Source organism: Panthera leo, chromosome B4 (assembly GCF_018350215.1).
Source record: "Panthera leo isolate Ple1 chromosome B4, P.leo_Ple1_pat1.1, whole genome shotgun sequence".
NCBI classification, from domain to species: Eukaryota; Metazoa; Chordata; class Mammalia; order Carnivora; family Felidae; genus Panthera; species Panthera leo.
In genome coordinates, this window is record NC_056685.1 from 120,586,106 (window position 1) to 121,065,163 (window position 479,058).

The 479,058-nt window shown below is 38.4% G+C and overlaps 1 protein-coding gene, 1 long non-coding RNA gene and 1 pseudogene across 3 annotated transcripts; 1 reads left to right on the forward strand and 2 right to left on the reverse strand.

Annotated features, from left to right (window-relative positions):
• Positions 1-58,266: 58,266 nt before the first annotated feature.
• Positions 58,267-453,968, forward strand: ANO4 (anoctamin 4). Of its 2 annotated transcripts, XM_042947503.1 has the most exons (28): positions 58,267-58,303; positions 213,953-214,144; positions 231,341-231,445; positions 243,938-244,074; positions 247,023-247,181; positions 292,309-292,409; positions 295,838-295,882; positions 305,666-305,797; positions 334,652-334,758; positions 346,551-346,606; positions 348,904-349,025; positions 352,359-352,493; positions 353,555-353,651; positions 358,264-358,324; positions 382,947-383,029; positions 385,838-385,978; positions 395,006-395,170; positions 401,155-401,191; positions 403,663-403,774; positions 404,763-404,820; positions 404,959-405,056; positions 407,332-407,474; positions 423,159-423,311; positions 424,326-424,473; positions 430,458-430,577; positions 449,097-449,202; positions 450,749-450,944; positions 453,198-453,968. In XM_042947503.1, exons 2-27 carry the CDS (start codon positions 214,090-214,092, stop codon positions 450,938-450,940), a joined length of 2,868 nt encoding a protein of 955 aa, XP_042803437.1. In that variant the 5' UTR covers positions 58,267-58,303; positions 213,953-214,089; the 3' UTR covers positions 450,941-450,944; positions 453,198-453,968. The 2 variants fall into 2 exon arrangements, with proteins under 2 accessions (XP_042803437.1, XP_042803438.1); XM_042947504.1 differs by lacking the exons at positions 58,267-58,303; positions 213,953-214,144; positions 231,341-231,445; positions 243,938-244,074; positions 247,023-247,181 and having other exon boundaries at positions 292,325-292,409; positions 295,776-295,882.
• On the reverse strand, positions 62,695-73,777 carry LOC122224987 (annotated as a pseudogene).
• LOC122224988 lies at positions 327,800-330,988 on the reverse strand. Its single transcript, XR_006205051.1, has 3 exons — positions 330,813-330,988; positions 330,563-330,670; positions 327,800-328,015 (listed from the first exon to the last, which is right to left on the reverse strand). It is a non-coding gene; the product is annotated as an uncharacterized LOC122224988 (long non-coding RNA).
• Positions 453,969-479,058: the final 25,090 nt, after the last annotated feature.

Sequence of the window (479,058 nt, forward strand, 5' to 3'; positions counted from 1 at the left end):
GAGCAGAATGTTTCACATAGAAGATTATTAATGCTACCCGAGGGCAGCTTGTAACATCTGTATAATCATTTAATAAACTTTGTAAGATGTTCAAAGTGGTCACATAAAGCTCCAATTGTTTTCTGCTTACAGTAAGCCTAAAAGGAGCTGTTGGATGGAAATGGGGCTTAACAGAATAACATCTACACCTAACAGACATTACAGTCTCATAAGTCTGTTCACTTGGCTGATTTTGTGGTTTGTTTTTATTTTTAATTTCATTTATTTATTTATTTTTTAAATTTTAATGTTGATTTATTTCAGAGAGAGAGAGGGGACAGAGTGTGAACAGTGGAAGGACAGAGAGAGAGGGAGACACAGAATCCAAAGCAGGCTCCAGGCTCTGAGTTGTCAGCGCAGAGCCTGATGCAGGACTTGAAATCACGAACTGTGAGATCATGACCTGAGCCGAAGTTGGACGCTTAACCAACTGAGCCATCCAGGTGCCCCATGGTTTGTTTTTAAATTTTTGCTTTTATTCTCCCTTTTATTCAGAAAGTAACTTGAACTCTGCTCAATATCTAGACTGGCTACTAAGTCCAGCAATTCTCCTTAAGAGGTTCCCTGCTGAAAACTTTTTTTTTTAATGTTTATTTACTTTTGATAGAGAGACAGAGCATGAGCAGAGAAGGGGCAGAGAGTGGTGGAGACACAGAATCTGAAGCAGGTTCCAGGCTCTGAGCTGTCAGCACAGAGCCTGATGCGAGGCTCTAACTCACAAACTGGGAGATCATAACCTGAGCCAAAGTCAGATGCTTAACTGACTGAGCAACCCAGGTGTCCCTGAAAACTTTTCATTTAACAAACCAAACCACTAAATGCAAGAGGGATTGAATTATTGGAATTGTGTGGCTAGTGCAGAGTGATCAACCCTGCCACATTGTGACACAAAGAAAGATTTTTGGAAAATAAAAATCATTTTCCTCAATTGGAATAAAACTGCTCTGCAAGGAATCAAATTGGCTCTCTGGCAGCATGATCTTCTCAAGTAAAGAGAAAGATGAATGCGCTGTGTCCACAAATGAAGTTGGCCAAGGAAACTAAGGGGGGAGAAAAGCCTCACTAGCTTCCCTATTGATCTGAAAATCACCTTCTCGAAGAAGTAAGGTGAGAGAGAGCATACATCTCTAGTTTACAAACCACTTTCACTCATAGGCAGGAAGAAAGATACAATATAGTGTCTCTATTAAGCTTAGACTATCCTCAGAAATCATGCCAAAAATCAACACAGGGTTGAAAATGGAGGAAAATGGATGACTCAGGGTTTTTTTTTTTCACGAAGGATGCAAAACAGCTACCCTCTCAGGCAGTCCCTTGACTAAAGCAGAGGTCAGAAATGACTAAACATAGTTTCCATCTGAGGTTAAGCACTGACCACAGGCAATGATACTTGAGGCTTCCATATTTCTATAGGTTTGAAGGTTACAAAGGTAAACACCAGGGCCTATAATAAATAAGAGAAATAATATAGTGCATGTGGATTACAGAAGATTAAGAGTCAGGTACATAAGAGTTCATATATTTTTAAAGTTTGCTTGTTTGTTTGTTTGTTTGTTTATAGAGAGCATGAGCATGAGTGGGAGAGGGGCAGAGAGAGAGAGAGACAGAGAGAGAGAGAGAGAGAGAGAGAATCCCAACCAGGTTCCACACCATCAGCATGGAGCCCATGGGGCTGGATCTCATGAACTGTGAGATCATAACCTGAACTGAAATCAAGAGTTGGAAGCTTAACCAACTGAGCCACCTAAACACCCCAAGAGTTCATATATTTTTAAACCAACTTGATTGAGGTATGATATATAAACAACAAAATGCAGACATTTGAAGTGTAGTTTCAGGAGTTTTGACAAATGTATATACCCATACCCACCACTGCTGTCAAGATATAAGATGTTTCCAACACCCCCAAAAGTTTCCCGTTTTTCCCTTCTCATTTGTGGACTCAAGCAACCACTGACCTGCCTTCTGAAAATATAAATTAAATTGAAAATTCCTGTGAGTTTCACATAAATGGACTCATGTAGTATTTATACTTTGGTGACACACTTCTTGCATTTAGCATAATGTTTTGGGATGCATCCATGTTGCTTATACCAGGAGTTAGTTCCTTTTTATTTATCTGTTGTAAGGGTAGATGACAATTTGATTATCTATTCACACACTGACTGACATTTGAGTTGTTTACAGTTTGGGACTATTGTAAATAAAGTTGCTATGAACATTCATATACAAGTCTCTGTGTGGACTTATGTTTTCATTTCTCTTCTTTCTCTAGGAGTAGGATTTCTGTGTCATCAGGTAAGCATATGTTTAACTTTATAAGAAATCACCAGACTGCTTTCTGAAGTGGCTGTAATAATTCTACATTATTTATGATTATTATTATTATTATTATTATATTTATTACCAGCAATAAATAAGATTTTTAGTTCCTCCACATCTTCACCAACACTTGGTATTGTTATTCTTTTAATTTTAGACATTCTAATGGTGTCTTGATTTGTATTGCCTTGTTAACTAATTATTTTAGCATCTTTTCATATGTTTATTGGTATTTACGTGTCTTTTACATAGTTTTTGCCCACTTACAAAATGGGAGATTGTTTGCCCTATTGTGGTTGTAAGAGAGCTCTCTAGAAATATTTTTGATACAAATCCTTTGTCACCTACATTTATTGCTAATATTTTCACCTAGCCTGTGTCTTGCACAGAGTGCTATTAGTGGACAGAAAAAAAAAATGAAGCCAAATGAGAGGTAAGAAAAAAAGTTTTCTAAAAGAGGAGGTGGCTTCTGAATTCAGACTTGAAAGAAGAAGAGTTAGTGGGTAGGTGAGCCCACCATGATGGAACTTTCTCAAAGGCACTAAAAAGTGTCCCAACCTTACATCAGTTCTTTCTTTTCTCATAGATAAAGCTCCAATCTGGGCTGATTATATCCAGGTGTGGATATCATTAAATTAATAGATAATAATACTTGAATCACTAATAAAGATATTCCTCCAAGGAGGTATTTGAAACTAAAAGTAGCAATTTGCTTACCAAATTACTTTCAGTCCACTATTTTTCATAAATCTAAAACTGATGGAATTGTAGGGGGGACTTTTGGGGAAGGAAACTTCTAGTTTTGTCTGCAAATGTTTGTCAGTAAGTGTCTGTCAATAAACTGAGGAATATGCTAAGACAACACTTAAGTTATTTGTTTCATCTTCATCACCAGTAAGTGGTGAAATAACCATCCTCTGTAAATAATCATTGTCAAAGTACTAAAACAATCCATCTGTAAGTCATCTGGACAGACTATAGCTTTGATAAAGTTGTTTCATTCTCTTTTCTGTAGTAGCAGCTAGAAATACTATGAAGTGAAGAAACTCAATAGTTCCTGGTCACAGAAACTGGGAGATAATAATGGTTGTTTCCTTTGGCTGGGGGTTGGGGGGGGCGGTGGGAAGGGGAGTTTCCTGTTGGTGTTGCCAGGAATTGAGCCCTTTCCTTTCAAAATGATGGGGATTCCTGAGATAGACAATGGGTAAATAGGTGAACAAGTGGATGGAAGAATGGGTGGATGAATAACCAGGCAGCCAGAGGGGTTTTACTTGTCTGTCTGTGAAAACAATAGATAAAGGAGAAGTGGAAACATTATGCATTGAATGGGAAGGGATAGAAGAAGTCAAGAGAGAATAGATAACTGTGGTGCTAATCAGGGAAAACAGGAAAAAAAGCACACAGAAGTTACCTGTAGCAGAAGCCCACATGCACCTTTCAGCACCTGTAACTGGCTGGACAACGAAAGGGTAAGATTATTACCAGCTGGTTCAGCGGCTGGCCTTGCTGTACATCAGAAGGTGATGGGCAAGGTTGCAAGGCAGGAGAGAGAAACATCTTTGCTGTTTCCCTTCCCTCTTCTGTATTCCAGGGTCTCCTTGTCAAATGAAAAAAGATAAGATCTTCATTCCACTCAGTACAAGGTTTTGATTTGTTTTATTGAGATATTCACATAATGTGAAATCAGCCCCTTCAAAGTATAGACTTTGGTGGCTTTTAGTATAGTCAGAGACTTGTGCAAACATCACCACTATCTAATTTCAGCACATTTTCATCACCCCCCAAAAAACTCCAAATCCATTAACAGTTCTTCCTCATTACTTCTCTCCAAGCCGCTGGCAACCAACATCCACTTAATTTTTTTAGAGCAGTTTTAGGTTACAAAAATTTGACAGGCATATACAGAGATTTCCCATATACCTCCTGCCCCCACACATGCATAGTCTCCCACATTATCAGCATCACTCACCAGAATGGAACATTGTTTACCGAGGACATCATGACACATCATGACACTGACCCATCACGATCACCCCAAATCTATAGTTTACGTTAAGATTCACTCTCGGTGTTGCACATTCTATGGATTTGGACCAGTGTATAATGACGTGTATCAGTCATTTAAATGTCATACAGAATATTTTTATTTCTCTAAAAATCCGCTGTGCTCTGCCTATTCATCCACTTCCCTCCCATCCTCCAATACACACTATCTATCTACTTTCTGTCTGTATAGATTTGCCGATACTGGGAATTTCATATAAATGGAATCAAACATATGGCATTTTGTATCTGGCTTCTTTCACTTAGCATGGTGTGTTTTTTCTTTTTTTTAATTAATAAATTTTATTTTTTTAGAGCAGTTTCAGTGTACAGAAAAATTTAGCACAAAATAGAGAATTCTTGTACCTTCTTTCTTCACTCCTTACAGAGTTCCCCATTACTTTTTTCTTTAACATCTTAGCCATTTTAAAATGTACCCTTCAATAAAGTCAACTATATTCCAGTGGTTTTTTTAAAAAGTTTAGGTGGAGAATAGTATTTTAAGCCAAGGAGAAAAAAAGTTGTGCCCTCCCTAGAACTGAGAGCTCATGGCCTTTAATAAGACTCTCATTTCTTATTGTCAAGTAGGACCCCAGAGGCAGCCACACTACCCCTTGCCAAGCTCCATGAAAGGTCTGACGAGCAGTGGTGACTCTCCAAGAATGTGGACGTTCCTCCTTGACCTTGTAGCATTGATTTGTTCTCCTCCACTTTAGTAAATATTTTAAGGCATTGAATTGGATTTTAAATATCAGAGGCTTATTTTTATCCTGAATAAAACTTAACTGAATTAATATTGAAAGCACTAAATGATTCAACTTTAAATACTTGTTGAGTAAATCTTCTTAAAACTATTTAAATCGTTTATTTGTAATATATCTCTTTGAGCACAGAGGGCACCTGATCTGGAATATTGATATTGATATTGATATAAGATCTGGAATATTGGTAATATTCTTAAACATTGGAGATTTTTGCATACATGGAAGATAATTTAGGAATAATTCCCATTCCCATAGGACTGGATTACTTTTCTATGAGTATCTATGAAAGGCTAAATTGGAAAGTATAAAGACATATAATAAGATGTTCTCTGCAGTTTTAGTGTATCCATATCTGGTAGAAAAAACCCTGGATTGGAAATAATAATTACTACCATTTGTTGAATGATTAATATGTACCAGGTACAGTGTTAAGCATTTTTACATGTGTTTTCTCTTTTGAAACTCACATTAGTCTTACAGTTAGATGCTATTATCATTTTTTTATTGAGATATACTTGACATATAGCATTATGTAAGTTTAAGGTGCACAGCATATTGGTTTGGTACATTTACTTAAAATATGATGGGTACTGTATCATTAAGTAACACCTCTATTACATTACATAACTATTATTTCTTCTTGTGGGGATAATTAAAGTTCTGGTCTCTTACTAAGTTTAATATTTATAATACAGTTTTGTTGTCTCTCATCACTGTACTGTGTTTTAGATCTCCAAGACTTATTTATATTTTAATTGCAAGTATGTACCCTTAAACAACATCTGTTTAGGAAGACAAGGACTTTTGCAGATGAATTTAATTTCAGAGTCAAAATGTTCAAGCACTCTTCTGGCATGCAAATTCGATCAAGTAAATTCTTACCCTGATTATGTGGTTTAATAGTTGGGCCTCACTTTCCACATCTGTGAAGTAGGGATATTGGACCATATCCATGATGCCTAACCTGTGGTTGCCTTGGAAATGTGCTGACCCATCTGGTGGGGAACATAGTTGACTAACTGCCCCCAGCTATTACCCTGTGAGCCTGAGGCCACACTTATACCAGGCTGCTTCTAGTCAATGACTGAACATGGGAGGGGTACCAATGCTGGCCTAATTTGGACTTCCCCTGCTAGGCAGGTTTGGCTCAGGGATTCCCCATCAGCTGGGTAAGAGTTCCTCAGAACTGCACTGCAGTCCAAGCCTCTCCCTACCTAATTCTTTCTTCCCTACCTCCTTCCCAGGGGTTGAACCAGCATCATGATCTGAAGCCTCTCCAAGCCTACTCCAGCCTATATCCCATTTACCCTTTACTGAAATATTCCTCAATAAATCCTTTGCATAGCTAATCCAGTCTTGATATCTGCTTGATATCTGGAAGGACCAACTTCCAACCTGGGTGGGAAGGTCAGGAAAATATTTAGAGTCTAGAAATTCCATGTTCAGTAAGCAATGTCTTTAGACTCTATGAATTCTAAGTCTCACATTTATATGAATTACTACTCTCCAAATGAATATAGGTGACAAATACAATGTAGAGTCATATAAGAGCATTATTGAATTTACAGCTACTTTTGTCACTATCACGTTTTCAACCAGTGGATTTTAGAAGAGAGATAATAAAGGTCTTCGTGCTTGAAAATATTGGAAACCACCATGCTGGATGCCCACTCAGGGCCTCTCAGGACAGATATCCTTTGATTCCTGGCAGTGGCTTTGACAACAGTACAGCACAGTGGTTGCAGAAAAGGGCTAAAAGCATGGGCTTTGGCACCAGATGGACATGGGTATGAACGCTTACTCTGTTTCTCACTAGTTGTGTAAGCTCAGGCAAATTGCATAACTTCTCCAAGTCTTTATTTCCTCATCTATAAAATAAAGATCTTAACAGTGACTTCTGTATGGTATGGTTGTAAGGGTTAAATGAGAAAAATCAATGTAAAATACTTTGCCTGGCTTAGTGCTTCATGAAAGTCCACTGGAATTATCATCATTAATTATTCTTAGTTTCATTTTATATATTCATCTTGTAACTACTTCTAACCAAAAGATTGCTTATGGTGTATTTCATAGTCTTTAACTCTTACTTCATAAGAACAGCAGATAGTATTTCTTATCTTCCTAGATTACATGGTTCATCCTTCCAAAGAAATTGCATCTCATGTTGAATACACCCCCACTGCATGAGCTTAGACCTTTTGTAACCAATTGAGGTTTGATTTAATCATCTGGGATAATCTGGACCTTCGTGTTTTCCCCTCATGTGATTTCCCTTCACAGCTGATTTGTCTTTAATGCTCAGAATGGGCCATAATAGTAACATGGAGGACTGAGGAAATCTATCATTCACACAACCCCATCACAAATAGATGACAACTTCAGGCAGATGCAGGGATTTGAGGTTCGGGAGCAGGGCAGCTTTTGGAATAATATAAATAATTGCTAATCTGAGTGCTGATTTTACAGTTGACAGCAAAAAGTCATCTGGGGTGGCTCATTAGTGGGACAGGGCACACGCAGCTGTTCTAATTAATGTGTTAGGAATCCCCATTCTTGATTTCTATTAAGGATTAGTGAAAAGCTTTGCTATCTACCTGATTACACAAAAAGACTGACTGGGCTGAGGAGGTGTAACCACTAGGAATGTTGTTAGCTGAAGGTAATAAACGACTTCAGTGGCTTAAACAAACGAGTTTATTTTTCTCATGTAAAACAAAGTCAGGGTGCAGATAGTTGCTTTTGTTGGTTTATTAGCTCAACAATGTCTATGCATATCTCTCTGAGATTCTTTTGGCCTTTCCTTCATTGTCTCAAAATGGTTATAGGAATTCCAGTCATCATGCTCATGATGCATCCTGATGGTCATCAGGATGAGCAAACCCCTGCTTACGACTCATTGGCTAGGACTGTGCATGTGGCCACTGCCCACCTGCAAAAGAAGCTGGGAAATGGAATATTTAGCTGGGCACCTTGCTATCTTGTAAACAATCAGGATCCTATTAGTAAAGAAAAGTGAAGCAAGTATATTGAGAAGGCTACTAATTCAATCTGCTCTCAGCGGCAAGCCTAAGAATGTTATTGGTGTTTATGTCTTGGATCCACCTTGTTTTATTTGTGGGAAGAATGAGAAAAGTAAGAAATGCTGTAGTGAATATACTGGAGATCAAAACAGATCACAACAAACTTCAAAAGGTGTCAACTGCATTGAATTTAAACTTGCACCATACTGAGAAATATTTGTGGTAGAACTTACTAATCATATTTTTAGTAATGAAGAAATGTTTGCTGTGACAATGTCATGGCAATATGATTTGCTGGAATTTCAGAATATAACAGAGATTCCTATGAAATTGTCTTGATTTCTCTGAAACAACAAGATATATTTAGGGGGAAATACATTCTGGAATCTGAGAGGCAGTTGTAATTCACTGGAATTAGTTGTCCCCAAATTCACAATTTAATTTTAAGCTACACAAAGGATTCAAACTACATCAGGAGCTTAAGCAGAATATAAATAGATCTTAGAGTCCTGATGTGTGCAATATAAAATAGGCCATGCCTCAGGAGTTTCTTATGAAGATGCCTGCAATATGAACTTTTGGACTCTGATTCTGCAAAAATTACCCATCATCGGAAATAGGTAAAAGTGTGAAAGGTGGGCAAGTGCCTATCTGTGCTCTTTATTCATTTGTATGATATTTGTTACCTTTGTCAGAAATGATAATGGATGTATATATAGTTTTCATTTATGTTTTAAATATTACTTAAAATTAATTACATATTTGTCACAGGTAAAATCAATGTATCTTTTTGACTTGTAGCATATATTTATATTACTTAAATAATTCTCCTCTTCCCTGACATCTTTATTCTAACATCTTTAAGTCATTTAGGCTTCATATGTTCCTGTTAAAAAAATTAGTGATATTTTCACATTATGTTCTTCATGAAAAGTTTGAAAACTACAGAAAAGTAAAAAAGAAAACCTCATATTTAAGACACATTTATATGTATTTATTTGTTTCAACCCCTGCTGACCACTTGATGCAGTGTCCAGGATGTTTAAGACATACACAAGATACATGGCGATGTTATATTCCTAGAACATACCAATAAAATCATGTTCCTTTTTTCCCATCTTATTTTATTTTATTTTTAAATATGAAATTTATTGTCAAATTGGTTTCCATACAACACCCAGTGCTCATCCCAACAGGTGCCCTCCTCAATACCCATCACGTACCCTCCCCTCCCTCCCAACAATGTACTAATTGATGCATTTGGTGACAGCAGTCAATTTATAGGCCAATTTGAAAATGGGAATGAGGCATTTTATCATTTATCACACTCTGAGTAGGCCTGGTAACTCATTAATTTAATATATGTAAATACATATAACCAGAAAAGTTAAGTGACATAACAGGACAGAGAGACAGAGAACTAGAACCTAGAACTAGAACTAGAACCTGCCTGAGGTTTCTTATCCTTCCACTAATGAGTTGTCTCTCTAAAACTGGATGTTCAGATCATGCATGTGAACTGTCGGTCTGTTCAGCTACAAAGTCCCCTTTCTATATTTTCATATTTTGTGTGTGCTTGAAGATATGTTGAGGAGATAGAACTATTTTAATATAAAGCTCTTATTTCTTGCTTTGCTTTCCTCTCTTCTCCCTCCTCTTTATCTCCCTTCCTTCCTACTTCCCTTCATTCCTTCCTTCCTGCCAGGTGAGGGACCAGGAGATTTAATGCAGGGACTTGGGAATCAGACAGACCTGGATCTGAATCCTGGGTCTGCCACTCACTAGATAGGACTCTAGGCAGTTTGTTTAAACTGTCTATGCCTCAGTTTCTTCATCTATAAAATTGATTTACATGTATTTAGTGCCTAATGGTCCAATTAAGCTTGGTTCTACTGCAGTAACAACTCAAGTTTATTTCTTACTCAAGCAAAGTCTGCTATGGGTCTGGGTGACTCCAGGCTCAACATTCCACATTGCCTCGATTTTATGGCATTTGCCTCGATTTTATGGCATATTAACATATTCTTGTATGATCACCATAGGAATTAAAAACTTCAGCCTAGGGGCACCTGGGTGGCTCAGTCAGTTAAGCACAGACTTCGGCTCAGGTCATGATCTCGCGGTTTGTGGGTTTGAGTCCTGTGTTGGGCTCTGTGCTGACAGCGTGGAGCCTGCTTCAGATTCTGCGTCTCCCTCTATTTCTGTCCCTCCCCCACTCACACTCTGTCTCTATCTCAAAAATAAATAAACATTAAAAAAATACTTCGGCCTACCAGTGACATGTATCATTTCTGCTCACATTTCTTTTTTAACTAATAAACAGTTTCACGGAAATACCTGATTTCAACAAGCTAAAGAAATGCAGTGCTTCTGTACGTGTGGGTTGGAAGAACTGGAAATGTTGGTAGGCACCACGTATATCTACCCCAACCTGCTTTCCTCATCACCAAGTGTGCTCTTTTCTGCACACAGAATCCATTCACCCTTCCTCAAGGAAACAACCCAGTAGTTCCATCTCTCTGAGTCCAGGATGAAGCATACTTCAGATCCAAATTTTGCTTCTCTTAATCCAGAGCCCTATGATATAAAGTTCATGAAGGGCTTAGTGCCTGGAACAGAGCAAATTCATTATGACTAGTAATCAGGAGGAGTAGGTTGACAACAGCAGCAGTAGCACTATCTTTCCAATCATGTTATAACATAGCAACATCTTTATCATCAGAATATTTTTATAGCTCAAGACACCCATTGTTTTGGCAGCTAAATACCACGTCCCCTTATTAGAGAATTCTTAGGGAATTCACCTCTTCTCATCTTAGTCCATGTGATTTAGATGGAACTGCTCCTGCCCTCCTACCACTAAGGCTGGGCATATGACAAAGGCCTAAAGAATCAATTTATTCCTATCTTACTGGCCACTGAGACAGGTTCACTGAGACAGGTGCTTGACTTAACTCGGTCCAGAGATACTCCATCCTAAAACTTCCACTGGAAAGGGGTGGAAACCCCACTTTTTTCTTAGAGTGTTGAGAGGTTAAGATGAAAGTCTGTACCTGCTGAAGGTCACCTTGTGACCAAAGTGAGAGCCTTCCAGAAATGAAATAAAAAAAGAAGGAATGCCAAGGAGTGGTGAGAATGAGTTCTGCTGGTAGCATTTGAACCCCTGGATTTAGCCACTGTTGGTTCTCTGGTATTTTCAATAACTTGAACCAGTAATTTCTCCTTTTGGTTAACTTGGATTGATTTGTGTTACTTACCGTGGTAGATTGCAAAAATGGCCACAAATTCTTCCCCTCCTTGTGTTCATACCTACTTGCCATACAACTTTGAGGGCTTTTCCACACTGACTCTGGACCTGGTTAGGTGATTTGCTTTGGAAAAAGATGCCCACAAACATGATACAGAAGAGGTTTGAAAACCATGTGTACATCAGAGTTTTTCCTCTCTTGATGCTCTTTAGATACCTCATCACTGCTGCCATGTGAGTAAGTGTAGGTCACCTCCTTGAGGAGTTCTGAGAGATCATGAAGCTGAGAAGAATTGTCTTAGCTGAACTATCTTAGATTAACCAACCCAGCCATTCTATTAACTAACCACAGACACATGAAAAAGCTCAGTAGAGATCAGCCAAGCTTCGTTCAGACCTGAAAAACTTCCCAGCAGGATCATGAGCCAGATAAATGATTGCTATTTTAAATTAATAAAATTTGGGGTGTGGTTTGCGATGCAGCAAAAGCTGACTGATACATTTTCTAACAAAAGGGTGTTTTTTGCTGCACCCTTTCTTTTATATCTTGTTCTTTATTTTATTTTACTAATTTTTAAAAAATTATTTATTTATTTTGAGAGAGAGAGAGCACAAGCAGGAGTGGGGCAGAGAGAAAGGGAGAGAGCAAATCCAAAGCAGGCTCTATCCTGTCAGTGCAGAGCCTGATGCTGGGCTTGATCTCATGAACCATGAGATTGTGACCTGAGCCAAAATCAAGAATCAGATGCTTAACCAACTGAGACACCCAGGTGTCCCTTGTTTTAACCTTTTTAAAACATACAATTTTTGTGGTAGTTTAATGATTGTGTAAGTAGGTGCTCAATAACTATTCCCTAAATAAATGCTCGAAATGAATAGGGGGACTTAAAAGACAATGTCTTAGCCCACAGAATTGATTCCAATGCTGACTGTTTTAGGAATCTGGGAAACTGTGGAGATGTTTATTATCTTTTCATGCACTTATCGACTATTTACAACCTTTTTTGGGGGAAGTGTCTGTTCAAATCGTTTGCTTGTCTTTGGGGGGAGGGTCAGGGGGAATAGTTCATCTTATTATCAAGTTGTACAAATTCTTTATATATTCTAGATACAAGTCCTCTATTAGATGCAAATACTGTGAATGCTTTTTTTTTTTTTTTCAATCTGGGGCTTACCTCTTTGTTTTCTTAATGGTGTTTTCTGAACAGAAAATTTTATAATTTTAAGTCTAAAACATCAATATTTTAAATGGTTCATGATTTTTATGTTGTATTTTAGAAATTTTTACTTAACTCAAGATCACAAAGATGTTCTTATTTGCTTTTTACTGGAAATTTTTACTGTTTTGGCTTTTTACATTTAAGGCTATGATCCATTTCAAATTAAATTTGTGTTTGGTGTGAGATAAAGGTCAAAGTTCATCTTTCTTCCTACCTCTCTTCTTCCCTGTCCCCTCCTACTTTCCCTCCCTTCTTTCTTTCCTTTCTTTGCATATGAATGTCCAATTATTCCAGAACCATTTGTTGACAAGACTATCCTTTCCTCATTGAATTACCTTGGCATGTTTGTTGAAAATCAATTGGCCATATAAATGTGTATCTATTTCTGGATGCTTTATTCTGTCTCATTGATCTACATGTCTATGCGTATGCCAATACTACACTGTCTTGATTCTGTAGGTTTAGAGTAAGTTTTGAATCAGGTAGTGTAATCTTCCAGGATAGTTTTTCTCTTTTAAAATTGTTTTGGCTTTCCATTTTCATATAAACTTTAGAATTGGCTTATTAACTTTTTCCTGCTGGAATTTGCATATGGATTACATGTAATCTATAGTTCAATTTGGGGAGAATTGACAGCTCAACAATACTGAGTCTCTGAATCCACAAACGTAATATATTCATCCATCTATTTAGATCTTTACTTTCTTTCAGCAATGTTTTCTAGTTTTAAGAATACAGATTTTGTGCAATTTTCGTTAAATTTATTCTTAATTATTTTTTATGCTATTGTAAATGGAACTTTAAAAAATAGTTGCTGGTATTAGAAATAGAATGGCTTTTATTCAGTTTTGGTAATTTGTGTCTCTAAAGTAATTTGTCCTTTTCATTTAAGTTGTCAAATTTATTGGCATGAAGTTATCATAATATTATTTATTTTTTTAATATCTGTAAAATCTATAGTATTGGGCCTTCTTTCATCTCTAATATTGATGATTGGTGTCTTGATGAGACATTTTTTTCTTGATGAGTTAGGCTGGATGGTTTCTACTGTAGTAATCTTTTCAAAGAAACAGCTTTTTGTTTTATTGACTTTCTTTACTGCTTTTATGGTTTCTGTCCCTTTGGTTGCAACTGTTATGTCTATTGTTTCCTCTCTTCTACTTGCTTTGGGTTTAATTTATTCTTTTTTTGTAGTATATTTAGGTGGAAACTTAGATCATTGGTTTGAGACCTTTCTTATTTTCTAATATAAGCATCCAAAACTATACATTTCCCTTTAAGTGCTAATTTAGTGTACCCCACAAATTTTGATATACTTTTTTTCTGATTCTTATCCAGCTCAAAATATTTTCTCATTTCACTTATTTGTTCTTTGACCTATGGATTATTTAGAAGTGTATGTTTCACTTCCATGTATTTTAAGATTTTTCAGGTATCTATCAACTATTGATTTCTAATTTAATTCTATTGTAATGGGGCACACACTCTACAGGATTCAATCATTTTAAATTTGTTGAGACTTGCTCATGGCACAGGTATGGTTTATTTCAGTGATTGTTCCATATGCAATTGAAAAGAATATGCATTCTAATATTGTTCGGTGAAATGTTTTATAAATGTTGCTTAGGTAAAATTGATGCATAATGTTTCTCAAATCTATAGTCTTACCCAAATTATTTTGTTCTACTTGTTTTATCAGTTACTGAGAGAGAGAATGTTAGTCAATTATAATTGTGGATTTGTTAATTTATTTCTTTAGTTCTGTCACTTTTTTGCTTCATCTATTTTGAAGTTTTGCTATTAGGTCCACAAATATCTAGGATTGCTGTGTTCTTTTGATGAATTAATCCCTTTAATAGGAAATGTGCATCTTTATTATTGGCAACATTCCTTGTTTTAAAGTTTAATTAATCTGATGTTAATATACCCCTTCTAGCTTCTTATTAGTAGTGTTTTCATATTATATTTTTCTCACTCTTTAAACATATCTGTGTCTATATTTAAAGCACATTTCTTGTAAATAGTATATAGTTGGGTCTTTTTTGTTTGACGTAAAAATCTCTTCCTTTTAATTGGCATATATAACATTTATATTTAACACAATTATTTTTATTGCTGGGTTTATTTCTACCTTCTGGCTATTTGTTTTATTTGTTCAAACTGTTTTTTATTCCTCTCTTCTTTTCTTGTCCACTTTGGGATTAATTGAGGGTTATTTTTTTCCCCTTTATTTCCACTATTGGTTTATTAGCTATCACTCTTTGTTATACTTTTTGTTTGAGGATTAGAGCAGGCTTCTTTAACTCATATATTAGTATGGATTAATAACATGCCTCTTCACATATAATGCAAAAATCTTTCAATTCTGTATGTTCTACTTATCACCTTTTATTTTCTTTTCTATTACATATTTTATATCTATAAATTTTATAAATCCTACAATATATTGCTATTACTTTTTACTTTAGTTATCTTAGTTGTAGTTAAGAAAATATATCTCATTCTTAAGCAAATTACCACATGAATAGCTGAATGCCATGAGTTGATTTATTCAAGTCTGATGAACTGAATTGATCATTGTGCAAGGGGGATGGATTTGTCCTTAGACCACTAAGGCCCATAGAAACACTAAACCGGACACTTTTCCTGAAGAACCTAGGGTTTTTAGAGAAGAAATAGAAACATGAAGAAACAAATTTTGTTCTGTTTTAAAGGGGAAAGGAAGTAATTGATGTGGTCTAGGTAACCAGCAATGGCCACTGGCTCAAGTCATTTACTTACTGACTTTTAAGGGGTTTGACTCTACTACTTTAAGTGGCTGTTATCCAGTAGAAACTCACATGGACACACTCTAAGAAGGATCAGTTCTGTGTGATTTGATTTATTAGGTTTCATTGGTATGGTTTAATATCATTATTATGTAACACACATGTCAATACATGGTTATGTGGGTTGCAATTAATTTTATGGATTGCAGGGGTATAATTTCTCTGTTTTGCCTAGCACTCCTGGGAATCTATGACATATAGAACAAGTATCTTACTATAAAGTTATATCAAGACATTGATTAGCAGAAAATATTTAAATGGAATTTTTGAAAATCAGTTTATGTAAATCTATCACATCATTAGGCTAAAAAAGAAAAATCAAATTATTATATCAAAAAATGAAAAAATATTTGATAAATCCATCACTTATTCATATAAAAGCTCTCAGTAAACTAGAAATAGAGAGGAACTTCCTCAACTTAATAAAGATTATCTATAAAAACCTACAGCTAATATCACACTTAATGGTGAGAAACTCAAAGCTTTCCCATTAAGATCAGATACAAGACAAGTAAGTCTCTCTCACCACTCCTTTTCAACATCATATTGGAAGTTCTAACTAATGCAAGAAAAGGAAACAAAAGGTATACAGATTAGGAAAGAAGAAATAAAATTGTCCTTGTTTGCAGATGACATGATCATCTATGCAGAAAATCCAGAGCACCTGGGTGGCTCAGTCAGTTAAGCATCTGACTCTTGATCCTAGCTTAGGTGTTGATCTCAGGGTCATGAGTTCAAGCTCTGCACTGGTCTCTGTGTTGGGCATGAAGCCTACCTTACAAAAAAAAATCCAAAATATGACAACCACCCCTCCCCACCCCCAGCAAAAAACAAAAACAAAAAGAAAAACAAAACAAAACACCCAAAAACTCCTGGAATTAATAAGTGATTGTATCAAGGTTGCAGGATACCAGGTTAATATACAAAAATCAATCATTTCCTATATACCAACAATGAACAAATAGAATTTGAAATTAGAAACACAATACCAATTACATTAGCACCTCCCAAAAATTAAATACTCAAGTTTAAATATGACAAATATACACAAAACCTATATGAGAAAAATCGTAAAGCTGATGAACAAAATCAAAGAAGAAATAAATGAAGGCTCTTCCATGATAATGGATAGGAAGATTCAATACTATCAAGATGTCAATTTTTCCCAGCAAGTTATTTGGTGGATATTGACAAACTGATTCTAAAGTTTGTATGGAGAAGCAAAAGACCCAGAATGGCCAACACAATATTAAAGGAGAAGAACAAAGTTAGAAGTTGACACTACTTGACTTTAAGACTTACTATAAAGCTATAGTAATCAAGAAAGCTGTAGTATGAAAGAGTAGGCAAATAGATCAATGGGATAGAACAGAGAGCCTAGAAATAGACTCACATGAATATAGCCAACTGATCTTTGACAAAGGAGCAAAGGTAATACAATGGAGCAAAAATAATCTCGTCTACAGATGGTGCTGAACAACTGGTCACCTACATGCACAAACAAAATGAAACAATAAATCTAAACACAGATCTTACACATTTCACAAAAATTAACTAAAAATTTACCACAGACCTAAATATAAAATGCAAAACTATAAAACTCCTAAAAGGTAACATATTAGAAAACCTGGATAACTTTGGGTATGGTGATGACTCTTTTAGATACAACACTGGAGACATGATCCATGAAAGAAAGAACTGATGAGCAGGTCTTCATTAAAATTAAAAACTTCTGCTCTGTGAGGGGCACCTGGGTGGCTCAGTCCCCTGGGTGACTTTGGCTCAGGTCATGATCTCACAGTTCCTGAGTTCTAGCCCTGCATCAGGCTCTGTGCTGACAGCTCAGAGCCTAGAGCCTGCTTTGGATTCTGTGTCTCCCTCTCTTTCTGCCCTTCCTCTGCTCACACTCTGTCTCTCTCTGTCTCTTAAGAATAAATAAACATTGAAAATTAAAAAAAAAAAGAATGGGAAGACAAGCCACAGGCTGGGAGAAAATGATTGCAAAAGACACACTGATAAAAGGCTGTTATCCAAAAATATACAGAGAACTCTTAAAAGTCAATAATAAGAGGGGCACTTGAGTGGATCAGTCGGTTTTTTGTCTGACTTACAGCTCAGGTCATGATCTCACGATTTGTGAGTTCAAGTCCCACATTGGGCTTTCTGCTGTCTGCACAGAGCCCGCTTCAGATCCTCTGTCTCCCTCTCTCTCTATCTCTCAAAAATAAACATTAAAAAAATTAAAAAGTTCTTAAAAAAGTTCAACAATAGGAAAACAAACAACCTCATTAAAAACTGGGCCAATGACCTTAACAGATAGTTACTAAAGAAGATATGCAGATGGAAAATAAGCATATGAAAAGGTGCTTCACATTATATGCTATTAGGGAAATGCAAATTAAAACAACCGGGAAAAACCACTATATACCTATTTGCATGGCCCAAATCCAGAAAACTGCACCAAATGCTTGAGAGGATTCATGGAGCAACAGGAACTCATTCATTTCTGGTGGGGATGTAAAGTGGTATAGCCACTTTGGAAAACAATTTGGCTATTTCTTACAAAGCCAAACACTCTTATTAGACAATCTTTGGTATTTACCCAAAGGAGTTGAAAACTCATGTCCACACAAAAACCTGCACATTGATGGTTGTAGCAGCTTTATTCATAATTGCTAAAATTTGGACGCAATCAAGAGGTCCTTCAGTAATTGAATAAACAGTAGTGTATCTAGACAATGGACTATTATTCAGCACTAAAAAGAATGAGCGATGAAAAAAATGGAGGAAACTTAAATGCATTTTACTACATTAAGTGAAAGGAGCCAATCTGAAAAGGCTACACATGGTATAATCCCAACTATATAACTTTCTGGAAAAAGCGAAACTATGGAGGCAATAAAAAGATCAGTGGTTGCCAGAAGTTGGGAGAGGGGTGAATAGGCAAGGCACAGAGGATTTTTAGGGCAGTGAAAATACTCTGTATAATACCACATTGATGAATACATGTCATTATACATTTGTTCAAACCCATAGAATATACAATACCTAGAGACCCTAATGTAAACTATGGACTATGAATGATTATGATGTGTCAATGTATGTTTACCAGTTGTAACAACTGTACCACTCTGGTGGAGAATGTTGGTGATGGGGGAGGTTATGCATGAGTAAGGTAGGGGTATATGGGAAATCTCTGTACCTTCCCTTAGTTTTGCTGTGAAGCTAAAACTGCTCTAAAAAAATAAAGTCTTAGTAAAAAAAAAAAAAAGAATGAAATTCTCTTCTTTGTTTTTCTTTTTCCTTTCCTTTTTCCTGGCCAGTGCCCCCCAAAACCAAAAGCAAAATGAATGAAAAATGTTTCATTCCAAAATGAGATGTTATTTTCCTCATCCAGAGCTTGCAAACAAGGTGGTCAAACACTGGTTTTGCAACCCCCAGCCCTACACTCACCTTAAAAATATAGTATTGCAAATGAGAAGGGTGAACTACCAGAGTCTTGAGGGCTGAGAGATGAAACACAAACAGCTAGTGAGAGAAGAAGATTGCCTATGTCCTGAGAAGTCTAGATGGATATTCCCAGAAGGGAAATCTCTGAGGAACCTACAAAAGTCCCCACAAGAGACAGAAAGGTCCAACTTGGCAAGAAAGGTTATTGTGACCCAGTATTAATTCTGGGGGCTTTGGGTTGTTTCACCAAATGGAGAACCCTTAGTTCAAGTCAGTGAGTGGAGAACTGGGGAGCTCTTTCATGTAACATGTTCGTTTCACTTAAGGATTCTACTGCCATTATTGTTTAAATCTTCTGTGGGTTTTGTTTACTTTTTATTTCTTGGTCTGCTTTTCTGCAGTGGAGGCAGATATTTTTCTCCCTAATGACCATATTCTTCTCACATGAAATTTGTTCTCAGTAGACAGCTAGCAAAATCCATTCAGCATTCTCTTGGTATTGAGTTTTTAAAATTTTGATTGGGTTGATGTTATTTTAAGCCACCTTTCCCCATAAATGTTGTATCAAACAGATATTTAAAATATCTCTTACTAACAAGTGCTCATAGATGGTTTAAATGTCTCCCCAAAATATCAATTTCTTATGTGCATTCTGATAACCCATTATGTTCACTTTTACTTCTCTCGGTGGGGAATTAGAAACTTAAATATGTTTCAGATGAGGTCTAGTTTGCTCTTTTGAGTGACCTGGAAGTTCAGTTGCTTGGATGTCTAGGGTGGGAAGGTGGGAATCAGGGTGGATATACAGCCAGGATACATGATACCAGTCACAAAGTATTAAAATACCTCCATACTTGGTTGGTAATAAATAGGCATTGCTCTAAGACCCCCATTGCCTGACACCTTGGTTCTTGTAGACTTTCCCCAGCAGCTAAAGGGTTAAGCCTGGCAAGCCTGGGGTGCCTGTTTGATTGGTGGTAACTGGTGCAGTACTGTCTGTTTAATTATTATGAAAAGCACCCCTTGGTGAAAGGAATGGAAAGGATTTACTGCTTGATTGGCATTCCTAAGGGAATCCTGAAAAACTGCACATAATAATCATAGGGGTTAATATCTACTGATAACTGTTTGAAAGGTTTTATAGATATTAACTCACTGGACACCCTCAAGAATCCTTTGCTGCGGCTGTTATTATTACCTGCATTTTGTAGATGAGAAACTGAGGCCCAGGTTAGGTTATTTGCCCACAGTCACATAACTAATACATGGTGGAATTTGGAGTTTGAACTCAGGCTGACCCCAGAACCACTGCTTTTTTTTTTTTTAAGTCTACTCATGGCTCTGACCTTCTGTGAGACTATAAGCAATAAGCATTTATTGGGTTTCTGCCATGTAGAGCACCATGTAAAGTACTGTGGGTGAAATAAAGAAAAACAAGACCTAAATTCTATCTTTCCATAGTTCATCATCTTGCGAATTTAATGGTCAAGTTCCTTTTCTCCTGACATGGACAACATAGGTCCCACATAATCCCTTTCCATTTGATGGTCCAGAGGGACCATTTGATAAACAAACTCCAGGGGAAATATTGGGTGCATAGGACTCCAATTTGATGGTGTTCACTGAAGATCAGAAAAGTAATGTTTTCATAGGTTGCTTTCTGGGACATGAGAAATAGTCATTTACCATTTAATGTAAACTCTTTGGCTTTCCCATTGAGATGGAATATGAATTTAGAATAAGGTAGACCAACTTGCTCCCCAACCAAATGGATCTGAATATACAGCATTTTTGACCTGTACAACTATTGCAACACTCAGAATTTTAGGATGAGATGTGTGTTTCTGTTTTCAGAAAAAAAATTATGTCATTTGTATAACAACATAAAGCATTTTTAAGGTAAATGTGATTGGACCTATAATAAATTTCCTCGTATTCATGCATGGTATTTGATAAAAAGGCAGTGTCCTCTAAAAAGCAAATTCTATTTTATCATATATTCAGTTAAGTTGCCATGACAATAATTAGTGTGATATGTTATGAAAGGCATTCAAACAAGGACAGAACGCACGAAGCTGACTCCAAACACATATTACTGGCAAAAGTTTTTCTGTTATAAATTGAAGAGAGATTTTTCATGACACTTGAGAAATGGAGACCAGGAAACCAGAAATTAAATAATCTACTCTCTTCTCTGAGATAAGAACTCACTGTTCATGTTTACTTCTGCAGTGTGATTCAACTGACTGGCCCTGATGTAGTTAGGAAGCCCTCATTTAGCCTCTTCTTGACCATTACACCTTTCGGTGCAACTTTCCTATTTTGTCTTAAGGAAAAAAAGTATAAATAAAATAACATTTTAAACTGAAGATTTAGAAAGAAAGATAACCAGATGGTTTATATATATTCAACATTTGGGAATAGGATATCATGAGCTCTGTAACCTGGTTTCAAATCTTAGCTCCAGTCCTTACTGACTGTTAATTAGTCACTCAGTGACTCAGTTTCCCTAACTATCAAATCATCAATAGCATCTATTTTGTTATCTTAATAAAGATTAAGACTATATATATTATTATATATAAATATATAAGACTTTATATATGTGCTTACATATATATTAAAATAAATAAATTTGCATATATGTAATTAATTGTAAGATATGTAAATAAGTGTACCATTCATTGTTACAAATCTGCCAAACTTTATAGAAATGTGTTGTAAACATTCATTTAAAGTCCTAAAACATGAACTTGATATAGTTGTTTCTTTGACATCTTATGTTATTGGGTTTTTGTTTTTGTTTTGTTTCAGGAAAATAGTTTTGGGGATTTTACATTTCCATTTAATAGCCCCAGATTTGGAACACCTGGGTGGCTCAGTTGGTTAAGTGTCCAACTTCGGCTCAGGTCATGATCTCACAGTTCATGAGTTCGAGCCCCACATCGGGCTCCATGCTGACAGCTCAGAGCCTAGAGCCTGCTTTGGATTCTGTGTCTCCCTCTCTCTCTGCTTCTCCCCTGCTTGCACTCTGTCTCTCTCTCTCAAAAATAAACATTAAAAAAAAATTTAAAAAACACAGATTTAATCATGAAGGGCTAAATGTTTTATATAATTTAAATTTATTTAATTTTGGAATTTTGAAAAACAAAGATTGTCATTTCATTTTAGCTATAAATTTTTTTCAGGTGTAGAAAATTAAAGGATGGATCCAAGGGGGCCATTATTGTTATAGCGAAAGGATCTAATATGTAGCTATAATTCCTCATTGTTGTAATTAGTTTTCTTTAAAGGCTATGTTTTGGATGCAAACTATTTGCTATGCCATTAATTTTTTATCTCTATTGGATCAGGGTTACCTCTAAAAATCTGATGAAAATTATGGATCTTCTCCCCATCCCAGAAAAAATGTATGTACATACCCAGTTCTGAATGTATTTCAGAAGTCATGATCCCCATGAAGCCCACCCATAGACTCTTTCTCCAATCTTCCAGGTCCAGGAAGAACTCCATTTGTGCCTCAATAGAACAGACACTGTAGTTCTGACAGAGTTCTCTGGCCTGGCCAAAGTGTTGCGTAGAATAGTTTGGTGCAATAATCTTTCTTGAGTGAGGAAGATGATTGAGATCTATAGAATAAACTTACCCACAACTCAGGTCTCCTAAGCACTGACCGTTTCTCAACTATCCTTCCCCCATAATCAAACATTTTTTTTCTCTCACACTAATTGATTCAACTAATATTAATTGAATACTTAATATGGGCCAAATAATGTGCTAGGTGTTGTGATACACTGAGATAAAAGACATGGTCCCTTCTTCCCAGTGGAGAGGTGTATGGATAAATAGACAAATTATAACATGATGTAATAAATGCTATAACAGAGATGTTACGTGTTACAGGAATACCAAGGACGTGGGGCTATAAAAGCTTTGATCTGTCAATAGCAGCAATATCTTAAAATGTTCAATTTGTTAAATCTTTTATAATGGACCAAATCCTAAGTCAAGTTGATCATGGGCAAATCAAAACTAAATTACTCTTCACATGCAATAGTTTAAGGAATGAGTATTTGTAGAGTAGTTACTAACCTACAGAATTAAAATACCTTGCTAAAAATGTTGATCACAGAGAGACTCTTTCACTGTCAAATGCATTATAATCACATTTAGGAAGTTAATAGTAAGTCAAATAGATCAAGTTTAGAGCATGCTGAGAAGAGGAGAACCAGTTTTCCTCAGTCTACCATCTGAAAAAAGCATTTTCCTGAAAAGATTTTGAATACAGCTTTCATCAAGGTTGTGGCAGTTCATATTTTACTCCTGAAAACACTGTGAATGAATAAAACATAAGAAAATTTGAATGACAAGCTTGCCTTTAAGAAGTCTTACTGGCAACCACACAAATCCTGAACCTCATCTTTCAAATGTCATTTCCTCGGTGAAGTCATCTGTGAATCCTGCAAAGACAGAACCACTTGCTCCTGGCGGCCAGGTTTAACAGCCTGAGTTCCAGGATACTGTCGCAACTGTTTGTTGGCCTTTGTTCCCCTCAAGAATGTGAGGCAGAGAGACCACCCCCTTCTGCTGCAGACATGAGGCTGCTTAAAGATGTCAGTGTCAACTGACAGCACAGGGCTCTTAGCAAGTCTGAGGTGTATTTGACCAACAATTCCTCAACCCAGAGGCCCAGTATTTTCAATCTTAATTTTATTGAGGACACTGAATATCTCAAGGACTTGGAGTGGTATTATGTGGGCAGAAGTTCAGGTGGCCTTAAGAGAGGTTAATTAATCAGACACCACATTTTAGTTCCTGCTAATTAGAAAGAGCTGCCAAGAAGAATTAAAGTGCAATTTGGAACTCATCTTGATTGTCCTTCTTCATGACCCTACCTGAGCTAAAATGTGGAGGTAAAGGGAGAGAAAATCTGGAAGTCAGAAGACAACTCTGCCCTCTCAGTACCTCCACCGAAGTTGGCACAACCCCAAACGCAGTTACTAGGCTCCCCAATTTGTTGGACGCTGGCGTTTTTCAAGGCCGAGACTCTCTGGTCATCAGGCCAGTGGAAGCCCTGGGCAGCGCTCAGGAGCTTGTGAATTTAATTTACTCTTGGGATTTGCGAAACTCCGGGTGTTCCTGACGCCAAGGGGTAGTTAGGCGGCCTCTAGTTTTTTCCTGTTCTCCCCACTCCCCTTTGCCTCCCATTTCTTTCTTTCTCCTCCCATTTGCCAGGGAGCTGATTCTTAAGTCGAAAACCAGCACGACAGAATGGGTGGGCTTTCAGGTGGAGAGAGCTGGGAGGGGGTTGGGCCTTTAGTCATTCAACAAATATTGAGTTCACGCCCTGATTGAAGCACGAATAGGACACTATTCCTATAGAGCAGAATAGGACACTAGACACAGCCTCACGGGGAGACAGACACACCAGTAAAGGTGACAGGATGATGCTCTAGGACAGGTCTGGGCTGTTGGGGTCAGAAGTCTGTACTTAGCGGTCAAGGACTTCATTAATAAAAATCCACGGGACACAGTTGCCACTCTCCCTTGGGCTTCGGCCTCGGAGGCAAACCCTTCTTGAGACTGTCCCCTACGCTGGAAATCGCGCCCTAGAGTCACAGGCGGCCGGTCCCACCCCCTGCGTCCCCAGTCGTGTTCTCCAGTGGAACTTCCCTAGGAAAAGAGCTGGAGGCTCGAGGTCCGGGAGGCCGTGGCGCCCTCGGGACTCTCCGATCCCACGTTTGCCCGCGTCACCCTGTCGCCCCCACCCCGAGGGGCACCCTGCTTGGAGTGGACCCAGCCGGGTCCTGCCCGACGTCCGCCCGTTGGGGCCACATCCGCCGCGCGCCCCAGCACCTCCCACCGCCTGCTTCGCTCCTCCTCTCTCCGGGTCGCCAGTCCTCCGCTGCAGGTTCAATCCCCGCAGGGACCCGGAGCACGGGGACCCGAAGCGCGGTTGACCGTCTGCCCTTGCAGCCGAGACCCGGCCAGGGGCACCTGCGAGCCGCGGGCACCTCTCGGGGCGACCGCGGCGGGCTGACTGGGCATGCTCAGCAGCGGGGCGGCCGGGCGCCGCGGGAGCCAAGCGCATGCACTCGCGGGGCCAGGCGCCGGCCGTCCAGGGGCGCGGCGCGCAGGCGGCCGCTCTGGCCGACGCCCTGGCCAGCCTGGGCAGGACGCGAGCCAGGATGGCCTCCCTCACGGCATACGGTAACGGCGGGCGGTCGCGGGCTCTCGGGGCGGCTGGGGCGGGCGGGGCCGGGAAGCCGTCAGAGCATCCTGGGGAACTTCGGGGTTCGGCTCCCGAGAGGGTCAGGAAGGAAGGGAGGGGGCTGCAGCGCGCGCACTGCGTGGGGCTGGGGGTCCGACGCTCTGCGGGGTTGGAGCTTCCCGAAACCCGGGAAGGGAGTATGTGCAAAAGGAGTCGGTGGGGGTAAAAACGCCCAAAATTTGGGAGGTGTCTGGGAGCTCTGTGTCTCCAGAAAAATCCCACTAGCTTCAGAGCACCGAAGGGAAGGGATACGGGTGTTAAGTTCGTTTCTAGTGGTGCGAGGCTTGGGAGTTGGGAGGTCTGCGTTCAGTCAGCGCTTGCCTTGTCCCTGACTGACCTTGGGCAAGTTATTTAAACTTTTTTGTTCCTGTATTTCTCCATCTGTAAATTAGAGATGAGAACATCTCCCTGACAGATGCTGTGGGGTTAAAATAATATGCACCAAAATATGCTTTTAATGCAAAAAAAAAAAAAAAAAATCAGCTTGTAAATAAAAGTTCCATGGGAATAGAAGGCATCATTCCCCGCCCCCCCGCCCCCACCGTTTTGGGTTAAAAAAAAAAATATATATATATATATTTATTTTTATTATTATTATTATTTCTTAAAGGCATTGCAGAGTTCTGAGGAAAGCAAAATCACAGTATGAAGGTTTCCAACTCAGCTAGAAATCCCAGTGCACTGGGGAAGCCAACAAGGCTTTTTATCAACATTCCTGCTTGCGTGGAAAAAGCAATTCTCTGTAGACCTTTGTCAGAGATGCTGCCGAGATTGGGTTATAGGAGGGAGAAACTCAAGTAGACCTCCCCCCTCTTCCCCTGGCAATCAGTTGCTGTGATAACATCTAGTTTTGGCGTTTTAAACGTGAAGCGGATGAGCAATTGTTGGAAAATGCTTTGCAGGGACATCTCCCAAGCCTGGGATTTGGGGGGGGCGGGGGGCGGGGGATTTGCTGATCTTTGGTATGGTTGGTATGGAGGCTTCATTCTGCAGGCCAGTGATGTCCCCTGCTCATTTTACCAAGGTTAAAGGAGTCAGTGTCTTTTTTTAACGGGGGATATAACTGTTTAAAGGGATCACTCAGGTGGCTCTGAGGGTTTGCAGTTGATCCTTGTGAACTGATAAGGAATTGTGAGAAGATTACCAATTGCATACTAGTGATTTTTTTTTTTAACTTAATGCATCTTCTGCTGGGCTGTGAATTGTTCTTACTCCTGCCACACATTTAACACAGAACATTGTCATTCTTGGGTTACCATCTGGGGATAATCCAACATTCTGATGGTGTTTTAGGCATATTCATTGGCAGGAATCTATTTTTTACACCTTTTTTGATCAGTGATCCATCGTGTTGGATTTCACATGCTACTCTGTGGATACTGTCAGTGATAGTTAATAATAATCAGTTCTTTAAATTTCTAGAAACTTTAAAAGCTTAATTGGGCACCTAGGTAGAGAAAATGAAATCAGAAGAAGTGAAATTGTTTTTGAAAAGCAAGTATATTTCAGTAATTGAAGGAAAAGGGTGGTAGACCTTTTGTTTGTTTGTTTGTTTCTTTTTTGGCAACAAAGAATTACACAGGTTTCTCTTTAGGGCCTTTAAGGGAACTAAAACAGACTTAAATATATATATATCAATTAGAATTTGTGCTATTTTAAATATATTCTTGACACGCTCTTCTTTCTTTCCATCCCTAACGTGGTGAATACACTTGGCCACAAAGTGCACATTAATTCTTCAGCCCATAGCAAAGTGACCCAAGACATGACAAGATAAGTTAGTCCATCAGGGTTTCCATTCTAGTGAACAAGTTAAGGAAAAACAAACTTGAGGACATTCAATATATTCCTCACCTGCTGAATGTTGTCGAGATCATTATCTGATGAGAGCTTGGCCCAGTCTGGAACCTTCTACAAATCATCTCTCTGACAACTGAACTGCTTTAAAAATGTTCCCTTTTGGTTCTGTTGGATTTGGATTTAGATATCATGATGGGGGATGATCTAAGATTCTTTCCTGGAACTTATAGGGTTCAATTTTTGTATTCATTTGACTGATTTAATAAATGCCTTAGTCCTATCTTTAGCACAGAATGAACAGTTATACTGTAGACTGTGTGTTTTAGGTTCCTGAGAGAGAAATTTGGCTTATGTATGCATTTCATTAGCAGCAGCCTCCAGTAAACCTCATTAGCTTCCCATCCAAATATGCATTTTTGATCCTGTATTGGAACTTGTTCTGTATTTTAGCATGAATTTTTACTTTTAGACAGCCGTCTAGGCTTATATATTCTGGAAATGTGAAATGAGATTCAGGTAATCAGTAACTGTAATATGCACTCTAACAAATATGTGTTCAGTGGATGATGCAGTTTTTAAAATCCTGGATTTTTAATGCCTCAACCTTTTGAGCTCACCACTGATTTTTCTTTGCTTGTCTTTTAAATGGTTTGGGTTCTTATCCACTTTTAGCTCATTATATAACCAAGTGCATGACACCAAGGATGGGTGACAAGTCTCCTTTAGAAAGAAATGGCTGGGACTTGATTTGTTCTTGGCCATGCAAAAGAAGGCAGAGGGGCTATGTTCTAGTCTGAACTGGGAAGATGACTTGTGGTTGGACCTGTCAGCTTCGTATCTGAAGAGGCTTAATATGGGGCCCAAGTTGCTTATAGAGCACAGTGGGGGCTATTTTAGGGAAAGTGTCTCTGAGGAGATATTTCAGCAGACATCTAAATGAAATAAAGGAATGAACCATTGCCTTATGTGGGGGAAAGAGCAATCCTGGCAAAGGGAATAGTGAGAGCAAAGGTCCTGGGGTAGGAATGAGTTTGTCATGTTCAGGGTTAGCTAGAAGGTCAGTGTGGCTTGAGCAGAGAGAGCAAGTAGAAGACAAGAAGGAAATGTAATCAGAGCCAGTATTATTCTTATAATTATTCTCCCTCCCCCCCCCCCCCCCCCATTCCTCCTATCTCTTAAGTTGCTTCTTTTTGGAGTTCTGTTTATATTGGTGTTTGCCTGGGTTGTGTCCTTGAGTTTATAATCTTACTCTCAACCATTTGGAAGACATTGATTAGCCACCTACCAAATGCTGGACAATGACCCTGAATGCAGAGTCAGTCCCTTGGTGGGATACCTTTAAACTGGGGTGGTGAAGTTTTCTGTATTTTAAGTAGAAGTGTGGGGTATGCTGGGACATAATAATGGTACTTTATGTGAATTACCTTAGTTAAATCTCACAACAACTTTTAAGAAATTGGTCCAGTGTTAGCCCCATATTCATTTGAAGAAATCGAGGCATAGATAGGTTGAGGAACTTATTTAACCTCACATAATGAATGGGGAACCCCAGTGCAGATTTAGAGTTTGACTCTGGAGCCTGGGGTTACTGTTAATTAGGAGGAGGAAGGAAATGAACAAATGTGTGGATAATTCCAGGCAAAAAGCATGGCTTGAGCAAAGGCCAAAAGACAATGGGGGGCAGACGTTCAGTACTGGTAATTAGAAGAGGAAGCCGGGGCGCCTGGGTGGCTCAGTCGGTTAAGCGTCTGACTTCAGCTCAGGTCACGATCTCGTGGTCCGTGAGTTCGAGCCCGGCGTCGGGCTCTGGGCTGATGGCTCAGAGCCTGGAGCCTGCTTCCGATTCTGTGTCTCCCTCTCTCTCTGCCCCTTCCCCGTTCATGCTCTGTCTCTCTCTGTCTCAAAAATAAATAAACGTTAAAAAAATTAAAAAAAAAAAAAAAAAGAAGAGGAAGCTAAGCCTAACCATGCAACATGGAAGTGAAATGGGGCAGAGAGCATAGGACATAATTTCCCTTCGTGCGACTTCGTCTTTATTTCGGTGACTCCCCAGTGGAACTCACCAGCTCAGAACTTCTTTCTTGTGTGTGCTATGCTTTTATACTTAGCTGTTGGCTAGACATCTCTAATTGTATGCCTCTCTGGCCTTTCAGCTTAGCTCAATGTGTCCAAAGGAGAATCCGCTCGCCTCCCCCCCCCCCCCCCCCCAACCGTTAACTGTTTCCCATAGAATAACTGCAGCTCTCCAGCTGCTGAGCTCAAACTATGTACCAGGCTCTAGCCTGGACCTAGGAGGGCCTGAATGAGTGAGATCTCATTATTTCTCTCATAGATGGCAGCATCAGCTAGAGGAGACAGACTTCTAAACAAAAATTATAATGCAGTGTTGTTGTAGTGGGGCGGGGGGAGGCTGGGAGGAGTGAGGGATAGGTCAGGAACAGCTCCCTGGAGGGGATGATGTTAAGAGGCTAATTGGGAGAAGGAGGACATTCCAGCAAAGGACAACAACATGAACAAAGATAAAGGGGAGAGATGGCAGGACGCATAAAGGTAGCTGCCAGGACCACATGTTCCTAGAGTGTGACAACCTGGAAAGGCTGGCAAGGACCATTGTGTTCTATGTAGGCACCTAGGCCAGACCCCTGGGAATAGTCTTTGACTCCTCTCTTTCTGGAACATACTAACCATAATACCTTGGGCAAAGGGATTCACCTCCTGTGTCTCAGTTTTCTTATCTGTAAAATGGGGTCACTGCAATAGTACTTGTAGGTGCATATGTGTGGTGCACAGTGAGTACTCAGTAAGCATGAGCTGTTACTACCGACTTCTCCAGCTGATATACTCTCAATCACCAAATCCTGTTGATTCTTCTTCGTTAACATATTTCTACTCTATTTTCTCCTCTTTCTGCCCACTGTTCTTATGTTAGTGGAGGCCACCACCTTTGCAGTAGCAGCCTCCCATCTGGTTTCTCTACCTCTAGTTCTAATCCCTTCTGGTCCCATTTGCAAATCTGATCCTGTATTCTCCAGCTTAAAACTTTTCAGTGGCTCCCCTCTGCTTAGAAGTCACAATTTAACCTTCCTTGTTTGGCAAATAGGACCCTTAAGGAGCTGACCACCCTTCTCTCTTGTGGTCCCAGCACCCCACCTTTTTTGGGACACCGGTGGTTTAGCATGTCTGATTACATCAGGCTTTGTCAGGTGTCTGGACCTTGGCCCATGCTCTGAAACACACCTCCCTTCTCCTTTACAACACTCACTCCCCTTTCCCTTGGGGATGTCTCAGGGTAAGTCCTCTTCCACCCAGCTCTCTGTTTTGTTTTGTGAATATTCCCCTTTGTGGGTTGTAAAATCCCAAAGGACAAGGATGATATCTTTTATCTTTGAATTCCTGGTGCCTAGCGCAATGCCTGACACATAGTAGGTGACCAGTACTGGGGTGTCTGAATAACTGCATAGACTGTGTCAGGGGGCAGTACACTGTGCACAAGTTTTTAAAACCTCATTTTCCTATTGCAAATAACAAGCAAAATAACTTTACCCTTCAGAAAAGAGGAACAAGCAAAAGACCAAAAGCGTCCACACCATGTGGTACAATCAGATGCATGCTAACTAACTGGAACTCATGCTTTATTTACAAAATAAATCCAAGGAGGTATTTGATGACTTCTCTTGTTTTTGCCCTCCACCACCTGGCATGCTTGTTGTTATGCAATCCAGACACTCATGGTCAACATTGATTAGGATTCTTTTGATTAAAAAGCTGCAGCAAAGCATGTACACATTTTTCTTTCACCTTCAGCCTTCACATTTTAAAAGTCTCTTTCTGGGGTAAGATTAAATTAAAATTTTATTTTGATCCTGTGAAGAAACATCTTAATCTTTTCCTTTAAAACATTATGTTCTTTGTAATAGCCACATGGAGTTTTCTATTAGAGCATAGTCCTAGACAAATAGTTCACAGCTACTAAGGAAGTTTCTAGAATAGATGTGTTTTGTGAGTGCTTACTATGTGCCAGGCACTGTTTTAGGTTCTGGAGGTAAACAAAAAACAAAACAACAACAACAAAAAGCCCGTTTTCATGAATCTTACATTGTACTAATAAGAAATGGATCTTTACCTTCTGGAAAAAATGAAAATAGAATATAGGATTTTCAACACTGAATCAAATAGGTAATGTGGAAAAGAAAGGAAAGGAAAGGTTTTCTCTAATTAGGGTTCATGAAAGGGCTTTTGTCACTGTGGAGACTGTGAGTGGAATCAAAGGAAAGCTGAGCTAATGAGTATCAGGCACAGTGTTTAAAATTCAGGAATGGTGATTAATGTATTTGAAAGCTTACTAGAGGCTTTGGCAGACATTCATTGTGTCTTCTATGCATTAGGCAGAGCCAGACACTGTGGGCACAAGATGAATAAAGGATGGCCTTGCCCTCCAGAAGTTTGGGTCTAGCACAGGTCTTGTGGGGGATGCAGAGGCTGCTACTATGAGTATTTTTACAACTAGTACCTCCTAGTGCTGTTGCAAAAGTCACATGAAAGAGCAAATGCAAACATTTTATGAAAACCTAGAAAGCCCTATGGCAATTTAGTATACAGCACTATGATGTGTTGTTTTTATTGCAGTAATAAAGAAATCTGTTTTTATGGGAAACACTGTGTTGAGTGGAAACATACTTTCTATACTTGGATTGATTCATCAGCACCTTAGCAAGACCTCCCAAGACACCAGTTCCTACCTGGGACCAGACTGTCTACTCTATGTGGTGGGCACACAACACTTTTCGAATGAATGAATTTCAGTCACAATATAAAGGAGGAAATTGAAGCCTAGGGAGATTGGGTGGTTATATGGCTGGGAGGAAAGAGTGGGTCCTGAATATTAACTTTTCTGTAAGCCTATAAAATATACAGCAAACATGGAATAAATCACAGCACTATTTCTGGGGAATAGATATATGGATATGTACACACACGTATCATTTTATATATAATTTTTTTAACATTCATTTTTGAGAGACAGAGACAGAGCACGAGTAGGGGAGGGGCAGAAAAGAGGGAGACACATAGGCCAAAGCAGACTCCAGGCTCTTAGCTGTCAGCGCAGAGCGCAACGCTGGGCCCTAACTCATGAACTGTGAGATCATAACCTGAACTGAAGTCAGATGCCTAACTGACCGAGCCACCCAGGTGCCCCATCATTATATATTTTTAATAGTACGTTCTGTAGAACGCTTTATAAACAATTTAAAGTGATTTAAAAAAAAATCAGCTGCAGTAGGCAGCTGTAGCTCCTGCTACACAATGAATATGTATTTTGTAAATTAAATAGTATTTCCAGTGCACTAGCATGGATAGTTATTAATGGAATTGTATGGTGAGTTTGTTTTTGTAGATTAGTAGCTATGCATCATTTATCTGTTTGGTGAATTCTTGAGTTTCCTCTGTCCATGTGTATAAGCAGATTTATGATATGATCTTAAGGGTTTAGTGAAAACATTTTCTTTCCTTTTTGAAAAATTCCCTTCCTTTTTATTTATTTATTTTTTTGGAGAGAGGCTTTCCCAGACTCAGTGGATTCCAGGGGAGGGCTCTTCCTCAGTCTGGAGTCCCTCAACCAGCAACGCTGGCACCAGCTGGAAGTCTATTCAAAATGCATTTGTCAATTATATCTCAGTAAAACTTAAAACAAAAAAGGAAGAAAAGAAAGAAATGTAGCCTTAAAGGCCCACCCCAGACCTATGAAATCAAGATCTTCATTTTTTTAAAGATCTTCATTTTAATAAGATGCCAAGTGATATGCAATATTAAATTGTCCTTATTTTTACTGAATTTTTGTTTGCTCCACCAATCAATTATTGTGTGTTAAAATCTCTCCTTATGATAGTGGAATTTGTCAGTTTCTCCCTGCAGCTGTTAACTTTTGCTTCATATATTTTGAGGTAGTTTTATTTTGAGCACACAGATGTTATCTCTTCCTGAAGCATTGAACCTTGAACCTTTTATCATTATTTATTGACTCTGTATACTTAATGATGCTTTCTGCCTTAAAGCTTTTTTATCTAAAAATAACATAGGTACTCTGGCTTTATTTTGGTTAGTATTTGCTTGCTTTATTTTTTTCTTATATATATCTTTTACTTTTAACATGTCTGTGCCCTTACATTTTGGGCATTTCTTTTGTAAACAGCATTTGATTTTTTTTTTTTTTTTTAGAAATTCTTCTCACAATCTCTTAAATAGCAAATTTAGACCATTTACATGTATTGTGATTCAAATATATTTGAACTGAATTCTACCATTTTACTTTGTATTTTCTTTTTGTCTTATCTTTTATTCCTGTCCTTTATTCCAATTTGTTTCCTTTTTCTAAATTAATTAATTTTTTTTGTGTGTGCTAAATCCCCTCTCCCATTCTTCCCCACCATCTGTCTCTCCCTCCAACACAACAAACTGGTTTGGAAATATAGTCTATTTCTGTTGTTTTAATAATTGCTCTTCTAGTTTCACTTAAACCATACTTAACAAATTCTACACTTATTCATCATAGTTTTTTAAACTATGAATTTAATATATTGACCTCTCCCCTGAATAGTTCTTTACTTTGAGCACCCAACTCCTGGCTCCTATACTATTATTATTCAGTATTTTAGTTTTATTCTTTGTTTTTAAATTTCCCAAATTAGGTATTATAATTATGATTTTATATTGAGAGTTTTGTTTAGGTTTGCATACATATTTCCTAGAATTCCACAGTCAGTGGAAAGATATAAATAGGCTCAGTGCTTTCTTTTTCCCCCTCTGGTTAAGATGAAAGTAAGATAGATTGCGTATTGAAATGGGTGAGGTTTTCTTTTTGTTGTAAGAGCATTCTGTTTATGAGTATAACCAAAATAATTTGAGATCAAAAAAGTGTGTTAATTTTGCTACACATTTCTGATAACAGAAGTACATAAGATGATGTCCACCTTGTTCCCTGGGGAACCTCAGTGCTTAGCACATCAGAGAAATGACTATCACAGATATAGCACCAGATACCAGAGGACTCTACCTAACCCAGCTTGCAATAATAATCTGTTCTCCTTCTGTCTTCACCTCTGCTCTCATATAAGACAAACATGGGTTTTAATTCCAGCTTTGTGACCTCTCAGAAGTGTGAGTTCTGCATGTTCTGTAATTTTGTGAACCTCTAGTTCCTGATCTGTATAGTGGCATAATCATACCTACCTAATAAGAGTTGTTTTGAAGCTTAAATGACCTAGGGATGTAAATGAAATAATCAATGTTTAGCATGGTGCCTGGTAAAGGTCAAGTGCTCAGTAACTAGTATTATCTGATTCTACCACTATCTCATTTTCTTAGATATTTTTTTTCAGAATTTGCATTCCTGGTTTGCCCTGTCATGATTTCTGCCCCTCTTTATTTCTTAAAAAAATTACTGTGAGTTATAGTATATGTACGGGGAAGGGGGAGGGAGAGAAATTTATAATTTAACAAATAATTATAAAATGAATACCATGTGACCACCACCTAAGTCAAGAAACAGAACATTTTCAGTACTGCAGAACCCACCCCTGCTGCCCATACTCTCTCCCAAATCTAAGTTGCTTCTTTTCCACCAAATGGAACCACCAAATGCTAATTAATTTGTTACTTTTCTTTTTTTTTAATGTTTTATTTATTTTTGAGAGAGAGAGAGACAGACAGAGTGTGAGCAGGGTAGGGGCAGAGACAGAGGGAGACATAGAATCCAAAGCAGGCTGCATGCAGGCTCTGAGCTGTCAGCACAGAGGCAAACATGGGGCTCAAACCCATGGACCATGAGATCGTGACCTGACCCTAAGTCAGAGGCTTAACCGACTGAGCCACCCAGGCGCCCCTCTACCATCCATGTTACTTATCTTTACCATCCACATATGCATCCGTAAACAATTTAGTTTTGTTGTTGACACTTCACCAATAGAATCACGAATTGTTTTTCGGTTGCTTCTTTCATTCAGCATTGTTTGTGAGATGGATCTATAATATTTTGTGTAGCTTTACTTCATTTATTTTCTTTGCTATATGGCATTCCATTTTATGGATATCCTCATTCTTTTGCAGTATAAAATAAACATTAGCTGACACTAATTGAACACTTTCTATGTGTTGCCTTATAGGGTAAGTGCTTTTATTATTTTCATCATACATATAAGGAAACAGAGCCTCATAGAGATGAAGTAATGTGCCCAAGGGTTGGAGCCAGGTGTCTAATTTAGATACTGACTCCAGAACCCTCAAGGTTTATTATTCTCATTCATAGTCTCAAGTTTTCCTACTAGTTAACCTGATTCTTTTCTCTAACTGCAGTTGGTTCCTAAGGGATTAAATGGATATTTAGCCCTCCAAAAAAATCTAGCTTTTTTGTTTTAATTCCTGTACAGGGTAACATCTTCCTTTCCACAGAGTCATCTTGTTCCAGAGATGGAAGAACAAGTATAAAGTATAAAGTATAAATCTTTATACTTTTGCCCTTTGAGTCTCTTCAAAATATTGCCACCAAATTGTGCCCTAGTTTTACCATTCAGCTTTTGTTCAAATTTCAGTTTGTTTTACCATTAAGTTTTATTTACAGCCTCTTTCCATGCATTCATTCCTTATTCAAGCATCCTGTTTCTTTGTTGATTACTAATTTCTAAGTATGCTTTTCTCCTTCATTTCTTTTCTCTTCTCCCCATGCATAGCTACTTCTGGGCTTGTGAATCTCTTTCTCTGTATATATTTATTTATATATCACCTTTGATGCCATTGACCTTATCCCTTGCAGGTCTCCTTCTTTCCAAAAATCATTTAAGGACAGATCATTAGTTAAGGGTTTATGAAGAATTAGGAATGACAACTTTAGAGTAGCTAGGTATATGTTAGGTCTGGATTTTGCTGATTCAGCTGATTCCACAAATATATACTGAATTATTTGCTAACTATGCATTTGTGTAGCCTATTTATTTTTATTAACCATATCATATCACCTCCTCAACCACCACTAAAAAAAAAGTGAGATAAGCATTATTGTCACTGTCAGGTAGAAACAGTCAACAGCTCAACCAAGTTATAAGAGCTTGTATGCAGAAGAACTGGGCCAACACTGGCCTGCGGATTCCCAGCCCAGTGTTCTTTTTGATCCCAGCCACCTCTAATGAAGTTATGCTAACAAGAAGGGGAAAATGGTCATTTTTTATTTTTTTAATTTCACGCATCCTTTTTTCTTTCTTGCAACCAATGAACATGTACTAAAGATTCACCTGATGACAGGCACAGCACTAAATTCTGGAAATTACAAATTGAATAAGGCATGGGTATGCTTTTGACAAGCCCATGGTTTAGGGTCCATGTCAACCAATGCAGTCTTGCCTGCTCAGTGCTGTTGGGGGCGTGTCTGATGCTCAGGAAGCACCTTACAGAGTGGGGATGGTCTGGGGATGTTTCTTAGAGAATGAGTTGGCCACATGCACTTACTAAAATTATTTTTCCCCTGTTAAAATTAGTTTAAATTTTACCTCCCTGTTTGTGGACATACAGTGGCCTTTATGTGGCTTCTGAGGGCCACCACCATTTCTCTGCCCTCTGGCTCACCATTTGCTTTTTTAATATTCCCCAAGTGCTTTCAAACCCCAGGCATATAGGGACATCCCTGCAGAAGCCTCTCATTTCCTTCTTTTCATCCATGTACCTGCTATTATTTCCTCCCAAGAGTGTTTACATATAAAGCTATCTTTTCTACCAATCCATATTGTGCTGTCACTAAAATCTGACTCTCAGAATGTTTCTATAAACCCTTCTCTTGGAGCACAACTGACTTATTCTTAATAATTACTTATTTCCCTCAGACCATTTGTAGATCAGAGTTTCAAAGTTTTCCTAGTATTACATACTAGGAAATATGTTATTACATAACATATTTAAATAGTTCTTTTAGGTCAGTTTTGTAACCATGATCATAATAACTCTTTGTCGTAACCTGAAAAGTTTTATATTAGAAAATATATATTTATTTTGATATTTTAAAATCACTTATTTGTGCCCTGCTGTGTTTCATAAACAATTTGAAATGTTCTGATCTCGATGTGGGCTCCATTCTGCCTCATGCTGTCATGTGACCCTGGTGCCCAGAGTCTCAGCCTTTCCATCAGAGAATAGGGTTGGGCTGGGTGGGGGGTGATGACTGCCCTGTCCGACCTCATGCGTGAGGTGATGTGGATGAAAATGCTAAGATGCTATGTCAGTGGAGGCTTTGAGTTTCTTTGGCTCCTGTGCCTACAACATTTTCTGTTCACAATTGTGAGGAATTCAGTACAGCGTGTTGTACTTTTAGCTCTGAAGGGAGCTGCATCCACGTCTGTGGTATCCACTGGGACATCTCCCATGGCTCGGCCACCCTCACTGCTCATCAGGATTATTGCAGCGGCCTCAGAAAGGAGTCTCTTTGCCTCTCATCTTGCTTCTTCCAGTCTGTTCTCCACATGGCCTCAAAGTGACCTTTCTAAAGTGAAAATGGGATCCTGCTCTTTAGGCAAAATCCAAGCTTGTTAGCATGGTTTATAAGACCTGTCGTAGTCTAGCTGCTGTGCACCTTTCCTTCTCTTCCTGTGCTCAGCTGCTAACTCAGGAGGCTGTTTGTGGCCTCTGAGCCTCCAGACATAACGAAGCCTCTGCCTGGATCTTTTCCCTCAGTTCCTCCCTCTTTGGCTTAGTGAGGTGGTACTCATCTTTAGGTTTAATTTATATGTCACTTCCTCCCAGAAGCCTTCCCTGCTACCCTCTCTAGATCAAGTGTTCTCTTGACTGTCCTTGCACTTCAGCATCCTTTGTCACCCCCCTTACAATAATAGTGGCATCCAACTGAAATTGCCTGTGTGGGGCTGTCTGGATTGTTGGCTGAACGTTTCAAGTGCCTGGCACTGAGCACTAGGTAAGTACCAATGAATGAACTGATAAAGGAGTATGAGACTGCCCAGAACAGGGAGCTGGTTAATCTACCAACGGTCATATATTTACACTGTGTTCGTGGTGTCTATCAGGATGTAATCCACTGTCTCTTATTTTCTTAACAGACAGAGATGTGAGCAGTGGGAGTTATAACCTTTCCTCCGCAACGACAGGCAGCTACTACAGTTGTGTCAGCCAGATCACCATAGGTGAGCAATTGTGACATTTTGTTGTATAAAAATTATTATTGCCTGGAAAGGCCCAGGGTAGTATAATAGCAGGAGTCTGTGTTTCCAGAATCAGAGCAAATGCTTGCGGACTTTCTTGCTGGGGCACCCTCTTGTGGATTGTTAGTGCTTTTGCATGGATATTGCTGGAGGCAATATGGTTGGAAAAGCTAAAAAAAAAAATCCCCACGTTTTCCCAACGTTTCATCATTTACTTTAACTCTTTAATTTGTATATCACCTGATTATTATGTACTTGATATTAAAACTGACTTTTTAAGATTTATATTTATCTATTGCTGCTCTTGGCCTTCGACATACATTATTTTGCTTAATCAGGACTGTATGAGGAAGGTATTACTACTTTTCCATCTCACAGATGAGAAAATTCGATCTTTACCATCTAGCCAATAATTAATGTATCCATGGTTTCAATCCAGGTGTGTTTGACACTAAAAGTTCATTCTCTAAAACACTATATCATCGTTTCTCAAACCTTAGTAATGTGGACACCTATAAAAGCAAATAATGATTATGAACCTCTAAAATTGGTTTAAATTATTTTTATTATAATAATACTTAAGTATTTTCAAACATAAAACTAAGTATAAATACCTTATAGCCATACCAATGGTCATACAAATCAAATTGAATTTATAAATAAAGTTTAAAACACTGTAAAGCAAAAAATTACAAATCTATCACATTAATATTATAGACATCATTATTTTGCCAAAATGCAATCACTTCTTGTAATGCAATGTGGGACTGGCTGCAGCAGCATGGGATCTTTGAGTTGAGTACAACTTTACTGCTACGTATTTATGATAACTCTGCTCTGCCCCCACCTTTCTCTGTTCAACTCACTGTGAAATCTCTGCTAGTGCTGGTGAGGTTATTGGATCTTCATTTGGTATGGATGCACCTTGACATATCCATCTGTCTCCTTTTCTCATTGAGTGTACCAATTGGTGCCAACTTGATGGAAACACAAAAACAAATCTAGGCACTAAAATTAAGTGGTAGAACTTGGTCTGCAATATGCATCTATTAATTTTTAAGTGATTAAATTAGATTTTAAATGAAAAATAAAAGCAGTTAAAAAAATTCTTGTGGAGAGTTCATGGACCCTGGTGTGAAAACACCAAACAACCTACAGTGACATTCCTAAAGACATTTGTTGAGTAGTGGGAGGTTCAGAGCAGGAGGGTGACAAGATGAATGCATGGATGAAAGAAGGGATTTTGATGGTGAACAAGGTGGATTTCATGCCGGGCAGAGTATCTCACGTCATAATAGAGTAAGTAGCTGTGACTTTAATTTTGACTTGAGACAGTAATGAACTTGGCAGGTGCGATAAAGAGCAGGTCTGGAGGGAGAGGTGTGGGAGAACTGGCAGGACTAGACATTGACTGGATGAGGGAAAGACAGAAGTGCCCTGAGACTTTGATTCAGGGTGACAGGGAGTCTGAGCCATCTCTAGAAACATAGGAGTCAGGAAGAGGACTTGATGGCTACTGCTTGGATGTGGTGGGTTTGAGGTGCCTGTGAGACTCCCACCTCAGAATGACCCACAGGAAAGAATGGGCAGGAGATGAAGATATTGGCATTCTCTGCACAGAGGAGTCAGTAGAATTTTTCCAAGAGGATGAGATTATAAGAGTCAGTATATTGAATGAGTGGAGGGCCAGCTCCCAGTCTTTGAGGGAAGCATAGTTGATAGAAATAATGACAGAGGTAGGAAGACCAAGTGAGCATGGTTTTTGGAAAGCCTAGGGAATTTCTAGGAGAGGCTGAGGAGGGTTAGAATTCAGGGACTGCCCTGGGGACATCCCCGAGAGCCATGGCAATGGATGGTGGGAGGGAAGTCAGGTTGCAAAGTTTGGAATAAAGAGTGAAGAGCTATGAATAGAAACTTATCTTTTAAGACACTTGTCAATGAAAGTGGAGGGTAAATAGTGAGGACCACATGAGAGCTTTCTCCATGCCAAGTTCTCTTCTAGGTACTTTTTCTGTATTTACTCATTTAATCCTCACAAAAATCTTACGAGTTAGATGCTGTTATTTTCCCCATTTTTCAGATGAGGAAACTAAATTCTAGAGAAGTTAAAAAGTTCCTGGAAGATGCATGGGTAGTAACAGCTGGGATTTGAACCCAGGTAATCTAGCTCCCATTAGATGACACTCTTGTTATTTGCCATGGGCCCAGTGCCCTTTCCTGGTCTTTTTGGGTTCCCAGACCCAAGTTCAGTGTGTGTGTGGGTACCCTCCCCCCACCTCCATAGTACAAAGCGATTTTTAGACACCAGCCCAGTGTCTGAGATTTCAATTCAATTCTTACACAAAAAGTCACCTTCATTAGTAACAAGACATCCTTGTCACTAAATTTTATGGCTCTGAAGCATTTTCAGGTACTGTGTGTGGATGAAGACCAAATATATCTGGAAAATATATTTTGGCCATCTCAATGACCAAGTATATATTTATTATAAGTCATCATATTGCACCTAGTCTAGTCAGCTTCGGCCACTATGTCAGCATGTTATGGGTTGAATTATGTCCCCTGAAAAGACATGTTGGAGTCCTAACTTCGAATGTGATCTTATTGGAAATAGGGTCTTTGCAGATACAATCAAGTTGAGACGAAGTTATTCTCCATTAGGGTGGGCTTCTAATCCAGTAGAACTGGTGTCCTTGTAAGTAGAGGAGAAGAGACACAGAGACACACAGGGAGAACATTATGTTATGATGGAGGCAGAGATTAGAGGGATTTTTCTGCAAGTCAAGGAACACCAAGGATTGCCAGCACCATCAGAAGCTAAGAGAAAGGCATGGAACAGATTCTCCCCTAGATACTTCAGAGAGAGCACAGCCCTGTCAACATCTTGATTTCAGACTTCTAGCCTCCAAAGCTATGAGAACAAATATCTGTTTTCTTTTAAGCCATCCTGTTTGTGGTACTTCCTTAGCAGCCCTAGGAAACTAAGATAGCAAGTCTTACTGCCCTAGGGAGTCGCTTCTGAAGGGGAGGTGGGTATGACACTTAGTTTTCTCAGAAGGTGATGGGGTAACTGAAAGGCTCTTAAATGTTGCTTCAGTTCCCTGACTCAAAGTGGCTGAAACCATAAGGAAATTTATTTCACATAACAGGATGACCAGATGCAGGCCTGCCGTTAGTACCAGATGATTAAGCTATTCAGTGATGTTGTGAAAGACTTTCTCCCCTTTGCTTTCGTGGGAGAATTTATCTTAGTGTGCAGCCATCTGGCCACCACAGTTCCAGGAATTGCATTCAGACACAACAGTGATCAGAGGGAGAGGAGCTTTGGTGCCTTCCTCAGGCTTTGACTTGAGGAACTGCGACTTCCCCCTGAAGCCCTCAGAGACTGCTCCTATCTCGTTGAGCAGGATTGGGTCACATGACCACCCTTGAACCAATAATTATTCAGAGGAGACGAGCATCTCTTTAGATGAATCAGAGTTCACGCAGAGGAAAGAGGAGGATGTCAGCTTGCCCTGAGTGCCATGTCTGGGTAGGGGTACCCCCAGTTGCCAAAGTGGACTCTGTTGGGAGGAAGGAGGGGGATGGATTCTACACAGGCGTCAGGCAGTGTTCACTTCCCACAGTCTGTCCAGTACAAAATGCTTTTTGCACTTTGCAATATTTATAGTAAAGGCAGAAAATAATTAACAACCGTAGATTCCAAAGTACTCGAGGGAGGACAGATCTCTGGATCATCCAGAGATGTTCTTTTTTTTAAAGCTCTTTTTATTCTCTTTCATTTCCTGCACTGCAGTCCTTCTCCTACAGAATACTCCATTTAAGAAAATAGCATACTCGTGGAGTCCCTGTTAATAGTTCCTTGTAGGAACCTATGTCCTGCCAAAAGAAAAATTGCCAAACAAACAAAATAACAACAAAAACAACTAAGAAACAGGAAAAGACTCCTTCTGAAATCCTTCTATTTATCCATGAGACTCTTGGATAATTCCTTATATTCTGGTAGTGAACTCCCGGAGAGATTAAATTGAGAGATTTAAGAACTTCATAGTTAATTGACATTTTTTCCTCAAAACAGTTTATAATTTTTGAGTGTTCCTTACATGTCTCTCTTCACAATTTGAGGTGATGTGTTGACATAAAACTCCAAGGGAACTGAGACCTTTGCTCCTACCCCACTGTCCACCAAAGGATAGGATAATGGGTGAGGGAGAATGGGTTGGCTACCAATGTGGACATTTTCTATTACTTGCCTCTTAGACATTTGGGTGCCAGCTGTTCCCCTGGATGGTTCCTTATCCTCTCAAAATACTTTGACCTCATTGCGAATTTAGGCTGATCCATTTATACTCCATTATAATCATGCGGAAATGATCATAGCTAATTTGTATCAATAGCATGAATTAAAATATTTGCTAATGAACTCCCATTTCTGGAGTAAATGATGTGGTGATTTTCTAAACTAAAAAAAAGAAAAGGCTTGTTAGCTATGTGAATGATGCCTTTTCAAAATTAAGTGTATACTATTAGTCAGCTATCATTTTATAAAAGAAATGGTAAAATCTGAAGTTGAGGAGAGTGCAGAGTTCCTTGGGACTTTTAAACATAACATTTCTGCACTGTGCTCTATTCTGTATAATGACTCCAGAGGAGCTTAGAAATGTGGAAAGAGAAGAGGGATTTAAGCAGTTTCTGAATGAAGGATCAAGGCAAGGAAAAACATGGTCCTATTATTATTCTGGTAAAAGGATTCTCTGGTGTAAATAGAAGGTGATACGTCTTCTAGTCTTTAATAAAAACATAATGGAACATCAAGTTAAATGGAGACTTCTGGAATTGCATTTTATGGCCCAGTAGTAGGAGCTGTGGGAGAGTACTGGTCACACAATAAACAAATTTGCATTAGAGGTTTAGTCAACAAACATGGTCAGGGCAGTTCTGGGGTCACCAGCATTCAGTTAGTCTTATGCGACTCTGGCTCCATTGCAGTTCCAAGAGCCCTCACTCAAGAGAGATGCTCACCTTCATCACAACATTCCATGTAGTGGAACTCACCTTGTAGGAAGGTGACTTACCAAGAAGAGTCTGAACAATCCAGTAGGTGAGTTCTCAGGTTTGTCACCATTTCCCTTTCCTTGAGTATTCTGGTCCATTAGGATTTGTCTGTGAAACATTGTTCAGAAAAGAATAAATCACCTAAGAGTGATTTCTAGGGGAACGGGCCCCATTTCAGGCCCAGAATCCCTCTTGCTACCTGCTCTATTAGTCAGATGGGACGGCTTAGTGGTCGTGAGTCTTACTTATCCTCAGTGAGCCTGGGCTTGAATCTTGACTGTTAACTTCTGTGGAGCAATAGCTCAGACCTTGGGGAAGTAATAATGTCCTTTGGCCTCAGTTTTCTTATCTGTCAAATGGGAATATTAGCATCTGCCTGACATGGTTATTGTGAGGTTTAAATGAGGTGGTGCTGGTAGATCCCTTAGCACAATGCCACTAAGTATTAGACAGTATTGTAATTTTTAGCAGATTTATTATTTTATGACAGTGAAGCCGGTTGTTTATTCTTAGGTCTCACCCATGACTTCTACGTGGGTAACTACCATGTTGATGAGTCTGGTCCGATTTCCCCTGATCCTTATGTTCATTTTTTTCCCAGCTACCTGCCAGACATCTCCATATAGATATTTCCACTAAGGCTCAAACTCCTCGTTTCTAAAAACACGCTCAATCTTCCTGATCCCTTGCAAGGCTGGTCTTCCTGATTGCCACAGTTAGGCTGAGGAAATGCACCATTCTATTTGCAGTGAGTCTTCTCTGACATCTTGCGAGTGAGAGACAGAGCTCCCTGGTGTCCCCAAACCCCTTTCTTTTGTCAATGTCATGTATTTCTCTGGACTTGTTTTCCTTTCTTGCAGCCAACACTTCAATGTGGCCCCTTAATAATGCTCCCCTAGCCTCTGCCTCTCAGCTTTTTGCATCTTCTTCTTGCTGTTGACATCTAGGAACTCAATGAACAGTGGGTATCTACTGAGTGCCAGCTCTGAGCCTCGCCTTGTGCTAGGTACTGATGGGAGACGAGGGAGGGAAAGAGTGAAATAGATGTTGGGAGGAGTTTCAAAGATGACTAAGACACCCTCTAACCTTGAGGGAAGCTCAGTTCATGAGGGAGCCACACATAGAAAGAAAAAAACAGTTTTTATTAAATGTAGGCAGGGACTGTTTGACATATGCCTGTGTTTAGGTGGTCTCCAGCACAGTGTGGGCAGGCCGCCCCAGGCACCCTCATCCAGGCTTCGGAATCTACACAGGTGTCTTTCACGTTACCTCTTTTGGGCTTTCTTGATTCCTCCACCTGCCCTCCCCAATTTGGACTTTCTCTTCCAACACCTCAGTCCCCAGACACCAATACTCTTCAGTGAGCCTTCCTTCACAAATGGTTAAGAAAGCTTGGGGATGTCAGAGGAGGCCTCCTCGAAGAGATAACCACTGGAGCAAGAAGGGACAGATTCTGGCTGCTTTCTCTGCCATTAGTTTGATTATGGAAATGCTCACTTCACAAACTCTCAGGGATGTTTTGCTTGCCAAGATATTTAGTTTTCTTACATTGGCATTTAAGACTCACACTGTCCTGTATCAACCTACCTTTCTAGTTTTTTTTTTCTGGATTATACTTATATTCCTAAATTCTGTATCTATGTTGCAAATGTAAAGTCCTGCAGAAGTCAGGTGTGTAAGACAAACGAATGAAGCAGCCTGGGGGTAAGGTATTAGGGAGTGGTGGGGACTGTGGCAGATGGGAATCCCCTTACTCCGGCTGAAGAGGACAGCTGCTCTAGCTGACATTTGCCGTGTGGGGATGTGGTCTTCTCTTAAGGAGAAGATCAAGAGAATTTTTCAAGATAAGCCAGAAAGCTGGATTTCTCTTGAGAACTCTCTAGCCTTTTATTGTTGTCACTTTTAATTTGAGTTTCACTTCAAATTAAGAAAAGTGTGGTTAAATAAAACATATCTGCAGAACAGATATGTCCCTCTATTTCCTCTGGCCGCTAGGTTGCCACCATTGCCTATAAGGCCAAGTTCATACCACCTTCTCCGTGACCTAGTCTCTCCACTCAGAGGAGCTTTCTCCCGTGAGACTGCGGTGACATTTTTGTCCTGCTTTAAACTATTTCTTTCATCTTACTTTGTACTGTAGTTAGTTGTGGTTTGGGGGAAAGAACATAGATTTTGGAGTCAGACACATCTGGGCTTAAATTCTGCCTCTGGCATTTTCTGGCTACTTGACCTAGGGCAAGGTGAGATCCAGTTTCCTCATCTGTGAAAGTGAAATAGTAACAGTCTCCTAGTACTGTTGCTGTGAGGATGGAATCACTTATGCAAAGTACTGTATCTAGCACATAGTAGGCTTTCAGTTATTTTTCTTTATGAACACATGACTTATCTCCTTTATTGGACTCTTAGCTCCTTAAGGGCAAAGGCTGGACAACCGCACATAGCATGTGCTTACTAAACGTATGTTGAGCAGTGAATGATCTGGTAAGTGTAATGATTCCTGCCTGTTTATTAGTAACATGCATCTTTATTTCAAGTGGTATTCAATTTGACTCACAGCTCAGACTTTTGGGGAATGCAAAAACAAATATGGTATGAGGCTTTGCTTGCTGTTTCTAACTGAAGGTATGTGTCTCGCCAGGTTATGATGTTGCTGGGCCTGTTGCAATTGGGCTCACCCACTGGAAAAATCCATACGCACAAGGCAGACCCACCCTCCCATCAGATCTGCCTCTCTTCATCTCCAAAGATGCGGGCATCCCTGTGTATCACCGATCCCTCACCCGCAAGACTGAGCTGCCTACACCTTTGTCTTGCCCAGCCTCACTGTCCATCACTCCAGTGCCTTCTTACAGCAGCAGCAGCCAGGAAACCCTGAGTCAAGACACGACAGGTAACAGTGTTGGCTCCCTGTTGGAGATTCAGGACTCAGTGTATTTAAAGGTTCCTTCACACATTTGCCTGTTGAACAAATTACATCTGCATTTCTGCTTGTGTGATGCTGTAGATTCCAACAATTCCCCCATGTTCACTGGCCTTTCATAGCGTCGCTGTGCCAGAAGGAAGGTTAGACGTATTTAGAAATATTTGATCTATGTGTTAGTTCTGTTTGGTAAAATGTCATCTGGAAATCAACTCTGAATCAGAATTCCAAGTTTTGTCTTACGAATATTTGTTTAATTTCTTGAATCCTCTGCTTAGTGACAGGGCATCTTTCTTGGATTAATGTATTCAGAAGAGTTATCAATCAGTCATTTTTGAACACCTTAGTTACTACCAATTCATGTGGCTTTACCAAATTGGTCTATGTCGGGGGTCTGCGAACCACTACCAATGGGCCAGATCTGAGATGCCACCTGTACAGCTCAAGAACTGGGAATAGTGTTTACTTTTTAAAGATTATTGGTGTCATTGTTCAGTCATTAAGTCTAACTTAGTTATAGCTGTTATAACAATACCTCAGACCAGGTAGTTTATAAACGACAGAAATTATTTTATTTTATTTTTATTTTGAGAGAGAGTGAGCATGTGAGTGGGGCAGAGGGGCAGAGGGAGAGAGAGTGAGAGAAAGAGAGAGAGAGAGAGACAGAGAGAGAGAGAGAGAGAGAGAGAGAGAGAGAGAGAGAGAAGAGAGATTCCCAAGCAGGCTCCAGACTCAGACACAGGACTCAATCTTATAACCATTAGATCATGACCTGAGCTGAAATCAAGAGTCAGACACTTAACTGACTGAGCTACCCAGGTGCCCCTATAAACAAGAGAAATTTATTTCTCACAGTTGTGGAGGCTGGAGATTTGAGATCAGGGTGCCAACATGGTCAGATGTGGCCCTTTGTCGGGTCTCAGACTTCTTACAGTTTTCTCATATGGTGGAAGGGGTGGAGGATCTCTGTGGGGTCTCTTTTATAAGAACACTAAATCCATTCCTGAGGGCTCCACCCTCATGACTTAAGCATCTCCCAAAGACCCCATCTCCTAATACCATCACATCGGGTATTAGGATCTCAACATATGAATTTGGTGGTTGGTGTGTGTGTGTGTGTGTGTGTGTGTGTGTGTGTGTGTGTGTGTTGGAAAAAAAATTAAAAGAATAGTAGTATTTTGAGACATGTGAAAGTTACATGAAATTCAAATTTCATTGTTCATATATAAAGTTTTATTGGGACATAGCTGTACTCATTCGTTTATGTATTGTCTCTGGCTGCTTTCGTGTGACAATGGCAGAACTGACGTAATTGTGACAGAGACTGTATGGCCTGCAAAGCCTAAAATATTTACTGTCTGGCCCTTTGCAGAAAATGTTTGCCAGTTGCTGATCTACGTGATCTTTGGGAGTCATGACTTAAACAATAAAGGCAGGAAAAATGCTCACAACATATTGCCTTAAAATTTATCACTTGAAATGAGTTACAGAAAATTTTATGCAAGGATAACCAGTTGTTTTTATTTCTAAAGTCTAAGTTGGAAGTTTAAATCATCAAAAATCTATCATGCCACATTTTTCTTCTATAGATATAGCACTTAGAAGTAATGGTTTAGTTGGACAAATTACACAAATTAGTGTGTAATTCCTGTTCTGGAAATAAGTCTTTTGAACCTTAACATTCACAAGGACACTGAACAGTTCACAGATGCTGCCACCTAGAGGTGAGATGCTGATGTTGCAGAAGTTCCAGATTATCAAAAGCAATCTCTGAAAGCAGTAAATGTGGACTTCACTAAATGTGAAGGATCACCATTGAACTTCTTAAAAATGAGGATTCCTGGGCCCCTCCAGGGGATGCCGTGTCCATGGCACAAAGTGGGCTTCAGCCGTCTGCGCTGGGCAAGCTGCTCTCTTCTGAGATTTTGGTTTCTGAGGTTCCTATATATACCTTGGGGGACACCCTCCAAAGTGTCTTTGGTTAAGTGGATTGATGGTATTACAGAGCATTGAATAATATTTGCATTCCATTAGCTCTGCCATGGCAAAGCAAACTATCTTTCCAGTTGTCCTGATTGAGGGTCAATTTGAGAGTAGAAAAATCATGATCTGGGCTGAACTTTGAAATCTCTAGGGTTTTGATATTATCATGAATGAAAACTGACTCTGCTTGCTTTTAAAATTTAATAAAATCTGAAGTTAAGAAATGAAGTGTTGTTGCCTTTGGCCCGGGTAGCTGCAGGCTTCTGGCATTTCTTGGCAAAGAGGAGTGTAAAATGGCAGCTGCCACATTAACATTTTATCACGTTTCTCTGTGAGTTGACTTTTTTCTTTCCACAGAGCACCATACTCAGAAGCAATCCAATTTCTAGAAGAGGTTTCTATTTTTACCTTGCAGATTTTCAAAAACAAATTAAAAGCGCATAGTTTTCTTCCTTCCTGGGAACTTTCCATTAGCAATAAAATACTGAGTTTTTCCAAGCAACTGTTTATTATTTTTATTTGTATACTTATAAAGTTAGCCTGAGCATTTAAAGATATATTAAACAAGCATGTAGTATTTTATTATAGAAAATTGTAGATGCTGGGACCTCCTGTAAGTCTGTTATGATTATATGTGGGTTAATTATTGTATTTATTTGCTTTTTTACAGAAATTTATTGATTTTAATGTGTATTTTCAGTGTGAAAGCACCCAGTTTCCTTTCTCCTTCCTTCCTGTTTTTTTTCAAAAATAAGGTTGATATTATTACTTATCTATACCTTAGTTTTTGCTTCTCTTACTAGTTTGAAGAGATCTCTGGGGTGAGGTAAACAGTTCAGCTATACCAGAATTTCCTGAAGATTCCACATTTTGCCAGACCTCTCTTCACACTTGTAAGATACCTTTCTTCTGTGCAAACGGCGGGTCTGATGTGGAGGAGCTCACAAATTTTAGTCACAAAATCACTCTATACTTGTTTATTGATTGTTGTTTTCTAATGTTTAAGAATTTCACCAGACTTCTTTATTTATTAATTAAAAAAAAACTATTCTTTTTTTAAAGTTTATTTATTTTGAGAGACAAAGTGCGAGTGGGGGAGGAGCAGAGAGAGACAGAGAGAGAATCCCAAGCTGGCTCCACACTGCTAGTGCAGGGCTTGAACCCGTGAACCATGAGATCATGACCTAACCCGAAGTCAGATGCTTAACCAACTGAGCCAGCCAGGCACCCCTTCACCAAACATATTTAAAAATAACGTTTCCATTTATAAACCTCACCATTCTACAGTTCTAGAAACAACTAAAAAAACCCAGAATTCTCATTTTATTGAGCTGTTCTTACTCTTGCCACCACACTATGCTATCATCCTTTCCCTTCATTTGCATGGCTAACTTGCACATTAGGTTCTCTTGATTTGACTACACTTAACCTTACCTGCCACCTTGCACAGTGAACAACCTGCGAAACTCTGCATGGTGGCCCTGGACATGGCACTCCTTCCTCATGGTAGAGGATGTTTTACTCAGTAAATAAATTGTAGCAGGTTCAGTTGGAAAAACAGTCTGTATTGTCTGGCTGGCTTTAACCATTCATCCTTCTATCCATACATCCCTCTGATCCCACTCTGTTCTGTGTACTATGATAAGTCCTCGGAATAGAAAACTGAATAGGGCATCACTCCTAGGGAGCTCAAAGTCTACAGGACGAAGTATATAAGTAAATCAAGTATTTTAATTCAGTGTAGTAAGTGCTAAGATAGAAAATTTCACATTAGGTGATCACATACACATTTTTGTTATTGAATTATTTTATTAATATACTATTAAGGTACAAATAATAGAGTATTAAAATATGCTATTCCAAAAAAATGTAACATTAAAATATATTAGTAAAAATACATTGAGTACAAAAGATGTTATTAAATTATTTCCTCAATTAAAAGAAGATCAATTGGGGAGAACCATAGGAGGAAAGTCTGGAAACTGGTTCTGTCTCAGATATTCAATGTAGGTTTGATACCCGTTTTTGATGATCAAGCTTTACAATTTTCTTTACCACCAGCACATGACTTACATTTTTGGTCATTCCCTGGCATCAGCTGACTCGCAGTCACTTTCTCCCATTGTATTCATATCCTAGCTGCGTGCTCATGACTCCAAAGTGCCATTGCCATGTCTGATTTCCCTGCCAGGCTTTAAAGATGTATTTACAACTGCCTTCCAGAGCTTTCAGCCTGGATATATCCCAGACATCTAAAAACTACACGCTACAAAAGGAACTTTCTTCTGATAGCTCTCTGAATTGAATTTCTTACTCTGTTTAATGGTGTCACAGTCTGTCCAGACTCCCAAGCCAAAAAGTCAGTGTCCTCATGCTCAACACTGTGTTGGCTATCGGCCTTCGCAGCCAGCTGGTTAACACATTCATTATGTTTACCTTAGATATATCCCTAATCTAGAACATCCTCATCATCCCTATTAATACTATCTCAGCTCAAACTCTCCTCATCTCTACCTAGACTAGTACAGCAGTCTTTTTTTTTTTTTTTTTTTTTTTTTTTTTTTTTTAATTTTTTTTTTTTAACGTTTATTTATTTTTGAGACAGAGAGAGACAGAGCACGAACGGGGGAGGGTCAGAGAGAGGGAGACACAGAATCTGAAACAGGCTCCAGGCTCTGAGCACTCAGCACAGAGCCTGACGCGGGGCTCGAACTCACGGACTGCGAGATCGTGACCTGAGCCGAAGTCGGACGCTCAACCGACTGAGCCACCCAGGCGCCCCTAGTACAGCAGTCTTATACCAGCCTCCCTACATCTTAATTCTTCCATGTCCACAAGGTTCACTTTTCCAAATTTATCTGTCTCTCTTTCTGTCTTCCTGTCTTCCTCCCTCCCTCTATTACTACCCTCCCCTGCCACCCATGAAAACCTCTGTTGCCTCCCCATTGGCAACAGAATAAAGTCTAAACGCTTCATATATGGTACTTGAGGGCCTTCCTAACTGGCTTTAACTGACCCCCTAACATGTCACCACTGTCTTCAGATGTATCCACACAGTAGTTATACATAATTCTTTACTGTTCCATTAAGATCCTGATTTTGCACATGCTGTGCCATCTGAGTGGATACCCTTCCTTACACTTTCCTAGAATTTTTTTTCTTCAAACCTACCTAAGAGGTGACTTCCTCTGTGAGTTCTTTTCCTTTTCCCCTAAGCATATTTAATTATTCTTTCCATTTCCATTGGCAATTCCTATTGACATCTTGAATTCTGCTCTTGTTAGACTGCAAAATAGTTTTCTTTTCATGTATGGCTGGCCAACTATATGTAAAGTTCTTGAATTGAGAATTAGTGTCTTAATTATGTATTTGTTTGGTCAGTGTAGAGCCTGAAATGTAGTTAGTATATTTTCTATGACCATTTAAACTGCAGATTAGACAGTTGAAGAGAGAATTAGGCCTAGAAGATAGAGCTGAAGCAATTACCCCCAAGTGCAGGATAAAGAGATAGGAGGTAGGAAAAACAAGAAAGGGGAGGTTGAAATATAGAAGACAGAATGAGAAAGTCCAATATAAAATTAATAGAAATCCTGTTTTGGATTAAGAGAATAGAAAGAATGGAGAGAGATAGAATATTAAAAAAAAATGAGAATTTTCCAGAATTGATGAGAGACACAAATCTTTTGATTCAAGAAACACAATGAGTGCCAAGCAGAATAAGTGAAACTAAATCCACATATTATAAACATATCATGGTGAGTCAGCAAAACACAAAGAGAAAAATATTAGAATTCTAAGGGAAAAAAACAGATTTCCTGCAAATGAGAAATAAACTGAGGATAAACTTTCCAATAATAATGATAACGGCCAGAAGACAGTGGATTGGTATCTTAAAAGTGATGAAGGAAATAACAGTCAGTTCAGAATTCTAAGTCCAGTTAAGTGATTATTGAAGAAGGAGGTCAGCATAAGAACATTTTTGGGAAAAGATTAGGAAAGTGTACCCAGTGCACACCTACTGAAATAATGACTGAAAAGTCTATTTTGGAAAAGAAGGAAACAACCTAGAAGAAAGGACTAAGATGAAAGAAATAAGGGGAAAATGCATATATACACATATACATACATATATATGTATATATATGTATGTGTGTGTGTGTGTATATATATATATATATATATATATATATACATACATATATATGTATGTATATACATACATATATATATATATTATATATATGTGTGTATATATATTTGTGTTTTTGTAATTCCAAAAGATACCTCTAGAACCTCTTGAATAGTTTTTAACCAAAAATGATTTTACCTCATGGTGGACATTTGGCAATTTTAGGAGATATTTTTGGTTGACACAAGAGGGCAGGAGGTATGGCAGACATCCAGTGGGTAGAGGCCAGGAATGCTGCTAAGCATCCTGCAGTGCATGTGACATGGTCCCGAACTCATTGTTTCATGTTCACCACTAATTCTTAATGCTACTTTCCTCCTTGGAGTTTCTCTTCCTGTGTGTTACACCTTGTCCTAGCAGTGGGCCCTGCCTTTGTGGCATTTCCAGGGCTCTGTTCTCTCTGCTCTCTCTGGGCCTATCCTTGATAAAGTATGCCTTTGGCATTTTTGATTTTCCCTTTTCCATATTTCTTTGTGTCTTTTAACTATTCCTAAATCTTATCTCATGCCAAACCTAGACCTTTTCTCTTTTTGTTCCTTTATATCAGTTTTTCACCCTTGGCATTATCGACATTTTAGAGTTGAGTAATTCTTTGCTGTGGGGCTGTCCTGTGCACTGTAGATGTTTAGCAGCATCGCTGGCCTCTACTCAAAATGGCTGCTAGTTGTGATAACCAAAAATATCTCCAAACGTTGCCAAATGTCCCAGGATGGAGGGTGCAAAATTGCCCCCAGTTAAGAACCACTGATTTACACCAATTAATCTGGTCCTGTTCTCTGGAGTTCTGCTTAGTAGGAGTATTCTGATAACCTAATTGTTGAGAATGTGTTTGTAGGCTATAATGACTTTTAGCTTATATTTAACAAGAGCCTTTTGCGAACTGTATCCTAGTCAGAAGCATGGAGGGGATTTCCTTCCAAAGAGGGAGATTTACCCCCAAGTTTAAGGTGACACCTTTGTACTTGCCTACTGGCTCCCAGTTTGCAGTCCTCTGAGATTATGTCATAAATCAGAACTTTTCCATTTTTGTCCAAGACCATTGGTAATCTCCCTTCACACACGGGAATAAGCAAGAACTCATTCCTTGTGTGTTGTGGCCTTCTTCTTCCCCTCTTATGTTATGCCACTTTCCCCCTAGTGGTCTCCTGGTAGAGTTGGGTCTTAGAAAGAGATTCTTAATGAATTCCAAACACTCCTTATGGATTTTAAATATGTTCCTCATTTGTGAAAGGAAAGGAAGATGTGAAATGACTATTTTCTGTTTCAGATTGGTGATCATTTCCCAAGAGTCTTGCTTTTACCTGTGTACCTATAATCTAAGCACAGCACTATGTCTTGCTATAGGATGGAAGGTGTTCTCTTGCCTTTCCCAGTGACCTCGTGAGGCTTACCAGTGCTTCTGTATGTGTGAGCTCTGAAAACTTGAGATATGACAAACTATGGTGATGCCAAGGATTTGCCTGAAGATATAGAGTACTTTAGAAGAGCTCTCTATTTAATGGCATGAATTTAATTTCTTTCAACAAATTGTGACCAGATACATTCAGAATTGATGCTGAAGGAAACAGGGGAGTTCTAAATTTCAGAGGTAAGGTGCCACAAAAAGTGACCCTGCAACTTGAGCTACTGGTATGACCATGAGAGTAATCTGACCCAGCTGGGACATCAGTGGTCTCCCTTTTAGAGATGCCCAGAAATGCTCACTGGCCTGCCCCTGCTTGCATACTGTGTGCCCAGTCAGTCTAAAGCCAAAATGTCTGCTTGAGTGTTAGCCCAGCTCAATTCATGGTACAGAGTAATGGGAGGACATCTACAAAAAACAGGACAATATAGATTAGACACCAGTTTCTAAGCTATTATATTTTGAAAAGGTGAAGGAGGTCAAAAGAAAGGAAAGAACAAAAGAAGGAAAGAAAGAGGATTTCTCGTGCACAACATAGAGTTGGGTCTTATGTTTTTATCCATTCTGACAATCTGTCTTTTAAGTGATATATTAGACCATTCACATTTAAAATGATTATTGATATAGTTGGATTAATATCTACCAGTTTATAGCTGCTTTCTAGTCATTGCATTTGTTCATTGTTTCTTTTTTCTCCCTTTTTCTGCCATCTCTGGCTTTAATTGAATATCTTATATGGTTTTTTTTTTATTTTAGAGAGAGAGAGCGAGAGAGCATGCAAGTGGGGGAGAGTAGCAGAGGGAGAGAGACAGAATCTTAAGCAGGCTCCAGGCCCAGCACAGAGCCCAGCACAGATGTGGGGCTCCATTCCATGACTCTGGAATGATGATTTGAGCTGAAATCAAGAAACGGATACTCATCTGACTGACTGAGCCACCAGGCTCCCCACCATATGAATCTTTTTTAGTGGAATGGGAACCTACCTGCTTCTCTCTCTGCCTTAACAGTCTTTCCTTTTAAACTGTCCCTGAAGAAGTGTTTTAACTTTAATCTTAAGCTATGGAAAAAATTTCCTGGTAAGGTTTATATGAAATGTGGGTCTGATGGTTAACCTACTTAAGTTGGGTAGTTATAACAAGTAAAATCACTTGTTCTGGCCTTTTGGAAGGTGATGTGAATACTGGCTGGATAGAGGATGTCACAGAAAAAGAGCAGCCATTTGAGTAGAGGTTGTTTAGGTGAGGGACCAGTGTTTTAGGCAGTGGCAGTGTACAGATTCCAGGGCAGCTGGGAGTAGCTGTATCCTTCATATTCAAGGTTGAGTACAGAATGCATTATCCACAGAGATACTCTTGCATGTGGTAGTTGGGTTCTCCTGGGCTATTACTCTGGTATTTCCAGGGTTTTTGTTTGTTTGTTTTTTGTTTGTTTTTGGCATTCCATGAGTTAATTGAAATTTGTGGTCAGGTCCAGAACCTTAACCACCACATATATGCCACTTCTCCGAGAAAAACTGACATCATTTGGGGACCACCTGCACTTTAGAACACAGAGGATCATCGGAAATGTTCATTTGACAAGAGAATTGGCTAAGATAAATAAATCACTGAACTTCCTTCAAGTTTCCTAATTTCCCTTCGTTCTCTTAAATTTGGCTATATTGTTCTTTTCAGAATTCAAGGCCATATCCATCATTTAATTTGTGGTTCTAGCACAATCCTGTTAATTCCTTCTCTGCGTGTGGTGGTTATTTAGCTTTAGAAGATTGAAGACACCAGTGAATCAGGGAATGATTAATGGCACATGAGGACAAAGCCAATTAAATGATGCAGCTCTGAAGTTACTGGAGGATTTCTGATACAAGAAATTGAAAAGCTTGATTTAAAGCTGTATTAAATCTAATATAAAGAATGATCTATTTTAGAATCAAAGGCATTCAGATACTTGAATAAAGTCATCCATTCATCTAGTTATCTAAACTCTTGCTACTCAAAGTGTGGTCCTCAAGAGATAAGAGGGCTTGACTGAAATTGAGAAATATAGTTCAAAAGGAGTGGGTGTGATGGACATTTTAGAGATAGCTTCAGTGGGACTTGTGATTAATGGATGTGGTATGTGAGTGAGTGGAGATCCCAAGTATTTCCATAAGGTCAAAATATGATGAAGCTTTATGGTTTAGACCAGTGGTTTTTAAACTTTAATGTGAATAAAAATCACCTAGAGATCTTGTTAAACTGCAGATCCTCATTTAGGAGGGGTGTGTGTGGCATGAGATTCTGCATTTCTAACAAGTTCCTGTGTGGTGGTTGTGGAGCTTGGAATGTAGTGTGAGATGCACATAACAATATTATACCAAAGAATGTATGGTTACAGCAGGCGGATACTATGGAGGAAAGTGATCTTAAAGATCGTTGGCAGTATTGTTTTGATGAAAACATGCTTCTGAGTTCCCAAAAGAGCACTCTGCAAAAACATTTGCTTTACCACCAGCTGTAAGTGGAAGGTCTGCTTGTGATGGGAAAATTATTATTTATACCTCTGAGGTATAAATGTTCTAATTTTTTCATATACATTGTTTAGATACTAACAATCAAACAAAAAACCCAACAACCATGGTATTGACTTGGGAGGGAGCTTAGTTATCTTGATTTGGGTTCCCTGGGAAATAGATTCTGAGCCAGAGATGTTCATGTAAGAAGTTTATTGGGGAGAGCCCTTGGGATCAATGTGTATGTGTGTATGTGGTTGGTGGGGGAAGGGGGGGGTGATGGAAAGGTGGAGGATTAGGCAGAGAGAGGATCTGGGCTGTGACGATGTACAACAGCCTCAGGCCATCACAAAAGGGAAATGCAGAACTGGGATGTCCCTTCCAAATTGTCCCACCATGGGGTTTTTGGAGCCTCCCATCATGGCCTGAATGTAACCTGCTACAGGGAAGGCGGGGAATGACCTGGAGAAATTCTCTTTGAGGGCAAGGCCCAGAGAGAGACACAGCTGAGAGCCATATAGCACTAACACTGGCAGCAGCTGGGAGAGTGACATGGCGTAGGCTAGCATCCACCACGTTGGCTAGTTGAAATGAAGTTGGGAAGAGGATATAAATGGGAAGGCGAGGTGGAGGAACCCTGGAACTCTCAAGCCCCGGGAAGGGTAAGTCTCCTCAGACCTTGGTGGGGAAGGGGAGGAGATAACTGGCTACTTGTTTGAGTGCTGAGTTGAAGTCGGTTAGGAGTTTTGAGATATGGCTCATCAGAGTTCATCCAGCAAGTTTGTGGACACAGGGAGACTTGTAAATCATTTTAAAAGCCAAGACCCAGGTAGAGGGGTCAGGGCTCAGTTCTGTGTTTAAAGACGTCGAGCATCTGGGCAGGTTTTCTGAGCACCTGGATTCAGATTCACTTTGTTATGAGTTCACCTTGTTATGAGGGTATATGTTTGGAAACTTTGTACAGTTTTTGTCTTTTTCGGGAAAATGACTCAGCTGACTTAAGGTTGTAATTGGAGACTGGGAGAGTTGGCTGTTCTTTTCTCATCAGAAGCAGTGATTCATATTCATTTATTCAACAGTTGTTCATCGAGTGCCTACCACGTGCCAAGCACTGCATCAGGTGCTGGGTATACTGTGCTGAACCCAGATAGGGCCCCTTTCTTTATGGAATGATAGTGATACAGGCTAGTGGATGCAACAGATATTAAAGAATCACACAAATAACATTTGGTTAGCTCAGTGAAAGAAAAAAAAAAAACACTAATTAGGGATTTCTCGCGGGCGGTGCTGGCCGGGTGCAGCGCAGCGCTAGCCCGTGTTCAAGCAGCGTGGGCGACATCGGGGGCTCGGGGACTCGGTGGTGGCTGCGGCGGGCTGGCTGCGGGGAAGCGTGGCGTGGGCGGCGCCGAGGGCTCCGCGGGGGAGGCGGAGGCGGCGGCGGCGGCGGCGGAGGCGGGCGCCCGAGCGCAGCGCACCCTGGAGGGCCACCGAGGGCGAGCCCGGCCACCTGGCGGCGCAGTTGGATCCCAGCTTCTGCAGTGGGTGCTGCGCCTACTGGCCCCAAACAAACAAAACCGAAACCTTACTAGGAAGTCTATCAAGAGGGTGTTTACTTTAGATTTTGGAAACGGGTGCAGTCTCTGTGGCAGCAGGTTGAGCGCCATCTCCAGGATGCGTTGGAACTGGTGGAGATTATAGCGGGAATATGGAGACCAAAGACCTGGCTTCTCTCCCACGCTGTCACGTATGACCTACCTTCCCACGAAGGGCTTGACCTCTTTGAGCCTTGACTCCATCTGTGCAACGGTGCTCTTTTGAGACTCAAATGAGGTACGGTAGACAAAAGTGTTTAAAATCCTAAAACGTGAGTGAAAGCTGCTCTTAATTACTCTGGCCCATTGGTTCCTTCTCTTCTCTCTTTTTAAAAATTTTAAAAATGTTTATTTATATTTGACAGAGACACACAGAGTGTGTGAGCAGGAGGAGGGCAGAGAGAGGGAGACAATCTGAAGTGGGCTCCAGGCTCTGAGCTGTCAGCGCAGAGCGGATGCGTGGCTGAACTCACCAAGGGTGAGATCATGATCTGAGCTGAAGTCTGACACTTAACCAACTGAGCCACCCAGGTGCCCCTTTTCTTTCTTCTCTTACCTGGCTCCTCACTTCTTCTGGGGTGTGCTTGGATGTAGAGTTTGATGGGTTGTAAAATGCTATTCAGCTACTTTCTTTGAACTTGTGGCTTTTTTTTTTTTTTGACTCTTCCCTAAAGTGAGAAATACTCTTGTACTGTGATCTCCCCCTCCCCCCATCTCCCGTGAAAAATGTTACAGAAAATACTTAGCCTTATTATTTGTCATAAGCTCAGGTGTTTTTCATTCCATTCGTCCCCCAAAAAGTGCTCATCAATATCCATGAAAGTGATGTTATTGCCTACTAATGAGCTACAACTTCTACATTGAACAACATTATTATCTTGAATCCTTCTGAAACAATATAGGGAGTGTAGGAAATTTTTTTTCTGGGGTATGTGTGAGGTCTATTGTACAAAGAAATTATTTCTTTCTGAAGACTGGTTAATAATGTACCTTCAATCCTGTATGATGCCTGTGGCAAGGGGACTGTCTCAAAGCTGGATGCCTCAGAGGGGCTCTATGTTCCCTGAAAGTTTCCAACAGTGTTGAGTCAACAAAGAACTGTGGCAAAGAATCTTGTTTCAGTTGACCATTACCATGTATGGTAATGTATATCAAGCAACTGTATATCTGTATATACAGCAACTGTATATCAAGCAACTGTAAAACTTCAGTGGCATATGATGCTAAGCATTTACTTGTGCATCTGGGATTAGGTGGCTCGGTTGATCTGGGTGGGCCTCATTCAGTGTCTTGAAGGGCTATTGGCTGATCCAGGCTGGCCTGAGCTGGATCAGCTGGATGATTCTGTTCTGCTCCTCAAGTAGTTTATCCTCCAGTAGGTTAGCCCTGGAATGCAGTCATGCAAGAGAAAGCTTTGCAGGCAAGCTTATGCTGGCAACATACTTGCTCATATCCCATTGACCAAACCATGCTAAATGGCTGAGCCCAGTTAAGGATGGGGCAGAATGTCTGTCATTGGGAGGCACTGCAAAGTTACATAGCAAAAGGATGTGGACTTAGGGAAGGGTAAAGAATTAGAGCCAATGACACCATTTATCACAGTTTATCTCACACACATTGTTTCCTTGACTCAAAGGAGGCTTTTTTTCTCAAGTAGGTCTTAGATCTGAGTCCATGGGGCTGAGCTAGCGATATTTGAGAGAGACACCATGCTATCCTCCTCATACCCTGGTTATTTTGTCCTCCTTTTACCTAAACTTCCTTGTAGAAGCTCCTCCTTTCCAGTGCCACCTTAAGAAAGTAGATGCTTGAAGATTGCATGTTCTGCCAACATGAAATGTGCCTGGGGCTGAGTCCTAGCTGTGGGCATAACTGAGATTAATCTACAATGCACACCACTGTTTTTGCTCATTTTCCCCAGTTCTTCCTAGGAAGATATTTATGCTATTGTATTATGGTATTTTGAGCTGATTTATGAAATTAAATATCTCAATGAGAGATTCTAATGAGTAAAGCTGCCAATAGTGTATGTCGAAATACTGTCTTTTGTCTCCAATTTTTCCTGAGACTTCATTCTGAATTTCTTGCTGTCTACTGGACATCTTTACCTTCATGTTTCCACAAACACCTGTCTAAACCACTTCCTGTTTCAACAAAATTCATCACTCTCCATCCTGTTTCTCAAAGAGTAAAAAGTCCTCTTTAACCCCTCATTTACAGTCATGATCTGCCAGTTGTTCTTTCATGAATAATAATGCAGGCATCATTATTCAATCAGACACAATATTGTTCTTGGATCACTTATGGACCAGGTTCCCTGTTAAGCACCAGGGATGTAGGAGTCACTAAGACAGGACTCCTCTTTGAAGCACAGCATCAGTCCAGGGAGGTGAATTGTCAACACATAGTCCATGATCTGACATAGCACTATGAACAAAACTTCTTCCATTCTTTCCCATATTGTTCATTAATTAATTCTTGCTCATTCTGCCTCAGAAATGTACCTCAAATCTACCCTTTTCTCTTCACTCTTGTCACTTTCCTTGCCATGGATTGAAGCTCTCTCTTGACTGGGACAGTAGCCTCCTGGATGGCCTCCTGGCCTTGACTCTCTTCTCAATCTGTTCTCTTTCCCCAGCTACTGGTTATCATTGGCTAAAACATTGATCCCAACATTCCATTACTTGACTTGAAAACCATCAGTGGATTTGGTATTTCTTTTTTTTTTTTTTTAATTTTTTTTTAACGTTTATTTATTTTTGAGACAGAGAGAGACAGAGCATGAATGGGGGAGGGTCAGAGAGAGAGAGGGAGACACAGAATCTGAAACAGGCTCCAGGCTCTGAGCTGTCAGCACAGAGCCTGACGCGGGGCTTGAACTCACGAACCGCGAGATCATGACCTGAGCCGAAGTCGGACGCTTAACCGACTGAGCCACCCAGGCGCCCCAGATTTGGTATTTCTACAGTAAGTGGAACATGGAATTATCATATAACCCAGCAATTCCACTCCTAGGTACATATCCAAAATTGAAAACTGGTGTTCAAACAAAAACTTGTACACCAATGCTCACAGCAAAATATTCACAACAGCCAAAAGGTGTAAACAGTCCAAATGTCAATTTACTGATGGATAAGCAAAATATGGTATACTCATACAATGGAACATTATTCAGCCATAAAAAATAATTAAGTACTGATATATGCTACAACATAGATGAGCCTTGAAAACATTGTGCTAAAAACAAAAGCAGCTGAACACAAGAGGCCATATATTTTATGATGCCATTTATGTGAAATATTCAGAATAGGCAAATATATAGGGACAAAAAGACGATTAGTGGTTGTCAGGGACTGCGGGGAAGGGGAAAATGAGGAGTGATTCCTTAATGTATATAGGGTTTCCTTTTGGAAGGCTGAGAGTTCTGGAACTGGATAGTATGGTTGCACAAAATTATGAATATACTAAATGTTTCTAATGATAAATTTATTGTAACAATAAATTTAAAAAATGCAAGGTATCGACGGTCAGGGACCACCGATAATTTGAGTCTGAACTTTAGAGTATGGGGTTTAAGACTCTCATGCTCTTGCCTGGCCTATCTTCTTGGCTGTGTTGCCGCCAAAGATCCTGTGTTCCAGCCCTGCTGGTGTACTGTAATGTCTTCCCGCCTTTTTATGCTGAACTCTTACCTGGAGTGCCCTGTTCTTCCTTCTTTTCTCCCTGATAAAATTTAAAATCTGGATCAAATACCACTTCTCTGTGAGGGCTACCCCATGCTCCTTCCTCTATTTTCCCATAGTGCCCTATTCAGACAGTTAACCACAGTGACTTCTAGTTGAGTGTATATCCTCACCCCGAGCCATGCATGAGGGGAAAATGTCTGATTTGAATCCCGATGCCTTGGACAGTAAGAAATACATAATTGTCGATCAGTATTTGTCAAATTAAATGGTTTGGTTATTAAAGTCTTAGTTCTGTCCTTAAGCTAAGGCTGTATCCCTAATCCTTAATTTAAAACTCTTTATAACAATCATAATACTTGGATTACAAGCGTCCTTGATCATCTTCATCTAATTACAATTAATAGACCTAACCTTAAATTTCTTCCCAGTTTATTGGCACCTGCTCAACACAATGATTTGTTTTCTTGGCTGTTTGAACGCTCACTTTGCTCTTGCCTGCTCTCAAATTTGCTGATTTTGCAGCTGATGTACCTCCCTTCCCTATGCAGAGAAGTCTTTTGAAACCTTAACATTTAACCATTTTCCCCTTTCTGGGGAAAGTGTGACAGAGGACAAATCTTTTATTATTTTAATCTATAACTCTTTTATCAGAGGATCATTTGGTCCTAGAATGGCAGTTTGCTAAGAGGAGTCTGAGTGGCACAGCATGAAAAGAAATAGGGTAGTTTTCCCCACTTAATCCCAAGTCAGGGTTTCAAGTGTCATTAGTACTACTGTTACCATTTTATGAAGCCTTAGATACCATTTCCTTACTAAATAAAATGCAACCACAAAGATTCGAAAGTTCCATCTAAGTGATTTTGGGTATTTTACATTATCCATCTGTACTGCTAGCTTTTCTCTCCCAGTTTTATTGGGATATAATTGATGTATAACATTGCATTAGTTTAAGGTGTATGACATAAGAATTTGTTACATGTATTCTGTAGATTGCCTTTTCATTTTGTTGATGGCTTTCTTTGTGCAGAAGCTTTTAATTTGATGTAGTCCCACTTGTTTTTGCTTTTGTTGTCTTTGCAAATCCAGAAACCCAAAACAGTCATTGTCAAGACTGTTCAGGACCTTACCACCCCTCATGGGTTTTTTTTCAAGAAATGTTATGGTTTGTACTCATAGCTTTGAATTTTCAACATAGTAAAGGCTATTGTAGCTAATCCTTTTGAGTTGAAGATTCAGGATGAAACTGAAGGTGTCACTTTAATTTGTGCAAGAAAATTATTTTATGATGTGGTTTAGTGATGGAATAGGAATTGACCAGGAGGCCCAAAACTTAACAAGGGGGCAGGAGAGCAGTTAGGTGATACCTCTTTTCACTCCACCCAACATTTGATTTCTTTTTTTTAAGTCTGTCTTGCATCTTGAGGGGAAAAAAATCGCTGTGTAAATTCAGTTGTACTACTTAGAAATATTTTCACCATTTGAATAAAACAGAATAGTAGCCAAAAAAAAAAAATCTGAATTTTCAATTTGGTCTTACTTACCTGCTCTGGATATTTAAAAATAAAGTAGGGATGATGATAATACCATCATCATTGTGTTTTTGTAAGGATTCAGAAAGTCAATCAACTTGAAGTTCTTAGAAAGGGCTGGCACCTAATTACTGCTATTTTCATGACCATAACTCTGGTGCTTAATTCATCTAATAATTATTGAGCATCCCCTATGCACCTGCCATTGTGTCAAGTAAAATGAAAATGTAGGGTCCCTGACCCCTCTGAAGCTTCTAGAAGAGACCATTATTACATAAATTGTTATGATTCATTGGAATACACTCCTCTCTCATCACCTCCTTTCCTCACACCCCTTCTTTGTTTCGTGGCTGCTCTTTATAATACTGGGTTCTGTCCCTTTGGCCTTTTCAGGTACTTTACTTTCTTAGTTCCCCTTCTTTACAGTGAGAATATACATTCATTCATTATACATCTTATAAACAAAGAGACAAAACTCAATTCTCAATCTATAACAAAAATAAATTTAAAAAACCCAACAAAATAAGCAAAACCGAACTCAAAACTTGAATCCCCTCTAGCTACTGCCCAGTGTCCCAGCCAAACTTCATCCAAGAGAAAATAGAACTCCTTCTCCTCCCTCCCCTTTCTTTTTTAACCTCTTATTACTTAACTCTGTACCTGTCATCTCCCCTTACCCCTGCATGGGATATATTCTCAGGTCGTCAGTGACCACCTAATTGTTAAACCCAGTAGATACTTTCCCATACTTATCTTTCCTCCTCTCTCTGTGGGATATTTCAACTCTTGGGAGATCTCCTCCTTAAAGCTCATTAGCCATGAGTTCTGTTCTACTTCTCTGTCCATCACTAGACCTTCTCCTCTGTATGTCCCTTAAAAGACAGTCTACACCAAGAGTCTGCCCTTTGCCTCCTTTTTTACTCCATTTGCCCTTCCTGGTCTGTAGCCACAATTCCTATTTCATCTGAAGTCTGTATTTTAGGCTCAAATCTCTCACCTGACCCTTTCTGACTTCTTTCTTGACACATCCATATAGATGTCACACAGCACCATAACTCAGGTTAATCAAAAACCATCTTTTTGCCCCAAATTCTTATCCATCCTTTCTGTATTTTCTATCTTGTTGAATGCTCTCAGTTGTCTAAGCCAGAAAACTAGACTAATCCTAGGTTCTTTGCTCTGTCCTGTTGCCCACATTCAGGTGGTAAGTCTTGCTGAGTCTGTCTCCTCCTCATCCCCACTCTCCCTGCCTGGGTCCAAACCTTGTTACCTTTGTCTGGACCATATTTAGTCCCTGGTCTTCCTTGGAGTCTCTCCAGTCCATTCTCACATGGCTGTTGCCTTAATCTTTCTAAAGTGCAGATTTTGGTTATATCACTCCATTTGTAACTTTTGTGGTTCCCAGTCATCTAGAGAATAAAGTTCAATCTCTTTAACCCTTCATGATTGGGCCTCTGCCTGTTTTCAATCTTATCTCTGATTACTCCTATACTCTTCTTCCCCTGGTTTAGCTATGAAGGTAAGCCTGATTGTGAGGGCCTTGAGTGTGGTATGCCAAGAACCTTGACCTTATGGAGGATGGGATCACTGCAAACTTTGCATGTGAGGAAGGTGAATTTCAGAACTGAAAGAAGCCATTGAAGGCCACCGAGTCTACTCCATTAATTCCTGATAAGTAGATGTCTATTCTCTGAACACAGATCGCTAACCTGCCCCCTGTTCTTTGTTCTCATTTATGAAATGGGAACAGTACCAGCTTTTATACAAGCATATTGTGAAGTTGAAAATTACCGTAAATTCATCAAAGAGGACCATCTCACCTTTCTCTTCCATTCCTTTTTCTTTACGGTTTATGCCACACTTTTTCCTTCCCTGTGTGTCTTTATCCATCTAGGATCTTACTTTTTTTTGCTCTTTTGCAGTGTCCATGTACTTCAATCAGTGCATATCTATTTTCCACTCCCTCAAGGACTATGGATTTTCGTATAAAGGAAAATAACAAAACACCCAAGAGTCCTCAGATCACATTATACCTGGGAATGTCCTAGATGAGGCTTTTATGGATCTGAGATTGATGGTTGAGGGCTTTGCCTTGGACCCTTCCTTTTTCAGCCTGGAGTTCATCTGCTCTGAAATTCTATGTCCCAGAACTTCTCTGTTTGTGGAAAGACCCTGGCCCCAGAGTCACTTGCCCTTGTTCCTGGCTCATTCAGGATTAGAGGCAGGTTGACATTGAACTGTACTTGGAGGTGAGTTGTTAGTGCAGATGGTGACCTCAGAGTGGGATACTTGCCATGTGGTCAGTGTCTGAGAGCAGATGGGCCCTTCTTTACCAGCTGACACTTGAGTCCTCCTCAAAGGCACACCATACAAGTGGAGCGAGTGGGTCTGGAGCTGGCAAGACAAGGAGGCAGATGCCAGCATTCTAACCGTCCTATCTGGAGAGAGCTGTAGGGTATGTGCCCTTAGGGGCAGGTCAAGAATTTGTTTCCTCACAGATAAGTTACTCTTCTAAATTTTGTGACTCATGACAGCTACCACTTCTATCCCTGTAAGTAGTTCACCACGTGCTTTCACATGCATGCTCTTCTTTGATGTTCACATTGACACTATAAGGCATATATTAGTTTCCTAGAATTGCTGCAACAAATTGCCACAAACTTAATGGCATAAAATAACAGAAATTTGTTCTCTCACAATTCTGGAGGCCGGAAAATTGAAATCAATATATCAGTAGGACTGGACTCTGTCCAGAAACTCTAGGGAAGAACTTTTCTTTCCTCTTCCAGCTTCTGGTGACTCCCCTTTGTTTGTGACAGCATTACTCCAGTCTCTGGCTGCAAATGACCTTCTCTGGGTGTGTCTTCCCCTTCCCCATCTCTTATAAGGACAGCTGTCATTGGATTTAGGGTCCATTCTAATCCAGGATGAGTTCATCTCAAGATCCTTACCTTCATCATATCTGCAAAGACCTTTATTCCAAGTAAGGTCACATTCTGAGGTTCTAGGTAAACGTATATTTTAGGGGGCACTATTCAACTTACTATAGTTAGATATTAGTATACTCTCTTGAGGATGGGGAAACTTAAAGAGGGTGTTTTTTAAAAATTTTCTTTAATGTTCACTTATTTTTGAGAGAGAGACAGAGCATGAGCAGGTGAAGGGCAGAGAGAGACAACAGAATCTGAAGCAGGCTCCAGGCTCTGAGCTATCAGCACTGAGCCCGAAGTGGGGCTTGGACCTACGTACTGTGATATCATGACCTGAATTGAAGTTGCATGCTTAACCAATTGAGCCACCCAGGCACCTCTTAACGAGGGTGTTTTTGCTCAGAGACATTGGAGCATGTTAAGTCTTTGGACAACAGATCTCTTCTTTCCACTGGGTCTTACTAGTCCTCAGTCTCTCCAAACATGGGCATCTGTATGCAGTGGGGGTACTGCTTTCATTCTGTGTATTTGAGAACCTACTGCCTGCTTTGTGAAATGCATATATCTTTGTCAAATTAAGAACAGACTAATTTAAGAGCTTTTTAAAATTTGGCTGAGACCAGAATGAGGAGAGAATGAGTTCATAATGGATTCCTCTGTCTTGGCTCAGTTGTTTTTCTCCCCTGCTTCTTCTCTTTCCCACATCTTTTAGGGCTACCAGGAGGGGCTGGGCAGAGCCTACCTAAGGTTTGTGGTCAGTGTGGCTGAGCTGACTCGATGAGGACATGTGACCACTTCACTGTGGCTAGGGTTTTTTTTCTTTTGTCCCTGGACAAAAGGCACTTACATTTCATACCTGACGCTTGAAAGGAAATGTAAATATAAACAATGTTTTCTGTCTCTCTGTACATTTCTTAGGAGGGCCAGATGAAACTGTGATGGAGGTCAAAGTTGTGATGTGCTTTTCTTGAGCTCATTTGCCCAGGGACCACCCCAGCATCCTGCCGTTTTTCAGGACCTCTCTCGTGGGACACTGCCCCATATTCCCAAAGTGTTCCCTTTTCTGCCCCCTTATAAAGACTTTGTGGTCCCATGTGCCATTTCTTCAAGGATTTTTGTCTTGCTTTTATTTAAATACTTTATTATGAAATATTCCAGACATGAGAAAATGCATTAAAATATGAAACACACCTGCCACTTATCTGAAGACCTCAATATTGCTGGTACATTTGAAGCCCTCATGTTCCTTTCCTTTCCTCCCAGAAGCAACCGCTATTCTGAATTTGGGGTTTGTCATTGCCACGTATTTCTTTATACTGTTCTGCCATTGCCTCTGTCCCTACGTGACACAAAATCTTGTTCCCAAAGGAATGCAGAGTTTCTTTGGGCTTTGAAGAAGGCCATTGGTGATGTTTAGGTGGGAGATAAGTTGCTAATATTTATTTGGTACCTATTGTGTACCAGGTTCTGTGTCAGGTGTCTTCCATGCACTCATGACACTGATCACATTGACGTCAACCATCAGCATTTGGAGTTGTTCTCCTTATTTTGCAGCCATGGACACCAGGAACCGAGATGGGAAGTAGTTGCCTGTCCAAGTCTAACCGCTAATACCTACCTGATGACACCATGTTTTCCCTCAAATTGCTGCTCCTCTCTTAATACAGGGTGCTAGTTGGGAGCCTGGCTGTGTGACTCTGAATGAGTTTCCTGACCTCTCTGGTCTTTCTTCCTTTCTAAACAGATGGCTCCTGTGCCCCCTCCAGCCCTGGTACAGGAGCAACTGCTGGTGCACCCAGCATGATTCATCCTCGGTTCGTGGGTTTCAGTGCTTTATTTTAGTCATGTGGGCTTTTGTGAATTGGCCTTGAATTTTACCATGACTTATAATAACCCCACTTCTTCCATTCATTCACCAGTCTACCCCACATTTATTGAGCATGGGCCAGGATTGGTGTTTCACCCTGACCATATGAGAGGCATACATACTCTTTAGTCACACGGCAAGCTTCCTTTCTGAGTTCTAAACAAAAGGCCTAGTAACTACCTCTTTCCTAAACTGAGGACCACCTGTTAACATCTCAAGGAGAAAACACAGGGCGGGGACCATATTTGGGTAAGAGTGGCCTCTAAGGAGACCTAATATGTTTAGCTGTAGACTACTTCTAAACTATGGAAGGCCACCTGATACTCATGGACAGCTGGGCTAATTACCAGGTGACCATTTTTGTTCATATGCTTCCTCAGTGCATCGTTCAATCAAGCATGTGTTCTGGAAGGAATAGTGCTGGTAATATATAAAGTGAAAATTAATACTATTGGTCACACCCTTATTGAGGATGACAAGAGGTGAGTCCAGCAGCCATGGTGATTATAGGTGAGTTAATGGTATTGCTTGCTTGATTATATGGTCATTCCAGCTATTAGGATTTACAAGGAGAAAGCTGCCTGAGAAAGACATCAGTTAAAGTGAGTAAAAATGTCGAATCGCTTTATTTACTTAGATGTACTGAAAAGGAATGAAAATGTGGCAAAACCTTCTTTTTCTAACAATGGAAGGAATGAAACATTTTATTGATATCCTGGATGAAACCACAAAGTAGACTCTGGAGGGGGACTGCTAGGTTTGGATTTTGAGTCAGGCTCTAAGTTTCTAAATATCAGTTCTACAACAGATTTGCCAGAGGATCTTACATCTAAGTTCTGGTCTGATAATGCTGCACTGAATTGCATATTACGCTGCCCAGGAGTACCATTTTTATGCTGGAATTTTGAGTTAATTAATATAATAAAGTTGTTTAACAAAATAGTAGGAAGAGGTATTCAGGTAAGATTTGAGGAATTCCAGAACCTATGCTGCTTGAGACCAGGTGGAATCACAGCAATGGAAGATGAGTCTTAGTACACACAGTGCTCACCTAAGAGTCTTCCCAGGGGCTCCTGGGTGGCTCAGTCAGTTAAGCGTTCAACTCTTGGTTTTGGTTCAGGTCACGATCTCAGTTTGTGAGTTCCAGCCCTGCATCAGGGTTTGCACTGACAGTGTGGAGCCTGCTTGGGATTCTCTCTCTCCCTCCCTCTCCCTCCCTCTCCCTTCCTCTCTGCCCCTCCCTTGCTCAATCTCTCTGTCTCTCTCAAAATAAATAAATAACTAACTAACTAACTAACTAACTAACTAAATAAGAGCCTTTCTCTCCACTAGCTCAGCAGAAAATAAGGTCAAAACCAACCAGAGGGAAAAGAGACAAGTTCTTAATGCTTTGTAATACACATATTTCACATGGTGGGTGGAATGAAGGTTATGGAGATGACAGATTCTTTGAAACCCATGGAAAATGTTAGGACTCTGACCTTGTACATTTTACATTTATTTCAGCTCTCATCATGCTGCATTTTAACTTACGGGCTTACATATCCATCCCTCTCCTGGGTCTTGCAGTGCCCCTCAATCAGGAACTTCATTTTATTCCTGTATTTTCAGTACATTTTTTAAAACGTTTGTTATCTTAGAGCAAGCACACATACACGGGCATGTGCAAGCAGGGGAGGGGCAGAGAGAGGAGGACAAAGGATCCGAAGTCTTGATGCGGGGCTTGGACTCACAAACTGTGAGATCATGACCTGAGCTCAAGTTGGATGCTCAACCAACTGAGCTACCCAGGCGCTCCATTTTCCATGTATTTTTTTTTTAAATTTTTTTTTCAACGTTTTTAATTTATTTTTGGGACAGAGAGAGACAGAGCATGAACGGGGGAGGGGCAGAGAGAGAGAGGGAGACACAGAATCGGAAACAGGCTCCAGGCTCCGAGCCATCAGCCCAGAGCCTGACGCGGGGCTCGAACTCATGGACCGCGAGATCGTGACCTGGCTGAAGTCGGACGCTTAACCGACTGCACCACCCAGGCGCCCCTTTCCATGTATTTTTAACGCAGGGCCTGGGCATCATAGATCCTCAATGCATTCATTGAATCAAATTACTTTGTTTGGTTTGTTACAGCTTTGAGTAGTAAATGCTGTACTTTTAAGTTAGTTTTTACTAGTATCTTTGAATGACAGGAGATAGATGTTTCTGTAACTTAAAATTCTGTAGTTTCCCTCAATTTTTAGTTTCCCCACACTGAGTTCACATTATGTTTAGATGTTTCAGGGGGAGTGGGTGGGAGTAGCATTAATTTTGATGGCACAACTCTGTTTTTATAAAATCTCAGACTTTGACTCTTAAGTAATTAGCACATATTAAAAATGTTGTGTTCTGAATCTCTGTGCTTATGATGGCATCTAATGTGTGAGGAACCATTTGTTTAGGTAGCTATTTACAATGTGACAAATAGCTTCTCTGTTGAAACCAACAACCAACCAAAATACAAGATAGAGAAACCTATTCATACAGTCATTTTTAAGCCCACAGAACATCCATGCTTTCTCACAGAACTTCTGAAATCAATTTTCTTGGCTGGCATTCATTTAATAACAAAACTATGCTTCCTTATCAATCTCACCTTTCTCATCAAAGATGCAAGGATATCCTGAGAAGTATGCAGCTGTGAGTTTTATACAAAGGAAAAATGCTAGTAATCTAGCTGGTTCCTACAATTGATCTGACCTCTTGACAAATAATGCAGAAAGATTAACAGGATATTTATGAAGATAATAAAAATGTAATTGTTACTTTGGTGTTATGCCATAACAATGAGAGTTTCTAGTATGGTCATCCCACCAGGTTGGAAGAAGACACCCTGGGATTTCATTCTTGCCTCTGCCCTTTTCAGCTATTGTCCTCTGGGCAACTCTCTTAGCATCTCTGAGCCTAGTTTCCCAATTTGTGATGTGAGGCTCCTAGAAATTTATATACAGTGTTATTGTGGTGTTCAAAGGAATATGGGAAATCTTGGTATGAACTCTAAAGGGATATACAAATACAAGGAATTATCATAGAAGGGCAGGCCATCTGGATTGTGGATTACTCCTAGGAAATCTTTGTTCTGTGGAATAAAGTACAAGTACATTCTAGAATGATACATTCTAATTCCCATGTCTAATAGAACCTCTTTGTTTCCCACCCCATAGTGCTATGATAGGGCTCCATTAAATTTGTTGAACTTACATACCATGAAAGCCATCTCTTGTGAAGCCTTCTGAGCCAGAGACAGAAGTATAATGGCTATAGGATATTGGCTTAACATATTATTTCCAGGAGTAAAATGAACTTAGAATTTTATTGACTACTATTTTTATAGATTTTTTTTCTCAGCCAAATTATCCAAAATTTTAGGAGCTGGTATTTACATATTTTAAGTAATTCAGTTTCTTACATAGATAGTAATAAAAACACATGTTATATTACTTTTAGAATTTATAAAATGTTTATCTCCCTGAGTAAATATAGAGATGGTTATATGATGCACCATGTTTCCCCTTTTTGCTTTGACTACCAGAAAACTCAAAGCTCAGCTTTCAGTTATAGTGAATATTCTGGCCAAAGTCAGTTTTGTTTAAGAGGGCTCACCTTAGGGGAGCCTGAGTGGCTCAGTCGGTTGAGCATCCGACTTGGGTTCAAGGCATGATCTCATGGGTTCATCAATTCAAGCCCTGCATTGGATTGGGCTTGCTGCTGTCAGTGGGGAGTCTGCTTCAGATCCTCTGTACTCCTCTCTCTCTATGCCCCTCCTCTGCTCACACTCTATCAAAAATAAATATTAAAAAAAGGGCTCTCCTTAGACTATTGGCATCAGAATCACCTGGAGTGCTGTTCATATGGATCCTGGAACTCACCTACTGGTGTAGATTTCTTGGACCTTGGGCCTTAATAATCTGTATTTTATACAGAACGCTAGTTATTCTTGGGCATATTAAAGTTTAAAAATTACTGGCTTAAGATTTTAGAATCTTGATTCTTTCACTATATGAGTGAACTTTAAATAGCCATAATTTATATCTTAAAATCACCTATAGCCTTTTCGGAATAGGCAAAGCAGAATAACTAAAAACATTTATGTCCATTTGGAAAAGATGATTCTGGTTGTCTTATAAAGTACTTTCTGCCAGTTCCCTTGTATTCCCTTTCCTTAAGTGTAAGTAAGGTCTTCAGATCTGCTCTTGGGTTGAAAGAGGTGAGAAAGAGGACTTGTGGCCCAGAACTGCGAGCTCCTATCTGACTCCTTTGCCCTGGCAGGAGTGATGGCATAGAGATATAAAAAGGCACTGGAGATCTATAGAGCTCAGAGTTAACAGCGTAAGAGGCTCTGTCTTTGGAAAGAGGGGTGGACGTTGCATTAACTTAACTGTTGCTAGTGCAATACTAAGATCCTTGAGTCAGGGACTTTTTCTGTTTCTTGGGCATAGCGCAGAGCCTGCACTAAGACCATCAGGAGGGGAAGTGGTGCTGATGGGTGTCCAGAATCCAAATAGAGAGAGAGCAAGCACTAGAGAATCTTAAGCAGGCTCCACACTCAGTATGGAGCCCAATGTGGGGCTGCATCCCAGGACTCTGGGATCGTGATCTGAGGCCAAAATCAAGAGTCAGATGCTTAACCGACTGAGCCACCCAGGTGCCCCATGGATATACATTTATGTGTAAATGTGTAAAAATACACATTTTAGAGCCAAATTTAAGTGATCTTACAGTATGATTTACTCTGTAATACTCTCCCCACCGTGGACTCTATTGAAAAGGAATGGGTTAAATTAGAACTAACATTTTGGCCCAAAACCAAATGCTCTTTGGTTTTCTTTAAATATGTGTACTATTCTTTGCTCTCTACCTGACCCCTGTTCTTTCACTCCCAAATCTCTGCATCTCTTTCAGTGTCAAACACAGATGGCATTTGAGGGAGACCATGTGGCATAATGGAGTGACTCTAGGCCAGGAACACCTCAATTCATGGGTGAGAAACCCTCCAGGGGTATTGACATTTTGAGACCTGTGACCAGGACATGCCTCTAATTGATTGTAGATCCCTGGTGGCCACCCCCCTCCCCCACCTTGGAGCCTGATACAGCTGCAGAATTCCAAGGCCATGCCATCAACCAGTTAGGCTGATAAGAAAGAAGAATCCTGGTGGCCATGATGACCAACTTTTCCAGTTCCTCCCAGTCAGAAGTAATCTCTCCTTCTCCTTTAATTCTTTTTTAAAAATATTAATTGTTGAGTAGACCTAAAAATATTTTTGAGGAGATATAAAATATAAAGTGTACATAAGATAAAGGATGACACAGTTTCAAACACCTGTTTATCCACCACAAGGTTTATTTAATTACTTATTTTTTTATTATCATTTTTTTTTACGTTGAAAAAACTTAGATTTAGCCAGCTGGACTCAGTTTAGATGATCCCAATTTTGTTGGCAACATCCAAAGCATCATAGTCAGGAGCCAGTCGAACATATGCTTTCTTTTCTTCATCGGACCCGATCAGAGTGTTGACCTTGGCCACTTGGTCAATGTCCTAGAGCTTCTTCACAGCCTGTTTGATCTGGTGCTTGTTGGCCTTCACATACACAATGAACACAAAAGTGTTGTTGTCTTCTATTTTCTTTGTGGCTGACTCGGTAGTCCGGGGAAACTTGATGATGGCATAGTAGTCAAGCTTGTTTCTCCTGGGGGCACTCTTTCGAGGATATCTGGGCTGCCTTCAGAGATGCAGTGTCTTGGGCCATCGGAATGTAGGTGACATGCAGATCTTCCTCTTTTTTTTTTTTTTTTTTTTATGACTGTGGATGCTTTTCAGCACTGCTTTCTTGGCCTTCAGAGCCTTTGCTTTGGCTTCGGCTTAGGCAGGGGTAGGGGCTTCCTTCTTCGCCTTTGACACCATCTTCGTGAAAGGGCTCCACCACGAGGTTTAAACAAAAGATCATCAATATTGCCTTTCAGTGCTCTTGTGGCCTCTCCCCTATCCTATTTTTTTCTCTCCCCCATATTAAAGGTAACCATTCTCCTAAATTTGGGAATTTTCATATTCTTGATTTATTTTATAGTTTTATTACACATTCATATCCCTAAACTATACATAGTTTAGTTTAAAAAAACTTTTAAAAAGTTGTATTTCTTAAAATTCAAGTATAACTAGCATCAATCATTACACATAGTTTTGTTTTTATTAAATTTTATTTAAACTGGAGCAAACAGTATATTTTTTTTAGACTTTTTCCACCTGAAGGTAAGTTGGAGGAGATTCATCTGTGTTATGGACAGGAGTAGTTCCTTCATATCTGCTCCTGTGTAGTATTCCATTATATTAGTATACCTACTATCTCTATTCCACCATTTACAGACACTTGTGTGATTCCAGTTTGGGGCTATTAAGAATTTTCTGAATTTGCTTTTGTATGTGTTCAGGTGCAGGAGGTTCTCTAGGGATCTACCCAGGAGTGGAATTGCTGGACCATAGGGTATAAACCTGCTCGGTTATATTAAAGACCAAATTGTTTTCCAAATTGGTTTCCAAATTGGTTTCCAAATTGGTTTCCAAATTGGTTATAGCCATTTACACTTTGACCATCTGTACATAATTTCAACAACTGTGATGATGATGACTGATGGCTAAGTCACACAGTTTACTGCGTGCCTGCACTCATGTCAACTCATTCAATCCCCACAATAGCCCTGCGTGTCCTCATTGCTCCATATCCTTGCCAGCCCCTGAGAGTGTCTGGCTTGTACGTTTTGCTGGTCTGGTGGGTGTGAAATGGTACCTTAGTGTGGTTTTTACTTTGTATTTGTGTGGTAACTAATAACATGGAGCATCTCTTCCTAGGTCTGTGGAGTGCCTGTTCAAATCCTTCCCTCATTAAAAAAAATTTTTTTAATGTTTACTTATTTTTGAGAGCGAGAGAGACAGTGCGAGTGGGGAGGGGCAGAGAGAGAGGGAGACACAGAATCCAAAGCAGGCTCCAGGTTCTGAGCTGTCAGCACAGAACCTGACGCAGGGCTCAAACTCATTGACCACAAGATCATGACCTGAGCTGAAGTCAGACACTTAACCGACTGAGCCACCCAGGGCCCCCCTTCTCTCATTCTTAAATTGAGTTGTCTGTGGTCATCTTTAAGTCATAATAACTTTCTACTACTTCTACTTTCTGTTGTAACTGTTTGCATCCTGTTTTAATTCTTTCATTAGACTGTGAGCTCCCTACAGGACTGACAGTGTCAGGGATGTTTGTGTTCTCACAGGGTCAAGCCTTATGATTGGAACCTGGTTATTGCACAGGAAGATTTATTTTTGAAAGTTTGTACCCTTTTACCAACCTCTTCCTATTTCCCCCAGATACCCCTCTTCTAGTCTGTTTCTATGAGTTTGACTTTTTTTTTTCCTTTTTTTTGGTTAAGATTCCACTTATAAATGACACCATGCAGTATTTGTCTTTTTGTCTGGCTTATTCACTTAAGCGTAATGTCCTCAAGGTCATCCATGTTGCAAATGGCAGAATTTCCTTCATAGTTATTACAGAATAATATTCGCGCACGCGTGTGTGTGTGTTTATTTTGGTGTGATATTATGATTTATAATAAGAAATGCTTGTTTTTTGTCCCTGTTTCTGGTACAGAGCTCCTAAAATGCTTGGAATTGTCGAAATGCAATAAAGCTCTTTTGTTAATGAGGTGACTTAAGCAGGTTAGAAAGGGGGCTGGTTGCCAGTGGGGCTAACGATGTGATTAGAGGGTCGGCACTTTTAGTCCCAGAAGGGAGGAGGAACTGGAGGGTTCATCAATTGCCAATGGACAATGACTTAATTGTCATGGCTATGTAATGAAACCTCCCTAAAGCCCCAAAAGGTCAGGGTTCAGAGAGCCTCCAGGTTGGTGAACCCATGGAGTTGATGGGAGAGTGGTGTACCTAGAGAGGTCATGGAAGCTCTTTGCCCTTTCCCCAGGTCTTGCTCTATACTTCTCTTGCATCTGGCTGTTCCCAAGTTCTATCCTTTTGTAATAAACCAATGATCTAGTAGGTAAAATGTTTCTCTGGGTTCTGTAAGCTGTTCTAGCAAATTAATCAAATCCAGAGAGGGGGTTTTGGAAACCTCTGATTTTCACTTAGCTAGTTGATTGAGAAGCACAGGTAATAAATAACCTGGGCTTGCAAATGGCCCCTGAAGTGGAGGATGGTCTTGTGGGGATGAGTTGTTTTGTCTGTGGAAGCTGATGTAATCTCCAGGTGTAGGTAGTGCCAAAATTGACTTAAATTGAGTTGAAATCTTGGAGACCATGCTAGTGTCTGAGAATTGCTTGTTGGTGTGAGGAAACACACATACACACACACACACACACACACACACAGTGCTTCAGTGAACATGGGAGTGCAGATATCTCTTCAATATCCTTTTTTCATTTCCTTTGAATATATACCCAGAAGTAGGATTGCTGGATCATATGGTAGTTCTATTTCTAATTTTCTGAGGAACTTCCATACGGTTTTCCACAGTGGCTGTACCAATTTACATTTCTACCAACAGTGCGCAAGGGTTCCCTTTTCTCTACATTCTTGCCAGCACTTATTTCTTATCTTCTTGATGTAGCCATTCTAACAAGTGTGAGGTGATATTTGCATTTTGATTTGAATTTCCCCAGTTAGTGATGTTGAAAACCTTTTCAAGTATTAGATCCCTATAAGCTATTTGTAGGTCTTTTAAAAAATGTCCATTTAGTTCATCTCAGTTTTTAATCAGATTTTTTTTTTTGGCTATTGAGTTATATATATGAGTCTTATATTTTGGGTATTAAAGCTTATTAGAGACACAATTTGCAAATACTTTCTCACATTCTGCAGGTTGCCTTTTCATTTTGTTGCTAATTTGCTTTGCTATGCAGAAGCTTTTTAATTTGATGTAGTCCCACTTGTTTGTTTTTGCTTCTTTGGCTTTGCTTTTGTGTCCATAAGCATATGTATTGAATGAAATAGAGAGGACCAGTTTTGCTTTATAAATTGGTAATCCTTCCTCCCAATCTAGCCCAAAACATTTTCCGTCAGAGGTTAACTGAATACCTGCCAGGGGTGTTGCAAAAGAAATTCCTCCGTTGGGAAGGAGATTGGACTGTGTAATAGTGCGTTTCGTCCAACTCCAAACTTTCTCAGTCTCTGTAAAAATCTTTGACCCATCCAGAAAAGTTCCCTTTGTATCCTCCTTCTAAACCTTGACCAACCTTCCTGATCACTTGATCACTTACTTAAAAAAAAACAAAAATCAAAAAAACCCCAAACTTCATTATGAAATAGAACACAGATATGCAGACAAGTGCATAAAATACAATATAGATAATTATAGCATCCCAATCACTAAATTTGTTAAACAACCTATGTTGTGGATTTGGGTAGAAGATCAGCAACCCTGAGAAATTTAGCCTTTTGATATGCTCCAGGGAGGGTTGGAAAACTATGACCTGTGGGCCACACGTGCATCACTGCCTGGTTTTGTAAATAAAGTTTTACTAGAACACAGTCATGCTAGGTTGTCTGGTGGCTCAGTTGGTTGAGTGCCTGACTCTTGATTTTGGCTTAGGTCACGATTCCAGGGTCATGGGATCAAGCCCCAAGTCAGGCTCTGTGCTAAGCATGGAGCCTGCTTAAGATTCTCTCCCTCTCTCTCCGTCCCCACCTGCCCCCCCCCTTTCCCCACTTGCTTCCATACACCTGCTCTCTAAAAAAAAAAAAAAAAAAAAAAAAAAAAGCCCAGTCCTGCTAATTTGTTTCTATATCATCTATGGCTATTTCCATGCTACAATAGCAGAGTTGAGTAGTTGTAGAAAGAACTGCATAGTCTGCAAAGCAGAAAATATTTACTCTCTGGCCCTTCATAGAAAGTTTGCCAACTGTTCTTCTAGAGTCTGACTTGGAAAAACAGAACTGCCTCTGTCCTGTGTGGTTTCTACTTAATAAAAGTAGTTGAGAAAATCTTTGTTTGAGAAAAGCAAGTTAAATAATTATAACATTCAAAAACATTAAACTCTATGATCTATTTTAATGAAATCTTAAGAATAGCCAGAAACTAAACCCAAAGAAAATTATCTCTCAATCTTGACCTCCTTAAGAGTGTGCTGAATTGCACCAACAACATTTTATAATGAAAAGACTGGAGCAACCCAATAATTTTTTAGGTCACAGGGTATAACTAATTGAATAGAAAAAGAGATCAACATCTTGAGATTATATCCCTGGAGAAGGTAACACCTGAAACAGATTGAGTTTTTTGATTAAGTTATTCCTTAGTGAGTAGAGGTTAAACAGTCAAACAGATGAAAGTACTTGATAGGAAATAGAGCTGGAGCACACATGATTCTCGAAGTGACATTTGGGAAGTGCACGTGCACACCACATCCTTCCCCACACTGCACACACAATGATGCTTAGTCAGATACAAACCAAAATGAGATGACCCCTGTCTGCCTGTTTTCCACTTGAACACAGAAAGTTTTGACTTTCAAACTGTCAATTGTCATTTTCACTATAGCAAAATCAATCTGATTTTCTTTGGGCAATCTCACAAGTGAAAAGAAAAAGTAAGTAATAAGTTTAATTTGCCTGCCTACAGGGGAAATGCAATTGAAACCCAAAGATCATATCAAATTCATTAAAACAAGCAAGCAAAAAAAACCCAAAAAAACAACCCAACTCAGACTCTTGATTTTGGCTCAGATCATGATCTCACAGCTCAATCTGTGAGATCGAGCCCCACGTCAGGCTCTGTGCACTGACAGTGTGGAGCCTGCCTGGGATTCTTTCTCTCCTTCTCTGAGCCTCTCTCTCCATCCCTCCCTCTCTCTCTGTCTCTGTCTCTCTGTCTCAAAATAAGTAAGCATTAAATAAAAAAGAAAAAACATCCAGTGTAATCTTTCCTCCAAGCTGTGTTTCGGTCTAAAGTTCTGATAGGCTGAGAGTGGGGTACCTCTTGTACTGCTTTGAGGCAAAGAGTGAGTTGTAGTCTAAGAAAGGGCTATACGGTTCAAAGCCTGATTACACCACCTTCCTCTTCCTCCCCTCTCCAATTAAAAAAATCATTGTATATAAAAATGCCTCACTTTTCAAATTTGCATTTAAAGAATGCTTGTTTGGGGCTTCTCTCTTTTTTTTTTTTTAAATTTTTTTTTAACTTTTATTTATTTTTGAGACAGAGAGAGACAGAGCATGAACGGGGGAGGGGCAGAGAGAGAGGGAGACACAGAATCGGAAGCAGGCTCCAGGCTCCGAGCCATCAGCCCAGAGCCCGACGCGGGGCTCGAACTCACGGACCGCGAGATCGTGACCTGGCTGAAGTCGGACGCTTAACCGACTAAGCCACCCAGGCGCCCCTTGTTTGGGGCTTCTAAGTGAAAAGCTAAACACCTTAAAATAGCAGCCTCTCAAATAAAATAATTTTTCCTTCCTTCAGAAAGTAATTGCCCTTTGGAAATGCATTCTTAAAAATGATGTGTAGAACGTAGGTGAGTTGGAGATCGGAAGGAGGCCATAGACCCAGACTGAAACCCTGCCCTCTAAGAATGATCCATGTGCATGTGAATACATAGCTCTTATATTCTTCTTTTCTATGCTTCATCGAAGCAGGGTGTAAATGATGTGTGGCAGTGGGGTAGATACAGTGGTTGGGAGTTCAGTGTTTGTCATCAAACCTGGGATCACTTCCTAGATCCAAGATTGTGTGACCTTGGGGAACTTGTTTGTCCTCTCAATCACAGGTACCTGACCTGAAAAATGAAAATGGTACTAATCTCCACTAAAATGTTGTTTTAAGTGTTAAATGAAATAATATGTATAAAAAGCCTTAACGTAGTACCTAGAATATAGTAAAGGGGTGAGAGAGAAATGAGCAGGATACTCATGTGCTTATTAGTGGCCGCTCCAGGGGTGAAACTACTGACAGCTAGTAGATGGGGTGTGTGTGTGTGTGTGTGTGTGTGTGTGTGTGTGTGTGTGTGTGATTGCCATTCTGATATCCTAGAGATAAGAGCCTTTTGCTTGTTAAGGAAAACATTTACTAGCTTTCTTCCAACTGTGTTTTTAGCCACCTATGTCTTTTAAAAATTTGCAGTCTGGGGGTGCCTGGGTGGCTCAGTCAGTTGAGCGTCCAATTTTGGCTCAGCTCCTGATCTCACGGTTCATGCGTTGAGCCCTGTGTTGGGCTCTGTGCTGCCATCTTGGAGCCTGGAACCTTCTTTAGATTCTGTCTCCCTCTCTCTGCCCCTCCCCTGCTTGCACACATGTGCACTCTCTCAAATGGATAACATTAAAAAAAATCTGCAATCTGTACTGAAACCATGGACTTTCTACCAATCAATGATTAAAAGCAGCACTGAATCGGGCTTCTGGGTGGCTCAGTCGGTTGAGCCTCCAACTCTTGATTTTTGGCTCAGGTCATGATCCTAGCCATGGGTTGTGGGATCAAGCCCCATGTCAGGCTCTGTGCTCAGCTTTTAATATTCTCCCTCTCCCCTTCTGCCCCTCTCCCCTGCTTGAGTGTTCTCTCTCTAAAATAAACAATAACGAAAACAAAAACCAGCACTACGTTAAGGTGCCAAAATGTTAAATGACGATAGGAAAAACTCAGTGAGTGCTTGCTACAATGCCTGGTGCTATTCATTTGTGAACTAGTTTCCTTAATCTTCATAAAACCATAGAAGGTAGCAGTTATTATCCTTGTTATACAGGAGGGCAAGAGGAGGAAGAGGTAAAGTAACCTGTCCAGGTTACACAGCCAGGAACTGGTTGACCCAGTACTCAAGGCCAGGCAGTCTGGCTCCCAAACCTGTTCTGGGCATATCCTTGTGTCCTGGATACTGAGATTTTCCCAACCTCTTGTTGGCAGTGAGTAGAGTGGTTGGTGGAGGAGAGGCTATCAGAACGAACTCCTGAGAGCAGTCTACAGAGATCTATACCCATGTTAGAACTCGTGTAAGTTAATGGTTTGGTTCAAAAACCACCCTAGGGATTCTGCACCAGAAATGACTCTGGGCCCTCCCTGCCAGGGAAGATGAGACCCTGATGCCTCAGTGTACTTTTCTTTCTAGACCTTTCATTATGGAGGTCAAAGACTGTAGACTCGAGTATAATTTCTGGAATCTATTGATGGTGTACCTTTTGGGAACACTTTTAATGTGAGGGGGCTATTTGAATCTGTCATAAAAATAATTGTAGCCTTTAAGAGTTGTTTTTAAGGATTAATTTAAGACTGAAGAAAATCGCTTTCATCTGCAGGGCCTACTCACGGTCACTTGAATTTTTTGCTTTTATTTCTTTTACAAATACTAATCAGAAGAGAAAAAGGGCATGTCTTTTCAAATAACTCCTGGCCTTTTCCTTTTGGGGTAATGTTTCCTTACAGACTACATTTTTAAGAACTGGTTGGGGATGAGTGGAGGATGAGCAAGAATGATAGGAGAAAAATATGCAGGTAGTGGTATTTAAGATAACTCTTTTGGGACACTGCTTACCAAATGTCTTAGATGGAATACACAGGTATTGAGTCCAGGGTTTTAGCATTCTAAGATACCTGAAAGGCCATTTAGACACCATTTTTGCAGGTAAGGAAGCTGAGAAAAAGCAATTTAGTGACAAAGCTGGGACTAGAAACCAGGTCTCCTGATTTATATGTCCCTATCCTTATATTTTGAACTGACTGCTGGGAAGAACAAAAAGCCATGAGTTCTCCCTGGGCTGGCAGATGAAGCCTTAATATTTATCCCTAATGTTTGGGCTCTTCCACAAAGAGATTCCATAAGTTAGACTTTTCCCAAGTTTTATGTGGGAATAGGAAAAAGTTGCCTTTCTTGCATATAAAATTTGGCAATAAACAGTGCCCTTATTTTGTAACGATACTGCTTGGAATTCAGACTAATTTAATTTAATCCCTGTCTTTCCACTTCCTTCCACAAAATGAATCTTAGCATCTATAAAGGTTATTTTCCAACCTTTTACTGATGCTAATATCCCCCATTCAGCAATTGCAATTTACTGTCTTATTATTCACTTATGATCAGGAATGTTCTTGTACTGTCATTTTGTTGTGACGTTTCCTCATTGGCTTTAGAGGATAATGCTTAACATTTTTGAAAATGTCCTTTTTCTTTCTCTCTGCGACAGCAAGGAGTTTCAGTGGGCTTTAATACTTCAGAAGGCAAATGAAGGTGAATGTATGCTGGAATTTTCTGTGGAATCTGAAAGTCCTTGAAGGCAGTGTGAATCAGTAAGGTAGAGAAGTGTAATTTAATGAACATACACAAAATAAAGATAGTAGCATCTGAGTTCTAGTGTTGTTTTCTGCCACAAGGAAGAGTCAAAATACAAGAGTCTTGGTCATTTAAAGTCGAGAAAAGGCAACTTCTATGTCTCCTTGCCTAGTCTGCTTTGGGGCTGCCTCTCCTGTTAGAGATTGCATAGTATATTGGAAAGAATACTGGACAGAAAGCTGGAAGATCCGGGTTCATGGGCTGACTCTGCCCCCTACCCTGTTAGATTTGCGGCAGATAGGATTACCTCTGTTGTCCAAAGTTTTCTCATTTGTAATTTTGGGTTATGCTTAAACCAGTGGTTGTCAACCCTGGCTGTGCATTCTTATCAGCTGGAGAATTTTTGTTTCCTGGATATTTTATGATAACATCTTAAAACAGAAATATAGAATGAATTTTTTAATGTTTGTTTATTTAATTTGAGAGGGAGAAGGAGACTGAAAATCCCAAGCAAGCTCTGTCTGTCAGCGCTGAGCCTGACCTGGGGCTCAATCTCATGAGTTGTGAGATCATGACCTGAGCCAAAAATCAAGAGTTGGACACTTAACCGACTGAGCCACCCACAGGTGCCCCTGTAGGATGAGTTTTATAGTGAACACCCACCACCCAGATTCTACTGTTAACACATTATCTATTAGTTGGGAGGCCTTTAAAATACACACACACTCCCTCACATACTCCTACATGTTATGGAATAAATGCCTCTGGGATTAGAAAAGGTGAAGAAGGGAAATTTCTCTTTTTACTTCATATACTAGTGGTGTTTGAGATTTTGTTGAACAGTGAATATATATTACTAATACTGCTATTATTACTAAAAACCACCATAACAAAGTAAATATACACATTCTTGGGACTCCCCCCTCCAACGAGTGATACAGCAGGTCCCGGATGGGGCTTTGGCATTTTTTGTTTTTTGAAATGTAGCTAGGATTGAGAATGCAGAAGTATGCGGTCTCTAAAGTGCCACTGGGGTTTAATATTCTAAGAGGCTACAAATTCTCCTTTTCTATTAACCAGAAATTCTCCTCTATAGTAGATTGGTTCCAGTTTCTTCTAGTTTGGTTCCAGATTCTTCCTGGTTCAGAGACAGGCAGCTGAGTGCTGCTATTGTCATAATGATGAGCCTGCAGCCAGCAGAAAGAACATCTTGTGTAAGCAGGGAAAACCTCAGTTTCAGGCAATACAGCCTAGCTTTTTGCCTTTTTTTTCTTTTCTCCTGGTTCTCCCGTGGAACTGTTTGAGATCTCTCTAAAGCCTTTAGAACCACCTCCTTTGCCTCTTTTCTTTGTAGATTATTGCCTGGTTTGCTGTGATTGACACTATTATCAGCCATTGTTCAAGGTGGCCCCCTATTCCACTCCACAGGCTCAGTTCTCCAGGGAGATCTCCCTCAGATCAGGGCTGGCTGTGCCAACCTCCCCAGGCATCCTGGCCCTTCCTCCTTCTGAGGTACTTTTCTCCATGTTACAGTTGCTCCTCTGTGCTCCTTTCTGTCTTCCCCACCATGCTGTCTTCGGTACCTTTGTTCTCTCAGCTGGTGGCACACAGTAGGTGCCTGGTATGTAGGTTGCAGATGTTCGTCCCTCCATATCAGTGACCATGTCAATGTGAGCTTCTTGCTATCCTTGATGGGGCCCTTGTGCTCCGCAAGGACTTTGTATTTGCCAGCCATTTAAACATTAATATTTTATTAAGGTTACAAATTCAAGATTCTAGTTTTTCTTTTAACTTTTAAACACACACACCTTATTATTTAATTCTAAATCTATAAATGTTAATAGTCACAAGCAATCTGGTTACAGTTTGGCCTCATTTAAAGTCTCCTAAACATTCTAATGCATTGATAGTTTTAATATTCTGTTTCCTTTTTAAGACCTCATTTTCCTAATGAAGAAAATTTTTCATGATTCTTACAAATACAATAAATGTGTAACGTGGTAAAACTTCTCCTAAACCTCCCAGTATTGTGACAAACTTAAGCAAAGTTCTGCCATACATCTTAACTTGAAGTCACCAGGCTTAGTTATTCAACCATATAATTTACCTTGGAATTGAAATGGTCATCTGCTAGCTAGGCCAATGTGCCAGATTCTCATAAACATTATATACTCTTTAAATACTGAACACAAAAATATTGATATGATAGATTTAATTTATAACATTATTTCCATGTATTTCTAGATACTCCCAGGCTTAACAGATGTTTACCCACCAAGAAAACAATTCTGCCATCAACCATTCTGCTAGGCTTTAAGGTCAGAAGGTGCTCGTGTCCAGGTGGATTTTTCTTAAAACTGTAGGGGACACATAGACCTCTCTTCCAAGGTTGCAATGCCAGGGAAGTGTCCAAATCCACATGTCCACGTGGAATGGTCTTCTAGTCCTCATCAGATGGATTCTGGTTATATCTTTAGTCTGATTTAGGTCTATAATCATCCATCCAGATTGCTTCACTATTAGATTGGTTAAATCCAATCTATTTACTGCTTGATTGTATTCCATTTTCTCTTTTCTCATTCCAATGTTTGTAGCTATTTAGATAATATCTGATTGTATTCTGTGTATTTCTGTAGTTCTGCTGACATAGTCTTTAGTGACAGTTAATAATTGTTTTGCTATGAAGGACCCTTTTCATTATCCCCTACCATGGATTTTGGAAGAATATGAAAATAAAAAGACCATCTTTAATAAATGATAATTACTGATCACTTTCTTTTGGCTGACCAAATACAAATTTAACTTCCTATCAGAGCTTCTTATCCGCATGAGCTAATCAGTGCTATGAAATAGATTGATAGAATTCCAATCAAAAGGAAAATTGTTTCTCTTTGCATGTAGCCTGATGAGTGCATATGCCTAACAACTGTTAGGTTTATTGGCAAACAAAGTAATTTCTTAGGTACTCAACGTTTGCTTTGTCAGTATCAGGTGGGGGACCACAACTCAATTTTAAAACTTTGTCTGTTGTCCTTCTTTTCTCGAAGGCTGCTTATCCATTCTTTGCATCTTTTTAAGACGTTTCTTACTCATTGTCTTCACCTCTTACATCTCTGATTTCTACCTTTCACTGTTCTCTTTGGCCCATAAGCATCTTGCTCTTGTTAAAGAAACTCCTGATTGACTTTTGATTCCTGTGAGCATCTTCTAGTCTACAGTCTTTTTTTATCTGCTTAATTGGCTTTTGTGTTCTGTCATTTCTCTACTTCTCTTCTTTCCTCTCTGACCAGTCCTTTGTCACTGTCACTAACTCTTTCTTCTCATGTCAGCTGAGGGAGAACAACGAGCACAGGTTTTAGAGTCGGGGAGACCTGGGTTTGAACCTCAGCTCTGTCCTCACCAGCTATGTGACCTTGGGCAGTTCTTCACTTCGCTGAGCTTCAGTTTCCTTCTCTGTAAGATGAGGATGATAACACCTCACTTATAAGTTGTTGTAAGATTAAAAGGACAGTGTACATATAGTGTCTCAAATGGTGACTGGCATTTTAGAGACTCTTCACTTTGTAATTATAATAATATGGGTATCACCCAAGCTTTATTGAAGCATCATCTTTTCCTGTGAAGTATTCAGCTTTCATTCTGTGCAGTAATTCTAAGATTTGTGTCAAAGCTCCTACTTCCCAACCACCAGACTCTTATGTCTACTGGTGTGCTAATATTCTTCACCTGGATTCCTCATGTAATCCAAGATTCGGTACTACTCAAGCAGTACTCAGCCTGTGACTACTTCCTTGGTTAATAGAATCTCAATCCTCACAGTGTCTCTGAGGTTAGAGATTTCCTTTCTCCCTTTCTATCCACCCAACCAGTGTCTACTGATCATTCTATTAGGGGCTATTTGCTGTGCTCTGCACTTAGGCTGCAGCAAAGAGCAGAAAGGTCTGAAGCCTGAAGAGAAGGATGACTTTTAAGGAAGTATGACAGGTCCAATGATGGTGAAGAACAGAGTGCAGAGGACCCCGGCAGGGTTGGGATGAAGTAGGGCAAAGTTTAAATTTCTTCTCTCATCTCCATTTTCAGTAGATCCTATAAATTCAACTTAGGGAGTATCGTATTTCCATTCCTTCTGTCTTCCCACTACAACTGTTTTATTCAGTCCCAGTATCCCAGGCACATTGGTCTAGGCTGGACATTCCTAAGAGTTTCCTAAATCTGTCTCCAGTTTGTCTTTGAAGCAGCCACCAAGGTCCCTTCCTGAAGCACAAATCTCCTATCTCTCCCTTGCTTAAAACTCTTTATTGGCTATACTCATCAAAATTCAGTGTAGGAAGCAGAGGTCTCTCTATGTATTTCAATCAGGAAAGGATTTAACATGGGGGTTAGGAATGATAATATCAGAGGAGGGTTAGAGGAACAGGTACAGGAAGGATGCACCAATGTCTACTAAAAGCCTGGAGTTTAAGAACTTCCAGCCATAGTTGTGCATGGATCAGGAATCCATGGTGCTACTGCCCCTCAACTGCTTTTCCTCACCCAGCAAGACATTGTACCCCAGAATGCTGCAGGAAAACATCGTACCTTTATGATCTTATCAAAGTGAAGAGCAGCCAAAAGAAGTCAAGAAAATGGTCTCCTTCTAATTTCCACCTTCCAGAGTTCATGCAAATGCATCAAATTGATGGAACCTAATTCTCCTTCAGAACCCTGGCTTCAAGGAGTGTGGTAAATGTAGGTTTTAATTTGCCAGCCTCTGTATGGGAAGGGACACTAGAAAGAGGGAGGAATCCACAGGGAGCAAGGCACCAATGGCATCCATCCCACCAGGCTCTCTGCTGCCTGTAAGAAATGTAACCTAATGTTCATATTTGTGTGAAGTTTCACCCTGATCATCGTATTTTGCCTAACTTCTTCCACCACCTACAATGTTTGCCATTGGCAGGTGCTAAAGAGATGTTTGTTGAATGTGAATGAATGAATGAATCCATTTATTCCTGACCCAGTTCTGTCTTACCTCTGGCCGTAGCCTTATCAGGCACGACCTTCATGGCTGGTCTTAACTTCTACCTGCAGGAGGCCTGCCATTTCTCTGAGGATCAGCCAAATCTGCCCTCCTCAGAAGGTCTTCTAAAATGGCCCTGCTTGCCTCCACCCCCCTTTCTTTTTGACCTTTGCATCTGTGTCATAGAGCTTATCACCGACTGCCTATATTGCATGTAGCTATGTGCTCATATTTTTTTTTACCTACCATGTTGTGAACTTCAGAAGAGCGACTGTTTTATTCACTGCCATGGCACCCTTCCCACCATGCCTCCATTAAGCTTTTCTCACCACTGTCTCCTTTCCTCCTCCTTTTCTCCAGACATAACCACTCTAAAACCCTTATTTTGTAAAGACATTCCTTTCAATTTTCTTATTTTCCTGTAATTTCAATTCAAAGTTGATAATTTGTAGGTGTGGTTTAGTCTTTAACTGCTTTTCTCTTGTCCTTCATGGAGACCTGTATGCCAATTTTTTCTTATCCTAACACATTTGTCTTGTTTTACTCCCAGGCAGTAATACAGAATAAACCTAAAAAGGGAAGAGCCTTAGAAAGAAAGAAAGGACAAATTTTAAATTTCTTTTAAATTTTTCAGTGGAATTCACATTATGTTCCCAGTGTTCGGGTTTTCTAGGCCTTGATAATAGAAACTGTATTAGCAGAACATGACAGCCATTATCACGTTCATAGCTGGGATTCTGAGGTATAAAGACGGGGCTATGTGATTTGTCTGTGTTTGTCACAGTGATTTTCTTAGAACTTCACTTTATTTGGGGTAAGGAGCATTCTCTTATTCTTTAAAGTTAATTTTCCAGAAGTATCTATCTCATAAGACAACTGAAATTTGGAAAAGCAAAACAAAAACAACAATGACAAAAAAACAAACAAACCACCTATTCAGAGAGACTGAGATTTTTTTTCTTTGTTTACTTAAATAGACTTTGTCTTGGAGGTTTTAGGTTCCCAACAAAACTGAGCAAAAGTACAGAGCATTCACATATACCTTTTCCCTCATATTGATTGCTCAACCACTGTCAACATAACATGCCACAGTGGTACATCTCTTAAAACTGATGGACCTAAATTAACACATAATCACCCAAAATCCATAGTGAACATGAGGGATCACTCTCGATGTCATGCATTTGTCAAAACCCATGAAATATATGATGTATCTACCATTACAGTATTGAATTTTTACACCATAAAATTCCTTTGTTCTGTATTTATTCATCTCTTACTTCCACTTAAGACCTGGCAACCATTTATCTTAACTATCTCCATAGTTTTGCCTTTTCTAGAATGCCATATGGTTGGAAATATACAATATGTAACCTTTTAGTATTGACTTCTTTCATTTAGTAATATACATCTAAGTTTCTTTCATGTCTTTTCATGGCTTGATAGCCCATTTCTTTTTAATGCTGAATAATATTCCATTGTCTGGATGTACCACAGTTTTTGTGCTTTCACTTACTGAAGGACATGTTGGTTGTTTCCAAGTGTTGGCAATTTTGAATAAAGCTGTTATAAATATTTGTGTACAGGTTTTTGTGTGGACATAGGTTTTCAACTCTTTTGGGGGGAGAAAACAGGTGCACAGTTGCTGGATTATATGGTAAGAGTATAAGAGTGTGTTTTAAAGAAACCACTAAACTGTTTTCTAACGTGCCTGTATGACTTCTGCATTCCTGCCACAGATACAGATTTATTTTTGTTACAGGTTCAAGGACTTCTTAAAAATTCATAAAAGGAAAAATCCATTCCTAAGAAGGTGTAGAATGGTCAGTGTATGGCCTACTTTCATTTTACCAAAATATGAACATGTTACAGTTATTTAAAATGCTCATTCTGTTTCTCCTCTCAACTCAAATAATAGAACTCAAAATTGATTACAGAGAAATGAGGAGAAATTGTATAAAAAAAGCAGGCAGGATAACCACATCTGTAGCACTGATACTATGGTTCATTCTTGATTTTTTTTTTTTTTTTTTTTTTTTTTTTTTGCTTGTGGATCAGCAACATTGGGAGAATGGGAGATGTAGGTATTCTTCTGACCCCCCACCCCAGCTGACTTGGCCAGGTGTCTGCAATCGCTTTGGTGGGCTTCCTTGCCAATGAAGATGTTCCCCAGTTAGTCATACCAAGGGGAGACTGTTCTTTAGGTGCTAATGGCCATTGCAGCTATGCACAAAGAGGAGTTTTATTCCTGTTCTTTAGGTCCATCATAGTTAATTTCCTGTGAGGTAGGGGGAGTGGGTGAGAAAATTAGATAATCCTTTGGCTGGTATAGAGGGTCTATTATAAGCCCTAGGTCTTGCCCTATTTCCTCAATCCATATCCCTTCTTGTAATGGTCCTGTATGTTGGATAGGGCACTGGATTTCCAAGTAACAGCCACAGCTCATTGGTAGCCCTGCTCTTAAGAGTAAAATTCTGCACATAGAAACACAGGGCTCTGTCCCCTCCAAAGTTAAATGCTGGTGAAATTTCTCCAAGAAGGCCCTTCTGCTCAAGAAAATCAATAGCCTTTCATCTGCCAGGCAATTCAAAGTAGAAAGTATGTTTGGAATGCCTTATTGTCCCCAAGGTGCCCCAATTAGTTGGGTTACCATTGAAAGCCAGGAGTTGCAGAGATTGAATCTTTGTGGAGTAAATTAATGCTTGCGGTGTTCTGTAATTTCAAGGAGAAGGAAAATTCTTGAATAAAAAAGTGAGCTAATTAAAAATAAGCTCACAGGGATTTTTAAATTTTTTGAACTGAGAGTTTTTTTCCCAATCATATTAAAAACAATTCCACAAATACACACTGAGCATCCATATATACCAGGCATTGCAACAAGTGGAGAGGTTAGACAGATGGACAAGATACTCTTACATCACTCAAGGAACACAGGCTCTAATGAGACAGATACACAGGGGAGCCCAATCTCCCTATTACCATTTATTTGAGTATGTCCAGGGAGAGTTCACCTCTGGGGATACAAAGGTAAATAAAACTCAGGACTAGGACTTTCCTGAAGAAATCCAATAATAAGACCATTAGAATAACACGTGATCAGTGCCATAAGGTAGAAATGGTTAACTCTAGAATGTAGGGAGTGTGTATCTAGAAATGCTTCAAGGATGAGGGAGATGCTTGAGTTGGGTCTCAAGAGAACTCAGTAAGAGTTCAGGAGGAAGGCAGGGAGAAGAAATTCTAAGCAATGGAAAAAGCTTGTGCCAGGACCCTGGAATTGTTTTTTAAGTTTGTTTATTTTGAGAGAGAGCATGCACACATGGGTGGAGGGTCAGAGAGAGGCAGGGAGAGAGAATCCCAACCAGGCTATTAGGACATGGATGAATGGGAGGAGGCAAGTGGGGAGTGATGGCAAGAGGAAAGACAGGAGGACAGTTATGGGGTATCCTTCATCCTGTACATGGTAAGAATCAGGCAAGAGTGTTGAGTGGGAGAGGGCATTATGGTGTTTTCACTTAAAAATCCTTAGGTGGCTGTGAAGGATGGATTGAACTGAGTGAGACACGAGTCAGGAAAGCACATGTGCGTGCTCTCTCTCTCTCTCTCTCTCTCAAAAATAAACATGAAAAAAGGGGGGCACCTGGGTGGCTCAGTAGGTTAAGCATCTTATTCTTGATTTCGACTCAGGTCATGATCTCACAGCTCGTGAATTTGAGCCCTGTGATGGGCTCTGCACTGATGGTGTGGAGCCTGCTTGGGATTCTCTCTGTCCTCCCTTTCTGCCCTTTCCTTCCTCCCCCCTTGAAAATAAGCAAACATTAAAAAAGAAAGAAAGCTGCTTCTAAGACCATCATTAGACCAGGGGAGAATTGGTAATGAGACTGAGGTGGTGGAAATGGGGAGATGATGGATGGAAGAAATGTTTAGGAGGGACTATGGGCAAGATGAGTTAAAGAATGATGCTGAGATTTCTAGACACCCTATAAAGGGTCCCAAATAGTCTTCCATGTAAGAGTCAATAAATGTCCTTTCATTTGGGCAGCAGAGTAGATAGTGATGCTCTTAAATGGAAAAAAAGGGGGAAGAAAAGGAAGTTCAGATTTGGGAGAAAAAGATATGTTTGGTATTAAGTCTAGGATTTTTTTTCCTTTGGTGGCTTTTTTTTTTTTTTTTTAACAAAACTACCTGTTTCTGTTTCTTGCCAATGACAAATCCATATGCCTGTTTTGTAGATTGGCGTGCTATTGCTAATTGAAAATACTCTAATTGAAAACTATGTCCTTCCAGATGACCATTGGAAAATAACCTTCATACATTATACAGGATTGCCATGGTTATTTATTTATTAAGCCTCCTCTCAGGCTGGGTAATCAGAAACAGGGATGATGTGGTCAGGCCCAGAGGATTTCTATATCTTGCCTTCGAGGCAGCTCCCTGGGAGGAGAGCGAAATTGCCTAGATTCCTGGGCTCCTAGTATTCTGAAACTATTTGTTCTAGTTGATGCTTCAGAGATCAAGGACCTTGTCAACTTCTTCTCAGGATAAGCTTGGGCCAGAGCAATTTTAACATTAAAAAGGAGAAGGAAAATGTGAAATAAGGATCCATAAAATCTCTTGATTTATTAAATAAACATAATTTAACATTTTTGCTCAGTTTTTCAGTTCCTGTTATATAGGTGAGGATCAGCATGCAGTTCTTGGTAATTCCTGTTTCTAATGGGGCAGGAGTTGGCATATTACATGTAGTGCCGCCTGACCCTGGATACCACTTTAATGTCTGTTATACATTATTAAGTACCTATATAAGCTTGAACATTATGGTATGGTCCTGAGTACTATATTAAGTGACCCCCGAGATTTAATTCCTCAATAGTCAAGGATTATTGGAACTTTATACAGATGGTAGAGAGCATATGAACAGTTAATACAAGCATTGGTTGTCCTGTAAATATTCAAGAAATATATACTGAGTACCTGTCATATTCTGGATACTTTAGGCTTTGGGGACACAATCAGTGCAAGAGACCATCCTTGCCTGAAGGGAGCATATTTTATAGTTTAGAGGACAAATGTTAAATCAGCAATCAAATAAGTAGACACATTACATAGACCACGTGGTGGGAATGAGCTCTGTGAGTTCAAGAAACAGAAGGAGGGTAGTAGTTGGGGTATATGCTTATACTGTAGAATGAGGAAGAAATGGCTCACTTTTCCCAATGAGCAACGGAATGCTTATTAGAGACTCGTAAATATGATAGATTTATGTATACTGCATATAAATCATACCCCATCTTGTTCAACAACATAGTGAGGTGACTCCCATTTCCTTGACAAGGGAGCTGGCTATGTGGGACCGGGTCTCCAGGACCTGAGCCTGGGCCTTCTGACTCTTCCATTGCCCCTAACTGCAGACCTGTAGGATCGAACAAGGCACTTGGAATGAAGAAGTGCTGAGTCACTGGCCTCCTAGGCGGCCTTTCAGAAGATATGGGTCTTGAATTTTGTGATGGCTTTGATGGGATATTTAACAATCATCAAGCAGTGATAGTGGCAGTAACTCTGCCTACTAACATAGAGTTTTATACTTTGCAAAGTACTTTATATGGTTCCTCATTTGTGGCTCAGAAGAGCCCTCACAGGTAAGCAGAACTTGTTTTATTCTTCTCATTTAGGTTAAGAGATGACCTGAGGTGACACAGGGGACTGGGCTGGGACTTGACTCCACTGATTCTAATTCAGGGTCCTTGCCTTAAACCACAGAAACTCCTGAAGAAGGAGATCTATATGGCTCATAAGCTTATAGTTCTTCAGACTTCCAGAAAACAGATTTGTGCTTTCTTCAGAGTGCTTTTGATGGTGAAAAAGAGGCATAAAAAATGGACTCTCTCATGAATATATTGAGCTCACCACACACACACACACACACACACACACCCCTTGGTCTCCTCAGATTCAGCCCAATTCTGACTCTTCTGACCTATTGTGTGCCAGGGACTATCAAAGGATCTCAAATATGTTAAAAGATACTAATTATTTTAGCACAATGTTACTTGCCCTATAATAAAAGACTGGAAATAATGGTATTTACATACATAGAGAGGAAGATGTGATTAAGTCACTTTGGGGAATTTGGGGAAAGCTTCACCAAGAAGATAATAGTAAACTGGACTTTAAAGGATTATTCTAGGGAGAGAAGGTTATTCTAGGAAAAACATATTCTTCCTCAGATACCCTATTCCTTTGTCATGGTAATTGGGTGTATACAGAACGTGGGATCTATGGGAAGGAATGGTGGGAAATGATGCTGGTAGATTGAAGTCTGGTTGCAAAGGGCCTTGAGTGCCAGGCTCAGGAGGTGCTATATTTGGCCTGAGCAGGCCAGGTTTGTTAGTGAGGCAGTGACATGATTAAACTTGCTGTGTTTTAGAAAGCAAATGCGGTTGGTAAGGGAAAGTCAGGTTGGGACAAGGGACAAGTCAGAAATTACTGTAATAGTTTAGGAGAAGGAAGATGGCCCTCACCCGGCCATCATGCCTAATTATACATTGAGGAGAATGGTAGCAACAACATTAGTGAGGCTTAAAGACCAATTGGATGTGGAGACACACCAGTTGGATTTTGGATGCATACACTGGTTGGTTTTCCATTAGTACACACACACACACACACACACACACACACACACACACACACACACAGACACACACAGACACACAGACACACACAGACACACACATACCCCTTGCTCTCCCCAGATTCAGCCCAGTTCTGACTCTTCAAGCTAACCATTGATGTAGTTTTCTATCCTCAAGAAGGAGAGAAGAAGTTTAGGTCTGTGATCTTAAGGATCCTTTTTGTGTGATGTGATTGTTGACCCCATAGGATTCTTCTGGCTGAGAAATGCTGAGTGTAAACACAGTTTTGAAGGCTTGGATGTGATGACTATATGTATTGCAGATTATTTACCTTTTATGTATTTGGAACTGTTGCCTATTTGAAAGCCTGCCTACTAAGCACTTTGGGGAAATTACTCTCACTCATCGAGTGACCTCTGATAGGGAAACATTGGCAGGGCAACCTATTCTCCCTTCATTTCATGCTGAAGGAGAGCTTAGGTATTAGACAAGGGATTACACTGCAGTGCTTATGTCTAATCCCACACTTTTCTGGGATCCTCTCCACTCTTCTAGTAATTAGGGATCACTCATCCTGACTTTAAATGTAATGTAAGGTAGAGTTAGGAAAAAGAAACCAACAAATACCAACTGCTTGCTCTTCAAATTACAAGCATCAAGAATTCATTTCTGTTGTATAAAGGGTTAAATTTAATCTGAGGTAAAAATGAGTGTTTCTTCTTTAATATGGATTTGCCTCATTCCTACTTCACCCAAATTCATGTAACACTGTGGGAAGAGTCCTCAGGTAATCTGACATGCTTAGTCAAAAAGATTTTGGGGGCGTTTGGGTGGCTCAGTCCATTAAGTGTCTGACTCTGTTTCTGCTCAGGTCATGCTCTCAGGGTAGTGAGATTGAGCCCTGTATTGGGGCTCCATGCTGGGTGTGGAGCCTGCTTAAGATTCCTTCTCTCCCTCTGCCCCTTACCTTCTAGCTCTCTCTCTTAAAACAACAGCAAAAAACAAAACACAGGGGTGCCTGGGTGGCTCAGTTGGTTGAGTGTCTGACTTTGGTTCAAGTTATGATCTCACAGTTCTTGAATTTGAGCTACACATTGGCTGTCTGTCAGCCCAGAGCCACTGCAGATCCTCTGTCCCATCCCCTCTCCCCCCACCTCTCCCCTGCTTGTGCTCTGGCACACTCTCTTTCAAAAATAAATAAACATTAAAACACACACACACAAAACAAAAAAACAAAAAAAAAACCTTCAAAAAGGTTTTGGGGTCCTCTTCTATGTCCAAGTCCTGTGTTTCCACGGAGAAGAGAGGCATTTTGAGGCTGTCCTGGTTGTTCATATACTGGTATTGCCACCTGGGCAAGCACCTTCAACCTCTCTGAGCCCCAGTTACTGCAGTGAACATAATCCTATTTGTGTTCTGGGAGTGCTGTGAAGGCTGAGACATGTGAGGCCACTTGAAAAAAGTCTGGCACAAGGTAGGGTTCAGTATATATTAGTTTCTTTAGATACTGGTTGATAGAAGTTAGGGCAGAGACAAGCTTTTCCTTTAGGGAGATTTTGACTTTGTTTTTAAAACCATTGGTTGGCAGCATGTTCCTTAAAATTTCTTGATTCTCATATCTCCATTAATAGATCCTGATGTCAAAAATGGAAGTATATGCGGGTGCCTGGGTGGTTCAGTGGGTTAAGCGTCCGACTTTGGCTCAGGTCATGATCTCACGGTTCGTGAGTTTGAGCCCCACGTCGGGCTCTGTGCTGACAGCTCAGAGCCTGGAGCCTGGTTTGATTCTGTGTCTCCTTCTCTCTCTCTCTGCCCCTACCCCGCTCATGCTCTGTTTCTCTCAAAAATAAATAAACATTTAAAAAAACTTTTTAAAAATGGAAGTATAAGGCCATGTACCCTCTTGATGATCTAGAAAATAGGTGTATTTTTACTTTGTCTCTTCAGGCTGATTACAGAAAGTAGAATCATTTCGGCATTGAAAGATGGAGCTTTACAAATCCTTGTCTTTCAGACTTTATAAAACTGTCAGCATGCTTTTCTGAAGCAAATTTACTAAAACTATCTTTTTTTCTTATTTATTAAAATTTTTTTTAATGTTTATTGTTGAGAGAGAGAAAGCGTGCGAGCAATGCAGTACGAACAGGGAGGGACAGAAAGAGAGGGAGACACAGAATCTGAAGCAGGCTACAGGCTCTGTGCTGTCAGCACAGAGCCCGACCTGGGGCTCGAGCTCATGAACTGTGAGATCATGACCTGAGCCAAAGTTGGACGCTTAACCAACTAAGTCACCCAGGTGCCCCTCTTTTTTTTTTTGTTTTAAAACAAGTGACAGGTATAGGTACATAATTCAAATTACCTTCTAGTCTTCAAAAAGAAGTGTTAAATCATGCTGTTGTATAACTTTAGATAAATTATTTTGGCCAGTCAAATAGCCGTCTAACATTTGGCCACATCTCATTTATTGAGAACCTTTTATGCATTAAATACTGGTGTTATACCAGGGAGCAAAATATAGTCCCAGAAATTGTCCCAAGTTTATTTGACTTGGATATTTTGTCCTTTACAAAATTCAGTGGGCGTTTGTTGCTATGTGGAATGTAAGGTGGTTCTCTTGTCTTTTCAGGAGGGAGGGGTGGAGAAGTGGCCAAACTTTAAAAAATTAATTGCATTAGAGTAAGTGACTGAAGTACCCGTTTTCATTGACCTAATTGCTACATAGATGTGCAATTATTTAATCTAAGTAATTTGTACTTCTGCAGTTTTATCATTTTCATGCTTCATTATCACTCTGTATATTCAAGGTATTGAACCTGTTCCATAAACAGTATTAATCTCAATTACTTTGTGAGCTTTAAATAATATTCCCTTATTAAATATATTCTTTGTTATGCTGCCCATGTTTTTGCAGTGTCAGAAGCTGTTGATGCTGATAAAAGCAAACATTTAGTTTAAAAACCTTTTCATGTTTTAATGAGATTAAAAAAATAATGTGTACATTTATATTTCCCAAGGTTTGGTTATGGAAAACACCTTGTTAGGCAAATATAGAACTTTGAGTCCAGAGTCCAACTCATGGCTTGGCTTTTTATTCAAGGGACATTCAAATAGAACATTTTCAGTCTTGGCCAGAACCACGGTGTTGAAACATCGAAAAGAAGATTTAAATTGGCCCAGGAGACTATAAACTTCTTGAAGGCAGGCAGGGTCTGCCACTTGGATCTCTGTAGCTCTGAAACATGGTTGGCTGTTCTTTAAATGTTTGCTGGTTGAACTGAAGTGAGTAATGAAACTGAATTTGGGACTCTGTGTCCCAGGTTTTCCTTGTTTAATGTACATAGGACTACCCTGGCAAACCATACTTCTTCTCAAAAATTTCATTTTCTAATGTTCATCTTTTGTGGAACATTTTTATGGCCTCCTGCTGTGACTCATTTGGGTAATGAGTTAACTGCTTCCTTGGAGCCCAGCCCTTCCTTTTAAGCTGTGGTATTCAGGTCCCCCAAAGTAGTTTGCCTCTGGGTAGAAATCACAACAAAGTAGTATCCAAATAATACTTCAACTTCTAGGTAAAGACAGAACTAAAATTAAAAACTCTATATCATGTAAGCCATCTGAAAAACAAACCTAGAAGCATTTGTATCTTTCCATTAACTCTTGGCTAGTGCAAGGGAATTCATCTTTTCTAGAGATAAAAAGGTTACCCAAGACTGTCTCCCCAGATTCAAAAGTTCTGAAGTTTTAGTGTGGAGTTCAGTTTGACTGGCATTTAACCTTAGAACCTATGCCCCTATCTAATTTAACTGTCAGGACCAAAAACAGATTAATTCAGATATATGTGCTAAGTTTTTAGGCTCATTGTTAGAATGGGGAAAAAGGCAAGAAGGAAAAGTGTCACTTTCTCTAGTCTCTAGTCACCACGAAGGGATTCACTCCTTTGCCTCTTCTTTTTTTTTAAAAAATTTTTTAAAAACATTTTTATTTATTTTTGAGAGAGAGGGAGAGAGGGAGGGAGGAAGGAGCAGAGAGAGAGGGAGACACAGAATCCGAAGCAGGTTCCAGGCTCTGAGCTGTCAGCACAGAGCCCGATGAGGGCCTTGAACCCATGAACTGTGAGATCATGACCTGAGCTGAAGTCAGATGCTTAACTAACTGAGCCACCCAGGCACCCTAGCTCCTGTGCCTCTTCTATTAGTCTGGCACAGTTTCGCATACTTCAGTGTGCCTGTGAACTTTTGTACAGGTTTGTATGCCCAAAACCACATTTTCCCTGTCTTACGGGTGACTTAAGAGACCTCAAAAGGAACTCTTAGCTGTCTTGATAAATTCATCTCTGACAACGACTCCTGTGCATATATAGTGCACAAGAAAATGATAAAGCTAAGGGACAAATTTCTGGAGAGACCTTTAACCCTTTTCTGCCTCAATTTCTCACTTGTGAAATAGGGAGACTAGTGCCTGGTCCTCACATCCTGTGCCTTGGCCATAAAGAAGCTTACGTCCAAAGTGCTTCTACTGTACTCAGGGTGATCTCTCCATGCCCAGTATCAGGCTTTCTGGTCTGGAGATGCCAGCAGACCTCATTTAGGGTGGGTTCCAAGTCTGGCTTCTTGCAGAGATACCGTGGGATGCGTAGGAAAACTTCCTGAGCCTTCTGGTGTCACTATGGGGCTTTGGAGCTTGTTTTTAATAACAAGCAAATATTATCAGCAACTGAATGGAGAGTGAGATGCCAACCCTGCCAAAGTTCTGTTGGAGGCAGGGGGCTGTCCTGTGTCTCTCAACCCACTGTCTCTGATGCTCTCTTGTCACACTGACAGGGTTCTCGCTGGCTGGGCTGATTGGTCGCCGGCAATAACTGATATGGAATACTGATATTCTCACGGGCAGTTCCTTCCACTCCAAAGAAGCTCCTTTCCTCCCCTCTTCCCACGTTCCCAACCCCAGCCTGGTGCCCAGCCACCCCCGACCGTGACGCCCCTTCACCCGGGGGAGGACAAGTCCTGGGCGTGATGCTCTGAGCTGGCGGTGAAATCCACCAGGCTGCTTTCACTCCAGCTCGCTCTCGGGAGAGTCCTGCTCCAGACTTCTCAGGGTTTTTACAGCACAAACAACTGCATGCGGGCCGAGGGGAGGCTGAAACGGACTTGTGTGTGGTGGTTTTATCGTCTTTCATCACTTTGCTGGCCTCATCCCGAGGCACTTGCCTGGATTTCTTTCTGCCTAAGACTGAGGAAGGATCCCTTCTCCTTCTTTTGACTCTTTCTATTTTTATGGTAAGTGCTTGCATTGAATGAGCTGCTCTGCTGCAGTGAACTGAAGGCTCTTGCTCGCTTGCTCCCTCTCTTCCCAGCTAAGCTTTAGTGACCTTCTCTCTGCGTTTCTCCTTTTTTCATGGATCCGTTGTCTGGGGTGAACCAGAGAACTAAAATGCCAGGGCTCATTTGTCTGGACGGTTTTTCTTTCTTTCTTTCTTTTTCTTTTTTTCATAAACCTGAGCTTCTCAGCTCTGATGGAAACATAAGCACTCTCTCTTTGTCCTTGAAGCGGCAGCCAGGGGAATGTGTTCACGCTGGTAAACTGCAGCAGTGTGCAGGGAATCTGTGGAGGGTGACTGACAAATTTGGGCAAGATGAATCCTTGGTGTGCTGAGGTTCACTCTCAGAATCCAGAAGGGCCGGGCCTGGGCGGCCCACATAGCAAACTATTCCATCTTTCCAGGTGAAGACAGCACCCGCGTGAGTTATGTCGGAGTCTGCCATGGGCAGTGGCGCTTGGAGCACCTGCCCCCCGAGAGTCCAGACCGGCCCTGTGTTTTGTGGGCTTCACAACTTGGGCAGTAACATTCGCGGCGGGAGGAATCCTGCACTGGCGGATGGAGTGATTCATGACCTCATTGCTTCCTTTTTCCTTTGGAATCTCAGGGTGCCTGCTTAGCAAACCATATTTTACATCCTTTTCAGAGGCTGGTGGGGCAGTGATGACAGGAACATTTTTGAGTTGGCAACACAGTTTCATCCTCCTGCTGGGAGAGAAAATGGTTTGAGGCTACTGGAATGGTTAGACTTTTTTAAGTGAAAATAAGCAGGTTTCCGAGGAAGAACATGTGTGTTGCAGCATCCACAGGCAGATTGTTTATTCCAGGACATCACTCTGAGAATAGTGTCCTAATTTTTCACCTGGTCTCCTGAGCCTTGCTGCAGACAGAAACACAACTTGAGGTCTATTACTGGCTTGCTGCCTCCTGTAGCCCAAAGGAAACTGAGAACATTTGGTATAGATCTCACTGGTGGTTGACTGAGTACCTCTCTTCACAGGGAGATGTCCCTTCTCTTTTTGTTTTTGGTAGCAGGTGTGTTGAATTATTTTGGCATTCTAGAGAATAAGCTTCGCAGTGGTGTTTCTGCTTAGTTCTTTTCCAGCTTGGGCTGGAAGATGGGTTGTCTTATTTGATTTTTGTATGGGATTTCTAATTCTGGTCCATTTCACTCTAGGGAGGGTTCTGATCAAATGTAATTCAGCCTGTGATTTGTAAGATACTGCACTAATAAATGTGATTTTTTTGGTAACAAATGAGAGAAAAAAGGTGGGGTGAAATTTCTGGTCTTTCCCCTGTTGATTGGGAATTGGAATATAAAGTTCCTCAACTGTCTTGCTCATTCTCACCACTTTTATTTCTACTGCCTGTGTGGATTTTTCTTAAAATAGTGGTGATGACATCAGGCATATGCTTTCATTCTGTTCCCTGGGTTCAAAGTAGATACATTTGGTGGAGGGTTCTTATATGAAAGCATACATTTAAATAAAGAGCAAGAATCTGTAGATGTTTATGTGACAGTCCAGTTTCAGAGTGAAACCAGCAAATAGGTTAACAGCAACACAACAAAAAATTAGGATCCTCGCAGACTGTAAACTCTGAATCCTTAAGTAATGTTTGAAATACTTTTGGCATTGTTTGGATTAGCTCTTCTAATATCCATTCTTTCCTACACTCAGTTATAGCTCATAGCAATGTTGTAATCTGACTGGTAGACTTCTCTGCTTCCTTGAATCATTCTTTCATTCTTACTTGTTTACTTACATCCTTAACGGTGTTTTCTTACCTTGCTTATTCTTTTATTCCTCCTCCAATTGCAAGGATTTTTATCAGGTGCTTGGCAACACAGCCTGAGGTACTCAAGATGGGAAGCGTTAGAATCGGCTTGTATGTCAAGGAAATAGACTCTGCATTTCACACTGCAAGCAATTTTGCATGCATTGGAAAAAATATATTTCCTTTTAATTAGTAGCAACTTCAGCTTTGAGAGAAGAGAATTCCTTAGGCTTCTTTATCTTGCTGAACAGAATGTTTGCCTATACAGTCAGAAGTGTGTGTGTGTGTGTGTGTGTGTGGTATATGCAAGTATATACACAAATGTTTACTTAGGACTGTTATGTGAATATACTTTTAATAGTTATAGCATGCTCATTTAGAGGACTGAAACAAAATTCCTAAGCTATTGCTTCCCATTCTCTAGCTAGCTTTTTTTGTTGTTGTTGTTATTGTAGGGATTTCCCCACTTCTCACACCCCTCCTCCAGATAACGCCTTTGGGAATTTCTTTGAATTGGGAGAATTCTACAGCATTTCCTTGTCTCACAGCATGGTGTCATGTTAATTCCTTTGCAGGGTCTCTGAAGGCAGCATAGAAAACTACAGCAGGAAAAACTGATAAAAGCTGTGCTGAGTGGAGCCAGTAGCCTCTGGTGATGAAGTCACCACAACATTTTATTTGTGTGTTGATTCAGCTGCTGTACCTTGCGACTGGTTTTGCTTGCCACTCTGGCAAATTGTAGTTATTTGAAATAGGTCTAGAAGCACCTACATTGGTGTAGATGCACTTATTCATTTTTCACACTTGTTAATTACAGCCATCCTTAAAACCCGTGCTCTTACTGTTTCTTTCGGGGGTGGTTTAATTTGAAATCTGCAGCTTCTACTGTAAATCAGTATTCCATTTTTATCCTGCTCCTCTCTGTGTTCTTTCCTACTTCTGCTTTATATATGTTGCTATATGTGAGCACTCATATGTGTATGCTTAGAAACTCAGGCAGTGAAAATTGACAACTAATGAAGAGTTGGTTACAGCTTCTTGTTTAGTAGCTGAACTTCAGTGTTCAGAGGGAAGAAATTGCCCCCATTAATACAAATATAACCTCATGCTTCTACAGGCATTCTTGTCATTGAAACTGTTTTCCATAGTTGATTACCAGGACTAGAAATAGAATCAGTTTTGCATTTTAATTAATGACATTCTAGATCTGTCTAGGTTGGACTGCCCTCAAATCTTGACATGTTTACTACCCAAAAGGTCTTTGTATTTAGAGGGGGAGTTGATGGTGTCTATTTTTACAAAGTAAAAACTTTGATTCTATAACACAGCCTTTTTTTGGGGGTGTGGGGGAATTCGATGAACCATATCATTAAGGATGTTGGCTGATTTTTTTTCTGTTGCTTTTTCCAGTACAATTAATATAGTCCCTTTACCATGCATGTCTCCATGAACCTTTTTTTTTAAACAGAGGAAAAGAAGAGGAATGTACAACTCCCACATAAAGCTGCTTAGGGAGAGGACTGTTCTTTAACAGAGATTCAAGACCACTTCTAACACCAGCTATGGTGATCTACTTTGAAAGGAACTTGCTATTCAGTTGGCAACTTACATTGTATAAAATAGGAGAAATGCTTCATGAGCTGTGTTGAATGTTGCATTTTTGATCTGTGCTTCCCTATTGAATTCATTTAGGACTATAGTCACTAGACAGCTTTGCAGGAAAAAAAAATCATGTCCTCAGTAGCATAATAATCTAGCCAGACTGTCATAAATGTTTATGTTGCAAGTTATATCTCTTGGGTGGTAGAGGGAGATGGCAGAATTTTGGAGCAGAACCAAATCACAGCCCCAAAATAATGTAAGACGAAAGGGGAAATTCTTCCCTTTATGTAGCATTTAATTCTCCAGTCAAGCTGTTGGCCCTTAAGTCTGAAGATCCAAGAAATTGTTAAAAACAAATAATAACGCGTTTTGTGGACCTTGTCTCTAATAGAAATCCTTGACCCTTAATTAGGCATCTGCTGAGTGGCCTTTCTTTCGGCTTGTGTGAACCAGCAGCCATTCTTATAGAAAACAGACATACTGTCATGCAGTAGGAATTTACTTACTTACATTTTTCCTGTTGGTCTCCCACTGAGGACCTCCTGTGAGTGTCAGAGGGAATGAGTGGAGACAGAGAAGACAGCTAGTCACAGTGGGATGTCTTCAGGACCCCAGGGTTCCAGTGCAACCTCAGGCACCAACTGCTGTGAGACTCCTACTCCTAACAGCTCCCTTGGGCTTGGGCCAGATAATCTCATTGGGTTCCCCCAGCCATTGAAAATTATGAACTGTTATTTTACCTCTATTTTTTACTAGATGGATGGTAATTTTTAAGGCAATGGATCCAGATTAGACATTCTTAGGAGGTGGGCTATACATGCCCTTGATAACCTTCCCTGGAACTATAACCATGACGGGAACATCAGATTCAGAAAAGTGTGATAATGGTGAGCCTTCATGAACAGAGCTCCTGTGTGTATGACTACTGCCTGATTACCCTGGGACATTTTGAAATGTTCCTCCTAACCATAGAAAAGGAACTTAAGGCATGTTTTATCAACCCTCTCATTTCCTATATAAGGAAGTTGACTCTCAGGGAAGTTAAATGTCCTCCCCAGGGTTGGAGACCTGGTTAGCACCTGGGAAGACATTTCAGTGCAGTGTGCATGGATTTACTCAGATCCCTTGTTCTGTTCCTGGTGTGGGACCCTTTCCACAATACACAGCTGACACTTACTGTGTCATTCATTGCTCACAAAACTGCTTTGTGGCATCCAACTCACTGGTGTCCATTATTTCTGGGTTCATTTCATGCAGATTACGTGGCTGTACCAGTCAGAGTGAGTCACATCAAGCCAATGTTTATGGTAATTTGTTCATGCTTGTGTAGAAATGCATTTTTTTATATTGAAGTTTTGCTTTTCTTATGAACATTTCAAGAATTTTACAAACATTATGCTCAGTTATTTTTTCCCCTGGCATTTCAACTATTTGACTGATGATCAGTTTTGTAGAGGGGTTGATATATTTATAGATGGATTCTTTCATCCATTCATTCACCTAATACATATTGAGCACCTATTATGTCCATCCATATGCCAAGCAGCAGGGATCCAGTGATGAAACAGCTGGATGCCACCATTGCTGAGAGTGTTCAGAGTGTAGTTATGCTTCATGGAGTTTGTCTTGATTCTCAGCCAGTGATGTTACTGTTTCACATGGTTTCTCAATCTATTTGAAAAGCCATTTGCTTGGTCAGTTTCTGCCTGGGAGTATTCCACTGACAAGTTCTTTCCCCACAAAGGCACCTTTGCTGTCATTGCAACATGTATCTTCCAGTTTTCAAAATAATATTCTTAGCTTCTGTTCTGTTACCTGACTGAAAAAAAGAGATTGATTGGCTAAACTTGTTTATACTGTTATGATTCACAAAATGATTGTTTCCTTCTTTGGAAAAAATTAGCTATTCTCTGGAAATCCTAAATGTGTAGTCTAGATAGCAAGGTGTTTGTGGAACTAATTGCCGGTTAAAGTCAAATCCCTTGGCCTTGCATGGCAAGCCCATTATTACATACAGCCCTTGTTTGCTTGTTTGTCCTCTTGCTCTGCAGCTCCTGTGGAATTTTTTTAGAAGTATCAAACCATTTGCAGTGCTCTCATTTGCCTCGGTGCCTTTGCATATGCTGGTTCCACTGAAATGTCTCTGCTGTCTTCAGACTAACTTTCAAGGCAGGTTCAGATATCATCTCTTAAGGAAGCTCTGTGATACTTAACACCTTTACTAACCCCTGTCATGCAAAGCTGAGGTAGGTAGATCATGTCTATCCTCTTATATCCCTTAGTACAAAGATCTCATAGGATTTTATAGACTGTACTGTGATTGTTTGTCTATTGGTTCTCTTTCCCAAATAGACATTTTGTTCCTTGAGGACAAGGACTATATTTTCATCTCTATATCCCAAGGCATAGTTTAGTGACTGCAGATACCAATAGCAAATACCCAGTAATCCTTGAACAAGCTAGACTGGGAATCACCATATAAAACCTATGGTGCTGGTTTTGGTAGCTACTGCTCTATGTAGAGAAATTAATTTTTCAAAATAATCTGACTGTGAATTATACTGAGAAGAATAAAGAGATAGGCAGTCATCCTGATGGAGTCTATTAGAAAACCCCCAGAAAATGTTTGTCTCCAAAAGAGTTTCAACAAAGTAAACAACTAGAATTTATTAAGTGCCTTCTATAAGCAAAGCATTGTGTTAGGTCCCCAGGAATGCAAGATTTTTTAAAAAGCCAGAAACTAGTAAGGATTTGTGTCATGTGTAAACGATCTGGTTACAAGGCAGATGATTACAGAGATTCTAATAGGCTGTAGATGTGCAGCTGAGGTAAGGGAGCTGGGTTTACAGAGGGACAGAGTAACTGGCTTGAGCAAGAACTTAGAGATCTGGGGTGCCTGAGTAGCTCATTTGGTTAAGCATCTGACTCTTGGTTTTGGCTCAGGTCATGATCTCATGTTTTGTGAGTTCTGGCCCCACTTGGGCTCTGTGCTGACAGTGTGGAGCCTGCTTGGGATTCTTTCTCTCCTTCTCTCTGCTCCTCCCCTGCTCACATTCTCTCTCTCTCTCTCTCTCTCTGTCTCTCTCTCTCTCTGTCTCTCTCTCAATAAGTGAACATTTAAAAACAAAAAAGGACTTAGAGATTGATGGTGTGGTCAACAAGAAGATGGCTTGGGGAGTGGTGGTCGGAGGGAAATGGAAAAGGCAGAGAAAGTCCAGGGACCCTTGGGTGGAGATGGGGATGGTATTCAGAAGAAGTAAGTGGCAGTTTATTATTTCTGAAAGATGGGAGATAATTAATAGGATCTGGATAAAGCCAAAAAGGAATCTCTCCTCAGGTTTAATTTTTTTTTTAATTTTTTTTTAACGTTTATTTATTTTTGAGATAGAGAGACAGAGCATGAACAGGGGAGGAGCAGAGAGAGAGGGAGACACAGAATCGGAAGCAGACTCCAGGCTCTGAGCCATCAGCCCAGAGCCCGACGCGGGGCTCGAACTCACGGACCGCGAGATCGTGACCTGAGCTGAAGTCGGACACTCAACCGACTGAGCCACCCAGGCGCCCCTCCTCAGGTTTAATTAATCAGAAGTCTATGTTCAGGGAAGGAGAGCAGTTGCTCAGTACATAAGCACATAAGACGTTTGCTTCTCACCCAGCCTGTTTACCCTTGAGGGTATACTTTGACATTCAGAGTCATCACAAGGAAATGAAGCCAGGAAATCTAATCTAAATCAATCAGTTTAGACCTAGAGAGAATTTAGGATGGAGGTCACTGAAGTTCCTGTGAAAATACTGTCCAGAGTGTAAATAATCCCACGGTCCTTTGGTGCTTTATTGCCCATAACTTCTGTTTCTTTTTCTTTGGCAATTAGCTTAGTGCTATTTACAAAGAATATAATCATTTTATAAATCAGCGTATATATGCATGGATAAGCTATGTTCATATATGTGAAAAAGTAGCTTATTAGAAACTTCTATCTGTAATCAACTCCATTCATCCCCAAGGTATGATTTCTGTTGTGCCTTTTCCTACTTTTCTTTTCTCTAAAAGAATTGGGGAACATAGGTTTAGGGACTGGTAAGTTAAGTTTTGCGCATCTGAGAATTGGACCTGGTCAGATGTCTCTCCACCTTGATTGTAACCTAAGAAGATGGAGTTGGACAGTCTCTAGATACCTTGGCCAGAGCATGAAAGCAAATAGATTTTCAGTGAGAGATTAGAGGTAGAAAAGAAGCTCACGTCATTTGCTCACTCACTAAACAAGTGCTTATTATGCACTTACTATGCTTCAGGCATAGTTCTGGGCACTAGACAAACAACAGTGAACAAAACCATCTATATTTTGCTTTCACAGAGCCAACATTTGGGTAGAAATGGGAGGAGCAAACAGACACCATTAGCAGACACAAAGCATGTCAGATGGTGATATGCACAATGGTGAAAGTGAAGACTGTTGATGCTACTGTTATCTTCATATTTAGGTTCTCCATTTATTGAACTTACTCATTGTGTTTAAATTATTTTGTTCCATGCATTGTTTTTATAGCTTGCTGTTATGATATTTTACTTTCTAATTAGTCTCCATAAGCCACAATCTTGACAGACTTTTCCCCTAGGTAAATGCAGGTATTGAAACAATTGGTACTGAGAACAAAAGTTATAATCAGGCATTTAGCTCTTGAATTGACTTAAAGGAGAAGTAAGATGGACACCAGAGCTCATGAGTATTTTTCTCCAGGGTAAAGTTGTCAGAATTTAGATGAAGAATATAGGAAAGAAATAGACCAGTCTCTCAGTTGAGTCTGAGGGGAGCGGATTGGAGTGTTCTTCTGGGAGACTGAGAGCTTGAGCTTCAGGAGCTCTGGCCCTGGGAGGGGGGCAGGGAAATGATGGACATCACCAGTGAGCACAGCTCATTAGGAAGAGATGAGATGATATAGAAAGTAAACATACAAGAAATTTAGCAAGTTATTTCATTTTGGGAGGGAAGAAGCATAAAGCCAGTGAGACACATATGTATCAATGAGCAACAGTTATAAAAAAAGGTTCTGCCTAATGTAGAACATCTGGATGAGTCCATTAATAGAAGTGGTGTCCTGAAACAAAAAGAAATGTTTATGAATTTTTAAAAATTCCTACCCTATTTGTGATCTTTAATTCAGTATCCATGTTCTATTTTATTCCAAGCATACTTTTGGTCAATATTTTCTACCTTTCTTCTAAAAGAATTTGGATTTAAAGAAAAATCTCTCCTGGTGGTGGAGAGCTTGGGCTCTGGGACAGGCAGTTCGGTTCCCATCCTGGCTCTGCCACTTACTCACCTTTGGGCCTTGGATGGGTTGCATAGTCTTTTTGTATATCATTGTCCTCAATTATAAAAATGAGAGTAACTAACAACCCCTACCTCATAGTTAGAGCTGTTGAGTGTTAAATGAGATAGTACATGGAAGGCACTCATCACAGTGCCTGCAAGATGGTTACATTGACCAGCAGTTGTTAATGTTACCATTATTTGTCTCTAGTGTTAGGAATTTGGAGGAATTTTCCTATGTATATGTATGTTTGTGTGTACATATTTACGTCCTTAGCAGACTTTCTTCTAATGCTCATAATCATGCTTTCTTTTTCATGTTTGGATGAATGATTTTATGATGAAGCTTTTTGGAAGGATCTCAGTTTTTGCTATCAGACTCTTAAATGCTTATTCAGTTCACTTGAATTACAAGTCTGTATCACAGTGACATATAAACAGGGGAATTGGAGACGTGAATGACCACAGGGGACTATGGAGGAGGACCTACTAGACACATTAAGTGACTTTCTGGCAGGAAAAGAGAAATTGAGATGGAAAAGAACAAGGAGCAAGGTGGCAGCGGTTAAGATTAAATTCCTTTGATTCTGACAGAGGGCTTAGGGATGGTTGCTCCTTAGATGGTGTGTGGTCTAAGCAGGCTGTTGCTATAATGTCATTAGCAGTTTCCCAGGGGGAATAACCAAGGAGATGGGATTGCTGTAGACCAGGGCAGGGTGGTTAGAGAGGAGTTGCTACCTGGCAGTTAGTTTGTAGGAAAGATTTCTAAAAGCAGAATGGCTGGGTCACAGGACATGTGAGTTTAAAATTTTGATAACTCTACCTAATTCCTAGTGACAGAAGTGTGCCAATTTATACTTCCACAAGCACTGAACAAGAATGCCTGTTTTCTTATTCCTAAGCCCACAACAAACATTTTATTTAATGTTTATTTATTTTGAGAGAGAGCATGAGGTTCCGGGAAGGAGAGAGAGAGAATCTCAAGCAGGCTCTGCATTGTCAGTGCAGAGCCCAGTGTGGGCCTTGATCACATAAACCCCAAGATCATGACCTGAGCCAAAATCAAGAGCCGGATGCTTAACTGACTGAGCCACCCAGGTGCCCCCACCAGCAAACACTTTGATCTTTGCTAACCTGCTATGTGAAAAGTAATATCTCATAGTTTAGTTTGAGCATCTTTTCATGTGCTTACCTATATTTTTCTCTTCTGTGAACATTCTGTTAATGTTCTTTGTGAGTACACTTTTATTTGAGTTTTGGTCTTCTTGATTTTTAGGAGCTCTTTATATATTAAAGAAATTAAAATTTCCGTTATGATTTCCCCCTATTGTGTCATCTGCCTTTTGATATTGTTTGTGGTATTTTGGGGATAAGAAATTCTTAAGTTTTATGAAATTGAAATTGTCATGTTACTTCTCTTATTACTGTATAGATTTTGTATAGTAACAAAGCCAAACATGTAGGGATTATAAAACTAATTCAACAATTTGTTTTTCGTATTTGAATGATTTTATTCTTATTCACACTTAAGTAATGAAATAGAAATTCAATTTTATTTCTTCCCAATAACTACCTACTTGCTCCCAAATATTTTTTTAATGATGTATCTTTTCTTTGCCTGTCATATGTCGATTTTTGAAAAAGATGATCTTTACTTAGACCAGGGTGGAGGTGGCATGAAAGGGTAGCATCATCTATCAAATTCCCTTATACAGTTTGAACTGTTTGGGGAGTTTGCTCTGTTTTGTTAACTGTTAGTTTGTTGGCTAGCCTACACTACTGATTTCTCTAGCTTTTTGTTTATTTAAAACATTTTTATTTTAGAAAGAGAGCATGAGCACAGGAGAGGGGCAAACGGAGAGGAAGAGAGAGAGAATCTTAAGCAGGCTCCAAGTTCAGCACAGTGCCCAACGCTGGGCTCAATCCCATGACCCTGGGATCTGACCTGAGCTGAAATTGAGAGTTGGACGCTCAACTGACTGAGCCATCCAGGCCCCCCGCCCCTGGCCTTTGTTTGTTTTAATATCTGGTGTGGCTAGCATCTCTTATTTTCCTTTGTTCCAGAATTTTCCTGGGTCTTCTTACATGCTTGTTTTTCTTGTATAAACTTTAGATACTATCTAGTACTGAAAAAATCATATTTTTGGGGAAGGGTTAAACTTATAAATTAGTTTATTAAGAATTTATGAAATTGAATCAACCTTTCCCCAAACAGAGTATATGTTCCCATTTACTCAAACTTTTTATGGATCTAAGTAGTGTTTTTAAAGTATTTTTCATATATCTTGATAGTATTTTTTGTTTAAATACTTTGTCCTTTTATGATAGGTTTTTGTCTAGCCTTCATATATTTCCAGAGGTATTGAGGGATGAGATGGGAATGGGAGTGTTCTTCAGGCACCATAGGATGAATGAATAATTTAGGGGAAGAATAGTGAAAATTTGCATAGATGGATATGACTGACTCATTTTTCTTTTAGCCCTATGTTAAAACCCCATCTTTTGAATTGTTGACCTAACTATAAATTCATATTTGCTTTAAATCTCTAATTAGTTTTAATGCCTGTTTTTCTCACTGTCAGATTGAGAGCACCAGTTGCTCAGATCCTTTTGCACAGTGTTTTGTAACATTGTCTTGGAATAATTTATTTGCCTATTAATAAATTAACTGAGGAGGCTTTTAACAAGTACTTACTATAGACCAAGCATTAGGAATATGCTAACAAAATGTCCCTTTCATCAAGGGGTTTGCTGTTCATTAGGAGACTGGCCTGAAAACAAATCATAATAAAATAATGTACTTTCTTGAAATTATATTAAGGGTGGAACTGAATGCTGCGGGGGGGAAGAGTGCTTAAGGCTATCCTGGGACAATCAGGGAAGGCTTCCCTGAGGAGATGGTAACTGAACTGGGACCATTTAAATGAGTTGCTACCAGGAGGGCAAAGCAGAGGAGGTTGTACCAGACCTAGCAAGTGCAAAGTCACTGGGACATGAGTGGGTTACAAGTAATGTAGTTTGAGACTATGGTAGGAGATGATGCTTAGTCAATGGGCAGGTGCCACATTTCAAAAGACTTTGTATGACAGAGGAAGTTTTCCTATATTCTATAGGCATTGGAAAAGATTTTGAGCAGAAAAGACAAGGTCAGATTGTAGATGACATTACTCTGGTAGCCATATGGAAGTTAAATGAAGGGCAGGGGTAAACAGTCAGGAATACTAGTATGGAGGTAACAACGCTAAGCCCAGTGAGAGGCTATTTTCTCTTAAACTAGGGCTTTGGCACTAAGAATGATAGAGAGGGGTCCTATGCAAGATCATTCAACAATCATTCATTACATTCACCTATAGGTCAGGCTTTGTACTTGGCTTCTAGGATGCAGCAGTGTATAAGATAGGTATGCTGTCTGCTTCCAAAGAGGTGACATTCAAGTGGGAGGAGACCAACAAGCTGATGAATAAGCTGATGTGAGAGGTGTTGGTAAGTTAAATGAAGCAGGATTAAAGAGAACAGGAGGGGGAGTGGTGTGGAGCATGCTCCTCAGGCAGTCTTCTCAGCAGGGTGATAGTTGAATAGAGACCTGAGGAGGAAGGGGGGAGAGTGTAAGCCAGAGGATATATGGGAAAGAGTGTCCAAGAAGAGGGAACAGCTAGTGCAAAGGCCCTGAGAAGAGACTGTGCATGCCATGATTAAATAGCAAAGAGGCCAGGTGGACTAGAGCAGAGAGACAGAAGAGCAGCTGGGAGCCAGTGGCCATAGTAGGTATTAACTAAATGTTAGGGTGAGATGGGAAGTCAGGAAAGTGTTTTGAGTACAGGGGTGTAGTGATTGATCTAGTAGCCTTGAAAGAATCTCACTTGTTGCTGCATGGAGAACAGACCATTGGGAGTCAGGGTGTAAGTAGACTGGTTAGGAGGCTGGTCCAGAAATTTAGGAGAGGTGATGATGGAGCAGGGTGTTGGCATTGGACGTGATTGAGGGGTGGCAGGATTATGGATCTATTTCCAAATTCAAACTAAAAGGATGCAGGAAGATATGCCTAGGAAGTAAAATGGGCAAGTATGGATAACTGCTGCTATGGAAGAAGGCAATATTTTATTTTTATTTTATTTTATTTTATTTTATTTTATTTTATTTTATTTTTTAATATGAAATTTATTTTCAAGTTGGTTTCCATACAACACCCAGTGCTTATCCCAACAGGTGCCCTCCTCAATGCCCATCATCCACATTCCCCTCCCTCCCACCCCCCATCGACCCTCAGTTTATTCTCAGTTTTTAGGAGTCTCTTATGGTTTGGCCCCCTCTCTCTCTAACTTTTTTTTCCTTCCCCTTCCCCATGGTCTTCTGTTAAGTTTCTCAGGATCCACATAAAAGTGAAAACATACGGTATCTGTCTTTGTCTTTATGACTTATTTCACTTAGCATAACACTCTCCAGTTCCATTCATGTTGCTACAAAAGGCCAGATATCACTCTTTCTCATTGCCAAGTAGTATTCCATTGTGTGTATAAACCACAATTTCTTTATCCATTCACCAGTTGATGGACATTTAGGCTCCTTCCATAATTTGGCTATTGTTGAAAGTGCTGCTGTAAACATTGGGGTACAAGTGCCCCTATGGATCAGCACTCCTGTATCCCTTGGGTAAATTCCTAGCATTGCTACTGCTGGGTCATAGGGTAGGTCTATTTTTAATTTTCTGAGGAACCTCCACACTGTCTTCCAGAGTGGCTGCACCAGTTTGCATTCCCACCAACAGTGCAAGAGGGTTCCCATTTCTCCACATCCTCTCCAGCATCTATAGTCTCCTGATTTGTTCATTTTAGCCACTCTGACTGGCATGAGATGATATCTCAGTGTGGTTTTGATTTGTATTTTCCTGATGAGGAGTGACGCTGAGCATCTTTTCATGTCAAAAACAATATTTTAAAGGAAGGCAAGGATAGAATAGCGGGGAGGGCCACTGTAGCAAGAGCAGTCAACGTGGCTGGTATGGTGAGTGGGCCATCATGAGCTCCTGCAGGGTCCTTTCATGCCTCTGTATACTTGTAAGCCACACTGGAATGTGTGAGAGGATTTAATAGAGAATTCCCAGAATTGCCTTACTCTAAGAGGTGGTGTTAAATAGGGTTAATTGGAAGTATATGAATGGTGTCTACTTTCCTGGGCAATAAAATTGATAAAAAGACTACACTTAAATTGAACTTTAAGCAATTTCACAGCCTGAGAATTTTCAGCAAACAGTAATCAGGGCTCTCATAATATAAGAAATTGGCAGCCATTTGCATTGACATGGGTCAGAGGAACAATGTGAGGGGCACAGAAAAGGAGCCACATATTATGGATCTTAGGAATGTGGGGAAAATGAATTAAGTGTGGCTGAAAATTATAAATTGCCTAACATTTTATCCAAGTGCTTTTAGCTAAGAGTTTTCTCTAAAGCCTAGCTACTTTTTATTAGCAAAAGGTTATAAAATGTTCCAGAGAGTTGAGTCAAGGCTAGTTCCCTTATCTTTGGAAGTTACCTTTGAGTGATGCAGTGCTATCTGTTCCAAAAAGTAAGTATATTTCTGTAAATCATGTGGTGTGTTCTATTATGAAACTGAAAATACACTCCTGAAGGTTTTTTATGGATCCAAGCCAGGTACCCCTTTTGTCAGACCTTGCCTTTTGAAGGATTTTAGGCTGATCATAAGAATTCAGATTTCCCTTGCAAAATTGAGGATGAAAACCATGCTCAAAGCTGTTCAAGTCAACTTGGACTGGGTAAATTCCCACGGTATAAGGCAAGTTAGAGAGAAAAACTGGACAGGAATGGAGACTGTTCTCATGGCTGTACTGATCAAGGGATGTAGTTTGACACATCTTTTCCAGTTAATTGTATAGTAAACTATGCACAGTCCTCACTGAATTGTGGGAGGAGGCGTGTTTCATTCTTTCTTGAGTTCACCGGTGTTGTCCATCATGTCACAAATTAAAGAACTCTTCAGTTATAGCCAGAGTGATGGGTAAGAAAGAATCCCTTAAACCATGGCAGTGAATATGAAATCTTTCTTGGTTAATTGGTCAGTGTTTTTCATAACTTCATATAGGCTTACATAGACTTATGTCATTGAGTTAAGGATATAGTATATGTGTGTGCATATATACATATATGTAGACATATATACATACATCATTCCTCTTTTCCTCTCTATACTATAGTAGTCTTTTTGAAACATGAGCCATGTTATTTTTCTCTTAATTCTTTACATATAGGGGTGCCTGGGTGGCTCAGTCGGTTGAGTGTCCGACTTCAGCCTAGGTCATGATCTCACGGTTCATGAGTTCGAGCCCTGCGTCGGGCTCTGCGCTGACAGCTCAGAGCCTGGAGCCTGCTTTGGATTCTGTATCTCGCTCTCTCTCTGCCCCTCCCCTGCTCACGCTCTGTCTCTCTCTGTCCCAAAAATAAATAAAACATTAATTCTTTACATCTAGCTTAGTGTCTAGCACAAGGTAGAAGCTCAAAAAATGATCAATAATCAAATGTAGAAACATTTTTTTATTGTTCTGTTGATTAAATACTATTGTACCCTGTTTAGTTTTGAATTAATTTTAGAAACCTTAATGATTGTACCTGGTAACTTGGTTTTATTTGACAGTCTATGGCATATTCATGACTCTAAATATTTTTTAAAAATAGGCAACATTTAATTAAATTATTTTTAATATTTTACTTTTAGGAAGAGAGTGTACAAGTGCTGGGGGTGGGGAAGAGGCAGGGAGAGGGAGAGAGAGAGAATATCCTAAGCAGGCTCCACACTTAGTGCACAGCCCAACGTGGGGCTCAATCCCATGACCAAACTCAAGAGTTGGATGCTTCACTGACTGGGGCCACCCAGGAGCCCCCAAATAGGCAACAGAAAGTGGATCTGTACATGAATTTAGAAGGATATGGAAGGATCATGAGATTATAAGACAAAACCCCAGTATGTATGTGTATGTGTGTATATGTGTGTGTGTGTGTGTGTGTATACATATACATATATATACATGTATATATATATATATATATATACACACACACACATATACATATGTGTATATGTGTGTGTGTGTATATATATATATACATATACATATATATACGTGTATATATATACATATATATATATATACGTATATATATATATATGTATATATATGTAAGTATTTATAGGTCTATTATCTCCTACTAGAAGGAATTTAGGCTGCTGATAGGAATAGATGATATTTGACACAGTGAAAGTTCAAAAGCAAGGAAGAAATGTGGGGAACAAAACGGAACTAGGTATACAATTAAATTGCGTGTCAGAATGACCTAAGCTTAAGATACAGAGGCCACAACTTTGGCTCTAAGCTTTCTGTCAGCTAGCAGGAAGAGGAAACTTTTGTAGGAGTAAAGAGAAGCCAGTTGCTCAGGATGATTATAACTATTCTTGGCACCAACATCAGACAAGAATTTCTCCCAGGAGTCCCCGTAAAGAGTACACTGTGTTTTGTTTTGAAAATCATCAAGTCTTGTAAGGCTGATTCTCCTAAAACACTTTTATTTTAATAGCATTGCTTCAAAGCAAATTTTAAAAGCAACAGTAGGGTTCTGTTTAGGTACTCCATTCTCTGCTGATGTGGTTTGGCCCAGAGATCTGAAGAGTAGATGGACTACTTGTCCATAAGTTTTCCCTGTGTATTGTTTTTCACAGCTGAAGTTTTGAGAATTATTCATTGGCATTGAACTTAAAGGTGGCATTACTCCTTCCTACATAGGCCTAGAGTTCAGCTATTTGGTGTGGCCAGTTAAGGAGAGACACAGTGCCCTAGCAGAGTGTCAAGTTAAAGCTGGGGTTAGCTTCCCTTAGAGTGAGCTGAGTTGCTAACAAAGACATTTGCCTGAATAGCAGGCTGCCCTCCTTATTTCCAAGGGCAGCACAGGGGGAACCAAAGAGCTAGGCCATGATTATACATAGAAAGTTCTTTAGTACTCAGACAAATGGGTGGTCTACTCCAGGGACTTTTAACAGGTATTCCTGGGGTGTACCCGAACACACAGCAAATTATGGAAGGTTCTAAGGGCATCAGTTTCCAAAATCTGGACTGTGCTCAGTCTTATTTCTCTCCACCCTTTCACACTCTTTCCCCATTTTAGTGAAGAAAGGCATCTCTCTTATCTGTCCTAAATCTTGCTGCTGTAATGTATTGTGCATGGATTTAGAATCCACCTGGGCACTGAACAGAGCAGCAATTTGAAATATTTTCTTACAAAGTAGTATGGCGATGTGAGCAATAAAAGACTTCCTAACATAAACATATGCTATCTTGGGATAAACTTCTGTGGGGAGGCAGACTGAATATAAGAGTTAAAGAAGAAAAACAGTATAAATTTTCCAACTGGTGAGGAGGAGCTTGAATTTAGTTATTTTTAAAATGGATGATGATTTTTATATTAGGGTTCTCTAGAGAAACAGAACCCAATAACATGCATAAATACACACACACACACACACACACACACACACACACACACCTGGTTGTGGAGGGGCAGACAGAGAAAGAAGATGAGGGAAAGAGATTAAGAGATCATAAGGAATTGGCTCATGTGATTATGGAGGTTGTGAAGTCCCAAGTTCTGCAGTTGGCAAGCTAGAGACAATGGTGCAAACTTCAGTCCAACAGCCAGCAGGCTTGAGACCCAAGAAGAGCCGTTGTTCAAGTTCAATGGCAGGAAGATACCAAAGTCCCAACTCAAGACAGTCAAGAAGGGGGAATTCCCTCTTAGCTTTTTTGTTCTATTCAGGTCTTTAGTTGACTGGATTAAGTCCCATCTACTTTAGGGAGGACAGACTGCTTTATTCATTCAAATATTAATTTCATCCAGAAACACCTGATTCAGACTAATATTGGACCAAAAGTCTGGGTAGCCTGTGGCTCAGTAATGTTGAAACATAAAATTAACAATCATGGTGGGAAATAGAAATTATGTCTTAAAATTATACTACTTACATATTCCAGAAATTATATTCTTTGTATTCTATATAATTTTATGATGATGTCAGTTTAAAATTTCACTGGGGAGTCCAAGTCAAAACTTTGTGAGGGGATACATAGGTTTTTGTTTTGTCTTTTACTTTTACTTTTTTAGCAAAAGTGTTTGAAGACCATAAATTACTCCCTATAGTATTAGCAAAATAACTGTTAGCTTGATGCATGCTTTACCCAAAACAAAATCTGAAAGGTAGTTAGAAGGTTAGTCCCTTCTTTACGAAAAGGGCGTAGGTTCAGAATAGGTCATTTCAGCAGTTTTCACTACTTCCACGACTGCCACAGCCCTCTTATGACTGGATCATCACAGCAGCCTTCTTGCTTTGACCTTGACTGCTACACTGCGTTCACAGCACGGATGTCCAGAGTTATCTGGTTAAAACAGAAGTCCTGTCATATCTGTCTTCTCAAAATCCTATTTTGACTTCCCCTAGACCTAGATGATTTCCTCACCCCATCTTTTCCTGTTTTCCCCTACACTCAGCTAGATCACGGTCCTCCAGCCTCAGTGGCCTCCTTGCTGGTCCTGCAGCATGTCACCATGCCCTTCACAATCTCAGATCTTTGCACTGTTACTTCCTGTGCCTGAGAATACTCTTCTCTGCTTGTCTTCTTAGCCAATCCTTACCCCCAAGTCTGGGCAATTCTCAGTGAAGTCTTGCTTAACCACCCTATTTATGACTGCACCCCCAACCACTTCATATTTTGTCTCCTTTGCAGCTTCATTTTCTTCATAGTACTTCCCATCTTCTAACATACTGTAGAATTTACTCACTTGCCATGATATTATCACATTGACCAGAAAGCAAGGATTTTGTGTGTCTTGTTCACTGGTATTCCCCAGTGCCTGAAAAAGTACAGAGTAGGCACACAGTACGTATTTATCCAATGAGTAGGCCTACATTTTGTGTTCATAAATCAAGTTCAGTGTTTTATCTACATTTTAACAAATAACAAGTAGTACAAAAAATAGTATAGAATCTTGAAAAGACACAAGTATTTACTGTTTTACTAAATTTTTTCTTTACCCTAGTTTTCCCTTGTCCCTGATATTGATTTTGTTTAAGTTAAATTTTATTTTTTTATGTGTTTGTCTTGTTTGAATTTTTAACCTAAAAATGTTTATTTTGAAATCTTGGTTGAATGCCTGCATTTCTTGAACTGTCAAACCCATTTTAGAATGCATTGAGGTGAACATAACCATGCTCAGCTGGGCTTTCTCAATGACTGCAATGCCAGAAGAGGAGATATTGCTCAGGGATACTTTGGTGTTGACTCTGTTTCTCCAAGTCTCCCCCACCTATTTACCTTGGGAATATGACCTTGCTCATGCTCAGCTAGGTTCAAGAACCAGGAGATGTTTGTAGCACCCTTTCAAAAGGAAAAGCAATGTTAGCATAAGTTCTTCCAGAGTAGTGAACTAAGGCTGAGAAAGAAAAGGAAGAAATATGGTGAGATTTAGGTTTCTCTCTAAATTCTGGCAATACCTGCCCTACATAGAGAGGGAGGGTCATTGGTGACACCAACAAGCCCCATAGGGAGTTAAGAAGGGAAACTGTATGCAAAGATATGCTGCATCTCCCTCCATTTGGTGTAACTACCTTCCCCGCCCCCCCCCCCCCCCATAAATTCTCTATGTTTAAGTAAACTAGGAATTTATAGCCAAAGGGTGTGTCTATCTACATTGCTGGTGGTGTTGGGTTGTTGGGAATGGTGATGATGATGGTGTTGGAATTGTTGGTAGTGGTGCTTGATGACTGTTTGATGGGGCCAGTGGTAGTGAAGGAGGAGGAGGTCCTGGTGATATGCAGAGTTTTCTCTACCAATCCATATTAAGACCTTTTGAGCTATATTAACTAAATACAATTATTTTCATATATATATATATATATATATATATATATATATATATATATATATATATATATAGGAACGAATAGGTCTAAAGTAGTCATTATTCTTTCTAAGAAAGGGACTAATTTAATGTCTTTCAAGAAACTCAAAGATTTCTAGAAACCTCTTTGAGTCAGAATGTTAAGGCCAGTTTTCTATTTGTGATCCTTTGGACTCCAGCCTTTAACAAGTTGAGTTGTTTGACTGATGGTTGTTCATGCACACATACTCTCTCTAACTCATATGGGTTCCCTGTCAGAGTAAGACATTTTCAGCCCAGTGTCCTATTAGCATCCCACATCCTTCAAGGCAAAGGCAAATCTTTTGTTTCCCTATTAAGCCTATTAGCAGCATTGGCATCTTGATGCTACAATTCATTTTTCAGCATACTTCACATATTCTTTTCCATTATCTCCTTACAATAGCCATGGGAGTTAGGTAAGGATTGTTATTATGTTTATATGTCATTTGAGGGTTCATTTTATAGATACCAAAAACGGAGGCTCAGATAAAATGAATGACTCAGGTCAGTAAATCCCAAACAGAATCAGGACAAAGACCTGTGTCTTGTAACTCTTAATCCATTTATCAGCCTTGGTTTTCCTTTTCGGATCCTTTGTGACTCCACTTCATCCTCTCCTCCTGACAGCAGAAGGGAACATCCTCCTTTTCAGCATTAGCTCCTTGCCCGGGGTCATCAAATCCTTGCTCTAGGTCAGTTCTTTAGTTTGTGTATCAATATAGAATGTCAGGTCAGCCTCTACCTATAATTTTCCTTTTTGTTCCTATCGGCACCTGAATGAATTATATACTTGAATATAAATTCTAACAGATTAGATTGTGTCTGTCCCAATTCTTCTACAAATAGAAATATCTTTAGTTCTAGAAAACTGTATAACATTTCCCAGGATTTTTTGAGAGGTGGCTTATGTAATATAGAAAAACACACTTAAAAAATTAACTTTATTGAGATATATTGTACATAGCTATAATTCATCCATTTCAAGGATATCCATTTCAAGGATTGACCCTTGACCAATGTAGGGATTAGGGGTACTGATCCTCTCCACAGTCAGAAATCTGGGTATAGCTTTGACTTCTAAGAAATGCAACTATAGTAGCTTAATGTTGATTGGAAACCTTACCTATAACATAGTTGATGAACACATATTTTGTATGTTATATGTATTATATACTATATTATTAAAATAATACCTTTTCTTTTTTGTGTGTGTTTCTAGGCTAGCAGTTCATCTACGAGTTTTTCAAATCATCAGAAATCTAAATTTTCTTTTTTTAAAAAAAATTTTTTTTTAATGTTTATTTATTTTTGAGACAGAGAGAGACAGAGCATGAACGGGGGAGGGTCAGAGAGAGGGAGACACAGAATCTGAAACAGGCTCCAGGCTCTGAGCTGTCAGCACAGAGCCCGACGTGGGGCTCGAACTCACGGACCACGAGATCGTGACCTGAGCAGAAGTTGGCCGCTTAACCGACAGAGCCACCCAGGCGCCCCACAAATCTAAATTTTCTAACATATTTATTGAAAAAAATTCTGTATATAAGTGGAACGACACAGTCCAAACCTGTGCTATTTAAGGGTCAACTATATAGAATTCAATATAATTTTTAGTGAACTTTTAAGTTGTGAAATCATCACCACAAGCCAGGTTTAGAATATTTTCATCACCCCCAAGAAGATTCATCACATCCATTTACATTAATCCTGTGGGTTTTTTTTTCCTTCTTCTAATTTTTAAGAGACTGCAAGTTCACATGACAACATGCTCAGGAACAGTAAGCTAAGGATGGAAGAAAGCAAGAGGTGCAGGACCAGAATTTCATCATTTATCAAAGCATGAATGATAGCATCTCTTATTTTTATTTAAAAAAAAAAACCATGATGGAGTGTCTAGGTGGCTCAGTCGGTTAAGTGTCCAACTTTGGCTCAGGTCGTGATCTCATGGTGCATGGGTTCAAGCCCCACACTGGGTTCTGTGCTGACAGCTCAGAGCCTGGACCATGCTTCAGATTCTGTGTCTCCCTCTCTCTCTGCCCCTCCCCTGCTCATGCTCTGTCTCTGTCTCTCAAAATAAATAAACATTAAAAAAATAAAAACCACAATGTTTTTCCCTGCTCTTCATATATTTTTACTGCTGTAAATGAAACAAGATATTAAGGCAGGCTCTGTCTATCTCACTTTTGCCAGAGATCCCAAAGGCCAAGACTAGTATGATAGGTTTGCCCATATCAGTTACCCATTCAGAAGATGCTAAGCATTGTGCAAGAATTAGTTATTGTTCTGTTACTGGGTGGCATGAGATTGAAGTTGGGTCCCGTTGAGCATGTGAGGGTAGAAAGAGTGTGCTCATCCTTACTCCAAACTAAGTGAGGGCAACCCTAATTGAGCTTGATATATATCCAATGGCTGGAATTTGGGGGGCATGAGGTTCTGGAATCTCCTCTACATCCCAAACCTGAAAGTGTGAAAGGCTGTGAGTAGAGTTCCCATGAGAACGGAGGGGGAGAAGGGACTGCATGGACAGGACTGTAAATTGGTGGGGCAGGATTGTGAGAATTTTTTTATGAATCAAGTAGATGGTCTGGGATTATTTTAAAAAGGGAGTGCATTCAGGAGGACTGCCTGAGAGGCTGAATGAGAGAGAGAGAGAGAGAGAGAGAGAGAGAGAGAGAGAGAGAGAGAGAAAATGTGCATATGAATGATTACTGGTTCCCTAAATATTCTGGAAAACATAGGAATGTAGACAGATCATCCAACAAGTGACCCGTTTGCAGTATGGCCATTGTATAGAACTCTGGAATCTGAGAAGCCTGGATTTAAGTCTCTCCATGATCCTCAGCAAGTTACTTCAAGCTTTCAGGAGTTATCACCAAAATTTGTTGTAATAATATAATCATTGACTGATAATCCTGAAACTTGGATTTCAAATATTGAAATTTTTGATATGTGACATTGGTTGGTGAAAGACAAATATAAATATTCTATATAAATAATTAATGTCCATGATTTAGCCAGAGATCTGAAATAGTCATTAATAGATAATTTGAGCATTCAGCCTATAACTCACTATTTAGCTAAATTTGTAGTATTTCACTTACTGTCCTGCCATTTACTTATTTGCATTAAATTTGTTACAAATTTTTATAAGCCTGTTTTCATATACCTTGAAAGTGGAAATGAAATGAATATAAATGGTAATTCACCTTTTATCCTAGACTAAAATTTAGACTTAACTAATTTTAAAATAAAGCCTATTTTAGGCATTATTGTTAATAAGACTTTTTTTTTTTAGCAGATAACATCATATAAATATGTGTGTGTTGCAAATTTGAATGCATATTTTAAATATGTGTGTGTTGCAAATTTGAATGCATATTTTTCCCAACCAACAGAAGAGTGTTTTGAGGACAAGATTGAATATTTACAACCATAAAACTGTAAACATTTGAAAAATTTGGCATATTTGGATATTACAATAAATAAGCAAGACCAATTAACTATTAATGTAATTTGTGTATAGAAACCTATGTTGCGGATTGGCAGATGGGATCCTTGAATGTTAAGAGGAAAGTTTGGTAAGATTTAGAAGAGAAGTTAATTTTTAAAATATGTTTGATTCAGCGTTCTTTATCTTCCCAAAGCACTTAAAATACGTAACTTTGATAGCACTTACTACGCGACGTAAAAAAATTTTTTTATTTAAAGTTTTTACTGAGCATCTACTGTACGCCAGGCAAATGCTAAGTATTGGGCATACAATAATGAATAAATATGGTATAATCTTTGTCCTTAAAGAATCTGGAGTTCAGTGGTATATATGAGGTAAACAAATGACGACATAATAAATTGTGATTATTGCTATGAATAGTAAGAAGCAAATGACATGAGAGAGGATAATTGGGGAAGCATAACTTAATTTGTGGTATTAGTGAAGACCTTTCTGACAAAATGGTATTTACATCACGATCTGATAGATGAAGAGGCATTATTCAGTCCAGAGTAGGTAAGAGTAGTTCAGATGGAGGGAATAGCACCTGCAGAAGCTCTGTGTTGGAAAGGTTTATGAACCATTTAAGGAGGAGACAAGGAATGGATATGGGTAGCTGAGTTAGGAGGCTATGGGAGTAATTCAGTCTAGAAATGAGGTAGTCTAGAGACTAGACCAGATGAGGTTAGTGGCCATACAGTTACAAGTGAATGGATTTTAAGAAATACATAAATGATAGAATCAGCTGTGACTTGGGGATGAACTGAGTATAAGGGGAAAAGGAGGTATTGACAAAATGGGGCTATTGATAAAAATGGGTGAATTGGAATCTATCAGATTAAACTGTTATTGTTATATTTTATCATCTATGAACATGGCAAGGCAGTTTGTGTGCTTATGATGGTGTGCTAAGAGTACTAATTTTTTTCTAAGCTTTTCAATTGTAAGATTCTTAGAAATGAGATTTTTTAACTTTTCTTGGTATATCTTCAGAGTTTTTAGCCTTCTAAACTCAGTTGTTGAGTCAATTTTATGTAGAGAAAGAAACATTTAATTTTAGAGAAAAAAAAAATCTTAGGTATTCATTTGGTGGGGGGAATGACAGAGTTTTCTTGAAGGCAGAGATATAAAATGTAATTACTTGACAATTTGCCTTTGGGTCGTTATTTTTTGTAGGGATTGGGGAAAATACAAAATTCAATTAAAGTGCATGATTGCTCATTTACATAGTTCCTTAAGTATATGCCATAGAGACCTTTCAAAAGATATGTTAAAAAGGTAAATCGTACTTGATTATCTGACTCTGGGTTATATGTGTAGAACTTGCCTGTTTGGTAAGATTCAAACAGGAAGATACACAGTTTAAATTCCATTAGTAATCATTGTATCTTAGTAATTTAACTGGTTTCCAACAGACAGAACCAAGGATAATCCTATTTGCACATAGCATAGACCCTGGTTTAGGTCTTCTTTGGTTATGACTTGAGAATTTGAAAACGAAATACCTGAGAAGAATCAAACCAGTGTTACAGTGAAGCTAAAAGCAGGTTTACTGAGAAGCTCACTTTACCATGTGTCTAACAAATTATATGTGAAATGCAGCTTTTACTATGATAGAATCACTACATTTCCTTACTAAAGTTGGTGGATAAAGTTGATAGCCATGAATGACAAAGGAAACTTTGAGGTTCAATTGTTGGATTCTGTGTTTTTATCTGCTAAACTGACCATTGACGTTCATATTGTAGACTTTTTTTAAATTGACTTAGTATTTTTAAGAGCAGTTTTAAGCTCACAGCAAAATTGAGCAGAAAGTATAGAGAGTTCTTCTATACCCCTGACCCCCACACATGCACAGCCCATCCCATTATCAACATTGCCCACCAGAGTGGTAAATTTGTTAAAATTGACAAACCTATGTTGATTCATCATAATAGCTCAAATTCCATAGTTTACAGTATGCTTTATTCTTGGGGTTGTACATTCTGTGCATTTGGACAAATGTGTGACATTATTCATGTTTATGGTATGATAGAATATTTTCATTGCCCTAAAAATCCTTTGTGATGGGAATTCTCTGCCTGTTCATCCCTTCTCCACTCAACCACTAGGAACCACTGATCTTTTTACTGCCTCTGTAGTATTACTTTTTCCAGAATATCCTATAGTTGGAATTACACAGTATGTAGCTTTTTCAAATCAGCTTTTTTCCAGCGAGTAATATGGATTTTAACATTTTCCCTCTACCACCGACCCCTAGTGTCTTTTCATGGCTTGATAGCTCATTTCTTTTTAGCACAGAATAATATTCCATTGTCTAGATATCTGTTCACCTACTGAAGGACATCTTAGTTTCTTCTAAGTGTTAGCCATTATGACTAAAGCTGCTATAAGTATTTGTGTGCAGGTTTTTGTGTAGACCTAAGTTTTCAACTCCTTGTAAATATCAAGCAATATGATTGCTGGATCACATGATTGAAAGTATTTTTAGTTTTATAAGAAACTGAACTGTTAGCCAAGTGGCTGTGCTATTTTGCATTCCCATCAGCACTGAATGATACTTCTTGTTTCTCCATATCCTCACCAGTTAATATTCTGGATTTCTACCATTCTATTAAGTGTGAGTGGTATCTAGTTGTTTTAGTCTACATTTCCCTGATGACTATGATGGAGTGAACTTTATTAATATCATCAGAAATAGTTAAAAGACATTTTACTCTAAATTGCTTAAGATAAATTTTGTTGATCAACGGAAAAAAGTGTTTAAATAAGAAAGTAATTAAGACAATTTAATATGCATTTTTTAAACATTTTAACTGAAAACACAAATTAGTCTGATTTGCTAATATTTTGTGTGGGACTAAGGGCTTTTCTTCAAGTAAGAATCTGTTAATTTATTAATCTTTTAATCTTTTAATTTGTTCTATGTTACCTTTAAAAAAAATTTTTTTTAACATTTATTTATTTTTGAGAGAAAGAACATGAGCAGGGGAGGGGCAGAGAGAGAGGCAGACACAGAATCCAAAGCAGGTTCCAGGCTCTGAGCTGTCAGCACAGAGCCTGACATGGGGCTGGAACCCATGAACTGTGAGGTCATGACCTGAGCTGAGATCAGATGCTTAACTGACTGAACAACCCAGGTGCCCCTCTACATTATCCCTTCTTATATAAACCATGCCTGTAATTTATCACTTATGAGGACTTAGACACTTAAGAAAATAATCTAAGTGCATACTTCATTTAGTGTTTTATTTTTTTTGTCATTACTGTAGTTTCTTGTTGTATAGCAGCAATTTTTTATGATTCAGCTTTATCAAATGTTTCCAAAGCTTTTTTTTTTAATTAAAAATTATTTTATTTTATTTTTGAGAGAGAGAGAAAGTGTGAGTGGGGAAGGGGCAGAGATAGAGAGAGGGACAGAGGATCTGAAGTAGGCTCTACACTGACAGCAGAGAGCCCCATGCGGGGCTTGAACTCACAAACCATGAAATCGTGACCTGAGCTGAAGGCAGACGCTTAATCAACAGAGCCACCCAGGCGCCCCTTTCCAAAGCTTTTATTTAAAATTTTTCATAGAAACACAAGCTCTTTTCATGAATTTTTTAAAAGTTTATTTATTTATTTTGAGAGAGAGAAAGCAAGTGGAAGAGGGGCAGAGAGAGAGAGAGAGAGAGAGAGAGAGAGAGAGAGACAGGAGAGAGAGAGAATCTCAAGCAGGCTCAGCACTGTCAGCACAGAGCCTGATGCAGGGCTCAAACTCATGAACTGTGAGATCATGACCTGAACCAAAGTTGGATGCTCAAGCAACTGAGCCACCCAGGTGTCCCCCAGCTCTTTTTAAATAAATACTTAAATTTCATTGGTTTACACATTATTTAATTAAAAATCACAAAATTACAATAATTATAAATGGTGTAAGAAGGTTTGGGAACAAGCACAACTGATTTTTGAAAATTGTGCAACTTGAAGGGAATAGAAGTAGATGAGTGTGCTAAAGATGAGTCCATTTAGGGGCGCCTGGGTGGCTCGGTCGGTTAAGCGTCCGACTTCGGCTCAGGTCATGATCTCACGATCCGTGAGTTCGAGCCCCGCGTCGGGCTCTGTGCTGACAGCTCAGAGCCTGGAGCCCGTTTCGGATTCTGTGCCTCCCTCTCTCTCTGACCCTCCCCCATTCATGCTCTGTCTCTCTCTGTCTCAAAAATAAAAATAAAACGTTAAAAAAAAAATTTTAAAGATGAGTCCATTTAAACTATGAGTTTTGGTGAGTTGTAGGATTAGTCTTTACATTTTACAGAGAGACTGAATATTGTTGGTAAAGTTGAGGTTAAGTTGGTTCAGTTGGCAATGTCTAGAAATCACAACCTTGTAGATTGTGATTGACAAGATTGGCCTGTGGGAAACTGATAGGATAATCTAGTTCCCTGCAATATGATTGATTATCCAAATTATTTTCTAACTTCTCCTATAAAGAAGCCTCCGTCATAACTTAGGACTTGGAACATAGGACTGTGCTTCATAGGCAAAACTAAAATTTTTGCTTTATAACCGTGTGTGGGTTTTATAATATACTTAATATAAATATAATTCATGTGTGTTAAAAACTAATAATATTTTTAAATGAAGAAATTTATGCTTTGGAACATATTTATGAATGATCAGTTTTTGAAAACCCTTGAATCCTGGTCTCCTTAGCTCCCTAACCTAATCTTTGGTCATTCATTTCATGGTTTGAAAGATTAAATGACAAATTGCTGTTCCCACTGTTTCATTGTCTTGCCTTTGCTGTGGCCATTTCCTTTATTGATATGATCTTTCCACTTTTGATTAATTGGCTTTCTAATATAGTATCCTTAAAAACTCCGTTCATGTGTGGTTTTCTTCAGGAAACTCTTGGCAACCCCCCGTTTGGGCTCATTTCTCCTGATTTTTGATACCATGGCACCCTTTTAACTGTATGTTGTACATTGGATTGTACATATGTGAAAGGTAAACACTGTGTCTCATTTAACTTTATACACAGGACTCATCAACGTGAACATGCTGGACACTCAGTGCTTGTTCAACTGAAGAGCCATGTGCTGAAGCTCATGTTTTGCAAAGTTCAAAACAATCATGTGGGTCTAGATCTTTATGATCTGCCCTTACGAAGGTTGGCTTTAGACAGCAGACACTTGGCAAAGGAGTAAAAAAAGGATAATGTGAAAATTGCATTTTAAAATTGCTGTTAGTATAATAGATTTGTTATCTTGGCTGCATACTGTTACTGTCATATTAGGCCATGAAAAGTTTGGGTCAGCTACAGTAGATATACAAATGGTAGAAGCTTAAATATGTTCATTTACAGTTGAGCATTTTAATCTTCCCAGACTACTTTTTGGAAATCTTCGATTGCCCTCAAGTAGCTAAAGAAAACTGAAGGTGGGGGAAGTTTTCATGCAGCGCAAATAGTTAACTGATTTTTTTAAGTCGTTAAAAAAAATGTATTATTACATTTTACATTATTACAGCTTCATTGTAATAAACTGATAATTTAATTACCTAATATAGTACTGTCTAATGGGAGAAACAAAGGCATTGTTGAAAGAATATTAACCAAAGAATCCAATAATTTGGCTCTATTCCCAGTGATGCCTTATTCTAACTTTGTGGCCTTGAGTAAATTGCTGAAACTTTCTGTGATTCAACTTCCAAATATGCAGGCTGGTAGTTCTCATCTGTGGGTGATTTTGTTTCCCAGGGGACATATGGCAGCATCTGGAGACATTTTTTTTTTTTTTAATTTTTTTTTTCAATTCAACGTTTTTTATTTTTATTTTTGGGACAGAGAGAGACAGAGCATGAACGGGGGAGGGGCAGAGAGAGAGGGAGACACAGAATCGGAAACAGGCTCCAGGCTCCGAGCCATCAGCCCAGAGCCTGACGCGGGGCTCGAACTCACGGACCGCGAGATCGTGACCTGGCTGAAGTCGGACGCTTAACCGACTGCGCCACCCAGGCGCCCCTGGAGACATTTTGATTATCATGATTTGGATGACATTACTGGCCATTCAGTGGATAGAGACCAGATCTACTGCTAACCTACCTACAGCAAAAGAAAAGCTGCCAACAACAAAGAATTACCCATCTCAAATCTCAGTAGTAGCAAGACTGAGACATCCTACGTTAGATCATCTATCTTATGAGGGATTGACTTTTCCAACCTAAGTGTCTGTTATTCTAAAACTTAGGCTGATCATGTATTTTTTTTCTTGCTTTAAATGACCTGAGTAATGTAAGATGAGGACGTTCAATGAATTCAGTTGTTCAATAGGTCTTTAAGTGGTGTTTTAGTGATTTAGAATTAATTAAATAATAGAAGCAGAGGGGGGAAAAAGTCAAAATTTACTACTCTGCCCTTCCCTTTTTCTGATTCAGCATACTCAAATGTTAAAGTTCAATATAATTGTAGAAAACCCAGGATAGAGGAGGATGTTTTATCTTTTCAGTAGTGTGACAGTTTCCCAATGCTAACTGTCAGATAGGTACTAGTAGCATTTATAAAAAAAAAAGGGGAGAAAACTGTTTCATGTTGGAGAGCTTAAGTACTATAATTTATTTGAAAACTATATTTCAGTAAATAGCTTTAGGGGTGGATATACCTCCCTATGATTTAAAGTAAGATTCATCAGTGGTATAAAAATATTTTAGTATACTGAATTTTATGGCATGGGACAGTTAAGAATGACCACCAATGCTAGTAGAATTCTAAATTATTTTGGAGGAAATGTGTATTTTGAAATTCTTGGTGGCGATTAATGGTTATAACCTATCGGCTCCATATTTTTATGATCTAGAGGTTGATTTAAGGAACCTGAGAAGAGGTTTCAAAAGCAACAATATAGGTACCAAGTACACTTTTCTAAGCATAAGATAGTTTTTCATTTGTTGTCTAATGGTGGAGCATTTGACAGCATTTGTTATCTACAAGGGCTTTTAAAGGCTGTGGTGAAAGCATGTAATACTTGAAGTACCTACGGAAGAAGTTGGAGTGGGTTTCTGCCTTTTGCCTTGTTACCTTTCCGTTTCTCCCTCTCTGCTTGCCTATTCCAACCCCATGCACACTTACTTACCCTGCATGGAACCCCCACTGAAGCCCATGCCAAGTTCCTTTGATGGTGGTGCCATGTCTTAGTTGTCTGTCTCTTTTGGCTGGCCTGTGCTGGTTCTAAATTACTTTCCTGTCCTCAGCCTCTCCCTCAGGCAGCCCTGGCATAGTTTCTGCTTTTTGTTTTGTCATTGAGTCCCTTCTCTCCATTCCCCCCTCTTTCTGCTCCCCCTCTCCCTTCCTTCCAACTTGGCTTGGTATTTAAAACTTGTGTGGTTGTGTAGCTACATTTTGCCTAGCATTTGTAGTTGTTTAGAGAAGGAAAGAAGACTTCCCCACTTACGTCATCCTGCCACACTGTTGGAACCCATTCATCCTTCAGTCTATTAAAATATTACGCTTTCATTTTATTACCAAAGAAGCTCAAACAGCTAACTGATGGGTCTCCTGGTTTTCTTTCCACCCCAGCAAGAAGATCAGTTTCTCAAAACCAATGTTCCCGTTCCCTACCCTGATTATTATGTAGCATGAGATTTGACAGAGCAAAGAAAGGAGATGATTACAGAATAATTCCTTTACTCTGTGTTGAAATACATTTGTGGCATTACTGTCTTAAGGAAAACCAAACACTTGGCTCAAAATTGAGAAAAATGTGAGTTAGCAAGCTAATCTCTAACTACCCATGATAAAAGAAATTGAGTGTGTCAGAGCTGTCAGTAGTGCTTGTACAGTTCTTTCTCTACTGCTATGTCAATTAGTTTTATCCCCCTCAAAATAGAACTGGTGTATGGGAAAAATTTAAGCTAGCAGTTGAGGTTCTGGGCTACCTCCATCATTGGATTTAACTCCATAGTGTTTCCCAAGGGTCTGTACGTCCCTGGTTTGCAATTCAGAGTTGTAGTCTTAATCTCTTTTTTCATGTGCTGAAAAGGCAAATGATAAAGGAATGGATGCTCCTCTTCCTCTGCTTTGTCATCCTGCCCCTGGCTGTGCCGATTGACTTTCTTTATTCATGATGCAAGGTCCACTTACCTGTATTGTTCCCAGATAGGCATCATTTTTCATATCCTTCTTTTTATTGGTCAGCACTATATTGAGTAGTCTTGGAACTCACTTACCTGGCATGCTCTATGCCCTAGCCAGCATACTTTTAAATAAAAATGCTTATGGTTGTCAGAACTGAATGGAAATGCCTGTATTTCTGATTGGCTCCAAAATTTGTTGATGCTCTGAAGGAAATTGTCAACTGTTTTATTTATAGAAATGGTTTATTCAGCTTATCTAGTAAGCTGCCATGTGGTACCTTGGTATGCCATCAAATGGGTAATCAAAGCTTAGGGACTAATTTCCAAGAACTAATAAAACAAATACGATATGTAGAATGAGCTTTATTTGGGATAGTAGACATGAGTAGTTGGGACACTGAGAAGGATTTTGCCTTTCTTTCAGCTCTTTGGTAGATAGCAGTTTTTAAACAGGTATGTCCAGTATAGTACTTTAAAATGCTTTGCTTTTATAATTATTTTATTTAAAAATCAGTATGGACTCAGAATAAGAATGAAATGACTCCAATTATCCCTTTGCTACCCTTATACTGCTCTTGGCAATATACTTTCAGATAATCATAGAAATAGAAATGGAGTCAGTCATATATATGAAATTAAAAAAAAATCTATCATCTATGTATCTATCATACATAGATAGATACATAGATACATCTATCTATCTATGTATCTATCATCTATGTATCTATCATCTATGTATCTATCATCTATGTATCTATCATCTATGTATCTATCATCTATGTATCTATCATCTATGTATCTATCATCTATGTATCTATCATCTATGTATCTATCATCTATGTATCTATCATCTATGTATCTATCATCTATGTATCTATCATCTATGTATCTATCTATCTATGTATCTATCTATCTGTGTATCTATCTATCTATGTATCTATCTATCTATGTATCTATCTATCTATGTATTCAGCTTGTTTTTTCAGTTAATAGGTCTTGGAGCATGTTACATGTCAGGATATGTAGGTCCATCTCATTCTTTTTAACAGCAGTGTGGTACTCTGGATCGTAGATAAAATGTGCCATAATTTAGGTAAGTCTTCCACTATTGATAAACGTAAGGCTCTTTCCAGTATTTCATCATTATAAATAGCAACTTGGTTAACATTGTTGTATATATATCTTAGAGTAAATAGGCTGCCATTTCTGTAGGATTTATATGTAGAAATGGAATTTATCACTCAATAGTGATACATATTTTGGATTTTGATATTCTCAAATTGCTTCTCCCCAGATATTCTTGTAATTGACATGTTCAACAGCTTTGAATATGAGTGCTTACTTCCCCCACACCCCACTCAGTGACCAGTACTTTTCCTTGATGGCAAAAAGTTTTAAGGTTCTTTGGTGTTTGGGCCCATAATCCCCAACCTGACCATACTCACCAAATAGATTCCTATTGCACTCCATGGAGAGCATAAAAATAAACAAGAAAATTCTGGGGATAGATATCTTTTGAGCAGCTTAACCAAACTTACGCAAATGAAGTGACTGTTAGCAGCAGAGTCTTCTGCTCACCCTTGTGCTAAACAGGCAGACAGGCTGGATCACATGGAGAACTCCTGCACAAAGCTGGATTGTCTTGAAACAGTTGGCAAGTAAAAGATTTTTTCCACTTCTTATTCCAAATTCCCAGCCTGAGTCTTGGATCTAACAACTTCCATTTGAAGAAAAAGTTCACACCTACTAGTGTTCAAGTGATAGCATTTGCTTTGAGACTTAGTAGTCACCCTTCTCAGATCTTCTCAAGCAAGACAGAAGCCCCTGGACCTGGGAGCAAGCGTGTGAGAGAGTCTGGTAGAAAGAGCACCCCCTCCCAACCCCGTGTACACATATGCACAGAGACAGAGCAAGACAGAAGGAAACATTTTTCCAAGGGAGTCCAAAAAATGAGGAAGGAGAATGAGTAAGAGTGTTAACTGAGTGGTATCCCAGCTACTGAGTGGGGTGAATTTCTTTTAAGAAAAGTCTTAAATCTTGATCACCCGTAGCCTGTTACTTGATAGAATGAGAAGTAGAGGGGCAGGTGATAGGAGAACCTTAAACTTCCAGTAGGAATTGTTACACATTGTATTAGATGTGTACCCCTTATCTTTGGGTTCTTGCCCATACTTGCTTTACAGCTAAAACTCGATATATTTCTATTTTGTTTTTTTTTCAGATCTTATTTACTACATTTTGCTTTGCTTTATATTTGCCTAACGCATCTCCTGATGTGTTATTTGCTCTATAACAACAAATCCACTTGAAAAAAATCCAACCTTAACCTTTTCATTCAAGTATGTGTTTTTTAAAAAAAATCATATGTATGGATAAGACATAATACACAGAAGTAATTGTATGCTGCAATTATATCTGGGTTCCTTGTCATCTTTGTCACCTACTTCCTGTATTATATAAACATTCAGTTTATTAAAAGCATAGAAATACTTTTTAAAACTGTGCCTTAGTAGGAAATTGGCAGCCAAATTATTTGTCTTCTACTTTAAAAATTAATGTACATATACACAGTAAATTCTAAAATAAGCCATCTCAACTTCCATACCAATTCAGGAAGTCATCTATAAGTAGATTCTCATGAGGAAGAATTGATAAAATCTGTTATATTACTTAAAGGGTCACTCCTTTTTGTTAAATACCTACCTCTTTTCCGCACTTGACATTTTCCCTCATTTGTTGTGGTTGCTTACAAGACAGTTGGGACATATATTTCTGCTACCTTTTACCTTCACATGTAGGATAGAACTCTGGAAAATTAAAGGCTTTTGTGGTATCATCCTTGACTAAAACCGCGATCTAGATATTTAAAAACAATTTTATATTAGGCAGTTTTTAAAACCAGTTTATTTGTATAAATCAAGAATTTTTCCCCCATAAAGTTCTTCCAGTTTTTTTCCCCGTAAGCCACTTGGAATGGAACTACAAACTGTACAATTCCTAAGTACTTTATAAATATGATAAAGCTGTGTTTTGTAGTTTGAGGTGACTCTGCAGGTAGCAACAAAATCTATTTGGAGAATGAGCTATTATACACCCACAGTGTGGATTTGATGAAATGGTAGGCAATTAAAGTTTACATAAACATGTACTATTTTAGAATAGCTCATATATAGCAAAGATAATTGGATTTTTTTCTGTACAGTAACCAACCAGTTAGACTATAGGAATAAAAACGCTATAAAACTTATTTATGAAGACTGTCATTAAAAGATCTAGCTCTTGTTAATATTGAGAATTTTGGGGGGTGTGAGTGGGCGGATGAGTAATTGAAAAAATAGCATCAACGGAACTGCAAAACAGCTTATTTTTCACAATTGGGAGCTTTTGAGGCTGTGTAGGAGACTGTGCACTTTTGAAAGAGCACTGGGACAGGAGCAGGAAGATCTGGTGTTGGACTTGGCTCTCATGTAAATTAGTCATGTCACTTGTTCCTCCAAGTCTCAAATTGCTCAAATTAAAAAGAAGGGCTCTGTACTGCAGAGCAAGGTCTTAATAAATGCTTATTGAATGAATGAAACTTAAATTCCTTTCCAAGATTAGGAAATTTCACTAGGAATAAAAGAATAAACAAAAAAGACAGCATCACAGATTTAAAAAAAAAAAACTCCAGCCAAACATTCTATTTTTAGTTTAAATTTTTATATTTACAGATTTTCTAAAGAATACATTTTCTTAGATTGGGCACAAAATGACTTCTGGTCTCAGAATACAATGCCATATTAACTGGTTGAGAAAGAGTCTTGTATTCTACAGAAATACAACTCTGGATAATGCCAAGTTGTCACAGATGGGGATGAATTAGTTGTCCAAAACATGCAAGTATGTGATGCATAAAGCAACTTTGGCAGCCTGTGGGAAAGATCTTATCAATGAAGTACACAAAACTGTGAATGTTTACTTCACACAGGAAATGGCTTCAGAGACCAGAAAACTAAGTTGTCTTAGAAACTCCTATAACAGATATTTTAATTCTAGTATTGATACATAAAGTGAAGTCAGAAACAAAGGAAATGTATTCTGCCCTTACTTTTTAACTTGCTTAGTTGTCTGTTTTCAAAAAGATGGTTAATATCTAGAATGGAGTAAAATATTTTTGTGCAAATTGCCATAGATTTTTGCTGAAAAGCTATATGATACTGAATTTATTTTATAAAATGGTAAGCTTTCTCATCATAAATTATCTTTTTACTTGAAATCAAAATAAGTTCACTGGTATCAATTAATGAAATAGGAAGGAATATGTACCAACTGTCTGTATTTTCATACACAAGATCCTAAATCTTTTACTTAAGGAATCAGATGGTAGCTGTTATTGGTTTACAAATAAAAAGTAAGTTTTTCAATCCACTCAGTAGTCAGCCATCTAGGAAAATAGGCAAATACTGAATTACTTGATGATCTCTGAAGCAGTATTTATTGAGGGCCTGCTATGGGTCTGGTTAGGCTAGACTCTCTGTGTACATAATTCCCATTTAATCTTCTAACTACCTTGTAATATGTATTTTTATGTTTTGATGTATAAGCTAAGGCTAAGAGATATGAAATGATGTGGCCAAGATCTTACATAAGTTAATAGGGTAAGGTGGAATTTAAACCCAGTTGACTTCCATAATGGCACCATGCTGTCACATATAATTAACTGGAAATGACTATCTAAGGACAGAGTGGACATTTTATGATAAATAAGATGTGTCTGAGATAGGATAAAGAGTGTGGTAAGAAGAACTAGGATAATGTCCAGGCCTCACAAGTGAGGGGCCAAGTTAGATATGGAGTTAAATATTGACAACCATATTTATAGCCTTACATGAACATTGGAAAGCCTCAACTATGGACACGAACATATTTCCACATAATTTAGCTAATACTACTTTGGCAAATGATCCAAAGTATGCCTGCCTTTGTTTTCAGTTTTTTTTTTTAAGGGAATGATGTGATTCTGGATTTTTGATTATTTACAGCCTATTGACTGGACATTTTCAGATGTTTACTTGTAACGTGTGTGTTATTTTCTAAAATATTACATATTATTTCAAAGCTTAAACTGTACAAAATATTTTATCATAAGACTTGTTACCAAAATTAACCATCTTATGAAGATATATCATTGAGAAATTTGGACTGGTCAAATCATTAGGAAGAGAAATGTAATCTAATCATCCATACCTCAGGCACGCACTAATGATGGGCAGATTAGTTGCACCATGCTCTGCTGTGGTTGATGTGATATTTTGTAAGATGAACATAGATTATTTGAAAAAGAGTAACATTTAGAAGTGAAATACAATGTAATAGAGACTGAAAATTTGAATTGGAATACGAAAAATGACTGAAGAGGACAACTTTGGAAAATGTATAAGCAGATTTTCTGAAATATGTGCTTAAAAACAGAAAAATAAGTCTGAAGATGCAGTTGAGAAAGAAAAATAAAGATATGGAAAATGGTGATTGGCTCCAGAAGATTCACAGAGCTCATTCATTCAGTACAATATGATTTGATAGAAGTAACTAATAAAATGGCTACAGAAAACCAAGATATTCTGTTAATATTGATACATTGAGTTTCACTAATTTAACTCATGGATGTACTGTAATGAGTACCTTTCTTTTTCTCTTTTATTCTTTTTGTATTTGCGCTTACCAATATATTGGGTGCTGTCCTTGGTGCTGAATTAGTGTTGCCTGTGAAAGGTTGTAGCAATGTTTTTCTTTTCAGAAGAAAAGGGTGCCTTGTTTCCTTACCTTGCACTGTGTTTGGATTATAAATGCAATATATAATATCTCAGTAATATTTCTTGTTACTGCCATTTCCAAGTTTGGGATTTCAATAGTGGTCCCAAACTTGGCTAAAATTGAGCTCCTGATAATTCCCCAAACGAATTCCTCCCCATCTCCGTTAATGGCAGCTCTGTTCTGTGTTACTCAGGCAAACACCTTTGATATCATTCTTTACTGCACTGTCTTTCATATCCCACCCACATTTTATTGGGTCTACCTTCAAAATATATTTGGAATCTGACCAGTTTTCACCACCCTACTGTGACCATCCTGTGCAAGCCACCATTATCTCACTGTTAGACTTTTCACTGGTCTTCCTCTTATGTCCTGCCCCCACCTCATTTGACTTTCAAAGTCTGTTTTCAACCCAGAAACCAGAGTCATTTTGTAAAGTGTTAAAGTCCTATCATATAACTTATTTTCTGCAATCCTATGATTGCTTCATTCGTTAGTCAGAATAAAAGCCAAGGCTTTATAATGGCCCTTGCATGATGTGGCTTTCTTTATTGTTCTGTGTTGAACTTATCTACTTTTCATGTCCTCATGTACTTTGTTTTAGCCACCTAGGCCCTTTTGATGATCCTTGAACTCACCCAATTATGTTCTTGCTTAAGACCTTTGAACTTCTGATTTCCCTTCTGCCTGGGTTGTTTTCTCATCATTATATATATGGCTCACTTCCTCACTTTCTTCAGGTCTTTATTCAAAATCTCTTTCATTGACTTTTCTCTGGTCTTCTTATCTAAACTTGTTAAAAAAAAATCACAAGAAGCCCCTGCCCATTAATAATTATACTACCCCTTCCTTGACTTTTTCCCTTAGCATGTCTGTGATCCAACAAACTATCTATTTTAATTAAATGTATTATTTTTTGTTTCTCTCTCTAAAATGTAAACTCAAAGTAGGGATTTCTTTTTCTGCTTTCTCTACTTCTATGCCTAGAGTAATGCCTTGTATGTAGTAGGAGCTCAACAAATATTAACTGAATGGATCTAATTTACAAATGATTGATTTGGAGGGAAATTAAATGTCAGTATTTGATATGTACAGACACGTCTCATTCTGTAAAACTGTGAGGTAACAAAGAAAATATTTTTAGCATTGATTGCTTTATAGTTTGGATTCTGGTATTGGTATTGATAAAATAGGCATGAAGTCCATCCATTTAAGATACAGGGGATGTTAGCAGAAGCTCAAGCACAGGTGAGTTCCCCAGGAGAAAACTTACATGAAGTCCCTTTATCCTATATATTTTGCCTTCATTGTTTAACCCTACTTCTAACATATGTGTCTTAGAGACATTGAAGGTTTCTAGGGGTGTAGGGCTGAGAAGGGTATTTCCCTGAAACTATTAAGGATGGAAAGAGGTAGGTTGTATCTATCTTACTTCTAGAAACAATATTGAATATGTGTTCCTGATTAAATTTTTTTTTTTTTTTATAAATGAGCACCAGCCACAAGGGGGTGCTGGGCATTTATATTCAGAGTAGGGTCCACAGTCTCATTTGGCTTGGCCAGTTAGGATGTCTACTGTAACTTCATACCATTTCCTTATTTATGTCCCCTTTAGCATTTTATACAAAACTTACATATATTTAATATTTTCCTCATTCACCTCTTCCCCAATATTTTCTGCAGTTGGAGAGGGAAATTATGGGAGCTTTTGGTTTCTCACCTTTAAGTGCTGTGTTTAATTATTGATAACCTCATTCCCATTTGCCAAGGGGCAGTGACTCATGCAGGGGGGGTTATGGCACTGCAGCCCTGCTATTGCTTTCCCACCTTTAGCAATCCCTAACTTTCATAAAAAAAAGTGTAAAAGTGTTTTAAGTGATTTTGCCAATGTGTGTAACAGACTTAAGGAAAAAATTTTTCAAAATTACTTGTATTTTGTACTTGTTACTAGTATTTGTACTTATGAGTCCTTGTTTTTTTTTTTTCAAATTTTTGGTTTTATGCTATTTTAGTTTAGGAAAATAGCCCACACAACACCACCTTATTCTTTATAATTTTTGTAATGATTGATGGTAAAGGTAATGGGAGGATCAGTATTCCATTACCAAAAATTAAGCAGGAATCAGGTAAAAACAAGGGGCAAAAAGTGGAAGTAGAAATACATATACAAATAATTTTCTTCTCTCTAACCTAAATAGCTTACTAGATCCTTAAATTAAATTTTGTTCTTCTTTTGTTAGGAAAAAGTACCCTTATAGAGTACTTTGCTGGTAGAGATCCACGTGCAAAAAAACATATCTTGATTTCTTTGGAATATATTACCATATGGGAAAACTGAGTCAATTGTATGTTGTCATAATGTAGGGGTTAAAGTCAAGTTCTTTGATGTTACAGACCTTGGTTTAAAACTGACTCTGCTGTTTGTTAGGTGAGTTACTTCAGGCAAGTTACTTATTAGGTCTCTCTTGATCCTCAATTTCCTTACCTAATGAATTTAATAATCCCTACCCCATAAAGTAATTGTGAGGTTTCCTAGAGATTTTTCTATCTATATCTGTATCATCAGTAGTACTTGTGCCATTCTTTATATATTCATAAAAAAATACACATGCACATGTGTATGTTTAATGACCAACAGCACAAAGTATGGATGGCATGCAATGGCTGCTCTGTGGAAGTTAATTCCCTTCCACTTTCATATCACACTTTTTAATTTAGTTGTTAGATTATTCCAGTCCTAGTGGAAAAGTTAGAAATTTGTTCTCCCTTAGCATGGTACAATATGTATATAGGAATTCTGTCATTAGAATTTTTAGATTGTAAGCAAAAATCAATATTTTGCTTTATGAAGATGATGTCTTTATTACTCCTGGGTGGAATTCAGTAGAAGAAATCAGTACAAGGTAATTCACTCAATAGTAAGTCGTGCATATAGAATTATGCTTGATTGAAACATCACAGGAAGAATCAACTTTTAGTGAGCTGCACAAAAAAATTTTGTATGCCATTCTTTCTTTGGCTCAATGAATGCCAAGACCTAGTCCTCGATGAAATCGGGGCCATAGCTTTCAATGATGCACTGTTCATGTAAGAGTATGTCACTCCATATTTTCTATAGGTTTCACAGGTCACGTGCCCACAATTTAAGATACTGCCCCATGTTAGAGAGTGATCACAGTACTATATTTAAGTCTTGGCTCTTCTGCTCTATAATTGTGTGACCTTGGACAAGTCCATTAATTTGCTTGAAATACGGTTCTTGTCTAAAAATAAGAGTGTAATTTTGCCTATTGCATATCCTTGTATTGGGGCTTATGTGAAAATATAGACATGAGAGCCTTTATAAACTGTAAAATGCTCTCTAAATGTAAGATGTTTTTTTTATTGCCAGACTGGTGGTTTCTTCTTTCACTTGTTAACCATGTTTCCGGAGCAATATAGAGTAGCTGTTTAAAGTAGAGAATATATAAGAGGCCCCAGATGATGTGGGGAAACCATCTCTCTCTGCTCTCTTTTTCAAATGGCAGTGGTAAGAAGTCTGAAATGGAAAACCAGGGGATTAATTAGGGGATGATTCTATATTTGCTACAGAAAATGAATGACGTTTTTAGGATGCTTTGGAAGTTTAACAGTATTCAGGAGTTTACTACATTTTTCTATGTGTTTCAGTATATTTTTTTGTGTAGGACTCAAACAGATTCTCCTATCTAATCCAAACATGCCTTTTCCTTTACTTGGGATAACACTACGGTAGGTTCTGTCACCCCTGGGGCTGCCTCCTGGGCAATAATGAACATCATGTAGGCTCTCCAGCCTCTCATTCAGGGCTCTTTTGTCATCCTCCTTGACTAAACAAGGGTTCCATACAATGTTTTTCTTCTGCCATCAGTTGTGACCTGGCTACTGAGACAATGTTTCTCACGTTTTATTTCACTAATACAGCATATTTATCTTAAGACATAGTTAATCTGACTTATATTCATTGGTGGCTCTGCCATGAATTTGCTTTTACCTTATGCACCTACTTTGAGCCCAAAAGTCTGGTGGATTTTTTTAAAGAGATTTTTGAAACTGTTTTTTTGTTTCTTTTTTGGCTGTTTCAGTGAGATAACAAAGCTTTTATAAGAAAGCTTTTATAAGAAACCTGTCTCTTGTGGAAAGTAAGCTAGACCTATACATTAGTGAGTAGCATAAAAATATTTTTCTCTCTCATGAAGAGCTTAACATGTAGATAGTACATACTAAAATTTTAATGTGTTTACAACTTGTTACAGTGCCTTTTCTGTTGCATTGTAACTTGGCTAAATGTGCTATTTTAAATTGATACTTAAAAGTGTATAAAGATCCTGTGGCTATTGATAAAAGTATGTAAGTAGAAAACACTGTGACATTTAACACATAGCCACAGTATACTGGGTGATTTTTCTTTGACGTTGTTGCAAACATCCCATAGTTGATATTTAGCCATCTTCCTGATGCCAGGTGCCTTCTGAGTATATTGATGCTTGTGAATTTCATGTTTCAGAGGTATCTGAAGAGGACCCCTTACAAAAACAAAACATTTTCTCTATCAGTTTTCTGATGGAGGTGTGCTAAAATTCCAGATTGGTTCCTTTTGAGCTTTTGTTTTTGAACAGATAGCTTCATAAGTAAAGTCACTCAGTGACTATTTCTGTATGCCTACTATGTGATATGTGCCACAATCAGTCACTTCTACTATGTGATCTGTACCATTTCTACTGGGGATAAAACAATGAGCTGGTTTCAATGGGACTGGGGAGGAAGAAAACAATTTGAAAACACTGGGCTCCTGAGTCTAGTAATAAAGGGCTGACACAAGGAAAGGGGTATGTGCAAGTTTGACCATAGGATATGTTTAGTAAATTCTTAAATGTAGTTGGTGAAATAAATCTGTAATCCTGGCTGCATCCTATAGTGGACTGCCTACTGGCCTAGATGTAGGCAGACATGGGTTTTGCATGGCTGTCAGCCACTAAGCCATTTAGCTATGACCCCTTGAACAAGTCGCTTCACTTCTCTGGGCTACAGCTTATTAGTGGAGTGATAGAGTAGAACTAAATAATTTATAAAATGAATATCTTTTCTTAAGCCTATACACCTGAATTTTAATGAACACATTGTTAATATTTATCGGGAAGTTAAAATATAGACGTCACCATCTTTATTCCCATATTACAAATGATATGATTTGTAAGTTAACAATCTTCTAATATGCTCTGGTGTCAGAGTCAGGATTTGAACTGAGACTCATTAGTCTCAGCTATCCCTATGCTTACCTGGTATGCTGTAAAGCCTGTGAGTGAAGTCTGATGAAGACAGGGAGGCTTATCCTCCCTTGATCCTCTGAGTAAGTCTTGAAGGTCCCTCTTAAAGATTCCACCTATCATGAAAGAATACAGATGACCTTTTCAGGAGAGTGATGTTTCTTATATTTCAGGGTGCCCAACAGGCACCTGGTAAGGATCTGGTAAGGTCCATATTTATCTTTTTGTTCAATGCAGCAATCTTTTCTATAAAATCTATGACCCTATGACCCAGTAATAGCACTGCTAGGAATTTACCCAAGGGATATAGGAGTACTGATGCATAGGGGCACTTGTACCCCAATGTTTATAGCAGCACTCTTAACAATAGCCAAATTATGGAAAGAGCCTAAATGTCCATCAACTGATGAATGGATAAAGAAATTGTGGTTTATATACACAATGGAGTACTACATGGCAATGAGAAAGAACGAACTATGGCCCTTTGTAGCAACGTGGATGGAACTGGAGAGTGTGATGCTAAGTGAAATAAGCCATACAGATAAAGACAGATACCATATGTTTTCACTCTTATGTGGATCCTGAGAAACTTAACAGAAACCCATGGGGGAGGGGAAGGAAAAAAAAAAGAAAAGAAAAGAGGTTAGAGTGGGAGAGAGCCAAAGCATAAGAGACTGTTAAAAACTGAGAACAAACTGAGGGTTGATGGGGGGTGGGAGGGAGGGGAGGGTGGGTGATGGGTATTGAGGAGGGCACCTTTTGGGATGAGCACTGGCTGTCGTATGGAAACCAATTTGACAATAAATTTCATATATTGAAAAAATAAAAAAATAAAAATAAATAAAATCTGTGACCCAAACTGTATTTGCTAAAGGGTGGGTAGGAGCTGGTGTTGGGGTCAATTGGCCAAGAAGCAAGTCCAATAGTTTCTTTGAAACACCTATTAGAAATAGCAGTGAGAAAAGAATGTCTCTTTAAATAATGCAGTCTTCCAATCCACAAAGAATTGATGACATTTGCCAGCTTTTACTCATGACCTCAGGAGTCATTCTGGTTTCTCAGAAACATGTGTAGTGTTCACTAGGTTAACGTTATCTTATGTTGCTGATGTTAGAGTATTAGCTTTAGTTAGGAATATTCAGCTAATAATTCTTTTCCTTGCTGTGCTTGTGTGTGTGTGTGTGTGTGTGTGTGTGCGCGCACATGAGCATGCACGTGAGCATGCACGTAGACCTACTGCTCAATGATTTCAGCTAGTCTCCTGCCAAGTCAAAACCACTTGCTTCTCAGATGTGCTGAGTTCATTTTATCTCATCACAGTAGAAATGAATTTGCTGGACCATTTTGGGCTACCTGGTCTTAAAGATACCATCTTAAATGAAGAGAAAGTAAAGGAAACAAGATTTCAATCACTGCTTTCTTTCCCAGATCTATTTCATCACCTTTAATATATTAAATGTTTATTTTCTGTTAATGCTTTAAACACTTAAGTTCAGTAAATATTTAAACTTGTGTGTAAGCAACTGATTTTTAGACTTTTAGCAGATTGATTGCCTGGGACTGACACTTCTAACCAAGTAAAATCTTTTTTTTTCAAAATACTTCTGTAGGTTATTTTCTCCATTTATTTGTGAACACTAGAACTTAGCCCATAGGAAGGGTATGGGGGAGAGAATACATGGTTTCAAAAAATTGAAGAACTGGAGACTGTGATGAAAATGGAATATCAAACTTATGGTGCCCAGTCTCTCTCCATTTTTAAGTAATTGAGAAGTGGAAACTAACATTTAACACCTTCTTACAGCACCTGATGATAGTCATTGGGGTTTATTGCAGCTCAAGGAAAACATTGCATGAAAAGTATAATAAGCAAATGGACTATATCATCAGTAGTATACATAAATGCATTAGTTTACTATTTTAGATAGCTCATTTACTATTCTATATTCAAATTTGCGTTTCTTACCAAATTTGTTTCTAGTGTCACTTTCATTCCTGAATCATATTCAGAGTTGAATAGTCATAGCCTAAAGATTTAAATTGAGATATTCTGTCATTTACTACCTCATACTTAATCTCAGACCTTTTCAGCTCCTCTCTAATTAGGCAGTTTTTCTTTTTTTTCTTTTTTTTTAATTTTAATTTTAATTATTTTTTTCAATATATGAAATTTATTGTCAAATTGGTTTCCATACAACACCCAGTGCTCATCCCAAAAGGTGCCCTCCTCAATACCATCACCCACCCTCCCCTCCCTCCCACCCCCCATCAACCCTCCGTTTGTTCTCAGTTTTTAAGAGTCTCTTATGCTTTGGCTCTCTTCCACTCTAACCTCTTTTTTTTTCCCCCTTCCCCTCCCCCATGGGTTTCTGTTAAGTTTCTCAGGATCCACATAAGAGTGAAAACATATGGTATCTGTCTTTCTCTGTATGGCTTATTTCACTTAGCATCACACTCTCCAGTTCCATCCACGTTGCTACAAAGGGCCATATTTCATTCTTTCTCATTGCCATGTAGTACTCCATTGTGTATATAAACCACAATTTCTTTATCCATTCATCAGTTGATGGACATTTAGGCTCTTTCCATAATTTGGCTATTGTTGAGAGTGCTGCTATAAACATTGGGGTACAAGTTAGGCAGTTTTTTTTCTAAGTCACTTAATCTTGTATCCTCTTGAAACCCCACTTTGATATTGCCTCTAATTGAGAGCTCCACCACTCTCTTGCTAGTTGTGGATTCTGGAGTCAGGTGTCTAGCAGAGTACCTGGCTCACAGGAGTTCTTAAAATCTTGGTTTTGTTTCCCTTGCCTCAGAGTCTCACCCTTCTCTACCATCAAGATTCTGTCTATTCTTCAAAGACTAGGTCTGGTCACATCTCTTACATGGAGCCTGTGGGACTTGTATCCTTCTCTGAGCCAAATAAGGAAAGTTATTTGTCACTAAATAGATACCATCTGAATTATTTTCTTTTTCATACTGTATCAGTTGGGGCTCTTTGGCTAGAAGCATTAGAAATGGATTTGGCTAACATGAGTGAAAAGAAAATTTATGGGAAGGCTGTGGGTAACCCACTAAATTCACCAGAGCCTGGAGAACCAGGGCTGGAAATGGATGGGAACAAGGCAGTATCACATGGATGAGGAATGAGGAATCCAGTGCATGGTTTCCTAGCTGGAGCAGTATGATCAACAGGCCACTGATGAGATGAATGAATTCCAACCACCTCTTCTGTTGTGGCAGTTTCTCAAGATGCAAATAGGAAGACATCATATAATGGGCTTGGCCCAGCCACACCAAAGCAATGAGTGAAAGATTTGCCTTTTTGATTGCCCTGGAAAAAGGCCAGGTGGCATCTCCAAAGGCTACACATAGTGGGAGACAGATAACTCCCCTAAAAGAAAACTGTGGTGCTGTTAAGGAGAAATAGGTGATTAGTGACCAAACAAGATGTTCCCTCCCAGTTATGCCCTTCAGTCTCCAGAAACTTTCAATTCTTTGAGGGCATAGATTGTATCATACTATCTTTTTAGAGCTCCTATAGTTTATTTATTGCATATGCATTAATCCTTATGTGTGCACCAGCAACAATTTTAGGTGCCGCATATGCTGTATTCAGCAGTATACACATAAGCATTCCCTTCTTCTGGAAGCTTGTCTTATGGTGAAGGAATGAGACAATGAGCAAAATGAAAATTCGGGTTGTGTTTTTAATGTTGGTTTTGGAGGAAAAATAAAGCATGGCAGGGTGGTAGAAAAGCTGTGGTATAGAACTTGCAGTTTTAAAAAGTGGTCAAGGCAGGACTCACTAGGAAGGGGACATTTGAACAAAAACTGGGGTTTGCACAGGAAGCAAGCAATGCAGATATGTGAAGGAAGAGTGATCAAGTCAAAGGGAACAGCAAGTGTAAAGGCCCCAAGGCATGTGTTTCTTTCACATGCTGAGGACCAGCATGGAGGTTGGTCTGGTTGGAGTGGAGTGAAGGAGAGGAAGAGGAGATCAGAGATGTAGGAGAGAACCAGACCACCATGGAGTCATTGCATGAACTACATGTAACCTCTGTTTCCATGGGCCTTGTGGTCTAATAGGAACAGATGTGTGAAGACCTACTTTAGTACATTATAGTGAGTACCCACATTTGGCTTGGGGATGGGGCTCAATGCCCCCAGGCAGTAGGAGAGGACTGGCTAGGTTTCTACCTTCCTGTGAGCTCTTTAAGGGAAAGACTTATCTTACTCACTTTACAACCTGAACAGTTTGTAGAGTGCCTGGCATATATCGTTTATATATTTTTACATTTATTTTGAGTGACGGAACAATGAGTAGTTTGGGCGCAATATTCAAGGACGAGCAGATTTTCCTTAATCACACATAGGTGAGGCTTACAGAGATGACAGAAAATAAGGAAAAATCACAGAGGATAGAAGAGCTGGATTTGAATCTCTGCAATTTATTCTCTACCCAGTACTTTTCCTGTCCCTGGCATGATTGCCTCGATGTTGTGAAATACTGAAAACAAAAACTGCTAAAAATATTTGGGGGAGATAAACATAATATCTGTATTAGTTGCATGATTTGTAATGCCAGTGTAGTTGATTATTTCACTGCAATACTGGGATTTGATTTATTGGTTTATTTGTGCTGTCTTATCTCCATGTGGAAATTTTTGTGCTTGTTATTGTAATTTTTCTTTGCAGTGTACCCAAAGAACACCCAAATGTAAAATGGAACACATCCTGTATGGCTGCAGGCAGCTATCAGGGAGCTGATAATTTGAATTGTTCTGTTGCAACTGGTGCTGCCAGTATATTCAGCTATTTAGTGTTATTTAATGCTGAGTGCCTCCTTCCACCATGGCCTCTTGAATTGTGAAGTGGAAATTTGGTGCCCTTATGTAACCCAACACTTGTATTATTTAATTAAGCAAGGTGCTACATGAATCAACAAACAACCCGAGCTGAAATCAGGAAAACACATTTCAATTAGTGACAGCAGGACCGCTGCCCGAGGGCCCTCATTCATCAGGTGAAAATATGACAAAGCCAGAAAAACAAATGCATTTCTTACAACATTCTGTCTGTTAAACTACTATTTATTGGAGTTGATTATCTTTGTACATACACCTTGCTTACTTCCCTTCATTTTCTATCTGTCAGTAAGTTTTTGGAGTCCCCACAAGTAGAAATGTAAATTTGTGTTAAGTATTTAAAATGCCTAGAAAGGCTTGCCTGAGCTCCAAAGCCTATTAATCAACTTGAAAAACATTTTGTGTCAGATACTGTACTAGGCATTAGGGGTACAAAAATGAATTTAAATGTGAAACCTTTCCTTAAACTCTTAACAAGAAAGAGAGAAGCCAGTAACTAACATACCATGTGATAAGAGCTATGATGCTAGAATATTTGGAATAGCACATTTTGAGAGTCTAAAGGAAAGAGAAGGTGTTGTAGCAAGGCAGAGGAAATGCTTCTGAGAAGGTTTGTTAAAATGAAGAAAAAGGGAAAGAGATTCCAGGTGAAGGGAACAGCATGAGCCAAGGCCTAGATAACTGAAAAGGATAAGCACTGTTAGTAGTGGATGCACACAAGAAGGCTGGCTGAGGGATTTGGATTTATCCCATTGGTAATGGAGAGCCAGGGAGAGATGTTATATGTGAAGTTCTTATGGAAGGAAGGATTGCTTAAGTGAAGATGTCAGAAAATCATTAAGAGACCATAAGTCACAAGGGAAGTAGGGTTGATATTACCAGAGAAGGAATTTATGTTGAAAGTGAAAAGGACTGGTGACAGGAGGTTAGAAAAAAGTACAATTTATGGATGGGTTGAGGAAAGGATGCCAGAGGAGTCAGGCTTTACCTTGTGTTTGGAATAGCTACTTTTAAATTAATAAAATATAAAAAAACAATGATGATAATGATAGTGGTAGCTAATATTTATTGACCACCTACTCTGTACCAGACACTGTTCTAAAAATTTTTCATTTAATTTTTATTGGAATCCTATGAGACAAGTAATATTGTCATTCCCATTTCACAGATGAGGAAACAGATTTAAAGTCACTTACCCACAGTCACACAGGTACTAAGCAGTGGGTCTGGGACTCCAACAGAGGCAGGCTGGCTCCAGAGTCTGTACTCTCAATCTGCTGCCATATTGTATCGCTAAATAGCCTAACCATTGTTTGGGAGAAGTATTACAGATAAAAATTGTTTTCTTATGGCCAAAAGTCAGGGCCCAAAGATTTTCGTGGTTAAGTCACATAAAAGTATACCTTTAACAGAGTTTTTTTCTTTAGATTTCCAAGTCAGCATGGGATTGTTTTATATAAGTATCATAGACCTATTGATGAAGCAATTCTACTTCTTAGAAAACCCCAATGCCACTTGTAACTACCCCTCCCTTTCTAACACACCAGCTGATTCTGTTCAACATGAGTGAGCCTTGAGTACTCATTCCACAGAAACATATCTGGCCTGTTAGTGGTGAGGTAGGAGTCATGGCTGATCCTTGTGATTAAGTATGGGATGTAAGATACAGTGGTGCCAGATGACTGAGGTTGGTGGTGGTGAAGGTGAAAGAATATAGTAGCAAATGGCTGGAAGGGGCATGGACTAAAAATGAATTGGGTGCCAACTTGATAGATGACTGAGCCCCAAGATTGGTTAAGTTTTTGATGATTCTAAGCTGGCAGTCTCATAGGGTAGAAGAACAGAATGCACATTTGGTCTAAAACCAAGAAATACCATTAGTGTAACAAGAATACAGCCAAAGGGGGAAGTTCACAAGGCCTGGAAAAGTCAAGGAAGACTTTGCCAAGAGAAAGGGATTAGAACTGGATAAGTGGAATAGGAGATAGCTTGAGCAGATAGGTTGGGAATGCAGGTGGTGGGCACAAAATTTAGGAGAACAGCCACATGTGTGATGAAGGAGGTGGGAAATAAGTTGAGTAGAGGTCAGATTATGGGAGCCTTCAAGGGAGTTTGGTGTTTGAACCATGAATAAAAGGGAGCCAATGGAGATGCATGAAACAAGGAATTGATGAATACAGAGGTGTTTTAAGGAAGGTCATTGTTTCTAATACATTGGATTGCAGAGAGACTGTAAGAGGGAAGGGCAGTTATACTGAGCTCCTATAGTGTATGAGATGGATGGAGACTTGGAAGAGGATGTGGCTGTGGGACTACGGAGCAAAGGGTAAGTCCATTGGGCAGTGTGAAGTGAGGATTTGAAAAAGATATAATTAGAGTAGATGAAAGAGAAGGGAGATGACTAGTAGGTTCCAAATCTAGCCTTGAGGAATGGAAAACCAAGAACATCACCAATGAGGTACCAGAGAAAATAAACCTATGGCATTAATAGTTAGAAGATTATTTGGAATTGGTTCTCCGAGGAATTATATACTATATTTTACTGACTCCAAGATGCAAGCCTTTATCTCTCTGGGATCAAGATGCATCCTGTATGTGCTGTTGGCCAGTCTGTAGTTATGATGTCCTTGCCTTTAACTGTGGGTTTGTATCAGAACTTGCAGAGTTGGTGTTAGTGACTCAGAAAATCATGGAGACAACACAGGATCCCTCTCAGTGGCACAGAGGATGATTTTGTGTGGAAAGCACTGAGACTGGAAACACATAGTTAGCTTTGGGTATTCAGACTCTGCAAATGAAAAAAGTTTAGGGATACCTTAACCAATCTATTTCTTTTTAACTTGTGTACAAGAATGATATTTGATAAAATACCAATCTAAGTATGTTTAAAAGAGCAATAGAGATAAAATAAAAGTTATAAGTGATAAGAAAGTATTATTTCATAATTTGGAAGTTGTGGGGTTTTTTGTTGTTGATTGGTTGTTTTTAATTCTCTGTACGTATAATGGGGATCTTAAAATCAGATATCTTCCATTCATTGAGATAAGGTAAAATATCCAGAACCCACTGCTTGTTTGAAATTTGCTTGCTGAGGAATTAAGACAAACAAGCATTTCAGAGATGGCAGAACTTTGTTTCATTTATATAGGTGGAGTAGATTTGGATGCTGTCCATGGTTAATTTAGGGTGGCAAGAAACAATGATTCTGTGTCCGTGAACTTAGACTCTGAAAATTAATGAATTATTGTAAAATTTGCAGTAGTCTACAATGTGTCTTGATCTTCTCTGAAGCCTGAGTAAGTAATGCCTTGCACATAATTACACTGTTTTTCATATGAACATGGATACCATAGTACTTTTACATAGTATTTTTGGCTCTCAAGCATAGGATAAATGACTTCTTAAAGATAAATGATATCAGCCACATTGATAACCTGCATTTTTAGTTGCACTTTCAACTTACCCAGTTTGAAATAGTTTGTACTATGAGGTTCAGAAAAACAAAAACAAAAAACAGGCATTACGCCACGTAGAATTGGGGAACTGAGACCCAAGGGAGGGTAAGTGACTTGTTCAGGTTATGCTGGTTAGTAGTAAGTATCAGAACAGAGATAGATGGAGGTTGGCTGGCTTCTTGCTCAGTGTTCTTTTCTTTTTACTTGTTTCTGTTGAGTCATTCCAGAGATTGGATTTAGGAGCAAAACAAAACTATACCCCTTTTTTACTGAGTGATAGCTTCCCAGATATGTGAAGGCAGCTCTTATGAGTTGTCACTTGATATCTAGACCAAGAATGTCCCTTTTCTAGGCTGTAGCAGTATAGGAACTCCCCCAAAGATCCTTGAACTGACAGAGGTAAAGACATTTACTGGAGTAAAATGTCAGCTTTACTCAACTACGAATTGGCCAAAGGGGCACGTTGGGCTATAGAATGTTATTTCCTGCATTTGTCTTTGGTTAGCTTCCACTCAGCATACCATAAAACTACCTTCGAAACTACCACATCGTGTTATTTTTGAGTTGGATCCCCAGATCCTGCCAGAATCTTTTAGGTATCCATGCAACATTGGTTGACAAAATCCAGTGAAATGACCATTTGTCTAGCTACTGGTTCTTAAAGGAAAGTGAGCAATGGAAACTTGTTTAAAAAAAATGTTCATGCGTCATCACATACTTCCTGGAACAGAAATTTGGGGAGAGCAGTCCAGAGATAGATATGATGAAAGTAAATACATGTGAGAGATTCTAATGTATCCTTGAGATATAACTGTTATACTAATAAGGCCTAAAATGACATTAAAAAAAATACTCCTACCTAACTTTATTGGCTCATCTAATCTTACCACTATTTGATACCATTATGACTTTTTCACAAAAACTGTTACTGAGCTAGGTCTCCCTACTCATGCATATAATCATTTATTTATTCGTCCATTCAACAAATACACATTAAGTGCCTGGTATGTTTTAGGTGTGGTGGATAAGGTGGCGAATGAGCAAAATAGATAGTGCCATGGAGCATATATTCCAATGCAGAGGCAAACAACAAATAAGTGGAAGCATTTCTGAGGAAGTGGTAAATGCTATGAAGAAAGATGTAGCTGGATGAGAGGATAGGGAATAATGGATAGGAGGCTGCAAACTGTACAAATAGGCTGGTCAGGGAAGGCTGAGGATGAGGTGAGAGGAGAGTCATGAACAAAGTGAAAAAGCAAACCATAAGACGATCCAGGGTGAAAGGTAGTCCAGCCAGAGGAAATAGCAAGTGCAAAGGCCCTCAGGCAAGGAAGAATTTGGACTGTAACATTTCATGTTAATATACAACCATTTTTTTTAATTCTGCAAGACAGTTTGTCTAGTCCTTCAGAAACTTAGAATATAATTTATCAGAGCCTGAAGGTTGAACATGACCGAAATAGTTTAGAGATTTCTTATTATCATTTTCTTATCTTAGCTTCAAGTACTTTTTAACTATATTTAGTCTTTTTCTGCTTGCTCTTTGTAGAAGACAGTGATTGAAGTTTGATGGTTGTATATCTTGTATGACATTTTTGTTAGTATGTTTTAAGAAGGGTGCATTGCCTCCTTGTGGGTGTCTAGAATCTTCCTGGCAGCTGAGTCAACCAGATAGGTGGACCCAACACTGGCATAGATTTCAGCCATATATCCTATATAGCTCTGATAAATGCTAATACTGCAGTGTCCAACTCCCCACCCCAACCCAACGTCAAGGACATAATATTCTTTATTCCTTTTCTGGCTCTTAATGTCTCTGTTTTTACAGCCTAACCTTTTTATCATCTTTGGCATTTTTCACAGGCTCCATCTCATTCCTGGCTTTAAACTTTACTGACATTCTTACAGGTCAGTGCTTTTCTTCTATCTCATTCTGTTAGTTGTTTCCCCTTCCATCTTCTATACGCTTATTATTAAACCTGACCCCCTCAGAAACTACGTTACTTTATCTAGAAGCTTGTTCTTTGACCTCCTCTTTAGAGCTGTTTGTGCCTGTGCGTGCACATGTGTGTATGTAGATATCATTCATAGAGTCTCTAGTTCCTTTTGAGGTAGGTGGGTTTCTATTTAGAAACTCTTGAGCATAACATCATGCTTGCTTTACTTCTCATGTTAATCAATTTATTAAAATCCTAAGTTCATGTCTTAACTCAACCTTTCTCTTTTGTGGACAAACTCTGAGATGACACAATTTCTTTTTCTCAAAATTCCTGTTCCACCAGCATCACCAGCTAGTGGTTCCTTGTTAGAATTATGCTAAAGGAGCTGTTATTCTTCTGTTAGCATAGTGATTAAGAGCAAGGGCAAATATGTGTTCAAGTCTAACTCTGTCATTTACTCTTGGGGTGACTCTAGGAAAGTTGTTAGAAAGACTGAAATAGCATGCTTCAAGTGCTTAGGACAGTTTTTGGTACATCATCATTGCTTAATAATTTTAATGGTCACTACCACCACCACCATCATCATCATCATAATCAAATCATGTTTCTGAGAAAATGAATTTCCAAGGCCAGTCAAGAATTAGTAGGTTCTCTAAAGAAGTGTCTGGATTGGTGACGTTCCCAATCACTATGATATTGTAACTCTCTAAAATTATTTCTCATCTATATTAAGAAAAAATATCCTTCACACCTTCTGTTCCTAAGAACTTCAATTTCTTTTTATAGAGCAGTTTAATTCTCCTCAACTTCAGGCCCCACACTTATATATCCAAACCCTCATCATGGTGTCCAACAGAAGGAAAGGGCCTTACCAGTATCAAAAAAGTAGCCTGTAAGTTAGAAGGCTGGGAGATAAAAGAAAATTCTGTTAGTGTTAGGAATGACTGCCAGTCCTACAAGATTTACAGATTGCTTTTGACTTGATTAGAGTTCTGAACAAGGAGAAAGGAATAACTTCTGTAGTCATTTTAGGGTAAAATGACTGGATATATATTTAGACCATGCTGGATAGAGTAGCATGGAATACTCTGAGAGTGGTGGTAGGAGTTTAGAGTTTAGTCTGAAATATATTGTTCATATTGAAAAACTGGCCAGAAGGGAAGAATGTTGTTTATTAGACACTTCTCTTCAGATAGAAATTAAGCTAATACATTTACTACTTTATTTCTGTTTCTTTGAAGTCAGAGACAAGAAAAGGCACATCAAAGATGTCAGTGCTTCATTCATTCATTAATTCATTCACTCACTTACTCACTCAGCAGTTACCTATTGAGTGTCCACTGTATGGCAGACACTGTTTTGTGCCTTACGGTTACAGAGGTGTAACAACGAGATAAACGAGTGCCTGCCTTCACAGAGCTTATATTCTAGAGGCAGGAATTATATGTTAAGTAAATCCGAATGATAATTTCAGCTGGTGCTAAGAGCTATGAAGAACATAAAACAGTATAATGGAATGGGGGTGGTGAAAGAGGAAAGAAGTGAGATACTTAGGAAAGAGCAGGAAGGATGAAAAGTTACAGGTCTGGGGAGAGGTACTTGGAGGTAAAACTGGGTTTTAGGTTTTCTCCTACATGGATTGGGAAGCCATTTATAGGTTTGGGCAGAAGAGTAATATGCTCTGAATTTCATGTCACAGCAATTCTTCTGTCTCTTGTCACTAATGTATTAGAAAAAGACTAGACTTGATGTGAGGAGACCAGTTAAGAGGTGGGTGCATAGGAAGGAGGATGGTGATTTGACTGGATGCAGGAAGTGGGCTTGGAGAGAATGAATATGTTCAAGATATATTTTGGGAGATGAGTTAACAGGACTTGCCAGTAGACCAGCTGTGTGGAAGGATGTTTCTGGCCTATCTAATGGGTGAATGGTGGAGCGAGCCCTTAACTAGTATAAGCAGAAGAGAAACTGGCTTTTTGAAGAGAGGGGAGTTGGAGATTTGTTATGCTTGAAAAGCCTGTGAGGCATCCACATGGAGGTATAAATAGACAGCTGGTAAGTGGGACAGTCAAAACAAGAGTTAAATTTGGGAGTGTCTGCATATTCATAATATTAATACTATGGGGATGGGGGATGTTGACAAGGAGGAGAGAGAAGAAAATAGCCCTGGATAACTCTTGGAGAAGTTCAGTTTGTTTGTTTGTTTGTTTATCTATTTATTTATTTTACTTCACATAAATTTTTATTGGGGTACAGGGAGAAAAAGATAGAATTGAGAATCATCTGCATTTCTGTTTGCACAGCATGATTGATATGTGTCCTTGTACAACACTCATTCATTGACAGGTAATTTCATATAATTCTCTGATAAATTTTTTGAATTGACATGTAATTCACAGACCATAAAATTCACCATTTCAAAAGCACACTCTAGAAATTTTTAGTGTGTTCACAAGGATGTGCACTCATCACAACTAATTCCAGAAAATTTTCTCATTCCCTAAAGTAAAGCTGTACACACTGAGTCACTCTCTAACCTTATTTTCCCCATTCTTCCCCTACCCCACCAGCAACCACTAATTCCCTTTCTGTCTCTATGGATTTACCTATTCTAAACAGGAGAAATTCAGTTTAATTGGTGGGTAGAGGAAGAGGAAATTGTTAAAAATAAAACGTTTTTAAACAATAGCATCATTTTTTCCCTTCATGATTCTGGGGGTTGAGTGGCCTCATCTAGGTAGTTCTCACTTGTGATTTCAGCAGCTGGGGCTGGGGTCCTCTCAAAACTTTTTAATACCACAAAGATTGCCTGGCTGGAAAGACTCCAGTGGCTGGGGCTCCTCAGGCAACTCTCTCTCCATATGGCAGCCTTGAGGATCTGAACTCCTTACACAACAGCTGAAAAATTGAAGAGGAACAGCCAGAGAGGAAGGGGGAAAGCCAGGAGAATATTTTATTGCTGAATCCAAGAAGAGAAATTTGAGGAGGGTAGTTGTCTATCATGTCAAATTCTACTAGAAGATTAAAAAGCTGAAAGCACAGAAGGTACAATCGTATTGGCAAGATGGAAGTCCTCATTCCCTAAGCAAAAGTGGTTTTGGTGGGATTGGGGTAGGGGGGAGATTGGAGGGATTAAACAGTGAACAGAAGGAGAGGAAAGCAGATGGAGATGGTGGGTGCATAGAGTTCTCTTAAGCTGTGAAGGGGCCAGAGAGAGTAGGACCTGGAGGGGGATGTGAGTTAAGAGAATCTTAGACATTTGAGATGAAACCTAAAAGAAAAGTTCATCTAGGCAGAGGACTGGCTGGCATATGGTAATTACTCTGGAGCTTAAAGGGTAGAGAAAGCTTGGAGTCAAGGTCTCTGTTCCCTTTTCAGCTTAAGGCAGTCTTTCTCCCTCTTTGTCTCTTGCCAGGGGCTTTTTGAGTATCCATCTGTGACTGAAGCTAGCCTGTAACATGAGCCAATAAATTTGCTTCCATTTTTCATGGCTTAACATACTTGCTGTAGACTCTTTTTATTGTCTGTATGATACATCTATATAGAATGCATGTCTACATGATGAGGTTTCAAAGAATTTTAAAAAGCATGTTATGTAGCTCCCTCTAACAACCATGCAGACCAAAGAAGGGAGGAAATGGGGAAAAAGTAATATTTTATTACAGAGCTGTTGTTAGATAGCATATATGTAACATTGACTTTACCATTTCAATATAAGTTACCAGATATTTAGAACTGGAAATGAAATCTGACACCATCTGGTTCAGATTCTTCACTGAACAGAAGACATGGATTCCTGAAGCAAGTGAGTGACCTATGGAAGGAAAGAACCTAGCACCTGGGTTGTAACTTAGAAACCAGGTTTTAGGGTCATACAGACAGGGGTTTGAATCCTGGCACTGCCCCTTGGAAGTCTGGAGCTTATAAAAATTATCTAACTTCTCTGTGTTTAGTTTCTAATATTTAATGTGAGTTGTTAATACATTGACCTTACAGTTATCATGAGGTATAAATGAGACTGCAAATTAATTAGTAAGCCATCTTGCACCTAGGTATCCTTGTTAAGTGTTAGTTGTATGTAGTCCCAAGAGCTCGAATGAATTGGTAGTGTAAACACTGAAAAATTGCAGATCACGATAATAGGGGTCATACTTTTATCTTCTTCCTTTTCGTTTTGGGTAAACCAATAACTTGATTTTTCAGTTGAAATTATTATTCAGATGAATGTAGATTCACATGAAATCATATGAAATATTACTGAGAAAGCCCACATTTAGTTCACTCAGTTTCCCCCAGCGGAAACATTTTGAAAAAAGCTATAATATCACTCAGTAATTTGGTGTTATAAAGAAAATTTTTTATTGATGCTAATATCTATTAAAACATCAGAAGTTATTCTTTAGTACACATAACTTCAATAGAAAATAAAATTATGAAGCTTCTAAGTTATATCATTGCTCAAATAGAAGTATTGATAGCATGCATTTTGATTCTCTTTTTTAAAGTTATGTTAACTTTACATAATTTGGAGCTAAAGCAGTGTCCAATCTGAGCATTTGAAAGACCCATTAGTCAAGACGATGTAGTGCAACAGACTTCTGATTTTACTCTGATTGGGTGACTTTGGCCAAGCCACTTAACTTTTATATCGAGTTAATTGTAAACTGGGGCAAAAGTACATAGCTCTGCCTAATCCATGGGAATGTTCTGCATGAATCAGATACCATGTTTATCCCCTGCCTATCTTTCCAGCCTCCTTTATTGATATTCTCCTTTTGCCTTCTGTACTTGGCCATAATCCTCAAGCATAGTGTGTTCTGTCTCATCTCTTCCCATTTTCTTATGCTCTTCTCTCTCCCTGGAATATACCCTCATTCCCTTCCTGCCATTCTTCCCAATCTATTCTCACATATATTCCCTCCTTCCCCACTCTGCTCTCAGTCCTACTTATTTTCCAGATCACATCTTTAGCAAAGTCAATAAGGGAAGCTCTCCATGACCTCCAGGCTGGATTAGGTTCCCACATTGTATGGTCTCTTAGCATTCTGTGTCTTCATTTCATGGGACTTATCCCATGTCCTTGCTCTGCTTTGTCTGGTGTCAGTTCTCACCAGTATATGAATTAAAGGCAAGAAAGAGTATGGCCTAGATCACTACTTTATCACAATTATTACAGTACCTGCCACAGAGTGGGTGCTCAATAAACACCCATGGAATGAGTGACTGAATAAATTTAATAAACATATGCTTAGCTTTTTGGAAGAAAATACTTTGCAGGTCAGGTGGAATTGTGGGTGGTATTTATTTAGTATGTGACTCATCTATCTAGATTTAAGACCATTAGATGTTTAAAAATACATCATTGTGGGGTGGTTTGGTTTTCCTTATTTTTTTCCCTTTTCTTTTGTTTTCATGTCCTCCAAATTGCTGTGTAATTATCTTGCAAAATACCCAAAAGTGTGGCCAAGACGAATTTTAAAAAGGAAGACAAGCCCAAAATAGAGATGAATGTTTACTTTGATGCATTAAAGAGTTGTGAGTGTCAAGCTTTTGCCAGTCCTCAGGAAAGCATGTACGGTAGCAAATCACTGCTTCTCATTTTGCCTCAGATGGTGAAAATACCTTGCGGTTTTCAGGTCAAATGAGGTTTTATGTGTTATGTGCATCTGAATGCCCAATATGATGCTATGCCTCTAACTGTGTTGCTGAGATAAAGATAATGTTAAAGTGTGCTGTCTGCTTTGGTGTCTTGTACTGACTTTTAAGAAAAAAATCAAAGAAATTTTTGTGTCTCTGTCAACTGAGGTCTCATTGGGTTGGTTTTTTTTCCTTGTAAGAGGAGACTTATAAACGTTACCTTCTGGGGGACTGGCCTTGATTTATCTCATTGTTCCTGCTTTCCATTTTCTTTCTCTCAGGTGTTGGGACCACCCCAGTGAAGCCAGCTTTGTGCTTGCTTATCACTTACATTGGGAGGGAGGAGCCAAGACCTCTCTCTGTGTCTCTTTCTCATTCATCAACAGGGTATTTTGAACCTCAGCCAGTGGATCCTAAATACTAAGGGTTCTCACACTTGGTTTACCATCAAAATCACCAGGCAAACATCTTTAAAAACTTAAATTCAGGGCCTAATGCTCTAAAATTCTCATCCAGTATGTCTGGAGTAGAACCTGAAAATCAAACTCTTTTGGTGATACTGATGTACAATCATGTTTGGAAACTCTATAGGAATACCAAATGCTTGAAAACATTTTTGTCCCTTTGATGCCTTTGGGCTAAAATCTCAACCCATGAGGGGCGTCTGGGTGGCTCAGTTGGTTAAGCGTCCGACTTTGGCTCAGGTCATGTTCTCACAGTTCGTGAATTCGAGCCCCATGTTGGGCTCTGTGCTGACAGCTCAGAGCCTGGAGCCTGCTTCAGATTCTGTGTCTCCTTCTCTCTCTGCCCCTCCCTTGTTCACGCTCCACTTCACTCTCTCTCAAAAATACATAAACATTTAAAAAATTTTTAATCTCAACCCATGAACATGGTCCTTTATGATCTCACTTCTGGTCCATTGCCCCCAGGTTCATTTCTCCTATAACCCCCTCAATACTTTCAAACCAAGCCAACCACTGGTAGGTTACAGAATGTACCACAGATTTTCTCCACTTTTGGACATGGTGGAGAGTCCTTACCCTTTCCATGCCCTGGGTAATTCCCACTTACCTCTTGGACTTCTCCCACTTCTTTTGATTGAGCTGGCATCCCTTATCTGGGCTGTCCTTGGCCTTTGCTCTTGCCTTCCTTTCCATACTTAACACACTGTATTAATTTGTCCTGCACATAGTGGGTGCTAAATAAATAGTTGTGGACTGAATGGGTTGCCTGTCTTCCCTACTGTATAGTGAGCATCTTAAAATAAGACCTGTGTCTTTTCCACTTTGTAATCCTAGCATGGATGTTGGCACATGGAGAGTACTTTACTAATCATAGTTAAATCAATTAATGCATGAATTAACTGATAATGAAAATAAAAGAATCCTGACCTTTGGCTAGAGAGATATTATACTAGTTGTCATTGTTCTGAGTTGGAGAACATTTGTCAATTATAATAGACACATATTTTAGTAGAATAAAAAAGACCTGGGCTGTTATTGTGAATATTGGGGAAATAGAAACATACAGGCAAATTGTCCTGTATGTATTTTTCAAATGTTTTCTTTTTATATCGGCAACACCTACATATCCTGTCACAAATTCTAAAGATATAGGAAGGTATACAGAAAAGTTTCCTTCCTGCCTCTCTTCCCCAGCTACCAGTTTCTTCAACCCGAAAGCAATCAGTGTTTCAGTTTTATGCCTTTTAAAAGAAATGGTACCATATGCTACACACTTGTTCTACTCTGAGATTTTTTACTTACTGCTAGTTTCAGTAAACATCTGATATAAATGAATACACAGGATCTTCTTTTTATCTCTTTTACAACTTTAAAGTAATCCACTGTATTAATGTATCCCAATCCATTCATTCATTTTAGTCCCTCATTGATGGAAATTTAGGTTCCTAATTCAAATTCTGTGAAACTAATCTATGAATTAGTTTCCTTGTACATGTTATTTTGGATGTGCATTTGTATATTCAGGAAAATTTTTAGAGTTATACTTCCTAGATTATTTGGTACATGCCTCATAATATTGGCAGATTGCTAAAAATAGGGATTATCTTAATTGTCCTCACAAAACTATGGTGGTGTCTTTAATATCTAGGACCTGTGGCTTTGTGCATCAAGCAGCTGGTCTTTTCTTTTTTTTTTTTTTTATTTTTTTTTTATTTTTATTTTATTTATTTTTTTTTAATATATGAAATTTACTGTCAAATTGGTTTCCATACAACACCCAGTGCTCATCCCAAAAGGTGCCCTCCTCAATACCCATCACCCACCCTGCCCTCCCTCCCACCCCCCATCAACCCTCAATTTGTTCTCAGTTTTTAACAGTCTCTTATGCTTTGGCTCTCTCCCACTCTAACCTCTTTTTTTTTTTTTTTTTCCTTCCCCTCCCCCATGGGTTTCTGTTATGTTTCTCAGGATCCACATAAGAGTGAAACCATATGGTATCTGTCTTTCTCTGTATGGCTTATTTCACTTAGCATCACACTCTCCAGTTCCATCCATGTTGCTACAAAAGGCCATATTTCATTTTTTCTCATTGCCACGTAGTATTCCATTGTGTATATAAACCACAATTTCTTTATCCATTCATCAGTTGATGGACATTTAGGCTCTTTCCATAATTTGGCTATTGTTGAGAGTGCCGCTATAAACATTGGGGTACAGGTGCCCCTATGCATCAGTACTCCTGTATCCCTTGGATAAATTCCTAGCAGTGCTATTGCTGGGTCATAGGGTAGGTCTATTTTTAATTTTCTGAGGAACCTCCACACTGCTTTCCAGAGCGGCTGCACCAATTTGCATTCCCACCAACAGTGCAAGAGGGTTCCTGTTTCTCCACATCCTCTCCAGCATCTATAGTCTCCTGATTTCTTCATTTTGGCCACTCTGACTGGCGTGAGGTGGTATCTGAGTGTGGTTTTGATTTGTATTTCCCTGATAAGGAGCGACGTTGAACATCTTTTCATGTGCCTGTTGGCCATCCGGATGTCTTCTTTAGAGAAGTGTCTATTCATGTTTTCTGCCCATTTCTTCACTGGGTTATTTGTTTTTCGGGTGTGGAGTTTGATGAGCTCTTTATAGATTTTGGATACTAGCCCTTTGTCCGATGTGTCATTTGCAAATATCTTTTCCCATTCCGTTGGTTGCCTTTTAGTTTTGTTGGTTGTTTCCTTTGCTGTGCAGAAGCTTTTTATCTTCATAAGGTCCCAGTAATTCACTTTTGCTTTTAATTCCCTTGCCTTTGGGGATGTGCCGAGTAAGAGATTGCTACGGCTGAGGTCAGAGAGGTCTTTTCCTGCTTTCTCCTCTAAGGTTTTGATGGTTTCCTGTCTCACATTCAGGTCCTTTATCCATTTTGAGTTTATTTTTGTGAATGGTGTGAGAAAGTGGTCTAGTTTCAACCTTCTGCATGTTGCTGTCCAGTTCTCCCAGCATCATTTGTTAAAGAGACTGTCTTTTTTCCATTGGATGTTCTTTCCTGCTTTGTCAAAGATGAGTTGGCCATACGTTTGTGGGTCTAGTTCTGGGGTTTCTATTCTATTCCATTGGTCTATGTGTCTGTTTTTATGCCAATACCATGCTGTCTTGATGATGACAGCTTTGTAGTAGAGGCTAAAGTCTGGGATTGTGATGCCTCCTGCTTTGGTCTTCTTCTTCAAAATTACTTTGGCTATTCGGGGCCTTTTGTGGTTCCATATGAATTTTAGGATAAGCAGCTGGTCTTTTCTTAAGTAGAGTTGGTTGAAATGAGTCAAATGTATTTGGGGGCAGCTGGAACTTGGGGAGCTGCCTGTAATTTACAGGCTGAGGTTTTAGAATGTTTGTGTTTATAGATTAAATATAAATAATGGTTAATTGGGAATACTTGATTAAATATTGTTAATAAAAATCTAAACATGTTCCCATCAGAATTTCATCAGTATTCTGCCATGGATTCTTGGAGAGGGGACTTTGTGTGTATGATTAAAGGAAGGAATTTGGAAATGGTAGTAAGTAGTAGCAAACATGACCATTGACTAAAACAGTTTAAAGATTGATCTGGGGTGCCTGGGGGACTCAGCGGGTTAAGCGTCTACCTTTGCCTCAGGCCATGATCTCACGGTTCGGTTCATAAGTTCGAGCCCCGTGTCAGGCTCTGTGCTGACAGTTTGGAGCCTGGAGCCTGCTTCGAGTTCTGTGTCTCCCTCTCTCCCTGCCCCTTCCCTGCTCTCACATTCAATTGCTCTCTTTCTCTCTTAGTCTCTCTCTTTCTCTCTCTCTCAAAAATGAATATTAAAAAAATTTTTTTAGTTAAAAAAAATACAGATTGACCTAGATGGGCATGGTTCTCTCCTGTATATGTACTATCATACCTCCTAGGAGAATCATTATTCTCCTATTCATTCCATTTCAATAAGGGATCATGATAATGGGCAGCACTTTCTGGCCGAATTTCCCATAGTACTGGTGCCAGGTTCAGCATCACTTTCTTTTATATTTCTGTTTTGGAGCTATAGATTTTTGCCTTAGGTAGTTTTTCTGGCATTAGAAAATGATAGTCTATTATTCCTTATATCTAAATGATAGGCATAAATTTTACCTAATTAGAATGATTAGAAATACCCAGTTAGAATGATTAATATTCACTGTAACTCGTAATTAAACTGGTAGAACTTAGACCATGAGCACTGTGTTTTAAAATGTGCATTTTTATTGTCTTTTAAATAAGATTCATTTGTTCTGCTTTTTTCCCAATCATTGATAAAAATTTAGGAAATACAGAAATATATTTTAAAGAGGAAAAAATGCCCTAATTTTATAATGCAGAAGTTATTGATATTTGGTTTCTTTACTTTGACATTTTTGATGATATAGGTATTGTAACATATTCAAATGTTTACTCTGTGTAATCTATGTGGTATCCTGCATTTTTCAACTACCGTAATATTAAAATATACATTTTCCCAGGTTGTTAAATTCTTTTAAATTACCTTAATGGGGCATTAATAGTCCATGTTTATATATACAACATAATTTATTTACCCATCCTCTTATTGTGGGGTATGTTTCCAATTTTTAGCTTTTATAAAATATGCTGCAGTGACATTATCTTTAATGCTAGTCTGCATATATGATTACTGTGTGTGTGTGTGTGTGTGTGTGTGTGTGTGTATATATATATATATATGTGATTACTGTGTGTGTGTGTGTGTGTGTGTGTATATATATATATATATATGTATGTATGTATGTATGTATCTGAAAGTCTTAATACTGGATCATAGGGTATAAATATTTTTTAAACTCTTGATATAGAACACCAAAATACTTACAGAAAGACTCTACTAATTTATAGCTCCACCATCAATTTGAGATTCCCTTTATCACCATATTCTTTCACCATTGTTATTTTTTAAAACCACGTAAAATTATATTTTCCTTATTAAAATTTTAATCTTATGATTAGTGAAGTAGAATACATTAGAATTTTGTTACCCATTTTTCTCTCCCTTTTTATTAAATATCTATTCCTTTTGTATTTCTGTCTTTAGGAGACTCACTGTTCTTCGTGGATTTTAATGCTATTTCTATGTAAACTGTATTTCTATGGTCACAGATATTTTTTTCAGATAATGTTAGTTTGCTTGCCTTTTAATTTTCTTGAACTAGGCAAATTCAGGAAATTTTATTTAGATCAAGTCTATTGATGTTTTCCTTTGTGAATTTTTCCTTGCTTTTGTATTTAGAAATCCTTTCCACATCCACAACGTAGACAGAAATTTACCTATATTTTCTCCTATATATTTTTACACTCGACTGACTGAGCCACCCAGGCACCCCCCCCCCAAAATTGAAATTTCTTAAGGACTAAATCTATAAAGCATCAGGTGTAGTAACAGAAGAGGTGAAGTAAACCAACCATGAGGATATTTGAAGTGAGGCTGTGAAGGAACACCTCACTGCTCCCTATGCATTTGAGCAGAGACTTGAGGAGACCAGGGAGTGAGCCAAGCAGATATGCAGATGTGCATGTTTCAGGAAGAAGGATCAGCAAGTGTGAAGGTTATTAATGGGAGCATGCCTAACATACTGAAGGAACATCAAGAAGGCTAGTGTGGGTGGAGCAGAGTGGGTGAAGAGGACACAGCAGGAAATGAAATCTGAAAAAGGATGGGCTGGAAGCAGTAGTCCAGCTCTTCATAAACCATTTTGAGTACATTTTTTACTCCTACTAATGACATGGGACCATTGCAAGAGTTTAAATAGACGAGTGATCTGACATGACTTGCTTTTTAAAAATTGCTCTAGCTGTTTGATAAAGCACAGATACCTAAAGAAACACATCCAGGAAAGGGAAAACTACAGCAGGAACCCTGGATGGGAGCAGCCTGACATGTGGGAGGAATGACTGAACAGGGTGGGGGAGAGGAAGGTGAAGGGAGAGGTCAGAAAATCTGGGAGGTGGGTGGGGAAGTGTTCTTCCTTTTCTTTCTTACTGGTTATCTTGTTTTACTCCTTTTTGGGTTAATTTTGCTAGTTGATAATTTATCAGAAAATTATTTAGGGGTGCCTGGTGGCTCAGTTGATTAAGCGTCTGACTTTGGCTCAGGTATTGATATCATGGTTCATGAGTTCAAGCCCCCTCTGTGCTGACAGGTTGGAGCCTGAATCTTATTTCAGAGTCTGTGTCTCCCTCTCTCTCTGCCCCTCTTCTGCTTGTGTGTGCTCTCTCTCTTTTTCTCTCTCTCTGTCTCAAAAATACATATTAAAAAATTAGAAGAAATTGCTTACATTTCTACTTTTTTTAGTACTCAACTGTTTAATTTTCTCTTAAGAACTTTTCATCCATCTGTATTTACCATGTATACCCTTTTCTTTTGAAATTTGTATTTTCTTGATTATACATGTACTAAAATCCATTTGCAACATTAAATCATGAGAAGAATAGTATACTTAAAAATAACTTCTACCTATCCCTTTCTTATTCATCTGTAGTATCAGGTTGCATTCAAATGTATGTGATAAACCCTACTGCAGAGGCTTGACCCTAATGGGGCTTTATTTTTCTCATGTTAAAGTCAGTAGGTAGGTAATTCAAGGCTGGTTCAGAAGTCTCTAGGAAGGTGCCAAGGATATAGGCTTCTTCCACCATACTATGCATATATGTGGCTGTCATGCTATTCACAAAATTGTCCTCCAGATGGGAAGTTCTGATTCCAAAAAAGAGGAAGGACAGGGAGCAGCTAAGACTGTCCTTTTTCATTAGGAAACAAATAAGTTTCTTGGACCTCCAGTAGTAAGCATCTGATTACTTCATAGCCAAAATGGGGTCACATAACTGCTTTTATCTTCTAGGAGCAGGTATTTTGAACTGAGCAGATTGCTGCCTTGAACACAATCTGTACCTTCTTAGTTAAGAAAGAACTGTGTTTGCCACAATGGACAGCCTATAGTAGAAGCAGTATAAGATAAGTCTCAAAAGAAAAATATATGTGGTCTAGTCAATATATACATAAAAATTACAGAATCTATAAAATTCCAAAAATGCAAGTTAAAACAGTTATCACTTTGGTTCATTAATTTTGCAAATTAAATAATAATGATAATACTCAAAATTAGCAAGCATAAAGTGAAACAGCACTCCTTTAGGAAGTATAACTTGGTATAACCTTTCTGGAAGCAATTTAATAATACATGTGGTGTGTGTATAAAGGTATCTTATTAAGGGTTTGTTTTGCATTTCCCTGATGACTAATGAAGTTGAGCACCTTTCATAGGTTTCGTGACCATTTGAATTTCCTCTTTGGTGAGTTGCCTGTTCAAGTTTCTTGCCCATTTTTCTACTTAATAATTGTCTTTTTCTTATTAATATGAAGTTCTTTATAATTTCTGGATACAGACCATTTGTCTGGGATGTGTGTTGAAATCCCTTCTCCAAATCTGTAGCTTGACTTTGTTAAGCTCTCCTAATAATGTCTTTTATAAACAGAATTTCTTAATTTCAGTGTTGTCTAATTTATCAGTCTTGTCTTTATTGTTAGCACATTGTATGTCCTGTTGAATAAATTTTTCCTTACCCCAAATTCATAAAGATATTTTCTAATAAGATGTTCTAGAAAATTTAGTATTTTTACCTTCATACTTAGATCTAAACACATTTATTTAAAAGATTTGCCTTTCTTAATTATTATCTTTCCCATAATTCAAATACCTTTATTCGCATCTGTCTTTTGAGCTCTTGCTTCTGCTGCATTGGTCTATTTATCAATCACTGCACCAAGACTACTCTTTGTTACTTGCTGTAGTTTTAAAATAACTTTTGATATCCAAGATTTGGCAGGTTCTTCTATGTTTTTTTCCCTCTCTGTTTGAAACCTACAAAGTCCTTCATCTCTCTTTACTGTAGAAATTATAGCATACTTCCTTGACCTATTAAAATCTAATGTTAATTGAGGTACACATAAATGTTTAATATATGTACTTACTAAAGGCTAAAGATAGTGTCTGTCTCCCAAACAACATAAGGTTCTTGTTTATTCTTTTCAAGAATGTCTTGTGTTCTGCCTATTCTGTTTACATATAAATTCTAGCATAAGCTTGTCATGTAAAACCTGTTAGGATTTTGACTAAGATTGTTTTATATTTGGAGACCAGTTTGGAGAGAATTGATATTTTAAACATATTGAGACTTTAAATCTGTGAACAAAGTATAGCTCTTCATTAGTTTAAGGCTACTTAATCATGTCTTCCAGTTTTCTGTGTACAAAATAATGCATAACATTACTTTTGGGTTTAGTCTTAGATATTTGTTATTTTGATGATGATACAATGATATTTTCTTAAATTTTCTCTTTATTGCTGGCATTAAAAATATAATTAATGTTTAAATTATTTTAGCAACATGGCTAAATGTATTTGTAGGTTCTCTTTGATTTTGTATGAACATAATCATATCTGTAAATAATGATAGTTGTATTTATTTCCTTTCAAACCTCATACTTTGCTTGTCTTACTGTTCTTACTAATTTCATCTGTTTAGTGTTGAACTGGTGATAGTATGCATATGTACCTTGTACCCTATCTCAAAGAAAAACTTTCAGTAATTCACCATTTAAGTATGATGTTTGTAGCAGATTAATCATTAGATTAAGATTTCCCCTAATGTGCATATGACTTCTCTCTTTTATTCTGTTCACTTTTAAAACTTGTTATTTTGAAAAATTTCAAACTTACAGAAAGGTTGCAAGAAGAATGCAGTCTATTTCTTAATACTCTATTTAGATTCACTGATTGTTAATGTTTTCCCACATTTATTTTGTCACTGTCTATTCATATTCTTATTGTAACTATTCCTGAAACATTTGGGAGTCAGCTGCAGTTATATGACCCTGTAATCCTAAGTATCTTCTAAGAGCAAGGATATCCTCTTATAACACTCTACAATGATAAAATTTAAGAAATATAACATTGGTTTGATTCTATTTTCTAATATACAGTCCATAGTCAAATTTACCCAGTTGTCCCAATGTCCTTTACAGCAAAGTTTTTCCTATCTGGGCTCAGATATTGTATTTAGTTGGCTTATCTTTTTAGCTTTCTTTAAACTGGAACCTCAACTTTTCTTTGTCTTCTCTTTTACTATGTACTTTCTATTTTTCTTTCCTGTATTCTTTTTTTTTCTTCCTTTTGATTTGAACATTGAAAAAAAACCTGTTTTTTTTTCTGTTAGTAAAAGACATAGTCTTTCTTTTCAAACTTTCAAGATTATAGTCTTTTACTTACCTTTTCCTTATAAATCATAGCATTTTTCCTTGACTTATTAAAGTCTAGTGTTAGTAGTAGTATCCATAGGTGTTTTGAACATGTACAGTAGTCAAGAGCTAAAGATAATATCTGTCCTTTTCCCCAATAGCACAAGGATCCAAATACTGCTTAACCATCTTCGCACACCTTTATGTAGTATTTTGGTTTAATATTTTACTTATACCTGCTGTCTGGTCTTCTCTGTATTAACCATTACTTTTTTTTTAGTAGTTTTACATAGATTTGCCAACACAATAACCAGTTTGCTTATTATTGCTTTTTGCATTTCACTTATTCCTTCTGGATTCAGCGTGGTTCTTAACAAGGAACATCTTTTTGACTCTCTGCGTGGTAAAATCTTCCTTGTTTCTTGAAAATGTCTATTTTGCTTCATTCATGAATAATAGTGATGCTGAGTATAGAATTCTAAGGTGAGTTATTTTTCCTCAATTCTTAGAAGATAATTTCTTAGCTGTTGGAAGATATTTTTTCATTGCTTCCTGCATCTTTTGTAGCTCATGAGAAATCTATCAGTCTGCTTATGATTTCTTTGTTGGCAGTTGCTTTATGCAGTTGTCTTTATTTGCTTTAGCTCTTTGCTCTTTCCTTTGAAGGAGTGCAGTTTTCAGTTGTGATAGCTATGGTCAGGTTAAGAAGTATTAGAGACGTATGTTTTCTTTCAATTGTGCACATTTTTCAACCACTATTTTGAATTTTCTCCCCTGCTATTCTTTCTTTCATTTTAAAACTATGTATAGACAGGTTTGACTATGCTTCTCATGTTTCTTAATGGATCTTGCATATTTTTTATATCATTTCTGTGCTGCATTCTGCATGATTTTCCTTGTTCTGTGTTCTAGTTTATTAACTCTCTCTTACGTTGGCTTCTTTGTTGGTTCTTTTTCAAAATAACCTTTTGTTCCCATAGAATTATGTCCTAGTCCTTTTTACTACTGTGATACAGTAAAATATTGTTTTTTAAAAAGACTTTTCTATTTCTTTAGTTCTTGAGGCACAATTATTATTTTTTATTATGTTTAATCTTCATCATCATATTCCATTTTCTTGTATAGTTTGTAGCTTTCCTTTGTGAACTGACCTTCTGCAGGAATTTTGATTATTGTGGTTGTTTACGTGTGCATTGGTGAATGGAGTTCCATGTGTCCTGGCTCCTACATGGGTCCTTTCAGAAACATTTCTTTTTTTAAGTTTGTTTATTTTGAGAGAAAGAGCACACACAAGCAGGGGAGGGGCAGAGAGAGAGGGAGAGAGAGAACCCCAAGCAGGCTCCGTGCTGTCATCATGGAGCCTGACACAGGGTTCAATCTCACAAACCGTGAGATCATGACCTGAGCTGAAATCTAGAGTTGGATGCTCAACTAGGTGAGCCACCCAGGTGCCCCTGGGTCCTTTAAGAAACATTTCATGTCTGCCTCTAAATGACCTAGATCTTGAGATGGTTCCTATTTTAATTTTTCAACTCAGGAGTCTCTCTTCATGCAAATACGAGTTTGAATTCTTTACCCACACATGGTCAAGTCTAGGGCTTGGATTTCTCATAGGTGGTTTTCTCTTTTCCTTCCTCATGGCATTGTTTAATCAGCAAGATTTTTTGCTGTTTTTTGTGGGTTTTTTTTTTTTTTTTTTTTTTTTTTTTTTGAGTGAGTGGGCAATTTATTTACTGCCTTTTTCATGGACTGGGTGACATTTTGAGTTCTTGGACTTTGTTTAGGGAGTCTTAATACTAACTCTTACCTCAAGTGGTCCTAAGCCCATTTCTTTTACCTCCTCCTATGTCCTATGCCCCAAGTTCCTAGGTTCTTATGTCTTAATCTGAAACCCATTTGGACCACAATTATATCAGTTCCTGCTTTCTTATCAGGAATTAAGTTCCTTCTTTGTTTTTGTAGTAGGGAGTATTCCATTTCTTATTTTCAAAATGGCTCTGATCACTTTATTTGCTATATCTGTAGGTATAATTTCTCTGTGTTAGTAATGTCAGATTGGTTCAGCACATGCTTTTTCACCTTTATTTCTGTTATTTTCATTAACTTATACTTTCTGTCCATAAGCTTTTATTATTATCATTATTCACTAAAACAACTTTATATTGGCATTGAAGGAGGCTTATTAAAAAAAAAAAAAAAAGAAATCCCATAATTGTGGTAGAAGGGTCTATTTGGGGTTTCAGGATATCCTTCAAATCTTTATTCATAGGATTTTATAGTTATAACTGTGACACATATTTAATTTTGTGTTCTAACTGTCTTGTTTACATTTTTTCCACATTTCTAAGTAATCCTTGAATTATCACTTTTAATGTCTCTGATAGTTTCTTGAATTGATGTACTTTATCATACTTAGAGAGTTTCCTGTTTTCAGTTTTTTATTTTAAACAAATTTTTCCAAGAATATATTTTTGCATTTATAGCTTTTACCTTATTTTCTATGGCTAAAATTGAAGAAAGATGTTCAATTAAAAATTCTTGTTTAGAGGTTCTTGTGTGGCTTAGTTGGTTAAGCACCCATCTCTTGATTTCAGCTCAGGTCATGATCTCACAGTTCGTGAGATTGAGCCCCATGTCAGCATGAAGTCTGATTGGGATTCTCTCTCTCCCTCTCTCTCTGCCCCTGCCCTGCTCACAATAAATAAATAACTAAACACATACATACATTTATTCATATATACATTCATAATCTTGTTTTGGCATTGCCAATTTGTCCTTTGAGTGGACTTTCTTATTTTATAGTAACATCAGGAATACGTTTACATAGCAACCAAAAGGATTTATTTAACACCTACTGTGTGGGCAGCTCTGTGCATTTTGAATGCTAATAGTGATGAATATGACCTACTTTGTGTTTCAAGTGATTTATAGTGAAGTCAAGGATGTAGCTGTGTTAACTTTTATAATAGGGCAAAAGGAACAAGTGCTATGTCAAATTTAATCAAGGCAGAAATGTCACAGTAGAGCTTGCATTTACAGCTATGGGTACAGAAGAGAGTGGGATCTCTCTGAGCAAGGAGAGGCTGGACAATGTTCCATGCTGAGAAAACTTAATGGACAAAACCAGAGGCATGGAAAAGTCTACAGTGCATTTAGAGAACATTGAAATTGATGGTGTGGCTGAAACAATGGGTGAGGGAAAGGCACAGGTGGCAGATGAAGTTGAGGGTAGGTTGTTGGGTTGTAGATCTTAAGTATGCTAAATGGTTTTGAACATAATCAGCAAGTTTTCATTTCTGCCTCTAATTGCAAATGCTGGTTTTAGAAAAGCACATATTGTAGAATCACGGTACCTTTTGATTGACAGAGGACTTAGCCAGTTCTCTATTTTATAAATGAGGAAGATGATTGCCATGGAATTTAGGAAACTTTTCCAAGTTTACACTGATATGTTGAGGTGTATCTGAGGGTAAAGTTGCTCCCTCTTTCAGGAATTATTTGTTGAACATCTCTTCATGGCTCTGTACTGAACACTGGAAGAAGAGAAGATGAATAAAGTATATGGTCAGCTGTCAAAGCTAGTTGGGGAAAATAGAAAAATCAATAATTATAAAACAGCAGAGTGAGGACAATGATAGAGATGGATAGAGGGTATTCGGCGAATGCAGAAGAAGGGCAGCTATTTCAGCTTGGCAAAGTGGGTAGGAGAGAAGCTGTGGAAGATGATGTCTATATTGTATCATAAAGAGTGGGCAGGAAGAATTTTGCCAGTTATACAAAGACTATGGTGAAGGAAAGGCATTCTAGCATGAACAAAAGCATGAGGTGGGAAACAGCAAGGTGAATATGTGAACCAAAGCAGTTTCATATTATAGGAGAATCCAGTGTGAGGGGGAGTGCCAGGATCTAAACCAGGGGATGGCTAGATCATGTTTTACATGGGAAGCAGTATGGGCTTTATCTTTTACGATTAACAGAGGATCTTAAAATATTTAAGAGGGAAACTTGGCAGGACTTTCTGATTGATTGGAGGTGGGGGTAAGGCTGAAGGAGAGATGAACAAAATATGATTCTCAGGTCGACATACCTTTTCTTCTCTAGTTAATTGGGTTCATCAAGATTTAAGGTGATGGTGCTTTTGTTTCTGTAGAAGCAGTGCAGTGTGGTGTCTGTGACAGTGGAGAAGACTTTATTGGGCATTTGGGGGCTCAAGCATTCTTTTTTTTTTACTGATAAAAAAATGCTAGTTTTATTTATTTATATGTATTTTTAATATATGAAATTTATTGTCAAATTGGTTTCCATACGACACCCAGTGCTCATCCCAAAAGATGCCCTCTAAAAAGAAAAAAAAAAAGAGGTTAGAGTGGGAGACAGCCAAAGCATAAGAGACTCTTAAAAACTGAGAACAAACTGAGGGTTGATGGGGGGGGGGGGGGTGGGAGGGAGGGTAGGGTAGGTGATGGGCATTCAAGCATTCTTGAAATGCTTAAGAGGATGTCCAGGTACATTTGGAGGTCACTTCCAGGGTCCATGGACATTGTCACATTTTTAATAACCCTTCTTTATTGCTAAGAAGTGTGCAGGTATAAAAAAATTGTAAGGTTCAGAAAACCTTAAATGGACAATCTCAAATGTACAACAGGCAAAGCAGAATCAGACATTCTTACGGATAGATGGGTAGAGGACCTCCTCATTACAGAATGACAATACTAGGTAGTAATAATATAACTAACATTTATGGGGTACTCCTTATTTTCCACATGTGGTGCTAAATGATTTACATTCAGGATCTTATTTAATCCTCACTACAACCCTTAAATAAGCAAACAAAGACACAGAGAAGTAATTGCGTGCCCCAGGTCACTAATTAATGCAAATGCTGAGGGATACCAACTCTGAGGTCCTTACTCATAAGCTCCAGGCCATCCTGCCTCCCTGTGAAGCTGATAGGCAGACAGGTATGGTGCCACATGAAGATTTTCAGGGTTCAGCTGTCAAAATGATAACATCATTGAATCAATCACCCATGTTAAATTAGAGGTTGAGGGCTTTATATCATATCAGCTGTGTTTGAGAAGTGGTAGATATGGGATGAAAGAAAGAAATTAGACTGTCTCTGAAGCTGAGTTTGTAACACTACTACAGCCTCCTTAAAACAAAATTCTAAAATAATCTATGTTACTGCTTCTCTTATGAAAGATTATTCTTACTAAATAGGTCAATATGAGAAGATAAAATGAAGCAAATTAAATATTAAAGGCCTCCATTTGAAATCAAACCATTAGAGCCACAAAAGAAAATTAAAGGTAACCATTCCTTAATTTCTTGGCAGGGATATATGTGTGAAAACATTCTATTATCAGAGGTAGGAGAATTTGAGATTGAGGACTTCATGGGTTGGGAAGAGCAATTTTTTTTTAAAACTAAGCCTGTGAAAACCACATATAATTTATATTTGCTAAAATAAAGCTATAAACATCATACTAAATATAGAAAACTGACATTTCCTATATTTATATGGGTGTGGATTATATAATTAATTTCTACATCATCCCTTGCTTCTTAGAAACTTTATGCTCCTTCATAGCTTAAAGAAGATCCCTTTTAATTTCTTCTGTTGACATTAATTTGGACATAAAAAGGCTTTTGTCTTATTTGAAATGGAGAATAAGGCAAAGAAAATAATCGACGCCTGTGTGACTTAGCTTCCCCTCTTCTTACAAATCTGAGTAAAGTTTCAGGATTTGGTGTCTATTTTCCCTTAGCTTCCTGTTTCTTGCCAATAATTGCATTGCAAAAACCACTTCTCCTCTGCCATCTTCCCTGCTTTCTTTCTCTGTTTCCACCCTGTTTCCTCATTTTGTAATTAGTCCCAACAGCAGTGACTCAAACAAGTATTAGAAGCAAGATTCACATAGCTGCCAAATAGGAGTAGGAATTCCACAAAAGTAGTCATTGTGCATCTGGATTTTCATCTCCCAAAGAAAAAGAGCAAGAACTCTTAAGGAAAGTCAAGCCTCAGGGCACAAAGTAACATGATAAACATATTCAGGAACAGCACTTTCCTGCTTCCACTTGTGTCACATCTTTAAGGCAGCTTTCCAGGATGTTCACAACTATTTGATTCCTTCCTTTTGAGATACAGTATCGTACAGTTGTTCTTCCCTACTCAACTCAGATATAGCCATGACTTGTCATAGCCAGCTAACTGTGAGTGGTAGAGACAGACATCAGTTCTGGGCAGAATATTTGAGAACCAATGCATGCTTTGATATAGTCTAATTCTTGACAGTAGCTACTCCATCAGCTTGAGTCTCTCTGTGTGATGATGTGAACAGTTCTCTACTTGACTCACAACAGGACATGTAACCTGAGCAAGAAATAAATCTTTGTTGTTTTAAGTTAGTGAGATTTGGGGGGTTGTTTGTTTGTGTGGCAAAACCTAATCCATCCTGACTAATACACTGAACTCTTCTAGCATCTTAGGCCCATAAAAAAAACCTCCTACATACAGATCACAGATGATTTGCAGACATGCAAATCTAAAGTGTTTTTAGAGCATTAACTCTGAAATGCACTTTTTCTGCATCCCTATAGTAGGGCCTAACATATTGAACAATAGTTTTGTGTTTATAGATTTGCTGTCATACTGGAGGGTTCTTAGGGGCAGAGTGATGTCTCATTTTTTTTTTTTAACGTTTATTTTTGAGAGAGAGATAGAGAGACAGAGAGTGAGCGAAGGAGGGGGCAGAGGGAAAGGGAGACACAGAATCTGAAGCAAGCTCTAGGCTCTGAGCTGTCAGCATAGAGCCGGATGCAGGGCTCAAACTAACGAACTGCGAGATCATGACCTGAACCGAAGTCAGAAGCTTAACCGACTGAGCTATCCAGGTACCCTGATGTCTCATTCTTTCTTAACCTTGGGCACCTAACACTATGTGTGATGTTTAGTGGGCACTAGATGATGATAGATTAATGAAAAGGACCAAAAAATTCCTTGGCACTTAACAGGTGATGAATAACTATTTGGTGTTAAATATCTTAATATTTGTGGTTGCACAAAATGCATCGTTGACATTTCACCTTTTTGTCGGTAACTAATTTGGCTAATTTTCGAGGCACAAAGTAGCAGTTTAATGTGGATTCTCAAGTTGTGTTTTCCATGCCATCACAGCCTTTAAAAAGCTTTATTTAAAGAAGTACCATTAGTGTTTTGGCTGGAGGGACGATGTATTTGCATATAAACTTGTTTGGAGCTGGATGCTGAGCTTGCATCTTGACCATCTTTCCACTGGGCATTATAATTAGGAGAAAATCCTGATGCTAAAGCTTGGCTGGTGCATAGTTACTGATTCGGAGTTTATTATTTCACCAAGGATTGTGAAGAATTTTATTTGGTTCAAAAAGTGCTTAATACATGTTATTCTGAATGCTGAAGAATTGTCAGCATAGGTGCTTTGTGTGCTAGCCTTGGTCCAGTGAAAGCTCTGTCTCAATCCCTCCCCTGCCCCACCAGCCTCCATTTTATTTGTTTCTTCCCGGAAAGGATTTCAGGCATCGGGGAGAACATGCATGCACAAAGTTGTGATCAGGTCCCTACTTGCCTACCCTTCCATTCTCTCCGTCTTCCCTAAATTTAAATTCCCTAAATAGAGCACACTTTTTCATGTCTCTTTTGTTTAGGCAGATTCTCTAGTCCCCAAAAAACCATTCCCTGGGTTCATTCATCTATTCTCAAATATCTATTAACAGCCTACTCTAGGTTGATGGAAGTAGGTGAGTGGGGGATAGGCTAGATGGGGATGGGTATTAAGGAGGGCACTTGTTATGATGAGCACTAGGTGTTGTATGTAAGTGATGAATCACTGAATTCTACTTCTGAAACCAATATTGCACTGTTAACTAAATAGAACTTAAACTAAAAGAAAAAAAAAGAGCCTACTCTATACCAAGCAATAAGCCTCGTGAGTACAGCTTTTTGGGAATTTATATTCTATTGGAAAACAGCTGTGATTAAGTAAATACATAGTATGTAAGGTGGTGATATGTGCTATGGTGAATAATAAAGAGGGTAAGTGGGATCATCAATGTAGGGGTGGGGCAGGGCAATGCTGCTAAGTTTTGCAGGGAAAGGAAAGCCTAACAGGTAAGGTGCTTATCACATGCCTTAAGGAAGTGAGGAAAACCATGAGCACAGAGAATGAAGAGGAGCTGGAAGGGTTCACAGCAAAGAAAAAAGCCAAAGGTTCTGAAGCAGGAGCATGCTTGGAGGACTCAAAGAATAGGATGGAATCCTTGCCAGAGTGAGAGGGGTGAGTTGGGGATGGGCTGTACAAATTATGTAGGACTTTTTGGTCAGTGTATTTTGATCTTTGGTCTAAATGAAGTGGGAAGCTATTGTGAATTTTTGGGCAGAGGTATGTATGTCTTAAAAGGATCTGGCTGATATGATGAGAATAGATTATAAGGTGGGTTGAACAGGGCAAGGGTGAGCAGTTAGGAATCTCTTAAACATATCTAGGCATGAGATGAAGGCATTGGCCTTCAATATTCAGCTCAAGTGTTGTCTTTTCTGGGAAGCCTCTCCTAATTTCCCTAGGCTGAGCTGGGCCCACTTCAGAGCTCCCATAATGAATTTATTTTTGAAATGTGTATAGTTGAGTTTGCTTAAGTCTGGAGGTCAACTATAGACTTGAGAGTTCTCTGAATTAATTTCCAATTAGAATACGAAGTTTATTTAAAGATAATAAAATAAGCTAATTTAAAACATATGTATAGTATGTTATTAAACTTAACAGTAACTGCAACAGTTATTTAGAACTTTGGGGGAGGAATACTTTGATGTTTAAAGTGTAATAATAAAAAACAGATTGACTCATATGGGTTCTATTATTTTTAAATTCTTTATAATCTACCCTTTTAATACCTGCACACAGGGTGGGTTTGTCCTACCACCATGTCCTTGGTTTGTCACTGATAGTAAGAACTTTCTTCATTGCAGGTGATGGAGCACCCAACTCAGAGTGCCTCGAGCAGAAGAAAAGTTCAAAGGAATATCTAGCTTCAGGCATGATTTGATCCAGGGATTCAGTTTTCCTCTGGGTTGGCTTCAGTCTCAGGCGTGATATTCACTTTTAGCTGCAAGGTGGCTAATAGTGGCTCCAGCCATATGGATGCCTTGCTCCAGGTCACTGCAGCCAAAGTCCCAAAATATGACTCTAATACCGTCATGTGCTCACTTTCAAGCCAATCCCAATGGCCAAGAGGATGTGATGCTCTAACTGGCCACAGAGGCCTGGGCATCTTGTCCCCTTTTCACTACAGCTTTCTCTCCCTTTAGGGTTAGGTTTCTCAATGGGAATCCCCTTTTCAATACCTCTCTGTCTCTCTCCCTGTCTGTCTGGCCGTCTGTCTGTGTATCTCTCTCTCACACACTCACGTTTCATAATAAGCTGTGCTTTTTTGCCTCAAGAACTTGAGCTGATCTTATCAGATTTCTTGTGTGTCTGTGTTCAGAAAAACAAACTAATGTCTTACAAAAGCTGCATTTTGTTTTACCCTGTTGATGCTATATAAATCTGGGTCTCAGCAGGAAACAGATGGAACACTCAAATTAGGATAATTTGAGAAGAATGTAATAAAGGGATCATTTGCAAAGGTGTGGGCAGGGTGTAAGGAAACTATAGGGACAGTACAGCACTCTGGGGATAGTAACTGCAGCTCTGTTTACTTCCCCTAGGCCGAAGGGGTAGAGGTAGATAGAACCCTCTGGCAGACTTGTGTAAGGAGACATGGCCAGTTGTTGCTGGAAATGGAGATACATAGTTGAATCTGCTGAAGTGTCCAGGCCAACTATGTAATTGGCCTCCAGATGGAAGCAATTAACACAGGGGCATTAACACCCTGACATCACTCTCCTTCTGCTCTTCTGTCTTTTACTGGTGGCTCCCGTTGGCAGTACCCAACCAGAAGCCACAGAGCAGAGGAGCCCACTGATATCATCCATCCTACTTAGCCTCTCAGTTCATAGGACAACATGGAGAAGGTAGAGAGAAAATCCGGAGGGACAGCGGTTGATACCTGGCACCGTCCGCCCCTTTTGCCCCTTAGTATATGCATTTATCTTTTGTCTAAGTGAAATGTTCTTGTTGCCTTTATAGGGGTGTCAGGAAGTCCCATCAGCTATGGGTCATTGTTGAATAATGTCACTAGAGTGGTGTTCCCTCTTCAAACCAGTAACAAGGGAATAAAGAACAGTGAAAAGCCCAGCTGCCGCAGCCCTGGTTTCTGTTGCACAAGCTGTCTTCCTCCATCCTCACTCTACGTACCCCTTACTTGCTCTAGCTTCTCAGCTAGGTAGGGCTGGAAGAGGGTGACCCAAACCTTTGTTCCTGCAGAATCTCAGTCCTGACAGTCCCTTCTTTATTGGGTTGCTTCAGTGTTCCCTGGTTCCATGGAGGAGCATAGTCCTCCATGTTGTATTAGCAACGCAGTTTCTCTGTGGTAGAGGGGATTAGTCAGTGAGCCCTTCTTTCCTTCTTGGTTTATTGATATGGCCAACCCAAGCTACCCAGGGCAATCTCAGCTTCCAACTCAGTGGAACTCTGGCTGTGTTTACTAATTAGAAGCATGTCACCAGGTACTAAGGCAATAAGACTGCCCATGTCAAGGTCATTGAGATGAAAAGCAAAAATTATATAAGTGGGTTGTTAAGTGTTACGGTGAGAGTTAGGATAGGAGCACTCACTTTTCCTCCTTTTTTTTGGACCAGTATATTTTGGTGGAAGAGGAGATAAATTACATAAAGTGCTATTTACATGAGAAATATGGTAAGAGCAGTAAATCTATGATGATAGTACAATGCTGCACTTATTTTGTCTTAAAATACATTCCCTGGACACAGACAATGTTCAATGAGATAACACAGCAAATGGATGAGGCATTCTGCATGTCCATGAATAGTGGTGCTGGCAGAAATGCTCCAGAGCATGATATGTCAGAGAGATCTGATGCTACGGTAAAGGTGTACTTTTTTTCCCAGTAACAGAAAGCAAATTAATTGTGATTTTCTCTACTATGGGGATAGAGGGTAATAGTATTTGCCTAGCTAGTAGCTGCATACCATATGCCACAGTCTGTCGATTTCTACAATAAAAATGCTGCTGGAGCCACAGTTGTGATTGGCAATGCCACTTGATTCAGTTTGTAATTGTCTCCCAGTAGTCTCCACAAACCATCTGGCCTTTTCTGAGTTAAATAAAGATAAGATGGGAATCACCACCCTTAAATTCTTCCAGCCTTGGATAGTAGCACCAATCTCTGCAATTCCCCTAGGTGTGGCAACGATTTCAGTTTATTCTATTGGATGGAGTAGTTCTAGGAGTATCCGTTTGTCCCTCACTCAATGAATCAGTGAACCAATGTGGAGGGTTGCCAATTGATAAATATATCTATTTCCGCTGTACATCCTGGCAGTGGGGAAATAACCCTGAAGTAAGTCTCTGGGTTCACTGGATCTGTAGTGAGGTGAACTCAAGCCAAGACTCCTATCACCTGTCTCCACTAGTTGCCTCCCATTGAATGGTGCACCAAAGCAGTATTTCAGACGGCAGTGTAAATTCAGATCCAGTATCTAGTTTATGGAAGTTCTGAGTATTTTCCTTTCTCTAGTACATAGTCACCCTAGAAACAGCCACAGGATCCTCCATGGAAGGCTTGAGGGATGCTTGAGGCAGCATTGTAGGGTCATCCTCAAAAGGACTCAGACTTTCCCTCTGTTGAGAAGCTGTGGGTCAGTGAAACTTGGTAAGAGGCTGAGAATCCCCACTATAGTGACTGCATTAGATTTTGGCCCATCACACATAGAATTTTTCCTCTCATATGTGTCCAGAAGTAGCACTTTCATAGATCGATAATCTATTTTTATTTCATTTCTTCAAATCTTCCGATAATTTAGTTGTCACCACAGATCCTTGTGGATCAAGGCTCTGATTGCCCCTCATCCCTGTGGTTGGTTGCATTCATCTTGTCACTGACAGTCAAGTACCACCGGCTGGCTCCTACCATTCTTGGATCCTTTTATCTCCATTGAGATCAAAGAACTCAATTTCATTTCAGCATCCTTCCTGCCCCATACCGTCTTTACCTGCAGAGGACAGCCACTGCAGGCTTTTCAAGGGTGCCACCCTCCTTAGTCCTCATGAGGAGTAGGAGTTATGGTTACGGAGTGATGATTGCTCATAATAGATCCACTTCAGCATCCCATCTCTCTAAGGCTTTAGACTCTTTCCCCTAAAATAGAAGTCCACTCATGCAATTTCTATACAGGGCCAGATGGTAAATATTTTGTCAGGAGACAAAATTCAACAATTGTTCTTGCCAAAGACTGATAATTTTTGTTGTTGTTTGTGTGCTTGTTTCTTAACATTAAAAGAACTGAAAAACTATTCTTAGTTTGTGAACTATACCAAAACAGACAGCAGTCCAGATTTGGCCCACAGGCCATAGTTTGCTGACCCCTACTGTACAGGATGGCAGGGAGGTTCAGTTTGATGTCATAAACTTAAGCCACCTTTGAGTCCAAGCTTTAATTTGACAGTGTGTCAGATCACTGATGCCACTCTCTGGTGCCCGAGCAAAAGCATTAAATCCTAAATCTTGGGTAAGTGTATACCGTCAGTGAATTAATTCATTGACCGATGTCATTGGAAACTCATAAATCTCCTGGTTCCTGACAATGCAGATTGGCAAGGTTCTATAAATGTTAAGGTGTGTAGGCTGTCTGATACTCCTCCCTCTGGGCTTTACTATGACCTAATTTTAGGGTATAGACCTAGAGGCAATGAGAGGTGGTAGGAGTGGGTCCTGAGGGTGGGGCAGGGTGAGGGCGATGAAGCATCAACAGGTTATTATGCAGGGAGAGGTTTATCTGATTTTCTTAGGAAATGCCTAGCCCCATGTATAGGAGGATTTTCTGGGTTCAGAGTTTTCAGCATTGTCTGTGTCTGCCCATTTATCAGGGTGTGGCCATACCTTAATATCCTACACCTGATGAAACTGATTGTGTGATTGCACAGCAGCTCTACAGCCTTTACAGTCTGGCTCTGGGCTTGGTCCTTGGCCATATCTGCTCTGTGATTCTAGAAGATGAGAGATGCCTATACTGTAGGAGATGAGTAGCTACGGGAACTTTCTCGCTTATCCATGCATGCTCTTAATTGTATATTCACTGATTTAAATTTCTCATTTTCCATTTGTACACCTTCTAGGGCTGTGAGAAGAAGCCAAGACACTTGGTGCTATTTATAATCACTACCATCACCATAGCAATAAATGCCTTGGCCACTTAACCACCCAGCACCTTCCCTTCCAGCTGTCCTTCATTCCATGCCACCACTGGTTACAACCTGAGTAACTGATGTCACCCTTGGCCTGGGTCATGGGTCTTCCCTTTCCTCTTGGCAAAGAGGTTTTGCCTGTATTTCTCAAACACATGAGCAATCCGATGCCAGAATCCCACTTCAGAGTCTTAGTAGAGAGCAAAAAGCATGTTCAGATTAGGATACTTTGAGGAGAATTTCATAAAGGGATAGAGTGGCCTGAAGCAGTGATGGGAGGGACAAGTTGATGAAATGCAAGGCATACGTAACTGTGTAGGAAGGGTTGCCAGAAAGGGGCTGAGAAGATCCCAAGTTCAGGGACACAATCAGCACTTTTGACATTTTCCTGTAGTATTTTATGCAGTTATGCAGCCAATCTCATTTTAAATGTACCTTATTTATAACTCCAGAGCATCATATGACTCCTGTTTCTAAAAGTCCACAAAGTAATTATTTCACTTTCTTTAGACATCTTTATCATGTTTTTCAGCTGATGGAATTCAGTTAAACAGCCTCAGTTGTCTATTGAAAAACGAAATGAATACAGTGAGGATTTATTTTCAGTTTTCATTATTTTTTTTACAGCATAGTCCTTGAAACACGACAGTTTGTCATTCCATATATTTGTCTGATTTTTTTTTATTTTTTAGAAAACCATCCTGATCTTCTATTTTCTTCAAATACCATCATAGCATAATTTATTTTAATCCCTTAGCCAGTGGGTCACTTTTATCTGATGATTGCCTTCATTTGAATTTTAATTAGGGTTTTCAAGCCCTTCTTTTAGACACTGCAGGATAATAAATAAACTTTGGTAGTGTGGCAAGGTGATCCATAGTCCAGGAAATCAATATCCAGGCTTCCATATGCATTAGTTCAAGAACTGTTTTCTCATTTGTTCTTGAAATTACTTTAGATTTCCAAGCACAAAATTATACAACATTCTGTAAGTGGAGGATGTATGTTCATTGGTTCTTAGGTCTCTTTCTCTACAGTGGTACTTTTCAGGTATTATTGGGATGTGTCCTTATTTATCTGGAGAATGGTTCCTCACTCCTCTGCATCTTTCCTACCCAGTACTAGGAGATGACAAAAAAACCTCATTTACTAGGTGGCATACATGCCTCTTAACATCACTGTCTCCATATATGGGGCTATTAATTATTCCCTGGAAATCATTTCACTAGGGCTCTTCCTAGTGGTCTATCTCCATCCATCACTTTGTGATTACTGAGTTTTTATATCACCTTAAATTTTGATGAACTGTTGCTAAAAGAAAGAAGGTCATTTATCATGTCTGTTTTATTGAAAGAACTAGACAAGATGAAGAGGTGCTACATAATCCATTATGTCCATGAAACTTTCTAAGCCATATTCCTCAACCAATAAAGATTTCTTTAATCAAACTCTGTACAAAATAAATGGGGTGTGGTTTGTGAGAAACCCCTCTTTCTCCACACCAAACCTTTTAACATCTTTCCATATAAAACTGCAAGTCTGCTTCTCTTTCAAGTGCCTTTTTTTTTTTTTTTTTGAGGCAATTAACTGTTCCCAGAGCTGTGCCCCAATGCACTTTGTATGCACTTCTGTTATAGCATTAAACACCTCTTGGCTTGTTAATGTATCTTTTTACAAGTCTTTCGCCTCCTGTAGACTGAGCACCCTGAGAGCACAGACTGTTAATTATTTACCATTCTGTACACAGGGCTGTTGAGTGCATGATGGCCGACTGAGTAAATTTTGAGCAGCAAGCTTAGCTGACGTCTTTGCATTTATGTGAGATTGCCACTAAGAACCCCAGTAACTGAATTTATGATGCATTGATGATGCTGTTTTCTTAGTCTGCAAATGACTACTGGATGAACTTTTTCAATATTTTTTCATTCATTCATTCAACATTTATTAAGCACCTACTAAATGCAAGTTCTGACTTGAACTTTGAGAATTATAGAAGAGTAACACCTTGTGCTGCCTTACCTTTCATTCAGTTAGGAAGAAAACACAAAAACAAAACAATTACATCATAGCACTATAGATGCTGTCACAGGGCAGAGTGGAAGCAAAAGGGGATCAAATGGAGCAGGGCAGCTGAAGGATGCTCACCAGTCCCACAAAGGAGAGTGAATGCATGATCGTGAGATCAGCTTCATTTTCTGAGCAACGCTGGCAAGCCAGTATAGTCAGGAACCAGGGGTTCATGTGTCCAGGTAACCATTTGCATTTCACTTGATGATGCTAAATGATAATGGGGATTAGCTGCAGAATTAACATACATTTTCAGCTAAGCAAGTCATTAAAAATAAATTTAAGTCCAATTTAGCTACCTTTTAGATTTAATAAACTAATATGTTACCATAAGAACCTTGTTAATTTGCATGTTGATAGGAAAAAGCCACAAAAATGACCTGATTTGCACTTTTATTTATATTTAAGCAGCTGTAGTTTTATAAAAATGAGACACATTGGCCATCTACAAAGCACTTACGTAATTTCTACAAGTCATTGAAAGTAATTGTCCTATAATCCAAATGCTTCCCTGAGATTCCCATGGGAAGTAAAGAATATGCACTTCTAAGTACCAAGGGCTTTTTCTCCCCGTCATCTATTTATTTAACAAATACTTACTGAGTGCCCACTATGTGCCAGAGAACAAAAAGACAAAAATCCTAAGATTACTTTTGGCCTGACTCCTGAGGTCACATAGAATAATTACTGGAAAGGATACTTTCAGAGTCTACTTCCAACATCCTGCAACTGGGACTCTTAAGCCAGTCCTTTGTGGGGCTCTCCTTTTGAAACTGCACATACCTCAGAGACCTGCTGCTATAGAAGTGATGAGTTTGTGTTGATTAAAGTAACTCTGGTTGCTATAGCAGAAAACATCACAATTCCTGGGGCTGAACACAAAAGAAGTCTCCCACTCAGGTCAAGTCCAGTTGCCCTTCAGGGAGGAAGTCAAACTCTGCCCCATTTCCAGGGACCCAAGGCTCGCCTTTGCCATCATCAACACGTGGTTTCCAAGGTCAGCCTGGGGTATATCAACCCACTGACAGACCCTGAAGAGAGAGTGAATGATTTCATGCAGAGAAAGTTTCTATGAGCCAGGGAGGCACACATCACTTGTTCTACTGTTTGGAATTCAGGCATGTGGGCACACATACTGCAGGAGAGGGAGCTTGGGAAATGACAGTCTAGCTGTGTGCCCAGGGGAAAAAAAAAAAAAACAAAACAACTAGATTTGATGAATAACTAGCTAGTCTCTGCCACAATGATGATGTACTTTATTATTAATCACGTTATTTACAGTTACCACTTATTGAAAACCAACTTGCAATAAGAATTTTATACTAATTGCCTCATAATTTTCAAACAACCCCATTTGCCCATTGGTTCGTTGGCACATATTTATTGTGTTCCTCTTACGTGCCAAGTATCAAGCTAGAGTGCAAGCAGAATGTAGAAAGTTGATCAGGTTAGGGATATATTTTGATAGGATTTTTTGATATATTGCATCTGATATAAACAGGAATCAAGAATGACTTTCAAGGTTGGGCATGAGCAACTGGGAGAATGAAGATGTCATTTACCAAAATCAGAGCACCAAGGCAGGGGCAGCTTTGTGCGGCGGATGTGGGCAAACTCAAAAGTTTTTTTTGTTTTGTTTTGTTTTATTTTATTTTATTTTATTTTATTTTATTTTATTTTATTTTATTTATTTTATTTTATTTTTTTATTTTTTTATTTCTTTTCTTTTATTTCTTTTATTATTTTATTTCTTTTATTTTATTTATTTTATTTTATTTTATTTTATTTTTTGGTCTTATCAAGTTTGAAATATCTCCTAGACATACTGGTGGAGATGCCAAGGAGGCAATTGGATAAAGAAATCTGGAGCTTAGGAGAAGTTGGGACTAGAGATGTAATTAGGTATCATCAGCATAGATATGATTATTAAACCTGGAGAACAAATGAGAGCATTAGGGGGAAGGCATAGACAGAAAGAAGAAAATGGTTTAATTTGTGCTTGTGGATCCTCTAACCTTGAGACAAAGAGGAACCAGAGCTAGCTTCATGGGCATGCAATTTTCACAGGTGTGTGCACAGGGTTCGGTTTAATGGTTTACTATTGCTGTCTTGGAATTCTTAATTTTTTAAGGGCCCCACATTTCCATTTCTCAGTGGATCCTGTAAATTATATATAAATTCATCAGTCCTAGGAGAAGTTCCTAGTGAGGCAGAGGAAATGGAGTATGGTATCCTAAAGGCAAGGTATGGAAACGATTTTAAGATGGAACAGGTAGTGAGGGAACCAAGGAAAATAAAGACAGAGAAATAACTATGGGGTTTGACAAGATGGGGATTTGCAGGTGACTTTGACAAGAGGTACAGAGTGGAATGGAAAGGGCAGAAAGCCCACTCGAATCGGTTTAAAAGAGAATGGTTTTATTGCTGACTCCACCCACAGTTTTGTGGTAGGCAGGTGTAGGGAAATGTGATAGTAGCTGGAAGGGGATTCTGAGTTGAGGAATGTTTTTGAAAGTAAAGGATGTTTATCTGCAATGTGAGTGACTCAGTAGAGAGGGAGACACTGCTGATACAGTGAGAGAGGGAAGAATTCTAGGGGAAAGTCCTTGAGTGGGTGAAAGGGGATATGTGAAGGGGTGATGGTAAGAACAGACATCTTCATTTCAAAAGCAGAGAAGGCAGAAGCTATGGGTTCAGGTTGGTTGGTGATTTGGAGTTGGTTCTAAGCTGAGTGCCTCTTTTTTTAAATTTATTTTTGAGAGAGAGAGAGCGAACACAAGAGAGGGGGATAGAGGATCTGAGCAGGCTCTGTGCTGACAGCAATGAGCTCAGTGTGGGGATTGAACTCATGACCCTGAGATCATGACCTGAGCTGAAGTTGGATGCTGAACAGACTGAGCCACCCAGGTGTCCCCTGAGTGCCTCTTTAGAAATGGAATATGAGATGAAGTTAATATTTGAAGAAAGTGTCTTGAGTTTGGTGAGTTACTTTGGAGAATTGAAAGGTCAGTTTACTATAAAAAGGTAGGACTTTGGGGAAATCTTGTGCTAAGCTCCCATTTGAGATTTTGTGAACATTCATTTACAGTCAACATGGTTGAGTGGCTTTTTTCCAGCATCTTTCAATTGCTCTGGTGCAAGTCTAGAGTAGAAGAATAGTGGGGTTTAGACAGAATTTGTTCTATACTGTCCTTGTTACACAGAGGAAGAAACTGGGGTTCAGAGAACTTGCTAGTAATTGGCAGAATTTGAACATAAATCTTCTCTGACCCTAGACACCAACTTCTTGAGTACTATGTCATATTTCAGAGCTGTTCTTGATATTGCACTAATCGGTATAGATTCTGCGATACTCTGCTCCTTCCCCCTGTAGTAAGCAGGTGAGTAATACCATAGTTTGTATCTCAATTTTTTTTGTTGTTGTCCAAAATGTCATGTTTTTCAGCTAGTCAACAAATCATGGCCTTCAGAATCCCAAAGGAATATTGCTCATTAAAGATATGCTGGTGGGGTGGAAAAAATTTCACCAAGTATGAGCACCACTTCACCTGTCGACCATGTGATTTGTAGGGCTGTATAAGGATACATTCAACATTTATTGAGCACCTAGAGTATCCCAAGCAATATGGAACACACTAAGGAGATAGTAGTGAATCAGTCTTACCTCCAATGGAATTACACTCCAGTGAATTCAGTGACATAATATATGTACAATGTTGTGTTCAACATAAGTTGGGCACTTGATAGGTGTTAATTCTCTTTGCCTTCTTTATTCAGTTGTCCTCAAGTAACTGATGATACTTCATGGTGAGAACAACAACAACTTACTATCCTGATCAGATACTAAGTGAAGGTCCCACTTATATATAAATATCCAACTGCATTACTATTTATATATTGCTTCCTAGCCAACAAAATCAGAATCCACAACTTGGAGCCAAGGAAAGACTCCTACTGAATTGGTTCTCCATATATATATTATTTATATTTATATATATTGTATTTATATTTATATTATAATATGTATAATATAAAATATATAATATATAAATAAAATATAAAATATAAATATAAATATTTTAAAAATATTATATAAAATATAAAATATAAAAAATTATAAAATATATAATATATTTATATTAAATATATTGTATTTATATTTATATTATAATATATATATGGAGAGAGAGGGGAGGGAGGGAGAGACAAGAGGCATGTGTTTGTGTGTGTATATATATATATATATATATATATATATATATATGCTATTTTCTTAAAGCAATAGGAATGAACACAAGTTAACATGATTGTCTATTGTCATAATCCCTGAGTAGTGCTATTTGTATAGTTGGCAGTTATTTATTTTATTGTATTTTATTTTATAATGAAAGAAGCATCAGCTTTTTGTGGTTTTATTTGACTTCTAAAACCAATGAGAATTCTTAACTTTTATTTATTTTTGAGAGAGAGAGAGAGAGACAGAGCACGAGCAGGGGAAGGGTAGACAGAGAGGGAGACATAGAATCTGAAGCAGGCTCCACACTCTGAGCTGTCAGCACAGAGCCCAACATGGGGCTCAAACCCATGAACTGTGAGATTATGACCCCTGCTAAAGTTGGACACTTAACTGACTGAGCCACCCAGGTGCCCCAAACCAATGAGAATTCTTTAAGTGAAATGATTCAACCATCGATAGATCTAAAATTTTACTCTCTCATTGATGTGTGCTGTGATTCACCCATCAATATTTATTTCTGAGCCTCAGACCTTGAAAGCTCCATCTATGGTGCTTGAATTCATGTTTCCCAAGAAGCTAACCCTTGGGGTAATGCTTGTTTTGTAACACAAATGAGAGTGGGTTTTGTGCTCCTGGAGGAGGAGGTATTTTGTCTTTCATCCCTGCATCAAAGGGTCTACTGCAGGAAAGTTTGTAAAATGAATGAAGAAATGGACCCACAGTAGGGAAAAGGGCTTGCTTGGTATTAATGCACTTGAGTTTAGTACCATAAATCTCACTTTCTAAATTTCCTAGTACCATTAAAATTTCTGATAGTGAAGCAAACCATTGAAACATATTCTTGTCAATATTAGATGTATTAGCATATGCTCAACTTAACTTTTTATTTTATATCATTCTTCTCCAAGTGGAAATCATGTTGTAGATAAGGGAGTAAGAAATTAAGTTTGGAGACCTGTAGATTAGTCTCAGCCTCCTCCACTAGTGGAGCTGATAGCTTTGGGTAACTGTGAGCCCCAGTTTCACTTGGAGATCAGGGATTGGACTAGAACTTGTGGTTGTAATTGTGGTCTGCCTATGAGATCAGGCATCCCTCAGGGCTGAGAGCAGATTGTCTCCTTTTACACCTATTTCAGCACTTAGCACAGTGCTAGGCACATTGCAAATGTGTAATATTTGAATTACATGCTAAATATTCTGTTTGGAGAAAGATGTGTGTAGACTTCTTTTGTATACTTGAAAGTTGCTGAGATCTTAAGAATTTTCACCACACACAAAGAGGAATTAACTATGTATTGGGTGTGTGAATTATCTTAACCTTAGTAATCATTCTGTAATGTATATGTAAATCAAATCAGCATGTTTTGTACCTTAAATATATATAACATTATTTGTCAATTATTCTTCAGTGAAGTTGGGACAAAATTAAGGCAGATACTATTTCTTTATCTTGTATTTCTAGCATCTGATAAAATAGTAAGGACGTAGTAGGTATTCAGTAATTGTTCATGGACCCCTTTCTCTCCCTCTTTTTCTTTCATCCTTCTACAGAAATTTATTGAATGCCTTCTAAGTGCTAGACACTTGGGATACACCAATGAAAGAATAGTCTAGAGGGGACAGAGTTATATATGTAGACAATTACAAAATAAAAGGATAAGGCTTATAATAAAAGTATGCAGAGTCTCAGTGAAGCATGGAGGGAGGAGAACCTATATCCACTTGGGGATTGGGGAAGGGATCCAGAATGGTGATTTCTAGAAGAGGGAGAGTAGGGCTTGTCCTAGTGGAACAGGATTGAGGGGTGGAGGAGGCACTCCAGGTAGAAAAGATGTCATACGCATGTTTATGGAGTTGTGACATAGCACAGTACATACTGTGGGGATAGTTTAGAATGGCTAGAGGCAGGAGTGGTAATGGGGAAAGGTTGTGGACAGACAGCTGAGAAATAGATAGTACTTAGAGGTTATTAGAGGTCATATCCTGAAGAACCTAACAAAATAGGAAAAATTGAATGGTGTATGTGCTTTTCTTTTTTTTATTTTTTTATTTTTTAATATATGAAATTTACTGTCAAATTGGTTTCCATACAACACCCAGTGCTCATCCCAAAAGGTGCCCTCCTCAATACCCATCACCCACCCTGCCCTCCCTCCCACCCCCCATCAACCCTCAGTTTGTTCTCAGTTTTTAACAGTCTCTTATGCTTTGGCTCTCTCCCACTCTAACCTCTTTTTTTTTTTTTTTTCCTTCCCCTCCCCCATGGGTTTCTGTTAAGTTTCTCAGGATCCACATAAGAGTGAAACCATATGGTATCTGTCTTTCTCTGTATGGCTTATTTCACTTAGCATCACACTCTCCAGTTCCATCCATGTTGCTACAAAAGGCCATATTTCATTTTTTCTCATTGCCACGTAGTATTCCATTGTGTATATAAACCACAATTTCTTTATCCATTCATCAGTTGATGGACATTTAGGCTCTTTCCATAATTTGGCTATTGTTGAGAGTGCTGCTATAAACATTGGGGTACAAGTGCCCCTATGCATCAGTACTCCTGTATCCCTTGGATAAATTCCTAGCAGTGCTATTGCTGGGTCCTAGGGTAGGTCTATTTTTAATTTTCTGAGGAACCTCCACACTGCGTTCCAGAGCGGCTGCACCAATTTGCATTCCCACCAACAGTGCAAGAGGGTTCCTGTTTCTCCACATCCTCTCCAGCATCTATAGTCTCCTGATTTCTTCATTTTGGCCACTCTGACTGGCGTGAGGTGGTATCTGAGTGTGGTTTTGATTTGTATTTCCCTGATAAGGAGCGACGTTGAACATCTTTTCATGTGCCTGTTGGCCATCCGGATGTCTTCTTTAGAGAAGTGTCTATTCATGTTTTCTACCCATTTCTTCACTGGGTTATTTGTTTTTCGAGTGTGGAGTTTGATGAGCTCTTTATAGATTTTGGATACTAGCCCTTTGTCCAATGTGTCATTTGCAAATATCTTTTCCCATTCCGTTGGTTGCCTTTTAGTTTTGTTGGTTGTTTCCTTTGCTGTGCAGAAGCTTTTTATCTTCATAAGGTCCCAGTAATTCACTTTTGCTTTTAATTCCCTTGCCTTTGGGGATGTGCCGAGTAAGAGATTGCTACGGCTGAGGTCAGAGAGGTCTTTTCCTGCTTTCTCCTCTGAGGTTTTGATGGTTTCCTGTCTCTGTATGTGCTTTTCTAGAAGACTAAATTCTTTAGGTCTTTCTTAGTAGTAACGAGCAATGACTAATATTTTATTGAGTGCTCGTTAGCAACAGGTACTGTTCTAAGTACATGACTCATCTAATCTTCATGATAACTCTTTTGAGGTAGATTTTATCTTTATCCTTAGTTGACATATGAGGAAACTGAGGCCTAGAAGTGCCATATGCAAGGTCACAGATCTTGTCCAGACTTGAATCTAGAATGTCTGCCTCCAGAATCTGTTCTTAATCACTATGCTCTGTTGCAATGTGGAAAATATATTGTATGGTATTGTAAGTCTGAAGTTAATTTGTGAAATAAAAAGTCACATCAAAACTTAATTCTTATTTCTTTTTTTAAATTTATTTATTTATTTAGAGCAGGGGAGGGACAGAGAGAGAGAGAGAGAGAGAGAGAGAAGAGAGAAGAGAGGAGAGAGGAGAGAGAGGAAGAGAGAATCTCAAGCAGGCTTTGCACTGTCAGCACACAGCCAGATGCGGGGCTCAATCTCACTAAGTATGAATCATGACCTGAGACAAAATCAAGAGTTGGACACTTAACTGACTTGATCCACCCAGGTGCCCTCAAAACTTAATTCTCATTTCATATCCAAAGAGCAGCATGGATCATTTCTTCCCTGCTAAAACATTTTTTAAAAAATGCCTTCACTATATTTGTTCCTAATGATGTGATTTTTCTGTGAGGTGAGCAAGTTAGAGTCACTGCCAGTGGATCCTCACCACCATTGCCCATATGCAAGATCTCAGTAAAATGGGTCAGTATGTGTAGTGCAACTTACAACCAGGCCTTGTGCCACAAGAGTATCTGGTCTGTCTATGCTATGAAGATCTTTATCTATGTGACCATTTGCTCTGAAATTCACTTCTTTATACCCCTACACCTGTCATGTATCCACCCAGTGCACTCTTAGGACTCAGATTTTGTGGACAAGTATGCCTTTTCATCAGAGTTTATTTGCGGAATATACTCAAGTATTGATTGGTTCTGCTTATCACATTCTCCACTCTTTAGTAAGTAGATCACAATGTAAAATGATTTTTCATTCGGCTTCTATTGTTAAGTCTTAGCAGTCATCGTGATTGAAGAGTTTGAGACAAGAAGATCTGATTTTAGTTTTTACTCTGTTGATGAAATTGTTGTATGGTTTTGGACCTATCATGGAACTGTTATAGACCCCAGCTTCCTCATCTGGAATATGAGGTGGTCGGAATAGATGATCTTTCAGCTTTCTCCCAACTCTGATGTTATCTGCTTGTGGAGTTTTATAATCCAACATGGTTGTTTAAATGGGAGAAGAGCAGTTGTCATAGCAACAATGATTTAATACACAACTCTATTTCTCTTTTTTCAGGTTTATTGAGGTATAATTTAAAAACAAAATAATAATGTATTTAAAGTAAACAGCATGATGATTAGATACATGTATAAATTGTGAAGAGTCCCACATTCATCATCTCATATATTACTTTGTATGTGTGTGTGTATATATGTATGTGTGTGTGGTGAGAACACTTAAGTTCTCTCAGCAAATTCCACTTGTATAATACAGTATTATCAACTGTATTCAGCATATTATACATTAGATCCACAGACATTATTCATTTTATAATTGACAGTTTGTACCCTTGTACCAACCTCACCCAGATTTCCCCACCCCTTAACTCTGGTGATCACCAATCATTCTGTTTCTATGAGTTTAATGGGTTTTTTTGTTTTGCATTTGTTTTTGTTTATTTTTAGATTATACATTCAAGCGAGATCATACAGTATTTGTCTTCTTTGACTTATTTCATGAAGCATAATGCCCTCTAGGTTCACCCATGTATTGCAAATGGCAAGATTTCCTTCTTTTTTATGGCTGAATAATACTACATTAATAATATTAAATAATATTGTACAGATAATTACCAAATGTTCTTTATCCATTGATAGACCTTCAAGTTGCCTCTATGTCTTGGCCATTGTAAATAATGCTGCAATGAACATGGGGGTACAGATATCTCTTCAAGATAATGATTTAATTTTTTTTGGATACACACCTAGAAATAGGATTGCTGGATACACACCTAGAAATAGGATTGCTGGATCATATAGTAGTTCTAGTGTTAGTTTTCTTAGGAACTTCCATACTGTTTTCTATCGTTCCTGTACTAATTTATATTCTAACCAATAGTGTACAAGGGCCCCCTTCTCTTATTGTACACAATAGTGTACAAGGGCCCCCTTCTCTTTATACATTCTCATAAACATTTGTTATTTCTTGTCTTTTTGATAACAGAAACCCTAGTAGGTGTGAGGTGATACCTCATTGTGGTTTTAATTTGCATTTCTCTGATGATTAGTGATATTGAGCATCTTTTCATGTACCTGTTAGCCATTTGTGTGTCATCTTAAGAAAAATGTCTATGTAGATCTTCTGCCATTTTTAAATTGGATCATGTCCTTGTTGGTTATTGAGTTGTATGATTCTTTATATATTCTGGATATTAACCCCTTATCAGATACATGATTTGCAAATATTTTCTCCCATTGAATAGGTTGCCTTTTCTTTTTGTTGACAGCTTCCTTTGCTGTGCAGAAACTTTTTAGTTTGATGTAGTAACACATATTTATTTTCTTTTGTTGCCCTTACTTTGGATATCAAATCTAAAAGAACATTGCCAAGACCAATGTCAAGGAGCTTACCTGACATTGTCAAGCTCCTATGTTTTCTTCTGGGAGTTTTACAGTTTCAGGTATTCCATTCAAGTATTTAATCCATTTTGAGTTGATTTTTGTGTATGGTGTAAGGTTAGAGGTCCAGTTTCATTCTTTTGAATGTGGCTGTTCTGTTTCCCTAGCATTTATTTATTGAAGAGACTTCCTTTTCCCATTGTGTATTCTTGGCTCTTTTGTCATAAATTAACTGACTATATATGCATGAATTTATTTCTGTACCCTCTTTTCTGTTCCATTGATCTATGTGTGATTTTTATCCTAATACCATATTGTATCAATCACTATAGCTTTGTAATATAGTTTGAAATCAGTAATTGTGATGCCTCCAGTTTTGGCCTTCTTTATTTATATTGTTTTGGCTATTGGAGTTTTTTGTGTGTGTGTGAGAGTCCATACAAATTTTAGGATTGTTCTATTTCTGTGAAAAATGCCACTGGAATTTTGCTACAGATTTTATTCAATCTGTAGACTACTTTAGGTGGCATGGACATTATAACAATATTCTTCCAATTCATTAGCATGGGATATCTTATCACTTACTTGGGTCTTCTTCAATTTCTTTCATCAGCGTTTTGTGGTTTTCAGTGTACAAATATTTCACCTGCTTGGTTAAATTTATTTCAAAATATTTTACTTTTTCTGACACTGTTGTTAATGAGATTGTTCTCTTTATTTTTCTTTCAGATAGGTTGTTGTTAATGTATAGAAATGTGACTGATTTTTGCATATTTTTATACCCTGGAACTTTACTGAATATATTGTTCTAACAGTTTTTTTTGTGTGGAATCTTTAGGGTTTTCTATAAATGATACATCATGCAAACTGAGAGAATTTTACTTGTTCTTTCTCCTTTCCAGTTTGGACATCTTTCTTTTTTTTTTTTTTTTTCGTACCTAATTGCTGTGGCTAGGACTTCTAGCACCATATTGAATACATGGGCATCCTTTTTTTTTTAATGTTTTTATTTATTTTTGAGATAGAGACAGAGCATGAGCAGGGGAGGGGCAGAGAGAGAGGGAGACACAAAATCTGAAGCAGGCTCCAGGCTCTGAGCTGTCAGCGCAGAGCCTGACGTGGGGCTTGAACTCACAGACTGTGAGATTGTGACCTCAGCTGAAGTTGGATGCTTAACCGACTGAGCCACCCAGGCGCCCCAGGATAGGCATCTTTATATTGTTCCTGATCTTACAGGATGATGTTAGCCATAGGCTTGTCATATGTTTTTATTTTTATTATGTTGAGGTACATTTCTTCTATACTCAGATTGTTGAGACTTTTTATCATGAAAGGATGCTGAATTTTGTCAAATACTTTTTCTGCATATATTGAGGTAATCATCACTTTTATCTTTCATTTTGTTAATGTTGTGTATATCACATATATTGATTTGCATGTATTGAACTATCTTTGAATTCCAGGAAGAAATCCTGGAATACACTTGATCATGGTGTATGATCCTTGTAATGTATTGTTGAATTGAATTTTCTAGTATTTTGTCTGAGGATTTTTGAGGATGTTCATCAGGGATATTGGCCTGAAATTTCCTTTCTTTGTAATGTCCTTGTCTGGCTTTGGTGTCAGGGTAATGTTGGCCTCATAACGTGTTGAGAAGTATTCTCTTCGATTGTTTTTTTGAAGAGTTGGGAAATGATTGGTATTCATTTTTCTTTAAATATTTGGAGACTTCACCAATGAAGCCTTCTGTTCTTAGACTTTTGTTCCCTGGGAGGTGTTTTTTTTTTAAGTTCTTTATTTTTGGGGGGGGGGGGTGAAGCATGGGTCAGTGCATGAGTGGGGGAGGAGCAAGGAGGGAGAGTGAGAATCCTAAGTAGGCTCCTTGACATTAGTGCAGAGCCCGACATAGGGCTCAATCTCATGAACCCTGAAATCATGATCTGAGCCAAAATTATGAGTTGGTTGCCCAACCGACTGAGCCACCCAGGCTCCCCAGGAGGTTTTTGATTACTGATTTTTATCTCCTTCCTAGCAATTGGTCTATTCAGATCTTCTGTTTTTTCATGATTCAGTCCTGGTAGGTTATACATTTCTAGGAATTCATCCATTTTTTTCTAGGTTATCTAATTTGTCAGCATACAACTATTCATATTAGTTTTCTACTGATTCTTAGTATTTCTGTGTTATCAGTTGTAATGGCCAGAGTTTGCTTTTCCCTTTCTAGTTCTTTGGGGTGTACAGTTAGGTTGTTTGAGATGTTTCTTTTTCCTTAATGTAAGTGTTTACCACTATAAGCTGCTCTCTTAACTGCTTTTGCTGCATCCTATACATTTTAGTATATTGTGTTTCTGTTTTATTTGCTCATATTTTTTTTATTTCCCAATTGATTTCTTCTTTGACCTGTTGGTTGTTCAGGGGCATGGTGTTTAATCTCTATGTATTTGCAAATATTCCTTTTTTTTTTTTTTTTTGCAATTCATCTCTAGTTTTATACCATTGTGGTCAGAAGTGATGCTTGATATGATTCCAATATCCTTAAATTTATTAGGATATTTTTGTGGCCTAACTTATGATCTGTCCTGGATAATGTTCCAGGACCTCTTGAGAAAAATTTTTACTCTGCTGCTATTGGATGAAATGTTCTGTATATATCTATTAAGTCCATGTGATCTGGCATGTTGTTTAGGCCAGTGTTTCCTATGAACAGGCTTTCAACACTATATAACAGACGACAAAATAGCTTTAAAAAGTCATATAGAGTAAAAATGTGTGGCTATATGCCTTGTTTTGAGTTATCTCAAATCCTTTTGGTAAAGATTTTTGCAAAGTAAGGGATAAATTATTTTAAATAAATGTTTAAGGAAGGAAAAATATATATTTATAATTTAAGATCTCTCAAATGGGCCTTACAATGTAACAGTTGTCTGCCAGATGAATTTTTATTAAGTATTAACAGTATGAGAAATTTAATTAACACTGAAATTAGTCAAGATCAACTTTATAATTCAAATTGCATGAATAACCTTCATTGTTCCTTTGAAATAATCATTGTATATTTGATTAAAAAGTTTCAAAGTGCATGTAATTTAATGTCATTTTGTTGTTGTTCAAACATTTGTTAAATCAAGTGTCTATAGAAGCACATTATATGGCTAAAAATTTAATTGCATTGTTATTAGCATAGAGCTATAACCAGTAAATAATTCGTGGGCTGTATTCTGAATTTAGTTTTGATAAATTTTTAAACTTTTCTAAATTAACATTTGTTTTATGGTCAGTTAAATCAAATATTGATTAAGGACATTCAGACAGAGCCAACTTCACCATCTGTCTCCTTCCCTGTCCCCAAAGTACACTGCCTTGAACATCTGGGAGACTGCGCTGACTTTGAGGAAAGTTCATTGTCAGTAGTGGTGGCCTGAGATAGACCAGGGGCTTGGAATCATTAGCAAAAATATCAATTAGATTAAGGAGAGAGGGGGACCTGAATTACTGTTTCATTGCTATGGTAACAAATTACCACACACTTGGTGGCTTAAGATGGCACAAATTTATTATCTTAAAGTTCTGCAAGATAGAAATTTGACACAGGTCTCAGTTACCTGCGATCAAATTGTTAGCAGAGCTATGTTCCTTTAGAAGCCTCTCTGAGAGAATGTTTTTCTCTTCCTTTTGCTTTTCCAGCTGCCACGTTCCTTGCCTTGTGGCCCCTTCGAGGAGCCAGCAATGGAGCATCTTTCTCTGACCCCAGCCACAAAAGGCTTTTTTTTTTGGATTTAAAAGACTGCTTTTAAGGACTCATGATTAGATTAGGTTTCCCCATATAACCCAGCATAATCTCCCCATATCAAAGTCCTTAATCAAATTTGCAAAGTCATCTTTGCCATGTGTGGTAACATATTCACAGATTCCAGGGGTTAGGACTTGGACGTTTTAGGGAAGCCATTATTCTGCCTGCCACAGGACCTGAATTCAGTGTATTGAATTCACTTTCTGCACTTCCTGTGTTCACTGCCCATCTTTTCATTCTCCAGCTTCTTGTGTTTTGCCATCTATTTCTGCCTCAGTTCACTTTAACCCTTTCTCTTCTCAGTTCTCATCTTCTTCCACCTTCCTTTAGCATGCAGTTAGTCCCTTGACTCCTTTCTCCTACTGAAAGCAATATTGCTTTGTAGGCTAATCAGGCTGCCTGGGTTCAAATCCTGGCTGAGCCACCTATGTGTGACCTTCAGTAAGTTACACACTATTTCTGTACCTCACTCGCCTCCTCTGTAAAATGGAGATAAAGAGTGTGTATGTACCATGTATGACTGACACAGTGATTAAATGAGTTAATGTATTTATTACTCTTAGAATGATGCCTGACACATAGTAAACCCTCAACAAATACTAACTATTGTTGCTATTGTTTTGGTTACTCCCCTTCTGGAAGTTCCCTCAAGTTTATCTAGAAGATCTCACTTCTTTTCTCCAGAAATTACAGCATCCCTCAGAGCTTTATCATTAATCTGTCTCCTTCACTGGTTCCCTCAGTGCAGTTCTAGGCAAAGAACTCCAGCCAGAAACATTTCCAAACTCCACACCTCTATTTCTGACAGTGCTGGGTGAACATTTTATTTTGATGTCTAAATCCAAAGAGTATGGCTTAAAATTAATACCTTGTAAAAGACTTTTACTTCCAGGGGGAGCCAGAGACCTAGCGTATCTAACATCTTACCTATCAAATATCCCATCTGTGTTTTTATTTGTTACTATCTTCAGATCCTAAGTTAATTTTGATTCTTTCCTCACACTCCTAAATCTCAAATAGGTCATTCAATTCTACAGAAGCTACTTTCAATCTCCCTTTAATCTGTTTGTATCGTTATTGCCACTGCTCTGATCCAGGCCCCTATGGCTCTTACCCTGATCTATTTCCCCAGTTGAAGTAGGCAGTCTCTTCTTAAATCCCTGTTCTGATTGTGCACCCTCCCAACCTTGCTCACATATCTTTGGTGATTCCTCACTGTCCTAAAATGAAGATTATACTCTAAGTTCAGTATTCAAGGCTCTTGACAAATTGTCTAAAAATTTTAAAATTCTATAGAAAAGAAAGTTGTTGTTATCATTACTTTTAGGCTAAAGAGCCAGTGTTACTGCTCATATATCTGTGTTTTTTAAAATTTTTTTAATGTTTATTTATTTTTGAGAGAGACACAGAGTGTGAGCAGGGGAGGGACAGAGAGAAAGGGAGACAGAATATGAAGCAGGCTCCAGGCTCCGAACTGTGAGCACAGATCCCGATGCGGAGCTTGAACTCACCAACCACGAGATCATGACCTGAGCTGAAGTCAGACACTTAACTGACTTTGCAGGTGCCCCAATGCTCACATATCTTTTATTAATTAATTTTTTAATGTTTATTTTTGAGAGAAAGAGAGATAGACAGAGCATGAGTAGGGGAGGGGCAGAGAGAGGAGGAGACACAGAATCTGAAGCAGGCTCCAGGCTCTGAGCTGTCAGCACAGAGCCTGACATGGGGCTCAAATTCACGAACCATGAGATCATGACCTGAGCCGAAGTCAGATGCTTAACTGATTGAGCCACCCAGGTGTCCCCACTGCTCACATATCTTAAACATGTTTGAAATTGGACACCTCTTCCTTCCATGAATTGGCTCTGTTCTTTCATACCCTCATGCCTTTGTTGCCAAGAATGCTCTTTTCCTCCTTCTCTGCTATTAGAAACTTACCCAGCAGTCTAGACTTAGTGACATGACATACTGCCTTCTTCAAGAGGCCTGATAGTCTTCTCCACAACTCTATGTGGGGAAAACTACAGCCCATGGACCAAATCTGTCCCACTGCCTGGTTTTGAAATTAAAGCTTTATTGGAACTCAGCCACACTCCTTTATTTACATATTATCGTGGCTGCTGTGGGGCTACCACAGCAGAGTTGAGTAATTGCAGCAGAGATCATATGGCCTGCAAAGCCAAAAATATTTACTCTGTGGCCCTTTATAGGAAAGGTGTGCTGACCCCTTTCACCCCTTGGAGTGTATGTAGTCTGGATCTCCCCTCCCTTGTGGGCTTTCACCTCTCCTTACTGTTAGTTACTTCTATATACCTTTTTTCCTTGCAAGAACACAGATTCTGCCTTCATCATCTTTGTTTCTGTCATTGGGCCCAAGAGCATGTACAGCTTAGTAGTTTTCAATAGAAATAAACCATTCTGTAAAAAAGAATTCTTTTCAACTAAACTGTGCTCACTTGCCTAAATGAACAAAATCTTATATAAAGCATTGTTCCCTTTAGAGGGTTAATGATTATCATTTGAGGTTACTGGTAACTTCTAGAAGCATTTTGTTGACTGCCAAGATAAGTTAAAGTTGAGTCCAAGGATTTTAAGAAATAATGTTCTTATGCTATTTGAGTTGCTCACTTGGTGATATCACTTAATCATTGGTTCCATTGAAGTTTAGGAATTGCATTGTGTACTTTTTCACAGTGTGTGGGTTTTACCATGTGAAGTAGATACCTAGCTTCTTGGTTACTTTTATTGCCTACCCCCAGCTGTATGTGCTTGGGGTTTGATAACATTTGACCATGCCACTCTATTATGAAAAATGCCAAATAAATTAAATTTGTTTCAGGAATAGCAGAGATGCCTTTTCACTGGCTGCTTAAGGAAAGACCAAATGACCTGATCTTTCTCTCTTCTTTTTATTAAACCCAGGAACTGTTGATATCTTTTTCTAGATTACATTAGGAATCCTAGCTTTTTGCTACTTTAGGACTAGGGTATGCCTTCTCTGTCAGACTGTGAGCACTTTGAACTGTAAAGACTCTATCCTTTAATCTCTGAATCCTCAGTGCTTAGCACGGAGTGAGCTCTTAACAAATGTTTCTTCCATGAACCGATCAGTTAACAACTGAAGATCTCAAAAAGAGCTCTTTCCCAAGGTATTAATTTTAAACCATACTCATGTAATTGCCTACTTCCATCTTATTTACATCCTTAAATATCATCTACGACAATTTTCTGTTATAAGTTTAATATGTGTTGGGGTGGGGGGTGGCGGGAATATGTTGTGCCTAAGGCCACAGAACACAAGGAAAACCCTTAAACTTTCATGGAGTAACAAGAATTCCATAGCCATTTTCTCAGTGCTTTCCTGAGTGAGAATGTAAAGATTTAGGATAAGTTAAATATCACAGGATGAGGTGAAGTGAGAAATTCAGGGTTTAGATTAGCCTTCAGAGTAGTGAAGAAAAAAAGTTGACCAAAATGACACAGAACAAGACAACTTGGGAGAATAAAGGTGAAAGATAGCACACATGGAGTTTTTGAGAAACTTCCAAGGAAATTTTCAGTGATACTGTTGTTCACTGGTGAAGATGTGGAACCTTTAAGTGTTAAAATTGAAAGGGATGGATTTCCAAGTCTATGATAATCAAGGTTCAATAGAAAACAGAATTCTAACAAATGAAGAGATTTTAATAAAGGGGATTCTTCTGTTGCAAAGAAGGGGTTGCATTAAGGAAAGAGGTAGTGAAGAATTCAGGGTCTAGCAACAGTGGGAAGTTTAACTATGTGTAAAGAGGCAAGGGTAATATTAGAGCCCAGTAGAATGAGAGCCATGGAAATGGATTGGGCCACCCAATAGGAGCAGATCTTGTAGGGAGGGAGCAGGGAAGAAGTAACTCAGGCAAAACTGTGCAGGCACATTTCATGTCTCTGCTTTCATTATGTCCAGTAACATCCCATTGACTGAAGCAAGTCATGATCACCAAGTCCAAAATCACCGGAGTGGGGAACACACTTTCCCTCCTAACTGGGAAGTACTGATGGGCCACATGGCAGAGAGGAGGTATGAACTGGGGACAGTAATCTACTGTGTCACTGGGGTTCCCTGAAATGAAGTGCTTCTGGTAGAATTCTGTAGCAGAAGGAAAAAAAGGAGACTTGAAATCTTCCTCAGCCACAGGAAATAAAGAAGTTACAAAAAGGCTATTTAGAATCTAGTGGTGGGTTTGAAGGAGAGAAACCCTAGTAATTTATATCCAGCACTTTATTTGAATTTAGTAATGCTGGTTAAATATTCTTTTTTTTAAATTTTTTTTAACGTTTATTTATTTTTGAGACAGAGAGAGACAGAGCATGAATGGGGGAGGGTCAGAGAGAGGGAGACACAGAATCTGAAACAGGCTCCAGGCTCTGAGCTGTCAGCACAGAGCCCGAGGCGGAGCTCGAACTCACGGACCGTGAGATCATGACCTGAGCTGAAGTCGGCCGCTTAACCGCCTGAGCCACCCAGGCGCCCCTGGTTAAATATTCTTATAGACTCTTATCACTCTCTGGTTCTGTAAATTCTTTTTTTTTCAATGTATGAAATTTATTGTCAAATTGTTTTCCATACTGTAAATTCTTTATGTAGACATTGAGCCAAAAGTTAAATCTCGGTAATATACCTAGTCTTTAGCATGTTGGTCTTTTTTCAAAGTGCTTGAGCGTCTTACGATGCCATGGTAATCCCTGTCACAATGCAGACCAAACAGAAGGAGGCATGACACACCTAAGGACCTGATGTGAGGAGGAAGGTTGGATTGTTGCAAATCTTTTCATCAGGCCTACTGAGACTAAACAGTGCTTCATCTTCAGCCCTCCAGGAGGGCCTCATATGGGTTAAATCTCAGCATCTGTGACTGCTCCCTGGAATGCACCCACATTCAGTTACCCACCATTTCTGGCACTCAAATCTCCTCAGAATGTTTGCTCTGGGTCCACCTGAGCTCATCTGACTGAGATTGCACAAATTCTGACCCCTGTAATGGGAACATGCCTAAGCTTATGATAAGTGGGATGCATTCTTGGCCAAATGCATTCTATATGTTTGAGTCTTTTTTTTTTCCTTAGGAGACTGAAGGGTATCAGCTATCTTATAAATATTTTGTAAACTGTATTTTGAGCCAAATGAGAGAAGATATTAGAAAAGCTCCAGAAGTTTGGGAAGTAATTCTAAGCCTCAGGAGCAGGCAGGAGAATTTTCACCTCCGTTCTCATAAGTGTTCTGGGAAGAGGAAATGCTGGATTTGTTCTCCACTTTGTAGTTTAAGAAAAAGAGAAAACTAGAAATAAACATCCCCCTGCACAAATTGATTTTTTCCTTAATCAGAAATAGATGAGTTTTTTGTTTTGCTCATGGTAGTGACATTCAAAACATAGGTTTTCAGTGTTTTGAAAAATAATTTATCTAAGAAATGACTAGGCGTGTGATAGAACACAGAGGTGCTATGGCTGCAAGTTGTAAAACACCAACAGAACTGCAGATGTTCCTGTGGCACAGAGCTCTTCTGAATCACAGGAGTGACATTTAGATGAAAGCAAATCGTTTTTCCACGGGCGCACTTGTACTGCGCAGTGCAGCTGGAGCTAGTGCACCTTGGAAGTGAGCCAGAGAGAAGGAGCACCAAAGAATATTATTTTATTGAGAACAATATTCACATGTGAGATAGGATTTTAAGAGAAATACAGGAGGTGCTTAAAATAAATCTGAGTTTGTTTTCTGTTCTCAAAATATTAAACATTTCTTGTGTTCTGTGGACTCACCAAATTTTTCGGGAAGAGATTCAGGCCAAGTAGGAAAGATGGGTTTGAAATATGGGAGACAGTGTTGAACAAGAGTGACTTTGGGACACGTCCACACAGCTGAAGACATGGAAGTTCACTTGGAGAAAGGGTGGACAGAAAGAAAAGAGCAAAGTCAAAACCTTGGGGAATACCTGCTATGGTAGGCTGATAATGGCCCCCCGATATACATCCATGTTCTAATCCCCAAAGCCTATAGAGGTGACCTTATTTGAAAAGAGTCTGTAGATGTGATTAAAGACCTTAAGGTGAAGAGATTATCTTGTATTATCCAGGTGGGCCTTATATGCCACCATGCCTGTCCTTGTAGGAAAAAGGCAGATAGAGATAGGAGGTGATGAGACTATGGAGACAAGAGATTGGAGTGATGTGGTCACAAAGCAAATACCAAGGAATGTCAGCACCCTTGAGAGGTTGAAAGTAGCAGGGAGATGTCACCCACAGAGACTTCTGGAGGAATCACAGTCCTCCTAACACCTTGATTTCAGACTTCTAGCCTCCCAAACAGGGAGATAATAAATTTCTTTTGTTTCAAGCCACCAGAGCTGTGGTAATAAGTTATGGTAGCCCGAGGAAACTAACACTTTCACCCTTGAGAACAAGAGAGAGGAGAGTTTACAGTTAGGAGAGGAAGCGGTAAGAAGAGTGTCATAGAATCCAAAGAGACTGTTTAAAAGCAGATGAGCAGAGCCAACAGTGTTAAATTCTAGGGCCTAAGGGGTGAGATTGAAACATTCAGCGGAGTCATTGATATGATAGAAGGCAGTGATGACCTCTGCCTTGCACTGAGCAGCTGCTGTGTGCTGGGCACTGCCCTGAGCACTTTGTAGATATTAACTCATTCTCACGATTCTGAGGTAGAAAACTGTTGTTATTCTCATTTTACAGATGACTAAACTGAGGCACAAAAGATTAAGTAACTTGCACTAGGTAAAATAGGTAGAAAAAGGTGTGGCCAAGAATTGGACCCAGAAACCCTGACTCCAGTACTCACATGTTAACACCTACTGTACTTGCTGTCTTCGTTCCTAAAAAGATGTGTTTCCCAAGGTTCTGCCTACAGATTTTTTTTTATCAAGTAAGGTAGATGATAGGTCTCAAGAGAAAAAGATACTCTTTTTTAAAGATATTTTAAGGTAGAAAAGTAGGAAGACTAGAAGCTTTACATTGCCTGGGCTCCACCTTTTCAGCTGAGTTGGGGAGGAAGCTATCTGCTGAAGTTGAGGAAAGCAGCCAAGTTTCAGGCCTGAAGAAGTCTAGGAAAGGCGATGAGTGTATAGTGAAACAGGAAGCATAAAATTAAAAGTTGCATGAGTCAACATACTCAGTATCATTTCCTTGCCTGTCTTGACTCTGCTCTGCCTATGCCGAAGGAGTCTTTGCACCATGTAGAATGCATCGTGCAGAAGGAGAAGGAGATGAAGGCAAATTGTCATCCCACATCTCTGTATGGATTGTACTTTGTTCAGAGCTGAGGAAGGAATTGAAGTACATAGTGTGATCCTTGCCCTTAGAGACTCTTGAGATAGCTGGAGAAATGGGACAGCCATGTGCTGATGGGTGAAGGAGAGTACAAGAGCATATCATGGTAAAGGCTAACTGCAAGATTAGAGACAGTGTTGACTCTCAGCCAGAGGAACCAGAAAGGCTTCAAGGAGAAGGTGAAGTTTCAGCTCATTCTTAATAAGGCATTTGATAGCTGTTCAAGAACCAGGAAGACATTTCAGAATGGATGGAAAAGAGGGCGAAGACATGGTTTCATAGGAGTTTGGGTTAAAGGAATGTCAGCATACCATACCTTCCAACCCTGCCTTGTTAAGTTATTTAGAACCATTATATACTTAAAACAGTCTATGTATTGGTATATAGCTAATTTAATCAGTTTAATTACATTCACCAGGCTACCTGCAATAGTGGAAAAGATTAGGGTTAAAATTTCAGTTACTTGTTTGACCTTGGACAAGTAACTTTGCCTCTTGGGCCTCAGGTTTCCTGTTGGTAAAATGTAGATGCCAATTCTCTGTCTTATAGGATTGGGGTGAGGCATTAACGGGGTAATTATCAGTATTTACCACAGTGCCTGGCATTTAATAGATAATCATCAATGTTTTTTTCAAAGTAGTTAAGACCAAATTGGATGATGCAACTTATTGACTGATAATTCATTTCTGAAGATGTGACTGCTGAGTCTTCTATAAATGTTAACTTTTCATGTCTGGAGTATATTTGATGTTTTGCGTGCTATTTGTTTACATATTTCTCTGCCATGGACTTTGCCATTGTATGAGGAGAGCTCTGATGAGCCAGGTACTTTATCTGCAACTCTGAGAAATCTTAATTTCTGGAGGACCGTATGGATTTGCTGAGGCAATAAGGGTTTCTTCCCAATTCCCTTGTAACATACCCATCTTCCTCATTTCTATTCTCTCCTGGCCATACTCGTGAATTTTTTTTGTTTTTTACATTTTGACATCACACCACATGATCTACATTATTATATTTTTAACATGTAATGTTCAACAATTCCAAGTATCTGTGCCGTTTATTTCCACAGTGTGATTTTTATTCTCATTTCTAACATTTTATACCTCCTTGACAGGAGTTCTATAAGAACTAGAAGTGCCACAGTGAGTCACAGTTGTAGTTCCTTTAGCCCAATAATCCTCTGTAAAAGGGACAAGAAATGTTGAAAGAGTGGTCTGTTTCATGGTTGCAGACTCAGACTGCATGTACTCTCTGATGTTGACTTAAAACATCTCTCCCAGCCCCTTCATCTGACACCTAAAAATTTGTCTGCATTCTTCTGGAGTCTTTATGGGTCTGAAGATAGTCATTTTGCATCTCTCTGGAAATGTGGAACATACAACCATGATAGAAAGCATGACATGGTGAAAATATCAGTTTGATGCCACTGTGTTAGTCCTGGCCACAGAAAGACACCTAGGAGTAGAAGGCCCACACTTGCCCAGGTGTCTAAGCATCAGAGTGGTACATGTACTGTGAGGGCAAAGCTGCCAGGCTGTCTCCCAAGGGACCACCCAGCATGGCTGGCCTTACCTGGGTGAATTTCCCAAGAACAAATCTCAGACTTATAGCATTGAAGGCTTAGAAACCAGATCTTGTGGGCAGATTCATTCTAAGCAATCATGAGGAGATTGACATATAGAAAGAAACTCAGGATGCCAGTTTGTTAGCCCACACTGAGAACCTTGGTTCCTGGGTAGATAGGAACATTAGTATGATTACTCTCTTCCTGCATTGGAAGCCAAATCTTAATCTGAAGGTTGCCTGGTGAGTGCTGTTAGAGCAAGGGCAGTTAAATGGATAAAGGAGAGTAAAATTGTGTCTCAGGACTGTCTGGCTGTTGGAACTCTTTTTTAAGGTTTATTTATTTTGAGAGTGAGAGAAAAACAATGAGTGGGGGAGGGGCAGAGAGAGGGAGGGAGAGAGAGAATCCCATTGTCAGCGTGGAGCCTGATGCAGGACTCAAAGGAACCATGAGCTCAGAACCTGAGCCAAAACTGAGAGTTGGATGCTTAACAAACTGAGCCACCCAGGCACTCCTGGCTGTTAGAACTCTTGAACTTAGAGGCTGTTACCTGGATGGGCACTGCTCATGTTTGTTTATTACAGGTTTTGTTATTGTTGTTCTTTTTATTCTTGGCTGACCAAACTTCATTCTGATTTGAGGTTTCTTAAAATTTTTTAGAATTTACCGTCTGGCCCAAGTCATGTCTTTTTTCCTCCCCTTGGGGAAATTTAAGATGACTCTTTATATTTCTTTTAAAAATTTTTTTTAACGTTTATTTATTTTTGAGACAGAGAGAGACAGAGCATGAACAGGGGAGGGGCAGAGAGAGAGGGAGACACAGAATCTGAAATGGGCTCCAGGCTCTGAGCTGTCAGCACAGAGCCTGACGCGGGGCTCGAAACCACGGACCGTGAGATCATGACCTGAGCCGAAGTCGGACGCTTAACCGACTGAGCCACCCAGGTGCCCCAAGATGACTCTTTGTATTTCTGACGTGACTCGTGATTGCTGATTTACAATTTACCTTTGAGCAGGCTTTTGTATCCCTTATTTCTGGGTTTTTGGTAGACTTCTTACTGTGGCCTTCCAGGACTAATAAGTAGACTGATTGTTTTACCCTGACAGGCTCAGTTTCCTCATCTGTATAAAGCACCCGATTAAATGCCAGCCACTAAGATAATTTTCAGGACTAAATTTCTACCTTAAAATTCAAGATATTCTCCTCTTAATAAAAGGTTCTGCAATTTGTTGAAGCTCAGCTTTCCTCCATCAGATAGCATCACTCCTGACCATGTTTCCCTGACTGGTTGGCATTAAATAAGGCTAACACCTTTCCTTGGCTTTCTTTTTTTAAATATCTGGATTTAGTTTTCCATGAGTTTGAATTCTAGCTCTTTCCTCATGGTGCTTCTTTGGACAAAACTTACTTTTATATTCACTGTAGCTTCTAAAATGATTTTCCAATTATCTTTTCCATCGGTAATTTATTAGCTGGAAATCTGCAGTGAAGAACTTTATCTTATCAATTATTTGGTTACCTTGAAATGTGGTTAGTAAAGGAAAGGCAGGGATAAATGCTTCTTTCCTTTTATTTATCAATTTTCTGAGTAATTGGTATTTTAGCAACCTCTAATGGTGATCAATGAGTGTTCTTTAAGAAAATCTTTTCATTATTAATTTGTTATTAATATTTTTAAAACTCTTTTGAATTTTTTATGTGGTTCATATGTATTAGTAGGCATAGTTCATATTCATATAATGTGTAAGGCAATACAATTAATATTGTTTTTGATCAGATTCACAAGATGTCTAGAGTTTGCTTTAAAATACTCCAGCACCTAAAAAACAAATCAACAACAAAGGGAGTGGAATAGATGAAAAAAGATTAGAAAAATCTTTTATTCTCCTCAGCTTTATAGAAAAATCTTGATGTTTGTTAAAGCTAGGTGATGGGTACATGGGGTTTTTTGTACTATTATTTTTGCTTTTGGTATGTTTGAAATTTTCCTGGAAAAAATAGGTCTCAAAAGGTATATAATTCTAAGGTTATCAGAGGTGTAAATCCAAGTTCAGTCTTCAACTGTTCTCTACATGAGTCCTGTGGAAAAACTTCTCAATTATTTCTTAATTAAAAAGTTGCTTGGGGACTACTGGGAAGATGGTAGAGAAGGAGGACCCTAAACTTACCTTGTCTCACAGATACAACTAGATGATGCTTGCTTCAGAGCAAACAAACCAGAAAAGGGCCCAAAGCCTGGCCAAACACACTCCACAAGTAGAGGTAGAGAAGAGGCCACACAGAAGAGGGTAGGAGGGGCAAGGATTCTGAGAACCTAAACCCCTAGAGTCTAATCACAGGAGGGAGGGAGCTTCAGGTGCAGAGTGGTGAGAGACAGACTAGCACACTGGGGAGCCTATAAAGGGAAGAGAAATCCCCATAACATTTGGCTCTGAAAATCAGGGGCTGAATTTCATGAGTACTTACAATAACAGGACTTAAAGCTTAGAACTTTAAAAATCAGCGGGCTCAGCTCTAAGAGAGCCTAGAGGGTGATAGAAAGCTGAGCCCCTGCCCTTAAAGAGAGCATAGCTAACAGCCTGTGGATATACAGCTTGAAGCAGCAGTTTAAAAGTCACCTGGAGCTTACAGGAGGGAAAGTCAGTTACTAATCTGAGTTCCCTGAGAGACTTTTCTAGGAAAAAACAAGCTTTTCTACGAACAAACAAATGTTCCTTTTCTAGGAACATTTCACTCCCCTACCTCTCATCATAAACACACAGCCACCTGTGAGAACTAGTGTGGCTCCTGCACTCACTTCCTAACTTGGCTTACACCATACCCTGCCTCTCCAGCCAGACCTGCCTCCGTCTGTGGATCCCCTCTCCCAAAAGACCCATGTAAACCTTGCCAGCACTGTATCTTCCAACCTTCCATGGAAGACGTGGGCACCTTGTTAAAACTGTACCCATTGCCTGGGGACTCTTTGTGGAGTGGCCCAGCTGGCCCAGGTCTCCACTTCAGCTGTGCCTTTCATGTGGAGGAGGACCTGCACCACCTAGTTAAAAGTGCACAGCTGGTCTACTACTTTCAAGAACAAGGGATGTAGCTGACTTCCTGAACACAGAGAAACACACAGAGAAACTAGACAAAATGAGAAGACAGAGGAATATATCACAAATGAAAGAATAGGACAAAACCACAGCAAGAGACCTAAGTGAAATGGATATGAGTAACATGTTTGAGAGAGAATTTAAAATACTAATCATAAAGATACTCACTGGACTTGATAAAAGGGTGGAGGACATCAATGAGACCCTTAACAAAGAGATAGATAACATAAAAAAAATGAACCAATAAGAGATGTGTAGAACATAATGAAATTAAAAATAAACTTGATGGAATAAATAGGCTGGAGGAAGCAGAGGAGTGAATTAATGAACTAGAAGACAGTATTGGAAAGTAATAAAGCTGAAGAAATGAGAGAAAAAGAATTATGCAAAAGGAGAATAGACTTAAGGAACTCAGTGAGTCCATCACACATAAGAGCATTTGCATTATAGGGATCCCAGAAGGAGAAGAGAGAGAAAAGTGGGGGAAGAAAATTTATTTGAAGAAATAATAGCTGAAAATTTCCCTAATCTAGGGAAGGAAACTGATATCCAAGATCCAGGAGGTGCAGAGATTCCCCCAACAAAATCAACCAAAGGAAGTCCACACCAAGACATAGTAATTAAAATGGTAACAAGTAGTGATAAAGAAAAAATTTTTAAAGCAGCAAGAAAAAGAAGACAGTTACATACAAGAGAATCCCCATAAGGCGATCAGTGGGTTTTTCAGCAGAAATTTTACAAGCCAGAAGGAAGTGGCATGATATACTCAAAATGCTGAAAGGGAAATATCTACAGCCAAGAATACTCTTTATAGCAAGGCTATCATTCAGAATAAAAGGAGAGACAGAGTTTCACAGACAAAACCTAAAGGAGTTCATGACCACTAAACCAACGCTGTAAGAAATATTTTTAAAAAGTTTTTGACAGTTGATTTATTTATTTTGAGAGAGACAGAGACAGCGTGAGGTTGGGAGAACCAGAGAAAGGGAGGGAGGGAGGGAGAGAGGGAGGGAGGGAGGGAGAGAGAGAGAGAGAGAGAGAGAGAGAGAGAATATGAATCCCAAGCAGGCTCTGTACTGCCAGCACAGAGCCCAACATGGGGCTCGAACTCACAAAACTGTGAGATCATGACCTGAGCTGAAACCATGAGTTGGCTGCTTAACCAACTAACTGAGCCCCCCAGATGCCCCTACTAGAAATATTAAAAGGACTCTTTAAAAAGGAAAGACCATAAGTAAAAGTATGGAAAGGAAAAATCACAAAAGCAGTTAAAAAAAGAAAAGTATTTCTTGGCACAAGAACAGACACTTAGATCAATGGAACAGAATACAGAACCCAGAAATGGACCCACAAACATATGGCCAACTAATCTTTGACAAAGCAGGAGAGAATATCCAATGGAATAAAGACAGTCTTTTCAGCAAGTGGTGCTGGGAAAACTGGACAGCGACATGCAGAAGAATGAACCTGGATCACTTTCTTACACCATGCACAAAAATAAATTCAAAATGGATGCAAGACCTCAATGTAAGACAGGAAGCCATCAAAATCCTCTAGGAGAAAGCAGGCAAAAACCTCTTTGATCTTGCCCGCAGCAACTTCTTACTCAACACGTCTCCAGAGGCAAGGGAAACAAAAGCCAAAATGAACTACTGAGACCTCATCAAAATTAAAAGCTTCTGCACAGTGAAGGAAACAATCAGCAAAACTAAAAGGCAACTGACAGAATGGGAGAAGATATTTGCAAATGACATAGCAGATAAAGGATTAGTTTCCAAAATCTATAAAGAACTTATCAAACTCAACACCCACAAAACAAATAATCCAGTGAAGAAATGGGCAAAAGACATGAATAGACACTTCTCCAAGGAAGACATCCAGATGGCCAACCAACACATGAAAAAATGCTCAACATCACTCATCATCAGGGAAATACAAATCAAAACCACAAGGAGATACCACCTTACACCTGTCAGAATGGCTAACATTAACAACTCGGGCAACACAGATGTTGGTGAGGATGCGGAGAAAGAGGATCTGTTTTGCATTGTTGGTGGCAATGCAAGCTGGTGCAGCCACTCTGGAAAACAGTATGGAGGTTCCTCAAATAACTAAAAATAGAACTACTCTACAACCCAGCAATTTCACTACTAGGCATTTATCCATGGGATACAGGGGTGCTGTTTCAAAGGGACACATGCACCCCCATGTTTATAGCAGTACTATCAACAATAGCCAAAGTATGGAAAGAGCCCAAATGTCCATTGATGGGTGAAAGGATAAAGAAGATGTGGTATATATATATACTCGGCAATCAAAAAGAATGAAATCTTGCCATTTGCAACCATGTGGATGGAACTGGAGGGTATTATGCTAAGTGGAATTAGTCAGAGAAAGACAAAAATCATATGACTTCATTCATATGAGGACTTTAAGAGACAAAACAGATGAACATAAGGGAAGGGAAACAAAAATAATATAAAAACAGGGAGGGGGACAAAATAGAAGAGACTCATAAATATGGAGAACAAACTGAGGGTTGCTGGAGCGTTTGTGGGAGGGGAGATGGGTAAATTGGTAAGAGGCATTAAGGAATCTAATCCTGAAATCATTGTTTCACTATATGCTAACTAATTTGGATGTAAATTTTAAAAAATAAAAAAAATTTAAAAAAAATATTTCTGTAATCAGTCAAGGGATCCACAAAATAAAAGGATGTAAAATATGACACCATGTAACTAAAACATGGTGGGAGGGAGAGAAGTAAATAATGGGTTCAAATTTAAGTGACAGTCAACTTAATATAGACTGCTATATACATAAGATGTTATACATAATCCTACTGGTAACCACAAAGCAAAACCTCCTAATATGCAAAAAAAGAAAGGAATACAAGTATATCACTAAAGAAAAGCAGCAAACCATGAAAGAAGGAAAATATCAGAGAAAACAACTATAAAAACAACCACAAAATAAGTAACAAAATGGCAATAAATACATATCTGTCAATAATTACTTTGCATGTAAATGGACTAAATGCTCCAATCAAAAAAGACATAGGGTGACAGTGGATTAAAAACAAAAAAACAAAAAAAACAAGACCCATCTATATGCTGCCCACAAGAGACTCATTTCAGACCTGAAGACCCCTGCGGATTGAAAGTGAGGGGATGGAGAAACATTTATCATGCAAATGGGGGTCAAAAGAAAGCTGGAGTAAATATCTTCTCCCATTCTGTCAGTTGCCTTTTAGTTTTGCTGATTGTTCCTTCACTGTGCAGAAGCTTTTAATTTTGATGAGGTCCCAGTAGTTCATTTTGGCTTTTGTTTCCCTTGCCTCTGGAGACGTGTTGAGTAAGAAGTTGCTGCGGGCAAGATCAAAGAGGTTTTTGCCTGCTTTCTCCTAGAGGATTTTGATGGCTTCCTGTCTTACATTGAGGTCTTGCATCCATTTTGAGTTTATTTTTGTGTATGGTGTAAGAAAGTGGTCCCGGTTCATTCTTCTGCATGTATTTATCCAAGGGATACAGGTGTGCTGTTTTAAAAGGACATATGCACCCCAATGTTTATAGCAGCACGTCAACAATAGCCAAAGTATGGAATGAGCCCAAATGTCCATCAATGGATGATTGAATAAAGAAGATGTGGTGTGTATGTGTGTGTGTGTGTGTGTGTGTGTGTGCATACACACACACACACACACACACACACACAATAGAGTATTACTCGGTGATCAAAAAGGATGAAATCTTGCCATTTTCAACTACATGGGTGGAACTGGAGGGTATTATGCTAAGCAAAATTAGAGAAAGACAAATATATGACTTCACTCATATGAGGACTTTAAGAGACAAAACAGATGAACATAAAGGAAGGGAAACAAAAATAGTATAAAAACAGAGAGGGGGACAAAACATAAGAGACTCTTAAATATGGAGAACAAACAGAGGGTTACTGGAGGGGTTGTGGGAGGGGGATGGGCTAAATGGGTAAGGAGCATTAAGGAATCTACTCCTGAAATCATTGTTGTACTATATGCTAACTAATTTGGATATAAATAAAAAAAATAAAAACAGTAGTAGCAATATTTAAATCAGACAAAATAGATTTTAAAACAAAATCTATAAAAAGATGCAGAGAAGAACACTATATAAATAAAAGCAAAAATAAACTATTGGGACTACATCAAAATAAAAAGTTTCTGTACAGTGAAGGAAATAATCAACAAAACTAAAAGGCAACCTACTTCAGAAGGTATTTGTGAATGACATATCTGATAAAGTGTTAGTATCCCAAGTACATAAAAAACTGATACAACTCAACACCAAAACCCCACAAATAATTCAACTAAAAAATGTACAGAAGACATAAATAGACATTCTGCAAAGAAACAGGCACATGAAAAGATGCTCAACATCACTAATCATCAAGGAAATGCAAATCAAAACTAGTGAGATAGCACCTCACACCTGTCAGAATGGCTAAAATCAACAACACAAGAAATTAGTATTGCCAAGAATACAGAGAAGGGGAAACCCTCTCGTACTGTTGGCGGGAATGCAAATTGGTGCAGCCATTGTGGAAAACAGTATGGGGGTCCTCAAAAAATTAAGAATAGAACTACTTTAGAACCCAGGAATTGCACTACTGGGTATTTACCCCCAAAATACAAAAACACTAACCCAAAGGGATACATGCACCTTTATTGCAGCATTATTTACAATAGGCAAATTATGGAAGTAGCCCAAGTGTTCATCAATGAATGAATGGATAAAGAAGATGTGGAATACATATATACACATATACATACGTACAGTGGAATATTATTTAGCCATAAAAAAGAATGAAACCTTGCCATTTGCAACAGCATGAGTGGAGCTAGAGAGTGTAATACTAAGCAAAATAACTCAGGGAAAGAAAAATACCATGTGATTTCACTTATGTGGAATTTAAGAAACAAATGAGCAAAACTAAAAAAAAAGAGAGACAGAGCAAGAAACAGACTCTTTAACTATAGAGAACAAACTGATGGTTACCAGAGGGGAGTGGGTGGGGGGATAGGTTAAAAAGGTGATGGGAATGAAGTTGTACATTTGTTGTGATGAGCACAGAGTGATGTGTGGAATTGTTGAATCACTATATTGTACATCTGAAACTAATAGAACACTATATGTTAACTCTACTGTAATTAAAATATTTTTTAAAAAGAAAGAAAAAAAGTTTCTCAATTTTTATTGAAAATCCAAATAACCCAGCAACAGTTTCTAACCAAATAAATGCATATTTCCCAGGATTTTGGGCAGAATTTTAATATTTGACTTTTTTGGGTCTCCATTCATAAAGCTTTGTCATGATAACTGAGGATGTCCACTTTTGAATGAAATAATGTTCAGTATATAATGCAATGTGAAAATCAATTGGTATCAAAATTGTAGTGTCATTATCATCCCTCAAGAAGTTGAACCATAGCTACTTATGCTGCCTGTATCTCATGCCAGAAAATAATTTGGCATCTTAGCCATTCAGAACTGACTTATTTAATAAAATGCTTCTATTTCTCATTCCAGGTTTAAGTTTATCTATTCATGGGGCTGAAAAGCGTTTGCAAATCCATCAACGGCGAAGTGTCGCAAGCCGCCCAGGGTCACGTCGCCTGCCTGTGGTCAGGCATTCCTCACTTCCACCAGGCAGAAGGTCAGTAAAAATGGAGGCAAGCTCTTCTGGAATCACTAATGGGAAAACCAAAGTCTTCCACCCAGGTAAGGCATGGGGAATGCTCAAGACACCCATTTTAGCAGCAACCTAATGCTGTCTGCATTATATCTTGTTACCTAATTATGCCATACTTCCAGTTAAACTTGCCTTTTTAAACAGTTTTGTTTTTTTCCTTGTCTTCTCTTTGGTCAGTGGTAAATGTCACCAATACCAGTAAGAGAAAGAGCTTGACGTGTCAGAAAAGGTTAACACTACATTCTACCTACAGTGGTAGAATCTAAGTAAAAATACAAGTGAGTAAACTTTGAGTTCAAAAAACCATATTGTACAATAAAACAAAAGAGAGATTTGACCACTTTCTTGATAATTTTCTCTATGATACTCCAGGGAAAAAGCCAAGCTAAAAATGCCCACTTTGAATTGTAAGTTATCTGGCTTGCCTTGGCTATATTCTATGGAGATTAGGAGAGCATACTGGAGCTGTATTAAGTTTCAAGGCTCTGGAAAATGTCTGTATTTCTTTAAAATGTTAAAATGAGTCGATATTAAAATAGGTAATTTCAACTAAAAGGTTTTATTTGCTTGTGTGGATGAGGAGCTCATCTAAGCATTGACTCATTCATTCATTCATTCATTCAGTGAATTTAATGAGTACCTGCTCTATGCCAGGCATTGTTTTGGGTGCTGAGGCAACATTTCTGCCAGTCTGATTCATAGGCACATTGATTGAATTGCGAGGCAGTTCAGAAGTCCTTTAGTATAACTGTTATGTGATCCTTATTCCTCTGTGTTATGTCTTGGCAGGTGGCTACCCAGACTCAACTAAAGCCAAGCCTCCATCTCTAGATATGTCACACCATCTCTCTCTCAACCGATGACCTTGTTTCCTAACCTCACTGAGCTACCCCAGGGCTGTGGGGCATTAATTACTGAGGATTCCTTACTCTCCACCTCCAAATTTATCTCTACTTACTTTCATCAGACTTCTCTTTCCTCTAGTTTTCAGAAAATGAAGGTCTTCCCACTGTCCTTGACTAAGCCTTCACCTGTGGGCTTGGCCACCCCTCTTCTCTTGAACCTCTCTCAGGAGGGTGTGTACCCTCATTCTCATCTTTTCCCCTGCTTTACTGTTGGCTCTTCCTCCTCAGTCTATGAAGAAGGCTTAAGCTTCTCGCATTCTAATGTTTTTATTTGACACTGTCCTTTTCTCTCTACTGCCAGTTTTCCTCCTCCCTTTTAAGCCACGCTTGTAGAAGAATAGTTTTATTTTCTCTTCTCTCTCACTTCTCAGCCACTCTTGAACCTAGTACAATCTGATTTGTAGATCATAGCTGTTCTTGAGTGACCTCCTTAGTGACCTCCTTTTGTTGTAGTGTGCTGAATGGCAGACTCTTCTGATACACCAGACTGGGTGCTTCAGATTGCCACTGCTTCCCCACTACACTGTTCCCTGTCTTCCATGATAGCCTTCTTTCTTGGTTCTCCTCCTACCTCCCTGACAGGTAACATGGGTGGTTTCCCAGTCACTAGCATCACTCTCTTCCCCTTGCTTCCTGTCCTAGTACATTCTTCATATCAAATCCAAAATGATTCATCTCTACTCCTAATAATGCCATTCACCTTGTTGGTCCTACTGATTATGAGGTAAAGTTACAACCTCTGAGCATGTTAAAAACAAATGCCCTTGCTGATATAGTCCTCCTGCCTCTCATCCTTCATTTGTCCTCCCTCTGCCTGAAACTTTATATTCTAGTATATCAGTCCCAGTTCAATCAGAAAAGCAGAACCAGTAGAAGATGGATATTTAGAGATTTATTTCAAGGAATTGGCTTCCATAATTGGGAAGGTATATAGGCAAGTGTGAAATCTACAGAGCAGGCCGTCATGAATGGCATGCTGTAACTTTTGGGCACAGGTGAAGCTGTTGTCAATACGAGGAATTTCTGCAGAGAGGCCTCAGCTCTGCTTTTGAGATCTTTCAACTGATTGAACCAGTCCTCCCTAGATTATTTAGGATAATCTTTCTTACTGAAAGCAAGTGGTTATGGACTTTAATTGTATCTACAAAATGTCTTCACAGGAACACCTAGGTTAGTGTTCATTGAGTAACTGGGGACTGTAGTTTACCCAAGTGGTTGCATCTACTAGATCATCACATCTAATCAGACTGACTTGCTTTCAACTCTCCAACATATGATGCTATTTCATGTCTCCCAACCTTTGTTCATGCTGCTCTCTCTAGGATGCCCTGGTTTTGCTCCTTTGTCTTTTAACATTTTTAAACTACCTGTCTCTCTACCATAAGGTCTTCAAGGGCAGAGATTCTCGCTTATTTATCTTTGTACTTCCAATAAATATTTGCGGGGGAGGATTGAACTGAACCTTCATTAGCTGTTTTTCAGACTACTACAATAGCTTTTTCTTAATTTTTTTTCCAGCTTTATTGGGGTATCATTGACAAATTTTAATACCTTTATAATTGTTCTACCTGCTTTTCATTGAACAAATATTTATTGAAGGCCTCTTAGGTTGCCAGGTACTCTTTAAGTTTTGGGCATACCTCATGGAATGAGGAAGGAGTCTGATAGTTTGAGGAACATTACAGAGACCCCTGAGCCTAGAGTGAGGGGGAAACATCAGCGTAGATAGAGACCAGATGGAGCAGGGCCTTGTAGACTATTATAAGGTCCTAGAGCTCTTTGCAAAATGGGAGTTCTTACAGGTTTTTGAGCAGAATAACCCATTATATGACTTAAATTTTAAGAGGACTACATTACCTATTGTGTGAGAATACACTACAGATGGAGAGGGTGAAAGGGGAAAGGTCAAATAGGAGGCCACTATAATAGTCAAGTCAAGGGATGATGGTAGCTGTAACTAGGGGTGACAGAAATGGTAGTGAGAATTTGGATTCTGGAAGTATTTTAATGTTGGGTCATCAAGATTTCCCAATGAGTTAGACGTGGATTAAGAGAGAAAGGAGAGCTAAGGATGGCTCCAAGATTTTTGGCCTGAGTAAATTGGGCTGGTATCAACTGAGATGGAGAAGGCTGCAGGGGAAGAAGATTTGGTGAGTTTTAGGGAAGAAGTAGGGCCAAGATTGGAAGTCTGGTTATGGACATGATAATAAGAACTGGCCAGATAACGTGAGTGGTGGAATAAGCATGTCTGGAGTTTGAGAGATTGGTCTGGGAAGGAGATATAAAATCAACTGTTGTTGACACATAAATGGGCTTTAAAGCCATTTAATGAAAAGAGATGACAGAAAGAAGTAAAGATGGAGAAACGGAGATAATTAATGGCTGGAATTTGGGTGACCCCAATAATAAAGGTAGGTGAGAACAAAGACCAAGAAAGAATGACTGTAAAGGATGTTGAGAAACTAGAAATTACATGTTTTGGAAGTAAAGAAAGTTAATCAAGAATTGAGGAGTGATTATGTAGTTTAAATGTTGATGAAAATCAAGTAAGATGAGAGCTAAGAGTTGGCCATTGATTTGAGTAAAGTGGAGATCCATGGTGATTTTGATAAGAACAGTTTTGGTGCAGTGGTAGGGATGAACCCCTAAGTTAAGTGTAAGAGAGAATGGAAGGATATGAATTAGATATTGTGAATATGGACAACTTTTTAAAAGCCATTTTTCTGTGAAGGCTAATGAAGAAATAAGGCCCTGGCTAGAGAAGAGGTAAAGTCAAGAGAGCATTTTGTTTTTTTCAAAATAGCATATCTCCAGCAGATAATTTATGATGTTCAGGATAGGGGAGAATTCATGATGTGGGTGTCAGTGAGAGATGAGGGCTATGCACAATAGAATCATGAATAATTTCTCTGTGATAACAGATGGGAAGGGAGAGTATGTGTGGCTGTTGGCAGGGTGACGAGGGTCTAAGAGTTCTTTCCTACTGTATCAGTTTTATCTGTAATGTGGGAAGCAAGGTCATTACTGAGAATGAGAATAAAGCCTTGTTCAGAGAGGGAGGGAGAGGGAGATGGTATGATGATGTGTGGAATGGGCAGGGGAAATACGATTGCCAGCCAATCCACATTAAAAGCCCATTTGAGATTCATGGTCATGAAATTAAAGTAGGACAGGTCATCATGGTTGTGTGTTGTTCTTTAACCTTGTTTAGAGACATGTGTGAAGACATAGAACAGATGGACAGTTATATTTAGTCAGGGTTGTGATTTTGCCAAGGAATTAAGAAAAGAGAAAGGGTATCAAAGGTGCATAAGAGGGAATGAGAGCAATCAGTTATATGATTCAGGCTTGGTAAGGTGGGGAGTGAGACCATTAAGGGGATAAGGAACAGTGGAAAGTTGATAGATCAGTTGGTTGGAGGTTTCAGAGGGGTTGGAAGGGTGTCAAGGTTAGGATAGGAAGAAGAGCTAGAAAGTTAAGAGGTGGTTATGAGAGAGTGGAATGCTTGGCACTGATATTATGGAGGGGGTTGCTGTTATTAGTAATAACAGGGTCTAGACTAGGGTATGAAATGAGTGGCTCTAATAGGGTGGAGGGCAAGAGTATTGGAGGAAAGAATTCTCAGAGACTTGAGAGGCCAGGGTTTGGGAAAGATCACCTATAAAGATACTGAAATGGCCAAGAATTAAATAGGGTTTGGAAGAGTGATAATAAGCCAGGAGTTTAACTCATCAAGAAATGAGGGAGTATGGCCTGGAAGGCAGCAAGTAAATGCAATGAAGAATTGAAGGTTCATATAACAACCTGAGACTCAAGGCTGGGGATGCTTAGAGAAAAGGAAAGACCAGTGGTCTAAAGGTGGCATTAAGACTCAATGAGGATATTTCCTCCCCTCCAGGTCCATTGGTGTGAGGACTGTAGGAGAAAAAGAGTACCGTAGGAAAGAGCCACAAGGAAGCAGTGGCCTGTGGAAGAGCCAGACTTTCATAAGAACAAGATAATGAAGGGAACATTCTGAGAAAAGACTGATGATAGGAGGAGAACTATGGAGGGCCCAATGGAAGGGTTTTGGATGTTGGGGAATTGCCTTCCACAACTTTCTTTAATTATTTTTCTGGACCATCGAAAGTTTTCCTCCAAATAAGACCATTAATAATATCCCTCCTCTACTTAATAATCTTTATGGCTGTCCAGAAGAAAGCACAACCTTGTGAGTCCAGTTTTTCAAGCCCTCTGCAATTTAACCTCTCCCAGTTTTTCTGGCTTATCTTTTGTACTCCATAACCTGTCTTATTCTATTTTAACCATCTACAGCTCTTCACTGTTTCTCAGATAAGCTCATGTCACTTTTTGAAATGCCCCTTTCCCCAGTAAATCTCTATCCAGCCCTTATCATTACTCAAAATGTAACCCAATACCACATTCTCTCAAAAGTCTTCCTACATCTCACTAGTCAGAATTGACCTCCCACTTTCCAGTACTTCACACAATTTGGAAGCCTTATCAAAGTCAGTATGTTTTTTAGACTTCATAGTTCTCTTGGAATGCAGGAACTGTATTCAATTTATCTTTGTATTCTCCATAATTCAGAGAAGGTTTTACTAAATGATTATTTGCTGTTTGTTGAAATCTATTCCACCCCCGGGGTATAGGTTTGCATTCTGAAGTTACACAGGATAAATCTAAATTCTTTCAAATGATGTTCCTTTAGTTGTTTAAAAACTCATCTTGAGCTATTTGCCAGCTGAAACATTTCCTACTTTCTTCAGTTCTTCCTTCAATGATACGGTGTTAAGATTGTTTACCATTCTACCCACTTCTGCCTCTTTGAATTTACAGTGCCCAGAATTACATAGAATATTTGTTCATCTCTGACCCAGGTAGAGTTGAGTCAGTGTTTACTTGACATCCTATGCTGAAATTAATAAAAATTTAAAGAAGTATTATTTGCTAATGGTGTAATGTCAGTGTGGGATAATTTAGCATATCTCATGTCACTGATATCACCTTAAGAACACATCACTATGTTTATCCATAATTTTATCATAGATATTGAACCCTACTTGCATTGGATAATGGTAGAAAATATAAATAAGGCCAATTCTTTAGCATAGAATTATAATTAAAATTATATTAAATAAGTTATAATTAAAAACCCAAATACATATATTTAAAACTCCTATTCTGCAAGATAGATGTGAGTTCAGTTACATCCTTTTATTTTTAGTGTACTTAGCAGTAATGCATCCTAGCTCTCTGTTGAGAGATAATAGAAGAGCTCTCAAACTTATTTCTAGCAAGTCATAGATTTTAGAAGCATCATGGACATTTTAGTACTATTGAGGCCTATCAAGTGATTCATCCACTTTTTACACAGTTAATAATCACAATTCTCAAAGTGCTTTCCAAAAGCTCACTCAGACTGGTTGTGAAGTACAAAAAGAAAAAAACAAGAGAGGCTTGTAGATCTTCTGTGCTATCAGCTCTGAACAATTTCAGTTAATTTATCCCCCTTTGAGTTTATAAGCATTTCTGAGTGCCTACTATATACAAATATGTATTTGGAAGATAACTCCTTGGGACTGGAATGGTGTAGAACTCTATTACACATGGACCTTAGGGAGCTTACACTCATGTTCAAAGAAACAATCAGTCAGGGTTCTTTGGTTATAAACAACTGAAACTATTTAATCCAAGCAAAGAAGGAATTTAAATCTGGAAGATATGGATGGAAAGCCTATAGAAACCAGCCTTGGAAAAGGAACAGAAACCAAGAAATAAATTACTTAATTATCTGAAATAAATGAACCCTTACCATCTGTCTTAGTTATTTATAGTTTTTATTACCATTTGTCTTAGTTTTCAAGACTTAGGAGAGACAGTCTTATTGGCCATGCACCTTTTCCTTGGTTGAGAGGTGGTGATGAAAGAAAGGATAGGACAGAAGGAGACTTCCCCCTTCAGCTTTTATAATAGGATTGTAGGACCCCTTGATTTCTCCTCCCACCTGGGTTACATGTAGTAAGGGAAAGACACTGTCCCAAAAGGAAATAGAGGTGATGTTAGAAAAGAGAAATGCACATAGAAGAATGTCCACTACAGGGACCTGTATGTAACCTGCTGTAATAGAAGCCAAACTGTTTTAAGGGCTGGAACAAAGATAAAAGTAAAGTTATAGGAATATTCTTATTTGGAAAAATCTAAGAAGGATTCACAAGGCATATAATCTACAAATTGGACTTTGAAGGTCAATTAGAATATCAACAGGAGGATGGATGGATGGCCATTCCTATATAGGAAAGAGCATAATAAAAGAGACAGTGCATTATACTGGTTATGAATTCAAGCTTTGTTGTTAGAGATTTTGAACCCAGATATGTTACCTGACAGCTATGCAGACTCGGGCAAATGACTTAATTTCTGTGAATCTCAGGTTTCTCACCAGGATATTAATACCTATTTCATGGCCTTAGGGTTGCCGGATGAAATACAGGACTCATAGCAATTTCAGATAAACAGCAAAACTTTTTGGTGTGTGCCCCAAATATTGCATGGAGTACACTTATAATAAAAAATTACTAGCTGTTATTTGAATTCAAATATAAATGGGCCCCCTGTATTTTTATGCACTATATCTGGCAACTCTATGTAGCACTGTTAGGACAAGTTAATAAATTCATTAATGTAAAATGTTCAATATGATTTTTGGCACATAGTAGGTGCTCAGTAATAAATGGTAGTGATCACTTTTGTTCTCACCATCACAGTCACAGTTCAGAAGCCTGAAAATGAATATGTCCCAGAACCCTCTCTTGCTCGGTCACTCTACCATAGAGCAGTTTTCCAGTTAACTCATGCTGGAATGAATATCAGTAAGACAGCTTCTCACTGTGCTGTACTGACACAGGAGCCCTTTACCTCTATCTTGTATTGTGTGGTTTCACTTTCCTTCTGATTGTTTCAGATGTTGTTCTTGTGTGTTGATTTTATTTTGAGCTTATCTTTCAGCCACTCATAATTAATGCATGTTATTTTCTATTCCCCTTTATAGGCAAATAATAGAAGTATTAAATGGCACTAGGCTTGGGACTATAATTTAAGGGTCAAGAGTAGAGTAAACTGAAGCATTGATTGCAATCTTTTGAATTTGAAACCATAAAGCTTGGTGTGAGTATAGATCACATTATCCCAGTTTAATGATTATGCCATATAAAATAGAATTAGAAGCCTTCTGCAATCTGAAATATTTTTATTGCCTTCCCTTAATCTGTTAGGCCTATCATACTGTCCCAGAGAAATATTATTGATCCCATTATATGTCCTATATTCTCTTTTAGAATTTGTGAAATGATTTTTTTGCTGATACGTTTCATGGTTTTCCAAATAATTTCTAACACAATTTCTTTTATCTTTTAAAACCTGAGCAGCCCTTTATGCATGATTATGTAGACATGGTATCTAAATGCTGGGACAAGTCAATTTCACACGAGAGGAACTTTAGGGTTTTGTTGTTTCCAGTGATCTAGAATGTCTGTAGTTCTGTCTGTATACAGAGGTGTTAAATGTTTGACATAAATCAAATTATAGCTATAATTTATTAAGCACTGTATCATATTCTCAACCTCAAGAACTGTTAAACTGCTTGAATTCCTTATCTCATTTAATTCCCCTAATATTCTCTTGCTGTTATCCTTATTTTATGGCTGGGGCACAGAAAAGGTTAAGTAATTTGCCCAAGAACATACAGCCAGTAAATGGTAGAGGCAAGATTCCAAATCAGGTAGTTTGATTTTGTCATTCAGTGTGTGATGTTACCTTCTTCTTCAAACAACTTGGTGGCTATATATTTCTAGCAAGTTAGCGTAGCAAAGTCTTGGAAAATTTAAATTAAAAGACCTGTAATAGTTAAAACCTTGATGTAAGAAGAACTTACTGAAAAAGGGACCAGTAGGATTCCATTGGAAACTTATCTAAGTGATGCTCTACTTTTTAACTTCTTTTTTGTTGTACTCTGCATTACACTTGGTTTTTTTTATCCTCCCCTTTTCTAGTTCCAATATTATAAAACACATAACCATTGCCCTGAGTTTTAGTGATTACTTTCTGGCCCTCATGTCAAGGTCTGGTCTCAAATTAGGGAACAGACTGAACTTAGCATTGCCTTTCATGTTTACCAGGAGCTACAGTGAAAGGGACAGGGAGAGACAAGGAGCAAGTAGGGAGAGATTTAAAAATGGACAGCCAAGAAAGACTTGTGTCTTTATTTATTATTAAAATTTGTTAATGCAGCTCTGTCAGTGCACAGCTGAAGCTGGGCTCAAACTCACAAACATGAGATCATGACCTGAGCCACAATCAATAGTCGGATGCTTAACCGACAGCCACCCAGGCGCCCCTAGACTTATATCTTTCTTAAGAAGCCACACTAAGGCTGACTTGTCTCTAGTTCTGCCAAGATGAAAGTCAAGATTCAGCTCATTCCTTAGAGAAAAAAATAAGGAAAAAGCAAATGGATGGCCATTCTTTACAACAATAATAATCATGATACCACTACCTCACATTCGATGATGCTCCATTGTTTCCAAAGGGCTTTCATAAATATTTCTCCTACATCTTGCTAAGTTCTTTTAGCAGTCTATGAGGTGGAATTATCCTGATTTTACTATGGGTCAGGAAATGAAATTTCTTGTCCCAAAGTACAAAATTGATAATTGATGCACCCTGACTAAAACCTACGTCTTGTATTTCTTATGAGTGTGTGTGTGTGTGTGTTTTAAACTGTGCCACTTTTTTCCCCTTGAAGATGAGAATTACTTGAGTGTTAAATTTTGGTGTTTTTCTCATCACCTTATCTGGAAAGAAAAAATTGAGAATTGTGGCCGAAACTTTTTTACTGAACCTGAGGAACCTGGCTGCTCTCCTTGAGTAGATCTGAAGCCTGGGTGAAATTACATATTTGTTTTATTTGTGAAATGGATTTTGGGTGTGACTGGAAGATAAGATCTTCCACATGGCTTTGAAATTATGTGGTAAAAAATTTCTAAGAGTTACTTTGGACTTCTGTTTTATTTCTCATTGAATTGAAGGTGAATGTGGTATCTTTCAGAACAGTCAGTGGTGGGATTTGGAAATAACACTAATTATCCTTCATTTGAATCTCTTCCTCTTTAAGTGTTTTTTTTTTGTGATGTGTGATGTGAGTTTAGTAAACAGGGGGTGCTTAGGAAAACAAGCTATTTTGGGCATTGGTATCTGTGTTCCTTGCTCTCATTTGCTGAGTAACAGAATTGTGTTTTCTAAAAATATGTACCAAATTCTTCCCTTAGATATTTGCATTTTTGTTTCCCTTTGCTTAGAGACATATGCACATATTTTGACTTATATGATGCATGTAGAGAGAATTTTCTGAAGTCTTTTCACAACCAGTTGAACACACAAAGTGAGTGAAGAAAAGCTACAGAAAAGGCAGCCCCAGGGAAAACAAAATGACTAATTTCTGGAACAAAGATTGTGTTTTGTGCAGTATAAAACTGTATCTTCTGCCTGAGGTTATTTGAAACAATTTTATATTTAAGAAGCTTGGAGAGATTTAAATAATAATTTAACTAAAGATCATACAACTAGAACTAGTTACCTGAGCCCATAATTGTGGTAGGTAGTTAATAGTAAGCTTCCATTCTGCTTAATTTCCTAAGTTAGAGGTAAGAGTCATGTACAAGATAGGCAGAACCCTAGCGCTCATGAAGCTTGCTGTCTTGCAAGGCCATACTCTTTCATACGTTCATCTCAAGCCCATCTATAGATTTATCATGCAAGAAAGTAAACAACATTATAGTAATGCTGAAGGTCTCATGTTTTCTATTCTGCAACCCCTCCTAATCCTAAATACTGTCTTCTCTTCCTCTAAAGAATGCCTGTCATCATAGCAACAGAACTCACCAGCTAGGATATTGCAAGAGCCCCCTGCCCACCCACCAAGAAGCCCTGCCTACAGAACTCACAAATCTTTCCTGCTTTGTAGCTTTGCAGCTCTGGTTTCCAAACTCTCTTTGGAACTGCTAGTGCAAGGATGCATTATAATTTAGGAGATCACAGTCTTGCCAGTCCTGAGAAACATGGAAACAGTTTTGTTGAAAGTCAGCCATTATTGGCTAAAGCACTGGGATTATTATTTCCATTTTAGACCTGAGAAACTTCTACCCGCTATTAGCTAAATGCGATTTTCCAGTCAGGATCCAGTCCAGAATTGAGTCCTTAGAACTACTCAATGTTAAACATTTGAAAGAATATCTTTAGCTAGTGACGGTATGGGTGAATCAGTCTGTTTATTCCTATTAATACAATGCTGAGCTTTCTTTTGGAAGAGAATAATCTTCCAATATTACTAGATTTATAGTTATGAAACACTAATATGAAAGAGTGTGATCTGTGTGTCTTTTCACAATAGTACTTATGAAGCATCCTCTATTGTAAAGTCTTTTTAGCTTGTGGCACATTAAATAGATTTTGGTAAGCACCATAAATGAAGGTAAGACACGGAGATGGAAAGTTTTTCTAGAGCCCGCGGAATATCCCACATGTGAATCTAGGGTTTCTGACTTCAGATCCTTGAGAAGAACTGAAATCATTTTCTTCCTTCTTAAAAGATACATTTTGAACACTGGCTTGATGCAGGAAAAGTTTGTAAAGAAGACAGAATGTACTGCTCCCTCTCCTTAATACCATTCTTCATCTTAACATTGTCATAGAAACACTGAATTCACTATGAGGAATTGAAAACAAACTCTCAATTACAAAAAAGGGTATTTTTGCAGCCTATTAAATCCAAAAATATTACATATGAGGATTTATTTTAGATATTTATATAAAATTTTGGTATATCACTGCTTCCTATATTGTAAAAATATTGCATTTGACAATTTGTATTAAAAAATGCCTCTCAGGGGGCACCTGGGTGGCTCAGTCAGTTGAGCGTCCGACTTCGCTCGGGTCACGATCTCACAGTCCGTGAGTTCGAGCCCCGCATCAGGCTCTGTGCTGACAGCTCAGAACCTGGAGCCTGCTTCCGATTCTGTGTCTCCCTCTCTCTCTGGCCCTCCCCCCATTCATGCTCTGTCTCTCTCTGTCTCAAAAATAAATAAAAATGTTAAAAAAAAAATTAAAAAAAAATGCCTCTCAGGACAGGAACTACCAATTTTTATTTACAGAATATAAGTAAAATGTAGACAGATGCTCACATCTAGCATCATTAATTATGAGGAAATCACAGAAAATACCATTTGTCCCCTCTGGCCTACTTTACAGAGTCCCCCATTCTTTTGTGTTGCATGGGGAAGGTAAGATTTGACTTGTCATACTTCTCTTTATTTCTCTTTCAATGTGAAATAAATAATCCAAGTCCAAGTTACAGAATTTTTTTAAGGCACTGTTTTTATTTAGTCTATACCCTAAACCTGGAATTGGCCTTCATTTTCCAGAGAAGGAATATGCCATATAAAATTAGATAAAACATAGAAAATAGATACTCACCTGGTGATCTAACACCATGAGCCATATTTGCATATATATATAAATAATTGTCCATAATTTTCAATGGAGCCTCCAAAAATTTCATCTTTTCCATTTTATAAATGAGAAAAATGAGGCTCAAAATAATGACATTAAATAAAATGTCTCAGGGTCACATATAAACGAAATTCAAATCCAGATCAATGTAATGTCAGAATCTGCTTTTTTTGTACCATTTTGTGCTAATTTGCAAATATAAGATCTGTCTGAATTCGGTTGAACAAGAAATTGAATTTTAAGTCATTTAAAATTATTAAACTATAACAGAATATTATTATATATTATATAATATGTTATTAAATGTAACAGAATAACTAAGAATAGTGATTTGATGGGAGGGTGGAGGACAAAGGGAAGTGGCAGTAATATAACTTATATTGTCTTACATCATAGCAGGAAATAATAAGTAATAAATAAAATGGATCAAGAAACAATGGAACACCTGCACATAAATAGCCAAAAGAAGTAAAAACAAACTCTTGAGAGAGTACTCAGGGGATAGGTTTGGATTGAGAAAGGGGTAAGTTTGGCAACTCTTGACTTTCATTATAAGCTTTAAGATTTTGGTACCTCAGCATTTTCTTTATTATTTGACAAAATTTGAGAAGACTTCACAAAAAGTAAATGTATGATCTAGAACATGTCTTTCATGGTTATCTATAGATAACCTGTCAAGATGCCTTAAAATTATGGACGAGGAAAGAAAACTGGGATGTTTTCTTAGTCTGTATCCACTGTTACTAGTAATGTGAAATTGCAGTAGAAGAGCATTAATTGAGCAATTAAAATGTTCAAGGCCTTGTTTTAGATTCTCTAGGAGATAAAAGTGAGTAAAGTTTGTTATCGGGCCTCCATCATGTTACAGTCTAGTTGAGAGTGCTAGAGATGAAGAAAAAACCTAGATGGGGAGAAATGAGAGTTCACATGTCTGTGTCTACTCTATACTGTGCTAGGTACTTTACCTACCTTATTTTTGATAGAAAACTGTACCACAGAAAAGATAAAATATAGGTAGCCATAAAAGTTCAAAATAGAAATAGTAGAAAGTGGTGTTTGCTTATTAGGATCAAGAAATGTTTTCTGAAGCAGAGTATTTAGGATGGGGCTTAGAAGTAGAAAAGGATTTCTATAGACAGAGGTGGAATGGGAGAGGCATCGTCATATTTGCTAATTGAGACTCCTATTTAGAGCTTGGTTTTTTTGGTTCCTTTTGTATGTAAGCATTTAGCTAAATCTGTGTAAGCTAGTTATAAATCTAAAATGAATTTTTAACCTATTGTTTGCCCAGCTGAAGATCTTTTATTAAATGTAAGCACTGCTGTCAAGGTTACTTTTTATTGAAACTACTTTCAACTTCACTCTCACACTGCAGAATCATAATTAAGATTTGAGTATAATCAATCAAGTGTGAGAGAATCTCAAGGCAAAATTGGAGATCACATGAATTTTGTGGCTATTTTTGATTTTTAAAATTGTGCATTATGTTCTCCACATCTTTAGGAAAGTTTTCAGCTGCCCTCTTTAATGTAACTTACTGGTTTAGTTTCGTTGGGATTACATTTGGTTTGCATGTCAGTTACTGTCAACAACAATGGGGGTTATATTTTATTTTAAAACTTGATCAGTTTGAAACCATGACATTTTCACCATCTTGCCTCTGAAAAAAGACCTTTGTGTTTTGACTCAAGTCAGAGGCCTCTTTGACTACAGAAGATATGATTCTCAACATTTTAGAGAACACATTGAAGCTATAGGACTAACAATAAATAAATACCAGACATTCAAAGTAGACATAGAATGTTTTGTATTGAAGTAATTTAGTCTTGTTCAGTTGACAGTATGTGCTAAAGGTGAAGATTGTCACTTTGAAGGATTTATTGAAAATGTCCTTGCACAAGTGATCACTTTCTATTTAGGAAAGTTTGCAAAAGCCCTACTTTGTCATGTTGGACTTTAATGAATGACTTTCTGTCAGAAGTTCCAGACCCTTATGTTATTACACTTTATGAAAGTATATTTTTTATTTCTTCTAGAGCAGATGAAGAAAGATACCTTAAATGTTAAGGATTCTAAATGTGATCTTAAGGTTTTCCATGAAGAGAATGCTGCATCCTACAATTTTGAGCTCTTTAACGTATACATTTAAAGAATTGAATTAATTTAGAAAATTTTATATTAAATTATTCCCTTACTGGTTTAACATCTATAGTCTTTAAGACTTGAATCCTGAATTCTAAATATTTAATGTTCTCTACTGACACAATCTGAATTTTTTAATGACTTTAAAATTATAAAAGTATTTTGTTTATTATAAAAAAATAGAGAAGATAAAGAATAAAACAAAATATACCCATAATGTTATAGGTGAGATATAACCTGTGTACCCATTTGGACTAATTTCTTTCTGTCTTTTTTTCTAGTTCTATAAAAGGGTGTTTTTTTAAATATACTTGAGACAAATCTATTTATCTGTATCTCTGTATTCATTTTCATCACATTTTAATTTTATCTTAAGCATTAAATGTTCTTTAAAGAGACGTTAATGACCTGAATGCCCCCTTTATATTGCTGCTTCTGTGACTTCTTATACTCCTATACTGTTCTTTAAAAAAAAAATATTAAAAATTTGTGTAACTTTAGTTATTAAAATTTGTGGCTATTAGTCAAAACTACTTCCACATGAATTTATGAGCTTCTGACTAAGGCAAACAAAGGTAAATAAGTTGGGCTTCTATTGATTAGTCTATTTAGCAAGTCCTTTGCTTTTTAGGTTATGCAGTGGTATTTATCTTGGTCTGAAGTTCTAGAACATGGGACTGTTGGCAAATCTAGTTTTCTTATTTCTGACAGCCTATATTTGTAACTGCTTTGATATAGGGGCTATTAAAGAATGGTAGTTATGAGCATGGATTGGTATTGCATCTTTACAACTTAGTAGCTGTGTGACATTGGGCAAGTTACTTCTCACTGCACCTTCTTTTCAAAGGTAAAGACTAAATGAGATGAACAAACACGTAGCCCAGAGCCAGCCTAGAGGCAGTAGTGAATATTCTTGTTCTTTATTTTTTATCATTGTTATTATAAGGTCTTTGGTTATTGAACAGAACAAAGGACTTAGTAGAGGTTGAAAAGCATCAGAACTTCTCCTTATTCACAGTGGCTGAACTTGGTGGAAATAAACCAAATAACCCATTTTAATTCCTGTTTGGAAGCTTAGTCTCAACTTCAGTAAGGCAACTGCATGCATGCATTTAAGAAGTTCACTGTGTCTACAGTGCTTGACAGTCACTGAAATGCATGCTGGTATCACAAAAAATGGACTTGTGGCTTCTCATTATTCATAGCTAGATAGTTCTATACAAATGTCAGTGTTCCTTTGAAACATTATTATGGATGATAATAGTAATGACTTCCAATTTACTGAGCACTGACTGTTTGACAGCTAAGAGCTTTTCATGCATTATCTCATCTAGTCCTCATGGCTATTCTGTGAGATTGTTATTAATATCACCCCTATCTTATAGATGAGGAAACCAAGATTTAGAGAGATTCAGTGTTTCCTAAAAAGAATTTGAATGCTCAGTTGTAGGACTCTAGTATCTGAGCTTATAGCTTGCCTTGTAGCTCTATGGCCTTTATGTTTCATAACTACCACACAGCCTTAGTCATTCATTCAACCTACATTTGTTGAGGGCCTACTCTGTGCTAAGCACTGTTCTAAGTACCGAGTGATAGCATGCAGATAAAAGTTCCTGCCCTTCTAAAGCTCACCTTCTATTATGTTAAGTTACTTATGTCCTTGTCCCTCCTAGAATGAGTGTCCCTGTGCAATCATGACTATGTCATATTCTTTTTGAGTTTTAGGGACATAACAAATTTATTGAAGGCTAAGAATAATTTCTGGGCTTATGAAATAATTATTTTTACAAAAGTATTGGAAGCTAGGGCATGGCCTACTCTGTTCATCAGGCTATCTTTTCCTTTTAGCACTGGCTTTTAACCCTACCAGACTCCTCAAATTGGAGATGTTATTTGTAATTATTTTAAGAAGGATTTAAAGGTTTGTTAGTAGTAATTAAGCTACTTTTTGATATCTTGGTTTCCTTGACTTCTTTAAATGTTCTATAGGTATGTGGAGCAGCATAAATAACCCTCTTTCTTTAGAACACACCAAAAATGCATCAGGCAAATCTAGTACAAGAGGTTTAATTATTTCATAGAATAAATAAAAGCATTCTGGTATAACTGAAAAATAAGTGATGTAGTAGGGAAGCCCAACTGTGAGGGGGAAAATGATATCTTTTTTCCTGTGATATCAAGAATATTAAACCCTTTTCTAAGAATGTATTATAATTTTAGAGAAGATGCTATGAAGTATTTGTGTTGAATGTCACTTTTGAGCCATGTGAAGCTAAAAATAATTTTAAATGTCCTTGGGTGGAGGCTAACATGTTTCATTCTTCACCTAGGAAATTATCAGTAAATACTATGAAGTGTGTGGTATTTTAAAAAAGTAATTGCCTTATTTTTTACATTGGAAATACAGTTAAACCTTTTTGGTCCCATAAGGATCAAATGGCTGGTAATGTTTCTCATTTTTTTTTTTTTTTAAGTAATTTTTCCAAGAGGGAGGATCACTGGCAAACCAGCTGGCTGTTCATTTTAGATTTTGACGTTGCCTCTCCTCGGGACCCTAATGCTGGGCTCTCTGATAACCAGTGCAAACTCCATGAATATCTTTCATTTCTCTAGAAGGAGGTGTGGATTTGCAAGGCTACCAGCTGGATATGCAAATACTACCTGACGGCCCAAAGAGTGATGTGGACTTTTCAGAGATTCTTAATGCAATACAAGAAAGTAAGTTTAACTCAAATTTTAATTTGACCATGAAAGGAGAAACTATTCTAATACTTGGGAGGGATAATAAAACTAGAAACTTAGATGCCATGCTTTAAAAAAATGTCTTAAAAGAGATACTGTGTAAGATAATTTTGAGACCAGAAAAGATGGCTACTGAACTGCAGGTTTAATTTGTGAAACTGAGTCACATAGTATTGGGGTGTTTGAAGAAGCCTGATGGAAAACTGGAGTGGAATTATAAATTCTATATATTTAGTATTCTGTGATATTTAACCAATATCTAGGAATTGTAATTTTTAGATTCCTTGATTAATCATAATCAAATAAAACTCTTTGAGAAACCAGAATATTATTCCTTTGCTCAAATGTAAGAGTAGTAAGAAGTAAATGTTGATGCAATAAACTGAAATCAGGAATTTATTCTCCAAAACGGATATCTTGAATCTCTAATGATGGGCTGTGATCCAGGAATGACCCCTCTCTTGTAAGCATTTTGATTAATCAAGGTTTACTCTTCTTACATTACTTTGTGTTTGGTAGTTGTCACTACGAATTTGATCATAAACCATACATTTACTCAAGTTATAGATTCAGCATTGTGGATGGATGATGTAGTATCACATACTAAATCATTAACATTTGTCTCATTATTGGAGCTCTAATTCGAGATAATGATACTCCTCTTTTAAGATCCAATAGTATTGTACAGTTTCGCGTTTGAAGGGGTTAGATCTGAAGAGCACTGCAGAAAGAACCACTATAATTTTTTTGCTACTTTTGGTTTTGTGACACTGCATTTCTATACTAAATTTTTAGTGAGCAGCTTTAAGCATTTTCATAGCAGTTATCCTCTTTTGTTATTATACTGCCCTCCTGACCTTCTGAGATAATTAATACTTTCCTTTCATAGGTAGGACAGCTGAGGGTGGCAGAGGTTACCTGTTGAGGTAATATGATCAAGATTGGAGACCAGAGGAGGATAGAGGGTCTCCTACCCTTCATTTAATTCCTTTCTGAATGTGCTCAGTATGGGGTTTAAACACATCAAGGGGAAGGATCCTGAAATTGAAGATAAGGCTGGTACTAAGAGAAATATTTTTAATGAAGAATACAAGAGGACCAGTTATTTGTTCTGGTTGGGCAGTCCCTTCATATTAGCTTAATGAATAAAAGAGAAAAATTTCCCCAAGAGATTAAAAATCCAATTAATAGACATTGGAGAGAAAATAATTTTTTCATGGGAAGTTATAAAATTCTGTAATTACTTCATCTGATTTGAAAGATGATAGATTATGTAGTGCTGAGAGGATTTTAAAAAATTTTTAATAAATGATAAAAGTTGGCTTCTATGCAAGTGCAGGAGATGAACTTAAAAGTTTTTAGGGCTGTGTGAACTTACATAAATTTAAATGTTTATGAGATTATATTTATAGTAATTTTTGTTAGTATATTTTACTACAGACATTTGTATATGATAACGCTGTGAACAAGTAGAAGAGTGGAGGCTTATGAGTAGTTAATATTTAAATGTAAAACTAAGAAAAGGGAAATATTTTACTTTAAAATGAGAAGAAACTTTTTATACGTTTAAGAATTTTCTAATATTTTGTAACTAATCTGTTTTCTTGTTAAAAAATAAGTTTGATGCTGGGACGCCTGGGTGGCTCAGTCTGTTAAGCTTTCGACTTCAGCTCAGGTCATGATCTCGTGTTTTGTGGGCCCTGTATCAGGCTCTCTGCTGTCACTATAGAGCCTGCTTCGCATCCTCTGGCCCCCTCTCTCTCTGCCCCTTCCCCTGCTGGTTCCTCTCTCTCTCTCTCTCTCAAATAAATAAACTTAAAAAAATAATAATTTTTATGCTAAGTAGGTTTGAGAAGCTGCCCATGTGGCCTGAGTCATTACTGGTAGGAGGGATTTGGACCTTTTATCTCCCTTCAGTTTCTCTCTGCATTTCAAATGTGATTCAGATATTTAACAAGTTAATTGAAATTTCTAAGTATAAAAATACATAGTTTGGTTCTTCAAGGGACTGTACTATAGATTATTGTTTATAGGAAGCTTTAAGAGACCAACTTACAAAAATGTAAAAATATATAGGATTTGGACATCAGGAAAATTCTTTCTCTCCTACAAGTATTTTTCTTGAGATGATAGAAAGATTTCATTATTTTCTTGGAATTTCTTGGACATACATATATGACCTTTAAGAACAAGCTAGAAAAGAGAGAGAAAGAGTATTTGAAACATGTTTTGAGTGTCAAAGGTAGGCTGCCTGATACAGTAAGTGCTCTTCCATTCTATCTCTTCCTATTCTTAAAACAACCCTATAAGTAATAGATGCTATTTTTTCCATTTTAAAGGTGAAAAAAACGGAGTATACCTCCCTAAGGCTAAATGGTTAATATTTGACAGTCAGTGTTTAAACATATGTTGGCCCTTGTTCTGATAAATAAAAGATTAACTAAAAATAATTAGGAAAAATGAACTCCAGATTAAAAAAAAATTATTCTTATTTTGGGGCAGCTAGGTGGCTCAGTTGGTTGAGCCTCTGACTTCAGCTCCGGTCATGATCTTGCAGTTTGTGGGTTTGAGCCCCATGTTAGGCTCTGTGCTGACAGCTCAGAGCCTGGAGCCTGCTTGGGTTTCTCTGTCTCTCTCCCTCTCTTTCTGCCCCTCCCTCACTTGTGCTCTCTCTCTCTCTCTCTCTCTCTCAAAAATGAACATTAAAATTAAAAAAAATTATTCTTACTTTGTTATGTCCTGATGCAAGAATTCTTCTCCATGCTTCTACATTATAAAATACATTTACATTTTTTTTCCTATAGTACTTACGCCCTAACAATAGTTACATCTGTCCAACAATAGTTTCATCTGTCCAAAAGATGTCTTAGAATGGCTGGCCACCTATAAGTTTCTCAGCTTCCCCATATCAGATATACAGCTTCTAAGGAAGAAAAGAGTCATTTTATCCATTCATCCATCTATCCATCTCACCTGTCATGTGCCACACACTATGTTCCTCATAATCTTAAAGCACTGGTGAACATTTTGGTGCACAGTTAAGTTCAAGAAAAATTAAAACAGTCACAGATCACATTTGTTTTATTTTTCAAAATGAAAACTTGATTGCTTTCTAGGAAGAAAGCATTTATATGTGGCAGTATGACATAAGGGTGTATGTGTGTGTTTTCCTTCATTATTTCCCCCTCTTTCTTTATTCTAACCTTTTGTTCCCCATCCCCATCCCCATCCTTTGTTTCAGCAGAGTTCTGTGTTCCTGAAGTTCCTGGCTTTTGTTTTCTGAAAGCCTGGGCTTCTGAGTGACTAAAGCTTGGTAAAGAGAGACAGAAACACACATAGATACCCAGAGACAGAGAAAAGGAATTTCTTGTCCAGCTCACTTAGATTGTCCTGCAGTGGTAGCATGGCTTCCCTTCAGTGTGTAGAAAGGGAGGAAATGACTGGGTTGTGTGCTGGGAGCCTACACCTGAGCCACCAGAACTGCCAGTCTTGGCTGAGATTCTCTAGCCTGAGGAAGAAGCAGATCTTCTAGCATTCAGGGAACTTTGAGGGTTCTGGGAAGGTGGCAGTCTTCTCTTCCTATTTCTTTGTTGTATCTCTAGTATCTTGAGCAGAAAACAGAGTATAGTAGCCACTCAACAAATTTTGTTAATGAATGAGTGAATGAATGAATTCTATTCTAGACTTGCAAAGGGGGTGGCTCATGAGTAGCAGTGTGGCTTGGAGAACTGAGCGGTCTCTTTAAACATTCTGCTGTTTACAAAACCTCTGTAACCTTTTACAGTCCTACATGTGTGAAGTAGAGGAATGTCAGCAATGGCTGAACTGAAATTGTCTGCCAGGCCAGTGGGGTGGGGACTTAGAGACAGATTTCACTTGATGTAATGATGACAAGATCATGGGGGCAATTCTTAGTCTTGAATTTGTCTAGTAAGATTCATAACCCCTAGTAGTCAAAGGATTTTAGTGCCTACTGTAGTATATATAATAATATCAACTAAAATAAAACTATTATGATTTTTTTGTCCCCAAATTTTTAAAATCTGGACTTTTTTGAGAAGGATCACTTAGAAAAATAATATATTTCACTCTGCAATTCGATTGAGAATCACATCTTAAAGATCTGCGGTCCATGAAGCATATGTGTGTGTATTTGTGAATGAGAATTTATTACATTAGAAAGCCATTAAAAAATATACCATTCAGGGGCGCCTGGGTGGCTCAGTCAGTTAAGCGTCCGACTTCAGCTCAGGTCACGATCTCGCGGTCCGCGAGTTCGAGCCCTGCGTCGGGCTCTGGGCTGATGGCTCAGAGCCTGGAGCTTGCTTCCAATTCTGTGTCTCCCTCTGTCTCTGCCCCTCCCCCGTTCATGCTGTGTCTCTCTCTGTCTCAAAAATAAATAAACGTTAAAAAAATTTAAAAAAATATACCATTCAAAGGTTATACTGAACCTTTTAATTCTTGTTTTAAATGATCATCAATGCCCATCCTTTTCTAGAGATCATTCCTTCCCCCCACTTTTTTGTTGCCCACTTCTCCTGCTTTGTCCTCGGTTCTTGTTTTCTTGATTCCCAGCATATACAGATAACAGACTGTGGGGACTCTAGAGTGGCATTCACACCATGGCACATTATTGTGTCGTAGTCCATTAGATTCTTGTGAGGGAAAGAGAGCAAAAAGCAAAATGTTTGAAATGAGAACTTGGAGGTTGGAAGGCTCATTGTTATCCTATAGTCTGACCCTCTGTGCTTGCACGTGTGCCCACATAATCACAGTGCTGTTCCTGCACTGGTGGTCCTCTGTGCTTCTGTGCCTGCAGAGACTGAGTCATTTCTCAGTGACATCCAGTGAGTCATTTGAATCCAATTTTTTGAGCCCTGATTTCCAATTTTATTTTTAATCTGTATGGTCATGCTGTTTCAAAGGGGAAGATAGGGAAGAGGGAGGTGCTGACATATATTGCACATGTAATCTTGCCTGGCAACTCTCGCTTGGCTTTTTACCTATATTATTGTATTCAGTCTTAAATTGTTTTTGCCTTAATTTCCACATCTGATAAAGGGGAATAGTTATAGTAAATCTGCATAAAGCCCTTAATGTAGTGCCTGGCACATGGCAAGTGTTGGCTGCTACCTTGTCCTCATTCCTCTCAATAATCCTGTATGGTAATTTGTATTATCCTCACTGAAAAGAGAAATATATTAAAGCTTAAATAAGTTAAATAATCTAATGGCTAGTAGGTGTGAAGACAAGCATTTGAATCCAGGCTTGTCTGAATCCAAAGCTCATGTTCTTTCCAAAGAAAGGGAAATTATGGTCAGGAGACTCAGGATCTTTAATGTAGAACATCATTGACCTCCTTTCAAGTTGCTAAAAGTTAACCAAGGCTATTGAGCAAAGCTAGAATTAGGTACTCAGTTCTTCTCTAAGTATCAATCTCAGATTTTAAGAGGTGCTGTTATTATCTGCCTTGTTGTAGAAGTAACCACGGTGTCTGTCCATTTCTTTAGAATGAAGTAGTGGCAAGAGAAGCTCTTCATAAGAAACATGCTGTCCCAGGAACAAGTTAATGATCTTGGCCCCATTTCAGAGTGCCCTGTGGGTACCCCATGCTATTGTCTATGCCCCGTTTTATATAAACTGCATCATTACTGAGCCAGAAAATGCCAATGACATTTTTTTAATGACTACACATTTTTAAAAATTTTTATGACTTCTTTTTTCAGAGACCTATTTTTAATCTTAAAGTATTTCAAGTAAACTTTCCATGGCAGAAAAAAGTACCTACTCTCAGATCTGTAACAGTTAGAACCCCAGCTCTCTTACCCCAGGTTTTCTTTGGGGAGATGTTAACACAGCCATTTAATTGTTGCTGTAACACACTAGTAGAGATTTATAAACTTTTTAAAGCAGTAGAAGCTATTGTTTCTTCCTCACATGTATTTTCACGTATAATCTCAATATATAAAACAGGTAACTGAGTTGTTGGGAGTAGCTGGGGGTAGAGGGTGTAGGGCTTTGCCCACTCAGTTTCCTCGTTGTCCCTTCCATGAAATTCCCCAAAAGGGTCCTGGGGTTCCAGGGAACACACTTCGAAAACCGCTGACCTTTGGCAAGAAGTAAAGCCAGCTAAGGGAAGATTCATGTCCTTTCCAATTGCTTTATTTATTTTGAGTTTTCCAAATTTGCCTTTTTTTCCCTCCTCATTGTACACCAAGCCGTCTCTGCCTTAGAAACACCATAAGATTTCATTTGAAGCATAATGAACAGTGTCCTAGGTTTGTTGGTCTCATACAAATGTTAAGTAGTGTTTAGTTTTTAAAATCCCACCTTCAGGTACTCAAAGTTTTACTGAATCTCTTTTGTTTCTCTGAATTTTTAAAAACATTTAATTTGATCTATTTGTTAAATTTTAAAAAGTGTCAGACCTGTCAGGTGACAGATGTAAAGTCTAGCTCTATTCAGATAAATATTAGAACTAGGGCAAGATAGTTGATTGGTGGTTAAAGGACCTGTGTACTTGAAAGCCAAACATGATTTAAGAACAGTAGGATTCTTTCCACAGAAACAGGAAGCCAGCTAGAAACATCGTGGATTTGGGGGTCAGAACTGGGTTAGATTTCATCTCTGTCACTTACTGTGTGGCCATACTTTGTGTCTCTGAGCCTGGCTTCTTTCTCAGAATGTCCCTCTCTTAAAGTATTTTGAGGATGAAAAGGGAAAACAGACCTGAAAATCCTTAATACACAGTTGGCACTCAATACATTGTAACGCCCTTGCGTATGTCTCCCTTCCCACTTCCTTCATATTTAATTTCTGGGTCTGAGAGAGAAACAGATACTTCCAAGCAATCACACTAAGAGAACTAGAATAAGAAAAAAAAAATTGATAGAACCTTACAACTAGTTTTTACTTATCTAGAAATGGGCATTGAGCGCCTCCTATTTGCTAGTCCTTACATCAGTTGTGGAGATGCCATGGGCCTTTCCCTGGAAGCGACCCTGGGGCTAGATGTGAAGGTGAACTTCTTATAAAACAGCCAGCTATGTTCAAATTAAGATTTTTTTTAATGTTTATTAATTTTTGAGAGATAAAGAGACAGATGCAGGCGGGGAGGGGCAGAGAGAGAGAGGGAGACACAGAATCTGAAGCAGGCTCCAGGCTCTGAGCTGTCAGCACAGAGCCTGATGTGGGGCTGGAACTCGGAAACTGTGAGATCATGACCTGATCCGAATTCGATGCTTAACTAACTGAGCCACCCAGGCGCCCCTCAATTAAGATTTAAACAATTTTTTTTTGCATTCTAAATAATTCCCAAAGGTGTCCTTTTGTCGTGTTTTCTGATGAAGATTTGAGGCCAATACACAGTATCTTCAGAATTCTGAATATCAGATGTAATCATTGGAACTTGGGACAAAAATAGTAACATGAGCTGGCGCTCTGGAGGACAAATATAGATACCTGGATTACACTACACAGTCCTCTCATGTTGTCTTCAGTGACCTATAATTTCACTTTATTTTCTCTGCATCAGAAAATACTGAGATTAAAGTACTACTGTACTTTCATAGCAGTGTGGGGTTTTCCTGCTGCATTTGAGGAATAGAGTTAAAACAGCAGTGAGTGGAGCTATTTGATTTTTTGGTATTTATTTCTGACTCTCTAAAAGACACACTGTTTGATTTCCCTTGCTTTTATAACACTGATTTGATTTCTTCCACTCATCTCTTGTTCATGTTTGTACCTCTAGCACCTAACTTAAATGTTGCTTCGGTGAACAAATGGTAGAAGGTAATTAACTTGTTTGCTCTTTATTCGAGCCCTTGAAATATATTTGTGGTCTCTTTTCCCTAGAGAATGAATAATGGCTCATAACCTAAACGATTTTCATTGAAAAAATATTTAAAATAAAAAAAAAAAAAAAAAAAAAAAAGAAAAAATATTTAAATAATTGCAAATATTTAATGAGTAGATTCAGTACTATACAGGTAAATTTGCCTTTCCATCATATAAAGAATGTCAGGATCTACCTGCCTCCTAGCCCTCTGACTTCTCTGCTCTTCCTCTATTCTGGAATAGCATAGCAAGTCAGCCTACAGAAATCTCTTTCCTATGGTGTTTGATGATTTACTCAAGTTTCTGATTTTTGATCTCCCAGGCAATTTAAGGTTCTTGACTTTTGTGTAGCTGATGTACATGACTCTTTGCTGTATGTGGTTTTTTTTTAGGCTGAATGCCTGCTTTTTGCAGAGGTCATTTGGGTCTCTCGTCCTTTTCAAATGCATGGTATCTACCTATATTGACTCAGCTTTCCAGTTCTGTTCACACAGCCCTTCCTGAGTTTATGCAGTGTAGGTCTGTTACGTGGGTTGAATAGAATTTTTTGCATTCTCATCTTATTATTCTTAATTGACTTCTCAAAACATTTGGCTCTTTTTTATTTAATGGGTCTAATAGCAGAATTCTAATAAGCAGATAATTATCAAACTTATTTTGAGGGAAAAAAAGTATAAGGAAAGTGAGGGGATCCTTTAAAAGTAACGTTGTTTGGATGTACAGTATCATTGTGATATCCATGCCATGGATAAAGCTGCCACCTTGGCTAGATGGTGAGCTCTGTGAGGACAGGGGCCATGGCTGGTACATTCAGTGCTTGAACCCCAGTTCCTAGCCCAGCACAGTGTCCAGGCAAGATAGGCATCCACTAAGTACTTGTTGAATAGATAGATTTTTAAAATTGATTAAGTTTGGAAGTTGGGGATTTTTTCCTTAAAGAAATTATATAAATTTGCTTCAAAGGGTATTGTGCTTTGTTTCTAAATCTTAGCATGTAAAGCTGCTCTATCAGTAACAATGGTGAGATATTGATGAAGGGCACATGTTTCTTCTGTCTGTGTAGTTGTCTACATGTTCTACAGTCTTCTTATTGACCCTGTGTTCAGCTCAGCATTTTTTGACTGATCAGCATTTTTAATCTCTGCTAAGGCTCTTGAGAGACTGGCATGTGATAGTGGTGCCTTAATATAAATTAATTCTCTAAAAATCAGATAGTACAGCATACTTATTTCTCTTGAGCATTCAGGTAACATCAGCTCCATAACAACTTCCAGATAGTAATACTGTTGGGCAGCAATATGAAAAACAAAGGACTTCTCTTCCCTTTCCCAAGTTATCTGGTCCCTCTAGAATCAAATAGTGGGTCCTTTAATATAAAACAAAATTTTTCAACCTCAACACTGTTGACATTTTGGGCTAGACAACTTTTTATGGGGCTCTTCTGCACATTGTAGGATGTTTAGCAGCATCCCTGGCCTCTACCCTGCTAGATGCTAGCACCACCCTCTCTCCTTAGCCAGGACGATGAAAAATGTCTCCAGACATCTCCTGGGTGACAGCATGGTTCCATTTGGGAACCCCGAAAGATAGAGGGCTTTATTGAACTGATTGTGCCAACACCAGAAGGTGATACTGACAGAAGATGATCTGCTAATTTTTTATCTTTGGCAAAAGCAGAGGGGCAATTCTCATGGATGGATGAATGGATATTCAAGAGTTTGTCCCCATGGTGAGTCCGTAAGTCACCTAGACATGAATCTTAGTGTCCTCTTTAGCTTCCCCCTTTATTTCACACCTCACCCCAATCTACCCCTCATAACAACCAGTTCAACTTGCAAATGTTTCTTTTGACATCTTGTGTTGATAAGGTTTAAGTGGTAACTTAAGGCCCCAGTGTCCAAAATCGATAAACCAACATTTCTTGCAGATCCGCCATGCGTCAGCCACCCTGACTAACATGTATATGATCTCCTTGAATCCTCTCAGCCATCCTGAAAAAGAAGTTTTCCATACCTGCCTCCTCAGTGAGGAAATGAGAGCACAAGTTCATGCAGATGAGTGGTAGAGCCTAGAATAGTAAGCAGGAGGCACCACGGTGGCTCATTTGGTTAAGTGTGCAATTTCAGCTCAGGTTATGATCTTGTGGTTGTGGGTTCAAGCCCCACATCAGGCTCTGTGCTGGCAGCTCAGAGCCTGGGAGTCTTCTTTGGATTGTGTCTCCCTCTCTCTCTGCCCCTCTCCCATCACACTCTTTGTCTCTCTCTCAAAATAAATAACATTAAAAAATATTTTTTAAATAATAGTAAGTAAATCTTATACTTTGTTAAAATAATTTTATCCTGTTGTTCAAATGTAATCAATATCTACTTGAAATGTAATCACTATGTACTTGAAAATTTAATCAGTCTCTACTTGAAACTATGGAGTTCCTGGCTTGTGAATAAGAATTGTGTTAGGAAAAATGAACATGAAAGGTCCTAGAACCATAGGATTTTGAGAAAAGGGGGCTCCCAGACATCCTTAGACTATGTCCCCCTTGAGGTCATCATTGTATCATTAAACATACACGTTGAGGGCTGTGCCAGGACCTCTGTACACCAGTCGAGACAGACAAGTTCCCTATTCTTATGTGACTTATATTCTCATAGGGTAAATATTCAGTATACAGGTAAACAAATGAATAAGCAATATAATTACATTGTGATAAGTGCTGTGAAGAAATGAGCAGTGAGAGGAGGTGAAGAATAATTGGACGAGGAGTCTCTTTATGTAGGGTTGTCAGGGAAGTTGCCTTTCCCCTTGATGTCTTCCACAACACTAGACATACCATGTTCCTTCAAAACTGTTCCTTTCTTTGAGTTCATGGCACAACATAGGTGTCCCTAAATCCTGGTTGCATAACAAGACCATGAGGTTTTTTTTTTTCCTTTGGAGCTGCAGAGTCTAAAAACCTATAGTAAGTGTATTGGTTTACTTTTGTTGCTGTCACAAATTACCACAAATGTAGTGACTTAAAACAACACAAAATTATTATCTTACATTATTATCTTACAGTTCTGGAGGTCAGAAGACATAAAGGTGTCAGCAAAACTGTGTTCCTTCTTCAGGCTCTAGGAGAGAATCTGCTTTCTTGCCTTTCTTTACTTTCTGGGGCACCTGCATTCCTTGACTCCTGGCTCTACCCCCATTTTCAAAGCCAGCATCATAGCATCTTCCAATCCATCTCTCTGATTCTGACCCTCGTGCCTGCCTTGTAATTAGTTTCGGCCCTCCCATATAATCCAAAATAATCTCCCACATTAAGATCCTTGAATTAATCACATCTACAGCATCCCTTTTTCCATAGAAGGTAAGATATTCACATGTTTCAGGTATCAGATTACCTTTGGGGACCATGATTCAACCTATCACAGTAAACAATAAATGTTAATTTTATTGCCATACCCATTTTATTTTACAGGAAAAAAAACTGAGTAGTTAAATGAATTGCCTAAAGTCACAAATTTGGATATAGCTATAGAACCTGGTCACACTCTCTAGATAGATGATATCTGTTCTCTCTATATCCAAACTATGTTCTGTTCTTTATAGCATTCAATGCAGTTTACATTTCTTTGACTATTTGTTTTGTTTACTCACCTTTATTCATCAAGGTATGGCTATCACACAACTCTGTGCACAACACAGTGTGCACATCCCTAAAAATATTTTGAATGAAAGGATGAATACTCTTGTATGTGCTATGTAATAGTACCATATCACCTACAAATTATTCTGCGCAACAGCTTGTGGCAGGTTAAAAACCCTTGGCAATTTCTAAAGCATCAAAGGAAAAACTGAGCTTCAATATTGGTCTCTCATTTGAGTTGCTAAGGAAGGGTCCTGGACCTGGCACCATATTTCTTCAGCCACTAGTGCTGAACTGTCATTTCTGGGATGCTACAAGGCACCATGCATTTGAATGTGATATTCTTTATTTGGAACTCTGATGTATAGTGTTTCATGTATTGGCATCAGCAATCTTTTGGGAAAGCCCCTGAATGGGTAACTTCATGATTTCAGTTCATGATTAGAGAAATAAGAAAGGTAGAAAACCTATCTGTATGCTTTCTTACTGTATTAGGTTTTCTTTATTAGACCTTAGGAAGTAACGAAGGAATAAAATTACAGATCTTACTGCATCTTGCAATTGGCACATGTATGGGTTCACTTAGCAAGTTGTATGACACTTTGATGAAAAAGAAAATAAAATATTAAAAGGTTATCTCCAACACAGAGAATGAGTGCTTAGAAGTCTTAAGTGAAAGTACTTTATGCTAAACAACTATATGAAGGAAAACTAAACAAACATAATGCCTTCTCTTAACATGGAAGGTAAGTTATATTTATATTATGGAAGTACTTTACTTTGCTTCACATTGTCCTTAATCTTGCCTAATCAAGACACTGTTTGATAAAACATGTTTTACATCTGACCTCCTTTTCTCTTAGGAAATAATACACCTGTCATTCAAGGTGTTCTTGAAACAATGAAAAAAATATGAAGCCAAAGGGAGACACATTCTATTTCGGTATTTATTTTAAGATCCAAAATTCTTAACCCCACTTGTAATGTTTTTATTTTGGTTTTAGTGGCCAAGGATGTCAATATTCTTTTTGATGAATTAGAAGCTGTCAACAGTCCTTGCAAAGATGATGATTCTCTGCTTCACCCTGGAAACCTGACCAGTACTTCAGATGATGCTAGCCGATTGGAAGCAGGGGGAGAGGTAAGTGTGTAATTTTTAAAAAATACAGGTTTTCATCCAGGTGGGAACTGGGAATATGCCTCCAATGGATTGTCTAAAGTCATCGTCTCATTAAACTGTAGGTTTCCAGAAGACAAGGGGCAGGTCTTATATTCTTTTATTTCCCCCACAAGTCTAGCACATTTCAGGAATCCTGAATCTACCTATGCTTAAAACATTTTTCAGTGAGTCATGTATTTTCCTTCTTATACCCAGAGACATTTCATTTATATAAAGGGAGATTCTTGAAACTACCTGTCATTTTGTGATAATCTTCATTCTGAGTGTCCCTAGTAGATAGAAAGCCTTACAAGAAAGGACTTCCTTGTATACATCCCCCAGTGCATAGAACAGTGACACAGAATAGACCAGCTCTCAGTAGATTGTGTTGTCCAAAGCCTCCTTGAGTTGCCACTTGCCTCTGTAATCTGGAAACTCATTGCAGTTGTTAATAGATCCATCTGTTCATATGTCATTTTGGAAGAAAAGGCTTTTGTTAGGGACATTCACTCTTGTTCAGATTGCACCTCAGTGGAGTTTAATATCTTCTTTGTATATGCATTAGCTTTGTATACGCATAGGTAATAGGAACACAGAATCAGAATCATTTATTTATTGCATATTCCTCCTGTTTTTATTATTCCAGAGCCAGTTAACTTTTGACAGATGACACCTTTGAACAGGGAAAACTGTTTACTTCTACCAAGCTTCCTTGGACCTCTTCCTACAAACACCATATGCTACCATCCATGTATTTAAAAAATTTTTTTTAACTTTTATTTACTTTTGAGAAAGAGAGTATGAGCAGGGGAGGGAAGAGAGAGAAGGAGACCCAGAATCCGAAGTAGGCTCCAGGCTCTGAGCTGTCAGCACAGAGCCCGACGCGAGGCTCCAACTCATGAGCAGTGAGATCATGACCTGAGCTGAAGTTGGACACTTAAGTGACTGAGCCACCCAGGTGCCCCTGTATTGTTTTTCTCTAAAAAACTTCTTTCTGTTGTCGTCTATTCACACAGTTACTTTGAATGCCATGATGTGGCATAAAGGAGGGATCTCAAAAGACCTAGTCTCCTCTCCTTAACTTACAGACAAGGAAACAGTCCCAGGAGGGTTAAGGCTTTGCTAATAACCTTGCTCCAGATGCCATGCTGAAACCTTGTTTTTGCAGGTGGATGCTGACATGCTAAATCTACAAAGTAGTTCTCTCTTACTTGGCAAATAATTGTTAAGAAAGTGCTAATTTGGGCGGACTTCTGAGTACTTCTTAAAGCAAAGCCAAAAAAAAAAAAAATAGTAAAGATTGGTCATCAATTGAAAATATCTGCACCAAGACAAGTGATGTGACATTTCTATCCCTCCTGGCTGATATTTTCCCTTTTGGATAAGGGTGTATGAATGGCATTTGTACAAGAATGTAGGTTCTAGCAGTGACTTCGGAAGTCTGGTGCAATGACCTTGGAAGTCTGGCATGTTTGCCTCCCATAAACCACTATTTGAAAACTGATGTAAACTCTGACCTACAAAAAAAGTAGCCAACTCCTCTTCCCCCATTTCCACTTGCTAGGTTCACAGACATGTTTTTGAAATCTATCAGCCTGAGAAATTTGTCTGTAGCCTAACCACCCTGTACTTGATGGTCTCTTTCAGCATTGTGCATGATTACAACAAGCCCATGAAGCCTGATGAAAATTACACCTACTGTTTTGTTCTTTAATTTTTATATGTGTACTCACTACAAAATAATATTTGTAACTTACTTGTAAGTCTTGAAGCATAATAGCAAAATGAACACCTTAATCTACCATCCAACATATGAACTAGAATGGTCATTTTTCAAATTTCAAATCTACAACTAGGTTACTAACTTCAATTATTTTTAAGGGAATGGAAAATTAATATTAGCATGTATGTAAGTAGAAAGGGTAAGTATTGTCTTGTGAAACTTTTGTCTCAGATCCTTTCTATGTTTATGTATGTATACAGATATCACAAAGCAAAATGTTTTTCTTATAGTGGGCAAAAATTTTGAGAAACATTGAACTAGAATAATACTAAAACCATCAAAGCTGCTTTTAATCTCATCCCTCTACCTTACCAAAAGTCCCATATTCCTAAATTCTTGGTTTTTCATACTCTTATTCTAAAAATAGCTTTATCATGCACATTTATAGCCTTAACAGCTTCTTTGTAGATTCATTTTATTTTTGTTTTATTAAAAATCATGTAGCATGAAGTCTTATGTGACTTGTTTTTTTTTCTGTCAATACAATTTTGAGATTCCATATTTTATGGAACTATAGTTCATTCATTTTTACTGCTGTATAATATTCTACTGTATGACTGTTCTGCAATTTATTTACCTATTTGCCAGTCCATGGACATTTGAATTGATTCACGTTTTTTATTTTCTACTCTTATGAACAGTGCTTCTGTAGTCATATACATGTCTCCCAGTTGCTTTAATAAGGATATCTCTTATTATGGGTTGTATGTTATGCAAATGTTCACTTTTTAAAAAATGTTTTTGTTTATTTTTGAGAGAGAGACAGAGTACGAGTGGAGGAGGGACAGAGAGAGGGAGACACATAATCTGAAGCAGGCTGCAGGCTCTGAACTGTCAGCACAGAGCCCGGCCTGGGGCTCAAACTCACGAACTGTGAGATCATGACCTGAGCCACCCAGGTGCCCCATCAAATGTTCGCTTTTAATGCCAGTGTGTTTTTCAGAATAAGTATATCAATTTCCACTCTCACCTTTAGAATGTGATCATTCTCGGTTGCTCCACATTCTACTGTTTACATTTTTCATTAATAAAAATGTTTTGATAAAACAGTGAAAAATTCATTTGCTTTTCATTGTTCTTTAACATTCCTCACCGCAGACTCATTTTTATGAGTGTCTTAAACTGGTTCCTTTCTCGTTGTGTGCAGACAGTGCCGGAAAAAAACAAATCAAATGGACTTTACTTCAGAGATGGAAAGTGTCGAATTGACTACATTCTTGTGTACAGAAAATCCAACCCACAGACTGAAAAGAGAGAAGTATTTGAAAGAAATATTAGAGCAGAAGGATTACAAATGGAGAAAGAGGTAAATAGTTTGCTTGGGTGAGAAGAAACACAAATATGCGTCTATTCATATCGAGAGGCAATTAAAAAATAAGCCATGATGTTTTGTTCATTATATTAACTGAACATTTCATTTGGTCAGACTTGCCAGTCTGCAGTGTTTGGGGAATGTTCCAATAATTAGTTTTTCGAAGCACAGTTTGCCTTAGAGAGCATTTTAATGCCAAAAGGTTCCAAGAAAATCAAAATACTCTATTCCAATTAAATGAATTGTTTCAAAGTTTTTTGATTTCCCTGACTTCCTTCATCCACTGTTTCTCTATGTGAATGGAAGGTTCTATTGTATGGATGTAAGAAAACTTTGGATAAAATGCAATCATTCCACCCTGGAGCCTCTTTTTACATTTTAGGAAACATAATGATTTTGGGTATCCTCACCTACCAGGAGAGACTGTTGACTGATTTGGCCAAAAACAGCTGGAGCTTAGAAAATGATTCCAGTTTTAAGAGACACTCACGTTCTATAACTCAAGGGTTACCTTACCAGTGTTTTGTTTTTTCCTTCCTTCTCTGCATAGGGAGTATTAAGGAACAAATTAGTAAAATACAAGAGGCCTAGCCACGCCTCTGACAATAAACCACAATGAGATTATTGTGTACCCCAAAATACCATGCACACTTAGAAAACTTGGCCCTGTTAGCTGGATTATGTAACTCTTCTTAGATTTTCCTTAAACATTGTGCAAAGCTTCTGGAGCTTTTCAAAGTCAATAAGAAGAACATATTGGCAGTTAAAAATGTTTGCTTCTGATTCTGCTCCTCAAGGCTGAGGGGTTAGATCTTTGAAATCAGACATCCAGATTTTTCTCTATATGGTATGTATGGGTTGCATCCTGATCTTGGGACACGAATAAATGGGATTTTTCCAGATCTGTTAGACTGACCTGAACTTGTGAGCATTTATGAAACAGAAGTAGTATTTTTCTCGAGCGTCTCCAAAAAGAGAATTAGAAAAATGGCAAGATGGAAATTGTGGCCTCAAGTTAACAGGTTCTCATTCTCAGGTAAGTAAATCCGGGTTGCTCAGAAGGCTGTCTCGGTTGGAGGTTTCCTCAGAACAACACACAGAATTAAATATATTGTATTTTTTTTCCACTTTGGCGGGGTTTCAGGAAATCTTTGCTATACCCATAGAACATATCTTTGATAAATCTTGTTCTTTAAGTTCTTATTGAGACAACTGTATTTTTATCCTTAAAAATCATTCACCTTTTATTCTTATTCCTTATTCAGAATTTGTTTCCATATTCAGAATTTGTATATAAAGAAATGTGAAGTTCCACAGGATCCTAAATAATGAAAGTCCTTATTGTCTATTCTGACTCTGTCAAAGTCTTAATTCCCATCAAAACTAGGTGGCTTTGTTCAGTTACTGAGTGATTTCTATTTTAAGCTTCATAGCTATGTTCTCCATTCCTGGGGTTTTTTCTGCCTAGATCTTTTTTTTAAATTTTATTTTTTATTTTTAAAAATTTACACCCAAATTAGTTACCATATAGTGAAACAATGATTTCAGGAATAGATTCCTTAATGCCCCTTATCCATTTAGCCCATCCCCTGTCCCACAACCCCTCCAGCAACCCTCAGTTTGTTCTCCATATTTATGAGTCTCTTGACTGTTTTGTCCCCCTCCCTGTTTAATGCCATTTTATGACTTAGTGGTTAAAACTCAAAAAGCCCAGTACTTTCCAATAATACCCAATACTATGGAGATGGCAAAATTCATATGTGTCTCCTTAAATATCATGTATGCTATAGTATTTATCTATTAGAATTAAAGCATGCAGCAGAGAATTGTTCTGACTTTTGTTACCCAGTTATGCTGATGTGGTGTGCCGTATGATTGCTATATGATTGTATACAAGGTAATTTTTTTGGTTATAATTTTTCAAAATTTTAATAGCTAGGTATTTATTTAATGGATACTAGAAGAAATAGCAATAGAAAAAAGTGATCTTACCATATTGAAAAATTTATAAAGACTTATGTAAATATGTCTTTCTTCTTTTCCCTCTAGAACTTCCTCTCTGGGTGGCAGCTTTCCTATTCTTTTCCCCCACAATCCTCTATCCACTACCAACATCTAGGTTTTCCTTTTTCTGGAACCTTGTTATGTTTTTGGGTTTTTTTTTCCCTTCAAATTTTTATTTAAATTCTAATTAGTTAATATATAGTGTAATAGTGTTTTCAGGGGTAGAATTTAGTGATTCATCACTTACATATAACACCCAGTGCTCATCCCAACAAGTGCCTTCCTTAATGCCCATCACCCATTTAGTCCATTCCCCACCCACATCCCTCCATCAACCCATAATTTGTTTTCTATTGTAAAAAGCTTCTTATGGTTTGTTTCCCTCACTTTTTTCCCCTTCCCATATGTTCATCCATTTTGTTTCTTAAATTTTACATATGAATGAAATCATATGGTATTTGTGTTTCTCTGACTGACTTATTTCACTTAGCATAATACACTCTAGCTCCATTCACGTTGTTGCAAATGGCAAGATTTCGTTCCTTTTGATGGCTGAATAATATTCCATAGTGGCTGATTTTTTTTTTTAATCAGCCAACGGACATTTGGGCTCTTTCCACAGTTTTGCTATTTTTGATCATGCTACTATAAACATTGGGGTACGTGTACCTCTTTGAACCTGTATTTTTATATCCTTTGGGTGAATACCTAGTAGTGCGACTGCTGGATTATAGGGTAATTCTATTTTTAACTTTCTGAAGAACCTTCATACCGTTTTCCAGATACCATTTTCCAATCTGGCTGCACAAGTTTGCATTCCCACCAACAGTGCAAGAGGTGGACCCTTTTTTCTAAGCAGCCTTTCCCATTGCCTATCTCTACTCTTTCCTTTTGAAACAATTCGAAAGGCCCACACCCTTTGCATATGTGGCACAATGGGCTCTAACTCAGCCTCTTAACCCCGCTTTGTGTTCTCATGGCCTCAGCAGACTCAGCAAGAGGGCCTTTACAGGTTCTCCTCTGCTTGGGAGGCAGTAGGAAATTATAGATAAATTAATTTTTCCCTGTCACAAATAATTAAAATGTCCCTTGGTTGAAAAATAAACCTATATCTACCTTGTGTTATTAGATTTAGAAATTATCAAAAGCACCCTTATTTAAATCGTTTTGTAAACAGCTACAGAGAGACAATAATATTAATAGCTATTGCATCTTCCAGAAGTTACTTTACTCTTTTATGAAGAATACAAAGAACTTAGTTCAAGGTAGAAAAGAAAAAAGGAAAACCCAGAAAGCCTACTATGAATCCATATATGTCTGAAATGATTAACACTAAATACATTTTATGGTTAATGTTTTCTTCATTAGCTGTGTGTCATGATGTCCAACAATTATAGAAAACATGTTTCACAGACTTCAAGGTTTTTGCTTTCAAATGGGTAAAGACAGGCTCTGTAGTTGAACATTTTGACAGTAAGATAATCGTTATCTCTTTTAACATTGAATTTCAAGAAACAACTAGGAGAATCTTTAATTTATTATAAAGGTGAAGACACAGTCAAATTTAATCTTTCCTAAAAACTTTGCCCCTGCCTGATTAGTCAGCAGCTAAGTGTTTGCTTTTGGCACCCTGGGTCTTTAATATTCTGTAACTCATCTTTCAAATTAGCCTAGAGAAAGCAATTCACAGCAAAGTTCCCAAATAAAGTATCATTGAGCCCAAATGATCTGCTTCTTAGTGGCTATTTAAAGAAATCCCTTTTTAAAGGTAAACTCATATTTACTTATTTACATTTTCTATTTCAGATATTTTTTTCCACTTTACATTTAATTTCAAATTAAATGTCCATTGTTGGCCCTTTGGTATCTATTTTTGAAATGATTATTATCAATAAGTTTATCTTTTTCTTCAAGTTTATCTTTTTCATCAAATTATGGATGACTTTTGAATTATTCGGAATGTGTGAGGAGTAGTTGTATTAATGAAGCACTCTTTGTCTTTAGAGTCACACAGAACATGGTGGAAAACTTCTTTCATTAGTCATTACAAAATAACTATGATTAGGTAAACCGTAACATTTCGACGATAGTGAATTCATTCAGCAAATATGCACACTTCCTGTGTGCCAGGCACTGCTTCCAGTACTAGGAACTCAGCAGTAAATAAAACCGACAAAAAGCCCTTTTCTGTTGGAACTTAAGCACAAAATAAATAAGTAAATATATATAAAATGTCAATACATGCTATGGGGAAGAAAGTAAAGCAGAAAATTTCAGAAGAGGCTTGCAATTTTGTAGAAGTTGGCAAGGGTAGACCTCTATTCCAAGAAAAGAGAACAGTAAGTTAAAAGGCCCTGAGGCAGAAGTTTCCCTGGTGTGTTCATGGAACAGTGAGGAGGCCAGGATGACAGGAGTTGCTGAGCAAGGTGAAGAATAGTAAGAAAAATTATACCAGAGAGCCAGTGGAAGCCAGATGACATCATGCCTTTGTAGTCACTGGGAAACTTTAGCTTTTCTGAGTGATAAGGACATCCTTGGATAGTTTTGAGCAGAGGCATGACAAGATCTGGTTTCTGTTTTATTAGAGTCACTAGGATTGCCTGGTGATTTTGGACTATGGAAGGGGGAGACATGGCAAGGGAAGAAGCAGGGAGATGAGTTAAGGAGATTTGTTGCAAGGATTCTGGAAGGAGAGGATGGTGGGTTGGTCAAGCACACAGCAGAGATGATGAGAAGAGTAGAAAGGAGACCTTATAGAAAATTCGGACAGGTTGGATGAGGGATGTAAGAGAGAAGAGTCACAGGCTGTTTATCTGTTACATGCTATTCATTTAAGGAGTTGCTGTTTACAGGAATGAAGAGGAGTGGGTCCTCTCATAGGCAGGTTAAGCTTGATGTGGCCCAGTGGTGGAGATGTTCAGTAGGACAGAAGAGTCTCAAATACAGGAGAGCTCTGGCTGGGAGATATACTTTGTTATGAGGTTACCAAAGGAATGACTGAAAATGGTAAAGAGATCCAAGTATTGGGCTGTGGGACATACCCATGCTGTGAATTTGGAGGATAGAGGAGTCAGCTGAAAGGAGCCAGAGGGGAACCCAGAGGGTGTGGTGCCTGAAGGAGAGTGTTTCAGGAGGGAGAGATTGAGTCAATTGCTGCTTATATAGGGACTAAGATCGGGACCAAAGCTAACCATTGAATTTAGCAACGTGGTGGGGTTTGGTAAACTGGGCAGGGGATATTTCTTTGGAGAGGTGGAAGTGAAAGCATGCCCAAAATATGGTCAGAAAGAGTAGGAGGAGAAAAGTGGAAAGAGCAGATATAAACAGTTCTTTCAAAAGAGAGAAATGGGGTGGTAACTGCAGTAAGAAGTTGGGTCAAGAAAGAATTCTTTCTGGGGCACCTGGGTTGTTCAGTCAGTTAAGCATCTGACTTTGGCCTAGGTCATGATCTCACAGCTTGGCTCGTGGGTTCGAGCCCTGCATTGGGCTCTGTGCTGACAGCTCAGAGCCTGGAGCCTGCTTCAGATTCTGTTTCTCTCTCTGTCCCTCCCCTGCTTGCTCGCTCTCTCTCTCTCTCTCTCTCTCTAGCAAAAACAAATAAATATGAAAAAAATTTTTTAAAAGAAAGAGTTCTTTCTATTTAAGATGGGAGAAATAACTGCATGTTTTCATGCTAATAGAAATCACTTACTTGAGAGGCAAAATTGATGTAAAAGAGTGAAGGAAGACTTTACAGAGCAATGTCCTTGAGGCAATAAGAAAAGAATGACTACAAGTTCCTCCCATCACAGGGACTTACTTGCTTGCATCTGTGCCCACAAAGGCAACCTTCTCTCTGGTGCTAAGGGCATATTGACCATGCTCTTAGCTAAGTCCAACCCTTTGCTTTGGGCACAAGACTCCATCCTGTCACTCCTACTCAAGGACATTGCCCCCCCCCCCAAAGAGATTAATTATAGTAATCTTTAAAAACAAAAAAAACTGCAAAATAATGCATTCTGTCAAAATTTTTTTTTAGTTACCTCTAGAAGGATTAAAAACCTAGCTGCAATAAACACATACACAGCACTCAAGGTTAGGTATCTTGGACATTTTTCTTTGAGATTATGGTAAAAATAGTATTGAAATTTTAACTCTTGCATTTATTAATCCCCTACTGTTATCATCCTCATATTATAGATGGGACAACTGAGGCAAAGCAATAACTACCCCCCCCCCCATGACAAGGCCATTATAAGAGATAAAGCTAGGATTAAAACCTGAGCATACCTGCTCTTCATTCTCGCATTGTGTTGATTTCTGGTATTTGAAGATGGATCTCAGGGTTGCAGAGTTAGGAGACAGGCTGAGAAGACAGGCAGAGTTATGAGAAGGAAAAGGAACCAGGAAAGTTGGGATTCATAATGCAGTTGGGTGCTGTCTAGACTGTAGCTCTTGTGTATTTTGGCTGCCAGGAGCAATGGATTTGAATCTTGTTACAATTGCTTATAAGCTGTGTTGTCTTGAATGTTTTACCAAACTTTTCTGGAACTCAGCTTCCATTTGTTTGTTTGTTTATGAGGAAGAGAGCACGAGCAATCCAGGAAGGGTCAGAGGGAGAGGGGGAGAGACAATCTTAAACAGGCTCCATACCGAGTGTGGAGCCTGACACAGGGCTTGATCTCATGACTGAGATCAGGATCTGAGCCAAAATCGAGTCAAACACTTAACCAACTGAGCAACCCAGGGGCCCCATCCATATTTTCAATAAGGAGGATGATATTGCTTACCATGAACTGTGTGAGGATTAAGTGAGCCCATATTGGTAAACACATGGTACCCTGTAAATCTTTGTTTTTTTATATTACCTTACTTTTTATTTTGCTTTGGTTTCACCTTCTATTTATGGAAAGTAATATTGATTTTCCCCGTATGCCTATGTTATAAAAGTTCTTTATAGAGTAATTATTTTAAGAATGAGCCAATTTAAGGAAACATAGGAAATTAAAATATTGTAGATGATATATAAATTTGAAAAAAAAATTAAGAAGGTGACACAAACATGTTTCCAGTCTGTTACTTGCCTAGTGGTTGTGGTGGAAAGACCTTAAAGTCAGTGAGCCTTGTGGTTTTCACACCTTGGTATATTTTCCTCCCCTTGAATGCAGGCAGGACTTGTGACTTGCTTTTAACCTATAGACTATGGCAAATGTAGTAGGAAGCCACTTCTGTGATTATGTTATGATGTATGAGACCCCATTTTGGCCAACTGGCACTAGAGACTCATTTGTTGGCTTTGAGGAAATGAGCTACTATATTGCAAGATAGTCTATGAAGGGGGCCAGGTACAAGTGAAAATGAGGTGGCCTCTAGGAGCTGAGTTACCCCTGGTTGACAGCCAGCAGGAGAACCAGGACCTCAGCCCCACAACCACAAGGAGATGAATTCTGCCAACAACCAGAGGAGCTTCCTCAGTTGAGCCTCTGATGACACTGTAGCTCTAACCAAGAACTATACTGGAGCCAGGTGAGACCCCACAGCAGAGAAGCCAGCTAAACTGTGTCTGGGTTTCTGACATACAGAAACTCTGGGATCACTAATGCATGTTGTTTTAAGCCTCTAAATTCATGGTGTAATCTGTTATACAGTTGTAGGTAGCTAAAGAATCCGGGGCTAGATGTTATGAGTGCTCATTTTTTTTTCCACCATTAAAGCTGTGTATTCTTGGGGAAGTTGGCTCATCTACAAAATGAGACTAATGAGATATATTGCCTGGCTCTTATGATAGTTAAATGAGATAATTCATATCAAGTGCATATCTCTATACTTGTCATATATTAAGCATTTAAAATATTATCATCATTATAGTTACACCAGCTAAATAAAGTATATTAACACATTTTTAAAATACTTTTTCAAGGCAAACTTTAGAAAAATTTTAATATAGTTTACAAATCCCTTAAAATGTAACCATCAGGAATAGCAACGTCTACTGACCATATGTTGCTAATGCATATATACATTAATGAGATTAATGGTTATCTTTAATGCCCTTGGAAAAACTCAGAATACATTAGGTAACAAGTTTAGAATTGTCAAGGTTCAGGTATTTGTCTGCTTCCAAAGGATTTGGTTTTGGACTAATCAGGGAATGAAATTATAAATTAATCTAGTTTTAAAAACCCTGTACTCTATTTCCCATCTCGGTGTTGCTTTACCCTTATTCAAGGGAAAATTTTGCAATGATTTCTCCATTTAAAGTTCTAATTTCACTCAGATGTTCTCTGCCTACACAGGCTTCCTGCCCATAGTACCCCTTCTATTTTTCACCTCTGTTTTTTCTGTGTCCACATCCAGCTAGTTGCTGTAGATGCTGGATCCAGAGCACTGAGATATGAGGAGAAGAGAACCAGGGACTCCTCCCTTCCTTCACAGTTAAAATCCATGAGGATGAGTGTCTAAAATAAATGAGTTTCAGGACAAAATGAACTATCCAAATTCCTGTCCTCTAGTGCTTTCTGGCCTTAAAAGAGAGACTTAGACTTTACTTAATAATCTCCACTTTCTTATGTCACAAGTAGTATTACCAAGGGTCTCAGGGTGAGGAGAAGAGAAAAGAAAATTAAGGACAATCATAAGCAAAGAGCAAAGAAAACAGGTTTTCTGTGAACATCAAAGGCCTGGAGATTCCTTAAAGATCTGTGTTAGTCCATTCAGGCTGCTAAACAAGATACCACAGACTGGATGATTTACAACAATAGAAATTTCTCACAGTTCTAGGGACTGGGAAGTCCAAGATCAAGCAACCCAATAGATTTGGTGCCTGCTGAGGCCCCACTTTGTGGTTCATAGTCATTGCCTTCTCACTGTGTGTTCACATGGCGGAAGAGGTGAACTATCTTTCTGGGGGATCTTTTATATTATGAGGGCACTAATGCCATTCATGAAGGCTCCACCTTTGTGACCTAATCACCTTCCAAATGCTCCCATCTCTTAATGTCATCACACTCGGATTTCAACATATTTGGGGGGGGGGCGACATAAAACATTCATACCATAACAGTGTCTTTCAGGGGTTACCATTGTTTTTTTGTTAAGTTTTTTATTTTAATTCTAGGATAGTTAACAATGTTATTAGTTTCAAGTGTACAAAACAGTGATTGAACAGTTCTATACATCATTACTCAGTGCTCATCAAGACAAGTATACTCTTAATCTCCTTCATCTATTTCATCTATCCCCCCACCTCCCCTCTGATATGCTTTCTTTTAAACAAGTAACCTCAGTTAAAGTTATTTTTTTCAACAACATTTTTTACTTGAAGCATACTTCAGAATACATGGTTCTAAAGATCTACATAAAACATTCCGTCCAAGAAAAATAGAATACACATTGTCTTCAAGTACACAGAGAAGAATCCCATGATTAAATCACATAAAAAGAGAACTAACATATATTACAAATTTAAGAAGACTGAAATACGAAGTATATTTTCCATTCACAGTTGTACAAAACTAAAGATCAACAGTAAAATAAAGCTGGAAAATCTACAATGTAAATATTAAATATTTAATATGTAAATATTAAACAGCACACTACTGCACAATGGGCCAAGTAAGAAATCAAACGGCAAATCAAAATATGTCTCAAACCAAAGAAAAAGAGAACACAATATTGCAAAACCTAAGAGATACAGCAAAAGCAGATGTTAGAGTGAAATTTATGTTATAAATGCTTGTAGTAAGAAAAAAGTTCAGGGACACCTGGATGGCTCAGCCAGTTGAGCATCAAACTGTTGATTTCAGCTAAGATCATGATCTCACAGTCATGGGATTGAGCCCTGAATCGGGCTCCGGACTGAGCATAGAGCCTGCTTAAGATTCTCTCTCTCTCTTTTTCTGCCCCCTCCTCATATCCTCTCTGCCCCTCTACTCTCTTTCTTTCTTTCTATCACTGTCTCTCAAATAAAATGTTATAAAAATTCCAAAAAAAAAAATTCAAATAAACAACATTACAAGGAATTAGAAAAAGAAGAAACATAGCTAAATTTTATTAGAGGAAGGAAATAACAAAAAAAATCAAATGAATAATAGAGACCAGAATAAATAACATAACGTTGAAAGTAATTATCAGTTTTTCAAAAAAAAAAAAATAGAATTGGCAATGTTTTAACTATATTAACTAAGAAAAAGAAGTCTCAAAAACAAAAATGATAAATGGGAGAAGAAACAACACAACAGATAACTAGAGAAATACATAGTGTGATAACAGATTCGTCTAAACAATTATATCTAACAAATCATATAACTTAGGGGAAAAAAACAGATAATTCCTAAACACACACACACACACACCCATGATTGAATCATGAATCTTGATCCAAGAAATAGGAAATCTTCTTAGACCAATAATAAGAATGAAAGTTGAATTAGGAATCAAAAATCTCCCAGCAGAGAAAAATTCAAGACCACATGGTTTCATTGGTGAATTCTACCAAACATTTTTTAAAAATGACAATCTTTATTGAACCTTATAAATAATGGAATAGAAGGAACACATTCAGAATCATTCCATGAAGCCAGTACTACCCTGATACTAAAGCGGGATAAAAACAATACAAGAACAAAAATAGTTTGTCTGATACAAGCATTGCTACTCCAATATTCTTTTAACCTCTCTTTGTGTGATAAATGTTTCTCCACACCCTCACCTTTCAAGCTTTAGGTTGAAAATTAGTCTTTTGGGGGTTCCTTGGTGATTCAGTCAGTTAAGCGTCCAACTCTTGATTTTGGCTCAGGTCATGATCTCACAGTCACGAGATGGAGCCCTGTGATGGGCTCCACACTGAGTATGGAGACTGGTTGGGATTCTGTCTCTCCCTCTGCCTCTCCCCGACTCAAGGGCATATGCTCGCCCACTCTCTCTCTCGCAAAAAAAAAAAAAAAAAAAGAAAGAAAAGAAAAAATGAGTCTCTTGTAGATAGCATATAGATGATATAGATGGGTCTTGTGTTTTTTTGTTTGTTTTTTCCATTCTGATACCCTGTGCCTTTTGATTAAGCATTTAGTCCATTTACATTAAAAATAATTATTGACATCTTTTCATGTTATCAGAGAAATACAAATCAAAACCACACTCAGATATCACCTCATGCCAGTCAGAGTGGCCAAAATGAACAAATCAGGAGACTATAGATGCTGGAGAGGATGTGGAGAAACGGGAACCCTCTTGCACTGTTGGTGGGAATGCAAATTGGTGCAGCCGCTCTGGAAAACAGTGTGGAGGTTCCTCAAAAAATTAAAAATAGACCTACCCTATGACCCAGCAATAGCACTGCTAGGAATTTACCCAAGGGCTACAGGAGTACTGATGCATAGGGGCACTTTTACCCCAATGTTTATAGCAGATTATGGAAAGAGCCTAAATGTCCATCACCTGATGAATGGATAAAGAAATTGTGGTTTATATACACAATGGAATACTACGTGGCAATGAGAAAGAATGAAATATGGCCTTTTGTAGCAACGTGGATGGAACTGGAGAGTGTGATGCTAAGTGAAATAAGCCATACAGAGAAAGACAGATACCATATGTTTTCACTCTTATGTGGATCCTGAGAAACTTAACAGAAACCCATGGGGGAGGGGAAGGAAAAAGAAAAAGGTTAGAGTGGGAGAGAGCCAAAGCATAAGAGACTTAAAAACTGAGAACAAACTGAGGGTTGATGGGGGGTGGGAGGGAGGGGAGGGTGGGTGATGGGTATTGGGGAGGGCACCTTTTGGGATGAGCACTGGGTGTTGTATGGAAACCAATTTGACAATAAACTTCATATATTGAAAAAAAAATAATTATTGACAGATATGTATTTATTGCCATTTTGTTATTTGTTTTGTTGTTGTTTCTGGAAATTTTTTTTCTGGTCCTTTCTTGTCTTTGTCACTTTTGGTCTCTCCTTTGCACTCAAAGTGTCCCCTTTAATATTTCTTACAGGGCTGGTTTAGTGGTCACAAATTCCTTTAGTTTTTGTCTGGGAAACGCTTTATCTCTTTCTATTTTGAATGATAGCCTTGCTTGATAGAGTATTCTTGGCTGCATATTCTTCCCATTTAGCACTGTGAATATATCATGCCATTCCTTTCTGACTTGCCAAGTTTTTGGTGAGACATCTCCAGCTAGTCTTATGGATTTTCCCTTGTAAGTAAGGAAAATTTCCTTCTTTTGTTTTACTACTTTTAAGATTTTTTTTCCTTATCACTCTATTTTGCAAATGTAATTACAAAATGTCTTGGTGTTGGCCTGATTTTGTTGATTTTGTTGGAGTTCTCTGTGCTTTCTGGATCTGGATGTCTGTTTCCTTCTCCAGATTAGGAGAGTTTTCTGCTATTATTTCTTGAAATAAATTTTCTGTATCCCTCCTCTTACTCTCTCTTTTTCTGGGACTCCTGTAATGTGAATGTTACTACATCTGATGGAGTCACTAAGTTCCCTAAGTCTATTCTCATGTTGCGGAATTGTTCTTTTTCTCTTTTGTGCAACTTCATTATTTTCCATTATTTTATCTTCTAGGTCACTGAATCGTTCCTCTGCTCCTTTCCATTGCATCAAGTCTGTTTCTAATCTTATTACACTTTTCCTCTCTGATTGATTCTTTTTTAACTCTTTTATCTTTGTTGTAAGGGTTTCACTGATGTCTTCTATTCTTTTCTCAAACCCAGTGAGTATCCTTAGGATTGTTACTTTAAATTCTCCCATCAGGGGGTGCCTAGTTGGCTCAGTTGGTTAAGCCTCAGACTGGATATCAGCTCAGGTCATGAGCTCACCATCAGGCTCTGCACTGATAGTGCAGAGCCTGCTTGAGATTCTCTCTCTCCCTGCCCCTCCTCTCTCTCTCTCTCTCTCAAAATAAATAAATAAACATTAAAAAAAATTCTCCATCAGGCATGTTACTTATATCTGTTTCATTTAGATCTCTGGCTATGGCCTTGTTCATTCATTTGGGATAAATTCCTCCATCTTAGCATTTTGTCTAAGTCTCTGCCTTCTTCTCTGTGTTCAAAAAACCAGTTATGTCTCTTGCTCCTGAAAGTAATGACCTTATGAAAGGGGTCACGTGGTGCCCAGGGCTTGGCGCTTCAGGGAGTGTTTCTGGTGTGTGCTCGCTATTGTGTTTTGGCTGTTTTGTCCTTCAGGCCAGTCATCCATAGAGGCCCTCTTTGCCTGCTGTGGGCAGTGTTTGGTCCCTGGCCACAGTGTGGTGAGTTTTAACTATTTGTGCTCTGGTCTGCTTGTGAAATGAGATGTGAGACCACCTTCACCAAAACTGAGGCCCTGCAGAACTTTCTGATTGGGAGATGAGGTGTGGGCAAGAGTTTGTGCCAGTCTTCTGGGGGAAGGGTCAGCCATGACACCTGCCATAACACAAGCTTGACTGAGAAGTACAGTTCCACAGCAGCTGAGGGGTGGTGGTGGCAGGGGGAGGGGGACTTGATGTAAGCATGTTAGGCAAATAGTGTCTGGACTGAACTGCTTCCCTCAGGTGGCTATATGTTTATGCTAAGGGATGGGGGAGGGAAGTGGTGCCAGACAGCTCCTTTGTTTCCGGAGAAGAGTCTCCCTGAAAACTGCTTCTCAGGTAAGCCTCCTAGAATAGCAAATAATTTCCCTGATTTGTACCCCAGATGTTTCTCAGATCACTGTTTCCACACTGTCTGGCCCCCCTATTCCCCAAGTTATTTGTCTGGCTTCTCTCCAGGAGCAGCACAGTGCCCTCCTGGCTCTATGCCAGCCAGGCCTGCTGACCTTTAAAACTCCAGGCTTTAGGGATATGGTGTGGGCCAGAGTTTGTGCTGGTCTTTTGGGGGAGGGGTCTGCTGTGCTGGGACTGTGACAACCTTGACTGAGAAGGGTAGTCCCCACCAGAGTGCAGGGGGGGATGGGGTTTGGTGTAAGCAAGTTAATCAGCGAGTGTTGGTGCTGTCCTGCTTCCCTGCTTCCTGCCAGTGGCTCTACATTTTTGCTGAGGGGTGGGGGAGGGAAATGGCACCAGTCAACTCCCCTCTTCCTGGAGAGGTTCTCCATGAACGTTGCCCCCCAGAGATGCTCTCTGAGGTGATTGAATATTCTCCCCACTGTGTGTCCCAGGAGTTCCTTTGATCCCTGCTTCCATGCTGTCTGCCCCCAAGTAGTTTTCCTGCCTTATCTCTAGGAGCAGGACATTGCCCCCAGACCTCTGTCCTAGCCAAGCCTGATGACCTTTAAAACACCAACTGATTTAAACACTCTTAACTCTTGAATCTTAACTCTTTAAACACTCAGACTCTTGAATCAGAAAGAGGCCTATGTTTTTTGGGAGAAAAACCAGGTAAGATTGGCCTTTCAGGGAATGTAGACCCACTTACTACTTTATCACTTACTAGGTAAGGCTCTTCACCTCTTAATACCTCAGTTTCTTCATTTATTAAGTGGCAGATAATTCTAATGAAGCTGTTATAAGGATAAAATGAGTTAATACATTATAATGTGCTTAGAGTTTTGCACATATTAAGTGCTCAATAAATGCTTGCTGCTGGTATTGATAATGAAGGGAGTGGCTTCAACCATTAGCTATCTGTTTCCTGATCTCAGGCATTCAATCTATCACCTCTTGGCCCACAGGTCCTTGCCCTGTATCTAGGGAAAGCTGAAGGGATCTGGTAGGTAGCAAGAGATATTAAGGGTAAGTCTTATCTCATTGCCAGGGCTTAATCCTTTTTGGTGTCACCTACCACTGCCCCATATCAGTCTATCAGAATCACTTCCTGGTTCTCCCTGTTCCATCTTCTTAAGGTATTTTCATCAAATTGTGGGAAAGCCCCTTTCTCCTTCTCTGTTTCTCTCTCATTCTCTGCCTTCTCTTCTCTTTCTGTTTCCCTCTCTCTCTCCTTCTCCCCACCCATCCCCTTACTTTCACTATAATTTATGAGACCAGTTAAAGTTCTGTAGGCCTAATTATTATTGCCTCCACTGCTTTTGCTTGTTTAGGAAGACATTTCTGTTTCCAGGTCAAGATGACCAGTACAAAGTTATCTTACACTGATTTACTAAAATATTATTCTAAATCAATACATACTTCATATGACTCACACATATTCCTTTGCTAAAGACAGAAAAACATTAAGGGAAAAAAACCACCCATTATATACAACACAGCTGAAGAACGGAAGTGATATTATGAACTGTTGTTACCATCCCATGAGACAAACAATTAAAGACTTTCTCAGTGGTCTAAACTGAACTTGTCTGATATATAACACACTCTGAATTATCGTAACTTACTATATACCAAATGTAGGCGTTGCACTGTTGTAGCTCTGAAAGGAACTGAAGTCCTTTCTTTATGGTGGTATTTTTGTTCCTGTTGTTTTTACTACATCTTAGATTAAATTGCTGATGATTACTCAAAGTACATACTAGGGATATGGCACTAACTATTCGTTAATGAGATGGAGAGATTTTGAAGCTTTGAGGCAGTCCAGAGAACTATAAATCTATGATCTTCTGCTTATAATCCTTGCAAGTAGAAACTTTGAAAAAGATGAATTGTAAGCTGAATTTTATTACCAAAGCCTGATATACTTTGGTTGCAAAAGTGATGATGCAGCACTAACCCTTGAGGCAGGGACCAAGGCTTAACTCACTTCTTACTGTGTTTTGGGCATATTTTAAGAGCAGTCCTTGGTGTCTGATGACTCCATTTCCAGATGAATTCATTCTTTATTCATTCGTAAAATATCTAATGAGAATCTGCTCTTATTGAGGGAAGAGAGGCATTAAATAATATGTCAGATGTGATGAGTGTTATGGAGAAAATATGCAGGAATACTAGGAAGGAGTCACTGTTTCATTCCAGAAGTTCAAAGAAATCTCTAAAATAATGGGGGAACTAAGTACAGAGAGAAATTGGAATTTGCATTTGTAAACCTTACTCTCTAAGGAAGTGTAGAGTTTTCCACTATTGGATTACTTTCGTCTTGCATTTCTGCTTATGTGGGCAGGGATGAGGTTAGGAAGAATAAGTAGAACAACTGAATAGGGAGGGTATACTACCAGAGGGGGAACTAGGTGGATTTGGCTGGGGGAAGGGATGGGGAGGGCTGTGGTGTTCTGCATCTAAATGACTTCTCCCGGGGTAAGGAGCAGAGACAAATCAAATGCTTGAGCAGTCTCTCTTTGAGGAGACCTGATCTGGTTACAATCCCCCTCCCTAATTTGTTCTTTGCCATTCATCAGTTTAGCTTCCACCTCTGTTGGTGCAACCTCACCAACAACAGAAAAGAGTTATTCCATGCTTTTGTCTACACATACACCAAAGTTTTTTCTTTTTTTAAGTTATGATTATTTTAATTTTTTAGAGAAAGAGTGTGGGGGGCAGAGAGGGAGGCTAGCGTGGAGCCAGACACAGGGCTTGATCTCACAACCCTGAGATCATGACCTGAGCTGAAATCAAGAGTCAGACACTTAACCACCTGAGCCACCAAGGTGCCTCACGTTTCTTCTTTTCAAGTCTTCCCTACTGCATGTAACTGCTTAGGATTAGGGTTCTGCATGAGGACAAACCATTCTGTGTCTCTCAAGAATGAAGTGTTCAATGTAGAGGCTTATACCACTGCTGAAAAGGCTGACATGTGAAGGATAGGGAGGCTACCTCCAGCTACTTCCTCAGGGACTATCAGGGTGGGTCTCAGGAGCTGGCCTGGAAGGCACTAGGGATCTCAAGAATGTCTGTGGCACAGATGATTCTCAAAAAAAGTTACTGAAATTGTCTCTGACTTAATCAGATACCTTACACAACTGTCTCTAACTGCCTACCTGAGGTGGAAAAATAGCTTCTTTTCCACCTTCCAGATTTCATCTGAATACCATTCATCTTTCCACAGGGAAGGGGTTTCTGGAAAATGTAGTCCTAGCTTCTTCTCAGCAATAGGGAGGAGGCCTTGGGAAAGGGCAGAGATGCCAAGCCAACCAAAAAACCAAAAAGATAAAACAACAACAACACAGACAGTGTAGGGCAGCCATCAGCCCTCCTCCTATCATGGCAGGATGGCTCTTTCTGGTGTTTCACATGGGCATGGCTTAGAAAATTGCCCGCAATCACAGTGCCTTCTCAACACCTACACCTTTGTTTAGATGCTGACACCAAGCAGTTCTCCTTGTTCAAAGCAGAGCTTAATACTTTGAGACAAAATCTTTGAGGGGCAGTAACAGTCACAGCCTGCATAAAGAGACATTCATGTATTTGTGATGCAGGGGAAAAGGAAAGACAAGCTGAAAACTCCTTCCCCCATAATTTCCCACAAGAGGAATAAAAGAGGAAGGTCCTCTCCACCACTTCCAGCTCTTGTGGTGTTAGAGTATCGATCATCATGCATATGTGTATTGAGTGTCTATCATATTCCAGGCACTTTGCCAGGCAGTGGAGAATCAAATATAAAAAAGTGTTCTAGTTATCTGTTGTTGCATAACAACTCCAGAACTGCTGGCTTAAAATAATACTCATTTATTTTACTCTCAAATCTCAACCGGGCAGGGCCAGCAGGAACAGCTTTTCTCTGCTCCATAGGGCATCAACTCTTCTAGGGGTCTGGGGGACCCCTTTTCATGATGGCTGCTTCACAGAGCTGGAAAGTTAGTGCTGGTTGTCAGCAGAGAGTTCAGTCTGACCTGTGGGCTGTGGACCTTGCTTCCTTTCCATGTGGTCTCTCCACACGTTCCAAGAGAACAAAGCAGAAGTACATTTTTATGACCTAGACACAGAAGCGTGTCTTCTATACCCAATCCATTGCAGAGAGAGGATCAAAGGGAAGGGACAGATTCTACTTCTTGATGGAGAGTGGCAAGGTTCTAGAAGATGTATGGGATGAAAGCTATCGTCAGCACCATCTTTGGAATCTACAACCTGCCATAATACGCTCAGTATATTGAGGAGTTCATTGAGTAGGTGTGAAACCGATGAAAAGTTCCTAGAAGGCACTAAGGGAATGTCCAGAGGTTTCAGGAAGGTAGAGGAAGTGACCAGGATCCTGAAGGATGAATGGATATGTACTGAGCAGGAAAGTACAGGGCATGGCATTCTAGACAAGAAACAGTATGAGCAAAGGCATAACTTCTGATTGAGGCCTCAGGGCTCCTCTGTGCATCTCTGCTTCCCCATTTAATTCATTCATGGAAATCCTTATAGGACTGCCAGGGGCTTCCTCACAGAACCTACCATATTGCCTGGATAATCACTTCATCTTGACTTTCACATTGTTTATGCTCATTTAGCGATTTCCCATGAATATAATTCATGTCAGATGTAATTGTTTTCCTAGGCCTTAATGACTGGACTGATACTAGCCAGGTAAGCATTTTTTAGTTATTTTTTAAGTGGTCTAACCTAGTACCATTTAGCTTCTTTGCAACCAAATCCATCCCATTGTGCTTCTATTTAAATAGTCATCTCATTGCTACATTTCTTTCAGGCCAAGAGTTTTAGTAAATCAACCGTATGAGCTATTACCTGCAAATTTAACCAAGATTGTGAGGGTCTTCCAAGAAGATGATGTTTATTGCTCACTAGAGTTCTTTTTCATCTCTGTTCTAATTCTGACTTTTCCTACATGTATTGAAATTAAAAAGAGCTTTATGGAAGGATGGGAGTAGAGCAGGCAAAGAATGAAACGTATTGCTTGCTATTTTCCTTGACCTTAGCAGTCTAGCAGGCAGGAAAGAATATTACACATGGTGAGACCTCGTGTCCATTAGTGTTTCAAAAATGCATTATGTCTCCTCTTGGGGCCTCTCCTCCTCCACAGTCTGTAGGTTCCTTGGTTTTGCCAGGATATTATTTTGGAGCACACAGCAGTAAATCACTTTGGCATTCATTTGAGGCTTCCTTGATTCAGCTTTTCAGACTAATAAATGCCTGTGGGTCTTCTGAAATCTAGTCTGTATTTGGCAACTCATGGATAACACTGAATATGTTATGTTTGAGGCATCTACTGTTACTTCTGATTGCTAGAAGGGATCTCCCACCCTGCAGTTCTCTGTACAAACTCCAGTAGAATGAAAAACTATTAGCCTTGATTCATTATGTCTTACAGTGCTTTATTTGGTTGGCAAAACAAAGAAAAGCAATCAGCAAGTCAGTGCTGAATTTTAGTTTGTGATTTTCCTTTTTTCTTTTTCTGTTTATGCTTTGTGAAGCTGTACCTCTATCTCCCTTTAAAATGAAGTCTCTTTAGGGAAAGAGAGGTCTAAGTAAACCCTTGAATATTTGGAGCTGAAACTTGCTTTGAATGAATTTAAATACTCTAAAATGTCACTGAGAAGTACACTGAATATGATAATGAGTCTGGGATGGGATAATTGTCCTAACCATGCTTTTAGCCATAATTTCATCAATATCAGTGAACAAAATAAAGAGGCCCTCTCCTCATGGTGCTCACATTCTAATGGGGGAGACAGTGAACAGTAAACATAATGAATAAGTCATAGTTAGTATGTTAGAAGGTGACAAATGAGATAGCAAAGGAAAAAGTGAAACGGGATACAAGAGTACTGGGGGTGAAGGGATTTTATTGTAAAAAGGGTTTTGAGTAGGGGGCTCACTGAAGGTGACATTTGACCAAAGACTACATAGGTGAGAGAGTTGGCCAACTGGTCTTTCACACTTTCTTCTCACCCCTCAACCCTCTCATCTTTATCTGCACCTTTCCTAACCGCCACCATATGAAGGGACTGTGCTGATAACCTTGCCCATGCTGTGACAGAGAATAGAAGGAGTCAGGCGGGGTCTTCTGCATCTATCCCCATCCCTGCCTTCCCTCTGTTACTATGCATGAAGCGTCTGCCACTGTGCATGAAATGTCTGCTGCTATCCCAGGAGCCCTTCCATTATGTGCTATATCCCCTCCCATTTCACCTTCTCAAGGACATTTCTCCTTTAACTGTCTCCTCTGTCTCCTGCATCATCAGTTTTTGCTCTCTTATCAATCATTACAAACATGCACCTGTAACTCACATCTTTTTTTTCCTCCTGTAACTTAACAGCTTAAAAGGAAAAATCCCCTGATCCCTTATGTTCTCCTCCAACAACTGTTCCTTTCTTTTCTCTGCTTCACAGAAAATCTTCTTGAAAGATTTGTCTAGCATTATTGTCTCCATTTTCTCACCTACCATTTTCTTTTTAAACTACTCAGGCTCAGCTTTCTCCTTCATCATTCAACGGAAACTGCTTTCATAAAGGTCAGCCGTGGCCAAAACCAAAAGTCATGACATCTCTGTTATCTTACGGACATGGTCAGCAGCATTGCTGCCCACGGTCCATCATTTGTTCCTTGAAAAGTGTTCTTTCCTTGACTCTGGAGCATGTCATGCTCTCCTAGCTTTCTCCCTTCTTCATTGGCTCTTTCTCAATCTCCCTTGCTGGCCCACCTCTTCTATTTGATATCCAAATACTAGAGCATCCTCATTCCTGCTCCTGAGTTATTCCTTATAAATCTCCTTATGATCTCATCAAGTTCCATACAGATCTTTATATTACTTCCACTTGCCACTCAAGGCTTTGTTATCTCAGGGACTTAAGACAACAGGGTTTAGTTTTCCATCTCAGGATAATAGAGTTGGGGGAGGGGGAAGGGGAAGGGGACTGCTCTTATAGTTACCAGGGACCCAGCATTACCGAAGCTTCACCCTGCCACCGTGGCAGGGAAAGGTGAATCACACAGCAGTCTTCAAGGTTCTGCTCACAACTCAATGGCTAGAGCTCATCATATGGTTCCAGCCTACAACAGTGGGCCAGGAAACTCAGAAGTCCATCTTTCCTGAAGGTGAAGAGAACCCAATGCCAGGGACCTATTAATGGAACCCACACAACATTAGCATTATCTAATATATATATTAACACTTATAATATTATCTAATAATATTTAATCTAATATATTTAATATATGTATATAATATATAACATATAATAACATATATAGCTATATATCTATGTCTGTTGATATATAGCTAGCTAGCTTAGTCCTTTAAAGTAGGGAAGGGAGATATATCAGTTTCTCACTAGTATAATGCTGATATGAGTTATGTATAGTCTATCAGCTGCATTTCTCTGTTATAATAACTCATATGAGTCCCATTCTTGACAGCTTTTTTATAATCTTTAGTAAAAGGCACTTTGTAAGCTATACAACTATGTGCCCTGTTATTTCATCTTCCAATTTTGATCAGCATTCCACCAAAAGATAAATAGAATAGGCCTCAGAAGGATGTCATAACCTTTCCAAGCTCATTAGAAAGTATTTCCAAAGTTAAATTGCTTCTTCCCTGGCAACAGCCACCCTGTTCATCTGTCCTTTCTGGGTCATGCTTATTTTATGGCTGTTAATCACTGCAGTTTAGTAAGGGCATAATGACACATGGGTTATTGACTGAGTCATAACTGTAAATAGTTATCAGTGGGTTGATCATTTATGATAATACAAAGCATACCAGTGATGATATAGATGTCCCCACATTCAACTTCCATACTTCTACCTTGAAGGAGTAGGGAGATGTTATGATCTGTAACAAGTGAAGGGACTTTTCGCGTGTGTAGATCAGAACTGAAATTGCTTACTTCTGAGGGGAGATTTAATGCTGCACAGAGAGAGCATCCACAAAGGAATCCTTTTCACTCCTGTGCTCTCATAGGACATTAAGCTAACTTCTGTTCATATCCATTGCATCATTTATAGTTAGTATCATAGTGGATCTGCTAAAATGTGAGTTCCTTGAGATGTAGGAACAATGTTTTAGCTTTCTTTGTATCCCTAGGGACCAATGTAGTGCTTAGGATATAGTTAAGATTATCTTTAATAATGTTGTCTGTTTGAATGAATTTATGATTGGTTATGTTGTTAGAAAGAAAATACCATTGCTTTACACACTAGGTTTACTGTGATCCTGAGTAGGTGATGGAAGAAGACTATTATATACCAGTGTGGATTAGTTAGCACTACTCATTGGATATAATCCCTCTTCCTGATGGCCTTATAAACAAATGGATCCATATGACTATTTCTGTCCAGTGGGATGGGTACAGAAGTGGCATGTGTCTTTATGAGACCTGCTGAGATCTTTCTTCCTCTGGCACAGTGACCTATCATCATGCATCACTGAATGAGCTCACTAAAATGAGCTGACCTGCAATGGACAGGTAGCATAAATAAGAAATAAACCTGGGGCGCCTAAGTGTCTCAGTCGGTTGAGCGTCCAACTTCGGCTCAGGTCATGATCTCACGTTTCATGAGTTCAAGGCCCACGTTGGGCTCTGTGCTGACAGCTCGGAGCCTGGAGCCTGCTTCCAATTCTCTGTCTCCCTCTCTCTCTGCCCCTTCCCCACTCATGCTCCGTCTCTCTCTGTCTCAGAAATAAACATTAAAAACATTTTTTTAAAAACAATGAACCTTTATCATTGCACCAGCCAATAAACATAGTGTAACTTTAAATACTCTACTTTTCATGTGAAAAGTAAAAAGGGATATCAAATTAATTTTAATAGCTTTATTTAATCCAATTGATCTAAATTATTTAAACCTGTAATCAACATAGAAGTTAGATATTTTATATTCTTTATTTCAGATATTCTAAGTTTTCCAAATTTAGTATATATTTTCTACAGAAAGCACATCTCAATTTGGACTAGCTATATTTTAAGTGCTCAGTGGCCACATGTGGCCAGTAGCTACCATATTGACAGTATAGCTCTACCATTTTAAGTCACTGATATTTGGAGTTATTTGTTGCTGCAGCATAACTTAACCCATCTTGACTGACACACCAAACATTGATTTTCTTCACATATCCTGATGCATAATAGCCAAGAGCAGGTTGTTCATTTAATGGCAAGATAGGGAACCTTTGATGAACTGTGTGAAGATTAGCTCCTTAGCACTGGACCTGTCCTGATTGTGACCTAGAGGAATGTTTGCTTGAATTCATCATAAATTTAAGCCATATTGAAACCTTTATGGTGGCAAAGAAGATGACTTTTTTCTGTCTAATAGGGTTTTAACAAGGTAATCAACAACACGAAAAAGCTATTCAGTCTCGATTCCAAGATGTTCATAAATTAATTTAGGGAACATTCATTCTCAATGACTATGTACTTAATAACACACTGGGTACTGGGAACACAGCTGTGCAGAAGCTGAACAGTCTCCTAGAGACAACAGTGTAATACATAATTACAGGATTAATTCATTGAAATATGACCTGTATTAGTTTTATATTGCTGCATAAGAGATTACCTCAAACTTAGAAGCTTAAAATAACCCATGTTCATGATTTCATAGTTTCTGCAGGTGTCACGAGTCCGGGTATGTCTCTTTCGATCAGCATCCCATAAGACTGCCATCAGGTGTCAGCCAGGCTGCGTTCCTTTCTGGAGCTTAAGTTCCTCTCACGTGGCTATTGGCAGAATTTCATTTCTAGAGGTTTTAGGACCAATACCCCCATTTTCTTGCTGGCTGCCAACCAGGGATTGTTCTCAACTTCTAGAACCATTTGTGGTTCCTCGCCCTCATAGACCCTCTTACAATACAGTAGCTCATTTCCTCAAAACCAGGAGAATCTCTCTGATCTCAAGACTCTTTTAATGACTCACCTGATTAGTTCAGGCCAATCCAGGATAATCTGTGCTTGTGATTAATTAAAAATAAACAGGCCAGTATCCCGATTCCAGGAGTGATAGCCCCTCATATACACAGGTTCCACCCACACTCAAGAAGAGGTGGTTATACAGGACACCAGAAGGGTGAGAACCTTGGGGATAATATTAAAATTCTGCCTGCCATGTAACTTGAGACCTGAAAGAGCTTGGAATTTATGAGGCAGAGAAAATAGCACATGAGAGACCCCTGAGACTTGGCGATTAAGAAAGAAGGTCCATATGCCTGAAGCCTAGAGAAGGAAAAGGTGGGACGAAATAATCACTTAAGTGACTTTCCAGAGAGCCATAGGAAACCATGGGTTACAATGCATTTTTTAGATATTTATTTATTTAGAGAGAATGTATACGCGTGGGGCAGGGGACGAAGAGACAAAAGGGGGGAGAGAGAGAATCTCAAGCAGGCTCTGAACTGTCAGCATGGAGCCTGATGTGGGGCTTGAACCCATGAACCTGACATGATCATGACCTGAGCTGAAATCAAGAGTCACGCACTTAACTAAGCCACCCAGGCACACCAAGATGACAATGCATTTTTAAAGATCTCTCTGATGTTAGTGAGAATACACAAGGCAAGAATGGAATTGAAAGGAGCCCAACTAAGAAGCTGTTGTAATCATTGAGGAGATAGATGATGGTGGCTCAGAGGAGAATGATAGCAGTGGGGATGGTGAGAAGTGGACAGGTTCAAAAGCATTTTAAGAGGTAGAATCAATAAGACATGGTGAATAATTATATGTAGGGTAAGAAAAAAGGATAAGTCAAAGACAACTCTTGGACTCGAGCACCTAGCTGGGTGGTTTTGCCATTCCCTGAATCCAGGGACACTCAGGAAAGCAGTTTTGCCAGAGAAGTGAATCTGTTTTAAAGGCACACTGGGACTGATGTGCTACTGAGACAGCCAAGGGCACATATGATGTTGATCATTGGCTATGCTGATCTGGAACTCAGAAGAGAGGTGTGGGCCAAAGATGAGAATCTGGGAGACACTGGATGATAGGTGTCATTGAAAGCCACTGGGAAAGGATAAGATCATCTAGGAAAAACAGGCAGGTGAGACTAGAGCCTGAATGAGCAACCCCATTTAAAGGTTTGCTGAAGAGGAGTGAGTGGTCATTTCACACATCTATTTCCTGTCACTGATGCTAATATCATCCTCAGGGAATAAACATTGGGACCATTTAGGAATATGCACAGTACTGCAGAGGTTTCTCTCCACCAGGAGACAGTGAGAATGTGTATGTGCATGAATTGTAGAGAGAGAATTCCATCAGAATCAGCTGAAAAGCTTTTTTGAACTACACTTAAAATTCTCACGTGTCCCTATGGGAATAAAGTATAAAAATGAAAAAAAGAAAAAAAATCTCCTTAGAGATGTGTGCCTCATTTTTCAGAGAAAGTGGGAGCTTAGAAAAGTACAAGTGATTTCCCCCATGACCCACAGCTGGCTAGAAGGCAGCCTTGCTGAGAGGAGCAGAAATTGCTTAGTGATTACCTCCAGCCCTTGACCCCACCAGAAATGTGCAATTCTTCATAAGTTTCAGAGAGTAGATTCCAGATCCACCAAGAAATTGTAGCGTCAGTTAGGGGTTAGTAGAATGTCCACCAAGCATTCAGTAACTCTGGGAGGAAGAGGAAGTGCTTATTAAGCCATTTGAGCAATACAAGTCTGTCAGTTTCAGAACAACCCTAGAAGGTGTGTATTACTAATCCTCATTTTACAAATGAGGAAATGGAGGCTCATGAACTAAATAATGTACCCAGTAATGTGAGTAGCACAACCAGACTTCAAATTTGTTTTTACTACTGGCCTTACATTCATTTTAGGATGTTTACAGGGAACTGTATGCATTATACCCTGGATTCCAATGTGTAACTAAGCATTTTTCCAAAAAAATAAAACGACAGTGGAATTGAATCCATGAGAAAATACATTCACATTAGCCCCAGCTCTCCTCTTGGGGAGCAGCTGTTCTGAAGTCCAGTTGTCTTGATGAGAACGCAGGTCCCACTCCTTCTGTGTGATCTTAGAAAAGGTACCCTACCTCTTCGTGCTTTGGTTCTTTTTGTCTGCAATAAATTAGGATAACAGTAATGCCTGCTTCGTAGGGTTTGGTGAAGATTGTATTATGTATGTAAAAGCCCTAAAATACTTCCTAGCATGTGGTAGACTATGTAACTGCTCCCATCTCTACCACTATGTTTTTTTATTGAACTATAGTTGACATACAATGTTATATTAGCTTCAGGTGTACAACATAGTGATTTGACAATTCTATACATTATTCTGTGCTCACCATAGATATAGTTACCATCTGTCACCATATAGCATTATTGCAGTATTATTGACTATATTCCCTATGCTGTACTTTTCATCTTCATGACTTCTTTATTTTATAACTGTTAAGTTTGTACCTTCTAATCCCCTTTACCTATTTTGCACCCCACCCAGCAACCACCTATTTGTCCTCTGTATTTATGATTCTATTTCTGTTTTGTTTTTTTAGATTCCATATGTAAGTGAAATCGTATGGTACTTGTCTTTATCTGTCTGACTTATTTCACTTAGCATCATATCCTCTAGGGTATAATACAGGGTAACACATACACACACAGCCTACACCTTCTTTACCCATTCATCTATCGATGGACACTTAGGTTGCTTCCATAACTTGGGTGTTACAAATAATGCTGCAACAAATATAGGGCTGCATATATCTTTTTGAATTAGTGTTTTCATTTTCTCTGGGTAAATATCTGGTAGTAAAATTACTGGATTGTAAGGTATTTCTATTTTTAATTGTTTGATGATCCACAAGGCTGTTTTCCACAGTGGTTGCACAAATTTATATTTCCACCAATGGTGGAAATATCTTAACCCCTTATTGCATATATTATTTGTAAACATCTCCCATTCAGTAGGTTGACCTTTCATATTGTTGATGGTTTCCTTCACTATGCAAAAGCTTTTTATTTTGGTGTATTCCCAGTAGTTTATTTTTGCTTTTGTTCCCCTTATCTGGGGAGACATATCTAGAAAAATATTCTAAGGTTGATGTCCAAGCAATTACTGCCTGTGTTTTCTTTTAGGAGTTTTATGATTTTAAGTTTCACATTTAGGTCTTTAATCCATTTTGAGTTTATGTTTGTGTATGGTGTAAGAAAGTGGTTCAGTTTCATTCTTTTGCAGTTTTCCAGTTTTCCCAGCACCATTCATTAAAGAGACTGTTTTTTCCCCATTGTATATTTTTGCCTCCTTTGTCATAGATTAACTGACCATATAAATATGGGTTTCTTTCTGGGCCCTCTGTTGTGTTCCATTGATTCGTGTGTCTATTTTTGCATCGGCACCATACTGTTTTTTTCTCTATAATGTTTTAGAAGTTTATTTATTTGAGAAAGAGCAAGTGAGTGGGGGTGGGGCAGAGAGGGAAAGAGAGAATTCCAAGAAGGCTCCACACTGTTAGCACAGAACCTAATGCAGAGCTCAAACTCATGAAAACCATGAGATCACAACCTGAGCTGAAACCAAGAGTTGGACGCTTAACTGACTGAGCCACCCAGGCACCTTGCACCACCACAGTTTTGTAGTATACCTCGAAATCTGGGACTGTGATGTCTCTAGCTTTGTTGTTCTTTCTCAAGATTGCTTTGGCTAGTTGGGGTCTTTTGTGGTTCCATTCAAATGTTATGATTCTGTTCTAGTTCTGTGAAAAATACTATTGGTATTTGGATAGGGATTACATTGAATCTGTAGATTGCTTTTGGTAGTATGGACATTTTAACAGTAATAATTCTTCCAATCCATAACCATGGTGTATCATCTTCAATTTCTTTTATCTATATCTTACAGTTTTCAGTGTGTAAGTCTTTTACCTCCTTGGTTAAATTTATTCCTAGCTATTTTACTCTTTTTGGTGCCCATTGCAAATGAGATATTGTTTTCTTAATTTTTCTTTCTGCTACTTCATTATTAGTATATAGAAATGTAACAGATTTCTGTATATTAATATTCTATCCTGCACCTTTACTGAATTAATTAGTTCTAACAGTTTTTGTTTTTGTTTTTTTGGTGGAGTCTTTAGGGTTTTCTACGTATAGTGTCATGTCATCCATCTGCAAATAGTGACAATTTAACTTCTTCATTTCTAATATGGATGCCTTTTATCTCTTTTTCCTGTCTGATTGTTATGGCTAGAACTTCCAGTTTTATGTTGAATAACAGTGGTGAGAGAGGACATCCTTGTTTTGTTTCTGATCTTAGAGGAAAACCTCTAAGCTTTTTACCATTAAATATGATATTAGCTGTGGGTTTATATGGCCATTATATGTTGAGGTTTGGTCCCTCTAAACCCACTTTGTTGAGAGTTTTTATCATGAATTAATATTGAATTTTGTCAAATTCTTTTTCTGCATGTAATGAGATAATCCAATGGTTTTGTCCTTCATTTTGCTAATTTGATATATCACATTCATTGATTCGTGGATATTAAACCATCTTTGTATCCCAGGAATAAATCCCACATGATCATGGTGAATGATCCTCTTAATGTATTGTGGAATTCACTTTGCTGATATTTTGTTGGGTGTTTTGCATCTGTGTTCATCAGAGATGTGTAGTATAGTTTTCTTTTTTTCTAGTGTATTTTTCTGGTTTTGGTATTAGAGTAATGTTGGTTTCATAGAATGAGTTTTAAAGTTTTCCTTCCTCTTCAATACTTTGGAATAGTTTGAGAAAAATAGTTATTAACTGTTCTTTAAATATTTGGTAGAATTTACCTTTGATACCGTCTGGTCTTGGAGTTTTACTTCTTGGGAGTTTTTTGATTACCAATTGAATTTCATAACAGTAATCATTCTGTTCAGATTTTCTGTGATTTCCTAATTTAGTTTTAGAATATTGAATGTTTATAGGAAATTATTCATTTCTTCTAGGTTGTCCGATTTTTGGCATATGTTTTTCATAGTAGTTTCATAATCCTTTGTATTTCTGTGGTATTCATTGTCACCGCTCTTTAATTTCCAGTTTATTTACTTGAATCCTCTCTTTTTGTCTTGATGAGTCTGGCTAAAGGTTTATCAATTTTGTTTATCTTTCCAAAGAACCAGTTCTTGGTTTGATTGATCTTTTCTACTGGTTTGTTTTTTTTTGTTTGTTTTTGTTTTTGTTTTTGTTTTTTTTGGTCTCCATTTCATTTATTTCTACTCTGACCTTTATTATTACTTTCCTTCTACTAACTTTGGGATTTACGTATTTTTCTTTTTCTGGTTTCTTTGTGTGTGAGGTTAAATTGTTTGAGATTATTCTTGCTTCTTGAGGTAAGCTGTATCACTATAAATTCCCTTTTAGAACTGTTTCGCTGTGTCCCAAAGATTTGGGACAACTTTGTTTCCATTTACTTTTGTCTGCATGTATTTTTTATTTCCCTTAGATTTCTTCATTTATCCATTGGTTGTTTAGAAGTATGTTGTTTAGCCTCCATGTTGTTGTGGGGTTTTTTTCTAGTTTTTTTTCCTTGTAATTGAGTTCTAGTCTAATGCCATTTTGGTTAAAAAAACATGCTTAGTATGATTTCAGTCTTCTTAATTTATTGAGACTTGTTTTGTGGTCTAACATGATCTATCCTGGAAAATCTTCAATGTGCTGTTGAAAAAAATGTGTCCTGCCAATTTTGGACAGAATGTTCTGTATATATCTCAAGTCCATCTGTTCTAATGTGTCATTAAAAGCCACTGTTTATTGATTTTTCTCTGTGGATGATCTATTCACTGATGTAAGTAGGATGTTAAAGTCTCCTACCTTTATTGTAATACTTTCAGTTTTTACCTTTATGTCTGTTAATATTTGCTTTATGTATTTAGGTGCTCTATGTTGGGTGCTTAGATATTTACAGTTGTTATATCCTCTTGTTGGACTGATCACTTGGTCATTTTGTAATTGCCTTCTTTGTGTCTTGTCAAAGTATTTTTTTTAGCATATACATGTATTTTTAATTTTCTACCCACATTGTTTTTTTTCAATATATGAAATTTATTGTCAAATTGGTTTCCATACAACACCCAGTGCTCATCCCAAAAGGTGCCCTCCTCAATACCCATCACCCACCCTCCCCTCCCTCCCACCCCTCATCAACCCTCAGTTTGTTCTCAGTTTTTAAGAGTCTCTTATGCTTTGGCTCTCTCCCACTCTAACCTCTTTTTTTTGTTCCTTCCCCTCCCCCATGGGTTTCTGTTAAGTTTCTCAGGATCCACATAAGAGTGAAAACATATGGTATCTGTCTTTCTCTGTATGGCTTATTTCACTTAGCATCACACTCTCCAGTTCCATCCATGTTGCTACAAAGGGCCATAGTTCGTTCTTTCTCATTGCCACGTAGTACTCCATTGTGTATATAAACCACAATTTCTTTATCCATTCATCAGGTGATGGACATTTAGGCACTTTCCATAATTTGGCTATTGTTGAGAGTGCTGCTATAAACATTGGGGTACAAGTGCCCCTATGCATCAGTACTCCTGTATCCCTTGGGTAAATTCCTAGCAGTGCTATTGCTGGGTCATAGGGTAGGTCTATTTTTAATTTTCTGAGGAACCTCCACACTGTTTTTCAGAGTGGCTGCACCAGTTTGCATTCCCACCACCAGTGCAAGAGCGTTCCCGTTTCTCCACATCCTCTCCAGCATCTATAGTCTCCTGATTTGTTCATTTTGGCCACTCTGACTGGCGTGAGGTGATATCTGAGTGTGGTTTTGATTTGTATTTCCCTGATGAGGAGCGATGTTGAGCATCTTTTCATGTGCCTGTTGGCCATCTGGATGTCTTCTTTAGAGAAGTGTCTATTCATGTTTTCTGCCCATTTCTTCACTGGGTTATTTGTTTTTCGGGTGTGGAGTTTTGTGAGCTCTTTATAGATTTTGGATACTAGCCCTTTGTCCGATATGTCATTTGCAAATATCTTTTCCCATTCCATTGGTTGCCTTTTAGTTCTGTTGGTTGTTTCCTTTGCTGTGCAGAAGCTTTTTATCTTCATAAGGTCCCAGTAATTCATTTTTGCTTTTAATTCCCTTGCCTTTGGGGATGTGTTGAGTAAGAGATTGCTACGGCTGAGGTCAGAGAGGTCTTTTCCTGCTTTCTCCTCTAGGGTTTTGATGGTTTCCTGTCTCACATTCAGGTCCTTTATCCATTTTGAGTTTATTTTTGTGAATGGTGTGAGAAAGTGGTCTAGTTTCAACCTTCTGCGTGTTGCTGTCCAATTCTCCCAGCACCATTTGTTAAAGAGACTGTCTTTTTTCCATTGGATGTTCTTTCCTGCTTTGTCAAAGATGAGTTGGCCATACGTTTGTGGGTCTAGTCCTGGGGTTTCTATTCTATTCCATTGGTCTATGTGTCTGTTTTTGTACCAATACCATGCTGTCTTGATGATTACAGCTTTGTAGTAGAGGCTAAAGTCTGGGATTGTGATGCCTCCTGCTTTGGTCTTCTTCTTCAAAATTACTTTGGCTATTCGGGGCCTTTTGTGGTTCCATATGAATTTTAGGATTGCTTGTTCTAGTTTCGAGAAGAATGCTGGTGCAATTTTGATTGGGATTGCATTGAGTGTGTAGATAGCTTTGGGTAATATTGACATTTTGACAATATTTATTCTTCCAATCCATGAGCAGGGAATGTCTTTCCATTTCTTTATATCTTCTTTAGTTACCTTCATAAGCTTTCTATAGTTTTCAGCATACAGATCTTTTACATCTTTGGTTAGATTTATTCCTAGGTATTTTATGCTTCTTGGTGCAATTGTGAATGGGATCAGTTTCTTTATTTGTCTTTCTGTTGCTTCATTGTTAGTGTATAAGAATGCAACTGATTTCTGTACATTGATTTTGTATCCTGCAACTTTGCTGAATTCATGTATCAGTTCTAGCAGACTTTTGGTGGAGTCTATCAGATTTTCCATGTATAGTATCATGTCATCTGCAAAAAGTGAAAGCTTGACTTCATCTTTGCCAATGTTGATGCCTTTGATTTCCTTTTGTTGTCTGATTGCTGATGCTAGAATTTCCAACACTATGGTAAACAACAGCAGTGAGAGTGGGCATCCCTGTCATGTTCCTGATCTCAGGGAAAAAGTTCTCAGTTTTTCCCCATTGAGGATGATGTTAGCTGTGGGCTTTTCATAAATGGCTTTTATGATGTTTAAGTATGTTCCTTCTATCCTGACTTTCTCAAGCGTTTTTATTAAGAAATCATGCTGAATTTTGTCAAAGGCCTTTTCTGCATCGATTGACAGGATCATACGGTTCTTATCTTTTCTTTTATTAATGTGATGTATCACGTTGATGGATTTGCGAATGTTGAACCAGCCCTGCATCCCAGGAATGAATCCCACTTGATCATGGTGAATAATTCTTTTTATATGATGTTGAATTCGATTTGCTAGTATCTTATTGAGAATTTTTGCATCCATATTCATCAGGGATATTGGCCTGTAGTTCTCTTTTTTTACTGGATTTCTGTCTGGTTTAGGAATCAAAGTAATACTGGCTTCATAGAATGAGTCTGGAAATTTTCCTTCGCTTTCTATTTTTTGGAATAGCTTGAGAAGGATAGGTATTATCTCTGCTTTAAACATCTGGTAGAACTCCCCTGGGAAGCCATCTGGTCCTGGACTCTTATTTGTTGGGAGATTTTTGATAACCGATTCAGTTTCTTCGCTGGTTATGGGTGTGTTCAAGCTTTCTATTTCCTCCTGATTGAGTTTTGGAAGAGTGTGGGTGTTTAGGAATTTGTCCCTTTCTTCCAGGTTGTCCAATTTGTTGGCATATAATTTTTCATAGTATTCCCTGATAATTGTTTGTATCTCTGAGGGATTGGTTGTAATAATTCCATTTTCATTCATGATTTTATCTATTTGGGTCATCTCCCTTTTCTTTTTGAGAAGCCTGGCTAGAGGTTTGTCAATTTTGTTTATTTTTTCAAAAAACCAACTCTTGGTTTCGTTGATCTGCTCTACAGATTTTTAGATTCTATATTGTTTATTTCTGCTCTGATCTTTATGATTTCTCTTCTTCTGCTGGGTTTAGGCTGCCTTTGCTGTTCTGCTTCTATTTCCTTTAGATGTGCTGTTAGATTTTGTATTTGGGATTTTTCTTGTTTCTTGAGATAGGCCTGGATTGCAATGTATTTTCCTCTCAGGACTGCCTTCGCTGCATCCCAAAGCGTTTGGATTGTTGTATTTTCATTTTTGTTTGTTTCCATATATTTTTTAATTTCTTCTCTAATTGCCTGGTTGACCCACTCATTCTTTAGTAGGGTGTTCTTTAACCTCCATGCTTTTGGAGGTTTTCCAGACTTTTTCCTGTGGTTGATTTCAAGCTTCATAGCATTGTGGTCTGAAAGTATGCATGGTATGATTTCAATTCTTGTATACTTATGAAGGGCTGTTTTGTGACCCAGTATGTGATCTATCTTGGAGAATGTTCCATGTGCACTCGAGAAGAAAGTATATTCTATTGCTTTGGGATGCAGAGTTCTAAATATATCTGTCAAGTCCATCTAATCCAATGTATCGTTCAGGGCCCTTGTTTCTTTATTGACCGTGTGTCTAAATGATCTATCCATTTCTGTAAGTGGGGTGTTAAAGTCCCCTGCAATTACCACATTCTTATCAATAAGGTTGCTTATGTTTATGAGTAATTGTTTTATATATTTGGGGGCTCCCGTATTCGGCACATAGACATTTATAACTGTTAGCTCCTCCTGATGGATAGACCCTGTAATTATTATATAATGCCCTTCTTCATCTCTTGTAACAGCCTTTAATTTAAAGTCTAGTTTGTCTGATATAAGTATGGCTACTTCAGCTTTCTTTTGGCTTCCAGTAGCATGATAAATAGTTCTCCATCCCCTCACTCTCAATCTAAAGGTGTCCTCAGATCTAAAATGAGTCTCTTGTAGACAGCAAATAGATGGGTCTTGTTTTTTTTATCCGTTCTGATACCCTATGTCTTTTGGTTGGCACATTTAATCCATTTACATTCAGTGTTATTATAGAAAGATATGGGTTTAGAGTCATTGTGATATCCATAGGTTTCATGCTTGTAGCGATGTCTCTGGTACTTTGTCTCACAGGATCCCCCTTAGGATCTCTTGTAGGGCTGTTGTAGTGGTGACGAATTCCTTCAGTTTTTGTTTGTTTGGGAAGACCTTTATCTCTCCTTCTATTCTAAATGACATACTTGCTGGAGAAAGGATTCTCGGCTGCATATTTTTTCTGTTTATCACATTGAAGATCTCCTGCCATTTCTTTCTGGCCTGCCAAATTTCAGTAGAGAGATCAGTCACGAGTCTTATAGGTCTCCCTTTATATGTTAGAGCACGTTTATCTCTAGGTATTTTCAGAATTTTCTCTTTATCCTTGTATTTTGCCAGTTCCACTATGATATGTCATGCAGAAGATCGATTCAACTTACGTCTGACGGGAGTTCTCTGTGCCTCTTGGATTTCAATGCCTTTTTCCTTCCCCAGTTCAGGGAAGTTCTCAGCTATTATATCTTCAAGTACACCTTCAGCACCTTTCCCTCTCTCTTCCTCCTCTGGGATACCAATTATGCGTACATTATTTCCTTTTAGTGTATCACTTAGTTCTCTAATTTTCCCCTCATACTCCTGGATTTTTTTTAATCTCTCTTTTTCTCAGCTTCTTCTTTTTCCATAATTTTATCTTCTAGTTCACGTATTCTCTCCTCTGTCTCTTCAATCCGAGCCGTAGACGTTTCCATTTTATTTTGCATGTCGTTTAAAGCGTTTTTCAGCTCCTCCTGACTGTTCCTTAGTCCCTTGATCTCTGTAGCAAGAGATTCTCTGCTGTCCTCTATACTGTTTTCAAGCCCAGCGATTAATTTTATGACTATTTTTCTAAATTCACTTTCTGTTATATTATTTAAATCCTTTTTGATCAGTTCATTAGCTGTTGTTATTTCCTGGAGATTCTTTTGAGGGGAATTCTTCCGTTTGGTCATTTTGGATAGTCCCTGGAGTGGTGGGGACCTGCAGGGCACTTCCCCTGTGCTGTGGTGTATAACTGGAGTTGGTGGGCGGGGCCACAGTCAGCCCTGATGTCTGCCCCCAGCCCACAGCTGGGGCCACAGTCAGACTGGTGTGTGCCTACTCTTCCCCTCTCCTAGGGGCGGGATTCACTGTGGGGTGGTGTGGCCCGTCTGGGCTACTTGCACACTGCCAGGCTTGTGGTGCTGGGGATCTGGCGTATTAGCTGGGGTGGGTAGGCAAGGTGCACAGGGGCAGGAGGGGCAGGCTTAGCTCGCTTCTCCTTAGGTGATCCACTTCAGGAGGGGCTCTGTGGCAGCGGGAGGGAGTCAGACCCTCTGCCGGAGGGTTGGCTCTGCAGAAGCACAGCGTTGGGTGTTTGTGCAGGGCGAGCAAGTTCCCTGGCAGGAACCGGTTCCCTTTGGGATTTTGGCTGGGGGATGGGCGAGGGAGATGGCGCTGGCGAGTGCCTTTGTTCCCCGCCAAACTGAGCTCTGTCGCCCCGGGGCTCAGCAACTCTCCCTCCCGTTTTCCTCCAGCCCTCCTGTTCTCCAAGCAGATCTGTTAACTTATAACCTTCCAGATGTTAAGTCCCTCTTGCTGTCAGAACACACTCCGTCTGGCCCCTCCGCTTTTGCCAGCCAGACTCTGGGCTCTGCTTGGCCGGCGGGCCGCCCCTCCGCCCCGGCTCCCTCCCGCCAGTCTGTGCAGTGCGCACCGCCTCGCCGCCCTTCCTACCCTCTTCCGTGGGCCTCTTGTCTGCGCTTGGCTCCAGAGACTCCGTTCTGCTAATCCTCTGGTGGTTTTCTGGGTTATTTAGGCAGGTGTAGGTGGAATCTAAGTGATCAGCAGGACTTGCGGTGAGCCCAGCATCCTCCTATGCCGCCATCTTCCTAGTAACTCCTCGTCAAAGTATTTTTTTAAGTCTACATTTTTATGACTATTGCTACTCTGCCTTTTTTTTTTTCATTTCTATTTGCATGGAATATCTTTTTCATTTCTTCACTTTCAATCTATATGTGTCTTCAGGTCTGAACCACTGTAGTTTTTTCTCCAAGAGGCTTGTCTCAATTCCTAGCTGAAATTAATATTTTTTGGCTGCAGCATTTTAAGAGTTTTCTTTGTTTTTCTACCAATATAGTTATGAGAAAGTGACACCCTGCTATTTGCCTAAGGGGATACAGAACAGGTGCAAGTAACTACCCTGATTTGACCCTTTGTGCTCAATAAATTAAAATGTGAAGCATATTTATGCCTCAGGCCCTTTGCCTTTGACTCTTCTTGCTGCCTGGAATGTTCTGTCCCTGGATAATGAAACCACATTCTTATACACTTTCTTTGGGTGTCTGCTCAGATGTCACCTTATCAAAAAGCCTATTCATACCACTCTATCTAAAATAAAATCTTCCAACCATTACTTTTTATTTTCTTAACCTTATTTATTTTTCTTCAAGGCATACCATCAGAAATATTATATACCTATTTATTCAAAGTCTCTCTCCCCAGTAGAATTCATGGGAGCAGAGATTCAGTCTGTTTTATTCACAGCTGTCCTCCCAACACCTTGTAGGTTCCCAATAATGGTTTGTGGAATACATAAATGGATAAGTGAGTGAGTGTTAAATTATAGTTCACAGGATGAGATTCATGGTCACCTGCAGAGAACACCATGATTTCCAAGGTACACTTCCACTGAATAAGTTTGGAACCAAGTGAATTATTCCAGCCCCTCCTTCTGCAGGTGAGGAAACTTAAGGCAGAAAGCAAAGGCCAGTTAGCAAATCTAAGGTCCACTCAGAGACCAGGCTGGGACCGGGCAATTTTCAACATGCTTTTACATGTTATTCCAATTTGAGCCTCAAAACAGCCATAGACATTTGCAGCTCAGGGGCCATGTTATCTCTGTGTGGTCAGTGAGGAACTGAGAGAGGAGTGAAGTGACTTACCCAAGTGTGCAGTGAGCTGTGGGAGGACCTTGCCACGCGTTCTTTCTACTGCACAGTAGTACCCAGTTGTCTGTTGGCCAATGGTTACCTTTCAAGACAAACCAAGGATACTTCTAGATACTTTTGGGAAGTATCTATGCCTAGGTTTTCATTAGTCTTCTGTTCCTAAGCTCCACCTCTCTTAAGACCATTTCTTTCAAATTTAAAAAATGGATTTGCGTCATCTTTTGAGCTCAGTTGGCCTAGGGATGATGGGCAGGCCTTTTTAACTTTGATATCCTCTTGTAGGGCCCCAAGACTTCTTGGGGTTGCTACAGATAAACCTAGACCAATGGGAGAACTATTTCCAAATAGACCTCCATTTTCATTCCCCCATTCCACCTGTTCCTTCTTCCTATTTAGCACAAACATAACCCCAATCTTACTTTCTTATTTTTTATCTCTTAGATGAAACCAGAATCCAATGAGCTTGAAAGTGAGAGAGGCAGGCTCCCTTGAGCCAGACCTTCACTCTGTAATATCCTTGGAGAGGAACACTGTTCAATTTTCACATGCAGCTGCCTTTCCTAGTCCCTCCAAGCAAATACCTCCTCATTACTAATGTTCCATCACTATATTTTCATGGCCAAAATTTGCAAACCAGGTTGAAGAAAGCAAATCCTTTTTATTCTTTGATCAAAGCTTTAACTTTTGAAAATGTTTTCATATGCCTTGATAAATCACATACCTTCTTTACCATTTAAATAGCATTTTTAGTGCACAAAGAACTAGCTAAATACTTTGCATGTATTAAACCTCATAGTCCTCAGAAGAAATCTGAAGTGCTGTAATTCACATTTCACAGATGAGAGAATGGAGACTTATAGAGATGAAATATTTTGCTCAAGGTCATCAGTTACTAAGTAGCACATCTGGCCCTTGAACCTTGAATTCCAAAGCTTGGGAATTCCAAAGCTAAGACTTTTAATCATTTCGCCATGTGTTTACTCTATTTTTTTTATGTATTAAGAAAGGTTACATGTCGTGCACTTATTTGTTTTATAATTCTACTCAAATTGCAAGACAGTTATTATAACTGTCTTCGTTTTTTATGTAGTCCAAGGTACATCAGAGTTAGTTGCCTTATTGTAAAACAAATGACCCTTTCCCAGCACAAAGCTAGTGATGAATACACATACAATAAATGTTTGATAACAAGCGATTAACCAAATCCTTTTAAACTGCTTTCCCTTCTTTTGCTACTTTTTAAAGAATTGCTACCGTCCTGTTTTAGTATAACCTAGTCACTGAAAATGTATCTGAGGTGAAAATAGATTGATAAAAATTTCCCAGAATAAGGTTTCTGTGGCACATGTGCTTTCTGGTATATTGTCTTTATGTACACACACACACACAAACATATTATCCACGTGTGACTGTGTACAAGATCATGATCTCATTCAGACCTATATCATAGATGTAAAATGAAGCTCAAACTGCAATGAGCTTTTTCTTTGAAATTAGCATATGTGTTTGTGAGGAGACCTGGAGGTAGAGGGGAGGTTGATTTGCATGCCCATCTCAGAAATTCTGGGAGGTTGCCAGCAGCTTTTGCCTGAGAATTCTTGGGAGAAGTTGGAGAACATACAGCCAGAGACAGGGAAATCCAGGTGCAGAGCAGAGACTCGAGCCACTTCTGCCCCTTGACAAAGTGCTCTGAGGGCACTCCTGTCTCTCCCCAGCATGGGCAAAGGGACTCATGTGTGGGCTTCATTCTTTGCTGCTGGTTTGCATGTGGCAGGGAGTGGCACTTGGGAGAGACATAGCTTGGTACCCATGAGTCCTCCTTGAAATCAGCTCTGACTCCTCATGGAAGGTCCTAGCTTCAGGGAACAAGCTGAACACTACTGGAAGCAGTTCCATCTCAGCTCTGCATCAGCTTCAAAGCCAGGGCCAAGGGCAGTGTCAGCAAGCCCTAAGAGACAGCTGCAGCAGCAGAGATGGGACAAATGACACTAACTTTAAGCATCAGCCCGGACTAGCTGTGGGAAGGGTTCCCCGAGCTGCTCCTTACTTGACACAGCTCATCACTTCATCCTTCTAGAAAAACCCATTCCTCGCAGCTTCTGTTTTGTCTCTTTTGTTATTTCCCATCTACCTCTCTGGTGGTTCCTCCTTAGTCTCCTTTTATGGTTGCTTTCTCTTCTTCCAAACCTTCTAAATGTTGTTGCGCCCTAGTGCCTAGTCTTTGCTACTTCCTTAGGTGACCACATCAAGTTCTCTGCTTTTAAATATTAATGATGTGTCTGTAATTCTCAAATTAATAAGCCCCACTAGCCCTGAGGCCAACTCCCATACCCATTTGCCTACTTCACACTTGTATGTATGTATCCCCCAGGTTCTCAAATATAGCATATCCTAAAGCAAACAGCCATCTTTCCCCTGATTATTCTCTAACTCATTATGTGGTACTACCATCCATCCAGTTTTCCAGGTGAAACAACATGCACATTAATTTGGACAACGGGTTTTTTTTCTCTCTCTCCTCATTTGACCAATCCCAAATACTTTCAAATCTGCCTCCAAATTGATCTCAAGTCTGTCCCATTTTTCCTTACTACATCTGCCTCCTGGTTTCAGCCATCATCTTGTCTTACCTGGCTTGCTGGAATAACTTTCCTATTGAACTTCCAAGTCCTGGGTTCCCTCTGGAACATTTTCCATAGGCCATTTAGAGTATACTTTCTAAAACAAGCTTCATGTTCCCTTCCTGCTTTTAACCCATTGGTGACTTCTCACTGACCTTACAGAATAAAATCTAAACTCCTTACCACATTGAACTTGGCCTGGCATGGTCTGTCCACAGCCATTTTCTCCAACTCCATCTCAGGTAACTCTGCCTACCTCAAACTTAACAATTTCCAGTCACCTGAGCCTTTTAGTTTCTAGTACAATCTCTGGGTCTTCATACTTTCTATTCCCTCTGTCTGGAATGCTCTTCACTTGATTTCTCCCACAGCTAGCACCTTCTCATCTTTTGGATCTCAGGTTAGATGCCATACCTTCAGAGGTTAACCAGGAAATCTAAGGCAGGCACCCCAAATTCTTCTCTCTTATGGCATTATATATTTTTTCCTTTTGGCTACTTCTCATAATTTTCAATCCCATATTTATTTGTTGTTTAATATTTGTCCCCTACTCTATACTGTAAATTCTAGCTGTCTTGTATATTCAGCACCTAGCAGAGTACCTGATATATAGTAGTCAGTGAATGTCTGTTGAATCTTAATGAATGAATGTCCTTAACATATAAGAGACCTGGGGACCATGGAGGGACAGGAGACAGGAATTGAGGCTTGATTCTCAGGGTTTCTTCAGCCTTGTAGTCAAAGACTAGAAAATTCTCTTCAGATACTGGTTCCTTATTGGTCATATTCACAGGTTGTAACTTGGATGAGTAGGAAAGCTATGTTCCTCCCAACACTGCCAGTATGGCATGGCCCATCTTGGAGATCATGACAACTAACATGTTTTTACATACATCGTATCTTTATTATGCCATTTAGTGTGATTCCATAGCTAGATATTGCTATCATTTTTCCATTTTACAGTTGAACAAACTGAGGCACAGAGAGGTAAATAGCTTACCCAAGATCACAGAGCTGGTAAAAGAGACATAGGAATATGAATATGTATAGTCTGACCTCAGAGTCTGCATTCTTAACTAACCTCTGAAGTTCAGCTACCCATAGGTGGCTCTGCACCTATACTCTTTCTCAAAGTGCTCTCTTCCAATCTCATAGATTTAAATGCCGTCTATGTCCTGGCCGCATTTACTTTGTATCTCTGGCCCATACTGCTCCCCTGAGTTCCAGACTAATTTAACTACCCACAAGGCATCTTCTCATGGGTAGCTGAAACTTAACATTTCCAAAACTGAGTTTATGCACTACCTCCATGCCCCCACATCCAAACCTGTTTTTCACTCAGTATCCCCTTCTCAGCAATGGTATTGGTGCTCATGAGATACAAAGATGTGTATATTCATATACATGTCTTTGAGAGAGAGATTGCTTGATTTAGGTAATGGCACACTACTTCTTTTCTGTACTGCTGCTTGATTTAACCTTCCCTTACTAAATTGTGACATACCCAGGCAAGGACCATGACTTACATATCCTTGCATTCTAGCATCTAGGGCATACAGGGTATTGAATGGGATCTTGCTGAATGAAGGAAAGAGAGAAGGAATGTTTTCTGTTTCCAGTTCAGGTAGTTTCCATGCTACTTCTTAATTTCTCCAGCCATTCTTCCAGAGATATTTTCCCAACTCCTTTAAATGGCCATTTTTCTTCTCCCCATGGTTCTAACCTAAGGGGCAGGATATTAATGAAACAACTCTATGTTTCAAAAAACCATTTCATTTCTCTTCGCTTTGTCACTTGCACTCTTGGATTTATGTGGAAAAGAATACTTAATAATGAGGAAAAACCTATTTAGAAACAGTAGCATAATCATTCAGCAGTAGAGAAAAGAGTGATATATGAACCATATAATTAGCAGTAATCTGTTTCATATTTATTTTTCTGGGCTGATGTTCATTTCCTCCTTGAAAAACTGAATGTAAGTAATAAGTACCCCCCTAGCACACACACATACAACCTATGACTAAACATTCATTATCATTCAAGGCAATTCAGCTAAGATTTTTCTCAAGATTATGAAAGTAACTTTTAATAGTCTCAAATCAAATCTTAATTCATTAGTAGCTTACTTTTGCCTTGTTTTTGTTGCTTTGTTTTCTAAAATACAGAATTCTTTTCAGATTAGTTTGTATAGTTTGTATAAACTAATAAACAGATTAATTTATATAAATAATTCAGAAATTATGCATCTTCAACGCATGTACAAAGCCATAGATTTATTTAAACCTCAGAATTTATTAGGTAAAATTGACAAGGGAGTCCAGAGATATGAGGGTTAGCTCTATCTGGGATAAACATTCAGTTTGGCTATGAGTGAATTACTTGGCCTCTTTCCCCTTTAAGGAGTGGAAGGAAAGCCTCCCTTGCAAGGTTTGTGTAGGAATAAAATGAGGTAACAATGTGAAATTGTTTCCAAAATTATTAAGCTCTAAAAATAATAATAAAGTGATGGTTTTATAATTATTATTATAATTGAAATAAGAAAAATGAAGATATTTTTATCCCGCTTGAATGAGTCAAAACAGCTATGCTTTTATGCAGAAAATGGTAGAGTCTACATTAGAATTTTAGTTGACTCCATGTGTATTCAGATAATGAACTTGGCTTTTCCACACACAGAAATGTGACAGATATTTATTTATTTGTTTATTTATTTATTTATTTATTTATAAATAAATGTTTATTTTATTTTTGAGAACGTGTGAGCGAGGGAGGGACAGAGAGAGACGGAGACAGAAGATCCAAAGCGGGCTCTGCACTGACAGCAGCAAGCCTGACGCAGGGCTCAGACTCACAAACCATGAGATCATGACCTCAGCCAAAATCAGCCACTCAATCGACTGAGCCACCCAGATGCCCCAGAAATGTGGCATTTAAAATGTGCCCTAAGTATAATATTTTAATGTAGTCTCCTTAATATTTTCACATATTCATGGAGTTCTACAAAATAATTTTTCTTCCACTGTATTTATTTTCTATAAATCTAGCAATTACAATAATTTCACAAAGAGAGTATATCTTAGGATTATATTCTGCCTGGGTGGCTCAGTCAGTTAGGCGTCTGACTTCGGCTCAGGTCATGATCTCACGGTTTGTGGATTTGAGCCCCACATCGGACTCTGTGCTGACAGCTCAGAGCCTGGGACCTGCTTCAGAGTCTGTGTCTCCTGTCTCTGCCCCTCCCCCACTTGTGCTCTGTCTCTCTCTGTCTCTAAAAAATAAATAAATGTAAAATAATGTTTTTTAATTTAAAAAAAGATTGTATTCTGCTATAAATCAGAGTTTGTTTGAGTCTGTGAATCAATTACATTCCCATATTCCTTGATGCACAATTTCACTCTGTCTTGGGAAGATGAGAGAAGAAACAGGTGAGTGTAAAATCTTGTAGGAAGGCTAAGTGAACTTAAAGAATTCCCAATGTCAAAATTAACATTTTCAAGTGGGAAAGCCATAATACCTACCCAGAATCTGATGTATGTCTTTAATATAAACAAAAAGATCCATTTATTAGAAAATAGTCTTCTGTTTTATAACTTGGAAAACTGTACTATATATTGGAAAACAAAGGCAGTCTTTTCCAGTGCAAAAACTGCTCAGCTGATAAGCTGAGACCATCTCATATCTGCATCTACAGATGTGAATGGGACAGGATGGAGATTTTCGTGGGTATGTGCACTTTCTCCGTGTCCTGTATGGACATTGCTACCTATGAGCTCATTTACACTCCCCCTGGCCACGTAGCTATAAGCATCCAATCTAGAGAGGATTGGATATAATGGGTTACTCAATGGAAAACCAGTTCATGCAAAGAGATCCAACAGCTGGTTGTCACATCTTCAGTGCATATTGGCTTGTCTGTTCCCTGGATGGGTACCTCATTTGCAGTTACCAGCTATGTGGCTCCAAGAATCACTTCATCCTTCTTGCTTCACAGGACAGGCAACTTTCACTTGGACCAGGACTAACTGTTCACATTTCACTAACCATACTCTAGATAAGTATTGATTGTGTATTCCCTCTGGATCAGGCACTGTGCTAGGCCTGGAGGATTCGACTGTGAATAGCAGAAATGTTCCTTGTGCTTAGGGGGCTTACAGCCAGAGGTCACCTTGTCCCAACCTAGAATATAAAACCTCATTTCAGCCTGAATTGCTAGAAAGTTTGGTTTTCAGACCAATATCAAAGTTTGCCTTCCATCATTGTGGATTTGGGCCCAGGCTCTGGGAAATTCACCTTTGGGAAATTCACCACCATCAGAGTTCCTGGGAACTTTGTAGTTGATACCAGTTTGATCTTCATAATATCTTGGGGAATTCTTATAAGTTAAGTACAATATTTATAAACCCAGCAAGAAGACTCTGAATGAAAATATGAGCAATGAATTGCAACTGCACATCATCTGCAATTTAAACACAATTCCCTGTAGCACAAATTTATCCCATAAAGTTGGGCTTCTATTTTTGTCAGTTGTGTAAAAGTAATGGATTGTTTATAAATATTGTTATAAGGAGAGCTTAGCCACACAAGCCTAAAATATCTGTTAACATTCTTATACTATAAAAATTTAAATGGCATGCAGTCCAGAATGAGCTTGTGTGAAAAAGATATGGATAAACAATAGACCATTTTGCTAATTTAAACTGGTCTGGCTCACTGTTTTCTTATTTTTCTTCTACCTCCTTCCACAACCCAGCCCTGGGAGATGACTTCCAAAGGAAGTCTCCTAATTGGAGATACCCCTTGGCCAGAGACATAGACCAAAACTTGTTGGGTGGTTACTAAAATGTGAAGTCCTGGTTTTACTTTCCTGTCTATGTGCTGTATTGATAAAAAGCCCAAGAGGAGTTAAAAACCTTTGAAAAAGCCTTCCCTGATAGTGATCCAGATGCAAAACTCACCTCACTGAAGACCCTCTATCTCCACAACCACCGATTTTTTATTTTGCCTGGATGATTGAGAGCATCTCTTCTTCTCTTGCTTTCTCTGCACTCTCCCTGATATATTTTTTTCTCTGTGCGCTAGCCACAGATCACTGTGAAAATCTCAATCAAAATGACTTCCCAGTGTTCCTGGGATAAAGTCCAGTTGTCTTATGGCTGGCGAAGCACTGCACATGCTGGCTCCCACTCACCTTTTCAACCTCTACTCACGCTAATCTTTATGATGAATACACTCCAGCCACTCTGCTCTCCTAACTGCTCCTCAAACACAGAGCATACCATGCGAGTTCTGAGCTTAGGGCCTTTGCCCCTGGAACATTTATTCCATGCTCTTACCCAGCTGGCTCCTTTGTGTCTCAACTTTGCATGTCCCCTCTGCAGAGGGGCCTTTCTGGACCCCTTGCCCAAAGTAGTGTGTGCCCCCCTCCCTATAATTTCTCCCATTATTTTGTTATCTTCAGAATATTCATCACTATCTATATTTATCTCTTTCTTTTAAACCTGTTTTTGCCTATTTCTTTTTTTTTTGTATGTTTGTAGAATGTAAATGGCATTCATGTCTCTTTTGTTCACAGCTGGGTGTCCAGTGCCAGACACATATTGGTATATTTTTTGAATGAATAGATGCACACACAAGGACCCAGTTTTGGCTGAAAATGCCCCAAATCCTAAACTCCTGTTCTAAATTCCAACTCAATTTAAACCATAGGAATCCTAAACTCCTGTTCTAAATTCCAACTCAATTTAAACCATAGGAAATTTGGATATACTTTTCAATTTTGTTTCTTTTTTCTGTTTCAGTCCTCTCTAATAAATAGTGACATTATCTTTGTGAAGTTGCATGCCCCATGGGAAGTGCTTGGAAGATACGCAGAACAAATGAATGTAAGAATGCCTTTCAGGTAGGTGTAAATATATTTTTTCCCACTCTCTACTGCTTCCCTGTAAAACTAATGTGCCCTTCTCTTGAAACAAATAAAACCGAAATGCAGACTGAAACATTATTAGAGAAGGTGTTTAAAATGCTTAGGAAATACAGTCTTTATGGCTTATGATGACTTCATGGCTTTTTGTGAAAATTCCTGGCTAATTCAGTCCTGAGCAGGTAAATATGTCAACTGCCTCTGAGAAATAAGAATTTTCCAAGTGGCATTTTCATTTCCAAAATGTCATTTTCAAAAGCCCTGTGTACTGCTGCTTTGAATGGCCAGACCCCAGGCATCGATGGTGCAGGTTCTTACTGACATTAAAATCTGCCTCCATTAAAGCAAGTTCAAGAAATTTCATGAAAATGTGATCTACTTTTTAAATCATTTTTAAATTTTAAAAAGTCAGTTCACAAGTACTGTGCAAGCATAATCATTGATATTTATTCCAAAGGGAATAGAAAATACTTCATGTGGATTGCTTAGTTATTTAAAGGATTAATTTACCTTCATCTTGTAGTGGATATTCTTATTTTCCATATAGATTAAGGAAAAGGTATCTACATTTGCTAGATAAAGTTTTAAACTTGAAATTATAAATGCCAAAATATGTAGGAAGTAAATAATGGAATATCCTAAAGGAGATGGAGAGATTTAGTACCAAGGGAAGTTCCAAAGGGAATAAAGAATTAAAACCTTTTCGTTCACAATTTGCCAATAAGACCAAGTCAGATGACAGAAACCAAGCAAACTGGTACCAATTCTAAAATATACCTCTTAATGAGCTGTGGGAAATTACAGAGACAGAGGCACTAGGGACACATTTAGAGAAGGGCAATTTCCACTCAGAGATCTGTAATGTATTTCCCTGGTGCATCTTACTTTCTTTGTTTATTGGCCTTTTTGTTCTAATACCAAGTCAAAATAGAGGCTGGGATTTCTAGTATCTGTTTACCTCAAGGCAAAATTCTCAAAGGAATTGAGATAAACATAGTTCTAAACTTTTGACTTATTTTTGTATTTAAAATGTGACAAAGGAAATCTGAGAACTCAAAGATTAAAAAAAATATGTAAAATCACTGCGTCATTTATCAGTTTAGTTTCTATTTAAACTTGTTACCCTATAATTATAATTAATTAAAGCCAGTTATTTATCAATGCTATAACTATTTAATACAGATTAATACCATATCACTCATAAAGACCAAAAGGAAAAGAAATCTATGCTTAGACACAGTCGTGTATCAGACCAACATCTTACAGCCAACAGTCAAAAGTCTGTGTTTTGATAAAAGTGAGATAGTAAAACTTAGTGAAATTGATAGTTCCTCCCTAGCAATCTCACAAAACCTTCTACCAGAACACAGTTTTCAAGCAAAAAAACCCAAGGAGATTGTGGAAACTTGAGTAGTGTTAATGCACAGCAAGTTCCTAGTACATGGAAGCATTTCATATATGAAGGGCCTGACTGTATCATAACTAACATTTCTACATGCTCATTATATAGCAGAAAAGTGCAGCCTGGAAGCAGCATTAATACTTTCCTTATGCCGTATTAAGAGAACTGTGATCCAGGGAATAAATGAAAAACTGTAATAACTATGAATAATAATCTTCTTTGTAAATGTAGTTATTCCTGCAGGACAATGTTAGGACAAAGTAGTGTTAATAGTGGATACTAATTAGCCTCACTAATATTGATGTGATTTTACTTAAGCATAGCTTCACTAGATAGAACCTGATGCACTTAAATTTTATGCAGTTATTTTGTCCAGTGTTTCAGGTAAATAACTCTAGCCTAAGGAGATCTATGTATTTCCAAAGGAGGAATTTTCCTGCCATATCACTTCAACAAAATGTACAAACATCAGTTTGGCTAAATGTAAATGCCTCAAAGAATTGTGTGTGTATTTATTATTTTCTGTAGATTGCACTTCTGAATCCTGGGTTAGTCTCCTTGGGTTTTTTACTCCTGCAATGTTTAAAGCAAAGTTGAATAATTTTCTTAAGGGAATTTGTGAACAAAATTTGCTTAAGTACTTATATGTCCATGGATATGGTCTCTTTTATTTTTATTTTTTTTTAATTAATAGACTAATTTTAGGGCATTTTTAAGCTTACAGAAAATTGAGTTGATAGTATGGTGTTCTCATACATGCCTTCTCACCCCACTTTCAGTTTCCTTATTGTTAATATTTTGCATTAGTGTAGTATATTTGTTATATTTAATGGACCAATATTGATACATTATTATTATCTAAAGTACACAGTTTACTTTAGGGTTCACTCTTTGGGTTGTATAGTTCTATGCAGTTTGAAAAATCCATGTCATGTATCCACCATTATGGTGTCACACAGAATAGTTTTACTGACCTAAAAATCTTTTTTACTCCATCTGTTCATCCCTTCTACCTCAATACAAACCCCTAGAAGCTCGTGATCTTGTCTCTATTTTAGTAGTTTTGCCTACTAAAAACATGAATATGTTTATCAGTTTTCATAGATAGGCAAAGTTGTGTATAAACTTCTCATTTTCCATAAGTGAGATAGCTTAGTAACAGTTCAGAATATATATAAACCACATCAGTTTCATACTACTCCATTGTTTGAAGCCCAAAATATGAAAGGGCTAATTGTTTTGTTGTTTTTTTTTTTTATAAAGCATCTAACCCATACACTCTCCATTCAGATTACACCCAGAATTTTAATCTGGAGTGCTTTAAAAAATACAGATACACAGAAGTACAACACACTCTTACTAAGTCTGACTTTTAAAAGATTTTTTTCCAAGATTCCTTGTTTTACCTCTTTAATTCATGTCCAATCAGAGCCAGTGGTTAGACAGTATTCCCTAGTGCGGTTATTTGCAGTAGGATGTTGATGCTGATTAGTGTTCTTCCCATACTGGTTGTAAAATACGTACTTTTTATATTACCCTGGCTAAATCAAATGAGAGAAGTCTTCTGTAAACTTCAAGAGCTATATAAATATTAGTTAATATAATAGTATGCCCATTAAATTGTGCATGTTGCCAGCAGGCTGGCAATCCATTTCTTCATTCCTAAAAAAAAAAAAAAAAAAAGGCTGACCTTGGCTAAATTCATACGAATACCAATTGCTCCAAATCATAGTTCTGCACAGGCTGTGTAGGCGAAGAGCAACCATAAAAAATTATGATAATGAGAGGAAGAAATACCAATGGAAAATATTTCGTAAGATTTCATGACTCAAAAATGCATGCCCTATGTTCCTACTACATTTCTCACTGTTAATCTCTTTTTAGTTTTTTCTTCTTCACCTCTTACAGGCTTCTATCTTCAATCTCCTTTCCTTCCTTGCTAGTTCAAACTGTAACTGACGATGGGTTTTCTTCTCGACTGGCTTCATTTTTGCTGTTCTTCCAGGAGAAAAATCTATTACCTGCCCCGCCGGTACAAGTTCATGAGCAGGTTAGTAGCATGCTCTGTCATGATGTGTTTGATCTGTTGGCCTGTTTGTTCCAACAATGACAAGGAATACAAGCTGGGGACCTTTGTCACATGGCAAAACTGACTGCCATGAACATTCCAAAATAGGTATTTCAGGTTAGCCTGGAAAGATAAGAGAAAAGATGAAAATGCTCTTCTCAGAATCTTCCCTGTAACTTCTTCACACTTAGGAGAACAGAATTTATAGCCCATTCTATTATTAGATAAATTACCAAAAATCCCCAGCTGTTGAGTGCATCTTTGGTCTGAATGTTATTTTTTTTCCACAAAAATCCCACCCTCCACTATAAGTAACTTGAAATCTTGAAGTGCAGACAATAAATATGTCAAAAAGCAGATAGCTGTTCAGCAGCCCATGGCCGGGGCCCTCTTATGTTAGTAAGACTTTGTTTATAAAATATGTAGATGTATTACCTTACTCAGAAGCCCTTCCTACTTTCCTTTTTTCTTTAACCTTTCCCCACCCACCCAAAATTCTACTGGCTAAAAATTTCCTTCAGTTTACTATATATGCTTCCAAAGCTTGTTTCTTGTTATTTTTTGAGAAGCCAGGGAGACGGGGGGGGGGGGGGGGGGGGGCATCAATGGAGTCCTTTAATTTGATACTGTTGTGATAACTAGAAACCTAATTTCAAAATTTTAATTAGTCTTATGTGACCATTCACCCTGAGCTGAGCTGACTATTAAACTTGGAGACCATTGCATTTCTCTGAAAATCCTTTTGTTCTGTGAGAGTTAGGATTCAAGTTTACTCTGCTTATGTGCTATGCAGAATGATAATTATAAGATAAATTGATATATTTTAGTGGGTTTACTCAAATGCATGTGCACTCAACAAAGTAGGGTGTAAGACTTGACATCCAAAGAAACTAAGATGTGGTTTCCATAAATGTCCCTGCACAGTATCCTTACTAGCAATTCTTCTTTCCTTAGACAGTAGTGATGGCATTTGGATTCACCATGATTTAAAATGTTTTTAAATGTTTACTCATTTCTGAGAGACAGAGAGAGACATAGCATTTGCAGGGGAGGGGCAGAGAGAGGGAGACAAAATCTGAAGCAGGTTCCAGGCTCTGAGCTGTCAGTGCAGAGCCCCACGCAGGGCTCGAACCCACAAACCGTGAGATTATGACCTGAGCCAAAGTCAGACACTTAACCAACTGAGCCACCCAGGTGCCCTGGATTTACCATGATTTAGATTAGTCCCTTGTCATATAATGACCTTCTATAAAACTCTGATGGTAACATATTAGCCTATATCACTAGTTCTCAATAGCTCTCAAGCTTTAACCAGCAAACCTGGAAAGCTTATTAAAACACAAGACTGCTGGGCCTGTGCTGTAAACTATGATGTAGGTGACCATCTATCCACCTGGATGGTGTGCGAAGGCAAGGATGGCTTGTCTAATTCTATATTTCGAGCACCTAGCACATAGTAGGTGCAGTGAATGGGCAAATGAATTTCTTTACACATGTGAGAGGATTTGAGTGAGGAAAAAGGAGGTCACACCAAAAAAGCACAGGAAAACCAGGTCTGCCAAAAGTATCACAGGCTTGGAACTGAAACAGTTACACTGTGGGGGAGGAGAGAGCAATGAGGACTTGAAAGAAAATGGTGATAAAAGGAACCATAAATCTCAAGGTTGGATTGGGTATCAAATGTCATCAAGTCCAACCACTCAATTGATACTTGAACTTCTGCTGTAGTGTCAGCCAGCCCATGTTTGAATATCTGTGGAGATAGGGAGTTTCCGAATACAGCTGTGGGCACCTGACTATTAAAAAGTTTTTCCTTAAAATAAGTCATAATCTCTCTTTCTCTCTGTCTCTCTCTCTCTCTCTCTCTCCCTCTCTCTCTGTCTTTAGTTTTTACTTGAAAAAACTGTTCAGATTGTAGTTCTTCTCCCTGGATAAACAAACAAAAAATAATCTACAGCAGAAAGGCAAAGTGTATAAGAAAGATTGTGAAATTATAAGCAAAAGTACTTAGCAAGTATTTGGAAATTGAGGGAGAGAAAGAGGTTTCCATACCTAAGGGATTGGGAAAATGTTGGAAGTAAAAGAAGAATGAAAATCCAGAAGAGGTACAGGTGAGAAAGATGATGATTTTTGTTTAATAATTCTGTAGCATAACTCACAGTAGGTCTTTGACACATAGGTGTCTTGAAGGCCTCTGGAAATGATGGCAAGCAGTTGAGCTTAGAGGTAAAGCTAGAGAATCCAATTTTGGACTCAGAAATATAGAAGTCATGACTTGAACGAGGGGGTTGATGGAATTTCCCAGGGAAGGAGACAAAGTACAAAAAGAGGGCCAGTAGCAATTCCTTGGAGAATCTGTATTAAAGAGGCAGGAAGAAATGGAAGAAGGATGAAAAAGAACAATTTAAGGAGGAGACCCAATAGAGGACTGTGTCAAAGGTACCAGGAATGAGTTCCCATAAGAATGGGTGTTCTTCAACTTCTGATGAAGGCTGAGAGATGAGAATCAATTTTGAATATTTAGGAGTTAGGGGCTCCTGGGTGGCTCAGTCGGGTAAGCGTCCAACTTTGGCTCAGTTCATGATCTCACAGTTCGTGAGTTCGAGCCCCGCATCTGGCTCTGTGCTAATGGCTCGGAGCCTTGATCCCACTTCAGATTCTATGTCTCCCTCTCTCTCTGCCCCTCCCCTGCTCACACTCTGTCTCTATCTCTCTCTCTCAAAATTAAATAAACATTTAAAATAATTTAGAAGTTAGTGATAACTGCCATGATAGCTGTCCCATGAGAGGTGGTTCTCAAATGTGAGCAGACATCAGGATTATCTTCAGGGTTTTTTAGTACTGAGATTATTTGGCCCATCCCCAGTGTTTCTGAGGTGAGGCACAATAATTTGCACTTCTGTCAAGATCCCAAGTGATGTTAATGCGGCTGGTCTGGGAATATATTTTGAGAATGATGACCACATTAGAGGAGGATAATGGAAACCAAATTATAGCTGGTGGAGAATGGACAAGGCCCTGATAAATCAGAAGCAGGGAGGATTCACTACTACCTTGGTAAATTTTGAGATAGAGGAAAAGAAAGGGGATAGGCTTAAGAACAGTAGCCAAGAAGAAGGAAGCAGAAGAGATTGTGACAGGTGACCAACCACATATTCTCCATGCATGTAGCGGAGAGGTTTTGAGTGAGTAAGGGTGTGGGAAATCCTTGTTTCTTGAACAACTTACTAAACATCAATCTTCAGCCTGAAAAAGTCGATGCTACTTCAACTGCATAAGTCATAATCATAGAAGAATTTGGGCATTGAAAGTCACTGGAAGACTCAGACAAAGAGAAGGAAAAAGAAACCCTAACTAACTGGTAGTATGACGCACTGATTCAGAATGCCTCTTAAGCTTCATTGCTTACCACATTCCTGTAGTGGTGTACCTTAGTGAAGCCCAGTATCTGGTGTAATTTTTAAAATGCAGTTTGTCAGAAATGTTGTTATCTATTTTAACTCTTATGAAGAGTGTCTCTGATATGCCATCTTGAAGGTGCATCTATATCTTGCTATCCTGATTGTACACCATTAATAAAACACTGACTCCAATATTCTAAAATTCTCATGTCATCCTAGATATGGGTATTTAATTTAGCTTTTAGTTTCATCCACATAAATGATATTTAATTTCATTACTTCATGAAAGAATCCCTGAAACACGTTTATCTCTTTTAATGATAAGAGAAATTATAAATTATAATAAACTTGTGTTGAGCAGGCAGAGAATTAAGCATCTTTTCACAAATACCTTTATTTTTAAAAGTCACCTGACTCCCATAAAGCACATTCATGCAGTTCAGACATATATTCTGGAGGTAAATGCTATTTTCATCATGTACTTGGTCTATTAAATGCTCCTTTGACTTTTCAGGCAAACTTAAAAGCATTATAAATTGCCTATCCAATAAAGAGAGGAAATTTATCATTTATCTTCTGCCTGTTTTTTTTTTTTTTTTGCCTTCACCAAATAATTCAAATATAGTCTGTAGAAAATGTGATTACAAAGTAACAAATTTGATAATTGTGAGTGGCTTGTAGCTGAAGTCTCACTACTACTCATTCCTTTTCCATCCACTGCCCACACGCACCTGCCTGATGTTATCCTTTGCAATCCTTTGGCAGAATGTTGCCCCTACTACATTATACATTCAGTGCAGTTGTAATCTTATCAGTTGAGTATACAGGCACATGACAAAATGACTTGTATTTTCCATCCTTGTTTTAAAAAATTAATATATGTAAATGTTCCAAAGCCTTTAGACTCTTCTATAAGATATTTAGGTTGTGCCCCAGTTAGTAGCCTTGTGACCTAAAAGAATCCTAACTCCTATCCAAGGAGAGGCTATAAATACAGGAGACTTGGCTCTCAGAAGAGGAAAAAGAAATCCAAGGCTCCTGTTGTCTGTTATCAGTCCAGAAGGGCTTCATTTATTGCAATGTCGGGCTCTGTGGTACCTCCACTATAAAAAAAAAAAAAAAGATTTATCTGTAGGTTCCCTCAAGATATGTCATTCCTGAAAATGTAATCTGTTTGAAGTGTGATGCTATTATAATATTCTGGTCTGGGGAAAAGTAGGTGTCTCTGAAGTAGCCTATTTCATTTAATTTAGCCTAATTAAGTTGTCATTAGTACAGGTTCCCTCCTGGGTTGTTAGTGGCTCCAGGGTAAAGGCCTTTGTCTTCTTCAGTGTATATCCACAGCTTCCAGGTGGGGACTCTGCACGCAGTAGGTAATTTATGAAGACCTACTGATAGGTTAGTATGTGGGGAGTGAAGTCCGTTGGCCTGTGGCCTTTTCTTTAATTCTCACCACTCCTAAGGTAGGTAAGATAGTCTCCCCTTTACATCTCAGGGAAACCAAGGGCCAAACAGCTTTAAGCAGAGCCTTCCCAAAGCACATTTCTAAGGCACACCTGGGGAAGGCACAGCACATCAGAGGTGGCACTTCCTGCCCATTTGCTTGTGCTGTGCTGCCAGCTCTTTGCAGCTACTCAGGACCTGACCTGCCATGAACCAGAATCCGGGGGGGGGGGGGGGGAGGGGGCTGAACTTACTGTAATATCAACTTTCTGTAAAGTACCCACCTTTTAGCTCAGATATTAACTTGACAGTTTAAGCCAGAAATGCCCAAGTGGATGATCAGTTCATTGTGTCTCTATTGATTTGCCTATGTATTCTGTAAGAGGGCTTTTGTTAGCAAATGGCAGAAATAGAACAGAGTGGCAATGTGTCCAACCAAAATTAATACTAAATCATTAAGCCAACATTTTCTCTTTGCTATTCCATGTCAGTGGAAAGAGATTTTGTTAAGTAGGCTCAACTCGTATACTAAAGACACAAATGCAATACTTTCTGGTTAGTTGGTTTCTCGACTCCTGTATCTAAGAGATTTCAAGATTGACAATTTAGGGAAGTTTATTAGATGAAGATGAGAGCACAGACCTCAATCTGTGCTTCAGTATACAATCTTAGCTCTTGAATTCCCATCAATAATTCTACATAAAAGTTTATCATCATCATCTTCTTCTTCATCCTAGATACTACCACTGAACTGAGCATTTTGTACATTGAAGACATTGAACAAATACCTGATATTTGTTATCTTGTGTAGTCCTCACCATGCCTCATGAAGCAAGTGTGTTAGCCCAGAGAGGTTTAGTCATTTGCTCAGCATGGCACCCACCACTAGGCGGATGTACAACTAAGGCGTGAACCTACTTCAACTTCAGAGTCCATCATTCTATATGAAAATTACCCATTATATTGTGAAAAGCAAAGCTCTTTATTAACTTAAGGTTTTTTTAGGGTGAGATAGCCAAGGTATTATTTCCCAAGTCACCAGAAACATGTAGAATCTAAGAAGCAGCAGAATCAGAAACCCAACTTGGGTGTCATGCTTTCCAGCCTGGTGGATTTTGCACTATGTATTTCTTCTTGCACTGTGGAAGAAGATCCTCAGTGATGTCTAAACACAGTCTGGGATGGGAGTGTTTGTTGAAGAATGGCCAGTTATCATCCAGCCACAGAGAAACAGACCCTTGTTCCCAGAGCCACCAGACTGGCAGGTGGAGTAGCATGTGGTACATCATCCTCAGCATTGGGAGCCTGACCAGCCATGGTCTTCTCAAGGAGAATATCAGACCAAGACTGTTTTAAGATGTATATTAGTTTCCTAATTAGTTTGCTATTGTGATAAATTCCTGAAAACTTAGCTGCATAAAACAACACAAGTTTATTCTATACGCCAGTAGTCCAGGGGAGGAGACTTAACTGGTTTCCCTGCTCAGGGTCTCTCAAGGCTAAAGTCCAGGTATTGGTTGTCCTGGGCTTTTCTTGAGGCTTTCACGGAGAATCTTCTTCCAAGTTCATTCACGTTGCTGGCATAATTTAGTTCTGTGCAGTTTTTTTACAGGCTCTTAGACAAAGGTCATTCCCAGCTTCTAGAGGGTGCCTGCACTTCCTGGATCCTGGCCCTCCCTCTTCATCCTCAAAGATAGCAATAGTCTGTTGAGTCTCTCTGACCACCCCCTACCTTTTGCCTCATCTTTGCTATCTCTAGATGGAGAAAGTTCTCTCCTTTTAAATGGCTCATATGAGTAGGTTGGGCCCACCTGAGTAAACCAGGATGCTCTCCTCTCTAAAGGTTCCTTAATCCTGCTTAAATCTACAAAGTCCCTTTTGCCATGTCTCATAACATATTCACAAGTTCCAGTGATTAGGGTGCATACATCTTTGAGGAGCCATTCTGCCAACCAGAAGAGCACAGACCTCTGACCACATTTGATTTGTTTATATCATTTAACAGCGTATAATATGGACCAGCCTGTGTGACGGAAGCTGTCCAGTCCATGCTTTGTTCTTCTGCTTCTGCTCAGCTACCCCAGTGAAGACCGATTCACACATTCCCCACCCCAGTTGGTGTCTCAGGTGTTTTGTTTTTAAGATATCTTTTGAATATCTTTATTCCATCCTAATGTTTTTAAAGTACAGTTCCTCTCCTTTTGATCACTTTCAGATTAGCCTCCATGGTACTCAAGAAGTTATTAATAACACTCTATTTGCCTGGCAGCTTCTCCAAAACATTTCATGCACACCATTTTTTGTAAGCTTCCTAACCACCCTGCAAGGTCAGTAAGATGGTGATCGTGATGACTATTCCATTTTAAAACCCTTAAAAAGGTGAGTGATTTGTGGAGGGTCACACAGCTGATAAGCAACAGAGCCAGGATTTAGGCACCCCAATTACACATCCCAGCTTCTTTCAGGAGTCGCTCTTCTCTTCTTTCCACTTCTTCTGGCCCCTCCTCATTTTTCAATGAATCATTTTCATTACCCTGTTCTACTCTCTCTTCACCATTTCCACATTTCTTTTAAATTGTGCTACTACAAGCTGTTGCTGAAAGCTGCCATTTCATTCCCATTGAGTATTTATGCCTGATTTTTCACAGCTTTATTTGTTTTTATCCATGCTGAGCACTGTACCCAGCTGGATTTAATTCATAGTTGTTGCACGCAGAGCCCAGATTCTATAAGAATGTGAACTTTGCAAAGTGTAATCCGATTAGTGCTGCAGACTAGAGATGTGTGGGAGGTAAAAGCTCTATTATGAAAAGCCTCTGGGCCAATGTCCTCTTTCTTGAACGAATTTAAAGGCAATCAGATGAAATAAAGCCAAGAGTTATGGGGAAGGCCACCAGCTTAGCCTAGGAAGTATAATTTATGAGTCCATTTAAGGACTAAATCATTAAACTTGGACAAGTTGTAGATGCTGGTGAAGCACAATTAACTTTCAATTGAAAATAAAGAAATCTTAAGAGGCAAGCAGGTTGTTCAAACTCTTATTTTGGGGGGAAAAGACTGTAATAAGAGCCAGTACTTAGTTTACACCAGACACTCTTCTGGAGACTTTATATACATAGTGATTAGTTAATCACCACAACCCTATGAATTGAGTATCATTATCCTGCCCACTTTATAGATAAAGAAATTAAGGCACAGCAAAGTTAAATAATTTGGCCAAGGTCACACTGCTAATATTTACAGAACCAGGATTTGAATCTAAGCACTTCACCCCCATGTTCTCAATTACTGTGTCATACTACCTCTCAGCATCATGTCACTATACTTCAGGTATTCTTAAAGAGATGGTGAGGGAGGAGAGGACCAGGAGGAGAAAGGATAGAGGAGATGGGAACTTTTACCCCTTCTTAGGGCCTTGAGGCCTTCCACTGTACTGTTCTTTCCTGGGTACGTGACCTTGAGTAGAATCTTTATTTCTGTGTGTGTATAGATGGTAGGTATGAGTTGTCTTTGAGAGGAAGGACCTAGAGAAGCTATGAGATGCTTTGAACTTTGAAGGGTTCCAAAGAAAGGCCAGCCACCGGGCACAATGGACTTGTAGTGAGGCTGGAACTCTGCTGAGAATAAAAGAAGTGGCAAAAGAGTTAACCATTATTTTTCATCTTGGAGCGGACTGGCTATGTAAAAAGTAATTCCTTCACCTGGGAGTTTCATTGAAAAGGATAAATTGCCATTTAAATTTTTTTTAATTGGAAAAAAAAAAAAAACCTGCCCAAACTCCATGTGTTTTTAATTACTAGACTGAAAAGGCATTTAGATATTTTCTTCTGTAGAGAAGTCTATTCCTTCTGTAGCCCTCAAGTGAAGATTTCTAGTATGAATTACTTTGATAGGATGATCCCTAAAATCAAGAATTCAAAACCTGAATTCTCTTCCTGGCTTTATTCACTGGGTGGGTAATTTGAGCTTGATACTTACTCACCATGGGTCTCTTTTGGATGTGTAAAATGAGTATGGTTCCTGTTCATTCTACCTCATGGAGATGCTACTTGATATGTGCTTTTGGAAAATACTTTCTTTAGTGGTATAGATACCGCAGGTAGCAAAGTTGTTTTAAAGTGTGCTGTGGATTTTGCTCCTTCTAGTGGTTTTCTGTGAATGATTGACATTTTGGTCACTTGGAAGACAGATGTTTTCATCATCAGAAGTCAGAGGGAATGGGGAGGGGGCCAAGGGAAATCTGTGGCTTGTAGACCACCTGTAACAACTCTGTTTTCTGTGACTTGGCATCACTGTGCACTCTGGCCAAAATGACACGTGTGTGTGGGTCATCATGTCCCAGTATCTTGGGAGCCATGGAGTCAGCTTGAAGGACAGATACGAAAGCTGAACAGTCTGCTGTCTGCTGAGAGGCAGCTCAGGGATGATGTGAGAGGCAGGAAACAAATCATGACATCACGCTCTCTGCACACAGTCAACCCACTGGGATGTGCTGTCAGCTTCCCTGCCAAAAGTTAACTACAGCTTGACCACGTCCCTAACCAAGGAAACTTTCCAAATACAGAATAAGTTTCTAGAACCTACAGAACGTAATAAGCTGAGGTCTCTGCTCCTTTGCTTAAGGGGCTATCCACTTCCTTCCCAGAGCCTTCAGTCTTGGTCATTTATTGGCATGTGGGTGGACATTTAACTCTCGGCTACTATTTCATAGACAATGATATTGAGGCCCCTTAGTGAGATCTTAAAAAACACTTGAGTTGAGGCTTTCTTCTTTCTGTGTATAAAATGGGGGTATCATGAGTACAGTGAGAGTGCCTAAGGTGTGTGGTGTCATAATTACAGCTCTGTGGAGACTTCCATCCTGTGTTTTGGGACAATGCTGATATGCTGTACCCTTTGGTTTTTTGCCTTTCATATACAGGATCGATAAACAAATAAGCAGGTTTCGGAGATGGTTACCTAAGAAGCCCATGAGGCTGGACAAGGAGACACTGCCAGACCTGGAGGAGAATGACTGCTACACTGCCCCTTTCAGCCAGCAAAGGATCCACCAGTGAGTGTTTCACGTGAAAGCCTTTGTCTTACTAAGGACATGCAACTGTGGTAGAGCCTTCTCCTGCACGCCTTTGAGTCCTTGGCATGTGGAAGGAACAGCTTAGTGCCCTTCTTCCCTGAAAGCCCTGTGAGTGTTCATATCCTTTTGTATTAGGGTAAGCTAACTGTTCTAACAAACAATCCCTGTATCTCAGTGGCTTGACACAATAGAACATGCATTCATATGTGTGTTGGGTGAACAACCTTCTTCTTGGTGATTCCGAGACCCAGGCTTCTTCTGTTTTGTGGCTTTGCCAGTCCCTACTGCTCAGAGCCCCTAGAGGCTCATCAAAATCTAACCAGCAGACAGGGAAACTGGTCTACCCCTTGCCCTATTGAAAAGAGGGCTGGTTTGTTTGTTTTAATCAATCTCCATTCACTTCTCAGTTTCCTTTTCTTCAGCAACCCACCAAGTTGCCCCAGGAAAAGCCATATCCCTTAGCAGCCCACTTGCTGGCTCATCTGTCAGACAGTCTCCAAACAGTAATTTGTCACTTTTGATATACTGGGGGGGAGGGGGGGAGGGGGGCTAAGTAATTGAGCCTTTGAGGAACTGCAAAAGTGATAGGGAGTTGACTCTGAAGCTTCTGAGATGGCAAGAAATCAGGTGGCAGGGTCAGTGGTAGGAAAGAATACATGCCAAAGACTGTAAGCAGCTAGGCAAAAACAGTCTCTCAGAAGGCAAATAGATAAGTTGGGCATAGCCTTGTTCTCAGCCCGACATCAGGAATTCCTGGCTCTCCCTACTCCAGCCATAGAGACAGCCTCAGTAAAAATGACTTACCCAAGTGGAGGGAAAGGATGACATCTTTAAAAAATAGGTTTCAGGGCACCTGGGTAGCTCAGTTAGTTGAGTGCCTGACTCTCGATGTCGGCTCAGGTGATGATCCCATAGTTCATGAGATTGAGCCTTGTGTCAGGCTCTGCGCTCTCAGAGCTGCTTGGGATTCTCTCTCTCCCTCTCTCTGCATCCCTCCCTAGCTCGTTCATTCATTCATATTCTCTCTCTCTCTCTCTCTCTCTCTCTCTCTCTCTCTCTGTCTGTCTCTCTCTCAAAATAAATTTAAAAAATAGGTTGCTAACTTTGAGGAAAAAAAGATAATAAACCAAAGGGCAATTGTCAAGTTGCAGGGAACATACAATTGGGGGTTTGTTTCAGCAACAGAAAATCAGTTAATGTCTTTGGACTTTAAGAGGGTGAAGGAGAAAAGAACAAGAGTAAATGTTCTGCATCAAAATATATAATGTATTAATGCAAAGGAAGGAACTTTGTAAGCCTCTGAAATAGCCAAACTCTGGATCCCCACAAGTCAGATTGATGCCAACCCAGCCACATTATGTGAACATTTAAAAGACTTTCAAGAAGATCTAAAACTCACAACTTGGCCTCAGAATCCTAGTTAAATCTTCCACAGGAAATAGGAAATGAAAAGGGTTTCATGTTAACTTACAGATTATAACATACGGGTTTTTTTAAGAGCAAAAGACAGATGAAAGCGGGCATGTTCCTGCTCTTAATTTAAACCTTTGCTATGCCTATTCTGTTCATCTTGAAGTTTCTTAGACAAGTGGTTGTATGTTTTAAATCTTCTGGAGTAGAGGCTGATTTACATGCAGAATTTTCCCTTTACTTCTCACCTGCCTAAGAGAGTATCTAGCACAGTTCAGGAACATCTCATGGTCTTTGGATGGATAGGTGGATGAATGGATACGTAGGTGGCTAGATGAGTGGAAGATGAAATACACGGTATGTGCCTGGGGTTTTGCTTTACTTCAAAGGGATATAGTTAAATAGAAGAGGAAGGTTTGTCACTACTCATCTTCATGCTGGTTACATTTCCTGATGTTCTTTCTTGCTTTAGAACAAATTTTTAGCAGGGTTCTCAAAGTCAGAAGCACCTTGGCACCCACCAGGATCTCTAGGGAATAGAACCAAGAATCCTATCTTTATAAGTATTTTAAAGTATATGATAAATTAAGGATAATAGTTTGTGGGATCACAGAGGTATTTAGCCATCTCTATTACAAATTTGAGAGGCCTTTTTGATGTTTGGGCATCGATTCACCGAGTAGTTGATTCAATTAGCTGTCACTTATTTGATGTCTACTTCTTGCCAGGAACCATCTGGGTACAGAGGATATAAAGATAAATACAGAGTCTTTACCCCAGCCTAGTAAAGATAGAAGACCATTTTGAATAATTGTAAACAGTATGATGGGTGTGCCTTAAAAGAAAGAGTGCTCCATACTCCAGATTAGGAGGGAGGTTCTAAGAAATAAGGGTTGAACACACAAAATAATGCTTGAGGTGGGTCTTACCTACGTCCAGGTATGTAAGTGGGGGTAGGGGGTGAGGGGCGGAAGCATATCTCAAGAGAGAATAACATGTGTACAAAAGTAAACAAGCACTAAACAATGAGGTGTTTGAAGAACTACAGGTGGTTTTCTGTGAATGGGAAGAGTATGAGAAAACTTGGTGTTATTGTTTGAAAAAAGGGAGTGATCAGTGGAAGATGAGCTTTCAAGATAGGAGAACCAAGGAGGAAAAAGCAGAGGGACTGTTGGAATGAAGGAAACATATGAACCAGACCTCAGTGGCACCAAAAGGGTAGTTTAGGCAGTTCCATCATGCAGTTGGGAGATGAAGGATTAAACAAGGGTCTATGAACATCATTGGGCAGTGGGGATTTCTTTCTCCTTGAGAATTGTCATGCCACACAGCTAACATCCCTTTTGCGGAGGTGGGGTGGGGTGGGGTGTATGAACTCAGGTAAAAGATGAGGGCATGTTCTGGATAGGTCTTTTTTTTTTTTTACCCATTTTTAATTTATTTATTGTTTAATTTACATCCAAGTTAGTTAGCATAACTAACAAACAACATCCCTTTAATAAATGTGTAAAAGTAAGACTTATAGAGCATTGACTGTCAAGTTAGAAGTGATTGGTACACGAGCACCCAGGTGGCTCAGTCAGTGAAGTGTCTGACTTTGGCTCAGGTCATGATCTCATGGTTTGTGGGTTTGAGCCCCACATCAGGCTCCATGCTGGCAGTGCAGAGCCAGAGTCTTCTTAGGATTCTTTCTTTCTGTCTCTCTCTGCCCCTCACTCCACTTGTGTGTTCTCTTTCTCTCTCTCTCTCTCTCTCTCTCTCTCTCTCTCTCTCCCTCTCCCCACCCCCCCCCCTCAATAAACTTTTAAATAAACTTTTAAATAATGAAATGGTTGGTACAATCAGAAAAAAAAATCCCCCAAAGATGCTTCCCTAAGGTGACATTAATGGGTTTAAAGTAATTAGAAGTAGCTGATAAATGGGCTGTAGGGGTTATAATATGATTTCTTGATTTTCCAAATTCAGTCCAGAATCCCATGTGACTTCTTGGTTTTGCAGACTGTTTAATATTGTGTTTGTCTAGGAATAAGAGAGAATAATAGATATTTGTGTGTGTGTGTGTGTGTGTGTGTGTGTGTGTGTGTGTGTGTGTGTGTGTATACACATGAATGTAGTGGAAAAAGAAAGAAAAAAATTAGGTTAATGTGCTCAAAGTGGAAAAGATGTATTAAAAATATTTTGCACTCAGGATAAAACCCAGACTCCTAAGTTGGCTCACTAGCTCCTGCTTCCATTCCCCTGCTGAGCACTTCGGCCATAATGCACTGCTCTGACCTTCTTAACTCATGATGCCCTCTTGTCTCCTGTTGCACATGGTCTTCCCTCTGCTTGGTGTACCCTTCCCTTTAGGCTCCCTTCTTTCAGGTTTAAGTAGATGTGTTTCCTTCAGAAAACCTTCCAAGATTTCCTACCTCCACCCCCAATTCTGGGTGAGGTGCATTCTTCTATATCTGATAATATTTCCTTTTTCTATCATAGTTCTTAATATATTATCATATAGACTATAACGCCCTTGAAAGACTATATCGGTGTCATCATTTTTTGAATCTCATAGCTGGTGCTTGATAATGATTTATTAAATGAGAAGTGAGTACATAAAAGTGAAAATAGAACAATTATGTGAGCAAAGAATATAGATGGTATATATAGACAATTAGATCACTGCACACTCATTTCAAATCAAATTCAATTCAACACATTCTCTCCTCTAGTGTGGTCCACTTCCATTGTCCACAGTCCAATTTATGGCACTAATATTTGTGCAGTTGCTGAAATCAGAGTCAGGAACCAATTCTAATCCTCTTCTTCACTTCCACTTCCCACATCCACTACATTTCCAAGGGCTGATGATTTTACAAGCTAAGTGTCTCTGTAATCTAACAATTTTGTCTATCTCCACCATCATTTTCTCACTTCTAAAACCTAGAGGTAATATAACAGATCTCGCTGGTTTTATCCTTGCCCACCTTCAATCCATTCTCCCAAGTGCAAACAGAAGGATGTTTTCAAAATACACATCTACTCATGTCACTTGACCCTGTTTAAAAACCTTGGAATAAATACCAAAATTACTGAAGTGACCTACAAGGCCTTGGATGGCCTGGCCACATGGTCAATTCCTCTCTAACCTCGTCTCCCTTCGCTGTCTCCCACCTTCACTTCTTATTTTTTGAACATTTAAAATTTATTACAAATGCAGTAAGTTAAACTCTCATAGAAAGTGCAAATTACAATTAAAATTTTAATGTGACTAAAACTCTTGAACACTATACTTTGAAGAGTAGGCAAAATAACTATAATTATAATGTTTTCTAAATTTGTCACTTTATACCAAAACTATTCAAAATTATTGATGCTCTGATTTCTTTACTATTTTGATAAATATTCTTAAATGTCTTTGTAGGATTACAATAAAACTTTTAATTTAACTTAAAATTATAGTAGTTTATATTGTCATTATCCCAAGATTACAAGGTCTTTGCTGGATCCAAAAAAAATCCCCCCAATAAAACAACTCCAGTATCGTCTCACACTACTTTGATTCTAGGACCTGGATTATCAACAAGCTAATTTCTGATGTGTAAATGGGACTGATTGCTTGTCCCAAATTGATTTGAACCAGACCTACTGAGCATTTGGCAAGGTCCCTTATGAAACTATACTTTATTTGTTATGTTAGTGACATGATTTGAATTCTGCAATTAGATATTTGCAATTATGATCCAGATACGTAGAGCCTCTCTCAGTTCTTCAGATGCACTCTCCCTCAGGGCATTTGCACACACAGTTTTCTCTCTCAGAATTGTCTTCCCATTTCTTCCCTTTCCCCCTAGTTTACTCTTACTAATCCTTCAAAAACTAACTCCAGAACTCTTCCCAGGGAAGCCCTCATCTCCTCCTTCCAAACCAGGTCTCCTTGCTGTATTCTCTTTCAGTCACATGTTTCCTATGGAGCATTTTTTTAATTTTCAATTTCATAACTGTATAATTATTTGGGCAAAATATGATTAATACCTCTCCAGAAAACTGAACTGCATGGAGGCATATGCTATGTCTGGTTTTGCTCATAATTATATCTCCAATACCTAACACAATGCCTAGCATACCATAGATGCTCAGTATTTGTCCATTAAATGAATGGAGTAAGGATGAAAGTAATAAAAACAACACAGGATAATCTAATCATGAACCTTTATACTCTGAACTACCTTGTACAAAAAATTAAAGTTGAGAATAAATTCAAAAACAAATAGCCTAGCATTCTATTTCAATATCTATCAATGTTTGAGAAACAATAAAAGCAAACCTGTGAGTATACATGTCTATAAGAGACATGATGCCATCAGTCATTTTATATATAGCCAAAGGTGGACCTACACATAGGAAAACTCTTACTAGATGCCAAACACTGTTTTAAGACCTTAATCCTTACAACAACCCTCTAAGAGAGGAGGTATTATAGCCACCCTTTTATAGATAAGGAAAGTAAAGCACAAGCAGGTTAAGGAATCTGTAGTAGGTCACATGGGTAGGCTAGTCCACCCAATGAAACAACTCCCAAGTATCAGTGCTTTAGCGCTATTGAAGTTTATGTGTGGTTCACATCATAGTGTAGGCTACCATGAGGAAGGAAGTGCAGTGTCTCTGTTCCATGCAGTCATTCAAGTACCCAGGCTGCTTCTTTCTAGTAACTGCCATCCCCTGGATCCCTTGCATCTGGTTGACACACGGGAAAAGAGAGATGAGTAATTTTGTAGGAAGTCTATATGGGCCAGGCTTAAAAGTGATTTACTGCACTTATACCCGCATTTCATGGGCCAGAGTTCAGTCATATTGTTACCCCAAAAGCAAGGAATGCTAACGTAACTAGTCTATCTGTATGCCCAAGAGGGAAAGTGAAACAGGTTTGCCGAACAACTAGGCAGTCTGTCTCAGTGATGGAGTAGGAATTCAGATTCAGACAGGGAGGCTTCAGACTCCACACTCTTAAGCATTACACTCTACTACCTGTGTACTGTTGACATTTTGGACCGAATAACTCTGTTGTAGGAAGCTGTCTTGTGTGTTGTAGAATCGTTAGGATATCACTGGCCTCTACCCATTTGATGCTAGCAGCTGCTCCCTCCCTGCTTAATTATTATAATAAAAAATGTCTCCATACATTGCCAGATTTTCCTTGCCAGGGTTGGAGGGGTGGGGATGATGGATGGGCTCAAAATCACACCACTCTCTCCACTTGAGAACTATTGTTCTACTGGTTTTTATTACATGACATCCTTCAGGCAGGACCACCCACTCTCTAGATCAATTAAACTCTAGTTGCGTCTGATAATTATGATAGACAAATCTATTTAAGATTTAATTTTTTCCTCAGCACCTCCTTGCCTGTGAATGTTGGCTTCCTTGAGTATCATTGCCCTTCATTTTTACAATGGCATTACCAGTAATATCCTTGAGGCAATTACTTGTTAAGGTTGGTACTTATAATAAACGTTTTTGCTGGTAGACCGAGAAAAGGAAATGTAGAAAAGATTTATGCCACTTTTTATAATAGATATATAATATATACTTTCAAGAAATAGATCAATTCTGAAGTGCCTTTCAGGAAAAAGTTTGTGCTAGATATACACAGAAAAAACTGTTTCTCCCTGTAATTTGATTCCTGTTATTACCATTAATTTATTTTTATGAAAACCTGTAAAAAATGAGGTAAAATTAAATATTGACCATTTCCTAATAGAATATTCTGAAATTTATGTTTGTGGTTTGTGCATATGTTTAAATAGGTACTCATTCATTCACACGCTGCATGCCTGTTATTTTTCTGTGTGCTTGGGAATCAACTGTGAATAAATAGGCCAAGATCCTTGCTCTCCTGGAGCTTAGCTTGTAGTTGGGGCTAACTGGCAACAAACTATAAACTAGTGGTTCTCAATAGGGGCATGATTTGGCAAGATCTGGAAACATTTTTGGTTGTCACAGTGGAAGTAGAGAGTGCCACTGGTATCTAGGGGATGGAGAGCAGGGATGCCGCTAAACATCCCTCAGTACACAGGTGACCCCCACAACAAAGAGGTCTCTAGCCACACATGTCAGTAGTGCTGAGGTAAACATTTTTAAAAAATCAATTGTAAAACATGTTAGAATGTGATAAGTACTATGGAAAAGGAAAAAGAGGTATAGGGGTTAGGGAATGAAGAACAGTGGCATGGGGAGGTGGATGCAGGTTAAATTTTCAAAAGACAGTGTTTATATTCTTCAGGAGGCCTCATAGAAGTCGTGATTGGAAAAAGACTTGAAGGATACCCAAAGGGTATAAAAATATAGATTTGGAGGGACACATGAAGCCAGTGTTTACAGCAGCATTATCAACAATAGCCAAACTATGGAAAGAGCCCAAATGTCTATCAACTGATGAATAAAGAAGATGTGATATATACATACATATATATGTGTGTGTGTGTATACACACACACACACATACACATACACACACATACACACACTATGGAATATTACTCAACCATCAAAAAGAATGAAATCTTGTCATTTGCAATGATACGGATGGAGCTAGAATGTATTATGCTAAATGAAATAAATCAATCAGAGAAGGACAAATACCATATAATTTCACTCATATGTGGAATTTAAGAAACAGGTGAACATATTGGAAGCAGCGGGAAGAGGAGAGAGAGAAACAAACCACAAGAGACTCTTAATGATAGAGAACAAACTATGGGTTGATGCAGGGAGGTGGGTGGAAGATGGGCTAGATGGGTGATGGGTACTAAGGAGGGCACTTGTGATGAGCACTGGGTGTTGTATGTAATTGATGAATCACTGAATTCAGCTCCTGAAACCAATACTGCCCTGTATGTTAACTAACTAAAATTTAAATAAAATTTAAATAAAAATGGGAAAGAAAGACCTGAAGGAGATAAGAGGGAAGTACTTAGAGGGAGTTCCAGGTAAGGGAACAACCAAAGCACAGACCCTAATCTGTGAGCACATTTGTGTGTTTGGGGGGAAAGTAAGATCCTGTGGCTGGAAAAAAATGATGATACAGTCAACAGTGATGAGTTAGAAAGGAAAGAGGGAGGCTGATTATATACAGCCTTGGCTTTTACAAAGGGAAGAGATAGTCTAACCTAACTATTGAAAGTATTATTGTGACTACTTTGTTAAGAACAGGCTGTAGGAAAGAGTAGAAGCAGGAGCCAGTAAGTAGGCAACTGCAGACATCTCAGTGAGAGAATTTCTAGCTTTTGAAAGTCTACAGTGAAAATCATATCACATATAACTCAGTATCAACCAATTTCCTTGCAAAGGTTGGTTGTACACAAAACATTTTAGTTTGTGTCCTGTGCATATATGAAATAGACATGATAAAAAGACGCTTTGAAATGAAATTTGCCTACATGCCTTTATCCCCTTGCTAGACTGTGAGCTACTGAGGGCAGGAAGTTCCTGCCTGACAGCCAGTGGCACCCAGGGTATGATTTTGATCATAAGACCTAACAGAACAGGAAAGGGGCACAGCGGAGTTGGCACTATTGCCACTGCTGGAGGATGGAGATGGGACTTCAGAGTCTGGTTCTCTTATCTAAACCTGCAGTATCCACATGAGAAGTTGAAAACCATAGTCAAATAGTCAATTGTGGTCTCTTTGTTCTACTTGAATTTACCCTTGGCTTATTGATTTGTTTTTAGTCTCAATTTTGCTAATAGACTTTCCTATCAAGTTTTTTGGCTATTAAATTCTATTATCAGGATTAATGCCTGACCCCAAGATCCTGAAATCCTGTATCATATATTTTAATTCATGTGTCATGTGCACATGTGAAATGTAATTGTGTACATAAAAGACCACTTGATATGAAATTGGCTTACGTGCCTTTTTCCCCCCTTATAAATTATGAGCTAGGGAATTAAAAAAAAGTCTAGAGAATAACAAAACAACACAGCTCTTAGTGCTAAGGAAGCACTGACCATGGAAATCTTGGTGCTGGGGCCAATGAGGGCTGTTAAGGACAGGAGGAAATTGCTGAAGGGTTGTTGGTGGGAGGTTCTCTGTAACCTCCCTTTGATTGCCTTCTTATTGGTTAACCTTCTCAGCTGCATGAGCCAGAAAACCATGGCAGTGAGGTATGGATGGTAGTAATCAGTCAAATAACTGTCTGATGGTCATCTTCAAGTAGTGGTAGCAACAATTGCAAGGATAAAAGGTGATAGTGGCCACCATTTATAAACAACTCCTGTATTCCAGAGTTGCACCATAGACTCATTACAACTCTGAGGATGCAGTGGTATGATGAGGGTCACAGAGACTGAGTGGTTTGCTCATAGTCACTCCAGTCAATGGCAGATGAATGAACAGGAGAAAAGTGTGTTTTCTCTATAATGCTGACACCTCAGGTACGTGCCACATGGGCAGAACTAAAGTACACTTTATTTTCCAGTCGCATTAAACTAGTGTGAACAGGTGCATACAAACATATCTGATTGCCTTTGGAATTTGTTAAAGCATTTGGGGGCGGATGTAAACAAACAAATGAAATGGTAAAATGTAAGTAAATATTCTTAACCAAGGAGAATATCATTTAGAGTAGGCACTCAAGTTCAGGGGGGAAAAAGGCTCAGATTTGCAGGCCTCAATGGCCTATGTATCTGTAATGGTTGATAAATGAGCCAGTAAATTGGGCTTTAATCATAGTGGGTAAAGCAGAGGGAGAAACACAGGAAGTCACGTGGTTCTGATTGTCAGAGAGGAAGAAAACCAATCTCTTAGTGAAGCAGAGCCTTTCTTAGCATTTTCCTAGCATTTGCAAGAAATAAAATTCTTGCACAGGAAAGGGAGGAGGGCTGTAAATAAAGCAGTGAACAATTTCCTTAGCAACCTCCTTAGCGCAAACATCTTGTAGGCTTTTCCAGGGATTGTTTTTGGTATGTCCCTCAGCATGGTTCTGGAGGATTAATTGCTCATGGCTATAATGTTTTGTAGGAATTTAGACTTGTCTTCAGCAGTATATCCTAAACTAACCTCATGTAAATCTTTGTTATTTAAACTACATTCTGCAAAAATTATAGCTGAGAATTGATTAAAAATCAAATAGCCTCATGCTCCATTTCAATGTATATTTGTGTTTGAGAAGTAATAAAAGCAACCAATGGGTACATATTTTTATAAATCAGTGTATGATACCGTTTGGTCATTTTACATGGTATCACCAAGACTGGGCCTACAAGTTGCTTACCAGTCATAATTGTATGGGAGCCTAAGAATCTGACCCCACAGAAAGTTCTCCTGCACTAGACAGCTGTGGGGCCCGAGGCTGTTAGCATTAGGGTCTGTCATTTCATTGGAGCATTGTATTTCCAGAAGTCCCCTCTCAAAACTCAGACAACTTCAGAGGCAGTAGTTCAATACAACAGTAGGGAGTTTGTTGAATGTTAGTCCTATGAGGAAGGTATAGTCATTATCTCCATTTTTACAGAGGAGGAAAGGCACAGAGAGGTTAAATAACTTGCCCAAGGAAACACAGTGGGTAAGTGGTAGGATGTGGATTCTAAGATAAGGCACTATGGCTCCAGTCTTATCCTTTTAACGTTATATATCAGTTTTCTATGGCTACTATAACAAATCACCATGAATTTCATGGCTTAACACAAATGTACTATGGCCCTGCAGGTTAGAAGTCTGTCATGGGTCTCACTGGGCTAAAGTCAAGGTATGGCAGTGCTGCATTCTTTTGTAGAGGCTCTGGGGGAGAACTGTTTCCTTATCCTGTCTAGCTTCTAGAGGCTGCTACATTCTTGTCTCCGGGCCCTTCCCTTCATCTTCAAAGCCAGAAACAGTGGTTGAATTCTTCTAACATCACATCATTTCACTCTGACCCTGTTTCTGTCATCCTACCTCCCTCTCTGACTCTTATTCTTTCCTCTCCCATTTTTAAGGATCCTTATGATTACACTGAGCCTGCCTGAATGGTCCAAGATAATCTTCCTCCCTCCCTACTCCCTACCTTAGGGTCAGCTGACAAGCAACCTTAATTCTATCTGAAATATTAATTCCCCTTTGACATATGGCTTAAAATCCCTAATACTGGGATTAGGACGTTGACATTATTCTGCCTAGCACGTCTTTATAGACTGGCCAATCTACAGAGCCCTAAGGGTCTAGAACAGAGGATAGGTAAGTTTTGACAGAAGGAAAAGAAAGAAGCAAGGAAGAAAGGATTGTGGTAATAAGATTTAAGGACGTTAAATGAAATGAGTTGTGTAAAATATTTAGTCCACTACCTGGCCCAGATAAAGCACTCAATAATTGATAGATGTGGTGGTGGTGGTGGTGGTGACGGAGGTGGAGAAGGAGGATGACCATAAGTACAATGAGAATTCTTGGGAAAAATCCCTAAAAAGTTGTAGTTGGTGTAAAAAAGTTTGAGGTGAAAAAACTAATTTTTGCAAAGTTAAATATCTGACCTGAACTGGCATAGCATTCCTTTTAAGCTAAATGTCGTTCAGTGTTGTGGGTATGTTATGGACAGAATGTTTATGTTCCCCACCTCCAAATTCATATGTTGACAATTCTTACTGTGATGGTATTAGGAGGTGAGACCTCAGGTTGGTGATTAGGTCATGATGGTGGAGCCCTCATGAATGGGATTAGTGCCTTACAGAAGAGACCAGAGAGCTAGATTACTGACCACCATGGGAGAATACAATCAGAAGTCTGCAACCAGAAGAGGTTGCAGACCTTGACCATACGAACACCCTGGTCTCAGATTTCCAGTCTCCAGGAAATAAATTTCAGTTGTTGAGAAGCCACCCAGTCTATGGTAATTTGTTACAGCAGCTCTAAAGGCAGGACACATTGCCATTTCACATTTATCAGAAACGTATGCACATGTGTTTTCTAAACCCTGTCAACATGGGTAGCTAAAGCCATGCATTCTTCCAGCATGTACCTTTTTCTTATTCTCTGTTTGAAGGTTTTCTGATGTTTTCATTGATCTGAAATCTTTAGAGAGTCCTTTAGGCAAAGAGATACTGATATTGATTTAGGTAGGATTAATGTTCTTTTAGTGCCCCCATGACTTACAGCTGTCTCAGAACACTTTTTTTATTGCAATCACTTATTCAGCATTAGGATACCCAATATGCAGGTTGTTTTCTATTGATCTGTAAAGTCGGGGGAAACCCATCTATATCCTGGAAAGTTTTATACTGAAATGAAAATGAAACCAGCCACACAGCCTGAGATTTGTGTTTCTGAAGATGATGTGGCTTCTTTTAAATAGAACATAACTTAATGCATCTAGTTTAAGAGGCAAAAGATGCACCCAGTCATGTGGGTAAAATGCACCATTGGGTGTCTGGAGACCCAGTAGTTAGTTAGCTGTGTTCTCTTAGTACTTGTAGGACCAACTATGAATTCAATTACTTAGAAACCTTTTTTTTTTTTTTTTTGTCATTTATCCATCTGTAAATAGTTTTTTCATTTACTAACTCATTATTTCAATAATTTTTATTGAAGTATTATTAGCATACAATGTTTTATTAGTTTCAGGTATACAACATATTGATTCAACAAGTCTATGCATTACTCAGGGCTCACCATGGTAAGTGTAGTCACCATCTGTCATCATATAACATTATTACAATATTATTGACTATATTCCCCATGTTGTATTTTACACTTCTGTGACATATTTATTTTATAACTGGAAGTTTGTGCCTCCTAATCCTCTTCACCTATTTTACCTATTCCCTCATCTCCTCTCCTGTGGCAACCACCAGTTTATTCTCCATATTTAAGAGTCTGTTTTTTGGATTGTTTCTTAATTCATTTGTTTTGTTTTTTAGATTCCACATATAAGAGAAGTCATATAGTGTTTGTCTTTTCCTGTCTGACTTATTTCACTTAGCATAATACCCTCTAGGTCCATCTATGTTGTCACAAATGGCAAGATTTCATTGTTTTTTATGGCTGAGTAATATTCTATTGTATATATTTATTACCTGTTCTTTATCCATTCATCCATGGATAGGCACTTGAGTTGTTTTCATATCTTGGCTATTGTAAATAATGCTGTGATAAACATAGGGGTGCACATATCTTTTGAATTAGTGTTTTTATTTTCTTTGGGTAAATATCTAGTAGTGGGATTACTGGGTCATCTGGTATTTCTATTTTTAATATTTTGAGGAAACTTCATACTATTTTCCACATTCCCACCAATAATGGATGAGGGTTCCTTTTTCTCCACATCTTCTCCAACATGTATTTTTCTTGTTCATTTGATTCTAGCCATTCTGATAAGTGCGAGGTGATGTCTCATTATGGTTTTGATTTGCATTTCCTTGATGATGAGTGATGTTGAGCACCCTTTGTTGTATCTGTTGACCATTTGTATATCTTCTTTGGAAAAATGTCTGTTCAGGTTCTTTGCCCATTTTTAAATGAGATTAGGGAGTTTTTTGATTTGGTTCTGTTTTGGGGTTTTTTGGTTGTTTTTTTGGTGTTAGGTTGAATCCATTCTTTATATATTTTAGGATATTAACTCCTTATTGGATATATCATTTACAAATAGCTTCTTCCATTCAATAGGTTGTCCTTTCATTTTTTTGATGGTTTCCTTTGCTGTACAAAAGCTTTTCATTTTGGGGTATTCCCAATAGTTTATTTTTATACTCATTTTCCTTGCCTGAGGAGGCATATCTAGAAAAATGTTGCTATGGCTGATATCCAGAGATTACTGCCTATGTTCTCTTCTAGGATTTTTATGGGTTCAGATCTCACATTTAGGTCTTTAGTCAATTTTGAGTTCATTTTTTGTATGGTAATAAAATGGTCTAGTTTCATTTTTTTTGCAATGTAGCTTTCCAGTTTTCCCATTATCAGTTATTGAAAAAGACTGTCATTTCTCCATTGTATATCCTTGCCTCCTCTGTTGTAGATTAATTGGCCATATAAGCATGGGCTTATTTCTGAACACACTGTTCTGTTCCATGGATCTATGTGTTTGTTTTTGTGCCAGTACCATAATGTTTTGATTGTTACAGCTTTGTAGTATATCTTGAAATCTGGGATTGTGATACCTCCAGCTTTGTTCTTCTTTTTTTAAGATTGCTTTGGCTACTCAGGGTCTTTTGTGGCTCCATAGAGTTTTAGTATCATTTATTCTAGTTCTGTGAAAAATTCTGTTGGTATTTTGATAGGAATTGCATCAAGTCTGTAGATTGCTTTTGGTAGTATGGACATTTTAACAGTATTAATTCTTCCAGTCCATCATCATGGAATATCTTTCCACTTGTTGGTGTTATGTTCAATTTCTTTCATCAATTCATTCAACACATACTTTTAATATATTTTGTGCCAAGTATAATACTATAGTAGAGAATGTGATTTTGTGTTCATAAATATATTTATGTGTGCATATTTTTAATTTAAAATTTTAACTTGAGCATATTAAATTTGATGGGAAAGACACCATTTTACACACAAAATGGTAGAAAGGCAATGTAAAGCATTTGTAGGAAAAGGGAAGATTTGCCAAATTTACATACAATAAAATAAGCGAGGGTTAACATAAAGGGAAGAAAGGGAGCTAGAACTGCATCTGTGGATGGATTGCATACTGTGTAATTACACTGTGCATTACATCATCTGGAACAATGGTCAGCAGGAACAAGGGAGATCAGTGGGGAGCTCTGTGCTGCCTGTTCTTCCTTCATTCATTGTCTCATTTGACCTTTGCGACAACCCTGCAACATCATTTCATTGTCCTTGCTTTACAGAAGGTAGAATCCAGGGTCCTAAAAGTTAAACAGTTTGTTCAAGGGTACACAGTAACAAGCAGACTTTGGGGTCTGCTTAGAACCCAAATGTGCCTGATTTCAAACCCATGCCCCTTCCGTGATACACAGCCAACACTCATCAAGCAATCACTAGATATCAGGTTACTCATGAGACCAGTAGTAGTATTATATCCATTTAGAAATGGAGGAATGGAACAGAGAAGATAAGTCAGTTCAGGAAACCCTCCTGGATAGTCAGATTCCATGAGCTCACTCTTACTCTGCTAGCACACTCAAACCCAGGCTCTCATATTTATCTTCATTAGGATTTGGGGATGAAAGACAATAGATTTATCTCTTTTAAATCACACTCTTAAATCTAAAGGAAGGGCAGACCTGCTTAGAAGAATTGTAAGGCTTGGGGCAAGAGTACAAGTGAAGCCTATAGACCATATGTCTAAATAATTAGAAGTAATAAATTATGTTAACAACAGTTTCTTTTTCTATCTTGACAAATACACCCGCATAAAGACCTGAATGTCTAAGTTCTCAGGATTCTTGGAAACCCATTCCGTTGGTGGAAAAATGGTTTCCCCCACACTCATGGCCTGCCCTCTTCTCTTCCTGTCCCCAGCTCCATCCCACCCTGAGGGGCCTCAGGCTCATGTGTGTGTACACCCCGGCCCCATGTCCACATGTCATTCATGTCCCCTGAAAACAGCTTGGATACTTGGTAGGCATAGAATTGTCTCAGGTAGACCTGAGAGGCCCACAAAGACCCTAAAGTGGCCTAGGTGATTTTGGGGTCAGACTCTAGGTGGTCACTTCCTCTTCGCCTGGCCAATACTTCACCCTGTGGAAAGCAACCCATTGGGAGGCTGATTTATGAGCCCTCTAAAATCCAGGACCTGGGCAGGGTGCATCTTATATCTGAGAATGGTACTGGTTGGGCGAGGGGCAATGACCAGAGTTAAATCTATGGCTTTTGTGAATAGTATTTTATTCAAATGACTGCTAATTCAGAACCACGTCTTAGAAATGTTTTTATCCCTGGAGATAAATTTGAGTCTTCTCATTTCCCACTTCACTCACCCCCAATACTACACCAACACCATAAGCTTTGTGTTTTCCACTACATGTTGACCAGCCTCGACACTACCATCTTTTTCATCACCCACCATCACCACTCACTCCTTTTGGTCCTAGCTCCTCCTTTCTGACCTCACTGCCACTGCCTTAGTCAAAGCAGCCACCAACTCTTGCATAAACAATTATAAGTTTGCTCAACTCCTTCATCTTTCCCTACTCCCATATCTATCCATCACACCCATGTAGCTGGGTCACATGCAAGTCTCCTACCATGGGCCCACATGGCACCTTAGAAGGACACCCTTCCTCTAAGAATTCACAGCCCACAGTTTGACAAGCAGAATATCGTGGATTTCCACCCTTCCTCATCCCTTTGCCAAGCACCTTTAACAGTGAATAAAACACACTGCCACATGTAGTAGCATTGCTTCCTTGCTTAAGAGCCTTCAAAGATTCCCTAGGCCCTTTGGGATCAAGTTCAAAGTCCTTAGCACGTGGCATACAAAACTGCTTTTTTCCCCCTCCCCACCAGTCTCCTAGGCTGAATGGGCCAAATGCTCTACTATGTAGCAGTGGAGGCTACCTAACTATCCCACGACTGATGTTTTATCTTTCTAAAGTGTGCTCTTCCTCTCACTATCTGGTGAAAGCCTGTTCTCTCAGGATCTAGTTCAGATGTTGTCATTTCTTTTTATGTTTATTTATTTTTCAGAGAGAGAGAGAGCACAGGTGAGGAGCAGAGAAAAAGGGGGAAAGAATCCCAAGCAGACTTCAAACTGTCAGCACAGAACCCAATGTGGGGCTGGAACTCAAAATCTGTGAAACCATGACCTGAACCGAAATCAAGAGTCGGATGCTTAACTGACTGAGCCACCCTGGTGCCCCGGATGTTGTCATTTTTATTAAACCCCTCGTGTCTCATGCAAATGGCATTAGACTTCTGGGCCCATTAGCCTTTGTAAATACTGTGATTATGCAGTGATTATATTGTACCACAACTATTTGTTTCCATATTGCACAAAGCACAGTTCAGCAGCCAAAAGTAATTAGCAGGGATTTCCAGTTTTTACTCAAGTTTCTCAAAGGACATGAAGAAGAAGCCAAGTACATGGTCTCAGCATCCGTTGGCTATCATCATTTCTTCTTCCTTCATACCCTCTCTTCACACCCTCTGACAGAAACATCCCTCCTCCACTGAAGCCTCCACAGCCTAAAGTTCCTCTCCTCGCCACAAACCTCCTCCCTCTCTGCCATCACTTTGCTATGTGGACTGGCATAGCTTATCCACAAGGGAAGAAAAAAATCCATCCTCTTCAGGACAGAGTAAATTAAGCCATAGATTACAGGATTGTCTTTGTTGGGTTAGAGACTGTGCCCGTCAGATTATGCTAGGTTCTGCTGCACTGACATCTCTCAAATCCCAGTGTCTTACTCAAAGCAACTGATTTATTTCTTGTTCACATAGCATACTAGCTTTGGGTCAGCTGAAGCTCTGCTTTCCATGTCTTCTTTCTCATGGAACATTGGCTGAAGATGCAGCCTGTACCTAAGACATGCATTCTCATGGAAGAGGGAAACGGTAATGGTAGAGCCACACATTAGCTCTTCAAAGTTCTGCTCACATATGCCATAATCACTTCTGCTTATATTCCATTGGCCACAATAAGTCTTATGGCCAAGCATGGTAATGGGGTGGGAAATTAGACTTCTCCCCAGGAAAGGGACTGCAAGTCCATGATAATGGGTAGTGATATATAATCTTCACAAAGAAAAACAGCAAATTGGAAATAATAAAGCAATCCACCGAGGAATACCTTATGTTAATAGTATTTTGTACCTATATAACACTTTAGTCTATGAGCTCTTCTAGGGTGCAGATATCTTGCACTGTTTTACTTTGTTTTAAACACCTTCCATATTTTTAGGAAAGAAAGTTTCCGTACAAATTAGCAAAGACAAGCAGAAGAAAGGGAAAAAAATTCTGTAGGGTAGAAATCAGACTTGGGATTTAAATATTTTGAAATATAAATTCAGAAACCATGTTGATACCAAGGTGATATTCCTGTCAGATTAACAAGCAGGATAGGTGGGTGGTCGTTTATGTGGTATGTGATTTCAGATAGAGAAAGAGAGAGAGAGAGAGGGTCCCTTCCCCAAAGAATCTTTCTTTTTCTAGCTCCCTGGACCTCTCAGGCTCCACTCGGGAAAACTGAAACCCAGCAGTTATTTTAGCAGAAATTAATGTAGGGAATCTGTTACATAAGCATTGAAGAACTAAAATGTCATAAAGTGAGCACTGAGTCTACATAGATATTAACTACAGGAGGTACAGGAAGCAGCATATTGCCCCTAGGGCTAGAGGGTCCAGAGGAAGAGGTTGGGTTTATCAGAACCTTGAAGCTCAGAGAAGATTGCCCCCTGGAGCTGACCCCCCATGCCTCTGAGGAGAAAATGCTGCCCTGCCTGTGCTAGTACCTCTGGGGTACAGGGCAATGCAGTGAGTCTAGTCTGGGATGTTTATTTTTTAAGATGGAAACTGGAACCAACTGCCACTGTGAGGTTGAAGAATCACTGCTGGAGCAACATTGACAGGACAATGGGCAAACAGGAAAGACCAAATCCTTTCACTCCATTTGTTCCCCTTCCGGTCTCCTCGTAGGACCCCCTACTGGCAGAACCTTATCAGAGAGCCAGCCACAGAGTAGGATTGTAGTTGGCAGAGTCCCTGCTCCAGCATTATAGAGGAGGGTATAGAAGAGAGAAGCTAGGAGTGACCTCAGGGACTGGAACGTCTCCCTAATATCTGGAATTTTACAGTGTGAACTTTAATCCTTTGGCTAAAGTCATCTGTATTTGAAATAAATGTACCTTTTGGCGGGGGTGGCTCAGTGGGTTAAGCATCTGACTCTTAATTTCGACTCAGGTCATGATCTCACAGTTGTGAGATCAAGCCCCACCTCTGCACTGTCAAGGAGGAGCCTGCTTGGAATTCCCTCTCTCCCTCTACCCAACCCTCCCCCCCCCCCACACTCTCTCTCTGTCTCTCTCTCTCTCAAATATAAATAAGTAAGTGTAAGTAGGTAAATTAATTAACTAACTAAATGTCCCTGGGAAAGATTAAAAGTTTCAATGTTATTCTTCATTTATACCCCATAATGAGTAAGCTTATCAGCTCTTTTTTAGAGAGCCAAAAATAAAGAAGGGAAGGAAGAAAGAGCTAAGAGGGGGTACTTTGGCTGTAGCAGGAATAGACAAAGGATCTTACTAAGATGGGAGAGGGAGGAAAATGTCAAAAAAGAAAAAAGATTGGGGAATTATGGAAAATAAATTTTACCAACTTTGAAGTTTTATGGATGCTTGGCAGGTTTCTAGATCTTTGCTGACTACAGCAATATAGATGAACCACAAGAAAGACAGATCTGTCCCTTTGGTCAGCACTCAGTCCTGCTCAGCTCTAATAAGGGAATATAAAAATAAGACCCATCACCAAGACCAGACTAAGACAGTGGCCACAGATGAATCACTGGATGATCAATTTATGCAGTGACAATTGCCTCAGTAATTCAGGCAAAACCTTACTATCGACTCGATTATAGTAGCACCCTAATTAGTAGAAAGCTGAGGCCTGGGTTATTCTAAATTGGATTTTTCTGCTCTGAGGATTAATTATGAAATCACTAGGTCTCCAAACTTGTTTTTATGGATTTAAGACAAATGATTTCCTCTTCATTCTGTCTCACTTTTCAATGGGAAATAACAGTGGTCTCTAATAAATTTAAATACCGCAGTGCTTTCATGTTTTCCTTCTGAATATCCATTTCCATTCAGTCAGCATCAGGCACTCGTTCTGTGACAGACACTGTGTAGGGCTGGACGAGGATGAATGAATCCCAGTTTCTGTCCTTAAGGCTTAGTGGCTGAGCCCACACAGGCTCTGGAGTCTGTGAGACCTGGGCCCCAAATCCCAGCTCTGCAACTCACGAACTGTAGGACTCTGAGCTTTAGTCATATTTTGAGTATTTTTTCACAATTACAATAACTTTCTGAGCATAATTATTATTTTCAATGTTTCCTCACTCCACATAGCCTCATATACTCTAACACATTACTTTCTGATCATTTTTACTCTCTTTATTATTCTCTATCTTTTATAGATACCCAGTTATCTTTCGCTGACTGTCCATGCTAAAGAATAGGAAATGCAAAACTTGAGTAGAATTTCGGAATAATGGGTGGGGCCTATCAACTTGTAGCTTTGTTGTAGGGAAATGGCTGGGGGGTTTCAATTTTGGAGTCTCCAGCCTATTCCTCTTCAGATCTTTCATCTTTAAGCTGGTCAGATTCCCCAGAGAAGTCTCTGCCAGTGTTCTCCCTGGAAAGTCAAAACCTGGTTGCCAATGTTCTGGAGCCTAAGTGAATGAAGACACCTGGGAATCTCAGCTTCCAGGATGCAAGTATTCACTTGGTCCTCTAGATTTCAGGATAGCTCCCCTACCCCTAACCATCTCTGGTATCTTACAGTTCAGGGGTTTTATTATTTCCCTATGCAAAGAAAAAAAACTCTCCAAGTTTCTGTGAAAATACAAGTGAAGCTCTGAGGATCTACCTTCTTCCTAAATGGCTTTCAACCAATACTTATTTCAGCACCCCCTTCACCCCACTTCTAGAGGCCCCTGATGCCCCAGTTCTTAAGATTTTATGAGATTTTGTAGAGTATAAATATGATTGTTCTTGGTCTTGTCCAGAACTGGTTTAGGATTCTGTTACCACCTGTCTGTCCACTTTTCACATTCCAGCATATTGTTGCTGTTGCTTTCTGCTGTCTTTGTTCCTTGAGGATTTATACCTGTATGTAAACGCACACACACACACATACACACACACTACTGTTATTTGCATGGGGTTTTGAGAGAGAGCCAAATTAAATGCAAGTGTTTAATTTTCCATTTTACCTGAAAGTCTCATATTTATTGGTGTTTAAAGTTCAAATAGAAAAAATGATGTCATGAAGTACAATTAGAAATGACCAATGGAGGGGCGCCTGGGTGGCTCAGTCGGTTGAGCGACCGACTTCGGCTCAGGTCACGATCTCACGGTTCGTGAGTTCGAGCCCCGCGTCGGGCTCTGGGCTGATGGCTCAGAGCCTGGAGCCTGCTTCAGATTCTATGTCTCCCTCTCTCTCTCTGCCCCTCCCCATTCATGCTCTGTCTCTCTCTGTCCCAAAAATAAATAAACGTTAAAAAAAAAATTAAAAAAAAAAAAAGAAAGAAATGACCAATGGAATAAGAAAAATGTGTTCACATTGCTTTAGATTTCACCCATTTATCACCTTAATCCTACAAAGAGGCTTTAAAATCTTCAACTGGTCAGAACTCTGAATATTATGTATATCACATATTTGGTCTGATAATTATCTCCTCCTTTTACTCCTAACAATTACACTTAAGAAGTTAGTTATTGCATTATGGTTCCTAAAGCCAAAAAAAAATTCTCAAAATAGGCCTTGTCACATAAAAAAATTAATTGGTTGCTTTGTTCCTACTTAGATTTTCATTAATTTGAGGACATAATTTAAGTGACAGTTAACTGTATAACCTTTGCATCTCCTTGTTAAAAAAGAAATCTCTATTTAAAAGTATAATTGAGAAAGTTTTCTGAAATATTTATTTTAAGGCATTAGCTTTCACTTTTCTTTTTGTATTATGAATTAATACAACTAGCCATCAGAAAAGACTGGCATATTGGTCACAGATTGCTACATAACAATCTACCCAAAATTTAGTAACTTAAAACCCATTTTACTTGTGCGTGATTCTTTTGTTTCAGCAATTATGCTGGGTTAAGCTGGCCAGTTCTTCCACTGGTTCCATTTAGAGTCAATATGTGGTTGCAGTCATTCTGTAAGGAAAGATAGTTAGACAAGGAACATGTAGATACATCTCCTCACCCCACCCCCCAAAATTCAGAAAGTAAAACAAGAAAAAAAATAAAACAAGGTAATGGGAAGAGAGAGTGTGACTTTCAGGACACGAGAGTAACTGTCTTAGCTAACATACTCAGGAGGTGACATTTAAGTTGAGGCCCAAATGTTGGAAAGAAACAGGTTGTGCAAAAATCTAAGGATCGATTGAGCTAAAGCCCTGGGTAGTGGCAAGTTGAGTTTTTTCAAGGGCAGAAGAAAAGACAATGTTGCTAGTTTATAATGAACAAGAGGAAGAGGAGAAGAGATAAGTACACTGGCATAGGGAGGACCAGACCATAGGAGAAGCATGTAGACCTTGGAAAGTAGTTAGGCTTTATATCAAATCTGTGGGAAGTTGGTGAAGAGTTTTAAGCAGAAGAGGAATGAGATTTTATTTATGTTGTAAAATATCCTTGCTATGTAGAGAATGAACTAATGGGAGGAAGTGAAATTGGAATAGTCAGGAAACTCTCACAGTGCTCTTAGAAACACCTTCAGCGCAGTGAGGGTGGTAAAGGATCAGATTCAGGATGACATTTGGGAAGAACAAAAACTTGATTGGAGATTGGACATGAGAGAAAGAGAGGATAGAGTATGCATCTCAAGTTTGTGACTTGAGAAATTAGATGTGTCAGTGCCATTTTTTAAGATGGAAAAGATGAGGAGGAAAGGAGATTTTTACTTTACAAGGGTATAGATCAAGAGTTCTTTTTGGGATATATTGGGTTTGAATTGTCTCTTAGACTCATATGGAGTCCTGTCATCTACCAACTAGGTTTGATGATCTACCTCAGTACTTTATAGTGTCGCTTTGTGATTAACCCCATTGTTGGGCAACTAAGACATAATGACCCTCATTTTCCTGACAAGTAACTGTGTCCCAAAGAAACTCAATGACTTCCCCAAGGCCACACAGCTGAAATGAAGACTTGAACCCAAGACCTGTATACAGTCCTGTAGGGCATTTTTACCCCTTGCCCAATCTCCTGCTCCAGTTTTTATGGTCAAAGGGAGATGCCAGATAAGGTTACCATTATTGAGGCTTTGCCCACATGCTCAAATTGTCATCCATATTTGAGGCAATATTCTACTAGCCACATGTGAATATTTATATTTTGATTTTATTTAGTTAAAATTAAGTTAAAGTAAAAATTTACCTTCCTTTTTGTTTATCCACAGTTTAAGTGTTCAGTAGCTACATGTGACTAGTGGCTACCATATTGGATAGCATAATTAAAGAACATTTTCATCATCTCAGAAATTTCTATTCGATAATACTAGACTCTACATAATTCATACCAAGTTAATTGTGAAAAAAGTCATATTCCAATAGCTATTGCCTAAGAAGAAAGTTTTTTAAAAAATAAGGTGGCATTTGCTTTAAAAGTAACACATTTCACGATAATCTTTAATTTCATACACAGCTGTAATGAACACCTTTTCCCAATTCACACCCTTGATTCTTTGTGTATTTCTCATTTTTCCTAATAAGAATAGAGGCTTCTCTGAGGAGAGAAGCTAGGTTCTTTCCACCTTTGCATTACCCTCACTCAAAATAAATACATGCATAACATTCACATCCCTTGCTACCCACCACCCACCTCACATATAACACCCTCAGCTAACAGTTCTTTGCACAGAACAAGCAGAATGTTTACAACCAGCCACTGCTGTGGCCGGTTGGCTTCAGGAGAACATAAAACAGAGTGCAAATAACCACAGCTTTAGGGAGTCTATAGCTAAAACCTAATTTCATGGCATATTCTATTCCAAGTTTTTGCTCTTTCTAGCAGGGAGGAGATTGGGAGGCTCATCAGGTAAAACTGAAGGCTGCTTATCTCTGGAGGGTGGGGACCTTGGAGGGGAGATGGTGGGAACTTCAGATTTGCCTATTACTTGATGAGGAGGTGAGCAGGGCCTTCCTCACATGGTAAGATGAAAGTGTCCAGAAAATCCCGTTCACACCCACATGCATACAGGCAGGCATGTGCTCTCAGCAGTTCCTTTCACAAATGAATGGGAAAATTTGGAAGCGACAGATGGGTTTTGAATCCTTTCTCAGTTGTATGACTTCAGGTATATTACATAAACACTCTAAAGAGTAGGAGAAGGAGATGTATGTGTAGAGCCTTGATCACATAATTATTCCTCTTCTCACCCTTTAGGGTGAAGGGGAGAATAAACCCAGAAAGAAGTTGCATTTTCCCTTTGGAATTTTTTTAACAAGAGTGCCTGGGTGGCTCAGTCAGTTAAGTTTCCAGCTTCGGCTCAGGTCATGATCTCACCATTCATAGGTTCAAGCCCTGTTTCAGGCTCTGTGCTGACAGCTCAAACCTGGAGTCTGCTTCAAATTCTGTCTTTCCCTCTCTCTGTCCCTTCCCTGTTCGTGCTCTGTCTCGGTCTCTCAAAAATAAATAAACGTTAAAAATTTTTAATAAAAATTTTTAACAAAATATTTCATGTTTTTTATAGGTGGTACTTACATAAAAATTTCCTAAGTGTGTCAGTGAAGTTTCCTTCCTTTCCAGCCACCTAGTTCTCCCAGAGGCAGCTAGTATTTCCAGATGTCTATGTGTCCATTCCATATTATCCTGTGCATGTGCAAGCAAATAAATACGTCATTACACTTATATCTTCCTTATATATGTGTTTTTCTCTTTGATACAAATAGCTGTGTGACTATTTTAAATCTTGTTTTCCCCTATAGTATCTTGAAGATTTTTTTATATCTACCCTGAACACCTTCAGTCTCTTCACAGATTCAGAGTATTTCATTGTAGAATTGTACAATAACTTGTTTATCTTAACCCCCACTGATGAATTGTTTAGGTCATTTTTAGAATTTTGCTGTTATAACCCATGCCATAATGAATGTTTTTGGTTATCTGTCACTTTGCACATGGGTAAAGTGTATTTGTAGAATAAATTTCTAAAAGAATTGCTGGTCAGAAGATATGTATATATTATATATAACATAATTATATAGCTATTAATATAATTAGCCTATATATAATTTTGATAGACGTGGTCAAATGACTCTTGTAGAATTTGTACTAGTTTTCTGACCCATCAGTAATGTATGAAAGCAGAGTTTCTAAGCCTTTGTGGATCCCTGATACCTCTGAGACTGAGCTCCCAAGTTTTATGTTTACTGTAACAGCTCAGCTTACATAATGCATGCATGTGTGCATGCATGTATGTGTGTGATTTTATTTGAAGAAAGTTGTTTTGGCTAAGTTACTAAGGAAGGCTTGAGAACAATGATGTCAAGAATCATCATTGTGCCTTCTCTTAGCCCTTCAGTTTGAAAGGGTGACATAGAAAATGAGATTGTTCCACATCCTGTAAGAAAACCCTTTGGCAGCATAGAGAGAATGGTTCAGGTGGTAGCTGGAAAGATGAAATGGGTGGAAATATTTCCAGGGAGCAGTAAGTAGCTGCCAAGTTATAAAGAGGTGATATTTAGTCTCATAGCCCCCAATGTTAGCAAGTGTTCTTCAGAAGGTCAGCTCATTTGAGCCAGTTGTCAACCCCTGTATTAGTGCTGGAAGTATAGAGATGAGCATGGCTAGTCCTTGCCCTCAAGTTCATCCAGAGAAGTCAGGCATGTAGGCAGGCAAATTCTCTATGATGTCATAGAAGCAACAGCAATGATGACAGCTACCTCTGAGAGCTTATTAAGTACCAGACAGTGAGGTTCTCCAATGCTCGTCATCTCACCTGATTCTACAGAAATGCCATGAGAGTGATTACGGTGTTATCCCCATTTCACAGATGAGGAAACCAAGATTCAGGGAAGTTGAGGGAGAGTCCCAATACCACATAGTATGTGACAGAGCTAGGGTTTAGTCTGTGGACTGTCTCACTTCAAAGTCTTAAAGGGAATAAGGGGTAATTTAGAACTTAATGCTCATCTTCCTCTTCTATTAAATGGTTTTCTCCTTTCTCTTGTTATGACACCAAATCACTTTTCAGGGGAGGGGGGAGGGGGTCAAGGAAGACCCTTGGAGATGTGTCCTGAATCGATGCTCAAAGAATGACTAGAAGCAAGGAAAGCATTCCAGGCAAAGCAGCTCTTGGGCTGATCCCAAGAGTCAGCCCTCAGGAATCAGGAGGTTTCTGACAAAGGGAGATGAGTGCAGTGGGTAAGAGGGCAGCCTCTGGAGCCACACTGCCTGAGTTTAAATCCTAGCTCTCCCCCTTAGTTGAGTGACTTTGGGTGCATCATTCACCTTCTCTGATTCTTCACCTGTAAGATGGATCTATAAAATATTATGTCCTGCGTTATTGTAAGGATTGAATGAATTAATGTACCTGGAACATTTAGAATAGTGCTTGGCACGTGTCCTATATATTTGTTCCCACTGTAGAATCTCCAAGCTCCAGGTACAACCTAGATATAAGGAAGAGGAAAACAAAATTTTGAAGCTCATCTGTGGTGCTTATTATAGAGAACTATTACATGAGCTCACAAAATGTAATGTGGTACTATAAAAGGAGGAGAAAGTAGAAAACTGTTTAATGGAGGAGGGACATGGGTTTTTAGGCCAGAATTGTCCTGTCAAGGATGGTCATGCTTATCAGCTTTCAGTTATCATCTAGTATTGTGAGTCAAAACTGGGCTTTTTTATTTGTCTATTTCTTTATGACATCTTTATTTGGTATTAAAATGAGATGGTCGGTCTTAAAGAAGGTGGAAAAGCAGAGGAAGATAAGATAAAAGGAACTGCATTCAATGTAACTTTTGGTTTCCTCTCTTCCTCTTTGATGCAATAAAATGTTTTCAGAAAACCTTGAAGAAAATACAAGATAAGCTCTGCAGCTTTCTAATTCACCCACATAGCATTTATCTGTCATCCACCAAGTCAAATTACTTTTTCTGAGAACAGTTTTCTATAACATAATCCTGGGGAGTTAAAAGTGAGAGGAAAAATACTTCTCCAGGGAATCAGTTCACATGATTTATATTTTATCTTCATATTCTTTGGCCTTTCTCCCCTTTATATGTTATCCCAAATTCATGTTCCCAGTTGTTCCCATGCCCGGACTATCTTCTGTAGGCCAGTTTTATTTTTTCCTTCCACCATCTGAACAACTCTTGGAAATCTATCTACTTGAAGAAAAACATTGAATAGCAAATTTCCCCAACATTAACCCCAAAGGCCCTCAGTTACTACAATTCAGAAACCTGTACCTGTATTTGTACCAGCCACTCAATAGATCCTGGGGCTACAGAAATTAGTGTGATTAAGCCTTGTGTCCTGAATGAGTTCACAGTCTTGTGTGAGATACAGACCTGCAAAGAGAGGTTGATTCTGCCTATCTCAGCCATACAATCATGTTCATTTCCTTTATGGCTTGTCTTCCCCCCTAGCCTGTAAGCCTCTCAAAGACTAAGTTTTTATCTGTTTTGTTTACTACTGTGTAATCAGTACCCTAGATAGTGCCCTCAATAAACATTTGTTGAATGAATGAGTGAATGAATGAATGGAAACAAATGAATTACAACATAGAATAATCAGTAAATTGATGTGCTTACAAGAGAAGAAGGAGCACAGAGGAGGGAGTACTGAACTCTTGACGGGGAGCAGTGGAGTTGGAGGGGTGAGGAGGCCTGCTGGGGGAGGTGACTTCTGAGCTTGGTTCTGAAGGTAATGGCTGCCAACCTTGATATGCCTTGCATGGTGTCTGACTCAGAGGAGGTACCCAATAAAAGTTTTCTGAGTTAATAAACTTTACAATTTATGAAGCAGTTATACTTACAGTATCTCTAATATTGTACCACTTATCACTTAACACATCCTGGGAAGGGAGGACATGGCCACTTCATGCTGGATTATGTGGTTTTGGAAGCTCTGTCACCTGAAAAACCTCTCAGTAGGGTAGGGACATCTGGAAAACCCAGTGTCTTGGTGTGTGATCCCTGTAAGAAACTTTAGAGGCTGGGTCAGCCACTGGCTGAGAAAGAAAGCAATTTTAAGTATTGCTTTAGGAGAGGAGTCCCATCCAGCAAGGCGCGTGGGAATGGAACAGACAGAGGCCCTGAGCCAGACCAGAGCTTATTACCTAACTTCCATATCTACCACCCAAACCAGCTTGAGATCTTAAAATTTCTGAAAAATCAGGTGGTTGACATGACAGGGAAGGAGGTGGGTTAGAATACAAGAGGAGATAAAAACAAAATAAATTTTTGGTTGAATTTATCTAATGACCTTACTGAGGGGAAAAAAACAATGATGGCAACAAACAAAAAAACAAACAAACAACAACAAAAAAAACAAGATATGAGGCCTAGACTTACTACTAGTTTATTTTAAGGATTCTTAATTGTTTTTAGCTCCAGCTCCTTCCTGACATAATTATATTAATGCTCAGGAGACTAAGAACCAAAACTACTGAGATTGTGAGTCTCCTGCCTCTGGTGTGATTTCTGGGCTCTCTCATGCTATTCCAGACCCACCCTCCATGACTGATTGAAGACACTTCTGTATGAGTAACACCAAATTATGTCAAAGATTAGATTCATCACCTCCAATTAACCTTCAGCTTGTGTTTTCAATATGTGTGTGCAGCTTCATCATACACAACAAAGACACTTTCTTCAACAATGCCACAAGAAGTAGAATCGTACATCACATTTTACAAAGAATAAAGTATGAAGAAGGAAAAAACAAAATTGGTAAGTAGCATATTAGTATAATAAGCTACATTTGATTTGGGAGATTACAGACTTTTTTTTCCTTTGGTTTTATAAAGTGTATATCAATTCTATAACTTCTCATGATTTATAAAACCTCTACTCCCCTGATGGATAACTCACAAGTGTAAAACCTTAATAGCACCCTTAGATCTTTTAAAAATAGCATGTTATCTCATGTATGTAAGATCAGGGAAAAATTCTCTTAGTTCAATAAATATTTGTGGTGTTCCCATTATGTGCCAGGCAGTGGGCTAGATGTTGGGAGAGATGGGCATGGTTATCTTCTGGAGCATATGTTCAAGAGGTTAAAAGCCAGCAATAAACAAATAAGTAAATACAGTGAGTAACATGAAGAAATTGAAATGGGTGATCTTACAGAGATAGACTGGCAAGGGGTGGAGGGTGGAGATCAAGATGAGATGGAGTGGTCAAAGGAAGCTTCACTGAGAAGCCAGGATTTGAACTGATACCTGATGACAAGAAGGGGCCAACATGGGAAGATAGCGGGGGAGTTGTTCTAGGCAAGTGCAGAGATGAACTGTCACACTTAAGGAAATTCTCCAAATAATCACCTCCTCCATTAAATAACTTCCATTATTCTTTTTTTTTTAAATGAAATTTATTGTCAGATTGGTTTCCATACAACACCCAGTGCTCATACCAACAGGTGCTCTCCTCAATGCCCATCACCCACTTTCCCCTCCCTCCCACCCCCATCAACCCTTAGTTTATTCTCAGTTTTTAAGCGTCTCTTATGGTTTACCTCCCTCCCTCTCTAACTTTTTTTTCCCTTCCCCTCCCCCATGGTCTTCTGTTAAGTTTCTCAGGATCCACATAAGAGTGAAAACACATGGTATCTGTCTTTCTCTGTATGACTTATTTCACTTAGCATATTCTTATATATGTATTTTATTTTTCATTTTATTTAACTTCATTTTTAAATTCCACTATAATTAATATACAGTGTTGTGTTAATTTCAGGTGTACATTATAGTGATTCAACAATTCTATGCACAGTGCTCATCATAATAAGTGCACCTTAATCCCCTTCGCCTATTTCACACACACACACACACACACACACACACACACACACACACACACCCAGTAACTACTAAGTTGTTTCTGTAATTAAGAGTCTATCATTTGGTTTGTCTCCTTTATTTCTTTGTTTTGTTTCTTATATTCTACATATAAGTGAAATCATATGGTTTTTGTCTTTCTCTGACTTCACTTAGTATTATACCCTCTAGATCCATCCATGTTGTTGCAAATGGCATGATTTCATTCTTTTTTAATGGCTGAGTATTATTCGTGTGTGTGTGTGTGTGTGTGTGTGTGTGTGTGTGTGTGTATAAATATATAAACACACAACGCATCTGTATCCATTCATCTGTCAATGGATATTCACAATTCATATTTGGGACTTTTTTATGAGAACCTTTCCATATTATTTTATCACATTTTCTATATTATTAAACAGATTATCATCTATCAGGAGGATTTGGGTGGCTTTGTCCTTATTTCTGTCCAAACAAGCTTTTTATCAGTAGTTTGAATAATGACCTATAGCACTCAGGATCTAGTCAGGAGACAAAAATCACACATAATTTTTATAGGGAAAATTTAATATTAAAACTATGACAGGATTGGAGTAATCAGGGATTGGCTAGTAAAGAGTAAAGAGAACTCTAAAGGATAAAGAAATAGCAGATATTAAGGGTATCTACCACTTTTGGGAAGACTCCCCCCAGCAAAGCTGTGATTCAGACTCTGCTGGAAATGGTGCGGCTGTGGTTCACTAGGTGGCAGAGCAGTGTTCTGGAGTTGCTGGCAGAAATTGCCTGGAGGGGCTCCAGGGAAGCCATTCATTGGGAGGTGTTGCACCAACAGCACTGCTCTGTGAAACTGTTTAAGGAAATACCTGCCCTTGGGGCAGTACCATGTGCTACCGGCCACCATGCACTGCAGGAAGTTGGTGCCGTAGAAGCCATGTGCTGCAGAAGCCTGCTGAGGGGAGCATACTGGTACCAGGAAGGCAAACTCCTTACTTTTCCAGAGTCCTTCCAGTGCCCTCTACTGACAAAGCCTAACAGTGTACAGCCTGGTAAAGAAGAAATATTTACAAGGTCCAGCTCCATTATTGCAAAGTAGGCAATGAAAATATATTTGGAATTAAGAGGCAAATAAATTGATACCTGGTATATGGCTTAAACAGCCTGCCCATCAAGCTTTCCGGTCGGGTGGACTCTGGAGGGATGCATTAAATATTTTTGTCTTTGGAGTCCAGAGCATAAGAGATCTCAGTGATCTGGAAATCTTAGCCAAATCCAACAAGGTGACATTTAATAGTTTGTAAATGTAAAGTCCTACACTCGAATTCAGCAAAACAACTACCCTGGTACAGTGTGGGAGAAATGTTGCTCAACAACATCATGAGAGGAACAGACTTGAGAGGCTTAGTTGAATGCAAGCTCAGTGAGTCATTAGTATGGTGAAGCTGCCAAAAACTGCTTTGATCCCAAGCTGCATAAATTAAAATATAATACAGAGAAAATGAGAGCTATCTAGTCCAAATATGAAAACACCTGAAATAATAAGTTCAGTGAGAGTCTATGTAGGTGGGTATCGTAAAATTGAACCTGATTTAGGTCTTTATTAACTTCAGTGGGGTTGTGGGTTAGCACATCTTTATATTTTCTGCAACAGTCAACCATCCTTGAGACACATCCTCTCCATAAAGTCCTCCATGACCATTCCAGCTTGAAGGTATTCTTTCTTCTTCCTGTGAATTCCTATGGCAACTACTTCTGGAATGTTTATTTAATAAGCAACCATGTACAACTCTTCTTTCATTATCTTGAATTCTTTATTTTCAATGATATTATGAAAATTCTACCACGCAAAAAGAACCACCATTAACATTTTGGTGTATTAAATAACATAAATAAAAGGATAAGAACCATATGATCTTCTCAATAGATGCAGAAAAAGCATTTGACAAAGTACAGCATCCATTCTTGATAAAAACTATCAACAAAGTAGGGATAGATGGAACATACCTCAACATCATAAAGGCCATATATGAAAGACCCATGCTAATCTCATCCTCAATGGGGAAAAACTGAGAGTCTTCTCCCTATGGTCAGGAACAAGACAAGGATGTCCACTCTCACCATTACTATTTAACATAGTACTGGAAGTCTTAGCCTCAGCAATGAGACCACAAAAAGAAATAAAAGGCAGCTAAATCAGCAAGGGAGAAGTCAAGCTTTTACTATTTGCAAACAAAATGATACTCTATGTCAAAAACCCAAAAGACTCCACCAAAAATTGCTAGAACTAATACATGAATTCAACAAAATCACAGGTTATAAAATCAATGTACAAAAATCTGTTGCATTTCTATACATCAGTAATGAGGCAGCAGAAAAAGAAATCAAGGAATCAATCCCATTTGCAACTGCACCAAAAACAAGAGACCTAGGAATAAACCTAACCAAAGAGGTAAAAGACCTGTACTCTGAAAACTATAGAAAGAAATTGAAGAGGATACAAAGAAATGGAAATGCATTCCGTGCACATGGCTGGGAAGAACAAAGATTGTTAAAATGTCTATACTATCCAAAGCAGTCTACACATCTACTGCAATCCCCATCAAAATACCACCAGCATTTTTCACAGTGGTAGAAGAAAAACAATTGTGAAATTTGTATAGAACCACAAAAGACCCCAAATAGCCAAAGCAGTCCCAAAAAAGAAGAACGAAACTGGAGGCATCTTGATTCCAGATTTCAAGCTATTTTATAAAGCTATAGTCATCAAGACAGTATGGTACTGACACAAAAACAGACAGATCAATAGAACAGAATTAGAAAACTCAGAAACGGACCCACAATTATATGGTCAACTCATATTTGACTAAGCAGGAAAGAATTTCCAATGGAAAAAAGGCCGTGTCTTCAACAAATGGTGTTGGGAAAACTGGACAGCAACATGCATAAGAATGAAATCAACCACTTTCTTATACCATATACAAAAATAAATTCAAAATAGATTTAAAAAACCTAAATGTGAGGCAAGAAACCATCAAAATCCTAGGGGAGAATACAGGCAGCAACCTCTTTGACCTCAGCTATAGCAACTTCTTACTAGACACGTCTCCAAAGGCAAAGGAAACAAAAGCAAAAATGAACTGTTGGGACTTCATCAAAATAAAAAGCTTCTGCACAGCAAAGGAAACAATCAACAAAACTAAAAGGCATCCTATGGAATGGGAGAAGATATTTGCAAATGACCTATCAGATAAAAGGTTAGTATCCAAAATCCATAAAGAACTCCTCAAACTCATCACCCAAAAAACAAATAATCCAGTGAAGAAATGGGCAGAAGACAGGAATAGACTCTTTTCCAAAGAAGACATACATATGGCCAGCAGACACATGAAAAGATACTCACCATCACTCATCATCAGGGAAATGCAAATCAAAACCACAGTGGGATACCACCTCACACGTGTCAGAATGGCTAAACTCAACAACATAAATATTATATTAATTACTTTTTAAATATGTATCCCCTATTTGCTCATGTAATTTTAACAAAAAAGATATATTACACTTCCCTTTTATCATAACTTTTATCATAACTTTTAACATTGTATCATAAAAATGCTAGGAAAGAAATGAGCAGAAGTGCAATGATTATGATAGTAGCTATTCTGAATTATTTCATAAAATACAAATTTTTAAAAACAGTGCCTTCGCTAATATTGGTGCTATAACTTGCAACACATCTCACAATTTATTATAACACGCTAGTGTATTGAGACTGTAGCTAAAAACTGCTAGTCTGGACAGTAAGCTCTTTAGTTGTAAATACGCTGCCTTATTCATCTTCATATCATCATTGCCTAGCACACACTCTGGCATGTAGTATGAGTGCTTCTTGAACTGAATTGAAAATGTCTTAAACACAATGTCTAATCATCAGTATCCTTAGACAGTAAAAAAATTGTGTACAATGAGGCCATTCATCAATAACTTAACTTTTGCATCTCAAAATGTGAGCTATTTTTACAAATAGCCAAGATGAAGACCAAAGGACAGAGACAGTGATTTGTAAATATTCTGGAGGAGTGCGGGAAGTGTTGTATTGTTACCAGTTATAAATGATCTTTGTAAGTTTCTCATTTGTTAAAAGGAGAATTCTATTCAAGAACCCCAATGCTTTTTATCTTTTAAGCTTTTATTTAAATTCCAGTTAGTTAACATAGTGTGTAATAATAGTTTCAAGGGTACAACATAGTGATTCAACACTTCAACCCAACATCCAGTGCTCATCACAAGTCCACTCCTTAATCCCCATCACCTGTTTCACCCATCACCAGCCCCCCCCCCCCCAATCTGGTAACTATCAATTTGTTGTCTATAGTTAAGAGTCTGTTTCTTGGTTTGCCCCTCCCTCTTTTTTCTCCCCTTTGCTCATTTGTTTTGTTTCTTAACTTCCACACATGAGTGAAATCACTTGGTATTTGTCTTTGACTGACTGACTTATATCGCTTAGCATAATACTAACTCCATCCATGTCATTGCAAATAGCAAGATTTCATTCTTCTTTATGACTGAGGAACAAGTCCAGTGTGTGTGTGTGTGTGTGTGTGTGTGTGTGTGTGTGTGGTGTGTGTATATATGTGGTACACACATATATATCTCACATATTCTTTATTCATTCATTAGTTCAGTGCTTTGAAAATTGGTAATGATGACCTGGAGAAGTATCTAATTTAGAAATGACCAATCACAGGGTAAATTATTAACACAGAGTCAGGCATTATGCTAAAAAACATGGAGTAAAACTACAAATGCTCGGTTGACCCAGTGTTTCATTGTCATCTTTGGTTTTGTAAATAAAAGAAATAACAGAAGAAATTTTAATTTATTGATAGAATAATGTTTATCTAATGTTATTTTCTACCTAAACTCTTTCTGAAAGTGACATCTTCCATGAGCCAATAGTGATCAAAAATAATACAAAAATACTGATTTGTAAACATGATTCATAAGGATATTTTGCTGGAGTGTAAACTACCACTATGTAAGTTTTCCTGATTCACTCTGAATTTGTTACAACTGTGAAAATCAAACCTGTTGAAATCCATTTTCAAAATAGAGCAATTAATAGATCAACTAAGATTTTTTTAACAATATAAGTACATGAAATAAATTTTGAAATTGACTTGTATTTTCAAAATTGGTACTCAAAGGGGAAGTTAGTGGAGTAGTAGACTTCAAGTAGGAACTATTTTCTCACTTTGCAGGACTCTGATAAATTATGATAAGCTTACAGAGGTCGTCAACAGAGTCTCTTATTAGATCCCTGTCAATTCTGTTTTTTCTAATATCTGGGATGTTTGAAAGTTGATTGCTGAGATATGTGGAATTCTCAATAGAGACTCCAGGGAATCAGAGTTTTCCACATAATCATTTTTATTCATTTGTTGCAAAGGTATTTATTGAGGGCCTCCTGCCTGCTAGACAAAATACAAAAGCAATACAATACTTGTACTTCACATGTTTTTCTTAGACATTTAGTGTTAATGTCAAACATCTTAAAACACAGTACTGTGTTACGGTGGTTAAAAGTACCTGAACATTGATTGACCCTCCATCAGTAAAAAGTGAATTAGTGTATGTTCTATCTCCCACTGAGGCTAAGCCTATGCACTCTAATCAGGATGTAAAGCATAGGGAGCATTCCCCTATTAGTCACTTGAGAGACATTGTTCTAGTCAACTTCTTTGAGGTACATTTTAGGAAGTAGCATAATTCTTGATCTGAAAGAAACTTCAAAGGTCAACACATTCAACATCCACTGCTGGCCAAGAAGGAGTGACAGGCACAAGATTTACTCCCCCACCTGAAACGATCAAAGGGAAAACAGAAAAAAAAAAGTATGAGACTACTATTTTCAAGACATCAAATGTTGGGCAGCCAAGAATAGGGATCCCTGAGAAACAGAAAACAAATAAGGTGAGCCCCATAATTGTCTCCACTTGCTACTTTGACATAGTTTCTAGATAGCAGGCTAGGGAAGGAGAACCCAGGCAGAAGCTGGTAGCCTGCCTGAGTTGAGAAGATGTTGCTGAGAGTCCAAGGAGACCAAGGCAGTTAGAGTTCACAGAACAGAGTACAATAAAGTAGAAAGTTCCACCAAGAGAGAACTCTGAAGATCAGCAGCAGGTCCCCCCTCAAGTATTTAGCTGACTACTGATTAGTGGATATGTATTAGGAAACTATCCAAAGTCAGTGAAAGAACAACCACAAAGGATTTCCAATGTTATTGGAACACCTCATCATTTGCAGAGCATGGAACATAAATGCTCTAAAGAGCCCAATCCAAAATTGAGAAGTTAATACACCGAGTAAAAAAAAAAAAAAAAAAAAAAAGCAAGGCCTAATTCTTTGCTGCCTGCAAGAAACACACTTTAAATATAAAGACAGAAATAGGTTAAAAGTAAAAGGTTCAAAAAAGTTATACCATGCCAACCAAAAGAAAGCTGAAGAGGCTATACTGATACCAGATAAAAATAGATTTCAGAGAAAAGAATATTACCAGGGATAAAAATGAATTTAGTCAATTCATCAGGAGGACATAACAATCCTAAAAGCCTACAGCTTCAAACGACACAAAGCAAAAACTGACAGAAATGCAAAGAGAAATAGACAACTTCACAGTTATAGTCATATATTTCCAATACTTCTTTCTCAGTGATTAATAGAATAAATAGACAGAAAATCAGTAGGAGTTAGAAGACCTGAATAACATTACCAGTGAACTTAATTGATCTTTTAGATCAGTCCACTACCAACAACAGCAGAATATGTATTTTTTTTTCAAGTACACCTAGAACATTACCAAGATTGGCATATTTGGGGGGGAATAAAACATGATTGATGGATTTAAAGGGATTCAAGTCCTACAGAGTATGTTTTTTGACCACAGAGGAAGTAGATTATATGTTAATAAGATAATTTCTGGAAATTTTACAAATATTTAAAACTAATACACTTTTAAATAGCTCATCAGTGGAAGAAGAAATCAAAAGAGAAGTCAGTATGTTGTATTCAATGAAAAAAACAATATATCAAAAAGTGTGCAGTACTTAGGGAGAAATTTATAATACTATATGCCTATATATGAAAAGAAATTCCCGAATTAATGATCTCCCCTTCCACCTTAAGAAACAAAAAGAAAAGGGAATTAAAGTAGGTAGATGAAAGGAAATAATAAAAGAGAAGAAACCAGTGAAATAGAAAACAGAAAAAACAATAGAGAAAATCATTGAAACCAAAAGCTGTTTCTTTGGGGAAAAATATAAAACAAAAAAATTTATAAACCTTGTGGTGGATACACCCAAGGCGACTTCCCAGTGAGTCATGCCCTGTGTAATTCCTTCTCCTTAAGTGTGAGCAGAAACTGTAGCTTAAATTTAACCAATAGAATATTGCAAAGGTGATTGTGTCACTCCTGTGATTATGTTACATTACAAAGCTTAAGAGATCTTCCAGATGTGGAAAAGTTCTTAATCAGTTTGACTTTGACTTAATCAAAAGGAAGATCATTCTGGGTGGGCCTGACCTAATCAGGTTTAGGCCTGTCCCCAGCTCAGAAACTTGCAGTGACACAGATTCTCTCTCTCCTTTGCTGGTTTTGATCAAGCAAGTTGCCACGAATATTGTAGCCACAAGGAAATCAATGCTGTCAATCATGTAAGGCAGCTTGGAAGTGGCTCCTTTCCTAGCTGAACTTCCAGGTAAGAATGCAGTATAGCCAAAACCTTTGCTTTGGCTTTGTGAGACCCAAAACAGAGAACCTAGGTGAAGCATATCCAGACTTCTGACTAAAAGAAGCTGTGAGATAATGTTTTTAGCTACAATATATCTTATAATTTGTTACACAGTGATAGAACACTAATGCAAACTTCTAGCCAGGCTTATCAGGTAGTAAAGAGAGAAAACACAAATTCCTAAATTTCTAGGAATAGGAAAGGTGATCTCACCAAAAATTTTCTGAATATTTTTAATAATCTTTTATTATGAATAATCTTTTGTCAATAAATTTGACAACTTAAATGAAACGGACAAATTTCTTGACAGATGAAAATAATCAAAACCCATTCAAGAAGAAATAACCTTGTGTTGTTGATTTTGGCCATTCTGACAGGTGTGGGGTGATATCGCATTGTAGTTTTGATTTGCACTTTTCCTGATGATCAGTAACGTTAAGCATCTTTTCATGTGTTTCTTGGCCATCTGGATGTCTTTTGAAAAATGTCTATTCATGTCTTCTGCACATTTTTAAATTGGGTTATTTGTTTTTTGGGTGTTGAGTTGTGTAAGTTCTTTATATATTCTGGAATGTGTATCTCAGATATGTCATTTGCATATATCTTCTCCTATTCCGTAGGTTGCCTTGTAGTTTGGTGGATTGTTTCCTTCACTGTGCAGAAACTTCTTATTTTGATGTGGTCCTGGTAGTTTATTTTTGCTTTTGTTTCCCTTGCCTCAGGAGACATATCTAGAAAGAAGTTGCTGTGTATGGCTGATATCAAAGAAGTTTTGGGTTTCCTGTCTCACATTTAGGTGTTTCATCCATTTTGAATTTATTTTTGTGTATGGTGTAAGAAAGTGGTCCAGTTTCATTCTTTTGCATGTTGCTGTCCAGTTTTCCCAAAACCATTTGTTAGAGAGACTGTCTTTTATCCACTGGATATTCTTCCCTATTTTGTTGAAGATTAATTGACCATAATTGTGGGCTCATTTCTGGGTGTTTTATTCTGTTCCATTGATCTATATGTCTGTTTTTGTGCCAGTACCATACTGTTGTGATCGCTACAGCTTTGTAATATAACTTGAAGTCCAAAATTGTGATGCCTCCAGCTTTGCTCTTCTTTTTCAAGATTAGTTTGGCTCTTTAGGTTCTTCTGTGGTTCCATACAAATTTTTTTTGTTCTATTTCTGTGAAAAATTCTGTCGGTATTTAGATAGGGATTGCATTAAATGTGTAGATTGCACAGGTGTGGAGAAAGGGGAACCCCCCCTTACACTGTTGGTGAGAATGCAAACTGGTGCAGCCACTATGGAAAACATTATGGAGGTTCTCCCAAAAGTTAAAAATAGAACTACCCTACAATCCAGCAATTGCACTACTAGGTATTTATCAAAAAATGCAAAAATACTAACTCAAAACAAGACATGCATCCCAATGTTTATAGCAGCATTATCTACAGTAACCAACCCAAGTGTCCACAAGCTGATGAATGGGTAAGGAAGATGTGGTATACATACACCATGGAATATTACTCGGCCATAAGAATGAAATCTCACCATTTGCAATGACATGAATGGAGCTAAAGAGTATTATGCTAAGCAAAATAATTTAGGGAAAGGAAAATACCATATGATTTCACTCACATGTGGAATTTAAGAAACAAAACAGATGAGCCAAGGAACAAAAAGTGAGAGTGGCAAATCAAGAAACAGACTTTTAACTATAGAGAATAAACTGATGGTTACCAGAAGGGAGATGGGTGGGGGATGGGTTAAATAAATGGGATTAAGGAGTACACTTGTGATGAGCACCAGGTGATGTATGGAAATGTTGAATCACTGTATTGTACACCTGAAACTAACATAACACTATATGTTAACTGGAATTTAAATAAAAACAAAAAAATAAACTTATGTATATAAGCTTAAAAAAAGTAGAAATAACCTAGTTAGCCCCATATGTATTAAAGAAATTGAATTTGTACTTTAGAATCTTCTCACAAAAATACCCCTGCAGGCTCAGATTATTTTATATATGAATTCTATGAGCCATTCAAGAAAGAATACCAATTTTAAAAAACTCTTTCACAAAATTGAAACAAATAGTTATATATCCGTATGATGGAATACTCAACAATGAAAATGAGCTACAACATGGGTGAATTTCAAAGTAATTATCCTGAGTGAAAGAATTCAGACAAAAAAAGAGTAAATGCTAGATGATTCCATTTATACAAAACTCTAGAAAATGCAAACCGATAATGACAGAAAGCAGATCAGTGTTGCCTTGGAGATGGCATAGGGAGGAGTGCCGTTCCAAAGTGGCATGATAAACTTTGAGGTATTTGGGGTAATGGATATATTTGCTTGATGGTTTCAGGTGTGCATATGTAAGTCAAATCTTCTCAGATTGTGTGTTTTACATCTCCGTCATCTGTCGTATGTCAGTTATGCCTCAGTAAAGCTATTTTTAAAATAATCCACATATCCAACACCCTTCCCCCATTTTATATATGAGAAAATTAAAGCCTGAGGGCAAGAGAACTTTTTCAAAGTCATACCACTAGTCCAATGCAGAAGGGTTAGATTTATCTACATTGAAGCTTCTAGATCAAAATATAAAAAGAGCTCCTGGAAGAAAATCATTTTTTGGTATGATAAATGTATCCACTTTTCTCAATACATTCTCGTCTCTGTGCCAGGCACTGCGCCACGTATGCGTCACTGTTTGGTTTCTATTTGAAAATCTGATTTCCCAGCCCTTGATTCCAATTTGCTAGCACATAGCAAAACTTTCCAAACTGAGTCCCCAACTGGGTTCAAATCATTTTTGAAAACCTAGATTGTTTGCTCCAAAAAGTACCACCCTCACATTAGTCTTGAACATTGTGAGGATTCAAACTCAGTATTAGTTCAAACTGAACTTTTTTATCATTTTAGGTCTGAATCGTTTGCTTACCAATGGCTCCTATGAAGCTGCATTTCCCTTGCACGAGGTATTGTCCTGCCTTTCCTCCTCCTCCGTCAATTTCTTGTTATTAAATCAGCTTCTGGGAATAGTCAGAAGCCAATTGAGTTTGCTGATACGACATTTGTTCAGAGTGAAATTAATTTGTTCAATGGATAATGAGGGAGGGCCTACTTGCATTGTGACGTCTCTCCCCCAGCACAGATTTATTTCTATGTATCTTTATGTAATTGTAAGAATACTTGAGTCAAGAGTCACTCAGCATGAGTTCAGAGGAATCGCTGAGGGACTCCAAGTCATAAAATTAGAGAAGCATTGAAAATTTGCATGAGGCACCACACCCATGGGGAAAATGTTGTTGAAATATATAGTCTCTGCAACAAAGAAATTTATAGCTATTTCTTCGAGAGTAGGGGGGAGCCATTTTGAAAAGTCTCTGGTAACCAGAGGGTGATGAATGGAAACGAATAGTATTGTACATATTATTGCTCATTTAAGTTACATAAATTTTGATATTCTCCTTATTTGCTTCATGGTTTTTGTCATCTATAAGGATTTTAGTAAATGTAATTGTGATTACCTTTAACTCTGTTTTGGGTTATGTAACCCAGAATTCTCTTTTACACATAGGTTTACAGGGATTTAATCCTCATGACTGGTGAAAGATGGTTCTCATCTTCATGGTATTGAGCCCCTACTTTGTACCAGTCACGGTGTGGCACAGCAGAAAGATGACTATCACAGCCCATGCCCTGTAGGACCTCACAAACTAGCCAGGCTGGAACTCCTGGGAGTGATTTCCAGAAGCCTTATACTAGCAATGATGTTAACAGTTTGCCAATAAACTTTGGAGAACTGTTCCAACAGTTCATAAATGGCAAGTCTTTCCAAAACATACCCTTTATTATTTGGCTTAGAGTACTGCCCCTGTTGTTTTAAATACTACAAGCACACAAAGGTGATATAGAATTTTACAAATCTTATTCATTAAGAAAACTAGAAGCTTTAGTCTGAGACCCTGTTTACAGACTGCCATGAAACATTTTAGGAATGATTCTTTTAGTATCACAAAAGCAAACATTTTGACCCAGAGGTATTCTAGAGCCACACACAGGTGATTCTGAACTCTAAAGACAGATTTCTCCAGAAAACATCATGTGGCCTCCTGTAGTTATTAGTTGGCATGGCCCCAAAAAGGTTTCGAAGACAACTGCATTCTCCCACAGCCAAGCCCTTGTCCATAGTGAGCAATAGTAGGGGAGCAGAAGTATCTGTGTAGGTGAGTAGGTGGCAGGTATGAGGAGGTCTAAGAAGATGCAGCTTTGAAACCCCATGGAGTAACTCAAGGTGTCTTTGTGGCTTCCATATCTTGGTAAAGCCCTGTATTCTATGAGAAGAGAACTTCCAAATCAGTAATAGCAACAACAATAACATAATTGCTCTTGTGACTCTTTATTCTCAGTGTAGCTTAATTATATTATTTAACCTCATAATAACCTTTAAAGGCAGGAAAGCAGGAAGAGCAGACATTGTTGCCAACGCTTCATCTTAAAATTTTAAATAGCGGTTTAGAGAAAGGTTAACCCACCTCTAGTCACTGTGTGAGTTTGTCGACCTGAGACTAGAACCTGAGTTTCTTGTCTTTCAGCCTGGTTCACCTTCCACAAGAAAGAACTTCCCAGATTAACATTAATAATTAGTCCACTTCCAGAAGATGCTTTTTCTGTTTGTGAAACTAGCATTGCCATTAACTGAACTCAGAAAAACCTGCACCTGTCCCGGCCCTTTGTCTCGTCATTTGTTCCATGAAGTGGTTGGATTATATTTGAATTGTTGTAATTTTGAGGTTATATCCCGATTTTATATTTTAGGGTTTTGCGTGGACAAGGCAAGGGAACAGCTATGGCTGTTTACCAACTACCCTGTCTTGAGACAAGTGGAACTAAGTCTTAGGCATGTGTTCTGGGCAAGACACTTTATTCATTCAAACCATGAAAGACATCAGTGAGGCAGATATTTTAGTTCCATTATGAATTAGGAATCTGGGGCTCAGAGAATTTAAGGTCTTCCAGCTAAAAAATAGAAGAACTGAGTTCGAAGTCAGTTCAAACCTGCCTGATTCTAACAAGCATGTGCTTTTTACTACACAGCACCATCAACAAGATTATGTCCACAATAACTGCTTTGCCTTCAATAATATGTATCCATTTCTTTCCTATATGACCCCTATCACTACTCTTGCCATAATAGACTAGTATTACTGTCAGATTTTCCTTATGACTTTTTTTGGGTATTACCTCACTGGCAGTGGTGTTTTTATCCCAGGGAAGTTACAGAAGTAAAAACTCCATTAGAACCCATGGAGCGGAAAACCACCGACATCTGCTCTATGAGTGCTGGGCCTCCTGGGGCGTGTGGTATAAATACCAGCCTTTGGATCTTGTAAGGTGAGTTTTTAACCAGCTGCAAATATAAAGCTTGCACAGAATGATTAGGAAGACTGTCAGCTGGGACAAGAAAAAAGTCTGAATTACATAGCTCTTGATCAAATCTGGCTTTATCTCAAAAAGGCAACTTGGCCAGGCCTCCCACAGGACTTTATAAGGAGCAGGCCATCCATGTGACTGTTATTGACAAATTATCAATAACGACTACAGAAAGATGCTTCCATATATTAGTGGCAAATAGAATATTAGTTACTGTGTAAGTAGGAAATACGGATTCTGTCATTGTAATAAATTTCAGGCTTATTTTAATTTTCAACTGATAAATTTTAAAGATTGTTTTGATTTTGCAAGTCAAATCAGTACATCTGCTTTTAACTTATGATGACATTGGAAATGTATGCTTTTTTAACTGTTTATGTATGTTCAACTTTCAGCATTCATGGCAGCATTATTCTCTGACATCTCATTATTTATTTACAGACTGGTTATTATTAACATTGGGTACCAACATTCCATACTTTGTGGATTCCTTATAAAAGAGAAAGTCATGTCTCATTTCCTAGATTAGCTTGATTTGATTTACTCTGACTAGTGCCCTCAAAAATTGAGCCCAGAGGAAAATGAAATAATAAGACAGCTCACTTTATATTTTTGTCTCCCTGGGCAGTTAGCCATTCTTCCTGCCAGAGTCCTTGTTACTAAGTATTTACTCCTATTGATCCAAGGGCACTGACGAATTGTGTACTATTCTATGTATCAGTAACAAATAAACCAGATGATCTGGGTGAGTGGAAAATATTTTCTGAGATGAGATCATTTTCTTTTGACCAGTCTCAATACATGCTAAAACAGTGGGGGTGGGGAGGATACAAGTAAGTGCTCTTCCCAGCCTCACTCCCAATATTACAGGAATACACTGATTAAAAATTACAGAAAAGTACTGCAGGCAAAATATCTGTCCTTGACATTGTTTTGATTAAGACTTTGCAGTTTATCATTGTGTTAAACCCATTGTGTTTCTAGTATGACGCTAAATACCTTTGGCAAAGACAGTTGGAAGCCACCATGTCTAAGAAATTCAGTTTCCTTCATAAAAACAGGCTCTGCATACTCGAAACAACTAGAAAACAGTACAAGACTATGCACAGTTAGGTAAAATGTATTATGATAAGTTTTACAACAATTTGGAAAAATGGGAAGGATAGATATGGGTAGGTGCTTCTGTGGAAAGCTCTGTAGAGCTGAGCCTGGAAGAGATTGGGATTTGTATTGCCCAGAAGGAAGGGAGAGGAAAAGCACAAGCAAGATTTGAGTAGTATGAAGTTTTGGAGTATCTAGGAAATCTCATCTCTTAAATAGCTCTTGTCCTATAAATTTTGCTTCTTCCATGTCTCTTGAATCTGGCCACACCCTAGTATCTCCTCTACCATACTGCCTCCTTCACCTTACAACCTGGACTATGGCTGTTGTCCCACACTTGGTCTTCCTTTTCCCACTCTGGTCCCTTCCAGTCCATTCTCTAACCGGCAGACAGAGTGGTATTTTTGGAATGTGAATCTGATTATGTCCCTTGAATGTTAAAACTCTCTTATGATTTTCCCTTTCTCCCACGATAAGGATCAATGCATTTAGCATGGTTTACAAGACCCTCTGAGGTCCAGCCTCCACCTAGCTTACCAGCCCACCTCTTGTTATCAGTGTTCCAGGCACACTGCCCTTATTTTACCTGGTTCCTTCTGCTACAGGTTCTTTGTAATTATGGTTCCTCTGCTGGAAATACTCTATCCTGTCCCCAGTCCTTCCTAGCTAATAGTCACCTCCTCAGAGAAGTCTTCCCTAATTAAGGTGATCACATGGTCTTAGTTTATATACTTGTGGAGTTATGTTCCTCTCCTTTTGTGGAGAGGACTCCACAAAAGGAAAGGGAGAACACTCCCTTTTCCCAGTGTTCTAATTATAAACTTATTTCTTTAATTGATTGATGTATATCTACTCTATCAGCCTGTGAGCTGCACAAGAGCAGGGACCATGCTTATTTTGTTCATCATTTTATCTTCAGTTCATAGCACAATATTTGCCACCTGGAAGGTAGTTTCTATTTGTTGAATGAATAAAAGAATATTTATCTGTGTATTTGAATGTATGTTGAAGAAGCCTTCAGGGAGTGAAAAATTTATGTTGGAAAACAGTGGAAGATAGGATAAAGGGGATAATCTTTATTCCATCTTTTAGGAGCTTTTAGGAACCATTGGACATTCTAAGAGGAAAGCAGAAGCCAGTATTTGGAAATAGGTGGTAAACAACATTTGTTTAGAATGAGAATAAAAAAATAATTAGAATATTCTTATATTAAACTAAAAAATAATGAACTTCTGGGGTATTTGGATGGCTCAGTCAGTTAAGTGTCTGACTCTTGATTTCAGCTCAGGTCATGATCTCACGGATTGAGTTCAAGCTTCACATCAGGCTCTGCGCTAACACCACGGAGCCTGCTTGGGATTCTGTCTCCCTCTCTCTCTGTGCCTCCCCCAATTGCTATCTCCAAAAATAAATAAAAATAAACTTTAAACAAAATAATGAACTTCTAACTATAGCATGTAGCATTTGAGAGGCCTAGAAAGTACAGTTTGGGTTGTATTCTAGTGTAAGTCAATTATGTTATTAATGGTGTTTGAAAATAAAATAAAATAAAAAAAAACAAGGAATTCCCTGGATACCTCTGAACTTCACAGAATGCAGGGCACTAAGCAGACTGGTTAGTCTCTGAAAAACATTTTTAGAGGTGCATGTTGAAACTTGTGAAAAATCATCACTTAAGAGGAAAAGTTGCTTTCAGTGTCCCTTCATATTGAATCTCAGTAGTTAGAGTTATTTTCTTTATAATATCATGCAATTCTAGCATTGTAAACATCTTATAAGGCTACAGAATATTGAGAGGGGTGTTTAAAGTTTTTCACAGTAACTTTGTTTCCTGTTTTTAAAAATATACGTCATTATAATACATGTACTACAAACAACCATACGCTTGGAAATGGCAAAGATGAGATGATGTGTTGTCACCAACACTTCAAGTTCTCCTGGTTCTGTAGTAAGAAATGTCCTATCTTCTTGAATGCGCATGGGTTTTGCTCTGTGTTCTTACACAAGCTTGTGTATAATCATGTTCCTGTATGGAAGAGTTTATTCTATTTCCAATATGTAATAATAGGAGAAGAAATTGAAGCCCAGAGCCTTAATTTGGTCAAGTATCTATTCTCTTAGATGCATGTTTATCAGCAAGGACACTACAAAGTAAACTTACTAAGTGTTAAAATGCTGTTGTGTCTTACACAGGCGGTACTTTGGAGAGAAGATTGGGTTGTATTTTGCCTGGTTGGGCTGGTATACCGGCATGCTCTTCCCAGCTGCCTTCATTGGATTGTTTGTCTTTCTGTATGGAGTCATTACTCTGGATCACTGCCAAGTCAGGTATGGGGAGCTCTGGGTGAACCTACTTTTGCTTCTATTTAGAGATGGGTGGTGATACTTTGGGGATGTTCCCAGATCATGGGCCCACTTTTCCTTCTAACCTCCTTCTCAGTCACTCCTAAAAGAAATCAAAAGGCTCAGTTCACAAGATCTTCCATCCATTATCCATGCTGCTGTAGTCTTCATATACCAGGGAAGCAGGGTTTACATTTGTAGGCATATAAGCCACTCTGTATCCACAGAAAAAATCACTTCCATTCACTGGCTAAAAGTTACTCTCTTTCTGACTTTTTACTTTTTCTCTTCTAATATTGCAAAGTGGCAGGTTCACAATCCCTTTTTATGAATTCTGTGTTTTTGTAAGGACCGTTTAAACCTAAACCAGAAAGACATCTTACCAACTTGTTGGGCCTTGAGAATGATTGATGTTGAGGATTGTTAGCTCTCTCACCATAATATAGTGTAAGGTATTGTACAGAGTTTATTGCCAGGCTGAACAGTGATCCTAAATAATAAATGTGCCTTTTAGAAGTGATTACAAAAGTAAAAGGGATTGATTCTCCTGCCTATAAAAATATTTTACTTTTTGGTGAAATTGTTAATGGGTATGTAGTTTCCCCCCAGAACTAATGCATCATATTTTTATTTATTACTCCATTATTAGTTTTCACTTACCATACACATAGAGTTTGAGGCAGACACTTTTAGGTACCTTGTTGTTCCTAAAATTCAATACAAAACTGTTTCAAATCTGTGCAATGTTGTGAATGACTTTTGTGTAATTTAGGGTATAACATCCAATGTTTTGCTTCATGTATTTTCAGAGTTTAACTTATTAATATTTAAAGCCAAGAAACAGCCTCATAAATAAGTAGGTTTATCAAATTACTAAAATCTTCAGGCATTTGTTTACATTAATAACAGATAAGGCTAGGAATCTAATCAGGACAAAAATCTGGTCTACTGGGTCTTATTTAGTGGTTGAATATTCCGGTGAAATTAGATGGAAAAACATGCTCTTATGTCATTAAAAAGTGGTCCTTTTCTGTTCTCTTTTCCAGTAAAGAAGTCTGCCAAGCTACAGATATCATCATGTGTCCTGTGTGTGATAAATACTGTCCATTCATGAGGCTGTCAGACAGCTGCGTTTATGCCAAGGTAATTTCACATCTGCAGCATTTTAGGTGGATTGAATCTTTCATACATTTTCCTGAGGAACAGAGGGTAACTGTATTCTCTTTGTAATATCTGGTCCTTGATTCTCAAGTTTATGTTGTAGGAGAGAGTTACCTCTATCACTTGGTATTCTAATTCAAATATGTTTTTTACTGTATATGTATTTTAAATGTATTAGCTCTGATTATCATCACAAGAAGCTTCAGTGTGCAAACTGCAAAGAGTACAGTTGTTAGAGTCAGAGAAAGATTCAAATCTTGACTCTGCTCTTTACCACCTGTCAGTCCAAGAACAAGTTACTTAATTCTCTGAGCCACAGTTTTCTATCTGTAAAATGGAGAACATGATGCTTGTCTCATACAATGGTTATAAGAAATAAGCTGAAATGTATACTGAGCCACATGCTTGGCAAATGGTAAGATCTTGGTAAATGAGAGCCGCCATCATTTTTCTCCTTCATCATTATTATTGTCAAATAAATTTTAGATTCAAGACTAGTTCAGCTACTTACCTCCTTGATCTTGCACATGGACAGTCTCTTTGAGGCTGAACTTTTTCATCTCTAAGATGCCCACAGTGATAGCTGCCTTCTCTGCGCCATGGAATGTCCTGAAGACCAAAGAAGATAGTCTTATATGGAAAAGTGCTTTGAAAAGAACAAATACATAGCATCATTATGTCTATTATATATAATTGCATGTCCCTTTCCCATGTTATGCTTTTATTTAAACTTTAGACACATTCATTGAATTCCTTATTTTTTACTTACGGCCAGTCTCACTAATGCAAAGCAATAGCTGGAGTATGGGCTGCTGAAGACTTTCCAAACACCACTGCCTGTCAACTTGCCCAGACTTCAGAAACAAAGAGGGTTGGCAGACTTTATTGAATGTCTGCAATCCCTGCAGCTTGGATCTATCTAATTATACTGTTGGCATGGCAGGGTTTTGTTCATTTTTAACGAGAACATTTGATAGACAGCCCAAGAGCCCGCCCATCCATGATGTCATCAGTAATGCAGGTGTCCAGTCCATGTGGGTGGAGCCCAAACCACAGCAGCCAGGTGTGATTTTAGGAAGATTTGGCTAAATGCTGCAAGGGACCAAAAAAGCACAAAATATTCTCCCTGTCTTTGGAGAACATACAGATAGACCCAAGAAAGTGAGACAAACTTAACAGAATGAGCTTGGGAAATACAGATTTGGTGAGGCCCAAAGAGGATTGTCAGCAGTATAATTTGTTTAAAGATCATGAATTAAGCTTGAATGACTCAGGTGTAAAAAGTCTGCTTTTGGGGGAAACCTGGGTGGCTCAGTTGGTTAAGCGTCCGACTTCAGCTCAGGTTACGATCTCATGGTCCGTGAGTTCAAGCCCCGCGTCAGGCTCTGGGCTGACGGCTCAGAACCTGGAGCCTGTTTCCGATTCTGTGTCTCCCTCTCTCTCTGCCCCTCCCCTGTTCATGCTCTGTCGCTCTCTGTCTCAAAAATAAATAAACTTTAAAAAAATTTTTTTTAAAAATCTGCTTTTTGGGAGTCTCAGAAAACCAATGTTTTGTTGTTATTGTTGCTTGGGAGTATTTGTTTTCTACGTGGAAAAATATGACTGGAGCGAAGTTCTCTCTTTAGGAGATCCATGACAATCCCTTAAAAGGATCATAATGGACAGTTTAGAGTATTCAGATTTTATAGGAGCTAGTTGAGCAGCTATCCTACTGAACATAAGATCTAGAACAATAATAATTATAATAACAGCTAGGCTATAGATATCAAAGTAGCTAGGCAACCTACATTTTTATTTCTAATTCTTACAGCAACTTCAAGGTAGCTGTTATTACTCTGATTTTACTCAGGTAAAAATTACTTTTCCATGGTCACACAGCAGTGAGTAGCTAGGCCTTGGTTTATCTGACTGGAAAACATATCATTGTGCCATATTGAGGCTACAAGATGTTTAGATTCTGGATTTCAGATTTGGTCTTGCCTTTAAAAACTTAATAAAATGAAAGCTAAAACACTACAGAATGAAATAACTGAAGTTCTATAGCGTTTCCTTTAGAAATACTTATTAGAAATGCCAAACTGATTTCATAGAACTGAGGATACACTGGAATATTGGATCAAATCAGAGTCTCGATTCAATGTAATCAATGGCTGTTCTGCTGGTCAGGAATGCTTCATTCTCAACCTTTACATTCGCAAGGTCAGCAGAAAGGACTTATTGGCTTGTTTCACTGGAAAAGATACTGGAAGCCCACACTGTCTGGGAAGAAAGCCCTCACAGCCCAGAACTTGGCCTCCAGGCCCCCAGATGTCTCTTTTCGGCTACCTGTCTACATGTTCGTTTTGCAGACAAGTTCTCATCACATGCTCAAGAAGGTGGCTGCTGACTGCCACAACACAAGGCTTATATCTTCCTTTCTTTATCTCCTTAGGCATATTTTCATAAAAATTATTGGTCTGCCATTACAGAATGTCTCTTTCAGAACCTGTATGTTGTCTAGTTTGGAATTCTTTGGAGGCAGATGTCTTCTCCAAATACTTCATTGTTTTGGCCTGTGCATGTTTGTCTCTTGGAGGTGTCAACTACTTTGGGTAACGGTCATAGGACAAGCACTCAGCTGTCAGTCCTGGCGATTTTACAGAAGGAGAGGACAATGTGTCCTAGGCACCACTATGCGCTGTACTTTTCCAGAGGACTTGTTGGTCAGAGTTTCTTTTTTAAGCCTGCCTAGAACAAAAGAGAATTGGGCGGAGCCACTGTCCCTTGATTGTTATCCACTAGCCCTGGAGTTTAAGAGGAATGGACTGAGGAGAGAATGCGTAAGGACAGCTGGCCAGGGAGCATCTCCTCAACCAGGCAGAACTCTGAGCACCCTTATATTACCCCAAGAACCAACACCTGCAGCTTGTCCTCCCTGTTGCAGGTGATTTGATAGGGGAAACTAACTGTCCAGGGACTGTGGAGGGAGAGGCTGGAGTAGAAATTATGTATTTCTCCAAGCTGAGCTCCCATGCTGTTTGGGAACGGCCACTAACTGTCTCCATATACCACCATATACTACCACCTACACACACACACACACACACACACACACACACACACGCACACACACACACGCCAACTCAAGGCAACTTTCCATCTCCCCTGGGGTTTCTCAGAGTCTTTGTTTGTTTTTGTGTTTTGTTAGTTCCCTGAATCTACTATCTTGCTTCTCCAGGGTTGATTTTGGCAGAGGGAGGCATCAGTCTATCTTAACTTACATTTTAGTAGGAACCAGAAGTCCATATTAACTCACCCCTCCTGATTCACATGTTCCCAAATAACTGCAGCCGAAAAATGTCTCTCTCCACATGTTTGTACATCAGTCCCAGGGAGGGACTCTAATTGGTTCTGTTTCAACCACATGCCCCCTAGTGACCTACATGAGAGAGATCTATTACCAGGAGAAGGGAGGAAAGATCATGTGAGCAGCCAAAAACAATGACCACCACAATTCATTCCAGAATCTACACTGATGGTGCAGGCTACAACTTCCACCAACTCCCTATAAATACCCTAATAGCACAGACCAGCCGCATATAACTGGAACTCTCAAGCTTGATTTAATTCTCAGTGCATTATACAATATGCAATATACAACTTAACAGTCCCTCTGGTGTATGAATAAAATGGCTTTTGCCTTTTGTCTACATTAAATATTTGAATACTGCTCATCTCGCCTATGTTCAAAGAAAAAAGGCATAAACTTTTGGAAAATTTTGAAATACTTCACAATATGATATAACAGGAAAAGACCTGTTTATAGTTGGTGCATTCTCCAAGGGACAGTAAACTATATTTTATACAGAGCTATAAAGCACCCCAAAAAAGGTTATGCTTTATGAATGTATCAGTCATCATTTCAATTTGGCATGACATTGGTGTGATTTATCCTGGAGGTGGAAATGAGCATAGCAGTTTTGCAAGACAAATATCTTTGCTTTCTGCTGTGGTATTTGTGATAGAATATATTATTCTAGCAATAAAGTATTTGCTAGATAAAGTATTTGTGTTGTGTGTAATAGATAAATACAATGATTACCCAAGGCTTTAATAAAGGTGGAAGTGGATTTTGTTAATGGTCTGCTCTCTCTTCTTTGTAATATTAAAATCCAGAGGGCAACCCAGAAAAATGTTTGCCCAAAACTACACAAACAAAATATCCATGTTTCCAAAGTGAATAAATGAGGCATTAAAAATAGAAATCAGAAGACTTTAAAGCAGCAACAATCACACCTTTCTGGTCTTAAATATAAATTTTCCATATACATATGTGCACATGTAATAGTTTTTATGGTGTACAAAAGAAAATTCTTAGCATTCTTGGGGCTGCTAATTAATTTCCAACTAGATGATACCCATATACAGGGTACAGATTCTCTTTTGCATATCCAAACTACTCAGTTGGAGGAACTCCCTTCTTGATTATGATCCAAAATGAGTATCTCCCAAAGGAACCCTGCAAAATTCATTTATTTGTATAGAATTGAAACAAATGTGAATTGAAATATAGTATATGAGAAACTAGTTTAACTATGATTCATAATATTCCCAGGTAACTCACCTCTTTGACAACGGAGCTACTGTATTCTTTGCTGTTTTCATGGCAGTCTGGGGTAAGTGTCCTGCATCCATGTAACTTGAGTTCCCCTTATATGCTTTATAATATGTTCCTTCAGAAATCTGACTTTGTCCTGTGGATGTGAAAGGAAGAAGCTTGCATAAATTCAGTTGGCCATTCTACTGGACACAAGCTGATAAATAATTCATTTATTTATTTAAAAAATAATGTTATAGAGAAGAAATATGTCTGATTTCTCTTACATCTTCAAGATTTTCATCAACATTTCATTATTAACATAAAATTCACCTTCTGTTGGAGACAAAAATAAAGCTTATAATATATCAAAAATTAGTGAGATCTAAGTACTCACAGAAGTATATATCGGACTTTCTGCTGTGAGTGGAATCATTTCATCCAGGTAATGTATGAGTACCCACCTCTGGGTTTCTTTCAGTTCTGGTTAAAAAGACCCCCTATAAACGGAGCTCCTTATAAAGCTGGATTGAGTCCTTCTATATCAGTTTAAATCAACAGCTCCATAATAACAAGGTGTGATGGAACATTCACTTAAATAATTTCTTAACCCAAGGAAAGTACTTTACCTACTTCTTTGTAAAATGAGTTTCATAGTATCTTTCTCATGAAATCATTATAAAGTTTTAATTAGTAGTATAGAAGAGTCTGGACAAATTCATAATAAACAATTGTGGTTATCTTTGGAGAGAGGTTAAGTGAGCAGTGATGGGTAAGGGAAAGGGTAAGTGAGCAGTGATGAAAGACAGGTTTTTACACTATATGTTTTCAATTTGGTTTGAATTTTTCACAATTATTATGCATTTCTTCTAGAAATTAAAATTCCAGAATCTCAGTTTTGATGTTACAAAACTCTGCTAACTCAAGACTTAGGCTCATGTTGTTCCTTGTGTCTGGAATGAATATCAGATCTTCTCCATCTTTCAGAGGCTAACTGAATTGTCATCTTCCTCCTTTGAACTTCACAACATTTGACTGACTTCTAGCCTTCTTTGGACACTTAAAATGAGTTGTATACACACATTATTTCCCTTAGTAGGTTCATGTTCCTCAAGGATCATTATAGTGATTGAAGATTCATACATTTCTTTTGAAGACAGAGATTCATATTTGTTGGATGGATGGATGGATGGATGGATGGATGGATGGATGGATGGGAAAAAGAAAAGAGAAGGGAAAGAGAAGCAAATTATCAAAACAGTTTCTTTATAAGACAAGGAATGTATTTAGTCTCTTTGACAACTGGAAATACAAAAGCCTTGTTCTCTTGAGGAGACTTGTTCTAGATATATTCTGTTTTCCCTACCTAGAGATATTCAAAGAAAAAATTGTCTCTCCCAGTACATATCTGTTGAAGGGACATATTTTTTTAAATTTTTTAATGTTTATTTATTTTTGAAAGAGAGAGAGAGCAGGTGAGGGGCAGAGAGAGGGGGGGACACAGAATCTGAAGCATGCTCCAGGCTCCAAGCTGTCCGCACAGAGCCTGACACAGGGCTCAAACCCATGAACTGCGAGATTGTGACCTGAGCCAAAGTCAGACACTTAACCAACTGAGCCACCCAGGCCCCCTGAAGGGACATATTTTTAAACCTGTGACTCTAGCACCTCTGTCAGTGGGCATTGGACCCAAAACCCATAGGTTAGTAAGTGGCCTGGGAGAAGACCTGAAGTTCTGTCCAAAGAGGAACTAGCAAGATCACCCACAGTCTTATTCTAAAGAATATGGATTGAAAAATGTGGAGAGAGACAGGGAGTTAGCTATAGGAATTGACACTGAAATGTGCATAAAGGTCATGAGGGAGGGAGGAAGAAGGAAATTGAGATTGAACATAAGGTGGAAGTAGGAAGAATTATGAGCATGTTGAAGTTATGAGAAATCAGAACCTTGGAATACGCAAAAGCAAAGTGCTAGTGGAAACGATAGAAAGCAGAGAGTCCAGAAGCTAACTGGTAGCCAACTAGGAGGAAATGCAAGACAGTCCCCCAAAGGGAAACAGGGAGAATATAGCCAAGCTGTGTTATTAGTGGAGTATCAGGGTAAAGACCTAGGATCTCCTATGGCTGAAGTCTCTTGAACTGCTGGCTTCTGTATCCAGTCTCTGAATAGGCTCAGTCTTTTAATCCCCATGGGATTCCCGCCTCCCTTGACAGGGAGGGCTTTGTGAAAAGCCCTCATTATTTGTTCTACCCCTTAGTACATCTCTGTCCCTTGCAAACAAAAGAATCTAATCGTAACAGAATTTTGGTTATGGGACTGAACTCTTAGATCAAGAATTGTATATCTGGTTTTTCTAGAATATACTTGTATTGGTAACCATGATCAGGAAGTATAATAAGCCATCCAGTGCTTAAGCTATGCCATGGTTACAAATGAGGATACTTTAGAAAATGTCTTCATTTATTAAACCAGGAGTTCCCAAACTTTTCCAGTTGTGGCACACATATGAAATACTATTTGCACAGCATCCTGATGTACATGAATGAGTCTGCTCATGGCCAGGGATAATACTGCCCTCACCTGCCTGAAGGTTTGAAGGGATTATTACCTCATGCATACCTATAATCTGCCCCTGGCATACCCACTGGTCTGCTCTGCTTTGGGCCATGAGTCTACTATGTAATGAGTTAATTCTTCTGCATAGAGAGTAATTTTCTGGAAGAATTAATACATAAATATACATTACCTACTTTAGTATTTCACCAATTTTTACTGAAATGATGTTTTCTTCTCCTAGTTTATCCACTGAGACTATAGAGAAGTAAAGTTCTGGGGTATTATAATGTTTGTCTAAAGTGCAGAGGTCATCATCTCCTCTACCCCTCACACAGTACCACCATTATAAAGGGGATTGCATCCCTTCTTTGCGAGTTGGAATGCCTTATGCTGGTGATAACAAATATGTGTATTTTATCCCTACTAACTTCAGTTGATTGGGGGTGGCTTTCTGGAACACGAAGCTGAGAAACTTCTGAGTTCCAAGTGGGTGGATTGGAGATTTGACAATCCTTGGGCTTTGGAGGGTACCCAGTAAGAATCTGATAGATGTATTGTAATAACCTTTGGGAAGAAGCGAACATTTTAGGACCACTTCAGGCAAGGCAAGCCTGGAATAATTCATTGTCTGAATTGCTTTGTCTTAGTTGACAACTTACTGCTTAAATCTTGGATGGTTCCCAGAAATGTAATCATTTGAGAAGAAGAATGACTTACCCCAGGTGTTTCTTGGTAGATGCTCTTTGCAAAAATCTGGAATGGCCAATAGTAACAGCTATAGTAATAGCACACACTTGTTGGTTTCCTATGTGCTGGACACCATTCTAAGCATTGTACAGTATCCTCTAAGTTAATTTTTATAGCAGCATTTGAGGAAGGTATTGTTATTATCCTCATGTGATAGATGAGGGAACTGGGGTAGTAGCTAGAAAGTGGCAAACCCAGGAGTTAAACGGGGCACTCTTAGCTTCTACAGTCTATTGCTAGATAGACTACTATTTGTAGCCCTGTTTGCTTCTGCTTCAGAGATATAAACTTTATGATAAAGGACTGTTAACCTCATCCCAAGCCCCATTTATACTGCTTTGAGACAGTGATGTTCCATAAAAGTGTGTCACTTCTAATGGAGCTCAGCTTAGTGGTGTCAGGCTTATCCTTTATGACTGACAAGTTACATTTAAGAAAACAAATGCACTTTATTTTTGGGAAACTGCTAGATGCAGAGATGCTGAGAATAGATATAAGTGGTTTACAAGACCTGTAAAGGATGGGGCTGATGTGTTTATTTTGTTGCCCTTTGCTTTGTGTGTTCAGGACAGAAACAATAGGGCTCCATTTAGAATCATTCTGCAGCAGCTGGGAAGGGCCTTTGTGTGGGGTCAAAAAGCTTTACAGAACCCCACTACCTTTGTGAGTGGGGCCCCACTACTTTGTGAGGCAGGGCCTCCCGGGGACCCTCGAGGTACACTGTGAGCCTACAGCTCTGGGCTTGAACCACAGTGTCGCTCTTTCCTCAGTGCTCATTTTTGTGCAGAAAGATTGAAGAAACAGAACAATTATGGCCTAAATTAGCTTCTCTCCCTAGGGGGGAAAATGAGTCACTAGGGAACTAGATGTTGGCAGAGACTTGTCAGGAAGCAGATTATATTTCTCTTTTCTTCATTTTTGGGTTTTTTTAAATCATTTTTCTTTTTTTTCTTTTTACTTTCATTGCCAAAAATTTATTTGCCCTCAGTAAATAATCAAATCAAGGCCCTCAATGTTCTCCAAAACAGAAAACCGGGATTGTGGTTATTTTAATGGAAATTCAAAGATTCTTTAAATGCTTCTGTCAAAAATTTGTTAGTAAAGTATGTCTCATTTTTAAAATAAATTTTATAATAATTTCTTTTTATTTGTAGGTATTTACAGCAATTTTATCTTTATAGTCTTACCTATATGTCCAACAAAAAAAATAGTGGTTGCATTTTCAAAAAAATGGTATACATTTACTAAATACCTATTAGGTGTGTAGGTATAATCACCTATGACACCATCAATTTCTCATAACCCACCAGAAAGAAATTACGGCTCCAGTTTTATAGATGAACATATTGAGGTTCAGAGAGGTTATGCAACTTGCCCAAGATTACCCAGTAATTGCTAAGTGGTGGAGTCTAGATTTTAAACCAGATCTGGTCTGCCTATTTCAAGTCATTCCAAAGTTTGTATATCATGTCATGTACCTTTGATAGGATATATTAAGATTTCATTACTCACCAGACAATGCACTCTCACTATCACTTGACAATGGGAGTACAAAAATGAGTAAAATGTGATCTCAGCTGTCAAAAATTTCATAGTGTATTGAGATTGGTAATTACACAGTTTACAATCGGACAATGAGGGTCCATGCTGCCAACTTCCTGAAGCAAAATGGAAGCGCAGAGAAGGTTTTATACAAAAGGAGATCCTGAAACCAAGTCTTAAATTTGCCAGGCAAAGGAGAGGGGTTGGAGGGAGGTATAGAAAACATTCTGAACTGAGAACAGTGTGGGCAAAGCTCTGAAAAGTGAGGATGTTCAGTGTGATAGGAACATATAGTATGTATTGGTTTCCTAGAGTGCTGTAACAAAGTGCCACAAACTGGATGGCTTAAAACAACAGAAATTTATTCTCTCACTGTTCTGCAGGCTCAAAGTAAAAAATTAAGGTATAAAAAGAGTCATTTCTTTTCGAGGGCTCTGAGGGGGCATCTGTCCCATGTATTTCTCCTAAATTCTTGTGACAGCCAGCAATCCTTGACACTCCTTGGTTTGTAGATGCATCACTTGAATCTCTGTCTCCATTTTCACCTGTATTCTCCCTGTGTCTCTGTGTCTTCACAGGGCAGTCTTCTTATAAGGACACTAAAATGCATTGGATTAAGAGCCTACCCTACTCCAGTATGATTTCATCTTAACTAGTTAGTCTGCAGTTACCTTATTTCCAAATAAGGTCACATTTTGAGGTTAAAACATCAACATCTCTTTTATGAAAGGCACAATTCAACCCCTAACAGACAGTATGTTGGGGGCTGAGGTTTACTTATTGTAGGACATTTGTGCTGCAACAGGGAACCATGACTTCACCCTATAGGCAACAGAAGGCCAACTGAAGTTATAAACTGGAGAGTGATGTCATCAGTTGTATTTGGGAAGTAACCCTGGCAACAGCATGGGATGAGTGAAAGTGGGGACCAGTAGGTAGCAGGTAGGCCACTTAGAAAGCTGTTCCAGTGTTCAGTCAAAATATTATGCAGAATTGGTCTTTAGAAAAGATCTAAATTACAGAGTAAAAACCTTATACATAAATGTGTTTTCCTAGTTTTAGTTATGTATGATATGCAAAATAAATACCCAATGATAGAAGAATGAATTACAAAATTATAAGCAGCCACTAAAAACTAGTCTTTCAAAGTAGGTAATAGAGCACAAAGATTATATTTTAAAAACTGGTAAATATATATTAAGTATACAGATAAATGTGATTTCAGGTATATTAAATACTAATGAAAACAAATTATGTCATAATAGTAATGGTGATTTTCTCCATGTGATGGGATTATGAGAAGTTTTTGTCAGCTTTTATTTAGGTATAATTTACATAAAATCTAGCAGTTTTATTTTGTTTTTTTAAATATTGATCAGACATTTCATGTTTCTTTTTTTTTTAAGTTTATTTATTTATTTTTGAGAAAGATCAAAAGAGTGGGGGAGGAGCAAAGAGAGAGAGAGAGAGAGAGAGGGAGAGAGAGAATCCCAAGCAGGCTCCATGCTGTCAGCACAGAGCCCAACATGGGGCCCAAACCCACAAACTATGTGATCACAACCTGAGCAGATATCAAGAGTCAGACACAATAGACCCAGCCACCCAGGCACCGCCCCCCCCCCAGCAATTTTAAGTGTACAATTTGACAAGTTATGTCAAATGTATATAGTAACCATCACCATAATGATGATATAGAACATTTTCATCCTCCAGAAAGTTTCCTCATGACTTTGCGTTGAGACCCTTGGCAACCTCTAACCTGCTTTCTACCACTGTACTTTCACCTGTTTTACAATCTCATGCAAATAGAATCATTCACAATTTAGCATTTTGTGTCTGGCTTTGTTCATTAAGCTTAATGTGATTGAAATTAGTTTATGTAACAACATGTCAGCATAAGTAGTTTGTTCTTTTATTTGACATTTATTTTATAGTTGGAAATAGGTACCTTTTGACCACATTCACCCATTTCCCCCAGCCCCAGCCGCCACCTCACCACACTCTGGTCTCTGTCTCTCTGAGCTTAGAGGTTCTGTTTGTTTGTTTGTTTGTCTGTGTTTAGACTCTATGTATAAATGAGATCATAAACTTATTTAAATGAAAATTCAAAGGTTCTTTATGTGGTTCTGTCAGGGAGAGTGATGCCTCCATAACTGTTCCTTCTCAAGATTGCTTTGACTATTTAGGGTCTAGTTTGGTTCCATAAAATTTTAGGATTGCTTTTTCTGTTTTTGTGAAAAAATGCCATTGGAATTTTGATATGAATTGCACTGAATCTGTAGGTTATGGGTATTTTAACAATATTAATATTCTTCCAATCCAAGGGCACAGAATATCTTTCCATTTAATTGTATCTTATTCAATTTATTTCATCAATGTCTTATAGTTTTCAGTGTATAAGTCTTTCAAACTCCTTGGATATATGTATTTCTAGATATTTTATTCTTTTTGATGCAATTATGTATTATATAAATTTTTTATGTTTCTTTTTTTGTGTCCTGAAACTTTACTGAATTTGTTTATTAATGGTTTTTGGTTAACAGTTGTTTTACTGGAGTCTTTAGGGTTTTCTATACATTACATCATGTTATCTGCAAGTAGTGACAGTTTTACTTCTTCCTTTTTAATTTGGATGCCTCTTATTTCTCTTTCTTGCGTAACTGCTGTGGCTAAGACTTCCAGTACTGTGTTGATAAAAGTGGTGAGAGTAGGCATCCTTGTCTTGTTCCTGGTGTTAGAGGAAAAGCTTACAGCTTTTCCCCACTGAGCGTAATGTTAGTTGTAGGCTTGTCATACATGACCTTTAATATGTTGAGGTGCATTCCCTTTATACCCACTTTGTTGAGAATTTTTGTCATAAATTGATATTGAATTTTTTCAGATGCTTTCTCTGTGTCTATTGAGAGGATCATATGATTTGTATCATTCATTTTGTTAATGTGGTCTATCATGTTGACTGATTTATGGATGTTGAACCTCCTTGCATCCCTGGAATAAATCCCACTTGATCCTAGTGAATGATCATTTTAGTGTCACACTGAATTTAATTTTCTAATATGTATATTTTTTTACTTTTTCTATTTAAGTTTTTATTTAAATTCCAGTTACTTAACATATAGTGTAATATCAGTTTCAGGAGTAGAATTTAGGGATTCATCACTAACATATATAACACCAGTGGTTTGCTAATCATTAAAACCTTGGATTGCGAGTAACTTGTTCTGCGAGTGCTCCACAAGACAAGCAAGCATTTCTAACAAATTTTAACTTGATAAATGAGCGAGGTGTTGCAATACAAATAGTACGTGATGCGGAACATCACATGATCACAACTGAATCAATGGTTATTGAACTTTGCGTTGAAATACAGGTGCTTTGGATTACAAGCTTGTTTCCAGAACAAATGTATTTTGTTGAGGACTTTTGCATCTGTATTTATCAGGATATTGGCCTTTTGTTGTGGCATCCTTGTCTGGTTTTGGTATCATAATAATTCTAGCCTCACAAAATGAATTTAGAAATGGTACCTCCTCTTCTATTTTTGGAAGAATTTTGAGAAGGAGTAGTATTCTTCTTTAGATATCTGGTAGAATTCTGTCTAGTCCTTGGCTTTTGTTTGTTGGAATATGTGTACTTTAATGGCAATAACACACTGTCTTGATTATTATACCATAGTAAGCCGTGAAGTGTTATTCTTTTTAAAAATTGTTCTGGCTATATTAGGGACTGTGCATTTCCATTTATATTTTAGAATCAACTTGTCGGTTACTGCCAGAAAAGATGCTGATAGTTTGACTGTGGTGGAGTTGAATCAAAGGATCATTTTGGGAAGGTTGAAAAACTCAGTATCAAATATGTCTGTCTGTGAACATTATTTATTTAAATGATCTGTAATTTCTCTGCAATTTTGTACTGTTTTCAATGTGCAGTTTGGGATATTTTGTTAAATTTATCCCTATGTATTTAATATTTTTTTATTTTTTATAGTTTCATTTCTATAATGTTAATTTCCAGTTGTTCATTGCTACTCTGTAGAAATACAGTTGACTTTTGTATATTTATCTCATATCCTATGACCTTTCTAAACTCACTTGTAAAGCTACTGACTTTTTTGTAGATTCCTTAGGATTTTCAATATAGATGATTATGATATTTATAAATAAATACAATTTTGTTTCTTCTTTTCAAACCCATATGGGTTTCATTTTTTCTTGCCATATTACTGTGACAGAATAACGTTAGATAAAAGTTGTGATATCAGACACCCTTTCTTTGTTCTGTGTTGGGGGAAAAGCATTAAGTGTTATACTATTAAGTATGCTAGAAAATATAAGTTTTTGTAAATACCCTTTGTCAAGCTGAAGAATTTTATCATGAATGGGTATTGAGTTTTGTTAAAAGTTGTCATCTGTATTAATAAGATAATCCTTTTTTTAATGTTTTTAATGTTTATTTATTTTTGAGAGAGAGAGAGACACACACACACAGCATGAGCAGGGGAGGGGCAGAGAGAGAGAGGGGGACACAGAATCTGCAACAGGCTCCAGGCTCTGGGCTGTCAGCACAGAGCCTGATGAGGGGCTTGAACTCATGAGCCTTTGAGCCATGAGACAATGAAGCCTGAGCAGAAGTTGGCCGCTTAACTGACTGAGCCACCCAGATGCCCCAATAATTCTGTTTCTTAAAAGGTAGTTAATATGTTCATTAAATTGATTCACTTTCAAAACCTACAATGATATTGAATTCCTAGCATAAACCCATTTTATTGTATATATAGTTGACTCTTGACAGTGTGGAGATTAGGTTTACCAACCTCCATGCAGTTGAAAATCTTTCACTCCCCAAAAACTTTACTAATAGCTACTGTTGATTGGAAGCTTTACCAATAACAGAAACATACATAATTTTGTATGTTACATGTGTTATATACTGTATTCTTACAATAATGTAAGCTAGAGAAAGAAAACATTATTTAAAAATCATAAGGAAATGAGGTGCCTGGGTGGCTCAGTTGGTTAAGCCTCCAACTTCAGCCCAGGTCATGATCTCACGGTTCGTGAGTTTGGACCCCACATCGGGCTCTGTGCTGACAGCTCAGAGCCTGGAGCCTGCTTCGGATTCTGTGTCTCCCTCCTTCTCTGCCTCTCCCCTGCTTGCACTCTGTCTCTCTCTCAAAAATAAATAAACATTAAAAAAATTTATTTTCAAATAAAAAAATCATAAGCAATAGGAAAAAAATTTAGAGTACTGTATGGTATTCAAAAAAAAATGCCATGTATAAGTGAACCCACACAGTTCAAATCCGTATTGTTCAAGGGTCAACTGTATTATCTTTTTTTCTATATTGCTGTATTTGATTTGCTAAAATATTTTTAAGATTTTTGCATCTATTTTCGTAAGTGTTGTCTTTAATTTTCTTCCAGTGTATTTTTTAGTTTTGAGGTAATGTTGGCCTCAAAGAGTGAATTAAGAAGTATCCTTTCTTCTGTTTGTGGAGAGGGTTATATAAAAATGATATTACTTCTTATATGTTTGATAGAATTCACCAGTAAAGCCACTTGGGCCTAGAGTTTTCTTTGCAGGAAAATGTTTAATAAAAACGTAATCTCCTCAACAGATAGAGAGCTCTTTAGATTATCTACTTCTTCCTGTCTTCAGGGACTCTGTAATTTTATCTAAGCTTGCAAATTTATTGGCATAAATGTGTTCATAATAATTTCTTACATTTTACCTTCAGTAGGATCTTTTGTGATACATTTTGTTCATTCCTGAAATTGTAGTTCATGTCTTTTTTGTTTTCCTGTTCATTCTGTGTAGAAGTTTATCAATTATATTCATCTTTTAATGAACCTTTTCAATGTTAGTGATGTCTTTATATTGTTTTTATGTTTTTTAATTTATGCTGTTATCTTACGTTTCTCATGCTTACTTTGGGTTTAGTTTCCTCTTCTTTTTTAATTTCTTAAGGTGATTGCCTAGTTTGTTGATGTAAGACCTTTCTTCTTTTCAAATATAAGAGTTTAATGCTATAAATTTCCTCTAAGTACTGCTTTAGTTGCATCCTCCACATTGTATTTTCATTTTTCGTGAATTAAGAATATTTTCTAATTTCCCTTCTGACTTTCTCTTTGATCCATGAGTTATATAGATGTATATTGTTTACTTACCAAATATTTGGGAAATTTTCTAGGTATCTGCTTGCTATTGATTTCTAGTTTAATTAAGAGAACATATTTTGTATTATCTAAATCCTTCTACATTTACTGAGATTTGTTTTATAGCCCACAGTATAGTATCTCAGCAAATGTCCCCTGCACATTTGAAAAGACTACATATTATGCTGTTGTTAAGTTGTACATTCTGTAAGTTTCGTTTGGGTCCACTTGGGTGATTAGTCTTGTTTTAGTCTTCTACATTTATACTAATTCTAAATTTATTTGTGGATTTATCTAGTTTGCCTCTCAGTTATATCAGATTTTGTTTCATGTATTTTAAATATAGGATTTTTATGTTTACTTGAAGCCCCGTAGTCATTATGAAATTTCCCTCATTATTCCTGATAGTATTTCTTATTTTCAAGTATACTTTGGTATTAATATTGCCATTCTAGGCTTTCTTAAATTGAGTTTGTATGGTATATTTTTATTTTCTTTACATTTACCTATCTCTGTCTTTATATTTGCAGTGTTATTTTTATAGACAGGTCTTACTCAAAAATCTTCACTCATATGAGGACTTTAAGAGACAAAACAGATGAACATAAGGGAAGGGAAAAAAATAATATAAAAACAGGGAGGGGGACAAAACAGAAGAGACTCATAAATATGGAGAATAAACTGAGGGTTACTAGAGGGGTTGTGGGAGGGGGAATGGGCTAAATGGGTAAGGGGCTTTAAGGAATCTACTCCTGAAATCATTGTTGCACTATATGCTAACTAATTTGGATGTAAATTTTAAAAAATAAAAAATCAAATCAAATATAGACAGGTCTTACTTTTTATCCAATCCAATAATCTCAGCTTTTTCGTTAGAGTTTTAATGCCATTTACATTTAATATAATTATCAATACATTTAGTTTAAATATGCCTTCTTTTTATTTGATTTATATGTGTTTAATGAGCCTTTGTTTTATTTTCTTTTTCTCTCCTTTTTAATTAATTAGATATTTTCATGATTTAGTTTTGTCTCTGTTGATTTATTAGCTATACTTGTTTTAATCTTATAATGGTTATTCAAGGATTTATAATATACACCTTTAATTTATAGCAGCCTACTTTCAAATAGTATAATGCTATTTCACATGTGGTATAAGAACTGTAAAAAGGTATACTTTACCTTTTATTTTCTGTCCCTTGTTTATTGCTATATATTTTACTTCTATTTTTGTCCTACATCTTATTGCTATTCTTGTTATATTTTTTTCTTCTACATATTATAAACCTCTTGATACATTGTTATTATTTTTGCTTTCAGCAGGTAGTTATTAAAGATATTGAAATGAGGAAAAAATTCTATTTACCCATATAGTTATTTGGTTTTTTTATTATTTTTTGTTTTGAGAGAGAGAGAGAGAGTGGGAGAGGGACAGAGAGAGAGGGAGACAGAGAATCTCAAGCAGGCTCCATGCTATCAGCATGGAGCCTGATGCAGGGCTCAGTTTCACACACCATGAGATCATAACCTCAGCCAAATTCATGAGTAGGACACTTAACCAGCTGAGCCACCCAGGAGCCCCTACTTGTTTTATGTGATCTTCCTATGTTTGTATCAATCCAGATTTCCATCTGGTGTCATTTCCTTCTGCTTGAAGAACTTCCTTTAAAGTTTCTTATAATGCAAGGCTGTTAGTAATGAATTTTCTCTGATTTTTAAGGTCTAAAAATATCTTTGCTTCATTTTAACTTTTTAAAGATATTTTGCTGGATGTAAAATTCTAAGTTGAAAGGGTTTTCTTTTTACCTTTAAATACATTAGAGCACATGTTCTCAATTAGGAGTTATTTTTGCCTCTCAAGAGACATTAGACAATGTGCAGACACATTTTTGGTTGTCACAACTGACAGAAGGGAGTGCTACTGGCATTTTGATCTAATGCATAGAGGCCAGGGATGCTGCTAAACATCATACAATGCACAGAACAACAATCCCCACCCTCAAGGAGGAATTAAATGTTCTAAGACATCGTTGATGTTGAGTTTGAGAAACACTGCTAAATTTATAATCTTTCTTTTTCTGAAGTCACATGGCCTATTTGAGTTTCTTTTGGAAAGTCATCTGACACTTCTATCTCAGCATTCTCATCTACAAGTGAAGATTAAAGTACCACTAACATATGGAATGTTTTGATGTAGAATAATGACTTATATTTTCAAAACAGTTGACACAATGTCAGTTGTGTCCAGATTGAAAAACATTGCCTTAAGGGATGCCTTTCCATCGTATGAAGGCTTGCATAGTCTTTTATAAGATGTCGCTGACATTCTTTTTTTTTTTTTTTCTATAAAAGATTTTCCTCCTTTGTATCTGCTTTAAAGATTTTTATTTTTTATTCTCAGGAATTTTATTGAGATGTGTTTTGGTGTCATTTTCTTTGTCTTTCTTATAATTAGGGTTCATTTAATTTGGATCAGTAATTTTGTAATTTTTATCAAATTTTTAAATTTTTCCAGAATCATATTGTCACAGTCTCCGATTATGTGAATGTATGCTAGACCACTCAATACTGTCCTACAGGTCACTTAATGCCTTGTTCACATATTCCAGTCTTTTTTAGTCTTTGTGTTGTCTATACTTTTTGGATTGTTCCTATTGGTTTGTCTTAAGGTTCACTGAATCTTCTGAACGGTCTAATCTGTTAATTCTATCCAGTGTATTTTTCTTTCCATAACTTAGATTGTCCATCCCATATCTCAGTCAGTTGGGTCTTTGTATGCCTGGTATTAGTCTCCTCATTGTGTTCATGTTTTCATCTCCCTTCTTGACAAAGTATACTTATAACAGTTGTTTTATCATCTTTGTTCTATCATTTCTGTCAGTTCTGGGCTGTTTCCCTGGGATTGATTGAATATTCTCCTGCTTATAGGTTTTATTTTCCTGCTTATTTGTATGTCTGGTAAAATTTTTTAAATGTTCATTTATTTTTGAGAGAGAGAGAGAAGGGAAGGAGGGGGTAGAGAGAATATGTGAGTGGGTGAGGGGGAGAGGGAGAGAGACAGAAAATCCCAAGCAGGCTCCACATTGATGGGATAATGCCGGGCTACAACTCATGAACCATGAGATCATGACCTGAGCCAAAATCAAGGAGTCAGACTTTTAACCAACTGAGCCACCCAGGCACCCCTGTCTGGTGGTTTTACTAAATACTGAGAAGTGTTGAATTTTGTTTTTTTGTTGTGTTTCCTTAGCGTTGGACTTTATTCAGGTATGTAGTTAACTTACTTGCATCCCAGTTAGATTCTCTTGAGATTTGTTTTTAGCTTGTTAGGATAGATCCAGAGACCCACTACTAGGAGACAGCCTTTATGAGGCCTCTCATAAAATTCTATGTGTTGCAACATCTCTGTACTCTGACTAGTGAGATGGTAAACTTCTTTTAGCCCTCTGTGAATTCTGAGGATTCTTTATCTACCAACAAGCCACCTCATGTAGTTTCACCCCATGCATGTCAAGAGCAGAAGGGACTTCATTGCTGATACCTTGATCTTTCTTTCAATATTAGCTCCTTTCTCTCTGGTACTGTGTCCCACAAACTCATGCCACTTCACTTTCCCCACTCTAATCTCTCAAGCTCAGTAATACCACTAGGCTTTGTTTGGGTTCCTCCACCTGAAAATGGCCTCCAAACAATGAGCTGGTGCCATCCTAAAGCTTACCTCAGTTATTTTTCTCTCAGAGATCACAGTGCTGCACTATCTGCTGTCCAGTGCTGAAAAAAGTTGTTTCTTATATTGAAGCAGTTAGTCCGATGGGTAGAAACAAAAAATCGCAGTCACCTGTAGCTTGATGGCTTTTTATAGAAGGGAAGCATACACTCAGGCAGGGCCTCAGAGAATTTTGGTTACTTTGGAAACCTGCCATTATCCATGGTGTCTCCTCATTTTTACCAGTTCAGAAACACTGTTGGAATACCCAGAGCTAATTGCACTTGGACAAACAGACACCTCTTATAAACTCTGCAAGCACTAGTACATTATCCAGGATATGAAAATGCAAGTATATTATAGAGAGTATTATTTTATAATGACCATCTAGAGCATTTTCTTCCTGTATCAGGATACTTAGGAAGCTAGATTAATCATTATATGGTGTTTGAGCTTGGAAATCAGTGCAGCTGGCAAAATCCCTGGCACATCAAAAGAGTGCAATTAATAACTGTTAAATGAATGGAAGAGGGACACAAGAACTATTTTTTTCTGCTGAATTAGTCATCTTTATTCCATTTCAAAAAACACCCCTAGAGACTGGTTTATGTCAGGACACCCTTCTAATATCCTTCATTAGATCAAACTCTGCAAAATTTATATTCTTAGACCCTTGTTTTTCTTAACTTACAGGTTGACTATCTGGATACATTGACTTTCTCCAGAAAGGTTCTAATACCAATAATTAAACTTCAACTTCTTAAAATATAGTCACATTCCTGTTTTTCCTGGATCCTGAGATTAACCTTATCTTGTATGTTGGGGAGTTTCACAAATTCTCTAGTCACTTGTTTACATTCACTTGCATTATTATTGCCAATGACCCACCTCAGATGTTGCAAATTAGCAACCAATAAAAATACTCTGGTCGTCACCAATTTTAAAAATATACAAATTAAGTATTACTTTGAAACTGAGATAGTTCACATGAAGAAACTTTGTGGCCAGATCCTCAAACTTTTGAAAAATTTGAAAATCTAGCCACAGTGTAGTCAATGGAAACTGAAGAACACCTACCACTTCATATGGTGCACACACACTCCAACTGGTCTCATTCCCTACCACTCCCAATTGTGTGGTTTACTCTTGTAGGTTTTGTAATGATCTGGTCATTTTAGCATTTGAGTTTGTGACTCCTCACTAAGCTCATTCAATATGTGTAGATTTTACGAGTTAAGTTCTCAGGAGATGACCTCATTCCTCTACTTCTAAGTTCTTGGGAAGCATCCTTGTAACTCCTCTGTACCTTCTCCAAATGAACATTCTCAAAAAGTTATAAAGGACAGAGATAATTAAATCTGTTAGTATTATCCATTTCACTTTTTAAAAAGAAGGAAGTTAGAATTTGGAGAAAAATGACTATGTGTATGAAGGAAGTTCATTCTAATTTCCTAGGAAGAGAATCACGTTAACCAGTTTTCTGAAAATGCTTTGCGTCATCAGACAGAAGGTCGCTTTTCTGAAATAAAAATAATTCTTTCCTTTCCCTATCTACTGCCAGTTTTATTGCTGACCACAGTTCATTTCTTGTTTTTATACAAATATATAATAATCTTTTGACAAGTTAAGGAAGGAAGTTAGACTCTAGGATGTTTAAGCCCTTGTTTTTCTCAAAAAGATAAGTAAACATGCCTTTATAATTATATTGTGGCATTAGACACAATTCTCCTCTGGACTTCCAGGGTAGAAATTTTCAAAATGAAGAATCAAATTATGCCTCTGAATACCTGTTATGTTACCAAAGGGCAAATACTGGTAGCATGTATCCCTAGAAGCTTTGGGAATAAATGTGGGTTTTTTCAGGTCTACAGAAGAAAAGAATAGATCTACAGGAAGGATAGAGATTAATGCCAGGCTCTCACAGTAAAGCTATAACCCGAGGTATGGTACTTTGGTTTTTATAACTGTTTCAGCAAAGTGATCCTATGGTTTCAGCAAAGTGATTTCTTTTTGGCTCTTCTTGATTTAATAGAAATTAGAAGTCCCAGATTAGACTGTGACCTTCTAGCTAACGGACCAGATAGCACCCCTGGCTCTTACCCTAAATGTCAGTTGCTCCTAATCATTGTGATAGCCCAAATAACCCTGCTATGGGTTGAATTGTGTTCTCCAAAAAGATATATTTAAGTCCTAGCCCCCAGCACCTGTGCAAATGACTTTACTTGGAAATAGGGTCTTTGAAGACATAATCAAGTTAAGATAAGGCCATAATGGATTCCCAGTATGACTGGTGTCTTTACAAGAAGAGAAAATGTAAAGACAGACACAGGGTAGAATGCCATATGAAGACAGGCAGGGATATTAGAACAGTGCCTTCACAAGCCAAGGGATGCCAAAGATTACCCAGGCGCTAAGAAGAGAGGCATAGAAGATGCTCTCCCTCAGAGTCTCCAGTAGGAACTAACCCTGACAACACCTGATTTTGGACTTCTAACCTCTAGAACTGTAACAGAATAAATTTGCTGTTTTAAGCTCCCCCCCCCCAAAAAAAAAAGGCATATTAGGGCCAAATCCCAGTTCTGTCTTTTACTAGCCATGTGACTCCTCTTCAACCTCAGATTTCCTATTCATAGGATGATGAAAATAATACTAACCTGGACAGACTTTTTAGAAAATAAAACATAGTACCTAACATGTAATAAATTTTTACTGTACAGTGACTAAATAGTATAGTATTTCAACCCTGTTATGGAACCCAAGGTATGCAGCTTAAAGGAGAGATTTTCCTGCATAAGACTCTCTAAATCCCTTAAGAAGGTGACAAAAAATAGAAACTCAGTGGGTTTTTTCTTCCTATTTGCAAAATGTTTACCATGGTTATACTTTCAAAAAAAAAAAAAAAAAAACCTGTATCAGGATGACTAAAGTTAATTGCCAAAATACACAAAAAAACAAAACCTAGATGTTTAATAGAACCCATGCACATGAAGCTCAACCAGGTGTTTCTGGTTGTCAGCCTTCTATGTGGTCATTTAAGTACCCAGGTTCCTTTTATTTTGTGGCTCTATCCTGGTTGGGATCCTTAGAGTCCTCTCCATTCATCCCTCAAAAGGAGTAAAGAAACATAGAGATGATAAACTTACTTCCTAATTATTTAGTCCCAAGCTGACATATGTCACTTCTACTTCCTTTCCATTTTCCAAAACTTGGCTACATCTAACTGTAATAAAGGCCAGGAAATGTAATCTAACTATGCCTAGAAAGATAAGAAATGGTTCTTGGTAAATGCATAGAAGTCTGCCACAAATTGATTTGAAATTGATAACAAGTATTCTATTTAAAGAAATGATCATAACATGGCCCACAGAACACTGTTACATCCTTTTTGTGTCCTTTATGAGCTCATGTGACAACCTTCTCAACTGTGTACAATTCCGAGCCAATGGTGTTCTGCTATATGAACACAAACCTACCTGAACACTAACCTTGACCCTACTGGTACTTAAAAGGCAGAAGTCTCAGATTTTTCTAATGTGTCAACTAATGTTGTGAGAAGATTGTTATTTGGGATTGATGTTAATACCTCAGATGAGTTTCATTTGTGGGTAGGTTAGATAGTAGTACAGAGTATTACAAAGTAGAAAAGGGAGAGAAAAGAGCATGCAAAAGTCTGTCTTATAACTAAAACTAATAAAGCTTTAGATATTGTGGCTTGATACTGCCCCTACCTAAAATCTGTAAGGGAAGTAACTCATAAGTTTTTTTTTTCATCTTTGTGCTTCATGCAATGTCAGTGATTAAATGGGAGAAGCATGCCAGGCTGGCAGATAGCTCTACGTGGTCACTCAGGGACTCATAGTCCTACAAACAAGTTGTTGGTCATCCTCCAGGCCTTGGCATCATTTGCATGGTCTCAGCTGAGTCTCTTGGGTTCCACCTATCCAAAAGGGTAAAGAGAATATCTTAAGATATCGACAGGCAAGTGACATACATCACATTACTTCTGTTCACACTCCACCAGTGAGAAGTGTTCTCTGGCCATATCTAACAGCAAGGACATCTGGGAAATACAATATAATGGGCAGCCATGACATCAGCAGCAGTCCTTTTACTGTGGAACAAGGCAAGAATGCGTCTTAGAGGACAATAGGTAGTCTTTGCCACAGGGTCCATGCAACCAAATAGTGAGAGTGCTAATTAGACCAGAATGATATTATATTTCAAGGCAAAAGAGAAACAGAAAAGTTTCAACTTTTCATCTTAGGAAGTTATTATTTATTTAACGGACACTGATGTATAAAAACACTCACAAGATATAGTTGCATATTTTTCAAACATATACCATAATGCCTTAAAGGTTTAGACAAATAAGAGTAATTTGCCATATTATTCTCATTTTCATGACAACATGTCAACTGTACATTTACTGTGCCTCTGTGGGTTTAGTTACTGTGATGAACCCTGGGGATATAAAGATAAAGACAGCAAAGATTTAGCCCTTATTCTCAAGAAGCCCACAAGCTAGTGGTAGAAACTATCCAATTTTTCTATTGTTTTTTAAGTGGTGAATCCTGTGCTCAGCACTGACCCAGAGTTATCTGCACAACTCAGCATGGGTTTAGAGAAGGTTCAAAGGGAGTGGTTGCAGAACACATAGGGACAAATCTGGAAGCAAGAGTAGGAGTTGGCTAAGTAGACTCAAATAGGGAAGAACATTATAAGCTGAAGAAATAGTGTGGGCAAAGCTAAGAAGGTTATGCAATAGCTCAGGTGTGAAAACTGCTGGTGAGTTAGCCTGCAGTCTAGGGTGCAAGTTAGGGCAGAGAGAGTTAGGCACAGGCAGGGTCATTAGGAGCCTTGCATCCTGGGCCTCTGTAGTTGGTGTGGCTCCTTGACACCCAGGAAAACTGGTCATACCTTGTTTTAGAAAAACCATTATCTCCATAGAAAGATAGATAGGAATCTAAGGAGTTCAAATGCTAGAAGTAAAGTTAAGCCTTCTGATGCTTTGAAAAAAAAAAAGGAGATATTTTTAGACCAAATTTTTATAGGAAGGATTCCGTATAGCAGAGTTTTAAGTGTTTTGAGGATCAACCCATAAAATAAATAATACTTCTTTTTTTTTCAATATATGAAATTTATTGTCAAATTGGTTTCCATACAACACCCAGTGCTCATCCCAAAAGGTGCCCTCCTCAATACCCATCACCCACCCTCCCCTCCCTCCCACCCCCCATCAATCCTCAGTTCTCAGTTTTTAAGAGTCTCTTATGCTTTGGCTCTCTCCCACTCTAACCTCTTTTTTTTTGTTCCTTCCCCTCCCCCATGGGTTTCTATTAAGTTTCTCAGGATCCACATAAGAGTGAAAACATATGGTATCTGTCTTTCTCTGTATGGCTTATTCACTTAGCATCACACTCTCCAGTTCCATCCACGTTGCTACAAAGGGCCATAGTTCATTCTTTCTCATTGCCCTGTAGTACTCCATTGTGTATATAAACCACAATTTCTTTATCCATTCATCAGTTGATGGCCATTTAGGCTCTTTCCATAATTTGGCTATTGTTGAGAGTGCTGCTATAAACATTGGGGTACAAGTGCCCCTAAGCATCAGTACTCCTGTATCCCTTGGGTAAATTCCTAGCAGTGCTATTGCTGGGTCATAGGGTAGGTCTATTTTTAATTTTCTGAGGAACCTCCACACTGCTTTCCAGAGCGGCTGCACCAATTTGCATTCCCACCAACAGTGCAAGAGGGTTCCCGTTTCTCCACAGTGGAGTGTTAAAGTCCCCTGCAATTACCACATTCTTATCAATAAGGTTGCTTTTGTTTATGAGTAATTGTTTTATATATTTGGGGGCTCCCGTATTCGGCGCATAGACATTTATAACAGCTCTTCCTGATGGATAGACCCTGTAATTATTATATAATGCCCTTCTTCATCTCTTGTTACAGTCTTTAATTTAAAGTCTAGTTTGTCTGATATAAGTATGGCTACCCCAGCTTTCTTTTGGCTTCCAGTAGCATGATAAATAGTTCTCCATCCCCTCACTCTCAATCTAAAGGTGTCCTCAGGTCTAAAATGAGTCTCTTGTAGACAGCAAATAGATGGGTCTTGTTTTTTTTATCCATTCTGATACCCTGTGTCTTTTGGTTGGTGCATTTAGTCCATTTACATTCAGTGTTATTATAGAAAGATATGGGTTTAGAGTCATTGTGATATCCATAGGTTTCATGCTTGTAGCGATGTCTCTGGTACTTTGTCTCACAGGATTCCCCTTAGGATCTCTTGTAGGCCTGGTTTAGTGGTGACGAATTCCTTCAGTTTTTGTTTGTTTGGGAAGACCTTTATCTCTCCTTCTATTCTAAATGACAGACTTGCTGGAGAAAGGATTCTCGGCTGCATATTTTTTCTGTTCATCACCTTGAAGATCTCCTGCCATGCCTTTCTGGCCTGCCAAGTTTCAAAAGAGAGATCAGTCACGAGTCTTATAGGTCTCCCTTTATATGTTAGGGCACGTTTATCCCTTGCTGCTTTCAGAATTTTCTCTTTATCCTTGTTTTGCCAGTTTCACTATGATATGTCATGCAGAAGATCAATTCAAGTTACGTCTGACGGGAGTTCTCTGTGCCTCTTGGATTTCAATGCCTTTTTCCTTCCCCAGTTCAGGGAAGTTCTCAGCTATTATTTCTTCAAGTACACCTTCAGCACCTTTCCCTCTCTCTTCCTCCTCTGGGATACCAATTATGCGTACATTATTTCTTTTTAGCGTATCACTTAGTTCTCTAATTTTCCCCTCATACTCCTGGACTTTTTTATCTCCCTTTTTCTCAGCTTCCTCTTTTTCCATAATTTTATCTTCTAGTTCACCTATTCTCTCCTCTGCCTCTTCAATCCGAGCCGTGGTCGTTTCCATTTTATTTTGCATGTCGTTTAAAGTGTTTTTCAGCTCCTCGTGACTGTTCCTTAGTCCCTTGATCTCTGTAGCAAGAGATTCTCTGCTGTCCTCTATACTGTTTTCAAGCCCAGTGATTAATTTTATGACTATTTTTCTAAATTCACTTTCTGTTATATTATTTAAATCCTTTTTGATCAGTTCATTAGCTGTTGTTATTTCCTGGAGATTCTTTTGAGGGGAATTCTTCCGTTTGGTCATTTTGGATAGTCCCTGGAGTGGTGTGGACCTGCAGGGCACTTCCCCTGTGCTGTGGTGTATAACTGGAGTTGGTGGGCGGAGTCGCAGTCAGCCCTGATGGCTGCCCCCAGCCCACAGCTGGGCCCACAGTCAGACTGGTGTGTGCCTTCTCTTCCCCCTCCTAGGGGCGGGATTCACTGTGGGGTGGCGTGGCCCGTCTGGGCTACTTGTACACTGCCGGGCTTGTGGTGCTGGGGATCTGGTGTATTAGCTGGGGTGGGTAGGCAAGGTGCACGGGGGGTGGAGGGGCAGGCTTAGCTCGCTTCTCCTTAGGTGATCCACTTCAGGATGGGCCCTGTGGCAGCAGGAGGGAGTCAGACCCGCTGCCGGAGGGGTGGCTCCGCAGAAGCACAGAGTTGGGTGTTGTGCAGAGCAAGCAAGATCCCTGGCAGGAACCGGTTCCCTTTGGGATTTTGGCTGGGGGATGGGCGAGGGAGATGGCGCTGGCGAGTGCCTTTGTTCCCCGCCAAACTGAGCTCTGTCCTCCGGGGCTCAGCAACTCTCCCTCCCTTTGTCCTCCAGCCTTCCCTCTTTCCGAGCAGAGCTGTTAACTTATGACCTCCCAGATGCTAAGTCCCGCTTGCTGTCGGAACACACTCTGTCTGGCCTCTCCGCTTTTGCAAGCCAGACTCGGGGGCTCTGCTTGGCCAGTGTGCAGCCCCTCTGCCCTGGCTCCCTCCCGCCAGTCCGTGGAGCGTGCACCGCTTCTCTGCCCTTCCTACCCTCTTCCGTGGGCCTCTCGTCTGCGCTTGGCTCCGGAGACTCCGTTCTGCTAGTCTTCTGGTGGTTTTCTGGGTTATTTAGGCAGGTGTAGGTGGAATCTAAGTGATGAGCAGGATGCGCGGTGAACCCAGCGTCCTCCTATGCCGCCATCTTCCGGCGATCCTCCAAGAAATAATAACTTCTTAATCAAACATATAGTACTGAGTGCTATAGTAGTATAAGACAAAAGAGATATATTAACAACAAGCCAGCTTCAAAGGAGACAAAGAGGAAAATGTGAACTCCGATGTAGGGCAGCATATAACTGGAGACAATCAAAGTACATTGGGCTCCTAGGGCTGTGAGTATTTAGACAAAGCGATTTAAATCATGGAATAGTAAGGGTATGGGATTTAAAAAAAAGGGGGGGAGGTTATGAAATTGAAGCTTTTCCCTGAAGGAGACAACCTAATATTCAATTATATCATAGTTCATGGTAAGAAGTTCTTCCTCAGATGCAGATTCCTCAGATGCAGAAGCAGATTCTTCCCCAGATTCATTTTCACACAAAAACGCAAAAGATTGGCAATTGTGCAAGCAACTAACTTCTTCTCATCCTCCCAAGTTCTAGAATGGAAGGGAGGAGAGGATTATTAGCCACAAAAGGGAATTCCTTGTTAGAGTTTCTCTCTCCTCCATGCAGAGTTCAGCACGTACTGGGGGGAAGAAAGGTGGTGGAATATTTCTGACAGCCACTGGTTTGTCTTAGAAGTCAGTTCCTCTGGGTGAGAACCACAGATGCGTTGGTAGGTTTTGGTGAGAGTAGCAACAGCCAGGAAGACAGATTGGATATGTATCCTGTGGCCTTAGGCTTTTCAGAATGGTCCCCCATCAAGCCTCTCTGAGGCCACAGAATACAGTCCTGACTTTTAATGAAGAATAACCACATATTCAAGGACTGGCTGCTTTTTCTCTTCAAGACCAGGGGACACTCCGGAGACAAAAAAAAGAGATAAAGTCTTTAGCCAGTGCCATTTGCTTGAGAGTCCAGAGGACCTAATAAAAGAATTGTCCCAGGGACCCCATGCAAAGACAAGATAATTTGGTAAGGCAGAACAAGTGTAGAGAAAATAGTTAACGTAACAGGCCTGCTTTAGAAAATCCTGCTCACCAGCTTGGCTCTTGGCCCTTGCCTCTGTAATTCTTAAGTACACAGCAAGGCGAGAGAGAGAGATCTACCAATTCTGTGTCCTGGGTGTCTCTGTAATATCCTTAGTTGCATTCATCCTCAAAGTTTGAGTGTGTGTGTGTGTGTGTGTGTGTGTGTGTGTGTGTGTGTCCTATCATTTAGCTTATGACTTCCAAGGCAGCAAGATTATGCCTTGATTAATTTTCTCTCCTGTCATTGTATAATGCTCAATAATTGATTTTGGCAGATAATTTTTAACTGAATTGAGTAGAAAGTTACTTTGGCTGAATGAGGATAACCTCCAGATTTCCCTGGGTGGAAAGGCCAGCTACCCCACACCTCGTTGAAAAAGGTTCTTAGAATTTGCACACTTTTTCCTTTAATGTGACAACCAAGAAATAGTTTGGAGAAAAAGGGTAAAAGAGCTTCTTTGATTATAACAGCAAAATACATTTTACATAGCTATTGTGGTGAGGACGATTTGGCAGACAAGAAATCACTGCCAGTCAAATCCATGTGAACTGCTAAGTTTTATTTTTGCTTTTATGCCCCTACCTGCTCCTCACTTTTAAAAATAAATACTCTTGTCAATAAGAGAGATGCTGGTAACCTAGTTTTCTGTATTCTTGTATACCAGGAGCTTTGTCATTCTAATAAGTCTGTTCTGCCTCAACTTGGAAATCAGCTTAATATAATTCTAAATGAAATAGCTAATTTTTCATTATGTTTGACACAAACGTAGTAATTCTCAGAAGTGGTCCTTGTTAAATGGGGGTTAGCTAGAAATTCTGATATTCAAGGATGCTTACACAAACAACTGTCATTCTCTGCAATGACTTCATTATTCGGTGACAGTTAACAGCATTGTTTTATTCAAAAACGTCTTTGTCTTTCTCTGCTCGTTCCAGCAACAGTTTTCCTGGAGTTTTGGAAAAGAAGGCGAGCAGTAATTGCTTATGACTGGGATTTGATAGACTGGGAAGAAGAGGAGGTTTGTATTATTTACCTCAGAATTTTTCAAAAAGCCAATCAACAAACACACAGTCCCCCTGAGTATATCACTCTATGCTGACAGAAGTCAGGTTTCTTCACAAAGCATTTCAATACCTGTCTTTGCAAAAAACTTCAGGTAGTATAAAAACTAGCAGAATTTAAAAGAAAAAAAAGACACGGTGCCTGGATGCCTCAGTTGGTTAACCATCTGACTCGTAGTTTTGGCTCAGGTCATGATCTCACAGTTTGTGAGTTCAAGCCCTGCATCGGGCTCCAAGCGGACAGCATGGAGCCTGCTTGGGATTCTTTCTCTCTTCCTCTCTCTCTCTCTCTCTCTCTGCCCCTCCCCCCTCACTTTCAAAATAAATAAATAAACTGACAGAAAGAAAGAAAGAAAGAAAGAAAAAGAAAGAAAGAAAGAAAGAAAGAAAGAAAGAAAGAAAGAAAGAAAGAAAAAACATTTTGATTGCAAAGCATCACTTGTAGGTAGAGACATCAAAATAATTAGTAGTAAGATTTGTTTAGTTTTCTTAAACAGTATCCATTTTCTTTACTTCAGCAGAGAGTATTAGTTTTACAACTCTAGGTACATGGAAGCAACCCTCATAAGAGAACTCCAAGGAAATGTTTCTCTGAGCTCTCCAGAGCCCTGCACAGTGCCCAGAGCTGCACAGACTCAGAAGTATGACCTCAAGTTGGTGAACACTGAGCAGAAACCACTCCTCAAGAGGCCTCATTGGTAGAAGCGGCTAAATGCCTCTTATTCTAGCCTGTCATGCTCAGATTGCTGTGCAGAAAAGCCCCAGCTTGCTACATGACTTCATGGATAACCCAGGGTAACCATTTGCTGGGGCTGCCATAACAAAGTACCACACACTGAGTGGCTTAAACAACAGAAATTTAGGTGCTCACATTTCTGGAAGCTAGAAGTCTGAAATCAAAGCATTGACAGAGTTGATTTCTTCTGAGGGCTGTGGGGGAGGGATCTGTTGCAAGCTCCTCTCCTTGGCTTGTAGATGGCCATGTACTCCCTATGTCTTCACATAGTCCTCTCTCTGTGCATGTCTGTGTCTAAAATTTTTTTTTATAAAGAACCAGTCCTATTGGATTAGGGGGCCACTCTTCACTTGACCTTAATTACCTCCGTAAGAACTCTGTCCAAATACAGTCACAATCGGAGGTACTGCAAATTATGGCTTCAACAAATGAATTTGCAGGGGTTGGGAGCAGAGACACAATTTAGCCCATAAAACCCAGAGACACAGGTCTGGCTCAGTGATTGGCCTCAGCCTCTGGATAATTAACTGGATAACAGTGACTCTTAGATGACACAGCCTTATAAACTCAGAGTTTCCCAAAGAAGCAGAAGATTCTAGGTCTGTTCTGTTTATATCCTCAAGTGTAACTGCCTAAAATAAGTAAAAGAAGGCAGAACCTATTTATCATTGTATCTCCCCCTGTCCTTCCCCATTACCTGCCCCTGAGTGAAGGCCAGCCTTGGGCTTATTCTGCAGCAGGAGCAAGGCTGCCCTTCCTCCTACACAGGCAGGCTACTGCCAAACTCTGCCCAGTATCCATAACCACTCTTCAGTCAGCTCCTTCTTCACTTTCTGTCTCTCCCTCCATCGGAGTCTTGAGCATTTCTTTCTGGATTAACTCAATCTCCATTTTATCAGACTTGCCACTCATTTTCCCTCCTCTTGCAAGACATTCAAATAGAACAGGTACTTAATTAACTGGACCACTTCAGGATACCCTCTTGCTGATTTCCTGTTTCTAATCCCATAATTGCTTTTTAGTCAGAAGCTTTTCACATTAGATGGGTCTCAACTAAATAAAACAAAGCCTCAGCTTGATTTCGAATTAGAGTTGCCTTGATTTTAGCTGGATTTGAAAGATGTTTACCTGCTATTCAATACCAATTAATACATTTAAAATCTACTGATTAAAGGTGAATGACTCTTATAGGAGCTTATTAAAAGGTAGATTCACCATGTTTTGGGCTGCCTCAATTGAAAAAAAAAATTTTAAGATTTTTAAGTAATCTCTATACCCGATGTGGGGCTCAAACTTACAACACCGAGTTCAAGAGTTGCATGATCCACCAACTGAGCCAGCCAGGAGCCCCCCCCCCCCAAAAAAATGTTTTTGTAATTGTAGGAGGAAACTAAAAATTATATTGCCATTATAACTCACAACATGGATTGTGGACACTTTGGTGTTAAGAAATTTTCTTTGTCCTGTGTCTGTCTCATTCCCTGGTAATAAAAGTAAAAGCTTAATAGTTATTTCATACTACTAGGGACAAAGAGAAATGGTCCCTTTTCTCATTCTGTTTGTTTCTTCTAGCACAGCTTAATATGGTAACAGAGGCACTTAACTATTAGTCTAAATTATACTGCCTTGGGGAACCTGGGTAGCTCAGTCAGTTAAGCTTCCAGCTCTTAATCTTGGCTCAGGTCCTGATCTCATGGTTCATGAGATTGAGTCCCCATGGAGCCTGCTTGGTATTCTCTCTCTTCCTCTCTCTCTGCCCCTCCCCTACTCACATGCACACTGTCTCTCTCAAATAAACTTTAAAAAAATAAAATAAATTACACTGCCTTGATGATAATAAGTCTAGATCATCATCCTTTAGATTTTCTTCAAGTGGCCAATTTCCAAACATTTAAACCTGGGTCTCTGAGCTCACCTCACTGATTGATTAGTGTGGTAGCTGTTGATTCAGTTTTACAGTAGAATAAAAAAGTTTTTTATTGTGTGCATATCTCTCCATTGCATAAAAATATGTCTGTTTGTTCTTTAGGAAGAAATACGGCCCCAGTTTGAAGCCAAGTACTCCAAGAAAGAGCGGATGAATCCCATTTCGGGAAAGCCAGAACCCTATCAGGCATTTGCAGATAAATGCAGCCGACTTATCGTTTCTGCATCTGGGATATTTTTTATGGTTCAAAATTTTTCTACAAAACTCTTTGTTTCATAAAGTACAAACCTATAGCGTGGTAACAACAATAATCATAGCAGGCCTTTGCATAATTCCACAAAACATTTTTACACATTCTTGCTGTGTAATACAGTGACTCCGTGAGGTGGTTGGAGATGGTACTGCTGTCCCCAAGTCACAGATGGAGCAACTGAGACTCCAGAAGGTGAAGGGCTTGTTCAGAGTCAGCCAGTAAATAACCCAGAGCTCCAGTTCTTTCTGCTCGCCTCCCTATTCCATGCCGAAAGGAAGTAAATTTGAGATAGGACCTGCAGCAGTGTTGGTCAGGCTTTTTGCTTGTCGTTCCTGCGTAAGAAATACATTATCTGTCATGACCCAGTATATTCTGTGCCAGTAGATGTATAGAACTAGAGTAACTGAAACAATGCTCACCTTTGCAATATGCAGTGAACACTGATTTTTCGTTTGTTTTACTATGGTCTTTTTTTTTAAATACCAGCTATAACCCCCTAAAATTGATTTCCAGATTCACTAATGGTTCTGTCAATTTGAAAAACACTAACTTGAACCTGCATTGTTGACTTTTCCTAAAAAGAAGTCATTCAGTAATCAGCTTCGACCCTGTTAATTACTGAACAAAACTTACTCATATTTTCCAAAATGTCATTTTAGAACAGTAAGGGGTTATTACGATTCTCCTCTCCTCTTTTCAAATAGTAAGTGTGTAAGTAAGTATCATAGATCATTATATCAGGAAGAACAAGATGACAGCAAATCTAGACACTTGACCCCCTTTTAGCCGGAAATAAACTGGGAAGATGAAAGGGTAGGCAGCATGCCCAGGAATCTCTTGGCTCAGACCAAGATTCAGATCCATATCTTTCTACAGACACTGCTCTGTAAGCAGTTGTGCCTGCCTTGCCTTCCATAAGCAAAGTCATATTTACCGTCTTGTTTTTTAAGTTTCTTATAAGATCTATAGATGTAGAGTAAGGACTCAGACCTGACTTCTGACTGAGTCCAACAAGCTCTCCATTCCACCACATTGCGACCCTTGTCTGAAAGTCAATGTAGATTTCACCTATCTTCCCATCCATAGCTCGAGGATTAAGATGTGGGCAGTTGTTGTTGTATTTTGGCCAGTTGCAGCTAAGGTTCATGCCCCAGCTTTTAGAGCATGTCACCTATAGGAAGCCAAAATAAGTTTTAGTAAAACAGAGGAATGCTTTTATAAAGAAAGCAGTCTGTAACTCAGCAACGTCCATCCTGAGTCCCAGCTTAAAGTTTTAATAACTAAGTAGGTTAAGGTCTTTAATATATTGAATCACCTAATGAAAGACAAAAAACTTTTTGGAATCTCAGATTCCCAGTAGATAGAAGACATGTCATATTTTTCTCAAATAGAATGAAATCTTCAGAGAAAGATTCCTCATTTCAGTGTTTATAAATGATTAATAAAAGATTATGTACCTATCACGTAGTTGGTGTATTCAGCAACAAATAGCTGAACACTTACTGTGCACCTGTAATTAAGTTAAGGTGCCATGGAAACCGTGGTATGAAAAACAGATGCCATACCTGCCCTAATGGAAATTACAGTGGCTCCCCCCCCCCACCCCTTTATCTGCAGTTTTGCTTTCTAGGGTTTTAGTTACCTACAGTCAACCCCAGGCCAGAAGCAGATAATCCTTCTCCTGACTTATCTTCAAAAGGTCAATAGTAGCCTAACAGTATGTTATAATGCCCACATCATTCACCTCACTTCATCTCATCACACAGGCATTTTATCATCTCACATCACCACAAGAAGAGTATAATACAATAAGATATTTTGAGGGAGAGAAACATTTATATAGCCTTTATTACAGTATATTATTATTTTATCATTAGTTACTGTTAATCTCTTACTGTGCCTAATTTGTGAATTAAACTTTCTCATAGGTATGTGTGTATAGGAAAAAACATAATATATACAGGATTCCATACTGTCTGAAGTATCAAGCATTCACTGGGGGTCTTGGAAATATCCCCCACAGACAAGGGGGGGTAGATAGTGTACTTTCTTTTTTTTTTTTTTTTTTAATATATGAAATTTACTGTCAAATTGGTTTCCATACAACACCCAGTGCTCATCCCAAAAGGTGCCCTCCTCAATACCCATCACCCACCCTGCCCTCCCTCCCACCCCCCATCAACCCTCAGTTTGTTCTCAGTTTTAACAGTCTCTTATGCTTTGGCTCTCTCCCACTCTAACCTCTTTTTTTTTTTTTTTTTTTTTTCCCTTCCCCTCCCCCATGGGTTTCTGTTATGTTTCTCAGGATCCACATAAGAGTGAAACCATATGGTATCTGTCTTTCTCTGTATGGCTTATTTCACTTAGCATCACACTCTCCAGTTCCATCCATGTTGCTACAAAAGGCCATATTTCATTTTTTCTCATTGCCACGTAGTATTCCATTGTGTATATAAACCACAATTTCTTTATCCATTCATCAGTTGATGGACATTTAGGCTCTTTCCATAATTTGGCTATTGTTGAGAGTGCCGCTATAAACATTGGGGTACAGGTGCCCCTATGCATCAGTACTCCTGTATCCCTTGGATAAATTCCTAGCAGTGCTATTGCTGGGTCATAGGGTAGGTCTATTTTTAATTTTCTGAGGAACCTCCACACTGCTTTCCAGAGCGGCTGCACCAATTTGCATTCCCACCAACAGTGCAAGAGGGTTCCCGTTTCTCCACATCCTCTCCAGCATCTATAGTCTCCTGATTTCTTCATTTTGGCCACTCTGACTGGCGTGAGGTGGTATCTGAGTGTGGTTTTGATTTGTATTTCCCTGATAAGGAGCGACGTTGAACATCTTTTCATGTGCCTGTTGGCCATCCGGATGTCTTCTTTAGAGAAGTGTCTATTCATGTTTTCTGCCCATTTCTTCACTGGGTTATTTGTTTTTCGGGTGTGGAGTTTGATGAGCTCTTTATAGATTTTGGATACTAGCCCTTTGTCCGATGTGTCATTTGCAAATATCTTTTCCCATTCCGTTGGTTGCCTTTTAGTTTTGTTGGTTGTTTCCTTTGCTGTGCAGAAGCTTTTTATCTTCATAAGGTCCCAGTAATTCACTTTTGCTTTTAATTCCCTTGCCTTTGGGGATGTGCCGAGTAAGAGATTGCTACGGCTGAGGTCAGAGAGGTCTTTTCCTGCTTTCTCCTCTAAGGTTTTGATGGTTTCCTGTCTCACATTCAGGTCCTTTATCCATTTTGAGTTTATTTTTGTGAATGGTGTGAGAAAGTGGTCTAGTTTCAACCTTCTGCATGTTGCTGTCCAGTTCTCCCAGCACCATTTGTTAAAGAGACTGTCTTTTTTCCATTGGATGTTCTTTCCTGCTTTGTCAAAGATGAGTTGGCCATACGTTTGTGGGTCTAGTTCTGGGGTTTCTATTCTATTCCATTGGTCTATGTGTCTGTTTTTATGCCAATACCATGCTGTCTTGATGATGACAGCTTTGTAGTAGAGGCTAAAGTCTGGGATTGTGATGCCTCCTGCTTTGGTCTTCTTCTTCAAAATTACTTTGGCTATTCGGGGCCTTTTGTGGTTCCATATGAATTTTAGGATTGCTTGTTCTAGTTTCGAGAAGAATGCTGGTGCAATTTTGATTGGGATTGCATTGAATGTGTAGATAGCTTTGGGTAGTATTGACATTTTGACAATATTTATTCTTCCAATCCATGAGCAGGGAATGTCTTTCCATTTCTTTATATCTTCTTCAATTACCTGCATAAGCTTTCTATAGTTTTCAGCATACAGATCTTTTACATCTTTGGTTAGATTTATTCCTAGGTATTTTATGCTTCTTGGTGCAATGTGAATGGGATCAGTTTCTTCATTTGTCTTTCTGTTGCTTCATTGTTAGTGTATAAGAATGCAACTGATTTCTGCACATTGATTTTGTATCCTGCAACTTTGCTGAATTCATGTATCAGTTCTAGCAGACTTTTGGTGGAGTCTATCGGATTTTCCATGTATAATATCATGTCATCTGCAAAAAGCGAAAGCTTGACTTCATCTTTGCCAATTTGGATGCCTTTGATTTCCTTTTGTTGTCTGATTGCTGATGCTAGAACTTCCAGCACTATATTAAACAACAGCGGTGACAGTGGGCATCCCTGTCGTGTTCCTGATCTCAGGGAAAAAGCTCTCAGTTTTTCCCCGTTGAGGATGATGTTAGCTGTGGGCTTTTCATAAATGGCCTTTATGATCTTTTTTTTTTTTTTTTTTTTTTTTTTTTCAACGTTTTTTATTTTATTTTTGGGACAGAGAGAGACAGAGCATGAACGGGGGAGGGGCAGAGAGAGAGGGAGACACAGAGTCGGAAACAGGCTCCAGGCTCCGAGCCATCAGCCCAGAGCCTGACGCGGGGCTTGAACTCACGGACCGCGAGATCGTGACCTGGCTGAAGTCGGACGCTTAACCGACTGCGCCACCCAGGCGCCCCTTTTTTTAAATTTTTTTTTTTTTTTTTTTTTGGCCTTTATGATCTTTAAGTATGTTCCTTCTATCCCGACTTTCTCAAGGGTTTTTATTAAGAAAGGGTGCTGGATTTTGTCAAAGGCCTTTTCTGCATCGATTGACAGGATCATATGGTTCTTCTCTTTTTTTTTGCTAATGTGATGTATCACGTTGATCGATTTGCGAATGTTGAACCAGCCCTGCATCCCAGGAATGAATCCCACTTGATCATGGGAATAATTCTTTTTATATGCTGTTGAATTCGATTTGCTAGTATCTTATTAAGAATTTTTGCATCCATATTCATCAGGGATATTGGCCTGTAGTTCTCTTTTTTTACTGGGTCTCTGTCTGGTCTAGGAATCAAAGTAATACTGGCTTCATAGAATGAGTCTGGAAGTTTTCCTTCCCTTTCTATTTCTTGGAATAGCTTGAGAAGGATAGGTATTATCTCTGCTTTAAATGTCTGGTAGAACTCCCCTGGGAAGCCATCTGGTCCTGGACTCTTATTTGTTGGGAGATTTTTGATAACCGATTCAATTTCTTCGCTGGTTATGGGTCTGTTCAAGCTTTCTATTTCCTCCTGATTGAGTTTTGGAAGAGTGTGGGTGTTTAGAAATTTGTCCATTTCTTCCAGGTTGTCCAATTTGCTGGCATATAATTTTTCATAGTATTCCCTGATAATTGTTTGTATCTCTGAGGGATTGGTTGTAATCATTCCATTTTCATTCATGATTTTATCTATTTGGGTCATCTCCCTTTTCTTTTTGAGAAGCCTGGCTAGAGGTTTGTCAATTTTGTTTATTTTTTCAAAAAACCAACTCTTGGTTTCGTTGATCTGCTCTACAGTTTTTTTAGATTCTATATTGTTTATTTCTGCTCTGATCTTTATTATTTCTCTTCTTCTGCTGGGTTTAGGCTGCCTTTGCTGTTCTGCTTCTATTTCCTTTAGGTGTGCTGTTAGATTTTGTATTTGGGATTTTTCTTGTTTCTTGAGATAGGCCTGGATTGCAATGTATTTTCCTCTCAGGACTGCCTTCGCTGCATCCCAAAGCGTTTGGATTGTTGTATTTTCATTTTCGTTTGTTTCCATATATATTTTAATTTCTTCTCTAATTGCCTGGTTGACCCACTCATTCGTTAGTAGGGTGTTCTTTAACCTCCATGCTTTGGGAGGTTTTCCAGACTTTTTCCTGTGGTTGATTTCAAGCTTCATAGCATTGTGGTCTGAAAGTATGCATGGTATAATTTCAATTCTTGTAAACTTATGAAGGGCTGTTTTGTGACCCAGTATATGATCTATCTTGGAGAATGTTCCATGTGCACTCGAGAAGAAAGTATATTCTGTTGCTTTGGGATGCAGAGTTCTAAATATATCTGTCAAGTCCATCTGATCCAATGTATCATTCAGGGCCCTTGTTTCTTTATTGACTGTGTGTCTAGATGATCTATCCATTTCTGTAAGTGGGGTGTTAAAGTCCCCTGCAATGACCACATTCTTATCAATAAGGTTGCTTATGTTTATGAGTAATTGTTTTATATATCTGGGGGCTCGGGTATTTGGCGCATAGACATTTATAATAGTTAGCTCTTCCTGGTGGATAGACCCTGTGATTATTATATAATGCCCTTCTTCATCTCTTGTTACAGCCTTTAATTTAAAGTCTAGTTTGTCTGATATAAGTATGGCTACTCCAGCTTTCTTTTGGCTTCCAGGAGCATGATAGATAGTTCTCCATCCCCTCACTCTCAATCTAAAGGTGTCCTCAGATCTAAAATGAGTCTCTTGTAGACAGCAAATAGATGGGTCTTGTTTTTTTATCCATTCTGATACCCTATGTCTTTTAGTTGGCGCATTTAATCCATTTACATTCAGTGTTATTATAGAAAGATATGGGTTTAGAGTCATTGTGATGTCTGTATGTTTTATGCTTGTAGTGATGTCTCTGGTACTTTGTCTCACAGGATCCCCCTTAGGATCTCTTGTAGGGCTGGTTTAGTGGTGACAAATTCCTTCAGTTTTTGTTTGTTTGGGAAGACCTTTATCTCTCCTTCTATTCTAAATGACAGACTTGCTGGATAAAGGATTCTCGGCTGCATATTTTTTCTGTTTAGCACACTGTAGATATCGTGCCAAGCCTTTCTGGCCTGCCAAGTTTCAAAGGAGAGATCAGTCACGAGTCTTATAGGTCTCCCTTTATATGTGAGGGCACGTTTATCCCTTGCTGCTTTCAGAATTTTCTCTTTATCCTTGTATTTTGCCAGTTTCACTATGATATGTCGTGCAGAAGATCGATTCAAGTTACGTCTGAAGGGAGTTCTCTGTGCCTCTTGGATTTCAATGCCTTTTTCCTTCCCCAGTTCAGGGAAGTTCTCAGCTATAATTTGTTCAAGTACCCCTTCAGCACCTTTCCCTCTCTCTTCCTCCTCTGGGATACCGATTATGCGTATATTATTTTTTTTTAGTGTATCACTTAGTTCTCTAATTTTCCCCTCATACTCCTGGATTTTTTTATCTCTCTTTCTTTCAGCTTCCTCTTTCTCCATAACTTTATCTTCTAGTTCACCTATTCTCTCCTCTGCCTCTTCAAGCCGAGCTATCGCGGTTTCCATTTTATTTTGCATTTCGTTTAAAGCGTTTTTCAGCTCCTCGTGACTGGTCCTTAGTCCCTCGATCTTTGTGGCAAGAGATTCTCTGCTGTCCTGTATACTGTTTTCAAGCCCAGCGATTAATTTTATGACTATTATTCTAAATTCACTTTCTGTTATATTATTTAAATCCTTTTTGATCAGTTCATTAGCTGTTGTTATTTCCTGGAGATTCTTCTGAGGGGAATTCTTCCGTTTGGTCATTTTGGAGAGTTCCTGGCGTGGTGAGGACCTGCAGGGCACTTCCCCTGTGCTGTGGTGTATAACTGGAGTTAGTGGGCGGGACCGCAGTCCGACCCGATGTCTGCCCCCAGCCCACTGCTGGGGCCACAGTCAGACTGGTGTGTGCCTTCTCTTCCCCTCTCCTAGGCGCGGGATTCACTGTGGGGTGGCGTGTCCGTCTGGGCTACTTGCACACTGCCAGGCTTGTGTTGCTGGGGATCTGGCGTATTAGCTGGGGTGGGTAGGCAAGGTGCACGGGGGCTGGAGGGGCAGGCTTAGCTCGCTTCTCCTTAGGTGATCCGCTTCAGGAGGAGCCCTGTGGCAGCGGGAGGGAGTCAGATCCGCTGCCGGAGGTTTGGCTCCGCAGAAGCACAGAGTTGGGTGTTTGCGCGGAGCGAGCAAGTTCCCTGGCAGGAACTGGTTCCCTTTGGGATTTTGGCTGGGGGATGGGCGGGGGAGATGACGCTGGCGCCTTTGTTCCCCGCCAAGCTGAGCTCTGCCTTCCGGGGGCTCAGCAGCTCTCCCTCCCTTTGTCCTCCAGCCTTCCCGCTTTCCGAGCAGAGCTGTTAACTTATGACCTCCCAGACGCTAAGTCGCGCTTGCTGTCGGAACACAGTCCGTCCGGCCCCTCCGCTTTTGTCAGCCAGACTCGGGGGCTCTGCTTGGCCGGCGAGCCGCCCCTCCGCCCCTGCTCCCTCCCGCCAGTCCGTGGAGCGCGCACCGCCTCGCCGCCCTTCCTACCCTCTTCCGTGGGCCTCTAGTCTGCGCTTGACTCCGGAGACTCCCTTCTGCTAATCCTCTGGCGGTTTTCTGGGTTCTTTAGGCAGGTGTAGGTGGAATCTAAGTGATCGGCAGGACGCGCTGTGAGCCCCGCGTCCTCCTACGCCGCCATCTTCGTGGATCGAGCCCGATAGTGTACTTTCTAAGTGGTGGAAACTGGCAATAATCAAACTGACAAACTATTAGAAATTATAAATAGGCTACTAAAAGAAGAGTATAGGCACCACGTAACAATTACAAAAAAGTCTGGAGGGCATGAAAAGCTTTAGTTATGAAGTGGTTCTTGAGCTGAGGTGTGAATAATGAGTAGGTGTTAACTAGGTTGCTTGTGTGTGTGCACATATGTGTGTTTGGCAGGGGAAGGGGGTAGGTCAGCATTTTAGGCAAAGGAAATGGTCTTGAAGAATAAGGGTGCTTAGCCCATTTGAAACAATGAGAGAGGTTCTGGAGTCCCTAGACAGAAAGGAAAATGGCCTTCAACGAGGTGGAGAAAGTCTTGCAGGCCACCATACAGACTTTGCTTTTATTCTAAGAGTGAAAGAAACCAATAGATTTACATAGAAGAGTGACATCATAAGATTTCCATAATAAATATGCTCAATCTGATATTCTGCTAATGTTACTCCATAGCTTACACAGTTAATCAGCTTTCAAGCACTATGATTTTTCTATTTGAATAACAAAGAAAATACAGGCAAGAGAAAGTAATAATCACAATAAAAAGCAAGCATTTTGTTGCGGTTGCTTGAGTCAGTATCACCATTGTTTTATAACCTTTTCTCATTTTCCAGGGGTGGGATTTTACAGTGGTGGGAACCCTTTTCCTGAGACATTCTACCGAGGTGCTCACGGGGTCTCTATCTTCTTGCCAGATCTGCGTGGTGATCGCGGCCGTGTTCGGGATCGTCATTTACCGGGTGGTGACGGTCAGCACTTTCGCTGCCTTTAAGTGGGCGTTAATCAGGAATAACTCTCAGGTTGCAACAACAGGGACTGCCGTGTGCATCAACTTCTGCATCATTATGCTGCTGAATGTGGTAAGTGAGCTGCACGGTAACTAGCCCAATGGTTAAAATATGTGGCCTGCAGTTTTCTGCTGCTGCGAAAAGGGACCCAGCTTCAGAGGGGCTAGCCTGTCACGTGGTGCTGATGGCTGGGCAGCAAACTGCCTGGCATGCGGAGGATTGAGAAGGATTGAGTCAAATCTAGGCTCCAGGATTTTTTAGTGTAAGATTAGCCAAGGCACTTGCTCTCTCTGAATCTTAGTTCCCTTCTTTACCCAATAAGATAACACTGTGTATATACGCCTTGGGGAAACTTAAAGAAAGAAGATACTTTAAAGGCCCAGCTTAGAATCTGTAACATAGCTCAGAAGTGTTGGTTCCCATTTCCTTTTGATTCTGAATGATAGAAAAGTGTTCAGTTTCCAAAGCATTCCTTGGAATAGCCCTGCAAGGGGATGGCACATGTAACTTGTGTTAATTTCATGCTTTTTTCAGTTCTGTATTTCATCCCAGATGTCTCCTTAAACCCCAAATTTATACATCCAACTGTCTGCTCCATTATCCTCCCCAAACCCCCTATCCTCCCTCCAGAATCAGCCCCTCCACAATCTCCCCCATGTAGCTGCTCAGGCTGAAAACCTTCAGCATTACCCTTGATTCCTCTGTTTCTCTCACTGCTTCCAGAATTTGATCGCTTTTCACACATTTCCAAGTCCCACCTTGGTCCAAGACCCCAATATCTCCCTCTTGGGCTATTGCAGTGCCTTCCTAACTGGTCTTCCCGGCTGCTAGGTCTGCTCCTTCAGTTAGACTCATCACAGCAGCTGGAGTGAGCTTCTTACCTGTAAGCCAGCTCCTGTCACTGCTCTGTTCACCATGTCTGATGGCTTTCCTCTTGCTCAGAATAAAAGTTCACATCTTCATGTGGCCTCCAGGACTCTTCTTCTGGCCCCAGTGACATCTCTGACCTTGTCTTCTCCCTACTCACCCTGCTTCTCCTGTTCCATTTGTTCCCTGGATGTGCCAGGCATGCTCTCACCCTAGGCTTTTTATTTGCTCTTATCTCTGCCTGGAATATTCTTCCCTATGGGGTCTGCATGACTTACTCCCTCACCTGCTTCAGGTATTTGTTCCAATGTCACTCTTCTAATATAAGGCTTCCATGGTCACTCAGTTTTAGAATTATAACCACTCCTGCTTCTGACAATTTCCTATCTCCTTACCTGCTCTGTTTTTCTCTGTGGTGCTTATCACCACATAATATGCTTTTTAAAACTTATTTTATTATCTGTCTTCTCTATTAGAATGTAGGCCTATGGGGGCAGACACTTTTGTCTATTTTTTTTTTTACTGTTTTTATTTTCCAGTGCCTGGATCAGGGCCTGGCACATAGTAGGTTCTCAGTAAATTGTTGTTGTTATTTGCAGAATGAATAATATTATTTGCTGACATTGTTAGATTTGAAGTCAACCTATACATAAAAATCCTGACATTAGAGATTTGTGGCAGGGGGTGAATAAGATAATGTATTTGGAGTGCCAAGCACAGTGTTAGGCATGGAGTAGCTGTTCAATTAATTATGGTGCCCTCCCCCTTAATTATATTGCATCTTAAATCTGGGCCATAATGCTGAAATGCTCTCATCATTAAAAAAGGGTTTTCCAAGGGCCAAGCAATTTAATACTGTTGCCAATATTGTTTAATCTGCTTGGATTGTAGTTTCTAGTTCTTTAAACAATTCTAAATTCTATAACCAATATACTCAGAGTGATCCCTAAGAGAATTCAACCCACCCAATATTGAAAAACTTCACTTATGATTCTTAAGTGAATTAGTAATCACTGAGCTAATAAAATGTAGGTGATTTAGTATTATTACTGCTACTAATATTACTATTATTATTGTTATTAATAACAGGAACTTGGAGATTGAAAATAGATATGTGGTACCCCCTGGCACTCCCTCCTCTAGGACTTAGCTGGTCTCCAAGTTAATTGTGGAACATACACATTGTGAAGGGGAGTGATTCATAGTGAAATTAAACAAACAGCCAGGGCAGTGAAAGATTCTATGTCTAGGTAGTTTGCAATGACTTAAAGCTCTCTTTTCTCTAATGTCTTATTAAAATTTAATTTGTACATCTTAATAAATTCCTGTATACATGTAATGAGTCTATAAATACATGGTTGCTCATACATTTTGAGCAGATACCAATGTTGTCAGTGTAACACTTTGTTTAACTAGAAATCAGTTACCCTGCAATCTCTACTTCATGAGACACACCAAGAAAAGAGGAAGTAAACAAAAAATAAAGGAGGGAGCATAGGGGGTAGGAAAACTATATAGTTGTGGACATTGCAAAGCACCTACTATGTGCTGGGAGCTAGACTACTAGGCATTTATATGTTTTATCTAACAAGCACGTCAGAGTCACTGAAATGGATGATGTAGAGTCTACACACTAAAGGTAATATGTATTTTTATAATGCCTTTAAGGTATATTTTCATTTATTTTAGGTACATGTGAACACCTTTGATGTTCTGATTTCTCACCAAGATCAAACTGGAAAAACAGAAGTTTACTAAGGCAAGAATTCTGACAAGAGCAGGAAATGACAACCCATAGCAAGGGGAAGGAAGGAAAATTTTAAAAATATATATGTAAAAACTCTCAAAGCAGCAGCATCCAAGACCCTTTTGTGTAGGAAGCAATTGCCTTACTCTCCTCAGCCATCTCTGATGACGTCCCCATCTGAGCACACACATTTACAGTCCTATCTTATTCCCTGAAGCCTTGCACATTCCATTATGAAGGCAACCAAGTGTGTAATATAGTTTGGAAAGATTTTCACCAGAATATCAAAAAACAAATTAAAAAGTAAGTCCTTAAGAAGCAAATATCATTTAAAGGACAGATGACAGACTAATAACTATAACGTAGCTTTGACCAGTTCAGAATTCAACTATCTACTGGCTTCTGAAATTATTCAACTTAAGATAGTTTCATGCACATTTTCATATGCATTTTTATGGCTACATAAGTTATTTTCGACTACTTAAAATTTTGGCCATACTTGTCTTGCAAAAAAGAAATCATTTAGTCATGAATCATTACTACTTTACATTAATTGAATATAAAAATCTTGAGAGCTAGATTGGCTTTTATCTTATGTTCATTACAGCCTCTAATTTTTAAATAATATTGTTATAGATCACATACCCTGTTTCTGACTTTATGCTAGAGTTCTCCAACCCTAACTGAAGAAGCAGATGTATAAGGGATGTCTAATTTCTAGATTTTATGATATGTATTTACTTCTTACTGTGTAAGTGGCAGTTATTAGTTTTCATTTTATTTCTTCTTGAAAAATAAATACTTGAAAGATAGAGTAGGATGGGTTTTCTTGCTCCTTGTCATACTGTTTCACTCTCATTCTGTTTCTATTGTGACCAAAGAACATCTTAATATGGTTGCAAACAAAAGATGTCAATTAGAATATATCCCAGGAGGAGACTAAAAGTTATTGCCATCCTTTTTACTCAGGCATACCAATATGAATCAGATGTTTCATTATACTCTAAACAGTGAAAACCACAATGTCTTGTTCCAAAATGAGGTAAACCATAAAACATGGCTTGCATCAGAACATGCCCACCTACATTGATCAGGTGGACAAGATCAAATTAGAAGCACTCACAGTTTCTTTTGGAAATATACTTAAGGTCAGAAAGCTTTCTGTCAGTTACAGATTTTAACTTTCCCAATTTGTGGCATCCAGTTTGAGAAGAGATTTTCTACTGCTTTTATCAGAACAAATCATCCATTATTTCTATCTCAACTGCCTAATGAGAAGCCAGACCTTTTCCAGAAACCACTCATCTGAAGGTCTCTTGCTAGTCACCACACCCTCTGCTTATGTGCCCTTTCCAGCTGCATCCTGTTCAAAACCTCAGTGTCCATCCCCTTGCATCTGTGAACATTTTATAAATGTTTTATAAATGTTCATAGAGACCATGGATCCCTACTGTGTCCCCATACACTTTGCCTTATTTTTCACAAGGTTAATATTAATCATATTTTGACTCCTGCATTGTTCTTTCTCTAAGTTCCTTTTTTTTTTTCAGTGTCCAAACCAAAATAATGTTGGCATGTCACCAGCTATCAAGACCTTTGAGACAGGAGTGCAAAGTGCAGCACTTGAACAAACATTAAAGATACAAATGATAAACTAGATAATCAAAAATTGTATTTTGAGGGGTGCCTGGGTGTCTCAGTCAGTTAATCATCCAACTCTTCATTTGGGCTAAGGTCATGATCTTGCAGTTTATGAGATCAAGCCCTGCATCACCCTCTGCGCTGACAGTGTGGAACCTGCTTGGGATATTCTCTCTGTCTCTCTCTCTGTCTCTCTGCCCCTCCCCTGCTCGCTCTTGCCCTCTCTTCCTCTCTCTTTCAAAATCAACAAATAAACTTTTTTTTTCAAATTGTATTTTGAGAAAGGTTGTCTCACCAGTCAAATCTAATTTTCCTTGAAAATTACATAATTAACTTTAATGATAAAATGTGTTAACAGTAAAATGTATTTTATTAAAAAACACCTGTACTAATCTGTGGTTAACCAGTATTTTTAAGATAAAATTAAAATGTATGACTACACCACAGGATTTCTTATGAAAAACTGTACCAATCTCTTTTAACACTGGATTCCAAGAGTCTGAAGTTTCTATACACAAATTTGATACTATGGCCATATTAGTTATCTTACTATAGCAAAGCATAGTCATTGCTGAAAGTTTAGAATCATACAGTCAGTATTTTATCTATTTCTGTAGTCAAAATCCCGAATAAGGGAATTGAGAAGCTTGAAGGACCTTAAGATCAATGAGTCCAATACCCATTCTCAACCACATAAAATGAAAACAATGGTTTGAAGAAGAGATAAGGTAATATGCCCAAGCCCTACAGCTTGCTAGCTGGTAAAGTTATAATTCCAGCCAGGGGAATTTTAACCAGTGCATTTTCACCATTTCAGTCTAAATAGGATCTTAATTTTCATGTTGTTCAAATATATTTCACTAGTTTTCCGAAATTTCCATTTTATCATCTTTCATCTTAGAGAAGGCACTTTTTCTTTTTCTCAATTTATACCCTCTCTGGGGATGCAAACCTGGGTTTGCCCTGAACTGTACCCTGCACTTTTATAAATCATGTACACACACACACACACACCACACACACCACACACACCACACACACACACTATCCCTTCCCTCTTAGGACCCTCTATTTACCAAACAGCTGGGTAAGTGAAGGATGCATCCAATCCACTAATGGAAAAGCAGAGTATAAGCTTAGGAGTTCCCAGTAAGGTTTCATCACTTTAGTATTTATTAACGCTCTAATCTAGAAAATACAGCAGTCCATAAACAGTGAGATTACAGAATTTTTTATATTTTTTAAGTTTATTTATTTTGAGAGAGAGAGAGAGAGAGCACACGCAGAGGAAGGGCAGAGAGACAGGGAGAGAGAGAGAATCCCAAACAGACTCCATGCTATCAGCACAGAAACCGATGGGGGACTCAAACTCACGAGCCTTGAGATCATGACCTGAGCCAACACCAAGAGTCAGATGCTTAACCAACTGAGCCACCCAGGTGCCCTGAGATTATAGAATCTTACCAACAGAATCCGTCTTAGAGATCCTAAGGTCCAAGAATGTTGTGATTTGCCCGCCATCACATAGCAAGCTGGTCATCAGTGGCAGCTAGTCTTGTTGCCACAGAATTATTCACTCCAACATAAGAAGTGAAATTTTAAAAATAGTAAAATGGGACCTTGTGCATTTCTTTCTTGCCCAGAAAGGACACAATGTTTGTTTACAGTGTTTTCATTGTTCAAGTAATGGGCGGTTAATGAAATTATTTTCACTTATGACTTGATTACCTATTTCCTTTATAATTACATATTTTGTAGCATCTAGGGTCTTTTTGTTAAATGTATGAAATTTGTTTTACAGCTCTATGAAAAAGTTGCACTTCTTCTGACGAATTTAGGTAAGTGAGACCCTTCTTATTTCATGGTACAGTACTGTGGTCTGGAAAGCATCCTTTCAAAGATTCGTTTATGAAATACTGCTGAAAAGAAATATTCTTTTTATTTCAAATTGCATACAATAAGTTCTTTGCTTTCAATGGAACATTTTAAGTATGTCTAGCAATTGAGGGATCTTTTCTGTCTAAAGCTTTAAAGCTTGTCATAAATATTATCTATCATGAGGTAATGTAATTTTAGACAGGTTTTCTCTTAATGCACAAAAAATATAGCGTCACAAAAGTACATGTGAATAAAGTGCCCAGAATCATTTAGAAAATTGTTCACTTGCTATTGCGTACAATTTTCATTTAAATAAAAATGTATCAAGTTTTTCATAGTATATATAAAACCACAGCAAGGTTAGCTGTTTTGGAGACTGGGAGCCTTCTACCAGGAATGTAGGTAGGTGGCCTAACCACTACTGATGTTTGTAGAGATAACACTCACCTGGACAAGTCACCTTTAAGAACATGTCTCTGACTCCATAAAGCATTAGAACAATCTGGAAGCCTACTATATACTGTGCATTTTCCATGTTTTCAAGGTATAAAAATTGTCCCAATTTTGTTAATGAAACATCAGTCATTTTACTGTATACAATTTCAGAAAATTACATGCTCCCACAAGTAACCTATTTTAGCACATTCCCATATATAGCTTGTCCAGAGGGGGGAAAAATCACAAAAGTGCTTTCATTTATAATAATCATAATACAAGATGCCATGTATCGAGCTTTTCTATGTACCAGGTACAGGGGTAGGCACGTGGTATATCTCCTTTAATGTCGTTGAAACCTCCATCCTTACTTCTCCTTCCCCAAAAAGATAGAAAGAGGTTCATATCCACAGAAGAGGTAACTGCATTGGCAGATTGTGTCCAATGGCACCTTGATCCAGGCTGGCAAAGATGCCGAGGTGATACAGTCCTGGTCCATCTGTGGTCGAGATACCTGGGAACCCATCCAGCTGGCAAACAATGTGGGACACCTTCCTAGGTTACCAGTAGTTCAGTAGCAGAAGTGAAACAAAGCCAAAACCCTTTTATTATCTTTTTAAAAAAATTTTTTAATGTTTATTTATTTTTGAGAGAGAGACAGCATGAAAGGGGGAGGGGCAGAGAGAGAGGGAGACACAGAATTCAAAGCAGGCTCCAAGCTCTGAGATGTCAGCACTGAGCCTGATGCAGGGCTTGAACTCATGAGCTGTGAGATCACTACCTGAGCCAAAGTCAGTCGCTTAACCAACTGAGCCACCCAGGCACCCTTATCTTTTTAATGTGATTTATTGTCAAATTGACTAACATACAGTGTGTAAAGTGCGCTCTTGGTTTTTGGGGTAGATTCCCATGGTTCATCACTTACATACAACACCCAGCGCTCATCCCAACAAGCGCCCTCCTCAATGCCCATCACTCACTTTCCCCTCTCCCCCACCCCCGCATCAATCCTGTATTTTCTTCCCTCATCAGCAGTACAACCTTGTTAAATTATATTCTCCCCTCCCTTCTCAGATATGCTCCAGCAAGCATTTTGAATTATAATTAGTGGAAAAGGAACTGATGGGGTGAAATGGTAAAGAGCAATAGAAGCTCAGGGAATGTGGAAACAGAAAAAGTACTATTGTATTAAATACATTTTCCTTGACATTGTTTGGGATGAGGTTGAAGCTCTGAGGGAAGGATAGGTGCATTTGACATGAGATGTCAAGTTGGAAGTTTGATTTATACTTTGATTCATATCAGTGTCCAAAGAGCATTTGCTTTATGGAAGTCAAAATATAAAGAGATGAGAACTGGCACATGACTGAGGTCAGGATATTATAAGATGCAGATGGTGATATACAGTAAAAGCTCTAAAAATGAGGTCGTCTCCTTTTTATTTGTCCACGGGAATGAAAAATGATGGATGAGGGTGACAGGCAAAGAAGTCAGATACTCAGCATTCTGGGAGGGGGGGGTCTGACTCCCTCTTGCCCAACAGCACCTGACATTTCACCAGAATATATATTGAGAACAAGGAATTATTAGGAGCTGGAAGAGAAACTGACCCCACACAGACCCTACCTCACAGGGGGAAACTAAGAGCAATGGAAAGACTCCTGCAGGGTGCCAGGCCTGGGAATGAGGCCCCTTAAGCCTGGCTGCCTCTACTCCAGGCTCTCTGGGCATCCTGTCACAGCAGAACAAACTGGATATTCCATCGCTTCAGATGTGTCAGTAGCTGCTTTCCACCACAACCTGGATGGGACTGGTCTGCAAGCTTAAGGCTCGATCCCCTGGGTGGTCCATTCCATCACATACCATCTACAGGCACTGTGGTCTCCTGCAGCTTCCTTAGAACACCTCTGCTCCTGTGTGTATAGGGAGCAGGGCAGAGGGAGTTGAGAAGGGGTCAAATGTAGCCTCTGAAATTCTACTCCCCTTTTGTCCACAGAACAGCCTCGCACAGAATCTGAGTGGGAGAACAGCTTCACCCTGAAAATGTTTCTTTTTCAGTTTGTCAATCTGAACAGCTCCACGTTTTACATCGCATTCTTCCTTGGAAGGTAAGAACCTGATCTCTCCACGCTTTTGGAGGCCAGGACAGAGCGTTCAGAGGTCGCTGACCAGGGTGACAGAGAAGCACCTCCTTTAGAGTGATTTTTACAAAGGCTAAAAAGAGAAGATCAGCCTCCTCCTTTCCCTTCCTATTCTCCTCGTGGGGAATGGTCGCTCCACTCAAGTGTTACCTGTGCACCTTTTCTCAGTGTAAGGTACACAGAGGAGAAGCATTTGCACAAGTGAAGGATGAATTTAAAACTTGTGGGCTCCATCCACACCTGAATCAGGACCCTGGGTCTCACACCAATGCAAGCAGGTGGTATAATGGGGACAGTGATCTGCAGTGTATCCTGGATGCCGGCCTTCACAGAAGAGGGAAAGGCATCCAGACAGGAAAGGGGCTGACATAGGACTCCAGAGGAGAGTAGGCAACTTCCGAATCCAGCAGTTATGAGGATTTGGAAAGGCTCCTGTGTGGAGAAGTCCTATCCTATGGATTCCATTGCTCCAGGAAGTGTTTCCCAGGAGATGAGAACCAGAGGAGGGTGGAGCATTGGGTTTTGCTGGGATGGATGCAGCAGCCTCTCCTCGGTTTCGAGCTATTTCAGCATGCAATTCTAGTGAATTGTGAAATGCAAATAGTGAAGCTGGTTATTTTTTTAAATTAAACTTTCATTCAAAAAGATCAGAATGTGTTTCAATCCAACATGCTGTTACACAGGCCAGAGCACTTGATACTTAGCAGAAAATGTTCAAAGTCACAGCAAGCAACAAGAGCTGGCCTCTGTGGTTAGCAGCCAGGCAGTCCAGAAGGGATATATCCCCCGGAGAATTCCAGAAGCTGCGGTTTTGACAGCTCTGGAGAGTTTCCTAATTCTCTCAGACCTGATTGTACCCGTAATTTTCACTGGAGGATAGGCTACCCTGAACATAATAGTCACCGAAAGCTTAGACCTACAGGATGCTAATGGTCTGTTTTTCTGTGTGTTAAAGATTTACAGGACACCCAGGTGCCTACTTGAGGCTGATAAACAGATGGAGACTAGAAGAGGTCTGTATTCTTCCCTATCTCCTTGTTTGCTGCAGACTTCTATTAAACAGCCTAGGGCCACTTTGTGCAGATTAGAAACCAGACACTCTTTCTTCCTCTCCATTGATTCTGGAATTTCTGTGTTTGCTTACCTCGCAGTGCCACCCTAGTGGATGCCTTATTGATCTCTGTATGCAAATGGGTATTATAATGGTGCTAAAGCAGACCTGGAATAATTTCATGGAACTTGGCTACCCGTAAGTACCTTAGACATGTGTAGTAGAGATGCAGCATTGCTCATTATTGGCTTTTCTAGGCGTGGCAAGTAAGATAAGCAATGCAGACTCAGCAGCTACACCAGGGCGTGTACCTGGAGCTAAGCGTTCATGCTCAGTTATTCAAAGACGGTCATAAAAGTAATAAACATTAGCTCTTTAGGAAGATTTAGCATAAGAAGTATGAATGATAGTGAATATTCTTTTAAAAAGTCTCTGTGGGGCCCTAAATATTGAACACTTGCTTGGAAGTTTCTTTAAATGATGCCTCTGACCCTCATACCATAGCACTGCAAGGCTCTCACTAGTTAAGACACATTAACTAGAGCTCTGCTCTCCCATGCCCATGATAAATCAGGAATTAATTTTTTTTAACTATCTTAAATTCAAACTCTACAGAAAAGGAACTTATGGGGAAAAAAAGTTTAGAGATGCAGAAAAGAAACTGGAGTATTTCTAAGTCAACATATCCTAACCAGCAAAAATATGTTCACCTGGTGATAAGAGTTTATGTTGATGACAATAGGCAAAAAACATGCATCACTTTTCTAAGGATAACTGAATTCTGCTGTGTTTGCTCAGCTCTGGTCAGTTAAGTTTTAAAGGAACATGAATCAGCAACTTCTCTTTCTGCTTTTTTTTTTTATGTTTATTTTTGAGAGAGAAAGAAAGAGTGCAAGCAGGGGAGGGGCAGAGAGAGGGGACAGAGAATCTGAAGCAGGCTCAGAGCTATTGTCAGCCCAGAGTCCGACATGGAGCTCAAACTCACAATCTGTGAGATCGTGACCTGATCCAAAATCAAGAGTCGTACAGTTAACTGACTGAGCCACCCAGGAGCCCCTCTCTTTCTGCTTTAATTCCTTCCACACCTACTGGTTTTCATGGCAGCTTGGTGTCTCCATAGAGAACTCCAGGTTTCAGGGAGGACCATTCAACCAGAACAATTAGCTAGAACTTGGATCGCTTTGAAAAAGTCCCCTCTTAGCTCTTTGTTGGAGCCAATGCCAGTAGTTTTCGATTCTTAGAATTCTTTTTAAAAAACGTATTCCAAGTGCTTGATGTTTTCTATAAAACTTTTTTAAATGCATAAAGTTTAAAAATTAACAGCATTGTATGCTTCTTTAAAGTATAAACCATAATTTATCAAAATGTCAGAGACATCAAGGGAACTATATTTTTTTAAATTTTTTTTAACGTTTATTTGTTTTTGAGAGACAGAGAGAACAAGCAGGGGAGGGGCAGAGAGAGGGAGACACAGAATCTGAAGCAGGCTCTAGGCTCTGAGCTGTCAGCACAGAGCCTGATGCAGGGCTCAAACCCACATACTGTGAGATCATGACCTGAGCTGAAGTCAGTTATTTAACCGACCGAGCCACCTAGGTGCCCCCAAGGGAACTATATTTTATCTTCTAGTATTATGGACATAGAGCAAAATTGTGGAATAGGTCATTGGTCTTCGATACCCCCTCTCATTTTTTCCTTTATTTCACATTTTGTTTCTGGTTGGGTTTTTGTTTGTTTGTTGGGTTGGTTGGTTTTGTTTTTGGGGGGTTTTGGGGGGCATTTCTACTCTTGGATACCCTTCAATTTTTCCTTGTCCCCTACAGCACACAGACCTGACCCCCCACCCATTTCCTTAACCCCGTTCCATATCATAAGATGCACTCCTGAACATTACTAAGGATTAATGTGCTAACCTCACCAGTATAGGATGCGTTTTACTGGGAATCAGAGCCCCTGTCTCAAGATCAAGCTAAAAGCAGGCAAGTCCAACTGTGGAACTGTATGCAGACTTCAGTGTGCCAAAAAGAGGAAGCATTTAGTGGGTTTGCAGATCTTTCAGGACCTCCTCAGAATATGCAGATCAGCACCCACATGGTTAAGATTGCTCATGGGTCCTGAGTTAAGTCAGCTAAGCCACACCTTCCTCTACTCCAAGGTCAGGGTATTGCCTTCGTGCCAGAAGATCAGTTTATAGATGCTCTCTGTCCTCTATCCAGCCCTCCAAGGCAACACTAAACATGAAACAATGTCATGAATATTTAAAATAAGTTCATCAGACATTCTGTTCACTTGCAAGTACAAATGCATGAAGTATAGCCTCCATTGTTATTTTCTTCCTAATCCAAGGTTTTATGTCCTTGGCAGCCTATCCTAAAAAGTTTTAAATGATGGTTCCATATTTGAATTCTGTCTTATTACTTATGTCTTACGAACAGCCATATATTTTTTTAAAGGAACTTATCTTGTCGTGCAGGTTAATTCAGAATTGGTGGACCAGAAGGAAAGTACGACAAGAACGTGGACCTGAAAGAAAAATAAGTTTCCCACAGTGGGAAAAGGACTACAACCTTCAGCCCATGAATGCCTATGGACTCTTCGATGAATATTTAGAAATGAGTATGGAAATATCCTATTTTATCCTATTAACTCTAAATTCAAATTCTAGATCTCAAGCTATAATTCAGCTAGACATGCACCCATTATCACTGAGGCCAGAAGCACGTGGGGACTCTTAAGTTAAGTGCTTCAGAGGAGAGAGTTTCTTGCTTTAAGAAGTTCAGTCCATAGAGATGGTGCCAAAAGCCAGGTTGCTTCAAACTCCTCATGATATTGCGTCCTGTCCCTTATAATCAATCACCAGAAAACAAGAATGGGTTGGAAAATTTGGTGGGCCAAAAAGAAGGAGTTATCATTCATGGCATGATTGATTCTCTCATTTAGCAGACATGTATTGAGCCATGTTATGTCCAGACAGACTGTATGCTTGGCACTAGAACTACAAGAAGGAATAAGGCATAGTCCCAGCTCTCAAAGAACTTATGTGGGGGTAAAGTCAGAGATATAAAAATAAGTGCAGTAAAGTATAATAGATGCTGCAGGATGCATCAGGGGAGGCTTAGAGGGAGCCGCCATTTCTCTTGGAGATGATGGCAGGAAGCCAGGAATGCTTAAACTATGCAACTTACATTTAAGGAATTAGATTTCTCTATTATTCAAACCCAAGTTATTTATCTTAGCATGTTATTTAAGAGCATGGGCTATGGAAACAGATTGCCTGGGTTTAAATCCCAGCCCTATCACTTATTAACTATGAAATCTTGGGTAATAACAATCTCTGTCTCAATTTGCTCACCTCTAAAGTGGGGATAATAATGAGTGTAACCACTTCATAAGGTCTTTGTGTGGATTAAATGAGTTAATGAATGGAAAGGGCTTAGAACAATGACTGGCTCATAGTATACACTTGGTACATGTTATCTGTATCATTGTTATTATTTTCCTGTTCTTATCTCCCAGGGGAGAAAAGCTAACAAAATCTCTTAGCAGATATATTGAGTGTGTATAGGTTTGTTTTTTTCAATTATGTTTATGCTCTGTAACATGGGGGTAAAAGTGAGGGTACGGATGGACAAGAAGCATTACTTCTGAAAGGAGTTCTTTCTGGGAAAAATCTGAAAATTAAAGGAATAGCAGAATTGATGCTTAACGTTTTTTAGATTGCTTATGTCTTAAGCATCTACTGATGTTTTTGGAGTTTCAGTTATAGAAGGGCAGAATGATATAACTCAGAGAAGAAATCAATGTGGGCATTAATAATAAAACTTAATAAAGGGAATTCATTAAGAGAACTAACCCCTCTGAGGTCTCTTAATGGACTCTTCTCCCATAAAGAAGGAAATGAACAATAATGTTGGTATATTGAGTGCTTGAAAAGAAGCTTTTATGTGGCTGGAATTAGTACAGTTCCAAGTACTGCGGTATCTGTAACAAGAAACAAATCTTGGAAGCATCGCAAGCAGACCAGAGAATCCTAACTGCTTCCTTCTATTCTCATCATTTTATTTTCTTAATGATTTCCCTGCTTTGTTTTATATATTTTTAAATGTGTTCATTAAAGTATAACAGATAATGCAAAAACTATACAAGGGTACAGATCCATAAATTTTTACAAATTTTCCCATCTGTGTAAGAGTTTGACAGACTACTAGCCCTCAGGCCAAATTGAGCCCACTGCCTATTTTTGTAAATAAAGTTTTATTGGTACATAGCAATATCCATTTAGTTACATATTATCTATAGTTCATTTTGCACAACAGTAGAATTGAGTAGTTGTGACACTGTATAGCCCAGCCCATCAAGTCTGAAATATTTACTGACTCCTTAAAGAAAATGTTTGCCATTCTGTGTGGTAGATCAAGAAGCAGAATATTATCATTATCAAAGAAAGCTCCTTTGTTTTCTTTCCAAGTCATAACACCCTCACTAACTACTTTTCTGGTTTTTAATGCCATAGATTAATTGTAGCTTTTTTAAATTTCCATGTGAATGAAATTATACAATACACGCTGTTCTTTCATTCAACATCATGTTTATAAGATTCTTCTATGTTGCTACAGGTAGTAAAATTTTATTTTCGTTACCATATAGTATTCTTAGAATGTATACCTGAAGCAAAATTATGAAGCAGGTGGAATTTCTCTTTGATACTCACCTCCATCTTTAGGCATATGTGGGGATTTTTTTTGCATTTCTACTCCCAGATAGTCCCCAATTTTCTCTTCTGTTCCCCTAAATCACATAGACCCCCACCACCCCCAACTTTCAACCCTTTCCCATATCATAAAATTTACTTTATGAGTATGAAACTTCATGAGCACTGCTAAGGATAAACATGCTAGATAAATGCTTTCTAATAGGAATCAAAGCCTCTGTCAAGCTTGAATCAAAAAAAAAAAAAAAAAAAAAAGTCAAATTTACTTGTGGAAATGCAGATGTCCCTGTGCCAATAGATGAACTATTTTGTGAGTCTGCAGATCTTCTAGGCTCCTGGAAATAAATAGGAATATACCAATATTTATCTATCCATTCTACTGGGGATAGATATGTGGGATATTTCCAGGTTTGAGCTCTTACAAATAATACTGCTGTGAACGTTTTGTACCTGTGCTTTGGTTAACATATGTACATATTTCTGAAGGGAATTTATGTAGGAGTGGAGTTACTGGGCCATAAGATAGGCACCTGTTGATCTTCAGCAAACACTGAGTTTTTAAAACTAAGTTGTACCACTTTACAACTTAGCAGTCTTAGAGTATTAGTTATTCCACACACTCACTAAAACTTGTTAGTCCTTGCAAATATTAGCCTCTCTGGTTGGTATGTAGTAGTATGTCATGGTTTTAATTTGAAATTTCGTGGTGACTAGTAACGCTGAGCACCTTTTCATATGTTTATGGCTATAAGGCTATGCTTTTTTTTGTGAATTCCCATTCAAATCCATGATCTTGTTTCTCTTTCTTAGTGATTTGTAGAAGTTATTAACCTATTTTGGATATGGGTCCTTTGTCAGGTATCTATGTTGCAAATCAAATAGCCTTTCCCAGTTGGTGACTTGGCTTCTTACTCTCTTGCTGATACATTAAAGTGAACAAAAATTTCAACTTTGTTCTTCTTCAAAATTGGTTCCCTATAACTTTTAGAATCAGATTTATAATTTCTACACTTAGCTTACTTTTATATTGGGATTTTCTTTTCTCATTGATTTTTTAAAATGTTTTTAAAATTTAAGTTCAAATACAGTGTAGTCTTGGCTTCATGAGTAGAACCCAGTGATTATCTCTTATATATGACACCCACTGCTCATCCCAAAAAGTGCCCTCCATAATGTCCCCCACCCTCCCACCCTCCAGCAACCCTCAGTTTGTTCTCTGTATTTAAGAGTCTTTTATGGTTTGCCTCCCTCTTTGTTTTTATCTTATTTTTCCTTTGGTATAAGAAAATGGTACAGGTTCATTCTTCTGCATATTGCTGTCCAGTGCTGTCCAGTTTCCTTTTATATTCCCTATGTTCATCTGTCGTTTCTCAAATTCCAAATATGAGTGAAATCATAGGATATCTGTTTTTCTCTGACTTATTTTGCTTAGCATAATACCTTCTCATTCCATCCACGTTGTTGCAAATGGCAAGATTTCATTCTTTTTCATTGCTAAGTAGTATTTCATTGTGTGTGTGTGTGTGTGTGTGTGTGTGTGTGTGTGTCCCCCACACACACACACCAGCTGATGGACATGTGGGCTCCTTCCATAATTTGGCTATTGTTGATAGTGCTGCTATAAACATTGGGATGCATATACCCTTTCAAATCAGCATTTTTGTATCCTTTGGATAAATTCATGCTAGTGCAATTGCTGGGTCATAAGGTAGTTCTATTTTTAATTTTTTGAGGAACCTCCATACTGTTTTCCAGAATGGCTATACCAGTTTGCATTCAATGCAGTCCCTATCAAAATAACACCAACAAGGGCCCCTGGTGGCAGTCAGTTGAGTGTCCAACTCAATCTCAACTCAGGTCATGATTTTATGGTTTGTGAGTTCGAGCCCCACATTGAACAGTGTGCTGATGATGCAAAGGCTGCTTGGGATTCTGTCTCTCCTTCTCTCTGCCCCTCTCTCTCAATAAATAAATAAACTTAAAAAAAATTTTTAATGATACCAGCTTCTTCACAGTGCTAGAACAAGCCTAAAATTTATATGGAACCACAAAAGGCCCCAGATAGCTAAAGCAGTCCTGAAAGAGAAAACCAAAATGGAAGACATCACAATTCTGGACTTTAAGCATATTACAAAGCTGTAATCATCAAGATAGTATGATACTGGCACAAAAACAGACACATAGATCAATGGTATAGAATAAAGAACTCAAAAATGGGCCCACAAATATATGGCCAACTAATCTTCAAGAAAGCAGCAAAGAGTATCCAATAGAAAAAAGAAAGTCTCTTTAGCATAGTGCTGGGAGAACTGGACAGTAACATGCAGAAGAATGAACCTGGACCACTTTCTTACACCATACACAAAAATAAGCTCAAAATGGATGAAACACCTAAATGCGAGACAGGAAACCATCAAAATCCTACAGATGATAAGCAGCAACCTCTTCCACCTCGGTTGCAACAACTTCTTACTTGACATATCTCCAGAGGCAAGAAAAGTAAAGGCAAAAATGAACTATTAGGAGTTCATCAAGATAAAAAGCTTCTGCACAGCAAAGGAAGCAATCAGCAAAACTAAAAGGCAACCAACAGAAATAGAGAAGATATTTGCAAATGACATATCAGATAAAGGGTTAGATCCAAAATCTATAAAGAACTTACCAAACTCAACACTTGAAAAACAAATAATCTAGTGAAGAAATGGGCAAAAAACATGAATAGACACTTTTCCAAAGCAGACATCCAGATGGCCAACAGACATATGAAAAGATCCTCAACATCACTCATCATCATGGAAATACAAATCAAAACCATAATGAGATACCACCTCACACCTGTCAGAATGGCTGAAATTAACTCAGGAAAAAATAGATGTTGGTGAGGATGCACAGAAAGGGGAACCCTCTTGCACTGTTGGTGGGAAGTCTGATTGATTTTTTAAGACTTTGTTTTTAGAGCAGTTTTTGATTTACCACAAAATTGAGAAGAGTGGCACATTTCTTACCAAGGATGAACCTACATTAACACATCATAATCACCCTAAGTCCATAGTTTACTTTACTTTTGGTGTTTTACATTCTATGGATTTGGACAAATGTACTATGACATATATCTATCCTTATAATATTATATAGAGTATTTTCACTGTCCTAAAAATCCTCTGTGCCCTGCCTACTCATTTATCCCCCAACCTTGCCATGTACATACCTTTTGTTAAGTTTAAGAACTTTACTTATATCCCTAGGTTGCTAAGCGTTATCATAAGTTGTAATTAAATTCTATCAAATCATTTTTCTAAATCTACTAAAATCATGTGTTTCTTCTTTATTAATGTGGTGAATTTCATTGATTGATTTTATTGGTTGTTAAAGTTTTATTGGTTGTTCCACTGACCTAGCAGACTTGGAAAAAATAATCACTTGGTCATCCTTTTTTTGCTTGTATTGCCAAATTTAATTTGCTAATATTTGTATGTAAGTTCATGAAACATATACTATACTTTCTTTTTTGTAATGTTTCAGAATTTGGTGTCATTGTTATGATGACCTCTGATTCAGATTATTTTCCCCCTTTTTTCCTATTCTCTTAAACAGCCTGTGTAAGATTATTATTTCTTACATACATATCTGGAAGAACTCAGTGAAGTTAGCTAGACTTGGAATTTTCTTTGTGGGAAGATTTCTAACTGTATATTTAATTTACTTAATAGTTATAGGACTATTTCAATTTTCTGTTTTGAGTATCCATTTTGATAGCTGTTTCTTAGTTGTTTTTTAACAAATTTATCCATTTCATGTAAATATTCAGATTTAGTGGAACAAAATTGTTTGAAATACCCTCTTCTTAACTTTTTGTTTATATAAGGCCTGTAATATTGTTCTCTTTTTCATTTATAATTCTATAGTTTGTACTTTTCTTTTTTCTCTTTAACAGTCTGTCAAGAGACTTGTTAATCTTTTCCAAAAAAAAAAAATCAACTTGTGCTTTGTTGATTTTATTTCTCTATTACTCATTTGCCTTCTATTTCATTCATTTCTACCTTTATCTTTATTTCCTTTCTTATGTGTTATTTGGGCTTAATTTTCTCTTTTACCAGTATCTTAAGAGGGAAGCTTAAATCACTGATTTTCAGCTTTTATTCTTATCCAATATAGGCATTTAGAGCTATAATTTTCTCTATGAACACTTCTTTAGCTGCATCCCATAAATTTTGGCATGTTTTATTTTCATTGTTAAGATATATTCCATTGCTATTCATATTTGATATATGTATTTTTTTAGTAATGTTGCTTACTTTTATGTTTATGTTACTAAAGTAAGCAACTTTAGTAATGTTGCTTTAGTAATGTTACATGTTTAGATAGTTGCTTACTATCAAAAGATGGGAATTTTCTAGTTCTAGTTATCCCTCTGTCACTGATTTCTAATTTAATTTCATTGTGGTCAGAGGATATTCTCTATATTATTTCAGTTGTTTGATATATGATGAGATTTGCTTTATGCCCTGGTATATTGTCTATTTTGGTGAGTGCTTCAAGTGTGTCCTGCAATTATTTGATATAATGCTCTACATATGTCAATTAGTCAACACTGTTTGTGTTGTCTTTATCTTCTGTGGTCTTATTAAACTTCGTCTACTTTTTCTAAGTTATTTTATCTACTATTTTCTCTACTAGATATTATCTACTAAGATACTATTTTATTCACTAAGAAAAGTATATTAAAATTCCCACATATGATCTTGAATTTATTATCCTTTTAGTACTGTCAACTTTTCTTTTATGCATTTTGAAGATGTGTTATTATGTGTAAACAGTTTAGGATTTTCCTAGTTTACTGTTGACCTTTTTAGCTTTATGTAAAACCACTTTTTGTCTCTAATAATGTAATATTTTGAAGATGTGATGAGGAAGAAGCTAAGAAGCTAACATTGAAATCTTCCAAAGGACAGAACTAAACCTCTCACAGTCTTTCAGGACTAAGAAAATAAAGACTCACCAGGTTCTCAGTCACAGCCAAAGAACAAGAAAAAAACCAGAGGTGAACCACACTTCATAAAAACTACCATCTAAAACCAGCCCAGCTTAATCAATTACCATATATGAAGTGATCATCTCCCTCTTTATCTGCCTTAACAGCAGCACAAGGAACATTTTCTTGTAGAAAAAAACATAACTGATAACAGAGATCAAGAACCCTGCTAGATAGTAAATAATTTAGGCTTTGGAGTCAAGAGGAAAAATATTATACAAGTACTTATAAATATGAGCACTTCACACATAAAAAACCATGTTTAGTTCAGAGATGGTTTTCAAAAAGAAACAAAACCAGGAATCTGGCCGGAACTGGCCTGAAAGCAATAGTTTACTATTTCTTCATCTAGAGTTTCCATATGTTTGGCAAACTATAAAAGTTATTAGGCATGTAGCCTGTTGAGTTATAAGAAATGTAAACATAAATTCATAACAAAGGAAAATGTCTGCTGCTTCAAATGCAAAATTGGAGGTTCCTACCATTAAATACTATGAAAAAATCAAAGAAATATGGTATTACAAAAAGAAAATAATTCTCCAGCAACCAAATTCTAAGGCACATAATATTATAATTTAACTGATAAAGAATTCAAAACTGTTATGAAGAAATTCAGTGAGCTACAAGAAAACTCAGGCAATTCAATAACTCAGGAATAAAATGAATGAACAGAAGGAGTTCTTTACCAAAGAGATTGAATTTATAAAAAAAAAAAAATTCTGGAGCTGAAGAATTCAGTAAATGAGATAAAGAATTCAATGGAGATCATAGGTTAGGTACTAGAGAAAGTCAGATGGAAGAAAAAATAAATGACTTAGAGGATAGGAATATAGAAATAAAGGATAGAGAATTTAGATTTTTAAAAACTGAAGAAACCCTATAAGAGCTCTCAGATTCAGTTATAATGGCAAATATAAGAATAACTGCTATACCAGAAAGAGAAGAGAGGGATAAGGAGGCAGAGAGTTTGTTTAAAGAAATAATAGCTGAAAACTTCTTAAATCATGGGAAGGAATTGGACACACAAATGCACAAAGCTAGTTGAACACCCTCTTATCTCAATGCAAAAAAACAAACTTCTCCAACACACATTATAATGAAACTGTTAGAAACCAGTAATAAAGAATTTTAAAGGAAGCAGGGACAGGAGGTGAGGTGGGGGGGGGGGCGGTGGGGGGAGAAGTAACCTAAAAAGAATCCTCATTAGGCTGTAAGCAGATTTCTCAGCAGAAACTCTACAGGCCAGGAAGCATGAAATGACATATTTAAAGTACTGAAAGATAAAAATTACCCACCAAGAACACTTTACCTGGCAGTTTTCCCTCTGGTATGAAGAATAAATAAAGGCTTTCCCAGACAAACAAAAGCTAAAAGAGTTTACCACCACTGTACCTCCCTTGCAAGTAATGTTGATGAGTTCTTCAAGCTAAAAATGAAAAGATGCTGATTGGTGACATAAAAACATATGAGAGTACATAAAACTTTGGTAAAGGCGAAAAATAAATTCAAAATAGAAGACTGTAATAGGATGGTGTATTAACCCCTTAATATAGTATAAAGATTGAAAGAAAAGAGGATTAAAAATAATTATAACTACTATAATTTGTTAATGAATTGACAGCATAAAAAGAAGTAAATTGTAACATCAAAAATACAAAAAAGGAGGTGTAAAAGTGTGGAGGCTTTATAGGCGAATGAAGATACATTGCTATCAGCATAAAATGGACTGTTTTCTTCGTGAGATATTTTATGTAAGCCTGATGGTAACCACAAAGCAAAATTCTGGAGTAGATTCATGCAACATAAAAAAAAAAAAAAGACTGAGCATATTACAATGGAAAACACCAGCTTCAGAGGTAGAAAGAAACAAAGGAGAAAAGAAACAAAATAAATACAAAATAGCCAAAAGGTTATTGGTTATGGTAAGATGGCAGTAGTAAGTTCCTATATATCCATAATCACTCTAAATGTAAATGAATTGAATTCACCAATTAAAAGGTACAGGGTGGCTGGCTGGATTAAAAAATAAGAGTCCCCTATATGCTGCCTACAAGAGTCTCATTTCAATTCTAAAGACACACATGGGCCCAAAGTAAAGGAATGGAAGAAGATACTCCATGCAAGTAGAAGTGAAAAGAAAGTGGGATTAGCTATGCTTATGTCAAACAGAGTTCCAGACAAAAACAGTAACAAGATAAAGTCATTATATAATGATAAAGGAAGCAATACATCCAGAAGATATAATAGTCATAAATATATATGAACTCAGCATCAGAGCACCTACATATATTAAGCAAATACTAATAGATCTGAAGAGAAAAATAGACCAACAGTACAATAATACTAGAGGACTTCAATACTCCACTATCAGCAGGAGATAAGTCATCCAGACAGAAAATCAACAAGGAAACATTGGAACTGAACCAAACATTAGACCAAATGGACTTAAACATATATAGAACAGTCCATCCAACAGCAGAATACATATTCTTCTCATTGTATACATGGAATATCCTCCATGATAGATCATATGGTAGGACATAAAATCAACAAATTTAAGAAGATTGAAATCATACCAACTAAATATTCCAACCACAGTGGTATAAAACTGGAAAGTTACAAGAAGAAAGTTCTAATCTACAAATGTGTGGAAACTAAAAAACATACTTCTGAACAACCAATGGGTCAAAGTAGAAATCAAAAGGAAAACAAAGTATCCCAAAACAAATAAAAATGAAACACAACATACCAAAACTTATAGGACAAAGATAGTTTTTTTTTTTATTTCAATGTAATTAACATAGTGTTATATTAATTTCAGGTGTACAATATAGTGATTCAACTATTCTATACATTACTCAGGGCTCATCATGGTAAGTGTACTCAGCATCCCCTTCACCTATTTTACCCATGCCCTCCAGCTTCCTCCCCTCTGTTAACTACCAGTTTGTTCTTTGTATTTAAGAGTCAGGATTCTTTTTTTTTGTCTTTTTTTTTTTTTTTTTTTTGCTTTGTTTCGTAAATACCACATAGGAGTGAAACCATATGGTTTTTGTTTTTATCTCACTGATTTATTTCACTTAGCATTGTACACTCTAGATCCACTCATGTTGTTGCAAATGTCAAGATTTCATTTCTTTTTTGATGACTGAGTATCCCATTGTATATAAATACCACCTCTTTATCCATTCATACCTCTATCAGTGGACTCCTGGGTTGCTTCCATACCTTAGCTATTGTAAATAATGCTGCAGTAAACATAGGGATACATTTTTTTTAATTAGTGTTTTTGTACTCTTTGGCTAAATACTGAATAGTGGAGTAACCGAATCATATGGTAATAGTATTTTCAGTTTTTTGAGGAACCTCCATACTGTTTTTCCACAGTGGTTGCACCATTTGCATTTCCACCAGCAGTGCACAAGGGTGCATTTTTTCCCAATCCTCTCCAACACTTGTTTCTTGTGCTTTTGATTTTAGCTATTCCAATAGGTGTGAGGTAATATCTCATTGTGGTTTTGATTTGCATTTCCCTGATGATGAATGATGTTGAGCACCCTTTAATGTATCTGTTGGCCATCTGTATGTCCTCTTTGAAGAACTGTATGTTCATGTCTTTTGCCCAACTTTTAATTTCATTATTTGGGGGAGGGAGGTTGGTGAAGTTCTTTATTTATTTTGGATATTAACTCCTTATCATATGTATCATTTGCAAGTATCTTCTTCCATTCAACAGGTTGTCTCTTTGTTTTTTGAATGTTTTCTTTTGCTGTGCAAAAGCTTTTTATTTTGATATAGTCTCAATAGTTTATTTTTGCTTTTGTTTCCCTTGCCTTAGAAGACATATCTAGAAAAATGTTGCTACAGCCAATGTCAGAGAAGTTACTGTGTGTGCTCTCTTCTAGGATTTTTATGGTTTCAGGTCTCACCTTTAGATCTTTAATCCATTTTTAGTTTATTTTTGTGTATGCAGTGACAAAGTGGTCCAGTTTTATTCTTTTCCATGTACTGTCCAATTTTTCCAGCATTTGTTGAAGAGACTGTCTTTTTCCCATTGCATATTCATTCTTCCTTTGTCATAGATTATTTGACCATGTAATTGTGGTTTATTTCTGGACTCTCTGTTGTGTTCCATGGATCTATGTGTCTGTTTTTGTGCCAGTACCATAGTGTTTTGATCACTGTACCTTTGAAGTATATCTTGAAATCTGGGATTATGATGCCTCCAAATTTTGTTCTTCTGTTTCAAGATTGTTTTAGGTATTTGGGGGTCTTTGGTGATTCCATACAAATTTTTGGATTACTTGTTTTAGTTTTAGGAAAAATACTCTTGGTGTTTTGATAGAGATTTCATTAAATCTGTAGATTGCTTTGGGGAGTATAGACATTTTAACAATATTAATTTTCCCAATCTATGAATATGGAATATATTTCCATTTGTGTCATCTTCGATTTCTTTGATTAAAGTTTTATGGTTTTCAGAGTACAGGTTTTTCATGTTCTTGGTTAAGTTTATTCCTAGATATTTTATTATTTGGGGTACAATTGTAAATGAGATTATTTTCCTAATTTCTCTTTCTGCTACTTCATTATTAGTATATGGAAATGCAACTGATTTCTGTATATTGATATTACATCCCACAACTTTACTGAACTCATTTATCAGTGTTGGTTGGTAGGGTTTTTTTGGTGAAGTTTTTAGGGTTTCCCCTATATGGTATCATGTCATCTGCAAATAATGAAATTTTACTTCTTCCTTAGCAATTTGGATGCCTTTTATTTCTTTTTCTTGTCTGATTGCTGTGGCTAGTACTTCCAGGACTATGTTGAATAAAATTGGTGAGAGTGGACATCTTCATCTTGTTCCTGATTGTAGGGGGAATGGTCTCAGTTTTCCCCATTAAGTATGATGTTAGTTGTGGGTTTTTTATATATAGCCTTTATTATGTTGAAATACGTTCCCCCTAAACCTACTTTGTTGAGGGTTTTTTATCATGAATGGATATTTTATTTTGTTGAATGCTTTTTCTGTATCTATTGAAATGATAATATGGTTCTTACCCTGTGTCTTACTGACGAATTGTGTTGATTCATTTATGAATTTTAAGCCCACCCTTGTATCACAGGAATCCCACTTGATCATGGTGAATGCTTTTTTTAGTGTATTATTTGATTTGATTAGCTAATATTTTGTTGAGGATTTTTGCATTTGTGTTCATCAAAAATACTGGCTTATAGTTCTCGCTTTTGTGATATCTTTATCTGGTTTTGGTATCAGGGTAATTCTGGCCTCATAGAATTAATTTGGAAGTTTTCCTTCCTCTTCTATCTTTAGGAGTAGTTTGAGAAGAATAGAAATTAACTCTTCCTTAAATGTTTGGTAGAATTCTGTGAGGCTATCTGTCCTGAACTTTTGTTTGTTGGGAGTTTTTGATTACTGATTCAATTCCATTGCTGGTAATCAATCTGTTCAAATTTTCTGTTTCTTCCTGATCTAGTTTTAGGAGATTATATATTAGGAAATTATTCCTTTCTTCTAGGTTGTCCAATTTGTTGGCATATAGTTGTACATAATGTTCTCTTATAATCTTTTGTATAGCTGTGATGTTGGTTATTATTTCTCCTTTTTCATTTACTGATTTTGTTTATGTGAGTCTTTTTTTTTTTTTTATGAGTCTGACTAAAAGTTTATCATTTCTGTTGATCTTTTCAAAGAACTACCTGCTGGTTTCATTGATTTGTCCTAATGTGTTTTAATTTTCTATTTCTTTTGTAATCTTTTTTCTTTATTTCTACTGGTTTTGGGGTTTTGTTTGTTCTTTTTATAGCTCCTTTAATTTTAAGGTTAGCTTGTTTGAGATTTTTCTTCATGAGGTAGGTCTATATTACTATAATCTTCCCTCTTAGAACAGTTTTTGCTACATCCCAAAGATTTAGGATCATTGTATTTTCATTTTCATTTGTCTCCATGTATTCTTTGATTTCCTCTTTGATTTCCATTTTTTATGTGGCCTCTGTATGATTAGTTGTGAAAAGTCTGTTCTGCCCATCTTTGGGTCATTTTCTCAGTTATTTACACTGATGTGGGTGTTATCTAGGTGTATCCAGGGGACAAGGTGAGCTTAGGATCCTTTTACTCTGCTCTCTTCCCCAGAAGTAACAAAGACAGTTTTTGAAAGTAAAATTTATAGCAATAAATGCATATATTAAGAAATTAAAAAGATTTCAAATAACCTAACTTTATACCTCAATAAACTAGAAAAAAAAAGAACAAACTATGCCCAAAGTTACCAGGAGGAAGGAAATAATAAATATCAGAGCTGAAATAAATGAAATAGAGACCAGAAAACCAATAGACAAAATCAACAAAACTGAGAGCTGATGTGTTGAAAAAGTAAACATAATTTACAAACCTTTAGCTAGACTAATAAAAAAGAGAAGACTCAAAATTAGAAATGAAAAAGGAGATAATACAACAGGTACTTTGAAATACATAGGATAATGAGAGGCTCTAATGAAAAATTACATGCTGACAAATTAGGTAACCAGAAGAAATGGATATATTTCTAAAAATACAACCTCAAGAGCAAATCAAGAAGGAATAGAAAATCTGAACAGACCACTAACAAGTAAAGAGAATAAGCTGATAATAAAAAAATATCCCACCACGGCAAACCCTGGAACCATATGGCTTCACTAATGGATTCTATTAAAGAAATTATTAAAGTTATTATTAAAATTATTCTTCTATTAAAGAAAAATAATACCAATCTTTCTCAAACTATTCCAAAAAATAGAAGAGAGAAAACTTCCAAACTCATTCTGTGAGGCCAACATTACCCTGATACTAAAGGCCAAGGGGTAAATATAAATGCAAAAATTCTCAACAAAATATTAGCAAACTAATCATCTTAATGTGTTCTTTACTTCAAAAACCATGACCACATGGGATTTATCTTTGGGATTCAGGTTGGTTGAAAATATGCAAGTCAACTGTAATCCATTGATAGAATGAGAGATAAAAATCATATGATTATCTCAATAGCATCAGAAAAAGCATTGGATAAAATACATTATCTTCTCATTATAAAAACTTTCAACATATTGGGTATAGAAGGAACATCCCTCAAAATAATAAAAGCCATACATGATAAACCTAAATCTAATATTATACTCAGTGGAGAACAATTGAAAGCTTTTCTTTAAGATCAAGAAGACAAGAATGTCCACTCTCCCTACTTTTACTCAATATAGTACTGGAAGTCCTAGTTAGCACAATTAGGCAAGACAAAGAAAGGGGATCCAGATCAGAAAAGAAGTAAAATTGTCACTGTTTGCAGATGATATGATTTTGCATGTAGGAAATTTCAAAGACTCAACCAAAACAAAAACAAAACTGTCAGCACTAAACAATTTCAGTAAAGTTGTAGGATATAAAATCAACTGAAATCATTTGCATTTCTATACACTAATAATGAAACATCTGAAAGAGAAATAAAGAAAACTGTTCCATTTATAATAGCATCAAAATCAATAACTAAGAATAAATTTAACCAAGGAAGTGAAAGATGTGTACAATGAAAACTACAAGACTTTGCTGAATGAAACTGAAGAAAACACAAATGAAGACATCCTGTGTTCGTGGATTGGAAGAATTAATGTTGTGGAAATGTCCATACCACACCACAGAAATGATGTACGCACCTCAGTACATCACATAGTGGTATGGGATGTCAATATGTCTTATTATTGGTAATATTTACTTGGTGAAGGTGATGGCTACCAGCTTTTTCCAAGGTAAGGATAATGTTTTTCCCTTTGTAATTACTATCATGAAGGGAGATACTTTGATAATATACAAATGTCCTATTTTTTCACTATCATTCTTTGGTGATTCTTGCCTGCAACAATTACTATTGTGATGTTTTTGACCACTAGTGATTTTCTATTTTTAACATTCCTTTAGATTTATTTTTACACATTTGTTTTCTAATTTGCTAATTAAAATTCTGCCATAAGGACGAGCTATACCTTCTCCCCCATTTATTCAGTTATTTATATCAGTATGGACTTATATACTTAGTCTTTGGATTGTAACTCAATACTATCATTATCTATTTTGTTGTATATATTGTTCCAGCTTTGGCTATTGGTAGCTTCTTCAAGTTTGTCCTGTGTTCTACTGATATGTTCCCCATTCTATTTCAAGGACTTCCTAACATCATGAGATATTCCAGACTCCCCTTGTATTTTCCCTGCTATAGCTCTAAAATCAAACATTTATTCAAGGACCTCTGTTCCATTTATTAGAAAATGGTATTTAGAAAACAGGATCTGCATCTTAGGTATGGTCATTTCTCCTAGGATGTCATTACTTTCAGGCCCAGGGAGTGCCTGTTTCTCCAGTGCCCTGGCCATTTTTCTGTAGAGATGTTTCCTGTGCTTCTATATTGGGAAAAATATGGGTGAAGACATGGACACATTCAGATTATTATCCTTTTGAAAATAGTAATAGAAAACCAATACTCTTTGTTCTTTTTCCTTTTCTATTCTCTAGTTCTTCAGTTTGGATTCACAACTATCTTTGTGGCAGCTTTTCCCCTAGCACCACTTCTGGCCTTACTGAACAACATAATTGAAATCCGACTTGATGCTTACAAATTTGTCACACAGTGGAGACGACCTTTAGCTTCAAGGGCCAAAGACATAGGTAAGTTAGATTTGAATTTTTTAAAGATATTAACCATCCAGTGGATAAAATCAGATACCAACTTTAGATTTTTACTTATTAAGTCATCTTACATGGAAACCATAATTCTTGCAAGAGAATAATTATGTTAGCTTTAAGTAATATTAGACAAGTAAAGCTACCTTTTCAGAAATTTATTATTTCTGGTACTAGAGAATTTGTGCTTAAATAGATTCTCAGTTTGGTTATTTCTATCTTAAGAACTTGGAATCTAAAATATTGACTTATCACTTATATCCTTTTTAAAGTAATCCTCCATTTGCTTTACTTTGTTTTACCCTTCCCCAAACGTTTGCCTTAGTCACAGAAATCATGATCCAGTTTTTCTAAAGACAGAGATGGCCTTTGGTCTTTGATGAGAAAAGCTGAGTTGAATCAGATGCAGCCTCTTGAGAACTGCCTGGGGTCAGAGATAATATACAAATGTTTTATTCATTTCTGCATCCAGTTCTTAGTACAGAGGCAGCATCCAGTTCTTAATACAGAGGCAGCAGGCACTTAGTCAATGTGTACAGAAGAGAATTGAATGTGGATACACTTGGCTCACAGTGTTCTTTAACTTCCATATGAAACAAACACACATTCAGTGAGCACCTACCCTGGGCCAATGCAACAGGGACTGGGCCCACACAGATGTCAGCGTGCTTCAGGAGCTCCCAGGCTGGTATTGGCTTGACAGTGTGAGTGCCCATCTTACTGGCTAGCATATTGGTGCCTCATCATTGACCAGAACTCTCTGACTTAAGTCTGATCCTGACTGAGTTGTTAAGTGATGAACATTAGTACTTCCACAGGAACTCCTTCAGTGACAAGATATTTGCAAGTACAAATTCTTACTGTTGATTACAAGTGTCAGTATTTGGGATGTTAAGGATCCATGGAAAGGACTATTGAAATTGCTTACCCCAGTTGTTTTTTGTGTTTATTATCTCTGCTGTTATGTCTGGAACTAATATAACACTTCTCCTTGAATAGGAATTTGGTATGGAATTCTTGAAGGCATTGGAATTCTCTCTGTTATTACAAATGCATTTGTCATAGCAATAACATCTGACTTTATTCCTCGCTTGGTGTATGCTTATAAGTATGGACCTTGTGCAGGTCAAGGAGAAGCTGGACAAAAGTAAGTTTGTCATAAAATTATCATGAAATCCCCATTTCCTATGCACTGTGTGATGCTGGTTCACTCAGACAGAAGCTTCTGCACTGGAGCAACCCAGAATTAGAATAGTAGGGAGTGGGGGAGGGAGGTGAAATTATGATGATGCTTTTAGCCAAAGAAAACACATCCTGAAGAGGTGGGGTCAATATAGGTCAGACAAGTTTTAGGTGGAATCCAGTGTGAGAGCAGCAATTAATCATTTCCCCTACCCATTACCTGTGCCCACTTTGAATTGAGAAATGTGTGGTATGCTAATGTGTGTAGACAAAAAAATAGCACATGATATAGTATAGTTATACCATTTTTATTTTAAGAGGACAGTTATAATCTGATTACTCTTGTATCATCATATGGAGATTCTGCAAATTCTACATGGGAAATATACAACCACGTGATAAATACCCTATAGATACTCAATAAGTATTTGTAGAATAAGTAATCCTTCCTGGCTACTGCCCTAACCAATGTATATATTATCCCAGGCAGATTCAATTCTATGGCATCACCTAAGTGATTCCCAAAAGTCAGGGCTTTCTGGGTATTTCTCATCAGGTAAAGCCCGGGCAAAATTATAGCATGCCCCTAGATTTCTTAACATACTTTAGTGGGAGAAAAATACCTGTTTGGCTAGAGTAAAAATAATCAATTCTAATTGTAGAATTTAGAGGTTTGTAGGTCAGCGTAGGATATGTTTGGGAGTCTTTTCAATGCCCCAGAAGTCATCCCACATGGGCTATGATTACCTGCACAGGCAGCCCTACCTTTGGGTTTACTATCAGAACTAAACTAATCCTGTATAGCCACTGTGATTCAATTAGCCCCAAGGAGTAAAGTGCCACCAAATCAAGTCAGCTAAATTTATGCACCCCTGGTCTAGGTCCAATTTCATTATTAATCCTACATAAGTACTCTAAGGCATGGACAGCTGAATGTAATAAAACCTACATTCCAGCTATTTGAAGAAGCTTCTATAAAGTTCTTTACTATAATAACCATGTGGACATTAGACACTAATTATCTAGCAACTTTAAGTGAACATGCCATCCCATTTTAAGAGATTTAAAGACTTATGTTGTACTACTCACATATTCTTTCTAATTGTAACTGATGCCAACATTCTCTGCTTGACTGAGCCTGGAAAAGCTTGCCTTTGTTTAAACCACTTTCCCATCTGTTTTGCATTTGACTCTCAAAACAACCCTAGGAGTGGGACATGCATTACTACCCTCACTTTGAAGAGCGGAAAGAGATTAGAGGTTAAGTCCAGAATATCAAGGCAGAGTACCTATGAGAACCCACATGAAGGCAAAGCCTAGACTCATACAGTGCTCTCCATCCTGAACAAAACAGCCCTGAGGGCCATTGCCAATAAATTGTCAAACAGCTCATCTAACAGGAGAGAACCCCCAGGGCTTTACATTCCAATGGTTATTTAAATTCTTTTCCACCCCCAAATAGAATGAAACCTGTCTTGGTTTGGGGGAACCCAAAAATAAAGTGGAAACATATATGTACATTTATGATAGTGAATCAAAGCTTTAGAATGTTGACAATTTTGATTTAAGACAGTGTTCATGGGGTTTAAAATTTCCCTAATAGCCTCCTTGTTTCAGTTTTCTTAGGCTCCCCTGAGCTATTTTTTATAAATAACTTTTCTCTTTCACTTATGAGTCTTCTGCCACTTTCAATATTTATAGATCTACCTTCTATCTTCTAATCCATTGGTCATTTTTCTTGTTTTCAAATAGTTGCATTTGTATTCATTTCTTCATGAATCTTATTTTCTGCCCCACCAACTACTCTATTATCCTTTTTAAGTTTTTTTTCCTGATAAAAATTCTTTAGAAATGATTTAACTAATAGGGGAGCAGCATTGTCAAAATTTAGAATGTTACAGGCTTTTGAGGTAGTATGTCGAATTTCTTACTATGATTTAATGCACCTGTAGAAATGCCATCTTTCAACTGAAACTTACTCTAAATCAAAAGTACTCCAACCAAACCAACTACCTTTCTCCGAATTCTCACCATTTTTTCAGCTTTCCCTGGCTTCCCCAAGGATAATTTCATGCATATATTCAGAGTCACTCAGTTCACATGCCCCTTGTCCCTATGACAGGATATCTCAACTGCTCCCTGGATGTGCTCTCCAACCGCAGTCTTCCTACTGTCATGAGTGTTCAGGGAATGCATCTTCAGTGGCATAGAGGGGAAGACATTCTCCTTTTCCAGCCAGATCTGAACATGAAAGGAATGCCATAATTTGAGGCAATGTTCTCCACACAGTGGGTACACGAGAATGTTTCAAATATTTCATCTCTCCTCTCAAGAAATTCCTTCTTTTTGACTACAGCCTACCTAGGTGGATTCCTGGACCAATGCCCCTGCTCAGATTGTTTATGGTTTGTAAAATGAAGTCACTGTCTCTTTCAAGAGATCTTCATATAAACATTTTTAGAAAAGTGCTTAGAGAACTAAAATCTCCTCCAGGTATGCATCAGAAGACAGAAATTACAAAGCACAGTTGAAGGTGTATACTATAAAATTGTTCTGTTAATCAGAACTAAATTTTAATCAACTAAAATTATTTTCAAATAGCACAAATAACCATTTTGAGCTCCCCTATTCATCCATTGAATGTGAGAAACTAATTACTGTTGTTATCAGGCTAGACTTGTGGAACATTCTCTAAAGATATATGCAGGCCTTAGGACTATTGTGAGGTATAGATCTGATTTAGTGATCTAAACCAAAGCTGATTTTCGTGTATAAATAGTGGTATCATAAGGAGTTAGAGACTTGATCAAGGACACAATTCTCAAATTGTCACAGAATGAATCACAAATACATTACTTAGTTTGCAAGATATTTTTTCAAATTATAATCCAATAGATCAACATCATAACCAATTGCAAAGTTGTATTTAAAAACATAAAGCCTACTGTACAGAGATTGAATCTTCCTTTTTCATGATGTCTGGCATTTTTATTGCAATAAGTCAGAATTCCACTTTCTTCTGTCATCATCTCATTAGCCGAAGTATCTATAGATAAGTTAATGTATAAATTTGTCATTTATCTATAAGGCACATTTGACTTTAAATGCGTAAACCAGATCTGATTTCTCCTAGCTTTTTCATCATTTGAGTCCTATCCCCATGCCATTTGTGTCACTATATGTAAAACCTCAAAGGTAAATGAATAGCAAAACTCAAAGATACTCTGCAGTAATTTTGGTCAGGAATCTACAAACTCAAAAGTCAATTTCTGGTTCTGTTCTTTCCCTTAAAACTGATTATTAGTGATTACTACTCACTCATCTTTTTCCTTGTAGTAAAGGATTGAAACAATTAGTCATGAATGGTTTTAAAACCATTATTCTCACATTTAAATGAATGTGGTCTTTGCAGAAGTTACTTGGAAGAGGTATGCATCCTAATTTAAATAATGCTACCCTTACGTAAGATATTTTCTGAATCTCCTTTCTTGGAAGTACCTTCAGAGGCCATCTACCAACCCCTTAAGAAAATTAACTTCATTATTTTATATTCACAGAAACTCTTTGTTTGTCTGATACCTTCCTCTCTGTATCTCTTACCTCTGCCTGATCGTCAGTGCTTCATCGTTCCTCTAACTGGCAGCTAGTAGTGTGTCACAGTGAGGGTATAGAGATCTCCTGCTAGCAAACAGGGACAGATGGGATCTGCCGCTGCCTGTGGCCTCCCTGCTGTAACAGTAGGTCACTGAGTTGACACATGAATGCCACTGGCTAAACTTCATACAGTGAACTGTGGGAAGTCTCATTTCCCTGATTTGATGACTGCCTCAACTACTTATTATGGACAATAGCGAAGATTCTACCACAGTGAAAAGACTTTGAGAAATGCCTAGCCAGTTCAGTATTAGCAGTCCCTCTTCTTCCCTGATTATGGAAAGGATATGGAAGGGAGACTTACACAGCTGATAATTAGGTGTGTGTGTGTGTGTGTGTGTATATATATATATATATATATATACACACACACACACATGGACTGTGTCCATGTGTGATGCTTTATACACAGGAGTACAGAACCACCAAAGGCATATTTTCAACTTGGATTTATGACTGGCAGTACATGAATATGCTTAATAAATAGTTCAAAGATATAGCCTCTTTATTTTGAAGGCTGGGTATTGTCCATGAGACCGGTATTTTATTTAAATTTAGACTTTTCTCAATTGAGTTTTTGGACAGAGCAGCCATCAAACTGCAGCTTTAATCTTAATAAAGCCACAGGGCTGCTTTGGGAGATAAGAAAGAGTGCAGGGGGGGTTGTGAATATTTCATTTCAGTGTTGGGTCTGTTTTCTGCCAGTTTCCAGAGGAACTTTCCTTTCTCACTGTTTGGGTCTTGAGAAGACTCTGCTATATTCTATAGCTCACAAAAGCTGGCTCCCTCTCTGTGACAGCTAATAATCAAGGCACTAATTTTCTTTCATGTCATGTTCTAGGCAGTTCCAAATTGTCCTTCTGAGGAGTTGTAGGGGAGACCTCCTGCCAGTTGGATTAAGGCATGTTACACACCCACTGACCATTTGTTTCATCCATGAGTGACTTGACAAATGGGTCTTTCTGCTTGCTTCATTTTTTTAAGGCCATGATAAAACCCCAGTGATTTGTCTTGAGCAAGACAACATACAGAACTCATGTGGTCTCAGTACTGTGTTTGTGTCATTGTTTTGCTTCGGTGTTCAGCAGCTTGGAGTAATCATGCCAGACAAGTTAATGAAGGGAATTTGAAAGCTATGATTTACTCATTAAATTAATAATTATTTGTTGACCTCCTGCAAGGTAAAAATAAATAAAATTCATAATAGCCATTCACATTTAATTAAGACCTTGCTATAGGTTAAGCACTCTGTCACACTTGCTTTACAGGTATCATTTCATTTAATCCCCACAATGACCCTATTAGGTAGGCCCTGTGGTTGTCTAAGGAAGTTACATAACTTGCTGAATTTGCATGACTAGAAAGCAGAAGAGCTACAATCTGACCCTCTAATCCAAGTTTTTAGTATTATAATATACTAACTCCCAGTACAGAATGGAAGCTGTGTCCTCAAGAAGCTTATTATCCCTGCGGTATATAGGCAGTAGTCTATATGCCCATATGAAATCAGTTGAATTTGGTATTTACTGGATTCCTACACTACATAAGACCATCCTAGGATACAAAAATACCTAGGACACCTGTTCTCCAAAAACAACTACAATCTAAAGAAGACCTACATGTATGCGGCCAACTCTAGCACAAACTGTATGGTAATGGTGAAGTTAAGTGCAGCACCATACAGAGGAGGAAATGAGCTTTTTGGCCAGGATTAGGACATCTTCCCAGAAAGTGTGCCATTTCAGTTGGTCATTGGAAAAGGAGCAATATTTCCACTTATAAAGAAATGAATAGGGAATCCCAATAGAAAAGACAACCTGAACAAAAGCATGACAGAGAATGTAGTCTATCATGACTGTAGCAAGGGATGTGAGTTGGGAGGGAGTCATGGTCACACCAGTCACATTCATGACATTATGAGAGAATATAGATATTCATTAATAAAGGAATGTGTTTATATGTGCATGTGTGTTTATATCATCAAGGAAAGAAGTAGTGACTTGCCTATAATTTATACTGATTATGCAATGCTGTCTTTCACCTATTTCGCTGAAGTATTGATTGGTGCAGTGATGTTCTATATGATGATTTTGAACAAAAAGTACTAGGATAAAAGAATGACTTGTTCCTGATTTCACATACCCAGGGTTTTTCAGTGTGCCCTGAGTGCTTGTGACAAGGCAGAGCCAGCTAAAGGCATTTACAAGTGCAAGAGTTTCTAGGAAGTAGAGCCTTTAGTGAATCGGATGCAGAAGTGATCAGAGATCTAATTATAGCATTTGTTTTCTCTTTCAGGTGCATGGTTGGCTATGTGAATGCCAGCTTATCTGTGTTTCGAATTTCTGACTTTGAGAACCGATCTGAGCCTGAGTCTGATGGCAGTGAGTTCTCGGGGACTCCTCTCAAGTACTGCAGGTGAGCACTCAGCCTAACCTGTGCTGACTCTACGATGGGGAGGTTTTGCTCAGACAGTCCTTTCTGACTGAGCAGTTTAAAGCAGTGGTTCTCAATCTTGATCATGCATTAACATCCATTGGAGAATTTTAAAACTCCTCTTGATCAGGGCTGTGACCTAGAAAATTAAAACAGAATCTCTGGGGTGGAACCCAGATGTCCAGATCCAGGAAGCCAAACAAGAGAACCCAAAGAGACCCATGCCAAGACATTATAATGAAAGGGTCAAAAGTTAAAGACAAGAATATTAAAAGCAGGAAGAGAAAAGCAACTTGTTATATACAAGGGAAACCCCCATAAAACTATCAGACTTCTCAGGAGAAATTTTATAGGCCAGAAGGGAGTGGCATGATATATTCAAAGTGCTGAAAGGAACATATCTGCCAACCAAGAATGCTCTGCCCAGCAACAATGTCCTTCAAAATTGAAGGAGAGATAAAGAGTTTTCCAGACAAGCAAAACAGAAAGGAGTTCATCACCACTAGACCAGCCTAACAAGAAATGGTAAAGGGACTTCTTTAAGTTGAAATGAAGGGGTGCTAATTAGTAACAAGGAAACAGTTGAAAGTATAAATCTCATGGGTAAATATATAGGAAAAAAAAGAGGAATGATCACTTATAAAGCTAGTATGAGGTTAAAAGACAAAAGTAGTAAAAATACTTATAACTACAATAATCAGTTAAGAGATACATAAAATATAGAAATTGCGACCTGAAAAACAAAATGTTAGGGGGAGAACAAAAATGTAGAGCTTTAGAACGTGATCAAGTTTTAATAATTATCAACTTAAAATAGACTGTTATCATATGTAACAGCATATACCACATTTGTGGTAACCACAAAGCAAAAAATGTAAGAAATATAAGCATACCACTAAAAAAAAGCCATCAGATCATAAAGGGAGAGAGCAGGAAAAGAAATGAACAGAGAGTAACTACAAAACAGCCAGAAAATAATTAACAAATGGCAGTAAGTACATACCTATCAGTAACTACTTTAAATACAAATAAATTCTTCAATCAAAAGACATAGAATAGCTGAATGGATAAAAAGACAAGACCTATCTATTTGCTGCTCACTTCTGATGTAAGGACACAAACAGACTGAATGTAAAGGGATGGAAAAAGATAATCACATGCAAATAAAAACCTAATGAAAGTTGGGATATATTGTCTGTTCTAAATATAGACTTTCAAAAGAAGATCATTACATAATGATAAAGGGGTCAGTCAATCCAACAAGAAGATACAACATTTCTCCCAATGTACCCAACAAAGGGGTACCTAATATATAAAACAAATATTAATAAATCTAAGGGAAAAATGCATAGCAATTCACCCATAGTAGGGAACTTTAATACCCCACTTACATCAATGATAAATCATCCATGCAGAAAATCAATAAAGTAACATTGGCCCAGACAGACAACATGTTACAGACATACGTACAACTTTCTATCCAAAAGCATCAGAATACATCCTTCTCAAGTGCACATGAGACATTCTCCAGGACAGATCATGTTATGCCACAAAACAAGTTTAATAAATTTAAGATTGAAATCACATCAAGCATCTTTTCTGACCCCAATGGTATGAAATGATAAATTACAAGAAGAAAACTGGAAAAAAATCACAAGTATGTGGAGATTAAACATGCTACTAAATATCTAATGAATCAAAGAAGAAGTCAAGGAGTAATCAGACAGAGCTTGAGACATTTGGAAATTATTACAACATACCAAAACATATGGAATGCAGCAAAAACAATCCTAAGAGGGAAGTTCATAGCACTAAATGCCTACCTCAAGTAACAAGAAAAACCTCAAACAACCTAACTATACCTCAAGGAACTAAAAAAACAAAAAAAAAGAACAAATGAAGACCCAAGTTAGTAGAAGGGAAAAAGTAACAAAGATCAGAGGAAAAATGAAACTAAAAACAAATAGAGAAGATCAATAAAACCAGGAGGTGCTTCCTTGAAAATATAAATAAATTGACAACATTGACAAACATTTAGCTAGACTCATCAAGAAAAAGAAGACTGGGGAAAAAACTGAAACAAGATACATTAGACACTACAGAACAATGGATCATAAGAGACTAGTGAACAATTATACACCAACAATTTGACAACCTAGAAGAAATGGACAAATTTCTTGAAACATACAAACTACCAAGACCAAATTGAGAAGAAACAGGAAATTGGAACATACCAATTACTAGTAAAGAGATTGAATCAGTAAACAAAAACCTCCCAACAAACAAAAGTCCAGGACCAGACAGCTTCACTGATGAGTTCTACCACACATTCAAAGAATTAATACCAATTCTCAAAATCTTCCGAACACTAGAAAAGGAGGAAACCCCTCCAAACTCATTTTACATGGCTGGCATTACCCTAATTCCAAAACCAGGTAAGGACACCTCAAGGAAATAAATTACAGGCTAATATCCATGGTGAATATAAGTGTAAAATTCTTCAACAAAATATTAGTAAACTGAATTCAACAATACATTAGAAGGACCACACACCATGATCAAATGAGATTTATTCCAGGAATGCAAGGATGGTGATTCCACATCCACCAATCAATGTGATATGCCACATTAACAAAATAAAATATAAAAATGATATGATCATCTCAACAGATGAATCATTTGACAAAATTCAACGTCTTTTCATAATAACAACTCTCAACAACCTGAGTATAGAAGAAATGTACCTCAACATAGTAATAAAGATGATATATGACAAGCCCATGGCTATGTCATACTTAATGGCAAAAAGCTAACAGCTTTTCATCTAAGATCAGGAGCAATACAAGGATGCCCAGTCTAGCCACTTTTATCCAACATAGTATTGTAGGTCCTAACTAGGGCAGTTAGATAAGAAAAAGATGTAAAATGCATCCAAATGGGAAATGAAGTAAAATTATCATTATTTGCAGATGACATTATATTATATATAGACAACCCTAAGACTCCAGCAGAAAACTGCTAGAACTAACAAAAATTAAGTAAATTTGTAGGATACAATATCAATACACAGAAATCATTTGTTTTTCTATACACTAACAACAAACTATCAGAGAAATTAAGAAAACAATTCCATTTACAATTGCATCAAAAAGAATAAAGTATCGAGGAATAAATTTAACCAGGGAGGTAAAATACCTACCTGTATACTAAAAACTATAAGACAATGATAAAAGAAATAGAAGAGAGGGGTTCCGGAAGATGGCGGCGTAGGAGGACGCGGGGCTCACAACACGTCCTGCCGATCACTTAGATTCCACCTACACCTGCCTAAAGAACCCAGAAAACCGCCAGAGGATTAGCAGAAGGGAGTCTCCGGAGTCAAGCGCAGACTAGAGGCCCACGGAAGAGGGTAGGAAGGGCGGCGAGGCGGTGCGCGCTCCACGGACTGGCGGGAGGGAGCCGGGGCGGAGGGGCGGCTCGCCGGCCAAGCAGAGCCCCCGAGTCTGGCTGGCAAAAGCGGAGGGGCCGGACAGACTGTGTTCCGACAGCAAGCGCGACTTAGCGTCTGGGAGGTCATAAGTTAACAGCTCTGCTCGGAAAGCGGGAAGGCTGGAGGACAAAGGGAGGGAGAGCTGCTGAGCCCCCGGACGGCAGAGCTCAGCTTGGCGGGGAACAAAGGCGCCAGCGCCATCTCCCCCGCCCATCCCCCAGCCAAAATCCCAAAGGGAACCAGTTCCTGCCAGGGAACTTGCTCGCTCCGCGCAAACACCCAACTCTGTGCTTCTGCGGAGCCAAACCTCCGGCAGCGGATCTGACTCCCTCCCGCTGCCACAGGGCTCCTCCTGAAGTGGATCACCTAAGGAGAAGCGAGCTAAGCCTGCCCCTCCACCCCCCGTGCACCTTGCCTACCCACCCCAGCTAATACGCCAGCCCCAGCAACACAAGCCTGGCAGTGTGCAAGTAGCCCAGATGGACACGCCACCCCACAGTGAATCCCGCCCCTAGGAGAGGGGAAGAGAAGGCACACACCAGTCTGACTGTGGCCCCAGCAGTGGGCTCGGGGCAGACATCGGGTTGGACTGCGGCCCCGCCCACTAACTCCAGTTATACACCACAGCACAGGGGAAGTGCACTGCAGGTCCTCACCACGCCAGGGACTCTCCAAAATGACCAAACGGAAGAATTCCCCTCAGAAGAATCTCCAGAAAATAACAACAGCTAATGAACTGATCAAAAAGGATTTAAATAATATAACAGAAAGTGAATTTAGAATAATAGTCAAAAAATTAATCGCTGGGCTTGAAAACAGTATACAGGACAGCAGAGAATCTCTTGCAACAAAGATCGAGGGACTAAGGAACAGTCACGAGGAGTTGAAAAACGCTTTAAACGAAATGCAAAACAAAATGGAATCCACGATGGCTCGGCTTGAAGAGGCAGAGGAGAGAATAGGTGAACTAGAAGATAAAGTTATGGAGAAAGAGGAAGCTGAAAGAAAGAGAGATAAAAAAATCCAGGAGTATGAGGGGAAAATTAGAGAACTAAGTGATACACTAAAAAAAAATAATATACGCATAATTGGTATTCCAGAGGAGGAAGAGAGAGGGAAAGGTGCTGAAGGGGTACTTGAACAAATTATAGCTGAGAACTTCCCTGAACTGGGGAAGGAAAAAGGCATTGAAATCCAAGAGGCACAGAGAACTCCCTTCAGACGTAACTTGAATCGATCTTCTGCACGACATATCATAGTGAAACTGGCAAAATACAAGGATAAAGAGAAAATTCTGAAAGCAGCAAGGGATAAACGTGCCCTCACATATAAAGGGAGACCTATAAGACTCGTGACTGATCTCTCCTTTGAAACTTGGCAGGCCAGAAAGGCTTGGCACAATATCTACAGTGTGCTAAACAGAAAAAATATGCAGCCGAGAATCCTTTATCCAGCAAGTCTGTCATTTAGAATAGAAGGAGAGATAAAGGTCTTCCCAAACAAACAAAAACTGAAGGAATTTGTCACCACGAAACCAGCCCTACAAGAGATCCTAAGGGGGATCCTGTGAGACAAAGTACCAGAGACATCACTACAAGCATAAAACATACAGACATCACAATGACTCTAAACCCATATCTTTCTATAATAACACTGAATGTAAATGGATTAAATGCGCCAACTAAAAGACATAGGGTATCAGAATGGATAAAAAAACAAGACCCATCTATTTGCTGTCTACAAGAGACTCATTTTAGATCTGAGGACACCTTTAGATTGAGAGTGAGGGGATGGAGAACTATTTATCATGCTCCTGGAAGCCAAAAGAAAGCTGGAGTAGCCATACTTATATCAGACAAACTAGACTTTAAATTAAAGGCTGTAACAAGAGATGAAGAAGGGCATTATATAATAATCACAGGGTCTATCCACCAGGAAGAGCTAACTATTATAAATGTCTATGCGCCAAATACCCGAGCCCCCAGATATATAAAACAATTACTCATAAACATAAGCAACCTTATTGATAAGAATGTGGTCATTGCAGGGGACTTTAACACCCCACTTACAGAAATGGATAGATCATCTAGACACACAGTCAATAAAGAAACAAGAGCCCTGAATGATACATTGGATCAGATGGACTTGACAGATATATTTAGAACTCTGCATCCCAAAGCAACAGAATATACTTTCTTCTCGAGTGCACATGGAACATTCTCCAAGATAGATCATATACTGGGTCACAAAACAGCCCTTCATAAGTTTACAAGAATTGAAATTATACCATGCATACTTTCAGACCACAATGCTATGAAGCTTGAAATCAACCACAGGAAAAAGTCTGGAAAACCTCCCAAAGCATGGAGGTTAAAGAACACCCTACTAACGAATGAGTGGGTCAACCAGGCAATTAGAGAAGAAATTAAAATATATATGGAAACAAACGAAAATGAAAATACAACAATCCAAACGCTTTGGGATGCAGCGAAGGCAGTCCTGAGAGGAAAATACATTGCAATCCAGGCCTATCTCCAGAAACAAGAAAAATCCCAAATACAAAATCTAACAGCACACCTAAAGGAAATAGAAGCAGAACAGCAAAGGCAGCCTAAACCCAGCAGAAGAAGAGAAATAATAAAGATCAGAGCAGAAATAAATAATATAGAATCTAAAAAAACTGTAGAGCAGATCAACGAAACCAAGAGTTGGTTTTTTGAAAAAATAAACAAAATTGACAAACCTCTAGCCAGGCTTCTCAAAAAGAAAAGGGAGATGACCCAAATAGATAAAATCACGAATGAAAATGGAATGATTACAACCAATCCCTCAGAGATACAAACAATTATCAGGGAATACTATGAAAAATTATATGCCAGCAAATTGGACAACCTGGAAGAAATGGACAAATTTCTAAACACCCACACTCTTCCAAAACTCAATCAGGAGGAAATAGAAAGCTTGAACAGACCCATAACCAGCGAAGAAACTGAATCGGTTATCAAAAATCTCCCAACAAATAAGAGTCCAGGACCAGATGGCTTCCCAGGGGAGTTCTACCAGACATTTAAAGCAGAGATAATACCTATCCTTCTCAAGCTATTCCAAGAAATAGAAAGGGAAGGAAAACTTCCAGACTCATTCTATGAAGCCAGTATTACTTTGATTCCTAAACCAGACAGAGACCCAGTAAAAAAAGAGAACTACAGGCCAATATCCCTGATGAATATGGATGCAAAAATTCTTAATAAGATACTAGCAAATCGAATTCAACAGCATATAAAAAGAATTATTCACCATGATCAAGTGGGATTCATTCCTGGGATGCAGGGCTGGTTCAACATTCGCAAATCGATCAACGTGATACATCACATTAACCAAAAAAAAGAGAAGAACCATATGATCCTGTCAATCGATGCAGAAAAGGCCTTTGACAAAATCCAGCACCCTTTCTTAATAAAAACCCTTGAGAAAGTCGGGATAGAAGGAACATACTTAAAGATCATAAAGGCCATTTATGAAAAGCCCACAGCTAACATCATCCTCAACGGGGAAAAACTGAGAGCTTTTTCCCTGAGATCAGGAACACGACAGGGATGCCCACTGTCACCGCTCTTTTTTAACATAGTGCTGGAAGTTCTAGCATCAGCAATCAGACAACAAAAGGAAATCAAAGGCATCAAAATTGGCAAAGATGAAGTCAAGCTTTCGCTTTTTGCAGATGACATGATATTATACATGGAAAATCCGATAGACTCCACCAAAAGTCTGCTAGAACTGATACATGAATTCAGCAAAGTTGCAGGATACAAAATCAATGTGCAGAAATCAGTTGCATTCTTATACACTAACAATGAAGCAACAGAAAGACAAATGAAGAAACTGATCCCATTCACAATTGCACCAAGAAGCATAAAATACCTAGGAATAAATCTAACCAAAGATGTAAAAGATCTGTATGCTGAAAACTATAGAAAGCTTATGCAGGTAATTGAAGAAGATATAAAGAAATGGAAAGACATTCCCTGCTCATGGATTGGAAGAATAAATATTGTCAAAATGTCAATACTACCCAAAGCTATCTACACATTCAATGCAATCCCAATCAAAATTGCACCAGCATTCTTCTCGAAACTAGAACAAGCAATCCTAAAATTCATATGGAACCACAAAAGGCCCCGAATAGCCAAAGTAATTTTGAAGAAGAAGACCAAAGCAGGAGGCATCACAATCCCAGACTTTAGCCTCTACTACAAAGCTGTCATCATCAAGTCAGCATGGTATTGGCATAAAAACAGACACATAGACCAATGGAATAGAATAGAAACCCCAGAACTAGACCCACAAACGTATGGCCAACTCATCTTTGACAAAGCAGGAAAGAACATCCAATGGAAAAAAGACAGTCTCTTTAACAAATGGTGCTGGGAGAACTGGACAGCAACATGCAGAAGGTTGAAACTAGACCACTTTCTCACACCATTCACAAAAATAAACTCAAAATGGATAAAGGACCTGAATGTGAGACAGGAAACCATCAAAACCTTAGAGGAGAAAGCAGGAAAAGACCTCTCTGACCTCAGCCGTAGCAATCTCTTACTCGGCACATCCCCAAAGGCAAGGGAATTAAAAGCAAAAGTGAATTACTGGGACCTTATGAAGATAAAAAGCTTCTGCACAGCAAAGGAAACAACCAACAAAACTAAAAGGCAACCAACGGAATGGGAAAAGATATTTGCAAATGACACATCGGACAAAGGGCTAGTATCCAAAATCTATAAAGAGCTCATCAAACTCCACACCCGAAAAACAAATAACCCAGTGAAGAAATGGGCAGAAAACATGAATAGACACTTCTCTAAAGAAGACATCCGGATGGCCAACAGGCACATGAAAAGATGTTCAACGTCGCTCCTTATCAGGGAAATACAAATCAAAACCACACTCAGATACCACCTCACGCCAGTCAGAGTGGCCAAAATGAAGAAATCAGGAGACTATAGATGCTGGAGAGGATGTGGAGAAACAGGAACCCTCTTGCACTGTTGGTGGGAATGCAAATTGGTGCAGCCGCTCTGGAAAACAGTGTGGAGGTTCCTCAGAAAATTAAAAATAGACCTACCCTATGACCCAGCAATAGCACTGCTAGGAATTTATCCAAGGGATACAGGAGTACTGATGCATAGGGGCACCTGTACCCCAATGTTTATAGCGGCACTCTCAACAATAGCCAAATTATGGAAAGAGCCTAAATGTCCATCAACTGATGAATGGATAAAGAAATTGTGGTTTATATACACAATGGAATACTACGTGGCAATGAGAAAAAATGAAATATGGCCTTTTGTAGCAACATGGATGGAACTGGAGAGTGTGATGCTAAGTGAAATAAGCCATACAGAGAAAGACAGATACCATATGGTTTCACTCTTATGTGGATCCTGAGAAACATAACAGAAACCCATGGGGGAGGGGAAGGAAAAAAAAAAAAAAAAAAAAGAGGTTAGAGTGGGAGAGAGCCAAAGCATTAGAGACTGTTAAAAAACTGAGAACAAACTGAGGGTTGATGGGGGGTGGGAGGGAGGGCAGGGTGGGAGGGAGGACAGGGTGGGTGATGGGTATTGAGGAGGGCACCTTTTGGGATGAGCACTGGGTGTTGTATGGAAACCAATTTGACAGTAAATTTCATATATTAAAAAATAAAAAAATAAAAATAAAAATAAAAAAAAATAATAAAAAAAAAAAATAAATAAAAACTGAGAACAAATTGAGGGTTGATGGGGGGTGGGAGGGAGGGCAGGGTGGGTGATGGGTATTGAGGAGGGCACCTTTTGGGATGAGCACTGGGTGTTGTATGGAAACCAATTTGACAGTAAATTTCATATATTAAAAAATAAAAAAAAATAAAAAAAAATAAAAAATAAAAAAAAAAAAGAAATAGAAGATACAAACAATTGGAAAGATAATCTGTGCTCATGGCTTAGAACAATTTTTAGGATAGTTCTATTTTTAATTTTTTGAGGAAACTCCATACTGTTTTCCAGAGTGGCTGCACTATTTGCATTCCCACCAAAGTCCAAAGGGTTCCCCTTTCTCCACATCCTTACCAACATCTGTTGTTTCCTGAGTTGTTATTTTTTGCCATTCTGACAAGTGTGAGGTGGTATCTCATTATGGTTTTGATTTCTTTTTCCCTGATGATGAGTGTTGTTGAGCATCTTTCCAGTTGCACAACTGGGTATTGATCTAAAGGACACAAAAATGCTGATTTGAAGGGGCACATTCAGCCCCAGTGTTTATAGCTGCACTATCAACAATAGCCAAATTATGCAAAGAGTTCAGATGTCCATCACCTGATGAATAAAGATGTGGTATACACGTGCACACACACGCACACACACAATGGAATGCTACTCGGCAATGAAAAAGAATGGCATCTTGCCATTTGTAACAGTAAGGATGGATTTAGAGTGTATTAAGCTAAGCAAAATAAATCAGAGAAAGACAGATATATGATTTCACTCCTATGTGGAATTTGAGAGACACAGCAGATGAACATAGGGGAAGAGAAGGAAAAATAAGATATAAACAGAGAGGGAGGCAAACCATAAAAGACTCTTAAATACAGAGAACAAACAGGGTTGCTGGAGAAGAGGTAGTAGGGGGATGTGTTAAATGGGTGGTGGGCACTTGTTGGGATGAGCACTGGGTCTCATATATAAGAGATGAATCACTGGGTTCTACTCCTAAAGCCAAGAATATACTATATGTTAACTAACTTGAATTTAAATGTAAAAAAAATTTTTTAAAGAATTGTTAAAATGTCCATACTACCCAAATTAATCTATAGATTCAGTGCAATTCCTAATTCCAATAGCATTTTTCACAGAAATAGAAAAAAAATCCTAAAATTTACACAGAACCACAAAGACCTCAAATATCCAAAGCAATCTTGAGAAAGAAAAACAAAAACGGAGGCATCATGTTCCTGATTTCAAACTATGTTATAAAGCTATAGTAATCAAAACAGTATGGTACTGTCATAAAGCAGTCACATATAGATCAACAGAACAGAATAGAGAACCCAGAAATAAGCCCATGCATAATTAATTTCTAACAGAGCCAAGAATTGACAATGGAGAAAGGACAGTCTCTTCAATAAATGGTGTTGGGAAAACTGGACAGCCCCATGTTGAAGAATGAAACTGGGCGAACATCTTACATCATACACAAAAATTAACTCAAAATAGATTAAAGCTTTGAACATAAGACCTGAAACAATGTAACTCTTAGAAGAAAACATAGGCATTAAGCTATTTGACATTGGTCATGGTGGTGATTTCTTGAATCTGACATCAAAAGCAAAGGCAACAAAAGCAAAAATAAATAAGTGGGAATAAATCAAACTGAAAGCTTCTTCACAGCAAAGGAAATCATCAACAACATGAAAAGACAACCTACTTACTGGAAAAATATTTGCCAATCATATCTGATAAGGGGGTAATATCCAAAATATACAAAGAACACATACAATGGAAAAAATGAACAATTCAACTTAAAAATGGGTAGAGAATCTAAATAGACATTTTTCTGGAGAATACATACAGCTGACCAAAAGGTACATGAAAAGCCATTCAACATCACTAACGATCAGGGAAATGCAAACCAAACCACAATGAGATAGCACTTCACAGTTGTCTTTTTAATAATAGCCATTCTAATAAGAAATAAGTTTTGGAATGCATGTATAGGAAAAGGAACCCTTGTGCACTGGGCCGGTGAGAATGTAAATTGGTCCAGCTACTCTGGAAATAGTATGGAGGTTCCTCAAAAAACAAAAAATAGAAATTCATATGATCCAGCAATTCTGCTTCCAAGTATTATCCAAACACTAACTCAAAAAGATACCTGTTCCCTCATGTTTATTGTAGCATAGTCAAGACAATACCGAAATGCAGAAACAACCTAAGTGCCCATTCATGAATGAATGAGTAAAGAAAATGTAATACACACATATACACACAAGAATATTCTTCAGCCATAAAATAGAAGGAAATCCTGACTTTTATGGATACCATGGATGGACCCTGAGGACATTATGCTAAATGAAATAAGTCCTATAGGGAAAAACAAATACTGTATGATCTCACTTATATGTAGAATCAAAACAAAACAAAAAACTCAAACTCATACAGTCAAAGAACATATTGGTAATTACCAAAGCAAAATTTGTGAACATAGTCAAAAGATACAAACTTCCAGTTATAAAATAAATCTTGAGATGTAATACACAGCATGGTGACCATAGTTAATACTGTATTTCAGATCTTAAATTTGCTAGAAGAGTAGATCTTAAAAGTTCTCATTATAGGAAAAAATAATTTTTCATAATAAAAAAAGGTGAAACCCAGAATGGAATGTAGAAGTACTTTTATCCAAACTGAATAAACTTGAGCTTTGTTTTTCAAGAACTTACATGGTTAGACAAGTTGAAAAATAAAGAAATGACCAATATGTGAGAATATATCTAAACATGCACTACATAGAACAACCACAATATATTCATACTAGGGTCTGTTTTATAGCAATGGAAATAAATAGGCAACAGCATGGATGAATCTTAGTAGCCATGGTAGTAAAAAAAGAAAAAAAAAAGCCTCAGAAGACTGCATACAGTATACTATCCTTTCTAGAAAATTCAAAACCAAAACTAAACAGTATAATATTCAGACAAATATGGATGAATGAATGAATGAATATACATACAAACATTTGTTAGTGATAAGAATAAAATTCAGGATAAGGAAAGCAAGGGGATGAGGAAAAGGAGGAATACAGAGGGTAAGATAAGTTCCTGATAATGTTTTAAGTCTTGTGTTGCATGGTGGATTTATGAGTTCATCATATTATTAAGGTATTAAATAAATATAGAAAAAACACAAATGGGCCAATGAGTTTACTTATAAATTGAGATATAGGAGTAGGACAATTCTGTGCACCTAATGTCAAAAATAATGTTATATGGAAACACAAAGGATGAAGAATAGTCAAGATACTTTTGAATAATGAAGGGGAGATGTACTTTACATTAGAAATAGTATAAAATTTTAGTAATTAGTGTAGTGGTGTCACAGAATCAAATAGAAAATGGAATAGAATTGAGAACTCAATTAAAGATATAATCACAAAATAACACAATATGATTTCATTTATACAGAGTTCAAAGCAGACGAAAACTAAGCACTGTTTTATTTAGGAACATTTGAGCAGCTAGTACAACTATAGAGAAAAGCAGAAAATTAAATAGCAGTTACCTTTCAGGGTGTCTGGGATTGACAATGAGGCATTTGTAAGCCCCTGACCATGCTCTAGGTCTCACCTTGGATGGGGTTACATGAAGTTCACTATCATTCTTTCAAATGTACATACACTTTTACATTTTTAAAAAATGGGAACGAATTAACTATACCTGGCACTAGGAAAAAAAATATGCTTGCAAGCCAATAATCCATTTCCTGAGAAACAAAAGCAGCTTTACAGAATGCACTAACTTGTCAAAAGGGAACATCCTGCCTTTCCCACATGTAAAACTGAAGCCAAGAAATTACAAGTGTTACTTTCTGAAAACTGTGAATCACTCAAAAAAATTCCTCCAAACATTAATGCTCCTGGACCACTTAATGTCTTTGAAGATACTAAATTAAGATTAGAGCAGTAAAACATTGATTCAATTAGCTTTGAAACTTGGCTTTCTGTCTGTTTCTACAGCAGGGCTAGGAAAGTGTTTTCTTTGCACAAGTAAACATGTAGTCTGTCATTTGGCAAATAAAATAAACAGCACTACATCAAAAAACAGAGACATGCGGCACAAATGACATCTGAGCATCTCTCAGACCTCTGCCTCATTGAAAAGACCAGTTGGATCAGGAGTAGGCTGGCACATCAACTGAGAGCTCCCCTTGAAATAGTCATCTGCAAACTCATACAAGAAAAGAGGGAGAATCCAAAATATTAGGGCCTGGTGAGATAAAGAGACCCTAATTGTGTTACCAGGGAAAACTGATGTCTAGAGAAGCTTCTTGAATTTCCCAAGATCATAAAGTCAGGCAGACCCCAAACTTGGTTTCAGTGTGCTTTCCAGTACAGAGTTTTGGAGATAGCTGTGGGCAGTGAAGCAGATGACAGCCAAATTCATTAGCACCACTGCATCTTAATTGCCTTAGGGTAGCAATAAGGAATTTTCTAGAGAGAAACTTGACTGTGATACAATAGCTTAAAAGAGTAGGAAGGTCAGAAACCTGCTGCTTCTGAAAAGTGAAACTTTTAAAAATTTCATAGGTCCTAAGAACAAGAATCAGAAGTTAAGTGCCAATGTAGGAACACTGCAGTCCTTTGGACACATATTAGCAAAGCTCTGTGATAGATCCACAAATGGATGTATCCTAGACAGAGGCGGAGCAAATAGATGCATATTCTCAACAACTGGATCTCTGTATAGAAATTACCTCAAATATTCCCAGCTCACCATAGCCATGAGTATAAGTGTTTTCTAAATATTAAAAAGGTAAGGAATGTTAATTTTTAAAATATAAAAATCTACAAATTAAAATTTAAGACCACCACCTAAAAACAAGTGTTTTCATTTTTGCATATTGCAGTAGTCATCCCTTATCTGAGGGAGATACATTCCAAGACCCAAATGGATGCCTGAAATTGTGGATGGTACCAAACCCTATATACACTATGTTTTTCCTATACATACATACATACATACATACATACATACATAAGAAAGTTTAATTTATAAATTTGTCACAGTAAGATGAATAACTAATGACAATTATCACAATATACTGTAAGAAAAATTATGTGAATGTGATCTCTATGAAAATACAACATTGCACTTGCCATTCTTCTTGTGATAATGTGAAGTAAAAATGCCTATGTGATGAGATGAATTGAGGCAAATGACATAGGCATTGTGACCTAGCATTAGGCTCCTATTGACATTGTGACAATAGTCAGCAACAGGATCCTCTCCCTCCTGACTGTGGTAGGATGTGGTAACTGAAACCATGGAAAACGAAACAGCAGAATGGGGGTGGGGTAAAACTACTTGCATATATGTATAATTTTATAAATAGTCATGTTTGATAATCATCTTTGGGTCATAAAAAAGTATTTCATCTTTCTAGTTTTCATGCTTATATTTAATGAATGGTTATATTTGATGTAGAAATGAATTCACTTAATACTACCAAATTTGTAGCAGAAATTTAAGAATGATACATCTATATTGTGGTTTTGGGAACAGTCAAGGGAAAACCATAATTTTCCACACAATGAATTTACAAGAGATCTGGGGAGGAAAAGATTTATTAAAATTCCTCAAATGAAAAGCTGAACAAGGTCTGAGAAGCTAGGAGATAGAACAGTCACAATGAAGGGCACAAGATAAGAGCAGAACAGAGGCATAAATAGGAAGGGGAGCAGTGGGTTCTGAAAAGAATTTTGTTTTAGCAAATGCTGTTGTGTAAAAGGTTTAAGGAGTTAGTGAGGGTGATTCTTGAAACAATTCAGTTTCCCTCCTTTTATAAATAGACTTTTGTCTAATAACCATATGTATAATAAAAAGCATACTGCCATTTTTCTTCTAGAAAGATTAGTCCATACAAACTTTTAGTCCCCAATAAATTGGACCTTTGACAGAAACCATTTATGTAATCATATATTAGAAAAAAGGTGTTTTAGACAATGACCAATCCTCATCATTACAGAGAGAACCAACAGCTTTAAGGCACTAGTAGATTCATTCTTAAATTCAGCACCAGATACTCATCATAAACATAATTTTACTGACAAAACAATTGTAATACATTATTATATACCATAGACAGTAATGATAATTAATGATAATTATGATAATAGTGACAGCTCATTTTTGTAGTCTTTGCTCCTTTTCAAAGATATTCTGTATACATCTTTTAGGATGAGCACTGAGTGTTGTATGGAAACCAATTGGACAATAAATTTAATATATTTAAATAAAAAAAAAAGGAAAGATTATGGAGCCGCTAAAGTGTGCAGGAAGCCAACATGAATATGAGGAAATTCATGAACAAATCTGCCCAAATGTGTTTATAAATGATTAAATTTATGAATAAAATGATATGGTTCTGGAAAAAAAAGATTCTGCATAGAACAAAAATAGACACATAGATCAATGGAACAGGATAGACAGTCCAGAAATAAACCCACACCTATATGGTCAATCTATGAAAAAGGGGACAAGATATACAATAGGGAAAAGGTAGTCCTTTCAACAAATGGTGTTGGGAAAATTGGACAGCTACATGCAAAAGAATAAAACTGGACCACTTTTTTTTTTTTTTAAAGAGTGTGAGTGTGAGCAGGTGAAAGGGGGCAGAGGGGGAGGAGAGAGAGAGAGAGAGAGAGAGAGAGAGAGAGGGAAAGAGAAAGAGAAAGAGAATCTTAAGCAGGCTCCATGCTCAGCACGGAGCCTGATGGAGGGCTTGATCCCACAACACTGGGATCATGACCTGAGCTGAAATCAAGAGTCAGACACTCAACCAACTGAGCCACCCAGGTGCCCTGGACCACTTTCTTATACCATACACAAAAATAAATTCAGAATGGTTTAAAGACCTAAATGTAAGACTGGAAACTGTAAAAATCCTAGAGGAAAACATGGGCAGTATTCTCTTGGATATCAGGAATAGCAAAATATTTATAGGTAGGTGTCCTCAGGCAAGGGAAACAAAAGCAAAAATAAAGTAGTGGGACTACACCAAAATAAAAAGCTTCTGCACAGCAAAAGAAATCATCAACAAAACTAAAAGGCAACCTAGTAAATGGGAGTGGATATTTGCAATTGATACAGCTGATAAGGGGTTAATATCCAAAATACATAAAGAATTTCTATAACTCAACACCAGAAAACAATCAGATTAAAAAATAGAGTACCTGAATAGCCATTTTCCCAAAGAAGACACACCAGTGGCCAACAGACAGTACTAATCATCAGGGAAATACAACAAAATCACAATGAGATATACCTCACACCAGCCAGAATGGCTAGTATCAAAAAGACAACAAGTGTTGGCGGAGGATGTGGAGAAAAGAGAATCCGCATGCACTGTTAGTGGGAATGTAAATTGGTGCAATCACTGTAGGAAACATTATGGAGGTTCCTCAAAAAATTAGATATATGATATAATCCAGTTATTCTACTACTATGTATTTACCTAAAGAAAATGAAAATGCAGATTCAACAAAAATACATGCACTCCCATATTTATTTATTTATTTTTCAATATATGAAATTTATTGTCAAATTGGTTTCCATACAACACCCAGTGCTCATCGCAAAAGGTGCCCTCCTCAATACCCATCCCCCACCCTCCCCTCCCTCCTACCCCCCCATCAACCCTCAGTTTGTTCTCAGTTTTTAAGAGTCTCTTATGCTTACTGAAGCATTATTCACAATAGCTAAGGTATGGAAGCAACCCAAGTATCTACCGATAGGTAAATGGTGAAAGAAGAGGTGGTTTATATGTGTATAATGGAATATCATCCACAAAAAGAATAAGATCTTGCCATTTCCGGTAACATAGATGGACATAGACGGTATTATGCTAGGTGAAATAAGTCAGAAAAAGATAAATATCATATGATTTCACTTATACATGGAATTTAAAAAGCAAAACAAATGAACAAAAAACCAGACTCTTAAACATAGAGAACAAACTGCTGATTGTCAGAGGGGTGGTGGGTAGGGGGATAGGCTAAATAGATAATGGAGATTAAGAGATATAGACCTCCAGTTACAAAATAAATAAATCCTGTGATGAAAAGTACAGCACAGGGAATATTGTCAATATTTAATAACGTTGTATGATGACAAATGGTGACAATACTTATTGTGATGAGCACTGAGTAATGTATAGACTTGTCAAATCAATATAACATCTGATATAAACTAATATAACATCATTTGTCAATTATACTTAATTTTAAAAACAGATACCCTGCATAGGAATTAGCTTGTATTCTCACACATAAGTTAGTGCTGATCTTGAGGTTAGGTACTATCCAGGTTAGGAGTCTGGATGATCATAATTTTTACTGAGACAATGGAATTTGGTACGTTTACATACAGAACTGTTAGAAGAATTAGCACTTCCGGATCTTTAAACATTTCTGGAGCTAATGAAAAGAATACTGCGCTCAAGACTAATGAAAACTCTATAATATTGAGAGTCATTTTTCTGTTTCCCCACCTGTCATTACGGCAATGATAATGGCAAAGATAAAATGGAGTTACATGGATTTAAGTTCTTAGGACCAGTGCCTTGCTTCTAGTAGGTACTCAACATATATTTGTGGAATTTGATGCTGATTTCATAAGTTATAGTCAGAGCATATATTGGGAAGGACTCTACTGCCAAGTGGGAGAAATCCAGTATAAACTGACTTTTAAAAAGTCATTGGTTCAGGTAACTGGGAGGTTGGCAGGTTGATACATTAGTAATGGCTAAATCTCAAGCCTCCAGCAGTGTCAACCAACACAATGCCTCTCTCCTGGCTCTGAGTTGTTCAAATTACCATTCTCAAAGAAGCTCTCTCCACATAGTCTGTGATAGCCAGCAGCAGCTCCAGGCTTTTACCCTCTGTGGACGTAGCGATAATTCGCTCAATGACCATTCTAGCAGAAGTCCTGGTGAAGATTCTCACTGATCATCTTTTGAGCTGGAGTCAGGGTAGGGGGTGAACCCTGCCTAACCCACATGGATAATTTCCCAGAGGAGAGGAGATATTCTTTTACCAGAAGAAGAAAGGATGGACAAGTAAAGTGACAAATGTCTAGAAGAGAGAAACTTTTTAAACCATCTGTCATGAATGAGGACTACATAGAGTGGGAATGGATGAGATATGGGAGTCAGGAAACTCATAGCTTGGAATGTAACATTCATTCTCCTATATATTTATAGATACCGAGACTACCGTGACCCTCCTCATTCACTGGTGCCCTATGGCTACACACTGCAGTTCTGGCACGTCCTAGCAGCTCGATTGGCTTTTATCATTGTGTTTGAGGTATCTTCTCTTAACCAATTCCTTTACTACCTTTGCCATTAATGAAGTAACTGAGAATAATGCATAAATGCAACTGTGAGAACTTTCAATGTGATTACATATGTCCAGAAGTATTAGAGTAATATTATATAGCCTCTTTTTTAAATCTTTTTTACCTTGAGTTGTTCAAGAAATAATTGAAAGTCCATTGTTGATTGTTAATGGATAAACCAGAAATCATTAGTCCTAATACTCTAGGGCCATTGTTCTTCAACTTTAGGAAAATTGTAGGTTTTATTATCACTACTCACAGAGATTCAGATACATCAGGTCTGTAATTTGCTTTTCACAAGCTCTCCAAGATGATTCTTCCTGATGTAGGTGTTCAAAGACTATAGTCTGGAAAACATTGAACTGGGTATTATACAAGTGGTAGCCTCTGGTTGTGTGTCATCATGACATTATATTTAAGACACAAATAAGTATTCATTACTTGGACTGAGGGGCAGAGAGAGAGAGAGAGAGGGAGACACAGAATCTGAAGCAGACTCCAGGCTCTGAGCTGTCAGCACAAAGCCCAACATGGGGCTCGAACTCATAAATGGTGAGATCATGACCTGAGCCGAAGTCAGACACTTAACCGACTGAGCCACCCAGATGCCCCAAATCATTTGTATTTCTATGACTATACTTATAAGTGGAAATTTGATACCCATTTATATATGTTAAAAGCCAGATTAAAGAAAAACCAAGACTGCCTCTTGACTTGGACTGGAAGTTTCCTATACCTCTTTTTCATTTGTTTTTTTCTTCACTCCAGGAAACTAAGAGAAGACAAGTTGTTCTTCCCTGGGAATTCACTTATCAATGACTCAGTCCCTCTTTAAAGTTTTTAATACTTTAGAATTATGAAAGCCTTTAAATTATCATCTGGTACTTTACTGATAATCCTCATATAGGCAAATAGAAATGACAGTGATTCTAGAGTTTCAGCTATTAGTAAGTCAGGTAAAGAATTTGTGGCAGTTTACCGGAAAAAAGTTTCTTCCTGAAATGATCACTTCCCTTAGGCCTACTGATAATTCTTACAATTAAAATTTGCAAAGCAAATTTAGCAATTTGTATTTGCAACATTTTCTTATAATTTTCACAATAATGCCCATCTTACACATGAGTAAATTGAAGCTCAGAGTGACTTATTCTCAGCTAAACAAACAGCTCTTAAGTAATAAAAGCTACAGAGCCAAGATTCAACCCTAGGTTTTCTGATTCCACAGTATATGTACTTCCGGCTCTCCTTTGCATTCTCTGACCACTGGTTCTCCACATTCTTTCCTTATTCCTTTCCTCATTCCCTATGAAGTGTCATCAGACCAAGTTCGGTCCTCACCTATCCCTATGGTCTTCTTTCCTCACACACACCTCCCTTGACCTCATTCCACTTTCCAAACACTTGAGAGGCTCCACGTCCCTGGAGTGAGAGGCATTCTTGCACCAATTCCCAGAGCTCTTTCCACTAAGGATGGGCAATAAACCTAACTTGTTGTATTCTCCTTTATGTTTTTAGCATCTCGTGTTTTGTATAAAGCACCTCATTTCATATCTGATCCCAGACCTCCCAAAAGATCTAAGGGATCGAATGAGAAGAGAGAAATACTTGATTCAAGAGATGATGTACGAAGCAGAACTGGAGCGTCTCCAGAAGGAACGAAAGGAGAGGAAGAAAAATGGAAAAGCACACCACAATGAGTGGCCATGACCAGGTAGGTGAGAGGTGTGCTCATGGTCTGAAACCTCTCCTTGGGTTGAAGTTAGTGCTTTAAACTCCTTGAATCAAAGCTTGCCATCATTCTACTGATATGAGTCAAACTCCTTAGAAGCTTCTCAAGCCAGCTTATTTCTTAATTGCACAATTTAACTTTATCTTCCATTTGCACATAATTCCTGCAACTCTTCTCTACCTCCATGACACTCTTGGCCTGGTAGTCAAGGTCTTTATGAGTTGGCCTTATTATTCCCTGAAATAAACCTTTTCTGCCTTCTACTCCTGTTTGGCAGTTCTCTTTAAACAGAAAAGAGTCCTGTTGCCTTGGGGATATTAAAGTCACCTTTTTATCTCACCCAAGATGGCCCTCCCTCCATCACCCACTTATTGTTTCCTTCCAGGATGGTCCATATCACACCATACCCTCTAGTAAGTTTTCCCCAGACTTATCAGCCTGCTGAGACTCACTTCTTAGAAACTTCTCCGGTTATTGCATCATTACTACGTGTATTGACCTATATATTGAACTGTATTATTTATGATTTTCAAATAGTTATCAGGCTTCCCCAGCACAATTGTAAGCATCTTTAGGAATGGTATCTTTATGGATGGTAATTTTATTCTTCCAACTAGTTAGCATAGCATTAAGCACATGGCACCCATTAAATGCAATTCAGTGAATAAAGGATGTGGATTAAGGCTAAAAGCATTGTAAGACAGTTTCATAATGTTTCCACATATCTTATCAGAAAGTTTTCCTGAGACCTTCTCTCAGGTAAGTCAGTTATTGGCTGTGTGTCCTTGGACAACTCAGTTCACCTCTGGGCCTCAGTTTCCTCACAAATGAAATGATTAGATGAGCTCTCAGTTTTGGTACTCTGTAAATCTAATATTATAGCATTCCTTTTGCCTTCCTCACCCTCATTTCTCCCCCTCCACTTGTTTGAAGACTAACTTTGAAAACATTTTTCAAAATTTTGCCTCCAAAGAAAAAGGAGATATACAGGGGAAAAAAAAGTATGTTTTTCATTTTTCATATTGATTACAATGTAGACAATATCTACAGGGATATTTGTTGTTCAGCTAGTGAAGTTGTGTTGCCCCAGATCTGTGTTAAGAGTCTAGGAGGTTATTTTGAGTTGGATATGAAAGTGGACTTGGAGGAAATCACCCAGACCCCAGGCCCACAAGGATAATAGTATATAGATATTGAACAATGCCCCTCCCTCAATTCCAAAGTAGGTCTTGGTTTCACTAAAAGTAAGACATTTTTTGCAACGTAATAATTTTGCCATTTCCTAGATTTGCCGTCTGACTATGCGACTTTGGGAAAATTGCCTACTTTTTCTGAGCCTGTTTATTTGACAGAACTAATATGCAGCTCAAATAAGGCAATGTATGTGAGACATGTATGAGACAATAAAGTGCTACAGAATACTACACGGGATTTGTATTGTTAAACGTTGTGTTATGCTCCACCAGATTCTAGACCTGGCTTTTCCATTCTCTGTACGACCTGGAATGGAATATTCATGTGGATTTGATTTCCACATTTACAGAAGTAAAGAAGTTGGACTGAACAATACTTTAAGAGTCTATCCAGTTTTTAATATTACACTGTATGTTAACTAACTAGAATTTAATTTAAGAACTTAAAAAGAAAATAAAAATAAAAAAAGAGCCTATCCAGTTTTAACGCTCTGGGATTCTAGAATTTGTTCCAAGCCCCATTCTGATCACCTCTTCTCTGGCTCTGGTCAGCCTTCAGAGGAAAATGGCTGACTATCCAGATGGCTTTGTTTAGGGTAGGAGGCAGACATTAGTGAAGAGAATTGCTCCCAGGAGCTCCAGTAGCCAAGACCAAGGTGTGGTAAGCGGCATTACCTACACTTCTAGGGGCTGCACTGGGCTATAAGGCTAGTAACCAATTGGGAGTTTTTTCTGGCCTCATCATTGTGGGTTGCTTTCTCCCCAGAGGCCATTTCTAATTTTTGCTTGAAAGCATAGTATTTGTCTGTCTTATTCCTCCAACAGTTGGCAGGATGTCACCTTGCTTCAGACTGCCTTTCTGACTCAGTCTGTTCATCTGTAAAGCAGGCACAATAATGTTTATACCATACCTGACTCAGTTTGGGGTTGCAAATTCTTTCAATGCCTTTGATTCATGGTGAGTACAAATAAACCATTGCACACCGTGTTCTTAAGCCATCGTGTGTACGTGGGGTTTCAATGCCTTCTTTCCTCTTTCTAGGTAACAGTTCATTTCCAAGCCAAGGACCTGAAGCCTGTTTACTTCTCCCAGCTGTGCAAAAGCACATTCAAGTGAATGACTAAAATGCAACCGCAGTGCATGTCGCAGACATTGGCAGCAGCAGGGGAGTCAGCACCCTTAAAGGACTACCTGGGAAATCATGCTGCTGTGAAATCACGTTGCAGCACACAATTGCTCTCTATCCATAGACCATTCTTGACCAAGCAAGCATGCACATCATGGGCAGTTACATTCTCAAGTTTTTAAAACCAAGGGGAACTTGTATACTGGGCCTGTTTTTCAGCCTGTTTGCTACCTTTTTTGCATTCTGCCCCATGTGAATTTTACAGACACTGGGCTAATAAGGGTATTCAGACACCTGGACACACATTCCTGGAATGTCATTATATGGTCCTAATTCCACGTCACTGAACGATACAGACAAGACCCTGTTTACAACTTTTTCTTTTTTTTTTAATTTCAGATCTTTCTGAGGAGATTATTATATATGACATATCTATAGCTATGTGTATGGCCATAGATGTATTTCTGTGTGTACATATGTATAGTCATGTATTCTTACATATGTACATACAAATACAGAGATATATAAAGTACATAGAAATTCCTTACTTGTAAATAGCCAAAGGGTACTGACATGAATGACAAATTTTCACATTTAAATAGTCATCAACATGAAGCCATGTTTAATGCTTGTATAATGTGATGCAATAAAATTTAAAATAAATTTATGCACATGGAATATTTTCAGTTGGGTCTTCTGAAATTCTGTCATTTTTTTCTCATAGAATAAGAGAAATTAGAGTGAGATCTTTAAAGGAAGGTTTATTACTCCCACACACTCCTGAGAAATCACTTCAGACAGAGTACATTTTTTTTTTCCATCTTGTTTCTAGGCTACTTTTTTAGAATATCAAGCCAACTAATTAGATATGTCTCAGAAGAACTTGGAAAATGTCATTGACATAACTTTGTTGAGGAAATATGAAATATAGCCAATGACACTTACGTATGATGTTTTAATTGCCCTGATTAGTTTGGTCTGCTAATCTTTGGAAGAGGCCATACATCTGTTTAAAAAAAAAAAAAAAGTTTTCTAAACAATGCCTGTTGTGGTTACTCTTTTCTAAAGAGAGCAGAACCTGCCCTTGAACTATGTTATCATCTTGCCTATGTGAGTTAAGGAGATGAAATGCTCCCATTACCAGGTCCATCAAACACTGTCCTAGTTTAGATATGTATTCACGTAAGCCAGTTGATTCCCAAAGAGCTTAGGTGTTTTCTTAGCCTATATAGTACCAGCAGTCAGAGTGGCATTGGACAGGGTAGAACTTCAACCATTTCTTAGTTTTCTCTATGACCTGATGTTCCTGGGAGTGAAGTCCTAACCCTAGCAGGGCCTAAACTAAGGAGATGCACTTTATGGAAACTGAGACAAAAAGCCATTGAAAGAGTTTTCTTTTCAATCACTGGCTGAGAAGTCTGTGAACTTTTTCACAGCAGCCCCAGGGAAAAGGAATTTCCATGAAAAGTCTCCAGAGATGAAATGCAAAGAGATTCCAATAAGACAACTTGCCATACTGACTCAGCTTGTCACTTTTGTTCAGTATGCCTGAAGCTCCACCCCAAGCATCATGGCCCAATAAATCCTTGGGGCAGGTAGAACAGTGGGGGCAAAGAATTGTGAGTCCCTCTTTGGGTTTGGAATGGGCCATGAACAGTCACAGCTAGGTAGAGGATTACCAAAGGCACTGATCAGGATAAAGAAGTAAACATTTATTAAGTGCAACTTTCTCCCTGGTCTGAGCATAAACTGAACTTAACTCCATGACCAAAACCTCTTTCTGCCTGTGGTGTCCTGCCTTTGCTATTCCAAGTGTTTCTGTCAATCACAATTCCTGATTCCCTGTTTGGGGTACAAGGAAAATGTGGTGAATATCTTAAGATGTCTTTAGGCTTGTAGGGAGGAGGAAGGCAAAGAAAGAGAAGAGAATTTCTGATGTACTTAATAAGAAATCAAGTGTTAGGAATAACATCACCAAATTGGAGACATAGGTTCCTCTCTTTGTTCCCCCTCACAAGAAGAAAACTAACAACCATTCATGGATAAGACCACAGAGAGAAACTTAGAATGCAACAGTGATGCTGAAGCACCCCCTGTACTATGGGGACCAAAAACGACCACATTAGAAGGGTAAGAGGAGCAGCTACTCGCTGACCAGATTGCCCCTCTTCCAGGCTGGTACAGTGCTATGCCAAGAGGTCTCTTCTGAGCCTGCAGTTTCTTCAGGGGGAAAAGAGAGCTCAGTGTGAACATCCAGCACCCCCAGTATTGTGGGTCACTTCTTAGCAGTCCTCATTCTAATTTTGCCCCACAGGAATTGCAGGGGAACATGCAGAACTTGACCACTGGGAACCTGATTGTGATGGAGGACAGGGAGGAGCTTGCAACAACCAGCAGTCAGATCTTGGAAAATTGAGTTCCTAGCTGCAATGCCCAAGAAATAATCAGAACCAGTGGCTTTGTTTATCTGCAGAGCCATGACCAGGGAACTTGGTGGGATGCCTGATTCAGGATGGCTGAATAAAAACAAAATCCAATTATATGCTGCCTAAAAGACACACATAGACTGACTGAAGAGAAAGAAAAAGATATTTCAATTAAATGGTAACCAACAAAACAAAACCCAAAAGGTACCTATACTTATCAGAAAAAATAGGTGTTAAACTAAAATGGTAAAAGGAGGCAAAGGAGTCATTATATAATAATAAAGGGGTTAACCCATCTAGAAAATATAATAATTGTAAATATTTGCACCCAGCATCAGAACACCTAAACATATAAACCAAAGGTAATGTAGGGGCACCTAGGTGGCTCAGTTGGTTGAGCGTCCGACTTCGGCTCAGGTCATGATCTCACAGCTCGTGGGTTCAAGCCCCACATCAGGCTCTGTGCTGACAGCTCGGAGCCTGGAGCCTACTTCGGATTCTGTGCCTCCCTCTCTCTCTCTGCCCCTAACCCAGTTGTGTTCTGTCTCTGTCTCTCTCAAAAATAAACATTAAAAAAAGTTTAAATCAAAGGTAATAGAGTTAAAAGGAGAAATGAATGGCAATACAATACTAATTAGAGACTTCAATACCCCTTTCAATAATGGATAGATCATCCAGACAGAAAATCAATAAGAAAATGGCAGATTTGAATAACACTATAGACCAAATGGAATAACAGACCTATGGAGAACATCTATCTGACAATACCAGAATACACATTCTTCTCAAATGCACATGGAACTTTTTCTAGGATAGACCCTATGTTAAACTACACAATAAGTCTTTGCAAGTTCAGAAAGACTAAAATCATACCAAGTATTCTCTTTGTCCATAATGGTATGAAACTACACATCCATAAAAAAGGGAAACTGGAAAATTCATGAACGCACAGAGATTAAACAGCACTCTCCTTAACAACCTGGATCAAAAAAGAAATTAAAAATATCTTGGGACAAATGAAAGTGGAAATACAACATACTGGAATTTACGGAATGCAGCAAAGCAGCTCTAAGAGGGAAGTTCACAACAGTAAATGCCTACATTAATAAACAAGAAATACCTCAAATGACCTAATTCTACACCCTAAGGAACTAGAAACAGAAGAACAAACTGAGCCCAAAGTTAACAGAGGAACAAAATAATAAAGATTAGAATAGAAATAAGAGAACAGTAAACAATTCAAAAGATTATCTTTTCATAAAATCAACTCTTAGTTTTGTTAAAATTGACAAACTTTTAGCAAGGCTGACCAAGGGAAAAAGAAAAGACCCAAATCAGCAAAGTTATAAATGAGAAAGGAGACATTACAACTGAATCCACAGAAATGCAAAGATCATAAGAGGCAACTAAGAAAAATTACATGCCAATAAACTGGAATACCTCGAATAATTGAAAAAAATTCCTAGAAACATGCAACTTACCAAGACTGAATCAGGAATAAATAGAAAATCTGAACAGACTAGGGACTCCGCCTGGCTGGCTCAGTCAGTTAAGCATCTGACTTCTGCTCAGGTCATGATCTTGGGGTTCATGAGTTCAAGACCTGCATCAGGCTGTCTGCTGTCAGTGTGGAGCCTATGGATCCTATGTCCCCCTCTCTCTCTGCCCTTTCTGTGCTTGCACTCTGTGTCTCACTCAAAATAAATAAATAAACTTGAAGAAAAAAAAATGTGAACAGAACAATTTCTAGTAAGGTGATTAAACCAGTAATCAAAATTTTCCCACTGAAGAAAAGCTCCAGGCCCGACGGCTTCAATGGTATATTTTGCCAAACATTTAAGCAAGAATTAATGCCAATCTTTCGCATATCTTTCCAAAAAAATCAAAGAAGATGGAAGACTTCAAAACTCATTTTTCAAGGTCAGGGTTACTCTGATACCAAAATCAGAAAAGGGACACTATAAGGGAAAGAAAACTAGAGGCCAATGTCCCTAATGAATAAGATGCAAACATTCTCAAGAACATACTAGCAAGCTGAATTCGGCAGCACGTTAAGAGTATCATTCACCAGGATCTGGTGGGATTTATCTCTGGGTGCAATGATGATTCAACATACACAATTCAATAAATATGATACATCACATTAATCGAATGAAAGAAAAAAAGCATATGATTATATCAGTAGGTAACACCAGGTTTTTGACAAAATTCAACATTTGTTCATAATAACTCCTAACAAATTAGGTATAGAAGGAACATATTTCAACATAATAAAGGTCACATTTGACTAGCCCACAGCTAATATCATATTCAATAGTGAAAGGCTGAAAAGCTTTTCCTCTAAGAACAAGAACAAAGGTGACTACTCTGACCATTCCTATTCAACACAGTAATTGAAGTCCTATCCAGAGCAATCAGGTAAGAAATAAAAGACATCAGAAATACAAAGGAAGAAGTAAAATTGTCTCTGTTTACAGATGATTTTATATAGAGAAAATCTATAAAGACTGACTACAATTACTAAAAAATTGTTAGATCTAGTCAATGAATTCAATAAAGTTGTAGGAAACAAAATTAACATAAAGAATCACTAGCAATTCTCATGCATTAGAAGAACAAATACTGTTAAAATGTCCATACTACCCAAAGCAATCTACAGACTTAATGCAATCCCTATCAAAATACTGACAGCATTTTTCACAGAACTAGAACAAACAATCCTAAAATTTGTACAGAACCACAAGACACTGAATAGCCGAAGCAATCTTGAAAAAACAAAACTGGTATCATGCTGGAGAGGAGCTTGGGAAGATGGTGGAGTAGGAGAACCCTAAGCTCACCTCATCCCAGCTTTACAGCTAGATTTATCACTCACATCCAAGTAAATAAACTGGAGAGTGATCCCAAGACGGGCAGAACAAACTCTACAACTAAATGTAGATAAGAAGCTGCATTGGAAGGGCAGAAACAGTGGTTAGGATCTGCCTGCAGGAGGGAGGGGGCTGCAGTCATGCTGAGGGGAAAGCACCAGGGAGGCCACATGGGGAAAATGAATTCCCATGTCTGGCCTTGGAAACTAGAAGGGACTGAATTCCCTGCTTTCAGGGGACTTTAAAAGCCAGCTGACTTAGGGGTACCTGTGTGGCCCAGTCCGTTGAGCATCAGATTTCACCTCAGGTCATGATCTCAAGACTTGTGGGTTGGAGCCCCATGTCAGACTCTGGGAGCCTGCTTCAGATCCTGTGTCTTCCTCTCTCTGTCTCTCCCCCACTCGCACTCGATCTCCCTCTCTCAAAAATAATGAAAACATTTTAAAAAATCTCTAGAAAAACAAGCCAGCTGACTCAGCACTGGGCAAGCCAGGAGGGGGAGTGATAGCCAGTCTCCACCCTTAAAGAAACGGTAGTCCAAGGAGAAGTAACATAGAACAACAGCTTACACAATGGGAAGGAGCTCTGTTTATATTGATTTGGGAGCATGTTGGGGGAAGGGGAACAAAGTAGCTGGCAGGTGACATTTTCCTCCCCCACCCCTCAGCATGAACACAGAGCCACGTGTGGGAGGCAACAATGAACAGACACTTGCTATTCAACCTGTTAGCAGTGTGCCTGCCCATGAGTTCTCCCTGAGGACTCCAAGCCTGCTGGCCTTGGCCCTGGGCTCAGTGCAAATCTTGCTAAAGCCCGCACACCCTACCCAGCTACTGTATGCACAGATGTGACACGCCACAGTTGCCATACTTCTTACCCAGCCATTGTGCACATAGACACTGGGAGCATAGATGCTGCACCCAGCCACTGCAGGAGAAGATGCTGCAGACCGCTGGCGACTACAGTTGCTGCATTTCATGCCCCCAGTGGCCACTGGGCTGTGAGGAATAGAGCAGGATTAGTGGCTCAGTGCAAATCTTGCTAACAGTGCCACCCAGCACCTGAGCCCTTCTGCTGTCACAGCCCCTCAAAGCCAGCCTGCCTGGGGCTCACTAGCATCACAGAGAGCAAGCACAGTCCATCACAGGCAGAGAGTCAGTGCAGATGTCTGGAGTGAAAGGAAAAGCGATTCAGATTCAATAGCAGGATGCAAGCAACACACATAGGAGACTCCTTTGAAGAGCCAGGTTCTGATGAACAGGAGACATTGCCCTGGAGGTCACTACAGGACCTCTTCTTCAGATGTCTTCTACTCTGAAGAGCAGAAGATGTATGTATCTGACCTTCTTAACACACAGAAACAGACACGGTGAGGTGGACAAAATGAGGAGACAGAGAAATATGTCCCAAACGAAAGAATAGGACAAAATTACAACAGATCTAAGCAAAAGAGAAATAAGTAATATGCCTGATACAAAATTTAAAGTAATGATCATATGCAAAAATTCTCAATGAGATACTAGCAAATCAGATCCAACAATACATTAAAAGAATTATTCAGCATAATCAAGTGGGATTTATTCCTGTGATGCAGGGCTGGTTCAATATCCACAAATCAATGTGATACATCATATTAATAAAAGAAAGGGTCAGAACCACATGATCCTCTCAACAGATGCAGAAAAAGCATTTGACAAAATACAGCATCGTTTCTTGATAAAAACCCTCAAGAAAGTAGGGATAAAAGGATCATACCTCAGGATCATAAAGGCCATATACGAAAGACCCACTGCTAAAATCATCCTCAAAGGGGAAAAACTGAGAGCTTTTCCCTACAGTCAGGAATACGACAAGGATGTCCATTCAACAAGGATGTTATTCAACATAGTGTTGGAAGTCCTAGCCTCAGCAATCAGATAACATAAAGAAATAAAAGGCATCCAAACCAGCAAGGAGGAAGTCAAACGTTCACTCTCCACAGACAACATGATACTCTATGTGGAAAACCTGCCAGAACTGATCCATGAATTCAGCAAAGTCACAGGATATAAAATCAATGCACAGAAATCAGTTGCATTTCTATACACCAATAATGATGCAACAGAAAGATTGAGGAATTGATCCCCTTTACAATTGCACCAAAATATCTAGGAATAAACCTAACCAAAGAAGTAAAAAATCTATACACCCAAAACTATACAAAACTTATGAAAGAAATTGAAGACAAAAAAAAATGGAAAAACATTCCATGCTCATGAATTGGAAGAACAAATATTGCTAAAATGTCGATACTACCCAAAGCAATCTACATATTCAATGCAATCCCTATCAAAAGAACACCAGCATTCTTCACAGAGCTAGAACAAACAGTCTTAAAATTTATATGGAACTAGGGGCGCCTGGGTGGCTTGGTCGGTTAAGCGTCCGACTTCAGCTCAGGTCATGATCTCACGGTCCGTGAGTTCGAGCCCCGCATCAGGCTCTGTGCTGACAGCTCAGAGCCTGGAGCCTGTTTCAGATTCTGTGTCTCCCTCTCTCTCTGCCCCTCCCCTGTTCATGCTCTGTTTCTCTCTGTCTCAAAAAAAATAAATAAACATTAAAAAAAAATTAAAAAAAAAAATTTATATGGAACTAGAAGAGACCCTGAATAGCCAAAGCAATCCTCAAAAAGCAAACCAAAGCTGGAGGCATCACAATTCCAGACTTCAAGCTGTATTTCAAAGCTGTAATCATTAAGACAGTATGGCACTGGCACAAAAACAGACACATAGATCAATGGTACAGAACCCAGAACCCAGAAATGGACCCACAAATGTATGACCAACTAATCTTCAACAAAGCAGGAAAGAATATCCAATAGAAGACAGACAATCTTTTCAACAAATTGTGTTGAGAAAACTGGACAGCTGCATGCAAGGGAATGAAACTGGGCCACTTTCTTATATCATACACAAAAATAAATTCAAAATGGATTAAAGTCCTAAATATAAGACCTGAAACCATAAAAGTCCTAGAAAAGAGCACAGGTAGTAACTTCCATGATAAGAGCCAAAAAAATTTGTCTCGAGGTGAGGGAAATAAAAGCAAAAATAAACTCTTGGGACTATATCAAAATAAAAACCTTCTGCACAATGAAGGAAATAATCAGCAAAACTAAAAGACAACCTACAGAATAGGAGGAGATATTTGCAAATAATATATCTGATAAAGGGTTAGTATCCAAAATAAGCAAAAAACTGGTACAACTCACTACCCAAAAAGCAAATAAACCAATTTTAAAACAGGCAGAAGACATGAATAAGCATTTCTCCAAAGAGGGCATACATATGGTCAATGGACACATGGGAAGATGTTCAACATCAGTCACCATCAGGGAAATGCAAATCAAAACCAGAATGAGATATCACCTCATACCTCTCCGAATGGTTACAATCAACAACACAAGAAACAGATATTGGTAAGAATGTGGAGAAAAACAAATTCTCTTACACAGTTGGTGGGAATGCAAACTGGTGCAGCCACTGTGGAAAATAGTGTGGAGGTTCTTCAAAAAGTTATAAATAGAACTACCCTACAATCCAGTAATCACACTACTATTTACCCCCAAAATACAAAAACATTAACTGAAAGGGACATGAACTCCTATATTTATTGCAGCACCATTTACAATGGCCAAATTATGGAAGCAACCCAAGTGTCCATCAACAGGTGAATGGATAAAGAAGATGTGGGGTATACATATGTACACACACACACACATATCATAAAAAGGAATGAAATCTTGCCATTTGCAATAACATCGAGGGAGCTAGAAAGTATAATGCTAAGTGAAATAAGTCAGAGAAAAACAAATACCATATGATTTCACTCATATGGAATATAAGAAACAAATAAGATAAAAAACAAAAAGATGAAGAGGCAAACCAAGAATGGCACTCCTTTTTAAAATTTTTTTTATGTTTATTTATTTTTGAGACAAAGAGAAACAGAGCCTGAGTGGGCAAGGGGCTGAGAGAGGAGACATAGAATCCTAAGCAGGCTCTAGGCTCTGAGCTGTCAGCACAGAGCCTGACGTGGGGCTTGAACTCATGAACCACAAGATCATGACCTGAGCTGAAGTCAGATGCTTAATGGACTGAGCCACCCAGGCACCCCAAGAATTATACTATTATAGAAAACAAACTGATGATTACTAGAGGGGTGGTGGGTGGAGGAATGGGTGAAATAGGCCACAGGAATTAAAAAGTACACTTATCATGATGAGCACTAAGTAATGTATAGAATTGTTGAGTCACTGTATTGTATACCTGAAACTAATATAACACTGTATAACTTACTATACTGGAATCAAACAAAAGGCAGATGAAAACACCACAAAAAAGAAAACACAAATCAATATGTCTAATGAACATAGATGCAAAACTCAATAAAGTATTAGCAAACTGAATTCAACAATACATTTAAATGGAGTACTACGTGGCAATGAGAAAGAATGAAATATGGCCCTTTGTAGCAACGTGGATAGAACTGGAGAGTGTGATGCTAAGTGAAATAAGCCATACAGAGAAAGACAGATACCATATGTTTTCACTCTTATGTGGATCCTGAGAAACTTAACAGAAACCCATGAGGGAGGGGAAGGAAAAAAAAAAAAAAAGAGGTTAGAGTGGGAGAGAGCCAAAGCATCAGAGACTCTTAAAAACTGAGAACAAACTGAGGGTTTGTTGGGGGTGGGAGGGAGGGGAGGGTGGGTGAGGGGTATTGAGGAGGTCACCTTTTGGGATGAGCACTGGGTGTTGTATGGAAACCAATTTGACAATAAATTTCATATATTGAAAAAAAAACAAAAAAAACAAAAAAACAATACATTTAAAAAAGTCATTCACAACAATAAAGTGGTATTTATTCCAGGGATAGAATGGTGGTTCAATATTTGCCAATCAATCAATGTGATACATCACATTCACCAGAGAAAATATAAAAACCATAAAATTATCTCAATAGATACAGAAAAAGCAGTTGACAAAATACAACATCCATTACAATAAAATTCTAAACAAAGTGGGTTTAGAGGGAATATACCTCAATGTAATAAAGGCCATATATGGAAAAACCCACAGCTAACATTATACTCAATGATTGAAGACTAAACGCGTATCCTCTAAGATTAGGAACAAGACGAGAACGTTCACTCTCACCACTTTTATTTAACGTAGTACTGCAAGACCTAGCAGCAACAATAAGACAAGAAATAAAAGGCATCCAAATTGGTAAGGAAGAAAGAAACCTGAACCATTTGCAGATGACATACCATATATATATATATATATATATATATATATATATATATATATATACATATATATATATATATACACACACACATATATATATACATATAGTGTGTGTATATCACCCTAAAGACTACACCAAAAAAGTATTACAACTGATAAATCAACTTAGTAAAGTTGCAGGATACAAAACTAATATACAGAAATTTGCTGTGTTTCTATACACTAATAATGAAGTAGCAAAAAGAGAAATTAAGAAAACAATCCCATTTACAATTACATCAAAAATAATGAAATGCCAAGGAATAAACCTAACCAAGGAGGTGAAAGACCCATACTCTGACAACTATAAAACATTGATGAAAGAAATTGAAGATGACACACATAAATGGAAAGGTATTCTATGCTCATGCTTGAAAGAATCAATATCTTTAAAATGCCTGTACTACCCAAAACAATCTACAGATTTGATGCAATCTCTATCAAAATAGCAAGAGCACTTTTCAAAGAACTAGAACAAATAATACTCAAATTTGTATGGGACCACAAAAGATCCCGAATAGTCAAAGCAATCTTGAGGAAAAACAAAACTGGAGCTATCACAATCTCAGATTTCAAGATATACTACAAAGATACAGTAATCAAAACAGTATGGTACTGGCACAAAAACAGACACATTGATCCATGGAACAGAATAGAGAGCCCAGAAATAAACTCATGCTTATATGGTCTATTAGTCTATAACAAAAGAGGCAATAATATACAATGGGGAAAAGACAGTCTGGGAAAACTGGATAGCTATATACAAAAGACTGAAGCTGGATAACTTTTTAATGGCATACACAAAAATAAACTCAAAATCAGTTAAAGGTCTAAATGTGAAACCATAAAGCATAAAACTCCTATAAGAGGGGCGCCTGGGTGGCGCAGTCGGTTAAGCGTCCGACTTCGGCCAGGTCACGATCTCGCAGTCCGTGAGTTCGAGCCCCGCGTCGGGCTCTGGGCTGATGGCTTGGAGCCTGGAGCCTGTTTCCGATTCTGTGTCTCCCTCTCTCTCTGACTCTCCCCCGTTCATGCTCTGTCTCTCTCTGTCCCAAAAATAAATAAAAAACGTTGAAAAAAAAATTAAAAAAAAAAAACAAAACAAAAAAAAAAAACTCCTATAAGAAAATACAGGAGATAATCTTTTGGACATAGGCTTTAGCAACATTTTTCTACATGTCTCCTGAGGCAAGGGAAACAAGTACGAAAATTAACTATTGGACTACAATCACTAATCATCAGGAAAATGCAAATCAAAACCACATTCAGATACCCTCTTATACCTGTCAAAATGGCTAGAATCAAAAAGACAAGAAATAACAAATGTTGGCAAGGATGTGGGGAAAGGAAGCTTCATGCACTGTTAATGAGAACGTAAATTGGTGCAACCACTGTGGGAAATAGTATGGAAGTTCTTTTAAAAATTAAAAATAGTGGGGCGCCTGGGTGGCTCAGTCGGTTGAGCAGCCGACTTCAGCTCAGGTCATGATCTTGCACTCCGTGAGTTTGAGCCCCGCGTCGGGCTCTGTGCTGACAGCTCAGAGCCTGGAGCCTGTTTCAGATTCTGCGTCTCCCTCTCTCTCTGACCCTCCCCCGTTCATGCTCTGTCTCTCTCTGTCTCAAAAATAAATAAACGTTAAAAAAAATTTTTTTTAAATTAAAAATAGAAATGCCATGTGATCCAATATTCCCACTACTGAATGTTCACTGAAGAAAATAAAAACACAAATTTGAAAAAATATATTCATTCCTATGTTTATTGCAGGATTATTTACAATTGCCAAGATATGGAAGCAACCCAAGTGTCCATAGATAGATTAATGGATAAAGAAGTTGGGGACACCTGGGTGGCTCAGTCAGTTAAGTGTCTGACTGTTGATATCAGCTCAGGTTTGACCTCGTGGTCATGAGATTGAACCCCATGTCAGGCTCCACACTGAGCATGGAGCCTGCTTGGGATTCCTGCTTTCCCTCTCTCTCTGCCTCTTTCTTTCTCTTTCTTTGTCTCTCTCTCTCTCTGTTTCTCTCTCTTTCTCTCTAAATAAATAAATACATAAATAAATAAAACATTTGGGGAAAAAAGAAAATATTTTTAAAAAGAAGTGTTATATATACAATAGACTAATACTAAGCCATTAAAACAATGAGATCTCTCCATTTGTGACAACACAGATGGACTTAGAGGATATTATGCTAAATAAAAAAGTCAAAGACAAATTACCATATGATTTCACTTATATGTAGAATCTAAAAATAAAACAAACAAGGAAACAAATAAAAAAAAAACAGACTCTAAAATACAGAGAACAAACTAGTGGTTGCCAGAGGGGAGGTGGGTAGAAAGATGGGTAAAATAAATAAAAGAGCTTAAGAGATACAAACTTCCAGTTTTAAAATAAATAAGTCATGGACATAAAAAGTACAGCATAGGGACTATTGTAATAACACTGTATGGGGACAGATGGTGACCACAATTATCATGATATTGAATAATGTATAGAATTGTTGATTCTGGGCGTCTGGGTGGCTCAGTTGGTTAAGCATCCGACTTGTGCTCAGGTCATGATCTCACAGATCGTGGGTTCGAGCCCCACATCAGACTCTGTGCTGACAGCTCAGAGCCTGGAGCTTGCTTCAGATTCTGTCTCCCTCTATCTGCCCCTCCCCGACTCATGCTCTGTCTCTCTCTCCCTCAAAAATAAACAAACATTAAAAAAAATTAAAAAAAGAATTGTTGAAATAATGTTATACACCTGAAACTAATATAATAGTGTATATTATTTATACTTTCATTAAAAAAAGAATACCATGAAGAATCTAATTAAAATGGGCCAAGGATCTGAATAGACATTTTCCCAAAGAGGACATGCAGATGGCCAACAGATACATGAAAAGATTTTTAACATCACTAATTATGAGGGAAATGCAAATCAAAACCACAATAAGATATCACCTTAGACCTGTTAGAATAGCTATTATCACATAGAAGAGAAATAACAAGAGTTGGTGAGGATGTAGAGAAAATAGAATATTTGTGCACTGTTGGCGGGAATAAAATTGTTGTAGCCACTATGGAAAACAGTATGGAGGTTTCTCAAAAAATTAAAAATAAAACTACTATATAATCCAACAATTCCACTCCTGGGATTTCATCCAAAGGAAACAAAAACACTAACTCAAAAAGATCTCTGCAAGTTCATGTTTATTGTGGAATTGTTTATAATAGCCATGATATGGAAGCAACCTAAGTATCCATCAATGAATGAATAGATAAAGAAAATGTGAGATAGCTATATCTATATACACATATATAGGTATGTATATATATGTGTGTACATATATACACACACACACACACAATAGAATATTGTTCAGCTGTAAAACGAAGGAAATCTCATCATTTGCAACAACATGTGTGTACCTTGAGGGCATTAGGGTAAGCAAAATAGGTCAGACAGGGAAAGACAAATACTATATGATCTCAAATGTGGAATCCAAAAAAAAAAAAAAAATGCAAAAAAAAAAAAAACCCAACAACCAAACTCACAGACAAGGAGAACAGACTGATGGTAGTCAGAGGTGGGGGATGGGTGATATGACTGAAGGTGGTCAAAAGGTACAAACTTCCAGGGGCTCTTGGGTGGCTCAGTCGGTTGAACATCCAACTTTAGCTCAGGTCATGATCTCATGGTTTGTGAGTTTGAGCCCCACAACAGGCTCTGGGCTGACAGCTCAGAGCCTAGAGCCTGCTTTGGATTCTGTGTCTCCCTCTCTCTCTGCTCCTCTCCTGCTTGCACTCTATCTGTCTCTCTCTCTCAAAAATAAATAAACATTAACAAAAGGTATAAACTTCCAGATATAAAATAAGTAAGTCCTGGAGATATAATATAAAGATATTGTGGTGATTAATGTTAATAATACTGTGTTGCATATTTCAAAGTTGACATCTTAAATGTCTTCCACATAAGTAAAAAACTATAATGAGATGTGGAGATAGATGTTAACTAGACTTACTTTGATCATTTCACAATGTATACAAATACTGAATTATTATGGAGTACACCTAAAACTAATATAATGGTATATCTCATTTTTTAAAAGATAAATAAGTATGGGGAGCCTGGGTGGCTCAGTCAGTTAAGTGTCCGACTTCAGCTCAGGTTATATGATCTCAAAGTTTGTGAGTTCGAGCCCTGCATTGGGCTCTGTGCTGACAGATCAGAGCCTGGAGCCTGCTTTGGATTCTGTGTCTTCTTCTCTCTCTGCCCCTCCCCTACTCATACTCTGTCTCTCTCTCACAAATAAATAAACATAAAAAATTTTAAAACAAAGATAAATAAATACTAGGGATGTAATGCACAACATGATCCCTATAGTTAATACCGTCTTATATTATATTTGACAATTTTTAACACAGTAGATCTTAAAAGTTCTCATAAGGAAAACATTGATTGATTGATTGATTGATTGATTGATTTTGGTATCTATATAAGATGATGGATGTTAACTAAACTTAAATCCTTTCAACAATATATGTAAGTCAAATCATTATGCTGTATGGCTTAAATTTGTACAGCATCAATTATATCTCAATAAACGAAAAATTTAAAGAGAAATCGAATGTTTATTGGATGAATGCATACAAAAGCAAATACTATAACCATCAAAATATCAGCATATATTTATGATGAACTTTCTTCCCAGTCTTGATGGTGGAATATTTTAAATATCATGCATAATGAATATGCCATAATTTGAGGATTTTCTAATCTACCAAATCTTATGAGTCTTCATAAGACTAGTATACTAGAAATATCCTACTTCAACACTGTAATTCATTAAAACTTCGGCCATCTGGGTCTTTCAAGAAAGTAGTGACTTTAATAAATTTATCCAAATAGTTCACAAGGGTGGTCAATCTTGGAACTGATAAAATTTTATTTTAGCTGACTTTTTAAATGAACATCTTTGTGCAAACGTACCATACACTTTCTAGGGGTTCTTAAAGGAAATTGAAACCCATTTATCCTTTGCTTGATTCAGTGTCAGCACTGCAAATATATTATTCTAATGTACAGCAGAGACAGATGAAGAATATAGCATATACCCCTGCCAGGCAGCAGATCCTTCTGGATTCAACACTCCAGAGCCTCAAATGATTCTCAGGAAATTGTTGGTGAAAAACCTATCTTTGCATCTTGGCCTTCAGAGCTGGCTGCCCTACTTACACAACTTCCTTCACCTTAGTCCCAACTCCATGCTAGCCAGGTCCACCTCCTCACATTCCCCAGAAAAGCAGACACCTTCACTCCTTCTGAAGATTTGTTTATACTCTTCCTGCACCAACACTCCTGGCCAAACATACTCCCTCTCTTCTCTGCATGTTCAAATCAGTTCTAGCTTCAAGGACTAGCTCAGACTCTAGCTGTTCAACACGTCCATCTTTCAACAAGTCCTGTTCCTGAGTTTCCCTCCTGCCAGAAGTCTCCTATTACACAATCTGCCCCACTCACTTAGACTTTTTCCTTAGCTAGTGCATACATGTCTGTCTTATATCCTCAGATAGCTTGTGATAGAGGTCAAGAACCCCTCTTCACCTTCCCCAATGCCTAACAGAGTGTAATGCCTATAGTCAAGCATTCAGTGCTTCTTAAAATAAATGAATCTGAAAGGGCGACACGTTGTTTACAGCATGCAATCAATTTCGACTCACTTTCCTGTAAATACATTTCATCATGAGATGGCCAAGTATAAGACATTAACTTTAATCCTCTAGTGAAGAAGTTAAAGTCACTCTGATTTAAGTGATAGCTATTGTTTTCCAACAGGGATATTGAGTAATTTCTCCAGATTGCCCATTGATTGTCCAAATACCAATTTTATAATATTTAACAAAAACAAAGTGGCCTTGCTTAACAACACATTCATTACATGAGTGGTTTTAAATACTTGATCTACTCAGTTTGGATTCCATTAACCTTCTAGTAAGGAAGGGTAAATATTAAAACTGTTATTAGTAGTACCCTCTGTATAGCTGCACTCAGTGTGCCTAGATGTAAGCCCCTAAGGGGGTAATCTTTAATTGTCATTGACTCAGACCTTGCTAATTAAGAAGTTATAATCATATGGAAGGGCTGAGGTCAAATATGCAAAGCAAATACTATGAACAAAATAGAGTAAATATTTGAACCATTTTTAAAGGAATCATTTATATATAGTTTATTTGCTAGTCATAAACCCAGTTTGTTTTTCCTAATTATCATTATCATCTAGCCCAGAAGTTCTCAAACTAATTCTAGCATGCATTAGAATCACCTGGACCTTACCACCACCATTTCTGAATCCGTAGATCTAAGTTGAGCCCAAGAATTTTGTTACAAGCACCCAGGTGGTGTTAATACTTTGAAGACTGCTGATCTAATCAATATGTTGCTGGATTTTTAATTACTTTAATATACTCTACAATTCAAGCTGAACCAAATGAGTTTTGTCTGTGTAATATTTTAGAGAACATCACCATGGTGGAAAGGTAGGTGGGTAGCAATTTCAAACTGTGATCTTAGTACAGTTATAAGTTAATCAAATCATTCGTTACAAGACACTGCAACTACACGTTCCCAGCTGAGCACTGGGCATCTCTTAAAGGATTGCTGTGTGCCACAAAAGGTCGTTCACCTTGACCGGCACTCTGTATCAACCCAGGAGCCTGAAGAGTAAGTTCTCCTAACTCCAACCCCTCACCCACACCAATTTAAGAATAAGCTTACATTAACAAATACAATAGAGTGAAAATATTAAGATTATACACTCTGAGTGTAAGATTGTACACTCAGACAAAACTAAATTCAGATCCAAAGTGTATGACCATGAACAAGTGATTTAACCTAAGACACAGTTACCTCATGAAGTGGACACTATAGTACACTGCTGAGCTCCTCCTTCAACGAAGGACTTCTTGACGCGGCTTTGGGAGTGGTAAAGTCAGACAGCCTTCATCTCTCGGCCCCTTTTTAATTGCCTCGTTGCAGGGGATCACCTGGTCCATGACCACACCCCTTCCTGTGACAGCCCTCATCTGTGACTAATTGATGCAGGAATATGATCTTGGCCGAACTCAGGATATCTCTAAAGGGCTCCTCTTACTTCCGAATCTCTGGGGAAACTGTCCTTGGATCAGCACTGCAGCTCAACCTCCACCTCTGTCCAAACCTTCTTCTTTAGTCTTCCCTCCACAAGTGTTGCTCCTAAAGGCTCTCCTTAATAAACATTAAACATACTAAACTCCATCTCAGACTCTCCTTCCCAGGGAATCAAACAAGTAATGCTCATTTAACAAACAAACATGCCAAAAGGTGGATGAAAGCTCTAAGAGGCAGGAATTGTATGGATTCATTCATCCAACAAGCATTTATTGGGCCAGACTCTGTTCTGGATGCTAACAATACAGTAATGAACACAGATAACTAAATTTAAGAAAAGAGATCATGAAAAGCATTAAGAGGTTGAAATCCATTTTTAGCTACAGCATTACTATAAAAAGAGAAAGGTATGTCTGCTTCCCATTACCACTGCTTCACCTGTCTAATTTTTAAATTGTCTAAGCTTATAAAATTCATGATCTGTTCAAAAACTATAAAATCCTTGATTGCTAGTCTAAGCAGATCTCAGCCTGTTGGAGCCTAATTCCCATAAGGGTTCCTTCCTTACCTTCATGGTGCCCTTGGGAGCTTAGAAATCGTTATGTTGCTCTTCTGCTACCTTAGATTGTAGGAAATTGTGAGGCTATTTAAAGTCCAGTTCATCTGGACACCTCATGCAGCAATTTCTGCTTTGGTGCTCACAGAACATGGCAAAATTTCTTGAACACCCCAAGGCCCATGCCTGCCCAGACACACCACTCAGCTGTGTACTTACTGGGGTCCTGTGGCTCTAAGCTCTTTCCAGGAGCTGCAGCACAGGTTGTGTTGGTTTTCAAGCTATACAAGCCAGTGGTGGTTTGCTGTCGCCATCCAGGGCTCAGCACGTAGAGTAGAACAAGGAGGCCCTTCCTCCAAGACTCACCAATGTATTGACTCTGATTGTTCCCCTCCCATTCCTGAGCTATAAATATCAAAGACCTGATTATTTGAATGTGAAGAAGAGCTAAGGAGGCAACAGATTGCTCCAAGGAGTGTGGGAGGTCATTGGTTAAATCTTCTAAATATCTCACTATTATACTTTCCTTGGAACTTCCTCACAAGCCTTTCTTCTCTACTTGATCACTTCCCTTGTAGACAATCTCCTTGAGCCAGCCCCTTGTCTCTCCAACAGTGTATATCAAGGAACTCCTTAACTCCTACCACGTTTTTGCAGCCTTGCCTTTGCCTAAGTATCTTGGCTTCCACCCAGTGTTACATAACGATGCCATGTATGGCCTTGGCAGGAAGGTAAATTTAGGTATTTATCTCTCTTGTCCTATCTTTTGTCTCTCCACCTCTCTCCTTTTTTGCCCTCCATCTGCCTTCACAACTGCACTTGTTAAAAATGGTACAGTATTTTGCATGCCTTATTTATTGAAATTTCATGTTTCCTACTCTGCCTTAAGTATGGGAATAGGAGGCTTTATGTTTTTCTACTTCAAAATCATACTATATTTTTCTTCTGTTCAGTTCTCACATGACTTTTCTCTGTAACTCAGACACCCCCAATCAAAAGAAAACTCTCCAACCCTCAGAATGGAAGAAAATGATTGCAGATTATATATCTGATAAGGGACTTATATCTTGAATATCCAAAACCTCTTACAACTCAATAATAAAAACACAAGTCAATTAAAAATGGGCAAAGGAGCTAAACAGACATGTCTCCAAAGAGATGACCCATAAAAATAAAAAGATGCTCAACATTATTAGCTATCAGGGAAATGCAGATCAAAACCATGAGGAGATACTACTTCATACCCACTAGAATGGCTATAATAAAAAATATAGTTAATGCTAAGCATTGGTCAGGATGTGGAGACATTAGAACCCTTATATACTGCTGGTAGAAATGTAAAATGGAGTGCTCGGTTCGGCAGCACTTATACTAAAATAAGAAATGTAAAATGGTGCAACCATTTTGGAAAACAGTCTGGCAGTTTCGCAAATGATTAAGCATATAATTATCATAGGACCCAGCAATTCCACCGATAGGCACACACTCAAGACAAATGAAAACAAATGTCCATACAAAAACTTGTACACAGTGTTCAAAGCATCATTATTCATAACAGCCTAAAAGTGGAAAAATAGAAATGTCTTTCAACTGAGAAGCAGATAAATAAAATGTGGTATAGCCAAACAATGGGTTATTACAAGGCCATAAAAATGAAAGAAATACTGATATATGCTACAACATGGGTTAACACTGAAAACCTGCAATATGAAAGAAGTCAGTCACAAAAGATAACATATTATGTAATTTCACTCACATGAAATGTCCAGAATAATCTGTAGACACAGAAAGTAGATCAGTGGTCACTTAGGGCTAAGAGGGCTGGGAGAAAATGGAGAGAGACTACAGTGGATGTGGGGCTTTTTTGTAGGTGATGAAATTGTTGTAAGGTTGTGGTAAGTGTTGTATAACTCTGGAAATATAATAACCATTGAATTGTACATTTCAAATTGGTTGATTGTATGGTATGTGAATTATATCTCGATAAAGCTTTTATATAAAAATATGTGCCTCACCACTCAATTGTTCAGTTTACACTAGACTATCCTATTTTGCACATTGTTTTGAAATTGCCATGTGTCATGAATATCTCCTTATGCCTCCATAGCCCAAGATTAAGCAAATGAAAATAATAACGACAGAACTTTCAAAAATTTGTGGTTCATACTGATACAAATCTGCTCTAAACACACAGAAATTCTGGATAAAATTCACAAAACAAAAATTTTAATACATAGTCAAACTTGGGGAGCACCTGGATGGCTTAGTTGGTTAATGATCCGACTCTTGATTTCAGCTCAGGTCATGATCTCACAGTTGGTGAGCTCGAGCCCCGCATTGGGCTCTGTGCTGACAATGTGGAGCCTGCTTAGGATTCTCTTTCTTTCCCTCTCTCTGCCCCTCCCTTACTCAAGCTGTCTCTCTCTCTCTCTCTCTCTCTCTCAAAATATAGAAACTTAAAAAACAAAAAAAAGGGAAACACCAGTCCCAATATTGGAAAGAAAAATGATTGATGGTTGTCAGAGGGGAAGGGGGTTGGGAGGTGGGCAAAAAGGGTGAAGAGGGGCAGTCGTATGGTGATGGATGGTAACTAATTATGGTGATCACTTTAATTGTATGCAAATTTAAAGTTATGATATACACCTAAAACTAATATATACCAATTTTACCTCAATTAATATTTTTTTAATGTTTATTTTTGAGACAGAGAGAGACAGCATGAGTGGGGGAGGGGCAGAGAGAGAGGGAGACACAATCTGAAGCAGACTCCAGGCTCTCAGCTAACAGCACAGAACCTGACTCTGGGCTTGAACTCATGGGACTGTGAGATCATGACCCAAACCGAAGTCAGACACTCAAGTGACTTAGCCGCCCAGGCATCCCTCAATTAATTTTTTAATGTTTATTTTATTTTTGAGAGAGAGACAGAGACAGAACATGAGTGGGGAAGGGACAGAGAGAGAGAGACAGACAAAGAGACAGAATCTGAAGCAGGCTCCAGGCTCTGAGCTGTCAGCACAGAGCCGGACACAGGGCTCAAACCCACAAACCGTGAGATCATGACCTGAGCCAAAGTCGGATGCTTAACCTACTGAACCACCCAGGCGGCCCCCAATTTTACTCAATTAAAAAAAAAGTCTAAACCATAGCAATGGTACCAGCAGATGTTGAATAACCTTTGGAGGTATAGTTCTTGATGAGTTCTTAGGTCCTCATGGGGACAAAGATGAGGTTTCCACTTCCAGAATGTAGAAGAGTAAGGACTCGATTCCAAAATCACTGAAAGCCTGAAGCCTTGAAGAACTGCTCCATTATTTAAAAGGGAATTTTAAAGTCTTTCTCTCAAAGTCTTTGATGGGGAAAAAAGTAGCTGAGGCTCCAACCCTAAACTCTGTGCCATGCATGGATATAGGATGAAAATTGATACTGTGAACCTAAGAGAGAAGCCCTAACCTGAGATAATGATGTAAATTGGTAGAAGGCAATTAAAACAAGGGCACAGCCCAAACTAATTTAAAACTTCTCTGCAAATATTCTTTCACTAACTGGAGCCCAGGAAACTCTCACTAGAAAAAAAAAACAAACAATCCCTACTGGGGTGCCTGGGTGGCTCAGTTGGTTAAGCATCTGACTCTTGATTTTGGCTCAGGTCATGATCCCAGGGTCATGGGATCAAGCTCGCATTGGGCTCAGCACACGTCACGCTCTGTGCACAGCATGAAACCTGCTTAAGATTCTCTCTCTCCCTAGCTTGTTCTCATGCTGTCTCTCTCTCAAAAAAAAAAAAAAAACAAAAAAAAAAAAAAAACAAGAAACAAAAACCCTAATGAAAATAAACTTTGTTAAAGGTCAACTACACAAGGAAAGAAACTACCCTGATGGAGAGTGAGTAAATGAACAAGAAGAATTAGCACATCAAGAATTTCAGTTAACATACAGGAGCAATAAATATGGTTAAAATTACTAGAGATAAGGGGTGCCTGGGTGGCTCAGTCGGTTAAGTACCCAGCTTTGGCTCAGATCATGATCTCACAGTTTGTGAGTTCAAGCCCTGCGTCAGGCTCTGTGATGATAGTTCTGTGATGCTTCAGATTCTGTGTCCCCTTTTCTCTCTGCCCCTCTCCTGCTTGCACTCTGTCTCTCTCTCTCTCTCTCAAAAATAAACATTAAAAAAATTATTAGAGATAAAAGAATAATTGGGAATCTTAATGAAAAAATCCAACATTAGGAATAAAAGAAGTTTTGAAAAATTTGAAAAAGCACACCCAACTCAGAAAATGAAGAAAGTAGTCACTGAAATGGAAGATTAAATGGACAGATTAAATAGCAAATTAGAAACAGCTGAAAAGAAAATAAAATGCAATGTCCTTTTGTTTATATTTATGTGATACATCCTGAAATTTTTAAATATAGAAAATATGAACCAGATTAGGAGACCTGGAGGACAGGATAAAGAGGTATACCATTCACGTAATGGGAGTTAAAAAGTTACAGAACAGGAGCTGGGGAAGTGGGGGAATATTCAAAGAAATAATGGCTAAGAAATTTTCAGTATTAAAGACATTACTTTTTATTTTCAAATACAGTGTTAATTACTTAAAACAAAATATTTTTCAGTGAAAAGTTCTGCATGTTTATTTGCTTACACTTTTATAATCTATGTGTTATATACAGAGAGAGTCCTTTATGTGGTAGAGTGGAAATAACTCTCTGTAAAAGTTGATAAACTTAATTATATTCAATTCGACATTTTCTTCCCCAAGAACACACAACTGCAAAGACACTTGTAGACAATTTAATCAGCAAGTTGAAAAATCAGAAATGCAAACATGTTATACATTGCAATATTCAATTCCCTCAAGATTTTTCACAATAGCATACAACTTAAATATAAAAGTAAATTTTATAATAACTAAATTGTGCAGTGAATTTTCAGTACTTGTGCATGCACTCAGTTGATTCTGTTATTAATAACTGTTACTGGAAAAAAAACTCAGAATCTCCTATAAGAATCAACATAAGGAGTCACTCCCCTGACCTCAAGCCTATCCCTGTCCCTTGTGTCTACATTATGGACAGACATCGAGTTGTTAACAAATAAGCTATACTTTCTGGTGTTTTTATAACTAAAACAAAATTATGAAATCTTTATATTTATGATTTAATATTTCCTTCACGTTAATGTGTGTTAATGTTGAAAATCATGTTGCTAAATGAAACTTTGAGTTATTCTCATAATTATTCACAATTTTATATTCCTTAATATTTTTTAAATGCTATGAAAACACATGGTCATTATTCTCTATCATAACATTCTGCAAGCTAGCGACACTTTAAACCTCATCTGTAGATAAGAATGATCAGATAGAAGAGTCAAGGCAATTTCCCTAAAGGAACACAACCAGCATGTGTGACTTTGGGAAAATCAAGATTACAATCTTAGCCTCTAGGGCAAGAATTCTCAGACTCAGCACTATTGATATCTGGGCAGGATCATTTTTTGTCATGGAGAGGGGCTGTCCAATGTATCATAGAATATTTAGCAGAGTCCCTGAATTCTATCCACTAGATGCCAGTAGCAACTCATCACCAGCTGTGACAACCAAAAATGTATCTAGATATTTCCAAATGTCCCCTCCGATGCCAAATTGCCCCATTAGACCAGTGGTCTAGAGAGAAAATTAATGTATAAGCAATCAAACAGGTGCATATACACTTACACCATTTCACACCTTACATATAACATTTTCATTTCTTTATGAGGTGAATATGATTGATCTGTAGCATTCTTTAAAGTTTCCATTCTTCTGTTCAAATAATCCTGCTTATTCCTAAATATAGTTCAACACTTCAATGACACATGTTTTTTAGAGAAAGAACTATCTCCACATTATTAACAGTTCACCTTTTTTTAAAACTAGCAAGTGACCTTTGTCTCAAATTTTGATTTCCAATCATATTGACATTTTAAGTATCACTATTTAAGCTAATAAAGTGCTATCTGATCTTTTACACTCACATTATTTCGTGAGGTAGTTAAGTTTAGTGTTAAATTCCATCATTAGAGGAGATTAAGGATAAATTCAAGGTCATATACAACTTGTCAGTGGCAAAATGAAAATAGACAACTTATGTGGCTTTTCCCTCCTGTTAGGATTGTTGTGTTTCAAAATAATTAAGAACATTAGGTGATTTTATTTACATTATATTAACATTTTACCCCTATTTGGTTTTGCCCAAATATTCAGATAAGATAAAATATTTTTCATAATTAATAACAGTACTTTGATTTCTTAAGAATCCTGTCACTGTGATATATTTATAAAGGTAAAATATTAACAGTTCCCAATGTCACAAAGATATACTTTGTTAAAGAAAGTAGACAAGAATGGAAGTACCATATCTCTCATGAAGAATACACTGCATAAGGGCGCCTGGGTGACTCAGTCGGTTGAGGTCAGACTTCTGCTCATGATCTCGTGTTTTGTGAGTTCAAGCTTCACATCGGGCTCTGTGCTGCCAGCTCGGAGCCTGGAGCCTGCTTTGGATTCTGTGTCTCCCTCTCTCTCTCTCTCTCTCTCTCTCTCTGCCCTCCCCTGCTCATGCTCTCTCTCTCTCAAAAATAAATAAAAAATTAAAAAAATTAAAAAAATATATACTGCATAATCCCTTGGCAGTTAGATAAGAGAAAAAATTATTTAAAAAGTAGACTTTGATTTCCAAATTTGAAGCATTCTACACACATATGCACTTTCACTTATTAAATAATTAACAGTAGTTCAAATCACACTTGCATAAAATAAATAAGATCATATCTAACTACTCATTAAAAAATTGTAGAAAGATTTACAAAGTTTGATGTATGCTGACAAATATATTGATGAAAAAATAACATCTATACATGTATGAAATATATGAACACACCATTAATTTAAATGTTATATAAATCTCTTTGCTTTAGATAAATGCTACTTCCTATTTATTTTATTTCTTAATGTTTTCAATTGACAATCTCTAAACATACAGAGCATGCTCACCTAAGTATCAGAAAATAAGAAAAAAGTATTTAAATATAAAACATTTTTAATGTACCTAAATGTTTCTCACATTATTTGAAAACACTGTAAAGAAAAAAATCTATACAGGATCTAATGGGGGAACTATAGAAAAATATAAGTTATTGATAAAAGCCTGTGACCAAACTCTTAGCTAGAAACGTAGCAACATAAGCAAAATAAATTTTGAGATTGCTACTTGAAGTTTTAAACCGTGGAACAAAGCATATAGTTAGTAATTCCAGAACATTAAAAAAAAATGTGTTTGCCTATGTAATTTAGCTCTTCAACCAGATGAATACACTAGAATACAAGACTTCTAAGCATATTTACTTTTAAATTTAATTGACTGCAAATTAGTTGACATTCAAATTAATATCATTCAACATAATCATGT

Coding starts and splice junctions, on each gene's coding strand:
- ANO4 (XM_042947503.1), top strand. CDS start 214,090: ATGGAGGCAAGCTCTTCTGGAATCACTAATGGGAAAACCAAAGTCTTC. Junction 231,446..243,937: donor TCTTAATGCAATACAAGAAA/GTAAGTTTAACT, acceptor TTTTGGTTTTAG/TGGCCAAGGATGTCAATATT. Junction 424,474..430,457: donor CAAGGAGAAGCTGGACAAAA/GTAAGTTTGTCA, acceptor TTTCTCTTTCAG/GTGCATGGTTGGCTATGTGA.